Source organism: Mirounga angustirostris, unplaced genomic scaffold (assembly GCF_029215605.1).
Source record: "Mirounga angustirostris isolate CCGP_5_RB_7025 unplaced genomic scaffold, mMirAng1.0.hap1 SCAF_1, whole genome shotgun sequence".
Lineage (NCBI taxonomy): Eukaryota > Metazoa > Chordata > Mammalia > Carnivora > Phocidae > Mirounga > Mirounga angustirostris.
In genome coordinates this window covers 179,136,266-179,712,981 of record NW_026991709.1, presented here as the reverse complement: position 1 = coordinate 179,712,981, position 576,716 = coordinate 179,136,266, and the positions used below count along the sequence as shown (strand labels likewise).

At 40.5% G+C, this 576,716-nt stretch overlaps 2 protein-coding genes, 1 long non-coding RNA gene and 2 pseudogenes across 20 annotated transcripts in view; 2 read left to right on the top strand and 3 right to left on the bottom strand.

Moving 5' to 3' along the window:
* The window catches only part of FRMD4B (FERM domain containing 4B), a 325,730-nt gene extending 219,843 nt beyond the window's left edge, over positions 1-105,887 (bottom strand). The window contains exons 1-3 of one of the 2 annotated variants that reach the window (XM_064593817.1): positions 105,514-105,887; positions 34,031-34,140; positions 7,828-7,954 (exon numbers count right to left, since the gene is read on the bottom strand). The gene's annotated coding sequence lies outside the window, so the exon portion shown is untranslated. The remainder of the gene's footprint in view (positions 1-7,827; positions 7,955-34,030; positions 34,141-105,513) is intronic. The other variant, XM_064593813.1, reaches the window with a different exon arrangement.
* A 59,818-nt stretch (positions 105,888-165,705) lies between these two features.
* Positions 165,706-166,731, bottom strand: LOC123833638 (small ribosomal subunit protein uS8-like; annotated as a pseudogene).
* An 81,541-nt stretch (positions 166,732-248,272) lies between these two features.
* LOC123834759 (transcription factor BTF3-like) lies at positions 248,273-248,902 on the bottom strand (annotated as a pseudogene).
* Positions 248,903-285,469: 36,567 nt separating this feature from the next.
* Positions 285,470-502,483, top strand: MITF (melanocyte inducing transcription factor). Of its 16 annotated transcripts, none has more exons than XM_045861978.3 (11): positions 285,474-285,763; positions 414,364-414,613; positions 469,671-469,730; positions 469,806-469,898; positions 470,966-471,049; positions 473,177-473,272; positions 481,066-481,183; positions 484,421-484,495; positions 489,881-489,956; positions 493,321-493,468; positions 498,905-502,483. In XM_045861978.3, the coding sequence occupies exons 1-11, from the start codon at positions 285,660-285,662 to the stop codon at positions 499,304-499,306; spliced, it is 1,506 nt and encodes a 501-aa protein (XP_045717934.1). In that variant the 5' UTR covers positions 285,474-285,659; the 3' UTR covers positions 499,307-502,483. The 16 variants fall into 16 exon arrangements, with proteins under 16 accessions (XP_045717937.1, XP_045717934.1, XP_045717938.1 ...); XM_045861982.3 differs by adding an exon at positions 403,125-403,209 and having other exon boundaries at positions 469,671-469,898; XM_064593765.1 differs by lacking the exon at positions 285,474-285,763 and adding exons at positions 374,329-375,553; positions 403,125-403,209 and having other exon boundaries at positions 469,671-469,898.
* Positions 502,484-503,734: 1,251 nt separating this feature from the next.
* LOC123833635 (uncharacterized) lies at positions 503,735-540,320 on the top strand. 2 transcript variants are annotated; one of them, XR_010412173.1, is made up of 4 exons: positions 503,735-505,348; positions 507,415-507,724; positions 528,052-538,298; positions 539,761-540,320. It is a non-coding gene; the product is annotated as an uncharacterized LOC123833635 (long non-coding RNA). The 2 variants fall into 2 exon arrangements; XR_010412172.1 differs by having other exon boundaries at positions 503,735-507,724.
* Positions 540,321-576,716: the final 36,396 nt, after the last annotated feature.

Below are 576,716 nucleotides of genomic sequence, written 5' to 3'. Positions count from 1 at the left end.
AGCAAACTTACTGGCTTCTAAATATGAAAAGAAAACTACCCAATCTAAAGTAACAAATATTTAGGGGCACCTGGGTGGCTCAGTCGTTAAGCGTCTGCCTTCAGCTCAGGTCATGGTCCCAGGGTCCTGGGATCGAGCCCCACATCCGGCTCCCTGCTCGGCGGGAAACCTCCTTCTCCCTCTCCCACTCCCCCTGCTTGTGTTCCCTCTCTCTCTTTGTGTCTCTCTCTGTCAAATAAATAAATAAAATCTTAAAAAAAAAATAAAGTAACAAATATTTAAATTAATATCTACAAAAATTAACATATTGTCAAACTTTGTTAGTTGGTAAATTGTAGTTTATATTAAATTACATTATATTTTAAAATAATTTAAAAATTTTTTTTAAATTCTATTTATTTGTCAGAGAGAGAGAGAGCACAAGCAGGGGGAGAGGCAGACAGAGGGAGAAGCAGACTCCTCACTGAGCAGGGAGCCTGATCCGGGACTCGATCTCAGGAGCCTGGGATCATGACCTGAGCTGAAGGCAGCCGCTTAACTGACTGAGCCACCCAGGCGTCCCTAAAATAATTTTAAGTTACATTTTTTACTTGGCATGAATCATCAAGGATATAGGATGAGTCTTGAAGAATTACAGTCAATAATAAATAAACTAAATGAGTTTTGTGAAATAAATAATTTCAAAATCAGAATTAAAAAGTCTTTAAAAAGGGAATAGAGCAAAGAATTTTCTTTAATGTGGGATACGTGTGTATTTTAATATGCTTCATATCATGAGTATCTAAATGTAAAAATTACTAGGGCTGACAAATATCTTTAAATGTCCCTCACTGTAATAACTCAAATTAAAACAAATTAAACACATTAAAAACCTCTGCCCTTCAGGGCGCCCGGGTGGCTCAGTTGGTTAAGCATCTGCCTTCAGGTCAGGTCATGATCTCAGGGTCCCTGAGCCATAAATCAGGCTCCCTGCTCAGTGGGCTCCCTCTGCCCCCACCCCTGCTCATGCTCTCTTTCTCAAATAAATCAAATCTTTAATAATAATAATAATAAATAAAAACCTCTTTCCTTCAAAAGACAACATTGAGAAAAAGAGAAAATAAGCTAGACACTGGGAGAAAGTATTTGCAAAGCATACATTTGAGAAAGGACTTGCATCCTGAATATATAAAGAACTCTCAAAATTCAATAAGAAAACAAAACACCCAATTTTTAAAAAGTGCACAAAAGATTGAATCAGACCAGGTCACTGAGAAGATACACAGATGACAAGTTAGGACATGAAAAGATATTTAGCATCAGTTGTTTTTAGGGAAATGCAAGTTAAACCCACAACGAGTTGCTAGTACACACCTATTAGAATGAATAAAATGGAAAAAGACTGGTCATTCCAAGTACTGACAAGAATGTGAAGGAACTGAACTCTCTTTCAGTGCAGGTGGGGATGTAAAATTGTACACCCACTTTAGAAAGCAGTTTGGCAATTTCTCAAAAAGTTAAACATACACCTATCATACGATCCGTTCCACTCCTCCTAGATATTTACCCAAGAGAAGTGAAAGCATATATCCACATAAAGATTTACACATGAATATTCATAGTAGCATTATTTGTAATAGTGAAAAACTAGAAACAACTCAAACGTCCACCAATGGTGAATAAATAAACGAATGGAGGTTATTCGTATAATGGAATTCAACTCAACAATAAAAAGGAATGGAACATCCATAATACTACAGCATGGATGAATCTCAAAATATTATGCTGAGTGAAAGATGCCAGACAAAACAATTTGTAGTGTAGGATTTCATTTATATAAAACTGTAGGAAATGCAAACTAATATACAGTGATAGAAACAAGATCAGTGGCTGCCTGGGGTAAGAGAGGGCTACATAGGGTAGGAAGGGGGGATTACAAAGGTGCATGAGGAGACTTTAGGGAATGATGGATGTTTTCATTAACTTGATCATGGTGATGACTTCATGAGTATAAACATATGTCAAAATTTATCAAACTGTCCACTTTATTTTTTTATTTTTTTGGCTTCTCAGCTCTAAGCTGCTGCTTTATTTTATTGCCAAAACAGTGCTGAACATGCAATAGAAAATAAGACACGGTTCTCAGATGATCTTCTTTCTTAACTATATTTGAAAATAGTTTGTCAGTTTCAACATTTTCCCTTCCCTCTCTTTGCCTTTTGTTTGTTTGTTTTTGTCTGTTTCAAATTTTTATTTGAATTCTAGTTACTTAGCATATAGTGTAACATTGGTTTCAGGAGAAGAATTTAGTGATTCATCACTTACATATAACACCCAGTGCTCATTACAAGTGTCCTCCTTAATCCCCATCCCCCATCTAGCCCATTCCCCCCCCAGCCCCCCTCCAGCAACCCTGTTTGTTCTCTATAGTGAAGAGTCTCCTATGGTTTCCCTCCCCCTCTTTTTTCCCCCTTCCCCCATGTTCATCTATTTTGTTTCTTAAATTCCACATACGAGTGCAATTATATGGTATCTGTCTTTCTCTGATTTATTTCGCTTAGCATAATACACTCTAGTTCCATCCACGTCATTGCAAATGGCAAGATTTCATTCTTTTTGACAGCTGAGTAATATTTCATTGCGCGCGCGCGCGCGTGTGTGTGTGTCTATACTTTTTTTTTGTTCTCTTGAGACATTAGTGACACACAGCTCTGTATGAGTTTAAGGTGTACAGCACAGTGACTTGACATAAACATATTGTAAAAGTATTACCACAACAAATTTAGTTAACATTCCTCCCCTCATACAGTTACATTTTTTCTCAAATTTTGCACTTTATTTTTATTTATTTATTTTTTAAAGTAAACCCTACACTCAACCTGGGGCTCAAACTCATGACCCTGAGATCAAGAGTTGCATGCTCTATTGACTAAGCCACCAAGCACCCCTGAAATTTTACACTTTGAGTACGTGCAGTTTACTGCTGGTCAGTTATACCTTCAGGAAGCTATTAAGAAAAGCCCTTAGTTGTAGGGGCGCCTGGGTGGCTCAGTTGGTTAAGCGACTGCCTTCGGCTCAGGTCATGATCCTGGAGTCCCGGGATCGAGTCCCACATCGGGCTCCCTGCTCAGCGGGGAGTCTGCTTCTCCCTCTGACCCTCCTCCCTCTCATGCTCTCTGTCTCTCATTGTCTCTCTCGCAAATGAATAAAATCTTAAAAAAAAAAAAAAAAAAGCCCTTAGTTGTAACCATTAAACAATGCACAGGTATATAAAGAATCTCCTCTCATCTGACACCATGCATGAGATCATCTCCTTGAGGTCACCAACATGAAGAGCCTGGGATGTGCATCCTTCCATACATTCTCTCTACTTATATAAACTTATGACCATGTGATAGGGTTTAAACATTTTGTAAGATGGGGAACCCAACAAAATGCTATTTTTATGGAATTTTTTTTAAAGATTTTATTTATTTATTCATGAGAGACAGAGAGAGAGAGAGAGAGAGAGAAGCAGAGGGAGAAGCAGGCTTCCCTCTGAGCAGGGAGCCCAATGCGGGACTCGATCCCAGGACCCTGGGATCATGACCTGAGCCGAAGGCAGACGCTTAACCGTCTGAGCCACCCAGGCGCCCGATTTTTATGGAATTTTATAAGGGCTTTTAAAAATCTCTTGTTATGCATAAAAATTTCTAGGTGTTCTCATATTGAGGCTCATTTTGTATAGCCAACACACCTTAGATGCTTTACCAGATAAGGGGATATAAAACTACAAATAGAAGCATCTTGCTTTGCAGGAAATTACTAGATACAGGAGTCCATCTTCAATGAGGGAGGGATAAGACCAAATTCTTTTTATATCAAGAGCCTGTTTTCCACAAGATGTAATTTAATCTAGAAAAGGAAAACGATTTCACGTTTTAAACTGTAATTAAATTTGCATTCCAAGTTAAACATTGCACAGAGATGTTAGATGTGAACACGTTCAATTGTAAACAGACCTTTCAAGATTGTTTTGGTTGCAAACTAGAAAACTGTACCTACTCCAGGGTTCTACCACAGGTCAGGATGACTTAAAGAAAACCCTTCAATTCAAAAAATTCAAAAATTGTTAAAATATATGCTTCCTGTGAAAAATACACAAGTATATAGGACAAAATTTTCTTCTCTCCTGCTCTGTCCCTCATTTCATCCTTTAGACAATAACCATCAACAATCTGCAGGTATCTTTCCAGACTATACAGTGCCCATGGGCATGCCTGTGTGTGTTTGCCCACTTTTATTTTTGGTTTGTTCATTTGCTTTTTCTTTCGTTTTAAAAAATTATGATAAAATAGATAGGACATAAATCTGCCATTTTCATCATTTTTAAGTGTGTAATTCACTGTCATCAATTACAGCCACAATGTTGTGCAACCATCACCACCATCTATCTCCAAAATTTTTCAGCACCCCAAACAGTAGCCATTAATCACTAAACCCCCCATTCCTCCCTCATCCCAGCTCTTGATAATTTCTACTTGCTCTATGAATTTGCCTATTCCAGATAATTCATACAAGTTGAATCGTACAATGTTTGTCCTTTTGTGTCACTTAGCGTAATGTTTTCAAGGTTCACCCATGTTGTAGCATGTATCAGAACTTCATTCCTCTTTATGGCTGAAGAATATTCCACTGAAGACCAAATTTTGCTTATCCATCCATTCATCTGTTGGTGGAACACTTGGGTTGTGTTCCTGTGCTTTCAACAAACGGGACCAAAATATACATAATTTCAGCAGGATTTCCCCTTTCACTTAACACATTTCATGGGCCACGTTGTTCTATTGGATGGAAATGCCATCACCTATTTACTACTCTTCTATTAATAGATATATAAACTGAAAAAAAAAATAGATATATAAACTGCTCCCGTATTTTGCTATTAAAACAACGCTAGAGCGATTGCACTTGTACATACAGCATTTTGTATTCATACCAGTTTGTCTGGAAGATGAAGTTCTATTATCCGGCCAACGGAAATGTGCATTTAACATTTTGATACATACTGCCAAGTTAGCTTCCAAAAATACTGCCCTTACTGACAGGCTCATCAACAGTGACTATGAGAGCCTTTTTGTCCATGTCTTTCGTCCAAGGGGTATTTAGAATTTTTTCTGTCCTTGCCAGTCTGACAGGTGCGCTTGGTTATTTAAACAAGGTATACTATAATCGGGGCTGACATTCAGTAGCAACGCACTACACTCGATATTAAAATCCTAAAATCTTCTCCATAGCAGTTGGCAAGTGATCACTGCCCTGAGCCCCAACCTTGCACCCCACGCACATCCACACAATGCAGCACCGGAAGGGTAAACACCCTGCCCAGCACTACGGGTCTACACCTGTTCAAGTTGGTCCTTATTTGTGTTGACCAGTTAGCGTTTAGAATCTCACTCCTGCCCCCATGAGGCTAATTTTTTGTGAGGCCCATTGATTATCTCCTTGCTCTAATTCTGAACATCTAGTCCTGTAAAGCAATCGTCAGTTTCAATGACAAGACCTGTGCTCCTGAGATCAGGGACCCCCATCTCTCTCATTCATTCTGTCACTCCCAGAATGGTTTCCAAGTACATCATCTACAACAGTTGCTGGGCCAGGATCCCAGAATATTACCATGAAAACACCGTCCTGGGCCTTGCAGATCTTAGAGACCAGTAAGGAAGGCAGGAAAAATAACTGAAGAACAAAATAAAGAAAATAATTCCCAGTAAGAATGAGTTGCCAATCCTTGCATCCTCTCTGCTACCTACTTTATTATTTTTTATTTTTTTATTTATTCATTCGAGAGTAAGAGAGAGCATGAGCAGGGGGTAGGGTCAGAGTGAGAAAGAGAAACAGACTCCCTACTGAGCAGGAAGCCTGATGTGGGACTCGGTCCCAGAACCCTGGGATCACGACCTGAGCCAAGGACAGACACTTAACCAACTAAGCCACCCATGTGCCCCTCTTTTCTACCTACTTTAAATAGCCAAGCTCATCACCTATCAGACTGGCAAGGACAGAAAGAATTTTGAATGCTTCTTGTTGTGAGGATATGGACAAAAAGGCTCTCATAGTTACTGTTGACAAGAATGTCAGTAGGGGTGATATTTTGGGGAGATGATGTCACGGTTCCCACCCCTTTAGTAGACAGGTCCGAAAGAGATGGAAAGGAACATGCAAAGGTGTCAGGTGCAGGGAGGGAGGGCATGCAGGTTGTGCTGGGTAATGGGCGCAAAGGCTCACGGGTAGTGTGTCACACTGAAGAGTGTGTGCAAAAGAGCTGGTGTGATTTAGAGGGACAGGAAGAAGGTCTGAGTGAACCAGAATGCTAAGAGGGGTTAGGTAGAGTTAAGTGGCCAGGGCCGGATCATACCATGCCTTACAGATTACAGCCAAGAGTCTGAGATGACCTGATTTGTAATTTAAGATCCTACATTACTTAAGTTTATATTCTCCAATTCTTCTCAAAGTATCTAAATGACTATGAGTTTTAGGGATGCACTGAGATGTACTTTGATCCTTAACCTCACAGGTTCCTATGATAGCGGTCTGGACAGTCTAAAAGCCCAGGGTTAGACATAGTCCCCTCCGCTTCCCCTACATCTTCCAGGCTCCTCCACATCTCTACTCCACAAAAAACAAACAATGCAAATTTCCATCCCTGAAGGAGACTCTACTTTGCACAATGATAAAACCAGCCACTAACTACTGAGCCCTTTTTATGGGCTCGCCATTCTTCCAAGTGCGTTGTATCTATTAACTCGTTTCATCCACTCCTCCTCATGTAGTCAAGAAAACTGAGGCAAAGGAAGATTAATCATTTTGACCACAGTCACAGAAGTGCTCAGTGGAAGAGCAAGAATCTTGAGTTGGTGTCCTTGACAGCTAGATGACAGTCCTCCCCAGTAGGCATGTGGACATTCAATCCAACTCTTTATATCACCCACGGAAGCATTTGAGAGACTGCGTAAATGCTGTCCTGAACTGTTGTACATTCTGCTGGTGCACAACTCATACTTCTGCACGTTACACATCAATATCCTTCAAATCACCTTTGTGTGTCAAATACAGACTTCTGAGATCAGCTAATGAAGAAACATCCTGAGATACCACATGGTGGGACTGCCTACATGCCTGGAAGTTTGGTTTCCATAGCATTGCCATAATGAAATATTTCATTTCCCCTATTATTGTATTATAAAAAGCAGTGGAAAATGGGGCAAAAAACCCGTAAGTGTTAATACTAGAGGTATAAAGCACATCTTTACTACAACAAAGCTCAGGATTAAAATCATTGCATGCATGAAAATAATCAACCACTAGCTTGCTCAACTGCCTACCGGACTTGGCTGGTCAAGTGTTCAACTGTGAACAAAGAGATAGTAATTTTACAACTCAGTGTATAATATATTAGAAATATATTATAGGAAACAGGCCAATGGCACAGTATAGTGAGTACAGTGTTTATTTTGGTTTTTGTTTGTTTTGCTGTCTGAGAAGAGAACCCCTTTATAAAAGGTAAGTCTATTATTCGACTTTTGGGCGTTTTGCTTTTATTTGAGAAAGGGAGCTAACTGCATGTACTAGTTTTCTTCTTCATTGCTGGAACATAAATATTTTGATGTTAGATCATATCATGCATCCTATCCCATTCTATCCTATCCTATCCTATCCTATCCTATCCTATCCTATCCTATCCTATCCTATCCTATCCTATCCTATCCCCATTTGACAAGTGAATGTACACTCACACATGGACATACAGAAACCTACCTTCCTGTTGTAACCTATCAGAGTTCAGCATTTACAGAGAAGTTCACTTACCTTTACTAGTAAGTATTCTCTTGACCTCCTTTTGTTTTCACTGTAATAATCTTCGGATTTGGTTTGCCATGCACAGATGTCATCTTTTTCTTTCACACATTCTTTCTTCCAGATTTCTCATCAAAACCTGTAACACAGAAAAGAGAGGTTCCTTAATTTCTGTATGTACACAGGAAAAAATGAGAGATCTCAAATCGGTGACACTTCTAATTTATTTCCAATTTTCCCTTGGCTGACTACAGTTTAATCACAGTTTCAGAAATTTACCTAATGAGATTTAAAATAGAGCTATCTCAAAATACAAATGAAATCGAGGCTATTCTCAACAACTAGAGATCTGGTACTGATTTGGCCTCTTACATAATGCATTTCATTGAAGAGATGGTGTCGCTGTCTCTGGAGGGGAGATTCTGCTGGGCTAAAACTTATCTACAGTCAGTTGTAAAATCAGGGCTGTGAAAGTGGGAGAAATCGATAAAACCTCACCTCAGAATCCATGTTCCAGAATAACTGGAATCAGGATAGTGCTCCCCAATCTCATTTTTAATAGCTGCCAGTTGTGAAGAGAAGGAAATGCATGTCATGAATACTGATGAAATTTAGTGTGTGTGTTACGTCATAAGATGCTCATTTAAAAGTATTTGTCATTCTCCCTATAAAAGAAAGGGAAACAGCTATTCCTCAGAAGCTGTCCTGGGGTCAGGAAGTGTGCTTCTCCTTGTCAACTACGGGCCAAACTGTTTCACACACACCAGTGTGTGAAAACTGGACAAGATGAGGAAGCAGCCGGTGTGGCATTCACTGGTTTGCCATGTGGGTAAATAAAACTCAACTGTCTGACCAGCCCCACGGCACCTCCCCATTCCACCTGCCCCTCAGCTCGCCCTGGACAAGGACACAGGGGTGAAGTGGAATATGGCGGCAGGAAGCAGAAAGAACTAGGTACGATTTGTTCATCAGCACCTTGACCCCTGTCTCCTTACTGATGCCATCTGGCCCATCCATATGTTCTTTGTTTTTTTTTTTTTAAAGATTTTATTTATTTATTTGAGACAGAATGAGAGAGAGAGAGAGAGAGCGCATGAGAAGGGGGAGGGTCAGAGGGAGAAGCAGGCTCCCTGCCAAGCAGGGAGCCTGATGCGGGACTCGATCCCGGACTCCAGGATCATGACCTGAGCCGAAGGCAGTCGCTTAACCAACTGAGCCACCCAGGCGCCCCATCCATATTTTCTAACAGGAGCTCCACCACCAGGACAGCATGTTGTAGGTTGGGAGTTGCCTGCAGGCAATATTTTCAGTATCCTTTTAGGACAAAAATAGATTTGTTTCCCTTGCCAAAGGAGACATCTAGAAAAATGTTTCTATTGCTGCTGTCAAAGAGATTACTGCCTATGTTTTCTTCCAAGAATTTTATGGTTTCAGGTCTCACATTTAGCCTTTAGTCTGTTTTATTGTTGTGTCTGGTGGAATGTGGTCCAGTTTCATTCTTTTGCATGTAGCTGCCTATTTTCCCAACACCATTCATGGAGAGATGGTCTTTTTCCTACTGGAAAGATTCTTGCCTCGTCTGTCATAGATTAATTGACCATATAATCATGGGTTTATTTCTGGGCTTTCTATTCTGTTCCGTAGATCTATATATCTACTTTTGTGCCAGTACCATACTATTTTGATTACTAGAGCTTTGTAGTATATCTTGACATATGGGATTGCGATAGCTCCCATTTTGTTGTTCTTTTTCTGGATTGCTCTAAAAGCCTCATTTTAACTTAATCACCTCTTCAGTGGCTTTATCTCCAAATATAGTGACATTCTGAAATATGAGGGGGTCAGAGCTTTACCATATGAATTGTAGAACACAATTTAGCCCAGACCACCCACTAAGTAGCTACTTCTGGTGCCAAAACAATGCAAACCCAGGTACACGAAAAATGAGAAAGCTGCTACATGCCATCAACTTTCAGTGTCACTCAAAAGATTTAAAACCCTCTAGTATTTGAATTCAGGCATCTAAGGGTCTACTACAGGTTTTACATTTAAAAAAACAAAGGAGGGAGAAGTCATGATGCAACAAACTTCGGTCACAATGGTCTAAACCAGGGGTCAGAAAATGATTGCCTGTGAGTTAAATCCAGCCTGCTGCCTGTTTCTGCAAGCACAGTTTTTTTGGCACACAGCCACATCTAGTCATTTAAAGACTGTCTATGTTGTTCTGGAGCTATGGTTGCAAGGTTGAAGAGCTGCGCCAGAGACATAAGGCCGAAAGTATTTACTACCTGGCCCTTCACAGAGAGAGCTTGCTAACTCCTGCTTTAAACTACGTTGAAAAGAGCCGAGATGCCCTTCAACAGACGAATGGATAAAGAAGATGTGGTCCAGGGCGCCTGGGTGGCTCAGTTGGTTAAGCGACTGCCTTCGGCTCAGGTCATGATCCTGGAGTCCCGGGATCGAGTCCCGCATCGGGCTCCCTGCTCGGCAGGGAGTCTGCTTCTCCCTCTGACCCTCCCCCCTCTCATGTGCTCTCTCTCATTCTCTCTCTCTCTCAAATAAATAAATAAAATCTTTAAAAAAAAAAAAGAAGAAGATGTGGTCCATATGTACAATGGAATATTACTCAGCCATCAGAAAAGATGAATACCCAACTTTTACATCGACACGGATGGGACTGGAGGAGATTATGCTAAGTGAAGTAAGTCAAGCAGAGAAAGTCAATTGTCATATGGTTTCACTTATTTGTGGAACATAAGGAATAGCATGGAGGACATTAGGAGAAGGAAGGGAAAAACAAAGGGGGGGAAATCAGAGGGGGAGACGAACCATGAGAGACTATGGACTCTGAGAAACAAACAGGGTTTTAGAGGGGAGGGGGGAAGGGGGATTGGTTAGCCCGGTGATGGGTATTGAGGAGGGCACATACTGCATGGAGCACTGGGTGTTATACGAAAACAATGGATCGTGGATCACCACATCAAAAACTAATGACATATTGTATGGTGACTAACATAACATAATAAAATTAAAAAAAAAATAAACTACGTTGGTTGGGTCTCTTTATTGTAGGGCTTTTCAGGGTCTGGAAAATATACATTTCAAACTTCAAGGGGAGGACATACAATAAAATTGCATCTTGCGTAGGAAATGATTTCTAAAGTCAGCTCAAATTGAACACTGTGTATGGTCACAATTAACACTGGGGATCCCTTAAGGAAAGTGCCACACCATTGAGTCTACCATTGCACATCATCATCAATATGGCCAGTTTTTTCCTCCAAAGTTGCAACAGATAAAATTGTTCTAGAGCACCACATGAAAGAGTTGGCTTTTTTTTTTTAATGGGCCACTTGTATACAAAGATGCTTATCTTTAAATAATAGAACCACTCTCAGCATGATGAGATACTTGAAAGAACTAATAGCTACCAAGGAATGGGGATTCAAGATATCAACTCACACTTACATCTTGAATTTGCCGATATGTACTTGATCTGACTTTGCTGAAGGTTGTTAGGTTGGATTTTTTTTTTTTTTGCATTGTTTCTCAGTTTAACCCCTTGCATCTCATGTCCCCCAAGCCCCCAATACCAGAAGTTGTAATAGGTCCTGTGTTCCATGGAACGCATTTAGGAAAATGCAAAAATACTCAAACCATGGGTATCATGGATCAATCAATTAGAAGACCTGTATGATGCTTTCTTAACACTAATTATGAGAAGTGTAGGACAAAGCCACAATAAGACACCACTTCATATCCATTAGGTGGGCTATTTCCAAAATGAAAAATAACAAGTGTTGGTGAAAATGTGGAAAAGTTAGAACCCCTGCGCATTGCAAACAGGAGTGTAAAATGGTACAGCCATTATGGGAAGTTCTGGCTAGGAAGTTCCTTAAAAAATTAAACATAGAATTACCATAAGATCCAGGAATTCCACTTCTGGGTATATACCCCAAGGAATTGAAAGCACGAACTCGAATGGTCAGTTGTACACCTGTTCATAGCTGCATTATGTTATATTGTTCACAGTAGCCCAAAGACAGAACTAACCCAGATAAGTGACTGACAGATAAGTGAATAAACAAAATGTGTTGTACACATCACCAGCACAGTATTCGTTTTTAAAGAGAATGGAATCCTGATACATGGTACATTGTGGGTGAATCTCAAAAACACTATGGTAAGTGGAATAAGCCGATGCAAAAGGACAAATATTATATGATGCCGCTTGTATGGGGGTGCTTAGAGTAGTCAAATTCATGGAGATAGAGAGTAGAATAGAGGTTATCAGAGGAGAAGGGGACTGAGGAATGGAAGTTATTGTTTAATGGGCATAGAGTTTCAATTTGGAATGATGAAAAAGTTCTGGAGATAGATGGTGATGATTTGCAAAACACTGTGAATATACTTACTGCCACTGAATTGCACATTTAAAAATAGTTAGAATGGGGGGGGGTGCCTGGGTAGCTCGGTCAGTTGGGTGCCTGACTCTTGGTTTTGGCTCAGGTCATGATCTTGGGGTTGTGTGATCCAGCCCTGTGTCTGGCTCTTCACTCAGAGTGGAGTCTGCCTGAGATTCTCTCTCCTCTACCTCTGCCTCTCCCTATGTTCATGTGAGCTCTCCCTAAAATAAAATAAATAAAATCTTAAAAAATAAAATAAAAATAGTTAGAATGGTAAATTTGACTTTATGTATATTTTACCACAGTAAAAGAAATGCTCAGGAAAAAAATTAAAAGAAGGGTAGGAGCAGAATTGTAGGGATGGGGATGGAGAGGGCCTAAATTGTTTATACAGAATGTCTCATTCTGCTGAAAAATATGAGCAGCTGACAAATCCTTGGCTTGCTTAGGTGACAATATCGTAGCTTGGAGGACAGAGGAAGCAACAAGGGGAAGTGTTATTCCAGGAAGAACTTTTAGGCGATAGAGAAATGAAGCAGAAAAGTGGTCACATCCCCTTGGAGTTCAAAGCGGTACTGGCAGGGATGCTGGGGTCCTCACTCGGCTCCTCCAGGGCCTGATTGCGCATCCAGCTCAGCCTCACTGCCCCCACCCCCATGCTCACCCCCTTGCTCACCTTTCCACTCACCCCATCCACTGTGCACTCAGCAGCCTGAGTGAGGGCAAAAATACAGCATTATGCAGAGGATAATGTGACAAACTCCTGTCCACGTGCCCATTACCCAAAATGAACTAATGTTGTTCTTCACGTTCATCTACTCTTTTAAGAAATAGAACCACACAGAATTTAAACCCCCCCAGTTCACGCATGCGTATGCCTGTGTGTGTTTGTGTTACGTGTATCCAAAACAATATACCCTACAGTCTTGTGGTTTTTACACTTTTTATAAATTGTATCATGCTATATGTTACACTGCGGTCAACACTGTTTTTGGATATTTTCACTTTGCTCCATACAGATCAGATCTAGGTCATTAATTCTTGTATAGCGCACTATCATACAACCATATCATAGTTTCATTTTCCTTTCCTGGACTGATGGCTATTTGGACGACATCCAGTTTTTGGTCCTAACAAAGGATGTTCCAGTGCACACCCTTCACGGTCCTCCTTCAGGTCCCAGATCTCTCCGTTCAGTGACAGAGGCTGTCCCGGCACATTCATATTGTGGCTGCACTATGTACCTGCAGGACGTTCTCCTGCTCAGTGCAACTCTCGTGGGGGCATTTGGAAATGGGGGAGAGTTCTTTTGTGAGTTGGGGGTGGAGTAGGGCTGAGATGCTAAATTTTCTACTGGTTCATGAAAGTCCTGAGTGACAAAGACTTGTCCCTCACACAATGCCAAGAGCCCCTCCTTGGAGAAACACTGTTGATTGCTTACGGTCTGCAATAGAATCTGTTGTAGAATATGTGGATTTTCAAGTCTAACTAGGGAATGACAACTTACTCTCCTAAGTGCCTGTTTATCTCAACTCCTTGCCAAGTTTGACTTGTCTAACTCAACCTTTTGAATTTCTGCTACTCCGATAGGCATAAAATGCTATCCTGGGATTTTAAACTTGCATTTCTTGCCTTCATCAGGGATGTGGAAAGCCTTTTCACATTTTCATTGCTCATTCATGTCTCCCCCTCAGGAAAGTGCCTGTGAGTAAGTAGCCATTTTTCTACTAGGTAGTTTGAGTTTTCCTTACCAATTTTTAGAAGTTTGCTAGAGAGTCTAGAAATGTAGCTTTTGTTTGTTACCTCAGGTTGCAAATATCTTCTATTGGCTTGTCAACTGCCATTTCATTTTATGATGTTATTTGCAGAAGTTGTACATACCGTGAAATCCATCAAGCTCATTATTCTTGAGTGTGATTTTTGTGTCTCTAGCTTATAAAATCTACTTTATCCTAAGGGTATAAAGATACCTTATTTTTTTCCCTCACTAAAGGTTTTGAATTTTTACATGCTATATTTAGGTTTTCAATTTATCTCAATTTATTTTTGTACAAAGTATAAATTAGGAAGCTTCTGATAACTCTGATACTTCTGATACTCATTTACCTCTGATAGTCTATGTTTTCCACTCTGAATTTCAATGCCTCCTGTGTCATATAGAAGGGTCCGTATACGTTCAGTCCATCACTGGGCTCTCTATTCTGTCCCACTGATCTATTTATTAATCCCCCTTCACTAATAACACAGTGTCTTAATTACTATGGCTTTATAAGAAATTTTGATAATTAGGGGAAACCCTCATTCCTTTTTCTTCTTTTGCAAACCTCTCTTATTAAATTCTTGAATTTTTACATTTCCATTCAATTTTAGAATGCTGTTGGGATTTTGTTTAGAATTGCAATGCATTTAGAAATCCTTTTTTGATAAAAATCAGCATTTTATAATACTGATCTTCCCTTTCCATGTATATGGTAGATCTGACCATTTCTTTAGTTCTTCTTTTGTGGTTTCCAATGACTTTTTCTCCTGAAGGAGTTGCACATTTTTTAAAACTTGACTCTAGTTTCTATGTAGTTTTGAGTGCTGAAGTGATTTTTTTCTAAAAACCCAAATCTGAAGATATCAACTATCCCTCCTTGAATGTAGGTCTCCTGAGGCTTTCTATTACACTTAAAATAGAATCCAAGCTACTTACTGTGGCATGATTACAGTATGTGGCTTAGCCCTGTCTTCCTCTTGAACCGTATCTTGAATCTCATGTTAGTCATTAAGCTTTAGCCATGCCGGTTTTCTTTATACACCCTAAACACATCAAGCTGACTCCACCTCAGGACCCTGCCCTTGAAGCTTCCTTTTAATGCAAACTTGTCCCCCAGATATGGTTTCTTCTTGCCACTAAGGTCTCAGGTCAGATGTCATCTCTCACACCGTCCCTTCCCACCAGAGAATGGCCCTTCAATCATTCATAATGGCATAGCTCCTTCATTTCTTCACAGCACTTGTCACCATTGGAAATTAACTTGTTAAACTCTATTGGTGTTTCCCCATTATAGACCATAAACTCTACACAAACAGGGACTCTGCTGTCTTGTTCTCTCCTGTGTCCTCAGCACCTCAAACAGTGCCTGGCACACACAAGGTATTCAATGAATAGGTGTTGAATAAATGAGTGAGCGAATAAATGAACTAACTTGGATCTCACCTCATCCCCTGGTTGATCCTTCTATGTTCTCTTGTATCAACAAAGAGTGTTCCCTTTCTCCCACTGGCCATACATGTCACTCAAGCAAATAAATAATATTCTGTAGACATTTCTAGTCTCCCAAAGAAATAGCTTGACTGCAGGAATACTTATAAAAAGGAATTCCAAAGGATTTGTGTTCTGCAAATCCAGGTTTCTAAGTTATATAGAACAGTGGAGGCCCCATTCTCTCATTCACCCTATTTCTACTCCCAGAGAAAACCATTGACAATTTGTGTGGAGTCACCAACTTTTTACACATTTACTTAGTATCTCTCTCTCTCTCTCTACCTACCTACCTATCTATATTATCTATTTATCACAGGTTAGAGAATTTGAATGATTCTTTTTTTCTTTTATTCTTTTATTCTTATTGACAAACTATTATTTTTTAATGGATGCATGAATTTGTTAAGAAGGCTATACTGAACTGATTAATCATTGAACATTATATCAAAAACCAATGATGTACTATACGTTGGCTAATTGAATTTAAATAAATAAAAAAGAAAGTTAAAAATAGAACTACCTTACGATCCTGCAATTGCACTACTAGGTATTTACCCAAAGGATACAAAAATATATATTCAATGGGACACATGCACCTCAATGTTTATAGCAGCATTATCAACAATAGCCAAACTATGAATGAAGAGAGCTCAAATGTCCATCGACTGATGAATGAATAAAGAAGATGTGGTTTATATATACAATAGAATATTATTCAGCCATGGAAAAGAATGAAATCTTGCCATTTGCAATGACATGGATGGAGCTAGAGTGTATTATGCTAAGTGAAATAAGTCAGAGAAAGACAAATACCATATGATCTCATTCATGCAAATTTAAGAAAGAAAATAGATGAACATGTGGGAAGGGGGAAAAGAAAAAAAGGAGAGAGGGAAACAAGCCAGAAGACACTCTTAACGATAGAGAACAAACTGAGGGTTGATGTAGGGAGGTGGGGTGGGAGTGATGGGTATTAAGGAGGGCACTTGTTATGATGAGCACTGGGTGTTATATGTAAAGGATGAATCACTGAATTCTACTCCAAAAACTAATATTGCACTGTATGTTCACTGAAGTTTAAATTAAAAAAAAAAAAAAAAAAGGAAAGGAAAAAGAAAAAAGAAAGCAGATTCCTGCTCCCACCTCTGGAGTTGATTTCACAAACCAGGGGTGGGCCCCAGAAATCTTCATTTTCAACAAGGACTCTCGATGACTCTGATGCAGGTGGCCCAAAAACCACTCTTTGGGAAATGCTCACCCAAGTCAAGGCAATTTAACATCATCCTTATTTAAGACCATGTCTCCTCTTGAACACCAGGGGGCAGAGGGAGCCACATGTATGCCCAGTGTTAAGATGTCCCATCCCCTTTGTTCAAAAAGAGGGTGTAGCAGATTCTGCGTCTCCATCAGGTCCCCAAGAATCTAATTGCTTATGAAGCCACATAAACCATCAGGGAAACAGCTCAAAACTGGCCCCGAGGAAACGTGAGCTCTCCACTCCACACTGCCCTGCACCTCAGTTTCTTCACATGCAAAATGAGAAGTTGGATCTGATCATTCAACAAGCCCCTTCCCACACTAGCATTTTATGAGAAACTTCAACATCTCATGGATTTCTTTGGGCTATGGCTGATTTTTTTTTCCCCTGTACCTTCCAAACTGTCTGGGATGGGCTTGTATTATTTTTATAATGCAAAAGAATCCTAAATATTTTAAAAGATTTTTCTCGTTCCTCCAGAAGGATTTTCACAAGCTGAAATATTTCTGTTTCGGTGCTCATGTTCACTACTCTCCACTAATACAAAGAAACAACAAAAGTCTCAATGTACCTAGGTCAGGGCAATTTAATGCCATCCTTGCTTGTTTGAAACAAATTTAAAATTTGCTTAAATAGGCAAAATTGAATCTGTGACTCTATACAAGATGATAAACATGGGAATTAAACAGCCCAAAGATTCAGTCTTAGCCCAAATCTCATACCACATGGAGAAATGAGCAATACTTGAATATTTAATATTACCCTGTAATTTTTTTTTTACACTTCGGAGCTTCAAAATGTCTGACAAAGTAATCCCCAAGCCATACTTAACAAAAGGAGGCAAGCTTCCAAAAAGTCTTCCAGAGCAAAAGTAAACTCCTCAAAGCATGTCCCCTGCCATGAGTGTGTTGGGCACAGTGACATATGGAAAATAAACAATAGCAGCCAGAAAGAGTTTGGCTATTGCCCTGAACTGATGTCTGCGGAAAATGGCTTTAGGAAAAGAAGGTTGTGATTAGGAAATCATGACATTTCCAGCACCCACGTATTAGCATGTCTAGACAATCACAGAAGAGAGATGCAGGGTCTTTACAACTGGAGTTCCCCTCACAGGATATTTACAAATACTTAACTGCTATTCCAACCTTCAGAGTAATTTGGTCACTGTCCTACTGGCGGACCAAGGATGCAGACACCCAAACCTATCACTGCAGGTGGTCTCCTAAGAAAGACTTCCATCAGCTCGTTGTTGCTCAGGCCATAAAACAATGTATTCTTCCCAGCCTCCCCACCCCCGCCAAAACTTCCCATTCCTCAAACCCTGGCAGCACTACCTCTAGGACATGTCGCTCTATTTGTTCGTACCTCTTTATTTCCAATGCCACCAGTCCACTCTAAGCCTGATCATCTTTCCCTTAGCCTATTTCAACAGCCTTCTTATTAATTTCCCCACTTGACCCGAGACAATCTCTTCTTCACATAGTGGCCATATTTACATATCAGATAATTTCTTTCCCCTGCTTTAAACTCTTCAGGGTCTTCTCATTTTCTTTTTTTTTTAAGATTTTATTTTTTTATTTTCTTCTCATTTGCATGGAATAAAACTTCAACTCTACTCCCTCTCCACCTCTGAAGCCTCATTTCATGATGGTCTTCCTTTCACTCTTGATACTTCCCACATTGGTTTCCGTTTCCTTCCTTACTTTGCCAAGCCCATTCTCGCTTGCTGTCCCCACTGCCCAGATCACAGTTTCTCTAGATTGTCACATAGCTGGTTCCATCTCGTCATCCTAACTCAACATGCATGATGTTCCCTGACCACTATAGCCTAAATAATATCAACCCACTTTTGTGTTATTCTCTACCTCTGTTTATTTCCTGTATGATCCTGAAATTACATTGTTTACTTGATTCCTACTCATCCCTCCACTAGAATGTAAGCTCCCTAAGGAGGGAGAACTTGCTTGTCCCATTCACTGCTAAATCCCCAGAGCCCAGGACAATGCACATAGTACTCTGACTTTTTGTCAAATGAATGCCTGTGTTGTTTTAGATTAAATCAGGACCCAACTTTTCAGTGCTCCCCATCCCTTCAGAATCAAAACTCAATTTCTGGCCCAGTTGTTAATTTACAGAAGAGACATAGGCCTCTCTATGAATATCTGCATTGTTACTCTACAACTAGGCTAGATTCTCCGACACAGAGCTCATTGCTCTGAAAGCAGAGGATTCTTTGGAGATGTCAAATGAAATTCAAACCTCATTGACAAGCTCAGATGATCTGTACAGTGTGTCTTGACTTGGAGGAACGATTGTGTAGGTTGTCACTGCTGGAAGTGAAGGGCTTAGTCTGAGTGGGTTGATCTGTATGTCACATGGACTGAGGCAGGTAGATATTTTTAAAACACTAAGGAAATTTGCTAGGATATTCTGTGCTCTTAGCCAGGCATTCAACAGGGGGAAAGTTCATTTTGGGTCCAGATAAGAGGCTCAACTAATTTTAAATGTGCCCAAATCAAGGTAATTTCACTCTGACTTACAGAGTGAACCATATAATGGTAGTGACAGTCAATTTTCTGCACCGTATCATGATTTATAAATCATTTTTACAAATTCATCCTCTCTTTTGTTTCTTAGGGAAGTTCCGAAGGTTGGCCAAATGTAGTTACTATACCTATTTTAATATTATGTATATGAGACTCATAATCTAACAATGGGTAAATATTGAACATTGATTTGGAATCCAGATCTTGGAAGATCAGTTTCTAGAGTACTAATGAACCAACAAAAGATATTGCAAAAGGCATTTTAAAAATCAACTGTGTTGAGGTATGATTTGCATGCAATAAAACTACTCCCACTTCAAGTGTTCAGTTCATCAGATGTTGACATAGACACTTTTATACCTATCACCACAATCAAGATATAGAACATTTCTATCCCCTGAAATGTTCCTTCATGTTCCTTCATGTTCCTATGTACTATATCCTCCCTCTTACTTCCTACCTTTGCCCCAGGTAACCACTGCTCTGCTTTCTGTCATTATGTATTAGTGTGCTTTTTCTAGAATTTCATAGGAATTGAATCATGTAGTCTGAACTTTTTTGTGTGTCTGGCTCCTTCTGCTCAGCATAATATCTTTGAGAAACATCCATGTTGTTACACATATTAGTAGTTTGCTCTTTTTAAAATTGTTTTGTTTTATTTTGAAGTATTCTATTGTATGGCTATACCCCCAAATGGTTTAGCCATTTATCTCCTGGTGGATATTTGGATTGTTTCTTGTTTGGAGTTACCATAAATGTAGCGGTATGAACACTCCAGGACAAATTTTTGTAGGGATTTTTACATTTGTTCATTTCTTTTCTGTAAATACCTTGGAGGAGAATGGCTAGGTCTTATAATAAAGGTATTTTTAATTTTACAAAAACTGAAAACTGCATTCTAAAATGGTTTTACCATTTTATATTCCCACCAGCAATGTACGAGAGTTCTAGCTCTTCCACGTCCTTAGCTACACTTGGTATTGCCAGTCTTTTAATTTTAGCCATTTTAATAGGTATTTGCTGGTATCTCATTGTGGTTTGAATTTGTATTTCCTTGATGCTAATAATATTGAGCACCCTCTTACATGCTTATTGCCCATTTGTATAACTTATGCAAAGCGCAATTTTAGAGATAGGAAATATAAGTAATTTTATCTCTTCTGTGCAAGTCTTTGCTTCATTTGAGAAGCAATTTTGAAAAATGTAACCCAAAAAAAGGATATAGAAAATATGCAAACTATAAAGATAAAATATATTGAGGGTATGTTAAAAATAATGAAAACAATAATATGGTCCACATTTTATTGGCACTGTATTCTGTACTATGTGTTCATCTAATGCTCTAAGAAACCAGGGGGACTGAATTTGCAGAAAGGGGCTGAGATTGAATTAACTTGATCTCAGCAAAGAAGGAAAAGGCTTGGCTCTCTTCACTTCCAATTATTTCTCTCTTCGCTAGACTTCATTTTATAGACCATAGGCTCAATTATTCACAGTATCTTTTTTTATCTAGCCTTGTAAAACTGTAAGGTGAATCATTATAAAATTAATATTCAACAGGCTTTATATAACTCTGCTTAATGCAATGCATAACTCAGATTTTTATCACTCCAAGGCCTCTCAAGATCTATAAATGAAACAAACTTAATAAAACACCGTGTATTTTTTTTCATTCAAACTTAAAACACCATGTATTTTAACTCTAACATTACCTGTGCAATCTCAACACCACAAAACCACTCAATTTAGACTAGACAACCAGACAGACATCGATGACAGAAATGGACGGTACATAAAAGGCCAAGCTGTGCATGAAGACGCTTAGGATGATAATCAAAGTTGTGCTCTAACACATTTGTTTAGAGGGTCTCATGCTTCTAAAGAAAAGGAGATTATTTTTTATTTATTTTTTATTCTTATGTTAATCCCCATACATTACATCATTAGTTTTAGATGAAGTGTTGCATGATTCATTGTTTGTGCATAACACCCAGTGCTCCATGCAGAATGTGCCCTCCTCAATACCCACCACCAGGCTAACCCATCCTCCCACCCCCTCCCCTCTAGAACCCTGTTTGTTTTTCAGAGTCCATCGTCTCTCATGGTTCGTCTACCCCTCCGATTTCCCCCGCTTCATTCTTCCCCTCCCACTACCTTCTTCTTCTTTTTTTTTTCTTAACATATATTGCATTATTTGTTTCAGAGGTACAGATCTGAGATTCAACAGTCTTGCACAATTCACAGCGCTTACCAGAGCACATACCCTCCCCAGTGTCTATCACCCAGTCACCCCATCCCTCCCACCCCACCCCCCACTCCAGCAACCCTCAGTTTGTTTCCTACAATTAAGAATTCCTCATATCAGTGAGATCATATGATACATGTCTTTCTCTGTTTGACTTACTTCACTCAACATAATACCCTCCAGTTCCATCCACGTCGTTGCAAATGGCAAGATCTCAGTCCTTTTGATGGCTGCATAATATTCCATTGTATATATATACCACATCTTCTTTATCCATTCATCTGTCGATGGACATCTTGGCTCTTTCCACAGTTTGGCTATTGTGGACATTGCTGCTATAAACATCGGGGTGCACGTACCCCTTCGGATCCCTACAGTTGTATCTTTGGGGTAAATACCCAGTAGTGCAATTGCTGGATCATATGGTAGCTCTATTTTTAACTTTTTGAGGAACCTCCATACAGTTTTCCAGAGTGGCTGCACCAGCTTGCATTCCCACCAACAGTGTAGGAGGGTTCCGAAAAGGAGATTATTTTGCTTCCAGAGCATTCACACAGGAATCACTATGCATTTTCTACACCCTGTGACCCTCGAAAAAGTTTCTGACTCCTAAGTAATCATCACCTCGTAGGAGGAAAAATGTAGTGAATGCATCTACCAAAATCCACTCCCTAATCCCCCCCCAAATAAATGTACTTTATTTCTAACCTAGAAGGAATCTTAAAGATCATTCAGTCCAATGATCACATTTTACAGAAAAGGAAATCAAGGCCCAGACAAGTGAAATGACCAGTTCAAGGTCAGACAACCAGTTGAGAAGAGCTGGGTGTTAAATTCAGATCGCTGACTCCAACTCCAGAGTCTCAGTCTTGTGATTTTTCTTTCCAAGATTTTTCCCTCCTGTTTTCAATAGTTTTCTAGGGTAGATGTAGAAATTTTGTTTTCAATAGTTATACAGGGTAGATGTAGACATTACTGTCTTCTCTGATCTATATCAATGTCCTCAATTTTGGAAATACAAGAGCTAAGGTTCACAACCATGAGGAAACATGGTGTGTCCAAGGTTAGGGAGAGAGTAAGTGGCAAAGCTGAGACCAGGGACCACTCCTTATGGTTTATCGCTCAGGGCTCCTCTCTTCATGCCTCGCTGCCTTTCTTCTCTGATGGGCAAGAGGGCTTCCTGTCTTATAACCATTAGGTGGTCGTGGCATGTTACGCTCCATTCAGACACTTCCATAAAGAATAAGTTATGCCAAGATCACTGGAAAAGCCCACCAGTCCTAGGTTTGCACCAAGGCTCTGGCAACCACCAGCACGCATCTGTTTAGGAGGATGCATGCTCGATTTTGACAAAAGACAGATGCCTGGTTTTTGTCGTGTTGGTCTGAGATAACCTCACGTGTGGAAAGAGAGTGCGCGGCAGGGAAAGAGAGATTTCTTCCCCACACTCCCACATAAATGGATTCTTTCTTTGCATAATGGAGCTCTAAATAAATAAAACACAAAATGCATGTTTACGTGATTACAGTTGTTGAGAAAATGGCTATAGAGTTTTATTCCTATTTGTATCCTCTCCAGGAAAATGGAATTCAACAGGAATTGTATAACGGTGAGAAGAAGGGACTATCATTTATTCCCTCATATGTTCAGTGGAAGTTTCTACATATTTACTGGGTGTCAGGCATATAGGCAAGGTGTCAGGGCTGCAACAGCATTCCGAAGAGAACGGTTTCTGTCTTCCTGTGAAGCCTACTGGGAAAGGTGGACTATTAACAAGCATGTAATAGGTATGTATATACAAATAAGAAGACAGAGTTTAGGGAGCAAGAGGGCCAGGCTGAAGAATCCTCCACGGGATGAACATGCTAAAGTGGAAAGGGGACACGATTTGGAGCAGACCGAAGAATGTTGGGATTCTGTTTCCTGCCAGAGTAGGTGATCTTGAGCAAGTCACTTAAATTCCCTACTCCAATTTCCTTATCTGAAACAAAGCTAATAATTCCTACCCTATAGAGACTATGCCAGCTATTGAGTTAAAGTTTATTAAGTTCCCAGGGGAGCCTGGCCCAGAGTATGCGTTCAACACAAATGAATGAAAGAATCATTATCGAACATGCACTGGATCTCTAATAGTACCAGGGGCACTTGGGCAGAGAGTGATGAAACACAGAGTAAAGAGACATTAACCCTGTCTTCTACCTAGATAGACGGAGAATATATACTCTATTACACATATATACACACACATGTGTCCATGTGCACCTGCGTGTGTGTATGTATGTAACAAATACATGGCAAAGTCATAAAGAAGCACATTTGATGTGGCTGAGTCAAGGAGTGCTCTGCAACAGGACTGTCTAATAGAAATACACCATAAGCCACAAAGGAGAGGCACATAGACACTTTTCAAATTTCAGTAGCTACATTAATAAAAGTAAAAAGAAGCAGACAGAACAAAGTTTAATAACATATTTGACCCAGAGGCCTCTGGGTGGCTCAGCCAGTTAAGTGTCCGACTCTTGATTTCGACTCAGGTCATGATCTTGCAGCCAGGCGCAGATTGGTTTTCTGCTGGGAATGGTGCTGACAATTGCTTAGCTCGTAACTGCGGCTAGAGAGCAAACTGGGAGCCAACTGTGGATTGAGCCCCATGTCAGGCTCCTCGCTCAGTGGGGAGTCAGCTTGAGATTCTCTCTCCCCCTCTGCCTCTCTCCCAACTTGTACTCTCTTTCTCTTTTTCTCAAATAAATAAACCTTTTTAAAAAATAACATACCTAACCCAAGATAGCCAAAATATTATCATTTCAACATGTAACCATTATGAGTTCATTAATGTGATAGCTTGCATTCTATGTTTTTTTTTTAAGATTTTATTTATTTATTTGAGAGAGCTTGTGAGAGAGAGAGAGCATGAGCAGGGGCAAGGTCAGAGGGAGAAGCAGACTCCCCGCTGAGCAGGGAGCCCAATGCAGGGCTCCATCCCATGACCCCGGGATCAAGACCTAAGCTGAACATGGACGCTTAACGGATGGAGCGGCCCAGGCACCCCTATTTTTTTTTTTTTTTACTAAGCCTCAAACCTTCTGTAAATTTTATACCTACATTACCACTCAATTTGGCTTAGCCACATGCCAGGTGCACAGTAGCCACATGTAGTGAATGTCTTCTGTCCTGGACGGTGCAATTCTAGAAGATTCTGGAGATGTGAGAGTTAGCTGAAGACAGAGGCTGCCAGGTGGGCACGTGGAAGGAGTGGAGCAGGAATGGGACAGGCAGGAATAGGAAGGCTCGGTGTTTTTAAGCGCTCTCTCCTGACACAGAGGTTTTGGTGCAGTACCTTAGAGAAGGCTCCTTCTCCTGGCTCATTTGGCCTCAGGAAGTCCCTAAATCTGCTTCCTGCTGGTACGGGGGCCACATGTGGATTTGGTGCTTACTCTCTGCAGGCCCCTTCAGGCTCTCAGATCGTCCTTTCCTTGCTGGCGCCCCTCACCTGCACACTGCCTGGGGTAGGGGAAGCACGGCTATGTATGAGCGATTTCTTCTTTGCACAGTCCGGCTCTAAATACATAAAGACAATGCCAGGTAAAGACTCGAGCTAGCCCAGCACTGGCTCCCAGAGTCATGAGGCCTGTCAGAACCCCAGTTTGCTCTCTAGCCACAGAGTTACGAGCTAAGCAAATGCCAGAACCATTCCCAGCAGAAAGTCAATCTGTGCATGGTCCCAAACAAGGGATGGGTGGGCGCAGGGCCTGGCTGTGGGTAGTGACATTTGGTGGAGAGATGGACTAGGAAAGGGAAGGAGACAATGGTCTGACCCTTTGTGTGCACATCACGGCTAAGTCCGTTCTCTAAGGTGAGGTGGAGTAGGGAGACCTACTACAGGAATTTATGTACTATAATGGAATTTGGAGGATGAAGAAAGCACAAATGAGAAAGAAGTGTGTGTGAGGAGAGAGGCAGGAGCCCAGAAACCAAGAGTCATCTTGCTGGCTGTCCCCCAACCACTGGTATACCCTCACCTAAGGAAGCCGTTGAAGTGTCCCCTCCAGCAGGGCCCATGATGGGTCACAGTGGTGGCTGAACCTACATCTGCCTCCTTCCCCTTAGTCTTGTCTTGTCCTGTAGCCCAGCGCTTAATAGCAGGGCCACAAATTCAGGCAAGCAACGAAATAAGAGAAGTGAATTGGGCGAGGAGGCAGGATGCCCATTCTCCCCACACTTCCCTGTCCTGTCCCAACAAAAAGTTACTATTGGTTTGAAAGAGGATGAATTTCAGAGCGGTTGCTAATCTCAGCTCAATAATATCTTTATCTGAATGCAAGTCCCCAGTGCAGAAAGAGCCACCCTCTGACCCACCCCACGGTCAATACGTGGGAACGGGGCCCCAGGGTGCCTAGATCTTGCAAACTTTGCAGCTTTAAGTAGGGACATTTTCCAGTTTTAAAATGTTTAGAACCAGATCAATAAATTTTATGCAACATTTTCCAGTTTTAAAATGTTTAGAACCATGTCGATACATTTTTAAACATCGTACTGGGCCACACTGTGTAAACCAAAGAAAACAGACTGTGGGGCTGCCAGCTTGAGACGTCTCCTCTAGTTCAAAGTCATGGTCCTGCTCCACCTTCAGGCGGTTTGTAGCTTCTCAGCTCCATTTTGTTCAGAGGCTTAATTCAGATCAGGCACATGAAGGGCTTAGCATAGTTTCTGGCAGACAGTAAAGGCAGTTAATAACTGGTGTCAGCTAGTTCTAAAGAACTTCTGAGATTTATTTCTAACCATTATAGAGGGATCAAATCACAGGATGTCCCCAGAGACAAAACATCTGAAAGAGGGCTCCTCTGTTTCTTACTTTGTCAATTCATGAAGCTCAGTTTGGTTGCACAAAGGAAGTAAGGGGAAGAAAAAAAGGTCAGCCCAGGTGAAAGTCTAAGTTGGTGTAAGTTTTCTAGAAAGCAGTTTGGCAATGTCTAGCAAATAAAAGACTGAAAAAAAAAATTGTATGCCTTTTGACTCAGCGATTCCATTCTAAGGAATTCAGCCTAAGTAAAAAATGCCAGTTTTTCATAAAGATTTAATCCCAAGAATTCCTATGACTGTGTAGTCTACAACAGAAGCAATTAAGAAGGGGCGCCTGGGTGGCTCAGATGGTTAAGAGTCTGCCTTCAGCTCAGGTCATGATCTGCAGGTCCTGGGATTGAGCCTCATGTCCGGCTCCCAGCTCAGCAGGGAGTCTGTTTCTCCCTCTCCCTCTGCCTCTTCCCTTGCTTGTGCTCTCTCGGTCTCTGTCTCTCTTTCAAATGAATAAATAAAATCTTTTTTTTTTTTAAAGAAGCAATTAAGGAAATTAAATACCCATGAATAGGGAATTGGTTGCAAAATTTATGATACATGAAAATGTTTATCACAGCCCCCCAATGACTTTCAGAGCACTTGCTCAGTTCGCTGTGTGTCTCCTGCAGTGAATGCCATAAGAGCAGGGTCCCTGGTCAGTCTTGTTCACATAACTGTACGCACCACTGTTCATGAACTGTCACATAGCAGACACTCATAAATATTTAAATACATACAAGATAGCTTATGTAGTGTGATACCATTTTTGTAAAAAAAAAAAAAAAGTAGATATATTTTTCTGGAAGAATGGTATTAGTGCTTTTCCCTAGATCAGCCTCAAGCAAACCATGGTCCCTGGACTGGCAGCCAGTTTTTGTCAATAAAGTTTTATTGGAACACAGCCACGCCCATTCTTTTACACATTTTCTATGGCTACTTTTGCACTAGAAGACAGGGTTGAGTTGTTGCAACAGAGACTGCATGCCCTAAAAAGTTGAAAATATTGATTATCTGGCCCTTTAAAGATAAAGTTTGTTGACTCCTGCTCTAGATGGTAGAAGTTCTTTCTGACTGGTCTAACACCTCTATATGTATGTGTGTATCTGTGTGTGTCTTTCTATATGTGTATGCATATGTATATATACATATTTTTTTACACTGAACACAAATTATTTTTTTTAAACAAACAAAAATTAGAATTATTTTTACAAAAGAAAGGAAAAGTTGCAGGAAGGGAGGAGGGGGAGAGTGAATGGGAGAGGGAGGGAGGGAGAGAGGGAGGGAATTGCTTATCCATCTTTATCAATACAGAAAAATGTTCACAGTAAGTGAAAATTTTAAATATGTTATGAAGTATGGTTACATTTTTGTAACGACTGGATCAATCACTGAAAGGAAATGCGCAAAAAGGTTAGGTTAGCTGTATCAAGGCAAGGGAAATATAATAATGGCTTTTATTTCCCACTTTGCTCTTTGTTGTATTCTCTAAATTTTCCAGAATAAACATGCTTTGCTTTCATAATAAGAATAAGAGAAAATAAGTGATGTTGAAAAGAAAGACAGCAAAAATAAAGTACCCAGTCTACAGACAAGGGGACATGTCCTTGGGGTCCCAGGGTGCACACTTTACAGCATACTGCCTGTCATTATTGAATTCCAATAAAATGAAAATATGGCCAAGATGGAGAGTGTAGTACCCAGGGCCACCTTTCTTCAGAAAGTATTATTGTTGGCCCCCAATCTGACCTGGATGATTTCTCTTTACATTAAAAATTTTTTTTTTAATAATCCACTTAATTCTTTCCAAAGCACAGTTTACCATTTCTATCTAGATTACAAAATGTATTTGGAAAAGAGGTTTGCTGGCTTAGTAGTCAGACACTTACAATGCCCCCTACCGTGGTCACAATGCCCTGATTTTAGTCTTAGCCAAGGTGGACAGTTCTGGCAATGCTGACAGCTCTCACTTCATGCATCAACTGTGTACCTCTCTGCTTTTCTGCCTCTGAAGCAGGTAACATAAGGTAACACCCCTGGGGGCAACCTTCAACAGTGAGGGAGTAGTGGATACCCCAGCCTCTGGGCCTCAGGATCCTGGCAGAGATGAAAACCAATTGCCCATAGAGACCATCTTTCTTGGCTTTTTCTCCTTCCCTTCCTCCCCTTCCTGTCTCTCTTGCTTCCTGGAAATCTCCTCTTGAATTAGCTTCCTGCACTGAAAATCTTATTTTAGATTCTGCTTCAGAGAAACTCCAACTAAGAGAGCTCATAAGCAAATATCAAACCAATAACACAGAGCCCCAGAAAGCTCTCAGAGATGGTGTGAAATCGAGTTCATCCATTTCTAGGATCCATTCCTTCATTGTACATCTATTTAGTAGGCTGCTATATGGGGCCACACACATGCTGGGTGTGCAAAATGAACTAGATAATCACAGTCTATACTCATGGAAGACACAAGATGTTCAACAGTGACCACGCAAACTGTACTATGAAAGTATAGGAAAATATAGGAAAGATTAATGTTGGGGAGGAAAAATAAATTGCCTCTGTCTTTCTGAGTTTTTAGGAGACACCCCTGTAATAAAAGACTAACAGGAGAAACACAAGCAGAATTTGTTAACATGTACACCTCATTATACACAGGAGATACTCACAGAAAAATGAGTCACTCAAAGAGATGGCTTAGAATTCAGGCTTAAATACCATCTTAATAGGGAAAGGGGTGGGGTATGGAGGCCCCCCAGGGACAGGAAATAATTTTTAGGAGATGAATGGGCCGTTACAAGGTATGAGGTGGTGTCATGAGGAGGTATGATAGTTTGTGACGAAGTCTGTCTGAGTGTGGTGTTGACTTCTAGTCTCCTCTGCAATGGTTAAGACCCAACCTTCCCTGGTAGGTGATACTCTCGGGGAGGTGATCTATGCCAACTGAATCTTTTCAGAGGACCTATCTTAAGGCAGATAAGGGCAGTTCAGAGAAAGCCTCTTCCTATATCTGCTGCCTTTCAAGGACCTATAGCTCAAAATAATTAATATACCAAAGCAGTATATCTTGGGGTGGCATTTTCTGCTGGCGTTCCCTAACCCAGTCTGAGATGATTCAGCATGAGGTGGTGGTTGTTGTTGTTTTCTCTAGAGAGGGAGAGGGAGAGGGGGCATGGAAGGGGCAGAGGGAGAGGGGGCATGGAAGGGGCAGAGGGAGAAGGAGAGAGAATCCCAAGCAGGCTCCATGCCCAGGGTGGAGCCCAACGCGGGGCTGGATCTCACAACCCTGAGATCATGACCTGAGCCGAAATTAAGAGTCGGACGCTTAACCGACTGAACCACCCAGGTGTGCCCAGCATGAGGTTTTTAAGAAGACAACATGTAAACAGGGCCCTATGGGCCAGTTAGACAAAGAGAGGGAAAAGGCTTTGATACTTCTTCTGTTTGGGAAGACAGCAAGGAAGGTGGAGATGTGATGGGCTGACAAAGCATGTTAAAGGTTTGAAGATTTCAAAAAATATGTGGTCAGCAAACATTCTCCCCTTTCATCTCACATGAGTTAGATATCCCCAGAACTGAACAGGGGCTTGGACACCTTCAGGGTATTAATTACCGAGAAGACCAAAGTTGGCCATAAAGATTTAAACATGGCCCTGAGGAACATTCTTGCTGTCAGAGGGTGTGCCTGGTGAATTCTGTTCTTGTTAACCAGGGAAAACATGACTCTTCTATTGGGTGGCAGAAAGCACTCTAACTTGTTTCAAAGACCCACAGCCTCAGGTACCCCAAGATGTCACTTTAAATTGGTTTAAAGAGCACTCGCCTGCTGATTCCCCCAAAGTAGCCTCAGAGAATCTGAACCTTACAAACCCCTAGGGCACACACACTCCCTGAGAATCTGAATCAACCCGATTCCTCCCAAACACGTGCACTTTTGCACAATGCTTTGTATGCTACGAAAATGCAATAAATACAACTTCGGTGCTTCTGTGTTCACGATCGATTGCCTTTTTTCTTGTAAGTTTGACTTATTTTTATTATTCTCACTGCATATTAATACTTCAAACATTTTAGTAAATTATGGTTCTCTGGTTCCTACTTCAGAATCATTTAACTGATTTAATGAGCTCTATCTAATTATTGCATTTCACCTTTCATATGAGATTGTAGGAGTGTTTGGGCTGAAATAGTTGGTAATAGCTCAAACACAAGGAAGGGAAGGAAATGAGCATGGGTAATGCTGGCCTCAAGACAATTCGTTTTATGCCAGACATCATTCTTAAGACATCTCATATATTCTTAAGAATATATATATATATACACACACACACACATATACACACACACACACACGTATGTAGATATATGAACACTCCCATTAATTAATTCATACATACATTTACTATCTATGCGCCGGTATCGCCAAAGGCACCAGTCAGCTTAAATGGCTCTTTCTTAGGTCTGCGTCCCTCTACGGGGGCATAAAACACAGTGGTTAGGGACTCTTGAGCTAGACTGTGTATATTTACCTCCTGGTTTTACCATTTCTTAGCCCTGTGACCTTGGAAAAGCCAATTAACCAATGTGTGCCTCGGTTTCCCCATCTGTAAAATGGGGGTTATTATAGCAGTTACCATACTATATGCGAACATGAAATGAGTCAGTACATACAAACCAAGTAGGAGTGCCCAGGGCTAAACAAGCACTCCCTAATTTTTGCCTCTTTTTAGTTACTACTGTATTGTGTCTTATCTACAACACTCACAGCAATTGCGCTCATCAATTTCTATCTACTTACCTATCTAATTAGATATCTATTATTGTTTGCCTCCTTCATCAAATTATAGGATCCATGAAGATTGACACTAGATTCCCTGTGCCCAGCACTGGGCCCAGCAAATGCTTGTTGAATGAATGAACTAATGAATAAATGACTCTCTCCTGGGACACATGATCCTGCCACCCTCGACAAGCCTTTCACTTCAGAGATTTCCTTTGCACATGTCTATCAAATGCCATTTGTTGGAAATTCCACACAGTCTTCTATCCAGATGGTGCCGGTGACAAAGGGAAGGCATTCTGGCATGCAAGAAAGTTATGCTGCCAGATGACAAGCCAATTCACTGTATTATTCATCATCAAATGTTGTCAGCCAGGAAACTGATCATTGTCAGCTGAGCTCCACAGTGGTCAAGTGAAGCGGCTGATTTTTAACAGAAGTTAGGATCACATCATGAGAGATAGAGGGTGCCATGGTAGGCAGTGAGAAGTGAGAAGTTTCTCAGTCTTGTCTCGGCTTTGCAACCTTGGGCCAGTTACTTCACCTCTCTGGGCCTTTCAGCTTCCTGTTTTTATAAATGAAGGACACAAATTGTCAGCAGTAATGCCCAACCCTGGTGGTATGCCAGAATGTTCTGGAAAGCTTTTTAAAATACAGATCCCTCTAGGCCAGCAGTCAACAAGCTTTTTCTATAAAGGGCCAGAGAACAAATATTTTAGCCTGTGTGGGCTGTATGATCTGGGTTGCAACTGCTTCTACCCAGGTCCCCCACTGTCTAGTCCAAGCAGCTATACACGATCTGTACGTGAATGAGCGTGGCTGGATGTGTCCAGCTTGCCTGTTTGCTGACCCCTGTTCTAGGCCATGTGTGGCCTCCACAGGGTGAGAACCAATTCTCTGCATATTTGCTAACGCTCTTCCAGATGATCTATAAGGGAACCACCAGACTGGGTGCTGCAAGTCTCCTTGCAGCTCTTACTAGGAGCTGTGATTCTACTTTTCTTCACTGTGAGAAGTGACTATTCTCAGTCAACACTATTTAGACAGTAATTTTAATACTCCTTCAATGCATCCCGTTTGGGTATTAGCTTTCTACATACGAAGTTTTTACTCTCTCAAAATTCAGTTCTCTTCTAGGAGAAGTTTGAACAGTTCTTTTAATTGTGTTGAAAAACACCTCGTTCTGTGCGTGATATCCCTTGTCAGTTCTTTGTAAGTGACAATTTATTACTAACTTGAAAATGAGAAATTTAACATTATTCCTTTTGGGCACTAAAGTGATACAATACAGGTGAGCCTTCCCTTGAAGAAAGGATAATACATAAAAATGTGAAATTATGAACCAGTTCAGTTAAGGAGTATTTATAGTTATTTGTGTTATAATTCCTTTGTTTAGAGAATTCCTTTTCCAACGAAGTCATGACTGTTGCCTGACAATACATCCTGGTTTTCTAGAAATAATGCCAGTTTTCACCTGTTGTCTCTTAAATTCACAGAGTACCCATTTTCATTCTCAAACCTACCCAAATTGGATGATAAATTGCATGGTCATCCTTGGTGGTGACCTTGAAGGAAAATAGTCAAAATAATTGCTCCATTTATTTTATACTTACTAAGAAGCAGGCACTGCTCTGAGGGCTTTATCTATATTGTCCCAATTGATCATTACAATATTTTGCTGATGGCTGATGTCCTTAGGTTGGGTTTTTCCAAAAGCAGACCCTGACACAAGGACTTGGGGACAAGTAGTTTTCTGGGGAAGTGTTCCCAGAAGCAGAGAGAGGGGAGTGACGGAGAGAGACAGGGAAAGGAAGGAAGCCAATACACAGAACATTTTGAGTTGGTTATGACTGTGAATAACCAGGGCTCAATCTCTCTGGGAACCTTCTGAGAGGTTGTGTGAGCCTGCCTCAGAATTTTCCCACAGTGGGACAAGGAAGCTGCAGTTTTATTTCATAGCTCCCATCCCTAGTTGGTTGAGGATCATTCCTGGAAATATTCACTCTCCCTCCTGCATATCTGGCCTGTCCACAGTTCAAGGAGCTCACTCCTGTGGTTAGAGAAGGAAGGCCCTCAGGTGAAAGACACAAAGAGCTTTGTCAGCCTGTGTGGGAAGGGTCCACAGACAACCCCCAGGGTAGGCCCAGGAGCACCAGTGGCATCTGCTAGCAGGACACTGATGCTTAGAGAACTTAAGTCATTAAGTCATTTGCCCAAAGGACTTGAGCCACGCAATCTGGCTCTGGAGAGTTTACCCTTAGCCATAGTCAATGAGTTTTGTGTGTCTACCCCTGAGTCGATTGTGCATCACCCAGAATCTACACAGTGGCCTTGCTTCTGGTCTAAAAGGCCCTCGCAATGACCTACCTGCTAAGTTTCTGCAGCTGTACAGCCAGGTGCTGTTACCTCTATCATAACCACAGACTGAGGTACGTGACCATGGATTCCCTCTGGCCTCTCCAGGGACTGTCAGGCAAACTCTTCTTTCTCCCGCCATCTGTGCTATCCTGAGGCTTGGTAATTCCTTCTCCAACAACATCCCTGTGAGATCAAGCCATCAGCTTGTCCCAAAGCCAAGGCCTGCTCTCTTGTATATGACCCACTTCCTTGTATTTGCCTTGTCTCCTTCCCTGCCTCACCCCTTTTTGCCCTCACCCCTGGTCCCTGGGATTGCACTCTCCAACAAGGTGTCAGCACCTGAGCTTTTATTTTGTAATTAGGCATAATCTACCTGCAGTAAGTTTTGACAAATGCAAATACCTAGGTAACCCACACCAGCATCCAGATCTAGAACATATCCATCAGCCCAGAAAGTTCCTCGGGCCCTTTCCTGGTCAATCCGTTCTTCTCACCCCTCTCCAACCACTATTCTCCTGCCTTTCAACATTACAGAGTGACCCCCACCATACCATGGGGCTCCTGAGGGAAGAGCACAGCATCCATAAATTCCTCTTGGTGGAGCAGGTGACTCTTGATCTCAGGGATGTGAGTTCCAGCACCACGTTGAGTGTAGAGATTACTTAAAAATAAAAATTAAAAAAATCTTAAAAAAAAAGAAAAAAGAAAAAAACAAATCTAGCCAGAATCTGATCAAACCCCTATATCCAAATACCAGGGACCAATTGACAGAACACAGTGACTTGAACCATGGTGATGAAATCAGCAAAATCCAGACAGTGAGCAACTCTATAGGTCAAACAACTCAATTTCTCTAACATACAAATTACAAGGGGAAAACAAAAGAGATGGAGGCGAAACTGATAGATTAAAGGAGGTCTAAAAGACATAACCATTCTCAACAGATTGATGTTACTTGGATCTGGATTCAAACAATCTGCAAAAAATTATATATATATATGAGACAAAAGACAAGGTAAACAATGATGGGATATATGATGCCATTAAGAAATTATTGTTAACTTTAAAGATATGACATTGGCATTGTGGAAAAAGAAACCTTACCCTTTGGAGATACACACCAAAATATTTACCAAAAAAATGATATGCTATCTGAGATTTGCTTCAAAATGATAAGGAAGGGGGTGCGTCTGGGTGGCTCAGTCAGTTAAGCATCTGCCTTCAACTCAGATCATGATTTCAGGGTCCTGGGATCGAGACCGGCTTCAGGCTTCCTGCTCAGTGGGGAGTCTGCTTCTCCCTCTCACTCTCCCTCTGTGTTCTCTCTCTCTCTCTCAAATAAATAAATAAAATCTTTTAAAAAATGATAAGGAGGGGAGAATGGGCATATTGATACAGCGCAGTTGGTCATGAGCTGAAATTAGTAGAGCTGGGTGATGAGTACAGGGGTGATCATCCTATCATTTTGTCTTTCCGTATATTGACTTTGTTTTCGTATACGGATGTAAATACATATATTTTGTAGTCGGACTTTCCATAATTCAATGTTAAAACAAATCAACAGAAAGGCAGAGAACTCTTTTAAAAAACAAAACCTGATGTGGAATTCCCATCTTGAAAAGGGGTTTTTAAACTGCTACTTCTCAGGCAAAGTGAAAGGCAGGGACCCAGAACATGCCTTACTTGCTTCCATCTCCCTCCCCTACCCCCCTGGAGGCAGCTTGAATCACGCTGGTGGGGCAGAAAGAACTCGGGCTTTGGGACCAGGGAGACAGGGACTAGTGCCCTAGCTCTGCATCCTGACAAGTCACTTAGGTTCTGTGACTTCAAATTCTCCAGCTCTGGAATGAGGCTAACACTACCACCTTGAGCACTGATTAAGAGAGCCAGCACCTGAGTGGGGAGTACTGTGGTTTGGACCCAAATCCGTCTGACTCCAAAACCCATGGTTGGAACCACTATGCCGCACCACCCCCGTAATGAGATCTCACAGTTTAGAACTGACCTTGGAGATTCACAGCCAGTTGTTCACTGTGGACAGTAGGACATGTGGTCCCCCAAACCTGCTTCCATTGTTTGAATCCTAGTGTTATCATTACCAGTTACGTGACTGTGGCAAGTCACTTGACCTCTTAAGCCTCGGGTTTTTCATCTGTAAAATGGGGTAATAACTACATACGCCTAGGGGTTTTAGTAGGAATAAACACAAGAATATAAGCACAATGGCCATCTGTTCTTTTTGCCTGCCCAGGAAACATGCTGTCTTCCCTTGGCATAGTCCCTTGATGCTCTTTACAAGAATCCGACTGTCCTAGTCAGTGGTGTTTGAGCAGGAATGACACTACTCTTGGTTCCGGGGGGGCGGATAGGACTTGTCTCTAGGAGCCCCACATTCTCCTAGCCATGACTGGCTTAGACATGGGTTTGGGATTCACACTGGGTCAATGGGATCCCAGTGTGGGACTCACTGCTGCCAACTAGAGTAGTCCCCCTCATCTGCACAGGCATTCTATGGCTTCAGTTACCTATAGTCAGCCCTGACCCAGAGCCAGATGATCCTCTTGACAGATAACCCACTCTGTCACAATGCCTACATCATTCACTTCACTTCATTGCATCAGGCAGTTGTAGGCATTTTATCATTTCACATCATCACAGGAACAGTGAGTACAATATTATATTTTGAGAGAGAATGACCACATTCACGAAACTTTTATTAGAGTATATTTTTATAGTTCCATTTTATTCTTGTTACTGTTAATTTCTTACTATGCCTAGTTTGTACATTAAACTTTACTACAGGTATGTATGTATTAAAAAAAATGTAGTATAAGAGAGTTTGGGATTGTCCCACTGAGGGTTTTGGAAAGCATCCCCCGCAGATAAGGGGGGGATGCTGACAAAATGGGAGCCAGCCAGGAGCCATTAGGCCACTGCACGAAGAGAGCCCACAAATACGGAAGAGAGTACAAGCAAAAGATGCACCCACCTAGACCGGAAGCTACTTCTGCAAGTTGCAGTCCCACCAGCAAATAAAATCTGTTGGCCTAAACCATTCTGAACTGATTAATAGAGATCCTGGCAAAGAGCAAACACTTAATAAATGTTAGGTAACAGTATTGCTAACATGAAAACAGATCAAATTTCGCATGCTACTTTTTCTTCTGTTGCTTTGCTTAGATTCTTTATTTCAAGGTTGTTGTTTTTAAATTACAGATAATTTCAAATAGATGCAAAAGCAGGGAGCAAAGTCTAATGAACCCCCATGAACTCCAACAGTTATTAATTCAAGGATAGCCTTGTTTTGTCTGTACTCCGCCCACATCCCCTTTCCTATATTATTTTGAAGCAAATCTCCAACATAAACCTTTCCATGCATATTTTCTTCCAAATCCTTTTATGTTTCCTTTTGTAGGAGACACTTCTGGTGGCCTACGCATCATCCACTTCCTCAACTATTGCATTCAACATGTGTTCATTTTTTCTCAATGCCTCCCCTACATGGCCAGAGATGCAGATGTTACTCAGGCCCCTGTGGTGGACCCGTCTGGCTTAGGGGTAATTTCATTTTCCTTGTTGGTGACAGGGTCAGGAAGGTGACTCAAAATTGGCCACTGAAACATGAATGGAACCCTGCTGGGGAAGCAAGAGGTCTCTAGGAAGTTTTCTGCCCTCCTAAGGCAGCCACAGAAAAAAATGGTCTCTCTTTTCCCTAGGAATGTTGTCCTGTCTGGACATGGTGCTCAGGCCTGGAACACCCATATGTGCTACCGGCTTGAGGTTGAAGCTCATATCAAGGATGGTGAAGGACAGGGAGAAGGAAACAGAGGCCTTCATGATATTGTTGAGCCGCTAAATCTGTAACACAAAAAGCCTGCCCCATCTGTGAACTTGATGTTCTAAGAGTTGCAAATCTGCCTCACTGTTTAAGCCTGTGTGTGCCCAGGTATCTGTACTTGCTGCTGGAAGCACTCAACTTTGCCATCAATACAGACCTACGAGCTCTATAGCCTGGGTTTCAAAGGCCAATGAAGGAACCAGTTTGGGATGGTGTAGCAAAGATATATATATATATTTTTTTGAGAGAGAGAGAGAGAAAGAGAGAGCATGCACGTATGTGCAGATGGGGGCTGGGGGAGGGGCAGAAGGAGAGAGAGAATCTTAAGCAGTCTCCATGCCCAGCGTGGAGCCCACACGGGGCTCAATCTCACCCTGAGATCATGACCTAAGCCAAAATCAAGAGTCAGACGCTTAACTGACTCATCAGTTGATTTCTTGATTTTCTGGATTTCAAGAATCCAGTTGATTTCTTTCTTGATTTCTTCCTCATAGACAAGTTTGCATAGGTAGTCCTGGTTAAGGGGGCTCTACACTTATCAGAACCAAGTTTGTCCTGCCATCCCTAGCCCACAGCCTCTATCTCATCTCAGCCAGCTGCTCAGGAAGAGGACAGCCTCCAGCCACTGGGAAGAAGACAGAGATGATGCAGACACCCGATACCCTTAAGACAACCCCAAAATTAATCCCTCACATCACATCTCATTGGCCAGAATGTAGTCACATGGCAACAACCCACTGCGTGGAAGGCTGAGAATGTAGATATGATTCTGAGTGGCCACATGTCCATTTCTATTCCTACTAGAAAAAAAGGGGGGGGGTAGAAATTATTGAGGCACAGCTAGCAGCCTCCGCTACAGAAGAAGCAGGGAGGGTTAACTGATTTGGTTATTTTTTTCAAATTTTTACAATTTTTCATTAAAACGATTTCATTAAAACGACTTCAGAATGTAAACAAGATTTAAAAGATATGTTCTTGAGCACTCCCCCAGATGATTTAACAGAGCCTGTTTACTTCATCCCTTTCCTTTCTTCTTTTTAGGTGGATCTCAGAAGGATTCCAACAATCAGTAATCCCCTTCTAGCTCAGTTTAATACCTTGTATACATGAAATTAATAACCAAACGTTGCCAACTTCCCTTAATTCCAAATGTCTTTTCCTTAATTAGACGGCATGACGGTGGTTTAATTATATTGTTTGATAGTCACCAGAATCCCATAACAAGCTCTTATTTCACAATCCTGTTATTAATCAGAATAATCCAATTTATGGAAAAGTAAAGACAGACAAATAGAACAAAATGACAGAGCTGGCAAGGAGCACGGTATTCTGTCGCCCAGCTGAAATGACTGTCAATACAGGGTTCACATAGTTAAGATATAAGCGAGACTTTGATTCAGTGGCAGCAGGTTTTAAATGATGCATGAGAAGCCACCAAACCAAATCCCTTTCTCCATGGTCCCCTCAGGGTCAAGTACCATGTTTCAATTATAATTTCACCAAATTGCTGTGATGCAGCAAGTGTTTCAGATTAATAGCAGTACAGCACAGCTCTCTGTGGGACAGAATCAGAAAATCCAGTTCAGAGGTTTGTTGAAATACACCCCAAGACACTCAGCTGCAAAACACATTAAAGGCTCCAAGATGATGGGAATATTTCCGATCTGTATTCCCCAAAGAGGTTACTTTTGCAGAAAACAAGTTTATCATTTATGGTAGCAAATAAAATTTCTCAGCACAGCCAAGGAGGCTTCTTGCAATTACATCAGAAAGGCACCACCACGCGGTTCATTATGGAAATCCTATTTACATTAACAGGGAAGGCTATTGTTTTGTCAAGGTGTGTTTCTTTCTCAAGCATGCTCATGAGGAGCTTTTGGTTTGGCTTTTCATTTCAAATGACTCTATTCCTTGGAAAAGGATTTTGTATAGAAAGACATTGTTTTGAAAGTTCTACCACAAACTACCAGTCAAGTTTTAAGATGTTGTCTAATAGGAGTTTGCCATGGGTCAAATGACCATGGTCTTGCCATACTGGACACACCAAGAATAGAGAGCTGCAAAGGATGGCAAGTTTTGTCCATACTGGTACCTGTATTCACATTTTCGAGCCTTGAAGTGAGTCTTTGGGAAACTGTATTTTTGGCTAACGCCCTTTCCCTACATTATCTTAAAGAAGTAAGAGCAATTTGGGATCTAACTTCTTTAGTGGTTCTCACTAACTTCACTGTTTATAGTTCCAAGTAGAGGACAAAGGACGTTCCCTAAAAGAGATGAAGGCTGGAGGACAAACCTTTGGACTCTCTCTAGGAGTAATTTACTTGGTAGGAATGGCCGAAGACCAATATTAATATACAGCCTCTGCTTTCTTTGACCTTTTCCCCTCCTAAACTGCATACTTAGAGCAAGTGTGCATATTCTGCCTGCCCTACTCTTGGGCTTGACAGAGCTGTTGTAATTTTCTATGGGACTAGTGGGTAAGGGTCTACTACATCACCGCAACTCTTCCCAAGTTTGGGCTCCGAAGTCCAGATATGGAGATGGAATATAATGAAGACCATTATGGTTCAAGTCTACAATGTGGCTTCATCATCAGTAGATCTCATATCTTGATCCCCACTTCATTCCTCCTTCTGAACTTGGAGAGATGGGAATATGATTATCTCTTGCAAACTCCACACCTGGTAGGGCTTTAGCAGAGTCATCTTGCATTTGATGCTAATTTGCTTCTCCAGCCATATTTGTCTTCTTCTCTAGAGTCATCTAAGGACTATATTTCCATTTCTCCAAAATCCTTATGGTTTTGTGTCTGTTGGAAACTCAACTGATGGTTTATATTCCAGCTGCATGGGTACATGGAGTATTTTTTAATAATGAGTTTAATACAACTTGTGAAATAAAAATTTAGGAGAAAAAGTAGATGAGCTCTAGGCAAGAGACTTGAAGTGATCCAACACAGTGTTTAGTCAAAAGGGAGAAAACCTATCCAATTCAGTAAGGGATGGCTGTTCTCAGCACAGCCAAGGAGGCTTCTTGCAATTACATCAGAAAGGCTTGGCTGTTCCTTCCATAAGGCTCCCAGCAAGCCTTAGCTCTTAGGCTACCTTCTCTCCCTAGGCTTCTCCCAGCCTGCCATATAATTTCTTTTCTTCATTTCCAACCTTTCCTGTACGGTTCAAAAATTAGAGGTTCACTTCGGTCATCCCAGTCTTCTTCCAAAATACAAATGCTAAAGACCACCAGTAATGTATACAATGGTCTGAATTACTTGCTCTCCTCCTGCTTTCTCATATGGGGCCTCGTCTTAGCTCATGTACGTGCTAGGGACCACTGTGTACATGTGACAGAGACCTGTTCTAGCAAACTGAAGTTAATATGTAAGAAAGAAAGAAACATGGCTCCTGGCAATTCATCTATGAGTGTTTCTGACCCCAAAGCTACAAGTTTAAATGCCACGCAGATGATTACAACAGCAAATGTTCAACACAGCAAAAACCAAAGAATTACAATTGGAAGATATGTTCCACTACAATATAGCCCAATTGCCTTAAACTCCACAACGCTGCTGCAGATCCCATGAGCTGTTTTATTCACTCATTTATTTGCCACTTAGGCATAGCAAGCATATGCCATCCAAGAGGCCATAATGAACAAGATACATAGGGTTCCTATCTTCACAGAGGCTACTATCTGTTTGGGGCAGATGGGCTGTTTAACAGGCACATAAGGCAGGAATAAAATGCTATGAATGGAGAAAGGGAGGGTAGTAGGAAACCCCATAGCAGAAGCAATTCATCCAGTCTAAGGATTGGAAAGGTTTTTGTGGAGGAAGTGGTTTTTAAGCTTAGACCAAAAGAATGTGTTTGAGTGAAAAAGCAAACACCTTGGTGCTAGAAGATAAATTCAAGTTACAGGACTGCCTTACCCTAGCTAGGTGACCTTGGGCACATATCCTTGCTTCTTAGGCTATAGCTCCTGATCTGTAAAATAAGTTAGGGTTTGGAGAACTTAACCTGGAAGGTTCCTTCCATCTTTATAAATCCTGGAAGAGATTGCCAGTCAGTTCAGTCCATCTTCAGTCCATCCTTTACAACAAAAGGCTACTAGGACAAATAAGAGAAAAATCAAAGAATTGTGAGTAGGGAGGTTACACTGGTGAAACTGGGAAAACCAATAACCTCTGAAGTTAGACCATCATAGGTTCAAGTCCTGCTTCTGCCCTTTACTAGCTGGGTAATTCTGAGAATATTTCCTAACTTTTTGGGGCCTCAGGTTCTAATTTGTAATATGGGGAAAGACTATCATAGTTGACTCTTGAACAACACAGGGTTAAGGGTGCCAATCCTGGGGCACCTGGGTGGCTCAGTCGTTAAGTGTCTGCCTTCGGCTCAGGTCATGATCTCAGGGTCCTGGGATCGAGCCCTGCATCGGGTTCCCTGCTCCGCGGGAAGCCTGCTTCTCCCTCTCCCACTCCCCCTGCTTGTGTTTCCTCTCTCTAGCTGTCTCTCTCTGTCAGATAAATAGATAAAATCTTAAAAAAAAAAAAAAGGCAGTGCCAATCCTACCCCACGTGGTCAAAAATTCACAGATAACTTCTGACTTCCCAAAATGTAACTACTAATAGCCTACTGTTGACCTGATGCCTTACTTACCAATACAACCTTACATAAATAATTGAATAACACATATTTTCTATGTTATATGTATTGTATACTATATTCTTACAATGAAGTAAGCTACAGAAAAGAAAATGTTATTAAGGAAATCATAAGAAGAAAAATACAATTACAGGGCTGTAATGTGTGGAAAAACACAACAGTTCCCAAGCTTCACCTTTTATAACTTCAGTCCCTGGAAAGAGAAAACCTCAACCTTCAGGGTCCCAAGTTCAAGCATCCCAGGAAGAGGTCCAGTTGGTCTACCTGGAGTCAGGTGCCTGTCCCTGGACAAATCAAAACTTAAAAGAGAACAGAGTCGTGGTATAAAATGGCTGCTCCTTCAGCAACTAGGAAAATAGACCTTGGCTGGGCAATTCCCCAAAGAAGAAGACTGAAGTAGAGCTGAATAGAAAAGCCAACAAATGTTGACTATCTTTTCTCTGCAAACTGCTTCTCCAATGCCAAAGACATAACTAACTGAAAAATTAAAAGCTAAAATTCTGTTTAGGGGAAAGAACCGTCACCTGGGTTTCAGAAATCACTGAGCACGCATGCATCGGCTTTGCTCATGCCAACAGAGCCCCGTGAACCTGTAGTTCAATGCCCAATTTCAATTTCCTTAGACTTTAGTTTACTTTCTTAGAAGATGGGGAGGTGGGTAAAAGCTGCAGTGAGACACAGAACTTTAAAAATACCCTAAACAAGCATCATTGCTGAGAACTTTGCTGCGGCCCTAAGAATATCACAGAACTAGGTAAACTGGGAGTTACAGGTCATGCCCTGGAGACATCTGAAGTCTGCTCCTGCACTTAATGATCACAAACACACTCCCACAGGTGTGTGTTCTGTGAAGATGACTAATAAGGAGTGGGAAGGAGGAAGAAAAGCAAGAGAAAAGAGAAAGGGAAGAAAGGAGAAAGACAAAGAAAGGAGTGAGAGAAAAAAGGAAGGAAGGAGGAAGGGAAAAATTGAAGGAGGGAGACAGGAAAGCTAAACCAGTCTGATCTCGGCCACTGCTGTAACACCTTTCTTTCTTTTTTGTTATTTTTATTTTTTAAAGGTTTTATTTATTTGAGAGAGATTGAGAGTGTGGGCAAGAGAGAGTGCAGGAGCAGGGGGGAGGGGCAGAAGGAGAGGGAGAAGCAGACTCCCCGCTGAGCAGGGAGCCCAATGCAATGCGAGGCTGGATCCCAGGACGCTGAGATCATGACCTGAGCCGAAGGCAGATGCTTAACCCACTGAGCCACCCAGACGCCCCCTGTAACACCTTTCTTTAAAGAGCAAACTTCATGCAGGCGTTCACAGTGGAGATTTTTTTCTGCAAGTTCACTTACCTCAATTTCCTCTTACCTTAAGGATGAAAGCTTTCACCAACATTTTCTGAAATACACTGGGGGTGGCAGAAACTGCCAATCCATCCAGGGATCGCTAAAGGGTGGCGCTTGTGTCCCTGCTTGAGATGACATCATGGGATCCCCAGAGGGGCCCCTAAGTAACATTGCATCCCAGGGTAAAAAGTTATCAGTTTCTGGTCCTCTTTTAATCCCTCTGAATAGCCCTTAGGCAGTCTCAGTTTGGTGCTATTATATGTGTAGCCCCTCTCTAAAACCAATTCTATCCCCTATGGTACAGAGAGAAAGCAGAGCCTCTGGGGGGCAAGAGGACCTAGACAGAACTGAATAATATTGGTGTGCTTTCATTGCAGTTAATATTCCAATAATGTTCAATTTTAGACTATGAAGATTGGTATTCCTTTTATAGTAGTCATGTAAAGTTACCCAAGAAAATTTTTTTTTAGTTTAAAAAAGGCAGCAAATTTAAAGAAAAATCTCAAGAGCGGTAGCACCAGATGTAACAATGATTCAATGGAAGTATCTTTTAGTCAGTGAGCATGTACAATTCTGAGGTTCATGGGTCAAAGGAGACCTCGTGTTCCAAACCCATGTTAGTGTGGGAGTAACAAATACTCTGGGTGCCAAAAAGCACCATTGTATTCTGAGACCTTCATCAGAGCTTCCAGCCTTAAGAGCTGCTTCTTCAGTGCAACATTTTCCCTTACGAGGTGCTTACATGGATGATAGTCATGATTATAACCATTTAGAGTCCTAAAGAGATTTCCTCTTAAAATCTTCAGTCTAAGAGGCTATTGTGGAGTCCACATTAGAAGGAAAGTATGCCAGGTATCCGTATTGGACTAAGGGAAAGCTTCAAATGGATTGTAGATCTGCCTCACCTCATATTAATGATAAAACACTGAAAAATATGGGACCATCTTGGGAACTGGTCACCAACGGGACAGTGCCCGGCACTCCATGCTGGGAAACTTCATGGAGAGAGGAAGACACTGAAAACCTGGAAACCGTTGGTGGAAAAATAGAGACAGGTCCCTTTGCCAACTCCTAAAAATAAAAGCAATAAATGTTAACCAACTGTGACCCATAGAGTTATTTTTAAAATCAACTGAAATAAAATGGAAGACTTAATTTCCATTATGATGACGTTACTGAAAGCCCTGAATTGATTATTTCATTTGAAAGAAAATGTCATTTAAAAATAAAAACCAGTTACATCCAACAAATAAATAATGAAGCCAGAACACTGGTCAGTGACCCTTTTGTGGGTTCAGCTTGCAGATTTGGTTCTCCCTGAAATAAAATATATCTTATCCCTCTTTTCTCTTTATACATGCAATTATGGCAACCATGTTTATTGCATTCTCTTTGTTTCTTTGGTCCTGGTTCTTTATTTGGATTCCTCTTCTATACCCTTGTGATGCAGATCTTTCAAAAATACTACTTTAAATCCATGTAAGCAAAGGGTGGGATATTCTTTTTTTTTTTTTTCTTTTTCTTTTTTTAAGTAGGGTCCACACCCAGCCCAGAGACCAACTTGGGGCTTAAACTCATGACACTGAGATCAAGAGTCAGACCCTTTACTAACTGAGCCACCCAGGTGCCCCAAAGGGTGGGATATTATGAGCAAAGAATGGGAGGTTAAGTTACCTCTGCATTTATTTCGTATCTTACACATACAAGATTTCACCGTAGGTACTATGCTATGAGCATTTCAGTTTAACGGGCATCCAAGACAAATATACCAACAGTGAAGAGCAATGGAAGAATGATTTAACAGTTCAAGATGACAAAGAAAAATCATAAGATTTTATAGGACTAATTGCCCAGTCAAATTCCCACAGTGGCGGTATGGGAAATGTAGATGAGTGAAGGGTATCAGACACAGGGCAATGGTGCTGGTAACACACACACACACATTTTGGCTGAATGGGACAGCTCAATAGAATAAACATACATAGTGGCCATGTGGGAATGGAATTTTTTTTCAAATTGTCTGGAAATCTGTTTGTTTGTTTTTCCTAAATGTAAAACCTCAGGTTTTTAACTGCTGGCAACTAATGCAAAAAAAATTTTTGAAACACTATATGGATGAAAGAAACATATTTATAAACTGGAGTCAGCCTGTGGCTTGCCAGTTTGCAATTCTCCACGATGTAACTAAGCTATTAAGGCTTGGGACTTGGACCCATCATTTAACTCTGAACTAAAGAGAAGATACAGGATTTATATCATCTTGGGAAAAAACAGGGATATTTGTATAAGGAGAAAGGAGGCAGAGTGCCAAACATATTATAGGGAGGGGCAAAGGGTGAATGAAGCCCCAAGGCAGAAAAGGTCGAGGCATGTCCAGGAAACAACGCAAGAACTGTGTTTGGTTAGAAGTGAAACATGAGTATGGAAGAAGTGAGAGCCCAGGCTTGGAAAGCAAACGAAAGACCAGGTGGAGAAGAATGTTGAAGTTTAAGCTAAGTCTAGGTTCTATCCTAGTGGCAATGAAGATTTGGGGGTGCAAAGGCTGATGCAATCAAGGAGGTTTTCCAACAAAATTAACCCAATCTATCTGGAAGATAAACTCCATAGGAAGTGTCTGGTCAGAGGTTACTGCACTATGTCAGGAGAATCAGCTGGAGACCAGAGGAATGGAAATCTCAGGGGTGAGATAAGACCTGTAGCAATGGATAAATCCAGAGGACTGATAAATTGTTTCCTCTTAGAAGATGTCAGAGATAACTCTTCTGTTTGGGATCTTTGGTATTAGTAGGTATCCTAGTGTGAATATTCAGGAAGACATTTGGAACCTGAGTTTAGGAGATGATCCAGAGATACTGATGCATTTTGGAGTGTTTACTTACATATGGATGGTCCAGAAAGAAATTTCCCAAGGGAAACGCTTTATTTTTTTATTTTTAGATTTTATTCATTTGACAGAAAGAGAGAGCACAAGCAGGGGTAGTGGCAGGTCGAGGGAGAGGGAGAAGCAGGCTCCCCACAGAGCAGGAGGAGCCCAATGTGGGACTCCATCCCAGGACCCCAGGATCATGACCTGATCAACTTACTCAACTGAGCCACCCAGGCGCCCACCCCAAGGGAAAGGCTTTAGGGAGAAGCCTGAATCTTGGAGGATGAATGCCCAGTGTCTATGTTTCTTCCCGCTTATTTCAAAAACCTTGCTAAATTGAGAAATCCTTACCCTTGAATTTGTGTGGTCATCTGATCTCAAATATCTGCCCATTCTGTTCTATTCACATTGTTATATGTATCATTTAATTTAAATGTGCAAACTCCAACCTCTGTAAATCTCATCTCTTCAACCTAGGTTATGTTACAGCAGTAAAAAGGAAAGAAAAAGTAAGTTCTAGAAAAGGTATGGCCCTGTCAAGAATGGCTAAAATGTAGTCCTATCAAGGGTCTAAGAATTGCCTAAGATTCCTTCCAGTACTGTTAAGTAATACCAGAGCCATCATCCATAAATACATGTTATAGCCCCCCCAAAATGAAGCCCCTTCAATCCAGAATTTATCTGATAGTTACCAGGTGCTTTACTCACCCACCAGAGCTTGGCTTTCTGAAGGCTTCACCCCATCTTAGGAAAATACCATCAATTAAAGATGCATTCTCTTGAGAACCCAGAAATAAACTCTAATGTTCACAGTCAATTGATTTTCCACAAAGGGGCCAACATAGTTCAATAGGGAAAGAATGGTATTTTCAACAGATCATATTGGGACTGGTGGATAGCTACATGAAAAATAATGAATTTGGTTACCTACCTCATTGGATAAACAAAAAAATAACAAAGTATATCACAGACCTAAATTTAAGAGCAAAAACAAAACAAAACAAAACAAAAAACAACCTATAAAACTCTTAGAAGAAAACACAGTAGTAAATCATAGCATCCTTGAGATTTCTTAGATAAGACACCAAAAGCAAAAGCAAAAAAGAAATCAATAAATTAGACTGCGCTAAAATTAAAAATTTCTGTGCCTCAAAGGACACCATCAAGAAAATGAAAAGATAACCTACTGTCTTGGGAGAAATATTTGCAAATCACATGTTTAATAAAGAATGTAGCTCCAGAATGTAAAAAGAAACCTTATAACTCAATAATAAAAAGAATACACCCCCATAAAAACATAGGCAAACGATTCAGATAGATATTTCTCCAAAGAAAACATACAAATGGCTAATAGGCACATGAAAAAAATATTTATATTATTGGTCATTAGAGAAATGCAAATCAAAACCATGAGCTACCACTTCACACCCACCAGTATGGCTATCATCAAAAAGATGCACAGTAATAGGGCGCCTGGGTGGCTCAGTTGGTTAAGCGACTGCCTTCGGCTCAGGTCATGATCCTGGAGTCCCGGGATCGAGTCCCGCATCGGGCTCCCTGCTCAGCAGGGGGTCTGCTTCTCCCTCTGACCCTCCTCCCTCTCATGCTCTCTGTCTCTCATTCTCTCTGTCTCAAATAAATAAATAAATAAAATCTTTAAAAAAAAAAAGATGCACAGTAATAGGTGTTACTAAGGATACAGAGAAATTGTAACCTTCCTACTTCACTGGTGTAAATGTAAAACAATGTGGCAGTTTCTCAAAATATTAAACATAGAGTTTCCATATGATCCAGAAGTTCTACTGCTAGGTATTTAACCCAAGAGAAATGAAAACATATGTCCACACAAAAACTTGTACACGACTGTTCATAGCAGCATTATTCATAATAGCCCCAAGTTGGAAAAAGTCCAAATGTCCATTAACTGATGAATGGATATATAAAATGCGGTATATCCATACAATGGAATATTATTTGGCAATAAAAAGGACCGAAGTATGAATAGTGCTACAACATAGGAAAAAACCTCCAAAACATCATTCTAGCAAAGTCAGAAAAGACCACAGATTGTATGATCCCATGTCCAGAATAGGCAAATATGCAGAGACAGAAAGTTGATTATGGTTGCCTCAGTCTAGAGTTGGGGTTGGGAGCACGGAAAGTGACTGCTAATAGGTACTGGGTTTCTACTGGGGATGATGAAATGTTCTAAGGAGAGATGATGGCAATGGTTGCCATTATATGTACTAAATGCCATTGAACTGTACATTTTAAATGGGTATCATTTCGAATGCATGAACATTTTTCATGGGATGTTGGTTACGTAAATTACATCTCACTAAAGCTCTTTCAAAAAATACATCTGCACCGTAGAGTGTACTAGCCAGAGAGTGCATGCGATTCTTTTCGTCTTCTTCCTTTAGGTTCCTGAGCCAGTCCTTTTCGTTTGTCAGTAGTGCCTTCATTCTCTTCACCACAAACCGGCTCCTCTTCTCTTTCAGAACAGCTTCCATGTTCCTGTCTCTCAAACATGCCAGGCTTGTTCTTGCCTCAGGCACTTGCAATGGCGCTTCCTTCTTGGAAAGCTTTTATCCCAGGCAGATATTTGCAAAGTTGCCTTTTGGTTCAACGCAAAAGCGAAGACTTAGGTTTCTTTAGTTCAAGCAGCCCATAGTCACCACCTTCGACCCGTTGTTTTGCTTCATGGTATGCGTCTGTGCTGTGTTTATTTCCACAGTCACATTTGTGTTTGTTTGCCTGCTTATGGATATACTACCTGTCTTCCTCACTAGCGCTTATGCTCCCAAACTGTCCGCACCACATGAGGCCTGTAATCAAGTGCTGCTGGCTGCCTAAATTTTAAGATGAATGGAGCACCATTAGGATGCTTGGTTCTACAGGGGTGCCTGGGTGGCTCAGTGGGTTAAGCGTCAGCCTTCGGCTCAAGTTATGATCTTGGGGTCCTGGGATTGAGCCCCACATTGGGCTCCTGGCTCAGCGGGGAGCCCGCTTCTCCCTCTCCTTTTGCCTCTCCCCCCAACTTGTGCTCTCTCTCTTTCTCTCTCAAATAAATAAATAAAATCTTAAAAAAAAAAAAAAGATGCTTGGTTCTGCCCTTGTAATCATGTTAGAGTATGCAGTTCAGTTAGGTTCTAACAGGATACCTGGAGGCCAGCAACAGGGAAGTCATGGCCAGCTATGGGGAAAGTCAGAGGCCTGTCTGGGCAGCACTCCACAAGAAGGCAGATCACACTAGACAGGCCCAAGATGGCAGGTGTCATGACCAACTGGGAAACCCCTGACCAAAAAAGGAAGAAAAAATGGGAAACCTTGTTTCCAAGAAATACCGGCCCCAAGTAATGAATATTCCAGCCCCTAGTTAACAACTGTCAATAAAAAATAGAAATCCAACACCCAGGGTATGCAGCTCTCTCTGTCTCTTAAGCTCACCTGCTCTCATATCTAGAGAGTGTACTTTGGCTTTAATAAACTTTCCCACTTGTGTTGCTCATTCATTGTGCTGTGTCTGTGCTGGAATTCTTTCCCTTGATAAAACCAAGAGCCTTCGGTGACATCTTTGGGACAGGCTGAGTCGAGGCTCCAGGGTCCGGGGTGTCCCCAGTTCACCCAGCAACAACAACAACAAAAAAGGAAAGCCTTATTCTTCTCAAAACTCTACCCTCATTCACCACTCCTTACCCCAAAAAGCAGCAAGAATTTCCTCCACAACATTTTACACTGAGAAACCTCTCCCCGAAAGACCAATTTCAGGAAAATAGATTCCTCTTCACCTGGCTGGCTTGATGAAATTTATGTTTCAGTTAAACTAGGGTCTCCAGCAAGATCGATGAGAGGAGAGAAAAGCAAATGACAGAACCCAGTTCACACATCGAAGAAAAGGAAAATCAAAGCAGGGCTCAAACAATAGGGTATCAGGAAGCCCCGCAGCCTTGTGCTGTGTTCCTCTTTTCAGTGAGGAGTCCTCCAGTTAGCGATTACCCCGACAAAATGACGATCACTGGGGGAAACAAAGTGGAGAATGAAGCATGGCGCATTGTGGAATTTCTCAAATTTATAGCTGCCTTTGTGTGGCTAGCCACAAAGCATCGAACCCTTCAATCTTTGAAAAAGAAATAAAGAAAGAAAGAGAGGCGGTGGCCAGAGGGGGTGGGGAGCCACGGGGGGAGAAAGAAAGAAAAGGAAGGAAGAAGAAAAAAAAAAATTGTAAAAGCAAGAGTATATCCTCATCTAACATTCTTCCAGATAATAAGAAAATCAAAACAAAGGAAATGATACCTATTAGGAATTAAATGTTATATAAAAGCAGCATATCTATTGATTTCTCTTCTGCAAAAAAGAAGGAAACCAGAGCTAAAGTTACAAAAACAAAGTGCTTCGACTGGTGCTTGATTCCTTGTTAACCTAGGACAGTGTTGGGGACAGGTGCGGTCAACAGGGAAAGCGTCGGCAGCCTGTTTCACAACGTTACCTGTTACATCACGAGAGACATCACATCCAAATGACATCACATCCAAATAACCCAAGCCAGGGTCGCAAGAAGAGATGAAGATCAAGTTCAGATATAGCAAAACAACTCATACTATCACAACCATGTCTCCAGGCCCGAATGTTTTGAAGACCTCTCTATCACATCTGAGAGACTACTGAATATTTAGGACCATTCTTCAGGAAATGTCACACTCAAGCAAGAGGAGAACAGAGGTTATGAAGGGATCCTTGCACCTAAGCCTCTTCCTCCCCCTCCCCTGCCCTAACCCCGACACGTCCCAGATGTTCTGCCAAGAACAAGTTTAGTATCAGCTTATCACAGGCTCTAGACTCAGCCCTGCAATTACATCCTGCCTTGGCAGGAAACTGAACCTGGCAATTGAGACTCCCTCTAGGCTCTGATTCCTGCATCTCACTTGTTTGGGGAGGCAACAGAACATGTGGAATGACTGCATACAGAAGCAAGGGTTTGCAAAGCCCTGCATCTGAATCCTGGTTTGGGCATTTCACCATTTGAGTTTCAGCAGCTGGTAGTTTGTCACTGGTGAAACGGGGCCAGCAATCCCTTTTTCATAGGGATATGGAGCATCTAATAGTTCCTGGCTCTCATTAGGTGTTAGTTCCCTTGATATACAGTTTTTGAGATTTTTCCAGCAGTAGATGGGTTTATACTGCCCAAAGGACAAATGCAAATGACCAGAGGCCCGCAGCACAGCAGTGATTAAGAGCCCAGGATTAAAATCGAATTAGACTCGTGTTTCTGGGAATCCTCTGGTCAAATTCCTCTTTGTGACCCAAAAACACCTTAATCCGCAGGATTTACATAATGACTCTCCATCAGCCCCTTGACACAAAGGGGAAATCTGAAAACTTAATGTCACACTGGGTTCTAGGCATCCGGACCATTTCTACACATTAAAACACGGGGAGGGAGCAGCTAATATTCGTAAAAATCCTTGAGGGAAAATTCTGGCGAGTGTTTCTGATAGAACATGGTGAGGGACCTGCCCCTCTAACTGACATACAGTTATGATTGGACATCCCTGTAGCTGATGATCTCTGTCCCAGGGGACTTCACAAAAGGGTCAAAGCATCTCCTTCCTTGAAAGAGTCACCTGTGTCATTGAGCTTGTTCCATCCTCTGGCCTAGCGAGCTTAGATGTAGGAGAACATAGTGCCCCACTGCGGAGGGCTGTGTGTTCTGGGGACCCTCCACACACTGCTAGGCATAACTCGACTGGAGCAGTGACAGAACCTCTTCTCGCACTGTTGATTACATATCTTCAGGCTTCGAAGCATCCATATACGACCTGAAGAATCAGGCCATCTCGTATTTGGTCAAGATTTTAAAAGAATGGGTTCAAATTCTAGCTCGATAACATCCTAGCTGAGTGGTCTAGAGGGACTTACTTGATTGTCCTGTCCTTCGGTTTCTTTATGTATAAAATGGGGAGAACAGCAGTACCCACCTATTAATACGGGGTCATAGGATACTGAACATATTTTTTTTTAAAGATTTTATTTATTTATTTGAGAGAGAGAATGAGAGAGAGAGAGCACATGAGAGGGGGGAGGGTCAGAGGGAGAAGCAGACCCCCTGCTGAGCAAGGAGCCCGATGCGGGACTCGATCCCGGGACTCCAGGATCATGACCTGAGCCGAAGGCAGTCGCTTAACCAACTGAGCCACCCAGGCACCCAGAATACTGAACATATTGTACAAATGATCAGACAGAGCAGAGCGGCACTTTATGATGAGTGGTGGCTACAATGTACCACTTGGCACTCTCCCAAAGGAGGACCAGCCAACGTAAAATACACTGAAATTACATGATGTCCTCATAGTAATTTGGCCTCAAGGAAATTTGCTCAGCGTGCGCTAAGATTGAACCCCCATTGATCAAACTGATTAAAATAATACAGAGGACATGATCAATAAAGCCATTTAACAAAATATCATAAAAATCTATCACATTCTCTAGCAGACTTCCAACTAGACATCAACATCTTTTTTAAAAAGAAATACTATATTTCTTGTTGCATGAAGAGTTATTCTCTGTTCTATTATTTTTTCCTCTTCAGTACACAAAAAAGAAAAGGGAGAAATATGTTCAAGAGAAAAAACAAGGCTTAAAGACTGGGCATCAGTTAAATGCTATTTGGCAGAAATGAGAAGCGAGACAAGATTGTGAGGAAGCGAAACCATTGCTTCCAACCCAGGGTGAATAAAGAGTCTGCTTTATGGTTTGAATCAAGAATCAAAGGTTATGCATGTAGGAAATCCCGGTTCTTAGAGGTCCGATGCCTCAAGTTTCATTTTGCCACGAGCAGGAACACACATACAATTATTAACTTCAAACCTCGTTATTTCTTCATTGAAATGGATTTTTTAAAAAACCTTAATTTTTCTTATCTCTGAAAAAATAATCTATATTTTGTTTCTTCTATCTTAAACAACTTCAGACAACACATTTTTTTTAGGATTTGGATCTATAGGTCTCCAGAACTCTAAATTCTCAATATCTATGGATCAAGCCAGATCATCAGCGTCCCATATTATTATTACTATTATTATTATTATCTTATGCCCTTGGTTTTTATCAAAGGCTGATACAAGAAGCACCATGGGGACAAAGACAGATGTACAAGGGCACCCACTGTAGCACTGTTCCTAGCAGGAAAAATTAGAAATATTATATTCTACTTGTCCATATGTCGGGTACTGGTTAAATGGATTAGGGCACAACCATACAATAGAATATTAAGTGGGTCTTAAAACAAATGACACAGCATCATGTGTCTTGATATGGAGTGACTTCCAATATATATTAAATTTAAAAAGCAAGGTGCAGAAAAATGCATATAGTGTGCTCAAAATCGAAACATATATACTCACACATATATGCACATCATATGTACAAACATGGTTGCACACACATAGGATATCTCAGATCTTGAAATCAATGGTTGTTTCTCAAGAGAATCTCAGAGGTAAAAATTTTTTTATTATTATTATGTTATGTTAGTCACCATACTGTACATCATTAGTTTTTGATGTAGGGTTTCATGATTCATTGTTTGCGTATAACACCCAGTGCTCCATGCAGCACGTGCCCTCTTTAATACCCATCACCGAGCTAACCCATCCTCCCACCCTCCTACCCTCTAGAACCCTCAGTTTGTTTCTCGGAGTCCATAGTTTCTCCTGGTTCATCTCCCCCTCCGATTTCCCCCCCTTCATTTTTCCCTTCCTTCTCCTAATGCAGAGGTAAAGGTTAAAGGGAGACATATTTTTTCACTAAATACCTCTGTGTACTCTGAACCTATTAAAAAATTAAACCCCAAAAGAATGGCCATTAAGAAGTTCATTCTGACTGTGTGTGTCACAAAAACCAGCTCTTTAAAATGTTAATTGGTGTCCCACAAAAAAAGTATTTATGTCCTACCCATGTTAGGGCTTCACAATGTACATCCTATATTAGAGTCTCTGAGAAGGTCTGCAATCAAGAATCTTGCATAATTTAATTTAACCCAACAGTTTCCAAATTTCTTGGTCATAGAACCTCCCTTCTTTTTTGAGGGGCACTGTCTCTGAACTCTGCATCGTGGAGAATACAACATTGCAGCATTTATTTTAAAAGGCTTTGGCCACTGTCTCTACTGATAGGAAAGAAATTAGCAAGCAGTTTACCTTTATTAACGCTTAGGAATAAGCATACTTTGTACACTGAAATCATAAGAAGTCTGTATTCACTTAGAATTTTTTTTTTTTAAAGATTTTATTTATTTATTTGAGACAGAGAGAATGAGAGACAGAGAGCATGAGAGGGAGGAGGGTCAGAGGGAGAAGCAGACTCCCCGCCGAGCAGGGAGCCCGATGCGGGACTCGATCCCGGGACTCCAGGATCATGACCTGAGCCGAAGGCAGTCGCTCAACCAACTGAGCCACCCAGGCGCCCCCACTTAGAATTTTTTTACACTCTGGCAGCCAAGAGGCACAGAGCAGATGTCCCTCAACTTTCTCATTTTTACAATGGGTATAACAGCACCTACTTCGTGGGGAGTTGTGAGGTTGAAATGAATGGTCTGTGCAAACATGCTTCTCATAAGTGACACGCAGGAGACGTCAAACACTAGTCCCTGCTAGACTTTCTTCACTTCTAGGCCAGCAGTTTCACAAAGGCATGGAGCTCTTCCCAAGGGGCTAGTGGAGTAAAGATGAAGGCAAACCCATCAGCAGGACTGACAACAACATCGGGAGCCTCGAGAAGCACAGTCGATGGGTCTTTGTACGGGGAACAAAGTATTTTAATCACTTTTATTGCTTGTGACCTGAAAGATCAGTGGAGGAAGAGACTCCCGGGGGTGAAGGTGAGGGCATCATAAGGAAAAATAATAAGCTGTTCTATTCACCATGATTCAATGACTGTGTTTCTGGCTTTGGAAAGATGAAATGCGGCTATAAATGAGGTGGCTCTCTTATCTGCAGCGAGTTGGTTGCTGCAGAGACCATTCTATTTGTAAACATTATCCAGGATTCACACCAAGTAAGGCTTAAGCTTGGTGTTTATCCACCAGCTGCCTTCCCTGCAGGATACTCTCATATAATAAAGGAAAAGTGTGACTAGATATTACCCAGGTGGCCACCCTAAGAGTGTAACAGCTATGTTGGATTAAAAACCACAGCATGTAGAAAACAAATTTTCACTTATCTTCAAATTCTTAAAGGAAGGGAAAAGTCAGTTTATCTATAGAACATATTTTAAATAAATAAGGTGATGTGCTTAATGATACTCAGCTGCCTATGTTCTGTGAAACCTTGGCTCAAAATTCTTTCAGGAGGTTGGTAATCAGGAAAATGTACTTAAAAAGGCAAAATGAGACAATTTCAAGAGACCATCTGCTGGTGACAAGTCTTTGTTGATTTTTATTAATGCCAGACTGACTGTAGGGGGTTTCTGGTTGAAATGATAAAGATTGATACAAGTAAATACAGTTAGTTCCCTTTAGGAATACCACTGCCCACCAGAGTCTCAGGCACCCAAAATAGGATAGAATTCACAAGGGATAGTTCTGTAGAAGATTAGGAGCTGCAAATATTGCCTGATGTCACAGAAACACAAAAGTTTTGTAGTTCATTAGATGAAAAGCAGTGACCCTTCAAATGACAAAAGAAGTAATTAGTGTGCTCAAATGACAGGCCATGTCAGACGTGTTTGATGATTAAAAGTTTAGAAATTATGTGCATCATCTTTGACCCAGCGCTTTCATGGTCAGACGTGTCTTCAAAGGAAATAATTCAGATGTGTACACAGATTAATTTATAAACACCACAAAAACAGCCCAAATATCCATCACTGACAAATGGAAGAATAAAATGTGTCCATACTATGAGATCTACAGCAATAACAAGAAATTATGTAATAGCAATGTTACAACATGGGCGAACCTCGAAATCATTATGTTAAGTGATTCAAGCCAGTCTCGAAACATGACATATTGTATGATCCCATTTATATGGAATGTCCAGAATTTAGGCAAATCTAGAGAGGCAGGAAGTAGATTAATGGTTGCCTGGGTCTAGGAGGGGTGTAGATGGGGAAGGCTATGATGGGTACAGGTTTATTTTTGAAGTGACAAAAATATTAGATTCTGGTGATGGTTACACAACTCTGAATACACTAAAAGCCATTAAAAGGCACACTTTGAATGGGTGAATTTTATGGTATGTAAATTAGAGTTGATCCTTGAAAAACTCAGGCCTCGGTGGTGCCAACCCTCTGGCAGTTGAAAATCCAGGTACAACTTTTGACTCCCCCAAAACCTAACAACTAAAAGCCTACTTTTGACTAGAAGGAAGCCTTACCAATAACATAAATGGTCAATTAACACATGTTTTGTAAGTTATATGTATTATACACTGTATTCTTACAATAAAGTAAGCTAGAGAAAAGAAAATGTTATTAAGAAAATCGTAAGGAGGGGTGCCTGGGTGAACCAGTCAGTTAAGCATCTACCTTCGGCTCAGGTCACGATCCCCAGGTCCTGGGATCGAGCCCCACACTGGGCTCCCTGCTCAGCAAGGAGCCTCCTTCTCCTTTGCCCTCTACCTGCTGCTCCCCCTGCTTGTGCTCTCTCTCTCTGTGTCAAATAAATAAATAAAATCTAAGGAAGGAAGGAAGGAAGGAAGGAAGGAAGGAAGGAAGGAAGGAAAGAAGGGAGGGAGGGAGGGAGGGAGGGAGGAAAGAAAGAGAGAGAGAAAGGAAGGAAGGAAGGAAGGAAGGAAGGAAGGAAGGAAGGAAGGAAGGAAGGAAGGAAGGAAAGAAAGAAAAGAAAGAAAAGAAAGGAAAGAAAGGAAAGGAAAGGAAAGGAAAGGAAAGGAAAGGAAAGGAAAGGAAAAAAGAAAGAAAGAAAGAAAGAAAGAAAGAAAGAAAGAAAGAAAGAAAGAAAGAAAGAAAGAAAGAAAGAAAGAAAGAAGAAAGAAAGAAAGAAAGAAAGAAAGAAAGAAAGAAAGAAAGAAAGAAAGAAAGAAAGAAAGAAAGAAAATCATAAGGAGGGGCACCTGGGTGGCTCAGTTGATTAAGCGTCTGCCTTCTGCTCAGGTCATGATCTCAGGATCCTGGGATGGAGCCTGGTTAGTTGGGCTCCCTGCTCAGTGGGGAGTCTGCCTCCCTCTCTCCCTCTGCTCCTCCTGCCATTCATGCTCTCATGTGTACTCTCTCTCTCTCAAATAAATAAATCTTTAAAAAAAAAAAGAAAATCATAAGGAAAAGAAAATACATTTATAATACTGTAGCATAAAAAATCCACGCATGAGCAGACCTGCGCAGTTCAAACCTGTGTTGTTCGAGGGTTAACTGTATATTCCAATAAAGCTGTTAAAAAATATTCATCACAGTATTGTTTAAAATTGAAAAAAAAACCATAAATAACCAACAATAGGGTTGGGTGAATAAATTATTATGAGCCTATAAGATGTTATATTTCATAGCCACTAAAAAATGGGCCTACAATGGAATGTACAATGATTCTAATTAGGCAACATATGTATGTGTGTATATGGAATCTCTAGGAAAAGTTCTAAAAATATGCCAACATATTTTTTACAGTGATCTGAGATGATTATGGATTTTTTTTCCTCTTTGGTCATTTAAATACAATGACTATTACTTTTGCAGCAATAACCACATGCAATATTTTACTGAGTACTGATGATGTGCCAGGGCCTGGGCTATATATATATATATATTTAAGATTTATTTATCTTAGAGAGCGTGCATGTGAGCCTGTGAGAGCGGGAGATGAGAGAGAATCCCAAGTTGACGCCCCACTGAGCAAGGGGGGCTGGGGGGGTCGATTCCATGACCCTGAGATCATGACTTGGGCCAAGCTAAGAGTCAGATGCTCAACGTACTGAGCCACCCAGGTGCCCCCAAGCTTCTGTTTACATATTTTTATCTCACTCATAAAAACTTGTGTTTGGGACATTTTATGCTACAACATAACCCCCATTCTGCTTACTTCACATCCAGCACAATGCTAAGGGCTTTGTAGATGCTCATGGAACCTTCATAGCAATCGTACAAAGAAATTGAGCTACAGAGCCAGGCTCTTACCTACCATGTCACACTGTGCACAACACAGTAGCATGGTAATCCACATATACTATATACAATTTATAAATAAATAAATGCAAATTTTGGTTGGCTGTAAGTTTTTTTTTTTTAATGATAAGATACGTAGCTAAAAATATAATTGTGTCTTACACATACACAGCACTACTTCCCAAGGAATAATTAGACATACAAAGTTGGACTTCCTTTTTGGGAGAAGGGGTGTGTGTGTGTGTGTGTGTGTGTGTGTGTGTGTGTATGTGTTGTGTGTTTAAAGACAACACAAATCCTATGATTTGGGTGAAGAATGACATTTCCTCTTAGGCTGGTGGGTCTTTGTTTGCCCCTCCTGATCCATCCGCCTCCATTTCCTCCCTCCTCTCTCCTGGCAGACAGAAAGGAGATCACAGGAGAGAGGGCTTCGGTAATCCTTTCTTGCTTCCCCCCGCCTTGGGCTACTTCTCTTGGAGTGACTGTACCTGTGGGACTCCTCCCCCGCTGCTGGGGGCTCCTCCTCTGTGGTTCCTGGTCTCACCTGGCTCAGGTTATCACAGTTCTGCCCTTTGTCCCCTTCCACCCTCGGGTTGGTGACAGGTTACTCTGCTGCTAGCCTCTGGGTGGCACCTTAACCCCTTTTGCTCCTTTAGCCCCGCCCATACATCTGTGAGTCACTCCTTCATTAACTCTTGCGTTCGAGCCATCAGAGGTGAGTCTTGTTTCCTGCCAGGATCCTGACTGATTGACACTCTCCTCTAGGCCCAAATAAGAGACATTACAAAGTTTGAAGGGGTAACGATGACCCACTCAGTGTCAGAGTTCAGATTTCCATCCACAGTAAGAATACATCCAAAGGACCCTCCATGCATCTCCAACCAAGAAATGATCATTGTCAAGCACAGATGAAGTTATAAAAAAATATTTTCCTAAATCCTGATGTGAATTCTGCCAGGAACACATGTGTAACTTCGACCACAGGCCTGACCTTAGTCTCTTGTCTAAAGCCAACTCTGGAGCAGCCTGGGGACAGCTTGCCCCACCCTGCTCTCTGTCCAAACCACAGTGGTGACCCCCTCCACCACAGCACTGAGTTCCGGGGCCTGGCCCTCTCACAGTAGAAAGTCGGGAGACAAAGGGTCCAGATTGTCATCTTCTGGCCTCCAGGGACCATCAGACGCCCTGAACACAGCCCAGATTCCCTTCTGGAAACCAATCTGTCAACGCATGCTAGCGAGCGTGTTTACAGCGTCTTCTTGGGCAAGTCATGACACCAGATCCAGGAAGTGGACTGCAAACAGAAGTCAGCACTGGGCAGCAAGAAGGCCAGTCAGGTCAACATCGTCAAGCTCTTTGTCTTCTTTTAGAACTAAGGAACGGGACCCGAAGGCAGACAGTGTCACTGGTAGAACCAGTGCCCCACAGCTATGAGCAGTAACCCAGTCAGAAGGCTTGGAGCAGACATCTGGGGCAGGCAAACCTGAATGTAAATGCACCCTATAAATATCAATCTCTTTCCCCCTGCTTCCTGTAGATAGAATAATAAGATAACACTTCAAAAGGAAGAATTCCTCACCAGAACAGGCAATTAGATACTTGCCTTTCAAAAGAGATTGCTGGAATGTTAAGGAAATCTGGGTTGAATCCTCAGTATAGAGCTTCATGATTTAATCGCTTTGATCAAAAACCCAGAAGTTGTCCTTGTTTCTGTTTTTTATCTCCTGTATCGAATCTACCAGCAAGCCCTGTCAGCTCACATCCACAAGATACTGAGAATTCACCTACTTTTCTGTTACCTCTCTTCTAAAGTGATGGCCCAAACCACCAGACTTTCTTCTTAAACTCCGCTGTACCTACCTTGTTCATCTGCCACACAGGAACTGGAAGGATCTTAAATCCTACTCAGATCATGTGACTTTTCTGGTTTAAAACCTTCCAATGGCTTCCTGCTGCATTTAGAATAAAATCCAAGGGCGCCTGGGTGGCTCAGTTGGTTAAGCGACTGCCTTCGGCTCAGGTCATGATCCTGGAATCCCGGGATCGAGTCCCGCATCGGGCTCCCTGCTCGGCAGGGAGTCTGCTTCTCCCTCTGACCCTCCTCCCTCTCATGCTCTCTGTCTCTCATTCTCTCTGTCTCAAATAAATAAATAAAAAATCTTTAAAAAAAAAAAAAAAAAAAAAAAAAAAAAAAAAAAAAGAATAAAATCCAAGTTCTTTACTGTGTTCCTAAAGAGCCTCTAATCTCTTGACCCCCAAAGATACTCCTCTTTCCTAGGCTCAGACATTCCAGGCACATGGCTTTCTCTTTCCTGCTGTAAAATAAGTCAAGCCATTTCCTGCCTTGGGCAATTGCACTTGCTATTTCCCCCAACCAAAATGCTTTCTGCCCCCAAAATTCTTTCTCATTAATCCTGTCTCAGCTCAAATATCTTCCCTTCAAAGGTCTTCTTGAGCTAAGTGCCTTTTCTAATGCGCCTCACCACATCCCTTGTGCCGTTTTATTCTTCGTGGTATAAATACATGCATATACCATATTATTTGTTTTTGCTTAGTTATCTTCCCAAAAAGAGCAAAAGCCCTGTGAGGACAAGAAATTTATTATATTATATTGTTTACTTGGAAGCAGTCCTAGCATACAGTAAATACTCAATAAATATTTGTCAGAGGAACAAGTCCTGGGTATAAATATAAGCATTGAACAATAATGAGTCCCCATGAGTCCATAGCAAGTTAGTTAATATTTATAAGTCTCTGTTTTCTCATTTATAAGTGATACTAACAAGCGCCCAGTAAACGTTTACTTTTATAACTGTTGTAAGAGTTACAAGTTATATATTATAGAGTTATAAGTTATATAACTTACATAAGTCTAAGTGTATGCTTTTATAACTAAGCCTTAACTATAGTATAGTCTGAGAAATATAAACACTGAGCACAGCTGAAGTCGTAAAAGTTTCTCTTCATTAAATTGCAAAGCTAGTTCCTTGAAGAGCATGCTGTTACGTGACATCCCTCAGGCTTTGCAAACAGCTCTGACAAGTAAAGAGCACAGAGCATTTGGGGTGGGGGGTGGGGGGGGGATGATGGAGAATATTATAGGACCACACAATGACTTTACAGTTAGACCCAGAGCTGGACTATTCAAATTGTGTTCTCAAGTGGTACATTACACTCTCAGTGCTTGTGTTGACTTTGGCTATGGACTATGCAACAAATACATTATACTCTGATCTTCAAACTCTGGGCTCTCAGGCAACTCAGCTCAAGGGGCAGCGACAGGACATTTTATCACATCCCATTTATCTCTGCCCTGATTTTGCTTAAACTGGGGCATATACTTCATATTATTTTTCAGGGTGTGTTTGTGAGGTCCTAGAGGTCAGGGAGGGAGGTTTAAACCCCAGATGTCATTCTCAATCTTACTTCCCTCTTCTCTCTCATGCAGTCCTTCACCAGGTTCAATGGAGTTCACCTCCTGAAGATTTCTGATATTTCCACTTCTGCCTCCATGATCACCTCCCCGGTCTGGGCCATCCACATTTCCTGCTGGGCACCTCTGCTCTAGTCCCCTAACTGATCCCATTATTGCACCACATTTCAACACTGAAACCAGATTAATCTCTTCAGACACAAAGCTGATCGTGTCATATCCCTGACACAACCAGACAGGGTGACATCCCTTTGGCAAACATCCTCACAGTTCCTGTTACTTTCCTTCCTTGCAGTTATCCTCACCTGATTTCATATTTATTTACGTGATGATTTAATCACCTCTGTTACTTCTTAGACTTTAAGTTCCATGAGGGTCATGGGCAATGTCTGATGTCACTCACCATTGTGTCCCCAAGCGTCCAGCACAGGGCCTGGCATGTAGCAGGTGCTCCATAAATGTTTGCTCAATGAATAACAGAATGAATGAGTCTCTATGTCCTTAGCCTCTGACAGTACCTGAACACAAATTCCCAATAATATTCCTAAGCCCAGTTTCTCCTTTCCCCTTGTGGTCTCATGTTCTGAACTTTTCTATGTCACACACACACACCCATCCACCCACCCTTCAATCCAAATCACTCAAAAGACTTACTCCTCATTACCCAGAGATATTTGCCCTAAGAAATATTCCTGTCATAAAACTCCTTATCCTCTTTTCCAAGAACATTAAATAAGTTCAACCAATGTAACATTCACCCTCTAGCAAAACAAATTTGCCAAATGCCACTTGTAAATGAAGAACGTTCAAGGACACCAACTACATTCTGGCATCCTTTTCAGGTCTAACTTAAGGACTAACCCTGCAGGTTATCATTCCCTTTTCATTTAAATTTGGAGTACAAAGACATTCAGAGGATAAATGGCTACCCCACTCCTCAGTATATACCCTCAACTCCCATCCCACTTTCTCTAAGGCATTCTCCCCACTCACTGTTTCCCGGAATGGCATAGATGCAAATTTACAAGTAATGTCTTGGGACCCTCCCCAGAATGCCATCCGTTAGGAGTGGTTAATACTGGTTAATAAGTTTACCTTGGGTCCTACCCAAGGGAGTTGTTACTGGAAGCATCAAAAAGAGTTCATCGGGGCACTTTCTTCTACAACGATGAAAACAAAAGTTACTATTTACTCAGTGTTTTACTATGTGCTCTGCACTGTTTAAGTACGTGCAAAACTCCTGTGAGAAGATATTAGTATTTTAAGGACATTTAGATTCAGACAAGTTCAGGAGCTTACCGGTTATTAAACCACAGGGACAAAGCCCATGTTCCTGATTACCACTACATATAATAGGGTTATGAACACCAAAAAGAGAGAGAGAGAAGCAACGAGTCATCCCAAATTCATTTCTGATAACTGAGGATATGAATGACAAACAACATTATAGATGCTCTAGATTTGCATTCAATTATAAGCTTTGTCAAGCATTAAAAAAATAACAAGTATATTAGTCAGCTTTCGCTAGGTTATGCTTCAGTAACAACAACGCCAAAATATCAGTGATTTGCAATAAAATAAATGTGTTTCTTTTTCATGTTACTTGTTGATCCTGGGTCAGCTGAGGCTCTGCTCCCAATATCTTCTCCATTCGAGGAATCATTGTGGGATTTGATGGCCACTTGGCAGAGAAAAAAAAGGGAAAATGGCAGACCCAATGATAACCCTTAAGGTTTCTGCATGGACATGGCATATGACATTTCTTCCCATATGTTACTGACCAAAGCCAGTGACATGGCCAGGCTTAACATCAATGAGTTAGAGAAGTATTCTCCTTCCACAGGATACACAATGCCAGTCTCATGGCAATGACTAAGGATACAGGTTCATTACTGGGAAAGGAGCACATAACTAGTAGTGATAATAAAATCTACCATAATAAATGCAGATGTAAGCTCCTGGGAGTCAGACATAATCAACATCAACTCACCCAAGTTACTTGAAAGTAGATCGAAGTAAGCAACAGAAAACTCAACCCAAACTGGCGTAAGAGCAAAAAGGGGGACTTAACTGACTCGGGTTAATGAAAATTCCATGGAACCATAGGTGTGGCTTGATAACTTGGCCCAGACACTCAAATGAAATGATGTCATTAGAACCCAATCTCTCTCTCTCCTGCCTTCTCCCTCCTCTCTTTCTCATTTTTCATCTATGCTTTTTTTTTTATGCTGGCTTCACCCTTAAGTAAGAAGGCCACCCGCAGCTCATGGCTGATAGCCTTATAGCTTCAGCCAACAGAAAGAAACATGTCTCTTCTGATAGATCCTGAGCAAAACTGGCCCTAATTGGACCAACTTGGGTACCTAGACCATCTCTAAATCAATCAACATGGACGGCGGGTTCAGTGTTTTATTATTCATCCCTGGGCCACTCCCAGAGCAGGAGGTGGACCCTCCTGAACCCCACACACTGAGAGGATTGCCCCCTTTTCTCTAAAATTCCTGAAATAACAAAATCCCTGAAGAGTTACAATACTAACCAATTTCACAACATTCACAGTGACTTGCATAGAAAACAGATTCAAGAGTCTGGCATTTTTACAATATTTACTAAAGCTACCATCTGTAACAATTTTTCTTCTCTTACTTCACAAATCCAACTTGTCTTCATTACAAACAATAACTAATAAGATGATGTGAAAGATTAACTTAAAATTTACTGACTAAAACAGAGGAAATAAAAAAAAAAAAACAAAATCAAAAACAAATTTTGAGTTGAAACCTAATCTAACCTACTTATAAAGGTCAGGCCCAAATATGTTCCATCTGGGATATAAAGCAAAGACTCCTATTCCATTCCCATGCCACAAAATCACTGCATACTAATTTGGGAGATTTTAATTAGGGAAATCTGTGCTGTGAATTATTGGCAAATTTTAATGAAAACAGTGGTCCACAGTTTAGTATTTGTCTCTAGGCAGACAGTAATAAAATAGCTTATGTGTCCATTTCATAAGTTAAATAATTACAATGTCTTTAGTGCATTTCTCTTCTTGTGTTACTTAAGGCAACACTAGTGACTGTCCCAACCAGACCCTAAATTTTGATGGTTTAACACTAGAGAGCTTTACTTTTCATCGAGGTAACTGTCCATAGTTGGTGTTCCAGACTGATAGGCAGCTTTCCTCACGGCAGTGATTCTGGCATTCCGGCCTCTTCCATCTCTTAGCTTGCGGCTCTTCACCCGCCAAGGCAGGGTTCTTCAACCTTGACCAACTTTGGACCAGACAATTCTTTGTTGGGTGAGGATGTCTGGCGTATCGTAGACTGTTTAGCAGCATGCCGGGCCTCTACTTATTAGATCCCAGGAACTCCTCAACCCAAGTTGTGACAAATGAAAATGTCCTCAGACTGTCAAATGCCCACTTGTGGGGTGGGAGGACAAAAATGTCCCCTCGTTAGGAAGCACTGGTTTAAAACTAGGCCTGTGGGCGCCTGGGTGGCTCAGTCAGTTAAGAGTCCAACTCTTCATTTCGGCTCAGGTCATGATCTCAGGGTCATGGGATCCAGCATCACATTGGGCTCTGTGCTCAGGGAGGAGTCTGCTTGAGGATTCTCCCTCTTCCTCTCCCTATGCGCCTCCGCCCACTCATGTTCTCTCTCTCTCTCTCCCTCTAAATAAATAAATAAAATCTTAAAAAAAAAATAAAACTAGGCTTGTTATTAATTTTGTTAAGATTACCAGGTGACTCCAATGTGTAAAGAGGATTGTGAACCGATGTCCTCCTCATAACTATATCCTAGAGAACGCATGGAAGAAACACAAGCACTTCTTTTTTTTTTTTTTTAAGATTTTTACTTATTTATTGGAGAGAGAGAGATAGCAAGAGAGAGCATGAGTGGGGAGTGGGAGAAGCAGGCCCCCCGCCAAGCAGGGAGCCCGATGTGGGGCTCGATCCCAGACACTGGGATCATGACTTGAGCTGAAGGCAGACGCTTAACCGACGGAGCCACCCAGGTTCCCCAACACAAGCACTTCTTAAAGGCCTTGGCTTGGGATTATCAGACATCCCTTCCACTCACCACACCCGAACAAGAACTAATCATGTGCACATCCTCCTACCTCCGCAGCCCCATGCAGGGGGGATGAATGCTGGGAAATGCAGCCCGTTGCTGGGCAGCCACTTCCTAGCAACAACTGTCTAGAAGAGGAGAGCAAATTTTGGTGGATAGAGGCATCTCTGCCTCATCTCTCAATTTTCCCCCTTTTGATAGAGGATGGCCTCCTTCCACATAGACAGGACCTCTGTCACAGGCTGAACTCATGACAGGCCTTCCTAGATATGTTGTCTTTAAGTAGAATTGGCAGACTGCATCATCCTCCACCTCCTGGAGTCAAAGCTCTTGGGTTAGGAGTCAGAGCCGCTGTTCACCAAAAACAGCAGAATACCTTCGACGTACCACGTATTATTCTAAGTATTTTCCGTTTGTTTGCTCATTTCACTTTTGCAACAACGCATGATGCAGATGCTATTAAGCATGCACATTTATAGATGAAGAATTTGTCTAAGTCAAGGGCACAGGTAAGAGTCATACCCAGACTATGGGATTCCCCAGGTTCATGCTCCTGACCATCAAGGCTATACTAATCTCTATAGGGAATGCCCTCTCCAACAGAGAAACTGCAGCACAGGCAGAGAGAGCTGAAGCCCATGGGCCAGCTCGGCTCCTGCCTTCACACGGGGTGTTTATATGAGCCATATATTCCTCTTTCCCCTTTAATTAGTTTGAATGATCTTTCTGTTATTTATAACCAGAGTCCTAATTGCTATATCATGTGAGAGCATTAACCCACACAGGTTCTCCAGTTCTGGAAATTAAACATTCTTAGATCATGCTCACTCAGGACAAAAAGTGAGCTCTTCTTCTGATAGCCAAGGGTACTGAGCTTAGCCCCTTAGTTACTGGCAATATGGTGTCCTTAGTGGGAGTGAGTTTATTAGGGAATTCAATACCAACGAACGCTAATGCTGGTGTGAGCCTGCCCTGGGCTTCTGAGATTATTCTGCATGGATGCTGAGGCTGAGTCTACACCTTGCAACCATTTCTGGAATTTTAAAATCCTAAACCCATGTTAGATGCGTAGGTGGTTTCTTAGTGCCTTATGCCCACTTGGGCCCTTCTCTCCCCATTCCTCTTCTTACCACCATGTGAAACTCAACCTTCAGCTACTATGGATTTAGTTCTATCATCATTTGGCTTACTTGTGGCAAGACTGTAGACCCTTATCTGGGAACACTGACCATTCCTAGATTTCTTATTTTTTATCCATCATCAGACATCTCTGATGCCAACAGCTTGCTCAGATTACCAGCCATGTCTTATTAGTATCCATAATATAAAACTTGCTATTTTCTGTCTTATTGAATTTCCTTGCAGAACTGGGTCTAGTACCCACACATCCTCAGCCCAGCGACCACATCTATTTCTAAATCTTGGCCCCACCCAATGTAAACCACCCTCATTGTGGTTAACCACCCGCAGTGAACCATGAGCACCAACAATTTCATTCAACAAATACTTACTGCATCACTCTTATGGCACTAAGTGCTGGGGGTACCAAGATGAATAAGATATGTCACATGATGATAAGATATATCACCCTCTTTGCTTTATCCCCTCAATAATTTTTATGAGGACCAACTATGTGCCTGTCCCTGGCTAGTACTGCTAATTACAACCATGAGCAAGATAACACAGTCCCTGCCTTCATGAAGCTTAAAAGTTGAGAGGAAGGGAGGAAAGGAGGGAGAGAGAGAGATAGAGAGAAAGAGAGGGAGAGAGATTATAAACAGGTAAACACATAACAAAGGAAACTATTTACAGAGACTATGAAAACTGCCACAAAATAGAATAAAGAGACTACTGGAAAATAGGATAAAAGGAGGGAGGGATCTACTTGGATACAGTGGTCAAACTTCTAAGACCTTAAAATGTTTCCCTGTCTTGTACTAATCTTCCATTCCAGTCCCTAGAAATTTTCAAATGGCAGCCAGTTCTGGTCTAAATTCAGCTTTTAGTGTGTTTTGTTTGGCCATCATAATATTTTTAAAAAAATAATTCAAGTGGGCATGGTTCTCCTGTTTGCTCCAGGGCCATCTCCTTCATTGCTTCTATTGAGCCTGGATTATACACTTATGCAATCTGCCTGGTTGGGTTTTACCAGCCTTTCAAGTTTGTAACTCTTGACTCAATCTTTAAAATACTATTAAAAATCTATTGAGGCAATAGATTTGATCCCTTTCCCCTTAATCTGATTAATACATAAGTTTAGTTGGCCAATACTCCTCTTCTAAAAATTAAATTGTAAACTAAGAATCATGTGTGTGAATGTGAGTTTGTGCTCTTGAGTATGCATAAATGGAAGCACATTGTTGGCTGCATGCAAGGTAGAAGAATCTAAGTCCGCCAACTGTTCAAGTAATAGCTCTTGCCCCAATATGAGTTCAGCCAGTCACTCAAGATTTCTAATGGAGCATCTGAGACTGGAGATACAGAGGTAGTTAGTCAGAAACATCTCTCACCCTTGAAGCATGCATACATGAAACATAGAATTTATATCCCATTTAGAAGACCAAGAGCACTAAAATGTATCTGGGAATATTTACCAGCCATAAAGCGGTGAAGGTCTACTTGGAAAGCTTGGGAGTAACTAAGCAGACACACAAGATGTTGCACACATGCTAGATTAGGTCACCAAGCATCAGAGTTTGTTAAAAAAAAATCATGACTGCTTAGATGGAACATTCAGAGTAATTACAGTTGAGCCTTAGCTTTATGAAACCCTGAGATTATAAGTTAGATAAATTAGGAGAGCGGTTCCTTGACAAAATGGTTTCTTCTGGGGTCACAGAAGGGCAGACCATATATTTATTCACAAAGCAAGGTCCCTGGGTCCCTTAAAATATGTACATTTGTATGGGATTTATCTCATGTTTCATTCCAGAAAGGTTTACAAATAGCCTGTAATAATCCATAAAATATAATCAGATGATGTAACATTAAGGACTTCTTTCCTCCCAAATCAGAGAGAACTTGTCCAAGTTAGAATGTTGGTTTTTTTTCTTAGCTGATATTTTTACCTTTCAAGGTCTCCACTTCCTACTATATAAGAAGAGTGGAATAATTTTGCCTACTTCCATGGGTGGTTGTGGGATTAAATCATACAATCCCCAGAAAGCATGAAATACAAGCATTATAATAATAGCTATATTTGTTATTAGTTTAGAACTCTTAAAAAAATTACACAGATGATAATATCATAACATAAAATGACAGTGTCAGAAGCCATGGCCAAATGAGGAGCAGAAATGAAGTCAGTCCAGAAGTCTCTATACAAAACGTTAAGCAGTTTCTCTCACAATGGTAGAATTACAGATGTCTTATTTTATTCTCCCCCTTGATCCTGAATTGCTTTAATATTACTGTTATTATCAGATAAAACAATAAAGCGGTGTCCATTTGGGGTGAAGAAACTTAGAGGAAGTTCAGGTGCATTTGAAAGGACAAGTCAAGGGCAAAACTGGATTCTCCTTTCAAACACTTGATTCCATGCACTCTCTGAAGACATAAGGCCAGCACCATGAGTGTACTTGTAAATTATGGATCTAAATTTACATGTCCAGGGCTAATGAGCTCAAAGATGCAACAGGAAAGCCAAAGGTGTTGATGACAACAGCAGGCAGACTCACATATGGTAATGCCACTCGGTACCCTAGACTCCCATACATTACACTATAAGCAAAGCACTTTTGAGACCACCCACATTTACACTAACAGTCAACATACCCAGGGAGTCAAGACTCTTCATGCACTACTGTCATAGTGCCCAGATTTCATGCCTGCCCTTTGCTGACATTTCCTCTTTGCCTAACTTCAAAGCAGTGAGCATGGGAGAATCATCTACATTTTTATAGTTGACCAATAAATCTGACCCATTTTTTCCCCCTGAAGACCAAATAAAGCATTTATTTACATGTGGAATCATTTATAAATAGAGTATTTTATTAAACTCATAAAGATATCTCAGAACAAACACCATTTTTCCAAGTACAGTGAATCAATTCTTAGGTTTAAGATTTGCTTGGGATTCTACCACTTGACCTGATCAACTGCCATAAGGACATTTATTTCATTAAATTTCATTATATGCAAATAATGAATCATGGAACACTACATCAAAAACTAATGATGTACTGTATGGTGACTAACATAAAAAAAATTTTCATCTAAAAGAGATTTTCAGGTTAATGCTTTCAGAGTTATACAACTATCATTACAGATTATTTTTTTGAACTCCATTTTTTTTCCCCCTTAGGGCACATTCCTCTTTAAACCAGGTTGAAGAAAATTTTGAGAATAAATTATAATCTTTCTAAAATTTAAAGAATTTTAAATTAATTTTTAAAGATGTTCCAGTTGCTTTTGTCTATAAAATGTGCCAGACACTGTGCTAGGCCTTGGGGATACCATGTAAAACACACACAGTCCTCTCCCTCATGGAGTGTAGAGCAACAGAAAGGGAAGTGGCTGTAGAGTCACACGAGCCTTTATAATCATAGGCACGGGGCTCAGAGAGCATATATGGGGGCCAATGCAATACCCCACTTGCCTCTCCAACTGCAGTGTGCATGACAGTTTCAGCTGCTGCTGCTACAGAGCCTTGGACTAATGGCTGAGCATGGCAGGGCACATACTGTGCCTCTAGTAGGTGGCTTGCACTTGAGGACCCTCTATTGGCCCCACTGAAATGTTCTTGGAGCTGTGCATAGTTTGAGACTCTTCCCATTTCTTCTTTCTCCTTCATCTTTCACAGCAGCCAGATCTGCACCGCAGTCTGAAGGCTCTCCCCATCGATGCCCGCTTCTCCAGCCCCTGCCTTGAAACAGCACAGGCATTTCCCCTAACAAATCCCTTGCACTTCTAATCCCTTTTTGGTATCTGCTCCTCAGAGGATCTGAATTAATGCAGAATATAAGAGAGAAACATGTGTAGTTTTAAGAATCAGGGAAGACTTCTGGGGGGAGGTGCTAACTGAAACATGAATATAAGTCGAATGCAATGAGGCCAAGAGGAAGAGAAGAGCACTCCAGATGCATATTGGCATGTGCAAAGACCCTCCAGTCACAGGAGAGAGTGTGTCCAGATGGAGAGAAAAGAAGACAGCTTCAGGTGCTTTGCCTGGAATAGAAAGCAAAGAGACAGAGAGAGAAAAGGCAAGAAGAAGGTGCAGAAGTGGGCAAGGACTGGATAAAGAGACAAAAATAAAAATATCCATTCCTGCTCACCACTGTGAGGTACAGTATGGTGCTGGAGTCAAGAAGAAATATCCTGTGAAGGTCAGGGCCCCATTTAATTTTTCATAAGAATTTATTTACTCACTTAGTTTTAATGTCTTACTAAGAAAGGCCAACAAAGAACAAAGCCAACTCTGCATAATTTCTCAGGTTATCATAACACTTTTGGTAAAGTTAAAGTACCAATATGGTACAGGCTAGGCTGTTATCACAGAAGACTACAAAATATAATGGTTTAATTGAGATAAACATGTATTTCTCTTTTACATAATAGTCCAAACAGAAGCAGGTAGTCTAAGGCAGGTAAGAAGTGCTGATCTGTTGGACCACACTGGGATCCATGAGGGTGGGCTGGTTCTGCCATCTTTCACAATGGCTTTCAACATGGTCACAATAGATGTTGCAATTTTCCCAGTTCTCACCAATGAGAATGGGCGAAGGAGAGAAGAGAGCATCTTATCAGCCCAAATTTGGAGGAATGGACACAGCTGCCTGCAAAGTGGGCTGAGGAAAGTAGTTTCCAGTTGGGAACCCTTATGCCCAGATAAAACTTGGAGGAAGGTTCTATTATGAAAAGGGCAAAAGGTAAACAAGCAATGGTCAAAGAAGAAATCAAAAGGGAAATTAAGAAAATACCTTGAGACATATGGAAACAAAAAAGCAATATGCCAAAACTTATGGGAAGCATTAAAGGCAGTGCTAAGAGGGGAGTTTGTATTTATAAAGACATATTTAAAAAAGAAGAAAGATCTCAAATAAATCACCTAACTTTACCTCAAGGAATAGAAAAAGAACAAATTAAACCCAAAATTAATGGAAAGAAGAGAAAAAAAGATTAGAGCAGAGATAACTGAAATAGAAAACAAAAGAAAAAATTAATGAAACTAACAGCTGGTTTTATGAAAGATCAACAAAATTTAGCTACACTAAAAAAAAAAAAAGGAGTAAGACTCAACTAAAATCAGAAATGGAAGAGGAGACATTATAACCAATGCCACAGAAATAGAATTATGAGACTACTATGAACAATTATGTGCCAACACACTGGATGACCCAGAAGAAATAGATGAATTCCTGGAAATACACAAACTACCAAGACTGAATCATAAAGAAATAGAAAATCTGAACAGACCAATAATTAGTAAGGAGATTGAATCAGCAACCAAAAATCTCCCAACAAAGAGCCCAGGACCAGATGGCTTCACTGTAAAGAATTCTGCTAAACATTTAAATAACAATTAACACCAATCCTCTCCCAAACTCTTTGGAAAAACTGAAGAGGAGGGAACACCTCCAAACTCATTCAGTGAGGCCACCATTAGCCTAACACAAAAGACAGGTAAATATGTTACAAGAAAAGAAAACCATGGGCCAATATCCCTAATGAATACTGATGCAAAAATCTCAACAAAATACTAGCCAACCAAATTCAATAGCACATTAAAGGGATTACCCCACCATGAACAAGTAGAATTTATTTCTGGAATGCAAGGACTGTTCAACATATAAAAATCAATCAATATTATACATCACATTAACATAGTGAAGGACAAAAACTACTTGATCATCTCAATCAATGCAAAAAAATCATTGGAAAATTCAACACTCCAGGATAAAACACTCAAAAACAGAAGGAAATTATGTCAACATAAAAAAAATCATATACAAAAAGCCCACAGTTAACATACTCAATGATAAAAGACAAAACATTTCCTCTAAGATCAAGAAAAAAACAAAAGGATACTCATTCTTGCCACTTCTAGTTAATACAGTACTGGAAGTGCTAGTCAAAGCAATTAGTCAAGAAAAAGAAATAAAAGGCATCTGAATTGGGAAGGATGAAGTAAAATTATCTTTGTTCACAAATGAAATTATCTTGTATATAGGAAACCCTAAAGATTACACACACACACACACACACACACACACTCTCCAAACTATTAAAATTTATAAATAAATTTAGTAAACTTGTAGGATACAAAAAATCAACACACAGAAATCAGTGGCATTTCTTTTTTTTTTTCTTATTAAGATTATATTTATTTATTTATTTTAGAGAGAGAGAGAACAAGCGGGGAGGGGCAGAGGGAGAGAGAGAAGCAGATTCCTTGCTGAGCAGGGAGCCTGACACGGGCTCAATCCCAGGACTCTGGGATCATGACCTGAGCCAAAGGCAGACACTTAACCGGCTGAGCTACCCAGGCACCCGCAGTTGCATTTCTATACACTAACAATGAATAATCCAAGAAAAGAAATTAAGAAAACAATTATACTTACAATAGCATAAAAAACACTTAGAATAAACTTAAGCAAGAGGTGAAAGACTTCTACATTAAAAACTATAAAACAGGGGCACCTAGGTGGCTCAGCTGGTTAAGCATCCAACTCTCAATTTCAGCTCAGGTCATGATCTCAGGGTAGTGAGATTGAGCCCCATGTCAGTCTCTGTGCTGGGCATGGAGCCTGCTTAAGATTCTCTCTCTCCCTCTCCCTTTGCCCCTCCCCCTTGCTCATGCTCTCTCATGCTCTCCCTTTCTCTAAAAAAACAAAAACAAAAAACAAAACTATAAAACACTGCTAGAAGAAATTAAAGAAAACACAAATTAATGGAAAGACATTCTGTGTTCCTGGATCGGGAGACTTAATATTGTTAAAATGTCAATACTACCCAAGGCAATTTACAGATTCAATACAATCCATATCAAAATCCCAACAAAACTTTTTGAATAAATAAAAAAAAACCATCCTAAAAGTCCTATAAAATCTGAAGGGACCCCAAATAGCCAAAACAATTTTGAAAAATAAGAACAGAGTTGGAAAATGATCCTTCCTGATTTCAAGACATATTATAAAGCTACAGTAATCAAAATACTGTGGTACTGGAATAAAGACAGATATAGAAGAATAGAGAGCTCAGAAATAATCTTTGCATAAATGGTCAAATAATCTTTAACAAGGGTGACAAAACCACTCAATAGGGAAAGGACAGTCTTGTCAAAAAATAGTGCTGGGAAAACTGGATATCCACATGAAAAAGAATGAAATTGGATCACCTTACATCATATACAAAAAAAAAGAAAAAAGAAAGAAAGAAGGAAAAAAACTCAAAATGGATTAATACCAAAATACAAGACCCTAAACTATAATACTCCTTTATAAAAACATATGGGAAAAATTTCATGACAATGGACTTGACAATGATTTCTTGAATATGACACCAAAACCACAGGCAACAAAAGAAAAAATAGGCAAATGGGACTACTTAAAACTTAAAAACTTGACACAATCAACAGAGTAAAAAGGGAACCTATGGAATGGGAAAAAATGTTTATAAACCATTTATCTTAGGAGGGGTTAATATCTAGAACATGCAAAGAATTCCCACAACTCAATGACCAAAAAAAGTCAAATAACCTTATTTAAAAATAGGCAAAGGACTTGAACAGACATTTCTCCAAAGATGATACACCAATGGCCAACAAACATGAAAAGATGTTTAACATCATTAATCATCAGAATAATGCAAATAAAAACCACAATCAAGTATCACTTCATACCCATTAGAATGGCTACTATAAAAACAAACAAAAATAGTAAGTGTTGGTGAGGATGTAGAGAAATCGGAACCACTTAATAGTGTTTAAGATGGTAAATTTTATGTTATGTGTTTTTTACCACAATTTTTAAGCTATAAAATGAGGGGAGCAAATCATAGTATAATATCACAACCAGAACACTGATGTTAATTTTACCCAATTATTTATTGTCCAATCTCGTTCAGACTTCCCCTATTTTATTTGTAGTCATGTGGGGGTGGAGATATGTGTATGGGGGGGGGATGTGTGTAAAATTAAAGTTTTAATGGCTGAATTTTAAAAAAATGGGCAAAACGGAGAACAAATACAAGGACTGCCCCTAACTATACACTAAACAGCATGCTATGAACTTGACAGTTAGTGGGGCATAGTGACACTTTCTTCATTCCATATTTAGCCATTGTGTGCCCACGCCAAGTTAGCCATGGTGCCAGGCACCAGGGATACAAAAGAGAACATGACACAGTCTTGTGGAACCTACACTCTATTCTGGAGACAAATCATTACAATTCAGTGTAATAAATGATATTCAGCAAAGTGCAAGGACAGTGGAAATCAAACAAAAGTTTCACTCATTCCAGACATGGGAAACGGGAATAGTCAGGGAATGTTTTTTTGGAAGAAGTGATGTCTCAACTATGACATGACAGAAAAGCAGGATTTGCCAGGTAAAGGCATCCCAGGCAAATGTCTGGAAGCAAGAAAGTATGGTTCAACATGGCAAGAGTTGAGTGAGATGGGCCGGGCTGATAGATATCACTGCAGAGGGTCCAATCACAAAAGGGCTGTCACTATGCTAAGGAGTTTACCTATTCCTAGGAACAGTGGGATGTGTCCATCGTAGGAAAGGACTGCCCTTACTGTACACCAAGCAGCATGCTATGAACTTGACATTCATTATCACATTTTATCCTCCTCACTACAATCCACTGAGGTAACTGCTATCTTCGTTTTACAGATGAGGAAACTGAAGACAATCATATTTATGTAGACTGCCCAAGCTCACACAAAAGCTCAGAAGTAACAGAGCTAGGGTATGAACCCAAATTTTTTGGATTCCAAAGCCCATAGTATTTAAAAATTAAATACATGGCAGAAATACTAGGACAGGCTTCAGGCTTAGCAGCTCTTTTTTGAATCAGGCAGCTAGAGTTTGAATCTTGACTCCCAAGTCTTATTAGCTGTGTGACCTTAGGCAAGCGACTCTTTGAGCTTCAATTTATTTTTCAGTATAATAAGTACAATTCAGGGAAATACAGGGCTGTGGGATCTCAATTTTCCAACTATTTGTAAGAATGAGGATAATAATAAACATAATAATTGCAAATACATAATAGCACTCTAAAATTATTAGCTATAATTATTTTATACTTCTTCCCGATCTAAATATCATCTTAAAGAGAAGCTGCTAGAAAGAAAGAGGCAAAAGAGCATGAGTATACATTATATAGATTCCAAAAAAACAGAGTGCTGGTGGTCTTATTTCCATCACTAACTTGCTGACTAATTACTCAGAGTCTATGTTTAATCTCTTATAAATGGGATTACCAATGTCGCAGAAACCAAAACCACAGAGTTATAGTGAGTATCAAGAGGGATTAAGAATATCAAAATATTGTAAAAGTATAAAGGTGGTACATTTGCCTCATTATTATTAAAATGTCACATGGATTCAGTTATTTGACACATTTTTATAAATTTCCACTGTACTCTTGGCACTGTGCTAAGGCTATGAAGCTTCTTAAATTGTAGGTGAAATACTATATACTTATTCATGTTTGTGGTTTTCCTGGAACTGGCACCAAACCTTTGATCAGATCCTTCAAAATATGTATGGCCCCAAATAGACTAAGAAGTTTTCTGCCAGATACTATGGACAAAAAAAAAAGTAAGCAATCCCCACTAAGATCAGAAACAAGACAAGAATGCTACAATATACATAGGGATGCACATAGCTTTCTGATTTAATGTTTTTGCATTCTTTGGGTAAATACTCAATAGTGGAATTACTGAATCATATGGTAATTCTATTTTTAAATTTTTAGGAAACTCCATACTGTTTCTCTTCTAGTTTTCCATCCAGAATACCACTTTCCATTTAGTTTTCATGTCTCCGGAGGCTCCTCTTGGCAATTTCTCAGACTTTCCCTCTTTTTGATGACCTTGACAGTTTTGAGGAGTATTGGTCAGGAATTTTGTAGAATGTCCCTCACTTGGGGTTTGTCTCATGGTTTTCTCATGATTAGATTAGGGTTATGTGTTCTGGAAGGAAGACCACAGACATAAAGTGCCATCACCATCGCCTAACACCAAGGGTACATACTCTAAAAAAACAAAAAACAAAAAAAACCTGTTGATGTTGAACTTGATCACCTAGCTGTGGTAGTGTTGCCATATTATTCTCTTCCTCCCCTTTCCATACTGTACTCTTAGGAAGGAAGTCACTACACTTTAAGCACTGAGAAGTTATGCTCCTCCTCCTTGAAGTTAGAGTATCTACATGAATTATTTGTAATTCCTTTGTAAGGGATATTTGTCCATTCTGACCCATTTATTTATTTAGTCATTTATTGCTATCAGTATGGACTCATGGATGTTTTTTCCACCTTTATTGAGACATAACTGACATGTAATATTGTGTAAGTTGAAAGTGTATAATATAATAATTTGATACATTTATATATTGTGAAATAATGACCACAATAGGGTTATTAACATCTCCATCACTTCATGTAACTACTATTTCTTTTTCTGTGGTTAAAAATCTATGATTAGGGATGCCTGGGTGGCTCAGTCAGTTAAGCGTTTGCCTTCACCTCGGGTCATGATCCCAGGGTCCTGGGATCCAGTCCCACATCAGGCTCCTTGCTCAGCGGGGAGCCTGCTTCTCCCTCTGCCTTCAGCTCCACCTGCTTGTGCTCTCTCTCTCTCTCTCACTCTCTCTCTCTGACAAATAAATAAATAAAATCATTAAAAATAAATAAATAAAAATATAAGATTTACTCTCTTAGCAACTTTCATGTATATAATACAGTATTGCTAACTACAATCATCATGCTGTACATTATAACCTCAGAACTTGTTTATCTCATAATTGGAAGTTTGCACACTTTGACCATCTTATAATTGGAAATTTGTACCCTTTGACAAACATCACCACATTTTCACCACCCCTCAGACCCTGGCAACCACCACTGTACTCTCTGCTTCTGTAATTCTGGCTTTTTATAAGTGATATCATACAGTATTTATCTTTCTGTGTCTGACTTATCTCACCCAGCACAGTGCCCTCAAGGTCTATCCTTATTGTCAGAAGTGACAGGATTTTCTTCTTTCTCATAGCTGAAAAATATTCCATTGTATCTATACACCACATCTTCTTTATCCATTCATCTGATGTTGGATACTTAGGTTGTTTCCATATCTTGGCTTCTGTGAATAACACTGCAATGAACACAAGAGTACAACTATCTCTTCAAGATCCTGATTTCATTTCTTTTGGATTTATACCCAGAGGTGGGATTGCTGGTTCATATGGTAGCTCTATTTTTAATTTTCTGAGGAACTTCCATACTGTTTTCCATAGTAGCTGTACCAACTTGCATTCCTACCTAACAACACACAAGGATTCCCTTTTCTCCACATCCTCACCAAAACTTCTGATCTTGTCTCTTTGATAATAGCCATTATAATAAGTCAAAGGTGATGTCTCGTGGCTTTCATTTGCATTTCCCTGATGATTAGTGATGTTGGGCATCTTTTCATGTGTCTTTATGTCTTTTCATGGTCATCTGTATGTCTTCTCTGGGAAAATGTCTGTTCAGGTCCTCCTGCTGTTTTTTAATTGGATCAGCATGGGTATTTTTTAAAAATTTTTATTGTTATGTTAATCACCATGCATTACATCATTAGTTTTTGATGTAGTGTTCCATGATTCATTGTTTGTGCATAACACTCAGTGCTCCATGCAGAACGTGCCCTCTTTAATACCCATCACCAGGCTAACCCATCCTCCCACCCACCTCCCCTCTAGAACCCTCAGTTTGTTTTTCAGAGTCCATTGTCTCTCATGGTTCGTCTCCCCCTCCGATTTCCCCCCGTTCATTCTTCCCCTCCTGCTATCTTCTTCTTCTTCTTCTTTTTTTTTTTCTTAACATATATTGCATTATTTGTTTCAGAGGTACAGATCTGAGCGAAATAAGTCGATCAGAGAAAGACGTGTATCATATGACCTCACTGATATGAGGAATTCTTAATCTCAAGAAACAAACTGAGGGTTGCTGGAGTGGGGGCAGGGGGAGGGATGGGGTGGCTGGGTGATAGACATTGGGGAGGGTATGTGCTATGGTGAGTGCTGTGAATTATGCAAGACTATTTTTGTTTTGTTTTTTGTTTTTGCTAAGTTGTAAGAGTTCCTTACATATTTTGGATATTAAACCATTATCAAATATAAGATTTGCAAATATTTTCTCTCATCCTGTATGTTTCCTTTGCATTTTGTTGTTTCTTGTGCTGGGCAATGGCTTTTTTGTTTGATGTAGACCCAGTTGCTTATTTTTGCTTTCATCACTTATACTTTTGATGCCATATCCAAAAAATACTGTGAAGACCAATGTCAAAGAGCTTTTTCTGTATGCTTTCTTCTAAGAGTTTTATGGTTTTAGGTCTTATGCTTAAGTTTCTAATTCTTCTAAATTTTTGTGAGTGGTGTAAAATAGAGATCCAATTTCATTTTTTCACATGTGATAATCTAGTTTTACCATTTATTAAAGAAACTATCCTTTCTTCATTGGATATTCTTGGCTCCTTGTCAAATATTAGTTGACCATATAAGTGGGGGTTCATTTCTGGGCTCTTGATTCTGTTCCATTGGTCTGTCTGTTGTTATGACAGTACCATACTATTTTGATTACTACAGCTTTGTAATATCATTTGAAATCAAGAATTGAGATATCTCCAGCTTTGTTCTTTCCCAGGATTGCTTTGGTAATTTGAATCTTTTCTGGTTCCATATGAGTTTTAGGGTATTTTTTCTAATTCTGTGAAAAATGCCCTTGGAATTTTGAAATAGACTGCATTGAATCTCTAGATGGCTTTGGGTATTTTGGACATTTTAGCAATATTAATTCTTCTAATCTATGAACACAGATATCTTTCCATTTATTTATGCCTTTAAAATTTTCAATCAAAGTCTTACAGTTTTCTATAGATAGATCTTTCAACACCGTGGTTAAATTTATTCTACAGTATTTTATTGGTTTTGATGCTATTGTGAATGGGATTATTTTGTCTTTTAGCTATTTTATTGTTAATGTGTATAAATATTACTGATTTTTGTATGCTGATTTTGTATTCTGCAACTTTACTGAAACTGTTAATTAGTTTTAACAGTTATTTGGTGGAGTCTTTAAAATTTTCTATATATAAGATCATATCATCAGCAAACGAAGACAATTTTAGTTTTTCATTTCTGATCTGGATGCTTTTTATTTCTTTTTCTTGCCTGATCTAACTAGAACTTCAAGTATTATGTTGAACAAGTGGTAAGAGGGGGCACCCTTGTCTTGTTCCTGATTTAGAGGAAAGGCTTTCAACATTTCACCACTGTATGATGTTAGCTGTGGGCCTGGTCTATATGGCCTTTATTATGTTGAGGTATGTTTCTTCTATATCCAATTTATTCAGAGTTTTTATCATGAAAGAATGCTGTATTTTGTCAAATGCTTTTGCTGCATATATTGAGATGGTTTTATGATTTTTATCTTTTATTCTATTAATTTAGTATATCACACTTATTGATTTGTATATATTGAGCCATCCTTGCATGCCAGGGATAAATACCACTTGATCATGGTGCATGATCCTCTCATTGTGCTCTTGAATTCAGTTTGCTGATATTTTGTTGAGAATTTTTTATCTATATTCACCAGAGATATTGGCCTGTAGTTTTCTTTTCTTGTATTATCCTTCTTTGGCTTTGGTATCAGGGTAATGCTGGCCTTGTAAAATGAGTTTGGGAGTGTTCCCTCCTCCTTGATTTTTTGGAAGGGTTTTGGAAGAGTTTAAGAAGGATTAGCATTAATTCCTCTTTAAATGTTTGGAAGAATTTATTAGCAACACCATCGGGTCCTGGGCTTCTCTTTGTTGGGAGGTTTTTGATTACTAATTCAATCTCCTTATTCATTATTGGTCTGTTCAGATTTTCTATTTGTTCATGATTCTAGGAATTTATCCATTTCTTTTAGGTTATAAAATTTGTTGGCATATACTTGTTTGTACTAGTCTCTTACGATCTTTGTATATTTGTGGTATCAGTTGTCTTCTTTCATTTTTTATTTTATTTATTTCAGTCTTATCTCATTTTTCCTGTCTTCACATTTGTATATATCAGTCACCTCCTCCAGTCTTTACTAACTGACTTTGGAAGATGAATACCTTCCATCAGTCCTGCGAGGGGGTCTGAGGCTTCTATGGCTATACCTCTTCCACACTTCTTGCTCCCTCTTGTGGCAGGATTCTTAAGCTTGTATGCCTTCTCTCAGTCTGGCAGTGCTCCAGGCTGCCTGCTGACACACTCCCTTAGCTTTCCCAAGCTAAAGCTCAAATTTGTGATCTCTTCCTGGCACACAGATTGAGGCCAGCTTTCTGCACCAGCTCATTAGCCATCTGTCAAAGCTCACTCTCAAAGCTGTCAGGAGTGCACAGAGAGAGCTGGCCACAGTGGGAGTGTGTGAGGATAAGGTATGCAGAGTGCTGGGGGTGCTGTGGGCCAGTTGTGGGGGGATCTGTAAGTGAGGTGTCCCCAGTGCTTGTAGGTGGGTTTCCTGATGGAATCTGTGACACAATTAGTAGGATCCACATCCCTTTAATGTCCTCCCACAGTCCTATCTGCTGCTCTCCTAACTTCTTCCTACCCTCCAGTCATGCAGCTCATGACTCAGTACACAGGAAGGTGAGAGAGGAATGGGCCTCTTTGGCAACATGCCACACAGCTGGGGAAGCTGGTGGTCACTGACAGATGCTCACTTCCACAGAGGGAGAAATCACAGGCTGAGAAGGTCTTGCTTGGCACTGAGCAATGCTACCTTGGGGCACGGTGATGCAGGTCAAGACAAACTGTCCCTCTCACTCTTTCCAGAGTGTCATATTTTTGCTGCAGTGGTGCACTGGAAGTTTTCCACTGGAAACCCGGACTTCCACAAAGGCTCTCTCGGTGGGTGACTGTCTAACACAATGTCTTCCAGGGGCTCCTGGACACACCCAAGAGAAGCTGGAGCCTGTTCACAGGTTGCTATATGGTCCACATTAGGACTGAGGTCTGACTGTCTATGACCTGGCACATGGGTGTGCAAGACTCTTTCCCAGGTCATCTGGTATATGGTACTATTTCCTATAGCTCCCTCAAGGGCACTTTTGTCTGTGGATGAATTCTAAATTGCTATTGTTGAAAGAAGGATACCAGTCAAGGGTATCTAGGCAGGCAGGTTGGATATACCACTGCCTTAGGGATATTTTACACTTTGGGTTATAACCCAGTATTATTTTATTTATTTTGTTGCTCAAATTGTTCCCTCTTTGGTCATTTGGAATTCTTTCAGTCGGCTCTTGTGTCCATTGATAAACCCCCATCATTGTGGTCAAGTATAATTTTCCAAGTCTTTCATTAAACTGCAACTTTTGGGGCTAACTTCTGTCATGAACCAAATCACTTGCATCTCTGTGGTTAGCAGAATAATGGCCCCTCAAAGATGTCCATGTCCTAATCCTGGGAGTCCTGGGAGTATGTTACCTTTCACAGCAAAAAGAGCTTTGCAGATGTGCTTAAGTTAAGGATACTGCAATGGAGGGAATATCCAGGACTGTCCAGGTGGGCTCAATGTAATAACAGGGGACCTTATAACAGAAAGAGGAAGGCAAGAGGATCAGAGTCAGGGAGAGACTGGAAGATGTTAAACTGCTAGCTTTGAAAATGGAGAAAGGAGCTGAGGCCCAACAAATGCAGGTAGCTTCCAGAAGCTGGAAAACACAAGGGCATGGATTCTTTCCTAGAACCTCTAAACAAATGTTACCTGGCCAACATCTTGATTTTAGCCCAGTGAAACCCATTTAGGACTCCTCACCCCCAGAATATCAGATAATAAATTTCTGTTGTGTTATGGCAGTAAATTTGTGGTGATTTGTTAGCAGCAATAGTAAATTGATATAATCTCTCTTAGAAGGAACACATTTGGATCATTTTCAGTTTCCTGCAAGTTAGCATTTAACTTTACAGAATCTGGGCTCTCATCAATAGTTCATCAGGAGTCAAAGTTCCTTCCCTCAGAGAGCTGGATGACCCCTGCGTGGGCTTGACTTGACAGTGCTCTAGTATCATGTTGAAAAGACAAATAGTAATCTTTCTGCTTTATTTTCAAGTTTTGAATAACCTTCCTAACATCTGTTTGTTCTGCCCGTATCTCTTTTTTCTTTTTTTGAGAGAGACAGAGAGAGAGAGTGAGCAGGGAGGGGCAGAGAGAGAATCTCAAGCAGGCTCCACTGCAGAGACCCACCCGGGTTTCCATCGGCCTCATGACCCTGAGATCATGACCTGAGCCAAAATCAAGAGTCGGATGCTTAACCAGCCAAGCCACCCAGGCACCCCTGCCTGTATTTCTCCCTGAAACACTTACATACTTCCATTCCTCCTCTCCCTCAAAAATCTCTTCAGCAACCTACTCTGTATATCAGACAGCATCGTTCCTGAAGTCACAATTCCTAGGTGCATTATTTCTTGTTTTTTTCAAGTAGCATACAGTACACACAACACACTCTCTTCATTCTACTTTCCTTCTATCACAACTGTAGCCCAGCTACTACTGGATTGATTTGTTCACAACCTTGTGGACAAAGAGTACAAAGTCATGCACATAAATTTTTTAAATGAATATCATAAAGGCAAAGGAAGAGTTGAACAGAGGAAATAAAATTTTTAAATGAAAGTAGCAATAGGATCAGAGATTCGACCTGAATTCTTCCAAAGAGGAGAAGGACTGCCCAACTATCAAATCTCATCATAAAATAGTCATTTCAAAGGCCTCATTGCATAAGGAGGTCCAAAGCTATCAAAGGCCCCGAGTCATTACTGGGGGTCATGTGTTCCTATACATTTGCAGTGACACTGGGATCTTCCAGAGCCATGCTGCAAAAAGAACCAATCCTCCGGACTCTGACCATCTGCTTCCAAATCCATCCGCAGACAGGCCCCACACAGTGATGGGCACCACTTTATGGGCTCAGGCCATGTTGGGGCCTCCTTTGATCCCAGTGCAGCTCCCAGGGGCTGCTATCATGCATCTGGATCCCCCCAGCTATCTATTTTTAAGAAACCCCAGATGACTTAGTGCAATGGTTTTCCTACTGAAGCATTCATCAACATCACCTGGAGGGTTCGTGAAAAACAGATTTCTAGGCCCCACCCGGCGTTTCTGATTCTGTGGGCCAGGGTAGGGCCCAAGAATGTGCATTTCTGATAAGATCCCAGGAGTTGCTACTGCTTCTGTTCTCCACGTGTCTTGCAGAAGCACCACCAGGGTCTGAATGTGGATGACTCCTTTCCCAAGCAAATACAGAAGAATTAAAAAGTGGCCCCTTGTGAGAGGGGACTTTTGACGTGATGAAAATGTTCCATATCTTTAGTGGCGGCACATGGCTACACTGGTGCATACATTTGTCAAACTCATTAAACTGTCCCATTAAAATGAGTGCGTTTTAGTGTGTGTACACGATGCTTTAATAAAATTGACTTAAAACTTTTAAAAATTCATGGAATCATATGGTCCTACATATTTGCAGTGATGTATCTGGTCAATCGTCATTCATTATTTATTGAATTCCTTCTTGATGATATGCCTTCTGGTAAATTCTGGGAATATAAGGACGTAAAAGATGGTGGTCTCATCCTGAAATTTCTCCCAGCTTAATGGTGGATGCTGAGAAGTTTACTGCCAATTACAATATTATATGGTAAATGGTAGGATAGGAGAAAATCAAAGCCTCATAGGACATTGCACTAGAAAGGACAATTTCTCTCAGCCACCATTCTTAAAAAACTACCTGGCCCACAGCCATGGCAGAGACAGTGACATCAGATCAGGTGCCATCTACCTTCCATCCCCTGGGCCACAGCTGGCTGGAGCAGGGAGACCCCTAACCCAACCTGGCTCAATCCAGGTGTTTGGGATGGGGATTTGGAGGCTGAGCCTGTTGGCTGTGGGAGCCACAGCATTTAGGAATGAGGGAGCCATGTGTAAGCAAAGGAGGGTAACCTAAGAAACCAGTGGGGGAACAAGAGACTAAGCTCCTGCACACCTAGGCAGATGTCTGACATGGTTCTGGTTCTTCTGAGTCCTGGCTCTATGTACTCTTTTCACAGAGCATTGGGACAGTCTTAAATGGGATTCTTAAATGTGAATGTGCAAAAGAATCATGAGGGCGGCTTGTTCATGGGCTGGGCCATCAGGCTCCTGGTAGAGCAGGTAGGCATGACGCAGGGATGGGTACACCCCGCCGATCCTGATGTCAGTGATCTGTGGATTACATTCTGAGGAACACTACCCTACATCCATTTGTTTGTTTTTCACTTAAACCTCTTTGAGTGGGGGTCTGGCTCTTAGAATCAAAAGCTCTAATGAAGACAGTACACATTGCCAAATTTGGGAAATTAAGGAAGGCCATGAGACAGAGAGGGATGTGGGTCTTCAGTGATGAGGGTGAACAACCAAGCCAAGTGTGTAGGTGTGCATGGCTGGGAGAAGACAGGGGATAGGGGTGTGGAAGGGACCTCAGTCAAGATTGTCTAGCATATTTGGGGATCTTAGAGTCTTTCCATGTGGCTAGTGCAATGTGTGTGTGTTTGGGTGGGGGAGAGAGAGAAGTGGGGGGCACTGCCTAACAATTAGGAAACCCTCTGCTAAAAAACAGTTACCTCTTATTTCTTCCCACAGGCAACTCTCTATCCCTCCTCCTGCCTCAGGAATCTTGCTGGCTTTTGGCAGCCATTTTATATTTTCTCTACTTCAACCCTTTTTCTCTCTGGCTAGCTTCTCTGACATTTCTAGAATCCAAACCCAGCATTTTAAAAGAGTATTTAATGCAAAAGCCTACAAGGAAAGACCTTTGGGCTCTCCACCCTGGGCCTGGGCACAGGAGGGTTGCCAGGAGCCACTCCGCGGTGAGGCAAGGGCAAGCCCAGAAGTGTGGGGGTGCTGACGCTCATGAAGCTGTCCATGGACAAACACTTCCCTTTTTCTCCCCACGGGTAGAAATTCTAAGGTGCATTTTATATGGCATCTCAAAGCATCCCCAGGGGGATAGAGATCTGGTCGCCCCAGGTGATGGTCTGCATCCTGCTTCCCTATTTCCACAATCTCCTCTCAGACGCCTTGAGACCTCTTCCCCAAATCACCCACAGGCACACTTGTCTTCAGCTCTACCGTAGGGGAAGCTTATGCTAAGACAGGCAAACAGCAATAAAGAGGAAAGAAAAGAATTCAAGTCAGAAAAAGCAATATTAGAAAGGCTTACTCTCCCTCCTGGTCTTATTTGGACTGTAATGGGGCTTGTTCAGGCTCCTAGTACTCTCACTTTTTCCACTTTGTTCTAGATATTCCCAGGAGGAGACCCCCAGTTCTGTCTGGAGTGAGCGCTTATTTACACCGCGACTGGGTCCTCTCAGGGCAGTGAGTGGTTCCCAGGGGGGCTGCCCCACCTCCCCCCCACACACACAATGAATGCTCACCCAGTCTTGGGGTCTGGCCAGGCCTTAAAGCTAAGGGGGAAGGCACTTGGATTTCTGCCTCGGAGACCCTGAGTGGGCTTCGTGACACAGTGAACTTCCTGGCAGGTAAACTTCCTCGCAGCCTCTTTTGTCAGTCCTTGGGTTGGCTTCCTTGGCCCCCAAAGCCCTGCCCTTATGCCCTCCCTTTGTATCTCTCTTAATGGGCTTGCCTGAAGAATCTTCTTCCTAGTTCAAGCCCCATCACCACTTGCCTGAAGCATGGTTACACCCTTCCAGCTAACATGCTGCTTTTACTGATGTTCTCACCTAGTAAATACCTCATGCGACTTTTTAAAAAATTGTGAGTCAGATCATGTCACCTCTCTGCTTAGAATAATCCATTGGCTTCCCATTGTACTTAGAATAAAATACAAACCCTCCACAGCAGTCTACAAGGCCCTCCATGATTTAATCTTGCCTCACCACACTCTCCCTTGCTCACTTCATTCCAGTCACACTGGCCCATTCTCTATTCTTAAAACCTTCCAGGCATGTTCTTACTTCCCTGACCTGTGCTCTAGCCGTACCCTCTGCCTAGGAATGCTCTCCCCCTAGATGATCACATGGCTGGCTCATTCTCGGCCTTCTGGCTCATCTGAAAGACAGACTCCAAAAACAGACTTTCCTTCAGAGTTAATCCAAAGTAACACTTCCTCTCCAGATTATTCTTTCAATCACCTCTTTTATGATCCCCATGGACACTCACACAGTTGCTACAGACATGCAATAAATGTTTCCTGAATGAATAAATGAATGAAAGAACCTTGTAGCGGGTTGTGAAGTTTGCACATGTTTGGGGCACTTTAGTTACCTCCCTTATCATTCTAAGCCACTTTCTGACTTAGATGCTCTGGATTTGCAAGAGGCGTTTGTAAGTATGGGACTGGGGTTGGTCTTTCCACTCAAGCACACATTTCCCGGCTGAAGTCTCACTGATACCTGCTGCCATTGCAGAGCTTCACACTTGAGCTGGAAGCAGAAATAAATCCCTTCCCTGTCCTCCTGTATCCCTGTCTCCAGCCACCACCTTCCCCTGACAGAGCCTAATCAGAAGCCAGCTAAAAGGGAATGTGACAAATGTAACCTGTAGACTTCTACCCGATATCACAGTTCAGAGGAGAAGAAGATGGGCCTGGAGATGAGAAGCAAGAGACGAATAACTAGCAGACTGTCGAGCTTACTGATTCAACAGAGATGACCAAGAGGCCTCAAACCTCAGGTTACCCCCCCAGGTTATTTTTCTAAGGCCTTTTCCAACATCTTTCTGCTGCAAGAACAATCCTCAGGAATCCATCCACAAATTCAGAAAAGCAGCAAACAAGAAGTGTTATTGTATTTGGGGAAAAAAACCACAAACAAACAAAGAACGCTGACCACAAGCAAAGGCTGTAAAATAACAAATGAAAAAGTTAGAGAATAGTTAAACATCAAAAAGTTCAGTCCTGAGTCGGTACAATGGACAGAATGATGGTATCAGTGATTATTCTGTTGGGAAGCTGGACTCCAGGCATCTGCAAGAAGGATGAAGAAATTAACTCATCCCCACAAGAAGATGAGAGAAGCAGCTTTGTAGTCCTGTGGCATGGCGCTTTGAACCTTCGAGGCTACTGAAATGCTTAATGTAAAATCAGGGGAAGGCCAACAAGTCCACATAAAGCCAAAATGGTGGGGAGGGGTGATAGTGGGGGAGGAGCTTTGAGTGGCACTCCAATATTCATGTGCAGGAGCCATTTCCAGCAGAAAGGTCATCCCTCTACGTTCTACTCTGCCATCCTGAGCCCATGGTTTCTCTCTCAAGTCACAAAATAGTTGTTGAAGCTACGGCCATCAAACCAGTGTTCTAGGAAGCAGAAGGAGGAAGATGGAAAAGCAAAAGAGCATGCAAAGGCACCTGAGTCAGCTAAGAAGTGGGACCCTTCCCAGAAGCTCCACAAAACATTTGCTCACACTTCACTGGCCAGCACTTGGTCCCACTGCCATATTTAATAGTGTGGGAGGAAGGGAAATGTAGTCTTTCAGCAAAGCACACTACCTCACCTCAAATAAAGTTGGGGGTCTGTTACCAAGAGTGGAGGAAGCAGCTATCAGGTAAACCACTAGCAGTTGTCCCAACACTAAAGATGAGGCTTCCCGGGTCAGCCAGGGAAGAGTGTTGGCAATGAAGATACTTAGTTCTCCCCTGACTAGCAGGTTCCCCCACCCGTACTTGCCACCCTCACATACCTACCCGGGGTTGTGAGGGATCAAAAGACCCCAGGAGGTCTGTCCACGTCATCATTAGACATATCCTCTGCTCCACTAATTGGACGATATCCTTTACCTGAGGTAAGCAAATGCCTGCTCCCCACAGAGGTCTGAGGGAACATATGGTTTCTTTTTTTTTTTTTTAAAGATTTTATTTATTTATTTGAGAGAGAGAGAATGAGAGACAGAGAGCATGAGAGGGAGGAGGGTCAGAGGGAGAAGCAGACTCCCTGCCGAGCAGGGAGCCCGATGCGGGACTCGATCCCGGGACTCCAGGATCATGACCTGAGCCGAAGGCAGTCGCTTAACCAACTGAGCCACCCAGGCACCCCGGAACATATGGTTTCTGCTGACCTGCTAATTTACCATGGATCACCCAAACCCTCTAGAAATTTGCAAAATTAATTCTAGACCTCAGAGCCAGCAGGTATAAGGTTACTAATACCGCCTTACTGCCTGAGTGGTCAGCGAGCAGCATTGTGAATAATTAATAATGATATGAATAACATTAATAGCCATCTTTCATTGATTGTTGACTATGTGCCAAGCATTGTGCTGGGCATTTTGCCCCCAGAGACTGGCTTTGGAGTATTAAATATGGTAATGCATGCCACAGGCTCAGAAGATGTTTAGATTAATCTCTTATTTGACATCGTCCAGTTAGTAAATGGCAGAGCTAGGATGAAACCCAGGTCTTCCTGGCACCAACTCCCATGATTTTTTGAGTAACTGCCATTGGCTGAGGCTAAGTCATGTATCAAGCCTTTATATCAGTTAAAATATAGGTTCTTGGTTTTAACAAAGACCGAGTAAGAGTCATTTAGATAAGTTCTGCTTCAAGTCCAACTTCAAGTAGATGGCAGGTCTGGCAGGGGGCAGGGGCTGGTAGTACAGCTCTGTTCCACACAGAGATAGAAGGACCCAGACCTCTTTCACCTTCATGCTCTGTCATGCCTTGGTGTTGGAAGTCATGCAGAGGATGTGACTGCTGGTTGATACATAAGTTGGGGCCAGGCAATCAGTGGCTCCTTAACCACCCTCTACCCCCCCGCTGCCCATCCTTGGAATATACGTTCTGCCCAGCATTCCCTCAGTAGGAGCCATTTCAAGGACTCAGCCTTCAGAGGGTGCAGGGGTCTGCCTCTTTCTTCAATCTCCTCTTGCCCTCCATTTAAGGGGATCAGTTTCAGATTTCACCTGGGGAAGTCCCCAGGTTGCAAACCAATGACTGGATTATTGCCTTCACCCCCAGGGTTGACAGTGGCTCATCACCACTTCCTTGTTCCAGAGTTCAAGACAAGGAGGGAAGAAAAAGTAGGTGTTTTCTCTCAATGGGAACAGCTAGAACCTGCACATACCACTTCCTCTCCCATGCCTTGAGGTGGATTAGGCGGAACTTGGTCACTTGGCCACACCAAACACAAGGCAGGCTGGGAAATACAGTCTCTACGGCAGCGGCCACATGCCCAGAGAAAATGCATGGGTTATTACCAACAGGAGACAAGCTGTTATCATCATAAGAAAAACAGAAGTCCTTGCTATTCATGGCACCCAAGCTACATTTATCCTTTCCTGCTTTTGGCTCACAATCCTTTTTCAAACTCCTTTCCTCAGAGCACACAGGGTGGGTAAACTTTGGATTTCCAAATGGACGAAGAGGTGTCTGGCTCTGTGGGGAAGCAACCACTCCAACTCCTCCCTCTGGACCCAGACCCAGAGGTAGTAGACATCTCAATGGACCTCAGATGGATGGAGCCACCAAGGATACAGCCTACTGTGGGGGGATGGCCAGGCCTGGCATTTATTCCAAGTTCATGATCAACACATGCAGGCTGACCTCCCTTAGGCCTTCCTACAGGTCCTGGGAACAATTCCAGGTCAAGTAAAGATTCACAAAACCCAGACTAAACCTCAAAAGTCCTCTCACTGATAATTATGCGCACAACCATAGTATGCCCTCCATAAATGGTGGCCCTAGGCCTGCCTCTGTACATATTGTCTCTGGTTCTAACATCCACTGCAGCAGGGGCTGTCAGTGCTCTTTCCACACTCCCTTCTCCTTACTGCTTCCAGACACACTGTCCTGCTCCCAACCATCACACCTGCATTTCTCTGCCAAGGGCTTCCTGGGGCTGGCAGTCCTAGTTTGCCAGACACAGGATACAAGGGAGGCACCTAGGAATTATCACTCCACCTCTCAGAAGCAGCCCTCGATTGGTGTGTAAACACCCCAGCTCCCTCACCCCTCGGATGAGATCACTGTGCTGTGTTGCACTCTGGGGCATGTAGGCACTGTGCTGGTTTCTGAGTTTCCCCCCTGGGATGGAGCTCTGCTAGTCCACTGGAATAGCTGGACTGATAACATACTTCTTGTCTGCCTTCCTTTCCTTATCTCATTTCCTGACTCCACCGCAGCTCTTTCCTGCGCTGCCCAAATAAACGACTTGCAGTCTACCTCAGGATAAGCTTCTGGATGGACCCAAGAAAGACCAGTACTGTGAGAAGTAAGCTATGACAGGCTGGCAGAGGCTCTGGAGTCAGCCTGACCCAGACTTGAAGTCTGGCGTCATCACTTACCGGCTGAGTGATGCTGGGAAAATTATTTGACTTGCTGGTGCCTCGATTTCCTCATCTGTAAAATGGGGCCAATTATACCAGCCTTGCAGGACTGTAAAATTTTAAATGAAACAATTCCTCTAATGTCCCTAGCACTGATGGGAGTACATCGCAGGCACTCAAGGGTCGGTTTCCATTTCTTCTCATGTCTGTTTTATGAATGAGGACACTGAGGCTCAGGGAGGTTCCCTGACTTGTACCAGGTTATAAATGGAGTTAAATGATGGATCTTGGGTTCAAACACAAATATCTTTCTGGTTCCAAACCTACTTACAGAGTCTCACTTATTTACTCCAGGGTCTAAATTACCTGATTTCATACCCCAAATCATGCGAAACTTCCAATTCCCAGGTCTTCCTTCCACATTGTGCTATGAGGACAACACATCTGGTTTCTGATTCTCAGAGATTCCCACATTCTGGTGCCACTCACGCCCTTTGCTATTTGTGTCCTCTGTCTGGGGGCATGGCTTCCTCTCCCTCATCCAGCTGTCACACTCTTCTAATTTGGGTGCAAAGATTTTCACAAGCTCATTTCTGATTAAAACACGGTATCACTAAAAAGAGATAAATAGCCAGCAGGAGAAAGCTGACAGGTAAGTCAGGGCAGAGCAAATGTACACGGAAGTGTTTTACCCTCAAACAAACCAGATTCCCCATTTACCTCTGAGGAGAGTGCTCAGAGCTTCAAATGTGGGGTGCAACCCTGCAGAACCCCTGCTCGAGTGACAGAGCAGAGGCCATGAAAGGGAAGAGATACTGAGGGTTTGACTCCTTTGACTCATGGTGTCGTGCTCCCCCACAGCCAGCCAAGACCGAACAGCAGCAAAGCAGAGGCACAGACACAAAGGAAAACTGAAGTCATGCCGCTAAACGTACTCAGATTTTTATAATTAGAAATTTGGAAAAGAGTTATTTCATGTCAACATACATTTAAGTTTGGGGTCATTTTAAAAAAAATATGATTTTATTACAAGATATGTAAGAAGACATATACACACACATATAGAGATAGGAGAGACATAACCTTTCAGGGGGTGGACTCTGACAGGTCCTAGGTGTGACCCGTATCTAGAGTAGGTGACCAGCTTATTTCCTGTTTGCCTGGGATTTTCCCACGTTTAGTGCTTCCCAGGAGAGGTCTCAGCCCCGACCTAATCAGGATAGTTGGTCACCCTATTAGGAAAGAAACTTGACTCTCAGATCTCCTTTTTTAAAATGCAAATCTCTTCAGGCAGTTTAAAACAATTCATCCATCACTGCAGGGGTTCTGGCTGCTTCTCATAGGATACTCCACTAAAATAGTCCCCACTTTAAGAATCCATAAGGATCTTTTACTGAAGGAATCAGAAATTCAGACACCTGAGGGCCAAGACTTCAGTGAGTGACAAAGATCATTTGCACAAAAGCTTTCCATCTATTCTTTACTTACACAATGAAATACATTCCCATTCTTCTAGAACCCTACAGCCCATTCAGTGCTTAACCTTTCCTCCTTGGATAGACATGGGATGGACAACTATTTCTCCACCCGAGCAAAACTGCCCAAGCATGATGAAAAACAAGAGCAAATCTCCTTTGGCCTCAGTGGTAGGGACTATGGTTTTCTTAGGCTGATTTCCTCCAGAAGCTTGGACAAGGATTCAACTGTAAGGTGTTTATTTGAGAGGCCATCCCAGGGAACACCAGTAGGAGAGTGGGGAAATGAGAAAAAGAATGACAGACCACTAAAAAACGAGTGTCCTATTAAGTCAACTGTCACTGTAGGTGACTAGAGATTAACCCCATGGCAAGCTCTCGAAATTGGTGTAAAATAACACCTTGGTTATCTCACCAGATGGGCAAGGGAGCTCAGGTGTCTGTATGCTGAACCTTTCATCACTGGAGGGGTGGGCGTTGACTCCCTGGCCCTCACCCCCACCACTTCCACAGTCAGAGAGACTCCTCAGACAGATGAACACAGGTGCTGGCAGTGGGAAGTCAAGCTGGCCTGCGCTGAAGTTGAAGGGCAAGGATGTGGGCTGGGCATCAGCAGCATCTGCTACAGCAAATCAATGATAGAACCCATGGGCCGCCATTACTCAGCGCTAGCCAACTGTTGCCATGAGGGAATGCAGCCAGCGTTGGTAAAGCTTCTGAATTTTTAAAAGAAACCTGGAATCCAGAATTCTTGCGGAACCTCCTGATTCATTATTGCTGATGATTAATTTAAATTTTTTTTAAAAACTCTCTAGGGGTTCATGGAGCTCTCTGTAGGCAGACTTCAACCGGTGGGCACACGGTTCACATCCACTAACCGAGGTGAAGCCCCTTATTTTATAGATGGGGAAAGCAGGGCCCTAGAGGGAAGTGACTTAAAGATTGAACTGCTAAACCCAGTTCACCATAACTCCCAGGCCAGGGTCTCCCCTGACCCCCTGTGTTGCCTGCACTAGCAAACCTCCCCCCTCCCTCCGCACACCCATCCTCCACAGGCGGCAGCCTCATGGCCACCCTCCACTCCACTTAGAGCACAGGAAGTCTTGTGCTGTCCAACAACTCCTTACAATACTTTGTATTACTGGAAATCGGATTCCTCATGATTCTGAACTTCACAGAATGTTATACAAGGCTCATTTTGTCCTGGGTACCCTCCTAAGTACTTTACATATAATTCCCTTAATTCTCAAAGCAACCCTCTCGGGTAAGGACTATTAGTTTCCTCATTTTAAGGACAGAAAACCAAGGCACAGAGAGATTAAAATACTTGCCTACATTAGTTAGCCGCAGAGCTAAGAGACAAATCCAGGCAGTTGGCTCCAGAGTCCATGGGCCACTCACTGCCTCTGAACTAACTACCTAGTTAGGCTTTTTAAATATCCTGATTGGTCCTTTCCCCCATTACAACAGGAGTTAGTCAAGAACAGTCCTATAAGCCATCTCCTGCCCACTGCTTGTTTTTCTTTTTTTTTCTTTTCTTTTTTTTTTTTTTTGGTGTAGGCACTGTTCTTTTTTTTAAAATTTTTTATTGTTATGTTAATCACCATACATTACATCATTAGTTTTAGATGTAGTGTTCCATGATTCATTGTTTGTGCATAACACCCAGTGCTCCATGCAGAACGTGCCCTCTTTAATACCCATCACCAGGCTAACCCATCCTCCCACCCCCCTCCCCTCTAGAACCCTCAGTTTGTTTTTCAGAGTCCATCGTCTCTCATGGTTCGTCTCCCCCTCCGATATCCCCCCCTTCATTCTTCCCCTCCTGCTATCTTCCCACTGCTTGTTTTTCTAAATAAAGCTTTATCAGGGACGCCTGGATGCCTTGGTCAGTTAAGCATCTAACTCTTGGTTTTGGCTTAGATCGTGTTCTCAGGGTCATGAGATGGAGCTCCCTGTGGTGCTCAGGGCTCAGCAGGGAGTCTGCTTGAGATTCTTTCCCTCTCCCTCTGCCCTTCCCCGTGCTCTCTCTCAGATAAAAAATTAATAAAATCTTTAAAAATCAATCACATTTTATTGGAATGTAGCTTCACCCATTATTTTACATATACTCTATGACTATTCTTTCCCTACGAAGACAGTTAAATAGGTGAACACAGACCATATGGCCCGCAAAGCCTAATGTATTTAGCCCCTGGCCCTTCACAAAAAGTTTGCTGACCCCTGCATTCTGGACTTGCCAAGCATTCCTGATTGCAGGTTTCTTGATTATGTTGCTTAATCATAATGCAGAAAATCCTATAATCCCCCCAAAGCCTTAGCATACGCCGTGATGAATTCGCAGGTTAGAGTTCCAGAAACTGCAATTGTGCAGAACATGTCTGGGAATCTAGGAATCAGCAAAAGTACCCTCAGGACCCCATTCAAGGAAAAAGATACCCAAAATATGACCCGTAAAAGAACCAGACACCTAATCTTGGGTCCTGACCTGGGCGAAGGTTTTTAAAGCAAGGGGATAGACAGAAATACCCAAATAGAGGCAGAGAGGAGAAACAGACTAGGAGGCAACTCTTGCAATTAGCTATCAACAAGCATTGTTGCCCTGACAGACGGGGGGTCAAATCCCAGCTCTGCCGCTTACTCCTCATTTCTTAAACTTCAATTTTCTCACCCATAAATCAGGAGAAATAATCTCATTTCTTGGGGGGTTAGGCAGATTACCAAAACTATAATGTACACGAAGTTCTCAGCACCCCATGCGAGATTTGCTAACTAGTCAGGGGAGCCCTACGATTAGGAATACCAGTAACCATAAAAGAATAGAAATGGGTGATTATTTGTACAGAGGCACTCAGCCCCACAATTTAGCTGTCTGAAGAGTAACAGGATGGGGCGCCTGGGTGGCTCAGTTGGTTAAGCGACTGCCTTCGGCTCAGGTCATGATCCTGGAGTCCCGGGATCGAGTCCCGTATCGGGCTCCCTGCTCGGCAGGGAGTCTGCTTCTCCCTCTGACCCTCCCCCCTCTCATGTGCTCTCTCTCATTGTCTCTCTCTCAAATAAATAAATAAAATCTTTAAAAAAAAAAAAAAAGAGTAACAGGATGATGGCAAGGAACAAAAAGCAGTGTTTGGCATGAGGAGCCCAAATCCAGGAAATGATCTAACCACCTTTATATACGCCATGTAAAAAAGTAAAGAAGCGTGTGCCATGTTTTCATCAAAAATAGTTCAAGCAAAAAAATAATGTGGGTAGGCAGAGGTAAGCTTTAATCACCTGGAAAAAATCACTTCAGTGAAACAGATTATTTATCCCTTGACAACAGCCAGATAAATGAAACTGTGTAAGAAGGGGAAGAAGAAAGTTTGCATTGTATACTCTGAAAGAAGACGAAGTTGCATTGTCCCTGCTTATCCTTATAGTGAAAGTATTTACTGAAGAGTATGAACCCTTGCTGACAATCTGTCAACTTTTAAATACCTTTTATCTTTACCATTTTCACAGCTTTTCTCTGAGATCTAAAAAAGGCCAGTGATAGTTTTCTGGTATGCTTTTTCCACATACAATTAAGCATACTGTTAGAAATTACAACAAGAACCACTCATGATTTGAACTGCTTAAAGCAGCTAAATCATTGCAAAAGTGATTTCTTACTCTTAATTTGTTTCAATCAAATTTTTGACCTCTATAACACTGAACACTCCCCCTTTTTTTTAAGGCAGTGAAAATGCAGCTACATTGAGAACACGAAGGTATATAACATAGCACGCTTTTTTTTCCCCCTCTTCAAAGTACATTGAATTAATTTCACACAGTTGGAGCAAATTACCATGCTATGTCCTCAATTTATGTGTTATGGCCCCACTGGGCTAAGGCTCTATGGTTGAAGTCTAGGGGCACATGGTTTTCATTACTTAATCAGGATCCTGCGTTTCAACTTGCCCATTTAAATGGATGCAATTAGTTCATTGGTGATGGCCTCAAATACCCTTATCTTTCCCAACTTACCAAAGAAGCTAATGTTTTGAGCTTTGCCTCAATACTGAAAGGTTATTCGATGACAACTTACGCCAAATATTATTTTTACCGCCCAGCAAATACTTTTACTGAGTCGTCCCACCAACATACTGCTGATAAGCAAGCCTGTTTAAGTGCATTTATTTTATACACATTTATTTATCTGGAACTTAAAAACAATAAAAATGAGAATAGTATCACAGGTGCAGGTAAAGTACCGCGTGCACACATCTGATTGTGCATAGCGTAACGGATTAGAGATGGAGGATGGAGGGAAGCTCAAGTGTCACTACACACTTGACAAACACAGAGCTAATTAACACAGCTCAGGTCAGTCAGGCTGCTAAGATAGGATTAGAACTCAGCCTTTCTGATTCTCCACCCCTTTTTCTCCACAGCTCCTCCTTCGTCTGGCAGAACCTTACCAGAGTATTCTACTTGGATGAACCAGGGCCAGGGCTGGCTCTGTGAGCTTTGCGCCTCCCATTCAGGTCACATATGGTCCCCCTGCTCTTTTGCAAGGACTGAATTGATGGGATGGGCTCAGTCAGGTGCAACAAGGGAAGCCTGGAAACAATCCTCAGGCCACATCCGTTGCGGGTCCCCTACCGATGCTGTCGGCTGTGATAAGCACCAGCTGGAAGATGGATGCTGGTATTCCAGAAAGACCTTTTGCATCAGACGGGGCTGTGACTGGCCCCATGCTGTGACGGAGGCATAATTATTTCCAATAACTGTCTGCCTAGGCTACTTGGTGATTTCCAAACGAAAGGGCCTCCTCCTTGCAACAAAACATGCAGTGCTTCTTAGGGTTGGGGGTTGCAGTCTTGAACTCATTTCTTTTGGAGGGTCACAATGCCAAAAACTTCTGTTAATCACTTATCTAGCAGGGCAGGAAGAAATACAATCTTTTACAAATAGTGATAAATGATAAACCACTTGACAACTTTGGATGTTTGCTCAGAATCTGTTTCAGAGGGTAGTATCCTCATTTGAAACAAGATGGGCCATTAGAGGCTCCTGGAAGGTATGTTCTCCAGAGAGAAAGCTAGACCTCTCAGGCTGAGACTGTCAGGGATAATAAAGAGCAGAATCTCTTGCAGGGTGGTGTCAAAGAGCCCAGACTCCGTTCCGAGTTCCAATTCCAGGTCTCACTTACCAGCTGTATGCGTGTTGAACAAGTCACACAGCCCCTCCAAGCCTTGGTTTCTACCTGTGTAAAGTATGGGTAGTGGTGGGTCACTGTGGAGATGGGCATCACATACTATATGGAAAGCACTTGGCAAATGCCTGGCATTTACAGGGACTCAACAGACAGGAACCATTATTTCTAGGCAGGGACCTGTTCTTTGAAGAGGCAAGTTATTCAAACTGCATGTTCCAGACTGATTCTCCGTGTTGATCAGATTATGGTTGAAATCTCCACTTTGCAGGTGCAGGCACTTTATCTAGAGTCTTCCCTGGGACTTGCAGCCTTCCTCCTACTCGGCAAGCCTGTCTTGGAACTCTCTACTTGGCTGCCACACATCTTTCAGGCCAAAGGGAAACCCCACCCCACCCATCCCACTTCAGCAGCTCTGGGCAGACGCGTAGCTGCACCTCTCCTTGCCCGCCATCCTTCCTCTGCAAACCTCCCAAGTTCATGCACATCTTCTCTCCCCAGCTAGATTAAGCTTTTGGTAGACAAGGGATTACTTTACATTTCTTTGACCCCTCCCCAGCACCCAGCACATGTCCAAGAATTTTCTAGGTTCTCTGATCCCTTGCTAGGCACAGTGTGGTCCACAGACGAGCATCAGCAGTATCACCTGGGAGCTCAACAGAATCTCAGGCTCCACTCCAGATCTACTGAATCAGAATCCCATTCCCGAGTGACTCAAAAGCACGGTGCTGAAGAAACATTGCTCGAGTCTGCTATTTCCCAGACTCCAGTCACTCACAGCTTCCCTTCAAAGGCTTAGCCATTTTTCAGCACCACCTATACTTTGTGTTATTAATATATATTTTTAAGTGATTTTACATTGATATTATATCTTGCTTAGCCTTATCCTAAGCAGTAATAATCCAGTCTGTCAATAGTTCATTCAGCAAGGCAGAAAGAAATATATTCTTTAATAAGATTTGAAGGTCTAAGTGAAAAAAAAAAAATCTGTTGGTATACATTAAAATAAATAAATAACCATCAAAGCAAAATGATTCTCCATCCATTATCTAAAATTAACTTACACAGGAGCGCCTGGGTGGCTCAGTTGGTCGAGCATCTGGCTCTTGATTTCAGCTCAGGTCATGATCCTTGGGGTCCTGGGATGGAGCCCTGCTCAAGGCCCCACGCTCAGTGGGGAGTCTGCTTGTCTCCCTCTCCCTATGCCCAGCCTCCCCAGCCTCCCCTTGCGTCTGCAGCCGCACACACACTCTCTCTCAAATAAATAAATAAATCTTAAAAAAAATCAAATTAACTCATACACCACCAAGGGTACAGCTACCGCACTTTAACAAACACAGCTCTAGGCTTTTTGTAGCTGAATTAGAAGACATCTCCCCAATTCCTGATCCTGTGTCTGGATCTGTTCCTACCTACCATGGTTGCCTTGTGACGTAGATGCATCTGCCTGCAAAACACAGATGGTTGTAGGGGATGATGGGAGGCAGAAAATCTGGGTTCTGGCCCTGCACCATCCCTTAATAACTTGACAAATCACAACCCTCTTTGGGGCTCATTTTTGTGGGTTCGCTGATCTCAAGGTTCCCTTCCATATCTAACAATATGACATAATAAATGATAGCAGAAGCTTCAGAGTCAGAATAACTTTAGGTTGAAATTAAGTCGCCCTTACTTGCTAATTTCATTAAGTCTCTGTTTTCCTCACCGTAAAATGGGAGCAACAAATGGGCATAACACACATATCAGAGGATTTTCGCAAGAATAAAGAAAAGGACAGCTGAAAAATGCTGAGATTGAAATCTAGCACACACAGTGTTAAATAAAAAATATAACTACTAAAATTTTTTCTTGGCCTCCAAAATAATCATAGCTAACATTTATGGGGTATTTAATATGTAGCAGGCACTACATGAAGCACTTTACACTGTCCTTTTATCCTCACAGTAATCCAATGATGTAGGAACTTTTATTCTCCCCATTTCATAGATGAGGAAACTGAGGCACAAAGTGTAAGCCACTTGCTCAAAGTCATACATTTCATAAGTGGTGCAACTGGATTTGAGGACAGGTCCCCTGACTTGAGAGCAGTTGTTCATAACCTCAACCCATCCTGCCTTTCTGTAAAATACTGGTCAACACACAGACTTTGCCAATTCAACAAATATTATGGGACCTTGGCAGAGTAATTCTCAGCACAGGTGAACACTTGCTGAACATGAGCCAGTCTAGTTACCATTAGCTCTACTATTATTTATTGAGCCTTCACATCTGAACAAGATCCTATTAGGCATTGAGAGGTCCATCATATCCTTCAATTATGGTGGGGACCTCTTTATTTTTTTTGAATGATTTTTTATTATTAAGTATAACAGATATTTTAAAAAATGAACAGCGGTGCCTGGGTGGCTCAGTTGGTTAAGTGTCCCACTCTTGGGTTGAGCTCAGGTCATGATCTCAGGGTAATGACATGGAGCCCCACATAGGGCTCCACACTAAGCACTGAGTCTGTTTAAGACTCTCTCTCCCTCTCCCTCTGCCCCTCCCCACTCTCTCTCTCTCTCAAAAAACAAAATGAACAAAATATAAATATGCAGCTCAATAATTATCTCCAAGTAAACAGCCATATAGCCATCACTCGGTTGCCCCAGAAGCTCCTAGATACTTTCTCTCCCTCCTCCTCAAATATAACTACCATACCAGGGTTTCTCATCCCCAACACTATATACATTTGGGGCTGGGTAAGTCTGTGCTGTGGGGGTTGTCCTGCATGTGTGGGACGTGTAGCAGCTTCTCTGGCTTCCACAAGCTAGCACCAAAAGCACCTTCCCCAAATGGCAACAAGAAACGGTAACAATTTCTCTAGACATTGACAAGTGTCCCCTTGGGGGCAAAATCACTCCTGGTTAAGAACCACTGCCCTATCATGACCTTTTTGGTAACCACTTTCTTTGCTTTCTTTTTGACTTTAGCCACACAAGCATGCATCCTTAAATATTATCATTTAATCTTGCCTGGTGAAAGGAATTCTTTATACTTTAATCTATTAAAAAGGCCTCAAATCAGGGCCCCCTAAAATAACCTAGGTGGGGTGACCATGTAATTTCCCATCCAAACTGGAGGCACAGACATTAACCAGGATTGACCTGGGCAAGCCAGCATGATCACCCTACTTCTAGGGAACCTCTCCTGTGAGTGAACATTATTCTCACAGCCGTACACAATTAGGGCCCCCTTACTCACTGGATAATTGTACATGAAGTGGCAGAGGGTAATTAAAAGCAGCACATCCCCAAGGGCAAAGTAACATAGACCCAGATAAATATCTCAAGGCTGAGGAGCTGTGAAGCAGAAAACTCATCAGCCTTGGCCCTTATGAAGGTATATTCTTCAAATAATTTGCTGAAAGATACCACTTAAATATCTTTCACCACATTAGCACAACAAAGTGATTAAAATAAATGCCTTCCAAGATTCGAACATGCAAAAGGATCAAGACCACCCCTTGTAAGAGGTTTAGGGTCTGTAGTGGATTTTTAATCAATATATCTTTTTTTCCCTCAGTGTCATTGGAAAATAGAGCAACCCCTACCAATCTGACCTGCTCCTGCTGTGCATTGTGATCTCCTAAGTCCTGATACTGACCACGTTAAAAGTGACAACTAAGGCTTTCCTTACACACATGAGAAATCAGATTGATAGCCTATTTGCCTGAATATAATTCAGCTCGTCCTCTATTCTTTTGGGCATCAAAGAGAACAGAAATCAGCTTTCACGGACTTAGACACTTGTACATTTCAGCAAATGTTTATTTGACTTCCTCAGCATCCATTTCCCCTTTATCCAGCAACTGTCTTCATCTGGAGGTCCAGCCTGCTGGTGTCCGCGGTCCATGTGGTCTAGGTGAGACTCGACCACAAGGCAAAGCCCTCAGCCTCCGCAGAAGTCATTTGGCACAGGGCTTTCCTATGAACCATGCCCATCAAGCCAATCGGAACTGGTTTTGAGGCTTTTTGTTCAACAACTGAGCAAAGGAGGCTTATACTTTTTTGTTGGACTTGAACCTGAAATTGTATAAACCAGCAACTTCTACTGTCAACTAGCCACCCAACAAGGAGCCCCATACACAGAGGAAAGGAGAGGAAGACAGAGCTGAAGATGAAAAGAAAGAAATCAGATTCCGAAGTCATTGTTCAGCCCTGAACAAGATGCTCTCGAGGCCAGTTCTAGGTACGTATCCTTCAGTAACTTGAACTTGTATGTATGAAAAAAATTTATTTATATTATATATATACACACACACACACACACACACACACACATATATATATCTTAATTCCACCTAAATTGGGTGTTTGTCACTTACTAGGAAAATACATCCTGTGGCAACTTTTTAGACAGCAACTCACAGTAAGAAATACATTTTATACTGCAACCCAGAATGTGCATGCAGTCCCAGAGAGAGAACTGACTCAAAGTTTCATGAAACAACAGAACACTTACTAACATATGATGATGCTGATATTTTCTGTCCTGTTATACTTTAAAAAAAAAATACTGGTTGCAGCCCACTGTATTGATTTCATGACCTTCATTTTAAAAAACCCTGCCTTGTGAGATTAGCTTAAAAATTGATTTCACCAGAAAAAGTGAGATAAGAAACATCATGATAATTTCAATCAGATTATTGAGGAAAATAGGAGGTGTGGCCCCTAAATCAAGCACCTAGCAACAAAAAATTGCTGCTTTACCATTCCTCTCTGATCTACCCAAGACACATGTTGACCAGAAAAGGAAAAAAAAATCTTAATGACCTAGAAATAAATAAATTGCTAAAAAGAAAGCATCTCCTAAAACAAAATAAAGCCCATGTCTAAAAAGAGAGAGATGAGAAATACATTAAGTAAGGAAAGAGACACCCAAGTCCTGTTGCTGAGCTAAGTTACATGATTTATTTATCTATAGGCTGAAGATAGCAATTTCAGTGAACCTCAGCAGTTACTGAGTATGTAAAAATAGTGTCTTCGTAAGATCAGATCTCTGGGGCAGATGTAGAAGGAAGTAGGGAGATAGGAAGAGAGAGAGGTAGGGAGGGAGAGAAAGAGAGAGAGAGAGGTCACTTGCAGTATAAACCTCAAGCCTTCACTTATGTGTGTATTGTGTGTAAAATAACTACGAAGAGTTCCTGAAATTTTAGGCAATTACCACAGGCTGGATAAGACAGGGTATTTTTAATGGTTTTCCATGTACTTTATTTGTATTGTCACTTAGCCAAAACTTCCTTTTTGTCTGCTCAGAAGCACCGCAGAGTCTTGATTAAATCTGTGGCATCAGATGGAGAAGTCGGATTCTCATGCTTGCTAACAACAGAGGCTCGGGCCTATAAACAACTGAGAAAACTTAGCTGCTTTTATACTCTTGAGTGGCTGTAGCTTTAACTCCTCCCAAATTATTCTAGATTATTAGGCTCCAGCACAGTGTCGGCCTGTTTGAGAAGCCACGAACCACCCTGCCACCAAAATGAAAGTCCATGAATTTCAAAGCAGAGTGAAGTTTAAGACAATCACTTGCACACCCCGGAAGAGTGACTTCTGAGAATTTTCCCAGGGAGAATGAAAACCAAACCTCACGATAATGGTATTTTAGGTAGGTTTCTTCATCTTCCATCATTGTATTTTTCAAATACATTCCATCTGCATTACTGAATTTAAGCAAATAGTGTTTGATATTTGCAGATGTCAATAAAGACACAATTAACCTCTCCTGTGTAAGAAGTCCTTGGAATTGCCTGAATCCTTCAGGCCCTCTTTTAGGAAATGTAAGCACTGTTGAAAGGGGGTGGGGTGGGGTGTGTGTGTGTGTGTGTGTGTGCGCTTTACTTTTTATTACAAAATTCTTGGATATACAAAAAAGAAAAAAAGAATCACAGACTCATCAATATAACCATCGCCTAGTTTGTGACATTTAATTTAGAGACCGAAATATAGATACTGAGTGTTTACCTCGGGTCAGTCTCCATCACGTTATTTAATCGAATGAAAAAATATATGAGGTACTTGTTGTTATTACTATTACTCTCTTCGTCATCATTAATGCCATCACAGCATATCCCTGTTAGAGGTACTGTGATGGTTAACCGCCTGGCATCTGGAATCAGACCTCAGGTAAACTCCAAATCACCAATGTGACTTATGGCAAGTTACTTAACCTCCCTCTGGGCTCAGCTTACCACTCCATGGACTATTCATGATGCCCAAAAAGTGCCCACTGGAACGCCTGACACACAAGAAGCTGTCAACCACCATTCTTAACAGCACGTGTATGGCAGATGAAAGTGCAGCCTGAGGAGGTTAAGTAAGGCGAAGCTGCTTTTCTTCTCCTCCAGATATTTGATTTGGAAGTTCCACAGATGCATTCTCTTTGGGACAGGAAATAGCATGTCCGGGATTGCGCGAAAATCTTGTACACATTCTCCAAATGGGTCGGTAAATTTCTGGGGCAAACACTAGCTAACCTTGAAGGCTCAGCCAGCTTTCCGGAGAGGCTGCTTGCTGTCGGCACTCCCCAGTCTTTCTTCTGAAGGGGCCACCTTCCAGATGCAGCCCTCTGGGTACCAGCAAGCACACCAAGTTGGTTCGCAAAGTTCAGAGGAGTTGGCTCTGGTATGTTCACAAGTCCTAGCAGATCGCAGGAATGTTCGGGATAATTATTACCGCACCCAGGAGCGCCCAGCCCAACCCTCTCACATCTGGAAGGAAGCGGCCACACAAAGGAGAGCAAGGGAGACCTCCTCCTGCGGCGGCTTTCTCAGGCTCCGGGAAGATTTCCGAGGAGCTCTCACCTCTTTTGTCAACAACACCAACCACTACTCAGCAGTATCCTTCAGAGCACCGGTCATTCAATGCAAAGGAAGAGTTTATCTTCCAGTCCAAACCGAATGGCATTTCGCAAAATATCATCTTTGTCCCTTCCCCTTGACCCAGAGACGCGCGCACACACACACACATACACGCGCCCGCGCGCGCGCACACACACACACACACACACGAAGGTGAAAGGTGAAATACTCCAGAAAACAGAGGGCGATCCACATGCAAACAGCCTTTAAAAAAAAGGGCAAACAAACCAAGCCCTGAGGATCCTCTGCTAACGCCAGGGATTCCCCCCCGCCCTCGCCCCCGCCCCAGTCCTTGCCCTGCCTTGTTAAAGTATCTGGGATTCATCAGCATTTCTCCCACCTCCCACGGACGCGCAACAACCAAAGCACATGGTCCCTGGCGGCGCGTTTGCAAACCCCACCAGCGCCAACGCCTCGAAACCGCCGAACTTCCTGTGTCCACCACCAAAGAGCCCAGAGCGCCGCGCCAAGTGCCCCAGAGGCTCGGGCGGAGGCAGCCTGCAGCCCGGGAGCCGGGGGCGGGGTTTCCTGCCCGCCCGGGCGCCCGAGCCCCACACCTCCGCTGCGGGGGGGGGTCTCCGGACGTGAGCGCTGCGCCCGGGGCGCACGCCGAGCGCCCGCGGTGGCCGCCGCTCACGGCCGCGCCCCCGCAGCGCGCTAGACCCCGGGGCAGTCACCCACCTACCTGCTCCGCCGCCTTCTCCTTCGGGCGCTCGGGCGCTGCCGACCGCTACTTTATTGTCTCGGTGGCTCACCGCGCGGGACCTGGGGACCCGGCTCTGCGCCAGCGCTGCGAGCAACTCCGCTCGGCGCCGCGCCTTCCCGGGCGCCTGCCTTCCTCTTCGTCCTCCTCTCGGCGCAAGCTCCTGCTCAGCACGTGAGCCGCGCAGCCCGACTCCCGGGCTCGCTGGGCAGCCAGCGCCCGCCGCATCCCCGGCCCGGGGCGCTCGTCGCCCCCGCCGCCGCTGGCCGCGCGCCCTCGCCTCCGTCCACACTTAGAGCTGTGCCCGGGCCGCCTGCCTCGCGTCCTCGCGTCGTTCCGCCCTGCCCGCTGGCTCTCGCTGTCAGCCCCGGCTCCCGGCTCCGCTCTCCCCAGCTGCCCCCGCCCGCCGCCTCTCCGGGGGCCGGGGCGGCCGCTGCCAATGAGACTCGGCTGATGCGCTGTTCCGGCCCAGTCATTGTATCGGGAGGGGAGGAAGGGGAGGGGAGCGCGAGGAAGGGAGGGGGCGCCCTCGGCCCCCGCTGCGCGGCTGCCGGCTGGGCTCGCCTACCCCGACAGAGAAAAAGCGCTGGTGCCAAGGGGCGCGGAGCGGCTGGCGCGGCCGGGAGTGGGGGAAAGGGAGGGGCACGAGCCCGCGCCTCTCCATCCCTCGCTCCGGGGCCGAAAAGCGCGGGGAGGGACTCGGTTCGCCGCCCAGGCTTCAAGCATCCCAAGACCCGACTGCCCTTAGAATAAAGGGGGTGAGGCGCGGGGGGCTGCGGGCGGCACGGGATCTAGTCCGGAACGGGAGTGGGTTTGGCAATGACTTGATCGGAGATTCCCGCGAACCTGGTGGCTCCCCTTGAAAGAAAGAGGAGGAGCGAAGAGGGGAGGAAAGGGGGTAAGAAGGGAGAGAAGGTAGTAAGAGAGAAGGACGAGAGAGAAAGAGAGAGGAAAGAAGAGTAAAAAGGAGTAAGAGCCTACCCCATGCCTGGCATTTTCCCTCCAGAACAGTTCTGTGATTCAGGAGTGCTTCATTATGCTCTCTTTACTGACGAAGAAACTCCAGAGGTTAACTCAAATAGCTGATAAATGACAAGACAGAGATTGCAGCTAGATCTGATGCTGCGTGTGAGGTAGCAGATGAGAGACGAGTGGAGGAAGAAGGGAGGACCATTCGGGAAGGATCTGCACTTGAGACTTTAACATCATCTCCAAATGAGTTCACGAGTAGAGCGCCAGAGGTGCACCGCCAGGACCGAGAGAAAATAAATTCCCAAACAGCTCTGAATGTGTGTCCCATTGCCGGACCCACTTCTCTATACGCTATGAATTAATTCAATTTTAAAACTAAATCTCTTTTTAAAAGTTATTGTCCTGAGACTGCACAGTTATAGATACCTCTGCGTTTTGTTGGAAGTTTAGTTGATTCCTCAATGGCAATGTTTGAGAGACCACGGTTTCATATAACCTTGGTTTTGGCGTTTCTCCTCCTCCTCTTTCTTCTTTCCTTCTTCCTCTTCTCCCTCTCCTTCTTCTTTTGACGGATCACCAGGCTACAGAAAAGGACCGGGTGGGGGGAGGGAAGGCTCGCTGGATTTCCCAAGCCCTGGCATAGCTGCTGTGGACATGAAGTGGAAAGCAAGATGTGAAGCAGTAAAGGCTTGAGATGGAGTGATGTGTAATATTACATCCGTGTGGTGTGAAGTTTAATTAAATTTTCTTCTGGTGTTGAATGGACTGCTTGTTTCTAATTAAATAGAATATATTGAATGAATAGCTGACATCTGTTGAGCAGCTATGACATGCCCCCCAGATCTGAGCTAAGTAGGCACTTCACTTGGTATTATTTCATTTGGTTCTCCTGGGAGAGAAGGGATGGACTAGACGCCCCATGAGTTCAGGGTCTACGCTGGCCTTGTTCAACCCCTGCCACTCAGCAGTTGCTCATTCAAGGTCAGTTGACTTAATGGACTTCCATTTTGCAGAGGGGGAAACCTAAGGGTCAGAGAGGTTAATTGACCTGCCCGAGAATAGGAAACTAGAACGGGGTTGTACCTGTCTTTGAATTCCGATCCGAAGACTCCCTAACCACTGCACAATACTGTCTGTTCAGTGTGAACGGCCGTGTAAGGGCCCCAGGTAAGGCAGCAGTGCAAACAGTAATGGCTTACTCTGCCCTCATAAGTGCACGTAATTTCTTTGGAGAGAAAGTCAGTACCTATAGCATGGGCACTAGAGAACATCTCAGGGAGTGTACAGCAAAGTGGAACAATGCAGGGGAAATGAATAGCACAAGGCTTGCCATCCAAAAAGTGCTTGGTGTATGTTTGGGGTGGGGGAAACCAGATGCAGACTATTACATGAAAATGCGATGTAGGTGATGTCAGTAAGGTTGATTTGGTCAGTCAGAGTAGTCTGGAGAGTTTTCTGGAAGAGGCAGGATATTTACTGGATTTTCTTTTCTTTTTTTAAAATTTTGTATTGTTATGTTAATCGCCATACATTACATCATTAGTTTTTGATGTAGTGTTCCATGATTCATTGTTTGTGCATAACACCCAGTGCTCCATGCAGAACGTGCCCTCTTTAATACCCATCACCAGGCTAACTGGATTTTCTTGAAGCAAAGAGGCTCTGGCTTGGCAATGGAAGCTTCAAGGCTGTTATATCTGGGTTTGAAGCCCAACTTTTCCAATTACTCAACCTAAAATAGGGATAATAATAATGCCAATCTTATAGGGTTGTTGTAAGGATTGAATTAGCACATAGAAAGCATTTGGAATAGTGTCTGGCACATGGTGACTGCCTAATAAATATTAGCGATTATTATTAAAGGAGAGGCGACGGCTTTCTTTCCAACTTCAACCTTCTGATATTTATAAAATACCCCAAATAGCAAAATTTAAAAACACAATGCAGCAGAACAAAGAAACAAAACTTGTTTTCTTTATTCTTACTCTAGTATAGAATTACTAATTCTGGCCGCATATTAGAAGGGAGGGTTTATTTTATTTTATTTTATTTTTTTAAAGATTTTATTTATTTATTTTGAGAGAGAGAGAATGAGAGACAGAGAGCACGAGAGGGAGGAGGGTCAGAGGGAGAAGCAGACTCCCCGCCGAGCAGGGAGCCCGATGCGGGACTCGATCCCGGGACTCCAGGATCATGACCTGAGCCGAAGGCAGTCGCTTAACCAACTGAGCCACCCAGGCGCCCTATTTTTGTTTTTAATAGTTGAGACAGTTAATCAAGATCTCTGGGGTTAGGGTTGATGAAACCTCACATTCCTGGGTCCCGGCTCCAGAAGGCTCAGGGACTAGAAATCTGCATTTTTAACAAGTTTTTCAGGGGTCCACTTGACAAACACTGCTTTGTTCTTCCTCCACATCCCTCGATGCCTACCCCACCTCATTGACCCAGGGATTTTTCCCCCCACCTTAAATTGTTATACTCTTGTGATGAATTAAATCCTGTGTGTTCATTCCTATTTAATTCAATGCACATTTAGTAAGCACCTATTTTGTGCAAATGACTACAACTCAGCCTAAAGATGGGTAACATCCTTCATGCTAGCAACGAGTTTATGATCTGGAAATAAAAATGGGAACATGAAAAGGTGTAATAATAAGGTTAAGGTGTTTTGAGTGCTTACCATGTACAGCGCCCTGTGCTAAGTGCTTACTTAACCTGTTGACTAGGTGGAAAGCAATATATAAGAGAAGTTCAAAGGGTACATCTGGAAGAAGGAATCCAGAAACGGCTTCAGGAAGAATGCAGCATTTCCAAGGCTTTCCTGAAAGAAATCGCTCCAGTTATAGGAGAGCCTGGTCAGAAGCCTGAACAGAATATGGGCCAAGCAGTGAAGCCCAGAGATTTGTAAGTTTGAAGAACCAAACAGAGAACTACTCAGAAATGACAAACTCAGGGACCAGAGAAGTAACATTAGCTAGTAAACTAGAACAGAGGTGAAGCAATCAGGAATGGTGGGGACTGTGGCGAAACGGAGAGTATATTGTCCCCTTCAGAAGGAGGCAGCCAGTTCTCAGTACACTGCCTTGTGGGAGTGTTGATCTGATTGACCTGATGTTTTGATTTTCCAAGAAAAGCTGGACACCTGGATTTTGGTATGAAATCTCCCAGTGTTTAAAAAATCGTGGCAAGCAACTAGAATTTTTTTTAATATTCTATACTTAACATGAAACCTGTCTGCAGGGCAAATCCACCATGGACTGCCCATTTATAATCTCTACAATGGGCTTGCTAGAGGAACCACACTCAGATTAAAAATAACTAACAATTCCTGTATTTTGGGGATCACTAGTGAATGCTCAACACTGGGCTGGGCCCTGGGCAAAAATAGTGCAACACATAGGATAAGAGAAATGGGTCTCATCTTTCAGAAACTCAGAGTAATTGGTGAGATGAGATAAATACATATCAACAAAAAGAAAGCAATAAGCTTTCAAGAGGAAACAATTCTGTCCTGAAGTGTAGAATTTCCAGGTGACAAATGAGGGCCTCACCAATCACTCTGTACATGATGGAATGTTGGAGTTTGAGATCTTTGATGCCAGATGGTGCTAGAAACTCCTTGGACCCCCACTTTCAAGCTCTTTATTCCATCTGTGAAGTATAAAGGAGTATGTTTTGGTATATGCATCATGAGATTCAGCTACTGAATTAATAAGAACATGTTTCATAAATACTTTATTTCCAAATTAAAACAGATTTATTTATTGGTTTCTGTACATATTTATGTACTTATTTATTTGAGCTAAAGATAGATATATACTCATTAGGCAAGTTTTTGACAATACAAAAAGTACATAAAATAGAAATTGAAAATTACCCATAAGTTCACCACCCTAAATGAGCACCTTAAACAAATGTACTCATAGACTTTTAAAAATGTGCATGCAAACACACAGATCATCTACTATATTGATGTAGTGTAATACATACACCCAATTCTCTATTGATGTTTTGGTGTATAATTGGGCCTCTTTGATTTTTTGTTTTACGTACTATTTTAAAACCAGATCTAAAGAGAAGTCACATCATCCCTGCAACACCCTGGTCCTCTTAGCTTCAAGAACTTTGTGCTAAAACTTAGGTTTGGGATAAGAATATGAATACTGCTTGCATATTCCATAGCTAAAGTCTTGTCCATTAGATTTGTAGTAAGAACACATGCACATGTTTGTTAAGCACCTTCTATATGAGGTCTCATTTAGTCAGTCACTATGAAGTAAAGCACTCTTGTTTTCTCCATTCTACAGGTGAGAAAACCAAGGCCCAGAGAGGGGAAATGACTTGTTTCAGGTTACACAGCCGATAAGTCAGGAGCTAAGATTTGATCCCAGGACTTTCTGACTCTGAGAATGGAAGTCTCATGCACTATGACAGAAGGCCTAGCTTTTTTTGGTGTTTTGTTACTAATGTAATGGCTTAAGTACATCACACTGATTTCTGGGGTTCTTTTTTTTTTTTTTTTTAAGGATTTTATTTATTTGAGAGAAGGAAGGGGCATGAACTGGGGGGAGGCGCAGAGGGAGAGAGGGACAAGCAGACTCCCTGCTGAGTGTGAAGCGGGATGCGGGACTCGATCCCAGGACCCTGAGAACATGACCTGAGCCTAAGTCAGATGGTTAACTGACTGAGCCACCCAGGCGCCCCTCTGGGATTCTTAATAGGGACTTAAAAACTAAATCCCGGTAATATTAGACATATCAATAACCATAGATGTAGCTACTTAGCTGTTCAAGGTCAATTGTTGTGTTTTCTTTCGAAAGCACATTTTAGGTAACCAAGAAGGGTTAATGAGAATAACAGCCGTGTGTTGACACACTCCAAGTTACTTTGCCCATTACCTCCGCATCATGCACTTCTATGTAGCCCTGGACACACACCTCTACCCCGAAAGCACTTACTACAGAAAGAACAGCAGTTACCTGTGGCTCCACATTCCGATGGGGAGTGCTCATTATAATTGAAGCCTTTTCATTTCACCCCATGGCCTTTGCACATACACTGAGGTCAATTAAAACCTCTTCTTTCATTAACAGAAGTAGTAAGCCATTATCTTCAATCTTTGCCTAAGTCACACGATGTAAATAAACATTAAAAAGGGCTTCATTGTCAGTGTGCTTGTTTTGATGTCCTGAAATTCGAAAATTAAAAAAAAAACCTCTTAAATAATTACATGTAAACACAGGTGGATATTAAGTTACGTCATAGGAAATTGCCTTTGGGGGTTAAAGGTCAAAGATCAGCAATTTTTTAAATGAAGCAGTTGCTAATGATTAGCTGTGAACATCAACTTGTGTCACTGGGCTAACTGTGCTTGCTTCCAGATGACGGAAGTAATGTGATCGAACAGGAACCTCACGATAATACATGTGTAACTGTCTTTTGAGGGTACATCGCTAAGCCTTTGTATATGTGAAAATGCTTTTTAATAATGTTCTTTTGGCATTTCACGGACTGAAACACCTTGGAAAGTGGCCAGCATTGCAGTCTGGCTCCTTAGTGAATAGTGTGAGTCCAGTGGAATCTTAAAGCTGAGTGTTCAGAGAGTATCGTCTTTCCTTCCAAAGGGCAAGGACACTCCATGGGAAATAAAACACATGTTTTGTAGCTATTTTGTAGCCATGTTCCCTAATCACAAAGATCCCAGTCTTGATAGAGTAGATAATGTGGTAGTGACTTTGGGAAGGACTCTTTTTCTCTGGAGAGGTTGCAAACCGGCGTATGTTTTGGACTGCGTAGCGTTTCCAGGTTGCTGGTGGTTAAAACTTGGAAATGTTAACATAAACATCTGGATGCGTGTGTGGATGTACCTGACTGTATTTGGAGGGAAGATTCAAGATCCAGTCTGTACAATTGGATGTTATTCCATCATTTCTAAAAAGCTATTTTTAAAAGTTATTCTAGACATACTGATTTTCCATGGACTGGCCATTCTTTAACAATTACACTTCCTTTTCATGCTTCTAGGATTATTTCATTAAAAATTCATGATTTTATGATTTCTCTTAAAAATGAATAAAACAAGGAAACAAAATTTCCATTAGCTCAACATAGTTTTCCTCTCCACTCCAGAAATGAATAGAAACTCTTCCAGTTTCATTTTTCCATATATCTATTTTGGTTTAGGTACCTTGTTAACTGACCATAACCCCTTTTTTGCTGAGCATCAAGAAATGATAAAACTTGAAGGAATGTGGAGAACTTCCGGTCCAGGAGTTACAAACGGAAATGCCTAGAGGGGCCACGCAAGATGATAAAAGGGTGCAATGGGTCAAGTGTGTGATAACAGGGAGTAGTGGAGATTGTGGCAAATTAGGAAGTATACAGCCTGGCTATAGGAACCCCCACTACTCGGTAACAATGTTGTGGGCATAGTGTTGCCAGATTTGCTTTCTAAGAGCAGCCAGGATCCTGGATTTTTCTTAAAACCTCTTGATTATTAAATGTTGACAACTAATTTGGAGCCTTCTTAACCACTTAGCCAAACAAAACATACCTGCAGGCCTGACATGACTCAAGGGCCCCCACTTTGAGGCCCCTGATCCACTTCAGTCCTTGCATTTTGCAGATCAGGAAAGTGAGGCTCAGACTTCCAAGGTGACTTGCCCAAGAACGCATGACTATTTAATAGTGGAACAGGAAGTGGGATCTTGTCTGCTTGGCTTCTAGCCTAGGGCTTTTCTAATAGAAACATCCGCTTCTATTTTCTTGCAAACATTTAAATGATGTTCCTAATTACATGATTTCAAATGCTGTGCGTTGTTAACAAAAATGATGATGATATTCACTGTCTTTGGAGCATGTAATTGGTGCTCCAGTAAATGGCTTTTCAGTCACATGACCACATAGCCTAAATTGGTTCTAACATTTATTAGACCAGTATAATTCTATTTCCATTCATGTACTGAAGAAACTTTCTGCATTTCTACTTCTCTACATTTTCTCTCCCTGCATCTCTTTACTAAATCTGGCCAAATGTAGAGAAAAAGTAAAATATTTAAGAGGAACCGTGTTGACTTCCCTACCATGAATAAGAACTAGGTGGGCAGGAAAAGCAATACACTTGTGAATCAGCGACTGTGAAAACTAAGCCATGCATACAGAGCATCTTGGGGAAGTTTGTTTTGCCAAAGAAAACAAAATGCACCGTAAACCTATGAGGATCCTAGTACACTTTGGAGAATGAGTAGAGATAATTTTTCTAAGAGTCTCAGTAACTGAAAACCTCCATTATATATCTGACTTTTTATTTCCTTTTTCAGAAATGTTTTCAAAATACAGACTAGTTCAGAATATAAGATAACAAACATCCCTATAGCTACTAGTCAGGATTGGAAATTTTAGCACATTTGCCCATTGTCTTTTGTTTTTAATCAGAAGAAATAAGACTTTACAGAAAAGTGAAGTTGCTTTTGCTTCTTATTCCCTAGCTTTTTTGTTGTTGTTGTTAAGTAAACTCTACACCCAACATGGGGCTCAAACTCACAGCCCCGAGACCAAGATTCACATGCTCCACTGACCGAGCCAGCCTGGTGCCCGGACCCCAGGCTTTTTCTTACCTCCAACTCCCCAAGAGCAGCTATTATCATGAATTTTGCATGAAGTCTTCCAAATTTCTATATAGGTATGTGTATCTATGAATATTACATAGTATTGTTTTATCTTTGTTTTAAAATTTGCATGTAGGATATCTTATCACATGTAAGTTACCATAGCCTGAGTGTTTTATTAAGTATTCGGCCTTTTAAAAAAGTCTATCCAAGTTGATGTATATGGATCCAGTGTGATATTCTACATTTTACTTGTTCATTTCAGTGGATGGCTGTCTAGGCCATTTCCAATATTTGAATCACTTTAAAATATTTAAAGTAGGAATCAATTTTCCTGGAAAGAATGATAGCCGGTATTGAGCCAGTGGTTCGCTACACTATCCAAAGGGTGAGGAGGAGTGAAAAAACATTCTATACTATTTTCTAGACCCAGAACTTCTGACCCCTCTACTATGTCAGGGAATACATTGGCCCTTTTGTGTGGAAAATTTGTTACGGGCGATATTTTTATGAGGAAAGCATCCATGACTCTTGTGAGATTCTCAAAGACATCTGTGCTCCGAAAAGAATGAAGAACTGTCATTTTAAAATGTCTCCTACTTACTATGGGAAGTAATCTTTGGTCTCTGCAATTCTTCTGCCTCTCACCACCAGATTTTGAAGGAAGTGCTGCCTTTCTTTGTGGCTTAAATTTAATTTAACAGTTAAGTCTTGAGAATGCACTGAATGCCAGCTCAGACAAGTTGCCAGGAGCAGGGACAAGAATGAGGCAGGAAAAGCCCCGGTCTCACTGACCTGAAAGTTTACTGAAGAAAGGCAGTGCCCAAAGCCCAGTAACACTGCTCAAAGGCGGCATTCTTGACCTCTGGTTAGAGAATTCTGTGCGGTGGGAGCTTTCCTGTGCATGAGAGGATGTTTAGCAGCATCCCTTGCCTCTACCCACTAGAAGCTCGTTGACTCTTCCCCACAGGCTGTGATAACCAAAGTGTCTCCAGACATTGCCTAATGTCCCGTGAGGGGGCAAAATCTACCCTTGGTTTAATGTGATGAGCAGCGCCAAAGGGAAGTGTGGATTTCCATTCATAAGACACTTTTTTAAATGAGCAATTTATGCAAAATAAAGGCATTCATTCATGCAGGGCAAGAAACATAGACTGGAATACTTAGAGAAGGGTGTTCTTGTCTTGGCAATGTTACAAATTACATTATGACCTTGGGCAAGTCATTCAACTCTCTGAGCCTCAGTTCCTTTCTTTGTAAAATGGGATGGTTAGATACTTATTGCTCAAAAATTCAACAGTATCCTTGGGGAATCTGAATCCTTGGGCAACTATCAGGATGGGGGTGGGAAACTAGAATTTGGAACCTGCTGCTATTTTGGGAAAAATAAACACAAGGAAAGTGTTCTGCTAAATACTGTATGTCATCAAAAGAACCTTTTTATCAGAAAACATTCCCTCTGGATGGGTTTGCCACATTACTTCTTTTTAAATGATCTTGTCAATTGCCTTCCTCATTATAAAGCAATCTTGTAGACTCTATTAACAGGAATTACAGGCTGTTTATCTCTCTTGTAAATTTTGTCTTAAGGAAAGGGGGCTAGATTTATAGCCAATGGCATTTTAGGAGGTCTTTCTCTTAGCCACAGAACAGATACAGCAAGTGAAAGCTTCTCTTGACCACTCAAACAATGTGATCTTGGATGAACTGTCCTGAAAAATAGAGTAATGCCAATGCTGCTAACAGTGTATCTTTGATTTCTATTGTGTCAATGGTGATATGGTCTATTTGTACACAAATGGACACCAGAAATAGTTATCATTAAAGCAACTACTTAACCTTTAAACAGCTCTGGGTTTCAGTTTCTTAACCCTAGGGCCAGGATTCCAAATGAATAGAAAGGAGATTTGGGGCTGGACATTCTCAAACTATTCCCCTATGGTCACTATGTGCATGCTCCTATCCCTACCTGGAATTCATTTCCCCCGGGTCTTTGTTTGGCTGGCTTCTTCTCATTATTCAGGGACCAGCAAAAAGATCACCTCTTACGAGAGTATTTCCCTACCCACTCTAGATGAAATAGTCCTCTACACACTCTCCTGCTTTACCTGATTATTAGCATAAACCTTATTTTGACTTACTTATTGCTATATACCAGCACCTAGAACAGAACTGACACACAGTAGGAGTTCAGGAAGTTCTTCTCCTCCCCTCCTCCCTCCTGCTCCTTCTTCTCCTCTCCTTCTCCTCCTCCTCCTCCTCCCTTTCTTCTTCTTCTTCTTCTTCTTCTTCTTCTTCTTCTTCTTCTTCTTCTTCTTCTTCCTCCTCCTCCTCCTCCTCCTCCTCCTTCCCCCTCCTCCTCCTTCTTCCTCTTCCTCTACTTCTCCTTCTCTTTATTCTCTTATCATACATTTAGTGTAATCTTTAAGATTTCTTTTTCCAACTCCAGGTCATGCAGATTTGACTCTGTTTTCATTTCATTTCATTAGATCTATGGTACATTTTGAGTTGATTTTTGTATAAAGTGTGAGATTAGGTAAGAAGTTAATTTTTCTTAAACACATGAATGTCTAATTGTTCAAATACCACTTATTGAAAAGGCTAGCATTTCTCAGTTGAGTTGTCTTAGTCCTTTGTAAAAACTCCACAGGCCATTTCTGTGTATTTCTGGATCCTCCATTTGGTTCTATTGACCTACGTGTATATCTCTTAGCCAATACCACCCTGCCTTGATTGCTATAGCTTTACAGTAAATCTTAAAACCAGGTAGTATAGTTCCTTCCACCTTGTTTTACTTTTTTAAGACTAAGTAACTCTTGGATGAATGAATGAATTAAATGCTTTCCTTTCCCTCTTTGCTTTGTTAATTTCTATTAACCATTGGGATCTTAGCTCAGACACCATAGCCTCAGGGAAATCTTTCCAGATAATCCAGGCTGTGTTACGTCACTGACTGTATACTCTGGATAATACCATGAACCTCTCTCTCCTCTTGGTACCTTCTTGGTTCTCATTTGGGGGTGGTTGTGTCCCTCAGAGGATGCAATGTCCAGAGACATTTTTGGAGGCCACAATTGGAGGGGAGAGGTGTGGAGTTCCCCTGTGTGCAGAGGCCAGGGATGCCACTCCACACCCTGCAATACACGGTTAGCCCCTCAACAACAAGGAACTATCCAGCCCAAAATGTCAATAGCACTGCGGTTGGGAAACACAGCTCTAAACAAATTGGTAATTTTACATTTACTTGTGTAATTCCTTGCTTGATGTCTGACTCCCCTACTAGAATGCAAAATAATCACTACAACTTGGGATTTGAAACCCATGAAACCTTATCCAGCCACTTTAAAATTGGGACCACCAGGCAGCTCACTTAGCTGTTGACTTTGCCAGTTCCTAGATGGAGTCGATAATGAATTATATTAGAAACAAGCCAAACATTAGTTCTGTTTGGTAGAAACCCAGCAGAGTAGATATTTAACCATTTAACTGTGCATAACAGAGCCTGAGAAGTAAACCCCAAAATGCAAAGAGCCAAACACTGGTGAGTATTCAAGTGTTAATATACAAAATGGTCAACCACAGGAATGCAATGAAAGAATTGCATGGTAGCTTTCTTATAAGTAAGACATGCCATACCTTTGGCTTTGGGTATTGATGAGGGGATAAACAAATTGACTCCAGAAGGACCTAAGCATAAAATATATAAAACAGCATCGCCTCCGTTTGAGAGAAGGAAACCTGGTCATCTCCATTTGAGACATGAATAGAGTTTAACAAAGAAAACGAATGAATGCCCAAAACCCCCTACAATGAAGAAAAGACAGAATGGTTACATAGTGGTCAAAAGAAAGCCTTGTTAGAAACTGGTAGCTCTTTAATACCTGTAATAATGGGTAAAAGCTTCCTCCTCTTTAACTATTTTGATGAGTCCAAAGAGGATGATCCACTTTATTTGTTATGACATCAAATAAGTCATAATAAAGTTAGGAAAATTCATGTATCTTTCCGATTGTTTTCTAAAATTTTAATAAGTGTCCAAACTATCCAGGGACTCAGTTGTTGGTTTGACAATTTCACTAACAGATTCTAAGTTGATGGAGGCTTAACGTAGCAAAGACAGTTTGGCAGCCAATGTACTTCACTCAAATATATACATCACCAAGATACTGGAAATACACACTTTGAATTGGATTTCCAACAAACAAACAAAAAAAGATTTAGTGTAATCCTCACTGCCTTTAAAGTTATCTGCAAAGGCCTCCTTACTGGTTCACTTTAGGGATTCAAAAGACTCAAAATGTCTGTCCTTCTCTACAACAGCAATAATTTGAAGTGAGAGACCGTTAGGAAACAGATGGTAAAAGAAACTTTGTTTATTTTCTTCTTATTTTTGATTTTAATCTTTTCAAGTTTCCAAGGACTCAAAACAGATGTTGGTGACCTGCTTTTTTTTAAACAGTAAAGGGAAGCTGACCCAAAAGTGTTAGGGACAAATCTGTTTAATCAGTAGTTAGATTTGATCTACCAAGTTCCCAGATAGTCTTATAACCATCAGGACAAATCATGACACACATTTTTAAACAATCTTCTAGACTATGTGAACCTCCTTTCTAAAGAAGGACACTGTGTAAAAATGCTCTGCATTGGTCTTGAAGCAGACCTCAACTATTCACTTCGGTGCCAACTTATAGAGCGGGTTCTATTTATAATCTCCAGAATCCAGATGACATCTTTTATCCTTCACAATTACACTTAAAGGAACAGAAATAAAAGTTCTCTTTTGACACCCACTGTCCCACCCCTGAACCTCAAACCTCTGGAATTTACCACTTAGGATCATTGGTCCTTACCCAGGGACAATTTTTTCCCTAGGGAACATTTGAGAATGCCTGGAAATATTTTTGGTTATCACAACTGGCCAGGATGGGGGATGAAGATGTGCTCCTGGCATCTACTGGGTAGATATTTAGCAAAATATCCCACAATGCACAAGACAGCCCCCATCACAAAGAATTATCTAGCCCCAAATATCAATAATGCCAAGGTTGAGAAACCCTGATCTATGATTTTTATCACTAGCATTAATGGAATCAAATGTGTATGTGCCTGATAGATGGTTTTTAGCAGCGTATTTTTAAAACAAGATTAGCCTTTACTTTCTTATCTTTCAACCAGGTTAAAATATTAATGGGGCAATCAATGATTTCCTCAATTAAGACTCCAAACATCAAGACTCCATTACTGACCTTTCAAAATAACTCCTCTATTTTGGCATCTGGGAAAACCATGTGATTATAGCTGGTGCAAGTTCCACCGGAAGAATCATCCAAGGAAATCCGGAGTTGGCACCTTCTCTAAGACTTCAGAGAAAATGCTATTGATTTTCTAGCATCCTTTATTTTTTTTAATGGGCTACCCACTATTGTGGTAAGTTATTATTCTAAAAATGCCAAAATAACTAAGTGCTGGCTCAAATGGCATCATTGAGGGTTCAATATTCTTAGAACTGCACTATCCCTAAAGATGTGGGCCAAAGGGAATGAAGCCCACATCAGTCTACTTCCTGGGGTTACCCAATAATTGTGTTCTGTCTACAGGAGGGCTTGATAAATGCTCACTGGCCAATATGTCCAAGAAAGGATTCTTCCTGAGCCAAGAATCGGGTTCTCCCATTAGACACAGGTGAAGGAGTGGGGGAAAGGGGAGGAAAGGGAACAAGCGTGAGATTTCAGGTCCAGCCCCAGCCTGGGCATGACAGTGCAGGGAGCAACGGAGCAGAAACTATACCTCCGACCTTATCCCACCTGGAGTAAAAGGAGCTTGGTTTTTATACCAGTCATCTGCTTCCCTGGGTGAAGGAAGGAAACTCCCTGGCCCTTTGACTTTCCAGGGAGGGAGTTGCAGTTCCAAAGGCAATCCTCTGAAGAAAGTCCCATGCAGGAAGAGTGAAAAGAGTCAGGCAGGAGACACTGGTGGTAAACAGGGTCCTAAGGGGACCTGTGACTTGCACCGCATCACAGTCTTGATACACAGCAGCTCATGCAGTTTACAGAATCTGAAATCTTCCTTCATGCAGTCAATCATTCATTCAATGAATACTTTTTGCATTTCCACTGTGTGCCATGAGCTGTGTTGTAAGCTGGACATAAATGGTGCACGTGAAGTGTGTACAGCAAACGGGCAAGGGCAGCGTGGTGCTGGAGTCAGGGGCCAGCCCAATGCAGGAGGAACACCTAACAGCCCAGGAGAAATGATCCTGAAGGAGGCAATGTTGAGTTTGAGACTTGAAAGGTAAGAGTAAGTTAGCTTGGTGAGATGTCTAGAGTCCAGGGTTGGTCATGAAGACTGTCCTAGGCATAGGGATCAAGGTGGATGACGTCCTGTTTGACACTTTGGAAACTAAACATAGTGGAGGAATGGGAAGCAAAAGAGAAGCATGTGTTTCACTTGTGACTCTGTAAGCAAATACTGGTGGGCTCGTTCCTCCCTGAAGCCAAAGACACCACTGTAATATTTCCTGGGGACACTGTCTTTTGGGGAAGAGTTTATACTTTTCACAGCATTTGTCTTAGTGAGGACCAGGAAGCTCTTGGGACCTGTTAGGTTGGAGGGTTGAGACCATGGGGTTGGGGTACCATGGGTTTCATCATCAAGTGCAGATGTCGCCAGAGGTGAGATGTCTTAAAGAGGCAGAAAGAAGGATGAATGTAGGCCAAGGAACCTGCTACTCTCAACTTTCCAGATAAATGGTGTCTGTGGGCACCTAGCACCACAGCTAGGTCCTAAAGACCCTCCACTGGGGATTAGCATCAACCCTCAGTCACTGGGTTTCAGGAGAGGGGCTGCAGTGGTCGTGGGTAGCAGAGGACACAGGGCAGTTGGGGACAATTGTTTCTTACCAATTAGTATAGAGGTACTTCACTATGTGCCCCCTATGTGTGTATCAACTGAACACATGAATGGAGGCTGGTATAAGATTTTTAAAAGTCTTCAGTCACATAGTCATTTCTATTCCCTGCTTTGGGAACAGGGAACATTTTCTTTTTCTCTTGACTATAAGAAAAGTCATAATCTAGTGGAACAGTAGTGTTACATGCATAATACAAGTAGAACAAAGAAAAACTAGTGAGGGCTTAAGATGCTGGCAAACTGGAGAAAGGTACCTACCCAATCTAATGGGAGTGACCACCACTCAGCTGGAACCAGGTGGGAATGCAGGCCCAGTATTGCCCAAACGTTGGAGTTTTCAAGAGAAACCAGAAACTACAAAATTTAAGAGATATCTCCTGATGTTTAAATGTTGGCAGCTGGGCGCCTGGGTGGCTCAGTTGGTTAAGCGACTGCCTTCGGCTCAGGTCATGATCCCGGAGTCCCGGGATCGAGTCCCACATCAGGCTCCCTGCTCGGCGGGGAGTCTGCTTCTCCCTCTAACCCTACCCCCTCTTGCTCTCTCTCTCTCACTCTCTCTCTAATAAATAAATTAAAAAAAAATCTTAAAAAAAAAATAAATGTTGGCAGCCAATTAGAATTTTTTTTAAATACTGTGTGAACCAAACTAAAAATATCCATAGGCTGGATTTGGCCTATGAGCCACCTGTTTTCAGGGCTCTGGCTTTCCAAAGAGCCCAGGTCCATGTTGGTCTCATTGGCATTCCACTTCTTTCTCACCACTCTGCCTTCAATTCCTAGAATTCTGGGGGGTTGATGGAGCAGAGTGGCCAGTTCCCCATTGCTAAGGCAATCCATTGTTTCTTACAATGATGGCCACAGCAGACACAGGTGCCAGGGGACATTTTAGATCTGTCATTCAAGTGGTGGAGACGATTAAGTCTGCTCATGATGACATTTTTGAGAAGGAAATGGCCAGGGCTGGTGGAGATTTCACAGCTGAACTATGACAAGAATGACTGATTGTGGTTAATTCACAAAACTGGAAAATCTGTCACTTTAAGTTCTTGGGAATGGTAACAAAATACTCAAGTGACCTATAAATGGCAAGGTAGCTTCCTATCTACCTTGATTTATCAACCTTGTCTATGAGATACTTCACTCTCTTATGACCCGGCTCTGCTCCATGTGTGGAGACCCCAACTTGCTTTAAAGTCAGCATTCAAAGAAACACAAGTTATAAAACAGTTATAAAACAGGGGACCATATCACACATGTGCCCACCTTTCTCAAACTTAACTATGCGAGTTTGGCCAAAAGAAAAACATCCTTCAATTTACGCCTTCACCCTTCCACCCTACAAAATAGACTCTGGCCTCCGATGCTTCAGGAAGAGAGAAGCCACAGCCAGAATGCAAAAGAAACAAAAGGAAGTTAATTCTTGGTGTTGGATCTTCCTGGAGTCTCAGCTCTGTTGATTTAGGGACAATTAATGGATCTTCAAGGGATATTTTGAATATATATGATTTTCTTTGGTTTATTTCCTGACTGTCAAAACTGAACTCTTTGTGAGATGAAACTTCTTATAAATGATCCTGATAATGACAATTATAGTAATAATACTTGTCATTTGCTGAGTACCTTCTATTATATGCTAAACACCGAGCTAAACACATTACAATGTAGGACTCATATGCACTGGCTTATTGGATGTTCCCAGCAACTCTAAAGTGCCAGGTCCTAGAATTATTCCCATTTTACAGATGAGAAAACAGAGGCTCATAAACATACATAGTAATTGGCCCCCGTCACATGGCTGTAAGTGACGGAGCCAAAATTGAAACTCATCCCACTCACTTAACACCATACATTCTTCAGAGGGAATGTTTACAGTTATCCCCTTACGTATGTGGCAAAGATTCATTATTTCTTCAATAACAGTAACAATCATGATAATAAGCTCTGGCTAAGAGCTGCATTCCTGGCAGTGAACTAGGCAGTAAAGCACAGGCTGACAAATAAATTAAATAAATAAATAAATAAATAAATAAATAAATAAATAAATAAATAAATAAAATGTGAATAAAGAGTTAAAGCACAAGATGAGAGCTCTAATAGAAGTCTCCCCAGAATAATAACTTCTTGAGCTTCTTTTCTTTGTCCACTGTCATCAGAGCTAGCCCTCAGCTGTTAGACAGAAACTCCTAGGTAAGTCGTCAAATCTCTGGGTAAAGAATCTTCTTTGGCAAGTTATACCTCTGAGCGAGCCAGGTAGCATCTACTCACCCTCCTTAATTAGTTTTCCTGAGCTTGTTAATAACTGTGGCGTCTGAAACTTTTAATATCTAATTGTTCTGACATCATCTGCAGAGATTTCCTCCTGGGGCATGATTTCCTAGTGTCCTCACGGTTACATTTATACTTTCGTTAACTGAGAAGGCTGCCAAGAATTGGGCTTTGGTGAGGCCGCTAAGAGGTTACAATACAGTGGGACTTCTTTCTTTCTGGAGTCTGGCTGCTAACCCAACGCCATGGAGCAGGCCTGGAAAGAATGTACCATCAAAGCTGCTGCAAAAGCATGAAGCCAAGCCCAGCAATCCTGCCCTGCATAGCAGGCCTTTGGGGGCTTAGATTTCATCAGGCTGAAAAGATAAAGATTGGCCTTCGGCTGCAACACAAATGAGAGTTTGTTACTGACCAGAGATAAGTTTAAGCAAAGATGATTTTTCTATTTGATATATTTGCTGAGAGTATTTTTTCCCTTGAATTTTGTAAATATTGCAAAGAACAGCAATGTTGCAAATATTGCAAAGAACAGCAATGTTGTTAATATTCCTTAGAGAATATGGTTTCCTGGGAAGTGATATCTCCAGAGGGATTGCTAGAGAGTTTCTGATGTCTTGTAAAATTGCCTTCATAAAGATCTGGGAGCAAGGCAATAAAACACAGAAGGTAGATATGTCTCTGGACATCTCATGATACTCAGTGCCCCAAAGAAATATCCTGTTAAATCTCCATGTTATCTTATTAACATGTATTATGATAGCCATAATTTATCATGCATTTATGCTGTTCCAGACATTGAATAAGATTTCTATCCATTATCCCTAATTCCAAAGTGAGGCAAAAATGTCAGAATTCAATCTGTGTTGTGGGTCTTTTTAAAAATATGCATTCTCAACGGGACTATCATCCTCAAAGAGATGAATATATGGATTGGGGGTGAGGGAACTTAACTCTTTTGTTGTTGGTGTTCTGTTTTGTCTTTCTAGCTTTACTGAAACATAATTGACACATAACATTGTATTGGTTTTAGGTGTAAAACACAGTGATTTGATATCCGTATATATTGCAAAATGATTACCACAATAAAGTTAGTTAAGACATCCATCACCTCACATAGTTACCATTTTTCTGTACATGTTGAGAATTTTTAAGATCTACTCTCTTAGCAACATTCAAGTAAACAATATGGGATTGTTAACTATACTCACTGTGCTGTGCATTAGATGCTTAGGACTTATTCTTCTTCTAACTGAACATTTGTACCCTTTTCCTCAACCCCACCAACCCCTGGTAACCACTAATCTACTTTGTTTCTATGAGTTTGGTCTTTTTTAGGGGCCATGTATAAGTGAGATCATATAGTATTTGTTTTTCTCTGTCTGACTTACTTCACTTAGCATAATGCTCTCTGGTGTCACACATGGCAAGATTACCTTCTTTTGAAGGCTGAATAATATTCAATTTTTTATATACACACAAACACACACACACATATGTTGTTTCTACATCTTGGCTGTTGTAAATAACGCTACAATAAACATGGGGGTACAGACATCTCTTCAAGATGGTGATTTTATTTCCTTTGGGCATAGAATCAGAATACAGGTTGCTGGATCATATGGTAGTTCTGTTTTTAATTTTTTGAGGAACCTCCATACTATTTTCCAGAGTAGCTAGCTGCACCAATTTATACTCTCACCAGCAGTGAACAAGGGTTCTCTTTTATCCACATCCTGGCCAACACTTGTTACTACTTGTCTTTTTGGTAATAGCCTTTCTAACAGGTATGAGATGGTATCTCATTTTGGTTTTGATTTGCATTCCCCTGATGAGGAGTGATGTGGAACACCTTTTCATGTAGCTGTTGGCTATCTGTATGTCCTAATTGGAAAAAATGTCTATTCAAGTTCTTTGCCCATTTTTAAATTGGATTATTCAGTTTTTCGCTCTTGAGCTGTAGTTCTTTATGTATTTTGGATAGTAGGCCCTAATCAGATACATGATTTGCCATTATTTCCTCCCATTCCATAAGTTGCCTTTTCATTTTAGACTCTTGCTGTGCAGAAAAAAAAAAAAAAAGCTTTTCAGTGTGATGTAGTCCTATTTATTTATTTTTGCTTTTGTTGCTTGCACTTTTGGTGTCATATCCAAAAAATCATTGCTAATCCCAATGTCAAAGAGCTTTTTCCCTATGTTTTCTTCTAGGAATTTTACAGTTTTAGGTCTTCAATCTTTAATCCATTTTGAGTTAATTTTTGTGATAGGGGACCAGTTTCATTCCTATGCAAATGGATATCCAGTTTTCCGAACATCATTTATTGAAAAGACTATCTTTTCTCCATTGAATTCTCTTGGCTTTCTTGCTGAATATGAGTTGACTGTATATGGGTGGGTTTATTTCTGAGATCTTGGTTTCATTCCATTGGTTTTCATGTCTGTTTTTATGCTAGTATCTTGCTGTTTTGATTACAACATCTTTGTAGTATAGTTTGAAATCGGGATGTGGGTTACCTCCAGCTTTATTTTTTTCTCAAGATAGTTTTGGCTATTTGGGGTCTTCTATGGTTCCGTATGAATTTTAGGATTGTTTTTTCTATTTCTGTTTAAATTGGTGGGGCGCCTGGGTGGCTCATTTGGTTAAGCATCTGCCTTCAGCTCAGGTCATGATCCTGGAGTCCAGGGATCAAGCCCCGCATAGGGTGCCCTGCTCAGCAGGGAGTCTGCTTCTCTCTCTGCCACTCTCTCTGCTTATACTCTCTCTCTCCCCCCAAATAAATAAGTAAAAATGTTTTAAAAAATGCCATTGGTGTTCTAATAGGAATTGCATTAAATGTATAGATGGCTTTGGGTAGTATGGACATTTTAACAATATAAATTATTCCAATCCATTAAGATACCTCCTTTTTTAGTATATGAAGCACAGGCAGGCACACATATGGGATATGAACAGATATGCAGTGTATCTGTTGTATTAAAATTTTTATGGAGAGTGGTGATTAGGAACAATAAAATGTCTAGAATGGTTCCTTGGTGGGAGTGATAATGAAGAAAAAATTGAGAAACACCACTCTAAGACATAGCTAATTTCTAGTTTGGTTTTTCTGGTTTTTTGGGGGGGGGAGGGGAGGAGGGTAAATTTTGTTGTTTTTACATTCTAATTTTACATTACACAGTTTGATCTATGTTATCATGATGTGGTAAATCATGACTCAAAATTTCCCATTTGTATACCTTATTTCATATATTCTTATGTTAAAGATTCTTTCATATTTTGAAATTTTGGAAGAGTATTTCTTTCCTTGGATTCATGGTCCTTTTCCATGGATCAGGGGTACATGGTAACACCAGGGAGGAAGATGTTAGTGTTCTCCTGCTACAGATAAAGCAACAGTTTTGAACATTTAAATTGTTCATTTCCCCATGGTCCTCATAGCTGGTGTGTGGTAGATGGGATTAAAACCCAGTTCTGGGGCGCATTGGTGGCTCAGTCAGTTGAGCGTCTGCCTTTGGCTCAGGTCATGATCTCATGGTCCTGGGATGGAGCCCTGCATCAGGCTCTCTGCTCAATGGGGAGTCTGCTTCTTCCTCTCCCCACCGGCCCCCCACCCCACTGGTGCACTTGCACTCTCTCTCTCAAATAAATAAATAAAATCTTAAAAAAAAAAACAAAACAGTTCTGGAAGGATACAATGACTATACATACCAATCCATACCCCAGAATTCTCAAAATGGTAGCCCATGGGCCTCCAGCTCACAGACATGTTTTGTGGCTAATTTGGTATTCTTAAAATATTTGATTTTGTTTTCAGCATTTAAACTGGAAGACCTTTATATGAAAAAATCTGCCTTTCTAACTTCTCTTTAAAAGATTAGTGGCTGTGGGCTTATATCCAACATGTCAACACTACTGATACTAAGTGGTGGATACTTTCTAAAATATGGTATTCATATCCATTTTGCCTAAGTTTACTGCTCTCCCTTTTATCTTATACACAAACCCCTTCATTCAAAGGCCCTGTAGACATTTGACCCCATGACCCCTGATGAGTGGTGTGTCTGATCTCTTTGAGTCCCCGTGTTTCCTAACAGCCTTGTGTGTTTCTTTAGAATCTTCCCTTTTCACTCATTCATTCGATCATTTTAAAGAGTGACTTATGAATCCAGTTTAATTTACTACTTTATTTTTCCTTATTCTTTCAATTTCTCTAGCAGACTAACTTACTCACTTTCAATAAAAATAAAACCGATTTTCTTTTTCTTCTTCCAATAGCTATGTTATATTTCAACCGAAAATCCTTTTAATTCATTGCTTATTTCCTTAGGGTCTCCATTTCTGAAATTCATATGCTGCTAGGCCTTAAAATATTCAATCTCTCCCAACCTGCAGTTTGAGCTACACTTCGCCGTTCGGAGTTTTGATTAATGATTATGTGAGGACTTTTTTCCTCCCTCTGACCTTGTATGGGTTAAACTGAGCTGAGGGGGTCTATATAAAGCTCTTTCCTTCTTGAATTCTTTCCTTCGAAGTGTCTTTATTTTGACTTACAGTACTTGGTGGATTAAGTGCTTGAAAAAGAAGTGGTCTGCGTGCCAGTTGTAAATGAAACTCAAAATCTCAAGAGCTTTATCAGGGAGAAGAAGGAAATGCTCACCGAGTATAATTGGTGGGAGCGTTCTAGTCTGTCAACAGCTCCATGAAGGCATGAGTATCTAAGAAAGCAAATGCAAAGCAAAAACCAGCAGCAGATAAGAGGAGGCATTTTCATCCTGGAAGCAAATGCCTGTGTCCTCGAACAGCAGTCTTACACAGTTCCATGTGCTGTTGTAGTAATGCACTTTTCACCGACAACATCTGGTCTGCCAACAATGATCTAACCAACCGAAGAAAGCACAAAGCCTACCAGCACACAAGAGGCTGTATTTTGATATGGCCACCACGACTCTTTCTTCTGTGTCTCTGCTCTAAGCATTCTATTTGTGTGCCAATCTACTTTTAAACTATAAATCAGAGGACATAATTTAACGGTTTTGGCTCAATCAATTATAAACGTATTGCAGTCACTGTAGGATTCTCTCACTTGCTCATTTGTTTGTTCATTCACATGTTCACTCTATAAACATTTAGTGAGATTTTTATCTTTCATCGTGGGGCTTTTATTTATTTATTTATTTTTTTAAAAGATTTTATTTATTCATTTGAGACACAGAGATACAGAGAGAGAGAGCATGAGCAGTGGGAGAGGCAGAGGGAGAGGGAGCAGCAGACTCCCGGCTGAGCCAGGAGCCCGATGTGGGGCTTGATCCCAGGACCCTGGGATCATGACCTGAGCTGAAGGCAGACGCTTAACCATCTGAGCCACCCAGGCGCCCCCATTGTGGGGCTTTTAAAAATAGGGATGCTGATTCAGTCGGTGTATAGTGGGACGCAGGCACTGGTATTTCTAAAAAGACCTGCAGGTATTTTGAATGGTTCGGAACCAGTGTGTAAAGGGAATCTTTTGACACAGAGATTTTTCCAACAGAAGTGATGTTTGAAGCATTGCCATGAAAAATTTTTTAGCTTAAGGGTGGAAACACCTGGGGATAAATAATAATAATGTGCCTTAATAACTAATAAGGATGACAATTAGTATTTACTGAGTGCCATAGGTACTAGGCTAGGTAACTCATATCTGGGGACACTTTATTTAATTTCTACATTTGCCCAGTAAGCTAGATATTATCCTTGTTCTGTGATGAAGAAAAGATATTCAGAGAGCGTGCCCCAGGTCCCACAGCTGGAGGTGAATTAACTGTTGGGATTTGGAGTCCATATAACCGACTCCAAAGTTATGGTCTTTCTACTCTGTGCATTCATTCAGAACTTGTGTTTTGAACACACTGATTCAAATAACTGATTTCTTTTTCCCACAGAGCATTTTCAGGCACATGATCTCATTCAGTAGTGTTGATTGCATGGAGAGCTTAAGCATGGCAGAGTAGAGGCTCTAGGTCTCCAAGAAGGGGAGTGAACCACTGAAAACCACTCAGCCAGTTCTGCCTGGAACTTGAGTTACATATCCTGGGTTTTCTTACTGTGTCACTGTGCTTCTTCATGTCTTTTTCATTTTCTGATTCTGTAGGTTTAGGGGGTAATAACTGCTTTGCCCTCTGGGCAATAGAGCTGGGAACACCACCATTTTGTCACAGCTGATTGGATCAAAGGTTGACACACGCTAGATGAGGTTAATCAAATTCATTCTCCCCCCACACCCTCCATATTCAGAACTGGTACTTGAAAATATTGGGAAGATTGTGTCAGTTACCTGCAGGTGTTGAGCTTTTTTAATGTGCATCAGTAACGAATGAAGTCACATTGGGATGTTTCTTAGGGACCAGGTAAACTGAGAACAGAAGAGATGTTTGTGGAGTGATAGACATAGCCTCTGAATCCCAAGAGAGAGAAGAGTGAATAGCTCTCTTGACTTCTGAGATCTTTCTAGAGGTCATTTATTCTCCACTGTGATGACTGACCTTAATTCCTGCTGTTGGGTTTTGTGAGTGACCCTTCACTTGATGCAATGAACCCCTCTTCATTTGAGCACATTTAGTGTTTCCCCTGCTGTAAACCAAAAACCCTTGGCTAAGTTAATGGCCGTATTTGGGAGCGCACAAAAGTTATAATTTTGGGCTACCTTAGAGCAAGTTGCATTCCATACCTAAATATCCTAGCTTGGCTTATCGATCTGGACTGTTTTGACTGCACATGGTAGAAACTGAAATCAAACCAGCTCAAGGGTAAAAGGGAAATTCTTTTGGTGGTTGTAATTGAAACGTCCAGGCCTTGTTTCTGGCATGGCTGGATCTGGTGACCTAAACGATGTCATCGGGAAAGTGCCTCTCTCCCTCTCTTAACTCTACTTCCCTCTCTGGAAGCTTTATTCTTGGTCATCAGTGGCTCCCTGAGTGCACACTATCGGTTTAGCAATCGCAAGGCAAAGGGAACGGCTCTTTCCAGCCTGTGTCAGGGAAACACCCATGCCTGATTCTCATTGGCTTATGCTGGGTGGGAACGCATCTCTGAAGCAATCATTGGTGAATGGGAGATGAGGGCCCTCACTGGCCAGAAGTGGGATGACTCCACGTAGAGCTACCAATGGCATCTGTCTTGAACCACCTGGAGTGAAAGGAGGGTGGCTCCCGAGTAGTGAGGTTTGGGATTTATTATCTGCAGGGGATTCTGGGCCAGCAAAAGAAAGACTGCTCCTAAACTCACCCACTTGTTAATATTCCAACATATTCTTTACCAGTACTTTGCTTTCTTAATTTTTTTCAAACTTATTCATCATTGCATTCTTAATTTTGGTTGTTTCCTTGTTCTCCAGGGATTCACAGCTGGTAGCTGGCAAGATCATTGTTAGCCTTCTTATTTAATTAACCACCTGCTTCTTTAATTTTAAAGTTGTGTGTGTGTGCGTGTGTGTTAATTATTCTTTTGGCAAGTCATAATATCTTTGTATGAGGCATCTAAAAGATCTATTGGGACAATAATTTCAACACTAATTCAAACATAATGATTCAAGTGCTTGATCCACTCACTTAATTCAGGTTGTTTTAATACCCTTTATGGTGCTCTTTGAACATTTCTTACAATTGACAATGAACAAATCCCATGGTGCTATAAACCTCAAGATCAACAAGTAACTTCAGGAATTTAGACAGAAATTACGTGGGAAAATTTCATCTAAACTTTCTTCTAAAAAAATCCAGTCTCCTCTATGGAAAATTCTGTAACTTTACCAAATCATCCCACTTGCCAAATCCAAAGGACATCTGTTCAGTCCTTAGCACTTAGGAAGTCTGCTGCTTTGGAAATATCTATTGATCCACCTTTCCTTCTTGAAATTCTTTACTTCTTTGGCTTCCATGAAAACATTTGCCTTGTTCTCCTTTCAGCTCTGTACCTACTCATCTTTTCTGATTTCATCATCCATCTCCAGCACTTTAAATATAGTGGTCCCCAAGATTCTGCCCATGGCCCTCTGACCCCTCACTTAACTGATATACTTAATCCAGATGATCTCATCCACTTACATATTTCTAGTCTCCACCTATTTGCTGATGCCTCTTAAGACTAGAGCTGCTCAGCCCTGACCTTGCTTCAGAGCATTTCAGATTTATATACGCAACAGTTGGCAGACTTCTCTATCCTCAGGTCCCTAGGCACTTTTAGGGTAACACATCCAAAATTGAACTCTGGATCCTTCTCAGAAATCTACTTCTACTTTCTCTTTACCATTGCCATAATGAACACATGTCTCATCTTTCACTCCAATAGCCTTCCAGCTATCCCCCAGACGCCTGCCCTATTTTTCAAGCTCACTCCCCAGCCCATTTCCCAAGCCCATGATTTCCTATCACTTTCAGGGTATACTCCAGGAGACTTTTTCTTAAAGACCACCTAGTGAATCTTTTAGGCTTTGCAGACCTACACACAATTGAGGACATTATGTAGGCACTTATATAAATACTTAAATGATAGTTACTTAAGACAGTGAAAACCATTTGCAACTCATGGGTTGTTCAAAATCCAATGACAGTCCAAATTTGGGTAGTAAGCCCTAGTTTACCTTCCCTTGGTCTTGTCTATTCTCCTCACGGGGTGCATAAGCTCCTGCTTGATCTGGCCCCTCTGTTCCTCTCTGTTCTCACTTCTCACTGCTCTCTGCCTCCACTTGGCACTTCAGCAAAGCTGCATGGCTTTTAGGGTCTTGCTCCATGCTGTTTCCTGCCTCTGGACTTTGCTTATGCTGTTTTCTTTGCCAGGCATACTCTTTTTCTCTCCTCAGTTCTCCACCAGACCAATTCCTGTGCATTTGGTACAACTCGGCTCAAGGACCTTTTCCTCTAGGGAGAATTCTCATAGTCTTCCCCATCTCTTGGTTAACTCAGAGGTGCCCTTCTGAGTTCCTACAATTCCCTGTGCCCGTTCCCATCATCACTCTTATCACATGGCAGCCCAACTATTTGTTTTTAAGGAATATTTAATATAGAGAATATATAGAAAAAGAATAAATATTAAGAAGTTGAAAAAGGTTCAGCCATAATTCCACCAACAGAAGTCAAGCACTGTTAAAATGTGGGCATGGATCTTCTATAATATTTATCATTGCTCTAATTCTCTTTATGCTGTTTTGTTTCTGATTGTTTTCTTTACTTACCATTATATAGAGAGCATTCTTCCAGGCCCCTAAAGCTCTTTGCAAGTGTCACTTTTAATTACCACTTAATTATATGTAAGCCATACTATGATTGATTTCATCATTGCTCTTTTGTTGGGAATTTCCATCACATCTAAAATAAAAGAATGGATTGTAAAAGTCTTTGTTCTAACCCTCCAATTCAGGCTCAAATGTTAGTGAAATCATTTTTTTTTTTTTCTATGTAAGTAAGCAAAGGATAGCCAGCATGCAGAACTGACATTAGGGTTGAAACAAATGAAGAGATAATTTGATTCTTCCTCTTGTTTTATAGATGAGAAAAAAAAAGGAATTGCGGAGAATGTATGATTTATCCTAGGGACCACCACCAAGACAAGAATTCCACTGCAAACAATCCAGGGTTTGTTTCATGAAATGTGGCTCAGGATCACGGGTGGCTCAGAGAGAAATGAAGCAACCGAGGTGGGTGACCATGTTTTCTTTTCAGCTTACCAGTACCAGGTATATGCCATGTATCCCTCTAATTGTGGAAGGGGATCACCCTGGGTTCAATGGCATCTTCTACTCTCTCTTATCCCTGAGATCTGCCACCCGGTCCCATTTTCCATCATTAAAAAAATTATATTCTGTGTACAAAAGGGTGAAAAGAAACATACATGTGAATGTGACATAAATTATTACATATATCCCACTCATTTATGGGAACAGAAATATGCATTAAACCCAGCTCATTAGTAGATAGATTTGGTCATAATTTACCAGCAAATGAAGCTCCAGACATGCATCCTATAAACTTTTCTGGGGAGAATCTTGAGAGAGAAAATACCATGAATGAGGAATAAAGACTGAGAGAAAATGTTCACCTGAATTGGACACTCATGAGCAAAAATACAGGATTGCAGAATTCGCATTCTATTTGAGAATCATAAGCATGGAAAGAATGAAAATGAGCAGCCCTTATATATTACTTGCAGACATAAGGTTAACGTTTATTTGTCTTGGCCATCAGGTTTTTCTGAGTGGGAACGTGACCATATGCTTCCTTTTCCAGGAGCACAGCCATCGCTAGTCAATATGCTGGCTAGGGAAAAAGGATGGCTTTACGGCATATTTAATTCCATCCTTCACTTTGAAATGAAAATTGGTGTCAGTTCCCCCCACCCCACCAAGCCATTTTCCAAATGCTAAACTCCTCTGTCTTTCATTAGACTTCTTCCCATCTCATTTGTCAATGTCCTTTTACTTCCACCAATATTTTCTACTAAACTTAAAATTAAAATGAACTCCTTTCTATCTTACCCACTGTCCCATATAATAGGAGATGAGATAGAAGATAATACTGCCTTAGTTCTTAGAAGCCTAGAAAGAGAAGGCCTCAGAAGAATTCCCAAGGAAGACAGTGTCAACCCCATTGTCCTAGGGAAACTCCATGGAAAGAGAGAGAGAAATGTCCCATCAACATCTCCCACAGGAAGGGACCATATAAGTTATTTACCCCAAGTACAGAAAACACTTTCACATTTCAAGTTCAAAAGCCTTACTTGCTATGACCTCTCATGTAATTCCTTTGTAATGTCTCCGGAGAGAAGATGAAACAGGAGTGAAGCATTCAAGAATCAAGGTAGAATAAAGTGAAACCAAAAGTTTTAATTTACTCAGCATTTATTCTATGCCACTTATGGGTTAAATTCTTCACATGCATTATCTACTTGGATCTCCATGAAAATCTTGGAGTTAAAGGTATTAGTAATGTCCTCTTTTAGATAAGAAGACTGAAGTTTAGAGAGTTTAAAACACTTGCCTAAGCTCACACAGGTAGTAAGTGACATAGCTGGGATCAAATCCAGATTTCATTTGATCTCAGAACCCTTGCTTTTAACTACTAAGTAATGTGCCTTTTTGGTAAAGTGTCCATGGGAGAGGCTGAACTGAGAAGGGGCAACCAGTAGAAGGATAAAAGGTAGGAACTTGAAGCAAGAAGAAACTGCAGAGATTACCCAGGAAGAGTGGAAAGTGATGGCCTCTCCTTGGGTGGTTCGGAAACATATACCCGAGAGAATTCTGCTGGCAGGTCAGTCCCAATGGTCCTACCCCTTCAGCTTAAATTCTGCTGAGAAGACATTAGGCAGGAACTGGTATTGATGAAGTATGGGAGGGACAAGGGAAGATCTTTCTGAGGAGGTGACATTTGAGCTGATCCCTGAATAAAGACAAGTCAGTGATGGAAGAATCTTAGAGCAAGGAATTGCGGATGAAGAGAACAAGTACAGAGATTCCAAGATGTGAATAAACTGGAGTAGTTGAGAAAAAAGGAGACCGAAGTGGCTGGAATGGAGTGTTCAATGATAATTTCTCAAAAAGGGTAAAAGTATGACTATATACAGGTATAAAAGAAGCATTTGGTAAGGATTTTATTTAATTTACTAATCAGTGATGGAACCTGGCAGATGTTATCAATGGTTCAAAGAAGTCACAACACCACGTATTTATATGGAGTAAAAGAATATTGAAATGAACATGCAAAGGGAGGCAAAACTAGCTTCTTCCACAGGTGGGAAAGGAGGGCAATCGCATTTCTGCTGGACAGCACAGATTTGCATGTCTAGAGGCAAGAATTATTTTGCATTGCCAACTCACAGGGTTGGGAAAATAGCTTCCACAGAATCAGAATCAAATATCCTGGAGGAGTGTCCTCTAAAGTCTAGATAATGGGGGCGCCTGGGTGGCTCAGTCGTTAAGCGTCTGCCTTTGGCTCAGGTCATGATCCCGGGGTCCTGGGATCGAGCCCCGCGTCGGGCTCCCTGCTCGGCGGGAAGCCTGCTTCTCCCTCTCCCACTCCCCCTGCTTGTGTTTCTTCTCTCGCTGTGTCTCTCTCTGTCAAATAAATAAAATCTTTAAAAAAAAAAAAAAGTCTAGATAATGTATAGCTTTCCATGGAAGCACAAGGTTTCTCCTATAGTCTGATTGAGAGGGATAATAATAGGAGATGAGATAGAAGTAGTCAGAACTCAGATCATGCATGGCCTGTGGACCAAGCAGTGACTGTAGACTTTATTTTAAGGGGAATAAGAGACTATGAAAGGGTTTTAAAGCCAAGGAGATGCAGGTTCTGTTTACCCATCTGATAAGGACCACTTTGGCTGCTGGGTGAAGAACCAACTTTTACGGAGTGTTGAAACATCTAAGCAGCTGGAATGTTGTGTTAAACAATTTTTTTTAAAAAAAAGTAAAAATCATGATTCTCACACAGATATAAAATAAACCCTTGTTAAAGACTTTATTTAATTCAGTAATTAATGAGGCCATCCATGATCTAATGAGAGATGGTGGTGGCTTGGACCAGGAGATGGTGGCAGTGAAGATGGAAAAAGGTGAATGGATTCAGGATGAAAGAACTGGCTCTTTGTTTTGTTTTTGTCTTTTGGTTACCTAGAGTCTTGTTGCTAACTGATACTCAACAAAAAAAACCTTGACCTCTAGGGCTGGGAAAGGAGGATAAGAAAAAGAAGACCATAGCCTTGGATAGAAGGTTGGGTCAATCAGCAAGAAAGAACAGGGCTGAAAGCTATAGGCATCCATTTTTGTTTTCTTTTTTTTTTTTAATTTTTAAAAAATTTATGTATTTGAGAGCAAGAGTGAGAGAGTGAAAGAGAGAGCACGAGTGGGGGGAAGAGGCAGAGGGAAAAGAAGGCTCCTCGCTGAACAGGGAGCCCGATGCGGGGCTCTATCCCAGGACCCCGGGGTCATGACCTGAGCCGACAGCAGACGCTTAACCAACTGAGCCACCCAGGCGTCTACCATTTTTGTTTTCAATGGCAGTGAGGCAAAAGCCAAACACCACCAGGAAATGAAACTGTTATCTGTACCACATGAGATGGTGGTTCATAATTATCCTTATCTGTACATACTGCTAACTTGGAAATTCCTTCACACTTGGCCAAAATCATGGTGAATTCGGCTCTGCTGGGGAAATGGGACAAGAAGGTACCCACCTGAGAGAGAGAAAAGGGGCCGAGGTTACAATCCTTAAGTGTTCATTCGTAGAGTAGAAATCCACCCCTCACACATTCCTCATCACTACCTGGCCCTGTGATCCAGAAACTTCCCCAGTACAGGTGTCAGCAGGAGGCCAATTACAGGAGTCTTGTTTGGGGGCTGCCTGGGGGGACTGATTCCATGACAATTACCATGCCCTTATTTGATAGATGGGAAAAATCAAGACTTGAAGCGGCTAAAAGACCTGCCTAATGCCACAAAGGGGTGGGGCTGTCAGTGGAAACAGAGCCTGTGGCCCCTCACTAGTGCCCCCCTCACTGTACCAGCAGCCATCTCTCTACACTGCAAATTATTATTTCAAGACAATATCAAGCTCCATTCTCCATATCAGCACTGTGCAAATGCATTTTCTGCAATGATGGAAATGTTCTATAACCACGCTTTCCAATACATCAGCCACTAGCCACACTTGGCAATGGACAACTTGAAATGTATCAGTGAGGTGGAGGAACCAAATTTTTAATTTCACTTAAATGAATTGTAAATAGTCATGTGCGGCTAGTGTTTCACTGCCTTAAACAGGGCACTTCTATACCAAAGCAAGCTGTTCATTTCTTAATAGGGCTATGTTGCGCATATCTGCCTATTGCTTTTTGTCATCCCTAATATTTGAACACTTCTCCTGTGTTTGAGAAATAGTCTACTTTCTGAGTTTGCATCTCCCCAAAGTAGAAGCCAGAAATAGCTTCCTAGCCTCCCTTGTATCTAAATGCAGGCATATGATGTAGGCTTTGCCAATCAGATGCAGGCACCTGGTCGACTCTCTTCTGGGGAGGCAGTGGCAGACACTTCCAGCTACCAATGCAGGAATGGTAGAGGGTCCAGTGGAAGGGTTTGGATCAGGGTCAAACATAGGCAATGCAAACGAAAGCCTATGGCCAAACACATCAGCTGTGTTGTCTCTGTTGAAGCTGGCATGCAAAATAGCTTGGTCATTGTTCCTGGCTGAGTAAACCCAGCTTTATTATGGGCCATCCAGACATGGAGTGAACCATCTAAAATTGTTCAATAAACTATATCTCTACTTAAACGAAGTAGAGCTATTTCTGGTGTTTACAACTAAGAGCTCTAACTGTAAATAGCAAACAAACAAACAAACAAACAAAAAACAAAAAATAAAACCTGCCCAGAAATTTTTAGCTAGGAGAGAAGGTGTGTGTATCAGTCAGGGAAGCCAGGTTTAGCTGCAGTAACAAACAATCCAAAACCTCACTGACTTACACCACCAATGTTTATTTCTCATTCATGCTACACATCAGGGCTATTGTTGATTGACTGTGCATTCCATGTTTGTCTCCACTCCAAGATTCAGACTCTTGCAACAGCTTCTATCTGACACATGGTTGTTGTAGGAGAGACAAAGGAGAAAAAAAGTGAACAAGGAGCTGGCTCTTAGTGGGTCTTCTTGGAAGCCAGAGTTCTATCCATGATTCATGGGCAGAAGCAAGTCATTTGGTCACTCTTGAGTTCAACAGGGTTGAGATACATAAACTTCCCTTGGAAGGTAGACAGGCAATTCGGGACAATAATATATTCTACAACACCTGCAAATGGCTAACATTTATTGTGTGCTTATTTTACATCTGCCAGTAGGCTAAGCCTTTATAGACAGTATCTTAATTTCTATAATGAACCAGTTTTGTTATCCTTCCCATTTTACAGGTAAGAAAACAGAGGCTTAGTAAGATTAAGTGTGTTGCTCTGAGTCACACAGTTAATAAACAGTGCAGGCAGGATTTCAACCTCATTCCCCTTGACTCCAAACCCCATGCCTGCTTCCTCTTAAATTACTGGCTGCTTTTTTTATATATAAGAGGAATATTTCAGAGAGAAGGGGGGAAAATAAACTAGATTTCTGGAAAAACACTTTCCTTTAAGTCTGCAGTTTAATACTCTAAGATTTTTCTGAAAACTATGAAATCTAAATCAGTTTTCCCTAATATTCCTTTGTTGCCAAATGTTTTAGGACTCTACTTCAATTGTAATAACAATGTTTTACAATAATAAAATTCTTTGGCTAATTTTTACCAATGTGTTTGTCTTTATTTTTTAAATTTTGGTTTAATATAACAAATAAAAGCTTCCCCTCCACTCCCCTCCATTCCCCTCCCCTAATATCAACTGCTTCTCCAAAAGCAAACACCAAAATAGCTGGGGTGTGACCCTCCAGACATTATTTCATACATTTATAAACGTATGTACACTGTATATAAAGTATTAAATAATTTGATTTTATAAAAATGGGATTATATTATGCCTGTTACTCTGTTCTTTGTTTATCCTTTTATTGGATCATGAATATCCTTCCATGGTGATATATAAAAAAGCTACGTCTTTCTTTATAATGACCCACTGAATTTTGTAAAGCAGAGTTTCAATTGTGATTATAATAGATCATGTTCTCCTTTTACCCATACCAATCTAGCACTCATACCAAGTTTATAAAAAGAATGCTGGTTCTGAACTTCTTTAAAATGAGCACCAGTCTATTTCCCCTCCTGGTAAAACTCCAGTGGAAATCATTTTTCCCTTGCATATATTTTATTACCTGGCGTGCTTCGTTTCTTCCTGCCTGGAGCTGGTCTTCAGTGTGAAGGAAGCTTTGCTGCTACCAATTGTTCTGTTTGGAAAAAAGTGGGTTCCCAGATTAATGGACCAGCATTGTCTTCCAGTAAACCCTTTCAAAATGACCACCTATGCAACCATCTTTATCCATATGAGTATTCTATGAGGAACGGGTAATTTACTATGAGCTGTGGCATACCACCTCCCAATTTTGTGTGTGCAGACTGTAATGAACAAGCAGATTAGTATTTAATGCACTAATCTGTATGGTGCTCTCCTCAATAAAGCTTTAATTATTTAGATGATCGTGAAGGCAGCCAACATGCTCAATACACTGCACAGCGCGATGCGCAAATCACCGGAGCAAGGGAAATTACAAGTCAAAAGAAAATGAATGGTCAGCTCACAGTCAGAGAAGACCAGGTCCTCCCCAGTGCCATTTGATTTGGAGCTGAATAATTTCATTGGGCAGCAGCACTGAAGCTTTTAGCTTGGATGTGCAAGGGGCTTTTAAAAATCATGTACATTCTGAGCATTTAATTTTAAAGGTCCCCATGGGGGGTGGCCTCTGTGAGCTTGACTAAGCTGAAATGTTCTGGTTCAAGAAGGGAGAGACACGGGGAAGGGGTCATAAACCAAGCTCCTGGAAAGCTCCTGGGGTTATGTCTTCAGGGATCAAAGCAGCTGAGGTTTTTTTGTCATGGTTCCAGAATGAATAACTCACACAACTAATTAAGAGTAGTCTCGAATAATTAACATCTGTGCAACCAGACAGTTTTGCCTCAGGACCATTAAGAAGCAAATCCAAAAGTGAATGGTACACAATGAGTGATGGGTGCCTCGGGAGAAATCCGTCCCCCTTTTGTACCCCTTGGCAGACGGTTCTGAGATGCATTTCATAAGGCTCCTTGGGAGGTCCCAGAGGACCCTGCATGGTCACATGGAGTGGTGGCTTTATGTTATCTGTCCCACCTTCTCTGTGGCACTCCCCGTCTGTCTCTCACGCCTGCTCCCTGGGGTCACTTCCCACAGAAGCCACTTGTGCACACACTGCGCACGCACGCGCGCGCACACACACACACAAGAAGCGGCAGGGTTTGGAAGCACAAAAGATGCCTGGGAGGAGGTAAGGGAGAGGATGGAAAAGGTCTCTCTAATTGGTATCAGGAGAGTTGAATTTAAGTTGGGATATATCAAAATAGAATGAATGCGAGCTAAGAGATCCACTGTGATATAAAACCTATACTAATCAGACTAGATTAATTAGAATGATTTACAATTCAACACATAAATGAACTTAAAGTCATTCCTGTTTTATCTCCTGTTTCAAAATTAACCTTTTTCTATGTTTACATGGAAATCTATTTGTATAAAAATAAAATAAATGTATATGAAACATTAAAAATAATAGTTTAAAGTATATATTATATAATGTTATTAATTTATATATAATATATAGATATACTTTAAGCTATTATATTTCTTATATTTATGTATATTTATACATACATGTATTTATATACATATAAATATAGCTGGTAATAGTGGTTTACTCTGAGGTTGAGGGCTGAAAGTGAAGTGGGTCCCCTATAGACAAGAGAGTTCATTTCTTAGTGGTTCTTAGTACAAACCCTTCTGTATCTTCAATTTTGTATCACATGCATATATTACCTAAGCAAAAATTTAATTTTAAAATCATGCTTTTTGGAACAGTGTAGAACCATATAATATTAGAAGTTGGTCAGACATTCTTCCTTTCCAGGCCTCCCCAGCAGTAAACACTGCCAATGGTTTGGTGTGTATCCTTGTGGATCAATGATTCCTAACCTGGCTGTGTACTGGAAATATATACGTATGTATAATATGTGTGTATGTGTATATACACACACGTATATATATAATAGCTCAATAAGTGTGTGTGTGTATATGTATATACACACACATATATAACAGCTCAATAAGTATTTGCAGACTATTTTATTGGTCATCTAATTTGGCTTTTTGACTTCTTTAGTTACATAGTAATAGGTAATAGATTTTATATTTCATTCTTTTTTTTATTCTTATGTTAATCCCCATACATTACATCATTAGTTTTAGATGTAGTGTTCCATGATTCATTGTTTGTGCATAACACCCAGTGCTTTATGTTTGATTCTTACTGAGTTAGTATCACTGGTTCTAAATTTGCCTTCCCAGAGCAATATGTAATAGGAATATGTCTCTCTACATATGTATATATCTATAAATCTATATCCATATATCTATATAAATATTATACAGATATATATATACATATATAATCACATATATTACATAGTAAGGCTATATATTGGTAGTAAATATAAAGCTATTTTGGTAGTATATAATTAAAAGATTTATAAATACTTTACCAGTAAATTTTTGCTGTCTGGTAATAATTAAAATATGCTTCGAACTAATATAAGCCAAGGAAAGGTGTTTTATATGAAAATATTGATATGCTTCATGGAAGTTAAAGTTAGCTGCTAAAACAAACACTAAATCTTCAATGGCCTAACAAAGTAAAATTTGTTTCTCACTCATTTTATAGATCAATTTGGTCTTCACTAGGTGGCCTTCCACAAACTGATTCAGGAACTTATTCTCCTTCTAGCTTATAGCTCCACTAAGTCTCACATCCTCCACTGGATTCTTTTCATTGGCCAGTCAATGAACAAAAAGAGAGAGGGCCTGGAGGGTTCACTGGAGAATTAGGGAGATACGTCTGAAAGTAAACCTTCCTTCTGTCCGTATTCCACTGGCAGGGACTCAGTCACATAGTATGACTTAAGAGCAGGGGAGGCTGAGAAATGTAGCCTAAGTGTGTGCCCAGGAATAAGAGGAGAATGTAGATACTGATGAGCAGTAGCAACCTCTGTCATAAGCAGGAAATGTAGGTTGGACTACACAAAAATTGGTGAATGTGTAGGATCCCTAGTGGCCATGCTTTCTCCCTTTTCTCTCTGAGGGCCATCATTTGTCTTTGCTTTTCCCTGCAAACTATATCATACTTTTCTGCCTTCCTCTCTCCTCCCCTTCTCAGTCTCTGTCTCTGTGTCTCTTTCCCTTTCTTTCTCTTCCTCTCCAGGTAGACTTGAAAGAAGATTTGTTCTTTTGTCTGTCAGACAAAGTACCTGCTCTCAAAATAAATACCCAGTTCTACTCATAAATGCTACCAAATTAAGAGTTCAGCTTGCAATGAAAGTCTATGATAGGGGTCCTGACTTAGTTGGGGAGGGTTTCTCTGAGGAAGTAACCCTTCACTTGAGATCCGAAGAATGAGTAGGGATAACACAGGGCAGTCAGGGGAATGGTAGAGCACTTCAAGCAGAGGAAACAGCATTTTTTAGACAGGTTCTCAAGGAGAGACAAATGGTGCTAACTAGGCTGGTCTAAAGTAGGAACTTCTAGACCATGAGAAGACTTTTGGATTCTTTTCCTTACAACATGGAAAGTAAATCCCTCTCTTTAAATATTTATTCCTTAGAATAAGGGCCACTCTAACTCTTAGGCTTTCTTTTAAAAAAATGATCAAGAGTAGCATAATTGATGGGCACAGTGGTCTTGACCACACATTTGACTATAGCCATAAGGAGTGGAAAACCCAGCCATGACCAAGGTATACATTAATGTGCACTAACCACACAGCCCTCTCTTCTTCCAGTGAGCTAATCGTGCTATCAAGAATGTGAAACAAAGTCATTAAGAGTTAAAGTCCTGGAATTAAAATCTTGGGAATGATTTTTTTATAATGTATATTTGCCTAAAAATTGATAAATATAGCAATTATCAGGCAAAGATTGAGCTGAGACATGCCTATTCTGTTTACACTAAGATTTTGTTTATAGTGTTTTATATAGCTACTCACTGGTTGAAATATTAGTGACATTGATTCTCTGTACAGTACTCACCACAACACATATTTCCTTGTTCTAGATGGAAAGTCAATGGGCAGAAATGTGTTGTTAACGATGTGTTGGTATGTCATTTCCTATATTATGAAATACAGTCTGAACTATTAAAATATCCTCTTATCAAGTGCAAAGTTAAACAAAGTTGTTTGACTAAATGAGTATAAATTACTCAATGCTGGTAGTAACAGTATAAATGTATTAAGGGGAAATGTATCATGACTATATAAACACTGACTAATTTTATACCATTTTTCAAATATTCAGTGAGAAAAAGAAATAAACCTAGCAATATTTTTACAGACTAAGGACTGAATTAAATATAAATCTTACCAAAGAAAGAGTTTTAAATTATCATGAAAATTATACTGTAAGAGTCTTGCTCTGAGTTCTCTAACAATCATTTCATATGCAATCTCAGCTCTAGTATTTCCTGGGTATATGGCCTTAGGCAATTTATTTAATGTCTCTGAGCCTCAGTTTTCTCATCTGTAAAATGGTTATCTTAATTAGATCCTATTGTATTAGTTTATTGGGAAAACTGAGATATTCTAAAGAGCTAGTACAATTCCTGGCACTGAATAAGAGTTAGCACTCAATAAAAGATTGTTCTTACCTATAAAAAATTTCATACAACTCTTCAAAATCAAAGCTTCCCTGTGTTCACTCAATAAAATCTAGTTTTGAGATGCTACTGGGTATTTGGAGGTAGATACACAATGATAGAGACCTCATTTTCCCTACCTTTGAAGAATTTATAGTACTTTTGTGGGTACTATCATTAGGTGAGGTTCAAATCCCTACCAGGAAATACTGTGATTAAGCAATAAATTGCTATCATAGACCTACATTTCCTGAAACTTAAGACCTTTTTTCTTTTTTTCTTTTTTTATTATTATGTTATGTTAATCACCATACATTACATCATTAGTTTTTGATGTAGTGTTCCATGATTCATTGTTTGTGTATAACACCCAGTGCTCTATGCAGAACGTGCCCTCTTTAATACCCATCACCAGGCTAACCCATCCTCCCACGCCCCTCCCCTCTAAAACCCTCAGTTTGTTTTTCAGAGTCCATCGTCTCTCATGTAAGACCTTTTTTTAAAGAAAATTGCTCTCAGACTCCCAGGGTTGACTTGAATTATTTTTTATCATAATACTATTTAAATATGTACAAACATAGAAGCATGTTATAAACCCCTTATTATTCTCAAGTAACCATAAAACAACAAAAATAAGCAAATAAGAGGAGCCCCTGGGTGGCTCAGTCGATGAAGCATCCAACTCTTCATCTCAGTTCCGGTCTTGATCTCAGGGTTGTGAGTTCAAGCCCTGCGTTGGGGCTCCATGCTAAGTGTAGAGCCTAGTTTAAAAAACAAAAAGCAAATAGGTAAAATTAAAAAGCTATAAAATCAATAAAATTCTAATAGATAGCATATGACGTATTCAATAATGTTGCTGAAACCAAATGGTGTTTTAGAAGCTTTTGATTTGTGTCAGTAGGGAGGCAGGGAAGGCTTTCTGGTAACGAGACAGAGTTTGAGAGAGCAAAGAAGGTGAATAGGAATAAGAGAAGCAAGGTTTCTTTAGAGAGAAGACAGCTGCCTGAGAACCTGGATGGATGGTTTAACAGAAAATTTTGATGAATGGAAAGGAAAAAACAAAGATGAGAAGTAAAGTTTACAAAGTTAGGAAAATTCTCTTTGAAACTAGGGGACATCTGTGCTCATTTGAAGACAAAAAGGAATAACCAACTGAAAGAGAGACACTAATAATCAGATAAACGGGAGACAGCTGAGGAAAAGTCAGGAGGGAAGAGATTGTCAGTATCACTGTGGTTCTACTCTATTTTTTAACTGTTATTATTGAAATACAGTGGGTATGCAATGTTATATTAGTTTCAGGTGCACAAAGTAGCAATTCAACAATTCTGTGTATTATGCTACACTCACTATGATAAGTGTAATTAATATACGTCATCGCATGATGTAATTATAATATCATTGACTCTATTCCCTATGCCACACTTTTCATCCCCATGACTTATTTATAACCAGAAGTTTGTACTTCTTAATCCTCTCTATTTTGCCCATCCCTCCACTCTCCTTCTCTCTGGCAACCACCAGTTTGTTTTCTGTATTTATGAGTCTGTTCCTGTTTTTGTTAATTCGTTTGTTTTGTGTTTTAGATTCTCCATATATGTGGAATCATATGGTATTTGTCTTTCTCTGCCTGGCTTATTTCACTTAGCACAATACCCTCTAGGTCCAGTCCTACTTTCATACTACTCTTACCTATCCAGCACCTTTGCTCCACTTTCTTCCAGGAACAGACCCTAAACTCACCTCACTCCACTGTGATTGGTCTATGGAGGGGCCTCTGAAACAAGCTAGCCCATCAGATTGTTTCTTCTGAGGTTTTGAAACTTGAGCAGAGACTTCTTATTTCTGGTGCTATCATTTTACAGCACCATCCCCGAGGAAAGAACCACATGTTCTACTGCCAAGTCTTACTAGGTCTTGCTTTTTCTTTTTTTTTAAACTTTCTTGGCTAAATCAATCTTTGCCCAAACTAGCTGGAGGTACATTAAGTTAAATGAAATCAAAATAACATTAACCAGTACTTGAATGGGGGCTATAAACATTGATGCAGAGACCCACTCTCCTTTCTTTGGGACCCAAGGGAAGCATAAGGGATAGTTGTTAGTCACAAGCTGACAGGTAGATCAAAGTGTTCAGGTCAAATGACCTCAAGCATCTGAACAAAGTAAGAAGTTAGACCCTCTGCCAAGTGTAAGGTGGAAGAATGTGATTTTAAAAAAAGCTTAACATTTGAAGACATTTTTATCTCCTGATCTTGTGGTGCAAAATCTGTAGAGAAAGATTGAACAGTACTTAGGAGATGCTTGGATGAAACCAACTGCAAGTCTTTGGAACCTAGGTTTAGCAGTTGAGTCCAGTTTTCACAGGAAAAGGGAAGCTAGTCTGTACAATTAAGGGAAGGAAGAAATTGTATCTGGTGTATGTTGGGGGATGGATAGAGAGAATGTTGAGAAGAGTTATAACAGACCTCAGCACTATTTAGAGATATGGCAAGGGAAGAATGTCCCTTTGCATTCCCTCAAAGTGGGAATTTGATGAGAATAGAAATGACTAGTGAAAGAGAATTTACTATGGTTTTTTGCTGAGTGGTGTGTAATTTAAAAAAAAAAATCCTCTATATAATCTTGCCTAAGAAAACTCCCATCAATGTTCCACCACTCCTGTTTCTGGGTTGGTAGACATTTGCTTGTGAAGGGGAAGCAGGGAAAGGCAAATGGAAAGGGTTGGAGAAGATGCAGATCTCAAATCGGTTGCACAATAATCACTTGGGAATCAACAAAAGATAATAAAATGTTTTCAAGTCAGAATCTGCCTAGGAAAGAACAAAAGCATCTGCCCTAGAAAGAGCTGTTTGTGTCCTAGAACCTGCTCTGACAATGCTGTGGTTAGAGTAGACTGGAATCAAAAGACAGAACACATATGGACATGGAGGTGGTATAGATTCTGGCTCTGAAAGGATAAGGAGGTTGATAAATACTCTTTCCAAAACAACAACAAAAGAAATATAAAACTAGACAAAATTGTCAAAAACGGTCATTTCAGGGTTCTGGAAATGGACCAAAAGGAAACAACAAATTGAAAAGCACATATTCATAAAAAACTGCTGATTTTCGGGTAAGAACAGTAGGAGTCTGTGGCTTTCTTGCCTGTAGCTACTCCCACACCCCACCCCAAATTGGCCAGCATGCCAGTTCTATCAGATGGGACTGACCATGAAAACTAGCAGCCTTGTTGCTGGAGGAGGAGGCTAACTTGATTTAGAGCAGAGAGTGGAAAATTTGCAACCAAGGTGAATGGGAAAGGGCTAGAGCTCTCTGAGCCCGAGATTTCAGTTGCAGGGGGGGGGGGGGGGGCGGGGGCAGGGAATGACAGAATGAAGGACTATCAAGAACTTTAACAGGCATATGAATTAGCCATTGGAAGTCTTAATAACCATTCCACTTAGCAACTGGAAGGCTTAATAACCTTTCCACAGATCACTGGCTGTCTGGGAGCCTACGCTCATACACAATGGAGAATTGAGAGAGTCCATGGAAAGTAAATGCTAGAGCAGAATTGAAAACTGCCTAAATTTTGAATGCATTCCTCAAACCAAACATAGATCCACCAGCAGAGGGTGGAAGCCTTCTGAGCTGAAGGTATTTGTGCACAATCACTGATTGATCACTGGTTGGCCACTAGGCTATGTAGACATAAGCTAAAAAATGAAAATAAACAGAAAAACCAAGCAGAGGCTGCACACTGTGGGGTGACAGTCTAATTCTATAGATTAAGTACAGGCAAGCTACTTAAAACAGCAAAAAACAAACAGAAACAAACAAAAACCATCATCACAAAAAAGGGAAATTACAATCCAGTGTTGCTATAATAAATTATATAAACTATCCAATTTTTAACAAAAAGTTTTGAGAGCTAGAAAAACAGGAGAGGGTGACGCATATTCAAGATGAAAAGTGGTCAATAGAAACTGTCTCTTCATGGGTTTAGGTGTTGGATTAACAGAAACGATCTCAAAGAAACTATTACAAGTGTGTTCAAATAATTGAAAGATGCCATGTTTAAAGAACAAAAGAAAACGAGATGACCATGACTCAACAATAGGGAACGTCAACAAAGGAACAGAATCTATTAAAAAGAAACAAATGGAGGGGTGCCTGGCTGGTTTAGTCAGTAGATCCTGTGACTCTTGATATTAGGGACCTGAGTTCAAGCCCCATATTGGGTGTAGAGCCTACTTGAAAAAAAAAAAAAGAAAGAAATGGAAATTTTAAAGTTGAAAAATAAAATAATAATAATAATAATAGTAATAATAATAATAATATAATCCTAATGAAAAACTCACCAGATGGACACACTAGCAGAACTGAGATGGCAGAAGAAAGAATAAGTGAACTTACATGTAAATCAAGAGAACTGATTCAATCTGGAAGACAGGGAAAAAAGACTGAAGGAAATGAAAGTCTCAGAGCTCTGTGGGACAACATCAAGTGTAACACATGTAAAATGGGCACCCCAGAGAGAGAGGAGAAGGAAAAAGGAGCAGAAAAATCATTTGAGGAAATAATGGCCTAGAACTTCCCAGATTTGATGAAAAGTATTCATCTACAGATCCAAGAGTTTCAGTGAACTCTAAGTGGATAAACATGGAATTTCTCATCTAGACACATCAGAGGCAAATTATTGAAAGACAAAGAAAAGGTCTTGAGAGCAACAAGAGTGAAAGGACTCATTATATAGAGTCAAAAAATCCAACTAACTATTGACTACTTATCAGGAACAATGGAGGCCAGAAGGCCTCAAACTGCTAAAAGGAAATGATTATCAACTAAGAATTTTACATTAACCAAAATTATTCTTGAACAATGAAGGCAAAACAGAAATATGTTCAGGTAAACAAAGGCAGAGAAAATCCATTGCTAAAGACCTGCCTTACAAGATATATTAAAGGCAGTGCTCCAGGCTGCATGGAAATATCTTCAGGCAGTAACCCAGATCCTTGAGAAAGAAAAAAAGAGCACAAGAAATGGTAAAAATAAAAGACTATATGGAGGGGCGTCTGGGTGGCTCAGTCGTTAAGCGTCTGCCTTCGGCTCAGGTCATGGTCCCAGGGTCCTGGGATCAAGCCCCGCATCGGGCTCCCTGCTCTGCAGGAAGCCTGCTTCTCCCTCTCCTACTCCCCCTGCTTGTGTTCCCTCTCTCGCTATGTTTCTCTCTGTCAAATAAATAAAAATCTTAAAAAAAAAAAAAAGATTATATGGATGTATTTTTCTCTTTTCTACTCTTAATTTCTTAAATAATATAGGAGTGAATAAAGCAATAATTGTTAACACTGAATGCAATTAGTAACCATAGGAGAGCTGGTGTGACAAGATTAATATCAGACAAAATAGACTTGGAGACAAGAAATATTGCTAGAGATAAAAGAGAGATTTAATAATGATAAAATGGTCAATATATCATGAAGGTATTACAATTATAAATGTATATATGTACCTGACAAAAGAGACCCAAAATACACAAAGCAGAAACTGACAGAATTAAAAAGAGAAACCAAAAATTTGAAAATTATAGTTGGAGATTTCAATATACCATTGTACATAATTAATAGAATAAGACAGAAAATCTTGTCAACAAGAATAATGAAGATCTGAACACTTTCAATAAATTTTAAATGTTAGAAATCAAAGAATGTTCTTTGACTACAAAACAATTACATTAGAACTCAACAACAGAAAGAAATTTGAGTCATCTCCAAATATTTAGAAATCAAAGAATATACTTCTAAACAACCCATGAGAAAGTAGATCTTTTTCACTGAATGAAAATAAAAGTATAAAATATCAAAAATTGTGGGTACAGGTAAGGCAAAACTTAGAAATTTATAGCACCAAATGCTGGTAATAGAGCAGACAAAAAAGGTGTCAATCAATAATAGAAGCTTCCAACTTAAGAAACCAAAAAAAAAAAAAAAATGGCTGAGCAGAAATCAGTGACATAGGGGCGCCTGGGTGGCTCAGTCGTTAAGCATCTGCCTTCGGCTCAGGTCATGATCCTGGGGTCTTGGGATGGAGCCCCGAATCGGGCTCCCTGCTCAGAGGGAAGCCTGCTTCTCCCCTCTCCCACTCCCCCTGCTTGTGTTCCTGCTGTCTCTGTCTCTCTCTCTGTCAAATAAATAAATAAAATCTTAAAAAAAAAAAAAAAGAAATCAGTGACATAGAAAACAGAAAAACAATAGAGAAATTCAATGAAACCAAGTTTGCATTTTAAAAGGATCAACAAAATTGATAAGCCTTTGGTTACTAACCAAGAGATGAAGAGAGAAGACAAAAATGATCAAAATAAGAAATGAAAGAATCGTCATGCTACCAATGCTACAAAGATTAAAAGGCTATCTGAGAATATTCCGTACAACTCTATGTATAAAACTCTATCTTAGCAGAAACTGGTGAATTCTTAGAAAGATACAAGTGATCATAACTGACTTCAGAAGAAATAGAAAATCTGAAGACCTATATAAAGAAATCAAATTAGTGAATAAAAATCTTCGTATGTAGAAAAGCCTAAGGTCGGAAGGCTTCACAGTTACCTTCTGTGAAATAGTTAAGGAGAAAACTACCAATTATCCAAAAATAAAAGAGTATGAAAATAGAAAGTCTCAGGTCTTTGTGCTGAGGAAAGTACTGAGGCAGCAGAAATGGTGCTTTGGCATTTGCCTAATGAAAAAGAATTCTCTTCCCCCTGTTTCCATACCACACAGGCTATTGAACTTGTATGATTCAGAGTTCTTTAGAGACACAGAGCACATAGGATACCTAGGCATATATAAGACGAGATGTATGACAGGAATAGCCTCATGCAATTATGGAGGCTGAGAAGTCCCTTTGCAAGCTGACGACCCAGGGAAGCCAGTGGTATAATTCAGCCCAAGTCCCAAAGGGTGGGCACCAGGAGTCCAGGAGAGAAGATGGATGTCTTAGTTCTGGCAGGGAGAATTCACCATTTCTCCACTTTTTTGTTCTATGTGGGCCCTCAATAGGTTGGATGATATCACTCACGTTTGGGAGAGCCATCTTTACCTGGTTCAATTATTCTAGTGCTGAACCTCCCTTACAGACACACCCAGAAATAATGTTTTACCAGCTGTCTGGGCATTCCTTATCCTATTCAAGCTGACACCTACAATTAATCATCACAGAACTGTTAGGAAAATAATGGTTCTTCTCTTTGACAATGCAGAATAAAATGGAGTAAGCATTGCCAAGAGGGTTATTTCAAATGGAGCCAGGAGGACGTTGAAGAGGTGGGGCTTAGGCATGTCTCCTGTCCCAAATTCTCAGAATTCTTTCTGAACTCATCTAAAAGCCCAGGCATCTGCTATAGGTAAGAATGGATGTAAATGAAATTTCCACCTAACACTCGCCCTAGCAACCAACCACCTGTGGGTTAATGTAACTGTAGCTAGACCGGAACCAGTCACATTTCATTCAAAACAATTTATATACATTCCCTCTTTCCTCTTTAAAAGCTCTAACCTCCTTTTGTCTCCCCAGAGCATGCTTTCGATTTCAGTAGAATCTATGCCTCCTGGATTGCAATCCCTAAGACCCCAAATAAATGCACATATTTTATTTTGCAGCTCGCAGTTTTGTCTTTTGTTGGTTGACATCTTCAAAAAGTCAAAAGCCTTTTCTTCTTCACCGCTTTCCTTGCCTCCTGCATTCAGGGGAAGGTTAACACTTCCCTAAAATAACATTTCACCTATATATTTCTCGGGTCACAAAGTCAATTTGAAGAAATGATTAATGTAGATATGTTACTCCTTTAGGGCCAATTTTGTATTAAAATATTTTCCCCATAAAATACTATGGACATTCGTATTTCCTGCTAAAGAGACGTCTGACGTTAAATTCAATTTTTGTTAACCTGTACTTGGCCTCTCCCCACCACAACTCCCACCTTGCCTCACTACCTTTCTAGGCCTCTGAGGATGTGTATATTTATTCTTGCAACTCAAAAAATCTTCCGGGATATGCTAAATTTTTCATGGATTAATTTACACAACGGAAACCCCAACCCCTTTCAGAGCTGTTTACACAGGGTTTGGTATCGGTTGTTTTGTTTCAGCTATAGGAGGTTTGCTCCATTGAATTTATTCGGGGTTGCTTCTTTTTTTTTTAATTTTTATTTTTTATAAAGGGAGAGAGTGGGGGTGCGGGGCAGGGGAAGAGGGAGAGGGAGAATGAGAATCTTAAACAGGCTCCATGCCTAGTACAGAGCCCAACACGGGGTTCAATCTCACGATCCTGAGATCATGACCTGAGCCTAAATCAAGAGTCAGACATTCAACAGACTGAGCCACCCAGGTGTCCCTATTCAGGATTGCTTCTGTTCAAAACAGTCTGGCTCTTTCCTCAGAAGTACCTGCTAGTGATTAAGTATAATCTCCATTCCGGATCCACTGAATTGTCTTACTATCTTTGTCCTTTGCTTTTGAGAATGGAAGAGGATCTTAATTTCATCTTCCACCACAGTGATTTAATTTTCAACAGTGACTATCTGTCTCCATTTTTATCCTCACTGAAGTTTTTCATTCTGCCATTGCAATTTTGATTTTCTCATTATCCCTCCTTGTCCCATTAATCTCATTTTTCATCGTATTCCATTTTATTTTCATTTCAATATGATTTCCTTGTGGCAGCCTTTCTTGTGGTTCAATTAAGGACACCGATTTTCTCATTTTTTCACCCTGTTTTTGTGGTAAGTCACTTTCAGAGGCTAGTTTTTCTGAATTTTCAGATTAACGGTTCCTTTCCCTTTTCTGACATATTTTTCATAAATTTCTAGGGTTTGGTTTTTTTAATGTTTAATTTTATTTTATTTTAAATATTTAATTTATTTACTTGATAAGGAGAGAGCATGAGCGGAGGGGCAGAGGGAGAGGGAGAAGCAGACTTCCGGCTGAGCAGGAAGCCTGATGCGGGACTCCATCCCAGGACCCTGAGCTACCCAGGCGTCCTGGGTTTGTCTTGTTTTTGTCTAGAAGAATGACAGAGTCCATCTGATCTCTTGTTTGCTCATCAGTAGGGTGTAAGGATTGCCACTGAATCCATACTTGTCCTCCTGGTTGTATATGCTATAAACATGAATGTCTTTTTTTTTTTTTTCAAGATTTTATTTTTAAGTAATCTCTACACCCAGCTTGGGGGTTGAACTCGCAACTCTGAGATCAAGAGTCATTTGTGCTACCGACTGAGCCGGCCGGGTGCCCCAACGTGAGTGTCTCAATAGAGGCTCTTATTTTGTGCAAACAGCCTTGATAAAGGACAAAGATAAAACCTGGGAAAAGCGATTCACGTGTACAGCTTCCAGCTCCATTCTCAATGTCTGCGTCAAGTGCATTGCTGGTGGCCTGATCTGATCTTAACCTATAACCACAACCAAGTGTTTTATGAAAAACTACAATTCTCAGCTAGTCCCAGGGGAGGCATTTCCTATGTCTTCTCTTGTTGTTCCTCTCAGCTTCCTGTCCATTCGATTTCTGGGAGCTTTGGTCTCTTATTCAATGTGAAACAGAGAGACCTGACTGGGGTAGAGAGAGAGCTAGAATGAATGGAATGAATACCACAAATACGTCTTTTTCCAAAAGAACACCTATAGGGTGGAGCAGAGCAGGGGGGAGGGGGCGGGCAGGAGGGGACATAGCTTAGTTCACTAAAAAGGCTGGTCTGGTATTTTAAAAGGAGAGGTCTGACAGATAAAGGTCTTTCATGGACTATTAAAAAGGCATTACTAAGTAAGTGGGAATTTATATAAGATAGTGGCTTAGATGGACCATCTGGGTTATCGCTCAGCTTTTTCACCTTGCACCACCTCTTCAACTATTTTAATGACAAGTTGTGCGAGTGTGAATCCAAGGCTGCTGATCAGATGCTTTCTAAATCTGAAGCCACAAGGGAAAACTTTCACTGAGCACTTACGCGAATGATGATGAATGTCATGTTCGTAGAGTCTGAAACGCAAAGATGAGAGCAGAAAAATCTTCATTTAAAAAAGAAAAATTGAACAAGGGTCTCAGTTTTACTGCATTTATTGTTTTCCTTTTGTGGGGGAAAAATAAAATTCTCTAATGGATGCAATAGTACGTTTTGTTTTGTTTTGTTTTTTCATCACACCACAGCCCTTCTATAAAATTACAAGTGATCATGACACTGTGAGAATTTATTGACATCATAAAGCAGTGAGATTATTTTATAATAGTGTTACTCATTTCTCTTCTCTAAATGCTTATCTTCCGTATTTCTCATTCTTTAGAGGAGACAAAGGATGACTCTAGCACCTCACATTTTAAAGAATTTATTGGTATGTAGTTTAAGAAAAATGGTCAATATTTCTTGCTTCTCCCCATGACGGGACATAATAAACTCATGGACTATTCTTATTCACAGACTCTTTCTATTGGTGAATGTTGCATTTGACAGAGTCCAGGATTTTAATGAAAACACCATTTTTAAATGCTTGTTTGGAAGTCGGGAGCAAACAGAACCTGTGACAGGCAAAACAGGCTTTTGCTGGGATTGTATGAAAGCTGATCAGATTGCACATGCTACTAACATATGAGCTTCATGGAGGAGGCTTTCTTAATGTAACAAGCAGTCTCAAAAAAGTATTCAGTGCCATTGTCAGAATCACAGCATTTACACTTGTCAAGGGGAATAAAGAGGCATCAGGCTGCTGTTTTTCAAATTATGCGGCATCGATTTGGTACAGACTGCCATGGAACATTCTCCATACACTTGCTATGTAAAAATGTAAATTCTTTTTTTTTAATGTAAATTCTTAATTCAATAATTTTTCTCCAGGCTCCTCCCATCCTCAATTTGTCTTCATTTCTCCAATTATTCATGGGTCAGGAAGAATTCAATGAATCCTGGAGAAAAGTCACTCTCTCATCTTCGAGGTGCATAAATAATAATAATTTATTGTCATGATACAATGACCTGTTTTCTATTTATGGCTTCGGCCCTGAGAAAAATTAAGTACAACATAATTTCCATGTAAAAAGATGAATTTGTGAGCCACTTGTCTGTCAGAGGAGAGCCTCGTTTGGAAGCAATTGAGTATGCCAGTGAATTGTATTGTTTCTTTCTTTTGGAAACAATACAAGCTCAAAGTTATGACATCTACTCCTGTCCTTTGACAAAGAAAATGATTTCAAGAGTGAACACTAAATTATTTCATAGCAGAGTTCTTTCTGGCCACTATATCTTAGTTTGACTCTGTATGTTCCTGAAAATGTATGTTAGGTGTATTATGTGCATATATACATATATACCTATAAACATATGTTTATATGTGTATATATACATGTATATGTATACACATAATACACACATACATATATGGTATATATACCCATAAGGTGTGTATGTATGTGTGTGTATATATTTTTCCCAAAGTGTGTGTATCTGAATTATGTCATGCATGTACTGATACCCTCCTGTCAGAGATGCAGCTGATGACATGGTTTTTCACTGAAGTTTGATAAAGCAATTTACATCTTGGTACTATTGAAAGCTATAGCATCAATTCAGTCCAGCCACCATTTTTGGTCAGATCTTCTTTCTCAACTCAGCTAAAGGTTTTTGGCTTTTTGTGTTTTAATTGAGGCATAATGTATGCAGCAGTATGTGCAAATTCTAAGTGTACAGCTTGATGAATATTTATATAAGTCTACACCTGTGTAAGCACTGTCCAGATGATGATAAGAGCATTTCCAGCCCCATAGAAGGCGCCCTCTTGCTCCTCCTCAGATATAACCAACACTTTTACCTCTCTTTCCTGGCTTTGAACTCCTCATAAACAGAATCAACAACCTGAACTCCTACGATGGCCTTGCCAAAGGAGCCAACGTAAGACCGACTTCTTGTCATTCAATTGTCTTTTGACAGAATTGGACCAAATCACTAGTTTCCCTGATTTTCTTTTTGGAGATTATTTTTGAAAATTATGATGTGTCTCTTCATCATACGGTTTTGGGTGGAGTTTTGTACTCTTTAAAGAGTGGAACATTTATTCACTCATGTATTTGTTCATTCACAAAATAAGTATTAAGCAGCTACCATGTTCCAGGGGCAACACTGGTGGATCTAGGGTCTGAAGAATAAAATGGACATGGTGACCAGCCTCAGGAATTTATAGTCCAATGGGGAGATAAACAAAAACCAAGCACAAGTACAAATGGTGGTAGGTGCTATGAGGTAAAAGTAGAAGAGGTGAAGAAACAAAGTAACAAAGGTATCATACTTCTGAGGGTTTGGTCAGAGAGGGCCTCTGAGGAAATGCTATTTTTTTTAAAGATTGATTGATTTAGAGAGTACGAGCGGGGGGAGGGGCAGAGGATGAGGGCGAGAGAGAATCTCAAGCAGCCTCCCCACTGAGCACAGAGGCCCACAACGTGGGCTCCATCTCACGATCCTGAGGTCATTACCTGAACAGAATTCAAGAGTCAGATACTTAACCAACTGAGCCACCCAGGCACCCCAAAGGAAGTGCTATTTAAGTTGAAGCCCAGAGGAAGAGAAGAAGCCAGCCAGGAGGCGAGTCAGGGGAACAACTTAGGCCAGAGGAACAGCATATGCAAAGACTTGAGGTAAAAGAGCACAACACATGGAGAAACTAAGAGGACAGAATGCTCCCAATGTACTGAGGGAGAGAGGGGAGGGTGTGGCTTGAGACTGGAGAGTGGGTAAAGGCAAAATACTAAAGCATTCTCTACAACTTGCACCTGTAAACTTGACATTGATTTCAATCCTGAGTATCTTGTAATCTGGAGTTCCCACTGAATTTTGGGCTACAGTGAGTCAGCCTGTCAAGGGTGTCTTGAGGCCCCTGGAGGACGGTGGGCCTGTGAGGAACAAAGAATGTGTTCTATCTAAACGTTGAGATAGAAATGCTGTATAAATATTGAGTATTATTACCATTATTTTGAGTTATCTAAGTGATTTTATATCCAGGTTGGGGGATCATGGTGGGATGGAATTCAGCAGTTCCAATACCAGTTCAAACTCTAGAATACCAATTCACATCTAGGTTTTTTTATTTTGAACAAGTGGCCAGAAAAGTATTTTATCACTGGCATTGTTTAGGATTGTCAGAGCATGGTCCTAATAAAAAGTAGACAGACTTTCATTGATTTTATTATTGTTTTAAAAGTCTCTACAGAAAATGCCTATACCCAGTCTTAATGTACCCACTTGGATGCACCTCCACTTGGAAGCACTGAAATTTTTATTGCAACCGTGACAGTAGGTTAAAATTGGAGCCTGAGAAGAAGTTCGGAAAAGGCCCTCTATTCTCCAAAACTCAAAAATTCTGGAATGTCACAGGAAAAATAATTATACACCAAGGAAAATGATAAATTCTCACTAAAATCTAATGGAAGACTTGTTCCACTTTTCAAGAGATGGTAATGAGGTGACATGTGATTTATGTAAACTATTTGTAAAAATTTTCTGTGTTAGATGAAAAGTATCTCTGAGAATGCTGAGCATTTTGAACCATACAGTATAGCTTAGAGCACTGGTTCTCAAACTTTTTAGTCTCAAGACCCCTTTTTACTCTGATAATTAGAACCCCTAAGAGCTTGCCTTAGAAAATTCCAGAAAACTGTAGAACACAGAAGCACATATTCCACTAGCCATCAGAGACATAATGTCATCAGAAGTCAAGATTTCTCTGGAAAACTCCACTGTACTCTCATAAGAGAATGAGAGTAGGAAAGACAAATAATGTCTTAGTATTATATGAAAATAGTTTTGACTTTTCAAATACCTAGCAAGAGTCTTGGGGACCCCGCTCAGGGGTTCCTAGGCCATATTTTAAGAAATGCTGGCACAGAGGTTGACAATATGTGTTTTAAACAACTTAAGTTCATCTCCCAACTACACTATCACTGAGATTCTTTCTCTGAGAGTTGGTGTCTTCAGCCCTAAAATGAGTACAATAATACTTACTGCATAAGCTTATGATGAGAGAAATATGGTAAATTATAGATAGTACATTAGCTAGTCATCTTGGATTGGAAACAACAGGAAACTCAACCCAACTTAGCTGAAGAAAAATGGACCCATTTAAGAGCTCACTTATCTTAGAGGAGCTTTGGCTCCAGTACTGTGTGGTCCAGAGTCCGTGGAGTCATGAGGGATCTACTTCTGTGTCTTGGCTTTGTTGCCAGAATGGCTCACCTCATCATTCAACAATAGTTGCAGAAGTTCCAGGCCATATATCCTCATACTTACACTCCAGGCAAAAGGAAGTTCTCAGGAACTTTCCATGGAAGAAGAAGACAACTTCTCCCAGTATCTGGGATGGAATCACTGTGCTTTATTTACCTGCCCCTTCTCAAATCAATCACTATAGTCAGAGGAAAGCAATACACTTATTGGAAAGCTATTCCTGGGCCCATCCCCAGAAGGATGAACTCAATCATATCTAAACCTCATGACTGCAAGTAGAGAGTGTTGGTTCTCTAAAGGAAAACTTCGGGTGGTACAAAGGAGAGATGGTTGCTGGAAGAGAACAGACAAATGGCCACAATAGTCAAAGTCCAGCTTAGAATAGCCAGTTGAAATGTCAGTATCTTTCTCTACTCTGAGGAGTTCTTTCATGATCTTCACCTGTGGGATCACCACACTGGGCAACAGCATGAAGCCCCTCTCTGATCAAATAATTGCATGGGGTGACTGTCATGGGGGAGATACTTGACTCAGTCAAACCAGCATGAAAGTCTGCTTCCCATAGACTGCCAATCTCAACAAACATCATTTTATGCTTTGAGGCATTCTCTAGTCTAATAGTGCTGAGACGGCCAAAGAGAATGTCTCCCAAGGGAAATGAAAACGGCACTGAAAAACGAATAGCCTGTTGGGGGCAGCAGGGGGGGGGGGGCGGATTGTGAGTTCAGATATTTTTGTATGCCAGGCTGAGATTCTGACAATCAAATGTTAAAGATGAAAATGCTAGCCTTCAACTTCTATAAATAAGCTGTGGCTCCAGGGAAGACCTGGGTACCTGGATCAAAGGAAGCCGTATTTTCCAATCAGCATTACTCTCACATAAAAACTCCTCGCTGAGTTGTTTCCCTACCAAGTGGCATCCATTTTGGTGCAAAAATGTGAACACTTAAAAGGCACACATCAGTAAACGGCTCTCTTTTGAGCATGTTGACTGATTCAGTGTGTGACAGAATAGGGTTTTGACATGTCCCAAGTACCTGAATATCAGTAGGAGCTATAAAAACATTAGAGAGATCGGAGTTGATATGATGTCTCTAAATATCCTAGTTATCAAGCACCAAAAGGAGCATAAGGTCTTTTACCGGCATTTTTCTTTTCAGGTTTTCATTGTAGGATTTTATGGTAGCAACCCCTAACGTTTTTTTCTTGCCAGCAGTTTTATTTATAGGAAAGCCCGTTGTATGTCACTTCTTCTTAAGAAATGTCGGGACCTAAGGGCGCCTGGGTGGCTCAGTCGGTTAAGCGTCTGCCTTCGGCTCAGGTCATGATCTCACGGTCCTAGGATCGAGTCCCACATCGGGACTTGCTCAGCCGGGAGTCTGCTTTTCCCTCTCCGTCTGCTCCTCCCCCTGCTTGTGCTCTCTCTCTCTCTCTCTGTCAAATAAAAAAAAAAAATCTTTAAAAAGATGTCGGGACCTAAAGAAAGAAAATGTATTAGGTATAGGAGACACTCAAGAGCTGGCTCAGTGGGACCCCTGCCTTCTCCCTGTCTAGTGCTCACACCCCCCTTTAGAATACTTACAAAAGACAGCTGCAAACAACTATTAAAATGGGAAATCTAAAAAAACAAAACAAAACAAAAAACCCAACTTAATCCAGCCATCCATAGAATAAGTCAGCAAACTTATAACTTTTTTGGGACAGATTGTGTAAGTACTGTATCCTTATTACAGAAACTACAAAAATATAGCAAGTGTCATTTAAATAAGAACTACTCACAATCCCACAAAGCAGAGAAAACTAATGGTCTTACTAAACATAGTTTTGTCCTGCATTGCTCACTCAACATTATGTTGTGAACATTTTCTCATGTCAATAGAAAACTCTTCAAAAAAATTATTGGCAATTCAATGTATTGGCTACTGAAGAGAAAGAATTAAGGGTTTGTCCTGTTTCCTGTATAAACTCTATTTCAAGGCAGTGAAATAGCCATGATCGATATGCGAAAGTTGCTATTTATAGAAGCCTTCTAGCTAAAAATGTGGAAAGAATGAGAGAATTTTTAAAATTACCATTTTGTACTCCCTAATGAAGTAATTGATTCAAAGACCTTCAGTAGATGAACCAATTGATGAAAGATTGGAAAGATCAGGCTCCTGCCACCTGAACTTGCTCCACCTTTAGTCTATTAAGAATGGAACAACCAGATATCTTGGGCCAAGATATGAAGCAATATGACAAACATAACACAACCCATAAAATATTCTTCCTTTATAACAAGAAATCCACAACTGGTCGATGGCTAAAATGTACAAGACTGACAATATAAAGTGTTGGTAAAGATGCAGAACAACTTCAACTCTCATACTTTGTTGGTAGAAATGTAAATTAGTCAAATGTTTTGGAAAACAGTTTGAGCCCCCCAAATGAAACATGTGTCCACACAAGGATCTGTTCAAGAAAGTTCACAACAGGCTTTATTTGTAATAACCCCAAGCTGGAAACAACCTAAATGTCCACTAATAGTAATGGGTAAACAATTTTTAGTATATTCGTACCATGAAATATTACTTCACAAATAAAAGAAAGGATATATACAATAACATGGATGAATATCAAACACATTAAACTAGTGGAAGAAGCCAGATATAAAAGAGAATATACAGTTGCATTAAAAGAAATTCGAGGATTTCCAGAAAATTTGCAACAATTTGCACAGCAATTAGCAATGTTTAACAGCCCTGTCTCAATACACCCACATCATCACTGAGGCTTACCAGTTTCTAAAATCTAGTTGATTTATTGGGTAAAAATAGCTTCTCCTTGTTTTAGTTTGCATTTCCTTGTTTCCTAGTAAAATCAAATCTTTTTCATTTTCATGGGTTTTTTTGTTTTTTGAAAATTATTTTTTCTTCTTGGAAATTATTTTTCATATTTCATTCATCCTTTTATTTTTTTTATTTTTTTATTATGTTAATCACCATACATTACATCATTAGTTTTTGATGTAGTGTTCCATGATTCATTGTTTGCATATAAATACCCAGTGCTCCATTCAGAACATGCCCTCTTTAATACCCATCACCAGGATAACCCATCCCCCCACCCCCTTCCCCTCTAGAACCCTCAGTTTGTTTCTCAGAGTCCATAGTCTTCTTGGAAATTATTACTCAACTTTTTTCATTCTTCTATTACTGCCATGCTGTTTTCCTTAATGACTTATAACAGTTCTTTATATATTAAGGTCATAAACACTTTGTAATATTTGTGGCAAGTATTTTGTCTCATTTTGTTGCCTTTTGCGTTTATTTATGTTTTGAGGAACAGAGCCTTCTTCTGTTACAATAGCCAAATTCATTGCTCTCTTCCTTTGAGATTTATCCCATTCTTTTATCTCCACAGGTAGAGAAACAAATGTTTGCCTAAATTTTCTTGTAATTTTTAGAATTTAATCTTTAAATAAAAATTTACATTCATCTGGTTTGACCTTAGTATTGGGTGTTAGATATGAACCCTCTTCATCCTTTTTTGTATATATAGACAATTCTGGATCACTTTTCATAATTCATTCTTCTATATCATTTATCATATGTCCTCCATATATTAAGAACTTATATATAGTAGGGTCCATTATGGACTAGGTAATTATTACACAAAACTATGTATCTATTACTATGTGAGTGCCACACAGTTTAGACACTTGTTGCTATATATTTTAATATTTAATATGGCTTATTAATAATATTTACTTATCTTTGAGAAGTTTGTTAGCTTTTATTATCTATTTTATTCTCCAAACACTTGTTGACTATACTCTGTTTGCCAGGTACTGTGTTAAAAAGTGGGGGTAAGTTTTGAGTTTTCATATAGAATTATATGAGTGCTGTAACAGCAGGAAACACTTAGTGCTTCCTATGGGCCAGGCAGTATTTCAGTGTTTTACGCATTTAATTCTCTAATCATACGAGGTAGGTACAGTTCTACTCTTCTTTATTTATGATAAAAGTGGGCACAGAAAGTAACTTGCCCAAGGCTGCACAGCTAGTAAGCAGCAGGGCCTATATTCAAAACTGGGCAGTTCTAGAAATTAGAACTTCTTACATTGAAGATGGGAATGTAAAATGGTACAGCTACTGTGAAAAACAGTTCAATGGTTCTTCAAAAAGTTAAAAGTAAAATTAGCATGTGATCCAGGGGCGCCTGGGTGTCTCAGTCGGTTAAGCATCCATTCTTGATCTCAGCTCAGATCTTGATCTTAGGGTCGTGAGTTCAAGCCCCACATTGGGCTCTACACTGGGGCTTAAAAAAAAAAAAAAAAAAAAGAATTACCATGAGACGCAGAAATCACCCTCCTAGGTGGATACTGAGGAGGTATCTGAAAAGTATTGAAAATAAGTTTTCAAACAAATGCTTGTACACAAGTGTTCATAGTGGCCCTCATCCCAATAAGCCAAAAGGTAGATATAACCCAAATGTCTAGATATAACCCAATGATACACGCATATACACAGTACAGTATACCCATACAAGGGAATATTCTTTAGTCATAAAAATGAACTACTAATATGCTACAACATGAAGAAACCTGGAAAAAATGTCAAGAGAAAGAAGTGAAACACAATAGCCAGCCATATATTGGTCTAGTTCCATCTATATGAAATATCCAGGATAAATAAATTGAAAGCAGTTAGTGGTTTATAGGAGCTGGAGGAGGGAGAAGGGGATGGGAGATTGCTTAATGGGTACAGGGTTGCCTTTTAGGGTGTTGAAAATGTTTTGGAACTGAATAGAGGTCATGGTTGCCTAACACTGGGAATGTGCTAATTCTACTGAATTGTACATTTTAAGAGGGTTAATTTTTTTTTAAGATTTTATTTATTTATTTGAGAGAGAGAGAATGAGAGACAGAGAGCACGGGAGGGAAGAGGGCAGAGGGAGAAGCAGACTCCCTGCTGAGCAGGGAGCCCGATGTGGGACTCGATCCCGGGACTCCAGGATCATGACCTGAGCCAAAGGCAGTCGCTTAACCAACTGAGCCACCCAGGCGCCCAAGAGGGTTAATTTTGTATCCTATCAATTTTACCTCAATAAAAGGGGAGGGCAGTTTGTTTTTTAAAGTTCTTGTTCTTGATCACCCACTGCCAAGTAGAATGTAGAGTAGCAACCCTAAGCTTACCTGTTCCTGAGGGTCAGAGGCAGCTTTATACATGGGAGCTGATGCTGGACCGTGGTATGGAAGAATGGGAGGGGGTTCACCAGACAGACTGTGTGTGTGTATGTGGGGGAGGAGAGAAGGGGAAGGCAGAAGCATCCTAGTAGAGAGTCTGTGAAAATATGTAGGCAGAGGAAGTGAAGATAGTTTGGTGACAAAATAAAAGGCTTTAGTGGGAAAGAAGAAAATGTCAGAGAGGAGGCTGACAGATGATATTAATTCAACACCAATTTACCAACTGCACATTTTCAAAGGTCAAAGATTGGACGTTTCAAGAGGTACCTATGGGTAGCAATATAAACTCATGTTGCTTTAGGGCACCTATTATTACAGTGGTGTCCAAACATATTTAGCTGCCAAAGCCCTGTATATAATGATGTGTTGCTTAGGCACACTTGTAGTGTCTGAGCCAATTCTCAACAGACTCAAATACATTTTCTACAAAGGTATTCACTTACCATGCATGGTTCTATACATACACCAACTTAATTTTTACTTACGATGTAGCAGACATTGTCAGTGCCCTTCACACATGCCTTTGGCACAGACCATTTCCCGACCAGTTGGCCGGACTTCCAAATGCCATCCCTGAGTCTCCCTGCCTGTGGTCTTCCTTTGCCACAAGAGGGTATACTTTCCATTTTCCTCGCAGGCCTGAAATGCTAGGAATTATACCCCTTGGAAGCAGGCTTCAACAAATGGCCATTGGGAGTTGTCGGATACATAACCCAACAGTCCCTCCTCTTCAATAAGTCTGAGGGGCCTTTTCAACACAGTCTCTCAGAGTCCCAGGGAGAATTCAGCTCCAGATGCTTACTGTGGCAGTTTGCTTGATAACATACCCTTGGATCACTTCCTTCTGTCCATTGTCTTATTTCTCAGCTCCCCTACTTTCCTTCAAATCCTTGTCTCAAGGTTTTGTCTGCTTGGGGAGAAAACCCATGCAAGATATCCACAGATTTCATTTCAAATGTACTTCCTCAGTCCATCATTTAGAATCCAGTCAGGAAAAGAGAATCCTCACCAGGTAGTTCAGATACGGGGAGATTTAATACAAGGGATTCGTTACCAAGAGAGAAGGGGTGAACCCCAGATATGAGAAGCTACTCTTCCCTCTGGCTTGAAACCGGTATCCCACCCTGGAGCATAGACAAGTAACCCTCAGGGACGTCTTCCCTGATCCCCAGACAAGGTAACAACCTCTTATTATCTGCTTTAACTTTTATTTCTGTGAATATTTGATTCACGTCTCTCTTCCCCACTAGACTACAAATCCAAGAGAGTAGGAACAACATCTGTGTTTTGCTCACTATGCCACTCCCAGAGCCGAGCACCACATCTTTCTAAGCACCACAGAGGAGCTCACGAACTATGTGGTTGAGGGAAGGACTCAACAGCGTTGTGCAGCCACCAGCTCAGGCCAGCCCGTGAAAGCCAAATGGGCGATTCTCTCCCTAACTCCATATTCAGAGATGTCAGGTTACAGTTTAAAACTAACCATTGTGGGAGTATTTACACCAGAGACATTGGCAAACACAAATAATGGCTGTTTTGTATTTCATTGTCTTTTTGTGTGTGGGCTTTTCTTTCTTTCTTTCTTTCTTTCTTTCTTTCTTTCTTTCTTTCTCTCTTTCTTTCTTTCTTTCTTTCTCTCTTTCTTTCTTTCTTTCTCTTTCTCTTTCTTTCTCTTTCTTTCTTTCTTTCTTTCTCTCTTTCTTTCTTTCTTTCTCTTTCTTTCTTTTTCTTTCTTTCTTCTTTCTTTCTTTCTTTCTTTCTTTCTTTCTCTCTTTCTTTCTCTTTCTCTTTCTTTCTTTCTTCTTTCTTTCTTTCTTTCTTTCTTTCTTTCTTTCTTTCTTTCTTTCTTTCTTTCTTTCTTTCTACTGTTTCTCTTGTTTTATATAGCTACTAGAAAGTTAAATAACACATGTGGCTCCTGTTACATTACTGGCCAGCACTGCTTAGAAAGGGGGAGAGGAGCCCTGGTGTCCTTCACAGAAGCCACACTACCCTCTTTGGTGGTTGACTCTTCACAAGCATTCCCCAGGTGAAGTGGCCCAGCAAACTAATTCTTCTCAATTCCAGGAATACATTTGTGACAGGTTGACAGTAAAACTAGGTTTTGTTTTTTTTAAGAGGTTTCAATTTTCTCAATGACCTCTTAGAAACACATATTGCTAAAATGCTACTGACAAGCCATGCAAATTTACTCTGAGATGAATCTGAGTGAGCAGCGGGCTCTAGTCGTCGGCTTCCTGCCTGCTTCCTTAGGAGCACTCACACAGTTAATTGTAGCCAGTCGTTTTTTTTAGGGCAGTTCACAACAGTGCATGAAATGTGTATTGTCAAGCTAACACCAGGAAAAGCACCTCTCCTTCCAGGGTTAATTTAAGTTAAGACTCCCAGAGGGAAAAGCAGCACCACCTGGACCCTAACCCAGATTCAGCCATCCAGGGTTAGATATAACCTATTCTGGTGAGCCATGAGTGTGATCGTGTGAGTCATCCCAAGGCAAGTCTTCCCTGTTCACTGTGGGGAAGCAGCATTCCCCAATTAACAGAAAGGCTGAACATTGTTGCAGAAGCTCTCGCTACTCAGCTGTGAAGTTCAAAATGACTGAGTGAAGCACCAGAGTCCATTGAGGCATTTTATTGGTGTGTATGTATTACATCCCTAGGAAAAGAATCCCAGGATTTTCCCTCCTGTGTGTTTTCGTCTTGCTTCTTCATGGTCCATGATGCCAGCTGAGGTTGTCAGGACAATGAAACCAGACTGTGGGACAGGAGCAGGTTGTTCTGCCATTTTTCTAGATCTTCCAGTTGTACATGCAATCTGGGGCTGATCACTCCACACTTGTTTAACCTGCCTGGGAGGTTCACAACAATTTTCTCAGCACTGTGATCATCAATGATGTCAAATTCGCCAATGTAACTGTGCTTCATCATCACAGTGAGAAACCGGACGATGACTTTGGAGCATGGCCTCTCTTTTCAGCATTGTTAATGCTCTTGAGAGCATCTGCCAGGACATTCATGTGCACCATTATGGCAGCACAGAAAGATGGCGGAAAGGGGTATTTCATTGTTAAACATTTACCAGCATACCCCTAAGTGAATCCTGCCTAACAATGGAACACATGCAACGCATCCATTTCCATGGCTTCATTAGGCAAATTTTCACTGAAAGTCTTAGCATCCGGCTGTATTTGTGCAAGGAAAGAAAGAAATTTTCATGCAGTTTTTCTCCTAGGCATGACTGGCTCCATGTAACTTCAAGGACGTCTGCTCCAGATGGTTACTGTTCCATTATTTAACAAGTAACAAGAATCAGAGACTGCAAGTTGTGCTGGCACCATGCTCACCACTCCCAGCATTCACGGGCACTTGAGATTCTGGTCCCACAGCCCTCTCAGCAACACGGCAGGACTGAGAAAGGCCTCCAGCCGAGCTGTCTTTGAAACCTCTCCAAGTCCAGACAGGTGCTGATGTGACTGTAATCTTTCCCTAAATTCAGTATTTGAACGTGAATGTATTTTTGTGCATAGGAAAGTGAAGGCTTTCCATGAGATGCTCAGGTTCTGCCCTGTAAGCACCAAGGCACACTGCAGAGAAACTAGTCCCTTCACCTATAAGAAGACTGAAATTACTTTTATGGAAGAAGGAGGTTTGTGAGCATTAGAACATCTCCTAAAACTGCTCTCTGAACCAATCACTGCAGTTAGGTTCTGAAAGAATACTTTAGAATGGGAGGAAATGGTTGAATATATATTAAGTTTAAAAGCAGTCATCTTTTTTCATTTCCAACCCATAGAAAAACTAGAAAAATACACATTTTTCTCTTGCAATCTCTGTATATGGTAACATTTCAGGTTGTTTTCATGTTCCTCCTTTTTTTTTTTTTTTGGTATTCTTAAATATATGTAGATTTGTAAAAAAAAAATATTGTGAATTAAATTCAGCAGTTTTTTTCTTTAACACTGACTTTGACTCCATGAAAAATTAGAAGGGTAGTCACCGGTGTGGTCTATTTTATCTCTGCCTTCAGAGGTGAGCACATATTCAAGTCTGGGCCAATCAGAGAACCACATCCTCCAAACCTCAGTAATTCATCCAGAGATAGGCATGTGAGCCTTGGAAAGCACTAATAAAAGTCTTTCCATGTGACTTGACAAATGAAAACTGAGAGAAAGCATGTCTCTCTCTTTTGAATTATAAATGGTATGGATATAAATTTGGGCTGCTGGAAGTTTTCTTCCCTTACTTGTAGAGGAATCTTTCTAAAAATGAAGCCAAAATGCCACAAGAAGAGAAATGAGACCTGACCAGTGGTGGTGTCTGGCGCTATTGTTTGATCTCCTGGATCCACCTGTTCCTGAGGCCAAACCAATCACTGGACTTATATAAGCCAATGAACTAACTTGTGGTTTCAGTTAGTTTCAGCTAGATTCTCTCATTGGTAACTGAAACCATTTTTACTAAAAACAAAGACAGAAAGACTGTATGTTATGGCCAAACTAGGGGAACTCTTAGGTTACCTCTAAGTATATGGTCATTTTAACCAAGGCTTGGTTTTCATATGAGTGTACAAAAGCAATGCCTTATCACCAAATACTGAATCCAATACAACAAATCAGTTACTATCAATTTGCTCTAGTTACTAAGTGCTGGGATACACACAGATGAATATGAAGGTTTCTATCTTGGTGGGACTTACAAGTAAGTAGAATGGTAAGACAAGAAGGATGATGAGAGAGAGACAGAGAGACAGAAACAGAGACAGAGAAGGTACTCTATAGTAGTGGAAGCCAGGGGATTTACATTGCTAATTCTATCTTTGGAACCAATTTGGATAAGCACACTTTTTTGCCTCTTTTTCTGTCTCTAAAATATGAGTTTAGTAATCCTCCAAGTATAGTCTAGGGGGTCAAAACTATTTTCATAGTAATTTTAAAACACATTTGTCTTTTACAGTCATTCCCTCACAAACAGTTCTCCAAACTACAGGACGAGTAATGACATCATCACTGTAACAGGTAATGGAATTTAGGCTTGAATATTCTTGTGCTGTCTGCATTCTTCAAAGGTAGTAGTTTGAAAGGTATAAGTACATATCTTTTCAGAGATGAACTCAGATTGTTTTCAATACTCCTACTGTGCTCTCACCATCATAACCTCACTGACATCCAACAAATTTTGAAATCCCTGAATTTTCCTTGTATACACACAAAGACACAACTAAAAGGGAGTTTACTAAAAGGCTGGTGGGAAACTTAGAAGTCCCTAGACTATACTTGTTGTCCCATTTTGCAAGAATGTTATAAATTTTTTCAAGAACTCAATTTAAATTTTTATCAAAATTATTTCAGAATTTATATTTTATTCTAAAATGAAAAAAATGTATTTTCTTTATCGAAAGATGGATTGTTGGCTTATAAAAGGGAGATTAAAAGGCTTGCTTTCTGAACCCACAACCACACCAGGTACGTCTGAAGATGTTGGAAAAAATGAAACTGATACCTCAGAGAATTCTGTCTCATGGAAGGGAAGAATATATCGCAAAACACAAAACAGGCAAAGGTGTAAATAACAAAAATACAATATGAACTATCTTTATAGATGTTAACAATGACCTCACTGTGCCTTGTACAACAGAAGATTTTCGGATATTATTATGTGCAAAATTTGGGTGCCAATTGAGACATCACTTTGAGACCAATCATTAAAAGTTTAAAGAAAAAGGACTTGAATATTTTAACCATAGATGTGATAAACTCTTTAAAAGTCAAAAGTTGTTCGATACAGATTTTCAACCTAGAAACAAAGCAGCTACTGAAGCATCTCCCAGGGTAAGCATTTCATTGGTTTGAGAAGCACATACAACACCTGATAAATAAATCCTGTAAGGTTGACAGTGCCCAATGCCCGCCGCATGAGAAGTCCATAAAAACAACAGCCACAAGGCCATTTTCCAGGGATACAATAACTCAATGATTTAAAAATTTAGCTGCAAACATAAAGATTGCATTAATATCTCATTTTCAAAAGTGTACTTATATTTTGCAAACAGGTGAATCTGAAGAAGAGCTGGGCTTGCCAGTTAGCTGGCAGCCCTCCATCAGCATTGACTCATCATCACATAGTATCTTTTTCTGTGAATGCTCAGCAAACAGATACAAAAAAGGCTGAAATACTCAAATTTTGAATAACGCTTTGAACTTCATGATTGAGTCCTGGAACAATGGTTTTGACCCTCTCATGTCTAGTGCAAAAACAATGATGGGCCAGACTGCTAGGGTAGCATAGATCCAAGCAAATGGTACCAAGTTTCCTGCAGTCATTATATTTTTCCACTGATAGGCACTCCGAGGAACAAATAATAATCTAAAAGTAAAAATAAACACCAGTTTCATTAAGAATGCTCTAGATGAATCAAATTTCTGATTTTACCAAAGGTTAACCCTCAGTATTCTGTGTGACAAAATGCAAAAGCATTTTTACTAAATTTTGAAGTACAATGATTGTCTTGAGGAAAGCGCTTATGGGCAACTGTTTTGAGTTAAGAGCTCAACTAACTGCTTTCTTTCACAGAGCAGGATCTCAGTTTGAAAGACTACTGACAGACAAACTACGGTTATCCAGACTTGGATATTTGGCTGACAGTTTCTTCAAAATGAACAAAGTGAGATTGCCACGTCGAGGAAAACAACTGACAATATGTGTTGCCAACTGTAAAATTTGAAGTTACAAGTGCAAATGGGAATTTTGGAAAATTTTATAAGCACCACTGTGAGCTTGACATCATGTGTTTTTCTAATGAGATTGGTAGCAATATTTATGTGTGTGATTTTTGATATCTTAATGAGATATGCAATATTTGGAAGATCTGCATAATTCAGTGAACTAGGATTTTCCAAATGCTTGATCCATGATGTTATGGAATCACCCATGGTTCAAGGATCTGTTCAAAGTTCAAGTTAGACCCATACTTTTAATGAAACAGAATATAAACAGTTTATTGATTAGGTTACAGATTCCACACTGAATCTAATCTTTAAGAAACTACCTCTTGTCTTCCCATGGTGATAGCAGAGAGATTGCAAGCTCAGTAGCCCAAGACCATTTCAAACTTTTTCTTGCATCTTGCCTTCTAAAATCCCATTAGAAAAACTAATCACACGGGGTGCCTGGGTGGCTCAATCGTTAAGTGTCTGTCTTCAGCTCAGGTCATGATCCCAGGTTCCTGGGATTGAGCCCCGCATCGGGCTCCCTGCTCAGCGGGAAGCCTGCTTCTCCCTCTCCTACTCCCCCTGCTTGTGTCCCCTCTCTCGCTGTGTCTCTCTCTGTCAAATGAATAAATAAAATCTTTAAAAAAACAACAACAAAACTAATCCCACAGGAGAACCCAGAGTCCAAGTGGAGGAAGGAGAGGGGAGAACAAAGTTATACAACCAACATTGTGGCTATAGGGTGGGGTGGTACATCGAGGTCATTTTTGCAATCAGCTGAGCTATAAGGATCATGGAGCCTGACACTCAGTGCAAAGTGGTTTGCATAAATTAGATCGAATCCTGACAATAACCCTATAATGTGGGTATTTGTGTAAATAAGAATCCTGGATTGCAACGGAATCTTCACACAAACTAGATCAAATAAAAGTGTATTTATTTAGTCACGTACCTGAGAAGTGAAACTGTTAAGGTTATCTAACATGTCTGAGTGGCTGGATGGATCTAGACCACCGGAGGTCTTTGATGCTCTGTCTACAGCACTCAGTTTGGGTTTCCTCGGTATGTTGAATCCATTCTGCAGATGACATTTTCTCTGAAGCCGAAAGAGTTGTCTCACAGCAACTCCAGTCTACAAGATCCTCTGAGTTTGCAAACCTGGAGGAAGACAGGGAGGGCATCTCTCCCAATCGATTTGTTCCCAATGTCCCTAGGAAGCTCTCATTGGCCTGGCATAGATTGCTCATGCATGAAAAGGAGTCCCGAAGCCAAGAGGGTTTGCAAACTGCTGAACAAGGTCATTGCTAAGGCCCCTTCAGCTCTAAAATTCTAAAATTATTCGGGTATTATTTGCTGTGTCCTGATTGCATTGTAGTAGACTGCACATTTAGAAATACTAAGATCTGATCATTACAGTGTATTTATTGTATCTCACGATATGCCCCACTCACAATGAGCTGGGACAAGTACATATTAAGTACCACTTGGAAACTGGTGCAGGAGGACGCTGGATGGACCAAGCAGACCCCACAGTTCTAACCTTGTCCCCTTCCTCAAATGAAACAGCAAAACTAGGTTTGTCTTGTAAGAGAACTGTGTTGCCAGTAGAATCACATCTTGGGTAGGAAATCTAAATTCACCTATTGATTTTATTATGTACACTTAGATAATCTCTCATTTTTCTATCCCAAAAGGAAATCCCAGCTTAAAGGAGGGTCAGTTGGTTAATCCATTATGCCAGATCCAGCCAACTGGTGGGAGCTTCCAGGATGGTCAGACTGTGAAGGGTCTTGAGGCCAAGGAGAAGTTGGCATTGACCGAAATGTCTGCCATGGATACAGAAGAGAGGAATGGTGGATATGTGCCTTTCCTAACTCAGCTTGGCTTTGCCTTCAGGACCTAACTAAAACACCAGAAATCTTTACATAAGCACTGCACAAAATAGGATTTAAGCAGAAATAAACAGTACCTACTGAACTAATTTTATAAACTCAAATCAAATAGTCACAAATGTCTCATTCCTTTGTTCGTTCTGTAAACATTGATTAAAAGCCTACCTTAGTCATGCACTATCCCTGGTCCTAGCGAAAACGAGAGGTCTCAAATTTGCTCCAGGTCCCCAGACACCATACAGCCTAAGCTCAAAAAGCCTAAAATTTTGTTTTCTATAAAAGGACTAGCCCTGGCCCTAGGTAAGTTTTGAAGGGCATGTTTTAGGTTATTACTGCTAAACAACAAAGCTGACCCAATAGAATTAATATTATGGAATGATCTCATCCAAAGGCAAACTTCTAACATCCACAATAACTTTTTATTCTTAGACTCTACATACTTTTGGCAAAGGCTCTGAAGGAAATTATATGCACACATTCAATTACCTTTATAGGTACAAATTATCCACTGCTGCCTTCTCTAATGAGAGTAGGACCTACAACTTTTACTTGCCTGAAATGAGACCCATTATATCCTAGAGCAGACATGTAGCCGGATGGGTTAACATTAGCTCCTAAGTGCTGATGGCTTTTATTCTTCTGTTTTGACACGTCTCATGGCAGCATGTTACAAACAGAAGGAATGACCGTGGTAGTCTTCACAGGCTCGTGTAGTATGTGATGGGTGATTTCTGCACTGTCATTAATATTTTGGATCCTCACTCACTGGTTTGGCAAAGAACAAAGTAGTGGTCCGTGTTTGACAGTGGCAATCCTGACTGGCCAAGCTAATTATGTTGAAAGGGAACACTTGTTCTCCAAAGATCCTGCTGGGGACACAGCTCACGATGAAGTTTTTACCTGCCCGGTCATGGTTGTTCCATGGCATGTGTGATCTCACCTTTGCAAGGGTCTTGAAGAAAGCCATGGAAAATAGTGAACACACACAATAAAATGCTTCCAGAATGTTCTCAATTGAGCCAGCTGTGTTTGTCTGCAGACTAGTGTTTTGTAACCAGAGAGATAGGAAGATAAATAAGCAGTCGGAAAAATGACAATCCATTACAAGAACAAATCACCTGACCCTTGAACTGTATTTTCTGTTAAAATTTCCCTCATGATCTTTACGTGTGGGAAGCTGCGTGCCTCAAGGAAAGATCATGGGATTTCAGTCAAGCAGCCATGGATGCAAATTCTACCCCTATTTACTAGCTGTGTGCTCTTAGGAGTTTTACCCTGTGTATGTATAATTTCCCCTCTGTACACCTTGGTTATGATGCTTACCTCACAGGGTTGTTGTAGAGGCTGAATAAATAGTAGATGTAAGGTGATGGGCACCGAGCTGGTGCTCAATAGATGTTTTTCTCCTTCCTCTTGGCTCTCTATCACTTTATAGAACTTCCACATTAAGGGGTATTTTTGTTCACTCACCAACTTTTTATAGTTTCTCAATGCCTTTGATTAAAAAAAAAAAAAAAAAAGACCCAACCCAACAATTAGCATTTAAGTTAATACAAGTACCAGATAAAACAATGAAGTGGGATGTTTAAGGGTTTTACTGTATTATTTTTAATTCTATCCAGGACAATCACTCTGCCTCTCTCTTACCACTCTGTTCTTTTTAGTAGGCAAACACTCAGGCCAGAGCTATTTATCACTTTTGCTGCTGGTGGGGTGACTTGCTCTGTGCACTGTCGAGACTGAAAAGAACAATGACCTGTCATTTCTCCCACCCAGCTTAGCAGGCTCATCTGTCTTCCAGCTGCTGACACCAGCTGCTGTTCGCGATTCATGACTAGGCTGAACAGCAGTGGTTTTAGAACCCACAGAGGACACGAAGACCATTTGTTCTTTTATTCTAGTTCTTACACAGAGCTCTGGCCAGTTTTACTCTGGCAAACTCAGCATGGTTGGGATGAGCCATGGGCTGTTTCCCAAAGCGCGACCAGATTGCACTGCCCGAACCATCAACTGTCAGCTCTGGCCAATGCTCAACTCTCAGAAGGGCCAAAGAGTTATTTTGGGCAAGGACTAGAGAGGTCCACGAAGAATGGACAAGGAGAGTCCTATTTTCTCTTAGTCTAAGCATCAGAACTCTTGGTCCTCCTCCTCTGTGCTCCCCAAATAGGGTATGAGCCAAAGTATCTCTGTACTCAAAAGGGATAGATTGTGGCTGAATGTGGCCAATGGCTCCTGGCGGGGGGGGGGGGGGGGTTCTCAAGTGTCAGGAGCCAATGGAAGTGGAGCTTGACACAAATGTGTCTAATGGCAATTATTCTCCATCTCCCTCAGTGGTTATGGGGGTCAGGGGAATTTTTCTGGTACTTCTGCACAAATTTGAAAACCACCTAAGAACCTTTTAATTTGTCCAATCAATTGTTCATGTTTCAGCGAAAAGAATTTTTAAGTTGTCCAATTTTAAGTTGTTCATATTTTGGCAAAAAACAATTCTTGGGGAGTAATTTTCCACAAGTGGCCTTTATTTCTGTATTTTCCCCCTGTGAGTTGCAAAGTAGGGTATTTACAGTTTCTCACTATTTTAATAAGTATAGTTTTGCTTTTTAAGGGCTATATTGGGCTTTGAGAAAATTTGTATTGTGACTGTTTTAGGCAAGCAGCCCTGGGCACTGGAAAGAGTACAGACTTCAAAGCCAGAAGAGAGATTGTGGTTCAAACCTTGGCTCAGTTTTTCTTTTTGATGATGTGACCATGGAAAGTCACTCAATCTTTCAGAGATTCTGTTTTTCAGAGAGTCTATTTCCTTGTCTATAAAATGGGGACAATGATATTCAAGTGACTTTCATTGTATATCCTGGATCATTTCCTTTGGGTACCTATCTCTTCCACTCACTTTTTATAAGATTCAGAGTTAACCCCCAAATAGGTTGGAAAATGACCTAATCATGTCTAGAGGCTCCATCTTCTTGGTCATAATCATTAGCTCCAGAATAGACTTATGATCCAGGTTCAGCTAATGAAGGACCACCAAGGGACTTTTCTGCCAGATCCATTGGGAAGATGCCCTTTCTACCTCTGGAATTGCAAGTAGGATGATGAATTCATATGTATTCGCTCAGGGCTTGCTCAGTTTTAACACTGAAGGTCCCACAACCCAAGAAACCTCTCAATCCTAGACATATCAGGGTGGTTGGTCACACAAGTTGCAAGCTGTGAGAGGATTTAAACCTGGAATTGCTATAAAGAACTTCATGGGAAAAAATTGTCTCCACGATTGATCCAACACACAGTGGGAAACAGTTGAGAGATGGAAAGAGACAGAGCATCAAAGATCACATTTGGGCCCCCATATCCAACCTTGCCACAACTCAGACCTATTAAGTAACCTTGAATGGTTTGCTTCCCAGTTAAATTGACTTTTGCTTGAAATTGTTCCTATGGGCACTCTGTCACTTGCAATCAAGAATCCTTATTATTATAGTAATGGATTATTGTCACAATTTATATAGATTAACCAGATTTATACAAAGCACTAAGCTGAGAGAGAGAGAGAGACTCCAGGAACATCATCATAGCTCTGGTTAATGGCAAAAAAGGACCCTGACTTATCATCACTTCCTACCTATCCACGCCCCTCACCGTGTAACTGTAGCAACCTCCCACTCTGACTTGTCACTTCTTTTAGCCAGTGACCACACATGATGCTTAGGGGACTGACCTTGCTATGGCTCTCTCTTTCTCTCTTCCATCACCATGACAAGGACATGCCTTCTGTTGGAGGATGAGCTCTTCTATTGGAAGATGAGACCCATGGAGCAGAGCCACTCAGCCAATAGCCAGGTAACCCCACAGATCCCAAACCCCATTCGATTATGAGCTAAATAAATTTGCCTTAGAGTCTGGGGATGATTTATGATAGCACTACTATGGCCACAGATAACTGACAAAGGAGTCAACATCTATGGAATGCTTACTATGTGCTGGCTACTGATCTAGGAGATTTTATATATATTATATAACTTAATTATTTATATAATATATAAATACGTATTAGTATTACATAATTTAACCATCACAAAAACTTCCTGAGATATAAACTTCACTTTCCAGACAAGAAAATTGAGGCACAGTGAAGAAAGGCAGCAGAGCCAGGGCTCAGATACTAGGAAGTCTGACTCTAGAGCACTTTTAACCACAGTGCCATAATCTTGGTCTTTACTGCTCTGCTCATTATATGCACACAATAAATCAGTATTTGAGACAGCAGGCCATGATGCACTAGTGAGTCATGAAATCAATTGATTGGATCATAACCAGCATTTAGAAACACAGAATAGAAAATATCAGAGTATGGTTTCATGAAACATAGGTTGGTTTTGTATATATTCATATTTATGTTCATACATCCTGAGAAATTCCTTTTTCACAAGAAGCACAATGAAAAAGCTTGAAAGCCATTGCAATAAATGTTAGCTATCCCTAGTATTGCTTCTAAACACTATTAATTAGTCAAATATGGTTTAAATCATGTTTTTATCCCAGTCTCCACCCACCCACGGTTGGTTCTTACTCCCGGAAATAAAGAGCAGTTTCCTGACCTCCCTAGAACAGAGGAGGCAATGTTCTCATAGTCCCTTTAGAGCTGCCGTATTTCACATCTCACCATCTGAACCTGCTTTCTCTCCCCTAAGGAGACAGAAAATCCAGTCGCTCTGTGAGCCCACAAGATCCCTTTGTGCTAAATGAATATTCTTCAACCAGCCCAGTCAGATGAACAACCATTAGACCAGGCAGGGTAAACCCACCCCAAGAAGACTGTGTACTGGCTGGGGATGTGGACTTTTAAATTGGATGGAAGTTTTTAGGTTGCCTTTGTTCCTCAAGAGGCCTCTGGTGGCTTAAGTGTTTTATTCAGTCAGGGAGCTCTGTAACTAAAATTTATATCAAGTCATCCACACACTCTGAGGATTCATTAAAATCAATGTTGTAATTGATAGGTAGTGAATGGCCATTTTGGACACATCATTTTGCCCATTTTCTCTCTGTTAAATAGTGCCAAGCAAGCAGAAAAGATAGGAAGAGATGTGAAACGTAAAAAATTATGACATAAATGATTCTTCTCCACAATCTTGGTTGTCTGCTATTCTCTGGACCCAACAGGCTACAGCCAGCACTTTTTGTCTTCACTGACACTGAATGCTCTCATGTAGTTGGGCATGTTTGACAATTCTATTTTGAAGACCCATTTAGACCAGTATAATGAGTTTATTTTGTTCCCTGATTGGTTTTCACGTGAAGATACAAAATGCAGACATTAACCTGATGGTATTCTACATTCTGTATCATATACAACAGCTGCTTTGTAGGCCAAGATCCCACTTGGGATTCTCTGCGGGCCCTCTAGGACATGGAATCGTATCTTATTCAAGAGTTAAAAAATTGTGTAAAGTCAAAAATCTCCTTGGAAAAAAACCCTGAAGTTACCATAAGGTACAGTGTTATTCTATCCATCATTAGGCCAACAGTCAGTTTTTCTTCCAGCCTTGGAACAGATGGCTGGTTCTGTGGTTCACACCAGATGAAGTAGTTGGCTTGTGCTGAGAAACCATGTTGTTTGAGAAATACATCACTTTATGCACCAGATCAGACCTCAGGACAAGAAGCCTCTCACTCAACAAGGAGCACCAGGGACATGAAATCAGCTGAAAGACAGATTGTGTCTACCACCTTAGGCTCATTGTGCTTGTCCATTTCGTGAATGGCTCACTGTTCAGTTGTTTTCTCTCTCATCTTTCTCAAGTCCCGTGGAGCCGGAAGACTTCACTGGCATGGAAATTTTGGCAGCCTCATTAAAGGGAATTAGAAGGCTCAAAAAGGCACTAAACAAGTCATGAACAATTACAACACTGTCATCGCAACAGCGCAACCTTGTCTTATCCTGTTGAGAAGGTCTTCATTTAGCAAGCTATTCACTTGACCTTCCTCTGTGCTCTAGTGCAATGTGAACAGAACCATCCTCAGCTCTAACCATGCTCTCATATACTGAATAAACACCTTTCTCCTTCAATCTTTATCCAGTCCAGGCTTTGCTTTTAGCTACTTATAGTGGGGTACTGGTAAGCCAGCTCTTTGAGGGAAAAAGAAAACCCTGATGTGTCATTTTTGCTGATTTCTATAGTGTAAATACTCCCACCAAGGCTACTTTTAAGCCAACAACATGAAGTCACTGAGCGTGAACTTGGAAAGACATGAGCATAATCCATTTTCTGGAGCTGGTTCCAGAAGCCCCTGGTTTCTCTTTCCTTCAGTCTTGCAGTAAATTTTTTCTCCCTCTCCATGGTGTCCCCTGACCCACTCGGCTCAGTGTTCAACTACTACAACTACAGGTAATATTCCAGATACCGGACACAATTTCACAGCACATCTATGAAAGCTTTTCAGCACACGGGTGTGGAGGATACACCGGCTGAGTCAAGGCTGTGGGTAGTTGCCAGGGAATATAACTCTTTGCTCTTAACAGATATTCAAAAATCTACTTTGCATCAGGCCAGAGTAGCAGACACCTGGTTACCTGCTGTTGGCTAGCAGAGCTCCTCTGTGAACCCATCAGTGTGTGTCATGGGAGAATGCTCAGGAACAGCTTCATGAAACATGACTACACATACCTCATGGAGGATGTTTTGGTGGTTGCTGCCAGCACCCGGGGCTATCGTCCCTATGGAGGTTTTCATCACTTCTTAATTCCAGGAATGGTTGTACTTCTTATGAGCAATGGGTTCTGATTTGCTTAATTGATCAGGTGTCCTGGTTTGTTTGTTGTTGTTGTTGTTTTTGTTCGTTTTTGCTTTTTTGTCATTGGCAGCCAAGAAATATTGTCTCGAATTTTCACTCTACTCATAGTAAATGTGTCAGTTGATTATGACATCCTTGTTTCTTAGCTTCATTTCTGCATCCTCCTTTATGCATGTGCTCGTTTGACAAATATTCAAGTGCCCATGTGCCAACTACTGTGCCAGAGGCTTGAGATACTCTTAAAAAAAAATAAAAAGATTCCTTAACCTCTATACTTTTGGAAAAGGGAGTTAGGCATTAAATAAATGGTCATGCAAATAGACTTCTAAATGGTGCTTAGTGCTTAGAATTTTAAAAACACAGGATGCTAACTTAGGGGTAGCACGTTGTGCCACTATCATTGTTATTTTTCCTCTTTCATCTCAATTTTTAACTATCCCATCATGGGTTTCGTGTATCCTTAAGAATGAATAGCTTTGGGGTGTCTAGGTGGCTCAGTTAATCAGCTGCCTTTGGCTCAGGTCATGATCGCAGGGTCCTGGGATTGAGCCCCGCAGTGCTCTGGGATAAATAAAATCTTTTTTTACAGATATTTATTTATTTATTTATTTGAGAGATAGAGAAGAATGAGCAAGCACAAGCAAGGGGAAGGGGCAGAGGAAGAGGGACAAGCAGACTTCCTGCTGAGCACGGAGCCTGACACAATTCGGGGCTTGATCCCAGGACCCTGTGGGGCTTGATCCCAGGACCCTGGTATCATGCCCTGAGCCGAAGGCACACATTTAACCAACTGAGCTGCCTAGGTGCCCCTGAATAAATAAAATCTTTTAAAAAATGAATAGCTCTAAGGGTTTTTTAAAAAATAAATAAATGGATGACTAGAGGACCCATGGTAAGTGTCTCCACTCAGACTATAAGAGCAGTTGCCATCCAAGAGCAAAGCATGCTCTGGGAAACTCCATATGCATTAAGCAAATTGTAATAAAAATATGATAATAACAATCTTGTGCCAGACATTTTTTTTTTAAGATTTTATTTATTTATTTGACAGAGAGAGAGCGAGAGCAGGAACACAAGCAGGAGAGTGGGAGAGGGAGAAGCAGGCTTCCTGCGGAGCAGGGAGCCCAATGTGGGGCTCGATCCCAGGAAGCTGGGGATCATGACCTGAACCGAAGGCAGACGCTTAACGACTGAGCCACCCAGGCGCCCCAGAGGGAGAAACAGACTCCCCGCTGAGCAGGGAGCCTGATGTAGGGCTCGATCCCAGGACCCTGGGATCATGATCTGAGCCAAAGGTAGACGCTTAACCAACTGAGCCACTCAGGTGTCCTCAGACATTGTTTTAAACACGTGTATTTTAGTCATCCTCTAGGACTATTACTGTCTGACATCTCTCAGCAGTCAGCCCTCACCAGGAATTTCCCTTGCTGGAGAAACTTGCATTGCCTAAGATGAAGCCCCTTTACAGGGACAGCCTGTTTCCAAAGAGTGGTGGATGTGAGAGGATAAAGTGGTGGCATCCCACTACAATGTGGTGGTTGGTCCTGGTAACAGGGTCCTGGGATTGAGTGGTCAAGCAGAGGTCTTCCAGCAATTGCCTCCCAGCTTATTTTCTCCTTGACCCATTTCTGTTGTGTACATTCCCTGATACAGCTGATCTGAGGGCACTCCCAGAAAAACTTCCTGCCTCTCATCTTTCTGGAATCTTTTTCCCCCAGACTCCTAACCTGACAATGCATAATTTACATGCAAGCTTCAAATTATTACCCCACTCCACAGATGAAGAAACTGAGGCCTTTATGAAGCAGAATGTGGAATCAATTGCACTCTAGCAACATGGCTATTCCACCTGCCAGACACCCAACAAGTACAATGTGACAGTGATTTATTTCCACCCATTGCCTTTGGCAACAACTTTTTGTGTTTGATTGAGTATTTCAAGGACAAGGAACTCAGTATTTAATAAAACAGTCCATTGCATCGTTATTATTATTATTATTATGTTGTATTAGTCACCATACAGTACATCATTAGTTTTTGATGTAGTGTTCCATAATTCATTGTTTGCGTATAACACCCAGTGCTCCATGCAATATGTGCCCTCCTTAATACCCATCACCGGGCTAACCCACCCCCCACCTCCCCAAAACCCTCAGTTCATTTCCCAGAGTCCATAGTCTCTCATGGTTCATCTCCCCCTCTGATTCCCACCCCCTTCATTTTTCCCTTCCTTCTCCTAATATCCTCTGTGCTATTGCTTATGTTCCACAAATAAGTGAAACCATATGATAATTGTCTTCTCTGATTGACTTATTTCATGTAGCATAATCCCCTCCAGTTCCATCCATGTCAGTGTGAAAGTTGGGTATTCATCCTTTCTGATGGCTGAGTAATAGTCCATTGTATATATGGACCACATCTTCTTTATCCATTCATCTGTTAAAGGGCATCTCGGCTCTTTCCACAGTTTGGCTATTGTGGAATTGCTGCTATGAACACTGGGGTGCATATGGCCTTTCTTTTCACTACATCTGTGTCTTTGGGGTAAATACCCAGTAGTGAAATTGCTGTCCATTGCACTGTTGCTCAAATCTAATGATTAGAACTGTTTTGCTATATGGGGTGCCTGGGTGGCTCAGTCAGTTAAGTGTCTGCCTTCAGCTCAGGTTGTGATCCCAGGGTCCTGGGATCGAGCCCCACATCGGTCTCCCTGCTCAGTGGGAAGCCTGCTTCTCCCTCTCCCAATCCCCCCTGCTTGTGTTCTCTCTCTCACTGTGTCTCTGTCAAATAAATAAATAAAATCTTTTTAAAAAAAAAACAAACTGTTTTGCTATAGAAAGCCAAAATCTGTCTTAACTTCTGCCCATTGGTCTAACTTCTGTGGTTTATCGTGATGCAACATGATTTTCCAAATATTTGAAGGAAATTACCATGACTCATTTATTCTTTGCTTCATTGTAAGCCAGAGCCACTTCAAGTGTGGTCCCTGGACCAGCAGCAGAAGCACCTGGGAGCTTGTTATAAATGAAAATTCTTGGGTCCACCTACAACACCAGAATGCCTTCGGGTGGAGTCCAGAGCTCCATGACTACATAAGCCCTCTGGGTGATTCTGATGTCTGCCACCAGAAGCAGATTTGAGAAGATGACTTCTCAGTCATGCAGTGCCCAAACCCATACATGAGGTACTTGGAATTCTCCAAAACATTCAGGAGTTGGCTGTTTTACCTCTGGGGAAAATCATAGCCAAGTATTAAAACACTGTCCATTTTTTGGTCTGTTCACAGATGCCTTTTGAGTGCTTTGGATCCTCCCAACTTCAAATCAAATGAGTCATCCACTGTGTTTTGACCCTAAAGCCTGATCTAAGAAGTGACACTAATAGATGCCTGCTAATCACTCACTTGTGTAAACAGATGGTAGCTAATTGGACCTATTGAAATTTATGGTTCTTTCATGATCCTACTGCTCTGCCTGTTTAGCCAATCCTGGAAATAGCTGCTGATGGGGCTCTCAATCCTACTCTGATAAATTGTGACAGGCCACTTTGTTAGACTAGGTTCATCTTTGGGCTAGTTCTTACCAAGAACACCATTGAATGTGTTTGAGCTCTTACTAGGCGACAGACCCCGTGCTCAGGCTTTGCAGGTCCTGTCTCATTGAACACTCTCAATGACAAATGAGGAATCTGAACCTTAAAGAGATTTTGCTGTTGTCTAAGGTCACAAAGCTGAGATAGGGCAGACCTCGGAGTTGAAGCAGATCTTTTTTTTTTTTTTTTTTTTTTTCAGAGCCCACGCCCTCTGCCTCGGTGCCTTGGTTCTCAGGTTTTAGGTATTGTATTGGTTAGTTATCTATTGCAGAGTAACAAACTACTGTAAACTTAGCATCTTAAAACAATACACACTGTTATCTTACAGTTTCTTTTTTATTTTATTTTATTTTTATTTTTTATTATTATGGTTCAATTAGCCAGCATATAGTACATCATTAGTTTTTGATGTCGTGTTCAACGATTCATTAGTTGCATATAACACCCAGTACTCATCACCGCACATGCCCTCCTTAATACCCATCACTCTGTTACCCCATCTCCCCACCCCCTCCCTTCTGTAACCCTCAGTTTGGTTCCCAGAGTCCAGAGTCTCTCATGGTTTGTCTCCCTCTCTGATTTCTTCCCATTCAGTTTTCCCTCCCTCCCCCTATGATCCTCTGTGCTATTCCTTATGTTCCACATATGAATGAAACCATATGATAATTGTCTTTCTCTGCTTGACTTATTTCACTTAGCATAATCCCCTCCAGTTCCAACCAAGTCTATGCAAATGGTGGGTATTCATCCTTTCTGATGGCTGAGTAGTATTCCACTGTAAACATGAACCACATTTTCTCTATCCATTCATCTGTTGAAGGTCATCTCGGCTACTTCCACTGTTTGGCTATTGTGGACATTGCTGCCATGAACATTGGGGTGCATGTGCCCCTTTTTTCACTCATCTGTGTCTTTGGGGTAAATACCTAGTAGTGCAATTCCTCAGTTGTGTAGTATCTTACAGTTTCTGAGACAGGAATCTGGGTACGGATGGCCTCAGCAGGTTGTCTGCTCCCGAGTTTCAGCAGGCTGCAATCCAGCGGTCAGCTGGGGCTTCATTCTCATCTGCAGGCTTGCCTGGGTGTTCTTCCCAGCCCCCTCAAGTTGTTTGCAGAATTCCTCTCCCAGCCACTGAAGGACTGAGAGAGTGGTTGTCTTGCTGGCTGTCGGCTGCGGGCCATGCTCAGGTCCAGAGACCCTCCTGATGTTCTTTCTATGTAGCTCTCTCACACACAAGTCTCTCCCTCCTTGTTAAAATGGAGACTTATAAAATGTAACGTAATTATGGGTGTGACATCCCATCATCTTTGCCCTCTTCGATTGGGTAGAAGCAAGTCACAGTTTTGCCAGGACTCCAAGGGAGGAGATTACACAAAATTGTGGCCACCACAGGGCAGAAAATCATTAGGGGCACCTGCTTGTCCGTAGAAAACACATTTATAATGATTGTGTAAAACCCAGATTTCTGAACCTCAACCCCAGAGAGTCTGAGTCATAAATTCTATGGGGAGGCCCAAGAACCAGTGTATCTAATAGATACCCAAGGTGTATTGGGAGCCCGGGGGGCAGGAGCCCACACCTAGAGAAATGAGGCTATAAACTTGCCCCAAATTACACCTGCAACAATCACCCAATTTGTTTACCTTCTCCTTAAGGATGTTTCTGAGCAGCTGATCACCATTTATTAAAAACTATCCTATTAAATCTTTTTCCTATGTCTTTCTTGGGAAATAAGCCCCGCTTTCAAGTTTGACCACTGGCAGTTAACAGCTATCTACTGGATTTGTTGCTCTGTTGAAATCTCTCCAGGCTTATTTTGCCTGAGGCACATGCTCCAATTATTCAGAAGTCTTCTCTGCTCTAGGACAGAGTTTAAAGAGGGCAGCTCTTCCTGGCCCATGGCTCTGAAACTGATAGAGAAACTGAGTTAGGGCCCACCAATCCTGTTTGCCTGGAACTGAGAGGCTGCCTGGAATGTGGGACTAAAACTCAGAAAGTCCCAGCTAAACTGAGGCGATCACCCCACCTTTGTTGCTAACACCGAGTTTAAGAAGCAAACAAACAAGTCCAAGGTTGTTTGGGACATTCCTGGAGCATAAGACTTTTACTGCTCAAACCAGGATAATCCTTGATCACTATAGCAAGGTAAAAAGTGGTGTCCTCACCCCCAAATATCTACATTCCAATCCCTGGAGCCTATTTGAAAGAAAGATACTTGCCAATTGGTTAAATTAAAGATCTAGAGATGAGGATCTTGTTCTGGATTAGCCAGGTGGACCCTAGCACCTGGCCATTACAGGAATGAGCCAGGGAGAAACTGACATGGAGGCGGGGGAGGTAATGTTGCCATGGTGACAGAGGTTCCACTGACGCAGCCACAAGTCAGGGAGTGCCGGTGGCCACCGGAAGCTGGAAGAGGCCAGGAACAGTTTCTCCCCTAGAGCCTCCCAAAGGATCATGACCCAACTGAAATATTATTTTCTTAAGATTTTATTTATTTATTTGAGAGACAGAGAGAACACAAGGAGGGGAGGTGCAGAGGGAGAGAGTCAAGCAGACTCCCCGCTGGGTGAGGAGCCCAATAGAGGGTTCCATCCTGGGACCCTGAGATCATGACCTAAGCCGAAGGCAGACACTTAACCGACTGAGCTGCCCAGGTGCCCCATGACCGTACTAAAATCTTGATTTCATCTCAGTGATATTAATTTTGGACTGCTGACCTCCAGAACTGTGCAGGGATAAATTTCCGATATTTTAAGCCACCAAATTTGCGGTAATATATTGCAGCAGTCATAAGAAACAATCACTCTACCCAAGTTCCCTCACTCCCTAAATACCAGTTAGGGTCTTTGGTCTAACGCTGGCTAACTTAAACAAAACAAACCACTTGTTAAACAAACAGGTATGTAAAATGGAAAGAGAGGAGGTGATTTTGGAGGAAATGCTGAAGGATTGGTCTTGGGGAAGGAACCAGGACAGAAACTAATGGGCAATCTCTGTGGGAGGTGGCTGGCAGGATGAATAAAATCAGCTGCTTCCAGTCTTTGGTTCATTCTGGAATCAAATTCCAGAATAAAACAGCATATCTAATTAGCCTCATTGGGATAAAGGGAAGGTGAGACATCTTGACTGACAGTTCCTCCATGACTGTATCCAATGATGTGGAAGGAGTTCATGGAAGCTAAAAACCAAAGGTTGTAACTGGAAGACTAGGCAAGAAAAAGCCAGCAGATATATGCTAGCCTTGCTTCTCAAGTGTGGTTCCCAAAACTGGCAGCATCAGTACCACCTGGGAGCTTGTTACAAATGCGGATTTGGGGACGCCTGGGTGGCTCAGTCAGTTAAGCATCTGCTTTGGCTCAGGTCATGATCCCAGGGTCCTGGGATGGAGTCCCACACTGGGCTCCCTGCCCGGCCGGGAGTCTGCTTCTCCCTCGCCCTCTGCTGCTCCCCCTGCTCGTGCTCTCTCGCTCTTTCTCTGACAAATAAATAAAATCTTAAAAAAAAAAAGAGAAAGAAATGCAGATTTGGTGAACCCATGCCAAATGTACAAAATCAGAAACTCTAAGGTTGGAGCCCGGAAATCTGTGTTAACAAGCCCTCCTGGTGATTCTGAGGCAGACTGAATTTTGAGAGACATTGACTCATCCAAACATTAGATTTGACGAAATCTTCTCCTCATTGTTGTTCTTCTGCCTAGCTTAAGGTCAGCCTTCTGTCCCTGTTGCCTGAATGACCTCAGTAGTGTTCTAGTTGGTTGGTCTGCTCATTCTTAAGCCGCACAAATTCATCTCCCATTCAGGGTTCAGAATAAACTACATAAAATACATAGACGACCATGTTATTCTTCTGATTGAAATCCTTTTAAGTGGGAGGTTTTTTTTGATGTCTCTGTCTCTGTTTCTGTCTTTCTCCCATCCTATTTGTAATTGCAACAATGTAGCAACCTTTGTTCTTCTAGCTCAGACCCCTGTTATGTTGTATCTCATGTGGTTCTTGTCCCCCAAAGACGGGTGGTGGGTATCACACATTGATCTCCAACCCCTGTCGGGTCCTGGCTCTAGGACTGAGCCCACTTCCTTCCACCTCCTGGTTCTGACCTTCATATAAGCTGGGGACTGAGATCCATCATCCTTTTCCCCATGAAGCCTTCCAGACCTGACAGACCAGCTTAAGTACCCCTCATCCGTGCTCCCACAGTACATTATTGTATTATTTACCACATCATCCTGAAAATAACTTTTGATATGACTGTCTCCCCATTAGTAAATTTCTTGAGGCTGAAGACTGTGGTTTACCCCTATGTTCCCTAGATATCTTGCACAAACGAACCAATCTACATATGCTTGATGGAGTAAAAAAGTGTACAAAGAAATATGATTCTTACTGTTTTGTGAATATGCACTGTGAAGAGCATATTCAGCAACTAGAATGTGGCTCAAATCTTACAAAATGTCAACTCCCCAGTTTCTTATTGTTTTGTATTGTTATCTAGTGTCAGATTTAGAATATACAACTCTTCTTTAATTTTGCAACATGTTACAAAGTGAGTAGGTGTTAGCTTGTTCATTGTCTCATGAGATTTCTAGATTTAGTGGGGCCGGAATAAGGGGAGTTAGTTAAATGTTGCCAATGAAATAAAGTCTAAAGAGAAGTTTAGTTTTGTAAAAATAGCATATTAGTAGTGGAGAGCAGCTCATGGGCTCTTCTGAGACTTTGAGAGCAGGACAGAACTCCAAGATTTCCTTCAATTTCATTTAAATAGCAGAGAAAACACTCTATTTTCTAGCCAAACTTGCCATAACTGGCAGAAGCTATAGGATTTTCAAGTGTTTTTGGCAATGTTTCCAAAAACACATGTGCTTAAATCTCTTCAGAACTAACGCATGTGAATAAATTCATAGCCAAATCTGAAAATGTCAGACATGAGCTTTTTACACCAAAGGATTCTAAGCATGGAATGCCTTCACTAGTTTATCATTCCTTTAAACTAAGCTCTGAACAACTTTCCACCATCAGAACAAACATTATTAGTTAAGAACAGAATTAAATGTGAAGGTTGTTTTACTATTTATTTATTTACACGTTGTACTTTTTACTTAAGAATTAGACATTTAACGGGGCGCCTGGGTGGCTCAGTTGGTTAAGCGACTGCCTTCGGCTCAGGTCAGGATCCTGGAGTCCCTGGATCGAGTCCCGCATCGGGCTCCCTGCTCGGCGGGGACCCTGCTTCTGCCTCTGACCCTCCCCCCTCTCATGTGCTCTCTCTCTCTCTCATTCTGTCTCAAATAAATAAATAAAATCTTTAAAAAAAAAAAAGATTTAGACATTTAACAATAAAGGGTGTTTGAAAGTTTAGGGAATAGAGAAAAAGATTAAAGAAATTATAAGGAAACAATCTCACAAATTCAGAATGTGGGGCCTTCAATAAAATAACTTGCTTGGTCTCTTCAAAAAGTCAGTGTCATTAAAAAAAATTGGTAGGAAAAAACTGGCCTAGAATAAAGACATAACAACCACATGCAAAATGTGAAACTTGATTTGCATTTGAAAACATAGCCATAAAAAGCATTTGGGAGATAATTCAGGAAATTTTAATATAAACTGAGTATAAGATAATACTAGGAAATTATTGATAATTATCTAGGTTTGATAATGGTATTTTGTTTGTGTAGGAGGATGTCCTTATTCTTAGGAGATGTAAGCTGGAGTGTTTGGTTAAGCATATGTTGCCTATAATTTACCTTGAAATTGTCCAACTAGAGAAATGAGAGGAAGAAGGGAGGGAAATGAAGAAAAGAATGTTCGAAGTCTTAAATCTATCCTGGAGCCTATTTGGAGCCATGGCTCAGGCAGAAAGAGAGAGAGATGAGATGAAGGAAGGAAAGAAGGAAGGAAGGAAGGAAGGAAGGGAGGGAGGGAGGGAGGAAGGAAGGAAGGAAGGAAGGACTGAAAGAAGGAGGAAAGAAGGAAAGAGAAGAAAGAAAAAATAGTTAAATCTGTGTTATGTGATGAGTGAATGAGTATTTGCTGATTTTCAACTTTTGTGTATGTTTGTCTATTAATAAATTTAAGGAAAAAAGAGCAGGCACTTTGTTTTGTTTGTTTGTTTATTTTAAGTAGGTTCCACACCCAATGTGGAGCCCAACGTGGAGCCCAACGTGGAGCCCAACTTGGGGCTTGAACCCAAGACCCTGAGATCAAGATCTGAGCTGAGATCAAGTCAGACACTTAACTGACTGAGCTACCCAGGTGTCCCAAGGCACTTTGGAGTTAAACCTGCGTCCCTACTCTACCACTTAATAGCTGGACAAGTCACTACTCTTCTCTGCACTTAGATTTTCTCATCTGTAAAGAGAGGTTAATAATAATTCTAATCCATGGAATTGTTACAAGATGAACACATGTAAAGCATGTATTTTGATATGTACTTTACTCTTACCTATTACTGTCATTGTAATAATTACAAAGGTAATTATCATTACCTATTACTAGATAATTAATGCCTCTAAGCATTAGTAATTCCTATTACTATTATCAGTTTTTAAGGTGCAATTTAAGTTTTTCTTTTCTTTTTTTGAGAGAGATTGAGAGGGGCAGAGGCAGAGGGAGAGAGAATCTCAAGCTGAATCCCCGCTGAACCCAGAACCCAACACAGGGCTCGATCTCATGATCCTGAGTTCATGACCTGAGCCGAAACCAAGAGTGGACACTTAACCAACTGAGCCACCCAGGTGCCCCCAATTTAGGCTTTTCAAAGCACTTTCATAATATCCTCTTTGAAATGTACATTAAACCTGTGATATAAGCAAAATTGGGGAAATATTTACCATATCATTTACTATTCACTATTACCAAAAATATTCCACATATTACACTTATTATATCAGGATTATTGAAAATAAATATGATCTAGAATGAAACAAAAACAATTACAGAGTTACTTTTACAAAATAAATACCTGATCTTTAAAAGAAAGCTATGGGAAGTGCTCTGAAAATAGGATATATATTTTTTAAATAACAATATTTTAAGCATTTAAATATTTTAGTGTTAATCCTTGCAAACCAGTCACTTAAGGAAGACAACAGTTCCACTCTCTTTTCTTTAAAACAGCATGAACTAGATGGTGACTATGGCTTCTCAGAGGATAAATAATTCCATTGTATTCTGTTTATAACAAGACTTGAACATCAGAAGTAGGATATGCTTATAAAACAGGATAATGTGATAACAAGAGTAGGTTCTATTGATTTTCAGCATCTTTCTAAAAGATGCATGAAAAGGCTGGATGGGGAAAGAATTAGGGGCATTTGAGAGTCAACTATTGACCTTGGCCTTGTTAAGGCCACCGGTAATGGTAATAAAAACAATACCAATAATATTAGCACCTGTTGATTTGTACTTAGTGAAGCTGGGCATTATCTAAGCTGCATTTCTCATGCTACTTGGGCAAGTATGTCTGGGCTTAATTTTTCTTTTCTGATAAAACTAAACTATTTTTTAAAGATTTTATTTATTTATTTACTTGAGAGAGAGAGCATGAGCAGGGAGAGGGGCAGAGGGAGAAGGAGAGAGAGAATCTCAAGCAGATGCATCCTGAGCACAGAGCCCAACTTGGGGCTCGATCTCACAACCTTGAGATCATGACCTGAGTTGAAACCATGAGTTGGTTGCTCAACTGACTGAACCATCCAGGCGCCCCCAAACTGAACTATTAATAACCTCCTATACCTTCCCCCTCCTATATGAGAGCCAAATGAGGTAATATAAGAGAATATAAGAGAATGTGCTTTTAAAATTGTGAAGTACGTCATTAATTTCCCTTGGAATATGAACCTGGGGGGAAGCAGAGAGAAGGATGTCTCCATTCTTCCTTTGTAAGCCTTTGCTGGGGCACCCTGTGAACTCAGAAGTGCTGGAAAAGCTGTATTTGGAAGACAGAAAGCATTTCTCTGGTGAAATTGGAACGGACAGGTTGCTTATTGTTTCTGAACTTCCCAGAATTTGAATTTTCTTCACCTTTATTCTTTTCGTTGTGTGCCCATAATTTTCATTTTTATAGAAACCCATTTTGTTTCTCCTGAGAGAGGGTCAAGGAAGAAGAATATATACCACCCAGGACTAGGCTAGAAGTGGAAATTTGTAAACAATAAAAATGCTATCTTTATATTTCAAACAAGGCATTTATTAATTTTTTTCTACATCAAAATTTACTGGCTTATTATAGGATGCCAAACTACTGAATTAATCTCTTAGGAAAGCACACTTTTTAGAGATTAAAAATTTTTTGCTCTTCTGCTTTTGGAACATTTCAAATGCCATTGATATTCTACTCATGCCTAGACACCAAAGGGTGAATGTAATTAAAATGCAAGGAGGCAGTGCATGTCAAATAAAAATGTTCTTCACCCACATGTCCCTAGCATATCTGTGCTGTGTGTCACCCCAGAATGGAGAATCATTAAGAATTTCCCTTATTATAAGTGATCCTGAGTTAATAAAGCAAGAAAGACTTTCAAGTAATAGTTGATTCATTCTAAAATTCAAGGCATCAGTGAAGACTTGGGATGTGGTGATTTTTCCCTGTTTATAATATGACAATAATCCTTGTGTGTATACTTAAGCTGGATTTCTGACAAGGTCCATGGAGAATTTATTTCTATCCCAGATGTCACAGTGAACAGTCTGCAAATAACTGACTGGTTCTTTCTAGAGACAAAGATGACATTACAAATACATACGACACCTCATGGCAGCAACCCAGATTATTTTTTTTTTTTAAGTTTTAAATATCATCAGTCAGCAAGGATAGTTTCTTCCTGGATTGCAATGAGAATCTTCAATTGTATTATCCTGGGATCCCATAGGAATCTCTGCAGCCGCTAGAAACAGTATTTCAAAGTCAGGCTATTGAGTTAACCCAAACTGCAAACCATTACTCCATTAGGAGACATGAACTGGGAAACTAGTGGGAGAAATAAGATCTAAAGCCTCAGGCCTTCTGGGATTTGTGCCCTCTGACAGTGTTTACGCAGGAAAACTGTATTAACAGTGTTTCCCAGCTGTGTTAACTCTCCCCTGTTTACCACAAACCAGAAAGAATTGGAAGCTCTCCTACATTGTCTTTGGGAAAACCAATTATGTAGGTGTTCAGACCCTAACTATGAGTGGAAATGCCAAATGTGTATATCCTTTGATTTAGCCATTCCCCTTCTAGGGGTTTACCCTAAGGAGGTAATCAGAGGAGAGTACACAAAGGATTATGTCAAAGAGGTTCACCCAATTTTTTATGATATTACAAAAAAAAATAGCATAATGTCCATCAATAGGGGATTAGTTAAATACATTTTGGTTAATTGAACTTTGCAGATGTTAAAAACAATGAAATAGGTTCATTTGCATTTTGATTATTAATTAGTATCAACACTAATATTCATAAGTTAATATTATTGCGTGAAAAGCACCTTCTAGAACTGTAAGGTTTCATGTCAGTAAAGTGTGTGTTTGTATGTAACTACTCAACTGAAGGGCTAATCACCAAAAACGTTATCAACATCTCTCTCTGAATTACCAAGATGTGATTTTTTGTTTTCTTTCTTACGCTTCACCACTTTATTAGGCATTTTATAAACATCATGGGTCATTTTTATCATTGAAAGCCTTTTTTATTGAGAAAAATTATTCTCTCTGCAAAACCCACATTATTTGTTAATTATTTGCTAACACTGGAGCATGAGTTCCTCCACTTGGTAAAGGACTTATTGATTTGTGAAGGAGAGGAGATGGTGAAACTCGACATTGTACGCACTGTCAATAATGTCCTGGGTCTCAGGAGCCGGGAGACTCAAGGGTGAGCTACAACTTCATCGTTATCATGGCAGACATGTCTGTTTTCTCATCTACAAAATGAAGGTCATCACCATAGCCTTACTCATGTCAGGAGGTGTTAATAATACCCTCAATGTTACTGCATTTACATTTTCAGAGCATGTCCCTTTCCCTCTGCCCTAGGATGCTCCCCAGTACATGGTAATATCCCCCTTTCACACATGAAGAAATAGCATCTCTGCTTCTTCATCTGTGAAATGGGAATAAATACCACACCTACCCCAAAGCGTTCCTGGGAAAAGTAAATAAACTAACATATGTAAAATGCTTGAAACAGGGCTTGGCAGGTAATGAGTTCTCAACCACATTAGCTGTTTTTCCTGTTATCATCGATATCATCATTATTAAGCAGCTTAAATAGTTCCACAGAGAGCAGATGATTATGATCTTTTCAAGGCATCTGTTGAAACACTCTTTGAAATGGCAAAGCTGTACCCACTCTTACCTGTGAAGCTGAGAGCCCTGTGGCAGTATCAGCGGAGGTGAAATAATTTATTTAAAGGTCATTTGATAATTAGGATAGACAAACTCCTTGAGAGTTATAAAAAAAAATTTTTGCCTCCTTTATATTGAATCTATCCTGATATACAGAGGAACATAATCTAGTAAAAGATAGTTTCTGCTACTTGATCTATTTGAAATGAAAAGAAAACAAAGCCTTATGTTGGGTGCATATGGCTAAGCACTTAGCTGCCTTAGTAACATTTCTTCTTGCTTACTAAGGAAAAGCAATATGATTAAGAAGTCATGAAATCATATTGCTAATTACATTATCTGAATGACGGTATTGTGTGCCACCACTCAATCTTCTGTTTGGGAAGACTATTAGTGATATGAGAACATTTGCACAGTGTATTTACAATTAAACATTGGCAGGCTACAGGGAAGTATATAATTACAATAAAAATAATAAGAGGGATAAATTATAATAGTACTGGTTGAGCATTGCCCCTGTGCCAGGCACTGGGCAATTTTATTCAATCCCCAAAACAACCCTAGCAACTGTTGGATTAGTCCTGTTTTACAGCTGAGCAAAGCGAAGCATAAATAACTCTTTCAGGATCCAGCTGGGATTAGAATCCAGGTGCATCTAAAAGTTCAGGCTTTGATCCACTACGGGGTGTGAGTATGTGTGTAGACAGACGAAAGGTGCAAGAATGAGGAGGAAAGAGTTGAAGGGGAGAGGAGGAGAAGAAGGAGAAGAGGAACCCGGGAAGATGACCATGTATTTTCAAGGACGCATCGATCTTTCTGGGGGTGACGGGTCTCTTACTGTCCTGATCTGCTCTGCCATTTGCAACAGTAGTCATGAGAGTAAGAGGTAAAAACATATTTTGTTAAGGTCCTGCAAAGTCAACTTCTGGTCACTGCTGAGCCTAGATTCACACAAGACAAGCCCTTGAGGTCAACCTCCTGGGTTTCAGAAAAAAAGATATTCTACAATGCAGTTGGAGTGACATCTCCCACGGGCGGTCCTGGCAGTGGAGTCCTCCCCTGTGGCTGGCCCTGGGTAGACCTCAGCCACCTGTCACCATGGCAGCTGGAGGGCCAGGGAAGGGGATGGCTCCAGAGGGTGACATGAACCTTTAAATGGAAACATTTGTTTTGGCCAAGTGTTGACTGGGGTCCCTGTATCAACAGTGCAGAATTTTCTGCTGTATCTGGCATCCTGCTCTCTGTGGATCTCTTTACACCAGGCCCCAGGGAGCAATCGTTTTCGGGTACTGTCTCCAGGACACATGGCAAATGTTACTCAAGTGCAAGGCTCCCTCCAATGGATTTACCCAAATCCCAAAATATTTTGAAGAGAAATGAACGCCTACAATAGTCTCTGATCGCCACGATTACTCTTAACCACACAGCGGTTCCAGTTAGTTCCTCACTACGTTCTAAGACACTTTATGAGCAAAGTAAGTTGCCTGTTTATTTCCCCATGTTGGATGTGCTAACTTTGACCCCTCGGGACAGCAGATCAGGATACAAGACAGATTATGGTGGGGACAACCTGGAAGTTCTTCTAATTTCTTTGGGGCGCCTGGGTGGCTCAGTCGGCTGAGCGACAGACTGGCGTTGGGCTCTGTGCTGAGCGTGGACTCTGCTTAAGATTCTCTCTCTCCCTCTACCTCTCCCCTCCCTTCCCCACTTGTGTGCACAGTCTCTCTCTCTCTCTCTCGCTTGCTCAAAAATAAATAATAAATAAATAAATAACATTTATTTGCCACGTTTGCTGTTACAAATATTACAGTGGCATTCAAACATACATGCATTTAAATTATGCAAATTTCAATATACATCAGTATAGCAAAACTACTGCAAAATTAACTTGTAATAATGTGCCCTTTTAGAAACCTTACTGTGTACAGATTATTTATGAATAATACTCCAGCTCTCTACTGCCTGTGTATACTGTACTTTGTGGGCAATTGAAGAAGTTTATAAGGGTAATTCTGTCTGTAATCACTTTTTTGCTTTAGGCAACATCTCCCCTCCGACTCACACCACCAGCACCACCAGCACCACCAGCACCATCAGCACCACCAGCACCACCAGCACCACCAGCACCATCAGCACCACCAGCACCACCAGCACCACCAGCACCACCAGCACCATCAGCACCACCAGCACCACCAGCACCACCAGCACCAGCAGCACCAGCAGCACCACCAGCACCAGCAGCACCACCAGCATCACCAGCACCACCAGCACCAGCAGCACCAGCAGCACCACCAGCACCAGCAGCACCACCAGCATCACCAGCACCACCAGCACCAGCAGCACCACCAGCATCACCAGCACCACCAGCACCACCAGCACCACCAGCACAACCATCTTAAGCTAAAATTCCACCGTGTTTACAACAAATTCCGTTTGACACTTTTCAACAGTGGCAACGGAATCCACCAAGTTCTATGGGCTAGTGTTTAACTCTAAATATTATTCATGACTAGTTCAAGGTAGCAGCTGTTTTTTCTTGGTTCAAATTTGTGAAGCCCCCATTCTCATCTGTTAATATTGCGTGTCCATCCCCACTAGGTACCAGACACTGCATTACTCTAAAAATATATTTCCTTTTCCACTGAGCTTTTTGAGAAAATTAATTCAGCTGAATGCTTTTATTTTTGTGTGGCACTAGCAATGGAAAATCGAGTATGATAATAGTTTCACTGACTTCAGGGAGGCTTGGGTTTGTTTTTCCTACACAAATCACAGAATAACCTTTGTAAAACGTAAACCAGCTTTTGTCCCTCTTCCATGCTTAAAATCCTTCATGGTGTCCCCATTATCTACAGGATGAAGTCTAAACTTGATGAGAGCAGGACCCACAAAATCTGTATGTTTCCTCTCTCAACATGTCTCCCCCTTATATGCTCTGTGTTCTGGTCAACCAAACTCTTAGTACTGCTCAGCAATGCCAGGCTTTTTCACCCCTCTGAGCTTTTGCCCCTGCTGTTCTGGTCTGTCGGGAATGATGTCATTGCCCTTGCCCTCTGGCTGTGTTTACACATCTTGAACACTGTGCCCACATAGCCCTTCCCCAGTCATGCCTTCCTTGGGGTTGAGCATCCAACTCTTGATTTCAGCTCAAGTCATGATTTCAGAGTAGTGAGATCAAGCCTTGCATTGGGCTCTGCACTGAACATGGAGCCTGCTTGGGATTCTCTCTCTCCCTCTCCCTCTGCTCCTCCTCACCACTCATAACTACTCTCTTTTTCAAAAACAAAAACAAAAATATCAATGCCTTCCTTGACTTCCTGAGTCACACTTAGTCACTCTTTCTCTTATATACCCTCAGTATGTTTTTATACCTCTATAGAGACAGTTGTCACACGTTGTCAGCCTGTATCAGGAGGGCTATGAATGCATCAAAAGGGGAGGTAATGCTTTATTTACTTTTGTAATCCCTGGGCCTGGCCTGGTGCTTACAACACAGTGGTCCTGGAAATCTTGAATGAATCAGTAAATGAATGTCACCCAGAGATACGATCTTAGAAATCAACCAGTATAGATGCTTTTGACCAGAGGTCCACAGATAAACTGAAGGGATCAGTGAATTTCCCCTAAAGTGAATGCTGCCTTGTGATTGAATCTGTGTGCCGATATTTGTGCACACATTTTCCTGAGTAGCTGGTCCATAGCATCCATCATATTCCCAAGGGAAGTCCGATATAATAACAGAGGTACAAATTACCGTTATAATTCAATCTCTTCAGAAAACTGCGGCCCATCTTCTCTCTATTGCATGATAAAACCAAACAAAATACAAAGCCAAGAGAAATAGCAGCTTTGGGGAGAAACATGAGTGTCCCTGAAGAATCAAGTCACCAGGATTGTCTTGTTTCTGTCTTAAGAGTGAAAGATGCTCAAAACTTCAGTGCTCTAGAGAATTTGGACCTAAGTAGTTTGCAGTGCAAGTTTAGAGTTCAGTATGTTCAGTCTCTTGTTCATCGCGGAATTATCGAATGTCAGGGGGTATGGGTGGTGACAAGTGAGGTGGATTCTTCTTCTTTCCTGCTGAGTCATGCCCCCACACAATCCCCATGTAGTTCAGAGTTCCAGGGGAAGTCACATTCGTTTGTGGATTCTTTGCTATTTGAAATCTGTAGCTAAATTACAATGCCACTCAATGTGGCTTTTTTCTTTCTTTCTGGCTTACATTTTCAACTGGGTGAGTTATTTGCCATTTGCTTTTAAAATCCGGTGTTTGTGCAGTGTCATTGGCAAAAGTTAATATGTGCTTCTTCCACCCCAGGGATTCCTGCAGCTCCATAATGATAGAATTAATCTATATATGTGGTCTCTAAAAGCACCTCTAGGCCTGATTTTTTGAATGAAAGGCAGAGTGGAAGGGAAAGGATCTGTTGGCATCATCATCATTATCTAAATGGATGCAAATGCAGCAGATTGAAAATGCTCATCCTTACCAGAAATGATAAAAATCAAAGGCCTGCTATTTGCATATTTAATTGTAATGGTGCATTGAGACCGAATTACTAAGTGGAGGTTTTGAGCACTTCGCAGAGGGTAATTGGCTCCCACGTTTATTTTTGCTATCTTGATGGGTATTAGAAGATGGCTAGGCTTTCTAAACACTTGTGCACTTCCAACCTGGGAGGTTCTTGGGCACGTGAGGAAACCAGGGCATGAGTTCAAATGAATGAGTTACATTAGCCTCCTTTCTGGTTAGTTCGGGTCAAATGGCGGCCTGTCTATGTAGTGCATAGTAGTTAGCTTTATTTTTTTTTAAGATTTATTTATTTATTTGTGAGAGAGAAAGAGCTCGTACATGTGCGGAGGGAGGGGCGGAGGGAGAGAATCTTCAAGCAGACTCCCTGCTGAGCACAGAGCCCTATCCGGGGCTTGATCCCATGACCCATGAGATCATGCCCTGAGCCAAAACCAAGAGTCAGTCCTCAATCAACTGTGCCACCCAGGCACCCCATGGCTAATTTTTATCGAGCACAGACTATGTTTCAGGCACAATGCTAAGCTCTTTACATACATTATCTTATTTGACTCTCACATCCCTATGAGGTAGATTCTGTTATTCCCATTCTACAGATGTGAGACAGAGAGGAGTAAGTAACTCAGCTAAATTCACACAGTAAATGCTAAGTCAGGATATTAGACATATTTGACTCCAAAGCCAGAGTTGTTGATCTGGGAATAATTTCTTTTTCCAACACCAAGGCATTCTCTTATTATCAACTCATTGATTCCTACAACAAATATCAATTGAGCACCCACTGTGCACTATTTGCTAAGTACAAAGAACAAAATGAAAGCAAACTATTGTCCCTGCCTTCAAGGACTTGCAGTGTCTAGTGAACACACTAGAAATAACTGGAAATGAAATTCCATTGTTGTTTTTTATGTAATATCAGCAGTATCATTCTTGTAGTCTTCCTTATCATCATCATCATCATCATCATCTCCATCAGACTGACTATTTACTAGGCCCTTGTTATGTGCCGGGTGTTAGACTGAGCACCATCTACCTCTAACAACCCTTTGAGCCACAGTATGGTTCAGGAGACTACAGTGCACAGAATTTACATGACTTTGCCCTTGTCACCAGCTAGTAAGTGACAAAGCCAGCAGGGGAACCGAGGACCATCTACTTCTTGTATTTTAATAACCGTATCACCTGAGGAGGACTCTAAGGTCACCCTAAATAACAATGTCACCTGAGATATGTTTACAGGACACTCTTAAAGTAATGGGGATAAGAAGCTTCATGAATAATGACAGCTATTCTGTCAAGTGCCTGCTCTCCACTGTGTGAGGGATTCTCCGTCCATGCTCTTGGGTAAGCATCTCAATATCCTGCTTGTTAGTGCTACCTTTCCATTTTTCAGATGAGAAAACTGAGACCCAGGAAGATGAAGTAACTTGCCCAAGGTCCACATGCAATGGGGTGGGGGGGATTTTGAAGCCCAGATTTGACTGGCTCCGAAGCCCTGTATTTTAACTACCAGCACCACTCAGGCATTCCTGGGGAAATGCTGATTTTCAGAAGGAATCTAGATAAAACTCCCCAAAAAGCAATCCCTGAAGGATACAGATTGCTGGTCAGACTCCATCATAAACAAAGGGCCTCTGCTCCCCAAGATCCATGCAACATTATTTTTCCCCTATTTTAAAAAATACCCTTTGTTTTTCCTTCTTGTTTGGTAAGAGGATGGTGAGTGTGTGTGGGGGGGATGGGGCAATCAAAAGCGGAGAAGCATGCATAGAGATGAACGGATTGTAGAGAATTCAGGAAATCCAAGTCTACAAACTCTGGGGCCTGGCCTCCTGTAATCTCCCTTTATCTGCTGCTGGTGGCTCACTCCTGGAGGGCCAAAGGGGAGAGAAGATGGTCATTTTTAAGGACGAGGAGAGCCTCTGTCTAAGTTTAGTTGAGCCTGTTCATCTTATATAGTAAAGGACATGAACCCTGCCTCTCTCGGCTTCCCCGCAGTGATGCTGGGTTTCAAATTCTAATTCCGCTACAGAAGGTTGGGATTCACAGGGAACATTAGAAGGTTTAGCATGATAAGAACAAGATCATTTATTAAATGCCTATTTTCTGAATGCTTTGCATTCATTTCCTCATTTAACCTTTCTACCTGTCTTGCAAAGGAAGCATTTTTTTAAATTTTATTTTATTATGTTAGTCACCGTACAGTACATCATTAGTTTTTGATGTAGTGTTCCATGATTCATTGTGTATAACACCCAGTGCTCCATGCAGAACGTGCCCTCCTTAATACCCATCACCAGGCTAATCCATCCTCCCACCCCCCTCCCCTCTAGAACCCTCAGTTTGTTTTTCAGAGTCCATCGTCTCTCATGGTTGTTCTCCCCCTCCGATTCCCGCCCCCTTCATTTTTCCCTTCCTACTATTTTTTTTAAACATATAATGTATTATTTGTTTCAGAGGTACAGGTCTGTGATTCAACAGTCTTACACAATTCACAGTGCTCACCATAGCACATACCCTCCCCAATGTCCATCACCCAGCCACCCCATCCGTCCCACCCCTCACCACTCCAGCAACCCTCAGTTTGTTTCCTGAGATTAAGAATTCCTCATATTGGGTGCCTGGGTGGCTTAGTCATTAAGCGTCTGCCTTCAGCTCAGGTCATGATCCCAGGGTCCTGGGATCGAGTCCCACATCGGGCTCCTTGCTCCACGGGAAGCCTGCTTCTCCTTCTCCCACTCCCCCTGCTTCTGTTCCCTTTCTGGCTGTGTCTCTCGCTGTCAAATAAATAAATAAAATCTTAAAAAAAAAAAGAATTCCTCATATTAGTGAGATCTATGATACTTGTCTTTCTCTGATTGACTTATTTCGCTTAGCATAATACCCTCTAGTTCCATCCATGTCATTGCAAATAGCAAGATTTCATTTTTTTTGATGGCTGCATAATATTCCATTGTATATATATACCACATCTTCTTTATCCATTCATCTGTTGATGGACATCTTGACTCTTTCCATAGTTTGGCTATTGTGGACATTGCTGCTATAAACATCGGGGTGCACGTACCCCTTCGGGTCCCTACATTTGTATCTGTGGGGTAAATACCCGGTAGTGCAACTGCTGGGTCATAGGGTAGCTCTATTTTCAACTTTTTGAGGAAACTTCATACTGTTTTCCAGCAAAGGAAGCATTTTTATGTCCTTTTCACAGACTACAATGTTGCAGTGAGACAACTTTCCACAAGGTTGTACAGGTAATATGAGATTGACCTGGAATTCAAATCAAAGGTTAGATTTTATTTTATTTTATTTTATTTTATTTTATTTTTGAAATGTTTCTCCATTTCTTTTTTTAAGATTTTATTTATTTATTTATTTGAGAGAGAGATGGAGAGAGAGAGAGTGCAAGCAGGGTGAGGGGCCGAAGGAGAAGCAGACTCCCCACCGAGCAGGAAGCCCAAGGAGGGGCTCAATCCCAGGACCCTGGGATCATGACCTGAGCTGAAGGCAGAGGCTTAACTGACTGAGCCACCCAGGTGCCCCCAAGGTTAGATTTTAAAAGTACAATTTATTTCTCTTTTCCGGAGATCAGCATTAGGACCTTCTGGTTAAACACGGCCGCTGTCCAAGATCTTTCTCTAGGGCACTGACCCATGAGTTTTCTCCATCCTTAGTCCTCAGCCTTTCTGTTCCTTGGGCCCCTTTCTCATTGCCAACCTGCACTGGCTCGCAGGACAGGATGTCCGCCCTGCCATCTCTCCCTTCTAGAGCATTCTCACCCTAAGCTATTCTTTACAAGTGAGTTCAAAATCAAATTACAACCAGATGATCTCAATGATAGACTGCAGTACAAATAGGAAGAGCCAACTCATAGGCTGGCTGGCAGCCTGGGAGGTGAGCTCTAGTGAAAGTGTTGTAGGTTACCTTCAGACAGGCAGGATGGTTCTCGTAAGTTCCACTCTCTTTTTCTCTCTATCCCACCCCCACCCTCAGGGTTTGAGTTCTAAGATGCAGGGACAGACAGCTGATAGCAACTTTTAGGAGCAGAAGCTGCAAAGATGTCCAGAGAAAGGCCCTAAAAGTCTGAAGTTCTGAGAGAAGCAAAGATAGTTAGTAGTTAGTAGAGGCTGGAGTGGTGGAAATAGAAGGGAGCTCACTTAAAGGCAGGGCATCCATGAGCTTTCATTGCTGAGGGTACAGCCGACTGCTGTAAATCCTAAATTAGCTCTCTGGGAGGCCTAGGAGATCTTCTTCCATCTTTGGAATTCCTACCTCCTTTGGTGCTTACTTTCATTTCCATTTAAACCCAACTATTTGGAGTAACATGATGCTTGCATTCAAAGATCGGAACAGACATGGAACTTCAAGAAGAAATCCAGTGCAAAAGGAAAGTGATTTCCAACTTAAAAAAAAGAAAATTGGATTTTTTTTCCCATTCAGCTCTATAAAAATGCTAAATGTAAATATAAATCAGGGTGGAAAAACATAGCATTAAGTCAAATAGACCTCTGAAATTGGCGGGGAACTTAATTTAAGCCATTCAAACTCTACCCATGATTCCCATATAATAACACCCAATAGGAAGCCTTATCTGTATTTAAATCCTCCCACCAATGGGGATCTCACTATCGTGCTGTAATTGCCAGATTTGAAAACCTAAAATTTTTGCAAACCAAGTAACTAAGATAAAAACGTAATGTGAAACAGAGTAACCTATTCCTAATACCTATATTCTAATTACGAATATTTACTCCTCGTGTTTGGCATGGGAGTGAACAAGACAGGTGCGTTTCCTGCCTCTGTGGAGTAGACACTCTTTCTTTAAATTTTTATTGTAGAAAACTTCAAACATATGGAATAGTAGACAGTGTAGGAGAATTAATGCCTATGTCCCATTACCCAGTTCAACAACTAAGAACATACAGTCCTTTTACTTTTGTATTTATTCCTTCCTCCCAAATCTCCCTACCACTTTGCTGGATTATTTTTAAATAAGTCTCAGATGTCATATCATTTTAGATGAGTCTCTCTTTTTTATTTCACAGAACCATGATGTCATTATTCACACCTAAAAACATTTAATAATGATTTCTTAATATCATCTCATTTTCGGTCAGTTGTTTTCTTCAAATTTTTGTTTGTATCATAAACGTCTTTTTACAGGTGATTTATTTGGAGTATTACATTCTAATAAGATATGCTTTTGGAGTATAAACACAGCTGAATCTTGATGTCTTATTACTAACCATATATATATAGATATAGATAAGCCCACATGGAAGGGTATTGATTCTTTAAAATGTCTAGATTGAAATAAAATTACAAGTTATTTTTATTTTTTATTTTTCTTTGCTCTTTTTTTCTTTCCTTTAGGAATTTATCTTCTAAGAATTTTATAAACATGAGATTGAACACATTCTTCTGTTTTTAACAAAATGATTTCCTTCTTTTTTCACACAGTTTGCTTAGTTAACAAAGCACAGATCAAGTTCACAATGTGATAATACCGCTTCTTGGAAAGCTTATTATTGTGAAGGCCTGTCATCCTCAGAAAACACAAGAAAAAAATAAAATGGTAGAGCTGTTGGTTCAGCAATCCTACTTCTAGGACCTAATACAAAAGAAAATATAAGAGCAGAAATAATTGATATATATTATATTTATATATTATATAATATAAATTGCTAAAAATGTTTAGTTACAAAGAACAATGAGATAAACACTACTGTATGTATTGTATGTTATTATCAAATATATGTCAAACATAAAATTATTAGACATTTACAGTGATTAATTATAGGTCATACACAACAACGAACAACGTCCATCTCATTGGTAATTATAACTGAAATTTTTAACATCCATCGACTGGGATTGATTAAAGAAATTAAGGTCCACCTATGTAATGAAATACATATATATGTATATGTGGAAATATATATTAATATGGAAATACAAACATGAAATATCTTTAGATGAAAAGTAAGCTATGCAAGAATATATAGCATTGTTATGTATGATATCCAAGATGTATTCATTTTTAAAAGATGCAAAAGACCTAAAATTATATATATTTGTATAACTTATATATGTATATAACTTATACATATAATATGTATATATACATGCACATAAATATAATTTTATATGTGTATACACATATATGTATATATGAAAGAGTAATGTGAAACATCATGTAGTCCCATTAGTGATTACTCCACTTATTCTCCAACACCCAAAATATGGGTATGCACATTTACAATAGAATTAATAGAATAGTCTGGATAGCTCTATGCAAAAATGTTAACAGTGACTCTCTCTGCATAGTAGGCTTACTTGAATATATATTTGTTAAGCTTTTCCATGTTTTCTGAATTTTTAAATAATATGCATTATTTTTATACTATAGACATGATTTTTAAAGAGTGTTAGAGCTAGAAAATACAACCAAATTATCAGATTCAAATTTTTCATTTCATAGAAAGCGAAAGTGACCCACTTAAGACTACAGATAGTTAATTTCAAGTCAAGATCCAAACTCACTTTTAAGAACCATGTTTACATATTCCCTCTCCACATGGGGCAAGTTTTCTAGTGGGAGATTTTTCAGTCAATCATGTAAATAGGTTTGTGTTAAGTCCGTTCTATGAAGTCTCCAAAGTTTGACCCAACACACCTGAATCACGACCTTGGCCTGAGCTGAGAGCACCACCATGTAAAATCGAAGTTAAACACAAATATAAGGTAATTTATACTTGCTTGGGCAGTGGTGCTGTAGGATGTGAAGTATGGGAACAAATTATTACCACAAGCCAAGTGGTCTAGGAAGGCTTCATGAAGAGGCAAGATGAAAAGAACACACACACATACATATAAACACACACACAAACAGGTAATACCTGCTAAATGAGCATCAAAGGCATTGAAAGGAAAGGATAACGACCAATGTCAAGGCCACCATGTATACCTGTGCAGGTTGTATTCTGCATATCTGCTGGGGGTTGGGGCAACCCTTTACATTACAGGCTCATAAGAGTTTATGTAAATAATGCCTCCCTAAAGATGGACAGGGCCCAATCTGTACAACTATACAAAATGGACATGGGTTCAATTAGAGTCAGGGGTCAGGAACACTTCATGGAGAGAGAGTGGCCTTGAGATCATAATTTTTTTTTATTTTAAAGATTTTATTTATTTATTAGAGAGTGAGCGAGAGAGAAACAGCATGAGAGAGGAGAGGGTCAGAGGGAGAAGCAGGCTCCCTGCTGAGCCAGGAGCCCGATGTGGGACTCGATCCCAGGACCCTGGGATCATGACCTGAGCCGAAGGCAGTCGCTTAACCAACTGAGCCACCCAGGCGCCCGAGATCATAATTTTAAGACAAATATATTTCTTAGTGATTTACTAGCATTGTTGTGTTCATATTGCAATAAGTTTTGATAATATCTATAGTGAACATGTATAAGAGAAGATTAAAAAAGACAATTCAAGATATTCATGCTCCTCTGACAAACAATAGAAGTTCTCTGTATTAAAAAATATTTCAGTGAACCCTTAGTGTATTATTCTTGGGCATATCAGGTTTATTTCTGTTGAAATGAATCAGATTTTTTCAAAGTATTTCCTGGGAAATATGAAACTGATTATACATACGCTGATGAAAATAGCTTTCCCACATTGACTGACATGAGTCAGTTTTTTTCTTTTGCTTCACTGCTTAAGATAATTACTTATTTTTGTGAAGAGTGCCTCTCTTACTTAGAAATTTTCAAGGCAGAATTCTAAGTTGGGTATGATAGAATTACTTTCAAGTTTCACACAGAACTTTAGGACTTGTTAAGTTTGAATTTAAAAAAGCAGAACTCAATATTTATTTTCAAATAAAAAGGGGGAATTTCTTCTCTTCCTATTTTCCTTTCCCTCTCCTCTTGTTTGTCTTTCCTTTTTTCTTCCCTCTCCATCTTGAGTTTAGCATGGTGGCTGACCAAGTAAAATAAGTGTATTTGGGGTATGAGAAGCGAAATTCTCACTGCCAAATCAGAAGAGAAGACTAGAAAGAATGCAGTGGTGTGGAATTGGAATTAAAGATGACCATATAAACTCATGGTTTTGTAACATATATATACACAGAAGGACAAAAAAATATATATAAATGTGTGTGTTTATACATATATGGATATATACATATTTTTTCTAGCTCTGTCTATTGACAGCCAAGAAACATTGACACCCCAGTAGCAATGAGCACAGTAAGCACTCACATATTAGTTTCTAAATACCATCCTTTGTAAAATAAGCTGGGGCTTCTTGGAGAAATGGCTGATTCCAGGATTTTGGGACAAGGGAAGTTTAATATGAACCCAGAACATCTTACTGTGCTAGAATATAAGGAAATGCTCAACGACTAATGGGTTAAAGGATGTAAGACCCACCTGGAGGTTTGGTGACTAATTACAATCCATTGACTAAAATGGAAATCTATGACTCAATACTGACATAAATAAATAAATAATAAATGGAGACAACCGGAGTGGGAGATTCAGGTGAGAGTCATTCATGGATGCTAAAGACAGTGAGTAAAGATATGACAAGAAATAGGATTTGGTGTTATATGCAAACAATGAATCATGGAACACTACATCAAAAACTAATGATGTAATGTATGGTGATTGACATAATAATAATAATAAAATAAATAAAATTCTTTATTTAAAAAAAAAGAAATAGGATTTGGGTGTACTTTTCACACCCTGCCCCCCACCAAAATACTAATCAATTATAAAGAAACATTAGTGGATTTAAAGTGTAAAAACCATAGACACCACCTTGACCAGGTGATCAAGGTTAACCTCATTTGTGAGGGGACAAATCGACATCATGCACCTCCTTTTGTGATGCACAGAAAAGAGCACAGCACCATTTGTGGGATATTCCTACCAAGAATGTACGGCGAGAGTGTGATCATGAGGAAATACTGGGTGGACCCAGATTGAAGGTCATTCGACAGAATGAAATCCTCAAACCCTCAAAAGTATAAAGGACATCAACTACAGGGAAAGCCTGAGGGACTGTTCCAAACTTGAGGAGTGTGAAGTGACATCTAAGAGATAACTAAATGCAAAATAGATCTCAGCCAGAAAGAAAAAAGGAGACATTATGACGAAGTTGGGAAACTTGGAAGGGATCTGTGCATTAGATCTGCTTGTGCTGACTGGGAGGTTTAGATGCTGATTTTTCAGGAGAATGTCTGTTTTTGGAAACACACTGGAGTGTTTAGGGATGATGGAATATCATGTCTATCGTTTGCCTGACTAATGATAATAGGAATGTGTATAGACAGCCTGGACAGTGGAATAAATCTAAAACGTTGACAATGAAGGGATCCAAGAAAAGGAAATTCAGGACATTTTTGTACTATTCAAGCAACTTTTCCTTAAGGTTGCAATTATCTTTTTGAACAGTTTTTAAAAATTTAAACAAATAAATAAGTAGGGGAAACACATTTTACATATTATGAAAAATGGCAAAATAAATAATAATATTATCTTTCACTTATTAAGTATCAAGCACTATATGTAACTTATCTGTTATCCTACAGGATTCATCTAGAGAGATATTGTTGTCCCCTCTTTATGCAGGAGATAACAGAGGAAGAGGGAGATCAAGTTACTTGCCTAAGGTTGTGCTGCTAGTTAAAGACTGGATCCAAACCCAGGCAGCCTGATTGTCAAGCCTGCGCTCTTAGCCCCCATGCCATGCTGCCTCTGTGTGGAATATTCACTGGCATTTCTACCATGATGATGAAGCACTTCTTATGGGCCAGACACTGTGCTAAGTGCTCTTACATGCATCCTGACGTCGAAGCTCTCAACTTAGCAAGCTCAGTTTTATATCTGATTCAGTGAGGACAAGTTGGTTCACACAGCTGGAAAGTGTGGGAGCTGGTGTCTGGACCCCAGTCCTATCTGGCGTCAAAGCTCCTGCTCATTATACCTGGATGCCTACAGTGGAAAACGCTTGGAGGGGGGTGGGTTTCAAGTTTTAGGTCCCAGGCTTTATACCTGTGCTAATTCTAAAATGCCTTTATTAGTATTTAATTAGTAGGCAGAGTGGACTTATTGATTAGGCACAGTGGATGCAGTATCTATGGCCTAGGATACATTAGGGGCCCACAAAAATGTTGTCTATTTAAAATCAGATAAAAAAATGAATGTAGTCCAGCTTGGATTATATTTGCCTTAATACCATTATAACGATGACATAGGTTTTAAAATATTTTTGGGCGCCTGGGTGGCTCAGTTGGTTGGGCGACTGCCTTCGGCTCAGGTCATGATCCTGGAGTCCCGGGATCAAGTCCCACATCGGGCTCCCTGCTCAGCGGGGAGTCTGCTTCTCCCTCTCCCGCTCCCCCCTCTCGTGCTCACTCTCTCTCTCTCAAATAAATAAATAAAATCTTTAAAAAAAATAAATAAAATAAATAAAATAAAATATTTTTTTATGGAGGAAGCGGCTCATGAAGGTAAAAGCGCGTAGGGTCCATGAAAGTCACAATGCAGCCCACCAAGTGGATTTTTTAAAAACCAGTGAAAATGAAAATGTGCTTTGGTCCGGATGAATACAAGCCACATTTAGCAAAGAAACAACTCTGAATTACAAATGGGTTCGTTCAGGGCAGATTGCATTAAGATTTATAGCAAAGGGCAAATTGTATTGTATTGACTTCATGAAGTTGGAAATGATTAGCCACATAGTGAAAAAAAATATCCAGTCCACAGGGAGAAGATATTAAAGTCATATTTCAGTGCAGCAACAAGATAAAGACAATAATGGACTTGCGATTTGGCAGATGTCCTTTGATGGCGTTTTTGGTGTCATGAGCTATTCCATGGATCTCTCAGTCTTTCTGTGCAACAATATCATGTTAATGTCAAAATTTTACATGTGATTCTATCAGCTGGAAATCCAAAGACTGTTTGCCTACATGAAAAGAGTGAATGAGGATTATTTTCTTTTTAATTGTGCAGTTTTCTCTGTCAGCTAGAGTACATTTTATTTTGAGTGAACAAAAAAATCAAGCAAACTGTTTTAAGCCAAAAGGGAAGTTACTGAATCTTGTAGCTCAAAAGATCAAGGCTAGTCTGTCTGCAGGCATGGCTCATTCAGGGCTTAAATGAAGGATCTAATTCCTCTCCATCTCTCAGCTTGGCTTCGCTGTTCCCGGTGTTATTTTCTTTCTCAGGTTGCATGAAATGGGCAAGATGACAACAATTCCAAATGTAGGGAAAAGAAAGATTTTTCCAATATTCTCATAAAGCTCTAAGGATTCATTGTCAGGAACATATTGGGGGACATGACTACCCCTGATCACTGTGTCTGGTGCTCATTGGTTGAGACCTGGGTTATACATTCTGCCCAGGTGAGATCGAGGGCGAGCTCAATCCCTCAGTGAGGGGTAAGTAAAAGCTATCAACAACAACAACAGCAAAAACAGAACAAAACAGAAAACCAAAAGTCTGTATATGCCCCCAGAACTTTGACTTCAGCCTCTAGTGATATTATTCCCAGGCATATAGAGGAGGTGGTCTGGCTCATGTTAGGGACCCAAGCCCTAAAGTCAGAGTGCCCAGGTCACTCCCTCACCTCTAGTGCAAGGGATGTCACCATTCTATTGCTTAGTTTGCTCCTCTGTGAAATGACCAGGATAACAGCTTTTATCTCACACTGCTTTATGGGTCCAAATAAGTACCTGGTACATAATCACCATTCAATAAAAAGTAAATTATATTGCTGCTATTTTTAAGCCTGAGGCATAGCATGGAATTTGCAAACCGCCACAATGATTATTAAAATATGGGGAAATGTTCTCTCATCATAAAAAAACTAAAAATTATTTTCATTACCCTCAAAGTCAAAACAGAACTAATTCTTCAATAAACAAATTGTAAAGGGAAAGGAAATGGGGAAGACTGATAGATGTTTTAAAACTTAGACATATTAACCAATCTTAAGAGGTGGGTTGCATTTGGATCCTGATTCAAAATTTTTTAAAAATTGCTATAATGGGACCATTGGAAAGTTTAACATTGACTAGAGATTTCGTGATATTAAGGAATTATTGTTAATTTTATTTTAGGGGTAATGATGTTGACATTGTGTGTTTAGAAATTCTTTTATTTTTTTATTTTTTTTTAATTTTTTTTTTTAAGATTTTATTTATTTGACAGAGAGACACACAGTGAGAGAGGGAACACAAGCAGGGGGAGCAGAAGAGGGAAAAGCAGGCTTCCTGCTGAGCAGAGAGCCCGATGTGGGGCTTGATCCCAGGACCCCAGGATCATGACCTGAGCCGAAGGCAGACGCTTAACGACTGAGCTACCCAGGCATCCCGTGTTTAGAAATTCTTACACCCAAAAAACAAATAATGCAGTTAAGAAATGGACAGAAGACATGAATAGACACTTTTCCAAAGAAGACACCCAGGTGGCTACCAGACACAGGAAAAGATGCTCAATATCACTCATCATCAGGGAAATACAAATCAAAACTACGATGAGGTACCACCTCAGCCGGTCAGAATGGCTAAACTTAACAACACAGGGAACAACAGGTGTTGGCAAGGATGTGGAGAAAGGGGAACCCTCTTACACTGTTGGTGGGAATGCAAGCTGGTGCAGCCACTCTGGAGAACAGTATGGAGGTTCCTCACGAAGTGAAAAATGGAACTATCCTATGACCCGGCACTACTAGGTAAATATCAGTAGTAGTACTGGTACTAGTAAATACCAGTACTACCAGGTATTTACCCAAAGTTTACAAAAATACAGATTCTAAGGAGTACATGCACCCTGATGTTTACAGCAGCATTATCAACAAAAGCTGACCTATGGAAAGAGCCCAAATGTCTATTGACTGATGAATGGATAAAGATGTGGTACATATATACAATGGAATATTACTCAGCTATCAAAAAGAATAAAATCTTGACATTGCAATGACATGAATGGAGCTAGAGTGTATTATGCTAAGCGAAATAAGTCAGTCATAAAAAGACAAATACCATATGATTTCACTCAAATGTGGAATTTAAGAAACAAAACAGAAGAACATATGGGAGGGGGGAAAAAAGGAGAAAGGGAAACAAGCCATAAGAGATTCTTAAGAATAGAGAACAAACTGAGGGTTGATGGAGGAAGGTGGGTGGGGCAATGGGCTACATGGGTGATGGGTATGAAGGAGGGCATTTGTTATGATGAGCTGGGTGTTGTATGTAAGTGATGAGCCACTGAATTCTCCTGAAACCATTATTGCACGGTATGTTAACTAACTAGAACTTAAATAAAAATTTGAAAATAAAAATAACTCAGATGTAAATTTTTAAAATTCTTATTATTTAGATATATGTTTTGCGATATTTATGGGGTGATGTGATATGGTATGTGGGATTTGCTTTAAACTTATAATAAAATAAAATAATGTAGGAATGAGGTGATGGGAACATGGGCATTCATTAAATTCTTCTGCCAACTTTTTTTATTTATTCAAAATTCCTCATTATAAAAAGTTAGAAAGAAAAAAGAGAAAGGTACAAAGTCAAAGCTAAGAACTCAAAGACCCAACTTCTCCAGACCTTTATCTGTTTCTAGTAATCTATTTTTTTTTAAGATTTTATTTATTTGTCAGAGAGAGAGAGTACATGTGGCAGGCAGATGGAGAAGCAAACACCCCGCTGAGCAGAGAGCCCGATGCGGGGCTCCATCCCAGGACCCTGGGATCATGAAGGGAGCCAAAGGCAGACGCTTAACTGACTGAGCCACCCAGGTGTCCCTGTCTCTAGTAATCTTAATCTTTTTTTAAAAAAGATTTTATTTATTTATTTGAAAGAGACAGTGAGAGAACATGAGCAGGAGGAGAGGGAGAAGCAGACTCCCCTGCTGAGCAGGGAGCCCGACGAGAGCCTCCATCCCAGGTCCCCTGAGCCGAAGGCAGTCACTTAACAAACTGAGCCACCCAGGCGCCCCTCTAGTAATCTTAATCTTAATCTCCAGCCCTTTCCTCTGTGCATAATGTGACCAGTGCAAGTAGCCAGTTGGGGAGCGAAAGGAACTTTCAACTGGGAACAAGACACTCATCTGTGGTGAATTCTAGCTTTATCCAAGACACCCGGGACTCAATAACATTCTCCTTCACGCACTCAGTCTCTTCACTTGTAAAATGAAGGTGTAATGCTGGATCAGTGTTTGCCCAAACTTTAAAAAAGGTAACAGAAAATATCTTTTGTGAGTGAACAGTTCCCCAGATGTCCGATATCTGGAACAGATATACCCAGAGCTGCATGATTTGAAAGGGAAGATTGAAAGAAAGCAGGGACCTGTCCCCACCAGAGCGGTGTGCAGGGTGGGAGGGGAATCATGTCCTCTGTGGTCTCAGACATACTTTCTCATGATTGCTAGAGTCTCTAGGAACCCAGGATAAAAACCACTGAACTGCATGATGATGACGATGATGATGGTATTAAAAATAATTTATGGAGTGCTTACCATTATTAGGCACTGTTAGGCACACCATACACGTATTATTTGCTCCTCACGGGGGCGCTGGGCGGCTCACGTGGGTTAAGCTTTCGACTCTTGATTTCAGCTCAGGTCATCATCTCAGGGTTGTTAGATCGAGTCCCTGGGTGTGGAGCCTGCTTAAGATTCTCTCTCTCCCTCTGCCCTTCATCCCCCCCAATATTATTTACTCCTCATAATAACCCTAGGAAGGAGATGTAATTTTTATACCCATGTTATAAATGAGCAAACTGAGGCCCAGAAAGATTCTGTGTCCCGTACCGCCTAGCTACCCTGCTGCAGAGCCATGGAGTTGAACACCTGCTCGCACACGCCCCCCCTCCGCCCCCACCGGCTCACAAAGGTCCTTCTCACCAACCCTTCCCACTCTGCCCCCCTAGTCTCCAGCATTTGCATATTCACTTTTTCCGGTTTATTTACTAGGTGGTTTGTTCCAGGAAAACAGAAAATGACATGATGCTGGGTAATATGGTATCCACTCTACCCCCCATTAAAAATAAATAGATAAAGCAAAGCCCGCCTCCCCCAAAATGTTCAGACTCCTAACACCTACTTGCAGAGGACCCAATTGATCAAGACAGCGGAATCCATTATTTCTTCCTCCTCCTTTCATTAGACCATCACTCTGATGAGAAGCAGCAAATTAATTAAATAAACTCCAGCAGCTGTCTGACAGAAACCAGGAAACATCAAAGCCTCTTATGAATGTTACTAAGTAGGTCCAAGAAGTCACCTTATGCCAAAGTCATTCCATTATTTCCCCACTGTCACTGTTACTGAGTGTAGATGCAGGAATATTGAAGTAACTTCAAAAGCAAAACAAAATACTCTATGTATTTACATATATTGACAGTTTTATGAAATGTGTCTTGCCAAATGAAAGTCTTCCCAATGACGCTTTCTTAGGTATAAGCTGGTGGCTCAAGCTGGCTTAAGGCGGTTTGTCTCTTTTCCTGGGGTGCAAAGAAGTGACCACCATTGCCACTTACTGCGAGGGACAGTCATCAGTAACTGGTTTGCCCCAGTCTCTTCTTCCTAATGTTTGCACAGATGTATCCACCCACATCTAGGCAGACTTTTTCATTCACTCGGGATTCCAAACTGAAATCTCAAAATAGCTCTGTGTCCTCTCAGCAAATTGTCATCCAGAGAGCCACAAGACACGAATGTATACCTTTGCTAATCTTTACCGGCTCTTTGTTACCAACCTCTCTCTCCTCTCAAAATGTCTTTTATTTTTTCCCTCTGTATGTGCTCTCCTGTGAACTAATTAGATATTCACTTGAACATCCCTCCTCTTTTTTTTTTTTTAACTAGATAACTTTGTGTAGAGGTTTTTTGTTTTGTTTTGTTTTGTTTAATTCAAACTTAGTCCATCCTTCCACTTTAAAACTTATATTTCACCTGGTAAATAGTCACCGTCCCTATAGAAGCAATAAGCTTCATGAGGATGACCTCCCATCCAGCTCCATCCCAGAGCACACAGAAACATGTTTTCTTTTGAGGCACTCAATAACTCTTTGGTCAGTGTCTCATCAGAGTCAGTGAAGAGTTAAAAACACAGACTGAAAATTCCTCAAGGAGTCATTATATCTATGTTTTATAACTGCATTTGGTTATTACACACACATACAAGTTTTAGTATAGGAATTCAAAAGTTACATATAAAACTGATATCCAACTGATATTCAAACGTTACATGTAAAAGGCATTGTTATACCTCTTTTTTATTTAAGATTTATTTATTTATTTGAGAGAGACCAAAAGCAAGAGAGATCACAGAGGGAGAGGGAGAAGCAGACTCGCTGCTGAGCAGAGAGCCTGATGTGGGGCTCGACCCCCGGACCCCAAGATCATAACCTGAGTCAAAGGCAGACACTTTACAGACTGAGCCACCCAGGTGCCCCAGCATTGTTATACTTCTATGCGCTATAGCTCCCTTTTCTGGGATCTGTGTTAAAATTTTAAATAGAATTGGAGGAAAGTCAACCCATCAAATAGAGTTGTAAAACATCACCAGTTATTCTTACTGCATTACCCTAGTCCATACATATTTCCTGAGAATCTTTATAAACCAGGCACAGCATTAGCCATCCTGTGAGAAAGACTGCGGGGAGGGGAGGGCAATTTCTATTTGCAAGGATTTGATAATATTGTTAAGGAAATAGAAAGGCTTGTCCTTGTTACAGAAAACGTATAGAGCCTTTATTCCACTAGGTTATGGAAGCTGCCCATCAACATCAGTCTGGGCCCGTGATTCCCAGACATTCGTACGCTTGGACCAATTATGACACTTCCCATGTTTAAGGGCTGACATAAGGCTGTCAAGTGAACATAGTAAACACACATGCATGCTATTTATTATGACCATCATTTCCTAAAAGTAAGGACATCTTAGCACTTAAAGGGATAAAGGACTACGCTTTCAACGGATGACATTTTGATTTACGGAAAACTCATCATGTGGTGTTTTTCTTTCCCAATTCACTGGAAAGCAGGAGAAATTCTGCTACCGGCCCCTGCCTGGAAACCGCTGGTGCGCCTTTGTGAAGGCTCTCAGGGGCGAAGTGCTTATTTGTATTATGTCTGAGGGAGACAGTGACTGACTTGGCAGCTGGATGGGATGCTAATCCAGATCTAGCGCTCCCGGGAGCTTTCTGTCTGCTCCCCAGAGCTAGTCTCACAGCAAACGTCAGGGCTATTTGCCTCTGGTTCTTGGGAAGCGAGGACACATTGCAGGAAGGAGAGGAGGTTGGCCATCACCAGCCCATTGGCACTGTAGGAAGTTTGTTGGGTGTGGAGAGGAAATGGTGTGAATTGCAGGAAAATATAAATCCTGATAATGCCCTCAGGCAGGCTAACAAGCTCTGGACTTCCCCACACCGTGACACAGCCTTCCTTCACTTGTACTTCTGGGCTCGGGCATTAGCCAGGAAAATGCGGTAAGACCCCAGATACTACTAGCCAATTACAAGCCAAACTTCCGCATCTCACTCAAGTATTTCCTGGTCTGGCAGAGATACTGAGCTGGAAGGATTATTCTGATGTGATAGGGCCTGAGTTTAGGAACTCAAGATGCCACAAAGCTTTCGGTAAGTTTGCTAGACCTTTTGGAAGTTTCCAGATCCAGAGTGTTCTCACGCATAAGCTGCATACGCCTCAGGGGTCAAGATCTGCCAAGATGGCACAGGCAGATTTCAAATCGGGAAATGGGGTGATTGTTTCCACATTATTTTTTACTGCTGAGCAAGAACTGAGAGGAAGACCCAGAACTGAATGTGCCATGAATGTTCATGAGAGAGTATGTCGGCGCAAAGCAACGAGCTAGCTGTCCAACAGAAATAGAATGTGAGCTGCATGTGTCATTGTGAATTTTCTAGTAGCCACGCTAAGCAAAGTAAAAGGAAACAGGGTGAAATTAATATCAGTAATATGTGAATAATATATAATTATATGTTAGTTAACCCAGAAAAACAGGTGAAACTAATTTTAATAATAGTCAACCCAATTTATCCAAAATATTATCATTTCTGTAATCAACATAAGAAATACTAAAGAGATATTTTACATTCTTTTTTTGTAGCAAGTTTTTGAAATCCAGAGTGTATCTGATGCTTAGAGAAGTACATCTCAGTTCAGACTAGCCACATTTCAAGCACTCAATAGCCACATGTGGCCTGTGGCTCTCATAGTAGACAGTTGCAGGCCTAGGTGTTAAAAGCACCTTATTATTATTTTTTATTTCAAAAAATTTATTTTTCCTTAGAATCATGGGGGAAAGATGTTCAAATATATTAAGGTTTTTTTGTTTTGTTTTGTTTTGTTTTTAAAGATTATTTATTTATTTATTTGAGAGAGAGAGAATGAGAGAGAGCACATGAGAGTGGGGAGGGTCAGAGGGAGAAGCAGACGCCCCGCTGAGCAGGGAGCCCGATGCGGGACTCGATCCAGGGACTCCAGGATCATGACCTGAGCCGAAGGCAGTCGCTTAACCAACTGAGCCACCCAGGCGCCCCTCAAATATATTCTGTTTTAAAAAATAGGTTGCAGGGGCTCCTGGGTGGCTCATTCGGTTGAATGTCTGACTTCAGCTCAGGTCATGAACTCAGGGTCCTTGGATTGAGCCCCGCATCAGGCTCCCTGCTCAGCAGGAAGTCAGCTTGTCTCTCTCCCTGTCCCTCTGCCCCTCTCTCCCTGCTCGTGCTCTCTCTGTCTCTCTCTCAAAATAAATAAATAAAATCTTTTAAAAAAATAGATTACAAAACCGTATTGCATTTTTGCTTTTCTTTTAAAATAGAGAAGTTGGGAAAGGCACGTGCCCAGATAAACACACTGGTTACCTATGAGAAAGTTGATTAAAAGTGGATTTTTTTTTTTTTTTGGTTTTAATTTTTCTTCTTGATTTCTTTTTTTTTTTTCCTATAATGAACATGCCACATTAGTATAGTGGAAACATCATAGATATATTACTGATCAAAGAATCCAAAGAAACTATGACAAAGATATGACATTAATTAGTTCTGGATGATGACCAGACTAGGTGTTTGGTGCAGTGTTCCCTGTATATGCACCATTTACAATTTCTTCTCTGATGCAAAAATTAGGATGTCTCCTTTTCATTGCATACATTCATTGAAGACAATTTAGAAAATGTAAGTAAACAAAAACAGAAAAAGAGTTAATGCCTTGGAGATATATATGAAATCCCAATTTTGCCCCTTTGGCTACAAAACCATGGGAAAGTTACATATGTAGTTCAGTTAGTATGTTGTTGCTGGTCTTCGATCCATAAGACAGGGAAAATAATAGTAGCCACCTTAGAGGTTTAATGTTTCTCAAGTATTTTGATTAGTAGCTAGGACACAGTAAGCTTTGTGTTAGTGTTTGATAAGTAAAAAATTAGTTCTCTGTGGAACCAGACCTACCTTACTTCAACTTATTCTCATAATCCTAAGTATGACTCAATTATTTGTTGTTTTTTTTTTTTTTTGAGGAAAGAAATTCCAGCACATTTCATATTATACATATCATTCAGTTTATGGGGATGTTTGTTTCTAATTCAATATTATGGAACCCCTTCTCATGTTCTTGTTCCCTACATTTTTATGTGTAGGCAAATAGGCCATACTCATAGTAAAGAGGGTGTGGGGATGTCTCACATTTGAAATGCTTTTTTTTTTTTTAAAGATTTTATTTATTTACTTGACAGAGAGAGAGAGCACAAGCAGGGGGAGTGGCAGACAGAGGGAGAAGCAGGCTCCCCACTATATAAAATATAAATCCTGATAATGCCCTCAGGCAGGCTAACAAGCTCTGGACTTCCCCACACTGTGACACAGCCTTCCTTCACTTGTACTTCTGGGAGTACAAGCAGGGAGCCCGATGCGGGACTCAATCCCAGGACTCTGGGATCACGACCTGAGCCGAAGGCAGACACTGAACCGACTGAGCCACCCAGTGTCCCACATTTGAAATTCTTGACTAAACAAATGTAATGAGGTATATTTTGTGCAGGCCTTTCTTTAATATGCTAATCTGCACTGGAAATCTCCAACAAAGGATATAATGTGACGCATTTTTGCCCTTCTTTCTTTACTCAGGCCTTTGGGGACTAGTGCTCTACCCAGCATACTTTGTTTTTCTATACTCTGAACAACAATTTCCATTGCATAATGCTGGAAAAAAAAAGGAAGGCTTGTGTTATTTGAAGTCCTGGTGAGCTCAGGCTTAAGCAGAGAAGCTTTTGGTTCATTTGTTTCCATGTTTGTTTTCAGAAAATCTTTCTCAATGGTGCCTCTCTCCTCCTTAGAATATATGTGATTTTTCTCTTTGTTGGGTGACCCCTGGGCCTTTCTACCTGAGGATTGTGGGGTCGTATTCAAGCTATAAGAGATGAATACAAGGCTGGATTGAAACTACAAGAACCCTAGGACATTTCCTGAACACTGGTTCATGTATTAGTTTTCTATGAAGTGGCTTAAAACAGCACACTTAAAAAAAAGATTTTATTTATTTTAGAGAGTGAGAGAGAGAGAGAAAGAAAGAGAGAGCATGGGGAGGGGCAAAGAGAGAGGGAGAAGAGAATCTCAAGCAGACTCCACACTGAGCTCAGAGCCCGATGTGGGACTCGATCCCACAAAGCTGAGATCATGACCTGAACTAAAATCAAGGTCATGACTGAGCCACCCAGGCGCCCCTAAGACAACACACTCTGATTTCAGCCTTCCTGTGTGTCAAAACTGAGGACATAGCTTAATCGGATTCTCTGCTTTAGTGTAATCTGCCAGTTGGCTGGGGCAGAGGTCTTGCTGAGGCTCAACTGGGGAAGAATTCGCTCTGAAGATGATTCATATTGTTGGCAGAATTAATTTATTTGCAGCTGTAGAAATCATGACAGCTGTTTCTTCAAGGCCAGAGATAGACGCTTATACAATGAAATGTAACCACAGAAGTGACATCTTATCACCTTGGTATGGTAACATATTCCATTGGTTAGAAGAAAATCACTGATGCTGACTTGCTCAGGGAGAGGAGACTACACAAGGCTCTACCATTGGGGATTACCTTAGAGTGTGTACAACAAAGTACATTTCTAAAATCCTGAATGGGCCTTTGTTTCTTTGGCAGAGCCCAAACCTGATTAACTGATGCTATTAACTGATGGCTGCATCCTGGTTAATCCAGTTGTTTCTTTGTTATTTGTATCAACTGAGATATATACATATTTATAATCTCAGTATATTTATATATAAACCTGATTAACTAATGGCTGCATCCTGGCTAATCCAGTTGTCTCTTTGTTATCTGTATCTATATATACATATCTATATATCTATATCTATATATCTATATATATATACTAGTTTTTATTCAAATTGTGCCCTCTTTCTGTATCTCCCTCATTCTTCAATTAGATTTGTAAAACTAAAAGGCATGGATAGCATCTCTTAGTATCTGTATAGCACAGATCTCATAGTAGACTTTTAGTAAATGCTTGTTGCATACATGAATGAAGCTCTTGGTCACGTTAGGTCATTCCTTCCTAGCTGGGTGATCTTTAGCAAGCTGTTTAATCACGCTAGACATCAATTTCTTCAACTGTGAAATGGGGATAATGGTACTTCATGGAGAAATCTTGTGTAAGAGTAGCACTCCCCTGCTTTAAACCTTCAAGGACTCCTCACCCACTTAGAATTAGATTCAGATTGCTTGACCGTGGTCTCCAGGGCTACCTGATCTAGCCTGGGAATCCCACTCAGTTTGCTGAGTCACCTGGGCCTGATTACAATTGATTACTTACACCCAGCTCGTTCCTATCTCTGTGCCCTTGCATCTGCAGGCCCCCAGCATGGAATGTTCTCCCCTCAGATCATATCACCAGTTTCTCATTCTCATTATTTAGGACTCAACTCAAAAGTCAACAACTCTAAGAAATTCTGCCAGACCACTTTCATTTGCCCCTGTGCATTTCCTTACCCAGCTTAATTTGCTTTGTACCAATGATCACCTCTGAAACTCATTTATTATTTGTATAAAGTTTGTTGTTTGCCTCCGTTCACCAGAATGCAGGCTTCATGGAGGAAACAATCTGTCTGGTTTATTTACCACTGCATACTCAATTCCTAGCACAGTACCTGGCTTATTTGTTGAATAAAATTGTGTGTGTGTGTGTGTGTGTTATAAAAACTCAGAGCACAGTTCCTGAGATATTGTTTAAAGTGGACATAAATACAAACAGAGAGTAGTATGAAAAAGAGGAGTAATAGTAAAATATCATTTTCAGATTAATGAAAACTGGGGTTCTAACCAGAACTGGCAGACTTGAAATTCCAAATTCCTTCCTCCTAACCCTTGATTATTATCTCTCTGTTTATTATGTCTTGGTGCCTGTGGGGGGGAGGGTTGTCTGGCAGATTGACTGTAGTTTAGTGTCTGGCCCACAACAATGGCAAATTGAATTGAAAAAGCAGCAAAATCTAATGACATTGTTATAGGAAATTCATAAGGTAAAAAAGGAATTATGGAAGACCCCCATTAAATTAGTATTTTAAAAAACAATTCTCATTGAGTTAAATTTATTTGTATTACCATAAATTAATCTCATAATCATGGTTCTGATTTATTGAAATAAATTGAACCCATTATTTAGGATATTTAGAGAAAGGATTCAAAATAATTATTTTATTTTACTTTTCCAAAGATTTAAAACAATTGGTTTCAGTTGCAGCGCGCACCTGTAAGGCTTGAGTATTACCTACATTTTTGCAACTATTTGTCATGGCTTTTGAAAAAAACTTTTAATGAGATGCGGGGTGGGGGAGGGAGGGCGTGGAAGGGAGTATCAAAACTCTTTGTCACATACTGCCATCTGGTGGTAAATTTCCAAAATGCAACCTTGGACTTAATTCTCCGCAAAAATATAATTCAATGTTCCAGATTCCTCTGTTATTCAAAGTCCTGTAAAACCTGAGGTCCAAATTAGAGTTATGTTTGGATTTTAACATGGTATAAATAAAATTTCAAGCTGTCAAAACAACTGAGTGAATGGTTTCTTCATAATGGTGAAGAAATGCTCATCTCAGATTTTAAAAACATTTCTCATTAAAAAAATGATCATCATTATCATTTAAGGTTTTTCATGGGGCTAAATCAGCAAATTAAAGAGCTCAGAGCCCTCGGCTCCCTGCATCTTACTAGATTAGCGCTAAATTGGTTTAATTTTCTTGGTCAACTGCCCATCACAGCGCACCCTCTTCATTTCATGTGGAGGTAATAAAAACTGACAAGTCTAAAATAACAGACTCCTCTTCGCTCAGCCTAATCTGGAGCCCATTGGTTAACTATAGTCTTGAGCGTGTTCTATTCTGTGTCTACTGCGCAGCTCAGCACTTAGCTGATGCTCAGGCGATGGGAAATGAAGTAGATCTGGGCCATGGGACCTGGATGTTCCTGTCCAGGGTCCACAATCTGACCAGGCCAAGCCAGAACATGCCCGATGGCCAAGTGGACTGTCCTGTTGTGGGATGTGCCCCAGCCAAATGGGCTTCTACTGCCAGAGCTTTCTTGAGTCAGAAGGCAAGTGCATTTTCCACAAGGTCAATGGAGTTTTATTAACCATTGTGACGATCTTCCTTCAAGTTAATATCCTGCAGTCTTGATACTGTTGTGCTTTCTAGTTCAATCTAAATGTGCTTGAGTTTGAACTGAATGTCATTTCTGAGGAAACTACACGGTGTTGACTTTGAAGCAGTCTCTGGGGTTAAAGAGTTGTGAGTCCCAGCATACTTTAGCCCCTTAATCATTAGGGCACCTTGTGCAAGTTACCGCTGCTGGTGGCTCTCTGAGTCTGAGCATCCTGCTCAGGATTTCTTAACCCAAGTTCATATATAACTTCATATATGGAACTAGGGGGTTCTGTGAACAACCCCTGAAAATATATGTGTTGCGTGTGTGTGTGTGTGTCTTGTGATTTTATGCATTTTTGTTTCTAAACCATTCCTAAACTTTCATCAGGTTGTCAGAGTGGCCTGTAATTCTCCCCACCTCTAAACAGTTAAGGCTTCCCGTGGTTCTGCCATTAAATGAGGATTGATTGATTACTTATTTATTTATAAAGATTTTATTTATTTATTTGAGAGAGAGAAAGAGAGAAGAGCACGAGAAGGGGGGAGGGGCAGAAGGGGAGAGAAAAGCAGACTCCCTGCTGAGCAGGGAGCCCTATGACAAGGAGGGACTCCATCCCAGGATCCTGTGGTCACGATCTGAGCCAAAGGCAGTCGCTTCACCAACTGAGCCACTCAGGCGCCCCTAAATGAGGGTTTGAATGGTACATATTCACCAGATTGTTTGGGGGATAGGTTTAAGATAGGTAAAAATCATGGGCAGAGTGCCTGGTGCGTGCATGTGAATGTTAACTTTGGATGAGGAGATTTGGGATCAAAACCATGACTAAAGATACAAGTAAATGTAATTTGGATGAGTGAATTTACTTTGAATCACTAAACGGCTGCCAGCATTCTCTGTATCTGGCCGCAGGGTACCTCCTGTAAGCGGCCTGATGATACTATTGCTGTTATCGGAACTAGGTCTGATTTGACCCAAGACAACTGAGCTGTGATCTTTGGTGAGGTCAATTTTTATTTACCAGCCATCCTAGATCATCAGCAGAAGGAAAGTGTTTCTATGTCAAATCAAGGGCTTCCAGATTATTCTAAGGGTTTAGAGAGTACATCTTCCATTATGTGAAAATCAAATAATGCTAAGGTAGATGCTTAATAAACATGAGCTTCTGGCCACTAACAGACTTTAATGAAAGGAATTCAGCCCCCAGTGAATTACTCAGTGGTTTTACTGGATGGTCAGTGTTGTCTGAAGTTCTGTTTCATGACTCAGGAAAAGCAAATGTAATAGAGCGAAAAGGGCATTGTTTTGGGAATTGGAAAAGAGTGATTTTAAACTTCACTTCTTGGAGATGATCTCGGGGTATGATGTTGAGAATTTAAAAAATTGTCTAGGGCTCCAATTCTTCATCAGTAAAATGGGAATTTTTAAAATTAATCTTTAGATTTTATATGTAAAGGAAATTAATAAAATAAAAATAGCATTGGTTTTCCACTTTTCTCTGTATTGTTTTGATAAAGATTAGGACGAGGTATCATTACCGGCAACTTACCTTGAAATTCTAATTTATTTTTCCAGAATAAAGTATAGTAGATAGCCCTTTTCAGATATTGAAGAATAGCAAAGATTCAATAGAATTGAGATGCTTTCTCATAAAATGGGTATTTGAACCCCTGAGTTATGAAGAGTCACCGAAATAACCAATGCACACAAGAGTCAGTCAGTGGAGAATAATTGGGTATGTGAAGTCAGAAAAAGTTCCTGCTCTTTCAGCACTTACATTCCCATGGGAAGAGACAGAGGTGTATAACACCTGCCAGAATATCCACTGAATGGTGTGGAATGTGTATCCAACTGGCTCCAGACTTCAGGAGTGTTGACTCCTCACACTTTGGGTCTGTGCTTTGATGCTGTCTGAGGGGGCTCCCAGGCAGTCAGGGTGGCCCTGAAGCAGAAGGAGGAAGGAGAGACTGAGAGCTTGGGGCAGGACCCTGAGATCAAGACCTGAGTCGATACCAAGAGTTGGAGGCTTAACTGACTAAGCCACCAAAGTGCCCCAGAGAAAGCAATTTTATAAATATAATTAAGGTAAGGATCTTGAGATGCACTCATCCTAGATGATCCAGGTGGATTCTGAGTCCAAGGACGAGTGTTCTTACAAGAGGAGACACACAGGGAGGATGAGGCAATGTGAAGAGGGGGTAGAGATAGGAGTTATGGGACCATAAGCTGAGGAACCCCTGGCACCACCAGAAGCTGGAAGAGGCAAGGAAGGATCCTCCCGCAGAGCCTTCATAGGGAGCATGGCCATGCTTTTGGACCCGATCTCCAGAACTGTGAGAGAATACATTTCTGCTCTTGTAAGCCACCCAGCCCATGGTACCTTGTCACAGCAGACCTAGGAAACTAATATGCCCTGGCAAACTGTGTGACCTATTGGTGACTTATTCATTTACTGTCTAGCTCCTCCCACCAGATCATGATCTCCATGGGGGGCAGGGACTTGGTCTTGTTCACTTCTCTGTCCTCAGACATGTGTTGCTATTTTCCACTAATTCTGTCTTCTGAAGTCACCCTCCTAAATAGGGAAGACTCCTCACAGGGTCATGTCCTTGCCTTGGTCAGCAAGAAGCATTGCTGTGTTTCTACTTTGTGGATGATGCTTGACTCCAAATCATATGTCAGGCAGGGTTCAGTCAGGAAAACAGACAATATACGAGGTGTTTTAACAGAGGAGATTGAGTAAAGGGTATTAGTGCAAGATGTTGCGGGGTTTAAAGAACAAAACAGCATAGGGGGAGCTCTGCAGAGCTCTGTGAAGGGGCACAACCCGGCCACTCTTGGCTGCTCTGGAGGGCACGAAGCTGGTCCTGGGAATACCAGAAGGCCCCGGAGGCTTGAACCAGCTGCTGCTCTGGGCTGAAGGGTACTTCTGGGGCTTTAAGCAAACAGGGAGAAGGAAGTCCCTTCTCCAGGACCTTCTACTTGCTTCTCACTTCCTCCTGCCTTCTAAGTTCCCTCTCTGCTTTCCGTGAAAAGAATTTAACAGGGAACCACCAGGCAAAGGCATCTGGGAAATGTAGTTTGTGCATAACCAGAAGACAGACTATAGAGAAGTGGATCGGGAGCTCAGGGATAGTAGCTCGTTAACCAGCATAGACGGAGATCATGTGCTTTTTGACCTGGCATCCAAAAGCATAAGAAGGATGAATCTTTTGCAGCTCCATGCCTACTTGTAATTATTGAATTAATCACGTGTGTAATTTTTTTGCTAATGCCTGTCTTCCTTACTAGACTTCAAACTCTGTGAAGGAGACTATTGTCTCTTTTCTGCCTGTGGTATCCCCAGGGTTTAGAACAATGACCCCATCATGGAGCTGCTATTTCTAAAGAGTTGTTAACTGCCTGACTGCTTTTCTGGGTTTTTATCTCACTTGATTTCGTGTTTTTGAAGGAGCAGCCTATCCTTTATGTTATAATGAAAAGTCTTCTCTCCTTGTATAAATATGACATCACCCTTATTCATTAGTACTAATATCCCAGAGGCAGGGCAGTGAGTGAAGGGCAAAGTTGGCAGGAGGCTGCTCTGGAGTCTAAGTTACTTCACTGAGCTGTCTGCACCACACCAATTATTGTCAAATCTCCAATATCTGCATCTACTTGTTTCATGTCGACCTAATCATGGACTCGTTCGAGCAGGCTTTGGGAAATTCCTTTACAGTCAGTCTGTCTCTATGAAATCTCAAAATGGATCATTTTCCCTCTGAATAATGGGGAGTATGATTGAGCACATGGTTCTTAACCAGGGATGATTTCTTTCCTCCAGGGGAGTTTGGCAATGTCTGGAAGTATCTTTGGTTGTCATAATTGGGGGATGATACTAGCATCTCGTAGGTAGAGCCTAGAGACGCTGCTAGACATCCTACACGCACAGGAAAGCCCTCACAAAAAAGAATGATCTGGTCCCAAATGTCCATACCACCAATCAAGAAATCCTGATCAACTTTAAAATATATTTTCTTGATCATTACTCCATAAAAGAAAGTATAGTATAGTAGACAAAGCATTGGTTTGGGAGGTGCCTGAGTGGTGCAGTTGGTTGAGCGACCAACTCTTGGTTTCGGGTCAGGTCGTGGTCTCAGGGTTGCAGGATCAAGCCCCGTGTTGGGCTCCGAGTCTGCTTGGGATTTTCTCCCCCTCTCCTTCTGCCCCACCCATTCATGCTCTCCTCTCTCAAATAATAAATAAATAAATAAGTAAATAAGTAAATAAATAAATAAATAAATAAATAAATAAATAAATAAATAAATAAATCTTTAAAAAAAAAAAGCATTGGCTTGGGAATCTGAAAGATCTGGCTTTAAATCTCACTTTGTTGTACCGGCTGCTTAATGTTAGAAAATTAACACATTGATGAAGACGTCAATTTCTCATCTATGAAGTGGGGGAATTAAATCCTGGTTTGTTGCATTATTATGAGGGTTACCATGAATTAAACAACGTAAGGTGTCTGGCACACAGGAATTCCTCGGTAAATAGCAGCTGGGTATGTGAAGAAAATGTATATATTTGAATACACTTATCCTACAATCAGTATCCCAAAAAGTACTTCTTTAACTTCTTAATTGCTTTCCCCCCTCAAGGAACAGAAGTCTGAGAAACCACATAAAGCATACGTTTCCTAAAGCAGAGTTTTCATTAACGGTATTTATTTTAACAAAACCTTGGTCCGCACTGTTTAACTTATTCTCACAGTTTTAACTGGAGTCACCATATTCTTCAACGTAATAATCTCATAAGAATTAGAAGAAGTCAAAATATGCACATATGGGGACAATAAAAACAAATGTTTGAAGTTGAGACATATCAATGGCATAGCTAGGAGACACTTTCAAGGACCTGTAAATGTTACCAAAAAATAGCATAGCAATTAGATTTAGGCTGACCAAAACAAACCAAAATAACTTAAAACTTTCACCCTTATTTGTGAAAGATCATCTTCATGATATTAAAAATGTCTATTTAGCTATACACAAATTATTTGGATTTTTGCTCTCTCTAGCTTGATTAAGAGAAAAGACTTGTAAGAGTGTATTATTCAAACTGGTAAAACAATGCATGCTCCATTTTAGGAAAACTTAGAAATGAGAGGCAAAAGAAGAGAATGACAAAAATGACCCATAATCCAATAACTGGAGAAAGACACTGAACATTTCGGCATATTTCCTTTCCATTAGACACTAAATGAATATTCTTGGAGGCTGAGGCTACCACCGCAGATTCGTACTAGACTGGATAAGTGCATCAGGGTCTGTATTCTTAGCACTTTGCAACATACCTAGCACATATTTGGGGTACCTCTCCTGCCAAAAATCCTTGTTGGCTGGTTGAATGGGTCCTTAATTAAGTATATGTATTAGGCTATAAGACTGTATGAAAATAGCACTCCATTGAAGGCTTAAAATCACAAATTACCTTTTATAGTTGCTTATGTATTAGGTTGTGTCATAAGAAATGGCCTATCTATACCAATTTTTTACCTGAAAGTTGGAAATTTAATTACAACCTCTATTATATCATGAGCCTTTTGAGAACTGAAAGTGAATATTATTCCTCTTTTATGCCACCTGCAAAGTTGGGTGAGAGCTTTGTAGAAAGAAGATGTTTAAACATTAAACGTGGCATCGTGCTTATGTGTGTGCACCGTGAGGTCCCCAAAGCTTTTACATAAGACCAATAATTGTGGAATTGTGTATTTCATTATTTTCCCATGCGTTTAAATAATAACCATATTTCCACATTGCTGGTGGGAATGTAAAATAGTTCAGGCACTGTGGAAAGCAGTTTGACAGTTCTCCAAGAAGTTAAACATAGAATTACCATATAACCCAGCAATTCACTCTGGGTACACACCCAAGAGAACTGAAAACAGGTGTTCAGACAAAAACTTGTACACGAATGTTCACAGCACTATTCCTGATAGCCGAAAGGTGGAAACAACCCAATTGTGCAGCAGCTGATGCATGGATGAACAAAATGTGTTATATCCATACAATGGAATATTATTCAGGCATGAAAAGGAATGAGGTAGTAATATAAGCTCTAACAGGGATGAGTTTTGAAAACACTATGCTAAATGAAAAAGCCAACCACAAAGACCACATAGTATGTGATTCCATTTATATGAAATATCCAGAATAAGCAAATCCTTAGAGATAAAGCAGATTAGTGGTTGCCAGAGACTGGAGGGAGTGAGGGATGGGAATTTGTTGTTTAACAGATACAGAGTTTCCTTTTGCACTCCATATGAAAATGTTCTGGAACTAAATAGTGTGATGGTTGGACAATGCTGTGAGTGTACTGAATGTTATCAATGGTAAATTTTATGTCATATGTATTTTTCCATAACAGAAGATCAAGCAAAACTCACTTTTGTTACCTAAATAAGTCAGGATTCTTTTGTTTTCAAGGGACTGAATCAAATTGAATTGTTTTTTTATTTGACTGAGAGAGAAAGAGAGCACAAGCAGGGGGAGTGGCAGGCAGAGGGAGAGGGAGAAGCAGGTTCCCTACTGAGCAGAGAGCCTGACATGGGGCTTGATCCCAGGACCCTGGGATCATGACCCGAGCCAAAGGCAGACACCTAACTGACTGAGCTACCCAGGCACCCCAAATTGAATTGGTTTTAAAAAGGGGAATTGTGGGGAGGAGAATTCATTATATCACAGAACTGGGAAGCCTGAGAGTAGAGAACTCAGACATTGTCATTAAGATACATTCTCTCTGTTCCTTTCTTATTTCTCCCTCTTTTCCTCTTTCCCTCTTTCTCTCACCTTTGCTGTCTTCTGAATGTTGGCCGGCTATGCAGGTGGCCTTCCACTGTGTGGCAGAAAGAGAAGGCAGCACATAGCCTCTCACAGAGACCCAGGCATCCATCATCAGCTGAGGCACCCCAGGTGAAAGAGGGGGTCTCTTAAACTGGCCAGATCTCCTAGCACTCTTACTTTATCAGCTGTGTGATCTTAAGCAAGCTACTGAATCGCTTCACACTTCATTTCCTCATCTGAAAAATGGAAATAACCACAGTACTGACCTCCTTGGGTTGTCATGAGGGTTAAAGGAGTTAATATATGTAAAGTGTTTAGAACTGGGTCTGGCACATAGCAAGTGCTCTTAAGGACTGGCCATTGTAATCTTTGTTTCATCATCATTATCAAAGCCTCTATTTGTCAAATCCAGGGGAAGGACTTGATGGGCCACGCATGCGCCAGTGATCTCCCTTGTGCCCAGGGTGCTGGAGTGGGCAGGTCCACCAGAGGCGGTCCCCAGAAAGAATGAGGTCCTTACCAGGAGGGAGGAAGGGAGCTGGGTCCCCCTAAACACTGATGCCTACCCAGCTGCCTACCGCCGCTGCAGACAGCTTCAAAATCCCCTCTCCTGGGTTCCTGGGTGGCTCAGTTGGTTAGGTGGCTGCCTTCAGCTCAGGTCATGATCCCAGGGTCCTGGGATGGAGCCCCGCATCGAGCCCCACATCGAGCCCTGCATCAGGCTCCCTGCTCTGCGGGAAGCCTGCTTCTCCCTCTCCCACTCACCCTGCTTGTGTTCCCTCCCTTGCTGTCTCTCTCTGTCTCTGTCAAATAAATAAATAAATAAAATATTAGAAAAAAAAATCCCCTCTCCCTATGGTATAAATACACACACACAGCAGAAGCTAGTGCTTTTGTTTTCACTCTGCACCTAGCCAAGTTTTAAGCCATTTATGTTTATTACATCATTTATTACTTACAAAGTCCCTATAAGATAAGCTATCCCTGTTGTTACAAATGGGGCAGCCACACAACAGAAAGGTGATGGAACTTGCCTCATGTTGTCAGGCCAAGGGATGATTTCAGGAGTCGGTGTCCAGAGTCTGAATTCTCAGCTGTTCAGCTCTATTGCCCTCTGCTAACAGCAGTTACAAATAAGTTAATGAAAAGCAAAGAAAAAAATTGGTGAAATTTGCACAAGTGGCATTGGTGTCGGCCAAAAAAAAAGAAAAAAGACTTGTTTTTTAAGAGCACAAGTATGGGGCGCCTGGGTGGCTCAGTTGGTTAAGCGACTGCCTTCGGCTCAGGTCATGAACCTGGAGTCCCGGGATTGAGTCCCGCATCGGGCTCCCTGCTCGGCAGGGAGTCTGCTTCTCCCTCTGACCCTCCTCCCTCTCATGCTCTCTGTCTCTCATTCTCTCTCTCTCAAATAGATAAATAAATCTTTAAAAAAAAGCACAAGTATGTTTGTAATAGGTTGTGACTTAAACACAACATATAAAGGACTAGCAAACTCATGAAATGAAGTTCTATTGGCAATCCCATTGTAAAGAATAAATATTTGTTAGCTTGAATAAATAACGAAACTTCCCTAAATTTAAATCCCTCCTTCCACTGAAAACTGAGAGGTTTGGAGGTGGGAATCTTTGAGGAAACCCAAGACATCAATTCTCACATATTTGTGATCTTCAAGCAGGCATCCTTGCTATCAGGCTTAACCCAAGGACCTCCGGTCAAGCAAACAGGTCTTTTACTGACAATGGAAAGGTAAACACGAACCTGAGGCATGAATGAGTTAGTTGTCTTCCATTGCGAGTCTTGCTCAAAGCACCTCTGGGTGAACAACAGTTTTTAGGACTGAGTGCCCCAGCTGGCGATTACATAAAGTGACATTTGCTTGCTTTGGCCAAACATCCCATGCCATTGGATAAAGAAGGAAACAAACACTGTTTAAATAAGCAAATAAGGAGAATGTAGAGGACTGGACCCATTCCTGCCTGTGACAAAAGAGAGGCTCTGCTTTATATTTTGAGCATGGAGATAGACTGAAGTCAAACATATCTATTTAATAACAATAAAAAAGAACAGCTGTGGAAAATATTTAGAAGATGATACATAGAGAATCACACACACAGATATAGTTACGGCATAGACAAAAGAGCGGTGCCAGGATATCAGAGTTTTTCTTTTTCTTTCTTTCTTTTTTAAGCCTTACTTCCCTGAAATAAAAAAAAAAAACAAAAACAAAAACAAAAAAAACCCCCACACAACTGTGATTTAAATAACCCCATTAATAAATATCACTCAGAAAAGATTCAAATAGAGCAGATACGGGATAACACCTAGCATTTTTGAGTAGCTGCTATGTACCAAAAAACATTCCAAATGTATTCATTTATTCAGTCCTCTGATTTCTGCAGAGATGGTGATTATTCCTAACCCAGTTTTAGCAGATGGGGCAATGGATGCCCTGAGTTGGGAATTGCCCTGGGTAAGATCCCCCAGCATCTAAGCTCTGCTGTAAGGCAGGCAGTTGGATTCAAATTGATGTGGGCAACTACCAGACTCCCTGCAGTTTGTAGAGGTTGTTTAAGGAAAAGAGCAGGAGGCCAGATTTCTGTACCTGTCACCTCTCACCCACCCCACCTCCAATCCCGTCACTGCCCAGAGGTAAGGTGGCTGACCTGTCCTGGCTTGCCTGAGACTTTCAATTTTTTTTAAGATTTTATTTATTTATTTATTCATTTGAGAGAGAGTGAGTGAGAGAGAGAGCACGAGAGTGGGGTGAGGGGCAGAGGGAGAAGCAGACTCCCCCCTGAGCTAGGACCCCGACGTGGGACTCAATTCCAGGACTTTGGGATCATGACCTGAGCCAAAGGCAGATGCTCAACTGACTGAGCCATCCAGGCACCCCGAGACTTTCCCAATTTTTGAAACCAAAAGTGTTGTTTCCCGGAAATGGGCAAACTAGGATGGTTGTTTACCCCACCCAGCAGGCACTTCACAGGTAATAGTTGGCTTTGTGTCTTTTGCATGAGCATATAAATATGCTTTCATAACTTTGTTCACACAGACACACACACGCTCCTCTGTGACCTGCTTTTCTCATTTCTCACTGTGTTAAGAAGCCCCTTCCCTTCCCACTCCTTTTAATAACTGCATATGCTTTCATTGTAAAGTTGTACAGTTGCTCATATAACCACTCCCTCTGCTCTGTTAGAGTGAGAAAAAAAAGCATTATCAAGGAAGAGGAATAATGGTGATATCTGAGGAAGAAGCCAACACTTTAAGGACAAAAAAAAAAAAAAGAAAGAAAAGAAAGGAGGAATAGAATGAATAAGGGGAAAAAAAATCTCCAAGAAGCAGAAACAAAAAGAAAAGGCGAATGGGGAACAATGATGGGCATGATTTTATTTCTAGAGGAAGGAAGTTCTCAGTAGATGAATGTCTGGAAGTTGGGAATCCAGCTCTGGTTGCACCCCTAGAGAGCTGAGTGCCCACGGATGAAAGGCTCCGCCTCAGTTTCCATGTCAGGAAAGTGAGAACGGTCAGTCTTGCCCAGCCAAGTAGGGAGAATAGCTGTGAGGACTGTGTGAGTATAAAGCACTTGGATTAATTATGCAAATATAAGGCATTAGATGGCATCCTGGTTAAAGAACCAGCCGACAGGTGTTACTGTGATCACTGAAGTATACGCTTCAAAGGAAGAGATTACAGGGTGGTGAAAGATTCTAAGTTGATGATTCTTGTATGTAGAAGATTCACCCAGGGAGGTTGTTAAAGAGTAAAAATCCAGAGCCCCGCCGCAGAATTATTGAATTTTTCTCCAGAAGTGGGACCTGTGCATTCGTTATTTTAATGAGTTCACTTGGGGCATTCTGATGCAAACCATCCAAACTGGTGCACTGAGGGCCAGGGTGCTGCACACCAACAGGGGGCGCCACTCACTTATGCGACAATGCGAATGGCAGCAGCTGGAGCCGTGTGGTGCTTAGCCTGGGAAGGCAAGCCTGGCCTTGTGACAATCAGGCCCCCCTGAAACTATCAGAGATGCCCCTTGACCCTTTCCTAATGACGGAGAAAGGGCCATGAGCACCAGCTGTGCCCTAGAACTTTTCACATACATGGGGTTTTTTTTAATTTATTTTTTTATTCGGTTGGAACAGACATAACATAAAATTAACCACTTTAAAGTTTACAATTCAGTGGCATTTAGTGCATTCACCATGTTGTACAACCACCTCCTCTATCTAGTTCCACATATACATTATCTGACTTAATCTTCACGACATTCTGAAAGATCAAATATTTGTTATCTGCGCAAGTGGCAGAAAGGTGGCCAGAACAGCTTTAGGAATTTGTCCGAGATTGGACCATTGGTACGTAATGAAGCAGGGATGCAAATCCATGTCAACCATCCAAAGCCTTTTCAAATACATGAGTAGAAGGAGAGACCCTGGGATTTCCTATTTTCATGGAAAATATTGAAACAGAACTTAGGACACTGCAGTGTTCATGTCATAACATTAGTCGAAAGAAATCAATAGGTATGATGCTGTACCTCTATCTTTTTGCACTTCCCACGGCAATCAGTGACCATCCTTTCTTAAGGACATGTTCTGCATAGATGTCCAATCACAGGTTTCAATTTAAACACAAGGTAAATCAACAGCTTTTTCCTGATAGAAAAGAAAGGGAATCTTCCCAGACTGTAGGTAAGCCCACAGAGAATAACATATGATAGGAGGTGTCTTCTGCCTCAGGACCAATAGGACACAAGTAGACTCAACACTGGTCAGCTGAGGGAAGTGGGGCAAACACACCTGTAGATAGGGCAGCCATATAATTCATCACCCTAGTGGAACCCAGCCATTTTCAAAAGGATACTCAGATGGGGTGCCAGAACATCAGGCCAAACCAGGGCTGTCCAAGACAAATGAGGACTCATGGTCACTTAACTTTTAGGACCTCTTACCAGGAGGCTGAAAAGCTATCACTCCTCAGCCGTGTCCAAAAGCAGGAGTAGAGCAAACAGTATACTGAGAAATAAATGAGAAATAAACACTCAGAAAACAGTAAAACTCAGCAAGGAAAAACCAAGCCAAGTGAAATACCCATGAAGGTTTAGAGTTAGTTGATTCCAAAACAATAGCGGGGAAAGGAATAAAGAGTAAGAAAGTGTGCAAGAAAATATGGACCTGGCCAAGCCAAATGAATCTTGAACCTCCAGCACCCATAAAACCAGCAGAAATGTAACTGTTCAGTGAGGGCCTGTGGCAGACCAATTAAGTCCAAGCTAAAATGGCTGTAAAAGAAAATACATCTTGAAGTTGGAACAGAAGCTAAATGGAAATCAGATGACTTAGGAGAAGAAAAGCCAGCAAATGACTCATAAAAATATCCCTTGAAAAAGGAAAGTTAACAGAAAAACAGAGAAACATCCAAATAAAATGAATTCTACCAGTTCAGGGTCTGGTCCAGCAGGAGGTGTCTGGTGGTCCTTTCAAGTCACAGACACCGGAGAGAATTGCAAATTCTGAGTCTAGTGGAGCTCACTCCACTGGATTGCAAAGGTGAAGCAAATGGCTGGTGTGTGTGTGTGTGTGTGTGTGTGTGTGTGTGTGTGTGTAGAGCTGAGCAATATAAATGTGGAGTTGCCCAAGGCTTAGCACACAAGTTACCCAACTCCTAGCCTCCCTGACCCCCAATTCTCAGGAAGGGCGGGGAAGTTTACGGAGCACAGCAATAAGACTTTAACCATTTTGTGAGGACCTTCGCTTGCCAGGGTTTTGCAAACAATTTTGCCCTTTATTATTGGGATGGGGTTGTTTTCCCCATTTCATCTTGTGTGATGGAGAAGCCAAGATTCGGCAGTTTTAAAGACCTGGACTCAAAGCTCAATATTTTTATTGGTAGCTGAGTGACCCTTGGGCATATACTTTTGCTCTCTTGGTCTTAGCCTTCCTGTCTGTACACAGAAAAAAATATTACTTCCTTGGGTACTTGTAAAGATAGAGAGCAGCCCTGAGAATTCCCAGGGGATCTGTCTAGCACACAGTATGTGCTCACAGTGATGGTGTCTCCTTCCCCTTTCCCATAGTAGAGAAGAAATGATTAGAGGCACAGAAGATTCAAGTTCTTACTCTAAGTCAGACAATATTTAGGAGCCATGTCAGGACTAAGACTCAGTGCTTTTGTTTCCCCCCAGCAGAGATGCTGTTCTCCACCTTCCTGCAGCCCACCTGTGTGTTGACCTGCAGGGAGGGGTAAATGGTCTCCAGTGTACAACAGCTCCCAATTCAAGCGCTGGAAATGTTCTACTCTCTACCCCAGGACCTTCTACAACACCATGGAAGTGACTCCTCTTCCAACGAGACAAACCTGGAACTGCAGGGTGGGAGGGGGTTTAATATATCCCAAAGTAAACCCCAACCAATGAGGGTCAGGAGTCAGTGGGAAAATGGCCTCAGTCTCCTGTCCTGGTTCTGCCGAGGTTTCCTAGTATGATTGATCCCTTTGCCTATGGTAATAACCTGTGGCTATGGACTCTATACCCCTCATTAGCTTTTCTCCCTTTCTTATCTCACTCTCCCTCAGCTTCCTGGCCTCCCCAAGAAACCCCCTGTACTCAGCCTGCTTTGGGGAAGCCCAGCTAAGACACTGTCTCTTTTCCCAGTCTCAGGTGAGGACCTTGCATGACTTTGCCTTCTGCCTTCCTCTGTCAGAACTGCAAAAATGTCCCTTGGAGAAGAGCATCGTAATAAGGGCTCCTGTTAACTGAGCATGTACTAGGTGCCAGGCAATGTGCATAGGGGGAAAAAAGTTAGGATGACAGGTCTGATACAACAACAACAACAACAAAAACACTTCTAATGGTACTAGCGTAAGTTACATCAGTGTGGGGACAGATATTTCTACCTCCTCCTTCCTCACATAGAGAGCAGAGACAAGGGTGAACCAGACTTGAGATGTCCAGAAGTAGCATGTCTAGTGACAGATGACCGCAAGGGAATGCTTAATAAAACTTTAAGAACAGGTGAGTTGACTCGACTGTTCTATTGTTCCAGGAGATAAACCCCTTCTGTTGTCCCCAACTTTTATTAGGAATGAGCCACACAACTGCCTGTATTAACAGGCTCTTGGTGGGGAGGATAATGAAATCCTACACATTTCCTTTGACATGGGGCAGAGAAAGGAAAGTCGCAGCAAAAGACAAGTCCTGACTCAGAGGAAACAGGCAATCGGAGTAAGAAGCTACTAGGGGAAAAGTCATCCTCCACCAGAAGGCTACCCAAGCGATTCCTGGATTCGCAGCATAGATATGAAGAAAGGACTTGAGCTGAAATTTTTTATAAAGGAAAGTGACTCAAAGAGCTGAATTTCGGGGCTTGGGGAGACACCAAAGAGTTGAATTATAAATTCACTATCTCACTTAATTCTCAAACGGTGATACCCATTTGGTGGATGAAGATGTTGAGGCTCAGTGGGATTAAAGTGAGGTTTCAAGGTGTGGGGGTGTGATTTGAACACAGCTCTGAGTTTGAAGGCTTGCATTATAGACATCCTGGACCTGGGCTTATATTAGGTTAGAAAAGGACTCAGATCTCACTCAGATTTGCCCATCCCATTTTGGGCTGTGCTTTTGAAAACGTGGCTTTACGATGTTTTTCATCTTATACTTTTGGCTAAAAGTATAAGATCAAAGTCCTGAAGATTCATCAAATTCCCTTTTCCCTCTTTTCACCCCCTAATCACCAGAAAGGAAACTAGTTCTTCCTTCCACAGGTGTTGCATCTTCAAAATCCTGTGTGGGTCACACGCATGAACATGTGCACACACGCTCGGACACATGCACACACACACACACAGCAGTCTGCTTAGGACAGTGCGGACTGAAGTTGCATAGATGCCACTGGGTCTATTGCCGATCGAGTATTGACGTGTTTGCTTGGGTTCTCTGGACAGGAATCAGAGATCATGTTCCTGTTGCAGAGTCTGACTTAAGAGAGCAACATTTGGTAGCATGGACTGTGGCCTCCCATGCATTTATGCAGTTCAGAAACAACAACAACAACATCAAACCCAGTATCTTCAAGCTTCCCAAGCATTTCATGTCATGTTACAGAAGAAAGCATTCATTCATTCATTCATTCATTCATTCATTCATTCATTCATTCATTCATTCAAGAAATACTGAGTTCCTTCTATGCATCAGGCACTGTTTTAGGTACTTGCAACCGAATTAGACCAGGCCAAAACCAACCAAAAAAATGTCTGCCCTGTGAAGTAAAGGGACAAGACAGAAAATAAGCGGTGAGTGTGAGAATGAGACTAAATAAGTTAAATAGTATATGAGGAGGTGATAGATGCAATGAAAGAAGGAGGCACGGGGGCAGTACAGAAGGAATTGGGGGCCGGTGAGCTGTGAGTTGCTCTATTAAATAGAGCAGCCTGCATCGGACTCACTGAGAAGGTGATAGTTGCATAAAGACTTGAATAGTAATGATTCATGAACAGATGATTTAGGAAGCCCAGGGTATCTGTCTGAGATTGGTTTGGCAATGAAATTCTGGCCTGGAAGCTTGGCCTGTCTCATGACTGTGTCTGTAAAATTCCACAGGGAGGCAGCAGATCCTAGTGATGACTGCAGCCTTGGGGAATTTGGCCAAGGAATGCCCTGTGCTTCCCGATTGCGGACAGTCTCAAGATCGCAGTCTTGGCCCGCATGCTTGTGGAGGCATTTCTCCCTTTCCTTATTCAAGATGTTAATTGGTTGCCTTCCTGGCTCTCTGTAACAAAAACAACAGCTATGTAGCTTTCACCTATTGAGGCTTTGCTATGGGCCGTGCACTAGATGCATTGTTGCATCTGTAATCTTGGAGCTGAATCTTAGTATCGTCCTCAGTTCTCAGGTGAGGATGCTGGTGCTCAGAATCTCATTACAGGAGAAGGTGGAAACCAGGATTTGCCGTAAAGTTTCTGGAAAATCTTGGGACCCTGAGCTGATTGAAAGAAGCAATCTCTTTAGATTGGTTTGTACAATCCACTTGTTTTAGGTGGGATGCGATTTAGTGAACTGAGGACTAGAAAATTGAAGATCATCAATATCAAGATGATAGTAATAATCAGTGCTTATTGAGCAGAGCCAAACGTACACCATGTCCTTTAATCCATTACTCCTGAGCTCAACTGCTTCAGATGAGGGACAGAAGTCACCGACTGTGTGCTCATTCCGTGCCAGGCATGGTATGTATTGATATATCAGTTTCCCTCCCCAAAGACTTTATTCGTAAGTGTCACACATGACCCACAAAAACATCACAACAACCCCAAGGTATATAATGCGAAACAGGAACAAGACAAAACCTCTTCTCCCGTGTCAACCAATGTGAGAGTCTGTATATATTCTTCCATGATTAAAAAGTAATTATATCTGAAGCTATATATAGTGATTTGGACACTGTCAGTTTTTACTAAACAGTGTAAAATAACATAAAACGAAAATTATGTCTCTTCTACTCTTAACCACTCAGGAGGAATTGCCAGCCACATATTTGAGGGGTTATTTTCCGGCAGTTACCATGATAACTTTAGAGCATATATTATGCTATTAGTTCTTGGTGTAACAACTCCAGAGCAAAGCTATTGCCTCCTTGTTAGCTTGTTACTATCCAAAAAACTACTGATTTTTGTCAAGTACTTTTTTATTCTTTTTAAGATTTTTAAAATTGTTTATTTATTTATTTATTTGACAGAGGGAGAGAGGACACGAACAGGGGTAGTGGCAGAGGGAGAGGGAGAAGCAGACTCCCCACTGAGCAGGGAGCGCAACGTGGGGCTCGATCCCAGGACCCCGAGCTCCTGAGCTGAAGGCAGATGCTTAACCGACTGAGCCACCCAGACTCCCCTTGTCAAGTACTTTTTCAGCTCTTTTCTACTGATTAATTTTGGAGATTTGAATAACATGTTTCTATTTTGAATATATAAAACTTAAAACATGACTGTTAATTTTTTTATATTCAAAAAACCCCAGAAAATTGGTGCACCTATTTCGTGTCTGGTGGTCTGAGCTTCCTCTTGGCTTTTATCACTCACTGGTCAAAAGTTTGCCCCATGGGAGTGAATTCCCACCCCCCCAGCCCCCCCCTCGCCATTAATACTATCATCCATCCCTTTTGGGGGGAAGCCAGAATGTATACCATTTCCAGAGGTGGTGGCAAGAGCCAGAAATAAGGGGAGTAACGGATTGGCCTCAGTTCCTGCGATGTCAGGTGGGTTGAGGCCCCAGATGCCACTGTGTGTCCGTGACATTTGTGAGGCTCAGAGAATCTGAGGCTGTCCATTAGTTGTGTTAGTTGTATCCAATACTGGCTCATTGCCCCTTTTCACGCATTAATTTCTTATTTTATGTACACAGTATTTTCTTGAATATTACTAAGGTTATTTATTAAATTTATTTATTAAAATGTGTTCTATTCCCTGAATGATTCTCAAAATGTTTCCTGGAGATGTCATTGTCCTCCTTAATTTGTCCCTTTCATTGATTGGTCTTTGTCAGATAGCTGAGGTTTAGGCGCTTATTTATTTTAATAATTGTAAAAGGTTTACGACAACCCCCACCACACAAACACACCCCGAATGAGCACTTACCATACACCAACTACTATCGTAAGCATGTTTTAGTATCAACTCCTTTAATTGCCATCTCACATAAGGAAATGGAGTTACTAAGGGGAACACACAGGACTCAACCCCCAGCCTCTGACACTAGAGATTGAGCTCTTAGTCACCACGTAACACCTGGTGTTCTATTTGGTTTGCATTCAGGTTTTATTTGATTAAAGCGTCTGAACCTTAAAGTAGCCCAGAAGTCAAGTAGTGCTATTGATCCTATATCCAATCTCCCATTCTTCCAAGGTAAGAAATCTGTTAGCTGGACATAAGGCTGTCTCGAATACACGCTATGCTTCCAAACTTCCCTTGCAGCTAAACGTGGGGATGGGAAAAGTCCTGGCCAGTAGGATGCAAGTAGGAGTGCTGAGTGCCTGGTCATGGAGCTCGCCTAAGGAGACCGCAAGCCCCCTCACTGAGAGGAGGGTGGCTTTGGGCTGTGAACATGGCGATTTCTTTAGGGTGGTGAGCTGGGAGGAATTGTCTGCTGGGTTTTCACGGAATGGAGCTGCCATACCAGAACTCGGCTTCATCCTGTGGACTCTCACCTGAGCAAGGAATACACTTTCTTACATTTAAGCAATTGTTGTCTGTGCACATGTTATTGCTTTTGTTCCTTGCAGCCTAATATAATCCTAAATAATACAATGCTAAAAGGCTTATAATGAAAAAAAATAGCAGTCATGTGTCTCTTGCCCAGCCTCCCAGCCATGTATCTTCCCATATTTGCATCCACATTTCTAAATGATAGATTTTTGCAGTGTTTTCTTGACTAATCAATTTTGACAATATTTATTGACTGCCTTATATGGTTGATGTGAACTTCACTCTCTTAAATCTTTCCTTCCTCTTCCCCCACCCTCCCAATATAAATCTATTACAATGTATTCAGTTAAATTGATATTCCCTAATGATGATGATATGATTAAGTGAACATTAATCACTGATAAGGCCAATTGTCAATTTTGCTTACATTTCTTCTTCTTTTTTTTTTAATGAGAGACAGAGAGCATGAGAGGGAGGAGGGTCAGAGGGAGAAGCAGACTCCCTGCCGAGCAGGGAGCCCGATGCGGGACTCGATCCCAGGACTCCAGGATCATGACCTGAGCCAAAGGCAGTCGCTTAACCAACTGAGCCACCCAGGCGCCCCCATTTCTTCTTCTGCTGCTGCTTTTCCCTTGGTATAATTTTCTAAGTGAGAGTTTTCTCTGCAGTTGTGAGGTTTTCCTTTAATCCTTCTTACTGGCCAGGCTTTTCATTTCCACTTTATAGCTGAAGACTTTGAGGCCCTTTCTTTCACTGTAATGCTAGTAACATTTTATTAGGTGTTGCATTATGTTAAGCACTGAGCTTGATGCTCAGTGAATGCTCTCTAGTGCCTACACATGTCCCCACTTTACAGAGCACAAAGTGAAGGCAATTTTCAATAACCAGCCCATGATCACAGAGCTGATGGGGGTAGAGTCGGGACTCAGACCCAGGTCTCTCTGACCCCAGAGGTTAACCGTCTTAATTAGGGATGAGGAAGAGGAGGAGAGGGACATTGCCACAATACTTAAGTACAGTCTGAGAATGAGCAGACAGAATACGTGCTAGCCTCACAAGAGAGGAAGTACATACCAGATAAATATCAGTCCTGTCTTACCAAAGAGCTCCTGACTCAGCCCAACATGGAAACAACAGCATTTTGTTTTTGTTTTGCTTTTGTGTTTTACTGCTGGTCTGGAGAAGAACCTGGGCATTTTGCTTTAAAGTAGAAGAAGGGCAACAGTAGGGGCCCACAGACCTTCATTTTCCAAATAGAAAACTCAAATGAAGCAACTTTCCTATGGTCCCACAGCTAGCCGGCTAAGGGAAGATCTCACCCCAGGCCCTAGGCTGCCGGGACCCAGACTCTTCACACACTGCTCCCTCTTTCACGGGTATGCTCTTAAACTCGACTGCTTTGACTGTCTAGGAGGCTTGGTGAGGACATTTTCCACATCGAAACCCACACCCACACAAGGAAAGGTGACTCTGCTATATCTCTGTGCAGTGCCATCCTGAGAGGGGTCAGGGACGCTCTGATGTTGGCACTTCCTTGAGAGATATTTGGGTGAGTTGAGGGAGAACACACTTTAAAACTGGAGCCATCTGAGAAAACCTGGGGACCTGTCGCCAGAATAGAGATATGGGAAGTCATGAGATTAATAATGAGATTTTAATGAAGTAATGGCTTACTCCTGCCTGTTGAGTCTGCGCCTTCCTGGGTGTAAATAAATCATGAATTACAGGAATAACATTACCTGAGATTTACGGAATATCTCCCAGCTGTTTGAAAAAGCTGTCTCTCCCTCAGGATCAGAGGAAGATTTCTTTTTTTTAGTTATCTTGAATTACTAAGATTACCATTTACTGGTGAATTATCATGTCCTACTGGACTCTCTCAAAAGCGCTTAATTATACGTGGCGAATAATTTGCTCCAGCTTTAAAAATAAACTGGGATATTGCCTAAGTCCCTGTTTTAAAACCCTTATGGGAATGTGCTACTAATATAAATGAAATCAGTGTCTACACAATTCCCAGAGTAGCCGTGTATCCTTACCCCGGTCTATAAACTTAGCATGATAATGTATACCTCTTGGGGCTGAGGTGAGGCTGAGGGATGATAATCAGCAACTTGCTACTTATCAGGCTGTTCCAAGAGCTTTATATATATATATATATATATATATATATACACATACACACACACACACACACATAGACATAGACATACATGTATATTAACTCGCTATCCTCACAACTACCCTATGTGGTGGGTACTATTGTTATCTTTATAGATGGGGATACTGAGGCACAGAGAGGTTCAGTCACACAGCCAGTAAGGGATAGATCTGGGGTTTCAACTCAGGCTGACTGCAGAGCTCATGCTCTAGGAAACGAGAAGGAGGTTGGATCGGTACAGACAGTGTGTGATAAAATCCTATAGGAGGCAAAAGCAGCCAGTTAGAGTAGGAGAGAAGAGTTAGGCCACGGGCAGGTGATGATGCTAGGAGCTCAGAGTCTTTAAAAAGTGGAAAGTGAGAAGGAACAGTGTTCTTAACACTAGGAAGGGACTAGAGATCTGTATGTCCCACCAATACCTCAAGGACCCATATGCACTGGCTTGCTGTGCCCTGGGTGTGTGTGTGGGGGGGGGGGGTGCGGCTGGCAAGACCTCAGAAAGGAATGGCTTTAAGGGGCACCTGGGAGGCTGCACCCCGACACTTGGCCCTGGCGCTCTGGCCACAGCAATGATTCTTCAGCTCTGCAATATGGCAGCAAAGCAGAGAGCCTCCAACTTCATTTAGTTTTTGTCAGTGGGAAGCTCTGCAGTAACCAGTGGGGTACACACATTGAAGGTGCCTCCTCAAATGTTTCATTCTGTACAAGACTCCAGGACCTTGGCACAGCCCGAGGAAAGGAAATGAACTTCTTGCAGTCTCATCTTGATGGACGTTAGTGGTTAAATTTACCTGATTTTTTGAAGGAAGACAGGTACCGTTTTGACTGGGAGTCTGACCAGAACATGACTGGCAATCAGCTGATAATTTTTGAAACTACATGGAGGTTTGTTACGCTGTTTCGTCTACTTTGGCTTCAGTTTTAAATTCTCCCTATCTAAAGGTTAAAAAGGATATATGTGTTATTTCTTGCACACCTGAGTTTGTGGTTGCACATTCTTACCTGCTGTTCATACGTAAACCCAAGCACAAAGGCCTCTGTAATCTGAGAATCTTGTGTGTTTGATTTTGACAGAGATATCCACAACTGTGAGTTATGAGGGCACTACATTGTAGAGTTGATGTGACTTTTGTGGCATTTGAGGGAGACCAAGGACTAGCACTACTTTTCTTCACCACCCCACCACCCCACAATTCATCACCAATTGAAAGAGACACTTGCATAACACAGAAGACCCAAGTATGGGTGTTTCATTGGTAAAGTCACTTGAAGAAAATAGCCTGGTCCACAGCCACTTCTGGACCTGGTCAGTACTTGGCACCAGTCTAGACCTCGGCGCATGGCACCAGAGCAAGAATTCATATTCCTGGCATCCCTGTTTCACACTCTACCTTGGACACAAGAAGGATGAACATCTGAACCTGATTCTGGAAGCAAGTCCTGGGCTCAACTCTTATCTCCTATCTGGAAGTGGGAACAGTTCATACAATACCCATCTCATCTGAAGTCCAGGCAGATCCAGACCAGAAAGAAAAAGGGGGTCAAGCAACATGCTGCTCCCTTCCTTCTCCCAACATTTATTGCTTTCTGTCTGCTGGTCAACTTTCCTAATGCATGTGACTTAATTCATCAAATCCTGTAATGACCAAATAGGACAGATACAGTTATCCTTATCTCTATTCCTGCAGTGGAGGAGAGTAAGGCACAGTGGTGAACTTGAACTTTAAGCCCAGTCTGGCTTCAGGGCCCTCGCACTTAACTATTCCCCATGACTGCTTCAGGAATGGTACCTGTTTCTTGGGGAAGAGGGGAGAAGGGTAAGGGAAGAAGGGCTGGACGTGTTATTTCAATAATGTCGCTAATAAACATAAGGGAGGGTGGTTAAAATTCCTGTTGTCATCACTGATGGATGGTGGGCCAAGAAAGATCTAGTTACTTCTCAGCCCCGTTCTTGGTTTCCTCATCTGTAAAGTGAAGAGGTTTGATTCTTACGATGGCTACATTTGTGACACACATGCAGCTACTCTCGTCCCTCCTGCTACAGAACATCACTGATGCTCAATCACAGCCAAGATGTGTGTGGGGTCTGAAATGTGTATGGCTTTGGTGACTCCTTTAAGAAAAAGAATACAAGATCACAAATACAAAATTCTGGTGTGAACATGAATACGGTGGAATGAGAAAAGGGGAGTTTGGGACCTGAACTATAATGTTTCTTTTGGGGTACAGTGGACTTCTCTGAATGTTCTTTCTGTCACAGTTTGTTTGGTTCTCCTGCAGATATACTAGGCTTTGTGGACCAATTCCCATTTGGTCAGTTAACATCTATCTTGCACATACTTATTGGGCAAGGTGGGCCCCCGCCAAGCCTCCACTTATTATGAATCAGAGTGCAAGACAAATTCTGTGGTTTAAGGAATTGCTTTTGTTGGATAAAGGGGAAATTTACATAGGGCAAGATTAGCAAGAGTAGAGAAGGCATGAGCCCGTCTTGGTCTCATTATTATTACACAAAAGTCCATACCAGATCAAGGCATTCTGCTGTATTTCCTCCAGTGGGAAATCATAGGCTTCTCGACACCAGGCAGTCTGGATTTGAGACTCAGCTATTCAGGAATTTTCTGGCAGTGATAGCTGCCTAGCACCTGGAGACCCTGGAGCCTATGGGATGTTGCAATATTTCTCATAGAAGAAAGGGAGTTCTTGGTCCCATGGGAAGCTGAGCTTGAGTATGGCCCTTTCTTCTAGAAGAAAGGTGCACCTCTGACCTGATCCCAACCAGACTGCTGTCCACTTCATCTGGAGTGAATACGCAGACATTTTTGCTCATTGCACCACATGTCTAGATTCACATTAACTGTTGCTTTGAAATGCTTCACTGTATTGTACTATTTATTGAGCACCTACTGTATTACTGAGTACCTACTAACCCTGTGGAATAAGTTCTATTTTATAGAGTAAGGAACAGAGGCCTAAAGAAATAGTGTAACCCTCCATTGTCATGGCTGGCCCATGGCAGATACGGAAATCTGACTCTGATCTCACCGCCAGTGTCCTAAAACCTTTTTCCATTAGGCCTCCCAGCATGGCAGAGAGGGAAAACCAGGGTTTAGAAAAATCAAAATTTCAATCTAGGATTGTCCAGACAGGCTTCCATATGCACTGTAGGCAAGTCGCTTGCAGCCTTAAAGGTAGCCCTGTCCATGGGGCAAGAACAAGTCCCCCACTCCAGGATTGGGGGATGGGCTAAAGGACAATTCTCTAAATGGTAGCGCTATAATAACATTAATGAAGCAGAATTTGTGTCTTCTTCACTTTGGGATCTTTGGTGTTTGCTGGTTTTTCGATGGATGTTAGAAGAGTGAATGAAGTGAGAATTCCTTTTGGTTTGAGAAGTAGAATTTTGGCACAAGCTGGAAAGCCAAAGGCATAAGGAAACATAAAGGAAACTTAGTAATATCCTATTTCAGTTCACACATCTTTGATAATAAGCCATTGAGGAGAACACACACACACACACACACACACACACACACACATTACACCATACATACCACACATTGCAGATAATTCCAGAAGCTAAGTCCGACTAGATTACCTGGCGAAGCTTTCAATGAGACTCATGGGCTTCCTTTCAAATTATCACTGACATCACACTATCACACTAAATTTTTAAATTGATCTGTCTTGGGTATATTGTGGAGGTAAAACTGAAGGACTATATTTCTCCCTTTCTCACCTTTCTAGTGTAACTTTCAGGTACAAATATAGATTGAAGTGTTGCTGTTGTTAAAATGACACAGTTTTTCACATAAGCTAAGATTAGTTTCAGAAGAGAAATTCACAAGCCGTGGTCCAGCCCAGGAGCCCCATATTGTTGTTTCCCAAAGCAGTAAGAAATCAATCTGCTCACCTGACTTTACTGAGAACCTACTATGTGCCATGGATGAGTCAAACGGATGTTGTAAAAATGTTCTTGCCTTCTTGTATTTGCAACGTGGTTGAAGAGGCAGGGCATGAATATAGACAATTTTCCTAAAGGTGTAGTTTGTGCATAAGAATTAGTATTCATAACTAATATTAAAACTAAGAGAGGCTTACATAGTAAACCAATGCAGTTAACCACATACTAAGATGTCTGGGAACTAACAGTCTTAGGGTTGATTGAGTAGTTTAGCCATTGCAGGGCTCTGCATAGCTGTCTTTGAGATAGCCCTGGTATTTCCCTCATGGGCACAAGAGGGCTGCTGCACATGTAGGTAAGACTTCCTCATATGGCCATGTCTGAAGACAAGGGGGTACCTAGTGAGAGAGATCTCCTTGCGTACTTCTCTCTTTTTTCATATAAAAGTATTTTTGGAATACTTCCAACAAGCATACTCATATTGCATTGGCCAGATCTGGGCCACAAGGACAAGCCTACCCACAAGGAAGTGTAGAAATAGAAGTATCTGGGGTTCTATAACAGGACGCAACAAAGAATTAAGAGAGAATTGGTTATTGAAAAGCCAACCCAAAGTCAGGAACAATGATTAACTGCCAACTAGGTGGCATAGACTTAGCTTTCCACTAGAATTGTCTTCAGTGATGGACATGTTCTATATCTGTGCTGTCCAATATGTGAGTCACTAATAATTGTAGCACCTGACCGCAGAAATGGGGTTAGTGTGACTGAGAAACTGAATTTCAGTTTTATTTAAATTTAAATAACCACATGAGGCTAGTAACTGCTATATTGGACAAAGTAGAAGGATAAACAATATCTTCTTAGAGGTCAGAGGCAAAACAGACACATCACTTTGGGCCAGAACAATGTGGTAGCCTTCGTGGAGGATGAGGAACTCCAAATGGAATCAGAAGACAGTTGGAGTTTGGAAGTTTTCTAAAAGAGTGGACTTGTCCTATGTCAGGGACACAGAAAATAATAAGGTTTTCTTAGGGGATGCTAAGCAGATCAGTTTGACAGAAGTATGTTGTTTTTTTTTTTTTTTTTTTTTTTTTGTGGAGGAGTGGGCAAAAAGATGAAAAGCAGGTTCAAGTAAGATGGTGGAAATTTTTGGACACCAGCTTTGACTGTGTGTAATAGGCAAGTTATGTTGTTGAGTGAAGAGTAATATATAAAATGGTTTCATAAGTGGGCAGCCATTAACCTTGTGATAGTATGGAAGATTAACCCGGTGATGGTAAGAGGGATGGATAGAAGGTAGGAGATTGAGTTATGACAGTGTTGCCTAGATTTTTTATATTATGGCTCATATGAAAAATGATGGGGCAAATGGATAATGTAGCTCCTGGCCAGGAGTGACCAGCCCAAAGGCTCCTGCACCCCAAGGCATTCACCTCCAAATCGTCAAATGACAACCACCATGTCCTCATACCTGTACTCTTTTTATAGCATGGTAGCGAGCACCAGCATGCAGCTGGCAACCTCTAAGTTAGCAGCCTGTCCTGAATTAAATAGGTAGTGATGTATATGAAAAAGGAAGAAAAGAACATGAGATAATTAACAGAAGAAATTGAAGAAACAGAAGAAATTGAAACGAATTAGGAACCAATGAGATGTAGTTAGGATAGATTTTGCTCCTAAATTTTGAGCAAATTTTGAGAATGATACCAGAAATAAAAATGGCTTGAGAGGTTGTTTGGAAGGCACATGGTGATTTCAGTTTAAGATACGGAGGCAAAAACTGGACCCCGATGGTGGGCGTCTCATTGGTGGCCCTAGTGATCCATGGTTCTAGTAGTCATGCCCTCACGTAGATCCTCTCATATTGACTCTGTGTTTGGCCATGTGATTTATTTGGCCAATGAGACATTAACATGATGCAGGCAGAGGCTTGATGAGTGTTTGTGCCTTGAGGCTTGTCCTCTTGGAACCAGCCACCCTCACATAAGGAAGCTAAAGCTAGACCCCTGAATGATGAGAGGTCATGGCAGAGAGATACAGGGCTATGTGAGTATGTCTCGTATATTCTGGCCCTAGTCGAACTCCAAGCTGAGTGCAGGCATGGCAGTTGACTTCAGCAGAAGAACCACTCAGCAGAGCTCAGTCATTTCAAAAATTGAGGAGAAATAATAAATCATTGTTTTAAGCCACTCTGCTTTGGGTGATTTGTTAGGCACTAATAGATAATGAAAACAATATTCAAATGAAAATGTTCAGTGGGCCCTTGGTGATAGGGGCATAGAGCTCAGGCAAGAGGTCTGAACCTTAAAAATTTTTTTTTTTAATTTATTTATTTGACAGAGAGAGAGATAGCGAGAGAGGGAACACAAGCCAGGGGAGTGGCAGAGGGAGAAGCAGGCTTCCCGTGGAGCAGGGAGCCTGATGCAGGACTCGATCCCAGGACCCTGGGATCATGACCTGAGCCGAAGGCAGACGCTCAACGACTGAGCCACCCAGGCGCCCAAGAGTTCTGAGCCTTAGATGTAATTTTGGAATGTATTCATGCTTCTGTCGTAGCTCTTACATTGTAATTAAATTGATTGTTTATCTTCCTCACTAGACTGTGAGCTCTCTGAGGATAGGGACTGGGTCTTTTGTAAATTCTAGTACACTATATCTAGTGGAAGATTCAAAAAGCAGATGGATACTCAAGAGATCTGTGCTGAATCATAAAATAAAAGAACAGAGTGAAGGGTCGTAAAAAGGGAATAGACCCGGGAATCAGATAGGCCAGGCCTGAACTCCAACCCTCCCAGTTGCTGGCTATGTGACCTTTAGTAAGTCACCAGTCCTCACTGTGAAATATGAGTCATGTCACCTGCCTCTCAAAGACACCAAGAAGAGCCAATATGCAGTAAACACTCAACAAACTGTAGCTTTTGTTGTTGAGGATGAATGAAGTGGTGGTCGAAATGTGCACACAAATGAAATCAATTGAGGAAGTGCAGAAAGAAAAGAGCTGTGAGACTGGGAGAGAACAAGGGGGCAGGTGAAGGAAAAAGTGATTCAGAGCTAGAAAGCAAGAGCGAGAGTATGAGAGGAAGACCCAGACCAATTGGAATGTCAGGAAAAGAACCAAGATTGGGTGTGTTTTACTGGCTGTAAAAGGGCAGAGATTTTTTTTTTTTAAGATTTTATTTATTTATTTAGAAGAGTGTGGGTGAGCAGGGAGAGAGGTAGTGGGAGAGAGAGAGAGAATCTCAAGCAGACTCCTTGCAGAGGATAACGTGGGGCTCCATCTCACAACCCTGAGATCATGACCTGAGCTGAAACCACCAGTCGGTTGCTTAACCAATTGAGCCACCAAGGCGCCCCTGGGGCAGAGATTTTTTTTTTCTTTATTAATCTTGTTTCAAACTTTATTCCCAGGCTTCTTCAGCTTAATCAGCTGCAAAGAATGAATTGTATATAAGTAAGAACTGAAAAGAGCTGCAGTGTCCAAGGGGCTTGGGCTTAAAAATATTAGAGGTCTAGATTTTATCAGATCCATGAACAAAATTTTGAAAAGCAGTCATAATATAAAAATAGCAGCTCCCAGTAACTTCTTCAAGTTTTATCTTCTTCAGAAGTTGACTCAATTCAGTTTGCTTCATTCTTGGAAGCTTCATCAAAATTCTCCACAAGATCTGGAACTTCATCATCATCCTCCTCTCCGGTAGCAAGTGGTGCTTTTCCATCCACAGATTGTTTCGGCAGAGCTTCAGCCAGTCTTCTTCAACTAGTCAGACTGTCTGCACCGAGTTGGTTTAAGATACTGGGTAGCATTTCTGTCAGCTGCTTTGTCTCAGCGTGGCCTGGAATGGTCAAAGTGTTCGCTGCCAGCGATGTCTGAACTTTGGGGTTGTTAAAGTGGATCACTGGTCCTTAGTTTGTGAACATATTCACTTTTTCGATACCAGAGACATTGTTTACCCCTAACTCTTTAAGGAGAACTGAATTTTCTTATCATCTGCTGTAGCCGTTCTATGAACCACCTTCTTCTTTGGGCGAGCAGTTCCTGTCCCACGAATGCACACTTGTGCTTGCAGTTTGGCGAGTTTCTCCTGGTTCATGATAGTTTCTTTCATCTTGTTGGAGCAGAAATGGGACCGAGCAGGGGAATAGGGTTGGCGCTCAGGGGGTCTCGGGTGGACCAGCTGAGATTAGGTGCACACACACGGGGACGCAAGATGGCAGCTAGAGGGTGGGTCAGAGATTTTTAAGAAAGACCCTCATCAACATTGCTAGCATTAGTGGTGATAGTTTATGAGGTCTGTCATTTGTGTGTTTATTAAATGCTGGACATTGATCTAGGACTGTCAGTAGGGAAACCTTTGGAGGAAAAGATTGGGCTGTCTTGCATGATCTAACTATATCCTAACTGGGGTTTCTTCTGCTCTTTATAATGTCTGCCGAGTGCCTGGTGGTTAATAAGAAAGTTTAAACTTTATGTCGTTGGGCTTTCAGTGTCCAGTAGAATCACCAGAGGGAAGGAATTGGTGGAGAATAAAGAAATGGTATAAGAAAGGGGAGTATTATTTGAATTAGGTCTTTTGGGAGATTCAATCTGAGGACTAGAATTCTCTGAAGTCATTTCTCTCAACATAAAGACTGGAAAGACTTGAGTCTTTGAAACTTGTTAAAACACGCACTAAAACCAATAGCTACAAAAACAGAACCATCAGTTATGCAAATATCTCTCATTCCATTGCGCTAGAGTTGGAAAGAAATAAGGGCAGACTCTTTGGGTTTTTTGTTTTTGTTTTTGTTTTTGTTTTCGTTTGAGTATAGTTGACACACAATGTTACATTAGCTTCAGGTGTACAACATAGTGATTCCACAAGTTTCTACATTATGCTCTGCTCACCACAAGTGTAGCTACCATCTGTCACCATACAACACTACCACAATATCACTGACTATATTCCTTATGCTCTGCCTTTTATTCCCATGACTTCCTCATTCCATAACTGGAAGCCTGTGTCTCCCACTCCCCTTCCCCCAGTTTGCCCATCCCCCGCCTCTCCCCTATGGCAAATGTCAGTTTGTTCTCTGTATTTATAGGTCTGATTCTGCTTTTTGTTTGTTTATTCATTTGTTTTTTGTGGGTTTTTGGTTTTTTGTTGTTGTTTTTTTTTTTTTAGATTCCACTTATGAGTGAATTCATATGGTATTGTCTTTCTTAGTCTAACTTATTTCACTTAGCATAATACTGTCTAGATCCCTCCATGTTGTCTCAAATGGCACAATCTGTTATGGTTGTGTAATATTCCAATGAGTATATATACATAGATATGTATATATAACATCTTCCTTATTCATTTGTCTGTCAATGGACACTTAGGGTGACTCCATATCTTAGCTATTATAAATAATGCTGCAATAATCATAGGGGTGCATATATCTTTTCAAATTTGTGTTTTTGTTTTTTTAAATAAATACCTAATAGTGAAATTCTTGGATCGTATGATATTTCTGCTTCTAATTTTTTGAGGAATCTCCATATTGTTTTCCACAGTGGCTGTGCCAATTTACATTCCCACCACCAAGTGTACGAAGGTTCCTTTTTCTCCACATTTTTGTCAAAACTTGTTATTTCTTGTCTTTTTTATTTTAGCCATTCAAACTGGTGTAAGGTGGTTTTTGATTTGCATTTCCCCGATGATTAGGGATTTTGAGCATCTTTTCATGTGTCTGCTGGCCATCTATATGCTTTCTTTGGAAAAAATGTCTATTCAGGTCCTCTGCCCATTTTTTAATCAGATTGCTTGCCTTTTGGGGTGTTGAGTCATATAAGTTCTTCATATATTTTGAATATTAATCAAAATAAGAGGAGACTCCTAATGAAATCAGATTTTGTGGTAAGAACTCTGGAGTTTACATTTTTGAGTTTTGCTGCCCACTGTCCATTCTCTCTTCATCAGGTAACAGCAACCTGATTTTGCTCTGGGAACCATCTTTTTCCAATCTTAGTTCATATCTTTAGATGGAGAGGATTTCTCCTCTCCTCCACCCTCTGCTCCAGAAGTATAAGTATGACAAAGATCTAGTTAATAGAATATCACAACCATGCAACCACAGTGATTGGTTCAGAGATGGATATTTATCCTAAGCCAAGCCAATGCAGTCCAGTTGGAGCTCATTCTGATGTTTTGTTGAGCACCTGAAAGAGATATGCCCCTTTCCTACTGAATACAAGCCTGGGATGATGCAAACCTGGAGCTGCCAACCATCATCACTGGAAGATCTGTTGTCTGAGAATATAGTTGACAAGGTGGAAAGCAGCGGGGAGGAATGGAGAGAGCTCTCTTCCTAATGATGTTGCCTAAATTTCTGGATGCAGCTATGCCTGAGCTTTTTGGCTGTATAAGCTAACAAATATCCTTTGTTATTGAAGCCAGTATGAATTGTTTTTCATTACTTGCATTTGAAAGAATTCTGACTGACAAAACTCTAAAATATGTACATGTATTAGGGTACGGAGAAAGAAGAGTAGCAGACATATGTCTTTCAACATAATCTTTGAACAATTCTGTTATATTGGACCTACCAACCACTCTGTTTTAAAGAGGAGAATTCTGTAGCTGAAAGAGATGAGTCAGTTTGTCCAAAGTCATAGAAGAGAAAAAAAATGTCATTTGAACTAGATGATAGGGAAACAGTGGACAAGTTACTACTGCAGAATGGCCAAACCCAGCCCACCACTTGTTTTTATATGTCACACGAGTTAGGAATGGTTTTTTACATTTTAAATGGTAGAAAAGAAATGCAAAGATGCACTTCATGACACATGAAAATTATATGAAGTTGCCACTTGGGAAGACAGTTTGGCGGTTTCTTTCAACACTAGACATACTCTTATGATATGATCTAGCAATAGCACTCCTTGGTATTTGCCCAAAGGAGTTGAAACCATATGTCTGCACAAAAAAACCTGCACACAGATGTTTATGGTAGCTTTATTCATAATTGCCAAAATTTGGAAGCACCTAAGATGTCCTTTAGTAGGTAGATGGATAAAGTGTGGTAGAGCCAGACGATAGAATATTATTCATTGCTGAAAAGAAATGAGATTTCAAACCGTAACAAAATATGGTGGAACCTTAATTGTATATTGCTAAATGAAAGAATTCAATCTGAGAAGGCTATATACTGGATGATTCCAACTCTATGACATTCTGGAAAAGGCAAAATTATCAAGACACTAAAAATATTAATGGTTGTCATTTTGTTTATCATTTTTGACTGTTTTTATAGTTTCTCTGTTCCTTTCTTTTTTATCTTGATCTCCTCCATCGTAGTTTGATGACTTTCTCCAGTGGTATGCTTATATTCCTTTATCTTTATCTTTTGTGTATTTACTACAAGTTTTTGCTTTGTGGTTACCATGAGGCTTACCTATAACAAACTATTATCTCTAACAGTCTATTTGAAGTTGCTAACAACTTACATTTGATCTCATTTTAAAGCTTAACATTTTGAAGCTTTTAATATTTTTTGTTTGTTTGTTTGTTTTTTTAAAGATTTTATTTATTTATTTGAGAGAGAGAGAATGAGAGCCAGAGAGCATGAGAGGGAGGAGGGTCAGAGGGAGAAGCAGACTCCCTGCTGAGCAGGGAGCCCGATGCGGGACTCGATCCCAGGACTCCAGGATCATGACCTGAGCCGAAGGCAGTTGCTTAACCAACTGAGCCACCCAGGTGCCCCTGAAGCTTTTAATATTTAACACTATTTTTCACTTGATAATATTTGAGATCATAGCATGTGACATCTGAATATACAGAACTATCTAAGAAGCTTGATCTTCTGCACAGTATTATTCCTTCACACTATTCCTTCATACTATTATTCGTATTGACAGATGGTTAGGTTACTAATCTGTAACATGATCTGTATGTATGCATGTACATCACATACACACGTGGATGTAAATGTCTGCTCGTGTATGCAAATGTATCTGACGGATGGATTTTCTAGATCTTTAATTTCTTTTGATAGTGATGGAAAATTGAATTAAGCATTTTCTTTAGCATTTTTTTTCCCCAGGTTTACTTGTTTGGATTTGAAGTGGCAGCAAGGCAGAGGAAAAAGAGTGCCTGAAATTTAAAAAATTAAAAAAATATATATATCTAATAAGAAGAGTTCAACTTTTTTAATATCAAGAAAAAATTACTACTATGGGCAGCCATTATGCTTATGGTTTTATCTAATTGACCTTATTTAAACCTCTGTGAAGTAGATGTTCTTTTCCTTTTGTGTAGTGAAGAAACTGAGACTCTGAGTAGTGAATAAGCCCCTCACATTCCCATGTATTGTAAGTAGCAGGATTGGATTTGAAACTTTGTCTTCCATTTTAAAAATCCCAACTTCATTTCACAAGACATGGTATTGAGCCTTAAAAGCGAATCTAGGGAGATGTTATCGACATAATTTCAGGTTTTGATTTTTAAAACCCTCCAGTGAAGAGTCGGCCTAATATTCCACAGAATTCTTTTCTTACCAGTGCACCACTGAAGTAGAAGGAGGAAGGGCAAAACCCCCTTTCTTCCAACACATGAACAGAGAGATGGAAGATTTATTATATAAGAGGCCTATGAACAGAAACAATAAAAAATAGTCATCCTCACTGAATTCAATATCTGCTTATTATCTAGGTCTTTCTAAATTTCTCTCCTTGACAGTACCAATTAGCTACATCTCACGATGAGATTTATAATCTGACAAGCCTGAAACCCTGGTAATTAGGAAACTCTTCATTATCACTCATCTTTTGAAGAGTGCAGGGTGGCAGGCAATTGTCAGCTCTAAAGTGGTCAAGCTTTAAATTGGCCGAGGATTCCTGAAGCCTCTCCCTCATGTCAGGAGAAGAGAAAAAAGCAGCAGAATTTGGGGCCTCTCTCTTGAACCCATTGAAATAGGGGATTCAAGCTAAATAAGGGAGTCATCTTATTAGCTGGGGCTAAAAATCTATTCTGACCTTTGTCATCCATGTTTTTTTTTTTTAAATAGTAGTCTCCATATAACATATGTAAGTCTGGATTTTCCAATTTACATCACATGTGTCGTATCTTAATACCTCACAATGACTCCACATATTATTCCTGTGAGGCAGAAAAGCACATGCTTAGTTCACAATAATGGTAGTTAATACTTATTGACCATTTATTTTTTCATTAAGCACTGTGAGGAGATTTGTTACAGGGACCTCCTCACCTAACTTTAGCAATAACTCTCCGAGGTAGGTTCTTATAACTATTCCCATTTTACAAATGAGAAAGCTGAATCACAGAAAATTAAATAGTTAATCCAAGGACATACTGTTCGGAAGTGACACAGCTGGGATTTGAGTCCATTACTGACTGACTTCACAGTCATTGGCTGTAAACATTAAGCTCTAGGACACAAAAAACATATCCTGTAATTACACATCTCCCAAATGGAGCAATTTTCTATAAGCAGGAGATGGATGATTGAAGTTACTTTGGGGCTATATGTCCCTTGGCTAGGGGCAAGCATGGATTATACCCATGTGATGGAAGACCCTCTTCTGGAGCAAATGTGGTTTGAGGAGTTTAACTACTCTACAGGAGAATATATAAGGCTATTTTATTCAATGTAAATCTTTATCTCTGCAGGCTGTGATTCCTATGAGGTCTATATATTATTGTTTAGTTTTGGAGGGGGGTGGGTGTGCATGCCCATGTATGCATGTTGTGAATGTATTTTATTATTTAAACAATTGTGTGTTGGAGAAAGAGAGCCAAGAACATTAAAAAAAAAAAAAAAAGAACAGGAGAGATGTGTAGACTTGATTGTCAAAATGAACCAAAGGAATCCCTGGACTAAAACTGCTGATGTCTGACAGGACTTCTATGGAAGACTCTCTGAGATCAACCTTGGGAAAAACATGACCCTGTCAAAGGCCTTAGAGCTACAGAGATAATGGAAATTCCTACCATCCGTCATCATGGAAAGAGACCAATCCTGGGCTAAAAATAAGAACTATGCTGGAAAGCCTTTAGGGGTAAGATGACCTTTTTCATCTCTTTGGTTTTGGTAGACATAGGCAGAAGAGATGAGATGTACTCAAGGACCCTTAAAGAAGAGATGTGAGCTATTTCCCAAAATGTGGGGCAAGGTGTGGATTAATTAAACACCCACCTGATGCCTTTTGAGATGAACTGGATTCAGTGAACTCTGAGCAAAGCCAAACTTAACACCTAACTTAAAATTTCTCTGTATGGTAGTGCATTTCAATTTCTCTGAGATCTTTGGTAAAGTCTCACTGAACATCATAGCCTGGTGTCAGCTTTCACTTTGAGTTGAGTAGATTCTCTTTGATTATATTTGAAGAGGAACACCAACAGACTGAGTAAAGAGAGTCTGTAGTTGCTGTTTCCTTGTTCAAAATGTCAAAGAGACCACCTGTGTTTTTATATTCTTCTTCCCCAAATTCTGCAAAATGACACTGAACAGATAAATAAGTTACTAACCCACATAGTAGTTGCTGTAGGTGCCCCACTCATATCTCTCAGACTCACCATGTCATTAGATAACCATAGCGAGTATATTGGAAAAGAAAGTCAAAGAAATCTCTCTGGATATAAATTGAAAAGATCAAGAGATGGTCAACAGAAGAAAGATAAGATTTGAGGGTCAATCTGTAGAAACAAAATATAACCCATGGGGGAGAAAAAAGAAGGTAACAAGAAAAAAGAAGAGAGGAAATTATCAAAGAACAAACACAAGAAAATTTCCTAAAATTGAAGGACACAGCTCTTTAGACTAAGTCCAGCAAGAGCTTAGCATGATTATTAAAATGAGATCCACATTATAGCGGGCAGTGTTGTGTGCCACCCAGATTTCCCCTACAGGACTGAGGTACTCGTTCCCCAAGTCCTGGGTGTATTGGTGGCTGAGGGTTCTCAGATGATTCCCCCTTGGGCAATTAACATTTGCTCAAGAGTACTGTCTCACTCAAGGTCAGTCCTTTGTTGGCAATGGCTTGCATCCATGACTGGTCAGAAGAGCACATAAAGGCCCAGCCTACCTGCCTGAGGTAGGACAACCCTGAAGTGCTATACCAACTCCAGAACTCTCCATAGGATTAGCCGAAGTTTCTGTAGCAACTGCATCACCATTCAATGTCTCCTTCTGCCTAATCCTACTTTCCTGATCCCTCACACATGCTGTTTTCAAGAGCAGTTTCAATAAAGTTCCTGCACAATATTCTCTGCCTCTGAACCCAAGCTAAGATAATACCAAAGCATACTGCGGTAAAATTTCAGAGTTCAGAGAATAAAAAGAAGATCGTAAAAGCTTCCGGTGGGGCAAGGGGGAACAGAAGATCAACTGTGAAGGAACTGGGTACAAAATGGCATTAGATTTCTCAACAGCAACATTGAAATATACAAAAATGCCTTTTAAATAATGAGGGGAGGGGCGCCTGGTGGCTCCTTTGAGTGACCGACTCTTGGTTTTGGATCAGTCGTGATCTCAGGGTGGTGAGATAGAGCCATGTGTGGGGCTCCATGAAGAGCAGGGAGTCTGCTGGAGAGTTTCTCTCTCTCTCCCCCTCTGCCCCTGCCCCCACTCATGCATTCTCTCTCTCTCTCTCTAAAAATAAATAAATAAATCTCTTTTAAAAAGATAAACAATGAGGGGAAAATATTTTCATCCTATATTTACATTTACTTTGAGACTATAGATTCTATCCTATGAGTATATAACTAAGGGAAAGAAGGGCATAAAGACATTTTCATATGGGCAAGTACTCAATAAATCTACCTCTTTTTCCATCTTTCTTTGTAAAATACTAGAGTGAAATGATATAAGAAGGAAGAGCAACAAACTGAGTATAGGCAGTCCATCAAAATGAAAGAGTAAACCAAGAAAGTGAAAGACACAAGAGATAGGAAAATGTGGGATGTTATCCAGAAGACTGGCAAAGATACAGTCTTAGGAATGCAGACTTGCAGCAAGCTAAGAGAAAAATTGGCCCAGATAGAATCAGGAGAATAGCAGACTCCAGAAAGGAAGGCTCCAGGAACCAAGAAAATTAGTAATAACAATAGTAAACTATTAACTCCTACAGAAATATATGTTTGAAGCCAATTTTAGTGAGTTGAATATTTGCATGATCATTAATAATAATATAAACATTGGCTGTTGATTTAGTAAAACATATGACTATGTTGGAGTTTTGAGAAAAAGGAAAATGGTGGGGCATGCTGACGAGCTAAGTACTTATGTAGAATGTAGTGAAGTCGGTGGATACCTTCTTACATTGGTGAACAAAGAGATAGTAGTATATGGAAAATTTTATAAATGTGAAAGTAAATACTAGGGGATGTAGCTAAGAAAGGTAAGGAGGGGTTGCTTCTGGGGGGAGAAATGAAGGACAGTGCAAGGTATGACTTTTTTAAAATATAAACCCTTGGTACTGCTTATGTTAGGCTTTTAAAGCCATGTGCACACATTTATTTAATGAAAAGGAAGTGGTAGAAAATGGTCTGCTATGTAGTGATAGTGACAAATGGGGAGTGCAGAGATGAAGGAGATGGTATGCATCAGCCAACAAAGACTTGTGGAACATGAGGGCATTTCCTGGGAGTTACTAGAAAAACTTGACAAAGGGATCCTCATAAAGGACTGAACTTCCTAAAATCAAACCATCTTGATATACCAGTTTCACCTTTAGGTTCTGCTGATAGGTTTGAATCGTCCATTCTACCATAAGTACTCAGACCTATGGCAGATGTCGCTAATTCAGCACTGCTATATTTTACACATAAGCACGATCAATTAGCAATGTCCACCATGGGCACAGAAAGGAGGAGTGACAGCACACTTTCCAAAGCCACACTGTGGCTTCAGAATCCTTCTCAACACAAGAGTCTAAGAACCATACCCATGGGACAGTGGATTGACTCTAAAGGGCTATTTCACTTCCAGAACTCCTCATAGGATTGGCATCCTTTATAGACAATTTGCCATCCCTAGTATAAAAGCCTACCTCTCATATGTTAGTTTGTGTCCTTTCAGAAACAGATGCTAAGAAAAGATTAAACATACCAGTGTTTATGGGGGAAATGGCTGTGAGAGAAAATGGGGATGCTGGGAACCATCAGACTGCATTACCCATCTGTCCCCAGTAAAGGAAAGAAGCAAGTCTGAAGTGCAGTAGTAAGGAATGTTTGGCAAAACCACGGGGAAGTCCTCAAGTCAAAATCTGCAAATTAGAAGAGTCCTGTGCTTTCCTGGAATGGGCATGCCTTAATATCCTTGCCATGTTCAGTCACTGGCTATGGGAAGCATGGCCTCAGACCAAGCACAGTGATGCACTTCAGAGCATAGCAATTGGGCTTAGTCAATAATTCTCCCTGCAGTTGGAGGTCTATGGTTCACATTGCCATGGTTGCCACATTTCACCTTGGGAAATCAAGAGCACCGAGCAGGTTTTAGACAGGCCTAGGGAACTAAATACTTGAAACGCAGGTGTCCACAGAGTCACAAGGGGATGTTGAGGAACTGGGAGTGTGAGCGAGGCCAGGCTTTAGGCAGTAGCAGACAGACTGGGTTGTTGGTATCTGCCTCCTAACAGATTGATGATCGGCCATTGGCAGATGTGGGTAGGAAGAGCAGAATAATTTTGTTAGCCTGAATTTGGGCAATGAGACTGAGTAGAAGAATTCAGAATCAAGAGCTAGGAAAATCCCCTTTGGAATCCTCCCATGTGTTTGTCAAGTACTCCAGAGCACTGACCCAACACATTTCTGCTCTCTTCAATGGCTGAGACGAAGCTGTTTTAATCAGTAATTACATTAGAAGCTACACTTAGTCACAGCACTAACAACAAAAACCATTAGTAAGCACCCACTAAGTACTTATTCCTATGCAGTGGGTACTGAAAACACAGTTCTTGACCTCTGGGTGCTTACAGTGGAGTCGCAGCATAAGCAAATCCAATCAGTATGTGCTGCAGCGCGCACACACCCACGCCCCAAGTAAGCAACCCCCTTCACTTTGAAGAGAGACATTTGCGCACAGGAGCCCCTAAAAGTCACTTTGTCTGCTGTGCCATAAAAAAACCCAGAGATTTGTTTCCAATGTTAGATAATATATTTTTAGGCTCTAGTTACTGTTTTCCCCAAACTCATGACATAAGCTTCTCTTTGAATTCATTTGTGTCATCATGGCTACAGAACTATACAAGCCTAACCATCTAGGTTATTGAAAAATCATCATTTTTTTCAGTTAGGCCAAACATCAGTCATTGAGACACATCCGTTGTAGTTGATTCCATTAAAGAATAGTGTGATTGACGCAACTGTCAAAACACGGCAGACTATACCACAAACGGCCATCTTGGTTTGAGGTGCTCACCCAATGCTGAAGATTCTCTACCCTCTAACTCAGTATGTGGCAAGTTGCACCTTTCCCTGTTTCCAAATCTTAGTGTCTGAGTAATAAACAGCACCAACACAAATCCAGGCTTGTTTTATGCATATGTTTAAGTTTCAATATTCTGTGATGTATGAATTTGTTACCCATTGAACGGATAGGGAAGCTGCGTTAGAGAAGTTATTCAAGGTTGCACCATGAGTCATGAGGCCATATCAGAACAAGAACTCTTGGCCTAATCTGTACTCTGGTGTCCCATCGTATGTTTTATCTAGCCCAGCCTCAAGTTGCCAGGAGCTGTCTCCACCAAATCTAGACTGTAGTGATCAAAATACTTGGCAGAAGAGTCTATCTTTGTCATCGCATCGTATTTCTAAAGCAAAGTCCAGATGACCCTGACGTTGGTTATTCAATGACACCCCATGTCTTTTTTCAAACCCACCGTCTCAACTGAAAAAGAGTAAGGAAAAGATTTGAGGACTTTCTAGTTCTTAGCCTGGTAACTATAGTAAGATGATCTACCATTTTTATCTACCCATAAGGAAATACCCTGCTTTCAAAAAGGTGGTGTGGAGACCAACTAAAAAAGACAGGAAGACACTGTCTGAAAAAGAAGAGGTCCCCAAATGACAAATACTGAAAGTGTTGATCACTCAGATGCTAACTGGCCTCCCTGAATGATCTGAAAAGCTGCACACTGATTACGTGCCTTGGCGACGTCCCTCCCATTAGAGTTAATGAACATCTCAGGGACCTGCTTGGCCACATTCCCATTGTAAGTACTGAGCTAGGAACATACACCACATTGGAAACTCAAAGATTTTCCCTTCCCTGAGAGGAGTTTCATCATGTTTTGTTTGGAGTGTATTCCTAACTTTATTGTAATAAAAACATGTTGCCTTTGGGAAAGAGTCAGGATTTGTCTGAGAATGGGTAGTGCTTTGGGTTTTTTGTTTAAAGCCTAAAAATAAGAAGGAATATTTGGCAGAAACCCAGGTCCTGAAGATACTGTATTATTCTAACTATTAAATATAAGGAAATTCAATATATGCTTCTTAATTATTATTTTTGTCAAATGTGTAACTCCTGGAATGTCCCCCATTAGCCTTAACTATATTAATTTTTCCACAGCTACAAAAACAGAAGAAAATCATGCCATAACTCTTATTATCACCAAGCTGTTGTTCTTTGGTTCATCTTTAATATATTAAATATATAAATATATTAAAAATTTAAAGTATTCATCTGAAGAATGTAATTTTCATGAGGAAATAAATCAAATAATGATCAACCTTAGAGACTATCACGAGGAAAAAACAACACATTTCAATTTGCTTTTCAAAAATTCTGCTGACAATTTCCAGCATGTATGCACACTCTCACGCACAACCCTCACACCCACGCATACTCTCAGACGACACACATACACCTTCATGCATACGATCTCATTTGCACCACCTCACCACATTATCTAGATTCTACCTCTTCTGTTGCTATCTAAGTAGTGATTTTCTTTTGGATCTGTCCAAAAAAAGTGTTTTTTAAAGAAATGTTTTCAGGGGGACTAACTCTGTGGGATTTGAATAGGTGGTCCAGTGTGTGTGTGTGTTCCATGGTTAAAAGGGTTTAAGAAACTCGGAGGTAAAGAAAGCTAAGCACACCTTCTTACGGTAGGATCTTAGGACAGAATTGCTGAGAGCCCTTAATGAACGAATGTATTGTATGCATCCTTAATAGAAGTATGTTGTATATAGACTGTGCTTTCTGACTGGTAGCAGCTTATCACATGGCAATTAAGCCCTTGCTATGTGGCTGATCTGAGCTGAGATATGCTGCAAATATAAAATATACAATGTAGTACCAAAAAAAGGGTAAAATATCTCATTAATAAATGTTTTCTATTGATTATATCTTGAAATGATAATATTTTGGATATATTGGATTAAATAAATATATTATTAATATTAATCTCACCCATTTCTTTTTACCTTTTTTAATATGACTATCAGAAACCTTAGAATTACATATGTGGCGGGGCACCTGGGTGGCTCAGTTGGTTAAGCGACTGCCTTCGGCTCAGGTCATGATCCTGGAGTCCCAGGATCGAGTCCCGCATCGGGCTCCCTGCTCAACAGGGAGTCTGCTTCTCCCTCTGACCCTCCCCCCTCTCATGCTCTCTCTCTCTCTATCTCATTCTCTCTCTCAAATAAATAAAATCTTTAAAAGAAAAAAAAAGAATTACATATGTGGCTAGTATTATATTTCTATTGAACCATGCTGGTACAGAGCATGTTTCAAATGTAGTTGACCATAAGAATTAATGTTTTGTATAATATCTTATGGATGTAGTCTGGTAGGCTTTGAATTCTGAGATTATACCTTTTACCATTTAGGCGGGGGGTGGTCAGCCTTTGCAATAGAAGCAAAGGTTGTTTTGCATTTGCCTAGGAACACTGGTCAGAATGAAGATGAATATTGTGTCTAAAAGTATTTTCTTAAGATCCTACTATGTGTCAGGCTCTGCATGAGGCACAGAGCATAGGTCAGTGAATCCTATAGATAGGGCTCAAAAGATAACAATAGAAACCAGCAAGTAAGGGCATTGTGCTTTACAGTGCTTACTCAAATGCAGACTTCTGGGTGCCACCTCAAACCTACTGAATGAGCTCTCTGGGAGTGGGGCATTTCTAGCAAGCACTTCCAGGGATTGTGGAACACATTGAAGCTTGCAAACAACTGTGCTAGCTGGGTGGGTAAACATGAATAAAACATCTTCATCTGTCAGCCTCTTGGTTGCAAGCAACAGACATGGGCACTAGCTCTCTTAAATAAAAAGGGAATCAACTGGAAGGATATCAGGAGCTTACAGAATTGAAAGTAGGCTAGGAAAATGGGCTTCAAAAACAGAAAACAAGGAAATTTCAGAGGCTTGGAATCAGGAACTGGATAGCTTAGGTGTGGTCAAGATATCACCAAAGTTCCAGCCTCCATCTTTGCATCATGCATGTAAGATTCAAAGTGTGAAATAGACCTCATGCTCAGGCATATATTGGGGTGAGGGCAAGACTTGGTCTCCTCTGTGTCTGTTATAGGAAACAGCAGTGAGAGGTAGTTTCTGGGAATAGCCATCCTTTCCTCCATCCCCAAATTATAAATAATGGAGAATTCCTCTAAAAAGAAGGCCAAAATTCTACCCAAAAAATGCACGATCAAGTGGAAGATGGAGGGACTGAATGCTCCGATGCTCCCAAATAGCCACTGCCCAATGTAAGACCCTACAGTAAAATAATCTCCGAAGTTGAGAGGGGGAGTATCAACATATATTATTTGGAAATTCCTCTGCAAGGAAGATGTGCTTCTTCTCCCCATCCATAAAATAAATATTTTTATTTTATTCTTGGAGTTATCATCCAATAGTACCATTATTAATTTTGTTGCTCAGATTGTTCCATTTTAGTCACTGGGGGCTCTTCTGGATTAGTTCCTATGTCCTCTCTCCAAACTGGTTTCTGGACTGGACAAGGCTTCTCGAAGGCAGGGACTCTGTCTTATTTGACTTTGCAGAATGGAAAATGCCTTATTCATAGATGTCACTGGGCTCGAAGTTGAAGATGCAAATTATTCTTCTGACTCAGCGAATACTCTTGTGTGTGAGATCACGACAGGAAGCAGCTTTAGTCTAGGTCAGTAACCAACATGTAAAGAGTATTTAACAACTTATAAAGCATGTCCTGTTGCTTGATGCCATTCCATCTACACAACCAACCTATAAAGCTGATATTTGAGAACAGAACCCACATTGGCATTGACGGTAGAGCAGAGTCTTAGGGGCCTTCTGCAGGGCCAAGTTTCAGCTCCTTAGTAGGTGGAGAGGTCTAGGTCCAGGCCAAGGGCTTCTAAGAAATGAGCCAGAAAGCCTAGGGTAGCAGGTAGGGGATAGTCATCAAGCATGTGGTCAAAGGATGCAGTTTAACCACTGTATAAATATCTATAATTTTTCTAAAGATCTTATTTATTTATTTGTCAGAGAGAGAGCACAAATAGGGGGAGTGGCAGGCAGAGGGAGAAGCAGGTTCCCCACTGAGCAGGGAGCCCAATGTGGGACTGGATCCTAGGACCCTGGGATCATGACTGGAGCTGAAGGCAGATGCTTAATCGACTGAGCCACCCAGGCATCCCTAAATATCTATACTTTTTAACATTTGGTACAGCCACATTAGAACATACCAGTACAAACTAATAATTTTCTCTGTATACAAACACCATGTTCCCTACTTATGGGCACTATTATGCCCATTTTATAAATTGAGATCAAATAATGTGCCAAGGCTGCAGAGCTAGAGATAAGCCTAGATTCTCAGTAGAGTTCTGTTTGTGACAAAATGAATTTTGGAAATTAAGGGAATGAACTTGAATTTTGAAATTAACCAGATTCAGGTGCACCTTCTACCTTTCCTTAGAATTCCCCCTCATAATATGAAACAGCATATTATAGCATTCAAATTCTAAACCATGGGTGCTCAAATGCCCCTGACTCTTTGATAAGACTTCCTTTTTACAAGGGGAAGAAAAGACACATTTTCTTGTGTTTTTTGACATACATCAAGTTTGAAAGTGGGATTTTTCTATTTTCCAACCTGAGACCCTATCCTTCTACAGAAATGTTCTGCTCCAAGATGCTGGAAGGGCTCTTGTCAGCGATAACCTGGCCATGTGGCTTCTTCCTCCTTAATCGGTTTCCCTGGACTGCCTGTGTTTCTACACAGGTGGGGTTGATAAGAGGCTCCTGTGCTCATTGGGCCATATTTTTAAAATTCTTATTTCTATCTTTCATTCTCCAAGACAGATTCCTGGATAGAGATGCAGGTTTGCATTTTCTGCCTTCCAACAGGAGAGTCAAGTTGAAGCATACACCTGTGTAAGTTTGTGTGTGTGTGTAGATTGTGGACTGTAAGCTCAATATTGCTTTTTGCTGACTCATTCAAAACCCTGGATGCCCTTACTTTGAACAGGTGCAATTAAAAACAAAAACAAACCCCCAAATTTTCCACTGTCCTCAATATCTACTAGAACCTTTGATTTCTGGGCCTTCTAGGAGAAAAGGGGCCATTGAAGATGCAGTCCTCATGGAAGATGCATCAGTAGACAATCATGTTTGAAGACAGAATGTTTAATTTCTAAGCCTTAAATTCCTGCATAGCCTAACTTATGATGTTGTCTTGTAAGAAGTGAGAACACTGATTGAAGATTCCCTACCACAGAGTTAATGCTCAGTTAGAGTCAGCTATCATTATTGTTGTGTTCAGTCCTTTGGGGGCCAGGGCTGACTGGACTATAAGGACGGGAAAGCAGCAAATAGACTAATTAGCACCCTATGCCAAGAATGACATAAGTAAATAAGTCCTCAGAAATGTGGCTTGATAATACTCAGAGGAAAAGTCTATTACTTATAGAAACTGAAGCTGAAGGGTCAAGATGTAGAAGAAAGGTCATACTGGGAACCATGATGAACCACAGGAAATCTCAATTTCTAGGCTATTGTAATTTCTTTTTTTTTTTTTTTAGATTTTATTTATTTATTTGAGAGAGAGAGAATGAGAGACAGAGAGCATGAGAGGGGGGAGGGTCAGAGGGAGAAGCAGACGCCCTGCCGAGCAGGGAGCCCGACATGGGACTCGATCCCGGGACTCCAGGATCACGACCTGAGCCGAAGGCAGTCGCCCAACCAACTGAGCCACCCAGGCGTCCCTAGGCTATTGTAATTTCTGCCTTTTTTGAACACATATTAGGCTATCCAATATACTCATTTAATCATATAACTTTGTTACTTTTGACTTTTGAATGCATGTGTGTTGGTTTTGTGTCCCTATACCATTTAAGGTCCAGACAAGAAAACTGTAATTACTCTAGGTATCTCAAACAGAGAGGATTTAATATAGGGAATTGGTTACACAGCCACTGGAAGAGCTGAAAGTGAAACAAGAGATGTGAGGTTAGCAATGGCAGGAAGCTAGTACCAGGTCTAAGACTGGAGAAAGAAAGGATATAAGTTACCAAAGCCCAGGATTTGGGGTCATATGCTGGAAGCTGGAATCATAATAGGCTGGCAGGTGGCAACTAGGATTAGGTAGAGAGGGGGGTTCCCTGCAGAAAGGGAGCTACAAGGAAATACAGCCATGTCATGAGCACCCCATGAAAAAGAGAATGGAGAAGTATTCTTGCTCTGTCTTTCTCCTGTCCTTCAGTCTTGTACCAGTGCCTCCCATTGGCCAAACCACCTGAAAGGCAGAGGGCAACAGAACCTGAAGAATGCAGTTCCCTAGGGAATGGAGCCCAGATCAAAAGGGCACTGACCAGCCAGGGCCAAACCATATAAGGTGCTTGGTGTCATCTATGGCATCTCCAGGGTGTTTCTTCTCTGTAGGTGGTCCCTTCTTGTGGTGGACATGTATGATTGCCTCTGTTTGGAGTGTAATTCTCTCTTAAAGATAAGAGCTATGAGAAGAGAAGCACTGAAATTCTATAGTCAAATTCAAGAGAATAGGCTTAGAAGTAAAAAGGATATTTTTAAACTCATCGAACTCTGCAGCTCATGTCTAATGTTTTCCAGCTACAACCTGATGACTCAGAAGATTTTTTTGGGCTTTTGTTTTAGCAAATCTTGATTATCAATGTGATCAGCCCTCTCCCAGATCTGGAGGGAATGATTAGCAGGCGGCTAGCTGTGAACTGAACTAGATAACGTTTGCACTTGAAAAGGACGCATCTTGCATCCTTAATCTCAAGTATACTTTAAATAGAATTGAAATAAATGTTTGCCCATGACCTCTGGTGGTGATGGATTTTGAATTTTGGATAATACTTTATGTGTTGCTTCTTTATTACCTTCCCAGTCACTCTGATATATGTATATGTGTGTGTGCGTGTGTTTTAATTGCATTTGGATTAAATTATCAAAGCAATTGAAAATCCTAGGCAGTTCTTATATTGTAAAAGCGAATTTTAGCTCATCTATGCAGTGTCAGAAGTTGAATCCACTTGTAAAGTGTTACTGGGTGACACAGGTTTTGTCATTTCCATTGCCTCATGGCAGAGAGGTAGAGTCCAACACGACTGGCCATTAATATCCTGCTACTGCTGGACACCAACTAGTAAAGTGGGCTAGACTTCTTCAACATCTGGAAATCCTAAGGGAATTCCTTCTGAGCTTAGTATTAACTCACCCTGATGCTTGTTCTTTTGTTCATGCTTCGCCTCAAGGAGTTCACCCACAGTGTATTTATTTTAAAACCAATCCTTGCAAGAACAATCACCTTACCAAGAAACACATCAGAGACTTTCTGGATCTTGGGCTGAAAATATCCCAGGATGTCAATGGAGACTGGGATTACATAGCCATGAACTCCATTGTTTGTAACATAATTTGTGCCATTTCACACATTTGTCTCTGAGGCCATCCCTTATTTATAAAAAATATTATTCTTTTTGCCATTTATAGGTGGAATCAATCCATCCGTATGGATGTAAATGGAAGACCCTGAGGAGGTCCTCCAGCTTGGCACACTTCCCATTTCACCATCAGTTCCTGAATATGGGATCCAGTGGGAAACTCCTGTCTCATTTTTCACTCCTTTGAATGTGTCAGTGGTGTAGAGGTGGGTACTTGTGGGGTGTCTGCCAGGCCCATTTTAAGTAAGCCACTTCCTCTGAGAATTGCCCCTCTCCATACACATAGAGGATTGGGCCCCAGGTAGCCATGTTAATACAACTTGACTTCATCCATATTAATTGGACCTGAGTGGTTAATTGCTTGACCCATTCAGGGCCAGTTTCTTTATCCCTAGAATTTACAACAGAGAAAATGCTATTCAGGGTGGTCTGGTGTCTTGAACCAAGAAGATTTACATGGGAAGATGTAAGCAGCCATTTCACCCAAGGGCATGAAATTCAAGAGGAATTACATGCAAAGAGAGAACAGACAAAGAGGTTAAAGTATTGCCTAGTGAGTTCATTGCCTATTGTACCCCAAATTGCCCCCAAAATAGCAGCTTAAAACCACCAACATTTATTAGCTTACACAGTTTCTGAAGATCAGGAATCTGGGACAAGCTTAGCTGGGTATTTGTGGCTCTCTCAAGAGTGTTCTGTCAAGATGTTGGTTGGGGCTAGAGAATGCTCTTCCAAAGTCACTCATATGGCTGCTGGCAAGAGGGTTCTGTTCCTTGCCATATGACTTTCTCCACTGTTTTGCTTACAAGACATGGCAGCTGACTTTCCCCACAGCTGAGAGAAAGAGAGGGAGAGCAACTAAGATGGTGGTGGAACTTAATTCTCCTCTTCTTGAGTGTGTACTAGACTTAGTGACTCTTCCAAAGACAAAAATATGGAAAGGGAAAAATAGTAACCATAAAGTAGAGAAACATGGCAGATACCAGCTTAACCACGTAATCAAGGTTAACATCACCAGTCTAAGTCATGTTGATATTACACACTCCTGATAAGATGTAATGAGAAGGTTATCTCATCCTGTGGTATTCTTCCCTCAAATCCATAATCCCAGACTAGTTATGAGAAAACAGCAGACAAATCCAAACTGAAGGACATTCTACAGAATACCTGACCAGTACTCTTCAAAAGTCTAAATCTTATTTTTTTATTTACTTTTTTTAAAGATTTTATTTATTTATTTGAGAGAGAGAGAGAATAAGAGAGAGCACATGAGAGGGGGGAGGGTCAGAGGGAGAAGCAGACTCCCCGCCGAGCAGGGAGCCCGATGCGGGACTCGATCCAGGGACTCCAGGATCATGACCTGAGCCGAAGGCAGTCGCTTAACCAACTGAGCCACCCAGGCGCCCAGTCTAAAGCTTATTAAAAAAAAAAAAAAAAAAAAGACTGAGAAATTGTTACAGACCTTAGGAGATTAAGGACACTTGATGAATAAATGCCATGAGGTATCCTGGATTAGATCCTAAAACACAAAAGGGTGTAAGTAGGAAAATTGGTGAAATCTGAATAAAGTCTAAGCTTTAATTAATAGTATTGTACCAATGTTAATTTCTCAGTTTTGACAAATGTACCACAGCTATGTTAACATAAGTGGAAGCAGGGTGAATGACATATGGAAACCCTTTGTACTACCCTTGCAACTTTTCTGTAAATCTGTAATTATCCCCCCCAACAACAATGTGCAAAGTGACAAGCCCTGGGTGGGACCATACCTCTTACGAAGGAGATCTAGTTTCAACTTGTATGTAGGTGGATGGGATAGTCTAACAAGACTTCTCAGAGAGAATAAAGTCCAGTTGCATGCAAAGACAGTGAAAACTACAGCTGTAGCATCATGAAGTAGTCATTAACTTCTCATAGAATTGTATAGGTTCAACAAATGGGGTGGGGTGGTACATGGGGTGAAAGAGAGAGTAGCACAAACAACGCTAGAGAAATAGTTCTGGGCTCTTGGGATGAAACTGACACAGCGTTGACTTTCTGTAGGAAATTGTATTAGTCCACTCAGGCTGACATTTAAAAAATACCATACACTGGGTAGCTTAAACAACAGAAATTTATTTCTCATGGTTCTGGAGCCTGGGAAGTCCAAGATTGGGAGCCCGCATGGTTGCATTCTCATGAGGACTCTTCCTAACTTCTTCCTAGGCTGCCTTCTTACTGGGTCTTTATGTGGTAGAGAGAGATAGTGTCTCTTCTCATAAGGGCACTAATCCCATTGAGATCCCCAACCTCATAGACTCATTTAAACCTTCCAAAGGCCCCATCTCTAGTGATACATCCATGAAGTTAGGGCATCTACATAGGAATTTCCAGAGGGGGGACACAAACATTCAGTCCATAACAGAGATCTTATAAGACAATGCTCTGTTCTCCAACACTGGGATAGATACACCCCATGATAGACTTGATATGCTGAGGTTATAAAGATAAATAACCCTAAATCTCTGTGGCTTAAATAAATGTTTATTTCTCACTTATGCTCTATGTCCATCATGGGTTGTCAGGGACTGAGTTCCTATTATCCTCACTCAGGAACCCAGGGCATAAGGAGTCTTTACCATTAGCTGTCGCTGTAGATAAAGGAAGACAATGTGACATCACACACTGACTTATTAAAGTTTTTATTTAAATCCCTGTTATTTAACATAAAGTGTAATATTAGTTTCAGTTGTACAATATAGTGATTTAACACTTCCATACATCACCCCGTGCTCACCAAAAGGACAAGCCTTGATCCCCATCACCTGTTTAACCCATCCCCCCAACCACCTGCCCTCTGTAACCATCAGTTTGTTCTCTATAGTTAAGAGTCTGTTTCTTGGTTTGTCTCTCTCTTTTTTTTCTCTGATTTCCTACTTTGTTTTGTTTCTCGAATTCCACATATGAGTGATATCATATGTTATTTGTCTTTCTCTGACTGACTTATTTCACTTAGCATCATACTCTCTAGCTCCATCCACGTTGTTTCAAATGGCAAGTTTTTGTTCTTTTTCATGGCTGAGTAGTATTCCAACATTCTTTTTTATGGCTAAATAATATTCCACATCTTCTTTATCCATTCATCTTAGATGGACACTGGGCTGTTTTCATAATTTGGCTATCGTTGTCAATGCTGCTGTAAACATTGGGGTGCATGTATCCCTTTGAATGAGTATTTTTATATTCATTGGGTAATTACCTGTACTGTGATTGCTGGCACACACTGACTTTTAGAGGCTTCTGCCTGGATGTGACATACATTGCTTCCATTCACATTTTGTTGGTAAAAGCAAGACACGTGGCCAGTTATAACTTCAAGGGTATGGTAAGTTCCATCTTGCCATGTATCTGGAAGGAGGAAAATGGAATGCTGGTGAACAGCCCAAATGATCAGTATTATAAGGAATCTATGGCAGAATGTCACCAGGAAGTGTCATGACCCTTCTGCCTCCTCATCCCTTTTTCCATTTCCTTCTTATCTTTATATCAATTGGGGTTTTGTTCTCTTTTTTCTTTTCCCTTCTTCTCTTTCCTCAAATGATCATTTTCTAATCAGAAAAATGATATATTTAAACTGCAAAAAATTCAAATAATACATGAACATAAACAATTTGCCCATTTGTTTTCTCCTGCCAGAAATAATAACTCTCAACAGGTGGAGTGGGCAACACTCTTTGAGATCATTTTTTGCAACTTGCTTTTTTATTTAACAATGTATCTTGGACACCTCTCCTAGTTTTTAAATCAGGAAACAACAACAAATGTTGGAGAGGTTGTGGAGAAAGGGGAACACTCTTACACTGTTGGTGGGAATGCAAGTTGGTGCAGCCACTTTGGAAAACAGTGTGGAGGTGCCTCAAAAAATTAAAAATAGAGCTACCCTATGACCCAGCAATTGCACTCCTGGGTATTTACCCCAAAGACACAGATGTAGTGAAAAGAAGGGCCATATGCACCCCAGTGTTCATAGCAGTAATCTCCACAATAGCCAAACTGTGGAAAGAGCCGAGATGCCCTTCAACAGATGAATGGATAAAGAAGATGTGGTCCATATATACAGTGGAATACTACTCAGCCATCAGAAAGGATGAATATCCAACTTTTACATCAACATGGATGGGACTGGAGGAGATTATCCTAAGTGAAATAAGTCAAGCAGAGAAAGTCAATTATCGTATGGTTTCACTTATTTGTGGAACATAAGGAATAGCATGGAGAACATTAGGAGAAGGAAGGGAAAAACGAAGGGGGGGAAATCGGAGGGGGAGACGAACCGTTAGAGACTATGGACTCCAAGAAACAAACTGAGGGTTTTAGAGGGAAGAGGGGTGGGGGGGTGTGTTAGCCTGGTGATGGGTATTAAGGAGGGCACGTACTGCATGGAGCACTGGGTGTTATACGAAAACAATGAATCATGGATCACTACATCAAAAACTAATGATGTATTGTATGGTGACTAACATAACACAATAAAATTAAGTTAAATTTAAAAATAAATAAATAAATCAGGAAATAACAACTACCACTACTACTACAAAACATTAACAAGGATCATTTGTTGAACACCTAGGTTGTAATGTTTTATTTGGTTACAACATATACATGTACAACATATACATATACATACTGCATACATATTTTGCATGCAACCTAAGGAAATATCTGTGCATGGTCCTGCCCCTACCACTAACAGTTGTGAGACCTTAGCCAAATATCTTGACATTATTGATTCTGTATGTTCTTGTCTTTTTTTCAACAACAGAAATCGAGTGGTGAGCCGTGCGTTCTCACTGGACCTATGGGTCTAATTCTAACTATATTAGGATTTGTGGTATTGTTGCTATAAACAGCAGACACTGACTTTCACTAACTAAAGCAAGAAGAAAGAGTCAATTGGAAGAATATTGTATAGCTCAGAGACTAGAAGGAAGAGTTGAAAAAAATCATGTCTGGTGAGGCGCAGAAACCAGGGCTTCTTGGGGGATCTCTGTAGCAGGAACTCATGGGCTGGTTTCAAAGGTTTCTGCCACTGAATTACTCAGCTCCAACAGCCTTCCCTCCTAGGGTTTCTATGTGGAAGACTCAGCTTTCTGGGAGAGAGAAGCTTATTGTTCTAGCAGTTCACTCCTCTGGTCAGAGTTGAGTCACTGGCTGATACCTGTCAATCAACAGTTCTAAGGAAAGCACTTGTGATGGAGGTTGGGCAGATACCCAAGGGCAAAGGGAGGTACTCTTAAGGAGAAGAAGTAAAGAAGGAAGGAAGGCAGACACAATCAAAAACAGATGTTCACTGCATGAATCTCTTCCTTTTTCCTTGCTGTGTCCCTATTTTTCTTACTTTCTATTATGAATTGTCCCAATTTTCTGTTGTCTTTTGCCTATGAATGTCTTGGGTTTGGCAGCCAATGCTAGGCTTTACTTAATTGATCTGGTGGGGTTTCAGTGTCTCGGCATTTCTGACCTCTTCTTTGATGACTAAGAAAATGTCTTCTGGATGGTTGGTTGAACTGCAGCACCTACACCTGTTTTTCAACATATGGAGTCTCAAAAATATCACGGTATTTTGTGCCTTTCTTGTTTTCCTGACCAGCAAAATTGAAAATTCCTAAATTTACTTGTGGCACTGTTCATAATAGTGAAAGCTGGAAACAAACAAAATAATGGAGAAGAAGTTGGTTAGATAAGTCACGCCATCTCCTCCGCAGGGGTATCAGCCAGTGACTCAACTCTTTTTTTCTTCTTCCTTAACTATGGAATCTTCAGAGAATCTGAACAGAGATACGGGCTCTCTTTCCAGAAAAATGCATATATATTTTGCATGCAACCTAGATGTTTTGGATATTTGCAAACCCAGTAAAAGTTTACATATAAATCCAGAGGTGTTTCATAACTATTTTAATATACTTTTGATGTAATGGAACACTGTGTAGGTTTAATCATTATGATATGAGTATGGTTTTAATATGAAAGGTTGTTTAAAACATATTATGTAAAGAAAAATGGGTTGCAAAACAATGCAGAGTATTATCCGTTACTTTGAAAAGAAAATTGTGTGTGTATGTGTGTGTGCTTGTATGTACGTGTGTGTCTGTGTCTAATAGCTTTAGAAGTGAATTTGGACAGTTGTAAGGAAAATACTAAAAGGATTTCTTTCTGGTGGAATAATGACAAATAATTTTTTTCTTTTCTTTTTGTTTGCTGTGGTATTTTCCTATCCTTCTAAAATGAACACAAATTATTTGTGAAATTTTAAAGTTAGTAAGGTGTGATAAAGGAAATACATGCTTTAGTCACTTACGGCTCAGCCTTTTTGTGCTGTGTGGCTTCCTTCCTTCCTTCCTCTCTTCCTTCCTTCCTTTCTTTCTTTTCTCCCTTCCAATTCCTTTCTTCCTTCCTTCCTTCCTTTCCTTTTTTTTTTTTTTTTAGAGAGAGGGAGAGAGCTCACGGTGGGGTGGGGAGAGGGGCAGAAGGAGAGGGAGAGAGAGAATCTCAAGCAGGCTCCACGCCCACCACGGAGCCTGATGTGGGGCTCAGTCTCACAACTCCGAGATCATGACCTGAGCTGAAATCAATAGTCAGACACTTAACCAACTGAGCTACTTCCCATTGGGAAGAATAGATAAAAGAAGGTTCTAGATCAGGCACTAAAGAGAATCCAAAAGGTTAAATCTGTAATTTATCACTCTTTCTCATCATAATCTTTGCTGTTCTTATTAATTGACGCAAATTGCATATTAAAAATTTACCGTTTCTCTCCTCGCTTTCAAAAGCAGTATGTATATGTTATTACAAAATAAAACATTACAAGAATATGTGATTTTGAAAGTGAAATTTCTTTGTAATTCCTTAGCCCCTGTCACAGCTGTTAATGATTTAATCTATGTACAACATTACACACAACATTACACACACACAGAGTTTGTTTCTTAAATGAAAATAGAATTGACATATATGGTTTGCAATGTGCTTCTCTTTCCCATGTAAGATTTATTTTGTGCATCTTTCTATGTCTGCTCATTGAGCTCAGTCTCATTGTTTTTTAACACTTCTGTAGTGTTTTTAACGCTTACATAGGATTCAACTGTGAGGATATGACATAATTTATCTACAGCCCCTGGGTCCAGTTTTCCAATGTAATGAAAAATATTGCAACAAAAATTCTTGTGTATACACCTTTGCACCTTTGTGAGAGTGTTTCTGTGGTACAGATTTTGGGAAATGTAATTCTTAATCTTAGTTTTTCATCAGGTACCTGTCATGCCATCCCCATTTCTTAGCTAATCTGTGGGTCCTACTGAAACAGTGGCAGAGGGCGAGCAACTGAGCTGTCCTGCTGGCTGTGGATTGGAAGTGCTCGGGATTCCTGCTTGACCAAACAGCTTCAATGTTAAGAAAACATGACTTTCTAAGTCTGCTGCAGCCAGCATATTTGCTTTGGTTTAATTGCCGGTCAGAGGAAAATACATCCCAGGAGAGTGCATGTCTCTACCTCATCCTCTTTTCTCATGTTTATTTGAAAAGCAGAGAGGTCCCGTGACTACCTGAGGCAATATGAGGGATACTAAGGTTGTCACTCAGGATGCCAACTGACTTTTTTTTTTTTTTGAACAAACACCTCTTCACCGAAGGTGGATGGAGCCAGTGAATATTCTTTTTTTATTATTTAAAAAAATTTTTTTAAGATTATATTTATTTATTTGAGAGAGAGAGAGAGAGCACAAGCAGAGGGAGCTGCAGGCAGAGGGAGAAGCAGGCTCCCCGCTGGGCAAGGGGCCCTATGTGGGGCTCCATTTGGATCATGACCTGAGCCAAAGGCAGACGCTTAACCGACTGAGCCACTCAGGCACTCCTCAACTGACTTTTTTGACAGTGAAGAGAAGTATGGATCAGTCTAAGAAGTTTGACCTCAGTGGTGTCAAGTGCTGTTTCTCCCTCTCTCCTGAATCTGCAGAGATCCATCCCCACATCAAAAAGTACCCTTCCTCTGGCTCTAGAGGTTCAGAATTTCCCCCACAGACAGAAATGTTCATGAAAATCAAATCAAAACACAACCATACAATGGAATTCTGTACCATAATGAAAACAAATAAACTACATTCAGTATCATGGATGAATCTTTAAAAAATGTTGAGTAAAAGAATCAAAATACAAAAGAAATCATACAGTATGATCTCTGGTTATCTATTGCTGTATAACAAATTACTCAAAAGCTTCTTGGTTTAATACAACAGGAATAATTTATTATTGCTCATGGTTTCTGTGGGTCAGATATTTGGGAGTGGTTCAGAGTAATTCTGCCTCAGTGTTGCTCTTGAGGTTGAGGTTGCAGTCAAATGCCTTTTTGGGGTACAGTCATGTGAAGGTTTGACTTGGGCTGGGGATCCACTTCTGAGGTGGCTCAATCACAAGGTTGGCAAGTTGGTGCTGGCTGCTGGTGGGAGTCCTCAGTTCTTGTCCCCAAGGGCCTCTTCAAAGGACCACTTGAATCTCCTCATGCTCCCCTCAGAGTGAACAATCTGAGATAACTAGGCAGAAACCACAGTAAACTTTTACGACAGGCTTAGAAGTTAGTTACACAGACCAGCCCTGATTCAACGTAGGAAGAGACCATCAGGAGACCGGCATCACTGGGGGCCGTCTTGCAAGCTAGCGACCATAATTTCATTTATCTCAAGTCCAAATTAGGCAGAAAATATCTATACTGCTTAGGGGACATGCTTAGGTGTTAAAATTATAGGAGAAAAGAGGCAATGATTACCATCAAAGAAGAAGTTGTGTGTGAATAAGGATCATTGGTAAAAGAATACATTTATGTTTTGTGCACTTTTCCAAAGTGTAATATGTTTCATAATTGCAAGAAAATGCTCTTTAAAAAAATTAAACCAAAGGAGAATTGACATGAGAAGCAGAAAGTGTGGGGCACCTGGGTGTCTTAGTCGGTTAAGCTTCTGCCTTCAGCTCACGTCATGATCTCAGGGTCCTGGAATTGAGCCCCAGGTCTGGTCAGGCTCTGTGCTCAGTGGGGAGTTTGCTTGTCCTTTGGCCCCTCTCCTCTACTCTTACTCTCTCTCTCTCTCTCTCAAACAAATAAAATCTTAAAAAAAAAAAAAGAAACAGAAAGTTTTCTTTTGTCTTTTAGGTCTCAAATATAGATCAATGGATTCCTAAAGGCTAATTGAAAGTATGGTCAAAAGAAGAGGAGCAACAACAGCAACAATTAACACCACTAATAATATACAATTAGCCAACAGTTCTTCTGAGTTCCAGAAAATAAAATGCAAAGTGCTTTATACTGATTTCCTTGTTTAATCCTCACAACAACTAATTTGCTTCTAGTATCCCCTTTTCATAAGTAAGGAAACTGAGAATTAGGGTGATTTCGGTATCTTGCCCAACGTCACACAGGCAATAAGTGGTACAGCCAGGGTTTGAAGCCAGTCAATGTGCCTTTCTGATGCAGAAAAGGTCTGACTACTGGTGTACATTTTCACTCTCTTTATTTTTGCCTAGATTGAACAAACTTTGGAAACCCTTAGCTGGATCAGTCAACCAGTCTTTCCCAGTAAGGGACTGACACAGAGTGAATCCTGTCAACTAGACTTCAATATTAAAAAAATGAGTGAGAAGAAAATAAAAATAAACATATGTGTTCTAGATGAATAAAGACATAAAGTAATTGATTTTATTTATTTTGCTAATATCTTGTATGGAGCATATCATGTGGCAAGCATGGGCTTATGGTCTACGTGTCCTACAAATATTAATTCTTGTGCAGTCCTGTGACTGTCCCCTGATATTCACTCTAATTCATCTCTAAGAGGAAGTCCCTGGGGCTCTCCCTTTCTTCACTTGCCCTGAGACAGGCTGGAAGTTTTCTGTTTTTCCAATTACTTGACTTTTGACCCCTGAGGCTTGATATTTTAACATCTTACTTGTGCAAATCAATTCAACAGCAGCACTGTTGAACCCTGGCTCCTACTGGATTTTAGGGGGAAACAAAGATGAATGTATTTTCTTCTGTAACCTGATAAATTAGTCCTTGTTTTTTCAAACTTTCTGACATGTTTTTGGGTTAACATGGATGGGGACATCAAAACCCTTGAGGCTTACCCTTGTAACCTTCATGACAGGAAATGTGCATGCATCTTGGTTTATTTCAGTTTCTGATTTTAGTTCCTTTAATAAGTGCAAAATATGATTCATTCAGTTGTTTTTCAGCATGATATTTCTCCAAATGACCCATCAGCAAGTCTGAACGTGTCCGCTTGTTGTTCTAATGAAGAGATCTCAGCCTCCTTATCAGCAATACCTCTGGGACACAGGCTAAATTCTACCGTGATAAATCAATTTAGACTAGGAGAGAGCCCTAGTGATGGTAAGTTATTTCATTCAATTAATATTTGCCTGATGTACAAATGGACACTGGAAAACAAAGTTAAAATCCCATTTTTATTTGCATTGTCATCGCTATCATTACAAAAAGGAACAATGTAAATTTGCTAGAAAACATACTTTCTTTTACTTGATGGCTAATCCATTTGTTTATTCAGCAGACAGCTATTGAGTATCTATTGTGGGCATGGTCCCAGCCCTCAAGGGGCTCACAGTCTGGGCAAGGGTAAGGGTATGTTGGGTTTCTGTGCGTGGTGGTGGTGGCAGTGGGGTGTGGGGGTGGATTTGTATAGAAAGCTAAACAAATAAATATAATGCAGTATATTGCACATAGTGTATTTAGGAAACAGGCATGGGGCCCCTAAATCAATCTGGGGACCTGGTGAAGGTTGACAGAGTAGAGCAAGACTTCCTGATGAAGGTAACACCTGAGCTCTTTCTTAAAGGTTAAAGAAGTGTGTGGGGCAAAAGAGAAAGAGAAGGGCACTCCAGACAGAGAGAAACAATGTGAGATGTTCCAGGAGCTTCAAGCAAGTCAGGGAGTGATCCATACTTCCTGGAAGTATCAAAAGAGAGGGGCGGGAGAATCCAGGGCATGGAGAGCTGGGTATCCGATATTAAAGAGCCCAGTCTTTATTAGGTAACAGTGGGGATTCTAAAAGGGCTTAAAATAGGGAAAAGACAAGATGAGATTTGTGTTCTAGAATGATCTCTCTTGGCAAAATTTTGAAACTATGTGTCCTTTTTGGTCTGGCAATTCAACCTCCAGACAAAGATTTAGTGACTAAGATAGAAGTGAAGTGATCTTTTTCTATAATAGTGAAAAATTGTAAACAATCAAAAGGTCCAACAATGCAGAAATTGGAAAAATAAATTTTAATAAATATATAAAATGGAAAGTATATTTTATAAATATTAAAATGAGGTTGTAGATAAGGAAACTACTCATGATACGTGAAATGGAAAAGTGTGACAAAGTGGTATATTCAGTATGACCTTGTGACTAGTTATTGAGACTATGCATTCATGTATACATGTATAATGAATATATTGAATATTGAGCAACATGTACCTAGGTATGGATATCACTGGATAGTGGTACTATGGATGTTCAATTTTTTTCTTTTACTTATCCGCATTTTGTGATTTTTATTTTTTTATTATTTATTTTAGTTTTTTAAAAAGATTTTATTTATTTATTTTTCAGAGAGAGAGCACAAGCAAAGCGAGCTGCAGGTAGAGGGAGAAGCAGGCTCCCCTCTGAGCAAGGGGACTGATGCGGGACTCTATCCTAGGACCCTGGGATCATGACCTGAGCCGAAGGCAGATGCTTAACTGACTGAGCCATCCAGGCGTCCTGTGATTTTTAAATAATAAATGTTTTTACTTTATAATAAGACAGATTCTTAAAAAATATTTTACACAAAAGCCAGTAACTTCTGGCTACTTTGGTAGCTGTTTAGGGGAAGACAGAAATCAGGAATGCCAATTCTGGAGTATATATTCCATCTTTTGCTGCATTATCTCATGGAACATTTTGTGTTGTACTTCTGATTCTAATTCATGTGACCTCAGATACCTTGGAATGGGAATGAAAGGTATGACTTTTATTGATTTTTCTGCATTGGGTTTGGAGTCACAGAGTTCACACCAGGGTCTAATCACTCTTCTACCACTGCTTTTGTAGCTGTAGGCTGACAGCCATCTGCTGCCATTGGCCTGGCTACAAAAGGCACTTCTTTGCTTTGAGCCTCTGGACAAAATTTTAATCTTCTCTGAATCCTCTTCCTAAATAGGCCTTGACTTTGGGCTTCCATTTACATTGACTGATTTTAACAAAAATCCTGTCAAGATAGTTTAGCTATCCTCCACATCCTTGATCACCTGATCTGATCACCTTCCTCATTTCCCACCAGCCCCCTTATCTGCCTTCAGCAAGAATCCTGTTATGGGACACCTAGATGGCTCAGTCAGCCAAGAGTCTGCCTTCAGCTCAGGTCATGATCTCAGGGTCCTGGGACTGAGCCATGTTTAGGGCTCCCTGCTCAGCAGGGAGTCTGCTTCTCCCTCTCTCTCTGCCCCTCCCCCCACCCTTTCCTCCTGCTCTCTTTCTCAAATAAATAAATAAATAAATAAATAAATAAAATCTTTCTTAAAGAATCCTGTTAGGTCACTTGAGCAAAGAATTACGCTAGTCATTTAATAATTTTCTACCCACCGACCACCTTCCATGCCCTCCCTACCCACATTCTGCTTCTTGTTTATAAATCCCCAACTTTTCCTAATTGTATTTGGAGTTGAGTCCAATCTCTCTATTCTAGAGCAAAGCCCCATTGAAGTGGTCCCTATACATATCACAATAGTCCCCCTGAATAAACTTGGCCTTAGTGTTCTTCATTAAGTGTCAGAATAACTTTTTCTTTAACAGCTTTTAACAAGGTAGTTCTATCTCCAAACCTGCTGCTCAGCTCATAACCCTGGTGACTCTTCAATTGCTCTGTTGCAATCAGCTTTTCTTGAGACCTATCAGATTTCTATTCCTGAAGTCATTTAAATCACCCTCCGGATCCCAGCCAGCTCTTTCTTAATCCATTTATGTTGCCATTTATATTTACATCCAAGTTTCACAAATTTTGCATTGGAATATTAATTATTTTGTTATTCATTATAAGTATTATTATTTATCATTATCTTTTTTTCTAGCCTCATTTTTATTGTGCTTTCTTTCATCCTGGCTTTATGATATCTCCTAAAGTAGTGGTTCTAAAATTTTCAGGTGCATAAAAACTAGGTGGGGAGCCTGCTAAAAATGTAGATTCTCAATCCCCACTCTTTCAAGATCGTGATTTACTCATTCTGCTTCTGGGCTTGGAAATCTGCATTGTAATTGGCACCCCAAGTAATTCTGATGGACATGGTTCATGGACAACACTTTGAGAAGGGCACACCCCTTTCCTCTCCTGGTTTTCTCTCTCCCGTGGCCCCTGTTCAATGGCTCATTAAACAGACTTGTAAGAACAATATATATAGAAGACCAGGATCCACAGACTCCCGAGGAACAATAAATGACCATAGGGTGGTCCATGGTACCTCTGAAGTTGCAATGATATTTGAGCATGCTCTCTTTTCTGGTGAGAAGGTCTGCAGCTTTCATCAGATTCTCAAAGAAATCCACTATCCACAAAGTTGACCCTACAAAGCCACTAAGCAGACTTATGCCTTGAACATTATCTTCCCACTTGATATGTTTCATGTCTGAATTTTGTATAGCTTAGATTGTTTTCTTGGAGCAGGCCCATGTCTGGGCGCACATCCCATTGCCTCGGCACAGGTAGAAGAACATACACTGGAAGGGTGGTGCAGAAAACTTACCTGTCGACCACCGTGTTCCCCCTTCCCCATCATCCTCTTCCTTAGCATTTTTCTTTCATCTACATTGTTCTTCATCTGGGCCTGTCTCACCTTCTTTGGAAGTAACTGTACAGCCTCATTACTATTCAATCCTGTGCTTATTAGGAAATGCTTCGGGCGCCTGGGTGGCTCAGTTGGTTAAGCGACTGCCTTCGGCTCAGGTCATGATCCTGGAGTCCCTGGATCGAGTCGCGCATCGGGCTCCCTGCTCGGCAGAGAGTCTGCTTCTCCCTCTGACCCTCCCCCCTCTCATGTACTTGCTCTCTCTCATTCTCTCTGTCTCAAATAAATAAATAAAATCTAGAAAAAAAATGCTTCAAATAAGAGAAACACAAATTAAAAGGGGTGGAGGGGGTAGCTTTATGTGTTTCTGTCTATGTAACTGAATTTATTGCTCCCAGAGAGACTGCAAAATCTTTTTTTTTACTTTAAGTCTCTAAAGTAGTGAGGGAAAGAGGGTATGGAAATGGCTTTGGGTAAGTATCCTTGCAGTCAGAGCTTGGACACAAAACCTAGATCTGCCAATTGCATCAAGTCTTGACCTTGGATGGGACAAATAATAGGTGAAGCAGCCAGGACTCAGCCTAATCCATTTTGGCGGTGGGCAGTTGTGGCTCTATCCAGGTCCCAGAGGCAGCATTTCAACAGCATGCCATGTTCAGTGTCAAAGGCCCAAGCTGTGATGGTTAGCGCATGACACGGAGGTGGTGGTGGTGGTGGTGACTTCAGTAGCCTAGTTCTATGGCATAGATTTTAGACTTGTTCCTGGTTGCACAGCTTCTGTGCCAGGTCCTGCAGCCCTTCTAGAGGGTCTGGAGCTCCTCACTCCACTTTCAAGAAATTGCTTTCTGCTGAAATTAACCATACCCAGTTGCTCTCGGCTGTTTCCTGCAAACATACCATGAGCAACCTTGCTTCCACACCTTCCTATGTCCATTTTCTCTTTTTGAATGACATGCCTTTTTACCTAATTTTATCAGAAATTCTACCCCATTTAAAAAATAATTCTGACAGTTCCCTTTTTCTCTCTCTCTCTTTTGTTTAATATTTATCACGGAAATTTTCAAATGTACACAAAAGTAGAGAGAGTAGTATAGTAAACTTCCATAGCACATTACCATGTTTCAACGTCTTATTCATGTTTTATCTTTCCTTTCCCCACGTTATGGGGGATAGAAGGAGAGGAGATGGAGTATTTTATGGCAATGCCCAGACATCATATCATCTCACCCATAAATACTTCATATGTATCTCCTATCAGATAAGAACTTCAAAAATAAGATAAGCACAATGTCACTATCACACCTAATAAAATTACCAATAATTTTTTAACATCCAATTCCAGTCCATGTTCATACTCTCCTAGTGTTCTCTGAAATGAATTTTGACAATTGGTTTGTTCAAATCAGGCTGCAGATTAAGTCTGCACAATGTATTTGAGTGATATGTCTCTTTTTCCAATTTATTTTTAAAATTTAGATATAATTCACATAAATGAAAGTCTCTTATGTCTTTAAAAATCTATAGCAGTTCCTCTTTCCTGTTTATTTCATGCTATTTATTTGTTGAAGAATTTCTCAATGTCTTGTAGAATTTCTCAATTTCTGGGTTTGTCTGATTGCATCCTCATGGCATTATTAACATGTTCCTCTCCTTTTTTTCCCCCTGTAAATTAGTGGTTAGATCTAGGGGCTTGATTAGATTCAGTTTTCATGTTTTATGTCGTAGACTTTTTCTTTCTTTTTTTCATTTTTCTTTCTTTTTTTAGATTTAGCTTAGTCACAGCTCCTCCAAGAATTCTTCACTTTATCTCCATCCCTGCCCTTAGTGGTGGCTCCTTTCTCAGACACTTGTAATATTTACCTATCTATTTATTTATCCATCAAATCATTTTCACTCCTATTCCTAAAAAGGCAGGGAGTATGCCCTGAGTGCCGGGACCGTACATGGCTCAAAACTGCTATTTTCCCCATATCTAGCACATAATGTGGCTTATATAGAGTAGGAGCTCCACACATTGTTGTTGAGCTAAATGGACATGAAAGTACAAATCATACACCAGTTGTCTGCTGCTTAGTACTTGCTGCCTTATGTATGGTTTCTCCCTGGGTTACAAACTTTGACTCAGCTCCTGGACTATGAGTCTCTTGAGGGCAGAGAGGAGGTCAAATACATTCTTGCAGTCTGGGTACTTAACACAGGGCTCTGTCTATAACTAGTGTGTGTTCAATGCATATTAAAGTGAAGACCCTTGCCTGTCTATTTTTTTTTAAGATTTATTTATTTATTTATTTGAGAGAGAGAGAGAGTGTGAGAGCGAGAGAGCACACAAGCAGGGGGAGCAACAGAGGGAGAGGGAGAAGCAGGCTCCTTTGCCCATCTATTCTTGCTGGATTTTTTTTTTTAATTCTTTATTTATTTGAGAAAGAGAGAGCACGGAGGGAGAGTGAAAGGGAGAAGCAGACTCCCTGCTGAGCACGGAGCTCTATGTGGGGCTCAATCCTAGGACCCTGGGATCGTGACCTGAGCCAAAGGCAGACACTTAACCCACTGAGACACCAGGCATCCCTATTATTGCTGGATTCTTATGAGCTCAAATGAAAGGTGCATGGGGCGCACCTGAGTGGCTCCGTCCTGCTCCCCCTGCTTGTGCTCTCTCTCTCTCTCTTTCTGTCAAATAAATAAATAAAGTCTTTAAAAAAAAATGAGAGGTGTGTGTGACATGCATGTGCAAAGAGTAAAGTATTAAAATATAGGTAAGTGTGACAATAATTATAATCTTTTGTATTTTTTTCTTTTGTATTTTCAATAGACACAATCCTTGGTTGAAATGTATGAAGATACTGACTTTTATCACCTTTTTAAAGAAAGGGTATCTATTCCTAGGGTTTAATTCATTAATGAAGAGGGATTACAGTGCTATCTATCAGGTGGTCAACTTTTTGTTATGTGGATTAATGGTATGGCTATCCATAGGGAAGTATCTATTTAAAGGAATGAAAAGTTTTTAGGGTGACTGATTACTCAAACTCTTTTTGTTGCAAGTGACAAAAATCTAAACCATAATAGTACCAGCAAAAAGAAAATAATTTTCGGTTCATATCTCTGGAAAATCTAAGGATATCTGTTTCTCTGATTGTTGATCTTATCTTGTTATCTCAGTTTTGGTCAGCATCCCTACGTGGCCATAAATAATTAGCTCTAAGTTCTCTTCCTTGGAGCATCATACTTCCACAAATCAGTCTTTCCTGGTTGCCCTACAGAAAATTTCAAAGGAGAACTTTTAGTCATCTTAGTGTCCTCTGTACATCTCTAAAGGAGTCACTGTTGCTAAGGAAAAGGGGCCATTTATTGGCCAGGATTAAGTCACATACCCACTCCCATTGGGTCGCAGATGGCACTCTAATCAATAATTCTGTCACATGTGATAGAAGAGAACATTTCTCTAACCCAGAGTAGGATGAGACCAGAAGAAAAAGTGTAGGGGAAAAATAGCAGTTATCTGTGTGTACCTCAGGGCAACCTCAGCTCAGAGCTCCATACCCTACAGATCTCTCTGGAAGGTGCACTTTGTTGGAGGTAAATTCAGGGCTTTTAGCTTTCTCGACAGTTTTTTTCCTCTTCAGGTTTGGTTCCTTAGGTCTGGTAGGTCACTATTTGATGAGTGACATAATGGACTGTTTCATTACAGTTCTAAAGAGGTTATACACTGCACTTCTAACATAAAGTTTTTGATAACCTTTAAGGGGTCAACGGAATCTGGGAGATGCCCAATCATTAGTCCAGCCTCCTTAGAATTTCATCCGAGGATGATCATTTAGTTTACTACTTCTGGAAGGACAAACTCACAGATGAAGTGTTAGTCTGAGAGGAATATCTTCAAGAGACAATAGATGAAAGAATGACCATTGAGCCGTGTTTTTTTATAGACTACAAATCACTTTCCCTTGCATTTGACCTTGCAACATCTTCTAAGACAGGTTTGCCAGTCTCCTTTGTTACAGATGAAGAAATTGAAGCTTCTAGGAATCAGTGACATGCCCAAGATTACGCAGTGCTTTAGACAAAGATTTTGGGATTTCACTCTGAGTCTCATAACTTTAAACACCACCCTCTAACACTCTACTGCCTCAAGACACTTTTAAAAGAAGGAACACATTCTACTGGAACTAATCAGAGGGAAGGTCTGGAAATACAAATGAGCCATAACTGAGCCTGTTATTCTGTTACCTAAATGGGTGCTGGGAAGTTCAGGCGGGAGGATGACACCTGTACAATTTATTCATCCCCAAATTCACTCCCGAATTGTTAGGAAAATCCCGTTTGAACTCCCAGCCAACTGAGAAATTAAAGGCAGACAGTGACGACGTTGTTTTGTAACTTTGTGCCTTTTAAAATTAACCGAAACTTTCAAGTGCTGCTTTAGATTAAAAGTGGCTAACCCGATAAAGGGAAAAGAGCCACTCAGCTGGATGAATAGTATTGTAAAAGCCCAGACTGAGTTATAGAAAAGGAACGCAAAAGAACAATTTTTACAATAATGTTTTAATTATAAAGTGAAGGCAAATTCCTCCACTCCATTCCAGTCCGAGGACAAGCTGATATGTCGCAGAAGCGCTGGGAAGCATACAGGCTGATAGGAAGTCCTTTTATTTTAAGATAGGCTTGAAGGCTAAAACTTTCTAGTGCCAAAACCTTTCACGATTAAAATATATATATATTTTATTTTATTAAGGAGTTGGCGTGCTCTCGCAAATGTCTGAGCTGGGAGTAGGGGTGACGGTAGGACAGCAAGGCTGAGTCCACTCTTACTAATATTAAATAGCCAAGTCTGTACCCTTGAAGCAAGTGGGGAGAGAAGAGGGAGAGGAGCTGCTGACATTGACAATGAATCCAAACAGGAGTTGCAATAGCGGTGTCCACCACGTTGCCTCAGTCCCCGCCTGGCCTTCTGGGAGTTGTAGTTTTCGCGGGAGCGGTTTCCCCGGCGAGCCGGGAACGCCCCGTCCGGGCCGAACTACAGATCCCAGGCAGCGCGCGGCCGCCCGCCCCTCCCGCCCGGGTGCGAGTGTAAACTCGCAGCGCCGGGGCGGGCGGCAGCGAGCGGGCGAGCGCGCTGAGCTGGGCACTGCGCGGGGGCGCACCGCTCGGGGGACCCAGGCCCCGCCACCTTCCCTCCGCCCCCGGGCTCTGTTCTCACTTTTGAGCAGTGGAAGGACGGAAGCAGGAGCCATGCAGTCGGAATCGGGGATCGTGCCGGATTTCGAAGTCGGGGAGGAGTTTCACGAAGAGCCCAAAACCTATTACGAACTCAAAAGTCAACCTCTGAAGAGCAGGTGAGTGGTGACAGCTGGAGGAAGGCGTTGCGGGCGGCTGGGGGGCCCCACACCCTGGGGCGGGGAAAGCCGGTCGCCCGGGCTCTGGGACAAGGACCCCGTGTCCTTGCCCGGGGGCAGAGGGCGAACTGCCCCCCGCAGTTGGGGGCCGCGCCTGCCGGGCCGGTACACCCCTGGGGGGCTCCGCCCAAGTGCGCCTCGGGGGCGCCGCGGGCAGCCCGGGACGACCGGCCCAGGTGAGGGGTCCCTCGGCTGGGGATACCAGCTGCTGAGACCGGGTGGGGGCTGGGGAGCGACCTGGCGCGCAGGTGGGGGAGGAGGAGCCCGGGTCCCGGACGCTGCCCGAGTGGGAAGGAGGAAAAAAGAGTTTCTCGTGAACCCCTTTTCTGGAGATCCTAGCGGGTTGAGGACTCGGAGAGGTAGTGCTTGGGGTGGGTTGAGGCGCGACGCTGAGGGAAGCAATTAGTTCGTCTGTTGTCGCCTCCTAGGAGTCGGACTCCTCTGGGAAAGCCCGCCCCTGGCCGCCTGCAGGTGATGCTTCCCCCGGGCCCGCCTCTCACCTTGCAGACCGCGGCACAGGCGCGCGGGCCCGTTAGGGGCCGCGGGTGGGCGTGTCTCTCGTCCAGGTTAAACTCCCTGGGCAATAGAGTTCCATTCAAATCCGGGCCTTCCCTGGGGGGGAAAAATCCTTGGAACTGGAGGGTATTGGGACACACCTGCTTGGCAGCGACACGTGTTTAATTCGCTGAGGACTTCAAAAACTTTTTGGAGAGAAGTGAAGACACCCGCTGCTCTGGCGCCCCACCGCGTTGCGTGCCCACTTTCTATGCTACCTCCATTTCCACTAGTCCATCGGAATGGGTTGGGTATCTTCCTTTCTTGGTCCTCTGGCCCCTCCCTGGCATTTCCAGTGTTTACAAAGCGGGAGATGGTCATTTGAGGTTGTGATAGTAGAGAAGGGTTTTTATGTCCACCGCCTTCAGTTGTGGAAGAAGATGAGGCCCCGCCTGGAAGGTTCAGCAATGCTTCTGCACCCATCTCAGACCTTCCTGACTGCCCTGGCAGTGGGTAGAATCTGGGCCTGGCTGGCAGAGGGTGAGAGGGTCCAGAAATCAGGCTGGTTGAAGAGAAGGGCAACTGACTCAGGACGGAAGTTGTACAGTCTTTGTTTCTGGGGTGCGTGGGGCTGGTATTTGCTCTGGTGGCAAGCAGAACCAGGTTTGTTTCCTTCAGAGCTGTGTCAAGACTCTGAATCCAAGTCGGGGAAACAAATCTGGGAAAGGCAGACCCACTGACTGGGCTGCTGAAACAGTCTCTGTGCAGATGCTTGAAGGGGATTGGAAGGAAATGCAGTTAGATGCCTAAACCCAGCCTTTAGTTGATGGTTTCTCTTCATAATGGCTGTTTTGTGTGTGAACATAGATCGTGTGTGTTGGGGGTTGGGGGTTTTGAGTAATATTGTGTAAAGGGTATTGTTGGTTATGCTCATTGGGGCTTTATGTGCATTCGGCTGAAGGGACCAGTGTTTTACCGAGCAGTCTCTGCTTTTGCTTCTATAAGCAAATGCTTACATGGCCAGAAATGAGGGAGTGAGTGTTTGAGTGAGTGTGTGTGTGTGTGTGTGTGTGTGTGTGTAGTCCTGAAAGAAATGAATTAACGGACTGTTTGGAACATTTTTGATGGGAACTGATACATAACATTAAATGAGTTTGAGAGAGTGAGGAAAATACCATCTGGAAAAACCCAAATGAGTGCCATGAAACTCATGTTGAAGGATTTGGGCCTGTTCTTTTTCAGAGTCGGCAAAAAATTACTTGCAAGGGTGAACGTCCTCGGTAGCTAGCTAGCATGTGTAAGGAAAAATGTGGGTACGTGGGAAGCAATGGCTTCACACGTTGAAGCTAGAAACAGGTGCGGGACAGAACCGGTATGGAGAGGAATGCTAAATTAAAAAAGTTGTTGTAAAACTTGTCTGTGGAGCAGACACATGCTCTTTGAAATAAACCAGTTAAATAAAATCTGTGAATAAATATATGGGGTTGGCAAAATTTCCCTATACTGTTTTCCACAGTTGTCTAACTTATTGTCATCGGCATCTGTTGTGTGACTTTAAAAGGGCTACATGTTGTTAGGGGCCTCCTCATGGCTTTTTGTCTGAAGTCTTTGCCAGGGCACCTCCCTTCTCATAAGTCTTGGTTGGAAAAAGCAGAAACGGAAAGGTTAAGACTGCCGTAGCCATTTTGTCTGCCAGGTATATTCTCTGGATTGTCTCTTGGAGTTGAAAATGTGTTCAGAGTCGGCCCACCTCTCAGCAACTCCTCTGCTCCCACTTTGGTCCAAGTCCTCACCAGCCCGTGCCAGGGTTATTGCAGTAGTCTCTTAACTGCTCGCTTGCCTTCTCCTCTTACCCCTTCTGGTGGATTTTCTACACAGCAGCCACAATGTTCCCGTTAAAATCGGTTTTCAAGGGGGGCAGGCAGGCATTGCCCCCCAGGGGTCACTTGACAATGTCTGGGGAGATTTTTGGTTGTCCAAATGGAAGGGCGTTGGTACTGGTCTTTAGTAAATGGAGGCCAGAGACGCTGCTAACCGTTCTGTAATGCACAAGCTAGCCCCCGCAACAGAGAATTGTCTGGCCCTCAATTGTCACCGCTGACGCTGAGAAACGGTGGGTTAAAACGTGCCACATCATGTCATTCTCTGCTTAAAATTCTCCAATGGCTCCTAGTTTCAGTAACACTCGAGATCCTTTAACTGGCAAAAGGCAGCCTGTATGGTCAAGCTCCCTGTCAGCTCTGAGTTCATTTGCTGTCGCCAGGCTCATTTCGTCGCTGTTCCTGGAACACTCCAGACCCCTCCACTGTAAGGCCTTTGTATGTTGTTCTTGCTGGTGCCTCTGCCTGGACCGTCCTTTGCCCAGAGAGCCACAGTGCTCACTGCCTCACCAACTTCAGGTCTTACTTTTAATATTCTTACCAGGCCTACCTCACTATGTACAATTGCTGTCCCTCCAAACTCTCATCTTCCTTGCCCTGCTCTATTGTTCCCATAATATTTATATTACAATTGACTCTGTCATTTTTAATATGTTATGTTGATGTTTCTCCCCACTAGACTGCCAGCTTCAAGGGAGCAGGGATTTCTGTCTGTCCCTTGTTTACTGTTGTGTTCCTAGAATCTAGAGCAGAGTTTCTCAACCTCAGTGCAGTTGACATTTCGTGCTGGATAATTCTTTGTTGTGGGAGCAGTCCTGGGCATTGCACGATGTTGAGCAGCATCCCTGGCCTCTGCTTGCTAGAGGCTAGTACCACCCAACCTCCCGCTGTGACCACTGGAAATGTCTCCAGACACTGCCAGATGCCCATGAGGGGCACCGTCACCCCTGTTCAGAACAGTTGGCCTAGAACATTGCCTGGCACAGTAATGATTTGTTGTTTGAACAGGTGTTGCTTTCTCCCTTCGGACTCCGCTTAGGATGGGGTGCTTTGTTCTGATTTTGCATTCAACATTGCAGCCTTTTAAAATAGGTATCCACCGGGGCGCCTGGGTGGCTCAGCCGGTTAAGCGTCTGCCTTCGGCTCAGGTCATGATCCCAGGGTCCTGGGATCGAGCCCCGCATCGGGCTCCCTGCTCCGCAGGAAGCCTGCTTCTCCCTCTCCCACTCCCCCTGCTCGTATTCCCTCTCTCACTGTGTCTCTCTCTCTCAAATAAATAAATAAAATCTTTAAAAAAAATAAAATAAAATAAAATAGGTATCCACCAAGGTCTCTCCAAAGAGGAGCTTATATACTCTTCGTTTGGGCTAAGCTCCGATGTGCAGGTGTTTCATGAGGAAAGATGGTTTCATTCCTAACCCAGACCTCCTGGCCTTTAGGAATGCGAAGCTGCTCGGTTTAGATCATGTGAACCCCCCTTTTGGTCACAGTCACAGGTAAATCTGTGTTAGAGGAAGACGCATGCTATGAGGAAAGGTTCTAATGAAGAATTGTTTGCAGTTCGGTGCCCCCAGCAAGGTTTTTGAAGCCTTTGTATGTTCTGGGAATGAGCTCTGAATGGTGGGTGGCAGGGGAAAAGTGCCAAATATCAAGGGTGAACCCAGAATTCACACGTTGGCACAGTCCCATCAGGGAAACACATGTGGAGCTGTTCAATGCGTTCCTAGCAGTGCAGGAACTCTCTGTAGGTCTTTGGGACCTGAAAACAACACGTTAAAATATGGTCACATCTCTCAGGTTTAAGGTCGTCTTGTTCAGTTTACTGGGTGTGAAATTCTGTGGCTTTGTAGTCGCTAATGCCCCTTTCCTGGACAGACTTCTGAATTGACCCAATCTATTTCCAGTTTCTTCTCTTCCAAAATTTTAGTTACGTTTTAGGTAACTGTTGTCTAACTTCCTGCAAATTAGAAATGGGAATGAGAGTGAGTCTTAGGTTTATTATGGCAAGATAGGATACAGCAGTGTTTCCCAATGCTGATTCATAGAGAGATGTGTGAAGATTTTACAGGTTTGTGGTGAAATGAGAAAGACAAAGACTATTGTGTCACATGCACATGCACACACATACTCACATGTTTTAGTATAAGGCCGTTTCTTGGATTTATTCTGAGATTTTCTTTCCCGTCTTCCTATTAAAAATACCCTTTCTGAGCCTGCATATTCTCCACTCTGTCTTTTCCTCTTATTGCAGGCTGGGACACAGACACGGTGGTGGTAATCTTGCTTAACCATAAAGCCAAGGGTAATACCCTAGGGAACACTGAATAGACAAGATTAGAAGGAACATGGACATCTGAATGAACTTGTGGAACACAGCTGACTATCCGTCTAATCTACCAGCTCAAACTTCTACTTGAAAGAGAAATAAATCTGATTAAAAAAATACACTTTTATGAAATGATAATCCATTCTTGGCAAAACACAACCGTCAATCTCTTACTGGTTTCTGAGAGTTTTCTTGATTTTTCTGTCCATCCAATCTGCAGGGAACTGCCAGCATTATTCTGGCATCACTGTCGCTAACTAGCCTGGTGAACTTGGGCAGGCTGGGTGACCCCTAACTTCAGTTTACTCATCTGACTCACCCCTGCATCCTAGGGGTCTTAAAAGCAGTAGCTATGACGTTGACTGTGGAAGATTATTAGCATGTGCCAGGCACATAGTAAGGGTTCAGTAAATAGTGTTCTGGTTATTAGTTTATTATTTCTTTATTACTTAGCAGTGAGTCCTGACATTCCAGAAGGTGTTTGCATTTGGTTGTCTTTGGCTTTCTTCCTTAAGGCCAGAGTTGTTGGTGAACAACAACCAGTCTCCTAATGAATATCACCACTTAACCACCACTTAATGAGGTATTCAGATAAGTTTTTTTTTTCACATTTTATATTTTTGATCCAACCCATAAAAATTTATTTATGCTGGTTAAAAAAAAAAAGCAGTTGTGGTCTTAGTGTATACATAAAACCTCATATTCAGCATGTGTCTATTGAGCTCTGTTATGTGCAAATTAACACCAATAAACATAGTTAACATTCATGGAGCATATACCCTGTGCTAGCCCCTATCCTAAGTGTTTTTATATATGTGGACTTAGTCTTTGCAAAAACTTTCATGAGATGATAATAATAAATAAAAACCATCATGATATTAATTATAATTTTTAAACCTGGTAATTCTTACACAGTGCTTACTACCTGCCAGGACTGCATCTGTATATTTGCTTGTATTAATTCAGTTAGCTTTCACTCCAGCTTTTATTATTCTTATTTTTTTAAAGATTTTATTTATTTATTTGAGGGAGAGAGAGAGGGAATGAGTGGCAGGGAGGCGCAGAGGGAGAGAGAAAGAGAGAGGGAGAAGCAGACTCCCCCCTGAGCAGGCAGCCTGATGTGGGGCTCGGTCCCAGGATCCAGAGATCATGACCTGAGCCGAAGGCAGACGCTTAACCGACTGAGCCACCCAAGTGCCCCTAATTATTCTTATTTTACAGAGAAAGAAATTGGGGTATAGCAAGTGGATAGGCCTAGTTTTAACCTGCCACTGCCTGGCTGTAGCCTCAAGCTCTTGTCCACTAGCCTGTGCCGCCTTGTAAGAGGCACCGTGCACAGCAGTGGAAATGCAGAGTCGCATCGTTCTGTACCTTCTCCAAAGCTCCCAGTGGGTGAAGGAAAGAACACGTGGACCCAGCTAAACATACAAGACAGAGTGTGATCTTATGGGGAGGTGGGCATCAGCAATGGGCATTTCATAGAGGAAGGGACATTGGAGGCCAGTTTTGTGAACAGGTGGGGATATTTGAGTTTGGCCTTGGAGGTCAAGCAATACTCAAGCATTATTTCTCTACAACATTAAATAAAATGTTAGACATCTTGGAGGACATGTCCTAAAATAGACTTCTGGGGGTTTTGGTTGCCTTTTAAATGTTTAAGCAGACTCGCAGACCTTCCTTATGATCTGGGAGCACGTGGTGGTAGCAGAGACTGGATGCACACGGACGGGTTCAGAAGGAGCCATTCTGAAGTGCTGTGCTCAGGCTTTGCCATGTAACTGCTACATGCGTGTTCAAGACATTTAGCTTCTAGGAGCCTCAGTTCCCTTCACGGTAAAATGGGGTCAAGAGAACCATTCTCTGTTGGGAAAAGTTTTAAAACGGAAATAAAATCTGTAAAAGTGCTTTGCAGAGGGCCTAGCACATGTTAGTAATATAATTCTTTCTTTCCTACTTTACCATGGGCATTTTGTTCTTCTTCATGACAATAACTAAGACACATACAGATCCGTGAATCTGAAGCAAAATAGGCAAGATCGAGGTGCCTCACACTGGCAGATGTTCAAGTCTTATTATGCAAATTAGTTTTGTGGTATGATTAGATGGAAAATTTGATTAAAGTGGATTGTAAGTGTTGGTTCTGTGTGTTATTAGAGATTTCCTTTTCCTGAGTACTGCTATTTATAGAATTTATTTAAGTGTATGTATGTGTGTGTGTTTTTAATTGCCTTTGAGTTCTGCAGTGCAGTTTGCACAGGCTGATGTTTATATCTGCTCCAGTTGTGCAAGAAGTGGAAAATATCCTTTTTTTAGAACAGGTCACATGTGCTTACTGTCAGGAATAGGACCTCAGTGTAAAAAAATGTATCTTGGGACAAATCAAAGTTACTAAATTTCTCCCTCCAACTGCTTTGTTTCAGAACTGGCAGTATTAGGATAAATAATAGGGAAAAAAAAACACTTGGCTAATTTTTTTTTTGGGGGGGGGTGTTTTTCAAGGACAGTAAGCAAGAGTTTCATTTGTTTTGTGTATGTGTTTTTGTGTGTGTTTTAAGTATGAAATGTACTTTGCTGTTAGGTTTGTCTCACCAAAGTAAATTATAAAAATATGCTCGACTCCACTCTGCATAATTTGGAGAAAATAATCAAGAAGATGGGTCAAAGATATTAAATGGAGTTACTACAGGCTTTTGATATTGCAAAGACAAGTTGCAGTTTATAAGAAGGTTTTTGAGTCTAGCAAACATTGCGTACTCTAGGGCAAGGGATTCCACCGAGTCATGAAGTCTATCTTTATGGGGGCAGATGTAGGCTGAGGGCAAGAAGACCTGCAAGCAGGTCTGGATCTCTTTTGCAATTCCCTGCCCGCCCCCCGCCCCTCCTGTTCTCTGTTCCTGAGGTCTTGGGGCGAGGGCCAGGCTCCTCCTTTCTCTAGGTTGATTCTTAAATATGGCTTCCTTATTTCTTCGCTATGTCTTTCCCTCCTTTGGCCTTTCTTGCAGGCCACGAAGAATAAAGGGATACACCTCTGTGGTGTTCACACAAGACCTCTGTCCTGAGATTCAGAACCGTGAGGTCCTTGTCTTCAAGTGCCCAAATTTCCGGGGGCTTCTCAAGCAATGGGCGCTGCCCCAAGTGTGTTGCAGATGATAACCTATTGGTTGTTTTCTGCTGGAGTCAGAAGTTGAGCCAGGGGGAAGCGTGAGGTAAAGGTGAGAGAAAAGCCCACGAGGAAGTAAATGGAACCTCAGAATCATGAGGACCCTAGTGTCCTCCCCAAGGTGCTTCTGAAACATTCCTCAGTCACTTTAAGCAGAGGCAATCTAACTTTGGGTCAGAAGGACCTGGATTTATTTGTTTTTCCTTCTCTCCCTTCTTACAGCAGTTATTTATTAAGCGCCTATGGTGTGTCAGGCTCTGTGCCGGCCAGAGGGAATCAGATGTAGAACCAGACAGGCAAGGTTCCAGCTACGATGGTGCTTCCATTTTGGAGATGGGAATATAGTTAATAATGTACCAAATAAATGGACAGTATAATTTTTGTTGCTCAATAGGGAGTAACTGATACAGTGTGATTGGGAAAGAAGGGGCTTTTTTGATTGGATCTGATATCAGGAATGACCTCACAGAGGAGGTGATTTTGAGTCAAGACCTGCGTGTCTGAAAAAAGTGTGCAAATCTTGGTGCTACCACTCACTAGCTGTATGACTTTGGACAAGTTACCCAACCTCTTCGAATGTCAGTTCCCTAACCTCTTTGAATCTCAGTTCCTTCTTTTGTAAAATGGGGCAATAGCTACCTTGTAGGGCTGCTGTGCAGATAAAAGGTATTTTTTTTTTAAAGCAGCTAACATTAGGCTTTACCTCATAGGTGCTCAGGAAGACACATAGGACTGGTTTAAGGTCATACATGAAGAGTGGAGAAAAATACAGACATTAATCTTCCCTGCAACTGTTTGTAACTTGGTTTTAAGTGTTTTCCTAATGTTCAGTGAGTCACAGATTTATGCTTGTCTTTATAAACCTAACCTCAGGCTGAAAGTGGAGATGGGTCTTGTTATTTTTATTATCCTTTCTTTCCTCCAGGATCATCTTACTCGAGTTGTCCCCTTGCTCTTCTCACTGTTGTTGCATTGAGATCATTCATGTTTGACCATGCTTCACCTAGGAATGGTTTCTGGCTGGATTCTGAATTAAGTTTTGGTATAAAGGAGAAGGCCTAGTGCCCTAGGATTAAAATGTAGAGCTTAAGATTCATTTAACACAATATACACGTACACCACGAACAACTCTTACAGAACTCCTGACTTAGAGTCCTGTGTTTCAGCCCCTAGATCATGCTTCCTCTTCACACTGATGTGAAAATGTCAGTGTTGGCGCAGAAATGGAAATTCAAGAAGAAGCCTCTCTTCCCACACAGCACCTCAAGCTTTCATCAGTGTTGACATCTACAGGCAATAGCGTGTTTTTAATTCAACAACTTAAAACAAAAATCTTCAAAGCATTCGAATTCTAGTAGCTGTGTTCTTTGATTCAAGTACTCACGGAGTGGTGACTTTCAAAAGGAAAAATCCTGGGTCATGTGAGAACAAATATTTTAAATCCAAATGCAGTGAGTTACAGGTCTGTGGTGTGCATGGGTAGAATCCTGTCCTTCTATAAGAAAATTGTGGGTTGTTGAGCAACTTCAGGAAGACATCTGTGGCCTTCACCCTCTCCACCCCTGCCCCTTCCCCAAAGTGGGATGACTTGCTGAATCATTCACATGCATTTGTCTGTTTTCCTCTGTGATCAAAGGCAGAATGGGAAAAGTAATTGTCTCCACTGTTGGCAATGTAGAACTTATTTTTGTAGAACACGTTTGCCTTCTAGGAAGCTTAACTTGTTTTGGTGAGAAGAAGATCTGAAGTTGGGAAGATTCATTTAGCCTGATGGCAGAGGTTATATATAAAATTATGAACTGACAGATAGGAATGCTACATTTACTTTGGTACCTTTATTGTAAAATGCTCCCAAATACTAACTGGTTTCAAGACATATGTTTGTCAGAACATACATTTTATTTTTATAACTGGAGATTTGAAACTTCGTGAAAGGAAAAGCACGTAGAAACCCTAAAGATGATTTCCTGGTGAACCTGGACCCTAGCACAGTCCTGATAAAGCCTACTGGAGGATCTCAATGACATATGGCCAAACTGGTCATCTTGCTTGCATCTCTGCCAAGCAGCTGGAGAGAGTACTCTAAAATTGAGTCAGTGAACAGACACACAGATATTGTAACAATTCCTTCTCCCTCAAAAGAATTTGGTACATTTTTATTTTGTTTTTTAGCCTTTGAAGTTTTTCAGCAAAAGATGGAAAGGTACTCTTTCAGGGTTAGCTTTGCTTTGTTGTTATTACTGAGCCGGCATAACCATGCCATCTAAATTTAGAACATTGGCACCTTGGCCACTAGAACCCGTTGCAACTAATTTATAATGTCTTTGGCAGAGAATAACTATGAATAAACATTAAAATAGTATTGGCCAGGTAGGGTCATTTACTTTCAAGGTAAGAGGATGACACTGGCCATGCATTCTTGAAAATTCTTTTTTAAATTTAAAAGAAGAGTTTGCAGTAGCTTAGGTAAACACTAATAATGTTTTATCTAAGTAAATGCTGCATATGTACATGCTAAATGATGGGATCCCAGGATGCAGTTTTGACGATACCAATTGCGTATGGAAGCTTTAAGTCTTTGTTGATTCAGAAACGAACAAGAAGGTTTGATGGCACTTGCTTGGTCATAGCATCATAATCACTGAAAGGCATGATTTAACAGCCGGAGGCTGAATGGCAAGGACAATTAATTGGGGTTTGTTTTTGGAGTCCGTGATACTGACCGAGTCAGTCATTCTGCTGGTCTAGTGTACCCCTCTTTCTCACTCTTGGGTTCATATACATGACATCTTTCTAGTCACTTCTCACCGGCAGCCAACTTCCCTTTCTTTATGTGTTTTCTGTAGTGAACACCTTTAGTTTGCCTGCCCATAATCTCCTTTCCAAATTCTGGTAACAGCCCCTTCCCACATGCTCAGCCCATCTGCTTCAGTTTCATGGCTCCAGGAGTGGAGAATCTGACACAGGCCCTGCCACAGTTCTTTATCATGGAGATTGGTTTTAGGGAGGTGCATGCTGATGAGTGAAAATCAATCCCAGGATTTTTGTTAGTGCGCTAACAGAAAGAGATTCTCCTTTTATTCTCATTGATCTTGAACTTGGGAAGATGTTGGGGTTTAGAATAAAGCCATACCTTATAGGCAGAGAACAAGCAAGTTCTTAAATTAGGTCAATGTTAGTTGCTGTAGCAAAGTGGCGTGCAAAATTCTTAGGTGTAAATAGTTCCTGCTTAGCAGGCAGCTTTCCTCCACGTGGCAAATCAAGTACTCAAGACTCCTTCCATCTTCTGGTTCTCCCTTTGCCTAGGACCTTCGTGTCTTGGTGGGAGAAAGGAAAAAGAAGAGAAGAAGGCATAACTAAGGTCCAAAAGTGACAGGCCTCACTTTTGCTCAAATTCTATTGACAAGGACCAGACTCCTGTCTGTGTCTGGATGCAGGGGTGGGAGCTGGAAAATACAGATTCCAGCTGGGCAGCGACACCTCTGTGCTAGAAAAGAGCGTGCATCGTTGGTGGATGGCCAGCCATCATTGCCGTGATCCTAGTAGGGGTGTTTCACCTCTGGATCACATCGTGGCTTTCCTTGGTAGGCCTACTTAGGCCCATCTTTGGACTTTTCTGTTACTTAACCAATAACTTCCTCTTCTAAGTAAACGTGGTTAGTTTGGATTTTCTGCCATTTGCATGGAGACTGTCCAAGCTTTTGTGTTGTCTGAATCTCACCTTTCTGCAGTGCTTCCTAATCTACATTCATTGAGCAAAGTCACTACCCCACTGCCCTGCAACACCAGCCCATCCACCACCACTACCACCTTAGTGCAGTGGTTTTCAAAGCGTGGCCCTCAGGCTTGTTAGAAGTGCACATTCTCAGACTCTACCACAGTCCCACTGAGTCAGACACTGGTGGTCAGTCCCAGGAGTCTGTGTCTTTTTTTTTTTTTTTTTTTTTAAAGATTTTATTTATTTATTTGAGACAGAGAATGAGATACAGAGAGCATGAGAGGGAGGAGGGTCAGAGAGAGAAGCAGACTCCCTGCCGAGCAGGGAGCCCGATGCGGGACTCGATCCTGGGATTCCAGGATCATGACCTGAGCCGAAGGCAGTCGCTTAACCAACTGAGCCACCCAGGCGCCCAGGAGTCTGTGTCTTAATAAGCCCCCCACAGTTGGTGATGCTCACTCATGTTTGAGACACAATACCCTAGTGCTTTCATAAATTCTCTGTCTCCATATTGAGTTATGCTTATATTGCTGTTTTGGAATGAAAACATTCCTGGCTTAGAATACATGTAGTGAAACAAAATGGGGTGCTGCTTGTTATGGTCAGGCTAGAGATGATCACTGGCCGTAATTCCACCCTGATTAAAAACCAAAGACCAAAACTCCAGAACTTTCCCTTCTAGAGAGTTAGCTTTCAGATCTACCCTAGTGAAACCAGGGAAGGATTCCTGGGTTTCTAAATGTGATCTCTGGGTGGCTTGGTGTTAACCTAGCTGCACTGCCACAAGGAGCCCTGGCCCATATCTCAAGAGAGGGTTGTGATACAGACGCAAAGAGTATGCAGTCACTTGACTGAAAGATTTGGTTGAGAAACAGGGTGATGATGATTTTGAGCATGCCCACATGACCAAATTGTTTTTCACAAAACTTCTGCTGAATAAAATTTGAAATATGGCTTTTGGCCTGTTTTCCCGTCTTAATGAATTCCAGACAGTTTGCAGAGTGTAGGAGCTTCCAGAACAGAGGGATGGAATGGCTGGGACCCACCAGCATCTGTCTTGTCACAGTACTGGTGTCCTGACTTCACGGAGTCATTCCCCTTGTTCTGAATCTCACTGGGCCATTCACTTCTCTGGTGGGGAGGTATAGACTGCAACAGGGAAGGACAAGGCCAAGGTTGTGTCAGACAAATAGAGCCTATAGAAAATTGCCAGACTGCTTACTTTAGCAGGAAACTCAGCCTACCCCTAATCTACTTAGACCCAAGCATTTGTTTGTCTGTTTGTTTTGTTTTGTTTTGTTTTTGTTTTGCCGTATGCTGACCTTCTCCAGAGCAAAGGCCTGCATCTCCTCTTGTAAACTGGTTAAAAGCCCCAGCCAGTCGAAGTCTAAAGTTCTGGATTTAACCTTTAGAATAAGACAGATTTTTAACTTAAATTCCAATTTGACCTATTAGCTTTTTTTTTTTTTTTTTTTTTTTTTAAATCATTGGGCAAGTTTTTCTTGTAGTTTCTGTTTCGGTAGCGGGCTAAATGGGGCTCATGGATACTAATATGATCTAGGCTATAGAGTGATCATGCGAATTAAAAGAAATAGGGGGTAAAGTGCTCAGCCCAAAGCCTGGCTCTTGCTGCTTAGTATCTGGTCCCTGCATTCTGGTTCCCTTTGTGTCCATAGCATCAATAAGGGTTTTGACTTGAAATGACTTTTTAGCCAGCAGGTAAAGAAGAGGGCCATAGAAGAGAAGGGGGAGGCCTTAAATGATCCCTAAGCTGGGGAATCCGCAGCAAGATCTTTGAGTGTTGATCAGGTCAAGTAGTGGTGAGCTGTGGGAAGCCTAGCAGGGAGGTTTTTAAAGATGGCACCTGCTATTTACAGGTAAGGCGTTCCTTTTGTTGCCAGAACAATCTTCGTCTTTATCAACATGTTGCCTTTCATCATAATTACAGACTGTAGCCAGGTGGAAGAATAAATAATAAGATGCACTGATCGAGATTTCACAACACTGAGCAGTCTTGCAGCTGAGCTGTATCGCTGTTTCCACATGGGAATCTGTCATTCCTAACTGTCAGCTTTCAACTTTGCCTCTAGTGAGTTCCTGCCTTATCTTTTAACATTTAACTCAGCAGCCTCTTCATATAGCTGTCCTTATCCAAAGTAAGCCATAATGCCCTGTATTCCTGAACCTCAAAATCTTTATATCTTTTACTCTGTTAGGATATTTCCCTCCTTGTAGCAATGTATAGCTATTTTTGAGACCAGAACCTAAGTTTTAATTTTTTTTTAAAAGAATTTTTTATTTTATGCTTGTTTTTTACCCTTTATTCTGAATTTTCTGAAAACTTGATTGCTCTAGTCCTTTGCGTCCGTCTGGGCCATTTCATTTAACCAAGTGGATTTCCATCTACTGGTTAAACTGATCCTGTGATAAAACTGAAATGTTTTATCCACATCAATATGATAGCTTCCTTGTCTTTTATTTTTCCTACCTTTATTAAGGCATACTTAACAAATAAGAGTTGTATATATTTAAGGTGTACAACTTGATGTTTTGGTGTACGTATACCAAAATCAGATAGCTTGCCTTTCTTGAGCCTCAGAAAGTTTCTCCCCAAAACCAGTTGCTAAACTGGTTACTAGAAAGCAGAAAGGGGGATGAGCCCAGATAGTAGCTCTCTGTCTCAGGAGAAAAGTATGCATGACATTGCGCACATAAGTGGATGCCTCATCATTACAGTTTTGACGTGTTACCTGATTAACGAGGTTACCTGCCTCATCACATCGCTGTGAAGATTCAGTGAGGTACCGAGAGGACTCCCTGTAGGAAGGGTGCTGTAGATGCCGGCTCTCTGCTGGTGCCCGATGGCCCTACTGTTCCTGCTACACGACCATGAAGCCTGTGTTGGCCCGCGGTGCACCCATGTGCTATGGCTGGGGTCACTGCCATTAGAAGTTAGGGGTTTACCTAAGAATCAAAGAAGTAGTTAATCTGTGCAAGTGCTGTTGACTCTGTTGTTTTGTCACTGTGGAGTAAATAAATAATTTGATTCTCCATAGCTTAAAACCCCCCAATCATATAGTCAGTTCTCAAAAGTTGGGAATATCTGCAGCAAGTTTTTGGACACACGCTAGCACTCATTTTTCTCCCGGGAGTCTACCAGGCCACTTCCCCCAACTGTCAGCTGTCGTGTGCAGAGGAATGGCACTAATTTGATTAACAATTAACGGGAGACATGTTTTATAAGAATCCACACACACATTCATACCAACACATACTGGATTCTTAAGGCAGCGTTTTTCAGAGTGTTTGCATCTTTTCTCTGGTATTGTCATGACTAGTCAAAACTTCACTCTTGGTTAAACAATTCCTGTCCTGAATTTTATAAAGAAGCAGAGAAAATGACAGTTTTCCTCTTTCTGTGTGATTGAAACACACACACACACACACACACACACACGGAAGCAAAGGACCATAGAGTTAGATGCTTTAGGGTGAGAGCCAGTGTGCTCTGAGAAGTCATGAGCACAGGGGAGAATGAAGCCTGAGAAGGATGGTCAGATGTGGACAGTCGGATGGCCTTCTAAGTTCCGCATTTTTGTGGGAGAGCAGGATGAATCAGCTATGTAGGATGGAGTTGAGAGTTAGCACACCCATATGTAGGGGAAGAGCCAGCCGTTGGAGATGGACAAGGCAGTTTTGGAAGTTTTCAGAGTAGATTTATTTCTTGGTCATCTAAATAGGTGGATGTTAAGATATCTGACACTTACCCTTATTTTTTCAGAGTCATGGTTTGGGAATGATTTGCAAAATCCTTGGGCCAATGTTCTTTGCAGTAGGAGGTAAAATGATTTTCAGTAAATATTCATTGAGCCCACCGTGGAGTCAGGAGATAATGTTGAGCGTAAACCTTTGTCACTTTTGACAAATGGGTGGCCACCAAGGGATGGTGTGGAACCCAGATCAGGCCATCAAGGGCCAGAGGAACTCTTTCTGGGAGTGGAAAAGAGCCCACTTGTGGTCACATCAATTACCCTGTGAAAGAAATATATTTTAAACTGATATTACTGAAGACAGTCGTTAGCTGTCACTTTGTTTGACACTCTTATTTAAAAGATAATGTGTATTTTAAGAAATCAAGCATCTTCTGCCTATAAATAGGCTGATAGGTGATACTTATTTTATTGTCTGTCAGTTCTTCCTTGAAAGAGGCCCAGTGGGAATGGGGAATTTGTTCACTGAGCATCTCCAGGATCCAGGATAGCTACTGCCTGATAAATAATCGCTGAATAGGGTGCCTGGGTGGCTCAGTCGGTTAAATGTCTACCTTTGGCTCAGGTCATGCTCCCAGAGTCCTGGGATCGAGTCCTGCATCGGGCTCTCTGCTCAGCGGGGAGTCTGCTTCTCCCTCTCCCTCTCCCTCTGTGCTCTCCCTCTCTCTCTCTCTCAAATAGATAAAATCTTAAAAAAAAAAAATCACTGAATAAAAATGACCAAAATGGATGATGTGTTTCTGGTGTGCAAGAAGGGATCAGTACCTTTCGGGAACTCTGTTAAAGCTCTTTCAGGAACGTGTGTAAGAAATTATCTTGACTTTTTTTCTTATTAACTGTGGGCCCTTAAGTTTTTCTGAGGCTCAGTTTTCTCACCTAAAATATGGGGGTAGTAGTGTTCTTTCTTGGCATAGCTGTGAAGGTTATAGAAGGTAATGTGTAACGTGCCTAGTGTATGTAAATGCTCCATTAAGCTAGTAGGGGCCATCAGTGTTGTTGCTCCTATGGGTGCTCAGAGATGAAATAAATATGCAGTCAATTCTTGTTATTTGTGGTAGTTATGTTCTGTAAAGCCACCGTGAGCATTTAGTTAGAGAACACTACACCATTGCTCCTAGAAGAAAGGCACAGTTTGGTTCCTGGAAGTCTCTGGTCACAACATTTTTGTTAACTAACTAATACCTAACTTTGTTTCATGTGTGTTTCTGTGTAAGGACACTTTATTTAATATATATTATTGATTCATTAACATTGAACTCAAGGCCAGCAGTGCCTTAAGTCATGCCTGATCGAACGTTATCTAACACCTGTATTTCCTGGGTAAGGCACATCACAGCCTTCTCATGAAGAGTAACACTAGATAGCTCGTCAGCACTAGTCTTGGGGACTGTCTTAAATGGTGACGTCACCTACAAAAACACGAAAATGCAAAAAGCATGGCACTCAATCAACCTTAGAAAGGATGTTTGTGTACTGTATGAGAACGGGAGCAAGTAGGCAGAGTGTCACCTTGTTTGATGTCAGTTGGGAATGCATGCATTTGATGACTCTACTTTTTCACCTCTTGGCGTGTATCCACAAATGAGCGCAAAAATGCTGCAAATATTGATTTGGGGGTTTCAAGTAAATTTTAGCGAGTAGGTGAATTCACAAGTAGGGGATCCCCAAACAATGAGGGTTGACTGTTAAACAATTAACAAACAATTAAAAAATTGTTTTCTTCAATCTCTTTTTCTCTAGCAATTCTTTCTCTGAGCTTAAAAACATGCTCACTTGGGAAAATATTTTCAAATACTGTTTGCTCTAACGTTGTGGGTTATATGTGAAGCCACGTTAATGAAGCTTTTCTAAGGACCCCCGATCTCCCATTTTTACATTTATTTGCGAATAAAAATGGCCCATTACTTCCAAATTTTTGAAGTTGGGTGGGACTGTTCGGATATGTTACTTTTTATTTTGCTATATTTCAACTGTTCTTTAGGAAGTAGAGTGTGGACCTGGAAAAATAGCAGAGATATTACGGGGGCCACTGGTCAAGAATCCAGCAGAAAGCGGTAGAATGATGTAGAAATTATGGTGTAGGCAGTCTTCAAAGAAACTGGGCTCAGCTTACTTCTCAGTGTACTGCAAATTAGCATATTTTAAGGATCAGCAATTGTTATTGTTGTTGGAACTATGTCATTGTTACAAACATTACCTGAGTACTTGGGAGTGCTTGGAATTCTTTTAAGGAGAGAAGAAAAGACTTATTTTTAGTGGGTCCAGTAGCGTAGGTTGCCTAGGAGGCAGATCACATCATGTAATAACAACAAAAAACCCAAACAGCAATAATAGTAACAGCAGCACTTAGCATTTTTCAAGTCCTTACTGTGGGCTGTGCCTTGTATTGATGCTTTTACCTCTTATACTTTGAGAAAGTGAACTCACTAGGGTTAAGGTAATGAAAGTTGCCTGTTGCTTTCCTATCATATGTAGCCTGCCTTGTGCATCTTCATACTGTATTTATGTGTAGTATAAAAAGAATAGTTTGTTTAGTTTGTCTTTGTGTGTGTGTGCACATGTGTGCACGTCTGTGTGTGTGTGTCAGTCCTGGGATCAGGAAGGTACCTATGTGAATTTTTTCCCCAGGTTTCTCCTGTGTTAGAAAAGTCAAGAAGCTGAAGTGGAAGGAATGAATAATTCAGATCTAGTTCAATTGCAAACATATTAAGACACCTCCTATCTACCAGATACTGTGTTAAACATTTAAAATGCCTTGTATAATTTAATTCTAATATGAGGTAGGTAGGATCCCATTTTATAGATGAACAGACTCAGCGTGGCCATCTTCAGTCACTTGCCTACAGCCATTCAAATAAGGGTGGAACCAAGATTTAAACCGGGGACTGACTTCAAAGCTCACCCTCTTAACTGCCATACTGTGTTACTGTGTATATTGGGGTACAGAGAGGGAGGAGGGATGGGAAGTGATGAGCGGTGACAACTCATGTTGATTTTGGAATAGAAAGAGGACTAGGTTTCTGATGAAGTAAAGACAAGAGACTCTGGGTGTGGTTGAACATCTGAATCCAAGATAAATAGGTCTATCTATTAAAGGTAGTCCTTTGTTTTCAAAGCTGTTTCTAAAGAAAGAAAGGAGTTAGGTGCTGAAGGCTCCAAGAGAGGTAGCAAAAGGTGGGATGGTGGACGCTTAATTATTCACAAGGATATGGTATGTAAGTTGTAGATGTTCCTCATTCCTCATTAAAGATCTTCAGATTTTCCTTGCTGATGACATCAAGAAGTCTTATCTACATACCCGTACTTATGGTCTGCCACTGAACATCGAGCTCCTAACATCTTGATGTTTTTCACTTATCTTTCTTTCCTTATCTCTCCCTCCCTCCTCAACCTGACTCGTTAATTGCTTTTCCTGTGTGTCTTCATAAAGTTGTAGCCAGTTTATTCCATTCTGGACTGTTTATCTTTGAATGCCAAAGGTCTTGAAACATCATAATGTTGTGTAATGAACATAACTTCTGCCTTGACATGTGGGTGTTAAGAGCATTAGTCATTGCAAAGTATTGAGTTAAATATTTTCAATAAAGGGATATAATGATCTAATAGAAAGGAAGAAGTTATAAAAATACTAGTTGGTGGCTTCAGTTGTGAGCTATATATTTAGTGGGTTCCATCAGCAATGGCTAGACATTCACAGAATGAACATACAAATTCTTACTCCTTATTAGTGGGAGAGGAGAAAGACCAATAGTCGGGAAAAAAAGCACTTGATTCTTATACATACCGAGAGAAAGGTAAACCATCTGAGTTTCCAGTGCTTCTGCTCTCGATTTACTTCCTCAGATGCATCTTTAACTAACTACCAAAAGAATTGTTGGAGATTTCCATGAGATATTTACAATAGGGACTTCTGGGTTGTATCTTGTTGGAAAGCCCTTAGCTTTGTAATCATTTCTTCTTTTTTTTTAGAGAGCCATCAGGGCATCTTTGCAATACCATCAGAGAGCTGGGGACTTCCTGAGCAAATGAGATGTTTCTTTACCTGTGGAGTTGATTTTATGAAGAGTTTTGGTCAGCATTAGTCATTGTGAAACTATGTACCTTGCTGCCCTGGTTTATCTGTAGACATCTCCCTGTGGCAGAAGATTGAATCCTCATTTCTCCATGTCTCTCTGGGCATCTAAAGATGTTAGAGGTATATTGGTTTGCTTCTTGCTGGGGAGTGTGTAGTAGGTACTGGCCTTCTGTGATGGAATATTGCCCACATGTGTGGTCATCAGTGTAACAGGTTGATGTGCCCTCTTATTTCCTGGGGTTGGAGGTTTGAACCAGAGACGCCGTGTGCTAACTCTCCTTTACCTTGCTGGCTGGCCCTCTTCAGTCATTCCAGTAAACAACCTGTGGGCTCAGTACCTTTTCTTTCCTAGAGAGGCTGTAAACCAGGACATTAATGTCAAAATAGAGGGCCTAAACTCTGTCTATGGCCACCACTAAAAATTTCTCAACAAGACTGGATGTTTTCACAGGAGGTCCTAGTCAAAATATATCACTTAAGGGAATACAACCTGCAAGGTTGTTCACTTAAGGGAAAAAAATTGCTTTCCTTGTATGATATCTTCTATCAATGGATAATTATTTTCATGATCACCTTAGGAAGTTAGGCCATTTTTGGAGTTGGGGAGTGTGTGGAGGGGAGATCTGTTTGTGATGCATTTGTGATGGTATTTTTGGAAGGATTATGGATCTCTAGTCCTCCTTTGTATGATTTTGAATAGGATTGTTGTCCTTTTTAACTGAATCCATATAGATGAAGAGGTAGTTTTGAATGGGAGCCAAGTAACCTGTTGATGTAAAGTCTGTTTTACCTTTTATGATTCCCATCATTAGCGCCTCCCTCCTTCCTGGCTCAATCCCCTGTCATTTTAAGTAGGCAGCAATTACTGGTTTGCTAAAGAAGCTGGCTGCTGCTGCCAAGGATCCTATTAATTATCACTCTATCTCTAATTTAGCCTTCCTAGTGTTGAGAGAAGGTGCGTGTAAGCGTGTGGCAGGGCAGCTGCAATCACATCTTCTTTGTAATAATCTCCTTTCTGAGACTGTTCAGCGGACTCAATGTGCAGCCAAAGGGCCGAGGCGGCCCTGGTGAGTGTTTTCAACTCTCTTACATAGGTTGTTTGGTAGATCAAGTTTGGGGTGGTTTCTTCTCCCTTTGACTCTAACCCGAGTCAAAAGCTGATGGTTGGCATTTACGGTGGGACCTACTCCTGGTCCGTCTGTGAGCTTAGATGGGACACCTCATAAACACTGTGGTGGTTTCCCCATGAACTAATTTCTCTACCCGGGAAAAGGAGAGCGTGGAATTGATCGTATGCCTGTCTTCAAGAAGGTAATGCAGACGCTAAAAGAAAATAACCCCATTGACAGTTCCTTGTATAGCAGATTTTTAAAAGAGACTGGTGATCTTTATATGATACTGAGTCTTGGTTTCTTATTGTTCATAAATGGCTAGATCGCTTGCTGTTTGTTTTCATAAATGTTCAGTACACTTGTTTGAGTGAACCTTTTTTTTCAGAAGTTCCACTGGATCATTTGATTAGGTTTAGAGTGCTTAAGCTTCCTTTTCCACTTTTTTGTTGTTGTTGTTATTTTTGGCTGTGGTGGTGTTTGAAGCTGTTGAAGTGATTCACTGCAAAGTGAATTAATTTTCCACATCTTCAAATGTGTTTTCCAGTTGCCCCCAAGTTTCTTTTCCCCTCTCATATGATTCTGCAGTTGTAGTTCTGTCGTTCTCGTTCTTGCTGGATCAAATATAAATGCTGATGTCACTGAATTTCTTAAATTACAGCTGGTGGGGATTAACAGAAATTGTAAAAGAATACCACTTCCTCATTTTGCTCTTTTCTTGACTAATTATTGTCCTTTCAAGTCCTGTAGGAGGATGGGGATTTGGAAGTAAGTTCTCTGTCCTGAAGTCAGGACAGCAATTTTCATTTTCCTTTTTTTTTTTTTTTTTTTGTCTGTTAAATGTTATTTTTCAAAAATAATTTTGGGTTAAGGATGCTCCTTGCAGATGCCCTTTCATAACCCTGGCAGACTTGCCCCACTCATGATTTTGCACACTGGGTTGTCTTCTATCCTGGGTGAAGGGTTTTGAATACTTCCCTTAAGTAAGTTTCCTTATATAGAATATTTTTACTCAACAGTCTTTTGCCAACTCCAGACGGTTACTGGTATTAGGTGAAGGGTTGTGATTCATTTATTACTTTTTTCCAGAGCCTTTTGTTTTTCAAGGAATGCCGAGTTCTGTCCCCATTGTTTTCTTGTTTAGAATCTATATGTGCTTTCTGAGAGTTCTGTTTGCTCCACACCCTCAAACATTTATTTTTCTGACTTTCTAGTCCTTGTTCTAGCAGCCGGAGCCTGGGACCCAGGCTTTCCTGTCCTTCTCTTTGTGGTTTGAGTGATGGCTCTCTGAACCTTGTCATGGGAGTTCTCTGGGCTTCTGGGTGGGACATCGGAGCCACCTGGAAGTGTGTGTAAATGGTGGCCGAGCAGTGCACGGCGGTGGTATTGATCAGATTTCAGTCCTGTGGAAACAGAAATAGAAAGGGTTCAGCATTTGCATTTTCCTCTGGTGGTGTTTTTGCTTATTTTGTGTATTTGGAAAAGGCAGCCGTATGCAAACTGCTGACTTACTATTTTCCCTGGAATGGAAACCATTTGGATTATTTCAATGAGTTTTAGCTAAGATTTATTTGTTCACAGTATTAGTTTTGTTTTCTGGTGTCCTGTTTAGAATAAGACCAGAATGTGTCTTTTTACTTTATGGAAATAAGTGCTACTTGGTGACTTGGGATTTTGCAAACCAACGTGTATTTGAAAAATTATGTTTACTTCAGAGTTAAAATGGAAACTCTTCAGTGAAAATTACAGATACTTACATATTTCCATTTTGGGTCACTTTCTTTGAAAAAAAATGTTTTTGACTAAATTATTTAAAATTTCAGAGCAGTCTCTTTTTCTGGTGAATTTTCCCCACTAGTTAATTTTTCTAATTTTTAAAGAGAAAGTGAGATTAAACAGAAGCATTACAGGACAGAATCACATGTTCTACACTATTTGATGTAAGATGTAAAATGGTGACTTGTACTCTTCTCTTGTCTTTGAGGATAGAGTGAATCTAGTTGAACTTTTAGTGGTTAGATTTGGATTAGGAATAAAAATAGAATTTCTTTACTGTAAGAACTATTCAGTTCTGGTTTGAGATCCTGAGTATAAGTTATGGTTGTTCAGTCTCTGGAAAATGTGCACTGCGAGATCTGTATATTCTTAGCCAACACTTCCTTCCAACATTGTGATGTTAAATTCTTGGAATTGAGATGAGAATGCTATAGGTATCTGCAAAATAATTCAAATATCACCATGGAGTTTTTGCTTAAATGTGAATTTCACAAAGTTTGGATAAATAGAATAAAGGTGGGGAAAGAAAGAAGAGTTATGAATCGGTTTAATTGTTTGGAATGAATTATTTTTTTAAAAAGCGTTATTATATTTATCGAGGAAATGTCACTCCATATAAGAAAATGGGGAGTTTAATAGTTGAGGGGAGGTGGGAACTGGAAACATCATGAGATAGTAAGAGGAACTGTGGATGAAGCATCAAATATACAGTACATTTTACTAGGTTGATGACTGTGAATGTTTTTGTTCATTTTATCCCAGCAAGTGGCACCATGCAAGGCCTAATAGCTACTGAATACATGCTTAATGAATGGATGTTTTGGGAGCCTGGTTTCAGGCCCAGTTGTGCCAACTGATCGTGTGACCCTGAGTTAACCACTTGTGAGGACTCTGTCTCCTCTTATGTAGAGTGAAGGGTAAGGACTAGATCAGGGTGGCTGCGCGTTCCTCTGCTGCTCCTTCCCCCAGCGACGCCATGGTAGAAGTTGCCAGTGATCACCTTGCTCTGTCCCACAATCCTGAGAGGAGCCTTAGGCCCTTCTGAATTCAGTGTACCAGGCTTTCACAACTCGTCATGGATACTAGAGGGCAAACTTATTTGTTATCTCAGAAGTACCTTCTCTCTCAGGTCCCTCACTATGGTTCCTTGATTTGGGGTCATTTTCTTTTTGATACCTCAAGCCCACTTACAGGTAGGGAATATTCTCCGACATTCCTTGGTGAGCAGGGGTTTGCTTAAACAATGTAATAACAACAGCATACTCCATTGTCTCTCCTTGCAATAATTTTCCTGGTAGAATTAGCAGATACAGATAGAAGTTAATGAATGGGTCCAGACCATATTTCTCCAGTCGAGTAAGATATCAAGAAATGATTAAATTAACAAAGGTTTTCACTTTTACTCTCCAAAGCTTGCTTATCCATGTAGGAAGTGATCTGCTATGTGCCAGACATTATGCTGGTGGTAAGATGGTGGCCCATAAGGCCTGAGCTCTGCTGTATAACTCACAGCAACATGAATATGATGCTAGGTTTGTAACTGTACCTTTGAGGACCAAAGATGGAGGGGTCATTTCCTCTGAGGGGAGAAGGGCAGAGTCAAGTCTTATAGAAATGAAATTTGAGTTCATTATCAAACTTTGACTGCCAAGCAGAAGACAGGAGGACATTCTGGGTATAGATGGGAGACACAGAGGTATAGCCCAGTATGGTGCCTTTGGGGCTGTGTAAGCTTTTGAGCATGACTGGAGCACCAGGGAGCATGGATGGATTGAAGCAGAGGAATAGCACTCTGGCTGCCAAATGAAGAATGGGTTGGAGGCTGGCCAGATCTGGTGTCACGGAGGCCGGTTAGGATGGTTCCAGCCTAACAGTCTCTGTGAGAAATGATGATACACACACTCTGTTCAGCCTTAAGAGCGGCTGTGATTGCAAGAGGATGCAAACCTTAGTCCCATATTTTAAGGGCAGTGAAGGCAAAGGCAAGACTGTGTGCATACTGCTTACTAGTGACAATAGTGATTGCTCATTCATTTATTTATTCATAGTTGGATGCCTCGTCTGTACCACCCACCTGGGAAATACAGTGGTCAATAAAATAGACATGGTCCCTCCCCTGAGGGAGCCTATATTCTAATGGGAGACATGGTCAAGTAAACAGAAATGACATATTACTATGCATTCTTTGTAAGTTACATGAGAAGAATTCTTTTTTTTTTTTAAGATTTTATTTATTTATCTGACAGAGAGAGAGAGATCACAAGTAGACAGGCAGGCAGAAGAAGAGGGAGAAGCAGGCTCCCTGCTCAGCAGGGAGCCTGATGCAGGGCCCCGATCCCAGGACTCTGGGATCACCAGCTGAGCTGAAGACAGATGCTCAACCGACTGAGCCACGCAGGCGCCTCCATGAGAAGAATTCTAAGTGTCCGTCCTATCCACAGAACCACCCCTCTTTTACTTCAGCTAACTCATACACTGGCCAGCATGCTCTCTGGTCCCTAGAGTGGGTTTTGAGGATAAAATGAGATAAGCATTGTATTGTATATGCCTTGTATTGCACATGCTTACACACACACACACACACACACACACCCCGATTAAATACATCTGTGGTTACTCCAGAGGTAGACAAGCACCTAGAATAAAGCATATGAGGGTTCCTAAAGGTCAGTCTGCTCCAGGTAAAGCTCCGGCTATCTTCCAGCGTTTCCTGAACTCTTACGTTTTGCATGGAATGATCCTGGCTGTTGAGTTCCAGATCCAAGAAGAAACATCTTGGCCCTTGTGGTCCTTGCCAGCAAGGCAAGGACCTTGCTGATGGCTTGATGGTTGCTTCAAGTTGGCCTTTATGTCTGGGTTCCAGGTTACTTCCAGTGTTTGAGATTCATGTGCAGTAGCAAGAATTTGCCTTAGGGCTGCAAGACTGGTTGACATTAGATAAGTGACTTATTTTAAAGAGATATTTTGGTACAGAAATGGCAGTAACAACAAATTCTGCCCCCAAACATAAATCTCCACATTCTGTATCCAACTCAGGATAATCCCTTGATTATAAGGAGTCAAAATTTAGCTGGGGGCATCTGATAAAAATTCCAAGGAAGCTGTTCTAGGTGCAAACACTGTTCTTTGAAGATGAAGCATTCTGACTTATTACAATGATAACTGCAGCTGATTTAGGTGGGAAGTGCACTTTTTCCATTTTGCCTGGCTTGCACAGGTGGTATATCGTTGGTGCTAAAACTCTGGAGTCAGACTGTCCTAGGCTTGAATTCCACCTGCACTGATTAGCAGCTGTCTGAATTGGGCAGATCACGGAGTCTCTTTTTCTTCACGTGTAAAATGAGGTCATGGTTAAGCTTGTAAGCCCTTTGTTAAACCTGTCTGGGTTTGTATCTCTGCTCTACTATTCCATGACATTGGGCAATTGGTTCTCTTTGTAGTTTGCTTTCCTTATCGGTGAAGAAGTAGTAGTAGTAGTAGTAGTAGTAGTAATAGTAATAGTAATAGTAATAGTAATAGTAATATAATAATAATAATAATTCCTACCTCATAAGGATGTGGTTAGAATTAAATGAGGTAAAGCACACAAAGGGTTTGGTGTAGTATCTGGTACATGGTTAGCACCCAGTGTTACCTTACTTATTTTTCTTACCATGATTGAGCATTCTAAAATATTCTGTAATGCTATTTGATGATATATTCTTTTTGAAAATTAAGACGTTACAAGCTGTATATCTGTGTTCCTTTTTCCTTTTTTAAGGTTGGAGACTCGGGGTGCCTGGGTGGCTCAGTCAGTGAAGCGTCTGTCTTCAGCTTAGGTCATGATCCCGGAGTCCAGTGATCGAGCCCCGCATTGGGCTCTCTGCTCAGTGGGGAGCCTGCTTCTCCCTCTGCCCTTACCTGCTCGTGCTCTCTCTCTCTCTCTTGCTTTCTCTTTGTGAAATAAATAAAATCTTTTAAAAAAATAAAATTGGAGACTCAATACAATTTCAAGGTTTGGAGTACAGTTGCCAGGTTAAATAATGGATGTTCAGGTAAATTTGAATTTCACATAAACAAAGAATAATTTTTTAGTATAAGTATGCCTCAAATATTTCATGGGATACCTACACTAAAAACTATTCTCTGTTTACCTAAATTCAGATGAAACTGGGCATCCTATATTTTTATTTGCTAGATCTGGCAACTCTAGTTTTGGGGTAAAACTTATCCCTTCACCTTTTCATCCATTTTTTTTACTCAGATAGAGGTATATGGATGCTTAGACAAGCACAGTGAATGACACCTTTAGAGCATGAGCATAGAAATAGTTACCCAAATTTGATGGAATATCCCCTAGCATCTCTAATAAATCTGTCTTCTAATTCATAGAAACAGTGGGACTATCAAATTGAGGTTATGTTGACACCTGAACATATAGTGCAAAGTTGCTTGAAAATTCTGAAATGTGCTAGTGTTTGTTCTACCCAGAGGGAACTATCAATAATGACACATTAATGGGTAGGTATGCATTCCAGAAAATCCTGAAAACATAATCATCTTTGAAGGAAATTACCTCATTACTCTTTGAGTCGCTGATCTAGGGAATGTCATTTCCTATGGCTGGCCTGGTTTTCCAGGTAAGAAAATAAACATATCGAGTGATTAGGCTAATAACTTAGAATAATTTTATTGTACTTACAATTTAAGTTAATTTTTAGGTAGGTTTGGTCCTCAAGCTATTAGACTGTTTGGAGACTTTGAGAGAACTAAATCCAAGACTGAGATCCTTTCAATTCAACTAGTATTTACAGAGTATCTACTGGGTGTAAAGCAACTGCATAGGGGTAGAGAGGAATTGCAAAGATAGCTCCAGCCTTTAAAAACCTTAGTGTTAAATGGAGCAGCAAGGCCAGAAACAATTATGACAAAACACAGAATACATAAGGGCGGGGTCTAAGGCAAGTAAAGCCAGGTCCCAGATGGTTGAATGTAGGAAGCGATTAATTCTGAAGAACAAGTGGAGTCGGAACATATTATATTGGGAATGGCTTCCTAGAGGTTCATATGTGAGAGAACTCTTCAAAGATGGGAATGATTTCATTTGGGAACTGAATTGTTCTAGGTATAGGGTTATCATTAACAAAGACCTGGAGGTGGACACATTTTGAAATGAATATATTATTTAGACTCAACAACAACAAAAAATATACAGCATGGCAACTGGCTATGACCTCTTCTCTCATGAGTACTGTTTCTGGTCTAGAATTTCCAGATCAGAAACTTGACTTTATGTAGGTGGAGCTGGATTTGTTCCATGTTGGTTTCTTAAATATTTATTGTGCACTTGCTGTTTGTATGTATGCAGTGGTCAGAGGGACTTAAGCAAGTTTAGACACTCTTTCAGTTGGTCACTGAAAACCAACTGAAAGTTTATTTAAATATTTTTAAACGAAATGAACTTTTTTTTTTTTTTTCCTGAAATGCATTCCCAGTGATCTGTGCTTTAAACTGGGCAAAAACAACAGAAGGGTTTCTTACTAGGCAGTCTAACTTTGCGTTATTTGCTTAAATGACTTTGAAGGCCAACTTAACTCATTTCCTGTTGGGATGATACTGGTTTATTAGACTTGGCCCAAGTCAGAGTTAATAGCCTTAATGGTTTTGAATGGTCCCAAATGATTCTCCTGCAATGTCCCATTAGCAAATGGGGAGGTTTCTGCAGATGGTATGCAACACACACATACCTGCTTCAGCCATAGTGGATTAAAGGGAATTTAGATGTAGCTATGGACATTTGGAATCCTAGAAAGTAAGAGTTACTGTTGTAGGAAATACTAAACTGTTTTGCAACAGTTCTTTCCTAGTACTTTTTGTTGTTGTTTGAAATGATTGCATGTGAAATGAATGCCATTTAAAAATGGCCCCAGCATTCAGAACTTGTTCAGATCACCCAACTTCTCTGACAAATGAATTAAAATATGATAGGGTGTTCATGTTGTAGAGGGATAATAAGGCATGTCTTGAAGAGCAGTGGATTGGCAGCTTGCCCAGTGCCTGAGACACACTACTAAGACTTTGGGATGGAAAAGTCCAGTCTTCAGTTAGTGTGTGTGTTGGGCTGTAAACCTCTGAATTAGACTGGAAATTAGCAAGGCATGCAGTGACCCCTGGTATTTTATTTTTGTAAATTAGGATTAGCCCGGGTCTTTCAAATTCCAACAAGTAGTACTTTGTGGATATTTTCCTATTTCAGGTACTGGTGGGCTGAGATGAAGCTTGGATGTAAACCTTTACGGGGTTCCTATCCATGAAAGAGCATCACCTGCTTATGTCTGTTTGAGTCTGTGTGAATGTTGTTGTTGTTGTTGTTGTTTTGGTTTTTTTTTTTTTTCCTTCATGGCTGGGCCAAATATTATGGAGTTTTAATATCTACCCTTGGTTCTTACTGCCTTATTTTTGGCCTCTCTTAATATCTTCCTTTATATATCTGTCATTAAGTTATAATTGAAGCTTGGTGTTTTGTATTTAGAATGATGCATGGAGGTTTAGCTGTGCCAGCCATTCAGGCTTAATAGCAAATGTTGGTTCATGCCAGAAAGTTTCTGAAACCTGGTCTCTTTTTTGGGATGTCCAATCTAAGCAAACCACCCCTTTTTACTCTTAAGCTGAAGGCCATGGGGAAGCAATTCAGAAGAGATTTCTGTATCTATACATGTATCTATACATGTAAGAGCATCTTATTTCTGATAAAAAAAAATCGGCTTGTTAGTTCACCCTTCAACCCAGAGTCACGCAGGCTCAAAAGGGACTGCTTTGACAAGTCTTTATATCACTTCATTTCTTAGTTTACTGACTTTCCCACAGGGTATCAGTGAATGCCAGTTCTAGAGTGGGTACATAGTGACAGCAGATGACACCCAGGCCACCAGCTGCTTCCTAGGGGCTGCCAAACACTATCAGACATTTCACAGCTCTTGAATTCTCTGGATTTGGGCCACTTTTGAACTTCATCAATCCATATAACCAGTTATTCAACTAATATTTACTGAGGTTTTAGTGTTTGCCAAGCACCCATCCTAGATTTTAGGAGTGGAGCCGTAAACCAAACTGTTGAAAATCCTTACACTCATGGAGCTTACATGTGGGGGAAGAGAGAGTTGTAGAAATAAATACATACATAAATAGTAAAATATATGCTATGATGAAGGGTGAGAGGTCCTATAGAGGAGATAAAGCATGGATGGGTTTGGGGTGACTTGTAATTTAAAATTGAGTAGGCAAGGAAGGCCTTCTTGAGAAAATGACATTTAAGGAAAGTTCTCGAGGAGGTTAGAGAGTGGGTCATGCTCACATTTGGAGGAGAAGCTCAGCAGACAGAGGGAAGGATAAGTACGTAGACCCTGGATGGGAGTGTACCCCATTCAGGATCAGCATGATGGCTGTAATGGCTGGAACAGGCTGAGCAAAGGGAAAAGTGTTGGGAAAGGCAGGACGTGAGGTCAGGGAAGAAATGGAATCCAAATGGAGGCAGACACTCTAGGGGTTTGTAAAGACTTTGCCCTTTATTCACTAAAAATGGGGAGACATTGCAGGTTTCCAGCTAGTGGAGTAAGGTGACCTGATTAATTCAGGAGGCAGCTCGGTATGGTGGGGAAGAAGTGGTCTGAGAATTTGGAGATCCTTTTAAGTCATAGTTTTGTCATTGTGCAGAGGCAGATTTGTCCAGCATTCTGAGCTTCAGGTTTGTTTTCTGTTTTTCTTCCTCCTTATAAAGCAAGCTGGTGGACTAGATAATTTTTATTGACCTTGCAGGTTTTGATACTCTCTCTGCATTTATTGATCCCTGCCTCCATCTCAGTGTGTGAGCATTTCATATTTGTGGCTGATTACATTTCTCTTTGAGTATGCACAGTTGGACCTCAGTGTGTGAAATATCTTACTGCACTTATTTAATTTCTTGAAATTTTCCGTAAACATCTCACATTAAAAACCTTGCAAATATGAAGTAATTTTATATATTAACATTAAAGGTTGCTCGCAGTTTAAATGGTGTGGGTAAACACAAATTATATGCTTTAGCATATAGCCTAAAACTATTTCTTTTTTTTTTTTTTTGGTTACAGAAATAGAGCTAATTTACTGAGTGTTACAGTGAGCTATCAGTTGAGATAGAGTGATAAACAAAACACAGCTTCTGCCGCTCAGGGAGTTGAGTAGGAGGAGACAGTCCTGGTTAAGGGAGTACCCCACAAAGCAGTCTTAATGGCACACAATAGGGCAGGAAGCATGGCCAGCCTGAGGCCTGTGAGAGTTCCACATAGACTAATATTCAGTTGCATCATCATACCTGGATTTCTAAGTATGTTCCACCAGCCAGTTGGACCTAGTGCCATGTGGAGTAGGAGGTGCCAGAGACCCAGCAGCTTTTCTTCTACAGCTTTGAGCAGTTTGGCTCTGCCCCAAACTTGCATGTCACTGTTTAGCATGTCAAGGTCGTACAGTTAACTGTCTCTAAGGCAGTTTAGGGACCATCTTTTGTTATTCAAGAATTTGGGCATCTCAACCCTCTCCCTTCCATCAGAATATTTCTTCCACTTCCTGTGAGAGTTTAGTGCCCTTATAGACTGGTGCTTCAGACAGACAAAGGCTGGTCAGCTTATTTATCTCCCCTGTGGGGAGATATCGCCCTCGCCTTGCCTTACCTTACCTTCAGGTCTTCAGTGTGGCTCTGTAAGGAGTCATGTCACCCACTGACAATCTGTTCTTCATGTTCTGTTAACTGGCTTCATCTTGGGCAGCCAAAAAATGTAAGTTTCCAGGTTGAGGATTCTGGAAACAACTCCCCAGGAGATAAGAGGGCTGCCGCTTGCCCAGACTGGCCCTTCAGCTGTCTCCTGGCGTATGCTGGGGCACCGGAGGCCTTGCTGCTGAGGACAGCTACCATGGTTGTGAACACCCTGACTGTAGCTAGCCCTTTAGCACCTAAGCTGGGAACAGAGCCAAGAACTCTTGATTCTGATGTCACATTACTTCCTTTTATTTTTTTTCTACCTTGGGCCTTTTCACACATTCCTCCTGCCATCTGGAAAACTTTTCTACCACTCTCCTTTCTACTTTCTACTCCATCTTTCAGTGCCAACTTAAAGGTTGCCTCCTGACCCACTTCCTTGCCCCTTACCTGAGTTAGCTGTGCTGTTCCTTTATAGTTTCTTTCTTCTTCTCCTCCTCCTCCTCCTCCTCCTCTTTCTTCTTCCTTCTTCTTCTTCTTCTTTCTTCTTTCTTCTTCTTCTTCTTTTTTTAAGAGAGAGAGGGTGGGAAGGGACTGAAGGAGAGAGAGAGAATCTTAAGCAGGCTCCATGCCCAGCACAGAGCCTGACCGGGGCTCTATCTCATGAGCCTGAAATCATGACCTGAGCCAAAATCAAGAATCTGATGTTTAACCAACTGAGCCACCCAGGCCCCTCCTTTATGGTTTCTTGATCTTTTCCTTCATACAACCTACTCACATACTTAATTACTTCTATAAGTATCCTATATTTGTCTGTGTGTTCAATATGTGTCTCCCGACTTCATGAGGCCAGGGAGCACAGTGATTTTGTTCACTATTGTATTCCCAGAGGTTAGCCCAGGGCCTGCACACATAGGCACTATATAAATATTTGTTGATTAAGTGAGTCCCTGAGTGAAAGAATAAAATGATTAAAAGGCAGACTCTGCATTTTCTCCTGTCTATTCATATTAAGTGTCTGTGTCTATCCTGGCTAAGGGTAACAACTGTTATTGACTTTGCATTTTATTGAGGATGCTGAAGATGTGATTTTTGTCTCCAGCATAACTCTGTGGCCTTGTGGAATTTTATTAAAGTTGTCTCTGCAAAACCAAAACTCAATGACACATACAACTCAGCATTCTTTAACTGGTATAGGCTTGACATGTTGGGCTATGATTTATTAATTTATTTTGCTGTAGTTGCATTTTTATTCCTTAATTCTGTTTCCAGAAGTGAGCTTTAATTCTGTTTAGATCCTCCTCCATTCTATTTGTTGAACATGAATAGAGAAACTATTGCTTTTTCTTAATAGGATTCATAATGCCTTTTGGAGGGATTTATTTTGGCTTACATAATGGAACTTTTAAGAGGGTAGGAATAGAAAACTGAGTAGTACTTTCTCTAGAAGAAAGAGCAAAGTTTTCTACTGTGTGTAAAAAAGAAAAACAGCATCCACAGTGGACCTTCTTTATTTCTAAAACTGAACTGTCTTAAGTGTTCGTATCACAAAGATGGGCTTTTCCCAAGCCAGGTTGGCATAATGTAATTTATAGAGAAAGCGTGTATTGTTCTGCAGTATGCATTGCGGTTACACTGGCTCCCATAAGATTAGCTCAACAGTATCTATGAATAGTCACACCCTAAATTACACGAACCGAACAGTTTTAAAGAGGTGGAAAATCTGATGCCTACTATTTCCCAGACACACATGCCTCAGGAAAAAATTTGGGGAGGTGGGGAGTGAAACCCAAACATTGCTACTTTATATTCCCCGACGTAGCATTTGTTGGTTGTGTGACCCTGGGCAACTGGATTAACTTCTCTGAGTCCCAGAGCCTCCATCTGTAAAGTGGAGATAAAAATACCACCTACATCAGTTATGAGAATTCCATGAGATAATGTATGGAAGGTGTCATAGTGCCCAGCACATTATAAATGCCCTAGAGATACAATCATTACTTGGAGGATAGTGCAGTGAATAGGGTAGTAGTTAAGGGCACAGACTCTAGAGGTCCTGGCCTGGGTTTGAATCCTGGATCTGGGGCTTATTGGCTGGGTCATCTTGACCTAGTAACTTGACCTGTCCATCTTTGCGTTTCCCCATGTGTAAAATGAGAATAGTGGTAATACCTGCTACATTGGGTTGTCCTGAAAATAAACTATTTGCCAACTGCTAGTACATGCGAAGTGCTATGGAAATGTTTGCAGTTGTGATGCAGCCTGCAGATAGATAGTCTAGGGTCATAAGTCAGGTTCCATTATGGACCAGATGTACCAACATGAAGTTGTCGACTTCTTTGAGACTCACTTTTCCTTTTTTTTTTTTTTGTAAAATGAGGATGATTCCAGTTGTAGTGCCAAGTTTTATGAGAAATCAATGAGATAATGCATGTGTAATGCTTAGAATAGGGAGTGGCACATGGAAAATACTCAATAAATCATAACTACGGTGAAGACTTATAATTGTCACTGTTTCTATTATTTTTAATTCCATTGGTAATATATCTCTGTCTTATATAGAACTTACATGGTAAGATGAATTTCACAGACCCTCTATGGAAATCAACATGCTTCATATGTAGGAAATAATGTTGAGGTCTATTGTTACCATTGGTATATTTATATAAATGGAGCTATTTCAGGAAATTGAAAATACTCAGTAAACATCTTACAATCATACATTTACGATTTTATAGGTCACAAAAGATTGAAGTCAGTCAGGGTCAATGTTAGGTGGGCAGTGTTATATTCATGGAAAATAACTCCTAGGAAATACTAGGAACTACAATGTCCAAAATAAAGAAACAAAAAGCCATTACATAAACCATGTTTAAGTGAAGTCTGTTTCTATTTCATATCTTCATTGGGATTGTGTTCATAGAGTAAAGTTTTGACATTGTTTAAATTTCTGATGTTAAGGCTTACTTATGACTGATAACCATGCATCATAACCATGCATCACTGGAAATGGATAAACACTGATTCCAATGTTGGTAACATTTTCCATTTTAGTCATTTGGGTCACTATTTCTACAGTATCTGTATTTAAACTTTTGTGTTGTTTTGCAATATATCTTTAGTTCAACTTCCTTTTTTTTTTTTTTTTTTAAATAAGGTAGGGAAGGAAAAACAGTGATTATAGTACAGAGCTATAAATGGCATTTGAGAAAAGCAGGGCTTTGACTAGCATTTGGCCCCAAGTCCCCATGTTTTAATGGAAGGTGGGAGCTTGCACTGGGCAGTTGGATGTGCAAAGAAGTGCAAATGGTTGTACCAGTCCTAGGTGGTCAGATACTCAAGACAAACATGGAAGTGCTGATGAAATTCCTAGATTGTATTCTGGAAGGATGAGTAAAGTTATTTAATCAAAAGTATATGGGAAAGCTTCCTTGGGGGCATGTGCAAGTATCTGCTGAGAGTATGGGAATGGTTTGAAGGTTGGAACCTTGAGGGGAAATTAATTCAAGTTCAGTGTCATAGGGGCCATAGAAGTGGAGGAACTTTTAATCCATGGTTAGGAGGATGGGCTTTATTCATAGGCCTGTAGGAAGGCATGGAAAAATTTTAAGTAGGAGCTATGGGATTCTATTTGTTTCTGAAAAGGTCATTGTGGAGGTACCATAGAGAATGGATTGCAGAGGGTAGTAACAAAGAAGACCAATGAAGAGCAGTGCAGGCAGGAGATGGTGCTATCTGGGACTGCCTGGTGGTTGGAGAGATGGAGAGAAGGGGGTGGAAATAAGAGATACGGGGGGGGATGAAGAAGCACAGGCCTGGGTGATTGGTTGGACTTGGGTGGGGAGAGAGTGAGGAAAGAAGAATGGTTTTCAATGAGGTTTACCTTTTCATGCATGAAAATAAATAGGGATTCATTCAGCTCCCCTACAAGAAACCCAGGGAGTCCGTGACCATAGCCGTTTTTTAGTGGCTCCATGGTGTCAGAACCATCCTCACAGCTGTTTTTCTTGACTTTTTCCTGATGTTTTTCACTTTGTGGTTGCAAAATGGCTGCCGCCCCTCCAGGAATCACATCTGCTTTAAGAAGAGGGCAAAGGGAAGAGGAGTAGCATCTCTACCAGGAAAAAAAAAACACAGGCTTTCCCAGGAAACCCCACACCCCACCCCATCTGCCCATAGATGTCTCCTTGCATCTCAGTGGCTGGAACTGTGTTGCATGGCATCTCCTGTCTGGGCACATTGCCGCCCTGAGCAAGTTCTAGTTCTGTTAGTAGCAAACAAAGGAAGTGGAACTTGCATCTGCAAATAGTTGCTGGGTTTGCCTCACCAAGATTTCTGGTAAGAGGTGGAGGAGTATGAAATGTTTGAGGACATGGAGGAGTTTAATCACATGGGTGGGAAATGTCCATGGGCATGTTTACTCTCAACTCTGCAGTCAGCCCCAAGTTGTAATTTCTCATTAACATGTCAATTTTGAAGTTCCACTATATATTCGTTAGTTATCTTCAAAAACCTATAACTCTGAATTGCCTTTAAAATATATTAAACACATCTTGTTTTCTGTCCGATTAAAATTCTCAACCTACAAAAGACATTTTTCTCAAATTTATTCCAAATCTTCCTTATCCCTAATCTCTTAGTGGACCTTTTTGGGTTTAGAGCAAATGAGGACAGTTCCATTTGGCGTTCCCTTACTTATGGGCAAGTAAAATCAGGGAATGCATGATGGAAAATGTCATACCCTTTCCTATGACTTTTGTATCTGCGAAGGCTATAATTATTCCATGTTTGTTAGGAAACATTTGTTCACTTTTTTTGAAGGTAACATTATTCAGGGTATCATAAGGTGCAAATATTTGTCTTCTACTCTAGTTTAATTCAAGAAAGTCTTCTCACCTAATATATGCAGAATTCTGTTAGTGACTGTTTTAGCTAACAGCAGTTCTGAGGAGAAATTACTTTCCAGGTTTTGAGGTATAGCAGAAAAGGAGAGATTTTTGGAAAGAGGCATCTCAAGCCTGCCACTTTGCTTTGTGATCTTGGAAATATTGTTTAACCTCTCTGAACTGATTTATTCTATGAATTAGGATGATATACATATACGTATATAGAAGTAGCTCGTACCCAAGGGCAGCTGGGTCACACTCGTGGTGCAAACAAAATACAGTGGGGTAGGATAGGGAGAGATTAATTTCTTTTCGGAGACTTAAAAAAGGCTTTGTGGCAGAGGGAATTTTCGAACTCCATGTTGGAGAATGCAGAGGGTTTACCAGATGATGGAGGATGGTTCTAGGCTGGGCAAATGCACAGTATGTAGGATGTGTTTGAGGATTCCAGAGATTTATTGTTTTCAGTAAAGGACAAAATGAGGAAAGCTTTGGAAGTCTGGCTGAGTGAGTTTGGACTTTGTTCTGTAGGTATAGGTGTAGGGGAGCAACCAAAGACGTTTAAAAATTACATACAAATTGAATTTTGATGGAAGTAGACTTTATGGGTCAAAGAATATGTACATTGAAAATTTTCATAGATTTAGAAGTTAAACTTTTTATTTTGAGATAATTATAAACTCTAATTCCTAAAATACGTGGTTTTAAGAAATTATCCTGAGGGAGCCCATGTCCTGCCTAGTTTTCCCCAATTGTAACATCTAGTACAATATCACAACCAGGAAGCCAACTGAAGACTTTTGAGGGGAGTCTGTGATATGCCCAGTTTGTGTTTTAAGTGGGTGGTCCTAGTGGGGACGGACTGGAATGGATTAGAGGTACAACATGGAGGCTAGGAGACCCTTAGCATGTTCTTGCAATGATCTAAGAGAGGGCATGAAGACAATGGTGATGGGTTTGGAAAGGAGGGGATAACTGAGGTAAGAACAACAGGATTTGGCAGTCATGTGTAATGATAAGACCAGTTGGTACTTAGTGCAATTGCTCAACGAAGTGTGGACCAACTAGTGTGCCAGTCACTCTGGGAGGAACTGTGGGGGTGAAAAGATGGTCTAACAGAGATGAGGCCAGGTGGAAACTCAGACAGAACAAGATCATGAACCCTTTGTAGAGGGGCAAGTGCTATTCTGCTGCTGCTGGTTATTACCACGATGGAATGTATTTCCAGTGTGGCCGCTATTCTGATTTCTCAGAAACCAGAAATCTGGATTTTTATCTGAGATCTCCCAATTTTAAATGTTACCTAATATAATTAAAAAAAAAAAGAGGGAAGGATGCACACGAACTAGCACTCATTTGTGGGCTGGATTCACCTCACGGATGTCCAGTTCCTATCCTCTCTTGCCTGGTGCCTCAGGCCTCTCCACAGTGAATGTTCCAAGAGAAAGTAAGTGGAAGTGAGCAGTCTCCTTATGACTAGATCCAGAATTGCCAAAGCATCACCTTTGCCACATTCCCTTGGTTAACACAAGTCAAGAGGCCAGGCCAGAATCACTGTGGGAGGGGACTGCACAAGGGTATGAACACTGGGCAGCCTGGTTCAGTTGATTGAAGGCCATCCTTGGAAACTTCCTGCAGCCATCATTGGAGACTACATACAACTCAAGTCAAAACGTCCCCATGGTGGTGACATTGTTTATTAAGATAAGTCAGCAAGACAGGGCAGATTCTCCTGCTTGCTGGCTCATGTTCCTCTGAAGTTTTTGGAGAAAACATAATTTTAAAATTTAAATTTAAAATAACTGTGATTCTGAAGAAACTGGGTTTTTAATATAATGGCTTTCCCTGGACACATAAGTCATTTGTAGTCATTTGGGTTCCAGTCCTTTAAAAAACTAATAATAGGGGTGCCTGGGTGGCTCAGTTGTTAAGCATCTGCCTTCGGCTCAGGTCATGATCCCAGGGTCCCAGGATCGAGCCCCGCATCGGGCTCCCTGCTCGGCAGGAAGCCTGCCCCTCCCTCTCCCGCTCCCCCTGCTGCTGTTCCCTCTCTCACTGTCTCGAGATGTTGCATCCCTCACCATGTAGCCCTTCGGCAAAGGAGCCCTCACATAAAATCTGTTGAAGAGGCGTTGTAAATCTTTCCTGACCCTGAATAGGTACAGCTAAAGGTCCATTCTCCCAGTGCTTTTGTATTCCTAAAACCTAGAACCAGCTACATAATTTGTGGGGCCCAGTGCATAAGGGAAATGTGGGACCCATTATTTAAAAATGAAGAATTTCAAGACCGTAACAGCAGGGTATTTAACCAAACCCAGATCCTATGCAGTCACCCAAGTCACTGCCCCTCAGCCCGGCCCTGCTCCGACTCTTGAACCTGTGTGCAAATGTTGGGATCAAGTATGTTTTTCCAGTAGAGGATTATTGGCTCTAATCAAATTCTCAGTTGATGTTGACACCCCAGGAAGTTTCAGAAGCACTGCTCAGACAAATCAGAAAAGGTAGAAGCTTTGTGTTGGAACAGTTCTCTTTCCCAAGCAGACAGTACCCCTTCTGGCCACAGCAACTGATGTTGGCAGGCCTTAGACGGAGCTTTCTGCCAGTCAGTCTTCCTGAATCCCAGTGACACCAGTGCAGCAAGGACAGTTCATGTTGTTTAGTGTTTGACAGGTTGTCTCCTGCGTGTCCTTTCTGTCTTTGTACTGAGCTCTCCTTCTGAAGCATACAGAATGGATTGCCTGTCTCATCTATGGGCACGTCAGTGCATTTGGAACAGACACTAGCACCGTTCGTTATGTTAGGGGCCTGGGGGTGCGGGGGTCAACATCTCTGGAAGGTAGTTGGTGGACTGTAGACAGGGCTGCCACATTGCATTTCTTGTCTTCCGGTTCTGGAGGTTTGTAAGTCCAAGATCAAGGTGTGGGATGGGAGCCGGGCCATGCTCCCTCTGTCAGTGCTAGGGAGAGAGCGGTTCTAGGCCTCTTTGCTGTCTTCCGGTAGTTTTTAGCATGTGGTAACATAACTCCAAGTCTTCACATGACGTCTGTTTGCATGTGATTTCCCCATTTTATAAGGACATCAGTCATATTCACTTGGGGCTCACTCTCTTCCAACGTGACTTCATCTTAACAGATTATATCTGCAACGACCCAGTTTCCATATAAGGTCACATTCTGAGGTATTGGTGGTTGGGACTTCATCATATGAATTTGGGGGCACATAATTCAACCCATAGTAGGAGCATCTTCTGATGACAGCCTGGGAAGGGCAGCCCCCGACATTGTGCCATGCGCAACCAAAGTGGCTGTGCCCTATAAGAATCTCTGTCTACTCTAACCATTTAAAGAAGAGGTGTTTGTGCAGCTGAGTTTTTATAATACGTGAGCCACTTTGATTTACTTGTTTGGGTCCCTGACTTGTAGCATCATAAGCTCTTATGTTGTTTTTTGTTTTTTTGTTTGTTTTAATCTTCCCTGTCAATCAGTGGATGCCAAGATCAAATTACCCGTACACCCACACACCTGACCCTTATAATAGAATAATAATAAGCTAACATTTATTGAATGCTTATTATGTGCTAACAACTCTGCATGTATTATCTAATTTTATCTTCACAACAACTCTATTAGATAGTTACTGTTATTCTTCCATTTAACAGACGAGGGCACTGAGATTAAGGGTGGTTGTGTGACTTGCCCATAGTCACATAGCTAATTAAGTGACAAGCTGTGATTTGATCCCACTTCTGTTTGATTTCCAAACCGAAGCATCATTACAGAGGGTGTGCACTATACTTTTAGAGGAATGCTTACATAGGACACTTTACCATTCAAAGCCTGTTCTGTCAGGGGCCTTTTCTTTTTTTCTAGATCATTCCCTGATTAAATATTTTCCACCTATGGTTATTTCTCTCAGGATTCTTACCTCTTTTCAAAGTAACCACCAGGCCTTCCCTTGGTTTTATTAGTATCTACTTAAGTAAATCTGGGAATATGCAATCTGAATTTATTGAAATTACAAACGGTAAATGGTGAGTGGGATTATTTTGAGCTGTGTGTTTTACAGATCCTTAAGAGAACATAAAAATTAACTCATTTCTTTGACACAGATGAGAATAGAGCCCTACACATCACCAGAGAATTTCCTACTACTGATAAGTAAAATTGGTCTCATCTAATTTATACTGCTTTTGGTATAATGTGCTCTATGATGAGAGGGGAGACCATTCTCTCGATAAATACCTTTATGTTCTGTTTCTTTTTTTCCCACGTAGCAGCTAGAATTCTATCAGAGTGCTGGTCAGTTAAATTTATGCATATAAAAAGACAGGCTCTTTTCCAGGTGTGAGAACAATGCTGGTTTGGAAGCAGAGACCTGGGTATCCTCTGATGGATTATGGGGAAGTTCAGATACCAGAAATTATGTTTTGCTTGGATGCTTCTTGTCTCACCTGCCCATCTGTGTTGTATTAGGTTGCAAACAATATGGTAGAGTCATCTTTCTAAAAGTCCTGATTGTTTTTGACTAACAGTCTATGTTGAGCAAGTAGAAAAGAAAGGCAGGGTGCTTTATTTGACTACAGTCGACTTAGTGAAGTATGTGCATATACACATAGATACATACGTATGTATACGTGTACGTTTGTGTATATATATATATATATGTGTGTGTGTATAGGTGTAGGCTTTGTTAAAATGCCAAGTCAGGATACGTTGCTTTCAGCACCACAAATATTGACCGAGGACTTCCCAATTCTAACTGAAATATTTGCCAGGGCCTATGGGATCCTTTACTTATTTGCAAGGTTCTGATAAAAGGTGTTTTAAAATTATTTTCTCTGTGTGTCTAAAAGCAGTGTTTCACAAAATGTAGTTCGAAGGTCACCTGTGTCAAAATCATCTGGGAATGCATTAAAGATATGAGTTCCTGGGTCCCGGGACTCCAGTCCTACTGATTCAAGGGTTTTAGGACCACCGTATTTTGCTCAGCTCCTCTGCGATTCTTTGCCCCACCCCTGTTGGAGAGCCGTGGTCTGAAATGTATCAGCATGAGGATAAAGATTGAATTTAATTTTATCTTTTTTTACTTTACTTTCTTCTTGCCTATTTCTCCTCTTCCCCTTCCCTCAAATGTATTAAACTATTTTAAGAGTTATTCTAATGGTTTATGTTTTTTTTTTCAATTGTTCATGAAAGGCTTTTGCTAATTTCAGCAGTATCACAATTCCATCTTTTCCTTTGTGGTCTGTATAAAAGGAGCCCCTGGGGAAGAGTTTTGTTTTGTTTTGTTTTTTGTTTTTGTTTTTGTTTAAATACCCGCTATTCTCTATAGCAGATCTCCAGGAAGGAACAACATGCTGTTTGTTCTTTTCTCAGGATGAACCATGGCTTTCTTTGCTGGTGGGTGTTATGATCAATGCTTTCCAGCAATTTATGATTCCTCCTTTTCATAAATCCCAGAATTCAGTACAGACATTTCTGAAGTTTATAGAAGCTACTTTTGAGGGTGAGAGAAGGCAATCAGAATTCTCTGAGAAATCATTTTGAAGGATTTTCTGGTATCTCAGAATAGGTAGTGATGATTCCCTCGGTGTTTACTGTTAAGGATTTTAAGATTTCTAAGTATTGGAAGTAGTCATAAAACTTGAGTCTTGAGTGACTTTTTAAAATACGAAGTTTTTAACTAAAAGTATTCCAGACAAGTTAATTCCCTCCCCTCTTTCCCCCATATTAGAGAAGTTGCTTTGTTGAAAACCTGAACTAGCAAGCTATTCTCCACTTTAATCTATGGTAAATAAGTAGTTGGATTACTAGAGATTAGGAATTTTTCAGGTGATTTGAATGGATACTCCTAAAGGTTTATTAATCTAGATGATGATTTTAGAGGCAGGTCCTTCTTTATAAAAGACTTGATAACCCAAGGCAATCATAATTTAAGTGTTGTAAAGTTAAGAAACTTTCGTGTGATTTTTTCTGAAGTGTCAGATCCAAGTTATGTTTTCCATTGGAGACCCCCAGGTAAATCTCAAGGGTCCTGTATCCCAATCTGGAAAAACTGGCCTGGATTGTGGGCTCCAGCAGCTAACTGTTTGGCTTTTGTTTGTTCGGGCTGGCTAACACAAGTGAGAGCCTGTTATCTTTGTCAAAGTGCTGCGGTTGGATTTTTTTTTTTTTTTTTTTTTAAATGGTACAAATCTATTATCTTCCTGCCGTGTCTCTTCCATGAAAGCTTTGTCCTGGCAGAGAACTCTTGGCTGTGGAGCTGGGCTGACAGTCGTGGCGAGGAGTATAATTTGGGTTATCCTGCGAGGGGCTTGAACATTCCTCATGAGGGCTGAGGCAGGGCAGACTGAGTGGAGCAGTGAGTCATGGCGTGCTGGGGCAGTTGTGTCCCAAAATAACAACAGCAGTGGCGGCAATTTAATAGCAGTCGCCAGCCTAGCATTTATTGATGCTTCCAACGTGTCAGGCACTCTGATAAGTGCCTCACACACATGATCTCATTTAAATCAGCAACAATCCCATGAGCTGGGTACCATCTCTCTTCTCCATGTTATAGAGAAGAAGCTCAAAGTGATGTGACTAGCAAGGAGTAGAAGTGGGACTTGAACCCTGATCTTTTGGATGCCCCAACTCATGCCTTTCAAAGCTGCACTATACTCTCTTTGACCAAAGTACACCATGTTACCGGGTTCCCTGCCTCCTCTTAAATCACATCATCACCAGTGTTTACTTGGCAGTTTTGACTTAGTGATCCAGGGACCTGGAGAATCTCTCTTCTTGTTTTTCATGAGTTCAAGTTTTGAGTGAGAAGAAATAGGACTTGAGAATGTTCAGCCTTGGGAAACTGAGCATGACCTTCTGCCTGGGACCATATCCATTTACTGAACGGTCAATGGAAAAAAGGAATCCTATGGGGTGAAATGTTGGGGGGGTTGGGTAAGAGAGAAGGGGATAGGCAAGTGGACACATCCGGGGTAATTTCTTCCTTAAGAGAGAAGAAGGAAGGATAGTAAATAGAATTTAAGAACTAGAGTTAAAAGGTCAGCCAGATAATAATTAATGGCATAGGAGGTTTTATGAAAAAACAAAACAAAAGGTACTGTGCTTAAGTAAATTTGGGGAACTATACATTCTAACATCCATTTAAGGAACAACAGCAACAAAGGACCCACCGCACCTAACACTGTTTTCTGTGCCTTCTAAGCACTTTGTATGCCTCACCCCTGTAAAGTAGATGTTGCACTTGACCCTTGAATGATACAGGGGTTAGGGGCACCCACCCCCTGCACAACTGAAAATTCATGTGTAACTTTTGATTCCCCCAGAACCTAACTACTTATAGCCTCCTGTTGAATGGAAGCCTTACCAATAACATAAACAATCGATTAATACATATTTTGAGTGTTATATGTATTATATACTGAATTCGTACAATAACGTTAGCTGGAGGAAAGAAAGTATTATTCAGAAAATCATAAAGAAGAGAAAGTACATTTATAGTACTGTACTGTAAAGCATCCATGTGTAAGTGCACCAGTGTAGTCCAAACCCATGTTGGTCAGGGTCAACTGTATTTTAATTCCAGTTTCACAGGTGAAGAAAGGTCATTCTGCTTTTGTGTAGTAGAGCTGGGATCCTAACCAAGCTAGTCTAGTTCTAGATACTGGATTCTATCTACTGTTGCCTCTTCTGGTGACACCTGCTGAGCACATACGTATGTGTCAGGCCTTTTCTAGGTTCTTACCTATATTTGTGTTTACTCACTTAACCTTCTCAAGTATCATAATGTGCATCAGCATATTAAAGGTTCTGAAATGGGCAGTAATCAACAAACTGGTGTATCTTTGCCCAGCGTTTCTCAGATTTACTTGACTACGGAATTCTCTTGCCTTTTTTTTTTTTTTTTTTTTTTTTGGAGGGGGAGGAGAGTTGAAGGGAGAATATCTGCCAGTGTGTACTTTGGGAAATCCAAAATAAGAGAATCATTTTATTCTGACCCCTCAAACACAGGTTTGAGACATGATTTATTTTCAAGATAAAGTAAGGACTCCCTGAGAGTCTGGCTTTGTTCTGCAACTGCCCAGTGCCTGGTGACCTTCATCAGAGCTTCATCTTGCTGCCCCCAGGGGCATGAATACCTGCTTCTATCTACTTTATAGGAATGTTGACAGTAAATGAGCATAAAGCTCTTTGGGCTCCTTAGACGAAAGAAGCTATTGATGTCCAAGGTCTTCCTAATGTCATATCAGATACCCAGAGTTCCTTCATTTTGGTTAACATTGAAAAATGAATGTATATCCTAGCAGGACAGATTCAATAGCCTTAGATTACTCAGAGGAGGAGAGGACATATATCTGGAAAATGTTTATTGCTCCCTTGAGTTAAATCTTCAAGTGCTTAAGGTAGCATTGAGATGATGAGTGACAGTCACTTGAGTAACATTGATACTGAGTTTCCCATAAGACTGTGAGAGCCATATGTTTGTATGGTCTTACCCTTTGATGTCCACATATTTGAAGCCAGAGACCTAAATACATATCTGGGGCATATATTCTTGGAAGGGTATGTTATTTTACAAATTTTGTTTTAGAATTAGCGTTTTATCAGTGTATAGGTAAAAATTCATGTAATTGTAAATGGCATTAAATCCAACTCAAGTAAAAAAGATTTATTGGTTCATTTAGGTGAAGAGTTGGTTTGAACTTCATGGTTTTTTTGACTCAGGCTAGCGTTACTGTCATGGATCTGGTTTCTGGTCCTGTTCACTCTACCTTCATGGTGTTATGACACCTTTAGTGTATTGTTGGTTCTACTTAATGTCAGGAGACTACCAAATACTCTTGGGGCTGCTTACTCCCTTCCCCATATCCAGAGAAAGAGAGAGTATGCAAATGAGAGAGGACAGACAGACAGACATATTTCTGGGAAGCTCTTTCAGAATAGCAAGGAAGAAGTCAAACCTTTCTTGCTGGCCATTCTCAAGTCATGTTCTATTCATCAACCAATGCCTTTGATGGGGGAATGGGTTTAGACTGACTAGAAAATACAGTGGTGCTATATTCCACTCCTAGATTCCAAGGTGAAGTGAGCTTTGCCAAAGGAGCTCTGGATCCTGTAGGAAAATCAGGAATGGATATAGATATAAACATTTGGGACTCAGGACACAATTTATCTGATAGTTTTCTCTTATACACTCATGTTAACAGTTACTTGTGAAACTGCCCTGTTAATGAATAAAAGACCTAGATTGAGTTTTAACTTTGAAGGATTTAGTTTCAAGTTCTTTAGTAGTATGGGCTACACCAGACCAAACTGAGGATTCTCTTCCTTTTAGGTTCTTGAAAAGTCCTGGTGTTTGGTATTGATTTGTAAAGCATTAAATCGAGTCTGTATCTGCCCAGAGGATCTCTATGCCAAAAGCCTTTTGGATGAATGAATCTGAGGTTTCATTAAAGTAGTATAAATTACCCTAACTTTATTTGTGTTTTCTTTGTATTGATCTCCTTGCTTCTGATATTGAACTTTTTGCTTTTAGTAAATAAAAGTTACGTTTCCATATGGGTCTTGTAGGTGCCTGACATCATATTTTATTCTCTAAAAATTACACCACTGACAAAAATAGAATATTTAATATTGGGAGTCATAAATTCCAAGAGTGCTGGGAGTAGCCATTTGTGGATTGAGTGCTTACCGTGTGCTAGGAAAGCATTGTGCTCTAAGTATGTTATCTGAATTGCTCTGTTTGTTCATCACAGCAGCCCTGGGAAGGAGGTGCTGTCATTACTTCCATTTTACAGATGGGGAAACTGAGATTAAATAATATGCACAAGGTCACGTGGACAGGAAATGGTGGAGCCACAACACAGATCTTTTTGACTCTTAACCACTTTTTGCCTCTTAACCACTTTTTGCCTCTTAACCACTGTTCATTCCACCAGCAAAGCCAGGATACTTCCAATGTATTCCATCTTTTGTTAAGTTTGGAATTCCTGGGAAGTTTTATTATGTCTTTAAGTCCTTCTGAAGTTATATGCTTCTGTATATATTAGTAGTGGTAGAGGAGTGAAAAAGCTTTTACTAGCATGAGCCTTGGAAAAACCTGAGCCAGGAGTCCTTCATGAAAAATTTGCATCTGCCCCAAGAGCTAAAAGAATTTCAAAAAAGAAGAACAAGGTTGAAGGGCTAACACTTCCTGATTTCAGATTTTATTTATTATCTATCTATCTATCTATCTATCTATCTATCTATCTATCTATCTATCTATCTATCTAATAGAGAAAGAGGAGAGAGAGCGCGCGCGCGCAAGTGCGGGGGGAGTGGCAGAGGGAGAAGGAGAGAAACCCAGGCAGACTCTGTGCTGAGTGCGGAGTCCAATGCGGGGTTCAGTCTCACGACCCTGAGATCATGACCTGAGCTGAAAGCAAGAGTTAGATGCTTAACCGACTGAGCCACCCAGGCGCCCCATCACAATTCCTGATTTCAAAGCGTATAATAAAGCCACAGTATTCAAAACATTGTGATACTGACATAAAGACACACAAATAGACCAATAGAATAGAATAAAGAGCTCAGAAATAAAGAGCTCAGAGTGGGGAAAGGACTGTCTGTTCAACCAGTGGTGTTGGGAAAACTGGATATTCACATACAAAAAAAAAATGAAGTTGTACCCTTGTATTACACTGTATAAAAAATTAACTCAAAATGGATTAACAATCACACATAAGATCAAAAACTATAAAACTCCTGGGGCACCTGGGTGGCTCAGTAGGTTGAGCACCTGCCTTCGGCTCAGGTCATGGTCCCAGGGTCCTGGGATCGAGCCCCGCATCGGGCTCCCTGCTCAGCGGGGGGCTTGCTTCTCCCTCTCCCACTCCCCTTGCTTGTGTTCCTTCTCTCACTGTCTCTCTCTCTGTGTCAAATAAATAAAATATTAAAAAAAAAAAACCAAAAAAAAAAAAACTATAAAACTCCTAAGGGAAAACATAGGGGAAAAGTTTTATGACATTGGACTTAGGGATGATTTCTTTGATATGACAACAAAAGCACAGGCAGCAATAAAGGGAATGATATAAAAGTGAGACTACATTAAACTTAAAAAGACTTTTATGCCTCAAGGGACATAATCAACAGAATGCAGAGGCAACCTACGTAATGATGGAAAATACTTACAAATCATATATCTCATAAGGGGTTAATATCAAAATATATAAAGAACTCCTATAACTCAACAACAGAAAGTCAAATAACCTAGTTTACAGATGGGCAAAGGACGTTCCTCTGAAGATGACATACAGATGACCAACAGGGATATGAGCAGGTGCTCAACATCACAAGTCATAAGAGAAATGCAAATGAAAACCGCCATGAGGTATCTCCTCACACTTATTAGGATGGCTAGTCTTAAAATAACAGAAAATATCAAGTATTGGCAAGGATGTGGAGAAATCAGAAACACGTGTACTCTTAGAGGCGTTGTAAGATGGTGCCCATGCTATGGAAAACTTGTGGTTCCTCAAAAAATTAAAAATAGAATCAACATATGATCTGGCAATCCTACTTCTGGGCATATATCCAGAAGAATTGAAAGCAGGGTCTCAAAGAGATATTTTTATACTTTTGTTCATAACAGTAGTATTTATAATAGCCAAGAGGTGGAAGCAACCCAAATGTCTGTGGACTATTATTTAGCCTTAAAAAGGAAGAAAGTGTGTTGTATGCTCCAACACACTTCATCTATCCTCAAGGATGAACCTTGAGGACATTACTGTGTGTGAAGTAAGCCAGTCACAGACAGACAAATAGAGTAGTTTCCATTTATATGCGGTACCTAGAGTAGTCAAATTTATAGAAACAGAAGGGTTGCTGCTAGGGGTTTGGGGAGGGGAAAAGGGGATTTTTAAAAATGGGTATTGTTTCTGTTGTGCAAGATGATAAAGTTTTGGAGACAGAAATGGGCACTTAAAAGATGGTAAATTTTGTGTGTGTGTTTTTTTAACCAGAATTAAAAATGCATTTGTCTCTTGCTGCTAATTTAACTACTTGATGGAGTTACTTGAACATTTTACTCAAAGTTGCAAACCCCATCCCTACAGGCTGAGTGTGGCCCACAGACACATTCGGATGGAGCCATAAATGTTTTTGACAAAATATGAATTAGTGGTTAACATTTAAAAAAATTAGGAAATTTCACATAAAAATAGCTTCCCTTGGAAAACTGGAAAATCTGGAAAGTCTGGATCCACATTTCTGTCTAATCACCAAGTGGCTGGAGCTGAGGAGTAGTCAGCCTCTTTTTAGACTGGGCATGAAATTCAGACAGACTACCTTTCTCTCATTCCCTGATTTCTTATGCCATTCCCTAATTTCTTATGCTTACCTTGCCGGCCATGGTATTGGTAGGTCTAGCATATTGAACTCCTTAATTCCAGGTGCCTCTCCTAATAATACACTGTGGGTGCTCGCTGGTCCTACACTAACTACTTCGGGTGCCTAATCTCTAAGTAGCCTATTCTGTATTTAGGTCTGAGAGTTATGATCCATCTTTCCATAAGAACAAATACAGCCTCAGTGCTTTTTTTTTCTCCTTTGCTGTTTTGCTTGCAGCAAATGTTGCCCTACAACTCATGTGCTAAATATAGATGTGTTAAATTTCAAATGTGAAAGTTTTTGATGGGTCTGAAGCCAGTTTGCTAATCAGGGGAAATGCTGTGATTGGCGCCAGTGTCTTCACAGACCCTGGGGGAATTGTGAAATCCGGCCGCAACTGTGATTCAGCTCTGGGGTTGAAAGAAAGCTCAGCGACCGCTCAAAGAGTTTTCCAAGTTGTTTTTCTTCTTAACAGCGTGGTGGTTCTTTGACTGTCATAACTTAGAAAAGATAAATACGTGTTCCTTAGTTCATTTGACTAGTACTAGATTAATAGTACAGTAATAAATCATTTATACAAGCAAAAACAAATCGTGTTTTCTGATTCTTTCTGTGCTATCTGCAAGTAGAAAGAAATACAGAGACCCAAGGACCTACTTGTCATGGGAAGTTAAGAATGGTTACTTGTGCAAAATATAAAAAGTTCAAACTCGCCCAACTTTTTATCTTGTATCTTTTAAATCTTATTATGTTGTCTTTCAAGATAGGACTAGTGGTGTCCATTGCAAGTGGGAACAAAATACTGGAAAAGCGTTGGTTGTACATTTTTCAAGGTTACACATTGCTTGACGTTCATATGTGCGTATAAGTATGTGTGCGTGAGGCATTAGTAGAAATGCCTCTGTGGTGCATGCTGGGTCTATTTCATTTGTGCAGTAGAACTGGAAAAATACAGTTTGATACTTTGAATAATAGTGACCAATAGTAGAGGAGCCCTTCGTTTCGAGTACTGGTAGACTAGAGGTATTAAAAGAACTTTCTGGTAATGAGACTTGGGTAATTAAGTTCTTGTGCCCTGAGTTGCTCCTCAAAGAAAACTGATGTGCTGAATCCTTATCTCTGCTCGCCAGAAGTGAGGCTGTCATCTAGCACAGTCGGTGTCTCTGTTTTTGAGAAGAGATATGACCAGAGTTGATTCCATCTCTATGCGGTACAGAAGTTTTGAAGATGAGCAGTGGGTCAGAGAAACCAGACCAAACATGCCAGTTGAACGAAACCGTGCATTGCTGGCTGAAGGGGCCTGATAGTGAACAAAGGGACAGATGTTTGGAGTTGCTTTCCCCATTTTTATTTCACTGCTTGTATCTATTAAATTGGTCAACAGCAGCACTCACTGGTAAAAACAGGAACAACAGACTCAGATTTCCCAATGAACTCTTAGCGTGAGGCTCTTTTTTCCTTTCTCCTCTCTTCTCTTTCCTTTATTTGTTACTCCTCTCCTTTCCTAAGCTCAGTTGACTTGATAAGGCTTTTTTAATTGCAAAAGAATAATAACATCTGAAGAAAAACTTGTTAATTTTCCTTCTCACCATCTGCAGTCCTGCCTTTCTAAAGACCTCATTAACAGTTTGGTTGTATCAACAGTCCTTCCCCTGCTCATATATATGTTTGTTTAATTTTTTACAAAAGGAGACTCCTGCTGTCTACAGTGTTCTGTAACTTTATTTTCCTGACACCATTTCATTTAGCTAAAAACCATTATTTTTAATGGTGTTGGAGAATTTCATGGTATGATTTTATCATAATTTATTCACAAATCCCCTATTGGTTCAGATTGTTTACAGAAACCCCCCTAAAAAAACACTTAACAGTGCAGCTTATTTTTCATATTTTTTGGAAAAGCCTTTACCCTGTGTGATATTTGAAGAGGAAAGTTGGTGGGCTTATTTTTCATTTTGCTTTTATTTACTTATGCTTTCCTCTGGTTTCATGAGCTTAAGTCTTTAGCTTTTATAATTTGCTAATTTGCCTCTTGGAATCTTTGCATGCTGGTTTATCTAAGCTGCACTGCAGAGTTTCTCAACCTCAGCCCTATTGTCATTTGGGGCCAGATAATTTGTTGTTGTGGGAGCTGTCCTGTACGCTGTAGGATATTTAACAGCATCCCTGGTCTCTACTCACTGGATTCTAGTAACGTGCCAACCCCCACATCAAGTTGTAATGACCAAAAATGTCACCAGACACTGCCAGGTTTCCCTGCGGGGCAAAATCCCGCTGGTTTGAGAACCACTGCTATAATGTATAATGTATATAACAGGGTCCTTGCTTATAAGCTGTGCTATATTTATCAAACAGTTTGAGTATTTCTTGGCTGTGTTTGGGGCAGCACCTGCTCAAATTAGAGAACCATGGGAAGGAGATGGGAATGCCAATTGAGTTGTGCATGATTTTATTCGACTGGGGTTCAGGCCCTTCATGTGGTGTATGTAGTCCTGCCCTTGGCACTCCAGATATTTCAAGGGTGTAGGAGGCAGTGGAACCCAGGTAGCCAGTCACCTGCCACCCCTCCTTATCTCTCCCCTACCAGATCTCTCCAGCTTCTAGCCTTGGGCAAAATAGCCCCACTTGGACGTATCATTGGGGGGCTCCCTACTTCCCATGTATGATTTGTTTCTGGAAAGAGATGCATTGTGTATGATTTACATTTTACATTTTACAAATGACAATTTATGGGTGATTTGCTTAATTAATAGGGTATGTGTTCTCATGTCTGAACAAAGCTGGGCATCAGGCCCTTAATCAGAAATGTGACCCCTGATAAAAGCATTGTTTGTTTGTTTGTTTATTACAGAAAGTCAGATGGCCTTGTGTTGGTTTGACTTAATGCCTTTTTAAAGATTTTATTTATTTATTTGAGACAGAGAGAATGAGATACAGAGAGCATGAGAGGGAGGAGGGTCAGAGGGAGAAGCAGACTCCCTGCCGAGCAGGGAGCCCGATGCGGGACTCGATCCCGGGACTCCAGGATCATGACCCGAGCCGAAGGCAGTCGCTTAACCAACTGAGCCACCCAGGCACCCTAACTTAATGTCTTTTTAAAATAGGTGACTGTAGGGGTGCTTCGGTGGCGCAGTCGGTTAAGCGTCCGACTCTTGGTTTCAGCTCAGGTCATGATCTCAGGATTATAAGATTCAGCCCTACCTCGGGCTCCGCACTCAGCGCAGAGTCAACTTGAGATTCTCTCTCCCTCTCCCTCTGCCCTTCCTGCTCATGCTCTCTCTCGCTCTCTCTCAAATAAATAAATAAATCTTATAAAAATAGGTGACTATAAAGATTACTCATGTTTCTATGGGCTGGGGAATAAGCCCTGTGCATGTCCCTTCTTTGGCCTTAATTGAGAGCTTAGATGATCGAGACTCAGTTGTCATGTGTTTGGTTGGCATTTTAGCTCTGATAGCTTTATTGTCAAGGTAATATGCAAACATTACAATTTATATGCACTTAAGAAATGGAATGTCATCTAAACTGCTTTGTGTTTGTGATTTATTTATTTATGCCCCGCCCCCCATCCCCCATACCCATGTAGCTACTACCCAGATTAAGAATTAGACTGTTTACAGCACTGTAGAAGGTTCTCAGTTACCCTTCTCAGCCAGTAACCACTTGTCTGAACCCCCACCTGTCTGACCTGTGACTTAGTTTAACCTGTTCTTGAACTTCATGTAATCAACCAGTTTTTGTTCTTTTGCTTCTTTTTAAGAAAGCCTGATGTAGAACACTTTCAATTAAAAAAAAAATACAGAAAATTATGTAATCACTCTTCATATGATAAAAAGATCACCTTTGGTTTATAAAAAGATAATTTTCTTATATCAATTAAAAATCAATCCATTTATAAAATTCAAATGTTTATACAAAGCTAATCTGTTAAATCAGTCTTACATATTTTATGTTCACATGTTTTAAAATGATTAAGTATACAGTACACATTTTCAGGTAATCTGTGATTTCTCTTCACTTTTGTTCATGTTCATGCCATAGCAGTTTATATAGATTATTGGTCCCTTACATCCTAACTGATGTAAAATCTTTAGTTATGAAAAAAAAATTAATTTTCTGTTATCATTTTTGAGGACTGGGTTTAGTTGTTATTCCTTTGAGGAGTATGACAGTTTTACTTCTTGGTGGAAAAAGAGGATCTGGTCTGGCAGGATTTTTCTTTCAGTGCTTGTGAGGAATCTTTTGTAATAGTTTTCCAGGTAGTAAAACCTCTAAAGCCTTTTGGATTCACTGTGGTTTGCGAAGCTGACAAGCAACATCTCTTTAGGATAGTTGTGAAACAAAAACTGGGAGGGACTGACTTGTTACTTAGTCCTCATCTGTTGCCTTGGCAATAAACTAAACATTTCAAAATACTTGGGCAAATGCCACAAACAAATGATGCCTAGGGGTTACATTGTTCAAGCAGATGCACCAAGACAACGTTTAGATGATAAAGGTTGCAGAAACCATACGCATTGAAGAGGAGGTTTTTACTGTAAGTTTTCTGACTCTAATATAAGCGAAATGCGTTAGCAAAGGGAAAGTGTTCTGCTCTAAGTTTACAAATTATTTTTTAATAGCAATATGCAGTAATTTGCACTGTATTTTAGTCCAAAAGGTATACCCGTAATTACTTGGCTTTCATCAAACCAATTTAATGCCACATGTAAATGGAAAACTAGATTATACCTGTCACAGTAGCTGAAGGTTAGGGTGATTCAGGGAAACATAAAATACAATCTCCTTGTCTAAGTAGTTTGTTTTTTTTTTAAACCTGTGTTCTCACTTTGTAAAGTAGTATTCATAGAAGTATATTTGTTGCCTGGGTGGCAATACCTGCAAGTCAATAAATGAACATTTGTTACAGTATCTATTATTTTACTAGAGATCATTCATTAAATATTTTGGGGACTGAACAGATTATAGGGGAAAAAAAAAAGGATTCTTTTGACCAAACAGGAGGGATTTTCTGTTTTGTTGGACTCAGTGGGAGATAGATACATCAATCCTATTGCAGCATTAGAGTTTTGAGGGGGACAGGCTACGATGGGGGAATTAGAAATTCAGGGAGCCTCTTTCGCTCCTTTCTGTTTTCTTGAATTCTCAGTCTTTGGTGGTAAGCGACATTTGTTTTTTCAGTCTTGATTTTGAAGTGTTGCTACTTTGACGATACATTTGGTGAAAATCATATGATTCCTCATAGATGACTTGACTGTCAAAGTCATTTCTTCTGCCCATTTTGGTGGAAATACTTGATGTTTTTCATCTATAACTGAGATTATCTTTATCTTTGTGAGCTGTTGGTGATGAGGTGACACATGCAGTGATACAAATCTGGAACTCCCGATGCTGTGGGTCAGAGATTACAATAAAAATATGAATGTTCATTTCAGAAGCAATGCCACTTTAGATTTTACAGAGGGATTTCACCCAATTACAGATAAAGGGATGTCTCAGTTTTAGTTTTTTGTTTTTTGTTTTTTTCCTTTTTGGAGAGCGAGAGAGAGAAAGGCGGGGAGGGGCAGAGGAAGAGGGAGAGATGGAATCTTAAGCAGACTTCACACCCAGCATGGAGCCCGATGCGGGGCTTGATCTCACAACCCTGAGATCATGACCTGAGCTGAAATGAGGAGTTGGACGCTTAACCAACTGAGCCAACCAGGCACCCCTCAGAGTTTTAGTTTTTAATTAATTAGCATCCTAATTGAGAAGGAAAAAAAGCCTCCAGAATTTAATTGTCTTGAACAGTTCCGTTCCCTTTTCTGTGACTTGGTGACCTAGGAACATTTATGTACCCAGCATATCCCCGCAATTGACCTAGCTCTGCCTCAGTTTCCCCTTCTGCAGAATGGGGCTGCTGCTGTCCATATGGCACAGTTGTTGGGAGGATTGAAAGCCCAACTGATTTTAAACATCCCAGCACAGTTCCTGGCTCTACAACAGTTGGTATTTTTATTCCTTTTATGATAAGAAAACTATGTTGTGTTAGTGGAAGCCAGGCAGGTAGACTTCATTCAGTTCCTCGTGTATCACAGACCAATAGCATGGGGTCCTGACCAGGTGATTTAAGTCACTAAGTCTCAGTTTCCTTGATTGCAAATTGGGAATCACAGAATTTATCATTTAGAGTTGTGAGGAAAAAAAGATAATATATTTAAACTAAACAGAGTGGGTCTGGGCATGTAATAAGCATTTAGCAACAATAATAGCTGCAGCTGTTGTTATGATTATTGCCATCATTTTTATTATTATTTAAGTATATATCCACATCGCTAAAGGTTTGTTGCCATTTCCATAGCCCAGCTACTATCATCTCTCCCTGTATTGTTGCAATAGCTTTCGAACACTCGTCCCTCTGTTGGCACAAAGGGCCTGCACAACTGGCCTTTGCCTATCCCACCCCCTCCCACCCAGCTCTGCTCCCACATTGCTTCCCTACAGTTCTTTTTGTTCTTCAGCCACCAGGGACTTCATTTATTTCTCCAAGCATGTTATGCTACCCCTTGCACAGGGCCTTTGCATATGCTGCTTTTTCTCCTTGGAATAGTCCTGTCCTCTTTTCCCTTCCCCTTTTACCTCTTCACTTGGCTACCCACCCCTTTCTTAGATATCCTCCTGGGTCCTTGTACTTAACCTTAACTTTTGCCTTATATTTAATTATTTAAATCACTTGTCATTTTATACTTTTTTTGTGTGTTCATTTGATGAATTGTCTCTCCCGCCACCCCAGACTATAGGTTCTCATAGAGCAGAGATGATGTCGGATTTGGATTACCATTGTACCTTCATTTAGTGCCCCACCACACTCATTTGCTAGGGGAGGGAGTGACTAAGTGGATGACTGACACAGTAAGAGAAAATATGTGGGCAGCCTTTGAGGAGAGACAGGAGGTTGTGGGGTGTGAGGTTCATCCCTGGGAGAATGCATCTAGAGAGGGCAGATTAGCTAAAGGTCTGGCCCTCCATGGAGGAAGAGCAGTGTGTTTATACAGGAGGGTAAATGTGGAAATGAAGGAATGCAGGGAGGAAGGAAAGAGTTGGGCAGGAAATAGTTGTGGAGTGTTGGAAAGGGGAAATAACTGAGAAGTGACTTGATAGAAAATTGTGCATTTGTTTCCTCTGCTGTAGTTCTTATTTGTCTGGTTTACACATTGGTCAGCCTTGCTTTTTTTTTTTTTTTTAAGTCTGTTTTTACAGTGTTTACTTTATCCCCCTAGGATCCATGTCCACTTATTTACACAGACAAACTTACATACCAAAAACGAGCAAAGAAACAATAGCAGTTTAGCCTTTGTTTTGTCCTGCTTTGCTAGGATACTTTCCTCCCTCCCCCCCTTATCATTTACTTTCACTCTCTTATTATTTCTTCTGTCAAAAAGCACAAAAAGATGGGGTGCCTGGGTGGCTCCGTTGGTTAAGTGTCTGTCTTCGGCTCAGGTCATAATCCCAGGGTCCTGGGATTGAGCCCCGCATCGGGCACCCTGCTCAGCGGGAAGTCTGCTTCTCCCTCTCCCTCTGCCTGCCTGTCTGCCTACTTGTGATCTCTCTCTCTCTCTGTCAAATAAATAAATATCTTTAAAAAATATGCAAAAAGAAGCATAAATTTATATATGTTCCCTACACTGAAGTGGATTTGAATCCCCTTTCATGCTCTCCTTACCATTTCTAACTGTTTAAAGCTTTAGCACTTGCTTCTCATCTCAGTCATTCATGTCACTTAAATGGACAGGGAGACTTTTAATTTCATTTGGACATTATGTTAAATTAAGATATAATTCTCATCACATAAAATTCCACATTTTAATGTGTTCACGTCAGTGGTTTTTAGTATTTTTCACTATCTTGTACAATCATTACCACTATCGAATTCTAGAATGTTCCCATCCCTGTAAGAAGAAGCCCTGAAACTATAAGCGGTTGATCCCAATTTCTCTCTCCCCCATCCCTTGGCATCCACTGATGTACTTTCTGTCTTGATGGATTTGCTTACTGGATATTTCGTATAAATGGCATCATGCAACATGTGGCCTTTTATGTCTGGCTTCTCTTACTGAGCATAATGTTTTCAAGGTTCCTCCTTGCTGTAGCATGTGTCAGTTCTTCATTCCTTTTTACAGCCAAAGAATGTTCCATTGTAGGGATATACCACATTCCTTAATTGATGGACCTTTGAATTGCTTCTGCTTTTTGGCTATTACGTATAATGCTGCTCTCAATATTCTTTTTTTTTTTTTTTTAAGATTTTATTTATTTATTTGAGACAGAGAGAATGAGAGAGAGCACATGAGAGGGGGGAGGGTCAGAGGCAGAAGCAGGCTCCCTGCCGAGCAGGGAGCCCGATGCGGGACTAGATCCAGGGACTCCAGGATCACGACCTGAGCCGAAGGCAGTCGCTTAACCAACTGAGCCACCCAGGCGCCCTGCTCTCAATATTCTTGTATAAGCTTCTCTGTGGACTTGTGTTTGGTCTTCTTGAGTATATACCTAGGAGTAGAATGGCTGTGTCCTGTGGAAACTCTGTGTTCCACCTTTTCGAGGACCTTGGAGACTTTTTTCGACAATAGCTGTACCATTTTACATTCTCACCAGCTGGGTACTGGTTCCAGTTCTATTTCTCCATATTCTTGCCAACACTTATATTTTCAGTCTTTTGATCATCACTCTTATAGTATATGTGGAGTGGCCATTGTGTCTTACTCTTTAAATGGTGGTTTCTGGTGGGCCGTGATTAGTCTCTCTCCCCAACTCCTTTCATTGAAAACAAACGATGTTACTCTTATCATTTTTGTTGGACCTGTATTTCGAACTGGGCCTTTTCTAGGACTGAGGGAATCTTGAACAGTGTTTGAAACACTACTTTAGGATTGGAAAGGACGTGCTTGGAGAAAGTAACTGAACCGGAAAATGGCAGTTATGGCCTACAAATTAGGATTTATTCCACCAAAATAAGCCTCAAGTAAATATTCTCGTGTGTAAATTATAGAAGCCTATCATTATAGGAAAAAAAAAGGTAAAAAAAAATTGGGTAATAAAAATTTATGTCTTTCTATGTTTTTTCCCCCCTTGTTTAACATTTTTTTTAACTTTAAATGCTTATTCTTCATATGCTGTTACCACGATGATTATTCATTTGTAGGCTAATCTTATAAGATCCTTTAAATCCTGTAGAAAAGGCTCTGCTAACATTAGCCAACCCCATTTTTTATTCTGTTGTTTGGAGTGGATATAGCATCATGGGTGAGGGCCCAGCACTAGGAAGTGTAAACAATTACAGATTCTTTTCTTCACGTTCATTAGATGTAGTTTAGTATTTTAAAAAAAGTGAAAATTCCTCGCCTTCCACTGAAGTTCAGCTCTCTTAACCCCTCCTAAAATTCTGTAAATGGCCTTTCATCATAAACCTAGACAGTGTCAAATCAACACCTATATATTTTGGTTACTATGTAAGATCACCACCATCACCCATAAACATGTAGTGAGTACTTCAGTTGTGTGGGGAAGCTGGTCTCTGATCTTTAGGAACCTATAGTTGAATCCAAATGGCATTGATTACTGTGGATACAGGGATGTGAAGGATTTGCAACATATACCAGGCAGGAGGAAGCCAGTGAGGATAAGGATGGAAGAGGCAACGATGATACGTTCGATGTGGCAGTAGAAGACATCACTCCCAGATTTCCTGCAGTAAAGAAGCATACTGAACTCTGATTATTCTGGGAAGAGAAAATTAAGAAAAAATGTTGGAAGGAGACAACTATTTGTTGAGGGCCAATGGGTGCCAAACAGTGTTGCAGGTTGACTGTAGAGTATGGAGGTGAGAGCTAGGGCTCTTGGAGTCACGTGGCTTCTAATTGGATCTTGGCTGTGATAGCTCCTATTTGGGTGATTAAGGTGAAGATGAGAGTGTCTGCAATCTACGCGGTTGTTGTGAGAATTGGAGGGGATCACTGTAGGTAACTCCTCTATTCAGGGCCTGACACGTAGTTAGCACCCGATAAATAGTAACCTTGTTGTGGTCAGAATTGTTTGTAATTGCTGTTATTTTATAATTTAATTATTTCCATCATTACTCGAAGAAAGTAGTATTACACTCATTTTTCATGTGAGAAAATGAGGCTTATATAATCAAGAGATTTGCCTGCAGGGGTGGTTCTCGTCTGGGGATGATTTTGACCATCCCCCCTCCCCCAGGAAATTTGATAATGTCTAGAGAAACACTTTTGGTTGTCATACTTGGGGTGCACTGTGATAATAATATATAGTGAGTAGAGACCAGGGATGCTGCTGAACATTTCACAGTATACAGCACAGCCTCCATAACAAAGAATAATCCAGCCTAAAATGTCCGTAGTGCCAAGATTGAGAAACCCTGGCTGAGAGTCATGGACCTTCTAGGTAGAAGAATAGGATTTGAACCAGCTTTTCTGAATCGTATGTTTATACTTCCCCCTTGAAACCATTCCATTTCTTCAAGAGAATCCAAGGAGTGAAATAAAGGAAGTTTTTGACAAGACCTTTTAAGATAGTCTCATGCCTTGAGACTCCAATATGCCTTTATGGGGAGGGTGACAGGCCAAGTCCAGAGAAACCGAGGTGATGTGGGAGGGAAACGCTATTCATTTATTCTTTCACCGTTCATTCCTGTATTGATTGGATATTCATGTATTGATTTATGTGTTGATCGTTAATTCTCCAAGCACTTAGTGAGCATCAACTGTGTGCTAGTTGATGGTCTCTGTTCTCATGCAGCTTCTCTTCTCCTAGCCAAACATTACCCTGAAATGCGAGAGAACATTTCTGAAATGTAACATAAGAGAAAAAATTATTCAATATATGAAAATCCAGTTTATGAAGTTGTCTGGTTGGGACCTTCCCATTAATCTTTGTTTATTCATTGACAACTCAAACACATCCATTCACTGCCATTTTCTTGCTAGGCACTGTGTTAGGTCCTGATACCGTATACTTAAGGAAATCTGTCTTCTATTTGTCTTTCCAGAAACCCTCATATTGCCCTCAGAAAGAATTTGCAGTTTTATCATTCTCATTACCAGTAAAAATCTTTTCAGAAACAGGAGATGTTTGGTCTGGATTTCAGATGACTTCTGGAATTGAGGTTAATACTTGGGGAAGGAAGATTCTTCCTTGGATATTTACTGAGCCCTGTGGTTTACTTTTAATAAGTATTTTAGTATGAGCTACTTTGCTGGGTTTTGTGGGCAGAAGCATAAAATACCTAATTTCCCTCACAAAAGTAAATGCTCCACTTACAAAAAAAGAATGGAATAGGAATAAAGTGATTCTATTTTTTACATGTCTATTTGGATAGACATTTCCTTACTGATGGAAAGCAAGTATGTACACACATACCTCAAAAAGGTCTTGATTCTCAACAGTTTGTACTTTTATCCCATGAAAAAGCAAGAATTGTTACTCTTACTATTATTATGAATTCCATTGACCCAATACCTCAGTGTTTTTTTAAAGATTTTTTATTAACCACAAATTTTCCCATAGTGAGGAAGAAGTAGACAGTTCCTCTGGTGCTGGGAAGTCCCTTTTTTAGAAGTGTATATTCATCATGGATGAGCTAGGCTAATATAGGTATATTTTGTGTGTATATATGTATGTATATATGTGTATGAGTGTGTATGTGTATATGTGTGTATGTGTATGTATATATGTGAGTGTATATATATGTGTATGTATCTGTATGAGTGTATATGCGTCTGTGTATGTGTATGTGTGTGTGTGTATGTGTGTATATGTGTGAGTGTATGTGTGTATGTGTATGAGTGTATTGTGTGTATGTGTAAGTTTGTATGCATGTGAGTGTGTGTATATATATGTGTGTATACGTGTGTGTGTGCATGTGAGTGTATATGTGTCTGTGGTATGTGAGTTGTGTGTGTGCGTTTCTGTTCTTGACTAACCAGAAGGAAGATTCTGCAAGGCCGATGTCCCCTGTGGTATACATAGGGAAGAACTGAGTCAGCACCACGGAGCTCGGTTTCACTGGTCACTCCTGCATAATCTGAACCATTTAAACAGTTTAAATATACTTGCGCTGTCTTGAACAATTGACTTTTTTCACTGTGGGGCAGCCAACTGTATGATCTTTCTGAAGTTCCAAAAATGCATAACCATTTGTCATGACAGATAGTATAGTGTTTTGTTGTCTGATCAATTTTTGCTGGTTTGGTTCATCCCTGCTCTCCTCCTGTCAACAATCTCTTTTGAGCACTCTGCACACTTATTGGGGAATGAGGCCTCCTTTTTATTCTGTTTCTCCTTTCCTTTTCCTGTTCTTTACTACCGACTTCTTTTTTTCCTATGATTCTTCGATGCCCACCGCTTACTAAGTTTTTATGGTTAACTCTCAGAAATTATATATGCTAGCACTCGTTATTATTCTCATGTTTATTTTTGTTACGAGAATTTTGGAAAGTTTGTATACACAAGTGCAACTGAGAGTGGATAGGAAGAAGATGTGACTTGCTTTTGTGATATATGATGACAAGATTTTTTATTTGGCCCTGATGTTTATACTCTCTGCTTCTCTTGGTTCTACTTTCCAAGAGCCTCCAAAGGCTCTCAGAGTGGCCTTGGAGAGGCAGAGACCGTCTTCAGCGAGGGAGTTCTGAGCACCAGGAAGGTGTGGAGTGTTGGCCATCTTGTGGAAGGCCAGCATGATGCAGCCCTGAGAATTCGCCACCTGGGATTTTGTCCCGTGAATTTAAAAAGCTCTGAAACCACTGCGTGCTGTTCATTAGAACAGGGAAGCCACGTTGGGGTATGCACGGAGCTCACACATCTCTAGTACACATGTAGTGTTCAAGATTCTAAATCTAATTTTCAAATAAAGCTTGTCACTTTCTAGATGTGTTGTAGAGCCAGAGGTTACAGGAATCCTTCTCTGACTTTTCACGCACGTTCCATTTAAACTCACAAGAAACTGAGTCTCTAAGATGATGTAATTTTGCCTTGCAGCTTTTTATGACCTTACAGTTTCCTTTTGCCTTCTTAGCTAACCAGGTCAAATTAGAAAAATCATTCATCTATGGCCACATGTTTCTTAACCTCCTCTCCATTTCTTCCGCATTTGTAATTTTTGTTCTTCCTTAGCTGGAAGCTAGAATTTAAAGTAACGAATATTGTAACAACCATGAACTATTTAACTAAAATTTTAATGGTTACTCGATATTTTATTTATCTACTTATTTTTAATTTAATTAAAAAAACTTTTTTCTTATTACTCGATATTTTAAAGGTACTCTGAGCTAAAAACCAAGACGCTCTATATGGTCCTCTCTAGCTCCAATTATTTAAAGATTTTTTCTTTACTTGCCACAGAGGGGAAAAAGTATGAGGACTTCCCTGACCACTTGATGTTATAATTAATCACAGCTGCTGGTTGGTTTCTTTCCTAGTGATTAAGAACATTAGTTATTATGTATTTTAATCATTTACTTATTTGCTCGTTTAGTCACCTCTTCCACTAGACTATACATGCTGTAAGGACAGGAAGAATGTTAAAATTTTGTTTCCTCTTCCTCAGTACCTAAAATATGCACAATATATAATAGATAATAAATATTTGGTGAGTGAAGAAATGTGTTTTTAGAGGAATGGCATATAGAGTTATTATAATTAAGTCCATTTAATGTATGCTAGTTATGTGAAAATCTACCTTGCAAAGCAAATTTTGGGTGCAGACTATCTGCACCCAACTTTCTTAATTGAGGGATTCATTTTACTATTTTTTTAACAGAGATTCTTTTTTAAATGAGGAATTCATGTAACAATAAAAAGGTTCTTTTTTTTTCCTCCCCAAGATTTTATTTATTTGAGAGAGAGAGAGAGAAACAGCATGAGAGGGGATAGGGTCAGAGGGAGAAGCAGGCTCCCCGCCGAACTGGGAGCCCGACGTGGGACTCGATCCCAGGACTCTGGGATCATGACCTGAGCCGAAGGCAGTCGCTTAACCAACTGAGCCACCCAGGCGCCCCAATAAAAAGGTTCTTAACTGAAGAGCCAGTTTATAATTTGAAGCTAAGGCTTCTTTCCCTAGAAAAATATATTTAGCCTATTGTAAATTTGTACATGGAACAGTAAGGTTTATGGACTTTTATATGTGCATCCTTGAACCCATATGCTAAGAATTCAGGCTCTTCTCTCTGAAGCTTTGTATAAGGAACAAAACTCTGATAGTTTGGAGATGGAGCTCTTTTACTTAAAACTCTGTGAGCCTATGGACTTGTAATCAAAACCACAATTACTGTTAGATTGGTTCCATGTGTAATTAAGACAGGAAAAAAATACAAGCCAGTAAAATGAGTAATGCAAGGAAATTCTGATGCACAGCTTCCTTTTGAACAGGGCTTTACACACTCATCCCTGTGTACTTCTCTGTTGAAGATTCTTATCTTGGCTGCATAGATTGTTCGGAATTTTCAACCTAAAGGAAAACAGTGTGGTCTACTTTTTCTTGGTGGAGCACCCCCAAGAAATTAATTCTGCCTGGGCCAGATTCTCTTGTACATGATTTCCCCCAGCACGTTGGCTGGTGGTCTTATTGCCGGACTTGTCTTTTATTTAAAATTCCTGTGGGACATGATAGCGCTCACAGAGCCATGTTAGGGATGCCATAGTCTACCTCAGACCCGAGGAACGCTTGGATGTTATTTTATTGCCTTGAGCAGTCTGTGGATCTCTTACTTCTTCATTCTGATTAATGGGGAATTCAGAACTGTATTAGGAGATAGTTCACCTGAACTATTATTGCTTTCATGGAATTAATGATCAGAGATTGGCTAGTGCCCAAAGCAAATACATGAACTGTGCCTAATTTTACATTGACCTGCTTCTGAGACAGTTGCTTAACAAAGGCCTTTTATATTGATTAAAGCCAATTAATAAATGGAAATGAAATCTAATTTCTTTTACACCTATGGCTGAGTTTGGTGCGTCTCAATGACCTATATACAGGTAACACCTTTGTTTACTAGGTGCAGTAATTAAGGCAGGACACTTTATTGCCGTTCTGTGGTAGATAACCACTTCGATACCTTTATTTGCGTCAAAGTGCTCTTTACACAGCCTTTGAGGGACTGACCTCATCGAAGCAGTTAATCTTCCAGTGACCTATTTTGGAGTAATATGGACACAGAGGTGCTTCTCTAGAGTTGATCTAAAGTATTGTGTACTTAGTAACTAACTTAGCTGTTGTGAATGCCAGAAACTTAAGAGTTGGCCATATATTTGATGGTTCTTTCTGTTTAGCAACTTTGTTGGAAAGCTACTTGGTAGATCTTTTTTTTTAAAATATGAATATGTAGGTATATAAGATTAGACTTTTTACTCACTAATAATTCAGTCACTATTTACTGACTATATACTTGCTATAACAGTAGTTATTGGGGATTCAATAATGAACTAAAAAAGTAGGATAACCATTTAAGTTTTAGTCCAATTGAATACCTTCAAGAGGCAAAGGTGGCACTCTTAATAATTACTCTGGGACAACAGGTGTAAACTGGGACTGTTCCAGGAAAACTGGGATGAATGGTCACCTTAGTTAAAGCAGGCATGGTCTCTGTCCCCATGGAGCTGCAGTCAGTGGAGGAGATGGAGTTTACTTCAATAATCAGATGATAAATACTAATTTACAGCTATAAAAACATTATAAAAGACCATATAATAAGGGAATTTGACTTTGTCTTGGGGTTAGGGAAGATCTCCCTAAGGAATTAAATTATGTGCTGAGATCTGGAAGAAGGTAGAGATTAAGTATTTCAGAAGGAAAAACAGTGTGCAAAAATTTTGGGGGTGGGAAGGCAGTATGTGTGCCCAGGAAAAAACAAGAAGATCAGAGTGACTCAAACATAGATCTCAGTGCAGAGTATGGAGTGGGATGAGCCTGGGAAGCTTGGTAGAGCCCACACCACACAGGGCCTTTACTGCCCTGGAAGGATTGAGATCTTTACCCTAACTGAAATGGGAAGCCATCATAGAATTTAAAAGGTGGGTGTGGGGGTATATAGGTAGGTGGGTAGGTCACATGGTCAGATATGGTTTTTGAAAAGATCATTTGGACTGAAGAGTGAAGAAGAGATTGAGCAGGGATGGCTGGACTGAAGCAGGGCAGGGAGCAGGAGTAAATCTGGAGAGGGTGGTTAGGTAACTCCTCTGGCTGTCCAACTGAGAGACTGTGGTGACTTTCCCTAGGGTGGTAACTAACAGTGGAATTGGAGCAAACGGATGGATTTGAGAGAGATTTAGGAGCAAAACTCAAAAGCACTTGGAAACGGAGTCCTTGGAGACATGGGGAATGAAGGGTGTTTAAGATTGTTTTGAGTGTGTCCGGTCAACCTGATTTGTAAATTAAAAATGAGAGCACCGAGCAGAAACCACAGAACAGATAGAGCTGGCTTCACTGACTTCTCAGATAGTCCCTGAGCGGCTGGAGATCGTTTCTAAGAAGTTTGAAACTCAGAAATATCCTCTTTTTTTTTTTTTTCTTTTTTATGGTTCAGCACACTTTTTCTCTTTCATTTTACAATGTGCTATAAACATTTTTCCACGCACTGGACAAAAATCTGTACGAAACATCGAGGACTGAAGTTGGGTAACAGAGAGTGATCGCTAAAATAAGTATTGGCATTAGGTTAAGGCCCAGGGCCTGGCAAATGCCTGCCAGGGACATTACACTAGAGGAATGTCTTCAGTACTCCTTTGTGGGGCCCTGCACCTACCCCTGGAAACTCAGAGATATTTTAACCTTTCAGTATCACCAGGGTGCCATGTAGTGTGTGGAGGAGGAGTAGCATAAGGAATGAGTTGGGTGTGGGGGGAGAGTATAGTTTTTTTTTACATTCTTATGCAAGAGTTGAACTACTGTATGATCCCAACTGGTATTGCTGTGTCATTGATTTCTTACCCTGATCTCTTCTCAACTAGCCTGTAGGGCAGCGTGACTAAGGTATCATTTAGGAGGCCAGGGCAGTAATTTTCTAAATAATACCTTAGTGCATTGAAGGGGTTAAGGGAAGGATTCCCAAATGCTTCATCCGTGACCAGGCTGTATCTTAGACATTGGGCCAACTGGTTTATTACATGGTTCTTTTATAAGGCCGTTGCTCATATTGGAGTGTGATGTAATAGAGCTTATGAATTAAAAATAAAAACCCACAGGGTCACGTGAGTGTGTATTAACACCAGTGAACTAAGTATATCTTTCTTTGTAGGACATAATGTCGTGGGTAGGAGACTTTTGCTTTTGCAAATGGCATAGTATCAGGCTAACATTAGTGTTTAAATATTTGCCAAATGATGACATAGTGTAGGTTGCTTCTTTCTTAGACTGGATTCTTGTTTCATTCATTCCGCCTTTCTTGCTGATACGGCATGCACACTTTTTAGTGACAGTTAAACCAGGTCTATCTCTGGGGCCTTCCTGCACTCTTAGTTCAGACACTGTACTAAGAACATCAAAATCTATATGAGCATAAGAAAAATTCTCTTTACTCCTTAGAAATTAAATATCAGTTTTATGGCATTCTAAAAATTTTTAATATAGTATCTTAAATTTCTTCCCCAAATATGGTTTCAATTAAATAAGAGGAAGAAGTTTCTCTTCACTTCTTTTGCTGAGCTCTTTTATCTTGGTAAATTATGAAATTTCTGCCCCAGTTGAGACACAGAGATTCAGTTTCCATTAGTAGTCAGTTTTGCGTGACTGGAGGTGAGGAAGGATGTTGTTAAAAATTCCAATTTTCTTTTAATTTTTGGTCTCTTCCCTTTTTGCTTTTCTTTATTTGTTGTAAGCTGAGTATTTTAAGTAGGCTCACCTATCTTTGGTCCTTCATCCTGAGCATGGCATTGGCTAGCCAGAAGAATTGGATATTATTTTTCAAAAGTTTAGTACAGATTTTGATGTCTCATTGTAGGATTTAACACTGAGAATGACCGAGGCCAGTGTTCAGGGATAATTCAGGTGGCTTTGACTCCTGCTCGCCAACTCATTACTTTACTAAGCATTGAGTCGTATTTTAGATTAAATGTGGTTAATTTTTTCCGTTCAGTTCTTAAAACACTGAGTTAGATATGTGGCTTGAGTTGAAACTCTGTTCCTGGATTATCGTTCACTATGAACTTGAACAGCCCAAAGATTTATTTGATGGCAATATGCTCAGCTTTTAAAATTAAAAACTAGAGCTAGAATTCAAAATAACTTTTTTAACATGCCAGTTTTGATCTTTGATCAAAAGATCAGTTTTGATTAACTCCCTGAAAAGACATGTAACTTAAGCATTATGTGTGTAAGTGGGGCATGTGTGTTGCTGTAAGTTTATTAGTCTTTCTTAGCTTGAAGAACCCTCATTAGTGACAAGGAAATAATAACGCCTACCTTCAAGGGCCACTGTGAGAGATAAATAAGACCATTCATTCATATGTTCCTTCAACAGATATTTCTTAAGCATCTACATCGTGCAAGGCCCCATAGTAGACAATGGGAATATGACAGAAGCAAACAAAACTCTCGCCCTCATGGAGCTTATATTCTGCTTAATATTTGTAAAGCACATTATGGGTGATCAATAAATGATAGCTCTAACTGTCGCTACAGAAAATTTTTCTAAAACTTATGGTCTAAGGTACGTTGTTAAATTATTTGAGGACTTTCCTTATTTTGAATTTGAATTAAATAGGGGTATTGAAGAATTTCTGTAGATGTATTTGCACATTAATTTTAAGGTTTTAAAGTAGTGATTTTTAACTCTGACTGCACATTAGAATGAGCTGGGGGGCTTTTAAAAAACTAAAATACCAGGGGCGCCTGGGTGGCTCAGTCGGTTGAGCGGCTACCTTCGGCTTGGGTCATGATCCCAGAGTCCTGGGATCGAGCCCCACATCAGGCTCCCTGCTCAGTGGAGAGCCTGCTTCTCCCTCTCCCTCTGCCTGCCTCTCTGCCTACTTGTGCTTTCTCTCTCTCTCTGTCAAATAAATAAATAAGATCTTAAAAAAACAAAACAAAACTAAAATACCGGTTTCTCAAGGCTGTCCTCAGAGATTCTGATATGATTGGTCTAGGGCGGGACACAGGCCGTGGTATTTTTTTAAAAAGCTCCTAAGGTGATTCTAATAGGTAGCTGTGGTCGAGACTTATTGCTTTACATGTAGGAATATCTTATGAGTATTTACACATCGTGGGTAATCATAGATTTGCTGTTTGTATATCAGGGTGATAGCTTGGTGTGAGAGAGGAACTATACCATAAGCTATAGATTGAAGAATTTCAGTGATAGGTTTCAGAATAAAACATGTTGGCTTCAGAGAACCAGGATATGGGGACTGTAGGCATGACTGCCACAGTGCATCTGTCACCTTAGGTAAGTCCTCTTAGCATTCAGTATTCAGTATTCTCATCTTTAAAGTGAGGGGTTTGTTTAAGGACAGGGAGGGTGCCTAACAGTACTGGCTTCTTGCTGTGCTATAGTGTATTGATTACCTGTTACCAGAATGACTTTCCTGGCATGCTGCCTTGTTCCTTCCCTTCCCCAAAGCTAACCAGGCGAGTGGTAGACATCTAACCAGAGCCTGCCAGACCATCATTGGGCCAACAGACAGCTAATTCACTCTTGAGAGAGTTTGAGTAAAGCTACAGTGTTATTGTAGTGTGTGAAGCACAGAAGCTTGAGGAAGGGTTGGGGGACCTGGATGATCACCTTGGACCCATTGTCTACTTCGGTGTGAACCGAGGCCAACTGCACAAAGAGAGACTACGTAGAGGAGGTGTGCGGAGAGGGGCACAGATTTCACAAGAATGCCACTAGATGACCCATGAGAGTGATGGCATGGAGAGCTTTGTCTTTGACTTCATCCCATTTGCAGTCCCCAGGGCCCCAGCTGTATTTAATTCTTGTCCTTGGGCAGCTCTGATACCATCTGCCGTTTCCTTATCGTTTTTCCTTCCTCATACTCCCTTCAGTGGGTTTCTGCCCTTTGCAACCCATATACTTTGAGTAGGATGTTAGGATAGTAGACGCTTTTGAGAAACAAATGGGGCAATAATAAAAATAGAAACAGGGTAGGGAGAATAAGCAAAATCGTGCATGGTTGTGGAAAGAATGAGGATAGTAAGTTATAGTCTTAGCTCTGTCCCAGAATAGCTCAGTGACCTTATCCAAGGTGCCTGACACGACTAGGTTTGTCTAAAATGGGAATGGTGCAATCTCACAGGGATGGTGTAGTGAAAAATTAGATTACCATTGTAGAAATGCTTTGAAAAGGGAAAGGGGCACGTCAGTGAGGGGATTGCCTTGTAAACAGATACTTGGAGAATGTGAGTTTTGAGATGTTTGCTCTCAGAGACAGATACAATAGAGAAGAGAAGATGAGTTATAAAATATGCTGACAGGACCAAATTTTTAAGTGTTGATTTAACTCTAAATGGAAGACTTCTTTACTTCTGTCAGTTTTTAATTTTCATAGCTTGATTTTTTTTCCCTCCCAATGGTTATTATCTCATTCTCCGAGCTTCTACTTATTTGTAGCCTGAATCGTTTCCTGGATTCGTTCTAATACATATTTTTAGATATAGTTCAGTTTTTTTTTTTTTTTCATGAAGTTCTGCTGCAGATATGGGCAACAGAATGAGTTAATGGTAAAGTTATTGTTTTTCTTTCTTTGGGTTCAGTGAAGAGCAAGAATTGGGTCATGGATGCAAACGATTTAGTTGGTTGGTTTCCTTCTTGTCCTCAGTTGGCACATCATAAACGCATTTTGTTGTCTCCCACTCAGTGGGTTGGGCAGACAATGGGAGAGGTTTATAATTGGAATAGTAAGGACGTCAAGAGTTCAGGACTGAGGGGAATTGGCCCTGCAGTGAACATGCTTAGCATTTGGACACCATTAAGCCTGACTCAGACAAGATTTTCTCATCCTTCAGCATTACTCTTGAAGATAACTTTTCATGGACACAGGTAACTAAGACAGATAAGGTAAAATAAAAGGAAGATTGGATCAGTCAGTAAGTAGAATGTGTACAAAAATCTTCCCAGTCATTTATGTGTTTATTGACACCAAGTGGAATAATTTCCCAATATATTTAGACATTAATATCATTCCCTTTCTCAGAGCAACGTACACATTTGGTTTATGTAAGAGATATAAGTGTAGGAATTTTGATAGATTTTACTGCTGGAAAAACCTAGGCCATTTTCCTTGCATTTCAAATTGTTTTCTATTACTTTAATGGAAAAGGAAGGTCATCAAATGCTGCTCATAGATCTGACATTGAAACACAGGTTTCTTTCTTGTTTTTTTGAAGATTTTATTTATTTGAGGAATAGAGAGAGAGAGAGAGGCAGAGGCCGGCTCCCTGCTGAGCAGGGAGCCAGACACAGGGCTCTATCCCAGGACCCTGGGATCATGACCTGAGCTGAAGGCAGTCGCTTAACACACTGAGCCACCCCGAAACATAGGTTTCTTCATTGGCAGTGTTTATGGAGTTACCTAACTGCCTAATATTTAAGATTTCTTTAAAAGGTGTGAAGTTTATTATTTCCAGTCAAGAATGATTGGGGTATGCCATACGGTTCTTTTTTAAAACTCACCGACAAGTCGATTAAAGTTTATAGAATTATGTTCAGGGAACAATGAGTAATTTGCAGACGGTGCCTTTGTTTTTTGAGTTTTTTTGGTAGCTGTGTTGTCATTGTTTTTGATTGGTGTTAGGAACAAAAGGCAAAAATACTGAAGGATTATAGATAGAATTCTGCAAAAACAGATGTTCACCCTAAATCACTTTGTTAGGAAGACTTTGATACGATAAACTCCTCTGGTAAACTGATACAGCATGGCCCAAGGCCTCAGGCATACAAAAACACTCTGCTCAAGCAGAATATTCCAAGGGCTCAGAGGTTATCTCCTCAGAGGCAACCAAAGCCAGTCCTGAAGACAGACTTTTCTTTGGAATGTGCCGGGTGTGAGTAACCCGGGCCTGCTGAGTTGTCTTTCCTGCCCACAGGTCTAGCAATACTTTATTGCTAGTCATGGCGAATGTCATGCTGTTGTGTTTCTGGATTTTGTTGTCTTTCTCAAAGAAGTGTTGAGTTTTCTTCTGGCAGGCAGTTCATTTACCCGGGAAAGGCTTGATTTTTTTTTTTTTTTTTTAAGGTTGTTTTTAATCTTTGTGAGGTTAAAACCAGAGTAGCCTTATTGTAGACCTAGTTTATCCTTACTCCCAAGTGACGGATCTGGAGTCTCTGTTGAATTTGTACAGGTGTTTAATGGAGGCTCTGCACTTTGGTGGGGTGGACACTGGCTGTCTCCCCTCTGGGGGCGCTGAGAGTTGTTCAGCTTATAGCTTCCCAACAGATGCTTTTTTCCAGTAGTCATTCCTTCTCTGGTTGTTGCTCTTTGCTCAGCCTCGTAGAGTCTCACCCTCTGCATATACATCTTGCTATTTAGCTAAAGACTCAAGGAGACTCCTGTGAAGATTTTTAGATTCCCCCCACCTATTTTGCATAGATCCTTCCTCTCTTGCACTCTGGCCTGCATATCCCAACCAGCTCGTTCTCCCCGTATTCCAGCCCTTTTCCTCTCAATTCACTGAGATTGCTCTGCTCTGCTCAGGCCAGCCCTCTCTGCCTCACAATTGGGAAAATAACAGAAAGCTCAGTTGTCATACTGCTCATCTCATTTGTTCTTCTTCCTTCAGGGATCATAGTCGTGACATGCCTATTGTTCACTGACTGAAAACTGTTGTTTCATATATTTTCTCTAAGTAATTTTTTTTCTGGTTAATTACAGGGAGAGAGATAATCTGGTGCCAGTTATTCTGTGTCGTTGGAAGTGGATTTTTTTTTTTCTAGCATAGTTTTTATGTACTGATTAAGAACAGCACTTGAGAATCGGACATATATGGTTCAGATTTAGTCTTCAACATTATCATCTCTTGATCTTTGGCATTTTGTTGACATCTCTCTGACTTACTTGCTTTATCTGTAAAAACCCTGCGTAGGGTTTTATGAGCATTATTTGTAAAAGTCCAAGTAAAATGCTTGGTATAGCTCCTGACAAATATTAGAGCTCATTTTTTTGGTGATGGTGATACTTACTTTGGTGGTATTTGGCTTTACTTGCACCATTAAGTGAGGATGTTACAGGGCAAAAAAAAAAAAAATGCTATTCTTATGTGAGAAAGTCAAGGTGCTGCAAGTCTTTGGCTGTTAGTTGTCACCAAAGTGGAATAGGGTAAAGGAGAATGTAGACACTTTTCCTTTTCTCTGCCTGCAGAACTGTCAGAGAAGTTACACAAAAATTCATTGACGACTTCCAGGCATGATAATAAGAAGAGCTGATGCTTGTTCTGAAGTCACCCCATAGCCTTTAAAACTCCTGAACAGTGTGTGCAGAATGCCTTCAAAAATCAACCTGATGATATCTTTAATGTTTTATTTATTTTTTTTTAGATTTTATTTATTTATTCATTAGAGACAGAGAGAGAGAGAGGCAGAGGGAGAAGCAGGCTCCCAAGGAGCAGGGAGCCCGATGCGGGACTCGATCCCAGGACCCTGAGATCATGACCTGAGCCGAAGGCAGACGCTTAACCATCTGAGCCACCCAGGCGCCCTTTAATGTTTTATTTCTTAAGCTGTGCGGTGGGTGTGCTTATATTTGTCTTCACTTTTTTTAGTACACCTGAAATGTTCCATAATTTAAAAAAATCTGTCTTAGCCCCTCAAATAGTCCTGATGTATATGTTTTAAAAATACTGATTTAAATATACAAACTGCAGTATGGGATGGGTAGGATAGGTTGCACTTAAAATACATATAGAACTCTACCATATACTCTTAATGAAAGTGTGTATATGTGTATATGAAAAACTTCATTTGGAAAGAAACATCAATTTCAGGAAAGCAATTTCTTTCTGAGAAGAGAAATGGATGGGAGAAAAGGCAGGTAAGAATACAAGAAGGTCTTAAATTGAATCCATGATGTTTTATTTCTGAAAAAAATGGAATCAGATATTCAGAGTAGCATATTGAGACCTGGATGGTGTTTGTTAAATTCTTCTCTGTATGCTTGAGATACACACACACACACACACACACACAACATTAAAAAGAAATATAATAAAAGAAATATAATACCATTAATGTTCGAGTTGGAACTAAAAAACTCTTCACTTTAGTGCCTTGGTTCATGTTTTGTTTTGTTTTTTTAAGATTTATTTATTTATTAGAAAGAGAGAGAGAACACCAGTGGGAGGCGTAGAGGGAGAGGGAGAGAGAATCCCAAGCGGACTCCACCCTGAGCATGGAGCTTGATGTGGGGCTCTATCCCATGACCCATGAGCTCATGACCTGAGCTGAAACCAAGAGTCAGATGCTCAACCAACTGACCCACCCAGGCGCCCCTTGTTTTAGCAAGGCTTTTTGGGATGTTATGACAGTATTCTGCACTGTGTTTTACTCTGGGACGACTCCACAGTACAAAGTTAAACCAGGGATCAAGAACACCTTTCCTCCTGTATATGTATTTGTAGCTCTGTAACTTGGTGTTTGGTCTACCTAAGTTTGGATTTTGGGAATACAGCCTGCAGGAACTTTTTCCTGCTGGATTGTGCTCCAAGTCTCAACCACGCTCCCCAGAACCTTTCAAACATTAAAAGGCCAGGATGGATTCTCAGTGTGAGGACAAAGTCCTACAACTTAAGGGCACCTGTCAAGCACCATCCCCCCCGACCCCCCGCCTTGTTGCCTCCCACCATCATCTCCTCTTTCTGTCATCCAACCGTCCTCAACTTTCTTTTTCTTCTTTTGTTTCCTCTCAGGTTTCTTGTTCATGCCCTCACTTTCATTCTGGGCATTTGCACTTGATTTCTTCCTTCATCTCTACCTCCCCCCCCTTCCCTCTGTCTTCCCAGCTGTCCATCTGTTAGATCTTACCTTCAGTATCCCTGTCTCTCTCTCTAGCCATCCATTCATCCATTTACATTGTACAGGTCCACCATATTAATGTTCATATCCTTACTGGTATTACTTAGCTGGCCATCTTTCCAGTTTAGATTTTAAGCTCTACTCGAGAGAGACCACTTTTGTTTCCATTGCCCCAGCATCTCTGTAGCACCTTTATAGTGTCTGCTATAACTTAGGCAGAAAATAAATGTGTGTTGAATGAATACATGAATGACGTACAGTTTGAGCTTTTGACTTACATATTCTTGTTGGCTAGTTAAAAAGCATTAATGGAAGGTACTGGATTTAAATAAAATACGAATATTTTTGTGACTATTTTCATAAAACATAAAAGAGGATTTGGGGTCAGAGGTATATTTTAAAGTCAGAGAAGTAGTGTTTACTCACAAGGGAAGCACTGTTAGAATCCATTGGCATTGATAGGCTAGTTTTCTTTAAATAAATTAATTAAAACATTTCTTACAAGTAGCACATGGTATGGAAAAAAATCAAAGGAGAGTGTTTAAAATAAAAAGCAGCACTTGTCAGTTCCACTTTTCCTTAATCCTATCTGATTAATAGGTTGAAATTTCAATAAGAGGATTCATTCACCTTCAAGAAGAAAAAAAAAAGTAAACATTTATATATTAGAACCATATAATGGCTTAAGAAAAGCAGCTATCATTCAGTTGAAGGGAGGATGGGAATAAAGCTTCACACTGAAGGGACTTTTTAAGTCACGATTTGTTTTTTTTTAAATGCCATATAAAGGGTGCAGTGTCTCCTCCAGTGTTAGCTTATGTTTCCTGTAACCTTCTTCCTCAAAGGCCCATCCTAAAAAAGGTTCAGCCTTGCTTTTTTTTTCTCTTTCAAAGACAGTATCTCAAAAATGGTACTAATTTAAGCCCTGCTAAAATGTCCAGATGCAGCACCTGGGAAAAATGGGGTTCAGAAGTTCAGAATTTGAAACTGCTTAAGCTAGGAGAATATTCTTGCTGTCATTGCAGGAAGTTGGTAACTTCTTTCGGGTGGGCATTGTTCCATTATAACAGATGGCCCCAAGTGTGGACGTGCCAGAGAGTGAAGCCCGAGTGTGAACTTGTCCAAGAAGTTGAAACACTTCTCAGAATATCTGCTCCCGATGATAGCCATGTCATTGCAACTGGGTTGGAAGAGCGAGCTCAAGGAAGCATAAAAGAATCTTTAAGAGCTTTGTCGTCCAGTATGGTAGCACTAGGCACATGGAGCTGTTGAGCACTTGAAATGTGACTAGTCCAAACTGAGATGTGCTGTGAGTGTAACATGCACATCAGGTTTCATAAACTTAGTATAAAAAATAATGTATGCGTATAAAAAAAAATAATGTAAAATATCTGGTTACTGTTTTTAATATTGGTTAATGTTGAAACAATATTTTGGGCACACTAGGTTAAAGAAGATACATTAATTTCTCCTGTTTTATTTTGCTTTTCTTTCTAAAAACAGCCGCAAGAAAATTTAAATTTATGTATGTGTCAAACTTTATATTTCTATTGGACAGTGGTGTCTGCAGGAGAATCTTTACCAGGGATGTCCTGGGAAGCTTTGTCCAACTTTGATTTGACTGTTTATTCTGAAATATGTTAGTTCCAATACAGAATTAAAATCTTGGAATTTCTAAGTTAGTTTCTTAGTAGCTCGCAGTTTAAATGTAGCAATAAAAGCAAGAGTAGGATTTTTTTTTTTTAGTTGTAAAAGAAATTTCTAGAAACTAAGAGCTTTGCAGAGCTAAAAATTCATTCTCATTGTTTTATTTTTAAGCTCTATTTTAAGTTTCTGCCAGAACAAAAATGTTCAGTCCCTTTTGGGTTCTGATGGCCTGGTAAAACTTCTTTGTAAACCCAGGGGATGTGATAGAATTGGCACAGGAGAAAATTAATTTGGTTGGGATCCATGAATGGAATGGAGGTAATGAGCAAAGCTTGCAAGAGTCCATGTAATCAGTCATTGCAGAGGTTTTGCTGCGAAGCTAGGCTGCCCAGCACCCTCCACTGTGGGCAGCATCATGTCAAGATACCTTCCTAGAGAACCCCCACCCCCAACTCTCATGTAAAAAGAGAAAAGTGTAAACATACACATAGAATATGTACGTAATTATAGGCCACATATACACATCCAGTAACATTGCTTGGCATTGATTCTTGTGTGTGTATGTGTTTTTCTGGAAAAAAGTTAAATGGGTTTTCCATGACTTTTTTTTTTTCTTTCAGCCTAGTTGTAGGATATTTTCCAACCCCACTTTTTTCCAGTAACTTAAACTCAAAACTCATAGCAGTGAGGCACTTTCTTGTCAAAGGTGAGTCAAAAACAGGAACCTTTTAATTCTGTCACATGATGCCGGATTTCAGAAAATAGTTAATAGCAAGGAGTTCTTCACCGCACCTCCCCTCCACCCCCCTTCAGTCGTCAGATTCTTAGCTGCTTGACTTCTTCACCATTGCTAAAGCCAGGAATTCAGAAGTGTAGGTCGAATATTCTCCGTAGAAAATGCATTCAGGAGCGTGCACATTACACGGGTTATAAATAGTATCTGCCCTGACAATGCTGGAATTTTCTCAGCTTCTGGAGACATTGAAGTCTTTGTTTTGTGGGTCGCTGCCCTCTCCCCCACCCCGATGCTTGAGTCATAAAGCCTGAAAAACTAATGAGGCTGCTGAAACTTAAAATCTAATTGCTAAGATGTATGAGAAACAATGAGAGGTGGCGTAGACCATACATAAGCTTGGATGCAAGGCAGCTTCTTGGCTGCTGTTGTCCTGCGACCTGCTCACTTTGCATTTTCTTGTTTCAGGACCTTGACTTTATTTTTTTCCATCAGTAGCATCCAATTAGATTTGGATCGAAAAAACTTAAAACCTAAGTAGATAGTCATTGAGCCTAATTTTAGATCCTGAATTCCCCATTTAGAATAGGAAAAAAAAAAAAAATCTATCCATGAAAACAAAAGTACAAGCCAGCTTTTCTTGATATTGTGTGTATGTGTATTTGAAAATGTTGGCCTTATATTGAGTTTATATGGAATTGTGTACAGTAGGGGTTAGTAAACTGTAATTGGCATCCAGCTTGCCACCTGTTCCATGTATAGCCATAGAACTAAACATGGTTTTACAATTAATAGTTGTTTTCGGGGCACCTGGGTGGCTCAGTCGGTTAAGCATCTGCCTTCGGCTCAGGTCATGATCCCAGGGTCCTGGGATCGAGTCCTGCATCCGGCTCTCTGCTCAGTGGGGAGCCTGCTTCTCCCTCTGCCTGCCGCTCTGCCTACTTGTGCTCTCTCTCTCTCTCTCTTTATAAAAATCTTTAGGAAAAAAAAACATAGTTGTTTTCAACCATTTAAAGTTAAACAAGACAAAACACATGCAACAGACACCATATGTGGCCCACCAAGCCAAAGGCATACCTGGCCCTTTACTTCAATAGTTTGCTGACCCTTGGTTTAGAATGTTTGCTGTGTGACACTTGATACTTGGTATGTGATCAAATAAAAAGTTCCTTTCTTGGATTTTTTTTTTTTTTAATTCACCCAACAAATATTTCTTGAGTATTTGTTCTGTTCCTACCATTGTCCTAGATATGGGGGGAAATAAAGTAAACAAAAACAAAAAAAACCTCCCATCTCTACCTTCATAGAGCTTACATTTCTGTGGAGAGAGAAAAAAAAAAAAAGACAAACTCTGACCAAATCAAATGGAAAAATAAGAAACTGAAAAGTGAAGTGCTGGGAAGACAAAGCAGCCGAGGAGTGTGAGATAGGGAATAATGCCAGAGGCAGTTTTATGCATCTCACCCTCCCTTATGCTTCCCTTGGACTGTGCTGTGAAGTGGTGACGAAGTTATTTTCCAGATTTTGAATTCACCCCCCACACGCCCACACACAAACACAAGAAAACACTTGTTTGCTTTTCCCTGTGATTTCCTTATTTTCTCTGTTACTTTATTCCCAAAGTTGCTTTTTTGCCCCAGCTGAAATTCCTTATTCAGCCTGGGCTTACGGAAGCCTTCAGGTGAGTGCTCACCAGGTCTGTTTATTTCCATCCTCTTGTTTTTCAGTCAACTTTTCTGTGTCCTTCTCCTTCAGGTTCACTGCTTGTATGTAGCATATCATTTGGGTTTTGAACTTCAGTCTCTTAGGCTTTTTCCTCCCCCTCTCTTCTGGAGATAATGGATTATGATTATTTTATTTATTTATTTATTTTTAGCATCAGCGTCTTTCCCCACATCTGAGTTTCTCTGTAAAGTCTGCATTTTGTGATCTTTACCTAAGTGAACTTTGGCAAATGTTTGTTCCCTTCATTTTGGATCTTCCCTGTTATTGGAATCCTTTGTGACTCTACCTGATCATTAATCCTGGTCTCCTGAGCATATGAGTAGTTGAGTATGATTTCTTCTCTGGTTTAAAATATGCCCTCTAGCCTGCATTTTGGTTCGCAGAATGACCAGAGCTTGGACAAAAGGCCATGGCTGACACATATACAGGCCTGAAATTATCTCGTTACAAAACAGTTGCCACATTCATGTAAATGGCTAAGCAAAGGTCAAAATATGAGCAACATTATTTATGGCTCAGTGAGCGATTTGTTATTCAAAGCCTGTCATCTTTTGTCAGAGACTGGTATTCTCAACGTCTGTGCCAGGCGAAGGACCATCTATGAAGTGATTTAGTACAAACTCAGAACACAGTTAAGAAGGAGACAATTTAGATGTATTCCAGGAAACAAAAAGCCTGCACTTGACCCAGTAGTGCTGTTCTCTGTGCTACTGTCAGACTTGTTTGCCTCTTGACCCGAGAGTTTTCCTCCCCCTAAATCAGGTTTGGCATCTGTAGCCGGGTAGTACTCACAGGATCAAGTTAATATTAGTGGCATGCCTGCAGCGTGTTGGCTTATTAGAACTTACTGCAATTGCTTGCTGTGGTCTGTGCTGGATATCAATTTATTGCCTTTCGGGTCCAGATTCACACTCTCTTACCCGCTCTGTGAAAATGGATCAGCACTCTGAATGTTCTTCCTCTGCCAGTTGGCATGATGTTAAGCATTGTCCGGAGAGCACTCTGGAGAGACATTGGAGGAGGAAGTTTTCCTTCCCGCTTCTGCAGCTCCTGACTATTGCAGCATGAGAGACATTGCCAGGGCTTGTTTCCTACAGGGCCTGTGCCTTTTCCATCCCCCAGCGCCTACAGCATGGGTGCTTCTGCAGCACCGGGCTCCCGTAGTGCGTGCTGGCCGGGGCTGCTTCTAGTAGCCAGCCGCTTTCTCTGGCCTCCCTACTTTGGTGGTTTTGGAGCAGTGTGCCTCTGTTGAACCACTTCTCTGTAAACAGCTTTCCCTGGCACCCTAGAGGATGGATTTCCAGTAAGTTCCACACATGCAATATCACAGTGAATTCCCTGCCATGCAGTGAGCACAGTGGCCCTTGATCTCAGCCCTGGGGAGGAAGGCTCTCCCTTGGGCACTGTGTCTCAGCCCTAGGGATATGGCTGCTCCATATATTATTGCCATTCTTACATTCTTTAGGGTTCTATTTACTTCTTTCTTTTTTTTTAAAGATTTTATTTATTTATTTGCGAGAAAGAATGAGAGACAGAGAGCACGAGAGGGAGGAGGGTCAGAGGGAGAAGCAGACCCCCCCGCTGAGCAGGGAGCCCGATGCGGGACTCGATCCCGGGACTCCAGGATCATGACCTGAGCCGAAGGCAGTCGCTTAACCAACTGAGCCACCCAGGCGCCCTACTTCTTTCTTTTTTAAGATTTTATTTATTTGAGAGAGAGTGAGCAAGCATGAGCGGGGGGGGGGGGGGGGGGGAGGCGGGGAGGAGCAGAGGGAAGGAGGGAAGCAGGCTCCCCACTGAGCAGGGAGCCCGATGCAGGCCTCTATCCCAGGACCCTGGGATCAGGACCTGAGCTGAAGACAGACGCTAACCGACGGAGCCACCCAGGCGCCCTTTCTATTGACTTCTTACCGGCTAATTCCCTGTTACAGTTAAGAATTCCTTATATTAAACTTTCCCTGTTTAAATTACTGTGTAGTTTCTCTCTCCTGATTGGACCCTGACTAATACGGGGTACCATCAATAGATTTAGGTTCTTTGCTTGCATTGCAAAAGCATGTAGGTAAGAAGTGTCTAACGGATTTGTACAAAGGAGCATGAAATAAGAGTGCATAGGCTATTATATATTTCTCTGCATTCTTCTAATCACATGAACAGATCTTATGAAATTCTGGAAATTTGCAATTATCTGTAGTAAGGGAGGAGGTTAGTGGTTCTCATGGTCCTAGAATAAAATATCCATGAAAGATTTTGTGTGATAAATTGGCCATTCTCTTTTTCATGGGAGCTTTAGAATATGTGAGCAAGGCTGCTGATGGGACCCAGTTGGTGAGTGGTAATTCTGTTTTTGGGGGTCGTCTGCAGAGCAGTGCAGATGTACATTGATAATCAAGTGTTGATTAGATAGATGTACATGTCAGGTTTGTTTCCTTCTACCCTAGAATCATGTGATAGGGTTGCAAGCGGTTGCTCTTTTCTTCCCCTTTTCTGTGTGAATGTTGCAGCAATGTGATAATGGCAAATGTAGGACGCAAAAAAAAAAAAAAAGAAAGAAAAGACCAGAATGAGGTGCCTTGACGATTATCTGGTCTGATCCCTTCAGTTTTCTAATGGGGAAGCTGGCTAAGGTGAGGTAAAATGGCTGGCTCTAGAGTATGCACCTAGTTAGAGAACAAAAGAATACACTAAAATTTTTTGATCCTAGCCAGTTGTTTTATCCTAACACCCACCTATTAACTTTTAAATCTCTAGTGTTTTATTTTTTGCCTTTGTTCTTAAAATTTATAAAGCTTGAGAAAATATAGTATGTGCTTTATTAAAGAATATTTGAGTCTAAATACATTAAAAGGACAAACCAGAAAATGCCTTGAGTAGGTGCTCATTTTTTTAATTTGAAAAATACTTCATTGAAGTGTAACATATGTAGAGGAAAGGGCATTCATTGTAAGTGTATATCGCATTGATGAATTTTTTGTAAATTGGCCTCCTGTTTACCAGCACTCAGACCAATTAACAGAATGTAACCTGCACTCCATATACTCCCTTCTTGTGCCCTTTGGTTGCTGTCTCCCAAAGGTAGCCACCATCCTGGCTCCTAACAGCTTTCGTTAATTCTGCCTGCTTTGTACCTTTTAGAAACGGAATATCGTATAGTCATATAATAGGTACTCATCTGTGCTTGGCCTCCATTAATCATGATTATATTTGTGAAATTCATCCTTGTTACTGTGGTTGTAGTTGTAGTTCATTCATTTTCATTGCTATATAGTATTTAATTATATGAACCTGTTGGGATTTATTTATCCAGCCTACTGTTGATGGGCATTTTCTAGTTTGGGGTGTTTACAAGTAGTGCACCTATGAACATTTGTCATTATTGTTGTTATTTTTTAGGTGTTTGGACATTGGAAGACTGCCAACTGTGAGGTTAAGGGCATAAGCTTGGTATTGGACAAACCATTAATTGTGTGTGATCTTGGTCAAGTTTTTTTTACCTCCTTGAGCCTGTCTCCGTGTTTGTAATGGACATAAGAATTCCAGTCTTGCAGGGCTTTGGAAAGAAATGAATGAAACGATGGATGGTTTTCATAGTGCTTGACATATATAATAAGTACTGAAAGAATGGAAGTTGCTATTGTTTTTTAAATTAAACTTTTGTAAATTATAACAAAGCATCCACATAACTTACTCTTTGCATTCTATTGCTAGGATGCAGTGTTTTTTTTTTTTCCCCACAGAGGTTGCACAGGCTTTCTTCAAATCTTTCTCTTCCCTCTCCCTGCCTCCATGCCACACTTGTTACCTGCCTGTTATAATCCAGGTATAGGGGCAGAGATTTAGAGTTTTTATAAGACTTTATTCATTACTAAGCTATCTTCTCAGTTTTTGCCATAGGGTTCACCATTATAATGCTATTCACTTATGTTTTCTCCTATTTTGCTTTTAATCAACTCACTTTCTTTTACTCTACTTTGTCCAAAGATGCAAAATCCTTGGAGTAAGGGGTTTGTAGCAGTATTTTAAGAGTTTGTCATTTACCGTCAAACACGTTTCACGTGCCATCACTGCATATTACACTTTTGGAAATATTCCACTAAGCATGGGCCTTGCTTGTTGGAATTCCTGGTCTGTGGATAGAGGAGGACAACTGAGCAAATAGCCCCATGTCTTAAATTTTGCTGGTGTCCTTACTTATTACCACTGTCTTGGCTCACCTCCTCCTTACCTCACACCAGCCTCTGAATGCACATATTGCTCTTCTTCAGCTTTTCACTAGTATAATCTATGCTACCTGTAGTTGATGGGATTGTCCTTCTCCAGACCTGCGACTGTCAGCTATTCCCATAGTAAGAGCTTAAGAAAACTCCACTTTACCATTAAGTCTTCAACACACACCACGTACAGGCTTTTCTCCTAAAGACATGTCATTGTATCCGTCAGCAGCGGCCAAGTTTTGCTGCATTAACAAAGCCCTGCAAAATTTTAGGGACTTAAAAAAAACTCAGTTGACAGTGGCTATGGTCTGGGTCTCTTTCCTTCTGAAGCTAATGTGTAAAGAGCAGCACCTATTTGGGACATATTTGTCTTGAACAGAAGGAAAAGGGAAATAGTGGAATCACACACTGGCTCTTAGAACTTCCCCAGGAAGTGGCGCTTGTCATGTCACTTGTATGCATGTTTCATTGGCCATAAGACGTCAGTGGCAAAGCCTGGTACCAGTGGGAGGGAAATAGAATCTTCTGGAAGGAGCAGTCAGTAGGAAGGGACTTGGCAAGAAGGGGCAGCAGAGTCATTGCTTTGGTAGATAGGGTCTCTGGCATATAATTCCCAATTTGTTGGCAGCCTGAAAGAAATGGGGAATCACAGTTTCCTTCTCTCATTTAGTAAATATTGACTCCTTCTGCCAAATGATGTGAAAGAAGCTCTGTGAAGCTTGAAGGCTGTGGTCTTGAGTCCTGCTTCTAGAAAATTCATGCTATAAATATAATCAAGAATATCCTCACTTTTATTTACAATTGGCCTAAAGCCAAGATTACTTGCATGAGTACTAGGTAATAAGTCAGTCAGTCCTTATTGACTCCTTGCACGGCCTCAAGCATGCTTTTCTCTAGAATGCATGTTTAACTTGGACTTTGAGGAAAATCATGAACTCATCCCGACTTAAGAAAGCTTTGTGAATGACTAGAGCTTTCAGCATTATGTTTATGTAGTTTCAAAGGTTGTATTATTATTATTATTATTTTTTAGATGAAGGATGATTTAAGAAGATTAGGTAGCATCCCTCATTAATCTGGAGCTATTTTAATGAAAACAAAAAGGGCAACCTGCTTCCCTCTTAGAATGTCATATGTTAGGTTTATTTATAAATTATTTTTAATCAAATTTTATTTAGATTGGATAGGATAATTTTCAAGTAGAGAATGCTAACTAACCTAGAATAAGGAAAGGAAAACACTTTTGTCCAAGTGAACATAATTTTAATAGCATTTTAAAAACCTCATAATACTAGTTTACATAATAAATATGTTTTTATAAAGCTGCAGATACATAAATATAGAAGATAAATATATAAAGTTTACATTTTGCAAATGGATTAAAATCACCATGGTATTTAGGTACATAAAGTCAATCTTATGATAATTATTTTACTAAATGTGGGATCTGTTATAAAATGAACAATCTGATCCTAATTTCTCTTATTTAAATCTTGGGATGATTTGAAGTAGGGCTTAGTCAATATATTAACATATTCTTGGAGTCTGATATTATGAGCATCGTGAACTTGATAGTTGAAATAAATATTTGACAGAAATTTAATAGGTAGAAGAATTTTATTATCAGCTGGAGAGCAAAAATATTTGCATCTGCATTTGAATACTGGACTTCCTAATGCGAATGCACACACATGTGTGTGTATAGATGTGTGTATGATTGAAGACTCATGCTCTTCTAAGTGTGACCCATGAGCTGGACTGGTTCATGAGCTGTGTGTTGCTGGTTTGCAGTAATTTAAGAACAGAAACTGAGAGTGTTTAGAAATGTCTATAGCAATTGAACAGAGCAATTTTAGGTCTTTTGAATCTGATACAAACTTGGATTTGCATATCTGTGTGTGTGTTTTTTCTTTTTGTTTGTCTAAGAATTCATTTTTATTTTGCTTTTTACAAAAGTATTGGGCTGTGATGTATTTGGGAAAACAGACAAACTGGTGACACGATTGGTTTGAGAACCATTGGTGAAAAGCCTCTATCATTGTGGCAGAAAGGTGGTATAATTTCTAATATTCCATAGACATGCTTTATGACGTGGAATACTGTGGGTCTTATAGCATATGGGCTTTTCTAATCCCTGATTTAGCCATATTCCCTACCCTTTCCAGCATAACTGTTCTGTGCATCTCATGGTGACATTTTGATCCGCTTATTTCCTGGAATGATTTGCAAAGAAGTAATTCTTTGGGTTTATGCATTCATTCAGCCATCATTTAATGAGCATCTCTTGTGTGCCAGGTACTTTTCTAAGCATTGGGAGTTCAGAGGTAACAAAACAGATGTATAATCATGCTCTCTTAGCTTATATGAAAAGAATTAAAATATATAAATGTTTATAATCACACACACGTATGTATACACGCACATGGACTGTGAGGTGGTTGATTGGTTCCAGGTGTCATCCAGTTGCACTTGGGCTTCTGATGCGTACTTTCCCCTACTTGGATATTAAGATCACTCTTGATGTAGCTTTGTGTCTGAATGCTATGGCTGGCAAAGTAAGAGTCCCCAGGTGACAGATGTGGATGGCTTCCCTTAGGGCCATTGAGGCTTTTGAGTGTGGCCTCCCCAGATTGGTGAGGACGGTGGAACAAATAAAACCTCAGAGACTGGAGGAGCTTGTTCACTGTCCTGAATCGCTGTCCCCTTTTGGGATGCCATTAAATGGGGTTCATATCGAGTGCATTTCTTTGGTCCAGCAGGAGGAACTATGATCTTCTGCAGGACCGTGTTCCAATCCTGGGAGTCCAGGATGAAGCACCGGGGAGGTGTTAACACTCTGAAATTAGAGCAGCATTTTGTATATGTGCATTTTTCTGGGGTAAGTGCCCCAACTTCCATCAGCTTCTGCAAGGGACTCGTGACCCCTAAGGCTGAAGAATCATTGGTCAACAGGGCCCTGCAGCGCCATTTGTAGTTTGGCCCCTATTATTTACTCTGATTCCATCTCCTCTCATTTTGTCCCTTGGGGTTTTCTGCAGTGACTGGACTGGCCTCCTCACGGCTGCTGCAGCATGCCTGGCACAGTCCCATCGGGAATGCTTGGTCTCCAGCCATCCCCAGAATTCATCTCCTCGCCTCCTTGAAGCCTTTGTTCAGATGTCGCCCTCTGGGCTTACCCTGACTACCATATTTAAAATTGCATCCGTTTCCTGCCCATATCTTAGTCCTTTTGATGCTTCTTGCTCTGCTTTACTTGTACTCCTTTAACATCTTTTGTGGCTTAGTTATTTATGGAGTTTATTGTCCACGGATGCTGTACAGGGATTTTTGCCTCTTGGTCACTGCTATGTCTTGGGCAACTTGAACAATGTCCGGCACACAGTAGGTGTTCATTCATTAAAAATTTGATGAATAAATGAATGAATTTGGGATCTGACTCTCCCTTTCAGAGTGTACAATATGGAGCTTAAATTTGGCCAGTTCAGCTGAGGTTCCTCATGTTGCCCTGTGTGTACTCCATCCCTTAGGTTATGGTTTCGTGAACCTTAGTTCTTGTGTTGCTATAAATTGGCTTTTAGTGCATCTCTTTATTTTTCTTTCCAAGTTTTGAATATTCCCATGAGACGCTTTCATCTTTTTCTTGCTGATTCTTTGCTGTTTGTTTAATCTTACTTGACCCTAGGCTCTCGAAGCATTCACAGATAGGATCTTAGGCAAGTTAGCATCCCCTGGCTTCCTCATCTGTAAAATGGGAATGATCATTTATATAACCTTGCAAGGTTGCTGTGAGGGTGAAATGAGATGAGACTTGTTAAGTGGATCAGACAGGGCCTGGCCTAAATATTGGTTGCAATAACGCTGATAAAGATGTGTCTTATGGCTCAGCATAATGTCTAGCATATGGCAGACACAGAGCAAATGGGAATTGTTACAGTTATTATGTTTTTTCCCACCCATGATTACCACCACCCATGATACAGTTCCAGATGATCATCGGAGAGTGGGGCATTAGCAGGAAACTGTAGAGGAGATTAAGGGTTGTCTTCCTTTCCCTTCCCATCCCTTCCTCGACCTCCACCCCACCTCTTCCTCTTCCATGCTGGGAAGCAACTGTTTTTCTCCCTTGCTGTGCACTGGAAGACCTTTCAGGTTTGAAACTTCTTCTTTGCTGTGCAGTGTGATGGTGGCTGTCACCATCATGTAGCACTCAGCCTTTTGTGCAACATTCTATTTGAATAGATAGCAATAGTTAACTAGCGTGGTTCCTTGAGACGTATTTCCACACACGTATTTCACAACGATCACGATTTCTGGCCAAGGTTTAATTTTTTTGGAGGGCATTTCAAGGAGCTGCCTTCTAAATCTCTGAATGCCTGGGTTAGTTTTTTGTCTTTTTTCCCTCAGTGACAGGTTAGTAAAACTCCCCAGATTTGAATCTTACAATCAATCAGCAAAGGTTTATTAAGTATCTGTATATGGAGAACTTTTTGAGCAGCAGAATGGCATGGTGAAAGTTGAGTTTTAGAAAGATTAACCTGGGGACTGTGCCTAATTGGTGGAGGGGGTGTTGCAAATCCAGCAGAGAAAGGAGGGGTGGGTATCGTGTGGGAATTGGTTAGAATCAGAACTGCAACAGCGCCATTGGCCGTGGAAGCCAGGGCGGGACATGGGGTATACGTATGTTCCGCTTTCTTAAGCACTGCCAAACAGTCTCCCAAAGCAGTTGTCCCAGTTTACACTTCCACCAGCAGTGTCTGAGTGTTCTGGAAGCTCCCCATTCTTGCCAACGCTTGGTCACTATCGCTGCATAACAAATCCTGTTAAAATATAGTGATTGAAAAAAAATAACTTTCATGTTATTATCTGTTGTGGTCTCTGTGGGTCAGGCATTCAGGAGGACTGGGCTGGGAAGTTCTGGCTTGGGGTCTTTCATGACATTTTATTTATTTATTTATTTATTTATTTATTCTTTTTTATTTTTTTATTTTTATTTTTTAAAGATTTTATTTATTTATTTGAGACAGAGAATGAGAGAGAGAGAGCACATGAGAGGGGGGAGGGTCAGAGGGAAAAGCAGGCTCCCCGCCGAGCAGGGAGCCCGATGCGGGACTCGATCCAGGGACTCCAGGATCATGACCTGAGCTGAAGGCAGTCGCTCAACCAACTGAGCCACCCAGGCGCCCTATTTATTTATTCTTAATGATTTTATTTATTTATTTGACAGAGAGAGACAAAGCGAGAGAAGGAACACAAGCAGGGGGAGTGGGAGAGGGAGAAGCAGGCTTCCCGCTGAGCAGGGAGCCTGATGCGGGGCTCGATCCCAGGACCCTGGGATCATGACCTGAGCTGAAGGCAGACGCATAACAACTGAGCCACCCAGGCGCCCCTTTCATGACGTTTTAGACTGAGGGTGGCTGCTATACCTTCGGAAGCAGGAAGACTTTGGTGGTCAATTTAAACCCCTTCTTAGCATCTTTCTGCACCTCACAGGGTCAAGGTCGATGTAGGGTGAGCAAGAGAGATAGAAGTCCTAGTTCTGCTAAAGATTGAAGTGAACATCTACTGTGTTTTAGGCCTTGTGCAGGATCTTCTGCTATTCTGTGAAGTTTTTTATTTCCTTCAGCATGATCTTCCTTTCAGATTCAACTTCCTAGACAAGCCTTTCCTTAATAATCCTGTTAATTAAATATACTTTCCTCTTTATTTCCATCTTAATGCTCAGTTTATCACCTTTGTAGCTCTTTTCTCTATTTACATTGTGTAGTTGCGCCTATTTGTTACTTGTCTACCTGCCTTCTCTCAACCCCCAGTACTGGACTGAGGGTCCATGGCAACAAGGACTCTGCCTCTTTGGTGCACTGTTCTTTACTGAGATGAAATATAGGATAGATGAAATATAGGGCACCAGAGAAATTTGAATTTTAGAGCAAAACAAGTAATATTTTAATATATGTAAGTTCCTAATATAGGGCATTTTAAAGTAGAAGTATATCCCAAATGTGGGACTTGCTTATACTAGGTATTATTTGTGGTTTATTTGAAACAAATTCAGTTTGGTGGCTGATAGTTTTATTTGCTACATCTGGCCACCCTAGTACCTGATATTTAGCATAGTGTGTATCCCATAATAGAAGCTCAACAAAGTGTTTGGCAGAATGAATGATTGAATAAATGAAAGAGCTCATTTCTTTTTCAGGACCAGTTTTGCAAGGTGGATGTTATTCCTTTACAGATAGGGAAATTGCTCTTGGACTAAACTAATCAGCTTGCACATGCTCTCAGAGACAGTTGGCATAGGGTGGGAATATGAGTCAAATTTTGAAAGCTGCTCTCTTTGGCTTTCAGTTATCTGTCTTTTCTTTTCACTACATCATGCTGCCTTGCCTTGTTAAAAGAGATTTCCTCCTTGTAGCAGTCACATTTCTTCACTGTATTAACGAACTAAACTCTGTTTAGTTGAAGTAGAAAGAGAGTTTATTATCGAATATTCAGGAGCCTCTGACCCCTGGGAGGCCAGTGAAGCAGCCTGGGGCTGAGTAGTGAGGAGCCATACCCCAGCACACCATAGAACCGATCCAGTGAGGACACTGATGTAGCTGCTTCTGGGTGTAGACACTAGCTTGCACCATTGACCCAGCTAGCACAGACCATTAAACCACACAGCCAAACCCCACACTCCTACACCTTCCAGATGTAGCTGCTTCTTTCCTCACTGGAGTACAGTTCTGCACATTCTTTTTTTTTTTTTTTTTTTTTTTAAAGATTTTATTTATTTGACAGAGAGAAACATAGCGAGAGGGAACACAAGCAGGGGGAGTAGGAGAGGGAGAAGCAGGCTTCCCGCTGAGCAGGGAGCCCGATGCGGGGCTCGATCCCAGGACCCTGGGACCATGACCTGAGCCGAAGGCAGACACTTAACGACTGAGCCACCCAGGCGCCCCATGCTTTGATATTTTTAATCTGCCCATAGGGTCCTGAGTCTGTACACCCTGGAGGCACTTGATACATTAGTGAATAAAAACTCAATTCTCTGTGTGGTGGGATTTTACAGGTGACTTTAACTTTATTCATGTATATTTTTCTAATTTCCTGTAATGAACATTTGGAATAAAAAGAAAGTCTTGAAAATTTGGCAAGTAGCTGGGAGAAAAGCTATGGGTTTGAAGTCCCTTATCCTCAATTCTGAAATCCAAAAGTCTCTGAATAGTGAAGATTTTTTTTTTTTTTACTTCATTTGGCAGAATTACCTGACCTGAAATGACACGAGGCTATTTAAAGTCTTTATTATCTCACTTAGTGGAATATTCATATGTTTCCCGGCAGAAATATTAATGTACTTGATTATGAGCTGTTGCCCCATCTCACTGGGGATATTATACTGTGTATGTACTGTTACCTTTATAAAATCTAGAAAATTCTGATGTCCAAGAGCTATCAGTCCCCAAGAGTTTGTGTGAATACACATGTATAATATCTAAGTAGAAGTTTGTGGAATGATTTATTAAAAGCTTTTGACAGTGATTACCTCTCAGAGCAGGGATTGGTTGGGGAATCAGTGGGGGATGAATTTATGCTTCCTATTGTTCGGATTTCTAATAATTATTATGATAAAATAATTGCCTTTCTCAATGAAAAAAAAAGTAGAATTGGCTGGAGGTTTTATTTATTTGGGGAAATAGTGGTAATATTAATTTTAAAAGATAGTTTGTCACGCAGGCTGTGCCTTTACGTCTGAGTTCAACACTACCCACTGCTGACAAGGACGAAGAGAAAGTTAGGAACACACCAGGCAACCTACTGCCTTTTGGGAGATGGGTGCATGCTTTAGTGGAAGGGAATTTGCATCAGCAAAAAGCACTAATTTCGCTTAGAAAAATAAAATAAAGGCACTCAAAAATGTGATGAGTAAATGAAACTACTGTTATGAGTGATGGGTTTGGCATGTTTTACGAAGTCTGAACGATTACTCATCCGCTGTACGTTTGCAGAAGTTCTTTAACAAAAGCCAGATGCATACGTAGTAGCAGGGGTTAGTAGGTGGATGAGAGGATTAAACCCAGCGAGTTTTTGGAGCACTGGTTTGTAGCTGTTTTTGGCTTGTCAACAGGCTCCTTTTCTGAGTCAGCCTATAGGATGGCTTCCCAGGGTAAGTCTGATTTTGCTTTTCTGGGTTTAAAATATAAGTGGTGAAGGAGGTCTGACGAGTTGCCTTTTTTTTTTGCACTGGATTCTGTAAATCAACAGAGCCTGTATTTCTTCTGCGAGAAAGACATTTATCCTATTCCAGCATATTCTAGTGTTCCTGCTGCTGATTTTTATAGCTTTGCCTAACCTCCCCCTAAGTTTGAAAGTGGAATGCCCAAGTGCTGAAAGAATTTGCCAAGGGAATTGCAAAGGTCATATATGTAAGTTCTGCGGCTGGCGGCTGGCTTGAGGAGAGCAATGTGATTGAGCCGGAGCCCTTTGTGACCCTTTCTCTTAAAGAGGATGTTTCCAATAAATTAGTGTAGCACATTTTATGTGCTTGTTTATGACCTTAAAAATGGTTTAGCTATTGCTGAGTGGCCATTACTGATGCTTTATGACATGTTATAATGGTTTCAACCTGCACTTTTTTTTGGATTAAAACAATGTCATGCATCAGTCGATGTGAAGTTCATTTTTTTTTTTTTTTCCTCTTAAAGGGACTGGGGGGAACATTCAACATTAGAATAAGTCCCTGGATTCTAACCCCCGAGAATGTTGGTTCTCGAGGTCAGAATAAGTGAGGATTCGCCAAGCTCTTACAAATGAGCTTTGTAGTAATTGCTGTTGAAATTATAAAAACAGTGCTTTTCCCACTGGATGTTAAATGCCCCCTTTCATTAGCTATAGTATGGGGAGCAAAAGCATGTGATTTTTTTTTTTTTTAAATGTTTAACCATAGCTACTTTTAAAAGGCAGTTTTCATTTTGTGGCTGCTTTTTTCCTTCCGGTGCCTAGCCCAGTCGAGGACTTTATCTTCTTGTATCTTTTTAGGACACTCTGATGAATAATAGGGGTCTGACTAGCTCTCTAAATGGAAGAGCATACAGAGGAGCCTGGGCTGGAGGGAGTGGAAGAGCCCAGTTGCATCCTCGGCCAGCCAGGGGTCAGAGGTACTGCCCTTCTCCCCATTGCCTTCAGCTTTCAGGCTGCCGGAGATCACTGTGATGTGAGGGCTGGGGCATGTCGGTGGTGGCCGATAGCTTTTCTGAGTGGCAGTGACATCTCTGCGGGCTCAGAAGGGCCTTTGCCTCAAGATTTCTGTTCATTAATGTTCAGTACTCAAGAAAGAGAAAATGGACCTTGCTCTAAATGTAGTCCTACCTCAGCAAAGACTGATACATAAAAATGAGTATATCAATTGATGTTTTTAAAAAAGGAAAACACTCACATTGGGAGACTGTAAAATAAAATAGACTTTAAAAATTAAAGCACCCATGTCCTTAGTGCTGTATGTGTCACCTAGAAATATCTATAGCCCGCAGAGTCTGAAGACCTCTGCTAAGGGCTCCATGAAGTTGGAGGAGGTTAATGGGGCTCATCTCTCCAGACCATCAGTAGTTCTTGAATATTTGGAGAAGGGGAGCAAAAGTTGCAGTAATCCAACTGGTCAGTTATTTAGGAATTTTTTTCCTGCTGGTAAAAGCAAGAATATATCATGGAATAGAATGTGAGATAAAGTCTGAGGCTGCAAAGAGACATCTGCTGTACTGATGGTGAATTCAGATCCTACTCCTAGGCCTTGCTTTCAGTCCTCCGGGCAAGGGTGTGTCTCCTGTGCTGTGAGGGGTGCTTTGGTGGAAAAGTTACAGGGTTCACTTTCATCCCTTCTCAAACACAGCCTTCCCAGGAATATATAAAACAAGGTGAATCGTTGTGAGGTTTGAGAAAAGTTACAGCCCAGGGTGAGCTGGAACACTTCATCCATCATGTCACACACACAGGGAGGAATCGGGACTGAAGGCTTAACTACTACCTTCCCCCAAAATTGTTATAATAATAAGACAATTGTCTTTTTCATTTCACGAGTAAAATGTGGTGGAGATTGGCACCTGAAGATGTAACCTTGTGACTTTTTCCAATGTTCCCTCCTATACCTGGATTGCAACTTGAACAGTGACTTAGCCAAGCACCCCTTCCCCCGCATTTTAAGTGAAGAGTGAAATCATTTATCGATGATTTCCAAGAAAATTATTGTGTGTGTTAGGGATTATCTAGCCTCTTTTGATTTTGTCCTATTAGCCTCATTTCTTGGTGTTTATGAGCATTTCATCACAGGGCAAGAGGGGATGAAATCCCAAACAGCTTTTTACTCCTAGTTGCTTGTTGCTAGTTAGGGAATTTAGCTTAAACAGATACAATGGCAAACATATTTTACATTTTGTAGGGGAGAAAATTCAAGAATATATATATTTGAGCCTGATCTTTGATTGATATATACATACATACATATACATATGCATGTATATATACATCTGTATCTGTCTGTATCTTGCACTTATATATCTGTATCTTCCATGTAATACATGCATATATTTATATGTATCTGAATCTTCCATGTAAAAAATATATATATATAGCACAGTCTTTGATACATACACATATATACATGTGTGTGTATCCATATCTTACACATAATTTACTAAACTCTTAAATCTATATTCACGAAAAAATCAAATCTTAAAATAATTCTGCTGGAAAAAATAAAGAGGGAAAATTAGTAGGCAGTCTTCATGAGACTTTAATGTGTGTATTTACTACTTAGAAATATTCAAATGCAACTTTGTTTTGTGTAGGTAATTTTGGTGGTACAGTATTCAAAAAGGTGACAGAGAAAAGGGCAGAATACAATTCTTGAAGCTATAATTTGCAGGAAACTAATAATACAAGTCCATTTTCTTTTCTAAATGTGCTATTTATATAATTTATATTTTTAACAAATCTTAGAACTCAAATGAAAATAGTGATTAATCTTAAGGGCAAGAAATGTAACTGTGCCAAATTTGGAAAGTTAAAGAAATTCTTTTGGTTATTAAACACAGTCTGTTGAGTATTCTAATTTGTGTGTCACAGAGCATAGTGCTAAGCAGATAGTGTGTGCTCATTTAATGTTAAGTGATTGACTCAGTTTGGCAACGCTTTTTTTTCACCTAGAAAAATAAGCATATTTGATTTAGAAGTGGCAAGTCAATTTTTAAGCCAAATTAAGATAAATAGGTCAGATGAAGTAGCATACATAGTAGGAATGGTAGTAGTACATAAATAAAGAAAAAAGACTGAAAAGAAAAACATCAAAATGTTTGCATTTTAAGATGGTGAATGATTTTAATTTTTATGCATTTTTTGGTTTTCTTTTAATTTTCCAAAGTGAGCAAGTACATTCTTTGGAACATAGTACTTTCATGACACATATGAGGCTTCACATAATTATTTGTTGAATGCCAGGTTAATTAATTGATCATAAAAAGGATACACATAAAATATGATGTAAATGGTGTCCCCTGGAGTTCAGAGCATGTTAGCTTTGAGTAGAACTTACATTCTAGGAAAAGTCCTTTTTTTTCAAATATTTTCTGTAGAGTCTAGGATGGTTGTTTCTGCTGTAACACAACATACGCATTTCTAAAAAATCACCAGGCTCAGCAAAATCATGGAGTCTATAGGAAAAAGAGGGTTAGGGGTATCACACTCACAAACTTTGTCAGTGACATAATAAAAGAAGAAAAGATAGGAACCTAATAAAAACAGTAGACAGTTGTACATTTGTTAAATGGTTAAATAAATAAATTATATATATATATATATATATATATATATATATATATATATATATATATATATATATATATATATATAAATACAGCAATAAACTTGGTAGTTTGCCTTGAAAAGACCTGGTGTTTGCTTGTGGAAGTGGGTGTGAGAAGGATTGCAGCTTGTACATTACAGAGAAGAGGTGGAAGGAAGCTTATCTGAAATCAATGGAAAATTGTGCCTCTAGAAGTGGATGGGTGTGGTGCATCATGTGCATGGTAAACTACGGTAGCTGGTAGGTGTTCGAAGTGTGTGGATGTGTGTATTCCTACATGGCTTGATTCATCTGGGTGCATTTTTTGTGTTCACCTAGTGTTTCTTGCAAACAAAACAATGCACAGCAAACCAAAATTCATTTGAGTTATGGGCAAATTGTTTTCTAATGTAACAGTCGCAACTGAACAAATTTGCCTTTTAGAAAGAAGCATTCTAGCAGAACTGAATGTACCTGAGAGAGATGAAATAAAGCTGCACTAGTTCTAGGTACGTCAGGGGCCCAGGTTGGAATCCAACCTCTCTATCCACACCACCCCAGGGATTCCATGGAACATCGCTGTATGGCATAGAATTTGATTGTCCTTTTGTTCGTGACCTGGGACAGCTATAGAACAATGCTCTTTTTGTGGAGACATTTGGTCCTATGTGTGTAACCTTCCTTGGCCAGTGACTGGAGGTGTGCCAGCTTCTGCAGCATTCACAAAGTTCAGTCCCACTGCCAGATGGACTGTCCATTAAAGTGAATTGCCTTGAACCCAATGGCCCCATAGAATACCTCACTTTGGGTCCTAGTCAGGGAATCTAACCTTGAACATGGTATTACTCAATACTTACCAAATGCTGCTGTGAAAAAAAATATTTATGGGGGTTACAGTTTGAAGGATAGAGGTTTCATCCTTTCTTTGGATACTCTAAAACACTGAGGGAAGAAGAGAATGCCATTTGAAAAATTGTTTTCCAAGGTGGTTTTTGCTTTGATTTGTGAAATAACAGTAAAGAAAGGTGTGAGAATTTTACATTTGTCAAAAAGGGTAATTGGTTAAAAATTAAGGGAAATCTGTAAAATCTATACTTGAAATAAATGAGACCAGCAGAAATCTCTATCCCTGCGAATTTGCCACCTGTCCACCCTGGCAGTTAGTTCTACTAAATTATACTTAGTATTATGCCCTTAGCTTCTGTTGAAGGTCGTTATAAGATAGAGCCTCATAAATCTTGATTGTATGGGGTGCTTATCTTGTGGATGTTGCAGTGTCCTCTTTAGACTCTTGGGAGAAGTGTCTCTCTGGTTTTGATACCACAAATGACTGTACTTCTTTGCAGCTTTGGGTTAGTTTATGGGTATAGTTAGTCATGTAACTGATCATGTCTTCTTCCTCTTTATGGTCAGAGGCATGTTTTCCTTAGCTCACACATATTTTTTTTAGCCAAAAGAAAAGCTAGTTTGCCAACATTGGAAAATGGGAAGATTTCACACAAGTATGTTTGAATTTCCAGCATCTATTGAAAAATCAGATCTGGTAACACTGGGCTCACACGTCTCCATGGAAACCTTGGGAGCTAGTAATATAATGCCATTTTCCTTAAAATAAAACAGGCACTCTTCAGTTTGTTTTATTGTTTTACTGTAACTGCTTGGCCCCTGTAGACATTAGACTCTCTGTCCCCAGCTCAGAAAGTGATTTGTGACCCACCTCTGGCAAACATGCCGACTCTTACTTGCATTTTATATACTAATCTTATTAAATTCATTATATTTTTCTCTTGAATTATCCTTCCTTCATCTTATTTCCTTCATCCACATGCATTAATTTTCTGTTGTTGTTTCGTCTTCATGCTGTGTGCTTTTACATAAGCAGCTCTAAGTCCTTTTGGGAAGAAACAGATAAAAAAAATAATCGGAAGAGATGGGCGCCTGGGTGGCTCAGTTGGTTAAGCGACTGCCTTCAGCTCAGGTCATGATCCCAGGGTCCTGGGATCGAGTCCCGCATCGGGCTCCCTGCTCTGCGGGGAGCCTGCTTCTCCCTCTCCCACTCCCCCTGCTTGTGTTCCCTCTCTCGCTGTGTCTCTCTGTCAAAAAAAAAAAAAAAAAAATAATCGGAAGAGAGAAAAGCCACTCCTATTTTTAACTTTTTGTCTGACAGGAGTTTAAAATGATTTAAGTTCTTTCTCTGACTTATTTTAGTGCCTACCTGATTCTAGTACCCTTCAAAGCTCTGTAATTATTTGGTGTTTGTAATTCTTCAGAGAGACTCTGAGAAACATCATTTTGTACCAAAGATTGGTTGCCTTTCCATGATCTTGCATTAAGAACTGAGAAGCTAAATATGTGAGAATAGTTGTTCATTCAGTTCTAAGTGGGAGGATTAGGACACCACGAACCTGCTTGGTGGTTCCTGGCCAACTGCAAAGATCATGAGAGGGCATCATTCCGTGTCCTACATGTGGCACTGCTGTAGCTCCTGGGGAAGTGGCCAGAGTAGACAGTAGGTGCCACTGGTCTGAATCTTGATGTTAGATGTTAGGCTGGCCCAAGTAGTGTTGAACACAACTCTAAATTAATGTGGAAATGTTCATTTTCACATATGATTCATGATTTCCATATTCCTTTTTTTTTCTTTTTTTTTTAAAGATTTTATTTATTTATTTGAGAGAGAGAGAATGAGAGAGAGCGAGTACATGAGAGGGGGGAGGGTCAGAGGGAGAAGCAGACTCCCTGCCGAGCAGGGAGCCTGATGCGGGACTCGATCCAGGGACTCCAGGATCATGACCTGAGCCGAAGGCAGTCGCTTAACCAACTGAGCCACCCAGGTGCCCCATGATTTCCATATTCCTTTGAGAAATCTGAAGACCCGATAGGAATGAGCCAACATTCGCCCTTGGATGGGTTTGTGTCTTGTTCACCACGTCCTCCCACCTCTGTTGCTCCATGACACGAAGGCGGAACGCCATCACCCTGAACCTCTGACTCTCCATCTGGAATCCGTTGTTATTTAATCCCATGTTGAGGCACTATCCCAACTCATTTTGCTGCTTAAGTATATCTCATATTTAGGCATATTTTCTACCTGCCATAGTCGCATGCCACGTGCTTCACTACCATCAGCTGTTTTCATAACACTCACATTTCATGAGTTGAATTCTTACTGCCCCTCTCCCCCTCAGTCTCAGGGTTGTGAGCTTCCTCAGCAGGAGTATCATAAAGATAGAGATGGAGATAAAAGGAACACTGGGCTCATTCTTACGACAATATTTATGGAGCACTGACTCTGTGCCAGGTGCTGTTCCTGTGCTACGAATAGAGCAGTAAATAAAACAGGCAAAAATACGTGCCCAACTGGAGTTTACTTTCTGGTAAGCCGTGGTAAATGCTGTGAAGAAGAATAAAGTTGGGAGGGGTCCCTATTTAATTTGAGCCTGATAGCTTGGACCTCGCCTCTGAGGTTCCTTCTGAGTCGAGAGGTGAATTAACTAAATGACAAAGGAACCATGCAGCTGTCTGGGCAAGAGCATTGTGGGCTGTGGGGACAGTAGCAAGAACAGAATCCTGGAGAAGGGAACATGCTTGGATTTGGCATTAGATGTGGCTTTTATTTCAGTGCTGGGTCTCCTAATGGTAGGAATTAGGGTCAGTTGCTTTTGCCCTCTGGACCCCGTCTGTGAACTCGTCTCTACAACGCTAAGATTCTATACTAGAGAAAGACCATGACTTTCTCTCCAGTCTCTACCCAAGGTCACATCTGGTCTTTGGCTCTTGGTAAATATATGTCCAATTAACAGATGGATACACAAATGGCTTTAAAAGCATATAAAGCATTTCCAAAGCAGGGTCTTAGCTAAGTATATATCACAGTCCCATACATTAATGACATGACCAGCTGGGAAGCATGTGTACTAGGAATTTTTCTTTAATGGTGAGTCAGTATTCTCTATGCTTAGCAAGGCACATCTACAGAGCTCAATTGGGGACTATTAGGACCCAGGAAAGAGACCTGGGATTCTTTGAAGGTTTCCTCTTAAAGGCATAAGCCTAATCAATAGGGGGCCAGTTCCCCAAATTCAACTAAATATTGTGCCCCCCTGCCCAATGCACTGGGAGGTAGGCAGACGGCAGGGACTATGTCTTTGTTGTTGTATCTGGTGTTCATGCTATCTCCCAACTTCTAGCATAGTACCTCTGGGTTCATAGTAGGAGCTTAATAAATAGCTGTTAGAGTGAATAAAATCAAAGCCAGCATATATTTTCCAACTCTTATAAGCCCTGTGGGAGTCACACTGAAAAGATATTGTACCTTCTACTTCCTTCCGAAGAAAGATACACTGGAGCTAGAGAAGATCAAAAAGACTACAATGGACAATGGTGTCAAGTGCTAATGTCCTACTTGCTTTAACTCATTTAGTTGCTAAGCGCAGTTACAGATGGGGGAATGGAGCCTTAGAGCGGTGAAGTGGCCAAGCCTGGTAGTTTGAGTCCAGGGGCTGTGTCCCTAACCCCACAGAATGTGCTGCTTACAGGAGAGTATAACTAGCAACGGTAGCAATAGAAACATGAAGAGAATGCACTGAGGCATTGGTAACTGATGGTGCTCTCTGTGATAGAAGTTTCTTTCACATCTGACAGGTTTTGGATGGAGAGAAAGGTCTCCAACACTCACACTTCTCTCATTTTCTTGTGTATGCTTCAAAGAATGCTTTGGTTCAGTTTCTTGAGAATTTATCAGATTTCCTGAAAGCCATTTGGGGACCCCTTCCTTGTAACATGAATCTTCTTTTGGTGCTGGTGAGACCTGGGTATTTTCCGTCAGAATCGCATTCCACTGGCTTCGCAGCCTATAAGCTCTTCCTGCCACGTTCGGTTTAATGATGTGCTAGAAATACTATCTTCTCATCGGCCTCGATTCCTCGCTTTCTGTCCCCACTTTGTGAACACATTCTTCTGCTTGCTGTAGGACAATTGGGTTTTCTACTGCTTATTTCTGTTTTTGAGGGAATGAACTCATGTACTACTGTGCTTTTGCAGGAGAACAAATTTAAAGCTGAAAGGAAGCTTGGTGAATTTGTAACGGTCTGTTGGGTTCAGGAAGGATCGTTGGAATCCCTACATTTTCCTTTGACTTGTGTGTTTTAAAGTGAGAGAACATTCTGATTTTTGTGGATGGTGTCAGCCTAGACAGCCGAGAGAGAAGCAGATATCCTGGCCAGCTTTCTGGGGGAAGATGGGAATGGTTGTGTTTCTCATGACTTCATTTTTCCAGTGCTGACTATATGGCAGTATCCCTATGGCAAATATTGGCTGGCCATGGAACATTTTTAAGAGCAAGGGTTTCATGAATGTTCTGTCTATTGCCATGGCTGAGGAATCAAAACAAAATAGTCTCCACATTTCCTCGAGCATTCATGGATGGGTTCCAGTATATTACTTTTATGTTAGCTCCTAGACCACATGAAGAATTTAAAATAAAATATTACTGAACACATGGTGACTAAGAACTGAGTAGAATATTTGTACCATTTTCTTCTTTTTGCATAGTAATACCATACCAGGAATAGTGACAAAGACGAACTGGGTGCAGAAGGGCTTTGCAAGAATGTATGCTCTCAGACTCTTGTTATGGACACAACAGTAATGACAACAGCATGTAACATCTCTTTAGCTGTTGATAATGACCTCTATTCTCACTGAAGAGCAGACAGTGATGATGTGACAAATATAAAACAAGCCCACCATAGATATTCCAACAGTCATCATAATTTCTGTTTTTTTAACCCTCTTTAATATGCCTCTCATGTCTTGATGTGATCAATAAGAATAAGAAATCAGGTGTGAGTTTACAAGGAGAGTGTTTCAAGAGGTGGCTTTTGGCACTGGGAGTTTTGGGGGGCAGAGATCCTTCTGCAGCACCTCCTGTGTCTAAGAATGTAGCAGGTTGACCCAAACACATATGAAAGAGTTCAGCTCCACTGCTGTTATGGAGCAGTTCCTTCTGCGGGGCCGAGTTAGCATCAGGCCATGGTGATGACGAGCTTGGTAGTAATAGCCACCGCCATGTATTGAATGCTCGCACCATTTCAGGTCTTGTGCCAAGTGCCTGTCATGCTTTTTTCCATGGGTTATCTCACAACAGCCTGAGATGTTGGGGCTCTCCTTATCCCCATTTTACAGAAAAGGAAACTGAAGCTCAGAGGGGGTCATAATACTTTTCCCCTGGGTGCACAGCTAGTGAGACAGGAATGACCTTGGATTTGAACCCAGTTATTTCTGACCCCAGTTTTTTCTGACCTCAGAGCCTGGGCTCACAGCTTATTCTCACCACATTGTTTCTAGAAAGAGGAAGTTTGCCTGGATTGTTTCAGTGTCCTGCTACTTATTTCCCTGCTTTCCTCCTCTTTCGTCTTTACATCTTTTCCCTGGCACCAGGCTTTCTGAAGTAAGGACCTCTCCATAGAAGCCCCCTTCCTTCCCTCCCACCTTCCTTCCTTTGTCTGTTAAATTCCTCTCAGTCTTCAGGACTCCAGTGCCCTGGCTTTCTCCTTCGAGCTCACACAACACTTTGCTCCTATCTTAACCAAAACCCTTTGCAGCTAATAGTCAGCTATTTAAGTAGTCCAGGGATTCCTAGGCTGTGGCTCAAGAATTTGGTTGAGTTTTGTGTATCTGCCTGTGTGAATTTTTTCTGGAGAACCTGCTGTTTTCATGTGAGTCTCAGGAAAGGAGTTGACCAAAAAGGTTAAGATATTACTGTTTATAGGATTCTCCACCCTCCCCCAAGTAATGAACACCTGGAGGGGAGAAGCATATCTTAGTCATATTTATTTCCTTGGATGGATATAATAATAGATGTTTTGAGTTTGTGAATAAATGAATGTATTTACTGGTCAGGCCATGGGGTGATAGAGCCTCTGGGTTCAGAACATGCGATCAGATTCAGACTGTCGTGAATGAAATTTCTTCTCTGCAAACCCTTCAGCAAGTGCTAAAATCTCTCAGAGCGTCATTCTCCTCATTGGTAAAAGGGATATCCTAATAGTATTTAAGTTAGAGGGGTTTTATTGAGGATTAAAACAAGGTACTGCATGGAAATGCTTAGTACAAGAGTACATAGCATACTTTCCATACTTAGCTGCTATTGTTACTTAAGAGCATTGGAAAAGGGCTGAAGGACGAGGTTCTCATGATTCTTCTAGTGACTATCATGGAGGTACTAGAAAAAGAGTTATCATGCCACTCTCGAGTTTTAAAAGCTTAAAACCAAGATGCTTCCTCTGGCCACGGTGGCAGGTGCAGCTCAGATGCCTCCCAGAAATGTTGTTCTTGGACACACCCTTTCCCCATGGCCTCAACCTTGGCTGTGCAGTGGCTTAGGCTCCACAGACGGAGACCCCTCAAAATGCCAGCTAATGGAAATTTTGTGATGTAGCCACGCTGCCCCCAAGGATTTAGACATATGCTTTTTGTGTTTAAATCAACAGAAAAAAGTGCAATTGTAGCCACCCTTCTGCATAATTGTTGAAGTAGGCCTTGTGCTCACAGGTTTTTGGAGCTCATGAGTGCCAAGCCTGTCACTTGCTGTCCCTTCTGTGCATTACAAGAGAGTCCAGTAAGTCAGATGAAAGACAGAAGCCAGCAGGGCATCCTCACTTATTTACATAGCACTGATGAATAGCTGTACACAGACCAAGACATACACATTATTTCTAATAGTACGGCCGTAGGGTCACATTGGCAAGAAGCCGCCCTTAGAAAAGTGCTTTAGTTGGTTACTTACAAACTCTGGCCCCATTAATGTGCTCTAAATATAGAAAAGATAGCTCAAAATCTCTTTACAGAAGATAATTGTGAGCTGGATGCATTGACATAAGGGAAAATACTGTCGACTCCTACTTTTCCCAGTCATTTTTTTAAAAAGTATATACTATTTCTTTTTATCACTGGTAACTATATGACCTTGAGTGAGTTGCTTCCAAGTATCTACTAAAAATAAAATCTTTAAAGTGGATCGCAGCTTTCTTTACAATCACCAAAAACTGGACACAGCCCAAATGTCCTTTCGCTGGCGGAAGGATTACAAGCCATGGTTTTTCCATACAATGGAATACTAAGTGGCAATGAAGAGGAAGGAGCTGCAAAAACGTGAAAGCTCTCAAAAGTACTTGCCTAAGGGAAAGGAACTAGACTCAAAAGCCAGGCATTTGATCCCATTTGTATGACATTCTGGATAGGACAAAATTGTGGGAACAGAATTAGGTGCTTTCTGGCAGTTGGGGGGTGGGTGATATTTTGACTTCAGAGGGGCAGCTCAGGGGAGTGTTTTGAGGTCATAGAACTGTTCTGTATCTTGATTGTAGTGGTGGTTATAGTAACCTGTATATTTCAGAACTTGAAGAACTGTACACCAAAAAGATGAATTTTCATGTATAAAAATACAAATAAAACAATTTTAAAAAGGGAATGCCACATTTACCCAACACTCGGAAGTGTGGACTTGCTTTGAAAGGGGTAATGTATGTCACTTGAATCCCATAAATATTATTGGTGAGCTACTATAATGCAGTATTTTATGGGAAATCATAAAGGGAATACTTGTCTAGTGGTGTAACAATTGGACTTTTTTTTTTTTTTTAAAGATTTTTATTTATTTATTTGACAGAGACACAGCGAGAGAGGGAACACAAGCAGGGGGAGCAGGAGAGGGAGAAGCAGGCTTCCCGCTGAGCAGGGAGCCAGATGCGGGGCTTGATCCCAGGACCCTGGGATCATGACCTGAGCCGAAGGCAGACGCTTAACGACTGAGCCACCCAGGCGCCCCACAATTGGATTTTGATAAACATACGTAAAAAACTATAAGATAACTTTAGGGTTGTAATTATCTTATAGGAATTTAGGTAGAGGAGGAAGATACATCTAATTGGGATCATGGATTATTATTTTTAAAAAAAGTGAAGGAGCGGGGCGCCTGGGTGGCTCAGTTGGTTAAGCGATTGCCTTCGGCTCAGGTCATGATCCTGGAGTCCCGGGATCGAGTCCCACATCGGGCTCCCTGCTCAGCAGGGAGTCTGCTTCTCCCTCTGACCCTCCTCCCTCTCATGCTCTCTGTCTCTCATTGTCTCTCTCGCCAATAAATAAAAAATCTTAAGAAAAAAAACAAAAAATTTAAAAAAAGTGAAGGAGGTTTGTTAAGGAATAATCTTGAAAAATGGGTAGAGTTTTAAAATGTTTTTCGATAAACTTTTAATTGAAGTATAACATTTCTACAGAAAAGTGTACAAGTCTTATGTGTATTGCCTGATCAGGTTCCACCAAGTAGTCAGTACCCAGTCGATGAGCCCATTACTAGCGCTCTTGTACCTTCTGGTAGGCAGCCTTTCCCCAAAACATAATCACTATCCTGACTTCTAATACCATTGATTAATAATGTCTCTGTGTCATTTAACTCTATACAAACGGAACCATACAGTATGTACTCTCCTGTCTGTATTCTTTTGCTCAACACGTATGTGAGATTCATCTCTGTTGTCGTCTGTGGCAATAGTTCATTCCCATGGAATATAAAAACACATCACTATCTCTTCTGTTGATGGGCATTTGATTTGCCTACAGTTTTGCATTATTATGAGTAGTGCTGCCATGCACATTATTGCTATATGGTTTTGGTGAACACACATATCCATTTCTGTTTGGTATGTACCCAAAGGTGGAATTATTAGATTATAAGGTATGCATATGTTCACTTGTCCTTTTACAATTTTTGAGTATATTTGACACACAATATTATGTTAGTTTCAGGTGTATGACATAGCGATCCAGCTTCTCTATACATTTTGCCATGCTTGCCACAAGTGTAGCTACCATCTATCATCATACAATGCTATCACAATATCAGTGACTATATTCCCTCTGCTGTGCCTTTTATTCCTGTGACTTATTCATAACTGGAATCTTGTATCTCCCCCTCCCCTTCACTCATTTGCTTACTCTCCCTACCCCTATCCTCTCTGGAAACCATCAGTTCACTGTATTTATATTTTTGATTCTGCTTTTTGTTTATTCATTTGTTTTTTTAGATTCCACATATGAGTGAAATATGTTACTTGTTTTTCTCAGTTGACTTTCTTTTTGTAGGAATTTTATTTATTTATTTGATAGAGATAGAGAGTAAGAGAATGCGCACAAGCAGGGGGAGCTGCAGAGGGAGAGGGAGAAGCAGACTCCCCGCCGAGCAGGGAGCCCCATGTGCGACTTGATCCCAGGACCCCAAGCCAAAGGCGGATACTTAACCGACTGAGCCACCCAGGCACCCCTCAGTTGACTTACTTCACTTAGCACAGTCCCCTCTAGGTCCATCCATGTTGTTGCAAATGGTATGATCTCATCCATTTCATATGGCTGAGTAATATTCTATTGTGTATCTGTGTATGTATGAATGTGTGTGTGTACATCATTTCTTCTTTATTCATTTATTGGACATTTAGGCTGCTTCCATATCTTGGCTATTGTAAATAATGCTGCAATAAACATAGGGGTGCATATAAAAAAATTTCTAAAGTCTTTGTTCCAATTTATACCCTCAGCAGCAATGTCTGAATGTTCCACTTGCTCCATTCCTCACCAACGTTTGGTAATGCATCTCTGTTTCATTTTATTGAAGAATGTACATGACTTGTTATAGAAAGGGATAATTATGGGTACATGAAGGGTACTCTAGGCAAGAGGAACAACCCAAGCAAGAGTATGTAGCTAGGATTAGGGAATGAATATGTTGGTTGTAGTGCTTGGAATACTTAGAGTAGTTGAGACTAGAAAGGTAAGTGGGCCTTGATTGCCAGTCTCAATAAGAAACTTGAAATTCATATATTCTGTGTTGATGACACATTAATTTTATTAAAATATGAAAACAGCAAGCCATGCTTTAGGAAGCGTTATCTAGTAGTTAGTGTAGGATATATTGAGGGCAGTAGAGAGAACAGGTTAGCAGTCCAGGCCAGAGCTGAATCATGGCAGAATAACCTTGAGGGCAGAGGAGATGCAATTTGGTGGTTGACGGGAAAGATGTGATAAGTAACTGGACAGTGGAGGGTTAAGGGGACAAAGAGTAAAACATACCTCTGATCTGGTGGTATGTTAGCCAGTTATGTCAAAGTTCACTGTTATCCTTAATGAGTGACCTGTACTTGCTGTCTCTCTGTCTTCCCTTCCCTTACACTTCATACTTTGTAATGTTTTTTTAGGTTGTTAAATACATCTAAAACCTGTTGTTTTAGTAAAGAACAATAAAATGAATAAACATGTCCCCACTGTATCTACAGACACAGAACATTCTAGAAGTCTCATCTTTGATCATATCCTTCTCTTTACCCCCCACCAACCTAACTGCCACCCTGAATTTTAGGTTAGTCACTCTCTTGCTTTTCATGATAGTTTTACTGTCTTTTATCTGATATTTAGCAACATCTCTGACTTCTGCTTACTCGATGCCAGTAGCACCTGCCTCTCCATCTGTAACAGCTAAAGGTGTCTCCAGATGTTGTCAAGTGTTCCCTGGGGACAAAATCACCCCCAGTTGAGAACCACTGCTCTGAAGTGTTAGGATTCAGTGAAAAGGATTGAGTTTCCATGACTGACGGGAGAGAACCATTGTATAACCTTCCTTCCTTCCCTGCTGCCCCACACCAGCCCCAGGTTGGTGGCTGTGGACAGTGGTACATTCTTGTCTTTTGGTAGTGGACCTTTCCTGGTCCTGGAGATGGGCCTTTTCCTCTTACCAAGTGCTGGTGACTATTTTCTAAATTCCCATGGACCATGAGTCTACTTTCTATCTACCTGCATCTCTCTTTGCCCTAATCCCTCCTATCCTCGAGGTAGTTTTTATGGGCCTGATGAGAGAACCATGCTTATTGCATTTATGAATTGCTTCCATTTCTCCCCAAGCAAACAAAAAAGCATGTAATTTTGGAGATTGTCATTAAAAAAAAAATATATTAAGTACATGTTAATAAATCAAAGTTAAAAGTGCCAATAAACCATAAGATGCACATATTTTAAACACACATTTTATAGCATTATTGATAGTTTGATATTGATTTGGGCTTAGAAGTTATGGAAAATATGCACATTGGTAGAAATGATGGGACCTTTGATTTTTAAAATTAAAATCTGAGAAATTTAAATTAAAATATATTTTGGTGTACACAGCTCTCCCATAACTTTGTGCATGGATTTTTTTCAAGTGCAACGCAAACCTGTCTGTGAATCCCAAAGCATTATAAAGTTGGCTCCACCTAGTGTGTGAAAGTATTATCAGCTAGGGGGGAAAATGTGTACTGAAAATCTCTTGGTACTTCATTATGAAATTAGAAAAAAAAAAAAAACTAACTAAAAGTGGACTACAAGCTATATTTGTGCCCTAGGAGGTAACACAGGCAGAAATGACCTTCACAGCGAGAGAGGAGAGTCGTTATATATTGAAACATCAGCGTCAAGCATGCCTGACATTTTGTTCTAACAGCCTTGCCTATTTTTTTTTTTTTTTCCCCTCCTGGATGGAGGTATTGTTTACAGGCACTGTCAACAAACATGGTGTGTCACTTCCATTGTGATATTCTCAGTCCTACTTGGCCAGATCCCCACTCTTCCGGTATGGAATCATATCAAGAGTCATGCTCATTTTCCACAGTTAGGTGAGCGATTAGGGCTAGGCCCACTTACTATGCTTTCAGAACCCTAAGTGATTTTCTTTATCACACTGAAATTCTTTATAGCTCTGAGCTTCTCATTGCAATAGAGTAGGCCCCTATTTCTAGGTTGTGTTTAATCTTGTTTCCTCGGAAGGATTCTGGCACATCCTTCATTTCTTTCAATCAGCATTTCCCAAATTTCAGCCATTCTCATGCTAACTTTATGACTTTTGCCCCCACTTACTCTGTGGGGACTTTAAAAATTAAGAATGTATTTTAAAGAAATGATATAATGAAAATTAAAGTGGAAGTACATGTAAAATAAATACAATGAAGAAAACTGTTAGATTCTTTAAGGTGTATTGTCTGGATGTGCCTGAGCCTGAGGAAGGAGCTTTTTTGATTACAAAGGGCAAGTGTTGAGAGATTGAAGACATATTTTAGCATCAAACAGAGACTTTTCCTGGGATGAAAGAAATTTGAAAGGACTTTTCTCACTGTGTAATTCCATGGTTATTTATTGTGGAGTCTGTGTGTCTGGATTTGAGATCATCTTGTGTCCCACACCGGCAGACTGCTCAAGATTTACCATCTTTGCCAAAGGAACTTCATCATTTCCCTCATTTCTAAAAGGCCTTATTTCCCCTAAAAAGCCTTTTCGAATAATTCTTTTCTGAGTACTTCCTTACTTCTTCTTCCATTAACAAGTATAAATTGCTGATATCTCGCATTTTCTCATTCTCTTTTCCAACTAGATTAAGTTACTTGAGGACAAAAATTGTGTGTTTATGTTCCCTTCTCATGAATGCCATTAATTTAATTCATGCTTGGCATAAATATGCAGGGAAGCATGCTTCATCCCCCACCCCTTTTTTTTAAAGGTAAATCATGGTCAGAAGTGGTCAGAAAAAGCACCATGGTCAATTAATTAATCACTTAGCCCATTGACAAATAGTTATTGGGCGCCTTCTCTGGTTCTGGAATGGTACCTGGTTCAAGAATGAGGAGGTAAACTAAATAGACATGGTTTATGCCTTCATGGAATTCAGAATCTGGTGTAGGGTGTGGGCCATAGACCACTAAAGAGGCGACTCTAGTGCACAGTTCTAATTATAGAATTAGTTTGCTTCTGTGATTGTTGGGTGGCTCACGTAAACTTGGAACAGAGGAGCATAAAAAAAAGGCATGTGGGCTCTGGAATTTCAGACCCCAGATCTACTGCTTATTAACATCTTGACTTTGGGCAAGCTACTCACCTCACTCAGTGTCCCTCAGTGTCTTTATTTAAGTTAAAAAAGATTAAACATAAGGTGTGATATGCAAATATAAGGTACAGTTATCATTGTGGCAATATGATGAATTCTGTCTTCTCTCCAACCCCCAACTTTTTAAAAATATGGTAGAGAGAGACATGATGTCATTTTTCCCAAATATTCAAATTTCCTGCCTGCCACACTTGTAAATGAAAATACATTGATCTTTGATCCAGTACTAGAAAGCAAACATCCTTGTTAATGGGAGTATCATTGTGGATAGTGCTTAAAGACTGCAAAGCCACATAATTTTCAAATTGTCTGTTTAAATTAATAAGTGATTTGAGCATTCAGAGGTACTCCAAAACATTTCTCTCTTTAGGATATAAGGTCCTAAGGATTCACCTATATGTCAAATATATCAAACAGTGCCTGGGACATAGTAGGTGCTCAAAAAATATTTGTTGAATTTTTTACAGAGTCAAGTTCCTGGACCTCCCATCGATCCAAAAGTCAAAGGCACAGGCAAGGCTTTGGTGGGGCCACAGCTCAAGTGGAAGGGAAGCACAGCACCAGCAAGAATGGTCAGGGTGGCCTCCCAGAACAGAGGGGAGGCCCTGCTTATTCAGAGAAAGTTCCCTTTCTGGTAGGTTCCCACCTGGGTCTTGTCCACTATGCTAGTGAGGTAAAGGCATTAAAAAAAAAAAAAAAGTGCCTCCTCCTGATTGGTTGGAATTGTCCCGTCCTGATTGGTCAGTATTGGCAGGTAACTCAGGCAGCTCACTGATGCTTTTTGGAGCTGGGGTCCTCAGTGTTGTCTGGCTCGTGTATGGGGCCGCATCCTTGGCCGCATCCAGGTTCCACTTGGTAAGAGAAGTAGTTTCACGGGGACAGCCCACAGAAGGTATCCCAGGTGCGTAATGTTTTTCACTTGGGGCTTGTTCCCATGGTCCCTAACTGTTAGAAGGAATGAGTTTTAATGAGAATATTTTGAGTTTTCCTTTTTTTTTTTCCCATGATTTCGTCCACATCTCTTAAAAATGAACCAGTGTTATTTGATATTAGAAGCTAGATAATCCTGAATAGGAATGCTTATTATTCTCTGCATCTGCTTTGCCATCCTTGCCAGTAATACCTGGCAGGTAATTAATACTTAGTAAATGTTAAAATTAGGTAGCTCTGTTGGCACTATTTCTTTTTTTAAGGACACATGACTTAATTATTTTAAAGCAAATATTTAATTTTTTCCTTTTTGTTAGTTTATAGCAGTATTACTTGAAATTACACAGGCCATTAATTTAAAATATTGGTTATCTTAGCATTTTACTATCCACATAAATATACACTTTGATTATAGGAAAGACTCCCTAGGGTGTAAATTAGGTACAGAATGCTAATATGTACTGAGTTTATTATGGTTGATTGGATTTAATCAACAGACAGGAAGGATTTATGTGCAAATATTATTTTTCTCATTTTAAATCCTGTTTGCTCAGCGTAACCAAAACAGGATGTCATTAGTATAAGAGTCAGTTCTGAGATGCTTTAGAAGTTTAGGAAATTTGACTAGTAAAACAAATTTAACATAAGGTGATCTATTGAACACAAAGAAGTTCTATTTGTTATAATTTTGCTTATTTAAATATATGATTTCCTGCTTGAATTCTGGGTATATTTATATAGTAAAAATACAAGTTAAAAACATAATTGGCATACTGAATCAGAGCAGAGGGTTCCTTGTGCTAAAATTTTTGCCTGTAGCTAAGACAACCATTGAAAAGGCAGTAAGTTGTCCACTATCAAAAGTTACAGATTATCAACATCTTAGTTTTGGTTATTCATTACGAATATATTATTCACAGTTAAAAATATTTAGAATCTGTATAACCTCTTCAAATATCAATTTTCAAAAGCATCTTCACTGTTGCCTCTAAATAATAACTTTTATTTGCCATAACTTGAAGTTTTTTGAGGCTCTAAAGGCTGACTTCTCATTCCCTACAGTATTCTGAAATCGAATCCCTGTTCCTTGCAGAATTTTGGTTGAGTGTGATTGTTTTCAGGCACTGTGCTATTTCTCATACCTTACCTCGTTTCATCATCACATTAATCTATCAAACAGGTAATATTCATGCCCCCATTTTACAGATGCAAATTTTGAGACTCAGAAATTAAATGACTTGCCCTAGGGAAAACTGAGATCAACACAGTGTGTGTGTGTGTGTCTGTGTGTGTGTCTCTGTGTGTGTTTGTGTGTGTGTCTGTGTTGTCTACATTGCACCACCACACTGTGTTGTCTCCGATTGAAAAATGTTCTGTTTGTATCCGTAGGAGAGACATAGCAACTATTCATTCATTTATAGAAGAGTGACCTCTCAAGAGTTTTGCCACCCACAGATAGAAACCATTTTTCTGGGTCCTTACTACATCTTGTACAAACTGGAGTTTCCATACTTCACTCTGTTGACTTCCATACCACCTTCCACCATAGCATGATTGTCCACAAGAAGCAGTCTGTCTCTACCTTCAGCTCAGTTATTGGAATACGAGTATTACATTTACATGAATAGATTAGAAAGTTTAGCTGACAAAATATCCATCCCTTTCTTCTTATCTTTGTCCCCCTTTTCAGCTTCTCTGTAGACCATAAAGGATTTAGGTGGTTCTTTGAGTTGTTGATGCCCAGGTACCTCTTTCAGAGAGGAAACCTTGGGAAGGATGGATTCACCTTCCTTAGCATCTCAGGTGGTCTGTGGAGGCCATTTCTAATAGCTGAATATTATGTTACTTTAAAATATTTTAATATCTTGACTCTTGCTTTGAAGAAGAAAGAAGCCAAAGTCTTAGATGATGAAGACAGTGGTACACGGTCCTGTTTCAGTCATCAGCACCCTTAAGAGGATGGCAAAGACATCCTGTGTGCTTATTTGCTCTTCATTCTTTAATCACTTAAAAAAAAAGTGACTACAAAAAAGAGAAGGCCACATTTTTCTTTTTAAACGAGTTAGGAATTAACCACTAAAGTGAGAGAAAAACACCATGATTTTAAACTCCTGAAGTGGAAGATTTTATTTATCGTGAAGTCACATTGTAAGTAAATTTGGACCCCCACAATGGCAACAGCCTTATCTTCTCTTGTTTATTTACCTAGATAGAGGAAAGTAAATTGCAGTTTACTAAGTTTTTCATTTGAAGAAATGCCAATCAAAGTGGCATAATCTCATCAGTATTTGCCTCCCCAGCTTTGTGTTGTCTCACGAACTTGGCCCGTCTTATAGATTGTGGTCTGCTTATTGCAAAATACCCCAGATAACAAAGAAACAGCCGCTATATCTCCTTTAATTCAGGAACAAGTATTTCTTTTGAAGTGAACCCTAATATAGATAATATCAGAAAGCTCAAGATAGGGAATTAATCTGTTGTATTGATTATTGTATTAAATGAAAGGCCAAACCATTATTTCATGGATTTCTCCCTTCATTAATTGCTTAAAAATTGATTCCAGGCAACATTTGAGATGCCTCTTTGTCTATTATATTTTTATTCTCAGGACAGATTTTTCTAAACAGTCTTAAAAAGCATTAATTTTTCTCTTTGGATGTTTGCATAAGCATCTTAACCGTTCTTCAACAATGTCAGAGTGAGCCTAAATCAAGTTTACCTGGGGTCATCTTGGTCTCATCTGCTTTTCCTTTTCAACCTGAAAAGGCTTCTTTGTGTGCCAGGTACAATGAGCTTTCAGAAGATGCTGTACCATCATTTTTACAGGGAGATCTGTTCTTGGTAGTAGAAGAAAATAGAAACAGGATGATAAGAGATAATTGTGATTGAATGGTACTGAACAGGTATTTCTGCAGATAGGTAGTCATCAAAAATGGCCTTTAGTCAGGCTGTGAGGGTTTCAGATGAGAACTGCTGGACCACTTTCTTGTAACTTTGTATCCCAGTACTTACTCATGAAGATCAGTTGGGTTCAGCAACTAAAAGCTTCCAGAGTATGTAATTATGCTTCCCATTGATGCCTGTTGACTCTTCCTTCGTAATTAATTAAATGCTGTCAGATTGTACTTTGGAGGGCGTTTCTTACTGATCTTTTTTTCATTTTGTCACTCATCTGTCCATCCTCCCTCCCTCCCTCCCTTCCTTCCTTCTTGCCAGCCAGCCAGCCAGCTAGCCAGCCAGCCAGCCAGCAAATATTTATCGAGCATTTACTATATGCCGGGCACTGAGAATAAAATAAATACAAAGGACCCTGCCTTCATCAAGGACGAAAGACAAATAAAATGATTGTAAGTTGGATTAAATGCTGTGAAAGAAAGAAGCAAACTTTTGCTTTGCTTGAAGAGCGAACCACCAGAAGTGAGTGTTTTGCTTTAGGTAGGGAGGGCAGGGAAGATCTCTCTGAGGGAAAAATGTCAACCCTGTGAGGCCCTGCTCTGGAAGATGAGGAGCAGCCAGCCATGGGAGAGTAACTTGGAGGGGGGAGAGGGGGCCCGACGATGTCCTCTTCACCCAGTCTTAGGATATAGGCATGTATATAGGAGTTTGGCTTTCTTTGGTGTGGGCCCCTGAAAAGCAGAGCCCCTTGCTTCTTCAGTTTGGTCTGGCACACAAGGCCGAGAAGGCACCTCTCACGTGCTGGGCCAGTCAGTCAGTGTTTGTGTTGCAGGGCCTCTCAGTGCATCTGACTTTTCCCAGGATGGAGCATAATGGTATGTGGGGAGAAGAGGGGGTGTGTTTGTTACTCTTGAGAGTATTTCTTGAGTTTCATAGTCACGTTCATGGTATTCTTTAATTACCTCATAAGAAGGCTTTCACTGAACATTCAAAGCATATCCATAGTAATTCCAAGTGGATGCTTTAAAGGATTAAAATCTACAAGTAGAGACTTCTTTATTCAACAAATAAAGAGCACTTGTCTTCTGGAGTATTTTCCTGCCTCTTTTAGATGATTTACATAGAATATATTATATTTAATTGTATATATTATAATACATTATATATTAGGGGTTCCTAGACCTGACTTCACGTTAGACTTTTATGAGAATCTTTTAAAAAACACAGAATTCCAAACTATACTCCTGGAGAGTCTCATTCAGTCATTTGTTTGGGGCATGATCCTTGACATTAAATGTTCCTGAGTTGACTCTAAGGGAGTAGGGTGGGGAGAAGAGTCCCCAGGTGCTTCTGATAGGAGGACAGGCTTGGGAACTGTTGGCTGGGATCATAATGAAACATTTAAAGAGTGGTTAGATGCTTCCTAAATTGGCTGTGGGAGGTAGTTCATGCATCAGTATAGTGCTGGGGCACATCATAAGCCCTCAGCTATGAACTGTCACTAGGCCAGTGAGCTGTGCAAGTTGACCGGAAAGAGCAATGACTATCAAAAGAAAAGATAGAAGAAAATGGTGCACTTTGGGGGGCAATAAAACATTTGATATCCAAATAAAACGAGAAATCTGTGGTAATGGTCTACTTTTCTTCAGCCGAGTTTTGGCCAGGATAACAAGTAAAACCTCTTATCTCTTCTCTCACCCATTCAGCATAGTGATTGAATTTTTCCTTCCAAAAGATTCCTTTCCTTCCAAAAGGCCCAAATTTAGTATCCAAAGAAAAAGTTGGCTGTCACTTGGATTTGGGGCAAGCAGTAGTAATTAAGATTTGAAATGCATTAGAATACAGGTAATATTTTTAGTCCGCATTTGGTGTTTTATCTTTAAGTATTATTTTTCCTTTTCCTCTACTTGCATTTGAAAGTTCTTATTTAAATTTAGGATATATATACACACACACATAAACATATATATATGTATACATATATATACATATGTGTATGCACTTAGGATACTCATCTGGATAATACAGATGTGTACAAGAGAGTTACTTTCATGTTATAGATTAATTCATTGTAAAAATATTTGTTGAACATCAACTACCAACAGTTTATTCCACTAGGTTCTAGGAACACAGTGGTGAACCAAGCAGACATGGTTCCTACTGCTCCTAGACACTGGTTGAATAATTGGGTCACTGCTTGAGGACTGGTATTTTATTTTATTTTTAAATTTTTAGTTGAAGTATAGTTGACATACAATATTATATTAGTTTCAGATGTACAGCATAGTGAATTGACAAATAGACATTACAGAGTGCTCACCATGATAAGTCTAGTTACTATCTGTCACTGTACAAAGTTATTACAGTATTATCAACTATATTCCCCATGCTGCACTTTCTGTACCCATGCCTTATCTATTTTATAACTGGAAGTTTAATACCCTTCATCTATTTTGTCTATCCTCCCACCCCGCCATCCCCCCACCCCCCCGGCAATCACCAGTTTGTTTCCTTGTATTTATGAGTCTGTTTCTTTGTGTTTGTTTGTTCGCTTGTTTTTTAGATCCCACATATAAGTGAAATTATATGGTATTTGTCTTTCTCTTGCCTAATTTCACTATACCCTCTAGGTCCATCCATATTGTCACAAATGGCAAGATTTCATTATTTTTGATGGCTGAGTAATATTCCATTGTGTGTGTGTGTGTGTGTGTATCTCACATCTTTAGCCATTTATCTTTCACTGGACACTTAGGGTTTCATATTTTACCTATCATAAGTAATGGTGCAGTAAACATAGGGATACATGTATCTTCTTGAATTAGTGTTTTTGTTTTCTTCAGGTAGATAACCAGAAGTGGAATTACTGGATCATATGGTTGTTCTGTTTTTAAGTTTTTGAGGAACCTCTGTACTGTTTTCCATAGTGGCTGCACTGATTTATATTCCGACCAACAGTGCATGAGGGTTCCTTTTTTCCCCCCACATTCTTGCCAGTACTTGTCATTTCTTGTCTTTTTGATGCTAGCCATTCCAACAGGTGAAGGTGATATTTCACTGTGGTTTTGATTTGCATTTTCCTGATGATGAATGATGTTGAGCATCTTTTCATGTGTCTGTTGGCCACTTGGATGTCTTCTTTGGAAAAATGTTTATTTGGGTCCTCTGCCCATTTTTTAATCAGATTTTTATTTATTTTTGGTGTTGAGCAGACCAGTATTTGAGTTTAGGGGAATGTATGTAATGTTTCATGAATTTTGTAGATGGTGGCATATATGCACATTTCAGTCAAGCTTTACTCCATTGGCTGGTGGGTATTTGATTGCTGTGGCAAAAAAGATTTTCCAAGAACACTGGTCTAATATAGATCTTTCTAAAGTATCATGAATAGTTGAACACATGCCCCTTAAAAGCAATTTTATTTAAACACTTATGTAAACAGTCAATGGACAGCCTTCTTAGGGTGGTGGATTATCTGGGAGGAAAGGTCAGGCGATGTCATTGGCTGAACATGCCAGGGGATCATTTGGCACCACTTTGTGTCCCTGCTGGAATGGCTGGAATTGATACCATTGGTTTCATGGTCAATACTTGAGAGCCCATGGAGGGTACAGATTTTCCCTGTGTGTAAGCACGTAATAAATCAGGGTTTCAGTTCTAAAACTTACCCGGTACCTTGTAACTTAATGCAATTTCAAATAGTGCCCAAAGTGAGACAGAGTCCAGTTCAGTCTTTTAAGAGATAATCCCTTAAAGGTCCTGATATGGTCATTTCTTATGGTCATTCCTCCTTTACTTTCTCTATTTTTTTTTCCCACTCTGTCCTATTTCCCTTGGTTCTCTAGATCAGTCAGTGTGAATCAAGGATAACAGCCCTAACCAGAGTCATAACCATAAGAGCTGTTTTTTAATTGAGAGCTTACTCTATGCCAGAGACTATGCCAAACACATCACTATAGTATCTCCTTCAGTTCTAACGGTAACATATGGGATAGGCACTTATCATTTCCCTTTCAGGTGAAGAATCTGGGGCACAGAAAGTTTGGTAAATTTGCACAAGGTCACAGAATTAGTAAGTGGTGGAATTTCAGCCTGGATAAGTTGACACCAGAACCTGTGTTCTTTATTTTTATGCCATTTTGTGACAGAGACAGGAGAAGAGAGGTTGGGTAGGTTAGTAAAGGGAATAGTATAGCATCTTAGTCATCTCTTTACTCCCCTACCCAGAACAATACCTGGTGTGTAGGAAGTGCTCAGTAACTCTAGTTAATGTATACAATTATTGCATTAGGGACCTGTATTCCCTACGCTACCCCTAGTCTTTCTATTTATTGGTCTTTAGTTTTGCCAGTACTCTGTTCACTTTTCTGCACTTCTCTTCACCCTTTGTATCGTCAGTGCTCCCCACCCTCCATGAACTGTCATTACCTCCTACCAGGACCATTGCAGTAGCCAATCTTAGCCCTCCTTTATCTGAGTCTCAAAACAGCAGCTAGGGGGAACTTCCTAAAAATTCAAATCTGAGCCCTTTGTTCTCCTGCATATACAGCCTGTCAATGGTTTCCTGCTCACCTTGAATCAAAATCACCTCTTTCTTCCTGGCTTACCACATCCTGTGTGGTCTGGCTCTGGTCACTGCTTTGGTCTCATGGACACCACCTTTTTCCCTCCTTCTCCATCCTCCAGCCATTCTTCTAATTCCCACCTCAGGATTCTTGCATGTATATATTGTTACCACTGCTCAGAAGACTGTTCTTCCATGTTCTCCTTCCCCCCAACTGGTGACCCTGCTCAGACCTCAGTGCAGAGGTCCCTGCCTGAGAGAAGTCTTTTCTGACCCTTACATTCTAAGCCTTTCTAGCTCCCCATAGCAGTTATTACTTGTATCATTATCTGTTTGTGTGATTATTTAATATGTGTGTCCCACTAGTCCGTAAACTCCAAGAGTTTACCAATGCCTGGGACATAGTAGGTGTCCCATAAATATTTATTAAACAAAAGAATGAATGAATGAATGAACACATGAACAAAGACTAAAAAGACTAAATAGTTTGCCTGAGGCTCCTGGCTAGAGATTTCCTATTATTAAAGGGAAGTTAAGACAAAGATAATTTCATTACATCATGGAATTCGAGTTTGAGTATGGCTTGTCAAGACTGCATTATTTTCCAATCATTTACTTTGGAGATAAACTCTTAGGCACAGAGAAGTGAAGTCAGTTGTCCCGGGCACACAGCTAGCCCATGTCACATGTCTTTGTTCTGACCTTTGAATGATGTGTAAAGAGAAACATACATATTTTCATAGCTCTACAGGACATCTTTGGCGTGCTGAGTCTGTAGGAGCTCCATCAATATTTGATAATATTGATGTTGTCATGTTGGAATTTTAAAGTGTTGTTGGAGAACATGTGTTGTTATTTTTTTTCTTCTTGTACACCAGGGTGTCCAGAATTAATTGGGTGACAGTCTAAGAATACACAGATATGCGGCCTAAAGATGTGTACATCCCAAAAGATGGTGCCCACAGTTAGAAGCAGCTTGCATTTGGCTCCCAGCAGGAGGGGGCAGGGACAGCCCTCAGATTCTTGGGGTCCAAGAGTGAGGAATGCTCTCTGGCTCTCTAGCCTGCCAGCAGGAGAGCATGTCCAATTATCAGCTGCAGTTCTAAAAATGTCTGAGATCGCCCAAACTGAGAAGGGACACAAAAGCAATCCCACAGCCCTCCTAGATTCTGGGACTGTATTAAATGTTAAAAATTCACCGGGATGTGAAATTACCTCCCTTTCAAGTTCTCTACCAAGGTGCAGCCGCTGCCAGCCTCCACCAGTATCTGTGCTGGGGAAGGCTAAGTGAGCATCCCGAGGTGCTCGCCTGGCTGCGGGGGCAAATTGCAGGCCTGCCTGGGTCCCTGCCTCACCCCCTGTGCAGGGTGAGGCAGCAGTTTTGTCCTGCAGGTACAGTAGGTACTGGATTAAACAGGTCTGCTGTTGCAGACAGACACCAGGCACCGTTCTAGCACGAGCTGTGTTTGGATTGGAGTTTCCAGGGCCTTATCAGGAGCCACCCCTAGTGACACAGCCAGTGCCAGAACTAACTTTGACTTTCACTCTTCGCCAAGGGCTTGCAGAACACCTTAAAGGAAAAAAGATGGAGACGCTTAGAGTTCAGATGTTCATGCCTTGCTCCTTTGAAAGCCTATATCTGTAAGTGAAGTTTTATTCTGGAAATAATCCCGGGACCTCTTAACAGGAGCGATTTTTTTTTTTTTTTTTTAAAGGGGGAGGATAGAGAACGGGAAGGTTTTATTGGGAGTTAAAAATACTGGAACTGTTACTTTGTGACTGTGGCTTTAATCAGCTTCAGCTGTAGCCTCTAGTATGTGGCTATGACAAGGATAACAACTAATTTGTTGGGGGTAATCGAAATGCTGGCCCATTAGCTTTGTCTTCTTGTTTAAAATTGAATGTCGGTCTTAAATTAATAATGCCAAAAAAGTGACCGCTTGAAAAATCTGAGAACAGAGCTTGATTTATGATTATGGGGTAGATCGCAGCTCAGCTTCGTCATGAGTAAAAAAGGATTTTCTTCAGGAAAACGAGTGTGCTTAGCAGTAACATTTGTCAAAATTGTCCTATTGCAAACACTTTGGATTTTTTGCTCTCTCTCTCTTTTTTACCTGACTGTGGAATAGTAGCAGTTGCATTTATAAATATCTCGTTTGCATTTCTGTATATTGATTTTTTTTTTCTCTTTGAGAGGAAAACAAAACATCCAAATATCAGAATCATCTGCCTGGCATATCAATGTAGAACAAGTCTGAGATGGGCAGTTTCAAAGAAATACTAAAAAAGAGAAAGACTAAGTAGATGATAGCATGCACCCCGCCCCCCCCCCTTAACATTTACTTTCAGTGTTAGGTGATAAGATTTGGAAACAATACTAAAAGCTATGTCCCTCAGTTGAATACGCATTCAAGCAAATCAGCTTATGCAAAAGCCACTTCTGGAGCTTAATAATTATTTACTGAACGTTCCTGGGTCATGAGAGAGGTTCTGATTAAGTCAGAAAAGCATTATGTTCAGCAGCTTGTGAAGGTGTGTTTAAAGACGGCAAGAATAATGGAAAAATACTAAATGTAGCAGAACTATTTTTAGAATTTGATTCTTAAAAAATAAATCTCCACAAATTGAAGTGCGGTTGAAGTTCATAATGTTCAGTAGGTACATCTTTAGAAGTTCTCAGAGTAGCTTTTAAAATGATTTCTAATTTCTTGCGCTATTTTGGCAGTATTTTGTTTTCATTGATACTGTTTTCATTCTATAGGTCATTAAAACAGTTTAATTACTTACCTCTCTGAAATGATAGAGCATTTTATGAACACAGTTTATGTATTTTAATTATGTATTCAAAATGTCATTATCCTAGAAACGTTATAAATTTCTGCTTTGCAAATCAGATAATAGTTAAGGAGATGATGGCTGCTCTGTGTGATTCACACCCAAGAATGTACTGTGCAACTTACTAATTTTTTAAATATTAATTTTATGCAAATTAGTGGATGGCATGAGTGGATAAAACATGCCACTCTGATGCAGCCTAAGGACAGTAGTGATATCACCCTTGAATTTACACCGGAGTTAATTCTTAATTTGAACTACTTTTGCTTAATTGATTTTGAATTTCTTTTTCTGGTTAAAGAAAATAGTCACCATAGGAGCATGCTTCCCTTCTGAACTCTCAGAAGGAAATTCTTAGCACACATCTTTGATAAAACTGTTCACTGAGCTGTTGCCTGTTAAATTCTTTGTGCCTGTTCTTTTAGGGAGGGTGCACACTGTGAATTAATTGTTTCTTTTGTATTTTCCTCTAGGAAAGCAGAGGAACACCATAGCAGAAGGCAACATTCTAAGAGTTTTGGCTTCCTAGAAAATAACTTGTCAGTTTTCACTAGTTTTGAGATATTAAGACGATGCTCAGAGGATACCAAATCAAGAATTAAAACATAGTGTAGTTATATAACTTCTCCCTATTGTTCATGGTGTGCCGGCCACCAATCTAAGTGTCTTACCTGTACTAACACACTGAATTCCCATACTTGCTCTATGACAAAGGCGCTTTTTTCTACTTGCATTTTGCAGATGAGAAAATTGAGCTTTGGGCAGGTGAAGAATCCTGCCCATGTTGTATAACTGAGAAATGATAGAGCCGGGTTTTCGACCTTAGGTATTCTGGCTCCAGAGCTTATGCTCGTCTCTGTTATTATGCTCTGTGGATTTTCATTAAGATACTGAATGATTTGATGTTTCTTCCTCTGTCTTTTTATTGAGTGGGCTTCCCCAATGCACACATTTCTGAATTACTCCATCGGTTACTCATTTGAGCTTTTGGGGACCGCAATTACTCCAGTGCCACAGTATTTGTCTATCAAATATAGTTCTTATATCCAGTTCACTATTGATTATAATTATAAGGCAATTATTTGGGGCAAAAGATCTACTAAATATATACATTGATTATAAAATCCATTCTGAATTGAGAAATCTTAAAATGTAGAGGGAAAGTTTGTCTTAGAATTAAGGAAATATAGTAGGTCTCTAGAGCCCAGAGCTCTTTGGAAAAATGTATTCTCTGTCACTGGATGAGTCAAGCAAATGGTTTGATGAAAGATCTTCCAACATAAAATTCTAATAGCTGATTTTAATAGAGGTGGGATATTTGTTAGGATAGAGATATCAAATTTATTCATTGAACAGGTATTTATTTGAGCCTACGAGGTGCCAAGTAGTCCTCTAGGTGCTGGGGAATCTATATGTGAATAAAACATAAAAAAATCCTGTCCTCATGGAGACCAGATCATGAAGGACTATGCACATTTCAGCTCCATTCTTAAGTCTGGGCCTCATCCTTACAGTCCAGAGTGGCTGCTGGACCTCCAGCCATTACAGCCAAAGTCCAGGAGATATGATGGCAGAACTTAGACATGAAGCTAACCTAGCTCCTGGAAATCTGGGAAATGTTGTGAGTAGCAGTGTACCAGCTAAAATGAGGAGAAAATAGGAAAATGAATATTGGATTGTTTGAGTTGTAGATTTTAGACCGAAATTTTATTTTTTTCAGAATGACTGGTATTTTCTAAGATGTCACAAAAACCAACTGTTGTATCCCAGGGCACATCAAACTGGCTTAATAAAAAATGGAGATTGACTGGTCTTTGCAAATCAGTATCCAATGTTCAGGGTTTTCAGGGCTTCAAGGATCATTTGATTCAGATGCTCAATGTCATCCACATGCTGGCTCCTTCTTGTTCTCCATCCTCTGTTTCTTCTTTCAGTTTCCATTACTGTTTCACCTAGTTTGGCTTTCTTTTCAGTTGGCCCAGGAAATTCCAGACTTACATTCCACCATCTTTCCAAATCTTTGCATAAGGAGAGTTCTTTTACCCCAGTAGTTGGAGTCAAAGGCACAGGGCTGCCTCTTACTGGACCATCTTGGGGCACAAGCCCATTCGGTGGATATGCTGATTGGCTAATCCTGGGTTGTGTTTCTATGTCTGGAGTTAGTAGCACATCATAACCTCATGCACTGAAAGTGAGGAGCCTGGTCCCTCATGGTGAAATCGGGGTACTTTACCAAAGAAGTGGGGCAGGATACTAGGCTGCTCCAGAGGCCATCATTTCACACAGTTTTGCAACCTTTGCATCTCGGTAGCTATGTACTAGACATGCATCAAGAGAGTCTTCATTTTGAAACATTGTAGGTATAGTATCATGTCATGCCATATAAATTATTTGTGCCTTATAGGGGATGAGTTTTTCAGAGCTTTTTAAAACATGGCAGCTAAGTGTGAATGGGATTCCATAGTTGGACAGAGTAAGCAAGAATTCTAGAGTGTGGTCTAGTGGAAGGAAGCTTGAGATGAAAGACAGAAAGTTCGAGTGTGGGGCCACCTTAACTTTATCGCCTTTATAACTTTTTGATGGCCTGGCTCTCAGAGGCAATTTCCTGAAGGGAATTGAGTGTTAAGATTATGCCAGCCCATAGTGGCATCTGTGGAAAATGGAGAACATTTGTGGTCATAAAATGAGGAAATGGCATTCTCGTATCATTCGACTTCATCTTTCAGTAAGAGTTGACATTCTCCCTAGTTAGAGTGTATAGAAGTGAGAAACTCTGGGAGTGGGGAAAATAACCAACTTAAAAAAAATCTCATGATGAAAATTGCCTGAAAGAACATTGGTCATATATTACAGAGGCCTCTTGAACATTTTTGATCATCCTTCCTAGTTAAATTTTTTCAAGCAAACTCTCTCCACATATTTTTATTTTATTTGTAAATTATAAACATGTTTGTAATGTTTATATGTTATACACATTATTTTATATTACATTATAATTACATTACATAATACAACATGTACAAAAATAGAAAATAAAAATGATGGATAAGATGTATATAAAGAAATGTTCTAATCTTTTCTTCCTGAGCCCCAGAAAATCATTTTTTGAACCCTCCTTTGAAGAATATTGATATACTGGGAGTCTTATTAGGGTTCTCTTTAATTTTGATCTAATCAATTACTGAGATTATTCTTACTGATACCTGTTGGAGGTCCAGCTTCAAGAATATTAATCCTGAATAGATGCAGAGTCTCCAGTTTTTACCAATGAATTCGGGTTTAGGTGTTGAAAAGTAAAGATTTCAGATTTTAACCTATGTGATTAGTGGTGATTCTTTTAGAATGTTTTCCTCCTTTCGTACAATGGAAGGTCAGAGCTTCAAAGCACAGGAGTGCTGTCCACTTAGGACACCATGATCTCCCTCACATCTAGCAGAACCTGGCTTTTGGGGAGCATCCAAATATTTGGTGAAGGAAAGGAGAGGAGAAAGACAAGCTGTACTTTGCAGTCCTTTTTATTTTCTCTGTGCCAGAAACCTGTAGTATGTATTGTCTGAGCTGGTAATGTTACCGAAAAATTTTGGCAGGTTTTCGTTTTTTTTTTTTTTTTTTTTTTTTTTTTCCCTTGACCAGTAAAACCCAGAGTTGGTGATGACAGAAGTCCAGAAGATCTCAGTTTTTGAAGCTGAACTATAAAATCTAGTACTCTGACACGTACATGAGTGACCACCTCCTTAGGCATTTTAAAGTACAAGTAACAATATCTTTTCTTACTGGCGCTTGGTTCTACCGTACATGGTAAAAAGGTCATCCTTATGTTTATAGAGTGATTACTTGAGAAGGAATGGGAAGGTTAAGATAATGGAAAGGCTGGTCATTCTGAAGTATTGAATACCCAGACTGTCATTTAAAAAGATAAATCCATTGACCAACTCTTACTTCAGTGATTTGTGCACTTGGAAGCACTCATAGATTCTTAAGAATTTCTTTTTGCTGACAGAACAAACTAATTTGGGGGCAGTTTCTACAAATCCAGCCTTTTGGTTCCTTTTTCTTAGGATAACATAGTTGTTTTGTAACCATAAAGATCCATTGGCACTTTCTGGACAGATGTTTTTATTTGTTTGGTTTTATAGCCCATTTGGCAGGAGTGAGTAGTCCCCATTTCATTCCATTCCACATGTTGAAATCAGAGTAATAAAGACTTCAGAGCTCTTGGCAGGCTTGCTGGAGGTGGGGAATGGAATGAATTTCCTCAGATGTGGAAGAAAGTGTTCTCACCTAAGAATCAGAGATGTGAGTTCCAGTCCCTACTAAACTCCTTAGGTATTTCACTATTAGTTTCTGAACATGGTCAGGCATAAGAATCAGCTGCACAATTTTTGTAGACATATTGATTCCTGAACCTCACCTTACCTGAAATCTGAATTTCCAGGGATGGAGACTGGAACAGGGTTCTCAGCTAATTTTGTGGCAGCCACTCTTGCATTTGGAAACTTCTGTGCCTTAACCTATCTATGACCTGGCTTTCTCACCTGTGTGCCTTCCTGTGTCTCCACTGTGTATTTGAACCTCAGCCATCATGCTTTCCTGGACATAATTACATTATACTCCAGTGCAGGCAAATGCTAGGCTTTGAGCTCTATCAACTTAATGATTATAATGAAGATTAATTTTCCCTGGAGAAAAAAATGCTAGGGTTTTTACTTTATAACTCATGAGACAATTGCAGGATAAATAATCTCCCTCCACCCCTGCAAAACTGTGTCCTGTTCTCTGAATTAAATAGGGATTCCCTATCTTAAGAGATAAATCTGCTGTCATCCAAACTTGCATACGCGCTTACACAAAACTGCTTCTTTGCATCAAAAAAGAAGTAGCAGGTTCATGGTTTACTATTTCTTCTACTATTAATTTTAAACTCTGCTCCAGTTTACTGGACTGTGTTCCAGTCGTGCTAATTTTGTTTACATCTATCATAGATTTTAATCCTCATCACCACGTTGACAGGCAGATGTATTAAACAGTCTTTATAAATAAGGAAAACTGAAGCTCAAAGGCATTGACTGACTTGGCCACAGTCACAGGCTAGTAAGTGGCAGAGCTGGACTCTGCCTGAGGAACTGAAGAGAGGAAACACAGGAAAAAGTGTGTCATCTCCTTCAGCCTAGAGACTACATTTCAACTGACATCCGGTTTCCTACCTTGGGTGACCATGATATGGAGGCCAAACTGAACCATAAGGTCTACTAAGGGGATATTGGCATCACTGGCAAGGATGAAGGCATCTTGGCTGGGCCAATGTCATTTGGATTTCATGGAATATCTGATGTATTTAAGAGGTTAATGAAAGCAACGGAATTGACTGTTTGAATATAGGAATATATGAGATGTTTTGGAACACATGTCCACGTACCTGCACCATCCCAGAGAAGGGGGAGGCTTTGAAGGTTAAAATACAAGTTCAGCCATGGAGGTGGGAACTCAGGTCCCATGGGTGGCTGCCTGGTGTCCATCTAACAGTTGCTGTGTTGGGGACTTTAATGTCGGTAATATTAGCGCAGTCACAGCCGTGCATTAGGGAGGTGGGGTCTGGAGAGGATCAGAGAGGTTGAATGGCTCATTAAAGATCAGGCTGCTCAGCGGTGACTGAGCTAGAACTTGTGTCCGGTTGATGGCCTTCCTCCTTGAATCCCGTTGAGAAACTGGCAGCTCTCGGCGAAGTTGTGTGTCAGGTTTCCGTGCTCCAGGGAATTGGTAGTAACAGCGTTTGCCTTTCCTTCACTTGGCTTTGAGAGGGTGATTTCTTACAGTGAGAGAGACACCTTCCCTTGTGGATCTATTTAAGACTCAGATAATCTGGATAACTGACTTAATTTTAGGGCATCTCAGAAAAATGTCTGTGACCATGGCTTTAAACTGTGTGAGATTAGAAACCAGGTATCCCGAGCACCTGGCACAGAGAGAACACTCACTGAGTAGTTGTTGAATAAATGACCTTTACATAATCTGATTAAAAGGAATCAGACTCACAGAATTAGGATTACCTAATGCAGATTGCGCTCCATGGGCCCCGGATGAGCTTGGTTAGCTTTTAAAATTAAATTCATCTGGACGACTCTCCTTGCTTATCTTTAATGACGAAAGCATCAGGTCCTCATTTTACACATAAGCTTTTGTAGCCACACGTAATGTTCTCACATAAACCACAACTTTCAGTTTAAAACCTGATGCTCCTTTGTCCTGCTCACACTTTGAAGGGTAGATATCTTCATTTTTGTCTATAATTGCAGATTCAATTATTTCTAAGAGATAGGGGTCTTTAAAAACTGTCAAGTAAAGCTGAGGATCTGGGAGTCGTCTTTAACAATGTAGAGAGACCCTGCAGGGAGTGTGTGCAAAGTGACTGCAGTCTTCCTTTTGCATTTTTTTTAGAAGATTTATTAAAATAATTTCAATTAGCTGAGCTCTGCTACATTTCTTTATGGGAGTTTCAATTTATTTATAGGGGCATACTGTATAAATATGCATATTTTTTTCTGATAGGCTATCTCAGCAAATGCTTTAAATGATATCATTGTGAACTTAAAGTCTGAAGCCTTAGTGTGGTTGATAACTGGTAATTTTAATTTAAGATGTCTCAAGAATGCTTTACTGTTAATTGAAAGGATTTTTTCCCCCAGTATCACAGCCAATGGCTTGTCTTGAGCAGCTAATTAGTGCGATTATTCCACAGCTGCATTTGCTACAGCACAAAGGTTTGCTCCTGTTTTTATCAAAAGGATCAGTCTCTCTGGGAATGTTTTAACCTGACAGGCTTTGAATAGTAAGACCCGTTATTTATTTATTTATTTTTTAAGAGCTGCTCCCCGCCCCGCCCCCCCCGCTTCCTTTCTTCGTTCAAGAAGCTACATTTGAGCTTTGAACACACACTCAAAAGTGGGAAAATACATTTGCTTTTTACGTTCTTCTAAGTAGAGCCTTACCTGGTGAATAGATTATTTTGAGTAACGTCTAGGTGTTCTTACCATGTGGATGAGTGCATGATATTAAAATAAGAAGCAGGGTATTCACATTGTTCCGTCTGTGCGTGTCTGTAGGAAACTGTAAAGGACAGAGGGTTTAAGTCTTCTGGAATGCTGAAGTCGTCCACGAGAACCAAGGCACTGGATACTCTCAGCACTTTCCCTTCCTACGGTCAAAATACAGTCTGTGATGGACCCTCTCTCTTTTTCTCCAGGCGAAGGGTGACTTTGATTACCAAGTCATTCCTTCATGTTTGTAAATCAGTTCATGTTCTTAAATTAGAGACATATATTCTGCCATTGAAAAAAAATATTTTGGCTTTATTATAATTTAGGGGGAAAAACTAAAAAAAATAAAGAAATTAACCTCTAATTCCACTCTACATCTGACAGCTAAGATCACCTTGATACAGTCCCTACTAGGCATGTGTATTTGTGTACATACATACCCACACCTTACTTATTTTAAATTAAAACATAAATACACTTTTGATTGCTACTTTTTATTTTATTCTTATTATACAGTTTTCTCACTTTGTAGTTGTGCAGTTTTTTTAAAAAGTAGTATGTTGTCAAATTCATGTATTACAACTTACTTTTTTAAAACCAATTTTATGCTTAAATCTTTTAAATGGCTTTATTTTTTCCCCAGTTTTATTGAGGCACAATTGACAAAAGTTTTATGTATTTAAGGTGTATAACGTGATGATTTGATATATGTATACATTGTGAAGTGATTACAGTCAAACTAATTAACACGTCCATCATGTAGTTGCTATTTCTTTTCTGTTTCTTTCTTTCTCTTTTTTTTTTTTTTTGCTATGAGAACACTTGAGATCTACTCTTGCAGCAAATTTCAAGTGTACAATAAGTTTTATTACTGTAGTCGCCATGATGAACATTGGATCCCTAGAACCTGATCTCATAAACTAAAAGTTTGTGCCTTTTGACCAGTATCTCCCCTAATAATTTATGTAGTCATTCTCATATTAGGGAGGAAATTTAGGTGGTTCAGAATATTTTGCAATTTGTAAATAGCTTTGCAGTATCAGGTTTTCCACATTTCTGAGTTATGTTTTTAGGAAAACTGTCCATCGATGAAATTTCTGAGTCAGATTGTCTGAACAGTATTACAGCTTTTTGATAATGTTGTTTTTCTTGTGCTTTTTGTAATATGTAACTGTGCCAGCAATGGTTCAGACTAGCATTATCAGGACACTTGTTCTGGTAGCGAACATTTTTTTTTTTTAATTAGGTCATACCTCGAACACTTTTTTTTTTTTGCAGCTGGCATTTCTAAGTTTATTATATTGTGTAGATTCAATTCCAACCATAAATATATTTCTTCAGCACTTTGAATGGCTGCATAGTATTGCATTGTATGATCCTATCATAATTCCCTGAATTGATTTCCTGTGGTGAGTACTAAGTTAACTGCTGGTGTAATTTTTATCATGTAGTTTTCTGGAACCATGTGAGGGACACAAACATCTCCTCATCTGTTAGCATGTTTTGTTACCTGCAGAGTTTGAAGGTTCCTGTCTTTAAGGAGTTCATAAGGATGGCCAATGGCTTAAAGGCTTTATTTTGTCTTTCGTTGGAAGGTAAAGACAGTACTGGGGTTTATACTCAAGGAAGGAAGCTAAAGCTTCATATATTTCCCTTGATGAGTGACTTCCTTGAGAGTGAACATTTTCTCAAATGTTACTGCTTTTCTGTTTCCAGGTACTAAAAGGTTTTGCACTGTTTGCTCTAAACAGAGATTTTTTTTTTTTTTTTAAAGAAAACCATATTGCTGGAAATAAATAACGAAAAATTCTAGCTAATAATAATAGCAACAACAAACCTTTATTGAGGTAGTACTACATGACTCATTGTACTAGGCAATTTATGTGCATTATTTTATTTAATCCTCACAAAATCCCAAAGAGGTAGGGCCACAAAATGTAAGGAATGTAACAGAAGTTTTTAAACCCCTTCTCCTTGATAAATGAGTAAATGTGGAAAAAACTATTATTATCCCTCTTTCCCGGATAAGGTAACTAAGGCAGAGGGAGGTTGAATAACTTGTTGGTGCTGTAGAGCTGGCAAGATAAGCAGTCGCAATCCATATTTAGGAAAATTAGGAAGTCTTTTCGTCCTAACTTAGGACTAGTGTTTAAGCTTTTTCTGTAATTTTGGATAGAGCGAGCACCAAAACCATTAGAAGTAGGCCGCATGGGGATCTCGCAGACACGTGTAGGAGAGAGCTTGCCAAGATGAATCAAGAGAAAAGACCATACAAAGAAAACCAGAAGGAGAATTGCGTTGTCAAACCAGCTCGTCCTCTGCCCCCTTCCCGAAGCCTGAAGTTGAGCCCCGTGTTAACATTCTGGTCCAAATGCTTCTTTCATTAATGGTTTTTACTTCCCATATCCTCGCAGAATTTCCCCATGACAAAGTTCACCTTTTCTTTAAATTATTCCGCGTTAGTAAACATCTTAGACATCTTCAAGGAATTTAGATAACATGTAGGAGTAGTTATTTGGTTAGATTCAGTTATGAAAAAGCAAATCAAGCAATTTATTTTTAAATGTGGAAATCTGGGTGCCATTAAGACGCACTGCTTCTTGGCACTTCATATGGCGGCGCTATATTTGGTGGTGATGAGTAGTATGTGGTATAAAATGTTAAAAAAAAAAAAATTAAGCCACATGATAAAAATGCCTAGATGCAATCAAGCTGACTTATTTTAATTCAACTCCTAATGACTTAAATCCTGTCACCTCTTGATTTTCAATTACGTGGAGTACCATTCTGCGACTTGATTATAGTCACACAGGCTCATTTCATAGTTGGGTGCAATTTAGGATACCCCCCAAAATGCAGACGAGAGGTCTCATTAGGAAACTAAATGTTGTGCCTTTTTTTTTTTTTTTTTTTGGTTTTCCCACAGCAGTTCCGAGGAGCATCCTGGGGCCTCCAAGCCTCCGATAAGCTCCTCCAGTATGACATCACGCATCTTGCTACGCCAGCAACTCATGCGTGAGCAAATGCAGGAGCAGGAGCGAAGGGAGCAGCAACAGAAGCTGCAGGCCGCCCAGTTCATGCAGCAGAGAGTGCCTGTGAGTCCGACCCCAGCCATAAACGTCAGCGTGCCCACCACCCTTCCCTCTGCCACCCAGGTGCCGATGGAAGTCCTTAAGGTACGTGTCGCTCTTGTTGGCGGGGCCAAGCCCTCTTCCAGACCGACATTTTCCATTTCCTAGGTGTTTTATTTATCTCGATGTGTTTTTGGTCAGATTAACCCGTCTGAATCCTATTTGTCTTGTCGGTGCCAACTCTCCTGATGCTACATGGCTTTGCATGTTCAAAGAAGGGCGCAAAGTAATGGAGTAGTAGCCCTCACTAAATGGGGGAAGAGTGTTGATGTTCCACGAGAAATAGCAGGTAGGAATAGGCGTCTGGTGTGATGATATCTTTCCATATTTTCCCTTTGGGAAAGTTTCAAAATGTACAAGTTACCTGAAATGAATCTCTTCTAATAACTTAATGTATTTTTTTCCCCCACCTCCAAATGTTCCATGGTGATCCTTTTAATTTTCTTCTTTATTTAGTAAGCAATCTTGGCTCTAGGATCTGACCATTTTAGAAAGTCCCTTCTGGGATAAAACTATAGGAGAGCTTTCTTCACTTTAATAACCGAAATGCATCATCCTTTAACTGAAGTGGTCTGTTCGGGGGCTCTTTGATTTCTTCTTGCTAGAGTAGAAACTGCAGGAGCTTGTTAGCATCATTCTATCATGGACATATAGCTTCCTAATTACTGGGGAAAACTGTAACAAGTCTAAGAATAGAATTCCATCTCACACGTGTGTCCTCCACATCACATTGGACATACTCCTTGTTTAAAGATAAACATTCCAACTCTTCAATATGACTGAGGCAAGGAAAGCTAAAAGGGCAAGTAAGGGAACTTCCTTGCTTAAAAGAACCTTTTTTTAACCCATTCACCTAATTGATTCATTTGAAAGAGTCCCAAGTGTTAGTGTTCATTAAACAATGTGAACTTTACACACTGGTGATTCATTGTTGGTCTTTGCATTCATTCGTGTGCTCAGATAAAAACATCTCCCACTATTTAAAGTTTACAATTAAAGTAAATAGAGGGATGATGTGTTCTAACTGGAAGCAATATATGATTCTTACCAGGAAGTGGGAAAGATTCTTGAAAAACAAATTTAAAGTCAGTTGTTTTTTATTTGCATAGACTCTTTTAAGATGTAGTGATGAAATGAAGAAGCTCTTTCATGAAAAAACAAGCAGAAATTTGGTGAGGGCAAAAAAGATCCAAACAGTTTAGCATATACTATTACTCTGATGTGATTGAAGTTCTAGATATTGCCACAATTAGTGGATATTTTTTTCCCCCTCCCCTCCGCCCCCATAAAGGCAAGTTTTCTTTTGGGAATAGATTATACATTAAATCTTTCCATTCTGCTTGGGTGAAAATTGACAAAAACCAAGTTTTTTGGTGTTCACAGGAATCACAGTTGTTTTGTCTATGCCTTTTAAAGTTAGATGAATTTAAAGTTATATGAATTAAATTATAATAAAATGTGGAGAAATATGTCTGTTTTATTCACCATAATAGTCTACTTTTTAAATCTGAAGGATACATTGTAGAAGAGATGACATGGATTTGTGCTAGTAGTGATTTGTGTCCAATTCAAAGGTAATGTTTCATATTGTATTAAAGTATATTAATTGCAATCAGTATTTCAGTAAAGGCAATTACATGTGATGGTGTGGAAATCACCCGTATGCAAATGCGTTGAAATACCATTTCTGTATCATCTTAAAATGGATATCATTCCTAAATGTTTTTATTACTTAAAAAAATGTTATTTTGAAAATGCTTAGAATGAAAACTTGTACTATGTGGTTTGAATAATACACCCATTTTTCCTTATATGTTGCTGTGTCCTGGTAACAGTGGCTGGAGCTACAACCTTCAATTTAGGTATCACAGAAAAATGTCCCAAGTTAAAGCACAAATAAATTATTAGAAATAGAAGTCCCAGTCTAACTAAAAATGAGCAATTGGTAAATCTGTATTTCAAGCTGAATATAGTTTATTAACTTGCGCATTTTTATACTTCAGTATATAAAGTAGTGAAGTATGTCATATAAAAAAAAAGTATAGTTTGCATAGCAATGCGGACGGGTTTGATAGCTGTCTAGACAAATTGTAGCGCCCTTTGATAAAAGACCAAATAAAAATATGTAATTTCCTATAAAATGACATTCTAAGTAATTCAAATAATATTTTGGGGGAGAGTAGTATGTAAGGGATGGCTCCAGATACTTAAGGATTTGGTACTTAAAAATAGTTTACATATTTTCAAAACTTTTATATATGAAAATAGTATTATGAAAGACTTACTATAGAAAGGTAAGTGAGAGAAATGTCTTTTTTTTTTCTTTTCCCTTTTATGGTTTTTAAATCATAAGCGTAATTTTGTAAAGTTAAATCGTAGTTAAAGTTAATAGTAAAAACAGTTAATTTGCTCAATCTTGGACCGTTTTTTTATGAATATACATTTTCAAGGAATGAGTAATAGCAAGTATAGTAATTAAGTGCATTATGATAGATTATGTTGAACATTTTTTTTCAGAGTGTAGCCTCAGTAAATTCTTCATTTAATTTTTGAAGATTTAAATTGCTAAAACAGAACATACCTGCTTCTCAGTGGAGGTCGATGTGTACAGTCAGATGTGGTAGCAAGTGCTAGAGAATCCTGGTTAAATCTCCCCATCTCCTACTGGTTTTCGAGAACTTGATGGAAGATCACACACGCAAACTCATTACCAACATTTTACTATCAGTGGGTTGAATGATTTTTGAAAAGCTAACTTCATGTTTTCAGGTTAATTCCTTTTTTTGGCAGAGTTAGGCTTTAAAAAAAAAAGAGCTTTATAAAGCATGTTTAAAAATTGTTGACAGTTTCCTGTAAACTTAGGTCCAGTCTTTGGAATTCAGATTAGAGGTTGGAAATTCGCATTACTACTTATTCCTCACGTTTTCACCGTTTAGTCTGTAAATTCACGAAGCTTTGTAGGATTAGCTTCTTGTTTCTGTATTTCTTTAATACCTTGTGGCTTTATTCTTATTATTGACTTTCATGGTGGATAATATGGACTGATGTCTTACTGCTGTATATTTAAGTATTAGATATATCGTCTGGATTTCTTAAGAACAAGCCGACTCAACCGGGTATTATAATTTAAGGATGCTTCTTTATCATAAATTAACCAACACTTAGCGTACATAATGCATTATTCGTCGTAGTGAACACACCTCGTATTTCAAATTATGAACTAACAAAAAAGCCATTAAGAACCATTAATGGAAGCAGTTTCTTCCATAGGTGGGTTTTGTTGACATGGGAGTCATGCACACCTTAGCTTTGCAGTTTGATCCAGCTTCTTTCAAACAAAAGCAGAGGAACCAGGGGTAGACCCTGCAGACACAGGTCAGGTCTCATAGTTAAGGAAGCATCACAGAACCATGCTCTGTGTTACCATCTGCACGCTCACCAGGCTTGTGTTCTCACTGTCTCATCTGTAACTCTGGCTGATTGGAGGAGCAGCTGGTTGCTCTGATCTTGGACTGGCAAGTTCATCAGAATTTCTCCCTTCGTTCCCTCCCACAACAAGGGCTCTGACAGCTCATAACTTGAAGACATTTGTTTATAGTTTGAAGACATTTCTCTGTTCAGAGTTTTGTATGGAATTGCCAAGGTTTTCCCTTCCCTCCTCCATCCCCTTCTTTTCTTCACCTTGGAATTTAGAAATGTAAAGGCACGTTGTTCTCTCTGGACTGGATGGTACATTGGAATTTTCTGTTGTGCTTTGGGAGAAAGGTTATATGAATGTGAAAGGAAAAAAAAGGTATTTTTGTAACTTTAGGATATTTTAAGTAGTTTGCAAGACTATATTTTTTCCCCCTTTTTTTAATCTCAGATAATCCAAGAAGTTGGGCAGATTGCTGCAAAATTTGAAACGGTGCTTGGTGTTCCATGAAATGTACAAACACTTTGCCAGGGCCCGCTGCGTTGTAAACTCAATTTACTTTGGCATTTATTTGGTTGTGTAATAATGTGGCATCCCGTTTAGATACTTTGGTGAGCCAGGATGGAAGTCCTGCTTCCTTGTCACCTTGTTTTACACCCAATATTCCATGAGATTTCACTAGTCAGGGAAAGGTACATGACTGATTTGCTGGCCTTTTGTCCATAACTTATGAAGAAGACCTGATGTAGAATTTTTAAGGTGTTGCTTCTCCTTGCGGTTAATACAGAAACACAAAAAAGGGTGTGTGGAGTTCCTGTGGGTTGGTGGGTTACAGATTAGTGAAAGGGACTATTTCCATACTCCACTATGCATTTAGATTTTGTTCCTGATTTATCTAGCTGGGAATACAGAACCTTATTAGCGTCATGGTGGCCACAGAAATCAGGAACAGGTGCAGCATGCCTCAGATAGGCTCCCATTGTTCCTCTTAGTTAGGGAATCTGTTGCTACAGGTGCTGTCCCCAAAAGAAAGGACATCCAAGAATTCTTCTAATACCATAGTCTGTAGGCCACCACATATTTATTCTTGTTCATCTGTGGTCCATCATATATTTTTGTGACTAGATGGTGTGACATACACATTCTGTTAGCTTTGATTTCAAAATTATTTATAAACTTTGGGGTCCTTTCATTTTTGGATCAAACTCAGTGTCTCAAAGGCCACATCCTTCTTCGGGGGTCAGATTCCAGGTTCAAACAACTCATCCTCCCAGAGACCTCATTTCCCTATAGGGTCTTTGAGTCTTCTGGTTGTATCATTTTGATGTGTTCATTGTGACACATAAGGTAATTTTCTTTCTCTTCAAAACTCATCTTTATTGATTTTTAAAAATTGTAGACCATGTTTGTTAACATGGAACCAATTTTAACAGTGAGAAAGAAAAATCCCAACTGGAGACTCTCCCACCTTCCCTCCCTTTCACCTCTTCCCTCCCTCCAGCTCCTTGGAAGGAGCTGCTCTTAGCAGTTTAGGGTACAGCCTCCCTGACCTCTGCTGTTTTCCCATCCCACAATTGCCTTTTGTGGGAGCAAGGTCTGAAGAAATGTATCAGGCAGTTTTGATCAGTAGACATAAACCCTGCCTTTCTCTTTGTTCACATTTACAAACAGAAGAAAAGAAACAGTGTTTCTTCTGGATTCTCTCTACTTTGAGACTCTTGCTTTCAACTCTTCTTCCCAAAGCGGAGCGGGAACTTCTTACTCTGTGTTTGAAAAGCAGTTAGATCATTCCAGAGACACAAGTGTGTGCCAGCTTCCATGAGCACTGACTGACAGACTGTTTGCCTCCCTTGCTGCTTTACAAACCCCTGCGGGTAAGGATTTGGTCATCTCAGGGCTGGCACAGGAAACTGCTCCATTAACTTATCTTCAACTGGTAAAATCAAACTTAACACAGGCTAAGTAGTGTAAGAATATCTGTAAATGCACATTGATTAATTTTAGATATTGTTATCTGTAGTGCTTTCAGTGACTAGTAACTAGTAATGAAATGCTGGCTGAAGAGAGTCATCTCTGCTTAGAGTATTAGGCCTGGTCCGCTTAAATGGGCGGGGCCATGGTTAGAGCAACTATCTAAACAAAATATTTAGTCTTGACACAGCTAGGTGTATGAATTAATTCCACTTTTCTGAAGACATTGAAACATCAGCTCTAATCACCTACTCACTTGGTAACATTAGCACAAAATGTACGTAATTTCTCTTCCTGTGACCACAGGGCCATTTTTATGTGGCCTAGGAGTACGATAGAATCTGGGTGATTTGATTTCCTTAGGTCGTGGGTAGGCCAGCTGCAATCAGTGGACACCTGGACCATGCAGGTTTGGGGAGGGACACTTTGTCTTTAGGCACAAGGATCGTTATCATCTTGTCACTGAGCTACTTTGCAACCACCAAAGTCTTCTTGGGGGTTTATGTGAGCGGGTGCCTGCTCAGCTCCTTCTCTTTCCGCTATTAAAAGAAGCCACGCTGGGCGCCTGGGTGGCTCAGTTGGTTAAGCGACTGCCTTCGGCTCAGGTCATGATCCTGGAGTCCCGGGATCGAGTCCCGCATCGGGCTCCCTGCTCGGCAGGGAGTCTGCTTCTCCCTCTGACCCTCCCCCCTCTCATGTACTCTCTCTCATTCTCTCTCTCTCAAATAAATAAATAAAATCTTAAAAAAAAAAAAAAAAAGAAGCTACGCTAATAGGTATGTCTCTGTTCATTGACACCGTTCTCATCATTCAGTACCAGTGGAGATTAGGGTAGCATCTTACAGAGAATATTAAGGTCTGGGGCCTAGGAGTAAGGACTGAAAATTGAAGTGGGCTTTTTAAATTTGACTCTGAATGGTAATTTCCTTTTTAATGTGATGGGATCTGTAAAGTATGCATCCTCACTCAACAAGGGTGATACTGCCCCTCGGGGGGCAGAGAGTGGTCCTTGGAGGGCAAAAAGTCATAGATATTACAGTGGTTTGGGCCTCTGAAGGGCCGTCGTATATAAAGTTTAGGTGCCTGTTAAAATTTCATGGGTGTGGGATTGAGGAGAGGCAATTTGGGGGAAAATGTCTAAAAAGGCTCCTTAAGTGGGGGTGATGATGAAAAAAAGCTTGAGGAGCATTCCCGTAGAGTGTTTAGCACTTTCCTCAATTCCTCTCTTTGTTTAGAGAACACTTACCAAGGCTCTCATCGATGGGACTCCTACATTCCAGCCAGTCTGTGTCTCCCTAGGAGAACTGTTAGAATATCAGTCATGGTTGGTATGTCCAGCTCCAGGCAGTTAGTATTAGCATCCCCATGTCACAGATGTGGAAACTAAGGCAAAGGGTAAGCAGCTCATCCAAAGTTAGAGAAGCAGGCGGGAACAGTCAGGATTTGCACCCACTCAGTTAAGACTCCGTGGCTCAGATTGCTTAACCATTGGTGGTAGTACCTCTCGTAGAGTAAATGGCCTGAGAAACTTGAGGAGGGAGAAGGAGTTGTGTTACTCTCTCAAGTGACATGGTGGCCTAGGGCCTGCAGCAAATGTTTATTACACAGCTTCAGGCCACAGCTTAAAATTTTAATAAGAATTACTGGTGTAGAGGTGCCTAGCCAGTAGAGTGTCAGTAGAGCATGCGACTCTTGATCTCAGGTTCGTGAGTTCGAGCCTCACGTTGGCAGTGGAGTTTACTTAAAAAAATTAAATAAGTAGAAATAAATAAGTAAATAAAAAAGAATTACTAGTATATATGTGGTACTGCCTGAAACAACTTGGAGGAGGAAAGACAGTGACTATATAGACATTGATTATTGGCTGTATTGGGTAGTAGGCCAAATACTTCATATTCTTTATCTGATTTATTCCTCTAGCAACCCTATGGGCTAGATAGGATAAGCCTCATCTTCCAGATGAGGAAACTGAGGCACAGACAGATTTGTCACTGTTGACACACAGGCTCCACACCCTACCCTGTCTACTTATAACCGCATCCCCCGCTGCCTCTCTGTTTTCTACAGAGCTCAAGGACATACAAGGACATACTCTAAACATTTCTAAAGAATCACCAGTAACAGAGTATGTTAGAGCAAAGTGGGAGGTCAGAGAGAAACTTTAGAGGAGTTTTATAGGTTTAATGGAAGGATACATGATCTGAAGAACTTAGAATTATTAAGGGGCCATCTATATTGAATAGAGTGGATCCCTGAGTCTCCGCCAGATGAAAGATCTGGATGTGTTCGTATTGTATAAAAGGACTGCCTGGCCACAGTGACCACAATGGTAATTTATGGTTTAGTTATAGTATCATTATGGAACAAAAAAGCACTACAGTGAAAGTTTCTGTGACAACATCCAAAAATCGTAACTCAGGATCACTTATGTTCTAAAGATCCTCTTGGCTCAGGCTATCCCAATTCATATCCTTTATTAAGCTATGTGTATTTTAATAATGCGTTTGTTTTGCAGCAAATTGCTTTTGAAATACTGATTTTGATAGACTCACACACATCTTTTAATAGGAATTTTCTCCTGCAATTATGGTTGCATTTATAGTTTTCCTTACCCTGCCCTCCTGCAGTATTAAAGCTTTTGCTGTATTTTAGCACTTAAAACTGGAGCTTCAATTATGATTGTTTTTCTCTTTGCTTTCAAGCAAATTTTAAGTGAATAATGTCAATCTTATATCACTATACGGAAAGGCACAAGTCTTCTTCATGAATGTTACCTACTTATTCCTGGCAATGAGAGGAAGGGCTTAGATTTGAAAGACCACCTTCTGTAAATATGACCTTGAACAACAGAGATTGTGGACATGTGTAAGCACAATCTAATTTTACCATTGCCCTACTAAAATAAGTGGGTGGGATCTGTGTTTAAAAATATGTAAATCAGCACAGTGGCTTTGTGCAAGGCTATAGATGCAATCAGGGCTAGAATATTAGCTCTTGTCCTGAATATGTCTCTTTTTATTGACTTCTTTGAGTGTCATTTTGAACTTTAAGGAAAATGTAGTTCCTGGCTTTCAGACATTGTTTATGAAGTTGGATGTTTTTGCATATTAATTTATAACTTTGCACAAATGAGATGAATCAAAATTGGAGCATTTATAAAGCAGATGAAGTAGGAGGCTGCTTGAGAGTGGTCTGAGAAAAAGAATTGTTTTAACCATTCTTTTAAAAACTAATGTTTTAGTAAAGGGTCTAGATGAATCTGTACCAAACTGTACAAGTTACCTCTGGAGTGTGTTTTAGGATTGGAGGTGGTGGCGGTCAAAGGCTTTATTTTATTTTTTTATTAGGAGAGTGTGTGCATACATTCTTAATGTAATTAAAGTGAGTGTCTCCAGTACATTTTATTTAGGAGCCTTGACAAAGTTCTCTTCGCTCACAACTTTCTGAGCAGTACAGTTCGTCTGTCAGGTGAGTCTAGTCAGACTTCCACACATCATGTAACTCTCACGGCCTTTCCTGCAGGAAAGATTGCAAGGTGTACAGGTCCTGAAAATTAAAAATGAAGAGAAGGATTTGAATCACCAGATTGTGAATAATTTTCAAAAGTAGTTAAGAGGCCCAACATGAAAAGCGAAATTCAGATTTCTGCTACCTTACCACCAGGCATAGCTTTGTCGTAATCTCCCCTGTTGGCCCTGAGTTTTGTATAATTAAAATTTAGGAGCTAGAAATTTTGTTGAGACTTAATTAGAAGCGACAAACCAGAGACATTCCTGCTGGTTAGGAAGGGCTTAAGAAATTCTTATTGGCTAAATTACAAATATGTAACATTTTTTCTGAACACTGCATGGTAGTTCAGACTGCCTAAAGGTGACAAGATTAGCTCTGTTTTTCTAGTGAAGTAGTAAAAATTAGATTAATAAGTACCAGGCAAAGAACCTTTTCTTTTTTTCGAAAGAAATCTTACCTTGAGTACTTCTGGCTGTGGAGATCGGTGCCTTAATTAGCCACATGTTCTTTTTACCTCCTGGGAAATAAGTATGGGATAAAATTGGGGATCAAGACGTAGACGCACATTGACTTAGCACACGCCGCTAAGTAATTCATCAAGGAATGTTGGTAATTAGTCCTGCCTCTTTCAACTCTTGGCTTATTTCATAAAACCAGTTGATTTAAAATAATGCCTGCTGATTTATTACCAACACGTTTCAAGCCTGAGACTTGGCTCTTAAACAAAAGCAATATTGTGCAGTGATGGAAATGTGCCCTCTTGTTTTTGTGTTTTTACAAATTCTGAAGGGCCATTTATAGGCCCCTGCTAACTTTGTTGTGTTTGCTTTTACCCCATTCAGCATTTTACTGGGTTTTCTTTTGTCTCTTGGTGAAGAGAATGGGGGAGCAAATTAGAAAAAAAAAATTCCAGGCTCTTGGAGGTTTTGGATGTGAGGTGCTTGTCAAAGTGTATTGGCTCAGTGTGGTTTGATGGAATTTAATTGGAATCCCTCATCTGGTAAGACAGGCTGTAGTAATGGTCTTTGCTCCTCCTGCATCGTTAAGTATTTGGTGATATTTATGACAGGCAGCTTAATCTGAAAAGATTGAATTTATGAGAAGTACAGAACCTTGTGACTTCAGCCTTGTAATCTTGGTATCCATACAATGTAGTAAATTATTATTTGGATGCTAAATTTCCATTTGTGCCAACTGGTGTGTTTCTTCATGCTTTGGGAGGCAATCATAATCAGCTTCCCTGATTGAAAACCTAGGACTAGCTTGGCTCCCATACTTAACTGGGTGACTGGGCAAGTTTACCATTCTCTCTGGGCCTCAGTGTCCTCATCTGTGAAATGGAGGTTGGAGTACTTGCTCTGTAGAAGTTTTTGTGAGAATTAAACGTGATCGTACACCTAAATCAATGCTGCCCAGTAGACACAGAATGTGAGCCACATACGGTAATTTAAGTTTCCTAGTGGTCACATTAAAAGCAGTGAAAAGAAACAGAGAAAAGCAATTTAATAGTACATTTTATTTTATCCAGTATATCCCAAGTATTATCATTTCAAGTTATCATTAATATAAAAATTATTAACAAGATCTTTTCATTCTTTTTATTTTTCATAATAAATCTTCATACTAGGCTTTTCATACCAAGTCTTCAAAATCGAGTGTGTATTTTCCATCTATAAGTACATCTCAGTCCGATGCTAAACTTTCATCGGAATTGCTCCATCTTTGTTTAGCTTTTCTGAGGTTTACAGTTGAAAAAGTAGATGCCTATACCCAAGTTTTCTCAAACATATGTGAAAGATTCCTAATAACTAAATTGAGTATACATCTTTAAATTTGGATTTGAATGAAATAAAAGTAAAAAATTCATTTTCTGAGTCACACTGGCCACATTTGCAGCACTATCAATAGCCACACGTGGCCTGCAACTTCTGTGTTAGCACAGACCCAAAGCATTTAACACAGTGCCAGGTGGATGGAAAGTGCTCAGTAAATGATCCTGCTTTATTTTTGTTGATAATGAATGGTATAATAATTTCTAGTTACTAATTACCTAAATACAGTAATTAATATCATCTCCTTGTTGACATCTTTCTTTTTTTTTTTAATCAAGATTTTATTTATTCATTTGACAGAGAGGGAGACAGCGAGAAAGGGAACACAAGCAGGGGGTGTGGGAGAGGGAGAAGCAGGCTTCCCGTTGAACAGGGAGCCCGACGCAGGGCTCGATCCCAGGACCCTGGGATCATGACCTGAGCCGAAGGCAGACGCTCAGCGACTGAGCCACCCAGGCGCCCCTGTTGACATCTTTCTATGCCGCCATGACAGCTGCCCAGTACAATTGGTTCCCTGCGGCCTCCCTCCCCACCAAAGAGAACCTAAAAAATTTAATCATTATTTTCTTTCTCACAACCCTTTGGAGCCCAGGTTAGCTAACATACCTCATGTATGGTTGATATTTTGTGTCAAAAATAGCCTCTCACCTGAGAGTACAGTGAAGAGTCACCCTTGGTGATGTGGCATTTGGACCTGTCTCTGCCAACAGCCTTTCATTCAGGCCTGAGCGCGGTAACAGCTCTTGACTTGTTAGTCACACGTCTTATTCATGCACTTAACCCGATTTCTTTTCAAACCTCTGCATGTCACACTTACCTAGCGCCTGTCTAGCGTGTTCAAGATGTCTCAGACCCTGGGAATATGTAAGCATTTTAACATTGATAAAAGGTTCTTGATGCAGAAAAAGACATTGAAGGAAAAGGAGATTGGTTAATCCTAGGATTGACTAATGTACTATACATTCATTATAGCTAAATTAACGTGTAAGTTATTGAAAACTAGTATTTCTGGGGGGGTTTTATATATGATTTTTGTCCATACTCATGTTGCTAAGGCAACTTCTTCTCCGTTAACTTACAGTATATTTTTAGGCATTTTCAGCACAGCTAATAATTCAACAAAACCATTTTTCTTCCTTTTCTTATTCACTGGGCACCCAAGTTTTCTGTTTTGATACCAGTTTTGACCACTTATTAAACCAGAAATAATACACCTAAAATGATAATTTAAATTTTATTAGATACCTTGTTACTCCTAATGCAAACAGTGAGTTGATTATACTGGAATTAAACTGTTTTGGAGAGATTAATTTGTTCTTTATATAATACTAAAAGCCTACAAAGTAGCATTCTTGTTCAATTACAACAAGCAAGAAAGTCAAGAGAGCAAAAATATTAACTATGCTGTGACTTCCAGAAAGAAAAATCATTGTGTTGTTCGATTTTATGATTGCCTTAGCTTGGAGCTATATATTTTCTCAATGTTTATTACTTATTTTATTATCATCTTGATGTAAGTTAATAAACATAGAGGCCATTATAAAGTTGATTTCAATTTTCCTAATAGCTTTCCAGGTTTATATTAAAATCATGCACCTCAAGAATTTTTCAACTCATTAATTGGCATCATCTTGATAGAATTCATAATTTAGTGTTAAGAGTATGGGTCATTGTGTCCATTTTTATGGACACTTAAGACCACCGATATCTCATAGACAGAAGGGAAAGCCATAACATTCTGGAAGGACATTTAATCTTGATGTAAAATTTTATTCAGTTTGACGTGAAGCTAATGTGCATAGAACTTAACCCTACATGGTGTTTCTGTAACTCAGTGGCTTTCAAAGTGTGGCTGGGGGGCCTATAGCCCCTGCAATGTCTGGGATCTCTTTAGAAACAAATTCCTTGAGTCCATTCCAGACCTGTTGAACCAGAAGCTCTGAGGGTGGGGCCATTAATCTCTGTTTTAGCCAGCCCTCTGGAAAATTCTAATGCATGCTCATGTTTGAAAATCACTGCTGTAGAAGTCTGGAAGTTTATTTGTAAGAAACGTAAGGAGAATTGGGAAATACTAGTACAAATAAAGTCAACCAAGTTTCTTTCCTGTAGGGCTTCTTAGATCTATGGTAAATATGTAAAGAGTTGTGGCAAATTTCCAACAGTGCTACAATAGGTAGGCACTTATTTGAGAAGAGAGGGGAGGAGAATGACAAGCAAAGTAGACATTGCTTTCAGGTAAAATTGGTAAGTAGAAGTTGCAAAATGGGGACATCTGGGTGGCTCAGTAGGTTAAGCATCCGACTCTTGACTTCGGCTGAGGTCATGATCTCAGGGTCCTGAGATTGAGCCCTGTGTCAGGCTCTGCGCTGGGTGTGGAGCCTGCTTAAGATCCGCTTTCTCCCTCTCCCCCCCCACCCCTTGCTCATGCATGTGTGTGCTCTCCCTCTCTCTCTCTAAAAAGAGAGAGAAGTTGCAAAATATCCAGTGGCCCTTTGGAGTCTTCTGTATGTGGGGTACATCCCATTATATGCATGTACTTGTGCAAAGTTGATAATAATAGATTAATCCTGTAAAATCCTGCGGAGACGAGAAATAAGCAATTCTACAATTACACAGTGGTTCCTACTTTAAGCTACAGAAACCATTGTGCCTTTGGAGGAGCTCTGAGGGGTCAGCAAATCCATTGGCCACAGATATTTATCAACTAAATTTATACCTCACTTGCATATATACCATACATCGCTCCTTCAAGTAAATGTTGACACTGCTGTGATGAACAAAGTGCAAATTGATACAAGAACCATGGATTTCATTTTTTTCCCTTACTTCTATAAATTTTCTTAACAAAAATTAAAAGCACAATTCCTAATCAAATGGGGCCTTAAGGTATTTGACATTTAAGAAAGGTTAAGAGCTACTTTTTAAGAAACTTTAACTATCAACTGTTACTTAAATTCTGCTTTTGGAAACTACATTCCTTTTGTCAAATTAGATTTAGTTAAGTGGTAACACAAAATGGCCTTTCAGAGTCCAAGGGACTCTTAACATCTATAATTTCACAAGCAGAAGGCCCTTGATGTGTCAGTCTGTGACATCAAAGGTCTTTACTGACGTGACCATAGTCTTGGCTTTGCCTTTTACACTGAAGCATTGACATCAACAGAAAGTGTTTTTCTTTCTTTTTTCTTTTCCAGTATTAGTTTTCTGCCTGAAGGCAGTATATCCAGTGCATGTGGCCAACTTGCCTCCTGGTTGGAATAAAACAAAGGTTCATTTTTGGAAGCTTCACAGGAAAGCTTCACAGGAAAATCCAGCTCATTCTGATGCTGGAGTCCTTCACTAGTACAACCAGAGCGTGGACCTAAGTCCAGCCTTCAAAGAAGCCTGGCTCACATAGGAGCCATCAAGTGCACTTTGCTTCCACCAGAAGATAAAGATTATGGTCTTATCTTCCTTCCTACTAAGAGGAGGAAATCAGAAATAACCCTAAGATGCCCCTGGCAAATTTCTGCATCGAAATTTTGCTTTTCTGGTAGAGTTACCATTTTTCAATTAAAAATTCAAAGAACTCTTGCCCAAAGGTGTTTGATTATGTGCTGTGCCTGTTCTCACATTGAAAGGGCATGGGATCAGGAGTTAGAGTGGCACTGTCCAGATCCTTTCTGAACCATAGTTCCCTTGTTTGTATGACAAGGATAATAGAAGTCTCTCGTTCATAGGGTTACTGTGAGAAGCCAGTGACATGATGCTTGCAAAGCACTTAGCTCTGTACATGGCACAGTACTTATTAATGCTGATCACTGTCGTCACCATTTCAACCAGGGACACACACCACGTCCACAGTGACTCAGCCGCATAATGGGTGCTTGAGAAATGATTAAAAGGTTAATACTTTGGCAAAAGGCAAGGAAAATTGATTCTACATACGATCTGGAATTAATTTCTTCAATGGTCTATGGGATGTATAAAGATTCTTTTAACTGGTAACTATTCAATTACATTTTAGCAGCAAGGAATTTTTATTCTTTTTTTTTTTTTTTTAAAGATTTTATTTATTTATTTGACAGAGAGACACAGCGAGAGAGGGAACACAAGCAGGGCGAGTGGGAGAGGGAGAAGCAGGCTCCCCGCAGAGCAGGGAGCCCGTTGCGGGACTCGATCCCAGGACCCCGGAATCATGACCTGAGCCGAAGGCAGTCGCTTAACCAACTGAGCCACCCAGGCGCCCCAGGAATTTTTATTCTTAAAAATCATCTGGTGATGCAGGTTCCCTTCACAGTGACTTTTTCTTGGAGGGGAAAGATCGTGGGATGCTTGGCACAGTTTTTAACTGTCCCCCCAAATTACTTTATACCCATTACTTAAAATTCTTAGAAATCATTTTGGTGATTGACAGTAAAGACTAAATCTTTGCTTATAGAAAATTCTGGGGAAACTGGTATAAATTGGGGCTAAATTTTAAAAAAATTTAGTAGGTGTCAGGCTATCAAAATGCTCCGTGATTCTGAGATTAAACTTTCACTTACAAACTGAGAAGTCAGCAATTTTGGTTCTGGAACTCTGGTTAAATATAAGTGACCATACATGATTTTATGAACTGTTCGCTTTTGAAGGCATTACTATTTCTAGGTAAGTAGAGGTTCCGAATACATTTAATCACAGCATCTCATCCATGAGCTCCAGTGCCTGCTTTATAGAACCAGTCAGCTGATAGAAACCAGTATCTGAGTTCAGAAAATTGTTATCGATAATCAAATGGCACAATTATTTTTTCTGGTATCCAGGTATTTTGACTAACATGCCCTGGGGTTACCTGACTTCTTCCTTACATGATATATCCTTTTTTTTCTTGTCTAAGATCCTGCTGTCCCAACCCCCATCTCTTGTAATTTATATAAAATTTTAGTCTTGCCTTTTTATTTTTTTGCCTTTTAGAAATATGTGTCACCTTGAGTGTTCGGTACTCAACACTAGCTTACTCACTGACCTTTATTTTTTGCTATTAAACCATTTATCTTATTTCCATGATATGTATTATCTTGAGATAAGACCAAAGGCCATTGTGTTCAATGGATCTTACAGTATTTGCTACTTTACAGTCAAAACTACAGCCCTGAAATCAAACATCGACCTGTAGTATGACCTTGGGGAAGTTGCCTTCCTGGGCCTCAGTCTCCCTATCTAACTAGCTGGTCTCAGACTTGCCTCCTAACACTGGCATTCAAAGAATTGTCTCTTCTTTTTCCTTGAGAAGGGCCCACCTACACATCACTGGAATTTAATTCGTGGTAATATGAAGAGGACAAAGGACTTTGAAGGCCCTTGAAAGAAACATTAGGTTTGTTTTCAGCATGATATACACAGAACAGTTACCACGACAAAGACCTCAGTGTATATAAAGCTTACACTTCCACTGTAGTTAAAGTGACCAGTTTCTCCTTAAGGGTGGCAAAAGGTGAGTTGGAAAACCTCTTGTATTATTATTTAAGATGTTCTATTACCTATATGTGCTTTACTTCCTATAATAGTAACAGTATCATTACTGACTATCACTTACCATGTCTTTGAGATGTTCCTGAGGCCTTCTGAGACTGAGCACAGGTCTGAAAGGACTGGACGATGAGAATGAACCCAGAGCTGCCACGAGTTTATTTGTGCAAACTGCTTAAAATCCATCTTAAATATTTAATTCTCAGGATTACTGAATCTCTAACATGAAAACTCATTTCTGACATAATTTTTAAAAATATTTAATTTAATTTATTTATTTGACAGAGAGAGAGAGAGAAGGATAGCGAGAGAGAGCACAAGCAGGGGAAACAGGAGAGAGAGAAGCAGGCTCCCCACCGAGCAGGGAGCTGGATGTGGGACTTGATCCCAGGACCTGGGATCATGACCTGAGCCAAAGGTGGATGCTTAACCAACTGAGCGACCCAGACACCCCTCTGACATAATTCGCAGTCACAGAATGTTCGTTAGCTTTTATTTTCTTCCCTTTACTAAGCAGAAAATGAGTGGAGGCTGAGGATGTTTGTTTATGATTGATTATTGAAGGTGAGGACAGGAGTGTATGATTCACTTCTATAGATTTATTAATTTTACTTTATATATTAATACTGATTTGAATTCTCTTGAGAGAGAGAGAGTAAGATAGTGTGTGTATTTTCAAGTTTTCTCTCAAAGGCTTTCCTTTTCATTGATATTGCCATTCCTCCTCCCCTCTCTCCTTCCTTAAATGCACAAATCTGGAATTATGCAGCTTGTCTTTGAATCCTAGCTCTGTCATTAGTAATCTTGGTCAGGTGATCTAATTTCTAGTCTAACCTTAGTTTCCTTATCTGTAAAATGTAGTATCAGTACACCGCCCACCCCCCTCCCATCCTGTTGCAGTATGTTTCTTTAGCATGAGTACCTCCAGTGTTAATATTGGTAAGTGAAGAAGTCGTGCTGGTGTAACATGCAACTCCTTTTGAATTCATTCTCCATAGCATGTAAATGCTGGAAGCAATCAAGGGCAGGCTTTATCATATTTAGAGAGAAAGCCTTAGTCATAGATGAAGATTTTAAAATAGGCAGAATGTCTACAAGGTTTAGGCAATCCAGGCTGTTAGAGCGGCTTGACTTTTCCACCACGCTCCACTCTCTGGAGAAGATGAGTGTGCAGAGTTAGCAGCTGCTAAGATATTTCCCTTTACAGTGATGCAGTCACTCACAAAAAAGGCCATATCCAGGATCAGGTTGTAATTTTTAAAGAAATGATCTCCATAAGAAGCACTTACCCTCCATACTCTACCTTTTGAGGGGAGGAAGCAGGGTTTAAAACTGTCTGTGAAGCTGGCCACGAATGCCAGTAGAAATTTAACCAGCTCGTGTTGAATTAGGGTTTACTGATTGTTGTTATTCGTGCTCTGGTTACAAAGGTCCAGAAGTTTGGAGAGGTCTGGCCCGAACCTCTTTTCCTATATGCCATCTTGTTTATAGTGTGTAATTTTGCAAAACGTGACATTTTTCAGGACTGTATAGATGGAGTTAGAGCAGAAACACCTGAACCACCTCCAGAGTTTTGATCATTTAATGAATTAATGTATGTAAAGTACATAGCACAGCTCCTGAGGTGGTTGCCTTTTAGTGGAAGCCTGAAGGACAAGTAGGAAGGAACTCAATAAATATTAGCCAGCACAAGGAAAGCCTTCTAACGTTGAACCCTTCACTTTCCTAATTCTGGGAAGGCAGTCGGTCTGCCTGGTGGCAAAGCATGGTGAGCCCACAGAGGGACTGCGGTTCCGCCCCAGAAGGTGAGGCAGTTAATGTTGAGTGGAACTGTGAAGAACAAGGAGGGCCACGCCAGAAGTTCTAGGATCAGGGAGCATGGCATGAGGAGAGGAACGAGTCAACAATACCTACTCTGGACCTTGGTGTGAAGCAGTGAAATGCAAGACAGTAGATGGAGCCAAGAGTGTGTTGGGAGGTGAAGCTGGACAGGTGAGCAGGGGCCAAGTCATGAAGGGCCTGTATGAGACCCTGCCGAGCTTAGATCTGATGGTGTGGATGTTGGGTAGCCACTGATGGTATGTATTTGTATTTGTTTCTGTGGGTTTGTTCATTTATTTTCATTTCAGAGAAAAAGTGGGATGTTCAGATAGATGCCTCTGGGGGCTGGTGGAGGTGGGGGGTTCCATTTTAGAGGAACATCATGAGAGGTGGGAGGCTATCGAAATAATGTGGGGAATAAATTATGAAAGCATTGACTCCAGAAGTCTTAGAAGACATAAGTAGAAAGCAGTGGTTAAAAAACAAACAAACAAAAAAACCCTTAAGGCGTGAAATGAACCGAACCTTGTTAGATAGAAAGGAGAAGGAAGGTAGCATAATACTGTACATATTTGACATAGAGGAGAACAGAACATAGTAGAGATGAAGACGTGGGTCTATACCAGGGCTTGGCAAACAATGTCCACAAGCCGTTTTCTGCCTTCTGCCTATTTCTGTAAAGTTTTATTAGAATACAGCCATGCTCATTCATTTTTGTATGGTCTCTGGCTGCTTTCACATTATAGTAGAGAGGTGAGTAGTGCAACAGACTCATGGCCCACAAAGCTGAAAATAATTACTTTCTGGATCTTTATAGAAAAAAAGTTTGTTGACCTCTGGTCTGTGGACATAGGCTTCCAGTCTTTGAGAATTGGGATCACATCTTGTTTGTTCACCTCTGATCATGAGCATTTTACACTGTGTCCAATATATAGTAAGGCTTCATAAATAAACTCTTAACTGGATTAATGAATAATGAATGTGAATGATTGAATGAATGAGCAAAGTAGCAGAGTTAAATCTACCTATTTACGGCCTGTGCTTTTATATTTATTCTGTTCTAATTCTTATAAAGCTATCGAGCAGGAGTTAATATATAAAATGAGTATTTATTGAGTGACGCCAACATACAGGGCATTGTTCTCAGTTTGAGGATTTTTGTGTGCCCTCATGATGCTCACTGCTAACAGAAGAGACAAATGTTCATCACATAATCACAGAAATGGATACACAGTTGCAGTGTTGATGGGTAGCAGAAAAGAGGGGTACAGTGCTAGGGGAGCTAGAGGTGGAAGATTCAGTATAAAAAGTCAGGGAGGACTTTCCTAGTTACACCTGACCTGCAGTCTGAAGAGTGAGTAGACTTTAATTTGGCATAGGGATGTGGGAAGAGTATTTCAAGCAGATCCATGTGCAAAGGCCCTGTGGCAGGTCAGAGCAGGCAAAAAACAAAGAGAAAGCTGGCCATGCTGGGGGTGAGACTGGAGAAATGGGCAGGGCTCTTGTGAGCAGGATCAGGAATCCTTCTGCTTCTTGAGCCGAGTCTGAACTTGAGCTACAAGTTTGAGACTCAGTAAGTACTTTAATCCAGAGAGTATGGGTTTACCAGAGAGAGTGTTGTGAGAGAAGATATGGGTCTTGGGAAGAACTTTGGAACACACCAAAAGAGGGAAGGACTGAGTATGGAGAAATGGAGAGATACAAAAACTAGGAACAAAACCTGGAGAATCTGCATGGCAGAAAAGTTCTGAGGTGAAAGAACAGCTCGTCAATCGTAGATAAGGCATATATGTCCGAGAAATTAAGGATTGAAAAGTGTGCATTGGATTATTCCACGGGGAGATCGCCGTGACCTTTGAAAGAGTAGATTTTTGGTAGTGAAGGGGTAGGGTGGAGCTGTCAATTTGTTGAATGAATGAGCAGAGAGGAAACAAAAACAAGTATATATTCATTCACTTATTCAGCAAATAGGTATTGAGCATCTATGGATTAGGGATCCAGTGTTGAGCAAAACCAGACAGGGCCTTTGTTCTGGGGCTTACTGTTAAGGGGGGGTGTGTGTGTGGAGAGGGATGGACACTTAATCAAATAATCTTCCCGGTATAGGGGCACCTGGGTGGCTCAGTCGTTAAGTGTCTGCCTTCGGCTCAGGTCATGATCCCAAGGTCCTGGAATCGAGCCCCACATTGGGCTCCCTGCTCAGCGGGAAGCCTGCTTCTCCCTCTCCCACTCCCCCTGCTTGTGTTCCCTCTCTCGCTGTGTCTCTCTCTGTCAAATAAATAAATAAAATCTTAAAAAAACCTAAAAATTAAAAAAAACCATCTTCCCAGTACCACCCAAAAAAGTGAATCAAGGTAAGTGCTATGAAGGAAAGAAAAAGGGTTCTGTGAGAATATGAAGCAAAGGAAAAGGGAGTCGTTTGGGCAGGGACGAATCCTCCGAGTGGTCCTGGAGCTGAAGGAAGCAGAGGTGTTAGCTCTGAAGTCTGTAGTGACAGAACATTTCAGAGAGCAGAGAAGAAACTTGTGGCCAGGCCCTTGCTGCCAGAGGGCTTGGCAGCTCCAGGAAGCAAGGAGAAGTGAAGTCAAGGTCGTTGTGTGCCGAGAGCAAGGGCAAGAATGGTATAGTACGAGGCTCAAAGGTGGGCAAAGGCCAGAACATCCAGGGCTTTGTAGACCATCTTAAGGATTCTGGTCCCAAGAGCAGTGGGAAGCCATGGAAAGGGAGTGACCAGGCTAACCAGACTTAACCAGACTTAAATTTTAGGAAGTATAGCTTACTGTTTGTAGAGAGAATGTGAAGCTGTTACACCCTTCTGAACCAATGTGAGCAGATAGTCCTGAGAAGGATTCCCATCTCAGGGGAAAGTCGTTCCATTGTCTGAGAGTGGGTCCTCTGAGGCTGCTCAGGGAAACACTAGTTCATATCCACCCTTTGCCTGCACTGCAAACAGCATGGAAATTTCTCCTAAAATCACTTGGAGAAAATACTCCTGAGGAGAATAATATCCATGTTGACTCTATACACTGTTTTATCAGGAGATCAGAATTTCTGGATCAACCAATTTTAGGCAAAAGGACAAAAGTGCAGGTGACTTCTAAATGGAATGATTTTGAGGGTCACTGGCTTTGGGCTTGAGTTACCACTGGTGGGTTTCTGTCTGGGGACATGACTGCAAAGCAGAGAAGGGTTTCCAGAGACCTCTCTATTAAAAAGGCATTTATACCCGTCCCTACTTCTGCACTCCTGTTCTTTGGTGAGTCAAGAAAGCTGCAAAGAGTAACTCACTTACATGGTGTCCACCAAGAAATCTTTTTATGTTAAGAGAACATGATCATCATTGGCCTGGATGAGGAGTGAGAAATGATGCTGTTGGGGGGCTTCCTCTGCCAAACTTCTGATCACAGAGGGTGGGTGGGTGGGTGGCCTTTTCTCTGCTCCCAGTCAAGGCTCACCTCAAGCAGCCCTGTTGCAGATGGTTTATTTTTGCATCATTGATGATCTTTCTCCACGGAATTAAAAAATTGTGATACCTCTCTGTCTTGTTCGTGCCTGTGTTCTCCTGTTTCTAAACCCTTTCTCCCTCTTTTTCCAGCAGTGTCTTCTTAATTAGTTTTGCAAAAAAATGCGTGGTACAATTACCTGAATTTCTTCTCATCCTTCCTGGCACCGGTTAACCAAAAACCTCCCACATCTTTGTTCTTTATGCTCATCCTGATTGACTCAGGAGGTGACACTGGCTGATGTTTGGCAAGCCAGTGACCTTCTTTTCGAGCTGAAGTTGACAAAAGCTGATAAAAGAGGGGGCAAGGGTAGATAGAAGCCTGCAGCCAGCCCTTTCTTTAGTAAAGAGGAAGCAGCTTAGGTGAATATATTAAAAGGAAATTGTGTTTTGAATATTTGACTAGATCATTTGTTCAAGGACAAAAGTAACATAATTAAGGCAAACAAAGGATGCGGGGGAGTGCTCACTAAGGGCAAATACAATCGATGGATAAAGTAAAAAATGACTGTCTAATGTCTATTTTAGAGATAATAAAAGTGAAAGTCCTGAATTTGTTATCTATTAAAATGAGAAGAATTTGCCTGGAAAAGTAATACTTACAGAGGAAAAGTGGGCTTAAAGTATGGTAAACACCAGGAGCCCCTGGCCCCTTTTAAAGTCTCCCCAGAAAAGTTGTTTCAATTAAAAAGAAAAAAAAAATCTTGTAAGGGTAGAATGAGATATGTGTGAAGTACATTCAGCTCTTTGGATGAAAGTTGCTACAGTGTAACTTTTATTTATCTATCTATGACTTGGGTTTGGGTTGTAATATCAAGCAGCATACTCCCAGACAAGCTAGATAAAAGGAATTACTTGTTAATTAAATTAGCAGTCGTATGAACTGATGTGGTGTTTAACAATTTGATATATGTTAAGTTTAAGTCTTTGCCTCTGTGTTAAAATTAGTAGTAGTATGCTTCATTTAGAGACTATTTTTCTTTTTTTTTTAAAGATTTTATTCATTTATTTGACGGAGACACATCGAGAGAGGGAACACAAGCAGGGGGAGTGGGGGAGGGAGAAGCAGGCTTCCCGCGGAGCAGGGAGCCCGATGCGGGGCTTGATCCCAGGACTCTGGGATCATGACCTGAGCCGAAGGCAGACGCTCAGCGACTGAGCCACCCAGGCGCCCCCAGCCTATTTTTCTAAATAGGAATAGTGTGTTATTAATAATGCAAGTATTGTGGCTCTTTTTGTAATTATTTTTTTGTAGTAATAGTTTTTGCCATTGCCGTTTTGCCAGGGGTTAGATAAATTTTATGGGTCTGAGCACAGTCTTTTTAACTTGGGTTTAACCCAAGTTTTGGGCCATTGTGCCACTGGTTACTCTTCTGCTCATCTTCCATCCCTCTCCCACCCACCGTGGTTCATATTTCTTTAAGATGATATCTGTCAGAGTCTGCTCAGAATGAATAGTGTGCAAGCCCATGGAGATTAGTGGTTGTTCAACTGTTTTCCCCCCCGTGGCCCATGGTCATTTAGAGACAAGACAACTGGTTCTATCCTGTGAATAGCTCCATCCTTCCGCATAGATTGCAACCAGATGAGGAAACTAATTAATAGCATAGTAAATTCTGAATCCAGGCCTTTAACATGTCACCACCTATCTGGCAGAACTCTGAGCCTCCAACATGTGCTGGATGCTGAGTGTAGCTTCCCATCCCTGTGTCATTAATTGCGCACGTGGTATAGGCAGTTAACTGACCCATTTATCCCAGAATGGGTCAGCCTTGCAGGCACACACTGGGAGCTGTCCATTCCATGACCATATGGGGACAGTGGGGGCTGAGGGGACCCTGGCCCAGTCTGGCAAGATGGGAACAAATGGTAGTAGTTGCGTTTGCCTTGCATTGGAAATTGAGATGTGGCCTCGCGAGAGGGGGACATTCCTTCTAGAGTCCCTCATGTTTGGTGAGAATAAAGATCAGTGGAATTGAGACCTTTTACATTGGAGTCATAAGATCTACTACAAAGAAATACATTCATGTTGTGCGGTTGTTACTTTCTTTAGTTTTTTCTTTTGCTTCTCCAATGATGGATCCCTGTGCTTCATCTTTTTTTCCACTTACATAAATTCATAACTATTTTATACTTAATAGGTTTATACTTGAAGCTTGGTTTTAACTTCATGATAACATGGATCTTGTGTACTTAGCTTATTGCTGGGGCCTTACCGCCTAGAGAGTACTGAGACATACTACAGGCTCAGCAAGTGTTTACAGAGTTGAATTCCAGTTGAATTCATGGCTCGCTTTTCATCCCTTGATTTTTATGTTTGAGTGACCTAGCTGTCCAGTGGGCTTGTATGGATGATTTATGTTTTCCTCCAAATGCAAAGTTAAACAGATATCTCATAGGTTATTCTGGTATAAAATAGACCCCTTTGAAAACCAGCCTGAGGCCTTATTTTTTTTTCTTTTAAATATATGACGCTAGTTTGATCTTCTGACAAAAATACTACTTATAGTTGCTGTGCAGTCTTTAGTTATACCCATAACCTCTGGAACCCTGAGATGGTTACACATTCAATTCTTTGTCTTTAGAGATCTTGCTTTCTGACTTGGTTATTACTGGCAGTCCATGATATTTAATTGGAATTGCCTCTGGATAGAACATTTTAATATATACTTTTTTTAAAAAGAAGATGAAAAACCAACAAAAAATCCAAGTGAGTTTGTTTTTGGGTTTTAATATAAGTTACTTTGTTTTGGTTTTGTTTTACAAAAATATAGAATAGTGAAAATAATGCAGTAATGGGTTTTTTTCTAACATGTTTCATCATTTCCCATTTTGTTTGTGGAGTTGATAAGCTACGGTCTCTGAGTCTCCAAAGAGTTTAGGAATTAGATTGCTCTTTTAAGTTGACCACATTTTATGGGTCTTAGTTTCAATTATTATGAAACCATAGAGATGAAGATTCAATGTGTATCATAAGAACAGTTCTTTTCCCTAGGATGTGGGTCTAGTGTGTGGTTGAGGACAGTGATTTCCAAATTACCAAATCATTGGGATACCCTGGAGAGCTCTTAAAAATAAAGATAGCTGGGCCCAGACCTAGGATGTGGAAGTACTCTTTCAATCTTTATTTAAAAAAAAAAAAAAAAAATCTCCCTAGTGGTTTCTGATGATAAGTAAAGTCTGATTTAGAACACTGGATCAATGAGTTCAAGGTCATCGGCATGATTTGTCTGTTGGCCTATTGATTGTGCTCTGTTCTGTGACCTGAGACCTGCTTCTGACCCTGACCAACTCTTGGGTGATGGGGTGACTGGGGTCATCTTCTCTAAAGGCAGCTCATTTTGTTAACTATGCCAAGCAGCAGCCTTATCACTGGGGACTTCTTTCTTATTTTTTTTTTAATCAGTGGTCAGCAGAGGGGTGTTGTTGAGTTGCCACTAATTGAGATTCAGCAGTCCTTTCCAGTATCCACTGAAGCTGGAATTCAGAAACTCAACTCCCTTCTAGAAGTCATAGCTTTCAACTCTGCCTTCGTGTGCGATATGTTTTGGGAGTGTCTGGTCAAGAGGTGCTAGAATCGGATCACCTGGGTTCTAATTTTGCCTCTCCTATATACATACTAGGGGTGTGATCTGGCTGCAAATTATTTAACCTCTGAGAGCCTCTATTTTTCCTTTGGCAAAAAGGCAATAATAATCATCATGGTGTTGTAATACAACACATTGTAATAACAATGATTGTAAGGTTGTTGTGGATAATGATGTAAGGTTGTTGGAAATACAAAATAATGCCTCTGTGTGTAAAAATGTAAGTGTTCAGTAATAGTTAATGGCTGGTATTATAACCGTATGGCTACAAATTTTGAATTAAAACAAGACAACTTGTCATCATTGGTTTAAAGCAGTGTCAGCCATAATTGTTTATTAATTACTGTCTCCTTTCATCCTCTCTGGAATTTTTATTCATTTCGCAAATACTAATTTAGTATTGACTATGTGCCAAGCAGAGTACTAGGCACTGGGGATATGGTGGTGAACAAAAGAGACAAAACATAAATGATAGCTTAGAAAATTTACCTACTTTTTGACATTTGGGGTTGTTTTCAGTTTTGGAATATTATAAATAAAGGTATTCTAAACATTTGTGTATAGCTCCCTGTATGATTGGATTCTTTCTTTTCTCTTGGGTCAATACTGGGGAGTAGACCAGCTGAACCATATAGTAGGCATATATTTCACTTTTTAAGAAGCTGCCTACCTTTTTCCAAAGTGGTTGTAAACACTTTATATTCTTACCAGCAGTATATGAGAGCTCCATTTCCTTAAATCCTCTTCAACACTTGATATGGTCAGTCTTTTTAATTATCTGAGAGGTGTGTGTACTGATAGGTGTATAATACTATCTCCTTATAGTTTTTATTCACATCTCCTCCGTGACTGATGATGTAGAGCATCTTCTCATGTGTCTGTTTGCTATCTATATATCTTCTTTTGGTGAACTGTTAGTGCAAATCATTTGCTCATTCTCTTGTTTAGGTTCTTTGTTTTATTGTATTTTGAGAGTTCTTTATTTGTTCTAGATCAAGACATCCTGTATCAGTTGTCTGCTTTGCATGTATTTTCTCCCAGTTTTTAGTTTATCTTTTCATTCTTAATAGTGTCTGTTGAAAAAAAATAGTGTCTGTTGAAGAACAAAAGTTTTTAATTTGACAAAGTCCAATTTATCAATCCATTCCTTTATTAATTATGCTTTTGGTGTCATATCTAAGAACTCTCTGCCTAACCTAAGATCATAGAGATTTTATTCTATGTTTTCTTCTAGAAGTTTTACAGTTTTAAGTGTTATGATTCATTTTTGAGTTAGTCTGCATGTATGTTGTAAGACAATAAATATTTTTTTTTTTTACATATGTCCAATTGTTTCAACATTTGTTGAAAAGACTTTTTTCTCTATGGCATTGTCTGTACTTTTTTCAAAAAATCAGTTGATCAGGGCGCCTGGGTGGCTCAGTTGGTTAAGCGACTGCCTTCGGCTCAGGTCATGATCCTGGAGTCCCTGGATCGAGTCCAGCATCGGGCTCCCTGCTCGGCAGGGAGCCTGCTTCTCCCTCTGACCCTCCCCCCTCTCATGTGCTCTCTCTCTCATTCTCTCTGTCTCAGATAAATAAATAAAATCTTAAAAAAAAATCAGTTGATCATAAATGTGTAGGTCTGTTTCCTTACTTTGTTCTTTTCTACTGATCTGCCTTGCACTGATACAGACTATCTTATAGTAAGACTTGAAGTCAGGTAGTGTCTGCACTTCAATTTGTTCTTCTGTTGTTACTTTTCCAGTGGAATTTAATGGTTAATAGTCATGTGCATGATGTCAGCCTTTAGAGAAGTAAAACTGAAACTTTGCTTTATCACTCTGGTTAATAAATGCCATGATTTGACATTCTACTAGGTGTCTTTCTCTTAAGATAATTTATTTTTTATTATTCTGAGACATTTCAGAATTTTCCCAAATAGCTGAAGAATGAGTTAAACAAGTCCATTTGTTTAATCTTTAATTTTCTCTAAGCCTTATTTTACAAAGCCTTTAACCATATAGTTACTTAACATTTAAGAAGTGACTTCAGAGAGCTTGTCACAAGACTGATCAAACTCTGGTAAATTCTGAAGTGGATTGCAGAATCCCACCAGGAGGGCTGTGGTTGCGTTTTTGTTTGCTTGTTTTATAAGATGCCCAAGTGGAGAGAGCCTAGAAGTAAGACTGGCAACCTATGGACTGTTGGGTGTGATTTATAATAGGAGCTGTCAACACACTCCCTTTTCTACTTCTTTGACCACATGTACACAATGAAAGAAGCAGCTTTATTGATTGGCTACTTAATATATGCCAGTCACTGTGCTAAGTACTTCATACAAACTGTTATACTTGATACTTCGGTTGTCACTATGAGGTAGGTGCTATCAATGCTTGTTTGGCTTGGAGAGAGGTTAAGAAATGTGCCAGAGGCCACACAATTAGAAGTGATGGATCCTGTATTTGATCCTTTCCTTGCTTCCCCAAATACTCTTTGTTCCTAACCACTGTGCTGTAATACCCTTTGCACTGAAAGAATGAAAGGGATTCAAAACTTGAAATACAACTTAAATAGGCCATTGACCTCTGGAATTCTTACTTTCTATGTCCAAAATGTTCTCTTTTGAACCACTGAATGAAAAAGTCTCATGGTACTTAGAGATGGGGCCCTGTGGGTCAAATGCTTGAATAAATAAATGGATCATTTATTCATTGAGTAATTCAACACAAATCTGAGTATCTATATACCAGGCACATACAGGTACTGAGTGTACAGCAGCAAAACAAACAGATAAACAGACACAAAGGTTGTTCTTCGATGAAGGTTATATTCTGTTGGGGAGGGACACATGATGGACAACTTTGAGATAATACAAACGGCTTAGTCTATGAGCTGGGTGTAGTATCCTCCTCGATCCCCGGCTAATGGCCTATACAGCGACAAAACTTAAGGTTGAAATTACCTTTGATTTCAGGCAGGAGACCCAGCGTGTCTGTCCCTGGCAGTTTTGAGTGCTCTCTTTAGTTTAGTAGACCATCTGCTTTGCTTTAGCTTAGATCACTGGCTGTACTTCCTAGTATTGAGTTTTCCCCAAGACCACTCATCTCTCCATGTGCCTGTTAAACGTCTGAGAGCAAACTTCCCCGAACAGAGTAATTGTTCTTGAGAATAAATAGTGTCTGTATGAACACCAGAGAAAACGTGTCTGCTGGACTCAAAGAGAATTTCTCAAAGTTGACTCAGGAGAAGCTTAAAAACAAATATTAAAAACAACTTTTAGAAGGAAGAAGGAAATGATCTGTGTATCATTTTAGCGGTTTTATTTCAAAAGTGAGGAAAATAACCCAAAATATCCAGGTCTTTTTTTCTTTTAATACTCTTTTGCAGATGGTCTTGCTGCATTTGTCCCACCCTTTTGCCTTTTGGTATTGCTGTAGCATCCAGGAGGGATACATGAGATGGAAAGATAATGGAGAAATGTTCAAAGCAGTTGGTTAGGCCACCCACTTAACTCTGGGGGTATGACTCAACTTTGTAGCATATTAAACAGCAGGAAAACATTTTAGAGGGAGCCTTGCTCTCCTTGGGCATAGTTCTGTCTTCTCCTTGTCTCCAGTGCAGTTGAATGGTGAAAATGGTTTCCATTTCTCTGCTTTGCCTGATGGAATTTTAAAAACAAAACAAAATAAAACTCTTTTACGTCCTATATCACTCCTTTATTTGGCATGAGTTTCCAGATTGACTCATATTTCCCTTTTTTACTCCCTTCCCATTAAAAAAAAAAAATTACTGGGTGGTACGATTTTTTAAAAATTTGACAATGAAAAAAATAGTTATTCTTTAACAAGGATAACAAATCATTATTCTTAAAAAGTTTATAGTAAAATAATAATGTTAAATATTATCAAAATAAAATAATAGTATGACTTTTTGTTTGCCACATTATTATCTGTATATTTGTGGTTTGTTTACTTCACTGCAATTCAATTTCTTATGAAGATGTGGGGAAATGGACACTCATACACTGCCAGTAATAATGTAAATTGGTATTTTTGTGGTGAAAATTTGGCAAAATGCATCAAAAGCTTCAGTGTTACGTTATCCTTTTATCTGGTAATTCCACATAGAGTTTATTTTTCTCTTTTGGAGAAAAGAATAAGGAACAATCTGAGAGTATTTATTTGTACTTGAGCAAACACAATTTCTGAAGATTGTATCAGTGTTGGTTCCTTTGTAGTGTCAATTCTGCTTTTCACTTGAGATTATTTATGTTATAAAATATGTTTAAAGTGAAATAAGTCCCTAGAAAATATGTCTTTGATGCTTATTGTTATAGGATATGGTGATTTCCTTTACCAGTTGCTAAATTGTGTGTGGTTTTTTAAAGATTTTTATTTATTTATTTGAGAGAGAGAGAGAGAGAATGAGAGAGCATGAGGGGGGGAGGGTCAGAGGGAGAAGCAGACTCCCCGCTGAGCAGGGAGCCCGATGCGGGGCTCCATCCCAGGACCCCGGGATCATGACCTGAGCCGAAGGCAGACGCTTAACTGACTGCGCCACCTAGGCGCCCCGCTAAATTGTGTTTTTAGCTACACTTTCAGGAGATGGTATTATAAAAGTTGGGACATTGATGCTATGATGGTGTGAAAGGCAAATTGAGTTGCCACAGAGGTTAGGTTGTATAAGGTTTTAATCTTCTGTATTAAGTTTGAATATCATTCTAAGTGATTGTGTTTAAATAGTGAATCTTTTGTATACAGAAATTCTCATTTAAAAAAAAAAGCTGATGGGACACTTGGGTGGCGCAGTTGGCTAAGTGTCCAACTCTTGGCTTCAGCTCAGGTCGTGATCTCAAGGTGGTGAGATCAAGTGCTGGATCGGGCTCTATGGTCAGTGCTCAGTGAGGAGTTGACTTGAGATTCTCTCTGCCCCTTCCCCTGCTCGTGTTCTCCCTCTCTCTCTCTCAAGTAAATAAATAAATGAAATCTTTTTTAAAAAGCTATTTTCCAATGTTAAGAAGCCAGATTTTATAGATTGATACCTTTATTATAATATTTATGAATTAGTTCCCTAATAAGATTATTAAAAATATATTTTTTTGGAAATAATTTAAAAACAGTGCATGCTTTCTTTGTTGTTGTTTTTTTTTTTTAACTCTTTAAATTTTTCTTTGGAAGCTTGATGAAAGCACAGTTCAAATGGGAAAATTAACAATGGAAGATCTCTTCCTAAGGGCTTTTTATTCCTGATCCTTTTCTCAAGGAAGGTAGATGTAGTTAAATAGAAACACAAAGTTAAAAGACAAGCAATAAATCTGAAAACAATGTTGATAACATAAATAATAGGCATAGGATTAGTACCTAGTATATATAAAGAACTCCTGAAAATCAGTGAGAAAAGTGTTGGGTAGAAGAATATACTTAGACAATTCACAAAAGCTCAACATGATTCATAATCTGAGATCTGCAATTTAAGGCAATAACCAGACACTATTTCACATACAATCAGGTTGACAAAAATTAGAAAGCCTGATAATAAAAAGTTTGGACAGAATGGAGAAATCATAGCCCTCATACGTTGCTAGCAGGGGCACAGATTGTACAAATACCTTGGGAAAAAATTGGCAACATTTAATGAAGTTTTTAATACATCGAACCTACTCTGTAGCAATTCCTCTAAAGGAGACATGCACAGGGATGCTTACTCAGTATTTTTTATGATTGTAAAAAATGGCAATTAACCTAAATGTCTATCAGTAAGGGAATGGATTACACAGAACATTATTAAGTGGAGAAAACAAATGAATTAGGTGTGTATATATCATCATGGATAGATCTCAGAAATGTAATACTTAAGTGATAAAAACAAATTGGTTCAGTCATACATATGGTCAACACTTATGTATTTTTTAAAGAAGATCACATAAAATAACATATTTTATAGGTGCTATGTTATAAATGCATAAAGATATAGACAGAATGGATACACAACAAATTCTGGGTAATAGTTGCATCTGGGGAGAGAGAGACGGGAATGGGACTTATTGTTATTTCTAATATTTAATCCAAAGCAAACAAACAATATTTTAATTTTTTTTCTTTCCGAGGGCAGGAAGATTGCTATTATATCATTCTGCACAAATTTAAAAAATAAAAAAAAATTGTAACTATGTGGGGTGATGGATGTTACCTAGACTTATTGTGATCATTTCACAATATATACATTTATTGAATCATGGTATACACCTGAAACTAATATTATTTGTCAATTATATCTCAATAAAAACATAAAAAATAATTTAAATTGTTTAAATTTTTAAACACCTTTTAAGGAGAAAAAAAAATGCATTGAGGCTCATCTCAACCAAAGAGACCACTAAAGTATTTATCACAGAAGCTTGTCATACTATCTTTGCTTGGCTAGCTCCCTTGAGTGCTGTTTTTAATTGTCTTCTTTTTTATATTTTCTCTCATACTGTAATTATCTTTGGGGCAGGAGCTTTCCCTGTGATTTCTTTGAAGTCAAACTTCATACATTTTCCTAAGGAAAAGCGGGACACTCCTTTTTTAAGCTGCTCACAAAAATTGTTAGAAAGCTTCTCAAGCCTTTTGGAGTCAGTGTTGGGGAAGGAGTGGGAACTGGGCACTGGGATCCTCTGTTAGGAATATAAGTGGAATAGCCTTATAGTGGGGAATTTGGACAGCATCTATTAAAATGTAAAACAGGCATTCTCTTTGTCCAACTGCCCTCTACCTTAAAGACAAAAGCTCATATAATGGTGTAAAATATTCATGAGGGCAGTGATATACACATCTGCATTACTTACTTTTTTTCTTTTCTGCATTGCTTGTAGTAGTGAAAATTGGGAACTGCCTTAATGTCCTTAAATCTAGAAATCTAGAATGGAACACTAGGTGGCTGCTTTAAAAGAGAGGGGACAGATCAATGTGTGTTGACATGGAAAGTTGTCTATATTATGTTATTGTTTTAAAAAAGCAAACTGCAGGGGCACCTGGGTGGCTCAGTTGTTAAGTGACTGCCTTCGGCTCAGGTCATGATCCCAGGGTCCTGGGATCGAGTCCTGCATGGGGCTCCCTGCTCCGCGGGAAGCCTGCTTCTCCCTCTCCCACTCCCTCTGCTTGTGTTCCCTCTCTCACTGTCTCTTTCTGTCAAATAAATAAATAAAATCTTAAAAAAAAAAAAAAAAAGCAAACTGCAGGAACCTATGCATCACCCAACCAGGTGTTTATTTTAAATGCATATATCGTATATATGTAATTACACTTTTATGTAATTCTGTTTGAATTAGCCTAGAAATATAGAAAATGCATGTAGACTCTAAAATTGATTACTTTCAGAGAGTAGAAATAAAAGAGAAGAAGGAGGCGGGACAGGCTTTTGTTCTAGATTTATATTTGTCTTTATTGTTTTAAGATTTTTTTAATGAGCCTATTTTATCAGTGTTTAATTAACAACCTAGCAGTATTGCTAATGTTTGGATGACATTTCTATCTAAATATGTGAAGGAAGCATGTCATGAGTTGCATGTCATGTTGTAGGCCATTATTTTTCTTTAGGAGATGAATTCTTCCTTGAGAGCTCTCATTTGCCCTGCATTTGTAATGTAAGGTTTTTCTACGGTTCCAAAGAAAAAGCTGAGGTAATGGAGCAGTGACAATAGTGCATAGCTGAGTTTGCATGAAGGTGACTCAGATTTCAGCCCTTGAGATACTTGATCTTCGTGCGCAGTGATGGACTGCATCTCGTTTATGATGATACAGTCAATTCTTTTTAGGTGTAAATAATAGCACAGTTCATTGGACAGGAGGGTAGAGCCGGGCAGTTCCACGGATGTCATCAGCATGTAAACTAAGCCATTGATTTTATATCGTTCTAACAAACGTGTTAATAGCATGATAAAACGAAGGCCCTTGAATTGTTTTGGTGGTGGTGCCTATTCAGCCTTTCCATATTCAGGACGATATAAAGCTGTAACTGGCTTTCATGAATGCCGTATAGGTTTGATACTGCGCTTTTTATTAACTGTGACACTGTGGGTTATGGCACTTTAAATGAGAAAGGGAATTCTCTCTCTTTTTGAAATGTGAATTAATAAAATGCGTATTCTTGGGAGAAGCTGTTTTCATGGCCTTCTTCATTTGTTTCTGTTGTGGTTATCCTCCCGTCCTGCCCCTTTATTGGACAGACAGACAGTCACACCCACAACGCATCAATACTTGCTCCTGGAATTGAACAATTTTGCTTTTAAAGGACAGTGTTGATTTTAGAAGAGGACATTTAAGATTTTATTTTATTTATTTATTTGAGAGAGAGAGTGAGAGAGAGAAAGAGCACAAGAGGGGAGCGGGAGAGGGAGAAGCAGACTCCCTGCTGAGCAGGGAGCCCGATGCGGGACTCGATCCAGGGACTCCAGGATCATGACCTGAGCCGAAGGCAGTCGCTTAACCAACTGAACCACCCAGGCGCCCTAGAAGAGGACATTTAGATTGGGCCATGCAGTGAACACTCCCTAGTAGATGAACTTGACACTCCCATCATGTATTCCGTGTCTGTCTTTGGGCATATTGTTACTTGCTCGAAGGGATGCTTTGTCCGCTTGTGAGGAGGCAGTAGGGATACCTGCCCCGCGGGAGCATCGAGCCATTGTTATCATTGTTCAGGGTCGGATGAATAAGTGTGTGAAAAAGGGTGATTGCTAGGGGCTGGTTGCTCTGCACAGGGATGGGTTGTAATAGTTGGCTGGTTGTTGAGGAGACTGGGAAGAGGAACCCGGAGCTTGACTTCTTCTGGGGGACTTAACCTTCCAAGATAATGAGCAAATTCAGGAGAGTTCACATCAACACACTACCTTCTGTGAGTAATGTATTAAGTGTAGGAGGAGATCTAAATCCTAGTTGAGTAGATTCTAAGGTAGGTGTGCTTCTTCATGTAACAAACAACTCTTATGTCCTGTGTGTCACTGTACAATAATACATAGATACAAGCATGGATATTAAACATAATCAGTCACCCTTTGCTCCAGTGTTATTCAGAGATACTACCTGCTTTCACATATTAACATTTAATTGTAACATATAACCCAGAGAGAAATGTTAACAGCTAATTTCATTTGCTTCCAATGGGAAGAAATCTAAGAGAACCCATTCATTTGCAGTTTTCCCATATTGTTAGGATTCTTTTCTAAACTAGAATTTGTATTCCTTTAAGCACAAATAGTCATAATCAGACATAATAAAAATGAATCATGCCATACAGTTCTTGTTTGGGTAAAAAGTTCCTACTACATAAAGATTAATGAATACTAATTCCTCCTTATATCTGTGTAAATATATTTGTACATACAGACGCATGTGTTCATATATATTTAAATATGTAGTATTTTATAATAAATACATATTTATAACACTGATAATATGTATCTATAAAAGTAATCAAATCTTAGCCCTGTGTCAGAGGTTTTAATAGCTAGCAGTAGTAAGCAACTCTGGTTAATTTTAAAAGAAAAGAAATTTATAGAAAGGATATTGGGATACCTGCAGAAGTAGGTAGGAGAACCAGGCTTGGAGCTGTATGGCCTGGAGCAGAACCTCAAACGGTACCACAGAACTCGTCTAGAGAACTACCACTGGAGCCTGCTCCATCACTCCTGTTGCAGGAGGAACTGAGTCTTCTTGCGGCACAACCATCCACGGTTGTACCTGCTACTTCTCTCTAGTGCCCCAGTCCAGTGCGGGCACATTTGATTGGTGAATCCTAAGTCACGTGTTCACTTCGAGCTACAAAGGAGGCCAGAAAAGAAATACCTACATTTTCCCACTTTCTTCAGTGAGAAGCAGGCTCTGCAGACAAAAAAAAAAAAAGAAAAAAGAAAAGAAAGAAAATTGGCAAATTGTTATTATAATGGTCATATGGCAAACTTTGGAAAGTAGAAAGGGTGAAAATGTCATCGTATTCTGTTCTGATACAAAGCTCTTTTAAAATGCAATTTTCTTGAAACTAATATAACATTGTATGTTAACTAACTAGAATTAAATAAAAACTTAAAATAATAAATAAATAGAAGCAAAAAAATACAATTATCTTAATCTTTTCTAACCTTCCAGTTTATTTTTACACCAGAGTAATCATAGCTTTTTTAATTTGATAGCTTTTTAAATTTATCTTGTGTTTTATTTTCAATATCATGTTTTTATATTGCATATAAATGTATTTACATTGTCTATTCTCCATATGTATCATTGTTAATTACATAATAATTCAGATGAATGTTCTTACTTTGCCATTTCTTCTAATGTTGGAGGTTGCTGATACATTTTTATTATTATGAAAAGTGATGGTGAAGATGTTCCTATCTAAAGCTCTGGCATCTGGGTGTTGTATCTTATTATCTGTCCATTCTCTAATAAGAAAAATCAATCTATTTAATTTATACCTTTCTGTAATTGATTTAAATGTAGACATATTTCTGACTCCTTTTGATGTGAAATTTTATAGGTTTACAATTGAGTGAGTTAAAATGGAGGCTGTTTGAACTATTAAAGCATTTTATTTAAGTTTATTTTTTTTTTTAGTAATCTCTACACCCAACATGGGGCTCGAACTCACGACCATGAGATCAAGAGTCGAATGCTCTTCTGACTGAGCCAGCCAGGCATAGGCAAGCTATGTTCGTTAGTCAAACATGTACTAAATAGCACTGCTTTTAAAATTGATATTAGGAATGTAAATACATGACCTAATAATAAATACCCTGTATCTAGATGAGGTAGTTTGATGTGCATGATAATAAGCTTATGCCTACCTTGTGACTATCAACACTTGCCTCAATATTTTTTGAAAGTAAAACATGTCATTTTCATCAGGATTACATTTATTAGAATGATACTCTCTTTACTTTGTGGATGTTCTGAATCAATTACAGTATTTACAAGTGGATTCTTTTAGAATTAAATGGTATTATCATAGAACGATACCGTAGTTTATTAGCCAGCCTCTTTGGTAAATCTGTCAGTCTACCATTTTGAATCTTTAGAAGACTTGCTCTCTCCTGTGAATTTCTCTTATCACCACTTGTTCATTTGAGATGTGTTTATTACATGTCTCATGTGTACCAGACACTGTGCTAAGTACTAGAGTACAAGAACAAGAAGGAAGTCCATTCTTTGTCAAGGGGCTTCCATCAAGGAGGTGGTTTTATAATACGAAAACGTATGGGTGGATGCTTTCAAGAAACCTCAGTGGATTGTTTCTGGGAATAATGACCAAAAGAATCTCATTTGTGCATATTTAAGTTATTGGCATTTAGATTAGGGTACATAGTTTGAGAACTCAGGTCTGGAAAATGCTTAGGTATTATTCACCATTCTTGCCTTTGAAATATGGGGATATTTGACTTGATACAGTTTCTGTCTTTTTTTTTTTTTTTTTGGCCATCATTAGCCCTTGAGCCCAATATAAGTTGTAATACTGTCTTGGGTGAGGGTGGTTGCACTTATGGCACGATGTAGAAAAGACAGTGTAGCAAAAGTGGAAGGGTTGGGGGGAAAGCACAGGATTTTTCAGCAGTAAGTCTCTCCTTACAGCACACTCCTTGTGTTCCTCACACTGATGACTCCATTTCTACTTCCTTGATACCTACCAAAGGGCTAATTATAGCCCCAAGTATTCTCTAGGATGGGGACCCTACAACATGTAGTTAAAGAGTCAGGAGTAGTAAAATGTAACTTAAATTAATAATCGAAATCTGAACTCTACTTTCAGAGATCGAATTGAGTGTAATCGTACATAATCTTGGTGGGTGGGTTAGCGAGTGTGTTTTCTGTTTTAGAGATATGTATAAATCCCACTTTAGGAAAGATGGAGGAAAGAAGGATGGAACCTTGCTCATTTTGAACATGATAAGTTTTGCTCTAGTCCTAACATTGCCTGGTGACCACATTACAATTCTACTTTGACCTATAGAAAGATAAAGACCATCATGCTTTCAGTATGGGATTATAACATTACAATTCTACTTTGACCTATAGAAAGATAAAGACCATCATGCTCTCAGTATGGGATTATTTGTGATATATTTTTTCTTTTCCTTTGCTCATCTTTATTCTTTAAATTATCTTCAACTACATATGGTTACATTTTTAATAAGAAAAGTCATAAAACTTTTGTTTTGTCCCTAGGCTTGAAGATGATAATAATTCAATAAAATTTCCTCGGTGAATTTTCTCCAATGCACTCCTTTTTGTGGTAAAATTTTTGTGGTCTTAAAATAAGCATATTTGCCATATTACTTTTAGCAGGATACTGATCACTCCTGAGAAGTGACGCCATAATGTACCCTGAATATCTCACTTGGTTTTGGAGCCCAACAAACTAAGGTTTAGATATCTCACTATATGAGAGCAAGCAGGTAAGATAGGACTGGTTATTTAACCTCTCTGCTCTTGTTTCCCTCATCTATAAGACCAGACAAGCGAGAGCACTTACCTCTCATGGGTGCATCAAATAAGATTAATGTATTTAAAGGCGTGTATTATGCCTGACATAGAAGAGATGCTCAGCAGAAGTTAATTTTCTTCCCTAATTATTTTTCCCTGAACAGAGAGGGTGAACATTGTATTATAACTCATACTCATACCCTCCAACGACCATGTTGAATATGGAAAATGATATGGCTTATTGTTAAGTAAACAATCATGCTCTATCTAAAGGAAAACAAGCCAAAATTATTATATTATCTGGCCTTTTATTATATGCTTTTCCTTAATCATTTCTATTACTTGAAGAAAGCACTCTCTTGCACACACATGCTATTTTATATTAAAGGTGTAACTGCATCACTTCATATTTTAAGGTCAACAGAAGAGAAGGGAATGCTCACGTTTGGTCACCACAAATGCATTTCCTAGAGTGCTAATTAGATAAAACACATAATACAAAGAAGCTTCAGTTTGGCAGTTGAAACCTCTTGTCATTTTGCTAAAAGATAGAGTCCATTTAAAGTCATTTGGGTGTCATGATTTGAGACAGAAACTTTGTGGGAAGGATATTGTTTAATTTTAGCGCTATTTCTACAAATTTAGGGAGTTTTTTGTTTTTCCTTTCTGAGCATTTTGTAGATTTTTTTTTTTAAACGTAGATGATGGGGAGGCAGATAGCAAAATAAAGCTAGATCTAGAATCTTTAAGACCATAAAGAATTTGCCATTGAAGTCATCAGGATTAAATTATTTTATGTAAACACACAAGGCCACATTTGTGTGTGTGTGTGTGTGTCTAAGAACTGTTTATACTTTTTTTTCCCTTTTTTATAACTGTTATGGAAATTTCTAATATATATGAAAGTGGGAAGAATTGCCCAGTGTGACTCTTTGACGCTTTCTCTCCCATTCTTCATCTTTAACAGTTATCAGCATTGCTACACTTCCATTTGTACTTTTAAAAGAAATTATAAAATAAAGTCTGTGTGTCACATGCAAAATGATAAATTAATGACTTTTGAAAGTTCTTAAAATATAGTGAAAAAAGGGGCACATAATGGAATATTATGCAGCCATGAAAAAGGATGAATCTTGTCATTTGTGACAACACAGATGGACCTAGAAGATGTTATGCCAAGTGAAATAAGTCAGAGAGAGAAAGACAAACGTTATGTGATTTCACTCATGTGTAGACTCTAAAAAACAAAACAGATGGATAAACAAAAAGAAACAGATCTATGAGTAGAGAACTAACTGATGGTTGCCAGAGGGGAGGGGGTGGAGGAATGAGCAAAATGGATAAAAGAGACTGGGAGATACAGGCTTCAAGTAATGGAATGAATAAGTCACGGGAATAAAAGGCTCAACATAGGGAATATAAGCAATGATATTGTCATAGCTCCGTATGGTTATGGATGATAGCTACACTTGGGGTGAGTGTAGCATAACCTGTAGACTTGTCCAGTCACTATGTTGTACACCTGCAACTAATGTAACGTTGTGTGTTAACTATACTCAGATAAAAATATTAAAGAAAAAAAAAACCACCCCCTCCCCAAAAACTAGGAAAAAAAAGAAAAAGATAATTCCTCCTTTAAGGTGTAGAAAATGAATAGATAAGGAACTGTGGTTGTTTTGCTGTTGACAGTTTGGGATGGGAAGGAGGACTTATGTGAAGCCCTGTAAAATTAAGCACTAGCGAATAGCTTTGTTTGCAAGTACTGGCATGTTCCTTTACTCAGTATTTTATCGGACAGAGGGGACTTGTGAGTGGTACTCCGTGATATCAACAGTACACTCAGTTCATGTTCAGAAACCTCAAAGCAGGTTCCCAGTGGGCTTTTAAATAATTGGAATCGTCCACGTTCTTTCTGCGTAGCTTTAGGCCCAGTTTATTATTGTGTTGAATTGATGGTTTTCCGTTTTTCAGTGTTAACTTTTCCTTCCCACATTACTATGTAGTTGATTTGAAGGTTTTTTTTTTTTTAAGATTTCATTTATTTATGTAAGAGTGAGAGAGAGCACAAGCTAGGGGAAGGCAAGAGGGGGAGGGAGAAGCAGGTTCCCTGCTGAGCAGGGAGCCTGACTCGGGACTCGATCCCAGGACCCTGAGATCAAGACCTGAGCCGAAGGCAGACGCTAAACTGACTGAGCCACCCAGGTGCCCAATATGAAGGGTTTTGAATTAAGCTATTTACTGTGATGACATTTCCTCCTCCTTACAATTAGCTAAAAAGTTGTCCTTTGCATGTCAAGACGGGATGTGAAGTGACTCTTGCCTAATTGCAGAGCTCAGATATCAGGAGGAAGCACATCATGGTTCTTGGGGTATCTATGCCCTTGCTGTGCCTTGACTGGTTTCATTGCCGTCTCCTGAAACTACGCCTGAGAGGGTTTGTGCCGGCAAGTGACACCACATCTCCTAGTTGTGGGTTCTTACCTGTTGATGTTGGAGCCAGGTAACTCTCTCCCGTGAGGAGCAGTGCTGTGTACTGTACCATGTGCAGCATCATCCCCACTCTCTACCTACTGGGTGTCCACAGCCACTCCCCCGGCCCCGGTACCCCAGCTGTGACAACCAGAAAATGTTCCTCGCAGGGCAAAACCACCCATGGTTGAGAACCACTGTTTTAAAGGGTAGGGGCATCTTAAGTGTAAATTTGTATGTGGGTGTCCCTTTTCTCCCACCCTCACCCCAACCCTACATCTGTAAGCTCCTTGAGGACAGGAATGAGGGATTTTCTTTCATATTGAGGGCTTTCTTTCCGTCTACTGCATGTAATAGATAGACTTCTGGGGACTGATTAAACCATTGCTTTTTGTTGTTTTTATCCAAACTGTATAGTGCAGTGGGTCTTTTTTACAAAAGGGTGATCTGCACATTTCTCTTCTTCCCTATTTTGATAACGGTTTATAATTAGGTATATGGCAACTGGCATTTCTATAATACAGTGGCCCATTTTCTTTCTCATAAAAGAATTACTATATCATACAATAGTTTAATCTTTCCTTTAAAAACCTCATGATACTTAGATGCTTTTGGTTAACAAAATTCCTATTGAGTCTGGAAGATTCTGTTTGCCTGCCGGCCCCCCCAACACTGCCCCCCCCCAAAAAAAAAGAAAAAGAAAGAAAAAGCATCAACTCTTAAATTACTCAGAGTCCTGAGGCAGTTTTCCCGTAACAAATGTTCTCTTTAACTTTCTCTGTTGTAAAGTCCGGTCTTCTTTGACCCGCTGTTGGCCTGAGTGCCTGCATCTGTTCACTTAGGAACTGAGTAGAGCTTTGGTTTAAACGCCTTCTGTCCACCCAGGTGAAGATCGAATATTATAACAAAAGCGTGAAAGCAAGTACACAAAAGAAGTAGTTATTACAGAGGCTGTCTGTACAGTATCAAAACCAGAAATATTATGTTGAAATATGAATTCTATAGATAACTCATAACCTGTCAGTGTTTAGTCTAGTGGCTAGGAAAAAGCCTCAGTTTTCTCTTCCCTAAAATGGGAATGACAGCTCCTACCTACGTCATAGGGTTGGAGGGAAGATGAAATGAGCGCATCCATTGAAAACTTCTAGAAAAAAATCCCTGTGCATAGTAAGTGCTAATCATTACTTCAGTGTCACTTTTTAATTCTTTATCCTCATTGTGAGAAGTCCCAGTATAGTCCCATTTTCTTACACCTTTTAAAATTCTCACCTTTCTTTCCCAAAGGAGTATTTTGTCCTTTTCGTCTTCACTCCCTTTATTTATTGTTTTTGTCACACACAAAAATCCAAACAGGACTATCCTATTTTTTGGCTTTATAATAAGTGCGCCCCACTTATATAAATTTATATATATATATATGGCAGATATAAAACCCCTCTTAGAATTTGCTTTGTAGAGTACGATGAATCATTTTTTTGCAAATGTTTTTTAATGAATAAAAACAACTCCTTCTAAATATCTCTATAAACTTTAGCTTCAGTTGCTTATATTTTTATCTGACATAAATACAGATCATTGGGCATTTTGTTTGAAAGAGGTAGTCCTGATTTTGATCTGAAAAGGTCAGTATGAATTCAGTTCTGTACCCTGTGCACAAATAAATGTTTTATTTGTGGCTAAAATACACATTCCTGCTTTGATCAGTGAGAACACTCCATGGACAGATCCGAATTACTTTGTAAACAAGATGTTTCTCTGAGAGTTGCTCAGGCTGACACCACCACAGAGGAATGGCATGGACCATACTGAATCCACGATCAATTCACAGAACATAAAATCAGCTCTTTGAGAAGAAAGTTTGGGCATAAGGCCAGAAGAGCAAGCAAAAAAAAGCAGGCATTTATCCTTATGATACGTTGATGGATTAACCAAGTGCTTGCTTAGTAAATATGTTACCATAAGACTTGCCTTTTTATAGGAAAAGAAGATAAAAGATGAGTCCACATGAAAATACCTAATTCATAAATATGTATGCTGTGCGTGAATGTGTGTAGGTTGTTTCAAACTCATATAAAAACAGAGAGAATAATGTAATGGACCCCTCACAACCTCATCCCCCAGCTTCAACAATGACAACTCAGGGCTCATCTTGTTTCATGTACATACCTCCCTCTCCCTTGTAAATCCTAGACAGAATTTCATCTTCAACTATTTCTTTTGTTAGACATCTTCCTAGGAAAAATGCACCTCAGAAGTTTGCATGCAATTTTCAGGAGTTTCCAGGTTCCCTGAAGCCCAGTTTAAGAACCAGTGACTGAGCTAGCCGATTTGGAAAGTAGAAGAGAGAAATAATTTCACAAAAGCCTTCCATAAGATACTCTAGCCAGCAAGTGTTCCATGCACTAAGATTGTTGCTTATCCACTTTTGCCCTTAGTGTCCATCTGTGATATTTGAGTCAGCTAAAGAGAAGGACATAAAAGCCTGCCTGGAAGAGGCTGAACATGGCCCCCACTCTCCTCTGCCCTCTCCACTCCTTTTTTTTTTTTACCTTTTTTTTTTTGAGATGGATGAGCTAAATGACCTAACACCAGTCTACCTGAATGGGAAAGCAAAAAATCCAGGGCTAACAATAATAGAGAACAGTATTAACTTATTGAGCATTTATTTCATGCTAAGCAGTTCTCATACATTTTGTCACATACACTAATCAAGCTCAGCAACTACCAGATAGGTATCCGTGATCCCACTTTTATGGATAGAAAACTGAGATTCAAAGCATTTAAGCAACGTGACTAGGATTTGAACTCAGGTCTATCTGAAATTCCAGCCAGATACTAACAATAGTAGATCGGTTCTCTCCACTGCACTCTGACAGCTGGCCATACACTTAGCTTGTGGGCCCCAAACAGGTCTAGAGGGGATATTTTATAACTATATGCATCATTTATACTAACTTCTTTTTGGTGGTGTGAGATATTTCAGAGCATTGTGTAAGGTCTTCTTTGTTGTTAGTTCTTCGTATGTGCTTTTCTTAAATTTGTTGCAAGCCAGGCACAAGACCCTGTAACCTATACTTCATACCCAATGGCATCTTAATATTTGAGTCCAAGGCATTATCCTTTCTCATATATGGGGCTGCAGGAGCCTCCGAGTTGTTCCTCCTATGTCCGTTCTTCCCTCCTATCTATGTCAGCCCCAGAGTGATGTGTTACACATGTTCATCTGATCATGTCACTTCTCTGCTTAAAACCTTCCAAAGAAAGAAAGGTTTCTTTGAAGTAGCAGAGAAGAAAAATCAGATTCCTCACAAAGCCTACAAAACCCCATACCAGGGGGCCCCGATTGGCTGGCTGAGTTCACACGCCGACCTGGTCATCGCTCCATCACCGCTGGACTCTTATTGCCGACATCCCTGTTTCTCCCGTCCGCCAGGCTGCTTCTCACCCGGGATTTCAGCTGCTCGGCTTCTCCACATACCTGGCTTCTTCCCATCATTCAGGTTTCAGGCTGGAATGTCACCACCACCGAGCAGCCTTTTCTCCTAACAACTTTGTTTTATTGTCTGCAATGCACTGAGTCACTGTACGAAATTCTTTCTTTGTCGATTTGTTTCCATCGCATTTGTCTCTGCTTCCCCAACTTAAAGAGGTTTGTTGTGGGGCCAGGAGCCCAGCTGTAGTTGCTGTTCTCCATACGCTCAGTCAGTGCCTGTGTACATGCTGGTTGCCTGACCGCCTGAGTAGGTAAAGGGGGGTAGAGTCCGCGTGCCTGCCTGTGAGGGGCTCAGCGCAAAACGCTCCGAAAGTGCTCCTGTGGGGTGGTTAGTTCCAAACCGGGTTTTCCTTGTCCCATAATCTGGGCAACGAGTCTTAGGAATTTAATGTAGTTCCTCAAAAACCAGTAGACCCCCCACCAGTCTCGTGATACGGACCCTGAAGTCTGTGTTATTAGGAGGCGGCTGCTTTTTGCCAGTTTGCAGCCCGTGTGGACTTGACCTTCAAATCGGCAGCCTTCAGGTCTCATTTCTGACTGACCTTTTGCTTAAGCCCAGGGCAATGTTTTCATCTCTGACAAACTTGACCACTGCCAGTTTCTTAAGAGTGCCGGTCCTTATGAAAAGGAGTTTTGCTGCCTGTGCCATAATGATCTCTAATACCCGATAAACTGCAAACAATGGGGGCATTTTGGGGGGGAAATACTAAGACAAAAAGGCGTCTGCAGTTCTGAGGCAGTGCTAAACTGGGGCAGATGGAAAAGTTATAGCACGTGGAGTGTTGCGCTCACAGCTCCCATTAGGAGGGGGAGAAGTGGCCGGCCCTTACAATGGGTTATTATTAGGGTATCACTGGACCACGTAATCACAGCCCTCTACAAAACCATAAAAATGTGTCAAATATTATACAAACTCGAACTGTCAGGGCTTGAATGTTGGACTAAAAATTTCGTGAATAACAGGGTCCTCTTAATCTGATCAAGTATTTAAAGGGAAAATTGAAATGAGACAGATTTCATCATTATATAACAACTTGATGGGTTTATGTATTGTCTGCAAAATTTTCAGTAGAGAAATTCTGCCTGAATATATTTTTATTCGTCCAGATCCACAGAATTTAGTTTTTATGGAATTTGTAGATTTTTTTAAATTACAAAATTAGTGCCACGTAGATTATAGAAAATATGGGGGGAACCCCAATAAAGTAATAGCCCCCTATAATTTCATCATCCCAGAATAGTCATGGTTAAGATCACTGAATGATTGGTAATTGGTCTTTTTTTGTCTATGCTGATGTATAAATAACATTTTTAAGCCAGTTTAGGATCACAGTGTATGTAGTGTTTCTAAGTTGCTTTGGGTTCCTCTGTACGTTCTAAAAGTTCCCCCTGATTAAATCGTTTTGTAAAATATGGATTTTAATGACTGCATTGTATCCATCTACATGCAGTAGTTCCCGACTGGGGACAGTTTTACTCCCCGCCCCGAGGATGTTTGGAATGTCTGGAGGCATTTTGGGTTGTCACAATGGGTGTTGCAGGGAAGGTGCTACTGGCATCTTATGGGTAGAGGCCAAGGATGCTGCTGACGATCCTACGGTGCGCAGGACAGCCCCATAACAGAGAAGTATCTGGCCCTAGGCCAAGGTCGGGGGAACCCTGAACTTAATGTGGCCATCTTGTAATTAATTTAACCCATTGCCTGCTGTTAGATTTTTGTCCCATTTTGTTGTTGTTGCTGTTGTTACAGATTTAAGGTTGGCAAACTTTCTGTAGAGGGCCACAGAGTAAGTATTTTAGGCTTTGGGGGACATGAGGTCTATTGCTCAACTCTGCTCTAGTACTGTCTAGCTTGAAAGCAGTCACAGACTATATGCAAACAAATGGACATGGCCATATCCCCATAAACTACTTATGAAACCAGACCGTAGGCTTTAGGGTAGTAATTTGACCATTCCTGTTAGGGTTAATGCTCTGATGGACATCCTTGTACTTAAACCTTTTCCTGTATCTTTTGATTTCCTTAGAAAAGTGCTTGACTGTTTAATTACTCTATGGGTGTGCATGTACCTTTAAAAAGTTTACATCAGTTTATTTTATGTATTAAGGTTATACCAATTTATTTTATATTCTCTTCCCCGTCACATAAGACTGTTCCTTTAATGTGGCTTTGGAAGCATATATATGCTACCCGTTCTATCAGATTTGGAACTACCCGGGGAATGGGGAGTGTTTAAAGGATAAGCAGAGTTCGCAGCTCACGTGCCTTCAGGAGTCAGGGAGATTAATGAGTGGAGCAGGCTACTGTCATTGTGGCTACAAGGAATGGTGGAACGCTGACAAAATGAGCAAGTGGCCCATCCAAAGAGGGAAGCTGCCATTCCACTCTGTCCATTGCTGGCCCACTAGAATGTGCTTCAGTGTTGCTAGATCTTCTGACTTATCCAGACAAACCAGAATTCCAAAATTTTGTGTGAAAAGTCCCAATTTTTAATTAAATACTGAGTATAATGGTAAGCCACATCTGTGAACTGTGCCCATGGGCCACCTGCTTGGGGACCTCTACTTTAACTGTGACTTATGGTGTGACATGGTTTAGACAGGGAAGCAAATCTCCAGGCTCCTGGCCATGTGTCCTAGACCCTCAGGACCCTAAGCCTTATAGATGAGAGCTCTAAGAATTGACAGTCTTTGGGAAGACCCTAAAGAGAAAAGGAAGCTTCATCTCTCAGAGTAGGGAGGCAGGCTATGAATCACTACCTAGCCTGGATACTTAGTTCCTCCAGAATTTCCTGAATTAGGAAGAGAGCACACTTGTCACTTCTCCATTTCCTTAGAACATTTCTAGAGGCTCTCAGAATCCTAGCCTTCAACCCCTACAGTGCCCTCCACAGTCTGACTCCTTGTCCTTAGCTTCTCTTCTCCCCCACATTCATGCCCTTCAGCCACAGTTACTCCATTCATTCACTGATTGACCACATTCTTGCTGAGTGCCCACTATGTACCAGGCCATGTTCTGTACAAAGGGGATCAGGAGCACTAGCAGGTCAAGGGTTGGGATTTTGAATAAGCTCTTAGGATGGTTGTGGTAGATAAGATCAGACAGGTTATGATCCCAGGGTGGAGTGGGAAGTAGGCAAAGAGGGCAGGGGTCTTCAGACTTTGATGTGCTTAAGAATCTACCCGGTTAGCTTGTAAAACATGGATTTCTGGTCCCAACCCAAAGAGTCTCATTCATTAGGTCTGGGCTGGGGCCCGAGACTGAGGGGTGGCACTGATTTAGGGACTTATAGGCCATTGTAAGTACTTTTTTTTTTTTTTTCCCTCAGAGATCAATAGGGAACCATTGCAGAGGGTTGTTTTTTGTTTTCCCAGAGTAGTGACATGATCTGACATATTTTATAAGGATCACTCTATTGGTGTGTTGAAAATAGACTGTAAGAGGGCACAGACAAAAGCCAGTAGAAGAATCCAGAGACTTTCAATAATCCACGCGAGAAATGATGATGGCATGGATCAGATGGTAACAGTAGAGGTGGTGAAAATCAGTTAAATTCTGGAGATATTCTGGAGAGGGGGCCAGTACTTCTTGATGGATTAGATAGAGGGTGTGAAGAAAAAGAAAAGGAGCCAAAGATGACCAGTTTTTGAATGTGCAGCTCGGTTGAACCATTGAGGACCGCTTTTTTGCCCTACAAGAAAAACAAAAGGTAATTTCCTGTACAGATGGATAAGATGGTGGAGGAGCTGGTTTGGAGGGGGTGATGACCACGTGAAATTTGGGATGTCTGCAGGGCTCCAAATGGTGCTATGGAATAGACAGGTGGAGGTGAATCTGGAGTTCAGAGACACCTGAACTGAGTGTTGAAATCCTTGAGATCGGGTTAGCGCTCCGGGGCTGTGCAAGTCCAAAGAGAAAATCAAGCTCCGAGCCTTGGGACACTCTGACGTTTAAGAGCAGAAGAGAGAACTAGCCAAGGAGACTGAGAAGAAATGATGAAAGAGGTAAGAGGAGAACGAGGTGCATGTGATAAATTGGAAGCCAGGTGAGGAATGTGTAGTAAGAGCCTTCTTGCTATTCCTGGAGCAGGCGAGGCTTGTTCATACCTGAGGACTTTTGCACTTTGCTGGGATGCTCCTCCCACCAATCTGCCTGGCTCATCTCCTCCCCACTTTCAGGCCTGTGCTTAACTGTCACCTTCTCTGTAGGACCTTCCCTGATGAACAGCCTATATAAGATGAGGGCAGTTGTCTGGCATCTGGTTGGCACTTAAGCAATATTTGTTGAATGAATCATGAACATACCACTTTTTGGGGAGAAGTCCAGGTGAGGACCTATTACAGCCCTGCACTGAAGGTGTAGTGTGGTCCATGGACCAGTAAGGTGGGCATCCCCTGGGAGCTTATTATAAATGCAGGATCTTTCGTCCCACCCCAGACCTACAGAATCACACTGCATTTAACAAGATCTCAGGTGATTTATATACACATTAGGGTTTGCACTCAAATCTATATTTAGTTCTTGATGTATACGGCATGGAGGCAACTGGGTATAGTCTCAGCAGCGACTCAAAATAAGAGGTTAAAACTATCAAGATCAGATTTCTTCTGTAGTTCCTTCTGGATTCAATCAGTTATCATCATATGATTTTTTTTTTTTTAAACTGCATGAAGAGGCTTTCAAGAAAATTTTATGTGGCTATCCAAGTTATTTCTTAGTTTTGTTTTTAAATGACCTAAGCTTGGAGTGAATATAAAATGCAGTGTCTGGTATAGGGTAGAGAATTTTGAGTGAATGAATGCTAATTCTTTTTAATATATGTTTTAAAATTTTGCTGTTTAATATGACATATCCATGCATAATGACTGATACAATCTTCAGAGTACGGGACCTGTAAATGCATAGTTTTCTATTAAAGTGAGTAATGCATTACATTTATTGGGTTTTGCTGCTTCTCTCATAGGAGTTTGATTCTGAAAGTGGCATTTTTATTCTGGGATTATAAATACTCTGCAGGCAGACAGCTACCACTCTTAAATCTCATATTTCTATTTGGATGTGATAAAAGCTTGATGTTCTTTTTATACTCAGGCCTTTGGCTTATTTTAGTCTGAGAGAGAAAAGATAATGTATATAGTAGGAATTTACTTACAATAATATTCTTTTTTTCCTGAGGCTACTAAATATTATTAGTCGTAAACCCAAAGCATGCCCACCTTGTGGTTTATATTTATAATAAGCACACTGTTTTATAGGTCATCAGCTAAGGATAAAAGACCTGTTAGGAATTTTTGGTAAAGCTCGTCTGGTGTGTTCTCTTAACACATCAAAATTTTAGAAAAATGGATTTACCGCCCTTTCCTTTTGTACACACTTATAACTTCTGTCTCTGAATTCAGAAGCCTGATGATCCTACAAAGTGATGTGATAGGAAGTAGTGTGAAAGGATACAGACCAAAGAAATGAGATATAAATTTATATATATTTGTGTGTGCACACATTGAGTATGTGAGTACACCTCTGGATTTACCTAGTTTTATCCCCCCCCCCCCTTAACTAAGTTAAAGCCCTAGATCAAAATCCGTCAGCAGGGAGGGGTGACTCTGTAGTCGCCACTGGGGACAGAATGATGAAGACTTTGGTTTGATTTTCAACCCCAGCACATCTTCAAGCTTTCTTTCCAGAGTTTCTGTTTATCTTTAAAATGGGGATAATTAAGCATACCCTGTGTTCCTACATGGCTGCTTGTCCGGTTTAGACAGCGTTTGGTGGAACAACTACAAAATTATATCTACATATATACTGTTTCTCTTTAGAAAAGTCACCTCATCCTTTCCTTCTTAAAACTTCTTTTAATAAGAAAGCTGAACCCCAGTTAGGTAAGACTTTCTTACAGAGCAGAGGTTCTCATTTTCTGTAAATATCCAGATAGGACGTACTTGAGGCTCCAGAGGCCGGGCGGGCTCTACCCATCTCCCTCCGCCCTGCATGGAGAAAGCAGCCCCGGGCAATATGTAAATGAATGGGCATGGCTGTGTGCCAAGAAAACTTTATGTATGGACACTGAAATTTGGATTTCCCATAATTTTCATGTATCATGAAATTTTCTCCTCCTGATTCTTTCCCAACCATTAAAAAAAAGTAAAATGTATCCTCAGTTTACGGGCCATATGGAAATAAGGAGCAGGCCCACTTGGGCTGGTGGACAGACCCCCATGCTAGGGAAAGGGGCCTGGGCTCATCAACCTTAATCCCCCGTACCTCTCCTTTATGTGAGTCTTCTTTAGTTTTGCTTTTCGTTTGCATCCGATTTTGATTCTTCTCTCTTAGGTCAGGATTCATATCCTCATCCTTATTTTCTATTAAGGATACCTTTGTACAGTCTGTACAGAACATATGACTAAGTGTCTCAAAACGTGTGTTTGGGCTTGAGGTTTCTTTAGTGGTAACATTACAGTTGTGGGACTGAAAAGATTCCTGCAACTGTCAAATGTAACTCTGGACAAGACTTGGCCCAAGTCATTTAAGAAAGCTAGCTTTATCGTCTCCCTAAACATAAAATGAGAAATCTGAACTTTCCTTTGACATGTTAAAAAAAAAAAAAAAATTTGTGAGCTAAAAGGATTATGGGAATCTTCCCTCAGTTTTATTTACATTCTGGTTTGCAAATAGTAGAGGCAATAGAAGAACCGTGGACCTTAGATGGGAATTTTTTTTTTTCCCTCCAGTGAATTCTTCTGTCACTCAAGATGGTAATATCTCTAGGCACCATCTCACACTGATGTGCTCCAGGATCTCTTTCGAATCAAACTGATGGAAAATAACCTGTCAATGTCACCCAGCAAGTAGCACAGCTAGTGTGACAGAAGGTGATCCATTCCACTTCTCTGGGTATCAGTCCAGGATCTGAATGAAGAAAGGAAAAGGCACAAAAAGATAGTAGCAGTAACAAGGACGAAGAGTTTCACAGCCTTTGGAGTTTTGCACTTTAACAAGAGAGCTAACATACTTTATTTATATGAAATATCCATTGTATCAACAAAATAGTATCTTTTGATGGAGTCTGAAGTACTCTAGCTTTATCTGGTGGTCTGTGCTTTAAGTACTCAGCAATACCTAACTTTGCTCTCTGAATTCATTAACTCGGGTAGTTCGTTTGAAGGTCAACCCTGTTCCAAAATTCTCAGGAAATCATACAGATGTTTAATGTTACATATATGTTTTCCTTTGTATGCTCACTTGATTGGCTATTTAGAAACTAACACAGGGGCGCCTGGGTGGCTCAGTTGGTTAAGCGACTGCCTTCGGCTCAGGTCATGATCCTGGAGTCCCGGGATCGAGTCCCGCATCGGGCTCCCTGCTCAGCGGGGGGTCTGCTTCCCCCTCTGACCCTCCTCCCTCTCATGCTCTCTCTATCTCATTCTCTCTCTCAAATAAATAAATAAAATCTTAAAAAAAAAATAGAAACTAACACAAAGGAAGTCACTAACTAAAAAGCTATGGTTTAGGATGGTTGAAGACAGAAAATCTTATTTATATGGCTTTTAAAATTGTCATAGGACTTCAGAGCCTCATAATATTCCTATGAGGAAGTTAGAGGGTTTAGTGTCTTCTTCCAGCATCTTCTGGCTGAGGGAGGCAAGACATACAGGTTATGTCACACACCACAGCCCCACAGTGGTGAATAGCATGGCTAGGGTGGGGAGGTGATAATGCTCGAGCACCTCCTGTGTTCTAGATCCACAGTCCTCAAAGTCACAGAGCCCGGAGGGTCTCCAAGACCTTTGCAGGGCTTCTTTCAGGTCAAAACCGTCTTCTTAATAATACTGAGAGGTTCTTTTCCTTTTTTTTATGCTCGTTTTGTGACTTCACAGAAGAGTTTTATGAAGGCTTCATCAGCGTTAAAATGTCATTCTTCTGGGGCGCCTGGGTGGCTCAGTCATTAAGCGTCTGCCTTCGGCTCAGGTCATGATCCCAGAGTCCTGGGATCGAGTCACACATTGGGCTCCCTGCTCAGCGGGAAGCCTGCTTCTCCCTCTCCCACTCCTCCTGCTTGTGTTCCCGCTCTCGCTATCTCTCTCTCTCTCTGTCAAATAAAATCTTTTTAAAAAAAAAAAGTCATTCTTCCGACGGCCAATGGAATGTATGCTCATGTATAATCTTGGGTTTTAAAAATTGCTGATGTGCTAAACACTGATGGATATAACTCACAAAGACACTCTAAACTTGAAGGGTTTAAAACGGTTTTAAGACCAAAAAAAAGTTTGAGAACTGCTGTTTTTCAGATACATTGCTAAGCCTGTCAGAAGTGTGATTTCATTTAATGCTGCAATACCTCCATGATGCAGGCCCGGTTACCATTCCTCTTGAGCACGGGAGGAGATGAAAGCCTGGAAGAGTTAATGACTTGCAAAGGGTCACATAAACAGTGGAGTTGCAAAGTCACAATTTGAACACAGGTTTTGAATCCTTAACTCTTTTGCTGACTGTGCTGTCAGGCATGCTGTCCAGTAGGCCAGGAAATGCCTGGATGTTGACAGTAACTTGCCCTCAGAACCTGCTCCCCCCCACCCCCCAGGGAATGTAGATAGGGAGATTATCCACAGGATGGTGTGAAGCAGAGACCACATTCTACTGGCTTATGGACTGAGTCCAGCACACAGGTGTCCCATGCAGGGTGAAAAGTCAAACAGTTGGGTGTCAGTTTTTTTCATCTGGGAGACTTAATTTTATCTCAAAATTGGAAGATCTAGACTGGGTTGGTATACCTATATAACCACAGTCGGCTGCAGCTTATGTCAGGTCTTTGAGATGAGACGTGTGTTCTAGTTTGCCACAGACCTCACCACCCCTATTACCTAGAGCTCACGTGCCTCCTTTCTGTTACCTGTTTTCAGTGTTTGGATTGGAAACAGCTGGAGACGTTCTGCCTCCTGCATGGTGTCTATAGCCAATCTGTACTCAACTTATTTGAAAACTAAAAAGACTCTGGCAGTAAAGGGACAAAATACATTCCACTCTGATTACCACCACCTGGATATAGTAAATAGCCCACTGGCAATGCCGAATAGAGAACAGTTGCTTCCTTCCTTACTAAAGCATCAAATTCTAATTCATTAAAGAATAAGGATCTGCCAGTGAATTAACATTTATTTTTAAGTGTGTAGCCCTTTCTTTTTTTAGTGTTAATAGTGAAATAAGCACATTACACCTATTGCCCTCATTTTATGTTTATTTTAGTAATGTCTGTTGTCCACATCATTATCGTGTCTGGACCCTTTCATAAACTTAAAATGTCTCTGTGAACCTTTGTGTGCATGTTAGATCAGTCATTTGAAACAATTTTGAGATTGCCAACCTAAAGGACTTCATTTCTCCTGGGCATTTGGACTGAATTACTGAATTTCAAATTTTTATGCATAAGTTATCTCCCCATTTCAGTAGTGAATATTGACCATTTATACTAATTTTTAGATATATGTTTGTTTGCCTTTTTCTTCTTTTGTCTCACCCCAGACTGTAAGTTTCGTAAAGCTGGCAGTCAGGTCTCTTTGTTCACAATGTCTATTGTGACGGTGTTCAGCACATAATAACCGTAAATAATGGAATAAATAAATGACTAAGATAAAGTATATCAGTCGTGCATATAACCTTTATTCTTCTCTATCCCTAAGAATTATAATAAAAGATTTTTAGTAAAAATTTTCATGTTTCCCAACTTGGTTAAATTGGGGAGACATTTGTTTCTTATTCTCCATGTAAATATACATCCGGTCCTGTGTGTGTATGTGTGTGTGTGTGTGTGTGTGTGTTTCTTGTTCTGTTTAGGATAGTTGCCCTTCTTCCTGATGCAAGGTCAGTAGGAAAGTTACATATCCATGCAGCTAAGAAAAGATGCTCACTGAGACCAAGATACAGGGTGAGGCCATTGAACTTGAAAGTGCAGCACAGAGACCCCTCCATAGACACTCTTCCTGCAGTTGGCAGTTACAGAGTTATGTGGCCATTAGAAAAGTCTTAAGTGTCATAGTAGCTTTTAGGCGCTGTCTTCTCCAAAGGGGGCATCTAACTCTTAACCTATTGCTGAAAGAGAAATACCATTGTCTATTAATACTACTGGAACTAAAGATGAATAGTGAATTGGCCTTGATCTGACAGTGAGTTTGACTTTGATAGCTCATCACTTAAAAAGGTTCTTTTATATTTATGAAAAAAAGCATGACGTCAAGTCGTGGGGGGTGGGGGCGGAATTGATAGCAATATTGAAGACCAAACTCGTAGGGCTTCCAAAAAAAAAAAAAAAGCCCCTTGTGCGAATGGTGGTTTTTTTTTTTTTTTACATGCATATCTAATTAGCTTAGGTTATTATAAGCTGGGCCGCTGTGATAAAGTTTCCGGTGGTGTCTCGGGATACCTTGTTCATAGTGCCTTCTCTGCCAGTCAGCCTTCGAGTCAGAATTACAGAAAGGAGAGGGAGTGAATAGTCTACCGTTTCTCGTTGGATTGGGGCCACCTAAAACGTTGTTATGCTGGAAATGCTAGAATATAATCACTATCAGGTGAGCTTTATTCTTATTCATATTTAGTGTCTGAAATGTAATGCAATAAATTGAGTAATGCACCTTTTCATGTTATTGTACTCTTTCCAGTAAGTGCAGGTCTACTAGTTTAATGCTGTTTACTGTTTGATAAACTCAATATGGTTTTGAACAAAGTAAATATTAGTAGGGTATTTTTTTTTTCCCCTAGTGCCTGGCTGTGCTGTCTCCATCAGTTCCTGTTCAGAGCTCATAGATTAAATTGTGTTTATCAAGGAAAAAAGTAACTTTAAATTGAGTGTCATTGATTTAAAAAAAAAAAGCATTTTTAATTCTGTATTAGTGTTTATAAGAAAGGAGGAAAAAGATCCTGGTGGCTTCGTAGTCATGCCTTGAAAAACACATACATGTAAGTGTGAGGCGTTTTGAAAGAAAACTGCTTCCTGTAAATTGCTTTTTATGTTGAGTTCAAGATCTTAATTAAAATGTTGAATAATCATGTCCAAATGAAAGTGGGAGGAATTAATCTACAACTAGTTGATTTAATCATCAGAATGTTTCTGTTTATTTTCTACAACCATTTTACACCTGGCTCTTAAGGAGGTTTGTTGTTGTTTTTAAACAGAAAGCTATTCTGTTTGCCAAGGAAAGTAAAATAAATTGTTATGCTCCTTTTTCTAGATTGTCCTCTGATCTCAGTAAACCCTTACAGTTGTGTTGGGGAAAGTTTTGCCCTCCAGATGGTTGCAAATTTTAAATTATTGGACATGAGCAAAAAGGGCACAAGGTTTCAAAGAGATGTACAGCTAATTAGCGGGGAAGTAAAACAGGGCAAAGTATTACCCCAAATCCTGAGCGTTAGACTTTAAACTTCAGTAATATCAAAATCCATTAGCACAGTGCCTGGTACATAACAGGGGCTTAATAATTTATTCTGTTGGTGCACTGGCCAGTCTCATGTTTGTGCGTGAGAAAAGAGCCGAGTGAAACTCACGAATAACGGCGCTGTCTTCTCTTCCCTCCGTGGCTATGTTCAGGTGCAGACCCACCTCGAAAACCCCACCAAGTACCACATACAGCAAGCCCAAAGGCAGCAGGTAAAGCAGTACCTTTCTACCACTTTAGCAAATAAACATGCCAACCAAGTCCTGAGCTTGCCATGTCCAAACCAGCCTGGCGATCATGTCATGCCACCTGTGCCGGGGAGCAGCGCACCCAACAGCCCCATGGCTATGCTCACACTTAACTCCAACTGTGAAAAAGAGGTAATTCATGTCTCCTCCCCTCTCCTGTCTTCTTACACTAAATGAATGTCTGTTGGGTATTATTCCCACACTTGACTGTGGACTCTAGTCTGTCTGCGGGGCCCCACGCGCCGCCAGCCTTGGTCCCAGATTCTGCGGTGTGGCCGCCGCGCTCCGGCCTCCTCACGCCGTCACCGGGGTCTGTCGGGTCATGGCTCAGGACGGGACACCTGGCCGCTCCCAAGTGGGACGGGGAGGTGAGGACACTTCCTCTCCCACCCTGTTTCCGCTCCGTTAGCCGGGCGCTCTCTTCTCTTCAGTGCCTTTCCATTTACAAAGCAGTACAAATGCAGAGAGAGGAGAAGGCAAAGGTGGAGAAGGAAAAAAGCAAAAATAGAAAAGGTGTGGGACAGGCGGTTTAGAAGTTCCGCTTGTTGTGAATGTCTGGAATATTATTTTTATTTCTCCCTGAGTTGAAGAAGAAAAAAAAAAAAGCACAGAATGTGCGTGGATGGATTTGAATAATGTAGCACTTGAGAATTTAACAGAAAAGCAAAGGTTTTAATTGCTAGATAAATTCCGTTTCGTAATAAGATTGCTGCTGCCGTGAAATCTGCTTTTGTAAAGGCTGGATTGGAGACGAGATTCAAACACACCTCAAGCTAATTGTTTCATCAAAATTTGAAGCATAAAAATACCTGAGGGGAGGGTTGTGATTTAATGCCTGTTATTTCCAAATTATGAGATGATAAGCCTCATTTTAATGGAGTTTTTACTGTACTCTGAAATGTTCATGTGATTTCAGAGGTGACTCTTCTGAAGTTGCGGAATTTTAATTTCTAGAGGGACCAGGTCTTTTCCCCTGTGCCCAAACCAACTGTCTTATTTTTCTCTGTCCGTATTTGTCATCTATCAAGCTGATTTGATGGAAGTTCTTTCTGCACTATTTTATTTCTTGGTCAGATTCCACTTTGTTTGAAAGCTTATTAGTCCATCTTGTTGCTGCACCATCAGCCTCGTGTGAACATGTCATTGAAAAGTCATTTGCAAATCCAAGTCATGGGCTGATTTTGCTTGTGTTTTTGCAGGGATTTTATAAGTTTGAAGAGCAAAACAGGGCGGAAAGCGAATGCCCAACTATGAACACGCATTCACGAGCATCGTGCATGCAGGTACTGAATGACTCGGCAGCCCAAGGATGTAACACTTTGTAATGAGAATCTATATTTGTGGCTCATCACACCTTCCTGATAACTTAAGGGTTTTTTCCCCTCATTGGTTTTTTTTTTTTTAAATAGAGAAAGCCATGAACAGGGCCATTTTCTTCATAATGTCTCATGATTAAATAACTCAGGGAAATTAAACTTAAAATGCACTTTCCCTAAGTTGCTTCAAGTCATTAAAAAGTGCTTGAAATACATAAATTTTGATACATACCATCATCAGTGTGTTACACAAATTTGTAGGGTAGCAACTTCAGTAGACTATTAGTAAAACCACAATATGCATGTGATTGTGTGTGTGAGAGAAAGAGAGAGATCTGTATATTTTATAAAATGGACTCATGAAACACGCATTTGAAACTTTATTAATTTAATAATACTTCACGGATTTTTCCCAACTGATTAGAGATTCTTCTATGACATCCTATTTAATATATAAATAATGCTACATTTATCAACATATTTACATATTTTAAAGTGTGTGTATAGATATATAAGAGAAAGAAAAATAAGCATTGAAAAATTCTTTTTTTTTTTTTGCTTTTCTATATTTCCCCTTATTAACTTGCATTAGTGGTTCTTTTTTATAAGAAAAAGAAATTATTTTAAAAAACTATCACACCAAGCCCACTAATTTTATTTCCCTAAAAAAATTTACAATGAAAGGTCGATCCTAAGTTCTCTGGCCCATTTGCCTGTTCAACTCAATTAGAAAATCATCTCTTGAAAGCAAACAAACAAAACTGGTGTATCTAGAAATGAAACTTAATAAATTACTGGCAGTTATTCAAAACTGACCTGCAATTATTCTTCTTAGGGGGTCACTTAATAACCCTCATTTTGGGGGGATGTTTACTATAGCCATGGCGCTATGAGCACTTTATATGGTTTATCCTGAAATCTCACAAGAATCCAATAAGGCAATGAGTATTATTAACCCCATTTTCCAGATTGGCCTATTGAGGCTCTTAAAGATGGAAGGCTTTGCCCCTAATACAGAACGTGGGAGAATGAGGATTCCAGGCCCTGTGGCACTGGATCCTGTCCCCTTTAATTGGAAATGATAAAAAGACGTAAAGGAGCATTCCTCTGAGCTTTGAGATTTCATTGTGTACTTGTGAAGCACTATTTAGATCCAAGCATGGATGCATGCGCGCGCGCGCGCACACACACACACACACACATACCAACCAGCTCAGATACATCAGGTGTTTACAAAGAAATGTTTTCACAACCTTGTCTTTGCAACTGCTGCAATGCACATGTAATCACTGTTGTTTATTATCATAACTGATGTTTTGGTACTTCAGGAATAAAATTGATCTAGTAGGAATGTCAGCTCCATGACTGTAATGATAACTTCGCCCTGGTGTAGTCCTCCGGGAGTACCGAGCACACTGGCAGCTGTACAAGGAGAAACTTATTTTACAAGTCACTGCAGGATCAGTGCAGGGTTAGCCGGCCGCCTGAGAGCCACAGTGCCCCCTACATCCCTAGGAGAGCAAAGGTCTGAACTACCATCTGGGTTGTCCTACTGCAAGGAAGGTCTACGAAGGCTGTGGGGTATAGTCTTGAGAAGGAAAAAAAAAAAAAAGAAATGGCAGCCATCATTTCAAGATGAGGTTTTCTGGTTCATCTTTCCTGTTTGGGAGAGGCAGTTGAGCATAGCACTTGAGAGCATGGGTTCAAGTTGTGGCTCTAACCCTCTTCCGTGTATGACTTTGGGCAAGTTGCTTCTCATTTGCCTCACCTGGCAGATTGATATACTAATAGTACCTACACTGATAGAGTTATTCTGAGGGGGGAAATAATTTAACCCATCAAAAGCCCTGAACCTGGTACCTGGCACCTACTAATCCCTCACTAAGTGCTGGTTGCAAATGTCATCCTTATCACCTGTTAGTGTCGGTGACCTTCAGTAATGTTCCTATTGGGAGGAAGAGGGCAGTAATTTCTTAGCATCTAACTGAAGAGCTTTAGTGCTTTGGGTAAGAAAAAACCACGGATCTCTCTTTGGGTGGTTTTACACAGTTTTTGCTTATGTTTGTCTCTCTTACATTGCCCTTTTTCCTACAGATGGATGATGTGATCGATGACATCATTAGCCTAGAATCAAGTTATAATGAAGAAATCCTGGGATTGATGGATCCTGCTTTGCAAATGGCAAATACGGTATTCATGACTTTTTTTTTTAAAGAAAATCTTGAGATATTTCCAGCGTTCTCTCCCTTTTCCTGAACTTTTAGTTTATTTCTGCAAGTGATTGATTGAGAAATTTATTAATAATAAAACGGAGAATTATCTCAGGATCACAAATAAGTGACTTTGACATCAGAAATTAAGAATTTCTCATGAGTTTATTGGTAACCCCATGATAAAGCTCTACATTCCCTGGAGTCCAAGTCCACTTTCAATAGGACGTTAGGCCTTCCAATTCCCCCTGACATCTAATGCCCAACTTAGTACACTGCTGCCAAGGGGAATACTATAGATTGTACTATTTACAGTAGCATTCTAGTTGGCTTGAAAAACGAATGCAGTTTTTAAAGGCAATACCTTACTATTAATAGGTAATAGAGTGACTGACATTCAATTTGCCTTTCTTCAATAGCAAAATTTATTCTGATTTTGGTTAATAAATCAGTGGTTTATTAAACTTATTTCTCTCTATAATTTGGAGCCTTGCCCCTACTGGTTTTTTTTTTTTTTTTTTTTTTTTCACTCCTTACAATGGTGTCTTACGTTTCCATTTTACCAAAGTCTTATTATAGATCTTATTTAGTCCTTGTAATAATTCTCTGAATCTAGAGATTCTGCAATAATTCTTGCAATAATTCTTTGAGTCAAGTTGGGGTGGTATCATTGCCCTCATTTTTTAGGATTAAGAAAGGTTAGCTGGTCTTACACAGGATTACATAGCTTTGATATGTCAGAGTCAGGACTTCTCGGTAGGCTTTGAATACCTTGTCCAATCTTTTTTTTTGTTTTCTATGAGAGCAATGCCATGAGGTGTCATATTCTTTAATAACCTGTATTTAAAAGATTAACTCCCACAGGGGAGCAGGGGTGAAGGGGAGTTGTTCTTTCATGGGTATAGGGTTTAATATTTGCGAGATGAAAAAATTCTGGAGATTTGTTTCACAACAGTGTGCATAAACTTAACACTACTGAACTGTACACTTCAAAATGATTAAGATGCTAAATTTTATGTCCTATGTATTTTTACCACAATAGAAAATTGTTTTAAAGAATAAATTCATATAATAAATTCCCTCGACCAGGGAATATGATAGCCCTTACTTATTTACACCAAAATTCTTAGTGAACTAAAGTTTTATAGGTAGCATTTTCTTTTTTCCATCTTGGTCCAGTTCTTTCAGTTCATTAACCTGAAGTCCTGAGGGGTGAGGACTCCCCTAACAGCCCCAAAGTCTTTTCTGGGCTCTTTAGTTTCTGTCAACTCCCTACCCATTTAAACTCACTCCCTGATTTTGAAAGAACTCGACGTTCCGCCATCTTGACAGATGTCTCCATGTCAGACTCTCCCCACCCTCTTTGAGCCCTTGGTTGGCTTTTGTAGAACCCTTCTGCTTCCAAATTTGTGCCTCCTGTGAGTCGGGCTACACTTGTCAGTGGTCAGAATCCTAGGACCAGTGTGAGCAAGACACTTGGGAGAGCTTGCACTGTGAAATTTATAAATATACCCCAAAACATGGGTATATTTACTATGTTTTCAATGCCCAACAGCAATTATTAGCAATGGCCCAGTCATCCCAAAGGAACTTTGCTTGATGAGGGTGGTCATTTTGCCAGTGGTTAATATGATTTTTTACAAATAATTTAAAAAATTTTCTCCAATGGTGAGGACTTTGGAGGTCATCTGAGCCAATCAAGTACTCAGTGCATTAGTCTCCTCTTGCATATCTTCTGTATTCCTACCCCCCATCCCATACACAGAAAAACTAGACATCCATCTTCTGGAAAGCCTCCAATGAAGGATATGCACTAACTCACAAGACAGGCTGGAAAGCACAGAGGTTAGGAGTTGGAGATGTGTGATCATATCTAGGTTCATATCCAAAGTCTGCCATTTTCCATGTGACCCTGCATGATACTTAGCTTCTTGAAGTCCTACATTTCTCCATCTCTAAAATTAGACTGATAATTGTACCTACCTCCCATGGTCATCTCATGAAATATGTATAGCATTAGCATTGGAAACATAAGCTGTACTCAACAATATCTAAATTAAGTATAATTTCTTTTAACAGCAAATAAGTTTGATAGTATTTCATTCAGGTGATATTCCTTGAGCATCTGTAATGTGTCCAACTCTACTTCAAAATAACATGACACTTAATAATCCAGATATTATTCACAGTGTGTCTCTCTGTGAATTCCAGACATGGGTCTAGTTTGCCATCATGGAGAACTTGTCCTCATGACTACCCTTCTGAAGACAGTTCTCAAGACCCCCAATTGCTTCTCTCCTTTAGATTGAACACCCATGTCTCCTCCTCAGTCATTCTACATTAGAATGGAAATCTTATTCCTTCATTATCTGATTGCTTCCAAGCTAACTTTAAGATTGAATTAGTGTTTATTAAATACCTAATATGTCACCAGCCCTGGGTGAGGTGCTGTGGATGAAGATGAGTAGGGTATGCTTCCTGTTCTCATGGGGCTTACCAGTCTGGGAAGGGGAGACCCTGTCAGACCTTGAATGGAGGAGGATAATTCCGGGGCAGAGGGGCCATCTTAGGGGAGTTCCTGGATAGGAAAGATCCCCTGGGCAGAGTTGAATTAATTGCCAGCCAGGGAGGAGTAACCCGTAGCCACTCTCAGATGTCACTGACTGTCCAGGCATTCATTACTTTTCTATATTTCTACCCTGAAAAAATCTAAGTGTAGCCCCATCAGAACCAGCCCATGACAAAACTGTTTCAGCATTTTGCTATTAGAGGAGACACAGTATAAAATAAAAGTTAGGATCACAGACTGTAAGCCAGATAGCTGAATTCAGGGCCTACTCTTGAGTGAGCTATTTGACCTCTCTGCCTCACTTTCTTTGTCTGGTAAATGGGAATAAAAATAGCATCTAAAACAATAGAATCCATATGAAAATTGTAAGAGTTATTCTCCAAAAAGCACTTAGAAGAATCTTGGTTCTGATATGCTCTTACTAGATGTTAGTTACTAGTTCTTATTCTTGGTAAATTTGGGTTTGGATTGTCAAAATAAATAAGAAAGCTACCAACAACTTACTAACATTTTAATTTTTCCCCCCTCAATAGAGTTTAAACTTAATGTTCTTCATGTTAGGCATTTTTCCCTTTTATTTGATTCTTTGATATGCTTTATTTCAAGTTAACTTCTTAAAAAAAAATGAAGTGGAGGGAGCACTTAGAGAGGAAACTATCCTAAGGGAATTGGAGTCTAGAAATAACTATTCTGAGAGCACAAGGGCCCTCTTGTACCATTACAAACAAAGAATAAAAGTCCCAATTTACTTGTGCTAACAGTGCTCAATTGATATTCAGAGAGGGGGAACATCCAGAAAGAAAAAAATAATAACATTTTACAATGATCATTTACTTGGAAAAATATTCATTTTGGTGGAGGAGAACATTGAAGAACTCAATTCAGACCAAGTTTGGGGCACAGACCCACATGTGTCTACTTTCTCTTTCTTTGTCCCTGTTAGACTGTGGCTTCCATCCATTGTACAGCTTGTATGCTGGAAGTGAAATCTTGTCCATCAGGTTTATGCTGCATAAAAACCCAGCAAAGATACAACATAGCCATGTTAGCAGAAGATGCCTCTTCCTCTTCCTTAGCTCCGAAGATATTATTTTGACCCATATAATGTTTATGGGGCAGTTTTTCTAACCCAGAAGGGGAACCACAAAATCCTTTCTTAAATATACATGGCTGATTTTTCATTAGAAAGCCATGTTTCATCAACCTTCCTTTTAGTAGCTTCAGCAAATGACAGCCATTAATACAAAAAACATAAGGCACCATTTCAGGGCAGTCTCTCACCTTCAGCATGATTAATATTTGAGGTGGCTTAATTCTTTTTTTTTTTTTTAAGATTTTATTTATTTTTCTTTCTTTCTTTTTTTTTTAGATTTTATTTATTTTTCAACACAGAGAGCGAGAGAGGGAACAGAAGCAGGGGGAGTGGGAGAGGGAGAAGCAGGCTTCCCGCCGAGCAGGGAGCCCGATGCGGGGCTCGATCCCAGGACCCTGGGATCATGACCTGAGCTGAAGGCAGACGCTTAACGACTGAGCCACCCAGGCGCCCGAGGTGGATAATTCTTTGTTGTGATGCTGTGCTGCCCATTGTAAGATGTTTAGCCGCACCCCTGGCCTCTACCCACTAGATGTCAGTGGGTAGTTACTAGTTAGTTACTAGTAGTGTTACACTACTAGTTGTGACGCCCCAAAATGGCTCTAGACATTGACAAATGCCCTCCACTGACAATGGAGAAGCCCTGATTTGAACACTGAGCAGTTACTCCAGTCCTGTGGTTCCCTGATCCCTGTGTTTGGATTTGCTTTGCAACCTGGTAAAATTGGTGCAATGGTGGACAGGATACTTAGTAATTAACAGGGCACATGGTGTAGTCCATCAAAGTGGAAATTAGCTTGACTGTTGAAAACAGACTAGGAATACCGTACTTTGTAGAAAATTGTATTACTGAACATGGCAGTAGTGATCACTTAAATACAGTGTTTCACCCAGTCGACCTCTGATTCGTACAGAACCCTGCGAGAGGGGTGATAGGATTGCCACTTTTCAAAGGGGGCATCCTGCCTCAGAGAGGTTAGTTTCACACAGCAGGTGTTAACCCAGGTCTCTGCCTCCTAAGCCAGCCTGCACTATTGATTTGCAAATTTGAGTATCCATACTTGGCTCGAGAGCAGCTAGTTTTTATTTGCTTAGAATCAGTTGGAGAGGGCACCTGGGTGGCTCAGTTGGTTAAGCGACTGCCTTCGGCTCAGGTCATGATCCTGGAGTCCCGGGATCGAGTCCCGCATCGGGCTCCCTGCTTGGCAGGGAGCCTGCTTCTCCCTCTGACCCTCCCTCCTCTCATGTGCTCTCTGTCTCTCTCATTCTCTCTGTCTCAAATAAATAAATAAAATCTAAAAAAAAAAAAAAAGAATCAGTTGGAGATTAGTTGAAAATTGCTGTTTCGAATTGGCTTATCAGCAGTTGACACTGCCCCCCAAATACTGCTCGTAACATAGTTCATGAACCTCTTACCACAAAGCTCTATTCAGGCATAGCTAGATCTTTCGTAAAATCAACTAAGACAACATACACCAAGTGCCTTTCTAATTCTGTGCCTGGCCCAGAGTAGGAGCCCACAGAAAAATGTTCCCCAGCAAAATATTCTGGCAGGTTGTATGCTGCCAACTCCTAATCGGCAAGTATTGGAAAAGCAGCCGAAGCGGGAAATCTTTTAGAGAAGTCGGGGGAGGGCTATAAGCCACTTTTTGGACTGGAAGTAATGATGTCTGACCTCACTGGAGTGTCTGATAAGGCATCTTGTTATAGAGATTTTAATTCATCTCCCTTCTTGGCAGGCACGGCTGTCAATCCATGCCAGTCACAGCAATCTTGTCTGCCCAACCAGTTCGTGTCTGGGTGTCCCCAGTCTTGTGCTCTTCCTCCCTCCCCTCTCCTGAATGTCTCTCCATCCGTCTTTCCACCTCTCTCCCCTTCTGTGTACATGTGTCTCTCTCTTTTGTTTCCACCCCTCCCCTTGTGTCTTTGTCGCTCTGTCTCATTCCCAATTTTTGTTTCTTTTGCCTCTGTCTCTCTCCCTCCCTCCCTCTGTATGATTCTGCATTTATTAAGTATATGTGCACGTAGTTTCCTTTAGAATGTGTTTAGAAAACATGGTCTTGTCCCAGAGAAGCTTATAATTAGAAACCTATCCGTTCAATGTAAATCCATTGAGGACTTAGAGGGTTTTTTGTTTTTTTTTTTAAAGCTTGCTGTATGTATCTCTTGCCTATTAGATTTTCCCTAACAAATCATCATAGTAACACAATTGCATTGTTTTGCTTACAGTTTGCATTTGAAAGATGATAGATATGATTCGTATTTCTGGAGGTATGGAAATATTTTTTTAGCTTGTTGCATTGAATTTTAAAGCACATTCCTGGTTCATTAATATTCAGTAGTTCCTCCAAAATCTGAAATTCCGGAAAGACAGGAGGATGAATCTTCGGAATCCAGAGGGGTTACGAGATGTCCTAGCAGCTCTCTGAGTTTTGATGCTCTGACTCTTTACAGTGCTGTACTGAGACGTTTGCACACCTTTCACTTTGCTGCCTTAAGTTGTACAAGAGTGGAACTGAGCGCTCACAGGGCCAGATTGACTCCAGGAAGGTGACCTACTTCAAATAAAACCACTTCTTGGCCAAATGACAGCTCAGAATCAGGGTTTTAGCTAGAGGGGCTTGAATTGTGCTTCAAGGGCATTTTAAATGATCACAGTGCATTGTTTATATGCATCTGTGAGGTGGGATAGGTGTATTACATTTTATACGCATAATATAAATCCCGCCTTCAGAAGGAAGCAAAGGACGGAGTGGACAAGAGAGAGACCTGTCCTGCTGATCCGTCTGTCCTCCCTGCTCTCAGCCCCAGTCATATTAGAGCAAGTGTCCTGTTTACCTGTCAGAAAGTATAGGCCTCTCCCACCTCTTTAGCCTGGGGTTTGGCTCATAGACTACTTCTCTAGAAGCCACAATGGGAAGGGATGGTCGAAGGCTACCAGTGAAGAGAAACACATTCGTATCTTTATTTTGTGGGGTATTTTTATCTGTGTGTTAGTGGCCATTGGAGAAAATGAACGGTGAGATGTGCAGTGTAATCTCTCCTCGATACTTCTTGGTCACTAAACAGCTTGAATGCCGTCCCAAGTTACTTTTCTCAGATGTAGAGTAAAACTTACAGTGTATGATCAAGGATGGGGCGGGCTAAATGCTCTGAGTCTTCCTTGCCAATAATAGTTACAGGAATCGTTTGAATTAAGCTGGGAAGAGGGAGCTTCTGCACTGACAGTAGTGAGGTCCCGTAACTGAGCCCCCGTAGTTAATATTCAGAACTTTATTTCAGAGGGTGGGAAGAAGAAATGTCTGGGACCTCTGATGTCCACAAACATGGGTGCATCAAACTCCTTCAGTGAATGAGGTGCGGGGAAATGTGTATACGACAAAAGGAAATCGGCACCGGGGGCAGAAAGAAGTTCACTACTTCAACATATTCAGTGCAGAACTGGAGAAAAAACACTCTTAAGCTAGCTCGAGAGGGCTAAATATTTCTTTACTTTTTTTTTTTGAGTGTAAATTTTTGCTCTTTTCTTAAAGTCAGTGGGCTCCCCCTTGTGGCTCCATTAAAGATTTCAGTTTCAAGGAAAAGAGCTTTTCTTTCGCAATAAGGAAACCATTTCTTTTCCAGTAGAAAACACTTTTAATTGCTTTTCCTTATCAAATAAAGAGAGAAGAAAAGGGAGAGGGAAAGAGAGGGAAGGAAAAAAGTGACTTTGATGGAAAACCTGATTTGGTGAAAAAGGCCACATAGAACCCCATTTTACAGTAAAAGCCAGCATTTCCTAAACATCTATGTGCTACTGGATGTGCTAGACAATGAGTTTGCCACCTTGGCCACTGTCTGCATGCTCAAAATATAACTATAAGCTGGTCGTAGAACCATCTTATGGGGGTGAGATAATGTTCTTCTTTCAAAGGAACGAGCTAACGTCACCGTTTAAGTGAGTGGAAAGGTAAACGTGTCATGCCTTCCTGTTTTCAAAAAAATGATTTTTTTTTTTTTTTTTTTACATCAAACCATTTCTTTTAAGTAAAGTCTGGAATAGATCTGGGTTCTAGCTGAATAACCTAGGAATTGTTTAGCAGTTCATTTCTGTTACTGTTTCTCTCTCTAGTTACCTGTCTCTGGAAATCTGATTGACCTTTATGGCAACCAAGGCCTGCCGCCCCCAGGCCTCACCATCAGCAACTCCTGTCCGGCCAACCTTCCCAACATAAAAAGGGAGCTCACAGGTAAATTACTGGCAAGTGTGCCTCTTCCTGGGGATTTCCTGTTAATTTTCTGGCAAGCAAAGTTATCAAAATTGTGACCTCTGGACTCTTCGTTTGTATACGTAATTTTTTTAGGTCTGTGCAGAGGTGAAACCATTGAGGAATATTTTAGGATGAGGATTTATACTTGGAAATCCTGGTTTCCAGTATTTCTTGAGGTCCTGGGAGGGAGGCTGCTGTCTCCCCAAGGTCCCATCATTATGCCATGCACCCATCGCTGGGTCTTTGGCTGCTGTACCCTTTGGGGTGGGCGCAGCGGGCAACACTTTAATAATAAAATGTCTCCACCCAGTCCGGTGTTTGTGTTACTTGCCAAGCCCCTAGGGGCATTCCACTTTGAGAACCCTGGTCTGAATTTCTCTTTGACACACGTTCAAGCCTGCATTTGTCAGGAGAGGGTAAGAATGAATTTCTTACATCTTTAGATGCCTCCTCTTATTTTTGCTACATCATGTGCAAAAGATTTATTATACAGAGTAAAAAAATAGATTATAAAATGGAGCAATGGGTATTATTTGTTCCTGAGGCAAGTGTGAAATTATCTATTTTGCCATTTTGTTTGAGGCTTTAGGGAAGGCATTTGGCCATTAAAACATAACGAAACTACATTAGAACTGGCATTCTACCATGCTGAGTTTTATGGCCCTCACCTCATCCCCCTTTTTAATGTCTGGTCCTTGCATCTTGCAGGATTAGGTGAACGGTCTGAGAATATGAACTATATATTTGGTGCAAAAAATTCCTGTTTGTTCAAGGGTGTCTTTTTAAAAAAATACTTCAGAAGATTGTGGCAGGAGAAAAGTAGTTAAAAAAAAAAATTGGGGTTAAAAGGTAATAAATTAATTACTATGTAAAACCCATTGAAAGTCAACAAAAAAGTAGGTATGCTCCCGGGAAGGAAAAGTCTCATGAAGTCTTAGAAAATAATGCTATAGGAGATCTATACTAAAAATGATAAAATATGGTTAGCGTGGCATGAACAGAATTCTTACAAATTAGATGCAAAGTAGACTTTTTTTTTAGATTTAAAAAATAATTTATTTATTTTAGAGAGAGGGAGCATGAGTGGAGAGAGGGGCAGGGGTGAAGGGAAGAGGGAAAGGGAGAGAATCTCAAGCAGAGTCCGAGCTGAGCAAGGATCCTGACACAGGGCTCAATCTCACAACCCTGAGATCATGACCTGAGTTGGAACCAAGAGTCAGAGTCGGAAGCTTAACTGACTGAGCCCCCCCAGTGCCCCCAAAATAGACTTTTGAATTATGTGTAGGATTGTTTCTTCAAAAACAAAACAACAGAGGCAGGGGGTGGGAATGAGAGGAATGGGTAAGAGGGTATAAATTTATTTTTTAAAAAAAGAAGCTGATATAATGAACTATACATTTCTAAAATCACTTTGTATCTTAGAAAATGACCAATCCAGACAGGAAAAGGGTAAAATGCCAGGGAAAGGAGAAGGTGGACAGGAATTGTGATTCTGAACACTGCTAGCTTGAGAGGCAGCCTGATGTAGCCAAAAGAGAATAGACTTAGGAGTCAGATCTGACCTAAGGGAAAAAAAATTATCTTTCCCAGCTGTGTTAGGATCTAGTCAGGAAGCAGAGACTGCAAGGTGATTTGAACAGGGTAGGTTTAAGATAAAGAATTGTTAACCATGTATAGGCACTTATCTACTAAGAGAGGATGAATACAATAGAATACCTAAGGCTGTGGAGGGGGTGGCTATCTAAGCTTGGGAAAGAACTGCCCCCCTGCCCAAGGCCAAGAGTCTACGCCCCTGGGGAGATTGTAGGTGAAGCTACAAAATGGCAGAGAAGTTCACAGGATTGCCTTTATCAAAGCTGGTCCACAGTTGGTGGGTTGAGGTTGATAGGCAGAAAACCATGGTTGTGGGGCTGGCAAACTGAAAAACGAAATAACTAACTAACTAAATAAGTAAGAGAAAACAAAACAAAAAAAAGATACTGTAGGGGAGGGTGTATAAGTAAGACATGCCTATAATGCTCGTGTGAGAAAAAAAATAGAAAATGATTGGGATTGATCTTCCCAATTGAAATAATTCAGCTTCTGAATTATTTATATGTATATATGTATATCTAAGACACATATAATAAATATATATACATATATAAGCTTCAGTGGCTATGAGTTATGCTAAAAAGAGTTCTAATTTTGGGTAAAATTCTGAATGATGGTAGTGTAATGTTGCAGATATCACTTGTGACAAGAAAGTAACAGAGGCCCCAGAATGGCAGGATTAATCAAACAACTGTCTTTTTCTTGTTTTGTTTTGCCTTCTGTAAGGTGCAAAGTCATCCCCCCACAGAGATCCCACAAGAGTTGTAATGCAAATAGATCTTTTCAAATGGAGTTGCCACCAAACACCTCCGTACCCTATTCCTATTTTTGTTTTTATGAACTCAGACTAGTTCAGAACCCTACTAGTCTGAGTTTCTCAGGGTCATCATTTCGTTCTAGCAAGTTCTGTTGGAACCTGGCTCCAAGTTCCAAAAAAAAAAAAAAAAAAAATGAATCCATTTCCACCAGAGATCTGACGTGATAGCTTCTCTCCCCAGTTTTCACATCAGCATGTTACAAAGGCATCAAAGAAATAAAGAAAAGTTCTGTTGCATGAAAAGAAAATTTGACTCCCGGGGTGTCTGGGTGGCTCAGTCGGTTAAGCGTCCAACTCCTGGTTTCTGCTCAGGTCACGATCTCAGGGTTGTGGCATGAAGCCCCACATCAGGCTGTGCAATCAGCATGGAGCCTGCTTGAGATTCTCTCTCCCTCTGCCTCTCCTGCTTATGCTCTCTCTTTCTCTCTCTCTGAAATAAATAAATAAATCTTAAAAAAAAAAAGAAAGGAAAATTCAACTCCTGATAGTAGAATATCAACAACAAATTTCTAGTTTTCTAGTTATTTTTCTTCTTGTGTGTTTGTAGTGTGTCAGACAACTTTGTTACTGGTCTTTTACCATTTTGTAGAAGCCAAGTCTTTGCATTTATTTGATATATATTGCTTTTGAAAAAATACAAGCTTTTGAAAAATCATGATTTTAAAAACCCTATTTTTTTTTTTTTTATTGTGACAGTCTGGTCAGATAAGTTTCCATATATATCTAGAAAATGAGATATTTTGTAGTTTACGTCATTGTGTGCCTTAAACAGTTCCCGTTTCTAATTACTTCATTCACGTGCACAGCGTGTATTTTTCCCACAGAATCTGAAGCGAGAGCATTGGCTAAAGAGAGGCAAAAAAAGGACAATCACAACTTGAGTAAGTTGGTTTCATGTTCATGATGTTTGATATTGGAGTGGATGTTCCCCCTTATATCCAAATTGTTTGAAATCTTGTGGGAGGAAATTGATATGCATAGCTGTTAAAAGTACATTTATGGAAGAAAAAATATTTTTCAGAGAAACTAAGGTTTTTCCCATATTTTGTCTCTGATCAAATTGAAATTTTTTCCAGTATTCTGAAGAGTACTTATTTATAGTAATAGTTCTGGGTGTGTGTGTGTGTGTGTGTGTGTGTGTGTGTGTGTGTTTGGTGAGAGGGAGACTTGATCCCCAACTACCCAATTATAAGTGTTGCTCACACTGGAACTTATTAACAAAAGGGGATTATGGGATCACCTTCTCTGGTGAGATTTGAAAGAAAAAAAAAAAAAAAGAAACAGTTGGAGGGGAGTCTGTGGGTGAGGTAGCCTCCCAAATTTCTGACTTAAACTGTGACTTAAAAAAATATCTTCCAACATTTAAAATTATTTTTTATGTCTTTAATTTACTCTTAACCAAGTCTTTAAGCTTTTTCCTATGAGAACTAAAGATTTTGTTTCATAAACAAAAGTAAAAGAGACTGCACAGTTCAAAAAAAAAAAAAGATGAGGTTTGGTGGTAGGAAGTCATTGGCATGTGTGTGAATTTTTCATCTCACGGCCCCCTGTCCTCTTCTTCCTAAATTGAGTTTTAAGAATGTAGGTTACATATAAATACTTTGTCCTCATAAAAATGGTAAAATGAGACCAGAATTTAAAATGATAGAATAAAGCTAGAGTTCTCCTCTGATCCCTGAGAGTCATCATCATTGTAGTTGATGTTGTTGTTTTCAGTTTGCCGTTGGTCTTCCCAGCCTCTGCCCAGGTATTAACATACACATGCACACAGAGAATAAACAGTGGTTTTTGTGTGTGTCTTTTGTAACACAAATATCATGTTATCCATGTTTGTTGCTGTTTATTTTCTTACTCAGCAGTCCATCCCGAAGAACTTTTGCTGTTATTAGTGTAGATCTGTCTCCTTTTTAACGACTGTTGCATACTATTCCATAGTGTCGCGTGACTGTGTGAAATTCAGTAATCCTACTACTAAGTGTTGATATTGCTTCCAGTTCTTCCCAGTCACAAACAATGCCATAGTGAACATTTGTGCACACGCCTCTTTGTGTACAGGGAAGTTTGTTTCTCCAGGTTAGGTACTGAGAAATGGAACTGCTAGGCCCCAGAGAGGGGGTGAGTGCTTTCTTTTAATAGATTCTGCCCTTCCCAGTTCCTGTTTCAGGTCTGAGAAGCTTTGCTCCTTTGTACCGAAAGATTTGCACTAATATTTCTAAGGTCTCCTCCAGCTTCCAAGTAATTGTACTCGAAGATATTTCTTCTTTTCAAAGAACTTAGAATTAAGATAATTAAGCATTATCGAAAACTTCATCTAACTGAAATGTGGAAAACTAAGTTGGATCTTGTCAAAAACAATGCCTTTACTTAGGCACCCGAACTCTCAAGTTTAGGGTTGTCGGTAAAGTATAAACATGATCAGGTCACACTCTGAGGGCTATAAAAACATATTAAAATCTCATCTAACCATTAGAAATGAACACTCAAGGTTAGATTGTCCATTGGCATAGCTTTTCCTCTCCTAGAAGCTTACCTTGTAAAAGTAGTTGCCAAAATGTGCACAATCATATATTCATTTATTTACTCATAACTATTTATTGAGCCCCCATTTTGTACGAGGCATTTTTCTACAGAAGTGAATCAGACAGAGAGGCTTCCCACTCTTATGAGCTTCCATTTGAGTCAAGGGCAGACAGAATAGATGAGCAAAAAAATACAGTAAGGTGGTGTTTTTAGTATAGAGCAAGAATTACGACAGGAATAAAATGTACCTGTGAGCATTGGCCAAAACATTTGTTATACCGTTGACAGTGATGGAGAAATTGGAAATAGTCTAAATATTCATCAGGAGAGTATTTGTAAATAAATTATGGGATATCCATATACGGGATACTCAGTGGCTCAAGAAAAATGGAGTTGGTCTGTTTCACCTGATTTACCTGGGTGTCCACAATATATTACTGAGTGAAAAGAGCAAGTGGCAGAATAATATGTATAGTATCTCATTATGTAAAAAGATCACAGTGGTTAGAGATGTGCATGTGTGTGTGGGGTGGGGGATGTGTGTGTGCTGGGAGATTTAGGAGTTTACCTTTATCATTGACAATTTCTTCAGGCAAATAGGTGTTGTATGGTGTAAAGAGTTGGCTTTTACTTTTTCCTTTATGCACTTTTGTATGTTTTGCAATATTTTGCAAGTTATAATAAAAAATAACTGGGGAGGGAAGGTACTGCATTAAATTACTGAGGGCCTACTGGGTGCCAGATTCATACGGGTACTTGGAATGCATCAATGAATAAATATACATATACATATATACATATACATACATATATATATTCAAATAAATGAACTATGCAGATGGTAGAAAGTTCTGTGAGAAGACAAAGTGCAGGCAATGGGATAGAGCGTCAGGATAAGCATGGGAGGAGGTGGTGGTTCATTTTTAAGTAGGGTGGTCAGGGAAGGCTCATAGGTAAATTTGAGTCACTACCTGAGGGAGGAGAAGGCAGAGCCATTCAGATATCTGGGGGAAGAGTGTTCCAGGCAGGGTGAAGAGCAGTATGAAGTCCTAAAGTTGGGGAGTCCTAAAGTGGTTGAGGAATTGCAAGCAACCCATGGGGCTGAAGGGAGGTGGGACACAGGTGAATCATGACAGAAGATGTGGTCAGAGAGGGAGAGGAGAACATGATGTCAGAGGGATGGGAGCCCACCAGATCCTTGTAGGACTTGGCCTTTGTCTAGGTGAGGTGGGAAATGATTGGCAGGTTTTCAGCAAGGGGTTGGATGCTCTGACTTATGTTTTGACAGGATCCCTCTGGCCATTGTGGTCTAAATAGACCAAAGTGGGTAGGAAGCAGTGAGCATGGGTGACACAGAGATAGCAGTTAGGAGCATTGCAGTCATCCAGGCGAGAGAGGATGGTGGCTTCTCTCAGGTAGCAGTGGAGGTTAGAAGTGCACAGATTCTAGAAATATTTTGAAGGTAGAACCAACAGACTTTGATGATGGATCAGATGTGGGATATGAGAGGAAGAGAGGTGCAGAATTGATTCTAAGGTTCTGGCTTAAGTAACTGGAAGGATGGAGTTACATTAAATGAGGTGGAAAAGCCTGTGGGTAGAGTTATTTGAGCATGGAAAACCAGGAGCTTGTGTGTGGAGTATTAGGGCTGTTCATTAGACCTCCCTGTGGAAACATCTAGTAGTCAGACATATGAGTCTGGGGTTCCAGAGACATGTCTGAGCTGGAAATACAACTAGGGAGGTCATCAGTGTGTATGTGGTGTTAAAAACCATGAAACTAAATGAGGTCACCACTAAGTGAATGGAGATCAAGAAGAGTCCCAAGAACAGTGCCCTGGGTACACAGCATGTTTGGAGAATGAAAAATCATCCCAAAGGATGTATAAGAAACTTAACAGTGGTCGTATTTGGATCATAGGGGACTTTTCCTTCACCTTTTGTATTTCAGTGCTGTTTGAATCTTTATGATTATTATATGCTTGGAAAAGTAAGAAAACATGTCATGCTTCAGAGTTTTAGAGGAGCTTAGCTAGAAGATCAGGGGTCCAAAAATTCCTTCTTTAGACCCAATGAGTATCACTATTTCTATTTTATAAAAGCTTAATGATAAGGGAGTATTTTATGTAACTGACTGAATCATAGAAGTGATCGCCCAGCTAAGAAAAAAAAAAAAAAAAGTGTTGGGAAAGTAGCACATAATATTATTTACCTAAGTGTATGGAGTATTAGTAGGTTAAATATAAATATGTATCAGGACATAATATGTTTAAAGTGAAATATTAACATCTTCAATCCAATTTATTAGACCTTAAGTTATTTGGAATTTATTTGCCAGAGTAGGTAAATTAGAAACATTTATTAACTCATATGCTTTACTGTTTCATCCTCCCCTAAGAAGATGGTAATTTAGCTAACCACGCAACTAGATTGATAAAATAGGGATGCCATTAGGATGCATGGTGTAGTTAAACAACCTGGACTTGACTCCTGGACTTGTGTTACTCTGTTCTCTAGCCACTCAACAGAGCTGCTTGCTGAGCACTTGAAATGTGGCTAGTTCAAATTGTGATGTGCTTGTAAGGATAAAAAAGACGCTGGATTAAAAAATTGAGTACCAAGAAAGAATGTTCAACATTTAATTTATTAAAACTTACATAGATTACAGTGAAGTGATGGTATTTGGGGTATATTGGGTTTACAAAAATACTCTAATTTTACCTCTTTCTTTTTACTTTTTCAATGCGGCTACTGGAAAATTTAAAATTACAGAAATTACTTGCATTGCATTTCTGTTGGGCACGACAGAGCTTAGAGCAGGGAGTTTTGTATGGCCTCTAGGCTAAGAGGTTTTTTACCTTTTTTTTTTAAATTTTAGTCACCATACATTACATCATGAGTTTTTGATGTAGTGTTCCATGATTCATTGTTTGCGTATAACACCCAGTGCTCCATGCAGAACGTGCCCTCTTTAATACACATCACCAGGCTAACCCACCCCCCCACCCCTCTCACCTCTAGAACCCTCAGTTTGTTTCTCAGAGTCCATAGTCTCTCATGGTTCGTCTCCCCCTCCAATTTTGCCCGCTGGGTTTTTCACATTTTTAAATGGTTTAAAAAAAAAAAAAAAAAACCGTAAGAAGAATATTCTGGCACCCAGTGCTTCTTGTTGGTAGACTTGCATTGCAAAAAAATTGTATCCAGTTAATATTACCACATTTTGAATTTTGTCAGTAAAGAAAAAAAAAATCTATGGAAATCTATTTTCTCTTTCGTTATTTAGGTACCTACATAATATCCTCAGTTTTGCCATTTGGCCCTCAAAGCCAAAAGTAACTCATTATGTGGCCCTGTAAAAGTTCGCTGCCCCCTAATCTGAATACTCAGGGTTGAGTTCTGGCTGTTCCCACTTATTGCTGGGTGTCCTTGTCAAGTCTCTAATATCCCCCAAGTAGTTTTGACATTTATAATTGAGGATACTCACTCCAATTTCAGTGGTGTTACAGGATCAAATGAGAAATTACAGCCTCGGGACTTTGTAAATGATAAAGTTCTGTACAAAGGTAGCCCATTTTTTGGAAGTGCTTTAACCTCAGTACCAAAAACATGACAACAATGGGGAAATACAGATTCGGGTTATATGGCCTTGGGCCGGCAAAGTTAATGCACACATGGCTTTAACAAGGTATACTAAATAGTATGTGGTGGCTGTTACTAATTGTCCCTTCCTGTGCTCTTTTCTTGAAGTTGAACGAAGAAGACGATTTAACATAAATGACCGCATTAAGGAACTAGGTACTTTGATTCCCAAGTCAAATGATCCGTGAGTACAATTCCATGTTAATCTGCATCATATATTTTTTGGTACCTTAATGTTTATTCATATGTTGCAAAAAGTGCACAGGTACAGAAACTAGAGTCAAGAAGTACCCCCTCTCTTTTTGGTTCCATTTCTGGTATGCTTCTTGTTCCTTTCTTTTGGTTTGTCTCATCAAACTAAAATTTTGAGAGAAATCAATCGAATTGTATTTAAGGGTTACTGGACATCAGCTGTTAGCTTTGGATATGAGGAGGTGGCTTTCTGAAATCTGAGACTCCTTGGCAAGTGATCACCAAGCTGCTAGAAAAATTCTCTTAACGATTCACGCAGGGCAGAGATTTCAGTAGCTGTTTAGACTAGATTTGTTGACTATTTGCTGTACTCATACAGTATCTATGGGTCCTGAGAGCTGGTTTTAGAGACTTCGAGTTTAACAATATTCAACCGACAAAAGGTCACAAATTTTTTTTGAAAACTTGCATGCCCTCGGTATGTTACCAACCTGTAGAAAAGTAATTTTTAATCTTCTTTTTAAGTACACGTCAGCTGATTTGGGTTTCAGTTTCCAGTCTCTGCTTACCTCCCACCCCCTTTCAGACGGAGATAACAGTTGTAAAGATAATTTTCCTACCAACAATGTCAGCAAGTAGGACAACAAATACACGATTTTTATCCATTAGAAAGTGGCCCATTTGAAGTAAGGGGCTAGAGGATGTATACATTTTAATGGCTCCCACAGGCATCCAATGAAATTAGCCTTTGAATATGACCTTTTAGCTACCTAATAAAATGTAAAGATGAAATCAAGCATTATTCATGCAAGGCTTATTAAATTTGCTATTCACATTATTGTCAGGGAATTTGTGAAAAAATAAAATAAAATCATTGCCCATTGTAAGGTGGTTTTGATGGATGTTCAAGCACAATTTCCATCATCAACATTTTGCTTTCCCACGTTTCCAGGAAAGCCATTTTGAAACTCAAAACATTCAAATTCTCAGTTCTGCAGCACAAATTTATCCTACTAAGGGGCTGTGACCTTCATTTCCTATAGTCAGTCTTGCATGATAGTTGAAATTGAATTCCCATTTTCCTGTTCTTTATCAGCTTTCACTTTTTAGCATATTCTTTTAAACTGTAGCATATGAATCTCTTTAGCAACGTATTATGAAATTATGGGGCTGCAGTGAAAGCCTCTATTTGCATATCTTCTTTCTCTATTGTATTAGAATACTTACGTGTTTATAATCTGAACTGATAATGATCTTTAATTGTAGGCATTGTTTTAAGATAAATGGACTATATCTCTAATGGGAGTTTTTTCATACCAGTTTCTGGAACAGGCTCTGGGGCTGCTATAGGGACACAGTCCAGCTGACCAGGGTCTTAGCCCCATACGCTCTCCTCCCCTACAGCAGATCTGCTTTTGTTAATTTATATATTGGGGATCTTTTTATACTTCTGTGTGAAAAAAGGGTTGTTCTCTAATTATAAGGGGAAAAAAAAGTTTGAATACCCTTCCTTCAAGCCTAAAGGCATAATTGATTGATTGGGTCTCACAAGGAAGCAAAACCTAATAAGATAATTGGTTGGAATAGTCACTTCTTAAAAACTGAGTAGCTACTTACATGTGTCAGTATGGGTTTTTCAACTTCCTGGCCTCATTAAAGCATCTTTCATTATAGTTACATTTCTCTCTGACTGCCAAAGGGTCTGTTACTTTGATCTCAGCCCCGAACCTTAAACAAGTTAGCTCGGTGCTCCCTCTATCTCAGGACACCTCCCTGGGTAGCCCTCTTCAGTGCTCAGACCCCAGGGATCAACCCTCCCCCGCCAGGGAATTCTCTGGGGTCTGTAAGTCTGCCTCTCGTGAGAGAACTGTTTTGTTTTCATCTAATCCATAGGAGGATCAATTACTTGGTGACTTGTTTTAATGACCCTCCATTCATACATCCCGGCTAATACTTCCCATCTGCCTCGAGCAGCTGTAGGTTGTGGGGTAGAAGAGTTTTCATACATGAAGTTGTTTTTGATTTTTTTTCATTGTCCTTGTCATTGTCATCATGAGCACTGACTATGAAAGAGCTCAGATTAATTTAAGGTGCCCCAGAAATACTACTTATGTAATTATAATTTCATTCTTAATTATTTTTCTGGAGTGCTCTAAATTTTTCAGCTCACTTTTACCTACATTTTAATGGTGTTCTTAATTTCCTCATATACATGAGGACATTACAGCTACAGTGATTTAAAAACTCAAAGGCACCAAGCTCAGGCTGCCTGGGTTCGAATTCCAAAACAATCCCTTACTAGATGTGTGATCTTGGGAAAGACACTTGATTTTCCTCATCTGTTAAAAAAGGCAGGGGTGTTCAGAATATTCCTTCCTAGTCTGGTTGTTTTGAGGACTCTGTCACATGAGAAGAATGATATAATGATTCAGTGCATGGAGTCTGGAGCCATATCCTCTAGGCTTCCTGCCTCTGCCAGTTCCTAGCTGTGTGACCTTGGGCAAATTACTTCACCTCTCTGTGCCTTTGTTTCCCACTCTACAAAATGGGGACAATATTAGTGCCTAGCCACTGAGGTTGTGGTGATTAAATGATCTGTAAAACACCTTAAAACATACCTAGCACATAGTAAATGCTATTTAAAGATAACCATTATAATTATTCTGTTGAGCCTTTAACACAGTGCCTGCTCTGTTACTTGAATTGCATTCTAGACTTTTCCTAGCACATTCCTCTAAGAGGCCTCCTTAGAGTTCAGTAACGTACCTGCGAGGCTGTTCATACATGTGTAGTATCACCATTTTATAGATGAAGAAACAGGGACACAGAGAGAGGTTAGAGAACTTGGCCAGGAATATTCATGAGAAAATCCAAGGATACCACTTTTATGCTTCACATGGTCAAGTAGTAGGATCTCAAGGAATTTTTTTTTAACTGTAGCTTATTCTGCCTGTCTGAATGAGTTAACTTTGATAGTCCTAGAAACCTATAGCTCTTTAATATAGTTTTTAAGAATATTGATTTTTGTAATCAACAGAACTAAATTTAAGTCCTGACTCCACCTTAGAGTAGCTCTGTAACCGAGGGCATATTGAATAGTATCTGTTTCAGCACGTGCACCACACCCCTCCTTGCCAAGGTGCTTGTCTGGGACAGGTAGGATAAGGTCTAAGAAGGGGGTGGGTAGTGTCCGGCACGTGGAAGCACTCAGTGAATGGTAGCTGTCATCAACGTGTCATTGATTACGGTATCTTTAGAAATCATTGCATTATTATTGCATTATTCATGCCCTGAATAATGAATTTTCATTGTGCCTCAAATCCCGAAAAAGGTTGTTTTCTTCCTCTTCGCTACAGAGACATGCGCTGGAACAAGGGAACCATCTTAAAAGCATCTGTGGACTATATCCGAAAGTTGCAACGAGAACAGCAACGTGCAAAAGAACTTGAAAACCGACAGAAGAAACTGGAGCACGCCAACCGACATTTGCTGCTCAGAATACAGGTACGGGGCATGTGTTGTGAGCGGTTTGCAATATGTCCCTGACTTGGAGGTGGAAGGAAAAGGGGATATAATGAGCCATGGGGGACTTGATTTTTACACGATCCTAATACAGTAGCTACTCGTTATTTATGGATTCCCTGTTTGTGAATTTGCTACTCATAAAAATTCACCGTAACCCCAAGATCAACATTCTTGGCACTCTCGTGGTCCTTTGTGGACACGTGCAGAGTGGCTAATCTGAGTTAAGATCGAACAAGGCAATGACCTGTTGTCTTATTTCAGCTCACGCTATAAATAGGCATCCTTTTCATGGTCCTTAGTCCCAGGCTTTTCATATTTCTCTGGGTTATATGGGTGAATTTTGCTGTTTAAAATGGCCCCTAAGAGTATTACTGAAGTTGTCTGGTGTTCCTAAGCGTGAAAAGGCTGTGAGGTGTCTTACGGAGATAAGTTTCCTTCGTAGGTGAGTTGCAGTGCTGTTGGCTGTGAGTTCAACGTTAATGAATCAACGTTATGTATTAAGGTGCCTTTGAACATAAAACAAGGTTATATGTCAACCGGTTAATGAAAATGTGACTAAGACACTCATAGAAACCTAACTCTGTATTTCCTCTAGAAGCAATCGTTTGGTATTTACTAATTCGGAGTTCAGAGCAACTTTATAGAACATAACTGTCTTAGTGCATTTGGACGGCTGTAACGAAATACCACAGACTGGGTGGCTTACACAACAAACATTATTTCTCAGAGCTCTGGAGACTAGGAAGTCCAAGATCAAGGTGCAGGTAGATTCAGTGTCTGGTAAGAGTCTGCTTCCTGTTTCATAGACAGGGGTAGTGTCTCTGGGTCTTCACCATGGCGGTAGGGGAGGGGGGTTTGTGGTGTTTCTTTTATAAGGGCATGAATCCCATTCATGAGGACTCCACCCTCATGACCTCATCACCATCCAAAGCCCTACCTCCAAATACATTGTACTGGTGATTAGATTTCAACATATGAATTTTGGCAGGGGTGGGATGGGGACGCAAGCATTCAATCAGTAGCAATAATTACCTCCAATAGTGAGAATTGATTGAAGTTGTTAAATACCGAGATGCCTTAGTATTTGGTGGGGGCATGTAGCCCATGGTCAAAGCCCATGTTTATAGGGAACTTGGAGACGTCCAGACGATCTTATCCTCAAGATAAAAATTGTAGAAATAGTTACAGATAGTGAAATTATACCATATGTATGTATGTATGTATCTTTAACTCACACTATTTATTCTTAGAGGGAGAAATACTAACTCTGATATGTGGAATTCATCTGTTGTTCTGTGTATCGAGTATACATACCAGTGTGAAGTGTGAGATGGGGCAGTCCTTCTGTACTACCAGCTCCTGGTACTCCTCGTAGGTGCTCAGGCTCTCCGGCTGAGAGTAAACACATAACTTCCTCTGAAACTGTCTTGAAGAAGACAAAGAAAAATGGACTCTCTGCTGCTGACCAAAGGAATTGGCAAGAGTAATTTTCATTTACTTGCTGACCTTGAACACAGTCCACCAGTAAGAGCCAACAGAGTACCTTCTTCTTGAGTAGATGGACCCCCCTTTTACCATTTTTTCAGGTTTCCAGTGCAACTCTGGTGGCAAGCCAAGCCTGACCCTTCAGACAGCAGCGTGTTTGATCTGGTGGTGTGTGTCCTGGACACCGAACCTCTTTAACAGAGTCATTCATTTATAATAATGATCTCCGATCTTTTGAGCACCCCAGAACACTGTGGACATCTCTCAGTATCACTTCTCCCATTGCAGGCAGTGATCTTCAGCAGGGTGTCAGATGACGATTCTCCCCTAGGGGGTGCATTTTCGAATGTCCATAGTGAAGCAGAGGTTGCATGTCATTTGGAAATCCCTTTTTTTTTTAATCTTTTTTTGTTTTTTGTTTGTTTTATGTTCATATGATCTCTTCAGTAAGTAGCCATAGGTCCTTTTCTCTTGAACGTGACATACCCATTTATAAAAGCAGCTTATACTAATATGTTATTTCCTTATACAAATGTTAAAACATAGGAACTCTTTTGAAAGAGAAGCTAAGTTTTGTTTTCAGCATCCAAACACGTCTCTTCGTGTGGAATATGAGTATTGTGAAAAACGTGGATTAGAAGTGCCACGGTGAGGATGTTGTGGGTTTCTTCCAGTGACAGTGGGGGGCAGCCTGTAGAACTTTTGCATATCACAGAACACATTGGTAATTAGGGAGGCTCTGCCATACGGTGAGCCTGAGTTCTCCAGATGAGACTTAGCACATTGTTTAGAAATCTAAGTAATGCTTTAATCAGCTGATAAGCATTTTTAATTAAACAACAGGAGATCAGAGTAAAATGTTTGCCTCTTTTTATCCAACTTTCTTTTTAAGACAAACTACATGTATGGAGGAGCTGTTTTTATTAGCATGTTGGTGTAGATTTACAATAGAGCATGTTTTAAGCTTGGGCCTAAGGGCTTCCTTTCATTTTCGCTCCAAGTGATGCATGCAGAAATTTTCACAGAAGAAAGAGCATGAAGCCTTAATATCATTGGAACCATAATTTTATTAAACAACCCAAGGCTTTAAAACGATGCCTGAAGAGGCTTGTGTTTCTGGAGATCGAGCAAAGGAACATGTACATACTTGTGTGACATCTCAGGCTCCCGTCTCTGACGTGTCATGCGTCCAGAGAACAATCTCTACTGCACACTGAACATGACTTTTCAGGAACATACATTTCTAGGCTTGTGGGCAAAGGTTGAGTGGCTGGATCACGTGGGAGGCTACTTTTCCCTCCTTCGTGAGGCACTGTGACTTGCTTCAAATTTATATTCTGTCCTTACTATATTAGTGTATGACAAGCATAGAAAGGATCGTCTTGGCACATAGAAGCAGAATGCTCATCGAGAGTCATTTGGGTTCAATTTAGGAGGGATCCAGGGATACTCAGGGAGAGTGGAAAGAGCACACTTGGATGGCATTTTGAAACGAGGAACCCAGGGAGGCTGTGACACTTGGGAAGTGCATTAGTCTTCTCAGGCCGCTCTAATAAATACCACTGGTCTGGAGGCTGAAACACCAGAGCAGCCTCTTCTTGCAGTTCTGAAGGCTGGAAATCCAAGGTCAGGGTGTGGGCAGGATTGGTTTTTCTTTACTTCCCTGGAAGGCTGCCTCTTCTTTGTGTTTTCCAGTGGTCTTACCTAGGTGTATCCCTGTGTTCTAATCTCTTCTTTTTTTAAATTTAAATTCAATTAATTAACATGATGTACTGTTTGTTTCAGGGGTACAGGTCAGTGATTCAGCAGTCTTATATAATACTCAGTGCTCATTACATCATGTGCCCTCCCCAATGTCCATCACCCAGTTACCCCATTCCGGCACCCCCACTCCCCTCTAGCAACCCTCAGTTTGTCTCCTGAGATTAAGAGTCTCTTATGGTTTGTCTCCCTCTCTGGTTTCATCTTGTTTCATTTTTTCCTCTCGTCCCCTATGATCCTCTGCCTTGTTTCTTAAAGTCCACATATCAGTGAGATCATAATGCTAATCTCCTCTTCTTCTAAGGACATCTGTCCTATTGGAGGTTGGATTAGGGCCCACCCAAATGACCTCATTGAACTTAATTACTTCTTTAAAAAACAGCATCTCTAAACAGAGTCACATTCTGAGGTGCTGGGAGTTACGACTTGAACATACGAATTTTTTTTTAAGATTTACTTTATTTATTTGAGAAAGAAGAGAGGGGGAGAGAGAGAGAGTGAGCACAAGTGGGGAGGAGGGCAGAGAGGCTCTCAAGCAGGGCACTGAGCGGGGAGCCTGACGTGGGGCTTGATCTCATGACCCTGGAACATAATAAATTTTTCAATTCAGCCCATCATATAAGGGATGTGAAGAAGCGTAGAAAGGAATTATTCATCCTCCCTATAAGAACTTTCTTTTGGAAATAAAAAAAAACAGAAACCAACCAAACGCCATACTTCCCTTGGCCCTGGTAAGATGAGTTAAGTGACACTTCTCAAACTTAAGTTCCTTATGTACAACTTCTACAAGTTTCGCCATTCCCACCCAGACTTTTTTAGGTCATGATACCCTTCGTATCTTAGTAACTGTTTCACTCTGCCCTCGGCCAAAGCAATACCTACCATTTCTTTGTTAGGTCCAAGCAACTTACTGAATATTTAGGTCCTAACAACTTAGTCGCCACTTGAAAATACAAAACATAGAAGCCGAAAGGAAAAAAGCATTTTTATTTTATTTTTTAATAACTGCATTACCTACTAATGGGATGTGTGTGTCTGTTGCACACTGCACAGCTTCTGCAGCCACAGAATCTGGTTGGACAGTGCCACCCTCATTTCTCCTCCCGTGTTGGTTTTCATGGAATTCTTACTTTTTATCACAGCAACACCAAAGACCCGCCTTCGCAATGATACATGATGGAGACGCATGTCGCACAGTTTAATGCTGAGACTGTGGACCATCTTGAATTTGATAGTTCTCAGAGTAGTGTGCTATTTCCCCAGATATCTGAAAATGTCACAGTACCCTGAGAGTTCCCTGCAGCACACGCCTGGATAGGCGCACACAGTTTAGGGACCCCAGAACTGCATTATTTACTGAACACTTTCCTTTAATCAGCTCACATTTTGAAATTTTATATTCATATTTGTCTTTATTTCTGTGTTTTTAAAATTTATCTTCAGAAACATGAACATCTGGGAGAGACTGTCTCTGTATTTAATACCTAATGAAATCCGTGTAGCACCTAAAACTCACATCATATACTACTGGTGGTTCCTATACTCTATTTTAAGAAATAGCATTTATTAATTGAAAAGAGCAAAAAAAAGATTATTTTCATAATTTATTGTTTTTTCCTCCAAGTGTCTGACTTTTAATACTTTACTTTTTTAAAAAAGATTTTATTTCTTTATTTGAGAGAGAGAGTGAGCACAGAGGGAGAGGGAGAAACAGACTCCCCCCTGAGCAGAGAGCCCCACATGGGGCTGGATCCCAGGACGCTGAGATCACGACCTGAGCCGAAGGCAGATGCTTAACTGGCTGAGCCACGCAGGTGCCCCTAATACTTTACTTTTTAGAGAAATTTTAGGGTCACAGCAAAATTGAGAAGAAGGTATAGAGAGACTCCCCATATGCTCCTGGCTCTCCCACAGGTCCACTGCCAGCCACACCCCCCACCACAGTGGTACATTTGCTACAGCTGATGTACCTACACCATACAACATCGTCACCCAAAGTCCCTACTTGACCTTAGAGTTCACTGTTGGTGTTGTACATCCGATGAGTTTGAACAAATACATAATGACACGTATGCCCCATTATAGTATCACATACAGTACTTGGACTGCCCTAAAGTCCTCTGTACTCCGCCTCTTGAAACATCTGATTTTTTTTTACTTTCATTTTAGGAACTTGAAATGCAGGCTCGAGCTCACGGACTTTCACTCATTCCATCCACGGGCCTCTGCTCCCCCGATTTGGTGAATCGGATCATCAAGCAAGAACCCACTCTCGAGAACTGCAACCAAGACCTCCTTCAGCATCATGCAGACCTACCTTGTACGACGACACTCGACCTCACAGACGGCACCATCACCTTCAACAACAGCCTTGGAGCCGGGACCGAGAGTAACCAAGCCTACGGCGTCCCCACGAAAATGGGATCCAAACTGGAAGACATCCTGATGGATGACACGCTTTCTCCCGTGGGCGTAACTGACCCACTGCTTTCGTCAGTGTCCCCCGGAGCTTCCAAAACGAGCAGCCGAAGGAGCAGCATGAGCATGGAAGAAGCCGAGCACGCTTGTTAGCGGGCCCTCCCTGCCCTGCGCTTTCAGAAACTGCTTCCTTTCTTGATTCGTAGGTTTCATAATTTACCCAAAGGGGGTTTCTTGATAATTTTCCTTTAATATGGAAGTTTTTTTCATGCTTTATCAATAGCCCAGGATATATTTTATTTTTAGAATTTTGTGAAACAGACTTGTATATTCTATTTTACAACTACAGATGCCTCCGAAGTATTGTACAGTGAGTGTACAGTATCTGCGAACTGAATTCACCCTGGACTTCAGCTTTCTGAGCAAGAGGATTCTGCATCAGAGAAATTTCTGTCCATTTTTATTCAGGGGAAACTTGGTTTGAGATTTTAATGCCTGTGACATCTTTGGAAATTAAATGTAAAGTTTAATCGAAAGAATGTAGAGCAACCAAAAATTAAAAAAAAAAAAAAAAGGCAGAGAGAAAGAGATTGAGGAAAGAAAGGAAGAAATCCACACTAACCTTTTTTCATTTTGTAAATGTATTGATTCATTGGTACTGCATTAAAGATCCAGTACTGTTCTAACAGCATTTAGTTTTTCTACTGCAAACTATTTAAGGCAATACACTATTCTGTAAAAGAAAAAAAAAAAGTACACCCAATTTCATGAGGATTGTCTGGTTAGAAAATGTAACTGATCCCTTACTTAGGTGCAAGTGAAATTGAAGGGTTAGAGACCTAGGCTCTGAAACATGGGCTCTAATCTTGCTGTCCTTCACTCTTTGCTCTGTTACAGTTTTCCTCATCAATGAGTGTGATTCAATTTTCCATAAGATATATTTTATTTTGAAAAGGAAATGAGTGTCCTCTCAAAGTAAAATATTGAGGAGCACTGCAAGTTGTCCTTTTTTTTTCTTTTTTCTCTCTTCAATTTCACTTTTGATAAAGAAAACCAAACTGGGCACATTTCTAATTGGCTTTCCTATTTTTATTTTTAAATTATGTTTTACTGTTCATTTGATTTGTACAGTTTCTTTATTATCATCGTTCTTTTCAGTATGTTTGTATTAATTTGTAAGAATATGCATCTTAAAATGGCAAGTTTTCAATATTTTTACAACTCACTGGTGGTTTTCCGCATTCTTTGTACACACGTGAAAGAACACTTTTATGCAAGGTCTTGTGTTTAAAGAGAGCTTTGCGAATATTTTGTATATTACAGTCTCACTCGGAACCGTTTTTTCCACACATTTAAGGTGTAGTATTAATAGGTTAAAACTGGCTTTCTAGAGAAAATAAACTTACATATTTATTTTTAGTGATATAAAAGTAGCAATATGCGTGGAGACTGATAACCATAGCGTTAATACGCCCATTACGGTCATTTAAATTGGGGTTTATTTCAGCGAACTTGCTGAATTTTTGGAAGGAGAGAAATACTGTATTGGCAAATTACTGTTACTTGATAACAGTGTTTTAACAAGCAGCAAAGTTGTAAGTTAGTTTCAGTGCATTATCTACTTGTGTAGTCCCTTGCAACAACAGTAGTGTTACGTGTAATCTATCTGGCCTACGTGTTTTATACAGCTGACACATGGTGTTAAGAGCCAGGCTGTTGAATGGAATTTCTCAGTAGCAGCCTACAATTGAATAGCAAGTGGCATAAAGCATATCCATTCAGAATGAAGTGCCTTAAATATAGCAGTAGTCTTTTTTGGACTAGCACTGACTGAACCGTAATATAGGAGACAGTTTCAAGATGGTATCTATAGTCAAGAGGAACATGGAGCATGGTGCCTATGTAGACAATATAAGAGCTTCCAATTTTCCTTCAGATATTTTTCATATTAAATGTATTTTAGTGACAGAGTGCCAACTTCTTTCATCAGGAAACCTTATTCAGGAGGGGTTTTTTTAAAAAAAAGAAAATGAGTTTAAATGTCAAATACGAATTGGTGGATGGGTATTGGAGGGTTCAAAGAGAAGGTGTGATTGTCAGATGTTTGAATGGGTAGCTTCCGTGAAAATAATCAACTGCATAGTTCCCATGCACGTTGGGCAATGAGAATCCTTGGAAACATTGATGATGCTATCAGTTTTATAGCTTTATTACCGAAGGGGGTAGGGAAAATTAATGCCCATTCTTTCAATCCCCTTAATTGTATAGCTCTTTTCCTAGAATAGTGATGCAAATCTGCATGAACAGCTAACTGTACCATAGTGTTCATTGATACAATCATAGCATTGTCTATTTTTCTCTTCATATTTATATGGGGGGAGGGGAGCTGGGTGCAGAAGTCAAAGATCTCGACGGTATGATGCTTGTTTTCTTTAGCTGATGGTGAGGGTTCTTAAAAATGGAGCAAGGTTGACTAGCTCCTGGCCCAGGGAATATGGCCAGGGCTAAGTGACCTTATAGAAAGCTCTGTTGAGAGGAAGCATGGCATCTCGTACCACTGTCCTGACTTTCGCAACTCCTGAGCTCACTGTCGCCTGCTTCCCCATCCCCTTCTTCTTAAGAGACAATTTCTGGGAGTGACGGGTGAGGAAGCCCAGGAGAATGCTGCAGCCTCGGGGGTGGTTTTATTTCTTTCTTTTTTGCCAAATCGAGTGTGGATTTGTTTTAGGGACTAGTTAAGCCAAGAAGCGGTGGTTTGGGGTCATCATTTATGACAACGAGAGAATGATCCACACCACTCCCCCCATCCCTGAGAACAGACTTGTGACTTGGGGTTGGGCCTCCATATGGAGTGACCAAAATGCCAAACTTGTCCACCTGCCTCCGGGTAAGGCAATGGAAATACCAAACCTTTTGACTTTGCCAAAAATCCTACAACCAACCTGGTCATACATAGGATGACAAAGTTCTTTCTGGTTGTTTTTAAATAATAAAGCAATAAGAACAAATAAAATACATAGGAAGTTAAGAGATATAAAATAAAGCACAAAGGAATGCACTTATTAATATTTTTTAAAAATGCACTGGGGAAAAGCTGGTGTTGATAACAGTATATTAAAAAAACCCTATTTCTTGAAAAAAAAATGACAAATGACTGTCTCTTGCGGACGCTTGGTACTGTAATGTTAATAATATAGTCACCTGCTGTTGGATGCAGCAATAATTTCTGTATGGTCCATAGCACTGTATATTATGGATCGATATTAATGTATCCAATGAAATAATTGAACTGTTGTTCTTGATAGCCTCATTAAAGCATTTGGTTTTCCACATAGTGGTGGCCAGTTGTTTTTAGTTAATGACAATTTTGAATATTGTTTGCCTTATCCAGAATGGTAGCACACCTTTTCTTCTGATTTAACGAATAACAGATTGCAGGAAAAATTTTAAAATGCCAGTAAGTACATTTTTTTTTTGTTTTAAATGCCAAGATATTACTTTTTGGTTTTCAACATTTTTGATTATGACTTGCACTCAGATGAACTATAATTATACAGCTTTTTAACCCCCTTCTGAATTTGGGGGAGATTTTAAACTCCCAGATGCCAAGAATTCATTTTAGATATAGGAGTTTTATTTAACATGTTTTAGTGAGAGGTGGCTTTACAAGAAGAGAAATTGTCAGGGAAGCCCTTGCATATTTACGAAAAAGACATTGGGTTTTTAAAATACAAATTTACAATAATGAAAGCTTAATATACCCAGGTTGCCAGCTCCTGGCTGTATTTTTTTTAAATACAGCACTTAAGAATCATTTGATAAATGTTGGATTTGACTTGGGAAGTGTCAGACAAAACATGTCTTTATTCCCTAGCTAGACCTTAAACTTCTGCCCTCTTTAAAAAATATTCTGGTTTAACCTCTGGAGAAAATGAGCAAGAAACTTCCTGTAATGCTTCAGATCTGATTGTCAGCTTTTTGTTAAATTTGATTTTTTTTTCTTAAATTGTAATATACAATAATCAAGCCCTTTCTTTTTCAGAGTTATTGAATTATTTATATTTCCCATAGAAATGTGATTATGTGATGCCTTAAAGACGTGTAAAAGTAGGAAGATTTCCTATCTCAACAAGAAGTTTTCTGGGCAACCTTGAAAGCAGGTAAGCTGAAGGTTGGAGTTCTTCATCTCAGGAGGTCTGCAGCTGAACCGTAACCCTGACTTGGCATTTGCTTCTTCACATTCACCTCACAATCCTTCCCTCCCTCCCTCCCTCCCTCCCTCCCTCCCTCCCTCCCTTCCTTCCTTCCTTCCTTCCTTCCTTCCTTCCTTCCTTCCTTCCTTCCTTCCCTCCCTCCCTCCCTCCCTCTCTCCCTCCTTCCTTCCCTCCCTCCCTCCCTCCCTCCCTCCCTCCTTCCTTCCTTCCTTCCTTCCTTCCTTCCTTCCTTCCTTCCCTCCTTCCTTCCCTCCTTCCTTCCTTCCTTCCTTCCTTCCTTCCTTCCTTCCTTCCTTCCTTCCTTCCTTCCTTCCCTCCCTCCTTCCTCCCTCCCTCCCTCCCTCCTTTCTTCCTTCCTTTCTTTTTTTTTTAAGCGATCTTCACACCCAACGTAAGGCTTGAACTTACAACCTGGAGATCAAGAGTTGCAAGCTGTACTGACAGAGCCAGCCAGGCGCCCCTCCAAATATCCTTAATCTCTAGCTTCCCCCTGCCAAAAGAAAACAAAAACAAACAAAAAAACACATCCTATGTGTTAGAGCACTGTTACGTGAACATCACACATTTGCCTACAGCTCGTGTGATCTTATTTCATATTCACAGACTTAGATTTATTAAGTTTTGTATTAAGTGAACTCACTTAACAGATAAATCTATCCACGAAGTGGCAAAACCTGGACTGGCAGCTAGATCTCCTGAATTTCAATCTTGTCTCTGCCCAGTTCCAGCTATGTGATTTTGAGCAAGTTACTTAGCCTCTCAGTGCCTCATTTTCCTTTCTGTTCTTTGGTGATCGTAACAGCGGCTACCACGTGGTGGTCTTGTGAAGTCCGTTCAAGTGAACAGACTAGAATTTTTGCTTGGCAGCACATAGTAAATGCTCAGTAAATGGTAGCTGTGATTTTATGATCATAATCCCTCCATTAATAAAATGGAGCCCACCCCCTGGACTACCTGAAATCATTGTGTGTATCAAACGTGGCATGCACTGTTTGAGAAATACTGCATTTTTGCACAGAGCTAATATTCGTGTGAACTGGCAAGGTGACAGAAGCCACAGGGTACTTTCGAGAAGAGGACCGCACTGTATCTAGGACCCAGGGTTAGAATATTTTAGAGAATAATAAACCCAATTTATCACCTTTTAAAAACCTCATCAGCACAAATGACCTAAGATTTAAATTGTATTAAATGTGTATAATCTGCATGGGTGCCTCTGCCATGAGAATAATTATGCTATATTATTCCCAGGAAATGTGCTTTACTGAAGTAGAAATCTCCATTATATTCCCTAGAGAATTAAACTTTTTGATCCTTTATGGTATACACTGATGTTATATATCTCAAGAGTGATGTCTTGACTATATCCTGTCTGTTCACTTTCCTATCAATATTTAAATGGTTTTCAGGTTTTTATTTTCAATTATACTTACATTTGATGACTTCCTTGGAACACCATCTGAGGAGTTAATCTTCATAATCCAGCCAACATAAATGAACCTTTAGAACTACCCTGTTTTTATTTTTTGTGTATGCCAAGATTTAATGCATAGCCAAGTAGCATGAGGCAAGCTCATTTAAGAGGAGTGTTGTAAAGTTAGATTTTCATTATATTTAGTGAAAGATGGTGATGATCTCTTAATTCTTCGCTGCCACATCTGAGGCTCAATAGCTTCATGTCCTCACCCATACTAACATAAATCCATAATATACATCTTGTGCGGAATGTAAATGAAAAAGCTTCCATTCCATTCCCAGTTTTCCCAAGAGGCATGTACCAAAAAAAAAAAAAAAAAAAAAGAAAGAAAGAAAGAAAGAAAAAAAAGCAGAGCACATTTGCCATATTAAAATTGTCAAGCCCTTGTTTATAGATAAAATTTAGACATGGCTAATCTTATTTGTGTTCAATATTTATAGGTCTTTGGAGCCTATTACTTATACCAGATATACTGGAAAGTAATATAACTGTACGCAAATCCAAGTAAGTCTCAGCAACATTTCTAAATGGTAAAGGCAGTTTGCTTTTGAAAAATTTGCATTTTAAATTTCTAATTATGGAGTCAGTTGAAGTTAAATCCAAATGGGTGCAATTGTCACTCAAAATGTCTTCCATATTATTCAGACAGCAAAATCTGTGTAGATAGAAACCACTCAACTAGTGTTTCCCAAACTTTGCTTTATGGAACTAATTCCACAAGCTGTTCCAAAAGTTGCTTTGGGGAATTGGGGTTTGGAGGTTGGGTTAGGAAGCAAAATACCCTATTTCATTTTGAGGAACTTAAACATATTTGAACAGGTATCTGTACTGTGAGACTTCTCACATTCTCAAATATGCCAGTATGCACTGAGAGTCTTCAGGATTGAGAAATGTATTTAATGTTTCACAATCTTACTTGACCACAGGGTTTTGTGTGTATGTGTGTGTGTAAAATACTTGTTCATGGTTCCAAAGAACATAGTTTGGGAAATTCCAGAGATTTTACAGAAATTATATAGAGCTGATAAAATAATTTCTTTCATTCTTAAGGTAAGTATGCTTACATTTATTTATTATTCAATGGGTAGAAACCATTGTCACTAAAGAATTCTTCCTGAATAAGCAGATTTGCTTAGGTTTGGATTCTGCAAATATAAAATTCTGGTTAAAAAAAAAATTCTGGTTAAGGAAACTATTGCTATTTAAATAATATTATTCCTGAATTTAAAAAGTAATTTATGTTATTTTTATTTATTTTATTTTTTTATTTTTTTTTAAAGATTTTATCTATTTATTTGACACAGAGAGAATGAGAGAGAGAGAGCACATGAGAGGGGGGAGGGTCAGAGGGAGAAGCAGGCTCCCCGCCGAGCAGGGAGCCCGATGCGGGACTCGATCCCGGGACTCCAGGATCATGACCTGAGCCGAAGGCAGTCGCTTAACCAACTGAGCCACTCAGGCGCCCTTAATTTATGTTATTTTTAATGGAAATAGAAATACTCTTAGGCTCACGTTCAATGTGCCTTTTCTTTCTTTTTTTTTTTTAAAGATTTTTATTTATTTATTTGAGAGAGAGAATGAGATAGAGCATGAGAGGGGGGAGGGTCAGAGGGAGAAGCAGACTCCCTGCTGAGCAGGGAGCCCGATGCGGGACTCGATCCCGGGACTCCAGGATCATGACCTGAGCCGAAGGCAGTTGCTTAACCAACTGAGCCACCCAGGCGCCCGTAATTTATGTTATTTTTAATGGAAATAGAAATACTCTTAGGCTCATGTTCAATGTGCCTTTTCTATGACTGGTAAAAAGTAGTCCTTTATATTTCATGTCTCCCACCCTTTGAAATACAAATACCCAATATGTGGGAAGAATGGGGGAGATCTCGCCTGCTGTATGTACAAGGGGTTTATCACTTTGGGTCCTGCTCAATGATTTTTGGTGGAAGGGAGTTAGGAAGAATTGTATGGTATTCAGAATTTACATAGTCTTCTCAGTGATTTCTTTGTTTTTAAGATTTTATTTTTTTAAAAGATTTTATTTATTTATTTGACACAGAGCACAAGTAGGCAGAGCGGCAGGCAGAGGGAGAGAGAGAAGCAGACTCCCTGCTGAGCAGGGAGCCCGATGAGGAACTCGATCCCAGGACCCTGGGATCATGACCCAAGCCGAAGGCAGATGCCCAACTGACTGAGCCACCCAGGCGCCCCTAAGATTTTATTTTTAAGTAATCTCCACACCCAAGGTGGGGCTCGAACTCACAACCCTAAGATCAAGAGCCGCAGGCTCCACTGACTGAGCCAACCAGGTGCCCCTCAATGATTTCTTTTTTTTAATGCAGGCAAATCCTAACAGGTTATATCTCAAAAGTTCAGTTAATTGGTTGTAGGCCAACCCACAAAAGCCACATTAATTGTCATGGATCTGGTATATTATAGTATTAAAGATTGTTTGAGAATTGAAATAGCCGTATTACAAAGTCTGAGGGAAAACACATTAGCACATCTTTCTATTCCTTACAAATGAGATCAGAGATTTCTTTCATTCGACACCTTTTTTACGATGTTTTTTTCAGCCCCCACAGTTTGTCTGGAAATAAATGGTGACCAGAGGACCTTGGCTCCGGTGGGACGGAGGAATGCGTTGGTTTATATGACCACAAAGTTGAAATGGTAAATGTAACTTCACGTGCATCTGAATTGTTAAGGGCGCAAAGGCATTTAGTCTACCTGTCTCTCATTTTCTTGATTCTGTGCTCCTCTTTGCAGGTGAGTCTTCTCCATGTGGACCCCACAGTCCAGCTGAAAGCCGACGCTTCCTTCCCAGTGTCTATGGTCAAGTCCCTGTATCCGTTCTGGTCAGGCCCCCTGAGTAAGAGCACCATGGTAGGAAGATGGAACACGCCAACTGGCCAGGTCTGGGTCACATGGTCCACTCCACTAGGTTCCCTCAGCCACACCGAAACCATGTGGACCAAGGGAAAGGAAGGTGGGGTTAATTCACCCAGACTGCAAGGAGTGATGCTGAGCCTAAAATGGGGAGGAGATTCTGGGCAGACAAAACCCCAAGTATTCATTCCTGTAGATCTCAAGAGGTTTGGGCAAGCTCTCCCTTTGCCAGTCTCTTGCTCCTCCCACATGTATCAATTTGGGATTTTTCTTTCCTCTACCTTAATGGCAGGATGGTGGGAAGGGAGGGAAAGAAGGTATTCAATGCCTAGAATTGTATCTCCCTCCTCATCATTTGTGGCTAGTTTTCCACAATTCTCCAGCTCTCACCCCCGCCCCCACATGGAGATCCTAAGACCCGAGTTCTTCAATAAGATGTCGAGAGGACTCCCGAAGCACAAGTTCCTCTGAGTACACAAGAACTCTTACTTCCATCATTTCCAAAGCCCCCTGGGCTGTCAGGGTGTGTTCACTTGCTCATGACAGAAACCAAACTCCCATCTGGCTCAAACTGGAAAGGGAGATTTGCTGGTCACATAAAAAAACTCCATGGATGAAACTCGGTGTGGTGACCTCCGATCCTCAAATGACAAGGTCATGAATGGTTTGCTGTCTCCTACTCACCTCGGGTCTCCTCTCTGTTGGCCTCATTCTCATGCAGGCTGTCCTGGTGAGGCGGCAGAATGACTGATGGCCCCAAACACACCCCTGCAGTTTATCAGCCAGCCTGGAAGAGGTGTTTCTCTCCTCCCAGAGTCTCCTTGGCCCAGATTGGCCAGTGTGCTTATTCCAGGACCCATACCTGTTGCCAGGGGCATGGAACAGACTGATAGGTCATGCCTCATCATGTTTCCACCCATTGAGCCAGGTGGCCTCTGTCCGTCTGGAGGGGAAAGGGACAGCCCTGAAAGCTGGGAAGGTGGTCCTCCTATGGCCCTTGTTCACTTGTCCTTTCCGTCTGTGGGTGCCTACCTCTTGCTCTTCCACCACTGGACTCTTTATCATTTAGGGCTCAGGTTAAATATCACCTCTTCAGAGAAGAGGGCACTGACCACCTTTCAGAAAGGAAGTTCTATTTGTATTTTTTAATACGCCATCTTGTTTATTTCCTTCAGAGCCTGTTTGTTCTACTTCTCTTCCTCCCCCTCCTGATCTATCTTTCCCCACCTTCTCCTCCACCTCCTCCTCCTTTCTTTAAACCAATGAGCTGGTTTCCTGTCACTTGTATATAAAATAATCATATTTGCGATCGGTGGAAAAGTACTGGCAATTTATTATCAATAAGTATGCAATCTTTTTTTTTTTTAAATAACATGAAACATAAATAAAATTGGAAAAAAGTACTAGGTTGAAAGAATGTGTTTGCTAAGACTAGAAATATGTTTACAAGGACATCATCACATCCTATTCCCATGAGTTCTTGGGAGAGTACAAGTTCCATATGAATTAAATAATGTAACTTGTATCTTTAAATGGTCCAAATTTTGATGATAGACTTTCTCAAGTGTATTATTCCCTGCCTTTTGAGACAGAATATCATGAAGATAATTTTACCTGAGCTTGATGGCACAGGGTCATCTGTAAGGTCCTTATTTCACTGAGCTGTAAGACAGCGGTGCCCTTGGGGGCTTCAGAGCTAGAATGGGGGTTGTGGTCCCCGTATTAAGGGCCCTAGAGACAGTGCTCTTACCCTGTCCTCTTTCCTCCCCAACCCCTTCCAGTGTGTTGCTGCAGCCCTACCATGGGTTTGGGAGAACTGCTAACCCAGTCAAATCATTGACAGTTAATAGAATTGTGTCTTGTATGGGGGAGATGCGCCACGGATGAAGATCAGGGCATTCTTACATGCAGTGCATCATCTTTCCGGCTTTCACTGTGGCTGTGCAGAGACTGTTTTCTCCTACTTTCCTATTTCCCACCGGTCTTTAGCTAACAGAAGTTGCCAATTTGTGACTTGGTTAAAGACATTTTACTGTGATTAGAAACCCAGGCCAGACTGGGATCACGGGCTTCTGGGTTCCTACACCTCTCACAGGCCGTTCTTCTCTCCACACTTTGCAAGAGTTTCACTAAATTAGTTCAGCTCAGACGATGACAGTGGTCAGCGAATTCTTCTCTAAGGAACCAGGTAGTGAATCCCACAGGCTTTGTGGGCCAACAGGAAAAATCAAGGATATGATATTGGTACGTGAATGAGAAGGGAAAAAACAAATTTCCATGGATTTTACATGAATGAGTTTCAAGGTATAAATAATGATAATCAAGTATAATTTTTGCAACACAGTTTTACTCATGGGAAGAATGAAATCCCTTTTTGGGAGGGAATAACAATTTTGCTTAATTGGGATTCAAAGTTAGTGTTCTTTAGCATCAAATTCATTATAAATAGTCATCTGTAAAAGCCATCTTAGCTTACAGGCTATTTGGGAACAGGTAGTGGGCCAGATTTGGGCCACAGTTTCCCGACCCCTGGACTATGGCATAAACTGATCATTGTCCCTCAATATCTGTTGTCTCTTCTTCCTTTTAGTAATATAATGTTCTGAACTTTAGCTCAGCTCCTAGCCACACTGCTGGCTTCCTTTCTTTCCAGCCTTCCTTGCGACTCAGTGGGACCAGGTCATTCCATTCCGGATAATCAGATGTGAGTAGCCCTCCATTCCTTGGAAGGAGTAGATGCCCTGATGACTATGGCAGAGCTGCTCCACCAGCCTCTGGACTGCTGTGTGGACAAGATAGAAACTTATTTCAAGTCTATATTTTGAGATCGTACAGTTTAGTTATACTCTCAGATACTATATACTGTATGCTCTACAATTCAAAGGAAGACATGTTCTCTCTTTCTCTTCCATGTCCTCCTGTTTTTCCTTCTTCATTCTTTTCTTCAATGACATTACTTGAGGATTTTCACCCTCTCCTCCTGGCCTTCCTACTCAAATCATCTAAATCAATGAGTTTTTTTCTCTTTTTTTTTTTTCCTGCTTAAGCAAAAAACAAATTAAATTCCCCTTTGTAGCTTAGATGAGAATCATTGAATAGAATTTAAAAGCTATGTAAGGATTTTGTGTGTTTCCAAGATGAAGCTCATGAGATGGAGTTGCTCTTTTGTAATAGCAAGAAGCGAAACAAACTTGGCAAATGTAATCTTACCTCGGTTAGCGAAACCTGCAGGCAGATTTTATCTGTTTATAGGGATTGTTATAAAAGGCTGGATAACAGCCTTGACTGTTTCTTTGGTTGTCAGCTGAACTTTAATCACATCCAGTTTGAGATGAGGAACTGCTGAGCATAGTGTGTTACACACAAACACACACACACACGCACGCACACTGCACAAAATTGACAATCATAGAAGAGGTGTTGAAACTCTTACAAACACGTGGTCTGTGGGCTGTGATTCACTGCAAGAAAAGAGGGCTAGAAATGCATTATTTCTCATCCTTTTACAAGGCTATGGGGTATGTGATTTGTTCTTGGACAAGTACTTTCAGCTTTCTGAGTCTCAGTTTCCTCATCTAGATGATGGGGCTAAAAGTGCCCATTGCAGAGGGCTGAGGTGAAGGCTGAGAGAAAATGTAAAATACATGTCTTTCCACACTGGACGGTTGTTGTTATTTTCTCTCCAGTTGTGTTTATACCACATGTTTTCTTTGAAGCCAGAGTTGTCTTTTCTCCATAAAAAAGCAATTCTTATTAGCCAGCATATCCTAGTGGCTGTAAAGCCCAACCTGCTTTTGGTCTCAGTGATTGAAATGGTTTGAGATGTCAAACTTGGATTTTCTTATCTTTTCAATACAGTTTCTTGAGGAAAAAGGACAGTAGTTGTTTTTCTTGTAAATCAAAAGTGCTAATAGAACAACCTTCTCTGGGTTTGCAGATTTTTGTGCAGGACCCACACAAGTTCCGTCCCATATACCAGGCTCTCTAGCATGATTAAGATCATGGTTGCTGGAGACAGACTGGTTTGAATACAATGTCCTCCACTTGGAGCCTTGTCACTTGGGGCAAGATACCTAACCTCTGTTTGCCTCTTTTTCCTTGTGTGTAAAATGTCAGTAAATGATATTCCTTACATCACACAGTGTGGGGGTCACTGAGTCAGTATATATCAAAGCATCTATGCCTGCCATGGACTGATATTCAGCAAATGTTAGCTTCTACTCTGCCATGGAGGCTGATGTTTTTTTGTTTTTTTGTTTTTTGTTTTTTTCTTGGATGGGCCTTCCATTCTAGCAATGGGCAGTTCCAGCCAGCTCACTACTTTTCTGGTCTTCTTCTTTCTGGTTCCGGACTGTTCCATTTATCTATTGCTGCATTAAACAAAACAAAACAAACAAACAAAAAAACAGCCCAAAATTGTGGCGGCAAACAAAAACCATTTTGTTGGGCTGGGCTACAGATTCTGTAGGTCAGGAATCTGGACAGGACGTAGCTGGGATGGCCTATGTTTTCTCTGCTCTGTGATGTCTGGGGTCTCAGCTGGGAAGAGTCCAGGGACCGGTGGTGATTCAATGGCCGAGGGCTAGGATCACTTGGAGTCTCCTTTGCTCACAAGTCTGGCGCCTGGGCTGTGTGACTCAAAAAGCTTGGCTCAGCTGGGACGACCATTAACCAAAGTGCCCACACATGGCCTTTCCACGTGGCTTGGGTTTCTCCCAGCATGGTGGCTTGTTTCTGAGAAGGAGCAACCCCAGAGCAAATGTTCAGGAAAAAAAAAAAAAAAAAAAACAAACCCAGACAGAAACAGCATGGCTCTTTGTGACCTGGCCTCAGAAGTCAGAAAGTGTTACTTCTGCTACTCGGCTGATCTAGCAATCCCAGGTTTTCTCTGATTCCAGGGAAGGGGGCATGGATGCCACTCTGGATGCAGGTGCCAAGGATCTGAGGTCTTGTTTTCTTTTTTAAAACTTTCCTCCTATAAGTTTGGCTCTGTTTGGAACTTGTTACTCAAGTTCTGGTGAGTGGTCCCTAGTCTTCCCTGGTTGCTGTGTCCCCTTGACTAATCCCAACCCGTAGGATTTGGGCTCTAGAACATCCCTCTGGCAACCTTCACTTGGTCCCTCCATAGCTCAGACAGCGTTTCCTGTTCCTGCTCACTACCCAACCCTGCCTCCCTCCTCCTTTCTTTGCTCCAGCTCATCTACCTACAGAATACTCACTGAGTGGAATAATTTTTTTGGAATGCTAGCCAAACTTTCCCTCAATACTATAACTTCCTCCTTAGTCTACCCACAACTTGCTGAAGCTCAACGGTTCCATGCTTAGGGACTCAGAAAAGGAATGTTTCTTCAGAAAGGGGAGAGCCGAGGAGGCTCTTCATAGGAAAATAGAAAAGAGTATCACTGCATAGGACAAATATTTGGATATAAAGATTCTCTGGTTAGGGGGTCAGAGGGAGAGTAATGAGAGTAGAGGTATGGGTAGTAGCAGTAAGACAGGTCCTGTGCATTGTTACTTTGGTGAAGGGCTATGGAGACGGCAAAAATCACAAGTAGTTTTATGGGATCCAAGAGCAGAGAGGACATGAAAGTCTTCTCAGGTGAGCTCCTGGAGAAGAAGCAGTGTTCTGGAGGAAAACATGATGATTGCAGTATTGAGGTGGGATGGGACCTTAGACAGCATCACCCACTAGAAAGACGTGGAACTGAAGAAGGAAACAACCAATCAGGGAAGGACCTTGCAGAGGAGGATGAGAAAAGACTCATCACTCACCCACATGAGACCATCGCCAAGGACCAGAGAGAATACCATGGAGGACATGGTGCTTTGCTTCACCCAGAGCCTCTTTTCTTTTTTTTTCTTTTTTTTTTTTTTCTTTTTTTTCTTTTTTACTTTTTTTTTTTTATTCTTATGTTAATCCCCATACATTACAACATTAGTTTTAGATGAAGTGTTCCATGATTCATTGTCTGTGCACAACACCCAGTGCTCCATGCAGAATGTGCCCTCCTCAATACCCACCACCAGGCTAACCCATCCTCCCACCCCCCTCCCCTCTAGAACCCTGTTTGTTTTTCAGAGTCCATCGTCTCTCATGGTTCGTCTACCCCTCCGATTTCCCCCGCTTCATTCTTCCCCTCCCGCTACCTTCTTCTTCTTTTTTTTTGTTTCTTAACATATATTGCATTATTTGTTTCAGAGGTACAGATCTGAGATTCAACAGTCTTGCACAATTCACAGCGCTTACCAGAGCACATGCCCTCCCCAGTGTCTATCACCCAGTCCCCCCATCCCTCCCACCCCACCCCCCACTCCAACAACACTCAGTTTGTTTCCTGCGATTAAGAATTCCTCATATCAGTGAGATCATATGATACATGTCTTTCTCTGTTTGACTTATTTCACTCAACATAATACCCTCCAGTTCCATCCACGTCGTTGCAAATCAGAGCCTCTTTTCTATATTCTCAGGAAACTTAGACAAAACCCCATTGGGGGCGCCTGGGTGGCTCAGTTGGTTAAGCGACTGCCTTCGGCTCAGGTCATGATCCTGGAGTCCCGGGATCGAGTCCCGCATCGGGCTCCCTGCTCGGCTGGGGGTCTGCTTCTCCCTCTGACCCTCCTCCTTCTCATGCTCTCTGTCTCTCATTCTCTCTCTTGCAAATAAATAAAATCTTAAAAAAAAAAAACATCGGAAAAGGAAGGGAACCCACAAATGACAAAGATTAATCTTCCACCTCCTTAATAGGAAGTGGTAGTTTCAAAGGAGAAATTAAATCTAGTTTTAGAAAAATGAAACAAGTTCCCCTTTTTTGCACACCTAAAGATGTATACCACGATCCATGTTCACTAGATATATTCAGTGTTTCATATTGAGGTTTCTGGGGAGAGGTGGATATATGCAATAAAATTCTATATGACATTTTTTATAATCAATTCTTATTTCTTTTGCAGTTTTTTTTTTTTTAAGATTTTATTTATTTATTTGAGACAGAGAGAATGAGAGACAGAGAGCATGAGAGGGAGGAGGGTCAGAGGGAGAAGCAGACTCCCCGCCGAGCAGGGAGCCCGATGCGGGACTCGATCCCGGGACTCCAGGATCATGACCTGAGCCGAAGGCAGTCGCTTAACCAACTGAGCCACCCAGGCGCCCCTCTTTTGCAGTTTTATTATATATTGTGTTTCTATCAAATACATTGATAGAGACTTCGCTGTTGAGTAAATGGAAATTGTGAATGAAAGTTACCATTCATTCATTTAAACCTTTCTGAGCAACCACTACATGTCAAACATTGTTTTAAGTGGAGTTAACAGAGGTAAGAAGGCTCACATTGTAACAGCTCTAGAACAGATGTGATTTTTTGGTCTCATAGCTAGCTAGGTCTTAGGTTTTTAGCTAGACACATATAGATGTGGGGAATCTGATCAGTTAAAAAAACACACACATCCTTAGAGCTTCTTCCTCTGAACGCATAATAAGGATCCCCATAATTCCCCTCTTCTGTGTTTTGGTCAACAGAGTCAAGAGAAAGGCTGGAAACACACATACACACACATGCATCCCCACACAACATCTCTTTATTCAGTACTGGGATGTGTTGTCATTGCATGATATATTTAGACAAAAACCACTTACTTTATAATGATCTTTGTTCACATGAAATCTGCAGAAATAAATAGTATTACTGATTTCTTCTTTTGTTTGATGTCAGTGTGAGATATTTATTAAGAAAATTCGCTGGATGTAATGTCACCTTAATTATAGTATGAGAAGGCTTAATGAAGGCAGATTCCCCTTTATAGCTTTAGGCTTTAATGCCACTAGGCTCTTCTGTTTATTCCAATGAATTACATTCTGGCACCCACGATTTCATGTAACAAATGCATAACTAATGTGACATTCACACAAAACATCACATTAGTTCCATACGATCAGTTCTATTCCAGTGAACACCAAACCAAATCATGTTATTGTAATGTGAGTTGTGATTTAATACCCTAATTTGTAGGTAGTTTTGTCTGAACCTAGCATTATTTACACCACGCACGGTGGTTTCTAAGACATACTAGATGCACACTTTATCTGGCTTGGCTAACTCCCCTCCCCCAAGAGACACACCCCTAAATAATACATCAAATAGCCTGTTACTAAATGCATTCTCAACTATTTTCCTACCTGGTTCAAAATTACTGGGTGGCAGTAGTTGGCTGTTGCAATAACTCAAAAATTCCTGTAACGTAACATGCTTTGAAATTTGGAGAACTAAGAATTACAGAAGAATAGAGACTATCATTCAGCCCAGGAAAACTTACTAGTTACATAATATTATTTATAAAACAAGGTCAGGATTACTCTGTGAGCATAAGTCCATCTATTTTGAAATAAGGCATTATTTCTGCCTGTTGTCCTCTCCCTACAGTCATATGGTGAGCACACTTACATCCTTCAGGTTTCAGCTTGTTATCTCCTTTCTAAGAAGGCTTTCGACTACCCTATTTAACACAGCCCCCTCTGTATCGCTGACTGGCTCTCACATCACCCTGCGTGGCAGTATCTGGTACCTGTCTCTCTATCTGCTCTTTTTCCCTGGTAATAAATTAGTACACAATGTCCAGGCAGGCAGGGGACCACCTAGAATGAAAGCTACATGTTCCAGCTTCTCTTAAAGCCCCAGAATACATCTGGCTATTGGGAGAAACACTGAAACATCTTTAAGGGTTGGGGGGAGAGGTATAGTCCTCTTCTTGCCTTTGTCCTTCATATAGTTGCAACGGCTGAAATCCAAGCCACCATCATCCTGGACCATGAAATAGAAGCCATGTGTTTAGAATGGTGAACAACAAATCTATGTCCTTGATGAATTCATGAAGCTGCCTTACCCATTCTCTCTCTCTCTCCCTTTTTTTTTTTTTTTTTTTTTTAAGATGGGGAGAGAGAGGGGCGCCTGGGTGGTTCAGTCATTAAGCGTCTGCCTTCGGCTCGGGTCATGATCCCAGGGTTCTGGGATCGAGCCCCGTATCGGGCTCCTTGCTCAGCGGGAGGCCTGCTTCTCCCTTTCCCACTCCCCCTGCTTGTGTTCTCTCTCTCTCTCTCTCTCTCTCTATCAAATAAATAAATAAAATCTTAAAAAAAAAAAAAGATGGGGAGAGAGAGAGAGAGAGAGATAGGGAGACAGAAGCAGCAGAGGGGTAGGGAAAGAGAGACTCTCAACCGGGCTCCACGCCCAGCGCAGAGCCAGATGCGGAGCTCAATCTCACAACCCCAAGATCATGACCGGAGCCACAATCAAGAGTCTGACGCTTCACTGACTGAGCCACCCAGGCGCCCCAACTGCCTTACCCATTTTGAAGAGACTTCCTTAATGTGAAAGGAGAAATAAACTTTTGAGACCACAACCATTATTCAACACATAGAGCAACGTGTCCAGCATATTAACCTGAACCAACCAAAGAGAAGAGGCACGGATCAGTTGGAATGGATGCCAATGTCAAAAAATTGCTGTGGCTGAATCACAGCCTTGGTCTGAGCAAAATGATTTTGAATCTCCTGTCCCTTGCAGCTAAACCTAATTTGAAGTAATATACTCTACTTCTTTTTAACCCTTGTTTTAGTCTGTGATTATCTTTTCATTGTTTTACTGATTGATTATCTTCCCCTCCCCTTAATATCTAATCTCTGTGAGGGCAGAAAATGCCTCTGGGGTTTGCTGCTGGAACACAACTTCGTGGAACGTGGGAAAGAATGAATGAGCTAATTCTTTAATTTTTTTTATTGCGAGATACAATATTTTGGGAATTGCAGATCTGGAGGAGTGAAAAGAATTCTATTTGGAGGACTAGGGTTGGCAGTGCAATTGACAAAAGTTTTTTTTTTTTTCCTTCTGACTTGAAAAAAAAACTGATGAAATTAGTGGTAGATAAAAATTCATTTCTTGCTTCTAACAAGGAATCACAAACAATGGAGGACATATAAATAGAGTAGCAGCTTTATTAATAATACTTTCCTACTCCATTCGTGATCTTTTGATGACAACCCTACCGGAGGCACTCTTTATCAGGCACTAAAGCAATTTAGATGCTGTCACATGCCTTTCTTGATATATACGTATTAGACATAAAGCAGTTTTCTGTTCTTTAGCTTATTTTAGTATATAATTAAAACTCTGACTGTCTGCTACTAAGCAACGGAGCATGGCAGAGGTTGATCACATGCTATCACAAAGATAGAAAGAGGAAAAATAATAAAAATAATCATACCCATTCCTGTAATCAGCCTTCAGATCTTAATTATGTTTTAACTCCTTTGTTATGCCAAAGGCACTGCCTATTGGCATTTAAAGGACACTCACTTCTCTGCTTAAGTTCAATCTAGTTGTTTCATTTGGATCCTAGTCCATTTATGGAATCCTTCTGGGGGCATTTAAGGTCACAAAGGATGATAGGAAACTGAGATAGGAGTTGGGAGGTTTCGGTTCCATTCAGCCCCCAACCTGGCCAGGTGTGTGCAGGGAAGCAGCCAGATTCTAAACTCGAGGAAAGGGAGCCTGGGGTGGGGGGTGGCGTGCAAGGCTGGAGGCAGGGGGGAGGGAGGCATTGGTAGGCGAGCAAGTGTGTACATACCCAAAACAGCCCTCTGCCACCTTTCTGCCTGACTCAGGGGCTGACCTCTGAAGTTTCGATTGTATATTTCACTCTGCTTCCAAAGACGCCTTTTTCTTACACTCTTAACTTTTATGTGAATGGTAATTTCTGTAGAGTTGTGAAGCGCGCCAGTTTTGAAGAATATGTTCAGAGGGAATAGCTCTTGCTCTGTTCTGACCCCCACCTCCCTCAACTCTCCAAAAGACTTCCAAATACGAACGAATCCTATTCATTCACTCATTCACTCATTCATTCACTAGCGAATCACTTCTGGGCCCCTGTTTCAGGTCAGGCACTATTCTATGCGTTAGGGCTGTAATGGTGGGCAAAACTGACACCTGTCCCCTGGCAGAGCCCCATGCCATAGGAAAGACAGCCAATAAATAAGAGAAGCTTTTTTAAAAGGAATGAGGGCTTACGTTGTATTGAGCTCTCACTATGCCAAACACAGCATAGTCTCATGATGCAGTTTACTCTTCACATTACCCAACAAGAGCACAGCAGTGGTGCATGGGCATGAGATGCACTGCCTGAGCCTGATTCCCACTGCTGCCACTTCCTAGCTGTGTTATCTTTAGCGAGTTAATTAATCTTTACCTGCCTCAGTTTTCTTATCTGAAAAATGGGGGTTCTATTTTATGGGGCTATTGGGAGAATAATTATTTAATGTATTTTAGAACAGTGCTTGGCTGTTGTACATTGGCCCAGATATCTATTACAGATAGATAGATTGAAGCATAGAGTGATTAAACAACTTTCCCCAGTCTATTCAGATAATAAAAAGTGGGAACCAAAATTCCAACCTATGTCTCTTTGCCTCTATAGTGTGTGCCCATAGCACAGTTCTGCTTGGTTCTTCTGGCTAAATTTCCTCACTTCTTGGAGAATCAGTTTCTGCATCTGCAATCTGAGCATGATAATACCAAACCCCTCCCTTGCGGTGTGTCGTGAGATTCAGCTGTGAGAACGTACTTGAAAGTTCTTTGAAAACTGTAAAGCATCATGGAAAATACAAATTTATTACTATTATTGATTTGTGTTTTTACATTCAACACTTTAATTTGCCTGTGATGAGTCTCGTTTGTATATTTGTCAGATAAGACTTTCTGAAACTTTTCTGTTTATTATTTTAATTTTTTGTTTTTATTATGTTAATCACCATACATTACATCATTAATTTTTGATGTAGTGTTCCATGATTCATTGTTCTATGCAGAACGTGCCCTCTTTAATACCCATTTTTTTAAAAGATTTTATTTATTTGAAGTCGGGGGAGAGAGCACAAGCAGGGGGAGGAGGAAAGGGAGGGGAGAGACAAGGGGAAAGGGGGGAGGGACAAAGGGAGAAGGAGCCGCAGACTGCCTGCTGAGCAGGGAGCCTGACTTGGGACTCGATCCCAGAACCCTGGGATCATGACCTGAGCCAAAGGCAGACGCTTAACACCAACTGAGCCACCCAGGTGCCCCTTTCCTCTTTATTATATGATCAGCCTGGGAGTCTCTGTGCTGCCTCCTCATGGTCCTTTGTTGGTCAATCCACTTTGTCAAAATGATCCCTTCTGTCAGTTCTCCTCTAGATGGAAGAGGAAAATACAGCAGATAGGAACCTGATGCCATCTAATGTTTTGGACACTTGTTGGATGTTCTGTGAAAATTTTAGTTTGGGTGGTGGGTGAAAACACTCAAACTACTGGCCAAAAGCACGGGAACAGAATCTGACTTAAGTGAGCCTAGCTAAGGGAGGCTTCATTGAAACAATAGACAGCAGGGTTGGAAATCTACAATAGCCAGCTTGCCTTCAGGAAATCAAGTTATTCTCCTTGCTAGCAGCGGTGACCTCCTGAGGGTTCTAGATAAAACTGGCCAGTTCTATCATGTAACTTGGGAATGGTTTCATCTGGAGAAGTCCAGTAACTCCGCAGGAGGAAACAATGTGATTTCCATAACTCAATTCAAGGAATCACCTGTCGAATCAGATTTATGTAAATCTACACAAGTCCTCTCCATGTAAACAGTAGGAGGGCTATGAAATGTCCCTCTTTTCCAGAGCCACCCATTCTCTGACACTCATACTACCACCCCACCAAAAGATTTCTGACCATGTTAGATGTTCCAGAGCCCAGACCTAATTACTTTCTTTTGCAGGGAGCATTGGGAGGGATGATGGTTGGTAACTATTAAGGCCATACAAGGACGTAAAGAAGATCTGGCGTTAAGGAGGGCAGGAAGAGCTGTCCTAAAACAATTAGCTACGTTAGGAAAACTGAAAAAGTATATTTATATGCTGGTGCCTCGGCATTTGAACTTTATAAATTCCTGGTGGGAGGTGAACAAGAGGAAGGAATTCTTGAGGATACCTGGTAGTCTGCTCCATTATTTTTCTTTGGCTTTTATAATCTTCCTACACACTAAGAAACTAAAACTCTTTTCTTTGTCCTTCTCTCCACACCTGAACTATTCTCCTCACAAGCCAACTGGTGTCTCTTCTTAGTCATCTTAGTCATGCCTCAAGACCCTCCATTGTCTGCCCCAGAAAGAGAGAGCATGAGTAGAAGAGATTGAAAGAGCCCAGTGGAGACAGAGAAACAGTGTAATTGGTCAGTATCAGCCAACGAACCAGGTCCATTGGAGACGGATGTCTATCCTTGCCCGTATCAGCTATCAACTTTTGAGAACCAGAATCAACTTTTGAGACTTGTTCTTATCGATAAAGAAGTTGCAGATTGGGCAAGATTTCCAAAATCTATTTTTGATCCTCTCTTGTGATGATGTTATTTTCCACACAATGGGTCCAACTCCTATTGTCTCGGCCTTCAGCTGCACATTACAGATACTTAGCATCAGTTATATTGTCAAACCTAATATTTATTAACAACCTTCTTAACTGTAGCAACATACAGATTACTTTTAAAAATAGCCATCAGTCTCTTTGGGAGTGGGGTGGCTCAGAGTCTTATACACCCAAAGTTTCTCTCTTAACTACAGCCTGACATGAGCACTGTCCACCTGACGTTTTGGGAAACAGACTTACATACAGGTCTGTGTTTTATGCTTCTTGTTCATCTATGTGGTCCCACTATACTTTAAGTACTACAGGGAACAACAGAATCTCTACTCTTAAGGAGTCTTAATCCACAGTGGATCATGACATATATAAGATTTTAACATTTCCTCCAAGCCCAGCTGTGCAATGGGTAACTAAATTGGCTCCTTGAGACAAAAAACTTCCTTCAAGAACAACTTCTGTTACAATTGCTTATAAAAGTTGTAGCTACTCTCTTCCTTGTTCCTTTCCTTTTGGGGTTGTGCCTCGTGGTTGGCTACCACTCAGGAAAGCATTATAATTGTAGGCACTAGCTTAGCCAAAAGGCCATGTTTTAGCTTTAGGGTAAACTTGTTAAAATTGGGCCCTCAGCCAGGGTCATCCATCTAAGAAGATTGTGAAAGCGTCTTACGGTTGTTCATCCAGCTACGGTCTAATTAATTTTCAAATGGACAAAGTGGCTTCTTGGGCCATGTAACAAGGCATTTTCATTCATTTAAGCGAAGCTGGATTTGGCTCGGAGCAGGGTCACGAGAAATTCTAATGGCTTCTTCTCTTCTTTGTGTGTCCTCGGGAGAGCTTGCGTTGATGTCAACAAAGCAAGATTTGTGCTCGGGCAATCGGAGTAGAATCAGTTTCCAGAGAGCCAAGTTCTTTGACTTCCCCTAGAAGGAAAGGGTATAGAATTGAGCATATGGGAAGGCTCTCTAAACCCTTTTACATTATTGGATTTAGCTACGCTCACATAATGAAATTGTTGAGATTGTTTAAACCTTCTGCAGGGACTTCTGTTAGCAGAGAAGAAACTTGTACTAAAGCCATAAGAAGATTGTGTTATAGATATAATGGAATCTTTTTTATCTTTTGCCTGGTTTTCTGTGTAGGGCTGACATTTTTTTTTTTTTCTGGGCATGAAGCCAAGAGTCTATTTAATTTCTCAAAATTTCCCATGGTCACTAATATTGTCCCCCTGACGGCAGTTTCATAAATTTATAAATAAAGACAGAGCCATCAGAAAGGTTGTGAATCCTTGCAATTAACTTCAAATAACGTGTGGAAGGCTTTTTTTTTTTTTTATGGTCGTTATTTTGCTCAGTAAACATAGTGACGCATATAGAAAGCATGCTCTTGATTCTTCAGTACATTTTTCACTGATCTTACCTAAATTCCAATAAAATATTGAACTTTATCTTTGCCCTGAAACCACGTGTATGATTAAATAAGGCTTGAATATAAAAATGCAAGTTGACTTACATCTGATGAATTCTCATGAACAGTTGAATTTATGTCACTCATCTATTTTTATTGCATTTAGGATTTTGGGGTGATGGTAGCATTTTTTATTTTGAATATAAAATCTTGTTTTATATTTTTACTTTTAGATTTTCTAGGAGGCTTCTTGCCAATTTAGAGACAGAATTTGTTTGGTTTTGTTTGGTTTTTGTGGGGTTTTATGGTTTTTGGTTTTGGGGGGTTTTTTGAAAGAGAGAGGTGGGGGGTAGGGAGAACACAGGTGGCAGGCAGCTTCCCACTAAGGACCATCATGAGAGTTTGACCATGAAAAATGTGCCTCTTTGAATATCACGATGTTCCGGGAAGTGACTGGCCATAGAAAACCCTCTGCCCCTAGCATTCACTTCAACAATGTCCCCAAATTACTCACTTGCTTTTTTACAGCCAACCAAGGACCACCAAACATACCTGTAGAAAGTCATCCTGGCTTCCAAAAATCCCACCTTCACAGAACCCTTACCAATCAGAGGTTGTCTTAGCCTTCCCTTTTTGACACTCTAAAACTCACTGTCCCTTCTAACACCCTTGAATCTCTGCTGAAAGAAAAGTGACAGCCGATGGGTTCTTTTGCGAGTTTATGAATACATAGTGTTTGTTAATTTTGTCTCAGACTTAGGTTTGTCTTTGACAGATGTATCCCCAACTTAGAACAACACCTTGCCCATAGAAGAATCAAATATTTACTCATTCAACAAATACCTGCTGATTACCTACTACATGCCAGAGACTATTCCTAGCACTGAGACAGAAGAGATATAATTTGCCCTCTGTCCAGTATCCTAAATTTCACAAATAATAATTTTAGGATATAATAAACAGTTTCATAAATAAGACCTTATCATTAACAATGATATTGTAAGTGATAACTTAGTATTAACAATGCGTCCTGAGATATAAGCCTGATGTTTTTAGTGTAGAGAGAAACAGTTCCTCCTTTATAAGTGTAAGGGAAAGCAAACTGTCCTACATGACACCATAAACTATCCGTGATAGAAAAGCAGCCGTCTCAGCACCTCGCATCTGTGATAAGACAGGCATTGCATTTTCTAAGTTAAGAGACAATTAGTTGACACTTGCACAAAAGGGTTTTCTCTGGCCGGTGATATATAAGGTCTTGTATTTTTTAACTCCTGAAACTATAACAGTAATTGTATAGTGATATATATTGACAATATTCCTCTCTTGCCCACATTGTAGCTCTGTTTTCACGATGAAATGAAAGAGGATATTCTCGAAAAGCTAGCGAAAACAATGGAAAGCAAGACTTTATGCCAAATATAAACATATTTCTGTTTAGCAAATAGCAGGGGCATAGAAAACATTCCCATTTCTCTTCTCACGTAACAGAATGTTCTCTGCTTACTGTATTAGTTAACAAATTCAAGTCTGTTTATTTTGTTTGAAATTCCACTTCATCCATAAATTACAGCGTTACACAATAACACCAGAAGGACAATATCACCATTGTTTGCGTTTACAATCATCTCAGCCCACAAAATTCTGTTCCATTGTCAGTTGCTGTCAGCAAGCCATTGTTGTTTTCCTCTATCCAGGGTCTCCCGACTAATATCATTCAAATTATTTAGACACTCAGCAATGTTTTTGCTATCAGTGCAGACTTCTAAAGAGCTGGAGCCCCAGTGTGATGACCAAATCACCCTTGACTATTTATCTTTCCAAAGGCATCATTTCCCGAGGCTGGAGTAGCTGAGTTGCAGCGTGTGCATCCCGGGGGCGGGGGGGGGGGGGAGCTTCCCCTGCTGAAACTGGTTCGTTCCATTGGACAATGAGGCCTTTCTGCTAGACTCTCTCTGGGCACGTACACACTGAGACGGTTCAGGGGAGGGTAGGCAGGTCATTGATAACAACAGTTTCCAGACTTCCTAGAGTAAGGAATTTTCAAACCAAATGTGTATACATTGTTCTATTTACTAATTCTCTGTATGTCCTTTCATAGCTGCAAAAGAACTCCAGGCACTTGACCAAAAAAAAAAATAATAATAATAATAATAATAATCTATGAAAAGCAAGTCTCTGTCTCTCCCTGCTCTCCTCCTTAGAATTATATTCTTTTATTCATTCTGCATCTATTTATTCTGAGCCTCCTGTGTGTTAGTCATTGGAAATAGACACAGTCCTTCCCCTCATGGGGGATACAGATGTTAAGTTGTTTCTAGTGTTTTTTTTTTCTAAGATAGCTTTTGTGCGAATACATATACATAATATGTATTCTCTCATTTCTAAACACACAAGTAGTGATTTACTATACATATACTTTCATGTTTTGTTTTATTCTGTTAACAGTTTGTGGAGGAAGTTTTTTTATTTTTTCTGTGCAACATTCTTTTTTCCCTTTCAGATAACACCCTGATTTTATTTTGGGAAATCACCTCTTTCTCGCTTTGCATGTTCCTTATGGGAACATAAATTACCTGGTAGCCAAGGGTTGGGTACGAGACCCAGGACCCAGCCTCGCTCTCTCTCTTTTTTTTTTTAAGATTTTTATTTATTTGAGAGAGAGAGCATGAGAGGGGAGAGGGTCAGAGGGAGAAGCAGGCTCCCCGCTGGGCTGGGAGCCCAATGTGGGGCTCGATCTCAGGACTCCAGGATCATGACCTGAGCCAAAGGCAGTCGCTTAACCAACTGAGCCACCCAGGTGCCCTTTGCTCTCTCTTCAGAGCAAATCTCAACCCTCAAATGACTCAGGACTGAGACAACAATATCCAGACAACATGACGGAGTGAAAGCTGATGTTGAATGGTCAGGAGCTACTAATTCGTCATCTTCTCTCCAGCCTTCTGGCCATTCTGTGACTCATGTTGTCCCAATTCATTTCATTTTTGCTCGAGTCCTCCAGAATTGATCTCTGCTGCTTGTTACCCAAGATGTTTAGCCCAAGACATACAGTCTATCAGCATACCTAGACCTATCTCATTCTTTGTTAGTATCTCAAAGGCATCCAGTTCTATCGATGTACAGGTCTCCCCCACTATCTGACAGCAGAGCATCCTTTGAAATATTTTGTAAGCGGGAGTGGCGTAAAGTGAAGAAGCAATTACCATTAATTTATACGGAAAAATCTTGAGCATTCCCAGACCCCGAAAATAACTTCTTAGGCTTTTCTAATACCTTAGGACACATCTTGCTAACAGATGAGCAAAATAAGTGGAGATAAAGCACAGATGCTCGCCAACGCAATTCAAAGCGTTGGCAGCTGGATGCTGAGATGCTGAGTGTGTTTCCCGGGGAAGGAGCTCGGCTGGTGGGGTCTCTCTCCCTGGGCAGGATGTGCTGCCTCTAAGGGCTCCCTGCAAAACAAACAACACAGTTTTCACTTTTCAAGCAAAAGTGAAAATCCTCTTCAGATTTCATTTGATTTGCAAAAACAAGTACTAACGTAGGTCTTCCATGAAAGCAAAGTGACATAAAGCAAACTTTCAGAAAGTGGGAATGCCTGGATCATAGTTTCTTGAGCAGCCACTTATTACTGGACATTTAAGATGTTTCCAGCATTCCGTCAACAGATACTTGAGAATATACACCTACACACACAATATATTCTTGTATATCCATCTTTGGACAGATATATGAATATGTTTTGGGGGATAAACTTCCAGAAGTGAAACTTCTGGGTCAAAGGATATTTTTATATATTTTTAATAACATCAAACATTGTTGAAAGCCTTCACATGAGGATGATTGTGTTATTGTAACTATCGATTGAGAATATAAATAATGAAAAAGTTTTAATGACACTTTATTTGTAACAACTCTTTATGGTCACTAAGTGAAAATGTAAGTCTTGCTGAACTTAGAAAACTGGGAAAATAAATATAAACTTACAAAAAAGCCAACCACCAAATCACTTATGATTCTCTTACCCACAGTGGTAGAATTGTATCCACTCATTGTTATTTTTTTGTCCAGCTTTTGCAAGTGTTTTTAAAAAGGATTATTATCAATAACCAATACCATCATAGCTAGAAGTAGGGGCCATTAAATGTATGTCTTGAATTCTGAATATATGGGATTTTCTAATTATATTTTTGATTTAATTGCTAGTGGTAAGAGAACATACTCTGTATGTTTTCAGTGCTTTCCAGTTTGCTAGGACTTGCTTCATGGACCACTGTATGTTCAGTTGTGGTTGCGTTTCTGTTTGTCTTTGAAGAGTATCATCTCTACTTTTGAGCAGCATTCTTTGTACTTGCTTTGAATTGGGTTTGCTAGTTGTGCTATTCAAATATACAACCTTATTGGTTTTATTTGTCTGTAACAGAGAAAGGTATGTTAAAATTTCCTACTATGATTTGGATTTGTCTTTTTCTTCTTATAATTCTGTCATTTTTTGCTTCACATTGAGGCTCAGTTGTTAGGTATATATAAATTTAGAATAGTTGTATTTTCATGGTGAGTTACATATTGATTATTAAAATTGTTCCTCCTCAACTCTAGTAGCATTTTTGACTTAAATTTGTTTTTTGTTATTCCACAGCTTCCCTTTTGTTAGTTTATATGGCATAAAATTTTCTTCTCTTTAAAATATTTTGCTTTTAACCTATCCCTTGTAAACAGCTTGTAGTAGATTTTGTTTTTTAACCTAGTCAAATAGTCTTTGTCATTTAAATACAGCATTTAGTACACTTATAGTTAATGTAATTATTGATATATTACAGAATGTTATTTGTCTAGCCTGTTCTTTTATTTTTTTATAGCATTATTTTGGGTTAAAGAGTTCTTAATCCTCTCATATTTTTCTCTAGGAGTTTGAAAGTTTTATTGACATTCTTCTGTTATTTGTATGGTTATTACATACATTCTTGACTTACCAAAGTCAACTATTAGTATTTTTAACTTGCTTATGGATAATTTGAGGACTTAAATGCTAGTCACTTTAATGCTATTTATCCCCTACAGATTAATATGACATTGTGCACTTTAATTTTATACATGAGAAAAGCAAACAAAACATTAGAGTAGTTGTTTTGTATATTTAATACCCATTTTGACATATCCACCTATTTACCATTTTTGCTGCTTTTCAGTCTTTTCTGCATCTCTGTTCTTTCATGTGGAATAATCTTTCTTCTACTTAAAGGACCCTCTTTAATATATTCTTTAGTGAGCATCTGCTGGTGACAAATTCTTTTAGTCTTTTAGAATGAAAATGTCTATTTTGCCTTCATTGGGAATTAATTTTCTTAATTTGCCAGTTTGACAAGTGATAATGGTATCATACTGCTTTAATTTGCATATATTTTATATATTTACTACCTATTCTCTTTCTTCTCCTAGGTATTTAATTTCTTTATAAAGTTAAAAGCAATTTTTTTTTTTTTTTTTTGCAGGAGACGAGGAGAGGCTAAATTATTCACATAATTGAGGTGAAGGCAGTATGATCTATGTTTTCGGTAACGTATCTGCTCATTTTGCAGGTGTGTCCCTGCACACACAAAGACACAGGGATCTGTCCAAGAGCTGTCTCTAGTTAATAAATTAACTCTTCATATGGACAAGTCCATTATTAATGACATCAAGACTTTTAAACCATTCTTGACGGTCATTCTTATTTCACATGGCAAACTCCTGGACCAACTTTTCCACAGCTGTGTGACACGTTAGGCATTTCTCTCTCTTCCCCTGCAGTGTTTCAGAAGAGGTACTCTTTCTTCTGAAGTTGTTTTGGAGTGAAGAAATAATCTTAGGTCAATAAAAACTCACTCATTCAACCAGGTATTTGATTTTGAGCACTTACATGAAAAGTTGTGTTCATTCCCTGATCCTTCCTGCCTCCATTTAAGCTATGTATTTTTGAGTAACAGAACACCCTCAAACTTAGTGACTTGAAACAATTATGACTTATTATCCTTCCCAATATTTGCATCAGGAATTCTGGTAGAGCTCATCTGGGCAGTTCTTCTGTTCCATATGGGTGGGCTGGGCTGGGCTGGAATGTACACGAAGATGTTACTGCTTGTCTGGCATTCCAGTTCTGTGCTTTTCCACGTGTCCTTTCTTTCTCCGTGTGTGTCTTCTCATTTACTACTCTGGCCTAAACTTCTTGAGAGCTTGACATATGCCTTCCTACATTGAAAGCGAGGCTCTTGAAAGGTCTCTTGAAGAACTTGAACAAAGCCAGCAGAGTGTCACTTCCATTTATCACTGGTCATAGCAGATCACAATACAGGCCCAGATTCAGGGGAAGGGAAACTGAATCTACCTCTTGGTCATTGGAGTGGCATGCATGTACATGGACGGAAGGAATTGATGGAAGCCATCTTTGGATACTATTCACTACGCTCTGTTAGCAAGTATTTCATATTTCTTTTCTGAAGACCAGAACACATTGCTTCTTTCAAACTTGTATTTATTTTAAAGCATAAATTAGAACATGAGTCGCGCATATGCTTACCCACTTGGTCCTTTCCTTATTGACTAAAGATAGAACAGACTTGTTCTAAACAGGCTGCAGTTAATGCAAAGTATGTAGGCCACCCCTATAGAAGCTTGCTTTATAATCAAAAATTCATGTAATGTTTTCGTTTTTCATTTGCTTCAGCCCTCCTGGTATTAGCCAATAAAAGAATTATAGTTTTAATAACTAGTTGATACAGCTGATTTTATCGATTTTAATAAATAATCAAACATGTCTAAAAGCAAAAACATCAAACAAAGTATTTAAATCCCTAAAACCTTGCCTGTGCTAATCACGAAACTCAGTTAAATGACTAAGATAAAAACAGATTAGTGTCATTAGGCAAAAAAAGAACACGTACCAATTACAGAATATAAGTCTTATCAGTTTGCTTAATAAAAACCTGAAATGCTAAACGAGCACTGCACTCATACACATTTGTGGAATACTTCAGCCTCTTGGTTTAAATCGTCATCCGAAGGAAACCAATAACCACAGCAAATGGAGGAGCAAGAGAATATCGATTGAGTGCCTGCCCTCTCTTCCTTGTGTCCTCTCTTTTGTTACTCGGATGAGCCCTCTGAAGTTGACAAAGATGGAAACTGAGACCCACCAGAGATGAAGCAAGGAGTTCAAGGACCTACAGCTACTGAGAAATGGCAGTGGGATTCAAACCCAGGATTCAGTGCTTCACAAATTCCTTATGGTTTCCCACTCCCATGATGTCTCTCAAAGGAAATAGAGTTGTACCTGGGACATATGACTGGGGTCACTCTGGGGCCAATCTCTTCTAGTGTCTGTTGGTACTCTCAACAGACAATGGAACAAGGGATGGATGCTGCTTACATGGATGTCATTCTCGTGTCTTAGGGTTTCTGTTAAACCTCCCCGGCTCCCTTTTAATAACTTATTTATAATTTCATCCTGTATAATCTTTCAGGAATAATTGGTTTCTGAGAAGTGTATATAATACACTGGCTTTTACACTTTGTGGTGTTACTCAGGGGTTCTTATCCTTTTTTGGGCTTCAGCTTCTTTGGCAGTGTGGTAAAGTTTCCTCAGATCAGTGCTTCTAAATGCATACAAGAAAATACAAAGGAAGCCCATTTTATTGAGATATGGTTTAATTTAGGACCAGAATTTAAATTAGCTCAAGCAAAAAGGGAAAACATGCCATGAGCGAAAATAAGCTTATTGGTGTAAAGAACTAGAAGCATTAGCACACTACGGCCCAGGGGCCAAATCTGGCCCATTACCTATTTTTGGAGAAGTTTATTGGAACACCTTTACTTTCTTTTTTGTTTGTTTGTTTTTAGTATTATGTCATGTTAATCACCATACATTACATCATTAGTTTTCGATGTAGTGTTCCATGATTCATTGTTTGCGTATAACACCCAGTGCTCCATGCAGAACGTGCCCTCTTTAATACCTATCACCAGGCTAACCCATCTTCCCACCCCCCTCCCCACTAGAACCCTCAGTTTGTTTTTCAGAGTTCATCGTCTCTCATGGTTCTTCTCCCTCTCCGATTTCCCCCCTTCATTCTTCCCCTCCTGCTATCTTCTTCTTCTTCTTTTTTTTTAACATATAATGTATTATTTGTTTCAGAGGTACAGATCTGTGATTCAACAGTCTTGCACAATTCACAGCGCTCACCATAGCACAAACCCTCCCCAATGTCTATCACCCAGGCACCCCATCCCTCCCACTCCCCACCACTCCAGAAACCCTCAGTTTGTTTCCTGAGATTAAGAATTCCTCATATCAGTGAGGTCATATGATACATGTCTTTCTCTGATTGACTTATTTTGCTCAGTGTAATACCCTCCAGTTCCATCCACGTCGTTGCAAATGCCAAGATTTCATTCCTTTTGATGGCTGCATAATATTCCATTGTATATATACACCACATCTTCTTTATCCATTCATTTGTCGATGGACATCTTGGCTCTTTCCACAGTTTGGCTATTGTGGACATTGCTGCTATAAACATTGGGGTGCACGTACCCCTTCGGATCCCTACATTTGTATCTTTGGGGTAAATACCCAGTAGTGCAATTCCTGGATCGTATGGTAGCTCTATATTCAACTTTTTGAAGAGCCTCCATACTGTTTTCCAGAGTGGCTACACCAGTTTGCATTCCCACCAACAGTGTAGGAGGGTTCCCCTTTCTCCGCATCCCGCCAACATCTGTCATTTCCCAACTTGTTAATTTTAGCCATTCTGACTGGTGTGAGGTGGTATCTCATGGAGGTTTTGATTTGGATTTCCCTGATGCCGAGCGATATTGAGCACTTTTTCATGTGTCTGTTGGCCATTTGGATGTCTTCTTTGGAAAAATGTCTGTTCATGTCTTCTGCCAATTTCTTGATTGGATCATTTGTTCTTTGGGTGTTGAGTTTAAGAAGTTCTTTATAGATTTTGGATACTAGCCCTTTATCTGATATGTCATTTGCAAATATCTTCTCCCATTCTGTCAGTTGTCTTTTGGTTTTGTTGACTGTTTCTTTTGCTGTGCAAAAGATTTTTTTTTTTTTTTTAAAGATTTTATTTATTTATTTGAGAGAGAGAATGAGAGAGAGAGAGAGAGCATGAGAGGGGGGAGGGTCAAAGGGAGAAGCAGACTCCCTGCCGAGCAGGGAGCCCGATGCGGACTCGATCCCGGGACTCCAGGATCATGACCTGAGCCGAAGGCAGTCGCTTAACCAACTGAGCCACCCAGGCGCCCGCAAAAGTTTTTTATCTTGATGAAATCCCAATAGTTCATTTTTGCCCTTGCTTCCCTTGCCTTTGGCGATGTTTCTAGGAAGAAGTTGCTGCGGCCGAGGTTGAAGAGGTTGCTGCCTGTAGGAACACCTTTACTTTCAATTATTTATGTATTGTCTATGACTGCTTTCTAAGGAAATAAAAAGGAAAAACAAAGAGCCTCCTATTTTCTTATGCAGAGAAATCCGCTTCTCCCTTGCTCGTCCTCTAAACTCCATTCCAGACCTCCTCTGAATGCCTAAGGGTTTGGCCAAAGCTTTCAAAGTACCTTTAGTTAAGGCCTGGCCAGTGACATTTTTAAATTTAGCCCCAATATGTAGTTGGGGAGAGTTTGTTTTTTTTTTCTATTATTCATTTGAAATGTATATAATATGTCTGTAATCTTAACAAAAGTCTACTTTGGCCCATAACTGCTTTCATTTAATCTGAAATTCAAGGGAGTGTAGATATCTCAGAATTGCATGGGAGACTGAAATGAACATAGATTTAATTTTTTTTATTTATTATAGAAGGTAAATCCATTGGTTACGAAGTGGCTGAAAAGAAAACTCTGGGTATTTCAGTTCTATTTCTCTTAATAGCCAAGAAAACAAAGATTGGGAAAATCTGATAATGCCCATTCAAACATGACCTGGGCAGGAATCCAAGAAAGCTAGCTGTAAAACAAATAAATCACTTGCTATTTTAAAGCATGGAAAGCACAGTGATCTCAGACCTAAACAAGGAAATAATCATTATTCATCTTATGTTTTAAAACACAATTATTAAAGAGAGCTCTCTGGAAACTTACTCTGGAAGTAGCAGATGAAATTAGTTCCATAGGGGCCTGCACCTGACAAACCACAACTGGCTGGCTCTGGGTTAAAAGGCAATGTGACCTTTGGCCCAGAAGAGCTGGGGATAATTTTGTGAATTATCTCCACCCCTTTGTCTGAGATCCCTCCCAGACAGCAGGATGGCTGCTGGTTCCACCCCAAGATCCTGAGCTGGAGTAGACAGTTGCTACTTCTCTGAAAGCATGAAGCTTCTAGAAGCAGTGTCTGTTGGCCTCTGGGGAAGCTGAAACTCCCTTTGCCTACTGTGGTAGCTAAATTAATGTCTCCTTAAAGATGTACGTGTTCTAATCTTTGGAACCTGGGGGTATGTTACTTTACATGGTGAAAGGGACTTTGAAGATGTGATTAAGTTAAGGAACTTAAGATGGTACATTGGATGTCCACGTGGGCCCAGTGTCATCTCAGGTGTCCTTATAAGTGAAGAAGAGAGGCCAGAGAGTCAGAGTCCAGGAGAGATTTGAAGATCTACACTATTGGCTTTGAAGACCAAGGAAGGGGAACATGAGCCAAGGAAGACAACAGCCTATAGCAGGTAGAAAAGGCAAGGAAAGAGTCTCCCCTGGAGCCTCCAGAAGAAACACAGCCCTCCTGACCCATTTTAGATGTGTGACATCCAGGCTATAAGATAATACATTTGTGCCATTTTAAGCCACTGAGTTTGTGGTAATTTGTTAGAGCGATGATAGGAAACTAGTACATTTACTTGCCCCTTTCCTCTCTAACTATAAGAGTCTTGGTATGCCTCAGGCAAATCAGAAGACATGCATCAGATTACAGTTTAGAAGGTGCAACTTGTGTGTGATATAGAGAAAAACAGGGTTTTGTGTGGCAAATTTTCTGGTTCTTTAGTTTTCAATGAAAAATTAAGATTTATTTGTTTTTTTAAGAAGCTCTGGTTTCTTATGTGGGTGGGACGGCATAAAGGTCCTGGGGCCTATTCTATCTTGGAAGGAAGCACGTTGTTCCTTTCTATCTACCTTAAAAGGCCAAGGAAAGAAGAGAGTAGATTGGCCAAGTTTGCACACTCTGGAGCTAGTCCATCTGGTTGTGAAATATACTAACTGAGATTTTAGGCAAATAAGTTCACTTTGGTCTCTCTGTTTTTGAGTAAAGGGTAATAGTATCCATCTGATGAATTATTTACATAAAAACCTTTGAATGGTGCCTAGAACATGGTACATGTGATGATAAAGATGACGATAATGATTAGCTCTTTAGGTTTTGATTCTGGCTTTCTTAGTAGGTTTGTAATCTTGCACAGTGTTTTTTCCCCTGAGCAAATCTCAGTTTGTTTTCATCTATAAAAAGAGAGAATAATAGTAACCACCTGAAATGTTGTTATGAGAACTAAGATCATACATATAAAGCATGTGGCACGTAGTAACCGCTCAGTAAACCTGAGACACATTGTAATCAGTGGGGATCCAAGCAACCTAAGGCAGGAGTCAATGCTTAAGCCTCCCTACGATGTAATTCTTCTTCATCTTCCTTTATTTGGCTTTTCCTTCCCTAACTTTCAGGATAGTAAGATTAAAAGGACTAAGAAAGGCACCATTACATTCTTATTCCACAACCATGCACCTCAAAACTAGGGTCCTCAGCAATGAGTTAGGTGGGTGAGAAGACACTATATAAACATGGCACATCTTCTGGAAAGTCAACTTTACTCAAAGGTAAATAATTTAACATATTTTTCTTTTAAAACAAACATGGATGTATTATGAAGGAGAATGCAAATTTTGCATGAATTTTTAAGAACAGGAGTGGATTATTCGGCCACTTTCTTATTGAAGCTTTAGAAACCCAACTCAAACTAGCTTAAACAGAAAAGACATTCCCGCCACTGTAATTTGAAACTTTGGAGGGCTCCATTTCAGAGGTACGGCTGGGTCCAAGGGCTCTAACATTGTCATCAGGAATCTTTATTTACCCATCTTCCAGGTCTGTTTTTCTCCAGATTTTATCCAGGGGACAGAGGAAATCTAATTGGCTAAAGTAACCTGCTTTCCAATGAGGGTAGAGTACCTGGGCCCTTATCTTGACATTCCCCCAAGATGTGGATGTGTCTAAAAAGAAAATAAAACACATTCTGGTAACTGAAGAAGGTGGAAAGAATTGCGAGCACAATCAACCCTTATCTACCATGAGGAGACTTTGGAGAGATTGCTTGCTTCTGAAGACCATGATCCCTAATTCCTCAGGATATAAATGTATTCTGTGCTTAGACATATTTGCCTGATGTCTAGGCAAAAAAACTACCTTTCTCTGAGCCTACACGTTCCAGCCAAATCCAGATGCACTGGTTCTGCTCTGTGGGGTAGAGGTGGGAATGAACACACAGACTCTGACTACCTTCTCCATTGAGCCTGAAAAAGGGGCCACTTATGGAGAGTATGTTCAAAGTATGTTCGATTTCCTCCAAGCCCCAGTGTAACTTCTGGCCTTGATCTTCGAGAGTCTACACTAGAGTTTGAGGAAAAGACTTTTTCATAGAAGTCAAGTGTGTGATTTTGTGTGAGTTGTCCATTTCTCTATATCTCTCAAGGACTTGTGGCTTCAGTTGAAGATCCAGAGCTCTGTGTCCTTAAACATCATACCCACATTACTAAGAATGATCCTCCATTAAGTAGATAATACAGACTTGGGTTTCTGAATCTATGCAAGACAAAGAAGCAAATCAAGATGAAAACCATCTTGGGACTTGCCAGTGCATTTTTCCCAAGTGTTTAGGAGACCACTAAACCCATGAAATGCTCTGTGAAAAAAGTGTTGGATGATCAAGGAAGTGCCTTTCTGGGGAGCTTATATTCCATACTAGCACATTAAAGGCTCTGAGAAGTCTTGAAATAAGGGAGCCTGGTTGGCTTTGTCTGACTAGCCTTTCTCACACTGATTAACACCTTGTATAATAATTATTCAAATTTGGAACACTTGGTGAGAAAATGCTGCCTCAGGTCCAGGAACTGGAGGCTCTGGAAGTTCTCGCTTGGCTCCCCAATTATAGGCAAGGAATATTCAAAGCCTGGTGCCCCGTGTGCAACACAGTCACACCAAAGCTGGTGTTTCTACCATGGCAAGGCGCTGAGCTGAGCACCAGTCGTGAGTATGATTATGTGATTAGGCAAATCCCTGGGTGAATCTTGGAGAAATGAACACTGGGCATAATACATTTGGGTCTAATAGAAGTTATCTTTTTAGCCTTTCTTTTAATGCTATGATGTTTATGTTCCTCCCAAATTCATGTTTAAGCCAAACTTTCAAGGTGATGGTATTGCTGAGTGGGGGAGGGGCACTTTGGGAAGCACTTAGGTTTATGAGGGTAGAGCCCTCATTAATGAGCTTAGTACCTTTACAAAAGACCCGCACAGAGCTCCCTTGTCCCTTTTGCCATTTGAAGACCCAGCTGGAAGGCAGTGAACCAGGAATTGAGTTCTCAGCAGACACCACATCTTCCAGCACCTTGATCTTGGACTTGCCAGCCTTCAGGACCATGGGAGATCGATTTCTGTTAGAAGCCAGCCTGTCTACAGTGTTTTTTAATTGCAGCCCCAAACCATGGTGTGTGTCGTAGCAGCAGATGAGTCCAGTCAGGCCTGGCCACAGGCAAAGTTGTCAAGGAGTGGTATTTATCTCCCACTTTCCCGGACCCCTGCGGCGTGGGACCCAGCATGTTCTGCTGCTTCCTCTGTGCACTTCTCTCCCTCTCTCCCCACTGGCTAACTCATCATCATCATCATCATCATCCCCGTAGCAGCTACTGTTGATGGAGCTCCTACAATTCACGAGGCACCATGCAAAGGGAGCTCTCCCCAACTTTAGGAAACGTGTTGTTATAGAAACATACATTGTCACTTACCAGTGAAAGGATTCAGATTCTAAGGTTGAAGCAAGTTTGTGTGTTCCACAGAGTGAGATAATGAGGGAACCAAGTTTTGAAAGAGTTGGTAATAGCCAGCGAAATGTTTTTCCCTCCTAGTTGGAATATTTGCCTGTCAGATTTTGTGTTCTGGAGATTATGATGCCCTCGCTTCGAGGAGGGTGCTAAAAGTGGAAATTTTATGTTTCGTGGGAAATGACTTCAGAGATCTTTCTCTTTTCACCACATTGTCTATTCCTAGAAAAAATTGCCTCTGTGTGTGTAAGGCCAGGAAGGGAAGAGAGGACCTGAGGAGACTTGATGTATATAGGAGGCTACAAAAACACTTTGCCTGCTATTATAATTAGTATAATGAGTTTCCATTTTCAGTTAAAAATGTACATAATTTTTGTATTGGATTTTCTTTTATTTTTGTTCAATATGCTTACTTTTCAAGAGAGAAGCTGGCATCTGGCCTTTCAGTCTTGTTAACCTTTTGCCGTTTTTATAATCATTCACCCCATTTTTACAAATTTTAGTCTATAAAAATGACGAGATTTACCAACTTATAAAATAAAACATCTGGCAAAAATAAAGAAATGGCAAAATGCTAAAAGAGCAGTCAAGAAAAACATAGCTTGTTTAAATGATGCCAAATGGATGTCTACTTTATCTGATTATAATTTTTTACTTTTCAAAAACTCCCTTTGATTTTCTGTAATTAATTGTCATTAAGGATCCAAATCATTTATTAGTGCAACACCTAAAAGGATTTCTCAGATTGTGGTGATATTAACAGGGGAAAAAGTCAGCATTATTATATATTTTATTATTTCGGGACTGTTTTCAAGCCACTGGTGTAATTGGCCTGTAGCCTGTTCCAATTAATACGGTTTTTAAATGCATTTCTACAAATCTGTTTTTTGGAAGCAAAAATCTTGACTTAAAAAACTTGCTCGCAGCGGAGGCTTATTGCTATGCGAGGATAAAGCCTGGGAGCCATTTCTTTTTTAATAATTATTTTCAAAGAAATCTGTGAAATCTTCATCAACACTTTTAAAGAAGTAGTCCCTATCAAGGAGAAGAAAGACTTTGAGATCTAAACCTGTGTTAACCACCCTGGTAGGTGACAGAGTCTCGTGTCGCCTGCTGAGAGGTAATTTTGCGGAAGGCAACGTATTAACAAGAAGGGACTTTTGTTTTTGCCTACCTAAATATTTTCTTTTTCCAGTAATCTCTTGTCCTTGAGTTGAGGCTGGAATATATGGAGATTTTCTACACACTCATTCTCTACGGAGACTCAGAGGATTCAAATGATACTATGGCCCCCATATGTACATTTGATTTCATTAAGGAATAATGTGGTAGTATGACACCCAGTACAGAAGGGAGACAATGGATTATTTCTAATTGTCCCTCGTGGTGGGTTTCTTTGTTGTTTGTTGTTTGTTATTGTTGTTGTTGTTCTTTTGGTCTTTCAGTTGGGAACATTTATGGGGCTAATTTCATTTCTCATTGCAAAATTTATGTAGTACTCTGGCTTGCATCATAAATTACAAAGGCAATTCTTATGGACCAGATGAGGTCCCTTTGGACTTAAGCATCTCACCACTTCACTTTGTCTTCCCAGGTGGCTTCTCTGGAATATCATTGAAGAATTCAATGACTCTGACTAAATTTGGTGCATGACAAAATGGTAGCTGCCATCGTTTTCAAATGTAAGAGCTTCTGTCATTGTAAATAATTTTTCCTTTTTTTTTATTCTGGGGATGGAGGAGCGATTGCATGGATACATTTCTTGTGAAGAAAAAGCTGAGTAGGGCACCTGGGTGCTCAGTTGGTTAAGTGTCTGAGTCTTGATTTTAGCTCAGGTCAGGACTGATCTCAGTCCTGGGGTGGAGCACTGTGTCGGGCTCCGTGCTCAGTGGGGAGGAGTCTGCTGGATTCTCTCTCTCCTTCTCCCTCCTATACCTCCCCCAATCCGGGCATGTGCACAAGTGCATGTGCTCTCTCTCTCTCTAAAATAAATAAATAAATCTTAAAAAAAAAAAAAAGCTGGGTGGGGTGGCTATCTTCATGTGATTGCCCCAAATTCAGAAAATGGTTAGAGGAAAACAAAACAAAACAAAACAGAGGAATTGAATCCAAACTCCCTCTTAATGTGATGTTGCCCTAGATTCTAAAACATCTTGTTATGACATCAGAATTGCAAAACCTTAACTAATTTCATACTCTCTCTCCTGAAGTTGCCTCCTTAAACATTATTCATTACAGTGGAAACTACCAAAATAATTTCCAGTCTCCAAGGCTAAGAATCTTCCAATAATTTTTCCATCATTTTCTTTATTCCTCATAGTCATGGCTCTCCTCTTGGGTAGCTGTTATCACAGGCACCATTGACAATTCACATCTGGGAGGCAGTGTTCATAGTACATAAAAATTTGAATCCAACTCTGCTACACCCTCTCCTCGTGCTTCTTCTGAACTCAGTCCTGTCAGTGGCTCGCAGTTGTCCACCGTCACGAACTGAGCTACATCTGCCCTCACTTTCCTCTTCTGCCTGTCTCAACCTAAATTTCCCATCCAACTTTGGTCTATTCCCTTGTTCCAGATCTGCCTCAATCACTAACAGGTCCAAATCCCACTCCTCAGTGTCCATCTTGTTTTTTCCCCTAGATTGGCAGCTCTTTGATTCAAAGAACAATGTCCCATATCTCTTCTGTTTTCCTGCAATGCCTGTCACAGGTCTAGACATATAGTAAGTGCTTAATATTAAATGAGTATCTGATCAATGGAACCATGACATGCTTTCCTGGCTGTATTGATATACCATGGTATAAAACAATAGTTTACTATGATTTTTCATGTCCTAGCCTCTTTGTTTTTCAAAGTCACCTCTTTTATCTGCCCTGAATTAAAAATTAGCCATTCTCATTGAATATAGAAGCTAGGAGATATTACACAAGCATCTCAAAAATAATAGTAAAATTAGGTGCTGTTTATCAACAAGTTACCATATGCCATCAGACGAAATGGAAGTTGGAGAAAGTGAGATGCTTGTGCAAATGCACAGAACTAGAAAGCAGCCAAGCCTCTGATGCCAGAGGACCACTCAAACATCACGCTCTGCTGCCTCCCAGCCGAATTTTGCTTTGTCCTGATTTCTGTCGTTCTCCACAGGTTCCATTGGGGAAGAGGCAAAGAAAATCATCAGAATGTTCTTTTGTTGGCTGCAACTTTTACTCCAAACCTCAGTGTACAACTCTGCCACTTAGGTTGATCCCAGTAGAAGGCTGTTTTTTTTCCAGCCTTGAGAGCCTCCATCTGGCCATCTGTTTCCTCCTACCCCATGCAAATTGGGGGTCTGAACATTGATGGCAAAGAAAGAGAGATACCGAGGAAAAGGAGCGAGAGAAGCAGATAATTTGAGAACATTTGACTCCTAGGGTCTGTGGAGGAGTTGGTGGGAGGAGGTGAGAGAAGATAACCTGTGTCTGTTGTGGTTATGTGCTTGTCCCATTCCTGGGGAAAGGGGTGAAAGGGCTGAAAGAGGTGGTGAGATTCCCACAGAGACCACCATGGGCTAATCCCCAGTTAGGTGCAGAGGGCATGTTATTTTAAAATGAAATCGGCTAGACTCTGTAACGTTTGAGGATTGCTGGGTGGGGTCATGTTTTGAGGCATGCTTAAGAGTCTGGAGCAAAAGGTATCTTGGAATAAATACAGTGGTTGTATGTTAACACTGGGTGTCCCGTTGCTTTTTTATTTAATTTGCTCACAACTCCTTAAATCAGAAATCCTGTTCTCAGAAAGAACTTGGAAGAGAAAACAGAAAACAGGAAGAACAAGCCGGGATGATGGAAGTGGTGAGCATCGAAGGTTTCATAACTCCTAACAGTGAAAAAGGAGGAAATAATTTTGGAAAATTATTCAATGACACAATGATATGTTCCTTAATTAAATATTTTATTTTGCCAAGGTTCTGTAATTCATGGAAGGAAATAATGTCACTAGAAGATGGTATTCAGCGCTGCTCTGCAGGCGTTGAATATATTCTCTCTCAACTTCTGAGGATAAGATTTCTGATTTAAGATAGTTGTTAGCTCATTAAATATAAAACAATTTGAAGCTCAGCAATTTATTTCTTTTATCCATGTCTTTTTCATTCCTTCCTCCCTTCTGCTCCTCTCTGTTTGTCAGTCTCTCTGATTTGTCTGCATTTCTTTCCACCTCTATGTTTCTTTTCCACCAAAATCAAGATTTCCTGGTAGTTTAGTAAATCTGTAACAAATAACATGGGGACATGCCCCGGCAAAGACGAAAAGATGATGGAGTGTAGCAGCATCCCTGATCACCACAGACGAGTGGTCTAGACAGTCTAGGGATTTTTTTTTTTCCTCCCTCCACAACATCCTGTGGGAGGAAAGTAGTTGGTGTGTTAAGGTCAGATAATATGATGATCTTATAGCAGCCTGAGAGACCGGAGAGCCCCAAGTCTCTTTTGAGATTCATGATGGTGGGCGTGGAGTTGAAGGAGCTGTGGTGCCTTCTGAGTTCACCACACTCAGATGCCAGGCTGATTGGTGTGTCAACACAGTTATAGGAAATACACTAATTGGATGTAATTGTGAGATGGTGCATGCCTGGCATTTTATCCACTCAATCTTTTCTTCTTCTCTTAGCATGAGGAATGTTGATAAACTCCAGTTAAGGAAACATCATGGGCTGATGGGACAGGGTAGCAAGTTGGACTGTCGCATCCCTTGGCACTCTCTCAGAGGCACAGTGCTGAAAATGGGCAAATAGGGCCAGTGCTCGAACTGTGCTGGGAAGTTTGTAAAACAGGCCGTCTGTACCCATTTTTTTTAAAGATTTATTTATTTATTTGAGAGAGAGAGAGGGAGACAGAGACAGAGAGCATGAGCAGGGGGAGGGGCAGAGGGAAAGGGAGAAGCAGACTCCCCGAAGAGCAGGGAGCCTGCCGTGGGGCTCGATCCCAGGACCCTGAGATCATGACCTGAGCCAAAGGCAGCCGCGTAACCGGCTAAGCCACCCAGGCGCCCCCACTCTGTACCCATTTTAAGAAACAATGTCTGTGGCCCTGAAGTTTCCTCTAGCATGCATGAATCGGGCCATTGAAGCATTTTCATTTGCCATATCTTCTTGGAGGTTGAATGTTCATAATGATTTATTTCAGTAGTTAGTTAAAATATTTGTGTCCTATTTAGGCAAAGTAATGGAGAGGACAGTATTCTGGACTTTGAAGAATGAAAATGAGGGAATTGAGCTTTGGAAAAAATGTATTATCAGCCATGTAGAAAGCTAGAATTTGGTATAGACTAATTGCGACTCAATTTTGGTTCTAATACCCTTGAAGACACCAGACATTAATATCTTCTCTCTCCTTTGGAGAATCTAGTGAAAAATTTAAGTGAGTGAGAGGTGGACTAAATTAGAGTTTTCTTGAAAGCCATGATTGAAATTTATCAAGCTCGTGCGAGGTTATCCCTCAATGTACCAACCCACTAATTTTAGAAACCTTCCCTCTTTGTCGTGAAAAATCAGTTTCATGTCATGAATAATTGTGTTTTTTTTTTTTAAATCAGGGAAGTTGTAAAGATTGTTATGTGTTCCAGGGTTGGTTGAAAATAGCAAATGCTGGTTTATTTCAGAGTAACACTACCAAGGTGGAGCTATACATTTATTCTCTTGCACCAGATCTATTCTTAGACCCATTTGTCCCCAGATGTTGCCATCTTTAGAGCCATACATCATCAGAGTGAGGTGTTCCTATAATGTATTGCACTAATACATTGTGCAAAGGACAGCAGTGATGATAAATTTCTTAAATGATGGTGCTGTCTAAGGCTAATGACGCTAAGAGCAAATGCAAGGTAATGCAGTGATTTCTTTTCAGGCCCCAGCAAAGAATACAGAAGGCATCTCAAAACCATTTTCACATGGGGGTAATACTGAAATAGACAGTATTTCAGTGCCTTTGTAACAGGCACTTAGGCAGTATTAAGGAAAATATAAATGGCCTTGCATTTTTCAGTGAAAACTGATTTAATGCTTTCCCTCATGGGAGTTAAGGTGGATTTTGTTTGTTTGTTTTTTGGATTTTCTTTTTGTTTTACCCATCTCTCACCTGGAGTTGTTTCTCTGTGTGGGTATCATGCTCCTTATGCTCCCTTGAATATGCAGAGTTTACTCTGAGCTCTTTACTTTGAGCAAGACTGATGTTCTCATGGTTGCAGACAGAAGGATGGACTCACTGGCAGAATTTGTGGCTAGAGACTCTAGTTCTGGCAAAAGGTATGTGGGTGGGTGGCCAATTCCTGTATGTGCCACAGAGTTGTGTCACATCCATGCTCAGAAATTGTGTGGTCATTCATTAGTTCTCAAACGCCAAAATCGAGAAATTGAGAAGCAAAATGAAACATTTAACGGAATGTTTTGGTGGAAGTCATTCCTTTGGTAAGTGTGGTGTTTTCTCTCTGTGCTAAAGAAAGCAAAAACTGCGACCGAATCATTTCTTAATACTTGGGGGTGAAGCCTCTCCACATAGCATCATTCCCATTCTTTGGGCATAACCAAAATAAGATGTGTCTAGTGTTTTTCCAAGGAAAGAAATGGTAAGTCCAAATATCCACACAACAGAGCATCTCCCTTGAAATAAGGATAGAAATCATCACTGAAATGTCTGGGGTAAGGTGGGCCACTGCTCTGGGTGCTTCTGTGCTTTGTCCCACTGAATTGGGGCAGGCACAAGTTTTAGGCCCATATTACAGATGAGCAATTTAGGCTTGGAGAAGGTAAGTCACTTGCTCAGGGTCACATAGTAGAACTGGTGTTTGGACCATCTAACTCCTGATGACACGATCTAAACTATTAAGCTATATTGCAGGTTCATGAGTTTTAAAATGAGTCCTATGTCTCCCTCCATATCACAACATGAGAATGTAGGCATCACATAATAGACTGTTTTGAAAATAATAATTTCTTTGCACTATTTATTGACTTTTACCAGATGATAATACATTAATTCACCCATTTTTCCAGCCAAACATATGCACAAGAGGGGTCAACTCTACCCTTTTTAGCTAGGTGTCATATCAAACTTAGAGGGTTTTTTTTTTACATAATCTTTTTTTTTAAGATTTTATTTATTTGAGAGAGAAAGTGAGCGAGAGAGAGAGAGAAAAAAAAAAAAAAAAAACAAGCAAGGGGAGTGGCAAAAGGAAGAGGGAGAAGCAGGCTCCCCAACAAGCAGGGAGCCTGACGTAGGGCTCCATCCAAGGACCCTGGGATCACGACCTGAGCTGAAGGCAGACGCTTAACAGACTGAGCCACTCAGGCACCCTATAAACTTAGAGGGTTTTTAAAAATGTCATTATTCTTAGCCTTTAAACAATGGATAAGACCAATGTGAAATCTTTTCTTTGTCTAATATACCTTCAAAATTCTCTCCTCTCAGTTAAGAGCTAGAATAGTGGTTCTAAACTTCCCATTCTTCCAGAAGGCAGCATTATATTTTTACTAATTATACCTTAATTTATTGATGAAAATGGTTATGTATTGAGATAGGTCCTTTGAAGTAGCGATTTTAATTTCTCCTAATAATATTTGGTTGAAATCCTGGCTCTTTACTGTTTTCTTGTGGATTACATTACCAATCATTTTTTTTTTAATGTGCTGATTACCTGATAGTTTTCACTTCTAGAATTGTTTTCTTGAATTCATATTTATTCCAGCTCTCTCAGTTCTGAGGAAAGAATCCAATTGTAATGATCTTTGTGAATGAGCTTAATTTTGGTTCACACTCTATGGAATATTTATCTTGTGTGAGTGCCAATAAGAGGGAAATGGGATGACAATATAGTTTTACTTGATATTTTTGCCAATAAATTTGAACAGATGTGACAAAAATGAATGATACAATAGTTATCACTTGTAAGTGCTTAGTTTTATACACAAAGTCAAGTGTTTTATAAACCTTTTATAGAATTTAACAAATTGTTTATTTATTATCTTAATCAGATTTTCCTTTCTGGAGCTTAAGTGATTGAGAGACTGGAACCAGCCTATAACTTTAGCTTTATTCTTTATCAATTTTCTTTAAGATGGAAAGATACCACAGGCTACCTTCATAGATTATATCAAGCAGCTAGTTCTGATGGGTGATTATCTTGCTTCACTTTCTACAAAGATAACCAGAGAAGATATTAATGCACCTCACCATTTCCCTAAGAAAAGACAATATATTCAGAATAGAACTACGTTTGTTGAGTCCCGACCGTCTGCTACCCATTGTACTAAGTGATTCTACATTATTATCTCATTTGTTTCTTACAGCAATATCTTGAAGTGGTTATTAACAACCTCATTTTACAAATAAGGAAACTAAAGATGAAATATTTTAAGCAGACTCATCAGCTTGTAAATATGTTGTTTGTCTAACACCAAAACCCATGATGATATTGTTTGATATTACCAACTTTTTGGTAATGTTTCAGAAACTTCAGCTAAAGATAATAATGGCACAAACTCTTGTCACTTTTTGCTTTGTTTTGCAATGCACATTATATTTTATTATATATATATTTTATTATACATATTTTTATTTATATATTTTATTGTTTTTTATTATATATTTTATTATATATATATTTTTAAATTTTATTTATTTGAGGAGAGTGAGCACGAGCAGCGGAGAGGGGCAGAGGGAGATGGAACAGAGCAGGGAGCTGGACTTGGGGCTCAATCCCTGGACCCTGAGGTCATGACAGGAGCCGAAAGCAGATGCTTAACTCACTGAGTCACCCAGGTACCCCTCATTTATTATATTTTAAATATTTTATTAATAAAAACATTTTAGATGTTTTAACAAAAATGTTCTCAGTCATTAATACATTAAAGTCACAAATTTTAAAATGTTTTGGTGTTTGTCTTAAAAGGGTAATGCAAAGGATTGTATAAAGCAGCGATTAAGTCTTTTTCTTCATGCTTTCTACCCCTACCACCTACACCTGGCCTCCTGGTGTCTCTTCCCCAAGCAAATCACAAAGCATTACTAAGAGCTGCTTTCTTCCCCCACCTCCTCTTTCTCACCTCCCCCCAGCATTATTGAGATAAAATTGACATAGTATCTTCTGTAAGTTTAAGCTGTACAGTATGATGATTTGATGCAGGTATATATTGTAAAATGATTACCACAGTGAGGTTAGCTACATCTCCATCACCTGGCATAATTACCATTTCTGTGTGTATGATGAAAACATTTAAATCTACTTTAATAAGAACTTTCAAGTATATAATACAGCATTTTTAGCTATAGTCATCAGGTTGTACATTATCAGATCACCAGAACTTAATCATATTATAACTGGAAGTTTATACCCTTTGACAAACATCTTCCTATTTTCCCCATCCCCCAGACCCTGGCAAACACCATTCTACTCCCTGTTTCTATGACTTCAGCTTTTTCAGATTCATCACATATAAGTGAGATCATATGGTATTTGTCTTTCTCTGTCTGACTTATTTTACTTAGCATAATGCTCTCGAGGTCCATCCATGTTGTTGCAAATGGCAGGATTTCCTTCTTTTTATGGCTGAATAATATTCCATCATTTATATATACATCATGTTTTCTTTATCCACTCATCTGCTAGTGGACACTTCGTTGTTTCCATGACTTGACTATTGTGAATAATGCTGCAATGAACATGGGGGTGCAGATATCTCTGAGACAGTAACTTCACTTCCTTCAGATAGAAACTCAGAAGTGGGATTGCTGGATCATATGGTAGTTCTATATTTAATTTTTGAGGAACCTCTGTACTGTTTTCCAGAGTAGCTGTACCAATTTACATGCCCACCAACCATGCACAAGTCTTTTTCTCCACGTCCTTGCCAACATTTGTTATCTCTTGGCTTTTGGATACTTTTCATGTACCTGTTTGAGCCACAGGCTTTATAATCTCTTCATTTATGGAAGGTCTGACCATGAATTGCCTCAACTATTTTTTTTTTAATTTTTATAACAACTTCTATTTTTATGGTTTTCTGGGGGGTTTTTTGTTCTGTTTTGCCTGGTAAAGTTTTCAAAGGGAAATGCCATGCTCAAGATGAAGTTTGAGGTAGCTTAGATGTTTTCATTACTTTTTCTAAGTCCAGGGAGTGTACGCCTTAATCTTAGCTTAATTCTGTCTGCAGAATCTCTTAGCTAATAATTGATAATGGATTGAATTCAACTGGGCTGTAGAGTCAGCTAAATGTGGAAGTTGGGACTTATTATTTTGAAAGATACCACCATTTGTAACTTGTAGCCCCAGAATTCTAGAACATGTTTTGTTCATTAGTGAAATTATTCAATATGGTTAAAAGTCACTGCTAATGGAGTCATTCCTAAGCCCTCCTGAGCTCAAGAGCACTACAGTAGGTGGATCCAATGAAACTGACCCTTACCTTGAAGTGACAATGTGAGGCAATACTCTTTCTCTAGCTCACGTGTAGCATGATATGTTTAGATGTGGAGCTAAATAATAATAGGATCTTTAGGAGCGCCTGGGTGGCTCAGTCATTTAAGTGTCCGACTCTTGATTTTGGCTCACGTCATGATCTCAGAGTCATGAGATCAAGCCCTGTGTTGGGCTCTGAGCTGGGCATGGAGCCTGCTTGACATCCTCTCTCTCCCTCTTCCTCTGCCCACGCATTCTCTCTCTCTCAAAAAAGTCGAATAAATAGTATTTTTAATATTTGAATTTTTCAAAATCAGGGATCTAAACAACATTGGCAAATACCATGCTAAAAATCCCATGTTTTGTGCCATGTCAAAGATCATTCCTTTTTGTGGAGTGTGTGAGATTTATCAAATTGTTTTCTAGTGCTTACTTTTTACAACTAACCCACTGGGACTAAATTCAGACATGTAAGAGAAACCCTTAAATATATGGCCAGTTGATTTTCTTTTTTTTTCTTTTTTTTTTTTTTTAAAGATTTTATTTATTTATTTGAGAGAGAGAGAGAGAGCACAAGAGGGGGGAGCGGGAGAGGGAGAAGCAGACTCCCTGCTGAGCAGGGAGCCTGATGCGGGACTCGATCCCGGGACTCCAGGATCATGACCTGAGCCAAGGCAGTTGCTTAACCAACTGAGCCACCCAGGCGCCCTGACCAGTTGATTTTCAACAAAGATGCAAGGCTATTCAATGGGAAAAGGACAGTCTTTTCAACATATGGTGCTGGGACAAGGGTATGTACATGCAGAAGAGTGAAGTTGGACTTACTTCAAATCATGTACAAGAATTAGCTCAAAATGGAATTGAAAGCAGGAACTCAGATACCTGCACACCAGTGTTCACAGCAGTCTTTGTCCCCGTAGCCAAAAGATGGAAGCAACCCATGTCCATTGACAGGTAAACAGATAAGCAAAATATAACATTTACCTACAATGGAATATTTTTCAGCCACAAAAGGGAATGAAATTCTGACCATGCTACAACATGGATGAATTTTGAAAACATTATGCTAAGTGAAAGAAGCCAGACACAAAAGGACAAATATTGTATGAGTCCTTATATATATGGTACCTAGAAGAGGCAAATTTATAGAGACAGAAAGTAGACTAGAGGTTACCAGGTGGGGAGAAGAATGGATAGTTGCTTTTTCGTGGGTAGAGAATTTCTGTTTGGGATGATGAGAGAACTCTGCAAGTGGTGGTGATGACTGTCACACATTGTGAATGTACTTAATGTCACTGAATTGTACACTTAAAATTGTTAAAGTTATAAATTTTATAAAATTTTATTTTATGTATATTTTATAGTGTTATATTTATGATTTTGTATATTTTATGCACACATAGATGTATTTGTTATGTGTATATATATAATATATATTTTATATGTGTATTTTATATATGCCATATATCTATATATGCATTTTATATATAATACATGTTTTATATATTTTACATATAACATATATTTTATGCATAATACATAATACATATACAGAAGGGAGTAAAATACTGCTGGGCAAAGAAAAGAGTAGGTGACAACTGAAATGTAAATGTAAATATAATGTAAATGTATATGTAAATATAGACATTAGCTATAGCTCTAGTGATGAGCACCTTTAACAAATGGTGAACATCTTTGAAGGGGGAACATTCTTATTTTAGGTGTATGCATAATTAGTGGGATATCATTAGCTTTGCTAAATGGAACCAACTTGACTTTCCACGAGAGTCTGATGATAATATATCTGAGAGTCTGAGATGGCAGAATGGCTCTGTGTGCTTAAGAAGGAATACGTCCCCCAGCACAATGCCAGCACATGGTATGTGCTCAGTGACTACCCGTTGAATGGCATGCCTCACTTTACCAAAAGTCAACAGCTACACAATAATTTTGCTCTAACTTTCAAGATTATTTATGAGTTGTGTATTGCACATTTTTGTGTGCAATGCACATTTTTCCCCCCAGCCATATGTTTTATAAAATGGAAAGATAATGCAAACCGGCATACTCAGTCAAAGGCACTGGAAATCTATTTTAAATTTGTAGAAATTTGGGAACATGATTCTTTTAGGGAGGTGCACTGCTCCCTGGGATTAGAATGAGACCGTTATTGTGATTAACATTTTCAGGCCACCCCTCTGAACAACCACCAGTCTTTGTATTGAATTTATGTCAGGGGACATCAAGCAAACAGGAAAAGAAGGGTAGAGAAAAAAAGTCTTCAAATTAATTTGAATAAGGTTGGAATAGAAAAAAAATATATAGTCACTTAAATTATTTTAAAGCTCACTTTTTATTGATTGAGTATACAGTAACAAAAATTTTTTTAAAAAATATAATAAAGATGTATTGAATATTGACTTTAACAATACATATGTACACATTTTACATTCTTTCAGCCTGGAGGCTTTTGCTCCCTCTGTCTCTGCTACTTATTACTTTTAAAATTACAAAGGACAAGAAGAAAAGAACTTTACTATAGCATTTTGAACTGAGTCTAAAGTATGTGGTTGTACATTTGACAGGGAGGACTGCAGATCTTAAGCTTCATGTTAACGAATTGGTACTTTTATTTTTTTATCTTTATTTTTTATCTTTATTTTTTTATCTGTGTTCAAACTGTGTGGAATCAGACATTCAGTAAGATGGAGTGGCTTCAGAAAAACTTTATTGATTGATTCCTTTAACAGGCATTTGAGGAATTCAAGTATAGACCAACTGCTCCAACTAGCAGGACATGCCCTCTCAGAGCTCAGGGGTGTGTGTGTGTGTGTGTGTGTGTGTGTGTGTGTGTGTGTGAGAGAGAGAGAGAGAGAGAGAGAGAGAGAGAGAGAGAGAGAACAATAAAGAGACAATCACAATATACTCTACTAAGTGCTATCAGAAGACTAGCCCCAGGGAGGGTTTCGGGAAGAACAGTCTTTGGAGGGGTAGGGGAAAGCTTTGCAAAGCACGAGTAGCAGGTGCTTCTGGGGGCCATTCACCACCTCTTCTTTGCCCATCTCTGATTCGGTTGCCAGGAAGGGGCTAGCTCTGACCCACTGACTGCGAGTGGTGCCTCTCAGCCTTTCTAAGAGCTTTCTCTGATGCATCGTGACCTGGACCTATAGTGCTGAACTACCCAGGTAGTTGATGCCCCCAGGGGCCACCTCCCACTGATGGGGGAAATGATCGCCCACAGGCAGATTCCCAATCGCTCCCCCTTTAGAGGAACACATTCTAAGAAACATTCTGTGTGGTTTTCAGATATCCTGGTGTTGCCTACAGCAATAACCTTGACACTGGAGCTTTTTTCACTGTTCCTTCTTTCTTAATCTTCCCACTTTGCCCTCCTGCCTCCTGCCATCACTTCCCAAACAAACCACCGGCACTCAAGCGCTGGCTTCAGGCTCTGCTTTTGGAAGAACCCAAACAAAGACAGAATGTGGCAGTTGAGCTGGGAGATGAATGATGTGGGTAGGAGTTAGCTGGGGTTGTTTGTGGGCCAAGGGGCAAGGTATCTTCCACCTGGATGGAGCAGCTGCTCTCAAGTCACCAAGGACTGGGAGCAGTTCTGGGAGGCCTATAAGATGATAGGATGTGTGGGGAGCAGTGGGGAGGTCAGAATATTCTGGGCTAAGGGATCTGGGAAGGTGGAGAGGCCATAGAGGTCTGCTGGGATCAATCAAGAAAAGCCTTATTAGCATGAGAAGGATTTGGGACTGTCTCCGTCCATGAGGGCAGGTGACATGCTCAGTGGGGATGCCATGCTCAGAGGTGAGAGACAGGAAGCAGGGAATTAGGAGGACTGTAACAGTCCAGGGGAGCGAGGATGGATGAGGGGGCTTCAGGTGTGAATGGGGAAGAGGTGACAGGACAACATGGAGAAATGTGGAAGCAGCAGACCCTTGGTGATGACATGGAGGGCTGAAGGAGACCAAAGCCGAAGTGGTCATCTGGTGTTTGAGCTTGGCAGGTCAAGTGGATGATGGTGCCTCCATATGTAGAGACCTAGTCTCCAGTGTGACGGTATCAGGAAGTGAGGCCTTTGGGAGGTGATTTGTTCATGAGGGTAGAGCCCTCATGAATGTGGCTAGTGGCCTTACAGAAGAACTCCCAGACAGCTCTCCTGCCCCATTCACCTGTGGGAATGCAGCCAGCAGATAGCCATCGATGACCCAGAAATGGCTTTCACCCAACACTCAGTCTTGCTGGTGCCTTGATCTTGGTCTTCTCCACCTCCCAAACTGTGAGACATCAATGTTGTTCAACCCACACAATCTATGTTATTTTTGTTATAGCAGCCCAAACGGACTAAGATACCTCCCTAATGTGGAGGGATGGGTTGTCAGGTAAATTTAACAAAGTTGTTGAGTTCAGAAGTGTGGAGGGATTTGAATGCCATATTAAGACATTTGGTTATATGAACTTGATGTTCCATGTTGGGGTTCTTAGAGATGAGAAAAAAAGATCAGAGAATAGGACTTAGAAAGTTTAAAACAGGGGCGCCTGGGTGGCTCAGATGGTTAGGCATCTGCCTTCGGCTCAGGTCATGATCCCAGGGTCCTGGGATCAAGCCCCACATCGGCCTTCTGGCTCAGCGGGGAGCCTGCTTCTCCCTCTCTCTGCCTCTCCCCCTGCTCATGCTGTCTCTCTCTCTCTCTCTCTGTATCTCTGTGTCTCAAATGAATAAATAAAATCTTAAAAAAAAAAGTTTAAAACACTAATCTATTTGCTATGCAGAGAGAGAGTAAGAGAGAGAGAGAGATGGAAGCTGAATAGGGAAGGAGCAAGGCCAAGCAAGGAGATGATCTCATGTGAAGTCTAGCTTCATTCTGGTCCATAAAGTCATTCAGCCTGAGCCCTTTGAATCCTGTATTAATCAGTCACTGGCCATCTGGATGGGGAAGGCTGGGGGTAACCTTCCATGATGGCTAATTTAGAGAATGTTTTTGAATGGGATTAACATCTGAACCCATGAATTTGAGCAAAGTAGATTAGATTGCTCTTCATAATGTGCGTTGGCCGTGCACAATCAGTTGAAGGACTGAATACAGCAACAACAAAAAATCCAGTCTCCCAAGCAAGAGAGAATTCTTCAGCAGATTGCCTCTAGACTTCATCTGCACCATTGTCTCTCTTGGGTCTCTGCCTGCCAGTCTTCAGGCTGAAACTGCACCTTCAATGATCCTGGGCCCACACTGCAGATTTAGTCTTGCTAGCCTCCATAACTGTGTGAACCAGTTCCTTGTAATAAATTTCTTCTATATACACATTCTATTTGTTCTATTTCCCTGGAGAATGTTGACTAACACACCTCCTGGAGGTCTCTGTCTCAGAGGGTTTGGCTCACATCTGCCAAGGGCAAGGTCTCTGCAAAGGTCACAGGTCTAAGCAGCAGCTGGTGGCTAGATGCATCCGAGGGGCAAGGGGGTCTTTATGGAGCACCAATTTGGACGGCCCTTTTATGGAGTGCTTAGAGAATGATGTGGGAATAGATAGCAAATTAAATTTATTTAGCTGCAAGTTAAGTTTATGGCCCTTCACAAATCCCTCCTCAATACTCTGTGAATTCTTGCAGGGCTCCTTTTAGCGACATTTATTTGTGTGGCAGCATGGTATGGCTGTATCAGCTTTTGGGATTTGAAGTCGAAGAGAGATATATGTTCGAATGCCAACTCTTCGCTTATCTGCTGAGCAATATTCACCCATGTCACTTAATTTCTGGGTTTGGATTCCACATCTATATGACATCTATATGTGTTGTGAAGATTAAAATGAAAGCTGATATCATATGGGAAAAGCCAATAAATGTGACCTGCAAGTACTGAGTTCCTCCATGCCAGGCAGTAGGTTAAACAACTTAAAAGTATTATCAGTTAGGGGCGCCTGGGTGGTTCATTCAGTTAAGCATCCGACTCCTGATTTAGGCTCAGGTCGTGATCTCAGGGTTGTGAGATCAAGCCTGACATTGGGCTCCGCGCTGGGCGTGGAGTCTGCTTAAGAGTCTCTCTCCCCCTCTCCCTCTGCCCCCTTCGTGCTCTCTCTCTCTCAAAAAAAAAAAAAAAAGAAGTTACCAGTTTATATTCTCACAATCATTCCCTGAAATAGATATTATTCATTTTGTTTCGTTACATGGAAACTGAGTTGTAGAAAAGACACATACCCAAGGTCACTGGGCTAGGAAGCCAAAGGAGCTGACACTGTTCCAAGTGTCTATCAGGAAGTAGAGCCCTGACATGGTGTTTGGCTTGACACATAGAATTCTAGAAGCTTTGGGACTTGACTGGCACTCCGGAAGCATGAGATCTTGCTCCAGGGACCTGAAATTATAGGTTCCTGCTGTGGGGCTCGTGGCCCCCAGGAATGTTGCAGCAAGGGAGGGGAGAGGTGGGAATGTCAAGGACTCCAGCCACTGCCATGGCATTTTGAGTCCGACGAGGCCAACACGCCTTGTGTATTCCCACTGCCTGCCAATCACCTCAACGTGCACAGTGACTGCAAGGGGCGGGGGAGCGGGTCAATGGAAGTGAGAGCAAAATGACACCTCTAAACCCCAGTTTGGTAGGTCATTTTGTTATGTCTTCATTAGGATGGGAATCCCTGGGTTGAAAAGCTCATAAACGGAAAACCTGCTTCAGTTCTAAGTTTTCACAGATTTCAGTGATTTGGTCCAAATCCAGAGTCTCGAGACAATAAAAAGGCTGCTGAATGTTAACTGAGAAGGAGGCTGAACTCTCAGCGAGCTACTTTGACGGTACCAGAGGCATTTAATTTTCATGGTCTTGCAGTAAATTTAAAGGCAAATTATAAAAGTGAGGCTCGGTTTTGGTAAGGCTCCAATTTATGTGCTTTGGGCTTCTTCTAACTAGACTGTGGGGCTGCCGGCAAAGAAAGTTTAGATTTAAAGATTTTTGCCAGGGTGTCCTGCGTGAAAATTTCCAGCGTTTTGTCGTATTTCCAAAATGCGTCTCATTGCATGCTCCTGGGCCTCATATTATTCACAGGTTTGGAAAGTGGGCCGTGGCTTCTGGAAGGTAGTATTTTAATGAGCAAGTGCTAAAGTGAGGGACCAGTTCACTTCGTCTAGTGTATTTAGGGAAATCACTTCGGATCTGTTTCGGTGTTAAAATTTACTTCTTGCTGTAGTTTCATGGTTTGACTTTTGAAGGAGAACGAGGCTGGCAAGGGTATGCATACCGATGAAGACCTCCAAGTCTCGGCTTCTTCATCTGCAGCTTGTGATGTTAGTAACTATCTCAGGGTGCTGTTGGACAGAATCAATTCCGTAATGATTGTGAAGCCTTAATGAAGTTGCTGCCATATGTTAAGTATTCATAGAGTAATCATTAACAGGAAAAATCCCTCTATAACAGGTTGAGCCGAATCGTTTGTAATCCAGGAGACTGAGAACGAGAACCATCTGTGGGTTTCTACCTGGACGGTGGTTGGGCTCAGGTATGGGATTGAATGGCTCTGAATAAGGTGGCCTTTCAAGGAGAGAAAATGGATTTCCTGTCTCCTCTGAGTTTTAGCCAACTCTGAAAAGGTGGAGGAAGAGTTTCATGGTGTATCCTGTTCCGTTTTTACAACTGGTTGCACACATCCCTCATTTGAGGGTTCAAATGGGTAGTTTAGGAGAGAAAATGAAAGTCTATGTTCTTGAAGGCCAATTTGGGAGTGCAAAGCTGGGATTTGGGATCTCATTGGAAAGTGTGCGTTATTGAAATTTCCGAAATGAGCCCTTCTAATATGACCTCAAGCTAATGTGTGGGTGTGTTTGAATAACAGCTTCAAGTAATTTCTTCCAACTGTGCCTCCTAAGCTACCCAAGATAAAAGTATTGTTTTTCCCATGGATGGTGGAATTGTCAGGAAGGTAACAAATTGCCCCAGACTTTTGTTGGTGAAACAGAATTCAAGCTTATTTCAATTGTTTTGGACTTAAAAAAAAAAAAAAAGAAAGAAAGAAACAACAACCCTTCAGAGAAAACTGATGTGAAGATACCGTGTGCTTGCCAGGGATTCTATATATGACAACACGCTGGGCTCCAATCTCAGCCTTATTTTTCTCTTCCCTCTGCCCCCACCCACCATCTCTCACCAGACAGAATAGGTGAGGAGGTTGAGCTGTAGATCTCATTTCTCCTGTTTTGCTGCTTGTGAAGTCTGCCAACAGAATCCACCTTGACAAAGTCAAGGACTGTGCGTTTAATGTTGAACTGAGTGAATAAATTATGCATGAAATTGTGCCGGAGTCTCTAGTGTGCACAATTGCTTCTTTTGATATGAAAGGTTAATTCAGAAAGGAGTCCAAAATAGCTGGAAATCGTGGGGATAAGTGGATAGTATTCACTGTTGTGAGCTCTTATTACTAGAAATTGCATTCCCTCTCTGGCTTCCCCGGAGATTTCGCTTTGCCAGTGAATATAAACTGTACTCAATAGAATAGCATTTAGGAGTAACAAGAGTGTATGTCCACACACAATAAAATATTCTAATGGTGTTTTAAAAAGAAGTTGTACTTTTTCATGTATATCATGCACCCCAAGGAAGAATTTCTATTGCATTTAGGTCAAGAACAAGGCATATCAAACGTAATGAGTTTTGAGCATATATGCATTGCAAGGGGCTGCCTGGGACTCCCATTTCAGAGCCCGGGCTGGTCATGCCACTGATTAGTTATGCAAGCCTGGTTTCCGATAAAGCCCAAACCATCCTTGCTTAAAAGAAGGAACAGCCCCCAATTGTTTTATCACTACATCTTACACATCCAGCTTTAATTTAATCTTTGGTAAATTTATGAAGCTCTTCAACCTGTTTCTCTTAAATGTCCTTTTTACACACATCCTTATATCATTTTTATGTTAGTTCATTATTTCCAGCAGAAAAACGTAGTTGTCTGGAAAGCTAAATTTTACTTAAAATACACATACACATATTTTTGGAGCTTGTTAGAGACTCCTTTTTGTGTTTCCATCACAAGGGAACAGAATTGTGCCACCAGACTGTGGAAGTTGTTTATTTTTGTCCCTCTTATGTACATTTTCAGAAACCATCCCCTTCTTAATCTCCACTGGGGACTGGTAGTTTTTTTTTTCCCTAATTATAAAGTGATCTCATTTCTGACCTGGGGTAGTTTTTAATTTTAATTCCCGGCTTGTGTTTATAAACTGTTCCACTATATTATCCTGTTGGGAACATGGAGAGAAAGATTTCATTCCTTTGTGTTGGTTTTAACAATTAGGTATTCACTTGGTGTCTTACGATATATTTTGGGGGAACCAAAGATGCGTTTTTTATGTCGATTTTTTACCTTCTGTGTTTCTCTTATCTATATATTTCACATTAGCGATAAAACTTTTACAACCCTGGATGAGTGACAGTGAATAGAGGTAGTATTATTAAAAATCTAACAGAAGTGAACCAAATTGATACGGTTACTTTTTTTTAGGTATTCTTTTTTGTTTCTAATGTTTATGTGAAAAAAGATATAGAAATCTTGGCATAGGGAAGATATTCCTACAAATTTTGGCAGGTGCTGGGTTAGAATAAAGTAGTTGCTCAGACATCAAGGTGCCGATGGGTTGTTGTTGTTTTTTTTTTTTAAGTGTTATTTTGTTACTTTATGGCATTACTAAGGAGCATTTAAAATGACCAATCCTTCCCCTCCTCATTAATGACAAGAGTGTTAAGTTTCTTCTGCTGTCTGTGACTCATGAGTCTAAGTTCTGGACAGCAAATTGGCAAAACGGCCTCTTGTCACTGGAAGTTGTTCCTTCTGCACAGTGAGAATAATCTGTGCCTGAGGGGTTGCAAAAAAGATTTTTTTTCATGTGAACCTGAATGCCCCAGGCTGCTAACACTCAACAATTAAGTCACAAGGCAGTATGGAGCTGTGTGTAATATTCCGATGACTTGATTACAGGGATGTCTACCCCTGTGATACTAGATTTGATGCATTTAAAATGTTTCGGGCCAACCAAAGATGCCTTTTTTGATGCAGATTGAAATGCCTCCAGCAGATCAAACTGAAAAGTCATTGAATAAACAACTCTGTAGCACTAAAGACAGGGATTGAAGGGAGAGAAGGTGCTGATTAGTGTCTAAGTATCTTTTACACAATTCTGCAAGATGAACTAAATAGAATTTTTCATAGAATTATGCGACATACACACACATTCACAAATAAAAGAAAACCAAAGATCTTTTAAGAGACGTTCAATCTAGCATTTATGTACATTTATATATGGATATAAACACATTTACATACACTTATATATGTATACAAATGGTTTTACATATATTTATATATGATATACATATTACATGTATACATGTAATGGTTTTACACATGAATAAATTACTTTTACATATAAAACAAAGAATTTTAAATATCATTTTAAATATGTCTTAATTCTAATGACATTGAAAACAGCTTATACAAAAGAAAAAATGTAATTTTTCATACTTTCAGGTTGTGGTGATTTGAAAAAGTGGGAGCAGTAGATCTTTTTTTTTTTAAAGATTTTTATTTATTTATTTGAGAGAGAGAGAATGAGAGAGACAGAGAGCACATGAGAGGGGGGAGGGTCAGAGGGAGAAGCAGGGAGCCCGGTGCGGGACTCGATCCTGGGAGTCCAGGATCACGACCTGAGCCGAAGGCAGTCGCTTAACCAACTGAGCCACCCAGGTGCCCGGGAGCAGTAGATCTAACCAAAGTGAAATGTATATCTTTAGGTCATCTACAGTGTCTCTTCCGCTAGCACCTGTGTAATATTCCTCATAAAGAAAGTTAATGACAAAAAAAAATACAGCTTCTATAAATTTAAAGATCACATTTAAGTGTATCATTTAAATATGTTATTTAAAACTACGGTGACAGAATGTTCGCTTTTATCCCAGACATTTTTGCAGGCAAAGAATCACCCAAAGAAACAATTTAGAAGCAAATGGAGAATCTTTTCCACAAGTAATTAATACCTTTAAAAGCATGTTTGAAATAATTAGTTAAGAGAATCAATCTCTTTTAAAAGCCTCCAAGTCCCCAGAGACCCATCCAATAGCACACACCTGCTCACCAACAGTCCAATACCCCGACACCATCAACATTTTCTTTATCCACCCTCCTTTTTCTTGAGGGAGGGGAGAGGAGATACACATTTTCTTAAAAATTTATACATCCCCTCCACCCCCAAGGTCCAAAAGCATGATGCATTCAATCTTCATTATGAGGTGACTAGTGAATATTTAAAAGCTTGGGTTTAAAATTGCATGTATTAAATGTGCATAAAATGAATATATTGTTTGTGAAATATTAAACACGAGTACTTTCTTCCCAGTTGTTAAGCACAAATATGGTCCTGCCATGCACTCATGCTGTCTTGGGAAAATCGGGGGCTTTATTAGCTTTTCTTTAAATCATACAAATTGTTCCTTTTAACAATAAATGATCTTGTCTTTTGGTAAGTTTCCTTGACTAAAGATAACTTCACAAGAACATCTGTAAGTTAACCAGAAATGCAAGGAAAACGTAACTCTTGTTCAGAAGCGATTTATCTTTTTAAGCATTGCTTGGCGATATAAAAGGCAATTCTTAAAATGCAAGTAATCTTTAGGAAAAGTATTATGAAAGGCCTTTATTAGTATTCCGTTGTGTTGTGTTAGCATCCATTTCATGGGAAAGATGTTTCATTTTAACAAGATCCTCTGCCGCAAGAAAATTAATTTTTTTTCTTCTTTGGCACGGCTCCGATCTTTTTTTTTTCCCCCTTTCCCCTCCCAGTGGATGAAATGATCAGAGTGGAAAACACATTTTTATGAAAGAGCAAATTTACAGGTGACTGTGACCAGTGAAAATATTTGAAATTAAACAATGAAAATCAAGTGTTTGACGTGGCTCTTCTTGGTGAACAGTGTGGAGTTCTGCTGACTAGTTACACAGAATGGCCATCTACCTCAACTCGTGAGGGAGCTCATTTTAATCCACTGATGTTGCGTATTGATTCTGGAAGATTTGCAATGTGATACGTGCGATAGGTATTTTTGCAGCTGGTGCTAACTGTATCCAACGCTAATATTTACTTAATTATTCATTATGTTCTTGTACTTTCCAATTTTTAGGTGTAAAATTTGATATTTGAAATACTTTAAAAAAACAGCAGTTTTCCTACTATTTAGAAATCTCGGAGAACTATTTCTTTCGGTTGCAGTATGTGTTGGTTTCCTATGGCTGTTGTAACGCATGACCACAAATAAACAGTGTAAAGTGATTATCTTACCATTCTAGTTCTCACTGAGCCAAAATCAAGGTGTTGGCAGGACTGTGTCCTCTCTGGAGGCTCTAGGAGGTTGTTTGTTTCCTTGTCTTTTCCAGCTTCTAGAAGCTGTCCACATTCTGTGGCTCGTGGCCCTTTCCCCCGTCATCAAAGCCAGCCATGTTACATCCCTGGGACCCTTCTTCCGTCCGTGGTCACATCTCTCTCTGCCTCTCCCTGGAGCAGGAGAAGGCTCTGGTGAAGGACTCATGTGCTGAGGTTGGGCCCAGACAGATAACCCAGGCTGGTCCCCCGTCTCAAAGTCCTTCCCATCTGCCAAGTCCCTTTTGCAAGGTAGAGTAACATGTTCACAGGGTAGGATGCAGACATCTTTGGGGGATGGTCATTCTGCCTCCAGGAGCAGAAAGAGGAGGAAAGTCAACAGCAACAGTAGTGGCTGCCATTTATTTTATTTGAGGCCTCTTTTGTGCCCTTTACAAAAATGACCATGTATGATACACAACAGGCATTCAACAAGTATTTGTTGAGTAAATGAATGAAAGGTTGGTTGACTCTCATCTTTTTCATCAGGTGCCATTATTTGGAGCATTTAGCAGAAGTGGGAGGGCACTTCAGGGTTGGTCACTAGCAGAGAAATGGGGACGTTTTACAGGAGTTTACTGATCGGGATAAGTAAATCCAGAGCTTGGTGTCAGGTTTTGCCAGAGGTGTGGGGGGTGTACTAACTTACAACTAAATGTCACGTGTTGGAATGAAGGCGCTGTTCACACTCAAAGGTCCGAGTGCAAACCTGGTTGCCTGTTCCCTGATGGAAATAGTCAGCGTGACTCAGAGGATTCCTTCAACCCTGTGGAAAGCACAGGGAGGGGACAAGACAAAGCTCTGCGCACACAGGGCACCAGACATCATCTGGCCTCCTGGATGATTCTTCTTGACCACAGTCAACAGAGTTGTGAAGCTTCTTGTAACTCCCGAGGATTGGCTGGCAGGAACCTCATGCTTCTTCGAGAGTAAGCAGAGCACACAGCTGCCTTTGCTTCTACTTCAGAGATGGAAATCTGAGGTAGAAAAGTGTTGGGTTTGGGACCATAAGATCTGCATTCAAATCTTGCATAACTGGGTGACATAATGTATTTGTAAATTATGATGATAATATCCACCTTATGGATCAGAGAAAAGGATTAAGGATATCTTTAGAAGGCTTTTTAGGACAGGAACAACATAATAGGCACTCCATAATTAGCAGGTCTCCTTGTTAGTGTTATTATAAAATTGCTCAGCCAGCTTCTAATTTTGCCCATAATGTGTTATTCAAAAATATCATTCATCTCAGATAATTAAGAGGCTTAATTGGTTAAGAGTTTAGGCTCTGGATTTATTCATCCATTTACTCATTCATTTTTCCACACATTCCGAAGTTTTCTATTACTGATGACTCACCGTGTGATGGGCTGCAAATACAATACTGAAGAGAACAGATGTTGTCTCTTGCCTCATAGTACTTTCAGTCTAGTGGGAGGGAGAGGCCATTAAGTAAATAAACAGATTAAAGTTCATATCCTGGTGCTGTAACTTATCTGCTGTGTGGTCCTGGGAAGATGACTGAACCTCTCTGAATCTCTATTTCCTCATCTGTGCCTGAGGTTAATAAGACTTCACTTGAAAGATTAAATTACAAAATGCACATAAATGTTTAGCATAGTCCTTGGCACATGAGAATTATTCTTTTGTAATTTTTAAAAATTTTTATTTTTTCATTTACATTTTTTTTTTTTTTAGAGAGAGAGAGAGAGAGAGTGCCAGCAGGTGGGAGTAGCAGAGGGGAAGAGAGAGAATCTTAAGCAGGCTCCACGCCCAGCATGGAGCCTGATACAGGGCTCTATCCCATGACCCTGAGATCACGACCTGAGTTGAAATCAAGAGTTGGATGCTTAACCGACTACGCCACCCAGGTGCCCCTCTTTTGTAATTTTTAAAATGATTATTTAGTACCTAAAGAAGACGTGGTACTATTTTTGATGAGGAAGTTATACCCTTTACAGGGAAAGCACCAAATAGCAATAAACATTAAAAAACAAAAAGTGAGGCTTTGTCCTAATCTTCCCTCCCTGATTCCTCATGCTCAGCATTTCAGGAAATACTACTACTTTTAATACTCTTGCTCCTACACCTATATCTATTCATACGATTGCTATTTCTACTAATACTTCCTTTTACTAAGGTTTTACTCAATCACATTATGATATTTAATCCACAGCACGGCCTGTAGTGTATATTAGGTGCTGTTACAGAACCCATTTCACTGCTGAGGGAATAGAGGCGAGAGGGTGAACCTAGATCTCCATCAAGGGGGTGACAGGCCAGAACTCTAACCCCGATGGTATGACTCTGGGTCCATCACGAGTTAGAAGGAGGCAGGATTTGGGACAACTTTCCAGTGAGGTAAACTTCGTGGTGGGGGATGATGTGAAAATGGAAGAGGAATATAGCCCTGAGATTTTACATTGCTGCTCTAAGAGAAAACAGACAGCATTCATTTGCTCCTATGTTCATTATTTGATCAAACTCTAAATGCCTACCAAGTCCTGAGTGCTCAGGGAGTGCTCCGTCCTCGGTGGGGGCAGGCAGTGACTAGGAACCCATTGTAAGATAAAGTGTGATGCCTGGTCTACCAGAGGTCTGCCCATGCGGTGCTCAGGAAAGTTCAGGACATCTCATCTAGCTTCGGGTGGCCAGGAGAGGTCTTCCAGAGGAAATAAGTCCTGAGGAAAATTCAAGATTGCTTACTAGAGCCTCAGAAAATTATTTAGTAAGATATGCAGGTGAATGTATATCGTAATAGTTGAATGTATAGACTCGGGAGTTAAAACTGCCTACGTTCAGGGCTCAGTCAGTAAAGCGTCTGACTCTTGATTTTGGCTCAGGTCATGATCTCAGGGTTGTGGGGTCAAGTCCCCATCGGGCTCCATGCTCAGCAAGGAGTCTGCTTGTCCCTCACTCTCTGCCCTTCCCCCCGTTCGCACACTCTCTCTCTCAAATAAACAAATAAATAAAATCCTAAAAAAAAAGAAAAAAAAACCCTGCCTACTTTCAAACCCTGTCTCTGCCATTTTCTCACGTTTAGACCTTTTCCTCATGAAGTCCTTGGAGTCCTCATCTGAAAAATGGGAACAATAAACGTCCCTCTTTTACTTTGGATTGTGGTGAGGACTCCATATAAAGCAGTTGGCACGGTGCCTGGTATATGGTAAATGCCAACACAAGTGAACATTTGTTATCACTGCTCTTGTCATTGTCATCATTAGCATCATTATTGTCATTGTTTTTTAAGAAACCCGAAATAGCATGACAGGTAACAAAGGGATTATTTTGGTGGTTGCTGCCAAATTATCAAGAAACACAGTTCATTGGTCTTAATTTTTAAGGCTGGAAAAATTTCAGACAGTTTATAAGTCCCTGTGATCTTATACAAATATATATCCCTGGAATTGATGTGTGCAAAGGGCAGTTTGTTTTTACCTCTGTTGAAAATGTGCAATGACATAATGTAACCCTTTAAGATAACAGAAGCCAGCTGCCCCATTCATATTTAAATATGAGTCACCTTCCAGGGAGACTTGCAAGATTCTATGTGCCAAGCTGGAAAAGTAAAAGTCTCTAGCAAGGCAGGAAAGAATAAATTCACACTTGGAAGTTGGTATTATAGGCTCGCGGCCCCATCTCGTCAGTTCCTTTATGGAGCAGCAAACGGCACCTAGTGGCCAGAGGGAAGAACTGCAGCACCCTGGGCATCCTGGTCCGTATTTTCGAAGCCTAGAACCCTCTTCACATTCGGGGAATCAATTCCACTTGATTACAAATATTTTATGTAGATGGCACACATGCCCAGGCACAAACATAATCTGCTGTAATGACTTTTAAAAAACACAGTGTCGTTATTTTTTAATTCCCCCCCAAGACCTTGGGATTGGGTTGGCCAACCACTTCCAATGTCTTCCAGTTCAGCAGAGCAGGTGTCAGAAGAAAAGTGAAGACCAGATTCTTGACAATAAGTACAACAGAAGGAAGGCCTGAAATTTCAAATAATGTGTGTCTTTGTGAGTGTTTGCAGAGAGCCCATCAGAAAGAGGAAGCCTGTAGGTGGTCCTTGGGAACAACATTTAAAAATTAATTATATATGTAAATTGAATTGACACATTGACAGTTGGATGAGGTTAGAAGGTTGGTTTGAAGGAACGATAAACTGCTAATTAGGGTTCCCCTCACGGCTGAATCAGATTTGCTATGGGTCTGTGTCTGTGAACTTTTACCTGAATAATTCAGCAATCAATAATCAAGTCTGGTTGAATCAAAACCTGGAGGTCAGTTCAATTTAGGTAGCTTTGGATAGGCTGTGGCTTATCTTTTGTCCCATAGAGTAGAGCACATCACGGAAAACAATCATGCTCATCCGGAATGACAGTGGACACGACTTTCAGGAATAGAGTAAAACTGTTAGAGAAGGCAAAACAGCAAGTATAAAGGTGAACTTGAATTTTACCTTTCAATAAAATCTTTTGGAGGGCAGTTTGGCTATCTGGCTCCTATACTTTGATTTCTACTCAACTTCTACAGAGTTAACAACATAATTCAAGATGTACATAAGGATTTAACAATGAAGATGTTCAGAGTAGCATTGTTTACTTTAATTAACATGGAAAGTAATATAAATATTTACAGCAGGTGATTAGGTAAATTATAAACACCCTCACAAGCATAGATTCTTGTGCTGTTAAAGGAGTTGTTCAGAGTTATATGTGTGGACATGTGAAGATCTGTATATTACTAAATGAAAAATAAAGCAGTAGATCTGATCTTGATTATATTAATGATTCCATTTAATTGGTATCTTTTTATACAATATTCTTTAGATTAAAAAATTTTGGAAGGTCTCTCCTATTTGACTTCTTTCCATTTCTATTAACTTAATTACTAAATTAGTTTTGGTGGAGTTTTAATGTTTGATTTCTTAGCTCTGTAAAAAGTAGTATTTACTTTTACAAAGAGAGTTAAAAATATATAACCTATTTATTTTCTTAACTCAATAACTAGTTATTTATAAGAAAAGCAAAAAAATTATTACCTGTAAGAATATTCCTACTTTCACAATGTCTCCATAATAAGCTGGGTCTCTTATGTGTTCTTGATGGCCAATCTAATATCCGCATGACTCCATTACAGAGTCAAGAAATAATATTTTGGGGGCGCCTGGGTGACTCAGTCATTAAGCATCTGCTTTTGGCTCAGGTCATGATCCCAGGGTCCTGGGATCGAGCCCCGCATCAGGCTCCCTGCTTTGTGGGAAGCCTGCTTCTCCCTCTTCTACTCCCCCTGCTTGTGTTCCTTCTCTCGCTGTGTGTCTCTCTCTGTCAAATAAATAAATTAATTATATCTTTTTTTTTAAAAAAAGAAATAATATTTTGTAGGAGTAAATGACAAAGAGGCACCCCTAAATCTGCTTGTGTAAAACCCATCTTACACCTCTGTCCCCTGTTACCCCACCGGCTTCCTGCAGTTATAGAAGAAGTTGGGAGAGTAAATGATAAATGGTGTCATATTATCATAAATCCCGCCTCCATTAATTGTGTAGGAAGAAACATTTTATAATTTCTTTTTTTTAAAGATTTTATTTATTTGTATGAGAGAGAGAACACAAGCGGGGCAGGGAGGAGCAGAGGGAGAAGCAGACTCCCCACTGAACGCAGAGCCTGACGTGAGGCTCGATCCCAGGACCCTGAGATCATGACCTGAGCCAAAGGCAGATGCTCAACCAACTGAGCCACCCAGGCGCCCCTCATTTTGTAATTTCAGTAGCCAATTTCATTACATTGCCTTTCTGTTGTTATATAGTACCAACACTGGATACATTCTGGGAGTCTGGGAATGCTATTCCACCTTGCATAATTTGGTGAAAGACATTTTAGGATGATTCTGGCATTAATATTACCTGTGAGGCTTCACATATGCATGTATTGTGGGCCGGGATTTCTCATTCTTGGCACTACTAAAATTTTGGGTTGAATCATTCTTTATTGTAGAGGGCTGTCTTGTGCCCTGTAGGATATTTAGCAGCATCTCTGGCCTCTACTCACCAGATGCCTCATCTGTCCCCTCTTGAATTTCTGACACTCAAAAACGTCTCCAGAAATTGCCAAATGTCACTTGGGGGGAGGAGGCAAAATTGGGCTCCCCCCCCATTGGAGAAGCACTGGCTTAGCCTGATATGTATGCACGGTGTTAGTGGGTGTTATTTTGGGGTGGTGAGAACACGAATGATATCCCCCCTTCTGTCTGCTTATCTTATTTAATTTTTATATGTTGATGTGTATTACTCTAATTTTAGAAAAAAGGTCAAAAGACAAAAAAAATGAGGCACAGCTCTGTAAAGCAGAATATATAGTGTTAGGTTCTTATGGTCCTTGGTCTTGTAGAGAGCTTTGCAGTGTGCCCTTACCTTCACACACACGCGGCATCCTTTTGGAGTATTCCGATATTATGAAGGAGGTAAAAAGGGATTATTACCTTCCTTTTTTACAGATACAAATGCAGAGGCCTAGGTTAACGCTATCCAAGTGGTTAAATAACAGAAGTTGGACCACAGCTCTGGATTCCTTAATTACATTAATCACTGGCTGGGAGCCCATAGCCTTTTCTATGTGTGACAGGTAGGTGTGGCTCTGAGTTGTGTTTGCCCCAGGGACTGGTATGCAAAGCACTGTGGTTGTGTGGATGATTGAATGGGGCATTGGAATTGGCAAATAGCAGAGCAGAAAGGCCAGGCATCTCTCCATTAAAGATGCGAACACTGGGGGGTCTCACGTGGATGCTTATTTCCCGGACTGAACTCCCACACAGAGTTCCAAGCCACCTTGAGGTTTTTAGTACACAAGGAGACTGACAAGTGTCAGTTTTGTGAGTTCTTTTCTATGAAATCCTTTATGGACTCTGCTTCTCTGTCCTGGATGCATATTTATTTTGAGACATTTTAATGGAATTAATTCACCTACTTCCAAGGGAAGCAGACACTTCCAGAGCTCCCTTTATATTAAGTTTCTGGGGTTCTCCCTCTCTTTTTTTTTCATTGGTGCATTTCCTCTGGTTCTATTAACATAATGGGAATTAGGCATGTGCATCGACTGGTGCCCATCCCCGTATGCTGGGAATTTAATTTCTCAGTCTAGGTGTGTCTTGGATAAGGCACAGTAATTATTATTACCCATTAATATCAGAGTGCACAAAAATATCCTGAGAAGTAAATATTTAATATTTCACACTCATTGCCTTTTTTTAGTTTTTAATTTACTGTGTGCATCGCAAGCAAATTGCATGTGTTCTCTTCTGCCCGTCTTAAAATTAAGCTCTTTTAATTTTGAATAGCATCTGGTTGTCAAACGCACACCATTTTATTTTCTTACACTGAGTATTGAGCATTCTGGCATATCTGAAAAGGAGTCAACATACAGATAGAGGTGAGTGTAAGGAATCTCATTTCAGATTTCAATTTTAGTTTCAATTTTAAGAGCATTAATACCTCACCCCAGTGACTATACTTTTAATTTAACCCACTGTGGCTGCATTCTCACATTTCAAAACTGACAAATGAATGGGGAGGAGGGGAAGGCTTTATGTAGTGTTGGACTTGGCATAACTCCTTTAAAAGCAACATTACCCATCTCTGGATCTTGGAATGCATTCATTGCAAAGAAGAGAGCCCAGCACATAATTTGGTTCTCCAAATAATTCTTGAACTAATCAAATCAATCTGTGCCTCATAACTCCTCCATCCCCCTCTTGGCTTCCTTGTCTGTTGATTTCACATCTTCTCTTGTTCTGCCCTTGGGTTGACCTTCAAATCTGTCCATTTGTCTTCAGGGTCATGACTTTCTGTTCGATCGGTGGCTTACTGTAAGGCGTGGCTATGGTCACCACTTATGTCATCAGTAACCCCCAAAACTAAAGGATGGGTTCCAATCACCCATAATTTCTGTCAGCTTAGATTTAGGATTGCAGACTCAGTTGTGTCCAAGAGCCAGGTAGATAGTGTAGACATGTGAAGTGAGCGGTGGGCAGGACAACAGGCAGTTGTGAGGACCGTATCTGGAGCATGCGAGACCTGTATAAAAGGGGGAGTGGTGCTCTGTGTTGCTATTCCAGAATGTGTACCCAGAGTGGCTAGGTATTTTCATTAAGAGAAAAGTCAGAAATCTAGACTTTGGGTTGAAATATCTCTATTTCCAAATGTGACAATAAGTTCCTAATTTTAAAAAATTCTATTGCATAGCTGTCAAGGAATTTTTAAATTTGACTGGATATTTGATGGTGTTAAGAAATTATTATTTACATTTTTGCTTAATTTGATATTGGTATTATAGTATGTTTTTTTAAAAAATGTCCTTCTAGATGAATGATGCCTTGTGTAAGATCTGCTTCAAAATGGTCCAGAGAGGGGCGCCTGGGTGGTTCAGCGGGTTAAGCATCTGCCTTTGGCTCAGGTCGTGGTCCCAGGGTCCTGGGATCGAGTCCTGCATCTGGCTCCCAACTCAGTGGGGAGTCTGCCTCTCCCCCTGCTCACGCTCCCGTCCGTGCTCTCTCTGGCGTGCTCTCTCAAATAAATAAATAAAATTTTTAAAAAAAGAAAATGGTCCAGGGATTTAAGTGGGAAGGTGGATATAAATTAAACAAAAGGTGTAAATAAAGCAACATTGACCATGAGTTGATAATTATTAAGGCTGGATGATGGATGAATATATGTATATTTAAATTTGTGTATGTTTGAGGTTTCCACAATAAAGAGTTAGTTAAAAAAATTTAAAAACATGGCCATAGGCCAGATTTGACCTTAGGAGTTGACCTGCTGGAATTGTCTCTGACCCAGAATGTTTCTGTACATGTCCCAATCTATTTATGTTTTCACTCTGTACTATATTTGGTTATAGCATTTTTTAAACTTTGTCACAAACATACTGCTCCAATGCTTTGTGAGCTGTCCCCTCATTCCAGAGTTCTTGAACTTCTTTGAACAAGTGCGTGTTCATCTCACTTATTTGTAAATTTTTTTTTTTTAAAGATTTTATTTATTTTTTTGACAGAGAGAGACATAGCGAGAGCAGGAACACAAGCAGGGGGAGTGGGAGGGGGAGAAGCAGGCTTCCCGCGGAGCAGGGAGTCTGATGTGGGACTCGATCCCAGGACCCTGGGATCATGACCTGAGCCAAAGGCAGACGCTTAACGACTGAGCCACCCAGGCGCCCTTATTTGTAAATTTTTAAAAAGATTTTATTTATTTATTTGAGAGAGAGCGCATGAGCGGTTGGGAGGGGTAGAGGGAGAGGGAGAAGCAGAAGCAAGCTTCCCACTGAGCAGGGACCCTGATGCGGGGCTCCATCCCAGAACCCTGGGATCATGACCTGAGCCGAAGGCAGACGCTTAAGCAACTGAGCCGCCCAGGCACCCTATCTGTAAATTTTTAAGCCTCCAATCATATTCCCTTGAGCTTTCATCCTTCTAGAAGATTTTTAGTTTCTCATTTTTCTCTCCTCATATAACAGTTCTCAAATTTATCAACATGCTTTTCAGACACCTCTCTCTTTTGATCCATTGTGCTTTTTTTTACGGTGTGTGGGATTTTGTGCAAATTTCAAATGTGTCACGTGTTGGGAAGAAAAGAGAGATTTCTTTCCCTTTTAATTTTGTCACCCTTCTTACCTATTTTTCCTTTCTTTTCTTCAGGACATGAATCTGCCCATTTATTCTTCCCTGTTTAGATTGTGAACTCTTTGAGGACAATTATGGTTTGTCACCCCAGTGTTGGGCCCGTGGCTGGTGCATAGACAGCCTTTTATTATTCAGAGATACTTACTGAGCCCCTTACTCTGCGGCAAATTTTTTCTTCTTTTCTTCTTACTTTTCACTGCTTCAACTCCACTTCTTTGCTAAAGGTGAGGTCTTACTCTTGTGAAAAAGGAGAGTAATAATCCAATTATTCTTTGGGCAATTTCTGTGTTCTTACTCTCAGGTTCTATATGGGCTGACCAGAGACCCATTTATTGACTAGTTTTGTTCCCTCATTTTCTTTCCTCTTCTCCTTCTTAAGCAAACCTCAAGGTGACAGATGAAGGGCTCCTTGGAATTTCTTTTGCTTTTTACCAGTCTTTAATTTTATAACCTGCCTCGCCAAGCTCTCTTCCTTTGTTTTCTTATTCAACAAAGTTTATTGAGCACCTATTATGTGTCAGGCACTGTTCTAGACTGTGAGGATCTGGTAGGAAATAAAACAGACAAAAATCTCTGCCTTAAATTAATGAGGAAGATAGAGAAAAACTGGATTTCAAGCCATGAAAAGGATTCAGTAGCTTCTTAAAACCTGTATCTATTCATTAATAATTATGGTATCTTTCATATTTTCTATGCTTGTTTTCTTTTTGAATACATTTATTTAGAGAGAGCTTTTCCTTCTTTTCCTCTTTTCAAGCCCCCATCAAAGTTTTACATATGGTCTCTCTCTCTCTTCATTGAACATGTTAATGGAAATATACTATCCAAGTAGGAAGTGATGGAATAAAATAAAGTTCAGTAATATTATAATTCATAGCATATCTATAAAAATGTTTCTATTTCACATCCAACACTTTTATTAAGTGTTAAGATACAGTGTTATTTGAATTAACAAAAAATGCTCATTCATGTTAGGAGATAAACAGCCCTTATCCATGTATGCTTCCCACCAGGAGTATTAGGCGGGGTTCGATCCTTATCAGTTGTAAAACTGATAAGTATATAACTTTTCCACTGACAGGAGGCCATATTTTGAGGCCAAAGTTAACTGGTGCTAAATTGAATAAAAGCCTTATCTATAGAAACAAACTAGTTAAAAACTATGGTGGCATTTCGTCGACTGACCAGCTATGAAAGTAGTCTCATCCAGAGAAAATATCGATCTGTAAAAAATACCTTATCTGTTTGTGTTCCAGAAAAAAAGGCAGGCTGGAATTTATGTAGATGATAGCCAGAGACCTGCCCAAAGAGAAAAAATATATAATTTCTTAATACTCCTACTAAATTACATCAGAGCTCTTCCTTTCTATTATTTTGTCGCAAAATGACTCTGCCCAATTTGAGTCAAGCAAGAATGCAGAATAAATTTTATGGATGATTTTTAATTTTTTATTGAGGAGGCTGATAACAGTGAGTTCCTTAAATACACCCTTCTTTTCTATCTTCTTCCCTCTCTCATTGAATGTTTATTTATGTTTTTAAGGTTATCTGATCCTAAAAGGGTGGAATATTTTTAATTCATTTTGAAAGAATGTTTCCATATACATTCTTAAAAATTTTGGATTATTCTTGTAGGACTTTAACACAACACTAAAAATTTGGCATCTGTAAGCATAATTCAACGAAGAATTGTCTTTGCCTTGTTTGAGGACATTTAGTTTTGAAATAACAGCATTAGAGTCTTTTGAAAATAACAGAACATGAACAGAAAATTATTTCCCTTGGAAAAAACTGTAGCTAATTTTTCCTTTGGCTGATTTGCTGCTGAAATCACACATTCGTATAAATGCCAAGCTATACATATGCATATACATATGTATATGGATGAGCACGTGTATGTGTGTGTGTGCGTGCATGCGCGCACGCGTGTGTGTGTATGTATGTAAAATTCCACTCTACAACCATGGTATAAATTGGAGAACTTGTCTTTTTAAATTAACACTCATTCAAATACAGGTCAGGAAGTAATGCAGAATGTTGGTGTTGCTAGCACATTTCATCCAAGATTTCAATTAATTAAGTTTTACAATTCCCCCATGCAGTGGGCAAATACTATCATTATCTCTGCTTTATTGATGGAAAATCTGAGAGTAAAATCTTGCTCAAGGTCACACAAGATCCAAGCCCTCAGAGCCAAAGTGAAAGGGAAATTTGAGACATCTATTTGATATTTCAGTTGAAGGTAAGTATTTGTTGAATGAATAAAATATACATATTAAATAAAGATCTTGGATCTGAATTGGTCAAAATAGCTCCTCATTTTTTCCTTTTGAGAAAAATGCCATCAAAACTGTGAATTTAGTTGTATTTCGTTCAGCCTCAAGAGAGTTGATGAGTGCAGAGAAGTCCAGTTTAATTCTCTCAGTGCAGTGTGGGGACTGCAAAAGGGTCCTGCCATTATGGGGTAGGATGCACACTGAATTCTGTAGCCAGAGCTGCATTTCTGCTTGACTTTATTTTGAACCTACAGTTCTAGCTTGCCTCAGTTTTGGTACAGTAAAATTTCCAAGTAACTCAGAACAGATTTGGATATTCCAGACAGAATCACCAGATTGAACGAAAAAGTCTCCTAAATATTCAGAGAGCTGTGGGGACAATTACAGGTTTATACACTTTGAAGTATAATGCGTGTCCTGGCCCACTTCTACTCTCAATCCATAAAAACCCAGTGCTTTGTGGCTGCAAGATAGAGAAGGAAGAATTTTGTTTAAATGGATGTTATGAGGTCATTGATACTGTAACTATTTAACTTTTCAATGATCATGAAATGGGTCATCCCTAGGAAATATTCTTGTCCAAAGTTCTTTTCTAATTACGTGGTCTCATTTGTTTCTTTGTGATGAGAGGACCTGCGTTCATTAAGCACTTGCTACTTACACAGCAACTGTCTACAACATCATATAGGTCTTACACTAAGTAGGTTTCTAGTTTTAAACCCATTTTACATTTAAAGAAACCAAGGCAGAGAGAGAAAATGATTACCTAAGAACACAGAGCTGTCATGAGATAGAATACAGATTTGCATCTAGTTTGTAGCATTCCACACCCTACGCGTGCAGAAGCTATCATTGCCCTTGCCAGCAGGCAGATATTAGTGTACCCATTTTATGGATTGAGGAAATCAGGGAGGTTAATCGATCTGTTTAAACTCCTGGTCTCTATTTTCTCCTAACAAAGAACTGACTCTACCAGCTCAGGAACTTGTGGGATGACAAAAATGTGTGCTGACTAGAAGGGTTTTGTATGTATTATTTGTAAAGTGACATGTTTATTGTGCAAATAAATAATAATTGAGCTTGAATCAATAGAAATTTAATTTTAAAATACCGGAAGAGAACATTAGGTAAGCATTTTAGACAGAGATCGTAAATTCAAAATTTAGTTTCTAAGGTTCAATTTGGTTATGGAGGGCTTTCCAGCTGTTTTAGTGAGTAATACCATCATTTTTCTATTTCACCTGCAAATATTTAGAATTTTCAACTGTGTATTCATCATTAAGGGTCATAATAAAAAAAAAACTTGAAGATACAGACACTCTTGAAGACCTTGAATGTCTTTGGTGATAAAGATCTGCTATCTGGAAAACTGAGTAAGAAGATGCTGTGACTTGCTGTATAGATTTATAGGAAAAGAAAGACCACTGTCAGTTGGCATTAGTTGGAGATGTCTTTATGGAGATCATTGATCTTGAGCTGTGTCTGGAAGGAGTAAGGGAATTGGGAATTGCTGAGAACTAGATGCGGGGCGTATCACTCTACTATTGCAAGGTTTATCATTCATTGCCAGAACACTCGCTTAGTGTCCTCTCTACTCCATGCACTGTGCTAGGAGCTGGGGATACAGCTGTGACAATGACACGTAGGTCTGTGCCGATTGTACAACCTAGAGGAGAAACCAACATTGAACAAGCAATTATTATAAAGTCTGGGCTGTGAGCTCCCAGAGCAAGGGAATTTGCCCTAGCTTGGGAATCAGGGTGGGAGGTGGGAGCAAAACCTCCCCAGGGGAGGGGGGAGTGCTCTTTGCTTTGATAAGAGATAAAAAAGTCAAGAGGTGTGCTACCTCTGGTTATTGGCAGGTTAATTCAGACACAATAACTTATAATCAGTGGCCATCCTTCCTCTGCCACTCTGGTTATTTCTGAGCAAACTTTTCTGCTCCTTATTGGTGAGTGTGTAGAGAGTTCAAGTTAATTTGAAGGTTATCCTGGGGAAAATATTATGAGGGCTCAGTTGTTCTCATCATATCTTATTTGATAGGCACCGCTTGGGGGAGGTGCTCCTGGCACCTGGTGGGATGGGGCCAGGAGGCTACAAAAAATCCTCAATGAACAAGACAGTACCCACCCCCTACTGCCCCCTGAAAGATAGAATGATCTGGCCCCAAATGTCAACAGTGCAGATGTTGAGAAACTGATTGAGATATATGAAAACTTGAGCTGAATTTGGGAAATCGGGCAGTTCCCACTGGCCAAAGCTTAGGATATATCCAGATATGGAAAGACATTTTGGTTAGAAGTGTTGGGTTAAACACATCTTATCGTGACGAGTCATGGATGGCAAGTGAGCTCAGGCTGATTGTACTTATTTTAATGAGCAGTGAGGAACATCATTTCCAGTTTCTGGGCAGAGCCTGAAGTGTGTGGCGAAAAAGAAGCATATTTTAGAAAGACGCGTCCAGTGACATTATAACATGAAAGCAACAGCGGGGCACGCAGAGGTGGGAAATGATCTCAACAGTCTCGATTGGAAGTAGGGAGAGCTTACACTAGAAAAGAGGACAGCAGAGATAGGAAAAAGATAAGGACACATGCCAAGATCCTGTAAAGGCCATGACTTGAGGATGTGGCTTATGGAAGTTTAGGGAAGGAAAAGAGGCAAGGCTGTGCCAAAGACGAGAACTTACAAGGTGACCCTGGCCTTCATGAGAAATCGGCACAGCAGGAAGAAGGACTTGGGGGAGAAAATGAATTTGAGTTGGCGCAGGTTGTGATGGAGACACTGTCAGGCCCTCGAGTTGCATCCCCGGGGCTGGTGCATGCAACTGTGAGTCGGGAGCTCAGAGCCATGACCGGGTCTGGGGACCACGCTAACTTCTTTCTTCCAAGCCAGAGGTCCTAAACTGGCAACCTGCACGCCCCATCTGGACTACAGATGTGTTTTGTTTGGCCCGCCTTGTGTTTTAAAATTCTTTAAAATTTCCAACAACACAAATCGAGAGACTGCATATAGAAACCCATCTTTTTAGCTTGTCTTGAAATATCAGAGCATCTGGCCATTCTTGGTTCTCATTTTTGCATGGCAGGAGTCTGAGCTGAGGCTCAGCTGCCCCCTTGAGATGGCATGATGTCTCCTGGCTGCCTCCCAGCAACACTACCTGACCTCACCTGGACGTACCCCACCCCCCCAACTTCCCCAGAGCATTGACTTTCCCTGCCTTAAATCTGAGTTCGTGATTTACGTGGTTTACATGCTGATTGCATTATTTACTTGTCTTCCTAAGAAGCCTTTCTGGAGACCAGCTCCCTCCACCTTTGTCCATTACCACGTCCTTTCCACCTGCAGCGTTCATTGTGCTTCTGTCTGTACCATGTCCATCTGGGGAGAGGGCTCTCCAGACTGCCTTTCTTCTGCTGTGGATAGGCACGAGTCTCCCTGAACTTGCAAAATGTTCACGAGATCCTACCACCCCTCAGGATCCTTTGCCCTTTAGCTCAATCATTTTGTTGGATGAGTGAATGGCTATATGAGTGGATGAGTCTACTGCTTATTTTTCATTTCTTCAGAAGCCCCATATTCTTGTGAACTGTCCTAACGTGTTTGTCTCTTTCCAGCCTGCTTTTCAAACCCTGTCTCCTACGACTGCCCTCGGAACCACTTAGCTATTTACCTCCACACGAGCTCCCTCGCCCTTCCCTGGAGAATGTAGCACTTGTCCTCAGTGGCAGTAGCTGTGGTTGTCCTGGGAGGTTTGCTCTGCCCAGAATCCCCACCAGCAGCTCGTACCTTATCTAAACGGGATCTGCATGCCTCCTCTGCAAACAATAGCTTCAAACAAGTAAGTCCCTGAACTATCCCCCCCACCCAAACCAGATTTCCATCCTAAATGCCTCCTCCAGGGACACGCTAGAGCTGCCACCACACATCCCTGCCTCCATCCTTTTTGCTAAATGTATTGGTTCCTCCAGAAACCCCTCTACCCTTCTTTCTGGGAAATCTAATCCTTACCACAGGAGACAGTGGCAACGTGGCCGTTCTTCTTCATGATTCAAGACCCACTCGTCTGCCATAAATCTTTTCTAGCAAGTTCAGTCCTCAGATCTTTCCTCTAAGTCCTACTGCCCTTCTTGTGTGGGATATTCGAATTCACCCATTTTACAGTTCCTAATCATATGACGAGGTTACGAGCTCTCAGTAGACCAGCACCCGATTTTCTACCTCTTTGCCCCTCCCCCTCATCAGCATATTTGAAATGCCAAATATGTACATGGCTTTCCTTGTAGGCTAAAAATTATTTGAGGCCATGAAGCCCAAAACTGTTTTAAGACAGAGTTCCACTGCCTTTACATTTAACTAGAAGGAAAGTGTTTTTTGTTCCTTATCTATCTATTGTGCTGTCTTAAAACAGGAATAATAAAATGGACCAAGTACTAATCCAGCAGTCATTCTCAAAAAATTGGGACCTGACACTTTAATTAAGATCATGTAGTAAAGCGTTTGGCCAGAAGATGGTGCAGTGTTCAAGGGATCGGTCCCTCTGAAAGTCAAACTGATTTTAAAACGGCTGAAATTGCAATCCAACCAAGTCTATAAAGAAAGAGAAGAAAGTGATGCCAGTTCAGCTTTGACACCAACCGAGGGCTGAGCAAGTGTCATGCTTTCATGTAGTTTCTTCCTTCTTCCTGCCTAGCGTAATGAGCTGGAGAATTCTTCTAATTAGCTAAATATTATTGTACATCAGAGTGGGGCCGTGCTTCCTGTACATTCTTATTTGTGTTTTGCCAGCCAAGGGAAGAAAGCTGTCAGAGGCAGGAACAGATGTAAGAAAGGCACAAAACATGCCAAGAAGTCATGGCACTTCTTTACTCTTGGATAAGTCATTTAAGTTTGCATATTCTTTATTCTGATATTAGTATGACTCCGTCAAGCCGGTGCGTGTGACTGGGAAAAGCTTTTGTGTGTTGGGGGGGGGGTGTGCGGCGGGCGTATGTCAAAGTTTCCTCCACCCTCGGCAAGGTCCTGTGAGTCGGCTTTACTGCTGAAGTATCCGCTGTTAAACACCCACTGACCCGGTCTTCTCCTTATTATTTTCCATCCTGCACGGAGCGAGGGCAAAAATATTGCAGTTTGCTTCAGTTTCTTAGTGACACGGATTGGAAACTCATTAAAAAAAAAAAAAAAAGGAAGATTCAAAGTTGGTGCTGATCAACCATCTTCTATCAAGTTTGTGTATCATGTACTTGTTCCTTTTTTTTTTTTTTTTTACCATGTAAAGTCTTCCGAAAATTGAAAACTAATTTATGATCATGTAGTTATTAGCACAAT

Excerpts from the sequence above, each read along its gene's own strand:
- MITF (XM_045861974.3), top strand. The coding sequence starts at position 285,660 with ATGCAGTCGGAATCGGGGATCGTGCCGGATTTCGAAGTCGGGGAGGAG. Across the intron at positions 414,614-469,670 it reads TGCCGATGGAAGTCCTTAAG|GTGCAGACCCACCTCGAAAA; the intron begins GTACGTGTCGCT and ends GGCTATGTTCAG. Across the intron at positions 489,957-493,320 it reads ATTCCCAAGTCAAATGATCC|AGACATGCGCTGGAACAAGG; the intron begins GTGAGTACAATT and ends TCTTCGCTACAG.